Consider the following 490,067-nt stretch of genomic DNA (forward strand, 5'->3'; position numbering starts at 1 on the left):
ACTAGAATAGTAACACATTAATATCACGCTAACGTATGAATATATAGTTATATTTATCAAAGTGGATCTTGACTCTATGAGCATAAAAAAATATTGAAAACTCGTGCGTATTTCGTCAATTTACGCAAAATTTGTAATTACAGTAAAAATCGTTGTAATGTTTAATACAGGGTTAAGTGTTTACAAGTTTAGAAATAGGAATCAAAAAACTAAATTTATAAGTAGGTATACCTACGTCTATCCATGATACAAAGTTACCTACAATAATCTCGAAACACCATAACCAATAAAACCCGACACTAAACCCCGTCCGTTAACCCTTCGATTCGCAACGACAATAAACCCCGAACCCAGTTAATTGCTTAACAGAGTTCTCAATCCGATCACTATCATTGTCATCTCCCGATCCAATTTGAAGGCCCCACGTCATAATCCTCGTTCCATTAACACCCGGAATTGTTAATTAACTGCCACCCTGGCTAGTGTAGCTTGGAACCCCGAAACTGGCCTAAAACCTGCGTGGAAAAGCACGGGAGAGGTGAAAAGCTCAAAGGGTCACTCTATGTGACGAAAATCGAAGTGCTGCTGCGCGAGCCACGACTCTATCTAATTGTATTCAACGTGCCGATTGCACGACAGCTCTCGTTCGTTCGTTTTTCGTCAGTATAGAGTAACCCTCCAGGCATCGAAGGTCTTTGTTGATTGGTTGACAGCGAAATGACTGTTCCCGATAATGTGGTATGATGCAGGCGCCTGCTGCCCCCATGCAGTTTGATTGTTTTATTTGGGTCGGGATTGGAATGACCGTTCTATCTGGATCCCTTGTTCTGAGAATCGACTTGGACTGGCCGGTGAAGTATTTAAGAAACAAAGTAGGTTTGAATATAGAACATATTTTCACTGACGTTATCTATGCTATCGTTAGTTATGCTATCAAAACCTACCTTTCTATACTTGCATTGAGAGACTAATATTGTGTGTGTAGTGCATACTAGTTTATACCACTGAGGAAAAAAAAACACTACGTGGTTTATACTAGTTTGTACCTAGTTAGAAAATTGATGATAATGATATCGATTCTGAAGGCAGAAATTCTAATTTTAACGCTGTCAAACTAAAAAAATTGCTAGCATAAAATTACATTTACGGAAACAATCATAGAGTCGAATTTTAAACAAAGAAATTAAGGTTTTGACAGCACTAAATTTAGAATTTCTGCCTTCAGAATCAACATCAATATACATTTTAAATTACGATATATATGTATATCTTAAAACTCTTATTTAATTTATGTTTTACAGTATCTTCACAAGGGACCTACATAATCAACGGCAAATGTCCTTACAATCAAATCCTTCAATATTTTGTTTCCTCTACTGAAGTTTTCATTAATCGATGCCAACAACTTATAAAGAGTACATCACTGAATACTATAGTCCCATAGTGATAGCTGACGTCACGCTGGAATATGTTGGCAAACTGTGCTGATCTGAACAATGTTTATACTGAAAGTTTCAGTGTATCACTGCAGCATCGCGCTGGGTAACTTACTGAATAGTTTGTTGACAAGATTTGTAGCTGTTCCACGGATCCCTGACAGGGAGTAGCTGATGTAGGTTATAATTTAATATTTCTCAATGATAGGAGTATAAAAATAACATAGTGGATAACATTTCAAAAATGTAATGCCGGTTATTTGAAAACTACACTCACGTGCAAAGAAAAAGTTCCACTTTTGAACAAAATATTTTTGTCTTCAGTTGGTTATATTCTGATGCACCGTTAAATGTACAAAAATATTACAAAAGGCGCCATTAAGTTAGTTTTTAGGTGTTTTTCTCACTGGAACTTGTTCATTGCCCGTGAGTGTATTTCCTTGAATAAAGTATTATGTTCTTGTTTTAACATCAAATCATGAAATTATTACAATAAAATATTACTGCTTCCATTCGCTACGCAGGCTGTCGTAGCAGCTTGCAAGAAGCCTACGCAGCTACGCCGTAGTAGGCCTACGCGGACCATGCTACGAGCGAGCTACGATTGGGAAAATTGCTTCTTCCTATACCTAGCTATTTTTCAATAGTTAAATTAAAAAAATGATTGTGAGAAATACATTGTTTCTTGTTACTGCCTAACAATAAACATTTAGACCTAATAGAATCATAGTATTTCACAAAATATCGTGAAGACGCGACCAACTCCATTCCATAAAATGATAAAATATAAAATAAATTAATAAGTATAGTTGGTACTATGAATTTAATTAAATGAATTTTCGTAGTAGTCACTTATGCGGAAAGTAGTAAGTACATATTTAATGTAATAATATCAGTAACGACACAGGACTGTAATAAATTAAAAAAAAAGATTAAAAAGTACCTTTCATATTGCCTTTTTCCGTATGCGAAACCGGTTTTAAGCTTTTATGTATTTTTTTCGACATGACAATGAATTAGCGACAATTTGCTGGACCTATTGCTAATTTTGGTCCATCTATATTCACATGAAACATTAATTAGTCAATAAACCACTCGCGTAAAGCTACGAACTACTACAGTTTAGCATAAACATGACATGAACAATATGACCATAATACAGCAACATACATGCAAATGTTATTAAACTGTGTGTAGTTAATACTGTTTATGTCGGAAATGGACTACCGGATGGCACAACAGTAAGTGAAACTGACTCTTGTGCCGATGGTCCTATTTGAATCCGGCCGGGGCACATTGATATGTTTTCTTTACTCATGCGCTGAAACTAGATGTGATATTACTGTAAAGGGAAAAATACTTTCTTGGAAATGCGATGAATGATAATGAATTTCCAGTAAAAGCCTTCTTAAACCAAGCACCTGATGAATCTGATGATATTTAGGTACCTTATAATGTAATAGTATGCAGTATATGTATTAGTAGAAGAAATAAGCAAATTGTTTTGCCAATCATCCTTTTTAATTTCCTCGCATTTGTAAAAAACACAGTGTGCATAAAAAAACCGTGATAGGTATGTTACGTTTAAATTCACATGTACATAAATGTTTTAATAGGACTTACTTCGTGTGAGTGTTTATGTAATGAAATTATCATAAGACAGTTATAGTAGTTTCCACAAATATCTCACAACATTGTCACAAAGTGAGAACACAAATCGACTGTAGCAGTTTTAAAATAAGTTTCATTTATAATACGAGTATGTTTCGTCATCATTACGTAGAAGTTATTATAAGATTTTAATCCAGTGGCAGTGTGAAACTGTGTAAACTATTCTGTAAGGTTGACTAGACTTAACATATTGTTTATTAAAGGAACCTCATGTCGTATCCACATAATATTATTATTATATTATGGTTACATGGTGTAAGTAATATCTACTTACCATTTCGTTAATTAATGTGTGAGCATAAGGATAATAATAATATTAAACAATACGTGTTTTATTTCAGAATGCAAAATACATATATATTTAGATACTTGTAACATATCAATTTGGTGGAAACTGTAAAGCTGTCGTAATAATAATATTTATATGCATGTCAGTGGGTGAACATTTAGCACGTTACTATGGAATGAGCAAGAGTGAGACGAAACATTTGTTAATATTTATCAATTTTACAGCTTACTGTCGTTGTGATTTGTGGTTTATACTCGTACTACTTATATATAGAGAAATAAAAATGTAGAATAATATACTTAGGTACCTACTTTTAGGTTTAGGCTTAAGTAGAATTATGATAAGTATAATATATTATTCACTAAAGTAAGCAATCGGTTTGAATTTGAAATTTCTTGTGCGGATGTCGAGTCGATAAAAAACACTAAAGCTGGACTAGGGTTTGTCATACTTGGTGGAAGAAATATAGAACATAGGTATGTGAACTCGAGTGCACCATATATTATGTCTGAGTCTCCTGGTTAGTAATACTATAAAAGGGCTCAGGAGTTTCTTGCCTCCGTTCTTCTCCTAAGACAGAAAGAGCCCCCCTTATCCGAACGGAGAGTAGATTGTAAAAATTGACGTTCATCAGAAACTTTTATATTAATTCGATGAATAAAATCATTTGACTTTGAATTTGAAAGAGCATTTGCATTAAAATCTTCTTAAACAGTGCTCTACACAGAGCTCTGTATAAAATACTTAACATATCAATCCGTGTTTGTATTTCTTTCAGTATTTAAACATACCGCCTACACATCTAGCTAAAATAAATAAATAAGTAACCTTTAACAATTCTTTCAAAACATGACAATCATACGAAACAATTCCCACAATACACTTCGCGTCCTCATTGAAAAAAAAATGTTTACGATTTGAAAACAAATAGGGAGGCGAGTAAGGTCGCGCGGAGTGGCTGGCTGGATAGATCGAGCGAGAGCCAGCGCGCGCGCACGGTTGTCGCATCTCTTGAATTTCGAACAAACAATAAAATTATAAACGCATTTTAAAATAACCTCAGAGAAGTTTCAACTGCGGAGTGGGTAGTAGTGTGGCCTGGAGAGCTCTGGAGAAGTGACACGCAGAACAAGCGAGCAGGTTAGTAACCCCACCTGTGAACCAATGTCATGACCATCTGATGGATTACCGGTGGCTGTTGGACTATTTCTGTTGCCTCTTTGTTTTTTTTTTCGCGAGCAAAATTTTCTGGCGCGAATCTCTGAAATAGCGATTGGTAGACTAGTAGAACTGAAACTTTTAGGAATCGAGCTGTTGAAATATATTTGCGGGGGTGACCTTGAATTATTTGAAATACCAAAATAAATAAAAACAAAATGAAAAAAGTCGAAATATACTTATGAAATTGCGTGAAAGCTCATTTGTAAAAAGTATTTTAGTTATACCTTTGATATAGATAGGTATATTATTTATATGGTTTATAAACATGGAATTGGTGCGTATTAAATGTTTCATAACTGTTATGTATATGATTCATTAAGTATTGTTAAGGCCAATTTATTTTTTAATTTAGTTACTACATTATATACCTAACTTTAATCATTTAAAGCCAATAGTCAATAACCAAGGGCCCAAACTTAAATCTAATTTAATCACAAATATGATACTGTACCTATCTATAATGTTTAAAAGAGATCACTCGTTAACAATTTTCAAATATTTATGCATCTTAGCACAAAGTAATAAACTTTTACTTGCCAATAAACAGAAGGAACAATGTAATAAAATTCGATATCAACAGCTTTTACGGGACTCCCACACTCATACGAAAAAAACAATGCGAATAAGGGAAGTCCTTATTTAGGTTAATGTTATAAAAAACGCGGAAATGTATTTTAATGAAAATAATAACACATAAGCACCAATATACAAAAAAAGAATAATAAATATAAAACATAACATAAACAAGCCATGTCTGTGACTCACCAGCGTCACGTATGTTTACATTATGCAAGATAGATCATTCTTATTGCAAACAAAAACAAAAATTACAAAAAGAAATACACAACATTTATGTACCTAGAAGGTACAATTATTACTAGGTACCAACTTTATTGAGATGTGAGTGTGTTAATTGTTTATACCTATCGATGTAGTCAGCCATGCACCAGGTTACTCCCAATGCAACAGTGACCTACTTAATCAGTTATAAATGCATGATCCATGAATAAAATCTTTAGGCAGTTCGCTCAAATTTATGCTCGGACTTGTGTGGGTGGTCCGTAAATATTTGACGCGAATTCGTGTAGGCATCAGTGACGTAGCTGGCATTGGAAGAGATTTATACGATATTTTTATAAAGAGCGTGGGAGGGTAGCAACATGTCGCAACAACACCGCACTCGCCACAGAAAATTCTTCGATGTTTCAAAAAAACTGAATGTATAATAGTTAATTTTACTGGAAACTTTTCCTTCGCATGGATCAAAATATATTTATTATGAATACGCGGCCGGCTCAAATTACTAGTTAATTGTAGAAGTTGGTCAGTTATGATAATTATACTTTTTTCTTTTGATTTGTCTTATTGAACTCATCAATACATCAACTTGATTATAACAAAAACTATAAATAACTATATATTATTAATATATTAGTACATTCGTTTAAACATAAATTAAAGTGCACATATACTAAATAGTACATATATGTGCACTTTAATGAAGTTTAATTTTCTTCAAATGAAGACAAGTCCGTAAAACCGAATTAATATTTTATTTTCGTCCATTGAAAAGAAGAACTGGCATCTTAAATTTATGCTAGAGGAAACTTTATGGTTACGTTTCGGAGATAAAATCGCGATAGGAGAAGCAAGAATAGAGCGGGCTGCCGACTGCAGTATAAAAACTATAAATTCCCGTATTGATAACGGTAATATACACCGGGCGGAATCAGCAAGAGGTAATGTATGCTTGCCTAGTTCATATTATACCTATATATTCTGTGCCTGCGTTATCTTTGTAGATCGTTAGAGTAAAGAATAAGAAGAGAAGGCATATGAAAATGCAAGTGAAGGAGAATGAAGCTTTGATCTGCTGAAACGCCAAAGGAAGGTGTACAGACATCTCAACACCTCGATATAACGCCAATCGATTTGGCATCACTGCAAGGATTCCAAAACTGCCCAGGTCTCGATGGAGTCGAAGGCTTTTTCATAGTCCACAAAGGCTAGACACAGAGGCTGATTATACTCTTCGGTCTTCTGTATAATCTGCCTTACTGTGTGGATGTGGTCTATTGTACTAAAGCCTTTTCGAAACCCAACCCAGCCTGCTCTGGGGGCTGAAACTCGTCTAACTTTTGGGCAAGACGGTTCGTGATAACCCTTGAGAACAGCTTGTATACATGGCTTGAAAGCGAGATCGGTCTATAGTTCTTCAGAAGGGTTTTGAAATTCAATACGTTAGTTTAATTCCGTTATTAGTACGATTGTGAACTTAATCATATTTCTGTCATTTAATTAGATTATTTTTGCAACCCGCTATGTACTGAAGAGTTTAATGTTTAAGTAGTGTATTATACACTTGCACCTCAGCTTACTTATTTCAGTACTTATTTCTCATTCTATTTCTATTTTTTTATAACTCTCTTCCATCCAAAGGTTGTCTGGTAGAGATTGCTATAAGCAATAAGGCCGCCTTTTTGTACTGTTTTTATTTTTAAGTCTTTATTTTGTATGTTGTTCTATTTTGGTGCAAATAAAGAGTATTGTATTGTATTGTAATGTTAACCTAAAATGTTTAATTTGAAAGGCAAAAGACTTTAAAGCGTTTTACGCTATAAAGTCTTTTTTGTAACTTTTAAAAATCGATTTCAGCAAACTTATTGTCTAAAAACACTCTCCCGTAGAACACATGTGATACAAAAAAAACTAAATCGGTTCATTCGTTCAGTCCCCTATTCTTGAAAGGCAATGTATTGCGTCTGTCTTTCGTTGTCAACATTTTAAAAATCATAACTTCTCTTCAAAAGCGTTTTTACAAAGGGGCCGTCCATTAATCACGTGAGGTCATTTTTCTCATTTTTTGACCCACCCTCCCCCCTGGTTATATTCGGTGAGGTTTGGGACCCCCCCCTCCCCCCTGGATAACGTGTATTTTTTTGGAAATGTATGTAAAGGCTATTTTTGACTAGAAAAAATAATAAATAATAATAATAAATATGTGGGGACATCTCACACACGGCCATCCAACCCCAAGCTAGGCTGAGCCTGTATTATAGGTATCGGACAGCTGATATATCTACACAAATACATTGATACAAATGTATCGAAAATTGCGTTTTGAATTGGAAAATATTTATAATGTGTATTTGCAATAAAATTTATTATTGTAGAAAATTTTGCGCCGTTCAAAATTTCGGTTCAGAAATACCTAGCGCTTTTTGTCAAAAAATTAATAAACGTGATGTCTAACGAGACCCCCCCTCCCCCCTCGTGATTTTTCCGTACCCCCTCCAAGAGGGGGGGCCTTTGAGCCTCACGTGATTAATGGACGGCGCCAAAGACCAAAAATACTTATGTAATTAGCTAGGTAATGCCTATTTTAAGAACCTAGAAACAAGAATATAACGCATACAATTTAGAAGTTATTTTACAAAAACGCCAAAAGGCTTTTTTGGCCAAAATCTAAATGGTGCCAACGCAAGACAGACGCAATACATTGCCTTTCAAGAGTAGGGGGGCAGCGGTGTGCAATGCGAAGTGCTATCCAAGTTTGGATAAATAATAATATGCTCCAAATTCTGTTTTCGCAGGAGCAAAGATATATATGTATGTAATGATCCAGGATCCGGTTTTATCGAAATATTACAAAGCGTTTATTAATCGTTTTCGTATTTTATAATAGTAATTTATACATGGATGGTACAGATGATACACGTATAATTAATTATATAAAAAAAAACTACTTATTTGCCAAATTTGCCGCCCCTCTCAATCTGCCGCCCTAGGCACTGGCCTTTTTGGCCTATAGGTAAATCCGCCACTGTTTACGAGACTGTAATATCACGAGAATATTGCACACTATCTAATTTAATTTAATGTATTGAATATACTGGAAGAATTATGCTTCCTCAATGAGCCGTTTTCCTTGACAGCTGTCAGTTAAGTTTTGGTTCAAGCCGATAGATGTCGTGACAACATACTGTACCGAACGTCAAATATTGCACACAGACAGCAAAGAGGTTGAAGTATTAAACTCAGAATAAGATAAGATAAAGATAAAGATAAAGATAAAGATAAAGATAAAGATAAAGATAAAGATAAAGATAAAGATAAAGATAAAGATAAAGATAAAGATAAAGATAAAGATAAAGATAAAGATAAAGATAAAGATAAAGATAAAGATAAAGATAAAGATAAAGATAAAGATAAAGATAAAGATAAAGATAAAGATAAAGATAAAGATAAAGATAAAGATAAAGATAAAGATAAAGATAAAGATAAAGATAAAGATAAAGATAAAGATAAAGATAAAGATAAAGATAAAGATAAAGATAAAGATAAAGATAAAGATAAAGATAAAGATAAAGATAAAGATAAAGATAAAGATAAAGATAAAGATAAAGATAAAGATAAAGATAAAGATAAAGATAAAGATAAAGATAAAGATAAAGATAAAGATAAAGATAAAGATAAAGATAAAGATAAAGATAAAGATAAAGATAAAGATAAAGATAAAGATAAAGATAAAGATAAAGATAAAGATAAAGATAAAGATAAAGATAAAGATAAAGATAAAGATAAAGATAAAGATAAAGATAAAGATAAAGATAAAGATAAAGATAAAGATAAAGATAAAGATAAAGATAAAGATAAAGATAAAGATAAAGATAAAGATAAAGATAAAGATAAAGATAAAGATAAAGATAAAGATAAAGATAAAGATAAAGATAAAGATAAAGATAAAGATAAAGATAAAGATAAAGATAAAGATAAAGATAAAGATAAAGATAAAGATAAAGATAAAGATAAAGATAAAGATAAAGATAAAGATAAAGATAAAGATAAAGATAAAGATAAAGATAAAGATAAAGATAAAGATAAAGATAAAGATAAAGATAAAGATAAAGATAAAGATAAAGATAAAGATAAAGATAAAGATAAAGATAAAGATAAAGATAAAGATAAAGATAAAGATAAAGATAAAGATAAAGATAAAGATAAAGATAAAGATAAAGATAAAGATAAAGATAAAGATAAAGATAAAGATAAAGATAAAGATAAAGATAAAGATAAAGATAAAGATAAAGATAGAGATAGAGATAGAGATAGAGATAGAGATAGAGATAGAGATAGAGATAGAGATAGAGATAGAGATAGAGATAGAGATAGAGATAGAGATAGAGATAGAGATAGAGATAAAGATAAAGATAAAGATAAAGATAAAGATAAAGATAAAGATAAAGATAAAGATAAAGATAAAGATAAAGATAAAGATAAAGATAAAGATAAAGATAAAGATAAAGATAAAGATAAAGATAAAGATAAAGATAAAGATAAAGATAAAGATAAAGATAAAGATAAAGATAAAGATAAAGATAAAGATAAAGATAAAGATAAAGATAAAGATAAAGATAAAGATAAAGATAAAGATAAAGATAAAGATAAAGATAAAGATAAAGATAAAGATAAAGATAAAGATAAAGATAAAGATAAAGATAAAGATAAAGATAAAGATAAAGATAAAGATAAAGATAAAGATAAAGATAAAGATAAAGATAAAGATAAAGATAAAGATAAAGATAAAGATAAAGATAAAGATAAAGATAAAGATAAAGATAAAGATAAAGATAAAGATAAAGATAAAGATAAAGATAAAGATAAAGATAAAGATAAAGATAAAGATAAAAATTCATTTATTGTAAACATGGGTAAATAAAATGGTGTTACAAAATTATTAGTTCTCCATGCTTTGCTCTATACAGTACGTACAACTTTTTGGATTACCTACACTATAGAATTCATGCAAATTTATATAAATTAAGTTCAAACTGAGATAACACAATAATAGCAATATAATAATTAAATAGTCATACAATAATAGTCATTCATTTAGTTATATAATAAATTATAAAATGTCATTTAGGTAGTCATTAATTGTATAATAACATTTTTTTTGGAGAATACATTTCAGTTCATTTTTAAATTTAATAATGTCAAGACATCTTATATTGTAAGGCAGTTTGTTGTACAGCTTAGGGCCCATACACACAATACTCTTAGTTAAGAGCGTAGTGTTGTAGCGCTCAGTGAACAGCCTGTCTCTGTTGCGACCTAGTCTTAAAGTGACATCGGTCATTGTTTTAAATAAATTTGGATTTGTTTTTACAATTAGTAGTATCTCATAAATGTACAAGCAAGGAAATGTTAATAGACTGTTTTTGATAAAGTATGGTCGACATGAATCAGTGCTTCTTAAATTAAACATTGCTCGAATGCACTGTTTTTGAGCTTTGAATACCTTATCTTTTTAAAGTAAAGTAAAGTATTGTTTATTTGCATGAATATAGGTGTTACATAAGATGTTACATTAAAATGTCAATAAATTAAAAAAAAATCACTATATTCTACCATGCAGGCATGCAAATATTATTATCTAATTACAATTATGTCACAATCAGTATAAAATTAAGATCATCAAATATTATTAATTATACAGGGTTATTGGTAAGTAGACCGGATCCTTTCAGGAGGTGATAGAGGAAGGCATTTCCAGTCGATTGAACCCAATGAGCCGTTTTCCTTGACAGCTGTCAGTTGAGCTTTTGGGTAAGCCGATAGATGGCGTGAAAACGCAGTGTACCAACTGTCAAAAATTACATAGAGAGCAAAGAGTACTAAACTCAGAATAAGAACTCACTAGTTGTGATTAAATGTCGGGTGGTAGCGCGAGCCATCCTTCCGAGGCTCAGACTGCATGTGGCTTGGGATAGTGCTAAGTATCAAGGGAGGAGGAGCAGATAGCTCAACTACAACTCAATTAATACAGGAGAAACACAAGGAAACTGAGAAAACTTGAAAAGAACGGCTGTACGCACAATCGCACTGAACGCTGAAGCAACAGTGACATCGACATCATAGAGAAAATAATACTACAATTCTACCTACCTACGTCACTTTCACATTTCGTTAGCCTCACAGAATAACATATTGTGATCTGAGTGTGTTCTGAGGGTTTGAAAGTTGGTACAACCCCAGACAACGCCATCTATTTCTCAAAAAAGGAACTTTTTTTTTTTTAACAAACGCCTCATTTCAAATCAAATTATGTTGGTGTCATAAAAGTTGAAAAAGTGCAATGACAACCAATGTGCAGTGATTTTGTATCTGTACACGATAAGATCGCGAGCTGTCAGTGCTGCCTAAACCGACGTGACCCTTCTTTGGAGGCCAGCGGCCAACTGAGTCAAACGTCACTTGTGTTTATGATTTTATAACACAGAAAGCCGCCATAGATATTTGTATGAAGATTTGAGGGAAAAAAATTGCTCAAGTTTGGGATTAATTTACACAAAATAAGTGTGTGTTTATTAAAAAACAAGGTATTTAGCGCCTAGTCCAAGCCTTTAACTTTATAATATGATAAAAATCATATGAAAATTCTTTATAATTACGACACAGTTGTTACAATACGGGAGTGTGATTGACTGGTTTTTCTTGATATTCTGAAATTAATTTATAGTTATCCATAATCATTTACTTAAATTCGAATGATTCAGCACCTAGCTAGACTCTTCAACTACCTGTGTGATTTTTTTCAAGGCTGTAGAGCATCATTTACTACATAATTCTATGACAATGCCAACCCTCGATTCCCTATTGCAGACCCTTAATATCTACATACATATATTGTTAATCTTTAGGATATATACTTACTTATAATAGTATCTATGTATTGCTGAATTGAGTAAAAAATGATGTAACGAGTCACGAGGAGAAGTCACAAACCAGAGAGTTGAACTGAGAGCAGCACAAGCTTAGCACTAGGACTAGGGCTAAACCCTTCCTTCATTGGAAGGAGACCCGTGCCCCAGCAGAGGGAACGTGATGGGTCGTGATGATGAATCATTTTACCAGTTGTGGTCGTAATATGGCCAGTATTTTTGAACTAAACAAATATTAGGTAGGTACCTACTTTGCTATCGGCGTTTTTACAACTTCATTTTTCCTTTGGACGACTGCCCTGTCTGAATGTAATTATGCGTGTCTTTGGTAGAGTAGATAAAAATGAAGTGTTTTTTTTCTATTTAGTAAAATATCATGAATCATGATAGAGTCCTTTCCACCACTGAAGTCCTACGACAAAATCGAGAACTAACCTGTCTATCATACTACCTGTTTAGTTCTATAAGTGCAGCGCCGCGGCTGACGTACTTCAGTGGTAGCGATGTGGTATGAAATACCAATGTTTCAAAAAAGAAACGGATAAAAAATAAGATCAATCCTGTCTTGGATTTTGCCTACAATAAGGGTCTAAACCAAAGCTATGGTTAATTCATTTAACAACTACGTTTTGTTTTCGCATAGTTTGTGATGAAACTTTTGTATAGGATGTGTGTGATTAACAATACACTCTTCATGTAATTTTGAATTGTCAAGGTACCTATTATATATCTTCTAGTTACTGAGTAGTAGTAAGTTTGAATCTAGCCGTTCCAGATTTCGCGAGTCAAAAATCTCATTTAAAATCTCGATGGACAATGATCTCTACTTCTTCTACGTCCGATGACGTAGAGGCGTTTCAGACACTAGAGTTTTATAGGTACACCACAATAAGCATACTTAAACAACTGTAAATATAGTTCATAATTCAATAACCCCGCACTGTGACGTTCAGCACAGGTGTCTGCGCAGCCGCAGGTCAACGCACCTGGGAAATCCCAAACATCTCGAGCGAAAATAGATCTTATAGCCATGAAAATTGTTCACCTTTACCTGTCTGCGTTTAGAGAAACAACATGGCGAGTCTAGTGGTAGACATTAGGTGCAATTTTCTCTGGAATTTTACTCTCACACGTTGCGTGTATAGTGGGCGTGGTTGTGGGTGCATTCATTTTATAATTTTTGAATTTTTTCATCGCTTCAGTCCGATGATGCATTTTATGAATGAAGTTGTATTGTGAGTGTGAGTAGGTCTTCATTCATGTTTGGAAAGGGTTATTTCATCTTATTATGCAGTGTGGTGAATATTGTATGTTTTTTTAAATAAGAATTAGTTAAGTATTTATTTTGAAGCTTGCTAGCTAGCGTCTTTTTAATATTCGTGGCCTTTTTTAATATTTAAGGATTGGTGTACATATAAAGAAGCGGCTAAAAGCCTATTGGCAATAAAATACATAAGACGATGGTACTTTTAGGAAATAGGTAGCTTGTGACAAATACAAAAAATTCATAGTGAAAAAACTTTATTTATCATTTAAAGAGTTAGCTGAAAGGTGGTTTTCATGGGGTTATTCTGAACAACTATACGTATATACTATAAGTATATACGTACCTTCTTAAAATTCACAAAATAGATGAGAATCTAAAATAGAAACCAAATAATTACCTGGAAAGATCTCCCTGTCTAAAATCGAATGAAGACCAGCCTGAATGCTTCCATCCCTAAGTATTTTTTAAGGCAAAGCGGAACACTCTAAATAACATGTATTTGGTAAAACAGCATATTTTTTCTACAAACGCGAGTGAAGAATTAGTTTTCACAAGCGGAAAATGCGTACAAAAATATACAATAGTTCATTCGCTTTCAGTATTTCAGTCTGAAACATCTATTTCTGGTACCCAGAACTCATTCTTTTTCCATATTGACAGCCGCATGTTAAAAATATTGATAACAAGAGTGTTTTTCTTCGAATGAATATGATTAGTTCCATACGGGAATCCACTTAGCTGCCAAGTTTTCTTATGAAATTGTATCGTGAGGAATTTTAATATTACGGATTTACTGCATTAGTGTTACTAACTATCTTATTTTGAGCGATATTAAATTAGAATATTGGTAGAGATTCTTAAATTATCAAAGGTTTCTAAAATTATTTTATTAAAAAAACTAAAATTATTTCTTGAAAAGACTGTGTTAGCATAAATCATAAATCTTAGAATCGATATATATCGATCTTTATTATAAAATCTTTAAGTAATCAATCAAAATTTTCCGTAGTGCGCATGCGATACGAAACAAAACGTAAGTATTTGTGCAGTTCAACCTGACCAATTTCTTTAGTTAGCAAAACAATGAGCTCACGTATGTTCGTATAATTTAGTGAAATAGTAACATTTACCTAAATTTAAATGCGCATGTTTATTACGAGAGTGCATTTGCGAAATTGCTGAAAAGATTTACGCGAGCCACCGCGCGGGCGGCCTGTGTGGAACTGTTACTGTAATTCTTTAGGCCATAAACTTGATGGTTAATAAATATTACTGTTAATATGTAGATTTGTTAAAAACAAATTCCCTATCCCATGAGCAAAAATAGTGCTTTGGGTCTGACATTTACCGTAAAACTAGGACCTATTCTATAAAGGTAGTTAGTTCTCTATTAAATGAATAAAGGGTCAGAACTTTTATACTTTGTGTATACTATATAGTATATATGTCGCAGCCGGATCGTATAATCCGCCGCATTACATTACGGCTGGCCGCATTACATGACAGGGCCGCTTTGTAATGCGCCGGTTCAACGTTTAGCCGGATTGTCATTTCCATACGTTCTTCAATACGGCGGCCCACGTTTAGCCACATCGTACATCTACTGAAATTGTAGGGTGACCATGACCATACTTATAAAATAAAGCAACGTTTGAATTAAAAATCTTCTTTATTAATCACTCATAAGTACGTTTCTTCAGACGACATTTTTTACTAGTCTTATCAAAGACACTAATATAGTAAATAAAATAATTAGCTTTAGAATTAAGTACCGTATTTATAAAATACTATGCTATTTGGCTAAAATACTTTATTACAATATAATGAAATTATCATTTATACGTAGAGATCTAAGACAGTTGGCCGACCACATTCATGATATTATATTTTTAGCCCCAGTTATATTGGGTGTAATTCCGCCGACCACCAGAATCCATGTGCACTTTACCCGTTTTGACGTGCATTATAACCTCCGAAACTCGGTCCTGGTTTCTTCACTGTCCCACATTGAGCGGAATAGAAAATATTTAACGGCACGTTAAAATTGTTCTTAAAGTCACTGTCCACTAACGTATTTATCACGATTTCTTCATTTAAAACACTCATATCTTCGCAATTTTGTAACGCATGAACTGTATCCGACGCCATTGTTGTTGTTATGTCAGGCAGCGCCACGAGTGTTAAAAATGGAAAATAAAAACTTTCAAAGCGGCGGCTGATTCCTCGCCGTATTACATTACGGCTAGCCATATTGAAGGACGCACGACGTCGAATACAATCCGCCGAAATTTCATCCAGCCGTATTCAATCCGGCTAAACGTTGATCCGGCGCATTACAAAGCGGCCCTGTCATGTAATGCGGCCAGCCGTATTGTAATGCGGCGGATTATACGATCCGGCTGCGACATATATACGTGTATATATAGTGCATATCTTACCACTTAAATAATTCTTATACATAATTTTTGGGTATATTAATATTAATTTTATGTCTTACCAGTGAATAAAGTCATACGATAAATAAATATATACTTTAATGAAAACTAATAACTGGTCAACACTAAAATTGTACTTTTATCTACAAAAAGGGTGGAGTTGTTCTGGTTGTTACTCTTTAGGCTTAGTTATATCAACCTTTACCTACTGTGCGCAATTGTAACGATTGCAGAACCAGTATTAGAGTATTATACTATTTAAATCATAATTCATTTTATTGAATTTTATATCATCTTAATTATTCGTCTTTACCTTTTCTATTTACTTATATATTTTATGCAAAATATGAAAATTATGAAAAAGCAAAATATAATATGCAAAGTTATCAAAAAGATTTACAAGCAAAGTTAACGCCGACACTCTCTTCAAATACAAGCAGAATGTTTTCTAACACCATTAAAAGTTTGTACGAGATATTACTAACCTTGGTCGTTTTTTCTGAAAGTCAGAAAATGTTCGCAAGGTCAATAATGTTACTCAAATCCCGTGTATAAATAAATCATGAATTTAGTACTAAGTACTTTAATTGTGAGTAGAAATTATAGGTCAAGGTGGCCTTTCATTGCGTGAAGACAAAATTAAAGCTATAAATTGTACCAGACATGTCCTTATGGTATGCTACGTTGCTATAGATTAGTTTAATATCCACCAATCATATTCATTGGTCCACATAGCATAGCACTGGTGGAAACAGATTTCTTTCACGCCATCGCTGCATAGAACAGGTAAAAATGCGGCCAATAAAAAAAAGGATATCTGTTTATTTAATCGGCCTTCAGATTAACAAATCCATGGCGAAATCATGGTAAACGTGGTGATTCTTGTTAAAACGTAAGTATACGAGAATATAGAATCAACAGTTAATAATTATTATATTATGGAGTCAATATGAGGAATAAATAATAGAAGCCCAAAAATATTCTTTTGTATATGTCATAATCATCATCATCAGCCTATAACAGTCCACTGCTGGACGTATATAGGCCTCTCCCAAAGCAGACCACTAATATAGCTTTCCGCATCCAATCATTACCAGTCTCCTTTCGCAAGTCGTCACCCCATCTAGCCGATTTTATATGTAGCTTAATATAAAATAAAATCGTTCTTTCAAATATATTTTATTAGGTATGTAATGTATGTACATTGGAGATTATTTCGCATGAGAATCCACGTTGATGGGATAAACGGGGTTAATGTGGGGCTAGTTGGCCGACTGCCCGTGCAGGACTGCGATCTAGAGTCGTGTGTACCATCAAAAAAACTAGGGATTTACTTTATATACCTACTTACATACGCTAGATATTTGTACTCGGGTCTTGGGTGTTGACATTTATATGATTTATCTATCTATGTGTTTGTGTAGATATATCAGCTGTCGGATACCCATATCACAGGCTCTGCCTACTTTGGGGTCAGATGGCAGTGTGTGAAATGTTTCCACATATTTATTTATTTATTGTTATGTTGGATTATCTTCTTGGTTAGTTGGTTGGGTAATCAAGCTAGAATTTATTGTTTAATTAAGGAAGAGTATTATAAAAACAAAACGAAAATCGGTTTCGCCGTTTGAGACCAACGATGCTTGCGCTACCTCAGACAGATACACACATACATACACAGACACGTTAAACTTATAACAGCAGGGAGATTCCGTAGGGGGTTAACAACTAAGCGTTAAACAAAGTTTTTGGATCGTTTTTCGGTGAAATATCTGGAATCAAAATAAGAGTTTGAGACTGTACAAGGTAAAGACTGTACAGGTTTAAATTTCTGTTTTAGATAAATCAACTCAGTACCATAGTAGATATACTATAGGTTAGTTACCTGCATACAGTCCATATTGGCTCTCACGTCAATCATGTAAGCACAGGTAACTCACCGGAATCATCTAATTGCTGTACGTACTACGAAGTGTTGAGTCAACAACGAGAGAGACTGTTAGAATGAACTAATTGATTGATTGACTAACTTGTACCGGGTCATCCCATTCGCTCGTGGTTCAGAGTGGGTCTTTGTCTGCAGTAGGTATATGAATTTACTGGTTACTTTACGTATTAACTTTATCCCTCTTCTTACTATGGGTCCTTAAGATCCATTGAAAAGTCCAAAACCCAAATATGTCGAATAAAAATGAGTTGACTTTGAGCAGGAGACAAATATCTGGTTTTTTTTTCTCATAATAAGTGGGTGCAAAATTCATGCGATTACACAAAGTCAATTGGAGTGAAAATGTATCTATTTTAATCGCTCGTTATTACTAAAGTGTCTCTGAATGCATTACCAAGGCAATTTATTATGGCGAAAAAACCAAAACGAGCAATCCCAACTTAAATATAACAGTGTGAAAACACACATTATATTGGGAATAAAGAAGAAAAACGACTGCGTTGGATAGAATATTATCGTCGGCAGTCCGCCATAAAGACAGTTACATTCCGTAAAACCAGCGATATTAAGTTTTATGGTCGAAGCCAAGTGTCATGTCGACAATAACGTTCAATGTAATAAGAGGACGAGGAGCAATCTCGCTGAGAAACTAGTTTGTGGCCGAGATACTCCAGGGTGACTTGCACCAACATTTAAACGCAATTAAACCTTTGGATGTCCTGCTCAGTCAGTATATACTATCAAACCAAGAGAGCAATTAATTTGAATTCTTTTAAATTTTTGGTGAAAGTAACCCTAATACTAAATATTAACTAGTAAAATTCACTTTATCTGTTCATAATTAAAATATTTATTGCAAACACCGTTAGTAGGTTTCATTAATACAATTATGTCCATTAATATTTTTGATATTTTTACGTTCTCACAAGTTGGTCATACAATTATTCTCCGAAAATATTTTGAAGGAGGATGTATTTGTATAGTTGCCCAAGATGAAAGGCTGGGAAAAAAGAGGTGGCATTTGCATAGTTTGGGTTGCCAGGGGTACAAAAAAAAACACGCACTCACGCCTTGTACTAATGTACTCCCTTGCGGGGTAGGCAGAGGTGCATTGCTGCACCCACTTTTCGCCAGAGTGTTATGCTAGTCCCAATGTAATAGGGGGCGGGCCTATTGCCATTTTACGGGCAAGACCCGAGAACAAATATCTGTGTTTAAACAAATATCTGCCCCAGCCGGGAATCGAACCCGGACCATCGGCTCAGTAGTCAGGGTCACTAACCACTACGCCATTCGTTCGTCAAAAAAACGTCGGGTACAAACTTAAAGATAAAATTATGTGTAGTTTGATTAATATAATAATTATGTAGCATTTTTCATAGACTTCAAGAGCAAAAAATACAGCACTCCTAAGAGTTGCCGTAGTCGGGTAAGAAGGAACTAATGAACTCTAATGTTGTTTTTTCCTCATAGTACCTCAGGGAAATAACTAGAGGTAATAGTACAAACCATGTTTAGACTCGTAATTACTCGGTACTCGGCATTACTACTTATTCTACCGACAGTACTTTGTGTAGTACGAAATTATAGTGTCTTATAATGGTGAACATTCAGTTTTAAAAGTAGTTAACACTTTGCAACTTGCTGCCAATAAATTTTCATGAAACAGAATTGCCCTAAAATTAAATACAATAGTTGCCATACCGTACGTATTGCTTTGAGCAATGGATAATTCAATAACAATTCACTTTTCAGATAAAATGCGTGTGTCAAGTGCACAAACATGGAACGATAAATTAAACCTGTTCAATACTCTACCGCATACACCTGTGTGGACTCTGAAGCTCAAATAGGGGCTAATCATGAGCCTACTTAAATATAAATAGGCTACATTAATGGTGGGTCCAATGTGAAACAACACACACACACACACACACACACACACACATCACGTCAAATGAGTAGTATTGGGATTAACCTCCAGTGTTACGGGATTATATCACGTGTGTAATGTTGCCAGCTGATGTGAAAAAGATTTCTGCCGTTTATTTTTTATTTTAATAAATATAATTAATTGAATACCCTCTCTAGTATAGCAAATAATGCCCCAACTCATTACGTATTGAAATCTTTTTTAACCGACTTCAAAAATTCAAAAATTGTTTATTTACGTTAACCAAAAATATGCTTAAATGCTAGTTGCTGAAGCCTCCTTTTAAGTATTACAAACACCTGTGCCAGGAGACTCCTGTTGAGTCCTCCTGACTCAAAAAAATGAGGAGGTTTTCAATTCGTCGGGATCTTTTTTTCATCCATCATAGTCTCAGTTCACGGCAAGGGCGAGTTTCGTGGCATTAAATTGTATCAATAAAGGTATTTTATTTACTTTCTAGAATATGGTCAGACGTTGCTGGTTCACTAAACTGTAGCTAGATATCTTGAAATTCAGTAATTTTCAATCACTATGTACATTGCGACAGCTTCAATTATTTCTGGACCAATGTCCATGTTCCTTATTTACTTGTTTAATGGTTTATTCTATTCATCGTAAATACCCTGGGAAAATATTACAGGAAGGCGCCAAATACTCCCTGAAATTCGGAAAAAATCGTAATGCACTGGCAACACTGGTCGTAAATCGGTTATACGGGCGCGTGGCACTAAAGCAGTCCACTGTTTATATGCAATCAATATGTCACAGGGACGTATTATGATCGGCTTTAATTAAGATCAGCATAACGTGTCAGCCAGGACAATATGACCACACCGTAATGTAATGGCTATTGTAAAACTATACCTAGTTATAATGTGTGGTTTAAGTAATGACTTCTATTTTGATGAAATTAAATGCTTTTATTTTAAAAACAAATTATAAATTAATTATGTTTATGAGATAGGCCGTAGGCTTAAAGAAAATGAAGACTAAAGATAGTTCTGGTTTAAGCCGGATTTTCACTACTGATTTGTATGAAAGCTCTGGACTATAACCGGATCTAAATCAGTTTACCACTTTTAGTCTGTTTATTAATTAATTTATATAATAAAAAGGGAGTTTATTTACTTCTATTCTATTTATTTATAAAAACTCTTTATTGTTTACTAAAATAAACAGTTACAAAAAATGGACATAAAAGTAGTGTATACATACAAAGGCGGTCTTATTGCCAAGAAGAAATTTCTTCCAACTAGGGTTGCCAACATTTTTTCACCAAATTATAGTATATTTCAAAATAAGTTATAAAAAAATATAGGACACTAAAGAAAAATATAGTACATTTTTTGAAAATCGAATAAAACACTAAATTGTTACTTAAGGTTGCGGATTTCTTGCAAAGCTCAGTTTTAAGTTTATGTTGCTTTGTCTCACTGTGTTGTTTTATCTGCAATGAGTAAAGAAACAAAGCAAGCACACCAATATTCATGCAATTGAACTATCAAACAACAAACATAAAAGAAAGAAGAAAAATTTACTCACCTGTCCAATACCACTTTTTCCAATAGAAATTGTAATGTTACATAATGTGCATTTTGCGTAAAAAATATTTTCAGAGTCTTTTCTAATCCAAGCGTAAGATTTTTCCCATTCGGGTTTGTATTTTTGTAACCGTTTTTCAGTTTTCCGCTTTTTAGTAGGCGTTACTGCACTTTCACTGTCACTACTGTTATTATTTTCCATTTTAGGTTTTTTTAAATCTCAGCATTACCAAAACACTTAATAAAAAACTTGAAACTCAAAACAAAACAACGGCGCGCAACGTGAAAACTTTTTCACAGAAAAAAGGAAAAACTTTGACATTGTCATATTGTCAGTTTGACTTTGACGTTTGACGCTTCACGTTCGGATACATGTACAGCCCGCCCGCCTGCATCTTGCGCCGCGTCTCGCAGGTTTTGAGCGCGAATTTTGAATTAATAATAGTTGAATTGTTTGGAAAATGACCTCACGCATCGTTTTATTACTGTGAAAAGTGTACCTACTGAAATATAGTATTTTTGCGTACTATATTTTAGTTCAACAGTATATAGTACGAAGAGCCAAAATATAGTACAATACTATATAATATAGTACGGTTGGCAACCCTACTTCCAACCAAACTGGGTGGAAATCTAAAGTTTGTAAAACTACAAGTATTTTTCTTTGTTTTCAGAATGTCGAGCGCAGCCGAGTCGACTACTAGTACTACTACGGTAAAAGTAAGTCGAAAAGATATTCATAGCAAGCTATGCTTTAATTAATCATTTAAGTATGTGTCAATAGATGTTTATAGTGAAGTGGTTATTTTTATACGTAGTTTTTAAAGTTTAGGGACTGTTCGGTACCGACGAACACTTTAATAATTGTATGTGGGTAGTTTCTAATATTTGTATGTGGGTAGGTTCTTTTATTTTTGACAGTCTACCCAGTCGTTGGCAGCCTCTAGTCGGGTTATCTGCTCTTGTATTTCGGCGCGGTCTCGATATTCGCAATATTTGTATTTTCGGTTAAATATTACCAGCTGCTATTAGGCATTATATTTGTGTATACGATTATAAGTGGACATGTGATTTTGTGTGTGAGAACCTCAAGATTAAAACGGATTACTCAAGCATCGGGAGGGCCCTCCACGCCGAGCTTTGGACCTTGAACCATCACGTGAGCAAAAACCTATATAATATTTATTTTATTAAATATATTTATCCAACAGGGACACATATTTAACTAACCCGCGCAGAAAAAAATGGTGGTAATTAATTCTGAAAATATGGAAATAAAAAATTATATCTGTATTAATATGAAAATAATTCATTCATGTTTTCTTATCAATAAATTTAAAGTTTGATTAATTAAGTACTTGGTATATGATCTTTCTATAATTAGATTGAACTTTTTTTCATAAATGCAGATATAAGTAAATATACCTACATTAATAATTTTACAAATCATTCAATATTACATTATTATTTATCATAAATCGAAATCTTCAGTCAGAATCATATATCAATTAAAATTAGGACAATGAATTGAAGTATAAGCAAAAGATTACGAACGTAAGTACTTGAGCACTGCGCATACTGTTTTATCAAATTTAGGTTATCTTTATACAGAGTGTTGTAAAAAAGGGTATAGTAAGCCGAAATGACGTGACTCAGGGGCCCCGGGTCATTCTGAACAACGTTTGTGCTACCACTTGTGGTAATACGCAACCAACGTCATCCCCTTACGGATTACTATACCAATTTTGAAACACTCTGTATAAGTACGATCCCAATTTCAATTGTGTGCATAGTTTATATCTCAATAATGTTTTGGTATGAAGCCAACTTTAATAGCAGAACGATGTTTATATGAGCTTCTGCGTTTTCGGACAGCTGCAAATCTTGGATTTAAATACGGCATAAATGAGGAATCTAACGGTACATAGAGCTAATGATATGTAGAGGTGACATTAAAAAAATTTGTAAACTTTAAAAGTTCAAGGAAGTTCCATTTTGGAACTTACTGACAATAACAGAACTGTACCAAATATGCTCGGTTTTTTTAAAGATAATATTTAGGAACTAGTCTTTAATTAATAATAAAATAGATTTTTAAGAATTCGCCACATATGCATAAAATCAATATCTTTCGTTATAGTTTATTCTTACGAAGTTAAAGAGAAAATTATAAAATTAATACGACACATCCCGTTCTAACATCAAAGCAAAACTAGACAGACAGACATGCAAACGGACAGCTGCAGCGATAAAACAAACGATTGAACTGTAAATTGAAGTAGACGGCGATCGCAAAAATGTCGGAAGTATCCCGCCGCTGTTTTGACGATTCGCTGAAGACAAATCGTAGAGCCGGCAATATTGGGGCCACGACCAAAATACACGGCGCACCGCCCAGACGCCAGTAGGCGGATAGCGCCCGCGCGCCCACCGCGCCTCGCCCCGGATTCAAACCACTGGCTCATTTACCATCCAAAGCTATATTTAAACAGTGACATTAATATCTGCATGTCCAACAACAAAAATACGAGCCACGCTCCAGGACTCCAGTGATGTGATTCTCTCCAGTGACAGTGCCGAGTGACCGCCACGTGTGCCCGCGACCGACGTCGTGTTACAGGAAGTAAATAAATCCGAACTGGAGCCTCCGTGAGTATATCATATCTATTATCCACGTCCGTTGTCAAATTGCCAAATCGCCGGCATTGTATACGTGCATCGGACGGTCAATGCTTTTGGCGGTTGTACAAAACGTTTCATTACATTTTTTCCGATCGGATTTACGGGCGAGCTAAATGCGTTTTCGAACGGTTTCAGGCAATGAATCCGCCGTCGGCGATACAGAACGCGATGGGGAGGGAGCGCAAGCCCTTCACCTACACGCCGGGGGGGCTGGACCTCTCGGAGATCAAGTCGGAGCGCATGGCGGCGCGGCTCATGCGCAATGCCATGAACCAGGGCGTCCCGGAGAAGCCCCCCGGCCCCGCGCAGCCCCCGTCCAACCCCTCCACTCCCATCGCCGTCCCCAACTACTCATCTCTACCGGTGCAAGTCTTCCCGGCCTTCTCACTGCCAGCCAACCCGAAGTCTCTCTTGAGGACGAGGAGTATACCTGGCCAGTACAGGGAACCTCAACCAGAAAGGGCTCCGCAGAAACAGTTCAACAACTCACCGTTCGAATCCACACAAGCACGTGGAAATAGTGAATCCGTCCCATTCGGCGCACGCGTAAACAATAACAATGTTGAGAACCGACCAGCGTCTATGTATAGCACAATGCCGACTTATAGTAAACCTCCAGACACAAGTAAAGAAGTATTTAGAGACTCTCCAGTTCTGACGCCCTGTTACGACGTTAATTATTTTCAAACGGCGTCAAATGTGTTGCCTAGTGCGATGGAAAGTGCACAAAAATCTGAGTACAGTTATCCGTACAATACAGATAATCCGTATGAAGTACAAAATCCACCACTAATTAATAATAACATACAGAATCAAATTACAGCATCAAATTTATTGCCGAGTGCGATGGAAAATACACATAAATCTGAGTACAGTTATCCATACAATACAGATAATCCATATGAAGTACAAAATCCACCACTAATTAATAATAACACACAAAATCAAATTAGTAACGATCAAAAATATGAAATTAAACCAGAACTTGCATTTAATAATAATAATAATAATGATAAAACCGCTACTGAGATTGATAAACCAATAGAAGGTGGCTTATATGGTTTTACAAATCATGGTTTTGATAACAATATAGCAAATCAAAATATTGTTTCTACAGGTACAACAGCTGAAACTTATGAAAAACCAGCACCAACTAATAATTTATTTGAGAGGACCGAAAGCTCTGAAATCAAAACGTCTGAAAAACAAAATAATGAATTTAATCCGATACTGAATTCACAATCAATGGAATATGAAAATAAATATGTACCAACTAAGGAAGATATTGACAAGTACAATTTTTCTGAAGAAATAGTGGCAGCCGTACCGGATGTTGAAATAAAGCCTCTATCTTTAAGTTCTCAATCTACACCAACAGAACAATGTGAAGAGAATGAACAGGTTGATTTTTATATACTTTAATTATTATGATAACTAGTTCAAACATTAACTACCACGCGAAGGAAAATACCAGTGTTCTTGTATTTAGCTCATTTTTGGCAGTTGTTTACTTTTATTCCCATTTTCAGCATAATCACAAATTAAATAATAATATGTTTAAACTAACTTTGTTTTTGTTCTACTTTTCAGACAGAATCAAAAGTAGTGAAGAAAACCAAGAAAGAAAACAAAACCGAAGAAACAAATAATACATCTGAAAATGGAGAAGATGGATCAGAAACTGCTCTTACTGTTAAACTACCAACTAAAAAATCAGCAGCAAAGACTGAAACCAAAGTAGAAGTCGTAACAAAAACATTACCCGATGGGTCTATAGAAGAAACTAAAAAAACAATTACCAAAACCACTATAGATGGCAAAACTGAAATAAAAACTAGAATTGAAACGAGGACTATTCCCAAAGAGGAACAAGATGAGGAAGAGGAAGAGGAAGAAGAAGAGTATGAGGAGGAAAGTGGAGTCGATGTTGAAGAAGTTCATGAAAATGGGGAGGAAATCGTTGAAGAGCCGTCTACTACAGTAGTTGTTAAACAAGCATTGGATGCTGTAGAAAATGGGGAAACATTAATAAAACAACATGAGTCTTCCGAGTCTACTACTACAAAAAAAGTTGTTGTTGTACAGCAATCCGTAGAAGCTGAAAATGATGTAACTACAAAAGACGAAATAGTTCAACAACAGGAAATAGAATCAAAGCAAGATGAAGAAATAAAGCAAGAGGAAGAATTAACCGAAAAAGTTGATGACAAGGAAACCGTTGAAGATGATGAGCAAGAAGAAGTTGTGGAAGAAGTGTCTGTGGTACAAAAAGATGTTCAACTTAACAATAATAACACAGATAATGAAAAATCCGAAATCATCAAAGAAGTTGAGACTAAACCAGAAACTGAAGTCCTTGAAATCCAAGATGATGAGGAATCTGAGTACACCGAAGAAGAAGTTGAATCAGAAACAGAGGAAGCAGCGAAGCCTGAAGAACCTAAACCTGAAACTGCCAAGCCTGAGGAAAGTACACCGGAAGCTAATATTTCTGAAGAAGCAAAGGAGGATGTAAAAGAAGAGACAACAGAAGAGTCAGTCACACCTCAAGAGGCTCCAAAAGAGGTACCTATTGAAATTAAAACAGAACCTGAAACTGATTCTACACCGGCACCAGAACTTGAACCGGAACCTGTTGAAATTAAACAAGACCCTGTGTCAGAGCCTGCACCGGCACCAGAACTTAAACCGGTCAGCGAAACTCCTAAAGACAATGCTAGGGAAATTCCTATTCATCTAGACATTGTTGAAGATATTGAAATAAAACCTATAGGCCCTATTAGCGAATCCTTGTCTAAAACACACACAGAGAGCACTGAAATTATCACTAACAAAGATGCATCTGGAATGCCACTAAGCACACAGACAGAACTACATAGAGTAGAAAACATAGTTGTTACAAATCGTATTACTAAAACTTTGGACAATTCTTATGATCAATTAATTCAACAGGGTCTGCCAACCGCCAAAACTTACTTTGCGCCATCAAGAGAAAGGCTTTCGCCGACTCCGCAACCAGCAAAGCCTTACACACCTTCTTATAACCCGGAGCCAACCACTGAAAGGCGTCATAGTCTCCTCTTAGAAAGACTTAGCATGGAAAGACAATTACCTCCTTCAGGGGCATACCAAAACACTTACCAGACATTTAACCAACAAAATTATGAAACACAAAGGGAAGTTTCACAAGAACCCCGAGTTGAGGTAGTTAACATTGCTAATGTGAAGCCGAGTCAAATAACTAACCAACAGTGGTATCAGCAATCGAGGAAGGAGAACGAGATTTATAATAACACTACAAATTCTTCACAGTCTTGGAGTCAACCCCCTCAAGCTCAGTACCGGCCTCAAGCTACTGCGCAGCCTCAATACCAGGCTCCAGCGCAGCCCCAATATCAAGTGCCAGCTCAGCCGCAGTGGCAGAACCCAGCTCCGCCAGCACAAGCCCCATACCAGGCACAGCCTCAATACCAGCCCCCACCACAGCAGTATGCGCCCCCACCCCCAGCACAACCCCAGTACGCGCCCCAACCGCAGGCTCAACCCCAGTACACGCCGCAGCCGCAGTTCCAACCCAAACCCCAACAGTACCAGCCCCCGGCGCAGCCCCAGTACCAACCTCCAGTTGCACCCCAATACCAGGCTCAGCATCAACCGAAGCCGCAAACTCAGACTAATTCATACACTGACAGCTACAGCCAAAACTATTCTAAAAACACATCTAGCACCACATACCAACAGAACAGCTACCCAAGCTACACTCCTAAACCAACGTCTTGGGGATCCAACAACCAGCAGCAACTTGACTCAGTCCCAGCTATTAATACTCCTGCAAACCAGTACTCGTATCAAAACACTGACTACCAGAGCCAAAACAGTTCTCAGCAGCAATCCTCCTCATACGTACCTCCTCCTTGGGAACAGGATGCGAACTATGCTGCCCCTCCTCAGAACATAAGCACTACCTTCTACCAACCCGCCACTCAACCATCTTCTGACACTCAATCTACTAAACCAGCGTGGAAACTGACTCCAGCCGCTGGTAAATTCTCCAAGCCACCTCCCAAGGCATACGTCCCGCCTGCACCAAACCAGTCCTTCGTGAAACCCGTCATCCCTGAAGCCCCGAAGGTCGCGGGACGCAAGACATACTACAGCGAGTATGAGCGGCGATACATTTCTGTCCCCGACTCCACTTACATCCCATCCGAAACGAAGTACCAGCCCCAGCCTGACCCGTCCCCTAAATGTTACTACGACAACGAGGAAACGGCTGAAAAGTCTGAGCACACCTGGCGCAAGGAGCTTAGGGAGTTCACTGAGAAGACCACTCAGAGTGACTACCAGACTCAGCAGACGGTCAACCCTCCGTGGGAGGAGACCCCGACTTACGCCAAGACTCCGACCGTCACTTACACGCCGACTCCTTCATGGAGTCAGACCTTGAGGCCGGAATCTGGCAGAGAGAGGTCTTTTGAATCCGACTACGTGTCTCAAGACTGGTCGAAGACCAACACAATAGGCAGGAACAGGCCAGTGAGCTACATCCAGAGCAGCACCGAGTCTCCCGTCCACGACAGAGCTAGGGGTGTCTCGGTGGACCGGTACAACGCCAACAGCTACCACTCCCCGATCCCCTCGGAGCACTCTCCGGTGCCGGTCAAGACGCTGACCCCCGCGACTGCGCCGGTCAAGAACTACCACAACCCCAACGTGCCCGCGTACCACAGCCGTGCTTCTGCTGAACCTAGGTAAGAATTGCGTTTATACTAAGTACCTACGGTTCTACTAAAGATTCAATTAGATAACTTGATTCGGATCAACCGATTTTCAGGCTTTCTTATACAGAACTACTTTCCGATACACAGTGGGCTCCAAGAGGGGTCAAGTTTCTTTGCTGACCACTGTACTTTAAAATAAAGTCGACTCTATCTATTGCTGTCCCTCTTTGATACATAGGTTACAGACACAAAATTACCGCAATAAATAGATTATTTTAAAACAGCGGCAGCGGTAGCTTTTTGAAAACTTTATACTTTTTATTCCTAGTTTCACCATAGTCTGTTAGATCATTAACACCCCTGTTACATTGTAATGTCATAAATTACTGCCAGTTTCAATACTCTATCATCTATCGATAGCTGACAGTTACTATCATACGATTTTGACACATAAAAGGTTGCATTCTGTCAAAATCGTATAAAAATAACTGTCCGCTATCGATAGATACAGTTATTGAACCTGGCAGTTATACGACATCTCCATATTAAATTCATGATAGATGTGTCAAAAGTCAAGAACTTATGCTTTGTTATGATCTAACAGAGTATGGTGAAAGTGGTGCAACTGGGGCTTTGTCTTAATCTAAATTATTATTACCTACCTATTAAAAAGCTGACTACAAGCACCGAAAAATCATAACAAATTATGTAAAACCTTACAATGCATCTTCTATCCTTTCAGAGAGCAACCCACGCTGCAGCCGACATACGGGTACCACGAGTCTCGAGCCAGCCCCGTGCAGTCTCGCTCCTTCAAGTACCTGCAGTGGATCACCGGCACGGAGCACTGAGCTACCACCACCTCTCATAGATTCATAAGTCTAATTTAGGACCATGGCAGGGCAAATTGGTAATATCCTTTCAGTTCTCATGGTGAATTGAAAAAGATATTGAAATTGCTGTGTCTTGCCATGGTAAAAACGAATTGGGAAATTAAATCGAAAAAATATGTAATTTTAATAACGTTAAGGTATTTATTTTTAGAATGTACGAGTAATGTATGTACATTATCTGTTAGTTACTTAGTATTCATTCATTGTTTAACCGTCCCATAAATAACTGCAACTTATCCATTTCTCTGTAAGCTTGAAAAGCTCGATTTGGAGTTGTTTCTTATGCTTTTTGGAACTGTATGATAACACGTGCCCTATATTTGTTGTGATATTTTTAATATCTTTAACCTAGTCACCTGGCATCCTACTGTCGCTAGTCTTAGTTTACTTACAATAATTATTTCTAGCATATCAATGCATTTTTTCTTGCAATACTTTATCTATCCTATTTTAAGCTGTATACTAGGGCATGCAATACCGGAACTATTTTCAATACCGGTATTGAGTTCCGGTATTGCAACTCAATACCGGGATTCCGGTATTAATACCGGTATTAGATTTCCTTGTAATAAATGGCATATATTGTGATTAAAGGTCGTATAGGTCAAAATAAAACGAGAAAAAGCAATCTAATTCAGTTTTTTGTTATAGATTTTTACGAGAATTGAGTATTAGAGTTTAAATTTTACAATAATTTTTTTTTTTACATCCAGTGTCCGTTACGCATGGACAAAAGTAGATATCAAACGGCCGAAAACTGCATCAAACGGTTGGAAACAAGTGCGCTTTCACAGTACATAGGAATACTATATCTTAATCGCTTTATTATAGCCTAAAAAAGTCCGATTCCGGTATTACTTCAATACCGGTATTAACTTTCAATACCGGTATTGAAAAAAGCGTGAATTTTGTCCCTGATACCGGTATTACGAATACCGGTATTGCGGTATTGCATGCCCTACTGTATACTTAATTAGTCTTGCGCAACCCTGTGTGTGTGTACATTGTTTCATTCCGTTTTTGGCTCCTTCCAAAAATCGACGAATGTCCATTCGTACCGCGTGTTAGGCGCTCAGCTCACTGATGCCGAGGTGGCGTCGCGGAGTCTTTAGAGCGCAGGGAATAATGCCTCATTTACAATGTCTAGTTTCACCTACACCGCCGCCGCGACGACGACGCCTCGACTCTCGTGCAGTGAGCGGAGCGCCTTATAATCATATCAACGCCACAATCGTAACAATTTTCTCGTTTTTGTTAATATTAATGTTTACACTAAGATGTACATTGTTTAATTTATCTTTTGTATGATGTGAATTGTGACATTATTGTTGAGTTTAACCTAATAAAATTGAAAAATATTTTTACCTAAGTCCTTATTTACCTATTTATGCATAGTTAAATTGCACCCTAATTAAGGGCTGATAAGAAAAGAACATACACAGATCTTGCGCCAATCCCAAAATATTTATTTAGGTATTTTTAGCTGTATGAAATTTTATGAGATAGGAAATTAAGCCACAGAACTTTAACTTCTACTTCCTATTGATAGTTTCCATCTCATTATCACTGTATGTATTTCTGACTACATAAGTAGATATGTAGCTTCAGAAACAACCACAATAATTTATATATACCCACTTGCACAAAACCGCGGCTGCTGACAAAAAAGTCCATCCCATATTCTACTCTCCCCTCCTAAAGTGTTAATTCAAGTAATTTCACCACACAATCCTTTTAGCTGAATCAGATGCAAAGTGGCGGTCACGTGCGGCACAAATAAGGATATACAGGTCCTCCCACACCCCCCTCGGCGGGGCGACTACGTAATCTAGCATGAAAACTCGTGGATACATATGCTCATGACTGTAATCCCCGAAGGAGGAAGTTAGAGGTGAAGGTTTTCACTTTTGTAGTCACGTGACAGGTCGCGAGCCGTTTTTGAATGAGTACAGTGCACTCAGGATACACATCTACATTTACAATCTTTCAATAGATTTCCTCACAATGTTTTTCTTCAAACTAACTTCTACGTGGTCTAATTAATTGTACATGGCAGGATTCGAACCCATCGCCTCACAAATGAGAGCCGATACCTTATCTGTTACACCGCCACGACTCTTCGTTGATACAAACTGGAAAAAGCCGATGAAAGGGTTCGCTGCTAAATTCAGCAAGGGTGTTATCACCGGTAAGGTAAGGAAGGTATGGAATTCAACCAAAATCCCAGCTTGATGTGCAGAACGAACGATAAGAGCTGTCAAAACTACAGTCAGTCATTTAATTATTAGGTAGGTATATATTATTATTAACCAACAGCTTACGTAGTCAGACTCCCCAGTCGGGTAGCACCTTAGAACCGTAAAAATAGGTTTTTACGCGCAACAGTACAACGAAACGCTTTCTAGATGCAGTGTGTGCGTTGTGAGCAAACCCTGCTCCCGTGCTAACTAGACATGGTAAGAACCTGATGCAGGGGCAGTGCTAGTTCTTGTTTCCACCTTTTATAGGTTGTTGTCTACAGGGTTGATAGGTTCAGCGACAGCTAATATACAGGGTGAGTCTTTCGTAGATGCACATCTGAAAGTAGGTCTCTATGAATTTCGGATTTGCACCTTTGAAAGATTCACCATGTAGTTGGAGCTGTGGGATTACCAAATACATATAAGTATAAGTATATAGAATAGATATTTTGACTACGATAAAGTCAAATTCAGAACCAGAAAAAGTCTTAGAACAGTCATTAGTTAGCAGAATCGCCACCGACACGTTCAGTGAGATTCTGAAAGGGCAATCCGATAACTAATTAAACCTTATTTAAATAACTTTTTATACGAAAACTTAAAACGAGTTCAGCCGTTTCATTATCATCCGTCAGATCAGCCGTCGAGATTGTCGGGGTACTCTCGAGTCGAGACGTTTCCGTTTCGTTTATGTTCTCCACTGTAATTAATCGATTTAAAAAACAATTTATAAAAATAAATCATATCGAAATGTGAAATACCGGCGGCGACGTACACTGTTTCATACTTTCACTCATTTTGTTGTTAAAAATAGTTGGACCTACAAATACCTGATAAGTTAATAGGTAATAATAATATAAAAGAAAATGCAATTATTTTTGAAATAAAAATGTGACCACCCCTAAAGTAACCCCAATACCTACATAAAACAAAATGATATCAAAATCGTTCCATAACTGGCTAAGATAGGTGGACATACAAAAAAAGCATACAAAAGACAAATTGTGAACCTTCTCCTTTTTTCGAAGTCTGTTAAAAATAAACATTCACGCTAGTTAAATTCAAAAGTAACGCTGCTCTAACCCTTTTCCAAATTTATCTAATGACTTTTCGTTTTACTTTTAAAATGTTCAGCTGTTGAAAGTGTGTATAACCATATTGAACTGTTGTTTTTACTGTATATATTATTTTTATATTGGAACTTTAAAAAAAAACATCAAGGAAAACCATCTGCCTATTAATATTTTTAACCATATTAAATACTGAAACTTAAACTTACGCATGTCATGTAAAGATCTAATTTTTTGTAATTATTAGTTTGTATAATATATAGGTAGTTTAGTTTGTAACATTCTTTATTATTAGGCTTAAGTTACTATCTCATAATAATATATTGTAATATTTCCTCTAATTTAATTACTTACAAAATTTGAACATATTTACTATATATGCGATTCTATTATTAAAAAAAACCTAAACCACAAAAACCCCATATTTTTCTAAACCATGTAAGCGATAGTTTAAATAGTTATTTATTAAACGCTTTTACGTCAAGTAGCTATACAATAATAATTACCTGTATAGATATACATTCAAGTAGTATTCGATAATAATAGACAACGATCTTTCGTTGAATTGCAAATAAACTGAATTCGGAATACGTCTGCATTCGGTTAAGTAAATTACTACGCTAAAGCAATCTTCTGGCTCGACGTGATTGTACCTAGATTATTCTGGGATCTAGATTATTCTACTACCTAAACGTTGTGTTTGTCGTCTCAATCTGGCATCGCTGTAAGGACCAACGTGAATTGCTTGTAAAACTTTAAGGGCTTAGAGTTTTTAAAGAACTTGTTAACTTTATGTTTACACAGTGTGAGCTATAGGTACACTGCAGTGTAGCAAAAGGGATCTTGTGAATGTCTCAATATTTTTTAATTTTTTTTATTCTTCTCTATTTCGAAAGAAAATAAATCCATCGGGTAATTTAGGATGCTACAAAATATTCTGTGTGACTTCCCATATTCACCGATAGCCACCATAGGTCGAACTTAAAGTTTTGCACCTTGTTCGATTGAAAAATTAGCTTTGGCCTTTGACAGACACCCATTTAGCATTAAGTCCACCCTTTGTACTTTTATTTGTAATATTTGTACAATAAAGAGTTAAATAATAATAATAATAATTTACAAGGACGAGGAAAATAATGGACAAAATTATGTTTGACTTCTTCGTATACTACATATTTTTGATGATAGGTAAAAGTCACGTTACCAACAAAGTTTATATGGAAAGGGATTTTTTGTCGTGAATTTTCAAAACTCGTAGAACAAAAGTTGTTCAAGATGACCCCCTGAGTCACATCCTTTCGCCTTAGCATACCCTGTATAGCCAGCTCGTCATATTTAGCCAGTTTTATCCACTGCTGAACAACATCTACTTATCCAAATACATACATGTTTTCCAACGGTGGATAACGATAGTTATTTCATCAATTCATCATCTACGTAATGCATGGTGTATTATAATAAAACACTATACGATATACTTACTTATGTCCATAAAATTATCTTTCAGTTAATTTACACTCACGGGCAATGAAAAGTTTCCACTGAGAAAATCACCAAATTGCTCCTAAAATGAAAAGTGCAACTTTGAAGTACATTTAACAGAGCGTCAGGATATTACCAACTAAAAAACGGTAATATTTTTTAATTTTTTTTATCATATGTTTGAAAAAATTGGGGTTGTTTGTTGTCGGCATTTTGTGAGTGGAACTTTTTCATTGCCCGTGAGTGTATTTATAACATGTTACAAGTATGTAATTTATTGTATGTGTATCCAGCCTATTCTATCAAATTCACGCGTGAAATAACTCCCTGGGCGCAGAGGTGTAGATTAGAGCGATTTTTGGTATTTCTTTTCACTCGAAGATAATAGGCTTCCCTTAGAGAGAGATAACGAAGCGCCACGGGAGTCTCGACCTAAATTGTCCGGAACACTGATATGTATCGATGTGAATACGAGATGAGTCGGAAATGGGATATTTCGCGAGCATTTGCTTTATGTTTGTTTTGTATTGTGTTACTTAATAAAGAATCGACGAATCGGATATTGAAGGAAATTAAATTTTGACTGAAAAGGATTACAGAACAGACAAAGCCGAGAACAAATCACAAGTAAAAATATATCAGAATTTCATAATTTTGACATTGCCAAGTCTTGATTTCAATACGAGTAACGTTTGAATGGTGAAGTTTTCGTGAGGTTCCGGACAGGATAGGACATAGTGTACCTGTGTTTTTTTAAATACTTTATTGCACTGAACGAGGGGTTTATTTTAAAAAGCAGTCTATTGCTAAAATATTATATTGAATAAGATTTTTATGTCTACGACTACATATACCTAAGCACTACATAATAATATGAACTCTTTAATAACTATAAAACATTCGAATACAATCATAATATTTACAAATAGCTTCATCAACGATAGTGAAGTATTAAACCTCTGGTAAATGCAGCGGTGGAAGGAATTCCAAATAAAAAATATCCGTAATCACTAAGGAGTGCGAAAAATATTCGTAGTCTGTATATAACGAGTGCGTAAAAGTGTTTCTCCGCTTCATTTGTGGCTTTTGTACTTACGTAAGTATAATTATATTCTAACGGTCTTATTCATAAAAAGTTACGGGAGACCAATAGGCCTGCTATAAGCAAATGTCAAAAAAACTTTATTCATAAACGTTCAATAGCGCTAAAGAACTCTCCAACTGATTCGTAAAACCTTGATATGCTAAAGTTGGCTGGACCCTACTATACACCTTCCGTAAACCTCCTATTGTACAAAAACATGGCGGCCGGTCAACAGCTGTTCTGCTTTATTGACGATTTGACATTTGTTGTGAGTTAATATTTGCTGAAAATAAGTTGCCATGGTAACGTAATTTTTTTTAAATTTTTTTTGTGGGTTTTGGCTTGGCCACTGCGCCTTTAAGCCAACGTAAACTTTTTTAAGTGCCGCGCCGTGGCTAACATAGATAATAGAGATTGATAAATGAATGAAAGTTTTCGCTATTTTTGTTTATGGTTTCGTCAGACCGGCAACTTAATAGGGTAAATGTCAAAGTGTTTGGTCTGTGAAATCTATTAGCATCACTATAGTTATTGAAGGTTTACGGAACGATTATGAATAGAGATTTTTATGAAACCTCAAATAGGCTTAAAGTGTTCCGTAGCTATTGAGCTCAGTAAACCTACTTTAAGGTTTTTTTATGAATAAGACCGTTAATGATTATGATGACGATTATAATAGAATAGAATTAGGTACTTTATGTTTTAGGTACTTTATTATTATTATACTAACAAGACAGTAGCGGCCTTATCGCCAATAGCGATCTCTTCCAGTCAACCTTTGGGTTGATTCGTGATTCACTGACACGCTAAGAAGAAGATTATGATAAATCCTAAGTACGGTTTGAATACTATCTGAATTTGGGAATGACTGAATGAACAGACTTGATAGGCCCCTAGGAAACCTATGCAAAGGCGATACCTTACCGAATCTGTAGTCTATGTCACTCTAGGTCATTTTGGTTGGCTGACGGCAGACACTAGATCCAGATGCAGTGTTCACTATTGCGGAAAAAGACCTAGTCGATATTAGATACCAGCATAAATAGTACGGTACTAGGTAGTTATTATTCTGTGACAGTACATAGGCTCGTTTATGACTGATTAAGTAGGTACAGTCAGCTGCAAAAGTAGCTGTACACTTTTGTACCTTGTCAAACGCACAAACTGCCTATTCAAAACATTGACGGTTTGTTATGTAGTCAGTTTGACAAGGTACAAAAGTGTATAACGATTTATGCAGCTGACCGTACATGCTTCCATTAAAATCTATTTAGTCTTCGGCGGTAGAAATACGAAAAATTCAAATAAAAAACCGGCCAAGTGCGAGTCGGGCTCGCGCACAAAGGGTTCCGTAGCAGCAAAATTACAGTTAAATCAACCTATCTCAAAAACTATAAGAGATACTTTGATCAAACCAAAAATTGTTGAAAGAGTTAATTAGCATGCATCACCTCTATTTTTTTTAGAATTTTATACCCCGTAGTTATAAAAATAGAGGGGGGGGGACATACTTTTTACGACTTTGAGAGCTGATATCTCAAAAACCGTTCACTTTAAGAAAAATGTTTTTTAGAAAACTTTATATCATTTTAAAAGACCTTTCCATTGATACCCCACACGGGTATGTACATCGAAAAAAAAAATTTCATCCCTCAGTTACATGTATGGGGGGCCCCACCCCCAATTCTTTTTTTTACTATTTAGTGTCATATTTTTGTAGCGGTTCATACAACACATATTCCCATCAAATTTCATCACTGTAGTACTTATAGTTTCCGAGTAAATCGGCTGTGACAGACGGACAGACGGACAGACGGACAGACGGACATGACGAAACTATAAGGGTTCCGTTTTTGCCATTTTGGCTACGGAACCCTAAAAAACGGACTTAATAAACAAAGACAAACAAATGAAGATATTTGAAAGCGCAGTAATTCCAGCCAACAACAATGCTTGATTTTCCAAGAGTTAATTGGATTCCCGCTCGCAAGTGCTCCCTAAGGCGCGCCGTCAAACTATCACTTTGAGACGCCATGTGCTATGCGCCTACTATTCTGTGATGCAGAACGATTTCAAACTGATCCAAAGACTGTTTTTTAATATCAGATAATTCATTTCGGTTCATCAACAGTCGATATAATGGTAGGTGTCTCTTAATCGCGGGACAATCGACTGCTGATGAACCATTCAGTATCTGTCAATTTAGTAAATTAACCAACCCGCACTAAGCAATAATTAATTGGAGTTATTTGTAAGTGGAACTTTTTCATTGCTCGCGAGTGTAAGTATTATTATAGCGAGGGAAAAACAACAGTTGAATGCGGGCTTTTGGCACTTTTATCAGCTTATCAATAATCTGGTTATCAATGTCTGGTTGTCCAGTTGTATACTGATTGGTGTAATGTATCCAATCACAATTAAGATTATGTTATAACGTCATGAGTCTGGACAACAACATTGTTGTCCAGAGATTTGATTATTGGTCCAAAGCGTCAAAAGGACTCATCAGGGGTGTTCGCGACTGCAGCGCCGCGAGCGCCGCGCCGCCTGGTGGCATTCGGCGGAAACTGAAAACAAATGAATGAAAGAATCCTGTGAAAGAAGCCTGTATTTAAGCCTGAATTTTCACATTCTTGATAAAACGTAGTGTTCTTTTCTCTATGTTCTTGATCTGAACTCGTCACGATACGCATTTGTATTATATTCAATTTCCTCTGTAAATAACGTTATATCAGAATAAAAAAAAATATTGATCGTAGGACAGCCCAATCAGATGTAAGACCAAACTCTAACAACCCTGGATTAGCTTCTGCTTAATTTTCTGCGTACTTCTTCAACGGAATAAGGCGCTTGATCGAATTCTACTGTAGCTGCTGCTGGTTTATTTTGGCTTCTATTTAGGCTTCTAATACCATGTATAGTGTAGAAGTCAATGTACCTATATTTAATCGTTCATATCTTTGTGACAAAGATGACCCAAATTTCAACCTTTATTTTTAACTAACGTGTAGTATTATTTTTGTTACATTATGATTTTCAATACAAATTTTATTCCCGTCCAGCCTAATCCCCGTCGGTAAGTCAATAAACCGAACTTACTGAGAAACTTTCATTTTTGCATGAATTGTAAACTTTAGTTTTGTCTATGGTTCAATTAACAAATGAACATCTGTTAGAAATTGCTCTCATTGTGTATATGTATCTCTGTTGGGCAGTCTAATAAATAGTAATCAAAATAAATTCGCTTGTCTTTCCACTTAACTACCTGTAGGTATTTTATAATTTTATAGTAAAATTTAATATGCAATTATCCATACGCATCCAAAGTTCTATTTTTCGCGATTTCAGGATTTAATTAAAGTAGCTCCGTATGTCGGGTACATAATATATATGGACCTACCACTGCCGACTGAAAGTACTACTGCTGATAAATTCCACTTGTACGAGTATGCGAACTAGGTAAACGACACTAGGATGACCTGTCACTCGATCTGGGAGCCTCAACGAGTGGCGACTGCGAACCAGGACCCCAATTCTCGACCACTAGTCTATAATGTCTAATGTTAGAATTCATTGCAAAATGGTTAGGTACTATTTACGAGGCGTTACGTCGCGCCACTGACAGTAGACATTAAAGACTAGTGGTCGAGAATTGAGGTCCAGTTCTTGATTCCAGGAACCAACCTCACTATGCTTTGTACCAGCAAGCTTTGACCATATCACCACACCACGGCCTAGCCATGCAAGTATAGGGTGGAATGTTGTCAGTGCTCTAAGTGATGTAATAATAATAATAATAAAAAACGTTTATTCCGTGCCATCGCACACACACAGAAAAAAAGAAAACATAATAGTGTATAGTTTTTGAGTATAAAAAAATTGAGTTTTTTTCTAATTGTGTAAAATACAGAATATATGCAATCGTAATTTGTCATTTTTTATAAAATTAATTTTATATAATATTATCTACTCCCTTAATTGGATGCGGAAAGCTAAAGATCGCACCCAGTGGCGTGCTTTGGAAGAGGCCTACGTCCAGCAGTGGACGTCTATAGGCTAATGATGACTCCCTTACACTTTCGTCTGTAGTATAAAAAATAAATACATACAAAACAAAACTGATTTAAATGAATGTCATCGTACAGTTAATCTATTTGAATGTGAACAGTTGCGAAGAGTAATTAAAAATAAGTGTATTAATTATTCCTAATCATTATTACAATCCAATGTCCAATTGATTAATGGTAAATCATAAATTTCCAATCACTATAAAACCGACATATTTATAAATAGTAATTTAATCAAGCCTGCAGTGTGTGGATTAAGCGCTATTTAACAGTTAAACTGATTTTCCGTCACAAATGCTCATTTCTAATTATCTTTTTGTATTTAAATTCAAACATGTTCATGTTAATTATTGCATTTCAAAGCAGTGGATTTGTATACATGTAGGGATGTCTATACATTTTACTTGTTTTGGTATCGACATTATACTGAAAAACATAGGCGCCAAACAACAAACATAACCTACTTATTGCGCCAATATATTTAATAGACTGAAACAAAAGTAAATTCAACTGTATATTTTTAACTTACCGCGGTCATCAATATGACTTCATTTTGAGCAGGTATGATACATGCTTCTTTGGTCTAGTGGTAAAAGCGCGTAACCACCCAAAAGTGACTACAAATCTACTATTGCGTAGATGGCTGATCTCAAGAAATCGGACTGTGGTTGAAATTCGACTAGGAGGACTTTATTGTTAAAACCTTATTCCCACGGGAAAACTTTTTAAGGCGAAGCGAAGCTCGCGGGCACAGTTAGTAATGAAATAAAATCAAATATTTTAATGCAATGAAGTGTTATACGTAGTTTTATTAAACCGGGGTACTGCTGAGGTACATCCCTAAATTTGAATAACCAATGTACGAGTTCATTTGTTAGACTAATCCAGGTCTGATCCCGTTGAGAATAGGATTGCTGAAATTCAGGTCAAATATATTATTATAATTCGTTCAGCACAAATATACAGACAGGCTGGGAATTCGGATACGATTTTTTATTTACTTAAATAGAACGATTATATTTGATGTAATAAGATAACATTGATGGCAATAATTATGAGGACCGACAATTTCTGGACACCCCCTTTAATATCCGTGACATGATCAAAAGGATTCTTAAGTTTATTTTAATATGATGTTTTTTTCCGTGTGTCTTCAAAATGCTATGCACTCATTATACCTATATTATGTCTTTGATGGATGTTTTCTCATTGTTAGGTTTTTCCGATCCATGTTTTCTTTTCGGTGTAACATATTATAATGTCATTAACTATGCATGTAGTAATCTATGGTTAACTCCAAGCATAGTCTATGCTGAAAGTAATGGTCGCCACCAGTAAAGTTATCGATATAATTATATACTTATAGTGATTTAAACAAATATTTGAATAGGTTCAATAAGAATGCGTGCTAAAATTTAAAGACCTGCTAATTACGGTCCTAAGAAGCATTTTGTACGCGTAAATTTATCAACTAAAATACAATATCACCTTTACCCGTAACTTATAAGTTATAACGACACATACCACGGTCATAAATTAATAGCTTATTTCACGAAGCCTGACCTCCTGAATTATTGCGTTTATCTTCACAATGAACGAAAAATTACGGTTCCGTAAATTTATGTAGTATACCTACTTACCTACCTACATTTTGAAGGTGTTCCGAGGGAAAATATAGGTAATACATAAGTAATGTGTACCTACATGAAAGTATACAATATTTTGGCACTTATTAAGCTAATATGGACTATTAATAATATTGCAGAAGTTTTTTTTCTGTTTCGGGCGAGTGTCCTATATGTTTAAGGTCTTATACTGTTGTGGTTCATAAAACATTATAATAATCATCAGCCACATCCACAGCTCCTCACAAGGAGAGCCCAGACACTTTACCTTTCGCATCCAGGCACCGGCTATTTGCTTAAGGTCGTCGGTCCACCAGCGGGCCTGGCGGGTTACTCTATACTGACGAAAAACGAACGAACAAGAGCTGCTATCAGCACGTATAATACAACCAGATAGAGTCGTGGCTTGCGCAGCAGCGCTACGAAACTTTGTTTTTCGTCATTAATATGACCCCCAAAGGGCACCCCACACTGCGCTTGCCTCTACTCGAGAACTTTGCCCAAATACTTTGAGTACATAATAATTAAGCAAATAACAATGATATTTATCAACAAACGCCCTGTTCACGCACTCTCTTACATTGGCATCTTAATGTCGGGGTAATTTCACACTGGGTGCACACTAATGGGGGTAACAATGAAGCAGCCGTCTAAAGATCGGCTGAGCATCGTCGATTGACTCGTAGCTAATCAAAACTTTTGCTCCCGCGCGGCGGCGTATAGCTAGGTGGGGTGCTGGTGCCTTCCTGTAAGTACTAGCAACATTTTTCTTTTTAATTTAATTAATAAAAAGAGAAAAAATAAGTTTATTTCCCACAAATACAAAAATAAGTATAAAAAACAAAAACTTAATAAAAAAACCGCATGAGTGTTGCTTCCCGGTGCTTAAACGGGTTCTAGCTCTTGTAAGTATTATAAAATCTTGGTTGGTGTCTGTATAAGTAATGCAATCGCGGCATAACACAGTATAGGTATACTCAGTAAGAGACTGAGCAACACTACTCGTATGCATTTGTATATTTTGTATAACAGCCTTTAGTTATTAAATGTGTACTCCTGCAGTATGCACATCTCCCACAGGCTGTGCGTAGTAGTGCGTATCATGCCTGTTGCTTACAAAAACAGGTGTTGCAAACATACTAACTTTATCATCATTTTCTCAAAAACGTACCGTAAGTATGGTAGTGAAATATGATCTACACTGTAAGTTTATTTAAAAAAACTCAGACCCGACTAAATCTTAAAATATATAGATCTTAAAGTTACTTAAAACAAGAAAATATCCTCGTGATATCCATGATCAGACCATAGTTATTATTTTAATTTACGAAAACGAAAAAAGTTTACGTTTTCTCCTGTCATCTGCATACATTATCAGTAAAAAGTTTCACGATAGTTTCCGCTAGAGGCGCTACTTATAGTATGCGATAAAACGTAAACTTTTATAGTTTTCCACAAACTGTACTAGACGGGCAGAGTATATAGCCGTGGTCATACTGGTCATCAAACAGGAGTAGGCCTGTCCGGTGACGCCCGCGACTTATTTGTGCTGTTCACCAAACAAATTCAAACTTACGATTAGTTGTTATATTGTTTACTTTAGCTTGTGCGATCCGATTGGTGTGTTTACCTTGTTCGGACCTGTTTAGTTCGTTTACGGGAAAGAAAGTTGTTCGGGTTGTATTTAATGATTCGCCCCCGTGTGTCCCTGTTCTCTTATTGATTTTGAGTTGTCTACTTCTTTTTTATCACATCAAAAGGTATTTAATGTCTCAAAATAACATAAATAAAGGCGTAAACTTAGTTATCTAATGGTATTCTTTTAAGTATTCTCGCACTATAAATTATGTGTTCTATGATAACTCTACACTACATCATATGAGTTTCTAGTAACTGTTGGATTATCCATCATCATCATCATCAGGTCCTGGGATCCCTAATCAGGCACATAGGGCTCGAAATGTTGGATTATTATGAGTATATAATTCTTGATTTCTGATATTGATTCATATAATGATTTGTTCACATTCCGACAATATTTATAGCGCCAAAGTAACAGGATCTCTATAAACTTAACTTCTTACCATCTGAAAACCTTAGATTTCAATAATCAGAAAATCAAGGTACCTACCGGGCCAAAAATGCCCAAGTTCATACTGCATATTTTTTGCGAAATCGTCACGAACCTGCCTATGTCACCGAAGACTAGTGATGCGTATGTATAAATTAACACATCACTAGTCGAGGCGTGAAATTTTAGTTTTTACATTTTGGACAGAATGCAAACGTTTTATTGCCGTCACTTTGACGTGTCACTTCCGGCCGGGTGGCGTGTTCGAATTTTAAAAACGGGGAAATTGTACAAACAGAATGCGCTCAGCTAAAAATGTAAAACACGGACAATTACGAATGATTTTTTACATCTCTGCACCAATTTTGGGTGTGCTTTGTTGACGTTTTTACGATTTTTGAACGCAGTTTGTACATTTTTGATTGGCACGTTGGTCGCGAGCGAAATGTTCTTTGTAAAATTTAATTAGATTATTCAAATGGAAATATTGTTTTGTGCCATTAGTGATTTAGAGTTTTTTTGTTGAAATTTGTTCGATGGAAACAGTTTCCAGTGGCTGGTTATTGCATGAAACAATGTGAAAACCATGTTTAATATGTTGATAAGTACACATTAAAAAGCTTCATTAGCATTCAATAAATTATTTAATGGTTGAAAGAAAAATGAGTTTACTTTGCATGAAAAATTAATTTTTTTAAACCTATTAAGATAATACTTAAATATATAATATTTTAATATTAAAGTATCCCGTGATATTTTATCTGGGCTGAATGATTAAAACCAACTTCCTTACTCGGATTTTGGGTTTAGTTTTTTTTTCTTTCGCCACTACCCGCCAGGACCTCGTATTTCGAAAAGTGTCCAACTACAACACAGTGTACTCACACATTACAGAGAGTTCTCGCCCTAAAAATAAGTACCTACCAAGTATCTATAGATAGTAATGTTAGATAGTACTTAAATATATCCATCAAATGTTCGTATGGTATTATGTATAGCAACTTCTCACCGATAGACTATCGAAGTACTTATTGAAATATCGACAAAAACGTTTCGTTTAACCAATCATCGTTTAATTATTTTAAGTGGTAGTTAATAATTTTTTGGCTTGATTCTGTTTCAAAGTTAGCGTTGGTTCGTAGGTTGGTAGCGACTCTAGGACAGTTGGTTCACCAGAAGGCCTGGCACGGGGCGCAAGTCGTGCACGTCAAGCCAGTAGTTACCATTTTTTCCGTTGCACTCGCTCTTGAAGCCGCGCGACCTGAGTGACAAAATATTTATCACTTGTTGGCGTGAGCGTCTTGCACCCCGTGCTAGACCTTCTGCACCCACTGTATTGCGAGGACGCTGACGTGGCGTCGCTTCATTAGAAACTCGTTGGCAGTAGCCTCACGCTCCCGCAGCTTAATTTTGTTAACTATTTTTGTGTCCAAGAGTGAAATGAAATTTTCACAAGTTACTGCTTGGGCCACATTCCGCCCTAATTTTCCTCTTTCACTTTAATCTTCATTAGACCAGTGTGTTGTGTGAAGTTTTGCTTCCGTGAGAGTTGTGATGCAGCATTGCAGCTGCTTTAATATTTTGTAAGTACTTTATCAAATGAGTTTATTTTAAGTTAAAGTTCCAAAGTAATCCAAAGTAAATAAAGGCTAAAAATATATTTTTTTTTACAGAATTCTGTATACTTTCAACTTTAGCTTTATCTTCATGCCTTATTAAATTATATTTAAACATCCATCTTACGTAATGGTACGAAATTATCATTATAATTTGCCGACAATCCTTCGCTGTCAGACATAGCCTTTCTCAATATCAGTACCATATTGTTCTCGACCTACCTCATTGAGCTACTTGCGGTTTTGATTCCCGTGAAAAATCCCATGACATTAAAAAATCCGGGAAATGCTCCGTGCGTGAGCGCTTTCGCATAATCAGTTTACCGGTACAGGTAGATACAGGGAATCCGATTCTGTATGTAAACACCCTAAGGATCTAACAGGTTCGTAATAAAAATAATACAAACAGATCTATGTACTATATTTATTTTAAATAACAAAAATAACTCAGTAAGAAGTAGGTATAGTGTGTGAATTTTCTTAATAATTAATTACCTACAGTCATTAAAACGAAACCACAGCTTTCACTTCCTTACAGAAATGTATCAATTTCTTCCCATCATACAAATAAAACAAATAATAGTATGTACCTGTGATTCTGTATGGAAAGTTTGAGAACCCTTTGTCAAACATGTTAATGTCGATACCTCTGAAAGGGTAAGTTCCCAATGTGATGACGCAGTCACTAGTATCGGTGACCACGGTCATGTTGATCGCTTGGAACATGATCCGTATAAGGGGGCTTCTACACTCCAAGGCTCTAAAGGCGACAACAGACTTGGCACTGCGAGGGTTTTTCTTTATATCTACGCAGAATCTGCAGTCCGGGCAGTGGTCTCGCAACGTCACGTTTCCTTTCAGGAGTTGTCTTTTATTGTCTCCCGCGTATCTCTCCACATTTAGCGACGCACACGGCTTGTCGTGGTACGGTAGTGGGGCCTTTGAACACTCCTTCACGTATTTCAGACTCGAATGGTATGCGAATACTATCTGCAGGCAGGTAAAGATAAACACTGCAGTTCGTACATTTGACATTTTGGACCAATTATGTGGTTGGATCAACGTGTGCACAGCAAATGGTCTTGCAAAACGAATCGTTAGCAGGCTTGGTAGGTATCATTAGCGCTTAAACTGATATTGATCTTATGTTGTTTAATGTGCCTTACCCTAAGTAGTCACTCTACATTTGTATATATGATGATATTTCCGTCTCGTTTGCCGTTTAGAACTAATTACTTCAGTTTATGGTAGGGTTAGGCAATAATATTTTTGATGGTTAAGCTTCTTTGTGTGTAGGTTGTATGAGGCGAAAATAATTGTACCTACCCTATAATTTCCTATATTATAGGTATTATTTTAACATATATGTTAAACACTGCATACAAATACAAGATTTAGTTTCGTTTCTAATTTGAAAAATCTGTTTCCATCTGAAGCCGTGACGACTGGTCGGTGGAGATATGCCTCAATACTATACTCTGTGAGTCTAGGTATACTACTGTAGTGTATTATGTATTGTGTAAGGTTTACGACAGGATGTGAATTGAAAGGTTCTATTAGCATGCTGCAATTTTTGCGATTTGTGTAAAATTGAGTCAGAGAAAAAATTGGGATGTGAGTATAGGGAAACTATGAAGTTTGAAATAAATGAAAGCTATTTTCAGTAAGTAAAATAAACTAAGAAATTGGTAATTTTTTTTAAAACAGCTTTATTACCAATATATTTTATTGGATACGTACACGGCTACGGCACTTGAACAGACAATAAAAAAATAAATTATTCATTTTAAACATTTATTATACCTTTGAAGAAATAATGAGTTTTAGTTCCTTACAAAAATGTATTAACTTTTTTCCGTCATACATATAAAACATACTGTAAAATGTGCCTTTCAGTCTGTAAGGAAACTGAAAAGCTCGATCAAACGTACTTATATCTACATCTTTAAAAGTATAATTGCCTAATGTTATTCGGCAATCGCTGGTCCCAGACACGGCAGGCATATTGATCGCTTGAAACATGACACGAATCAAAGGATTTTGGCATTCCAAGTCTTTGAAAGTCATCGCTTTGGGGTTCCGATCTTTTTTAGCTTCGATGCAAAATCTGCAATCTGGACAGTAATCCTGCACGGATACATTCCCTTTGAGTAGTTGTCGTTTGTTTTGGTTCAGGTAGAGATCCACTAAGAGGGTAGCACACGGCTTCTCGTGATACGGCAGCGGGGGCTTTTGACAGTCCTTCAAGTATTTCAGATTGTATTCTAATCCGGATAGGACAGTTGACGAGCACAGTAATACTATGGAGATTTCTTGTATTTTTTTCATTTTTGACCAATTATTTAGGTAGAGTAGCTATCTATGCGTTTGGGTGAACGCGTGCACAAAAAATGATCGAACCATCAAAATTTGTTCTGTTACTGATGGTATCAGTTTAACTGACCGTTTAGGGCAAATAGTTTCCGTTTATACAAAGGCATAGAAAGCATTTAAATAAATATTGTTTAAATGATATACTGCGATCGTTTGCATTTTATAATATCACATAATTTGGCATTTAAAACTGAGTCAATACGTAGTCAAATACTTTCCTGCATAGGCGTAAAATATGTCTATCAAAACGTGAATTATGTTACATCAACTTGTAGTTAGTACAGTTTAATTCTTATTAATAAATGTTTCTCTATTAGTTTTATTTCATCGTGTAACTTTCAGTAAGTTTTATCATGTTGAAGAATAGCAGTCATCCTTTTTACCCCCGATGTAAAAATATGGGTGTTATTAAGCGAGTTGTCAGCCTTGGACTGTCACCGTAATCGACTCGTGAGCATTACCAGATGCATCTACATCATAATAATTAAAACACAATCAACATTCATACGAAACGAAAAACCAGGTAGCCATAAACAAACCATTTACGATAATAACTCAAGCTGAACACAGCACAGCACATAGAAATGTTATCAATAATACTTGTATTATATTATAATATCGTATCAAAAAGTGTGTTGGGTAGATATATTATAGACTTTGCTTACCTTCGTGAGTGCAGTAAGCCCTTTCCGCCCTTCGCCCAAACCAAACGAGCAGTGATTGCTTACAATGAACTCTACGTAAAAAACAACAAACAGTTACTTAGCGGTAACTTGACATTTACGAAATATCCATGCGAGAAATGTAAATGGCAAGCCGAACTAGCCAGAGAGGAAGATGGGGAACTAAAGGTGCTTGTTTCATTCAAGAATATGGATTGCAAGAACTTATTAATCGACACAATAATGTCAACTATTAAAGTGAAAGTGGATCGAAAGACTTGTCGATACCTTCCGGCCAGTTACGTGAATACCGATTTCAGTCCTGAAAAGTTCGAGAAATCGGTTCATTTGCCGTTTTTGAAGAATGGAATGTATTACTATACGCTTAGATACAACGAGTCGTGTTGTACGCACGCGTGCTGGGAGGTGAAAGGAGAAATAAAAGGTGTGATGCGCGCATCTAAACGGCATTAAAATATTAATACTAAAGTAAAAACCTAAATACAGACATAAATGTGGCTTTCATGATTAGATATTTTTATCTTTACCTATAGTGTGGACGAAGGTAATTTAAAACTTTACCTTATCCCAGATTTATTTATATTAGTTACTTAGTATAAAACAGTTTGTAAATATACATGTATATTGTCTAGTTAAATATATACCAGTTTATTTTATCTTAAATATAAATATGTAATTTTAAGTATTATCAATGTAAAAATTGTGTATAACAAACCTTCTGCAGGTTGTTTGATAGAAAACTCTTAGCATTATGCCTGTATGTTTGTACACAAATAGTAAGTATTTAGAACTAATTATTTTTGTACAAAACAGAATGAAATATAACATGCGCAAATCACAGTGCAATAAGTCCACTGTTTTTTTTATGTTTACAACAGCTAAACTAAGATATATTTATTAAGTAAGTAGATGAGATTTATTTATTTATTGAATTTATAATGTAACAACGATAAATAATAAAGACCGTGTACAATTCAATGCTTTATTAAATTTCAAATTTAGAATCCCAACATATGTGTGTATATGAAGAATCATTAAATTGAACCCAGCTACTGTAGACACCTCTCTTAAAAAAATGTATGAGTGACATAGCCTCCATTCTTTTTGGATTCAACTTTGCGTACTTATAAACGCCTGGTTCACATCGACAATTATCCGGATTATATTTAACTTTCAAACTCGCGTATAACATCTGTATAAGAACATGTTTGCAATCAATATTACGGAATACACTCATCAGCTTTCTTTGCTTGCCTTCCTTTGTTATTAGCGATTGCCATTTGCAGTCGTCACAGAAATGCTTCGAGATTGTCACGTTGCCCTTGAATACTTCTTCGTGGTTTTTATCATAAAACATGACGTGTTGGGCGACCATTGCTCTTTCTTTTGCGTAGGGAGGGACCGGACTGACACAGGCGCGAATGTGAACAAACCTAAAAGTCGCAGTTGCTAGAACGAATTGTATAGCCAGCAATATGAGCACAGGTTGAGTCATTTTTGCCCGTACAAAATTGTGAATATCTGTATAGCTATAGAGTTAAATCAAATTTTAAATAAGTATAAATATAATTATTATTACAGTATCAGATCGCTTATTGCTTTATAATCACTAATGACTCGGGCCGTTGTAGATACTGTTGAAATACAAGGTAATTTAAATGGCAAAAAACATAGTATTAAATCGATTTAAAGAAGGGGGGGGGGTTTAATATATGATCCTGACGGGGTTTCAGGTAGAAAATACTTAAGTAGGTAATATCTGTTTGCATTAGGTATAACTTTTTATTATATTATAACATATATGCATGTATGTACAATACAGTGCAATATAGGAAAGTTACACTTACAATTTAAAGTTACGTGACGATAATCAATAAATCCCCTAAAAGATATAAAACTTTTTTAAATTTCGAATTTAGTATCCCAACACATATGCGTATAGGAAGAATCATTAAATTGAACCCAACTTTCATAAACCCCTCTCTTAAAAAAATGCACAAGCGACAACGCATCCATCCTTTTCGGATTCAAATTAGCGAATCTATAAACGCCCGGTTCACAATGGCAATTATCCGGATTATATTTCACTTTCAAACTCGCGTATAATATCTGGATCAACATGTGTTTGCAATCGATGTTTCTGAATGCATTCATCAGTTTTCGATGTTTACCTTCCATTGTTATTAGCGATTGCCATTTGCAGTCGTCGCAAAACTGCTTCGATACTGTCACGTTGCCCCTGAAGACTGATTCGTTGTTTTTATTATAAAACAAGTCATGTTTGCCTATAAATGCACTCTTTTCTGCGTAAGGGGGGTGTGGGTGGTCGCAACTCCGAATATAAACAAAAGTAAAACTCTTAGTTTGTAGAACAAGATGCGCGGCAATCAATAAAGCAATGAGGATGGATTGTGACATTTTTGCGTATCGGAATCTTGTGAATATCTGTCTAGCTATAGAGTTAAATCTAGTTTTAACTATAACACTTAAATATTTATTCATTATTGTATTATATTGCTTATTGCTTTATAATGACTTTTGCAGATAATGTTATAATTCTAGGTAGATACTCTATTAAAATGAAAACAATATATAAATATTTACGGTGCGATCACGTGGCTGACATTGACAGCTAAAAGAAACATAAGGTAGTCATGCTAAACGTAGCTATAGGTAAACATACACTTATTTCTTCTGGTAAGACTTCGGGTAAGTATCGTAATGAACGGTGACAGAAGGACGGACAAACAGCATTAGCGTCACACACGTTTAATAGAGATTTACGCAGCAATAACACGGGAATAACATTACCTGTACATGTTACGCTCCTAATGTATAAAAATCTTTCCTTCCTCTCACAAATGGTACATTTTTCACCTACGAGTATTGTAAAAGAAGTGTGATATTTAAAAGACAAAACCTATAGTACCTATGACAGCGCTAACTTTGCATCAGAAATAAGTGAAAACACAAATACAAAGTTTCGGTACAGATCAAGGAAAATAAGTACGAGAGGCACAAATTAAATATTAGCTGATTAGGTTTTTTTTTGGATTGTTTGCACTGCAGCCAGGATATACCCTGCAATTACCTAATTTTCTACTGTAATGATATACGCTATTTACTTACGCCATTAAAACGCTATAAACATAATGATTTCATATTTCAATTATTATAATAAAATGGTATGTCGGTACGAGTACTACCTGCACATACTCATACGAATATTCCGTCGGTTTTAACGTGAACATGATACGGTCTCTCATTCTTTTGTTTATTGTCAAAGTAGTAGTTTCTAGATACATGACCCACATGTCTTATATACGGCAATGCCTGCACCCCGACCCGGCTTATATTCCTGAAAAATCTGAAAGGGCTATGTATTCCTACGAAGAACTTTACTACAACGATCGCAACGATTCCTTAACGCGAGGCAACTGGACTTTCACGAAGCACCCATGCAACGGTTGCAGATGGCAATCGTCCTTGACACGAGATGGTAAACGACCAAAACTATTATTTACCTTAAGGAACATGGACTGTAAACATTATTTCGTACAATTCCTATATGCAAAGTTTAAAGTTAAATACAATCCGGATACCTGCAGAGTCGCCCCTGGGACTTATTCTTACGAAGACTTTTACACAAATCGTTTCGCCTCTTTCCAACAGGCCCCGTTTTTGAAAAAAGGTGTGTATATCTCTGTGCTTAAATTTAATGATACTGCCAGTACGCATATCTGTTATGAGACTAGTATACAAATTCTTGGGATTAAATAATTATTTTTTTACGGTTTTAATGTTTTTTTTTGTTTCACCGTCTCAAGCATCAGTCATTAATTCGCAAACCAATGAAAATTCGGGACATTTTCAAAGATTTTGAACAAGTTCAACAAATTTTAAAGAGAAATTTAAGAGGAAATATTGATTTTCTGGTATTAATTAGTCATGCAACTTTTATAAAATTACATGAAATTTAATAAAACAAATACGATCCAATCATAAAGCTATAATTAAATTGTCATCTTTCTTTTTCGATCGGAAGTAGAATCCTAATAATTTTTTACCTACCTATGTGTGTGTAGAAGGAAATCGATAACGTAGTTCAGTAAACGGCCAGGTGTTCTGGGGCCAATATTTATAATGTAGCACATAAATGCTTTGCTAGTCGAGCGTCGCTTTTGTTATGCTTTTAGATCTGCTAATACAGTGGTTGGCAAAATAATTAGAACATTGCAGTTGTCACATGTACAGTGGGAATCGCATAACATGAAATAATGTGGTCCACCCTCCGTCGGTATATAACTAAACACCCGTTAAACATGGTTTACCGATGTGATATTAAGTGCCAATTTCTCCATAGTGGGTTAGAGCATAACTAGGAATTATTGCTTTGACTTCTGACACATCTGTCAAAAATTTAATATGGAGATGACGTATAATTGATCAACCTTTCCCTGGTTACGATTTAACCGACAATTGTGAAATTGGAGCTAAACTATCAAACATCGTCCCTTTAGGAATAGCCTTTCGAATGGCGACAAAGCCCTTCAAACTCCATATTATTGTTATACATATATGTAGGTATAATACACAGAGGTTGACTGGTAGAAAGTGCTTTTAGCCCTTAGCCCCCCTTTTTACACTTTTGTCCTATATTTGTGCAATAAATAATTTAATAATAATAATGCACAGAATTTTATCAGATATTCTTGAATGTTAGCAATTTACCTCCGCGCGTGTACTTTGATGCACAAATCAGGATCTGAGAGCGGCTAGCGTAAGGATTACTGCCATAAAACGGAATGTGGAGGCAACTTGGACGTTGCAACCAGTGTCGCCCGTTAGTATTACGTAGTTAGTACGGCTTACACCAATACTAACAAAATTTAACTTTTTCAAATTGGGTTGCCATAGCGTGAAGAGCGTGGCAAGCTGTATGTGATAAGTTATTTGCGGAAAATTAACAATTCTTTCAGGGTTTGAACGAGCCTGAAAAAATCATGGCAAAATTCGAAAAACAACACATTTGCACTTGTCAATTTTGTATCTGCGACAACGATGTTATACTGAGATAAAATAATTTTACTTTAGTTTAAAGTCTTTACCAATTCTCTGAAAAATTTCTTAATCTGAGAGTTTACCGAATAGGTATAAAATACGGTGTGTCCTTATTTCCCAACGTCGCCGGTGGACGGTAAAATTCCTATGATTTTCGAGTGAACTCTCCGTCCTTTAGAAGCGATCCGTGTCCTGAAGCACTATAAATATTTTATAGGAAAGTTGTAAAATGAAAACGTGACTATACTTCCTTATGTTTTATAAAGTTTGTGTATAAATATTTATATTCTGCAGTTTTATTTTATTTATGCTGGAAAGAATCCGTTTGATATAATATTTGTTTGAATTTATCAGCTTTTCCCGGTGCACTAATTTTTCAGTGATAAAAAAATGAGTTGGGATTAAGTTTCTCACAGTGGTGAAAGGTAAATTCTGTCTGAAAATGACTGCTTTGGGAACTAAGTACCTACTCATACAAAGATATTTAACAAAGTGTGGCCTCGAAATATTTGTACTTACTTATAAAAATACTTAAATAATAATATATTATGAATTAAGCTTGTACAGAGGTACATGGGATAAAAAGGGATCGAACCTTCGGTATAACAGTCAGTCACTAACGACTACACTACATACATTCAATAACAACTCTTTATCGAGTTCTTTACACTCCATCATATTCTATTTTTGTTTTTTTTAACGGAAATTGGAAAAGGTATTGGATCAAGAAAAAAATATAACTTAAAAACCGCCAAGCGTAATTTAATTTTAAGGGTTCTGTAGTAGAACGGCAAAAGCAGAAAAACTATTTAATTCAACATTGTGTTATACGTTTGGCCGTCCATTCGTATGTGTCATACCCGCTTTATGCATTTACTTAACTATCAAGACTACCTACACAGTTAACTAGAGAAATAATTATGAATATTGATTATTTTTGTTTTAAACGCAATCAGATTTTAATAAAATTGAAATAATATTAGGGTGGCCTAGAGTCATAATTCGAGTAGTAGGGGCAACACTGAGAACGACCGCCAAAAAAAAACACAATAGTTGTAGACTTCGTTTGCTTAAAAAAGATAGCAGGAATCGAACCGAGGACATCACTGTTTTTACCTCTGCATCCTCCAGTACTTACTATACAGAGTGTTGCAAAAAGGGTATACTAAGCCGAAACCAGCATATTGTGCAGCATGTTATATCTAAGCCCGAATCTGTAGTGTGTTTCGGGCTTAGATATAACATGCTGCACATGCTGGTTTCGGCTTAGTATACCCTTTTTGCAACACCATGTATATTCTACGGAATTAATGAATAGCGAACAAAGGTCATCGATTATCACGAGCAACGCCGTGCGATTTCAAAGGTAATTTTAACTCTATAAAGAAAATTGAGGCTCATTTCGCTACATTAACGTGCGTCTACATACAGTGCAAATATAAAGTCCTAAAAACGGAAATAGATCCTAACTAATTGTTAAAAACCGTATTTAATCGATCCATTTTATTTATTTAAGCACAAATCCTTTATTAATCGTTATTTTTTATTTAAATGTAATTATATGTAAATGTAAGTAAATAACTGAAAATTATAAAAAATCATTGCAAAATCGCACTCTCGGGACTGATTTAAGTACCTAATGTAGGCAAAAAACTAATAGCACTTCACCTCTGCCTACCCACCAACAAGGTAACGTATGTTTAACTTACACATCATCATCATCATCAGCCAATAATCATCCACTGCTGGACATAGGCCTCTCCCAAGGAGCGCCACAACACTCGGTCCTCGACCTACACATAAAGTAAATTGAAGTTTCCCCCGTATTAACGGCTCAAATATGAGCGTAAGTTTAGCTCGCAAGTTTAGCCACATTTCCAGCCGGCCGCGCGGCCTGCCCATTAATCATACCGTGTGACGTCACGGCCGGTGAAACGCGAGGCGTCAGGTAAATACGCCTGAAGCGAATACTTGTCATTGGTGTGCACTCGCCACTATCAATGGATAGTTTATCTTTGTGAGGCACGTGAGGCCGAAATGGTGCGTAAAGTGTACCGTATTGTATGGTTAAACGGCTGTAGGTGAATATGGAATGGATAAAGAATGTGATATTTATTTTTATCCTTTAACTAATAAATAGGTAGTTTAGTTTGTAACATAGTATCTTCTTCATTTTAAGGATAATTCGATTTTTAATAATGTGTATATCACTATATTATACACTCACGGGCACGGACGGATTCGGGCAACGAATAAAAACGTTCCACTTACAAAATACTACCAAAAAACGACCCCAATTTTTTAAAAATATATTGAATTTAAAATTTGGACAAAATATTACCGTTTTTAGTTGGTAGTATCCTGATGCTCAATCAAATGTACTGCAATGTTGTAGAAGGCTTCATTAAGATAGCCTTTTCCGTTTAGGATTAATTTTGTGATTTTCTCAGTGGAACCTTTTCATTGTATGTGAGTGTATTAACAATAAATGATAAAAAAAATATAAGTGATAAGTGATTTTTTTAAATATTTTATAGCGATACAGGATACTCTAACGATTTCGTCGTCTCCCCTCAAGATCCCGTTTATCCCACCGGTCATCGGTTCTTCGGAATACATGGCCGGCCCACTGCCACTACATCTGCTTAATATGGTTCTAAATAAATAAGGCACACACTAAAACTAACAGTTACTTCCCGTGGGGATTTTAACTTGCAATTTTGGTATGTTTACCTTATATTTTAGTTATTAGAGTTAGCGTGGAGTGCGGAGTTAGAAATTTATAGTCGATATGGCGACTAACTTTATCTGTAGCAAGTTTGCGTTTACGTGGCTAATTAGGTATGTATCGCAGAGGGGGTAGCTAATACAATGTTTTATGTATACATGGTGTTGTGAACGTGGTAGCCAAGTCAAAAGTTGGAGATTAAGGGAACAAAGTACTATTTAAAAAAATCATGTGACCAAAAAAGATTTTATGGAGAGGTATTGTGTGAGTAGTAATTGTTATAAAGTTTTTTTCAGTACAAATTGTACTGAAATACAAAATACATATTTTTACCTCAAAATATGCTCCACAACAACAAAGACGTATTACCTACTCATAAATGTGTCACCCATAAATAATCTAGACTCAGGCCCATAATCAAATGCCTAGGCTAAGGACTTAGTGCCAGGTGGACGTCTGTTCATCATTTATTCAGGAACCAGTCGGTGGCAGCTGGCAGCCTCGATCGATGCAGTAAACGGACCTAGAAAACTATTAGGTAGCCTAGATTAAAGACTTCAAAAGACCGCTTTGATTAGAGTCCGTTGCAAATTTCAGCCGTTAGAATATTTAAGGTTGCTACGCTTTACGAGTACTTTTGAAATGAAAATGTAAAATTGTAACTTGTCTATACCTATAGAATATAATAATATAATGACTTTATTTTAATGTATGACTTTATTGAAAAACGCACAAATTATATATGATTACCTTACAGATTAAGAGTAAGCGCAATACGGTACATAGTTAAGTTTAGAAATCAAAAGTTTTGGTTTTATCTCATAATCATCATTAATGGCAGGAACTTTTTCATTGCTCGTGAGTGTAGTAAGGTTTTTATCATCCGATACAAATGGGAAGAAAACATCAGTTACCTAATTAAAATATTGGCGGCATGATACGAGAACAAGACATGGAATTCGTGAACTGGCGCATCCGGTCCATCCGGACTCCGGACTGTACAGAGTTCTCAAAGACAATGTCAGATGCATCGAAAGCATCTCACTTTGGAGTTCGAACCAAGTTTGTAAAACGAAGCTATTCAGTAGGGAGGCAATTCTCCACCACACGTCTTTAAAGCCGCTTGTCTTTCGCACGCCATCTAATTTTTTGCGGGTCCGTGACAAAAAATAGGTCTAGACTAGGGTTAGTCACCGTGGTGAGATGTTTGGCCAGTCAGATAAGCATCAGTCGCTGTCTACCCAGGATGCGCCTTACGTAAATAAGGAATATGAGGGTTACACTATACTGACGAAAAACGTACGAACTAAAGCTATCGTGCAATCGGCTCGTTTAATGCAACGATAAGGAGCCGTGGCTCGCGCAGCTGCGTTCCGAAACTTTGTTTTTCGTCTTAGAGAGTGACCCTACAGGTAATTCTTCACTCGAGAGAGGACTGCTTTCAAGCACTGAAACATGGAATCATAGAAATGAGGCATACGTCTCGTGAGGCGTGTGTGGTTGAGAATTGAGACCCAGTAGTGGACGGTTTCCGGCTGTTAATGACACTATCATTATTAGCTAGCAACCGTCCTGCGGAGAATAGGTTTTCCCAAAGGACACGACTATACATGGTGTTGCAAAAGTAGTACAGTAAGCCGATAGTGGCGTGGTGACTCAGGTGTCCATACTGATTAACTTTTGTTTGATATCTTGAAAATTCCTGAAAATTGCGCATCTTGTACATTTTTCTTTCCTCAACCTTCCTCATCTAATGCAGCCATACTTACGTGGCTCAAGCTAACATACGTGTTCTTAGTCTCTCTGACTCTATTCTGCTTTGTATTACAAAACATTTATGTTGCCTATCTGTATACTAAATGCCAGAAAAAATATACCTACTACTCTCTAATTTTTAATTGGAAAGAATTCTGACATTTTATAAGTGATCCTACTAAAAAAGTTCTTTACCGAAAAAAGGAAAAATTGCGATCCATTTCTGGGCAATAATTTTTTCTTAATATTTTTATACAAAAAGATAAATCTAAATATTTACTTGCTCAAGTAAACTATTACAAAAATAACAAATATTTCAATATAATAGCTGTTCCCGCGAGCTTCGCTTCGCCTTAATAAGTTTTCCCGTGGGAATTCCGCGATAAAAAGTAACATATGAGTTAATCCAGGGTGTCAGCTAACTCCATTCCAAATTTCATTAAAATCGGTTCACCCATTTTGACGTGAAGAAATAACAAACATACACACGTACATACATACATACATACACACATACACTTACAAACTTACGCATTTATAATATGAAGTAGGATCACGACTCACGACCAATGTATCGAAATAATTTTAATTGCTTTATTTTATTCTTTAGCATGGCATCACTTCCTACTAAATTCAGGGATAATAAACCTTTTTAATCAATTTCAAAAAACAGATTGTCTATTTGGTAAGTACATATATGTTCGGTATGTATGTAAGATTATTGGAACTGCACCATATTGACATATATGACAATATATTAGGGCTAATAAACAAATATTCAAAATTTTATAAATTTTTATGTACCTATGTATGTTTATATGCTTGTTGGTATGTATGTTTGTCCACGCATATCTCCGAAACGATTGATCCGATTGTCACTATTCTTTTTGAGGGTTCCGTACCTCAAAAGGAAAAAAAGGAACCCTTATAGGATCACACTTTGTTGTCACCACCTTTTTTCTCGAAAACGGGTAAAGATATCAAGCTGATATTTCGTATAGATGTACATAATTATGATGAAATTAAAAGGAAAACTACCTCAGGTAATTAAGTAGACTTGTACGGAACACTCAGTGCGCGAGTCCAACTGGCTCAGTCGGGTAAGCGCCCGCTTCTCAAGCAAGAGATGCGGGTTCGAATCTCGGCGCTGACATGTAGGTAACAATGAGTTCTTTGAATTTAAGTACAATGTATACCATCGCTCTTACGGAGAAGGAAAACATCTAGATATGTGAACCCACCAACACCGCAGTGGACCAGCGTGGTCAGAAATGGTCCAAGCTTAGGAAGGCAGTATGGAGATGCTGGAGGCGCTTCCCCATGGCAAAGGGAGGATCCTCCGACCGTAGGAACCAAGTGTAGGTTTCATCAAAATCGGTTAGTGAGTTTTCAAGAAAGATTTTCATTCGACTTCTTTGAATGCTCGAATGCGCTCATATGTTCTCAGTCTCAGTGTAATTTGCTTCTATTTCTTGTCTACATCTTGTTATATTTGTTAAGTTTCTGTTAGGTTTTTCCTTGTTGACTTTTCGCGTTGTGATCGTTTGTTCATTTTTATAAACGTTATGGAGCCACAACCTGGCCCTTCCCGGAAAACAGCCCCAACTGACAGAGCACAAGAGTCAGACTTTCTCTCTCCCAGAAAAAAGCGTCCTCGTGGTTCTTTTTCGCCAAACGAAAAGACCATCATTCTAAATATTTACAAATATAATATAGAAAATTGGCCGGAAACAACTGATTGGAGTGCAAAGGAATGTGCTAAAAAAAACCACTAAAATGTAAGAAATAATTTAAGGTTTACACAAATTCTACTCGTATGAGACAGTACAAATATACCTAAGCAGGAACTGTTCTTTTTTGATGTTGGTGCGGTGACAAAGTAATCTGAAGAAATATGGCACCAACTTCAAAAAAGAACAGTTCCTGCTTAGGTATATTTGTACTGTCTCATACGAGTAGAATTTGTGTAAACCTTAAATTATTTCTTACATTTTAGTGGTTTTTTGAAGTCGGTTTTTTAATTTTTTTAATTATTATTTTATTTAATAGTTTTTGAGTTTATTTGTAATAATTTTCAATCAAAAGTAAGGTGCAAATGATACCAAAAAGTCCTACTAATCAATACGAATCATTCAAGCCTAAACACGAAGTAGTTGCTATATACCGTTGAGGAGTTCCCCTGACTGCCTTCCGTTTCCATCATCAGATCAGCTCAAGGTCACCATCATATTTTTTTGTTATAAGATCTATATTTACGTTCTTAATTTCATTAGAATCGGTTAATATGTGCCCAAAATGGAAATTCATACCCTGTTTTTACCCCTTTACCCACCCTTGGGGGTGAGATAAAATTCTGAAAAAAAAATGGGACCACCTGGGAGCTCAACCCAATACAACAAAAAAAGAATTTTCAAAATCGGTTCATAAACGGCGGAGTAATCGGTGAACATACATAAAAAAAAAAAAAAAAAGATCCCGACGAATTGAGAACCTCCTCCTTTTTTTGAAGTCGGTTAAAAAGACTTCCGAGATGATTGGCGTGAGTCTGTCAAGTGTCTATAAAATTATCAAAGAATATAAAGACACAAAAGAGTTTCAGAAACCGAAAAAGAGTGGTCCGCAACTATCTTTCATACATTTTGATGACTTTACTTTTACGACAATTCGACGAAAGGTTCACGCGTGATTCAGACTCGGCATACTACGGCTACCGTTTCAAAAAGAATTAGGTACTAGTTGTTTTTAGATATATTTTCTACGACAGCGATAATTATATAAGATATTTTTCAATGTTGTGATATATTTAGGTACGGTAATTGTTTCTCACCGTAGGTAAATCCCCTTTTAATTTGGAGCGCCGCACTTAATAAAATGGATACAGGGACTAAAAAATATAATATATTATAGTCTCAGATGTCCAGACTCGTATTGAAAAAGTGCCCAGCCCAAAAAGGTTTGTGATCTCTGATTTGTCTAAAATTGATAACTGTCAGAATTCCGTAAGAATACTAATTACAGTGTAGGTACTACTTAAGTAGCGTCTTGTAGGTGTTTTTTTCCTTACAGGATAAGTTTTTGCAACATTGTTTTGAGCATCCGTTTCTTTGCCGCGGTCGAGTATAAAACACCGCCATAAGCAGATAGTCGGTGCATCTAACCGTCTTCAGTGCAAGACAGGAGAGTACAGTCAGTTACATAACAACTCCAACTCCGTATTTTATTTTATTTTTATAGGAAAACTTAACTATATGACAAGAATACATTAATTAAGACTAAATATAAAATACGTTTAACAAGTTTTCACCTTTATGATAAAATAATAAGTATTTTTTACTAATATGTATTAATGTTGTACTTGAGGTAAGTGAAGCACAATATAATTGCAATAAGTTAGAACTTTTACATACAGTATGACTTTATCGATCTGTCCGTAAACATAACAATAACTTTTTACGCACGACCAAGGTGAAAATCTAAAATTTGTCTCTATTTTTACGTAAGAAAGCATTGTGTTGTAGGCATTATTAACAAAAAACCCTGTCCCGCTCTTTGCCTGTAACATAGAGCGCCTTGGCCTCGGGTTTCCTCGCAGATGTAACGGCACTGAGCTCTTGACTTCCGCAGATAAACCCACGAACGAGTTCCAACGGTGGACCTTCTCTTAGTGTCATCACCATTCTGGTATTCAGGGAAGACTCTTCGGTGCGGCGCCAGCAAATATAAATATAATATATGAATTACTAATTGCAAAAAGGGTACATGTAGTACCATTGGTACTCAAATAGCTTTTTTGACATAAATGTGGTCTGCAAGGTTATACTACATTTTAAACACTTTTATGTATTTTTATACTTGTGGCAGTTGTCATTTGTCCTTGTCATTGAGTTAGTGGACTCTGAATTTTCAGGAGGTGCTAAAGAATAGGGTGAAAACTCGTAAACTTGGTTTGTCATGAAGTCTTATATTAATTTCACCTTGGGTATACTATGCTTTTATTTTAATCCAGGGTAACAAATTTAATCTAAATTGATCCAGCCGTTTTCCCGTGACAGAGTAACAAGCAACCGAACTTACAAACTCGTTTTTATGTATCTCGATAAATACATAATACTTGCAGGATATACCTAATTTGTGCAACTTCAGGTAAGTATAATATTAAAATTTGTTTCTTGCTTCATAAAATTCAGAAAGTTTAATAAACCTTTTCCTTCTTTATAAATACGAAACCTTAAAGTAAATCCTCCTTTATTCTAATTTAACAATTCTTTAAGAGGATTAAACAAACAGAAAAACCTCTTAAATGATTAGAAAGTCAAATTAATTTAGCCGAATTTATACTTTATAACTTTAATTCATTATGTAATACTAATCAAGATAAGTACTTAGTTGTAACCAACCCAAATTAATAAATATATTTTAAATAACCTACTTGTTCCAAATTAAATATAGTAGGTACTTAATAAAATAACTATGCACCGTATAGGTAAATGTATTTTTCATTGATCCTAACACTAAGGATAAAACCCTAATTCCCTAAACGTTTTTTAGTATAATTTATTCTTCATCATCACGACCCATTACGTCCTCACTGCTGGGGCACGGGTCTCCTTCCAATGAAGGAAGGGTTTAGGCCTAGTCCACCACGCCAAGTGCGGGTTGGTGGACTGATAATTTATCATCACTCTCAAAAATCAAAACCATTACATCATTGGAAGGAGACCCGTGCTACCCGTGTAGTTGTGTCGTGTCGTGACTCGTGATGTCTTAAATTGTACCTACGTAAGTTAAGTATTTTCTTGTACCACCTTGATGGCCTGCAAGTGTATAATAAAACTTAGTATCGTTAAGACGAGTACAGACATTCGGAAAGGTCTTATGGAATCAAAATTTTTATACCAAAACTTATACAGCATTTAATGGAAATACTACCAGTGTATGAACTTTCAACTACAGCCACCAATTTAATTTGAGCTGCCGAAATTTGAAGTTTTCCTCCTATGGAACTTCTATTCTATACTCACTAAGTAGGAAGAGAGGTCATGTTATTTTGGTTGTAGAGCAGTAATCTTTCGAACTACAAAAACAAAAGTTGCTAAACTTATACTAATGCGCTCTTTACTGTGTAGTTCAGAGTTCAGGAATGCCAAAAGTTAAGTGATAAGAGTATGTGTATGGTCACCATCAAATGTAACTGTGGTAGGGTAGACAAGGAGTAATTGAAAATAAGGGCTATGTGAATGGACTCGAATGGTGTTGCTGAATATGGGTATTTATGGCGAAGAATACAAACTTTTTAAAGTGCAACTCAAAACTAACTAACTACACTCAAGAGCAATGAAAAAAATCCAGTGACAAAAGCGCCAAATTTCTCCAAAACGGAAATGACTAGCTTAATGATGCCGTCTGGAATATTGAAGTACATTTGTGCAACCCAATATAACAAATTAAAAAAAGAAAATATTTAAACGTTTGTAAAATTTGCGGCTATTTCGGGAGTGGAACTTTTTCATTGTTCGTGAGACTCGCGAGTGCACTTATACTGTATACTTATAACACTGTCATCATCATCAGCCAATATTCATCCACTGCTGGACATAGGCCTCTCCCAAGGAGCGCCACAACACTCGGTCCTCGGCCTTTCTCATCCAACCACTACCCGCCACCCGCCTAAGGTCGTCAGTCCAGCGGGCAGGAGGGCGTCCCACGCTGCGTTTGCCTGTTCGTGGTCTCCACTCGAGAACTCGTCTACCCCAACGGTTATCGGTTCTTCGGCAGATATGACCAGCCCACTGCCACTTCAGCTTGCATATTTTGACAGCTATGTCGGTAACCTTAGTCCTCTGACGGATAACCTCATTTCTGATACGATCCATCAGAGAAACCCCAAGCATAGCTCTCTCCATAGCACGCTGAGCGACTTTAAATCGGTGGACCAGTCCTACCGTCAGTGTCCACGTCTCTGCACCATACGTCATCACTGGCAGGACGCATAACACTGTATTACTAGTTTATTATAAAGAGCCATAAAAATGTGGGTCATTCCAATTCTGGCATCTCTCAATCGTCGTTGACCCGCTGACCCGTGTAACGTTATATTATTGGCCAACCACCAGTTATTCCAGTATAAAGAATTGTCTATTATTTTATCCCTAGGGCTAAGAGTATTTTTTTGGAATAAAATTACTCAATTAAGATTAGGATTGAAGATTTATATCGTTACTGTTATAGAGCTTAAATTTTTATTGGGATTTTTATTCTTAATTTCGATGATATTTTTGTATGATGTGATTTTTTTGATATTTAGAGAATGAGAGGGTGGGAGAGGGACCATATGCTGTTTTTAACAGCATGCGGATTTCATCACGCACGCGGTATTGTCCCGCACGCGTTTATACAAGTTTTATTTATTTATTTGATACTTTATTGCACAAATATAAAATATAAGTGTGCAAAAGGTAGATTTAATGCTAAAAGCATTTTCTACCAGCCAACCTACAAGTATTCATTGTAACGCGTGGAATATGCACGCGAGTCGCAGGAAAATATCATGCCATCCTCATTACATAAAGCAGGCTAGTAGCACGGGGCGCATTTAAGACGTGACATATAAGTGTTGCATCGCGCTCACTCACATCGCGCAGCCTCAAGAGCGAGCGTGACGGAGATCTTTTGTCACGTCTTAAGCTTAGCCAAACGAACGCCAACGAACGGGTTTCGTTGATCTTCATTGCTGCAATCTGCCCTGTATTATGTATGATAAATATCCATCGTTAGGCGTTCGTTGAGGGGTCGTTGGGCCGGTTTGTACGCAGCTTTAAATGCACCCCTTACTAGCCCTTTACAAACTATACTCCCAACATATACTTAACTTCTCACTTTAAACAGTATAAAGTTACCAATAGGTACTAAATGTGACTTCCCGGAAAACAGCCCCAACTGACAGAGCACAAGAGTCAGACTTTCTCTCTCCCAGAAAAAAGCGTCCTCGTGGTTCTTTTTCGCCAAACGAAAAGACCATCATTCTAAATATTTACAAATATAATATAGAAAATTGGCCGGAAACAACTGATTGGAGTGCAAAGGAATGTGCTAAAAAAAACCACTAAAATGTAAGAAATAATTTAAGGTTTACACAAATTCTACTCGTATGAGACAGTACAAATATACCTAAGCAGGAACTGTTCTTTTTTGATGTTGGTGCGGTGACAAAGTAATCTGAAGAAATATGGCACCAACTTCAAAAAAGAACAGTTCCTGCTTAGGTATATTTGTACTGTCTCATACGAGTAGAATTTGTGTAAACCTTAAATTATTTCTTACATTTTAGTGGTTTTTTGAAGTCGGTTTTTTAATTTTTTTAATTATTATTTTATTTAATAGTTTTTGAGTTTATTTGTAATAATTTTCAATCAAAAGTAAGGTGCAAATGATACCAAAAAGTCCTACTAATCAATACGAATCATTCAAGCCTAAACACGAAGTAGTTGCTATATACCGTTGAGGAGTTCCCCTGACTGCCTTCCGTTTCCATCATCAGATCAGCTCAAGGTCACCATCATATTTTTTTGTTATAAGATCTATATTTACGTTCTTAATTTCATTAGAATCGGTTAATATGTGCCCAAAATGGAAATTCATACCCTGTTTTTACCCCTTTACCCACCCTTGGGGGTGAGATAAAATTCTGAAAAAAAAATGGGACCACCTGGGAGCTCAACCCAATACAACAAAAAAAGAATTTTCAAAATCGGTTCATAAACGGCGGAGTAATCGGTGAACATACATAAAAAAAAAAAAAAAAAGATCCCGACGAATTGAGAACCTCCTCCTTTTTTTGAAGTCGGTTAAAAAGACTTCCGAGATGATTGGCGTGAGTCTGTCAAGTGTCTATAAAATTATCAAAGAATATAAAGACACAAAAGAGTTTCAGAAACCGAAAAAGAGTGGTCCGCAACTATCTTTCATACATTTTGATGACTTTACTTTTACGACAATTCGACGAAAGGTTCACGCGTGATTCAGACTCGGCATACTACGGCTACCGTTTCAAAAAGAATTAGGTACTAGTTGTTTTTAGATATATTTTCTACGACAGCGATAATTATATAAGATATTTTTCAATGTTGTGATATATTTAGGTACGGTAATTGTTTCTCACCGTAGGTAAATCCCCTTTTAATTTGGAGCGCCGCACTTAATAAAATGGATACAGGGACTAAAAAATATAATATATTATAGTCTCAGATGTCCAGACTCGTATTGAAAAAGTGCCCAGCCCAAAAAGGTTTGTGATCTCTGATTTGTCTAAAATTGATAACTGTCAGAATTCCGTAAGAATACTAATTACAGTGTAGGTACTACTTAAGTAGCGTCTTGTAGGTGTTTTTTTCCTTACAGGATAAGTTTTTGCAACATTGTTTTGAGCATCCGTTTCTTTGCCGCGGTCGAGTATAAAACACCGCCATAAGCAGATAGTCGGTGCATCTAACCGTCTTCAGTGCAAGACAGGAGAGTACAGTCAGTTACATAACAACTCCAACTCCGTATTTTATTTTATTTTTATAGGAAAACTTAACTATATGACAAGAATACATTAATTAAGACTAAATATAAAATACGTTTAACAAGTTTTCACCTTTATGATAAAATAATAAGTATTTTTTACTAATATGTATTAATGTTGTACTTGAGGTAAGTGAAGCACAATATAATTGCAATAAGTTAGAACTTTTACATACAGTATGACTTTATCGATCTGTCCGTAAACATAACAATAACTTTTTACGCACGACCAAGGTGAAAATCTAAAATTTGTCTCTATTTTTACGTAAGAAAGCATTGTGTTGTAGGCATTATTAACAAAAAACCCTGTCCCGCTCTTTGCCTGTAACATAGAGCGCCTTGGCCTCGGGTTTCCTCGCAGATGTAACGGCACTGAGCTCTTGACTTCCGCAGATAAACCCACGAACGAGTTCCAACGGTGGACCTTCTCTTAGTGTCATCACCATTCTGGTATTCAGGGAAGACTCTTCGGTGCGGCGCCAGCAAATATAAATATAATATATGAATTACTAATTGCAAAAAGGGTACATGTAGTACCATTGGTACTCAAATAGCTTTTTTGACATAAATGTGGTCTGCAAGGTTATACTACATTTTAAACACTTTTATGTATTTTTATACTTGTGGCAGTTGTCATTTGTCCTTGTCATTGAGTTAGTGGACTCTGAATTTTCAGGAGGTGCTAAAGAATAGGGTGAAAACTCGTAAACTTGGTTTGTCATGAAGTCTTATATTAATTTCACCTTGGGTATACTATGCTTTTATTTTAATCCAGGGTAACAAATTTAATCTAAATTGATCCAGCCGTTTTCCCGTGACAGAGTAACAAGCAACCGAACTTACAAACTCGTTTTTATGTATCTCGATAAATACATAATACTTGCAGGATATACCTAATTTGTGCAACTTCAGGTAAGTATAATATTAAAATTTGTTTCTTGCTTCATAAAATTCAGAAAGTTTAATAAACCTTTTCCTTCTTTATAAATACGAAACCTTAAAGTAAATCCTCCTTTATTCTAATTTAACAATTCTTTAAGAGGATTAAACAAACAGAAAAACCTCTTAAATGATTAGAAAGTCAAATTAATTTAGCCGAATTTATACTTTATAACTTTAATTCATTATGTAATACTAATCAAGATAAGTACTTAGTTGTAACCAACCCAAATTAATAAATATATTTTAAATAACCTACTTGTTCCAAATTAAATATAGTAGGTACTTAATAAAATAACTATGCACCGTATAGGTAAATGTATTTTTCATTGATCCTAACACTAAGGATAAAACCCTAATTCCCTAAACGTTTTTTAGTATAATTTATTCTTCATCATCACGACCCATTACGTCCTCACTGCTGGGGCACGGGTCTCCTTCCAATGAAGGAAGGGTTTAGGCCTAGTCCACCACGCCAAGTGCGGGTTGGTGGACTGATAATTTATCATCACTCTCAAAAATCAAAACCATTACATCATTGGAAGGAGACCCGTGCTACCCGTGTAGTTGTGTCGTGTCGTGACTCGTGATGTCTTAAATTGTACCTACGTAAGTTAAGTATTTTCTTGTACCACCTTGATGGCCTGCAAGTGTATAATAAAACTTAGTATCGTTAAGACGAGTACAGACATTCGGAAAGGTCTTATGGAATCAAAATTTTTATACCAAAACTTATACAGCATTTAATGGAAATACTACCAGTGTATGAACTTTCAACTACAGCCACCAATTTAATTTGAGCTGCCGAAATTTGAAGTTTTCCTCCTATGGAACTTCTATTCTATACTCACTAAGTAGGAAGAGAGGTCATGTTATTTTGGTTGTAGAGCAGTAATCTTTCGAACTACAAAAACAAAAGTTGCTAAACTTATACTAATGCGCTCTTTACTGTGTAGTTCAGAGTTCAGGAATGCCAAAAGTTAAGTGATAAGAGTATGTGTATGGTCACCATCAAATGTAACTGTGGTAGGGTAGACAAGGAGTAATTGAAAATAAGGGCTATGTGAATGGACTCGAATGGTGTTGCTGAATATGGGTATTTATGGCGAAGAATACAAACTTTTTAAAGTGCAACTCAAAACTAACTAACTACACTCAAGAGCAATGAAAAAAATCCAGTGACAAAAGCGCCAAATTTCTCCAAAACGGAAATGACTAGCTTAATGATGCCGTCTGGAATATTGAAGTACATTTGTGCAACCCAATATAACAAATTAAAAAAAGAAAATATTTAAACGTTTGTAAAATTTGCGGCTATTTCGGGAGTGGAACTTTTTCATTGTTCGTGAGACTCGCGAGTGCACTTATACTGTATACTTATAACACTGTCATCATCATCAGCCAATATTCATCCACTGCTGGACATAGGCCTCTCCCAAGGAGCGCCACAACACTCGGTCCTCGGCCTTTCTCATCCAACCACTACCCGCCACCCGCCTAAGGTCGTCAGTCCAGCGGGCAGGAGGGCGTCCCACGCTGCGTTTGCCTGTTCGTGGTCTCCACTCGAGAACTCGTCTACCCCAACGGTTATCGGTTCTTCGGCAGATATGACCAGCCCACTGCCACTTCAGCTTGCATATTTTGACAGCTATGTCGGTAACCTTAGTCCTCTGACGGATAACCTCATTTCTGATACGATCCATCAGAGAAACCCCAAGCATAGCTCTCTCCATAGCACGCTGAGCGACTTTAAATCGGTGGACCAGTCCTACCGTCAGTGTCCACGTCTCTGCACCATACGTCATCACTGGCAGGACGCATAACACTGTATTACTAGTTTATTATAAAGAGCCATAAAAATGTGGGTCATTCCAATTCTGGCATCTCTCAATCGTCGTTGACCCGCTGACCCGTGTAACGTTATATTATTGGCCAACCACCAGTTATTCCAGTATAAAGAATTGTCTATTATTTTATCCCTAGGGCTAAGAGTATTTTTTTGGAATAAAATTACTCAATTAAGATTAGGATTGAAGATTTATATCGTTACTGTTATAGAGCTTAAATTTTTATTGGGATTTTTATTCTTAATTTCGATGATATTTTTGTATGATGTGATTTTTTTGATATTTAGAGAATGAGAGGGTGGGAGAGGGACCATATGCTGTTTTTAACAGCATGCGGATTTCATCACGCACGCGGTATTGTCCCGCACGCGTTTATACAAGTTTTATTTATTTATTTGATACTTTATTGCACAAATATAAAATATAAGTGTGCAAAAGGTAGATTTAATGCTAAAAGCATTTTCTACCAGCCAACCTACAAGTATTCATTGTAACGCGTGGAATATGCACGCGAGTCGCAGGAAAATATCATGCCATCCTCATTACATAAAGCAGGCTAGTAGCACGGGGCGCATTTAAGACGTGACATATAAGTGTTGCATCGCGCTCACTCACATCGCGCAGCCTCAAGAGCGAGCGTGACGGAGATCTTTTGTCACGTCTTAAGCTTAGCCAAACGAACGCCAACGAACGGGTTTCGTTGATCTTCATTGCTGCAATCTGCCCTGTATTATGTATGATAAATATCCATCGTTAGGCGTTCGTTGAGGGGTCGTTGGGCCGGTTTGTACGCAGCTTTAAATGCACCCCTTACTAGCCCTTTACAAACTATACTCCCAACATATACTTAACTTCTCACTTTAAACAGTATAAAGTTACCAATAGGTACTAAATGTGACTGTGTGTGAGCATTGCTTAATTGAATTACAGCTGAGTGCGTCTAAAAGTTTACGTTAAAAAAGAGATAATTTACCACACAAAGAAAACTTCTCTACCGGTGTTTCTCCGACTTTATGCAATAAGTGGGTAATGTGTATTTGTGGACGCATTCGCTAAAAGCTTCTTAGTGCAGGCTCTTCCCGTGTGAATACAAAATATTAAACATAAAATCCGAAAGAGTCCACGATTTGGGCCTGTCCTCTAAGGTTGGAGGGCTTTTGCCATAATCTTCACGGGAAAATCCAAGTACAAAGCTTTAGGTTTTATTTAAATTATAGGTATAGATAAAATATTTACCTAATAGTTTAGAGTTCACAAAATTTATGATTTGATAATTGGTGTACATTTTAAGATATTCTCAAACAACCAATCTCTTACAAAGTTTGAATACTGACTAAAAATTCTATAACAAGGTAGGTATATATTACATGTACAATAATACCACGTGCTACCACGTCCACGTGCACATCTAGATTCTGAATGTGTATCCTAAGTGCATTGTACTTATCCTAAAACGGCGATATGGTTCGAGTGAGTACAAATGTGCTGCGAAAAGTGGGTGAACGCTTGTGAGCCACCTCTGACTACCCCTTCGGGGGTTACAGTCGTGAGCGCATAATATGTATGTATAATTAGTTAAATAGAAGGTAGATATAAGACTGAAGGACCAGAGCGGAACTGCCCTAGCGCAACGCACCGCAGCACTCCAGTCATCCGGTAAACATGCGTTATTACAGCTTAACTGAAAGCCTAGATTATGTGCTCCCCGTAGGTAATCACTGGCCTTTTTCTCCGCACTTTTGTGGCTGAGTGTACTCAGTTCCAGGTGTTATGCAACTAGTGGGGAGTTGAGACTTTTTGTTGATGATACTTTTAGAAACTTCTCGTTAGGGAAGTACTGATGTTCCTTGTTTAGAAGCGAGGGTTTCGTTTTATTCGGGTAGATACTAGATTTTAGTAAAAGCAAGTTGCATTTTTTTATTAAAAGCGTTGATTTGTTAACATTCATAATTTTTTGTACTATTGAATATTGATGGCCCCAAATAGTTTATATTGCTTTTGGGGAGTTATACGGCCATATATATATAGACTGCAAACAGCTACACTTCACTGATGCAGGTTTATATAAATGAATATTACAAATATTTTCAATAAAAATGTCAACTTGACCAAACAATAAGTGGGACTTATTTTATAACATATATATCATAAAATCGGATACTTTCCGCTTTGCAATTTCTCAAAACCCATAAACCAATAGGAAGCCTACACTTAAACCAATTTTGTTTGGTCTGCGGAAGTATATAGCATGAAACTAAAGACAGAACCTGTGAATGGGGCACCACAAAATGGTTATTGTAACATGCATTAGCAGAGTTATAGCTTCCAAAATGTAGTGAGTGGATCGAGACTGCTATATCGGAAAACGGAAATGACCTAATTTCTATAATAGGCTCCCACTTTCGGGTATTCTTTACACGTATTTTGCACTCGTTACCTACACAAATGTACAAGAAAATCTAAATTATTTAAGTAGTATACCTCTCAGCGTACGAACGCTGAGAATATTTAGATACTACTTAGATAATTCTCCGGATCTCATCTACGAATATGAGATCCGGACTTTATAAGCATTTATTATGTGTTTTTCGATGATTGATAGTGTCGTTTTAATAAAATGTGGATCGTAAATTTTCTAACACCGACTTCGACGCGATAACGTAAAACTCAAAAAAAGTAATATACTTAGCGATTGAATCAATTCGATTCGCATTCGAAGTCACGTCGACGGCAAATCGTATTTGTCCGCAAACACGTGCACAATAAACTGTTAACTTGGTGCTTGCGGGCGCGGCGGCGGCGGCGGCGGCGGCGGCGCTGCAGCGACTCGACCCCGGATCGATCGGGTGGCAAATTGAATCCGGTGTTGATATTTTGTATTTCTAAAATTAAATATATACAGAATAATTCGCATAAGATAATTGGAAGAGTTTCGAGAGGCATTAATGGTTCAATCGGCTGCAAATACCTTCCTCTATACTTAACAGATTTTTAAAAATACATCGACTTAGCAGTAATCCTGTACAGTTCAGATTTATTTTTTTCGATGAAAAAAAAAACAATAAAATTATGAAAAACTATAAATTATAATTTGAATGTTTTAAATAAAATATTTTACGGCAAAAAAATATAAAAAATTACGATGCAAGCAATAAATATGTTTTTTTTTGTTAGCCGTAAACATAAGTTTTGGATAAGTATGGATAGGAGAGGCCTTTGTCCAGCAGTGGATGATTATTGGCTGATGATGATGGATAGGATATAGGTTCCAAAGAAAAAAAACTCATGATCTCCACTAACACCGAAAAAATATTGGTTCTAGTCTAGTGCTGAACATAATCTAACACCACAAGCTAGCTCCATGCAAATTTGTGTTAAAATTATTTCCCAGCTAGAATCATTAAAAGTACTTTACAAGCGAAATATATTTTCAATAATGATTTACTTCTAAGAAAGGCTACATTACTTGTAGGTAATGGGGGAAATAAATACTAGTAATTCTTTACCCATCCCGAAAAATAATTAAGGACTACTCAGGATTTTGCTTTAGTAATTTAGCAAATTGGACCGGCAGTATTTACGTGTTTAATTACTAGAAATTAGTTCCAAGCCTTTGTTTACGTCGGTGGACGGCCAGCTAAATAATTAACTTATTAAGTTAACTATTAATTTAACTTATTAAGTTAACTATTAATTTAACTCTGTCCTTGGTTTGGTGGTTAAACTTTCGTTTCCACACACACACGCACTCACGCCTTGTACTAATTTACTCCCTTGCGGGGTAGGCAGAGGTGCATTGCTGCACCCACTTTTCGCCAGAGACTTTCGTTTCCACACCCAAGGATTCGCGGTTGCATTTTTGGGTGGACCATAATTTTTTGTGCTAAACGGTGTTAGACCCACCATTTAGCACAAAAAGTTATGGTTCCACCATGTGGTGTATTTCCCTTCTTATGCGTTTTTAAAAGTGATGAAAGGATTAATGCTATGCCTTTTTTAACACTCTGTACAATGAACATACAGGTTGATTCATTATTCGAGGAGGCTCCTTTTATGCACCCCTTAAAAGTTGTTACCCACATAACTTGACATTCTGAACAACGTTTTATCTTTTTAAATACAAATACTAAAGAAATCTTTCAACTAACCCGTTGATATTTAACAACTCTCTACTTTATGGTGGTATTACATTATCTAGAGTAACTTTTCCTCCGAAGTTTACATAATACTAAATTCTAAAGATGTTCGTTCATGAAGTTTGTAAACAAAAGAGCAGCAATCGCCTCCATCTCCATTCAAACAGAGCCATGAACTTTTAATTGGAGCTTTAATTCTCAGATATTATCCATTCAGAAAGCTTTACATTAAATTTGTTACATTAATACGGCGCGGTGTTATACTTTCTACCTGAATGTTTTGTGGAAAAACTTGGAAAATATTTCGGTACCCCCAAATTCATAATAAGAACTGACAGTATACAAGAAGCTTACAAGCGTCATCGTAATACTTTACTTGATGGCTGATTTCTCAATGGTCAAATAAGTGTTATCTGAAGAATAAAATTGTTTCTGTCATTGTCTAATCTAATACAAACATTCAGAAGTGACAACAATTTTATTCCTCAGATAAAATTTATCTGACTCTTGAAAAATCTGCCCTAATTTTTACTTTTTCTGTACTCTAATACAAAGTGTTAAACTTCGAGTATCACGTAAACTCTTGTAAACTGACTGTTTTGTATTTTTTCTATGGTTTGATCACTGGCTTTGACGTACAATGTTTTTTATACTATTTTATTTTAAAATGTTTTTTTTTTAGTGCAAAGTTGCAAACACTATTTTATTCGTAATAAAATAATAACTATTTCGACAAATAATTGTAGCCACTTAGCGTTACGAGCTACGGCTGCTAGGAAGCTTCCGCGTAGCAAAAACATGATCGTAGGTAGTTAGAAAGTATTTATTTAACTATTGAAAGTTAACGAATATTTATAATTATTGGGAAATCCTAAAAAATACAGAACATTTTATTATCGTTTCCTTATAAAAACACTCAGAGAAGAAAAAGTAACTTTGGTGTTTTTAAAATGTAGGACAGTGGGGACCCTATTATAGTTGCGGCCAGATTAATGGGGCACCCACAGATAATCACGTGGCGCTGTGTACGAATCGCTTCTTACAAGTAATTACTGCCCAGAAAGAGTACTGTCCAGTAACTAATTGTAGTGGCCGGCAGAACAGTGTTTAAAAAGGTATTTGAAATCACAGCGCTTAATATTTGATTTTATTATCGAGTTGTTGTGATTGTTAGTTTGTAGATGCAATATTTAAATTTTATGAAATTAGAAACCGATACAATAACTATAACAAAAAATGCACACACATTATATTTGTCGTCAAGTTCTGAAGGCAAAGTGTCTGATTTAATAAACAATTCAATATTTATTTAGTAGGTAAATTAACTAAATAAAAGTAATATTTAAGATTCTTCGCTTACGTTTTAAGGTAAAATGTAACAAAATATGTTTTAATGAATAAAAAGTACTTACTTAGATATTTTTTGTAAAAGTCTACAAATACTTTTAAGTGTCCCAAATGAGCTGTCCTGCAGTGTACCGGCGATGTATACTGATTTGATTTGATTAGGTTTGTTTACTATCTGAGTTCTATGCGAGCCACGTAGCAAGAGGCAAGCTTTATCAGAATTCATTGCTGTGCTATTGCCATTATGCCTTAGACCCTGTCCCACTTCTGAAATCGCAGTCGTATTTTCTGGCTGGATGGCCAGCTTAGAAGACAATTATGCCAAAGCCGTAAGATGGATTACGAGGCCGATTGGTCTAAGACTACAACGTTGTGTCTCAGTCAACGACATTTTAATATGAAACAGATGGAGTGTCAGTGGCAAAAGAAACGTGTCGATACGTTGTAAACCTCTGAGCTCTTATTTTGAATTAGTGCGGCTAGAAGATTCGTGACTTAATTCATTGGTACAATGGTTTTCATTAGGTTGAACTTAAAACGGTTTGACAGTAAACATTTAAATATTTATGTACGGTACACACCTACTAGTTCATAGGTATATTGTTAATCCACGCCAATTGGATTCTACAACTTCGTTCAGCACATGATTGTAGCTGTGTGTAGTAGTAATTAATGTGATTGATACCTGCTTTACCTTCAGTATTTTTTCTTACTTAGGTACCTTTTTATTTATACTTTTCAACCAATATGAAAAACTTTAGGAATGTTTAGTTTATTTATTTATTTATTTATTTATTTAAGAAAACTTACAGCTAACACATTTATTATATATAGTAAAAAGTAAAAAACAAAAAGCCAATTTAAAGTTTTCACTAATAACTTACAAATTAAAAAAAGCCAGGGAAGCCGCTGTTAGTACAACCAATTGCGAATAAAATTTTAATAAAACTAAAACCTACATTCTTAAAGGTAAGATAATTGCAACACAAAAAAAAGCTAGACAAACTTAGAACTAAACTTATCAGTTAAGAAATAATAAATGCTCTTGACATCACTATTAAATAAATCAATATCACTGCATTCAATTGCCAGTGAGTTAAACAAGTGGGATGCTCTTAAAAGAAATGAGTTACGACGGTAATTCGTATGAACCACCGGCACATGCAAAATTAACTTACGGCGGATTTGACGTTGGGGAACTAAAATGTTAATTTTATTTAATAATTCAGGACAATCAATGAGATTCTGACATAACTTCAGGAGAAATGCGATGTCCGACGCATCTCTTCTAATATAAAGAGGAAGTAAATGGAATTGATTACAATGGAATTCGTAACTTATTCTAGGGATTTTAAATTTGAAACAATTTTAGTAATATAAGTTTCTACTGCAGTACTCCTCAATACTGTTATATGATTTATGTATTCAGAACGGCTAGTAAAAGGTAGGTAACTGGTGCCTACTGAATAACAAAAAAAAACACCCTTTTATATTATTTGTTTCACTTTGACTCCCTCCACTCTTACCTAGTGAACATAAACCGAAACCATTTAGTTAAAAATACATTCCGAAATAGGTATCGGTCGTCCGGCATCCGGCCACCGGATACAGAGAACCGGGCAAGAGGCACCGGAATCAAATTAGGAGATTCCGTGACAAAAACCAATTACATAGAGTGCGGTGAGACACCTACTGGAAACAGGCAGCTACGAGTATATGAGGTCGTCTTCCACCAGAGATGTGATATGCAGCTATAGTGATGTAAAAGAAATCCGTTGCCACCACGCAGGGGGACTTTAGGGGAACACTTACGAAGTATAAGTGTCAAATTCAATACATTTTGAATCCGAAAATGGTTAACAGAACAAGATTGCGATAGGTACACAGTGCTATACTATGCTATGCTGCGACTGTATGTGAACCAATGACTATTATTAGAATAGAATAGAATAGAATAGAATAGAATAAAATTTTATTTTCATTTATTGGTGGACATCGAATGCTTCCATATCTAAGTAGCATAGCATACCTCTGGTGGAAAGCAGCCTTAGCGGGTGTTCCGTATATTGGTATAAAGGTTATCTGTACGAGATCGTGCTGTGATAAGACCGCCATTTGAACGGTTACAGTTGGACAATGCTAAAAAACAAGTGCGAACTTCCAGTTAAGTGAATAAATAATCTCCCATGTTCTACTCGTTGGAATCTTAGCGCTACCTTATTGTTTTTGGTTTAGCTCGGGTCTATTTAAAGCACAGATTAAGCTAATCGCTTTGTATTGTGTGTGTCATGTATAAAGATATTATGTGATATGCTCATGATGGCCAGTTGGTATAGTTGCAAAGATGGGTGTTGTAGCTATGTATGGTCCCGAGTTCGTTTCCTGGCTGTGGTTTACATGTTTTTTTTTTTTTTTTAAATAGCCTGCTTTGTGTCCTACTGCTGGGCAAAGGCCTCCTTATATTTGGCCCAACGATCGCGATCCTCCGCCACTTCGGACCACTCAGGTTGGAACTTCTCCATTTTACATGTACCTATACATTATTTTACGAGTAATGTTAGCGTTCTGGCGTAAGTGTGTAAAACTAAGCTAATAAAAATGCACCGAGTGTGAGTGAGCAATAATAACATTAAAATAAACGATATTTCTTATATTACTTCTATAATTAGCTAATAGTCTGGCCTGTGAAATAAATAAAAAATACTTTGTTTCAAACTTCGGGGCTTCTCTCCTATCTTACTGAGCATATAAATAATATTTAATGTAACGTGTTACATAGTTATATCTGACATGATACTTTGAGGTAACAAAATCTTAAATCAAAACACAGTTTATATCGGCTTTACCGGGCCCGAGCGGTAAGTCCCTTAATTGTTAATAAGCCCGAAAACCTCTCGTAGGTCTAGAGTAGGCTTTGATAATTAGTTTATGTGTGTTATTAATATTCAGGCTCACGCACGCCCGAGGCGTTGTTTGGTAAATGAAATTAGCTGCTTATGAGAGTTAGCACCCGTAGCGAGGGAGGTTTCCGGTTTTTTCCGACTTCGAAAAAAGAAGGAGGTTCTCAATTAGTCTGTATGTATGTTTTTTATGTATCTTCGCTGTTTACTCCGCCATTTTAGGACAGATTTTGATGATTCTTTTTTGTTGTTGACTCTTTGAGGAATGCATGTTTAATGACGTTGTTAGTGAAGAGTGCCGGTTTCAGAAAGTACATTCGAAAGTCATAGACTATGCAATGTTTTAATTTGATCGACATGTTATAGGTACATACATGCCAATATTGCCAATAAAAATGATATGCTAGAGGTATTTGGATATGTTAGGTACCTATCCTCTTTAGTGCTATATTATATTATATATTATATAACACATAAGGTTAATGAGTTTCTGACTGCCATAAACAATAGCGCGCTCCTTGGGAGAGGCCTATGTCCAGCAGTGGATGATTATTTGCTGATGATGATGATCGGTCTGTGCGTATCTGTCTCTGACATCATAGATAATACTACTGTTTAATTTAACCTATTTTCATTCATTATAAACTTCTTAAAAGCATTATTAAAATCTGAAATGCTAGTCCCGTTCCCGTACGGACGAATGAATTGGGTATACGAATTAACAAAGGCGGGCGGCGCTCAGCCAGTGGCTCAGAAAGGTATGATAATTCTCTTTGTATGAGCAAATTCTTCGCTGGGCCGAGTGGATGTGGCCAAGTGCAAATCGCACAGCTTGATGTCAATAGAATAGTAGTAAACATAAGCCTCTGTAGTGGTAAAAGCTTTGCTTCACAGCCCAGAGGGCCTGGGTTTGAGCCCCGGGTGGGACCATAAATTTGTGGAGACCGCCTTACGAATATCCTATCGAAAAGTGTCATAATAAAAATACTGGATGGCAGAACTGAAGTGGCTATCTAATCTAACAAACAAGCATCACGACATTATTTTACGTATCCGTGACTGTGCAAGATGTATTTAGCTAATATTTTAGTCCGAGAAAGGTTGGTTTCGAGAAAATGTAGACGTCCATTAAGAATGCAAAGCGCGCTGCATCCCGGGACCGCCCCAATGAAGACTAATTGTGGGGACTTGAGACCACAACAGAGTAGGTGTGACCTACATACTTCTGGACCAGATCTACATGACTCCTGTTGTATTACAATCTTCTGCAAATAAAATATAGAATACTCGTACCCCCCTTTAATTTGACAATAAATACTTCGTAAGTGTTACCATCTTCGTATTGACTACGCTATAACAACACTGTATTATCTCGTTTGTAGGATGTACTCTATCTGTCTACGATTGTCATTTCATAAACTAGTTACAATTGTAGATAGATAAAGTACCTACTCTTTATTTGTACACCTAGAAATAAATAACATCTTTACATTACAACTAAATTAGGGTACAAATTTCTTCCAGACAACCTTTGGATGGATGGACTAAAAGGTACAGTGATACTTACTAAAATGAATAAGGTTTAAATAATTTTTCTTGCACCTCCTTTGGGTTGACGGGTAGAAAATGCTTATAGCATTAAGTCCACCCTTTGTACACTTATTTTTATATTTGTGCAATAAAGGATTGAATAAACAAATAATATCTTGACACTAAGGTACTTTACTTATGGTCGATAACAGGCAGAGTGGGTATGAAGTCGATAAAATAAATACTTAGCGAAACAGTTGGGAATATGTAAGTATGAATATACACGTTATTACTAAAATCGTCAATATATTAACATAAATTATTAGCCTATATACGGCACGACTGTGATATTTAGTCACCAAACAAGAACCGCCAGAAACGGTTGAGTTTTAAATTTAAATAAGGAATAATGGTGAAGTGGGCATGGAATTATTTTTACGGAAATTCAGTATGGTAAGTTGTACTTTATTTTTACTTACCGTATTTTTTTATATTAGACGGGTATCTTTACACATTATTACCTTAAATAGAGACACATAAGTAATTATAATAATTAATTAGTAGAAATACAGATGAGCATCTGACACAAGAAAAACATGTACATAATAATACTTAAATTATTTCCGAATAGTTATGTAATTTTTACAAAGAATCCTGTTTCACTTTCACTTGCACTTATAACTGTATTTTGCGAATAGTTATATTTGTTATTAAGAAAAAAACGAGTATACGATAAACGAAAGTGTGGTTCGCTTCTGACTCTTGTGAGTAACTCTGTTTGTCAACTAGTACTATCTATTTACTTAATTTCAACTGTGCATACAAGTTAAAATTACTTTTGCTTCTTTATTATGAGTGCCTACCAATATTATCGTCCACGGCGGCGAACAAGTTACCTTTATGAATAAGAAACAAAATGTACTGTGACTACTACTGAATACATTAAAAACTAAAATTTTCCGGCATTTATAGGCCTTTTTAGAATGCAAAATAGGTTCTAAAAACACTTTGAAGTGACATGAAAGAAGGACAAATAACACACACTTATACAATAATAATACCTCTCTAATACCTAGTTGATAACTGGTAATCGATGTGAATTTATTAGTGTGGTGTGTGGATGGATAGTAAGTAAGTAAGTATGATTTTAGACATTTCATCACACAAAAACATATTTTTAATGTTAGATGTCGTTATTGAATATCATAAGAGATATTTAATGGACACTTTCAAATCAAATCAAATCGTTTACATAATTTAATGTGAACATAAGTACATAGGTATTGTCATAATAGCTGTTACACAAAAAGTATCTAATGTATTGTTCTATATTCTGCAAGTGAGAGAGAGACTTTCGTATGTCCCCTGGATAAGGCATCCAAAAATTATTCTCCATCACAACCGGTTTTAAGCTTAGCGTTTATTTCCACTCCAAGACTTTTGCATGTAAACACTAAACATATAAAAACTTTGCGTATGTTTGAGGTCTACAAATGGAAAATGATAGTCTAGGATTTGTTTGCGACGTCTTTTAAGGACGAAAATAGACCAACTGTTTAAAATAACATTATAATGTCCTTAAATGTGCTTAAATCATATTTAGGTAGGTAGATTATAATAATATGCTGGTTAAAAATATGCTTGTCAGTTTTCTTTGACGTAACGTAGCAAAACATTATACAAAAATTCAGATGAAATGTCATAACATAAAAGTATTCATTTGTGTTTTGTTAAGTTTGTAGAACATAAAAAAAAACACGCACTCACGCCTTGTACTAATGTACTCCCTTGCGGGGTAGGCAGAGGTGCATCGCTGCACCCACTTTTCGCCAGAGTGTTATGTTAGTCCCAATGTAATAGGGGGCGGGCCTATTGCCATTTTACGGGCACATCCAAGACCTGAGAACAAATATCTGTGTTTAAACAAATATCTGCCCCAGCCGGGAATCGAACCCGGGACCATCGGCTCACATCGGTCACTAACCACTACGCCATTCGGTCGTCCGAGATATTTGTAGAACATATTATTATTTTATGAGGTTGTCGGGTATTATGTGATAGTAATAGTATACTGTGCCGGATACACGACTTTTTTTTACTAACCACGACTTTAATTAAGTTTTGTATATCTTTATGGAAATTAATGATAAGATACATGTTACTTCATTAACCATTAATGCATAATACTGGTGTTTTGTTTAAACCTTGACGAACAGGTCACCCCTAGCTCACTGATTAAGATTTGAGTCGGTTCCTCAGTGTAATTAGAATGTATTTATTTCCTTTTCAGTAAAACAAATGGCAAGACACACTGCACATTATCATATTATCAAATAGTAAGTACGACATTTCAACACATATTACTGATTCCTATATACAAAATGGTTATTGCTAGTTGGAAAAGGGTGACTCACGTAGTCATTCTACACCTCTGTTTATAAAAAGCTTTAGGTGGTCGCAGTTTTTCGGTTTCACAATCTCACCTCATCTTTTGGAAAATGAAAATGAGCTACTTAAGCAAACTTAAATATTAGAATCCCTGTAATAATAAACACAGTGTTATATATTTCTACTACGCCCTTTATACACATAATTCATATTGCCATTTGACGACCGAATGGTATGGTCCGATAGTCCGATGCCCATATTACATATGTATGTACTGTGTGAGATGTCCCCACATTTTATTATTATTATATTATTGTACTCATTCAAAAACGGCGATACGGCTCGCGACCTATCACGTGAGTACAAATGTACAGCGAAAAGAGGGTGACTCGCTCGCAAGTCACCTCTGACTACCCCTTCGGGGATTACAGTAGTGAGCACATAGTATGTTTATTATTATTTAGTTCCGCTACGCGACCTGGCTGGAGTGGTGCTGCACGGCGCTGGGCGTGCTACTCGGGTTCCTCAGCGCCAGCGGTCTCTGCGTCCACCAGCTGCTCACCGGTGACGTCATCACGGCCATGGTGCAGAGGACTTCCAGACAGAATACCACGTCCAGCCCGATGGCGTTTCTGCAGCTGTTCGGCGGGGGGAGGGTGCTGTGAGTTTTTTGTTGTTGTTGTTTGTGAGTGGGTGTTTATGACATTAGCGAAGTTAAAGGTAAACGTCCATGCACTTATCGGCATCATACACAATGGATGCATCGCATCCCGTATTCTTTGTATAGAAATTCACACAAGTGCGTCCACTTTATCGGCATTATCGACGGCGTTTCTCCATGCATTGATGACAATCCGTTTGGTGCGACATATACGATACCGATATAGGTGGACGCTTACCTAAGATTTCCTTTCGTTGCACCTTGATTTTAAAACTTAGCTATTTTGTACAACCAAATTAGTTTCAAACCATGCTTTTGAGTATAGTATATCTCCTATCGGAGGTCGACAATCATAGCTCTGGAGACGACTGCTCGGTACTAGGCTTTGATGTATTTATTGACCATTGTCTTAGCTTCTGGACCAGGCTTTAGACTGTATAGCAACTACTAACAACTGATTAAGTTACTTCACACTTATAGATCCACGATATATAGCTGCTCTTGAAATTAAAAAATATTTTGTACCTAATCATGTATAATTTTCAGTACAAATGCTTCAAATGAAGAGAATATGAATGCTTTAGTAGAGGACGGGCTGGCTTGGCTCGCCGCCGCCACCACATTTACAGTATTATCAATTATATTCTGTTTCGCCTCGGTTTTTCTGGTCAATTGGAGTGCAGCTCAACAGGTAAATTGATTATTTATTATTGTCATCAGCCAGTAATAATATACTGCTTCTTCCTATCCTCAGCCTTTCTCATCAAGCCATTGCTGGCTACTTTCTATGGTTATGGATACAGAGGGCTGGAGAGAGTTTCACGCTACGTTTTTAGTGTGAAATCTTAGCATGTTAAATCGGATCATTTAACTCATTACACCTTTACTTTATATCTAATGTACACTTGGAAGAACACAGATCAATGATGCTAGTCTAGTCTTTTGTTGTTCACAGGTCAAAAGGATCAGGTTATTATTCCTGAAAGCTGTTCTTCGACAAGACATGGCGTGGTATGATACGGATGTGAGCTTCAACTTTGCTTCTAGGATGTCTGAGTGAGTTTATTTTTTACCCCCATAATATACCTACATAGATATGGAGTATAAGTCCCGTGAAATTCAATTGCGCCTGGCTGTCATAGTCCACTACAAATAAAAATGACATCTAAGACTTCAGCTGCCGCTACATGGGTTCCTGGTCGGCGTAGATAAACGACATGATATCTCGATTCGCCATAATTATGGCGCTGATTGACGCAGATTAAACGAGTGTATCGACGTATTTTAAAAATTGGGTGCAAAAGTGGTATAGTATACCAAAACACTGAGATCGTCATTCACAAAAACTTCAGGAAGACCCTTCACCCCTTTTTCGACTCACTACATCCTCTTTGAACACCCCACACCACATATTACTTCCAGAGACCTAGTGAACCTCAGCAGCGGAATGGGCGAGAAGCTGGCCATAGCCTCCAACCTGCTCGGCAGTGCGTTCGCTTGCATCATCATGTCCATAGTGCTGAACTGGCGGGCTGCGCTGGCGGGGCTGTGTGTCGCGCCGCTGACTTGTGCTGCTGTCGTTATGTTCTTGAGCGTGAGTATTTGATGTATACCGGGTGTTGCAAAAAAGGTATACATATTTAGCCGAACAAAAGTTGTTCGTCTTGGACCATATACCCATTTCGCAACTCCCTGTATGATAAGATGCATAAAAGTGCCTAGCTATACCATTTTGTACCTAGTTAAACTCAGATACTTACCTCTAGTAAGTAATAACCTGATCCTTTTGACCTGTGAACAACAAAAGACTAGACTAGCATCATTGATCTGTGTTCTTCCAAGTGTACATTAGATATAAAGTAAAGGTGTAATGAGTTAAATGATCCGATTTAACATGCTAAGATTTCACACTAAAAACGTAGCGTGAAACTCTCTCCAGCCCTCTGTATCCATAACCATAGAAAGTAGCCAGCAATGGCTTGATGAGAAAGGCTGAGGATACACATATAGTACGGTACATATACATATAGTACGGTATTTTTCATTGGTAGCTATACAGTTTTGTACCGTGTCAAACTCAGAAATCACCCAGGTGTGATTGAGTTATTAGGCGGTTTGTTAGTTTCACATGGTAAAAATGTAATGTATGCTATTGTGTCATCATGCCGCTTCTGAAGGCATAAATTTTTTAAGCTGTCAAAGTAAAAAAAAATATGCCAAAATTGCCAAATTAAGATTTACCAAAACTAAAGAATTATTTAAGGTATGGACCGCAATAAAATTAGAATTTAAGCGTTCAGAATTGTCTTAAAAATAAAAAAGCAATACTGGTATAAGCCAGTAAAATGCTATGGAAATGTATTGTATTGTATCGAAGATGTTATGATGTAATTTGCTTATAATTTGACAAGCACGCACAGCAAGCATTATTGACTACTATTGTAAGTCTTTAATGGCCATTATTGCTTAAGCTGAGGTATATACATATAAAAATGCTAGCATGGGACTAAAAAGACCATAAATAAACAGGTTAAAAACCTATATTTATAAACATAATTGTTGTGCGAGTAAAATACATGCCAAAAATAAATTTATATACTTGGGTAAATCTAAATTTGTTTCTTTTGGCGAAGAACATTGAACCGATTCTGATGGCTTTATTATTTTAATGTTTGTATCTTTAAAAGTCGAATTTCGAACAAATAATTTTACGTTTTGACATTGCCAATTTAAATAAATGCCTGCCTTCAGAATTGCTGCTAATGGATTCAAATAAAAAAAAATAGTTCTCGTTAGTACTTATATCAGATTTAATTTACCGCGTTAAGTATTATAAAAAGTCAGTGAGTAAAGAAACAATATTTCATGCAATCGTAATTATCGGATGCCAATTTCAAGATGTTTCTTTATTTATGCAAGTTACAGACAGTATAATAAGGTTTTTACATATCCTAAAAATAAAAATGTTATTTCAGTATCAAACGAAGTTTTCCATGCTACAAATGGACGCTATGAGTAAAGCTGGTAAACACGTGGAAGAGGTGCTGAGGTCTGTGAGAACTGTCGTGGCATTTGAGGGAGAAACCGACGAAATTAATAGGTATGTTTTTTAATAGCATGGCTAGTCAGATTTACTTTCAGTCGCTGACTATAGGGCAGTTATAAATATACCATTAAGTACTTATACTTATAGAATATTTTAGAAAATTGAAAATTACATATTTGAACTTGAACTTACAATTTACATTAATAGGTTTTAAGTTAAGTACTTTATTTCATGTATATTTAATTCATGCTGTTTATTGCAGATATAAAAATCTCCTAGAAGTGGCAAAGAAATATGGCTACCGGCGCGCTCTTTACAGGGGTTTAGGGGCCGGCTTCAACTTCCTGCTCATATACATAGCAGTTGCCATAGTCCTAGCATATGGAGTACATCTGCTGATGGAAGAATTTTATTTACCATTGGATCAACGGAAATATACTTTAGGACGCCTTTACAGTGTGAGTGACTTTCAAAACGCACATGAGTGGTTCGATGAAAAACCATAACAATCCATATCTACTTATTAACTATTTTTCAACTGAGATATCTTTTACTAGTGACTCTGAAGATCACAATGATTGCTCTGCTGCAACTACACGGGTCGTCATCGACGTAGATAAACGTCACTAAGTAGGTAAGTACCTATATCATGATTGACCAAAAATACGGTGCTTTGATTGGTAGAACCCGCATTAAACGAGTTTATCGACGTCGATAACGAACCCGTGTAGCGGCCGCTACAGTATGCACAGTCAGCTGCATAAGTAGCTATACACTTTGGTGCCTTGTCAATCTGAAATCGCCTATCCATTCATTGAAACATTGACGGTTCATCAGTTTCACAAGGTACAGAAGGCTACTTAAGTAGCTATACTTATGTAGCTGACCGTACGTACATGTACCGTACTTTCTTAAAATTTTACACTTTTCAGATAATGCAATGTTTTAATTTAGGATTGAAAAGTGTCGCCTATTATATACCACATGCAGAGACGTTCGCTACGGCGAAGGGGGCCGCAGCCAATATATTTAAAATACTAGATCTAAATCCACAAATTGATGGTTTGAGTAAAAGTGGACTAGCACCTAGACATGTTAAAGGTGAAATTTCCTTGGAAAATGTGACTTTCAGCTACCCTTCACGGCCCGAGATGAAGGTAGGTGCGTTGAAATAACAATTATATTTTAAGAAACCTAAATAGGTTATAGATTTTACAATGAAAATTTTGAATTTTACTGCATAAAAATAGCCAGTAACGGCATTTAATTAATTTTATCCAGAAAGCTTTTTAGACATATTTCTCCAGAATCAAGAAACCTTTAGAATCCAAAATGCCTGTTTCTTTTCAAGACGCCACCAAAATAATAACAAAAGACAATCCAATATCCATGGATTACTATACTATGTGTGTCCAATTGTCCATGGCCTAAACTATACCTTTCCAAAAACTATGTAATTTCCAGGTGTTGAAGGATTTCTCTTTGACTGTGAGAGCTGGTGAAACCGTAGCCCTGGTGGGTGCCTCCGGTTGCGGCAAGTCCACCATCCTGCAGCTGATACAGAGGCTCTACGATGCTCAGTCAGGAGCTGTGAAAGTCGACGGCAACTGTGTCAAGACGCTGAATCTGGGATGGTTACGGTCTTCTTTAGGTACGCTATACATTTTTTTTTGTGGGTGCAGTAGGTATGACTTGCTAATCCCGTAAAATCATTTTTTAAAAGTTCCATAATTTAATCAGGTATAGTGGGACAAGAACCAGTACTGTTCCGCGGTTCGATTTTCGACAACATCATGATCGTGTCTCCGGAGGCCTCGCGGGAACAAGTTGAGAGAGTCGCCAAAATCGCCTTCGCCCATGAGTTTATCATCAACCTGCCAAATGTAAGTGTAATATCTCTAATAATATAATTAATGTATGTAATGTAAGTGATATGAGTTTGTAGTATTAAACTTCACTAGCCTCATGGATACCTTGTTTGTGAGATAAACATATTTAAAACATGGCATGCAACTGAACATAAAACCAGGTACCACTTTTTAATTCACTGAACCTATATTTGGTCTTTGTTAGAAATGATTGACTTCTGGATAAGTCATTATTACACGGTGAAGTTAACTGTCTAAGTATACCATCTTCATCAACCTAACAACAAAGTCCCCTCTTTATATCCCCCTTTAGGGATACGACACGTTGATCGGCGAGCGTGGTCTATCCCTCTCGGGGGGTCAGAAGCAGAGGATCGCCATCGCCCGCGCCCTGCTCCGAGACCCAGCCATCCTGCTGCTGGATGAGGCCACCTCGGCCCTGGACCCGAGGTCAGAGGTCAAGGTCCAAGAGGCTCTGGATCGAGCCAGTGAGAACCGGACCACGGTTATCGTTTCGCACAGGTTGGTCAAATTATTGTGCATTTAGTTTCCAGGAAAAATTAAAAGCGTGATGAATGTGAAGCTTGCGCATTAAAATTAATCACAAAATAAATCTTGCTATTTAAGCTCACTTGAATTGCAGATTATCAACAATAGTAAATGCTGACCGCATTGTTTGTATGGATAAAGGGGCAATTGTTGAAATGGGCACTCACGATGAACTTATTTCTCTGAAAGGTAAGTTTTTTAAAGCTAATTCATACAACACCTTTTCATAGTAACCACAGGTAGAAGACTGAATAATCCAAAACACTGTAAATCCCAACAGGTCACTATTGGAAACTAGTTATGACAGAAAAAAGTAAAACCGAGCCTGATATAATAGGACATGTAGGTGATGCCGAAAAAAGTGAATTTGATTTGACACTCTCATCGGAAGAACAAAACACAAACGTTGTTAGAAGATTACATAAAAAATGTGGCTCAGAAGACAGTAAATCAATGGATTTATTGCATATGAAGGTTTTAAATGAAGACAATGAAAGAAATGACCAAAAAGAGGCAAGTTTACCAATATTTATTATTAAAAAAAAACACGCACTCACGCCTTGTACTACAGTACTCCCTTGCGGGGTAGGCAGAGGTGCATTGCTGCACCCACTTTTCGCCAGAGTGTTATGTTAGTCCCAATGTAATAGGGGGCGGGCCTATTGCCATTTTACGGGCACATCCAAGACCCGAGAACAAATATCTGTGTTTAAATAAATATCTGCCCCAGCCGGGAATCGAACCCGGGACCATCGGCTCAGTAGTCAGGTCACTAACCACTACGCCATTCGGTCGTCTATATTTATTAGCTAAATGCTTGAAACATATTATATAATCATTCCAATATAAATCGATTATGTATAATTTGTGAATCCATTTTTAGTTCTCCATGTGTAAATTCCAAAAAAGTTTAGTACCTGAACTTTAAAATTTCACCAGAAGCGATTCAAACATATTACTTATCTATATAAAGGAGATACGGTTTAGGGTATCATGCATTACCTGTTAGTTACGTGTTTGTAGTTTGTAGTAAAACAGCTTCATTTGTAATTTTATAGTCATAAATTTTCAAAACAGGAAGTGAAATCATTGAGTACCATCGAATTGTTGAAACTGAACAGAAAAGAGTGGTACCTACTGGTCATCGGTATCGGTTCTGCTGTCATCCAGGGATGGGTGCATTCCTTGACTGCGATTGTATTATCCTATGCAGTAGAGGTAAGTTATCGTAAAATATAGTAAATATTTTTTCTTTATCGATCAGAATATTCACTCGATCTGACCATGCAAACACGAGCATAGGCTGTTAACTATATCTAAACTATATCACTTTTAACTCGGATAGTTGGTTCAAGCGACTCTCACATTATTTTCATGAACAAGGTACCTATTGGTCAGTATAAATTTAATGGAATATTTATCGATGAAAAACCAAAAACCATAAAGTTAATCCGTAAGGTTTTAAGATTTTAGTTGGGTTCCGCTCATCTGGCATAATCTTTATTGACCAAAACTCATTTCGCATAACTCGTATGGTCTAAATTTTTTTGGCCGAACCATCACATTGCCAAGACTTATGTGGCATAAGGCTCGTTTCGTCTAAAACTCTTTAGGCACAATCTTTAAACACCTAAGTTTCGTTTGCTCAAATTTATGTTCGTCTATGCCTATGTATAATCTTGTTTCTCCAATGTTATCTTAATAAATAATATATTAAGTATGTAGTAAATGTACAAATTGTGGTATTTTTCTCCTACATCCCGAAAATCACGATATTGTATGATCAAAAAATCAAAAGTTAACGACCAATATAATAATTACAAACCCCATGAGATCGAAACCTAAAAATAGGTGCGACGACGAGCAAAGCGAGGAGGAGCGTGTTAGGTGCACATGTTCATCAAAACCAAAGCGGAGCGCAGCGAAGCGGAGCGGAGCGTTTTCCAAACAGCGGAAACAATACAAGGCACCAGTTTGCGCTATGTAGGGAGACGCTCCGTCAAAGTTAAAGCCAAACGAATATTATTACTTTGTATAAACCTAATAAACCTATGCCATAGCATTATTAGGCTATTCAAGATTTGGCCATACCATTATTAGGCTAAACAATGTTATGCGAAATAACTTTTTACTAAACGAGATTTATGCCATACGATTTTCGGCGTAACGAGACTTTGACCAAACGTTACTATGCAATACGAGATTAGGCAAAAAAATCTTTTGCCAAAAAAGGTAGAACCATTTTAGTTATACCTAATCATGTATTTTATTAACATTTCAGTCTTTTACCAAAAACGATCGCGACGAGATAATCTCAAATTGTACATTTTACGCTATCATGTTCGTAGCGATCGGTGTAATGGCTTTACTCACAAACGTCATTCAAACGTTTTCCTTGCCGAGATCTAGCAGCAGAATGTGCACAAGACTGAGATTGCAATTATTTGGGAGCTTCCTAAAACAGGTAACCATACTTTCAAATTGTTCCTTTCTATACGATATTGGACTTATTTTGATTGTCAGCTGTATGTATATCGTCCACTGTTGGATATAAAGCTACCACAGCCTTAACTACTCCAAGCTAAGCACTGTACAGTTAGGGTTTGAGATATCCCCACTTGTTATATTGTATTATACCTATTTTTTTAGTTTTGCTCCTTTATCCTTTTCAGGATATGAGTTTTTACGATCAAAAATCAAATTCTATTGGATCTCTCACGACGAAGTTGAGCCGCGATATGGGAGAAGTCTCCAATGTCACTGGCCTCATGCTGGGCTCCATCGCGGATGGCCTCAGTGCCACCGCATTCGGCCTCCTGATTGGTCTGATCTTCTCATGGAAGGTGGCGTTGATTGGTGCTACATTTGTACCCATTGTAAGTACATACACTTACGATCATTAACAAGTTCCACCTGCCGTTGACGATCCATATTATGTCACTGGAACTTTACATTGCTCGTGATTCGTGAGTGTATATTGAAAGAAACAGAAACATTTCCTTATACTTTTCCAAGATATTTGGTAAGTAACTTCATATAGTTATACAGAAAAACCATGATTATTATTCTGTTTACAGGTGATTTTCTGCATAAAACTGGAAACTATGGCACGGAAAAATTCAGCAGCTTTGGAAAGGTCTTCCATGGAAACTGCTAATGCCATAGCCTCTGAGGCTGTCGGCAGCATCAGAACTGTACAGAGTTTAGGTAATACCCTTTTCAGTTTTTTCAGTTTCAGTAGCGTTTCTTGGGGAAGTTTTCCAGATACAAACGAACGGCACCGTTGTATATTTGGAATCAAAAATCTACTTGCTTATCTGGCAAAATTAACATTTATTGTGTGAATCTAACAGATGTTTGGCTGATAAACAATACTGCTTAAGTTTGTTGATTGCTTGTGTGTAGATGTTGGTAAGCAAGATCATGTAAGTAAAGTTTGCAAAAGCATTTGATATAAACTTTGTATTTTTCAGCGATAGAAAAAGTATTTCTTGACAAAGTAGAGAAATGTTCCGATGAGTCCATCAGGGCCTCGCTGGCTGGTACTCGATGGAGGGGCTTGGTCTTCGGCATTGGACAATACGCTCCCTACGTGTGCTACATGCTCTGTGTCATGGTGGGCATTTTCCTGATCAAAAATGACGGCGAATATTTCATTAATGTTTTGATGTAAGTACCTCTTCATTTTCCTGGTCAGAAGATTATTAGAAAACCACTTGCGCACCTACGTTGCCTTTCTGGTATGCAAGAAAAAAGCCTTCTCGATTGTGCTATAATTATAATCTAACTGATCAATCTTGTCACCACGGTGACAAACCAAAGTCTAGATCTATGTGACCGTGACATGACATGATTTTGCTTTTCTCTCACTGCCTTGTACAAAAATAGCTTCTCTTGTCTGTTTCCAGAGCAGTACGATCAATAATCGGCAGCACAGCGATTCTGTCGCACGCCATGGTGTTCCTGCCTCAGTTCAACTCCGCCAAGGGCTCGTGCGCGAGGGTATTGTCTCTCATCCGTCAAGAGCCTAAAGTGCGGACTGAAGACGGAGTGGTGGATCCAGATGATTGGGTATATACATATTTTGTAACATAGACTGAAGATGATGACGATTTTATCCGGATAAAGTAGATGTATTTTATATCATCCTGCCAACTATTCCGTCTCATTGCTGTGCCCTCGTGTGAAAGAGGCATTATAAATTGACAAGCAATTGGCGATATCTATGTGATTGCTGGTAAACTCTCAAAGTTGGATATTGGTTCCGATTTTCCCCAAAAACACGTCGTCGCTGATAACCATCATAACCAATCATGTTGGATAAGGGACTTGTTTTGTAACAATTAGCTGGAACACCCTTTCAGAATGCCACCGGTGAATTCAAGCTGTCAAACGTAGGGTTCAGCTACCCCAGCCGGCCCCACGAGCCCGTGCTGTCAGGGTTCAATCTGAAGGTGGAAGCTGGCAAGACGGTGGCCCTAGTCGGACCCTCGGGCTGCGGCAAGTCCACGGTGCTGCAGCTGTTGCAACGGTTCTACGATCCTGACTCCGGAGTTATTGTAAGTTTCTTTTGGATCTTGCTGGATGATTTGATTACCTGTCCTCGTTTTGTAAGCTTTATTCAGATCAGCGTTATATTCGGACTATGTCTACGTATGATAAAGTACAGATGATACGTCACTCAACCAGGCAGGCATTGCATCCCAGAAACCAAACGTTAGGAACTACTTAGTTAGGACCTTGATATGAGACTTTTAATATTCAACAGGAACTAGACTCCCTGAACACCCGCTCCCAGCTGTCGCTCCCGCGCCTGCGCAGACAGCTGGGCGTGGTGCAACAGGAGCCGGTGCTGTTCGACCGGACCCTGGCAGAGAACATCAGCTACGGAGACCACGCCCGAGCAGTCTCCATGCAAGATGTGGTCGAGGCGGCGAAGGCTGCCAATATTCATAGCTTCATCACTTCTTTGCCAAAGGTAAGATACGTGAAGATATCACGTTGGATCTGGGATTGAATTGGTTTGTTAGGTGTTGCGTCTATCCGATTGATCTAGATTGGTAATCATGAGTATACAGTTGTAAGTACGTATAGTGGCTAATCGAATTTACTTTTTTTTGTCTCTTAAGTCACGACAATAATGAAAATTAGGAAAATTACTTTATTTTACCGTGTTTCTATCTACCGTGGTATTAAGGCACATAAAAAAGTATTAATGTTGTGAATAAAAACCTTTTATCTATAGTGTCTAAACTTCAAGACACCTTCCATATTCCAGGGTTACGACACGCCACTTGGCTCTTCAGGAGCTCAGCTGTCAGGAGGGCAGAAGCAAAGAGTCTGCATCGCACGAGCCCTGATCCGCTCCCCTCGCCTTCTGCTCCTGGATGAGGCCACGTCAGCGCTGGACGCCAGCAGCGAGCAAGCAGTATCGGATGCCCTCGATGCGGCAGCAGTGGGCAGGACGTGCGTCACCATAGCGCATCGACTGACGACCGTACAGAATGCCGACGTCATTTGCGTTGTTGATGAACGTGAGTGCGCTTTTGTGGTTACCTAGGTATAGATTGTCATCATTCCAATATCATGTAAAAATCGCGGCCATTGGCATATTACATCATTGATCGCGGCCCATTTTGGCGTTTTATACTATTTTTGCTACATCTCCTAAAACACATACCTAATTTATAATATTTACAGATAAAATAGTGGAAAAAGGATCACACGCTGAACTGATGCAGTTGCAAGGACGGTACTGGAAAATGACAGGCGGACACAAGAAGAAGTCACCATCTCAACCGCAATCAGATGAATTTCAAAAAGAATAAGCGATATTTATAAATATACATCACTCGTGTATTCAACATAATATAAGTAATTAAGTACCAATACAATCATTAAAATCTCATTAAAATTTAATTTAAAATCTTCATAGCAGTTGTCATTAAAATCGATTTCATTTAAGTTACTAAGTAATTTAGAAATTGAAGAACAAATCGTCGCGTGTTGATATCACGTCGGGGTCACCACTTGAGGATGTGACGCTACGGATGATAATGTAGGAAGTAGGTAAGTATTGAAAGTCGAATTTGTTGTTTTAGTTGCTACATTACTTACGAATTACGCACGTTATACAAAACAATATTAAAATGTAATACTAAATAATATTTTACCACTAGACATGCCCTGAGCAGCTTGCTTCTAGATTTTTATGTTCAAACAAAGTTAGTCTAAATACTGTCTTTGCTGGTTTTAACGATGTAGACAGCTGTGCGGATACTGAAAGAAAACTAAGTAGTTTGGTCCTGCCTGAATGAGCTGCCTTTGAATCTGAACTTTCAACCGCCGAACGAAAAAATTGTGTTATAAGTTAACCGTGGTTCGTGTATAAATTGATTTTGAAATATAGTAATAACCTCTTCTCAAGGGCAATGAGACACATTTTGAGCTGTCTTAAATAATAATTAGAGTTTATGTGTAATGTATTGGTTTTTCTTTGAATTACTTAGTCACAGTTTTCAGGAGTTACTAGTTACTAACTTAGTAACCACATACATAATTTGTCTTACAATTTGCATAACTAAATAATACTGATAACGCTACGTATTAGGCCGTCTCAATACGTAAAACCTCCTGTACGTACTGCGTGTAAAGTTTGCTTTCCTACAATATTATGTTTAATGAGCTCTGCCATTGTGGTAACAATGAGATGAGTATGAGCTTTGTACTACTTTGAATATTGTTCGTAATCGCTACATTACACACACACACACGCACTCACGCCTTGTACTAATGTACTCCCTTGCGGGGTAGGTAGAGGTGCATTGCTGCACCCACTTTTCGCCAGAGTGTTATGTTAGTCCCAATGTAGTAGGGGGCGGGCCTATTGCCATTTTACGGGCATATCCAAGACCTGAGAACAAATATCTGTGTTTAAACAAATATTTGCCCCAGCCGGGAATCGAACCCGGGACCATCGGCTCAGTAGTAGGGCATGCAATACCGCAATACCGGTATTCGTAATACCGGTATTAGGGACAAAATTCACGCTTTTTTCAATACCGGTATTGAAAGTTAATACCGGTTTTGAAGTAATACCGGAATCGGACTTTTTTAGGCTATAATAAAGCGATTAAGATATAGTATTCCTATGTACTGTGAAAGCGCACTTGTTTCCAACCGTTTGATGCAGTTTTCGGTCGTTTGATATCTACTGTTGACCATGCGTAAACGGCCACTGGAGGTAAAATTTTTTTTTTTTGTAAAATTTAAACTCTAATACTCAATTCTCGTAAAAATCTATTACAAAAAACTGAATTTCATTGCTTTTTCTCGTTTTATTTTGACGTATACGACCTTTAATCACAATATATGCCATTTATTACAAGGAAATCTAATACCGGTATTAATACCGGGATCCCGGTATTGAGTTGCAATACCGGAACTCAATACCGGTATTGAAAATAGTTCCGGTATTGCATGCCCTACTCAGTAGTCAGGGTCACTAACCACTACGCCATTCGGTCGTCGGAATTTTTCCATTGCCCGCAAGTGTATTATTAATAAGGTTTATATAAGTCAATTTATTTGTAGGTATATTGTGTTTCCAGCAGTAGATGATTATTGGCTGATGATGATGATGATGATTTGTGTAAAAAAATCTACCGACTCTACTCGTATCGACAGCAACCAGTTCTTAAATTTGGCCTAAGGCATTCGTGGTGATAGGATTCGTCAGTTATTTCTTGCTCTAATTTAAGTTAGAGCCTCTAACAATTTGGTAGGTACTTACTAACAATACGAGTTATTCGTTTAAAACTCGGATAGTATTTGTTTAGACCCGATTATAGTCCAGAACTTCCATACAAATAAATTTTCTAAATCCGGCTTTAAAAAATATAGAACTATATTTTGTCTTCGTTTTATAATAAGGGAGGAAAAGTTCGTTAACTACTAAGTACCTACCTACTGCCTTATACAAGCGACGCCGTGTGTGAAGGATAATAAAATTTCTTGGTAAGTTTAAACTGCAAACACGATAACTGCAATACCTCGCTTGCTTGTAATACGGTGGATTACTGTGCTTGATCCCATTCACCAACACCCCAGCAGTATGGGAACTCCAGATTAACTGTGAAAAGTGTCCTGTGTAAAAGAAAATGTGGGAAAAAAAACCGACGACCTAAATTTGCATCTATATGATTATGATTTCCTATTGATATAATTATAATTATCGTTTCTGCGAATAGAATATACTTACATTGTAGGTTTTCATGTTAATAATACACTTGCAAAACTTTATCTTTCTTGGACATTACCAAGATATACGCCACATAAATTGCTATTGCGCAGATACCTTGTCACCTGAAATTTTAAAAAATTCTCACTGGTAACATCTGTTCTTTGACGTAATACGACGCGCCAGCTGTCGAACAAAATAATGGCCCTGCGCTATAGCATTTTACGGGGTTAAATGCGAGAGAATCATGAGAGAATAATATCTTGATCACAGCATAACGATATAAATGTCAATTCTATTTAGAGATCCACTATTGGATAGTTTCTACTCAATATAGTGGCAAGTTAGATCCGACGGGAAGCCAGTTGGGACACGTACAGTTTGTTTTGCAGCAGTAGTGCCTAGCTGCTAGATCGGAAATAGGGCCCAAGTTAACTACAGCCTGGCAAGAAAGAGTAGAAATAAATAGGGGTACTTACCACTTTTCGTAATACATGGCTACGCAAGCAGCTTTCCCAGAGGCGCGGCACAAGAGCTGCCGCCCAAAAAATATATCACATATACATACATATGCTCACGACTGTAATCCCCGAAGGGGTAGTCAGAGGTGACTCGCAAGCGAGTCACCCGCTTTTCGCTGTACATTTGTACTCATGTGATAGGTCGCGCGCCAGTTATTATATCAGTTTCTGCAATAACTTTAGGCTGTAGAGCTGTTTTTTACTCGACGTAATTGATTTTTCTGCTCAGTAGATACTTTATCTGGAGAGTAGTTTGTAAGAATTGACGTTCATCAGAAAATTTTATATTTTTACGATGAATAAAAAAAATTGAGTTTGAGTTTGAGTTTTTTAGTTTGAGTTTATCGAAGTTTTGACTCATTACTAAACATTTTATGTTTCTGTGAAAAAGGACTTAAACTATCGCCTTTATGCAAATGTGGTCAAAAAATATAAATCTTAGTGACCTCTATATTATGCCAGGTACGGATAGGTTTTTTTCGCCATCCAGTTTTGAAAACACGTTTGGATTATAGCCTCAAAAATGTTCGGGCACAAGAGGCTAAATAAAACAAACATTCATTGACCATATCGATGATCAGTCATGGCTCCTCGAGGATTTTAAATTATTTAGGACTTTTATTTTTTAGGAATAAACAGGTAAGTCGCTTGTAAGTCATCTTTCACTTTGAGTACAGTTTACACCTTAGGGGATACAGTCGTGCATGCATATTTATTCCATCGGACCCCGCTTCAGAGACTTTCATCCCTAGTGTAACAATGTAACACGTGAAACCAAAACAATAATATTATACAATTACAAATAAGTAGGTAAGTATTAAGGCAAAACTTAGAAACCACTCAGACTCGCGCCGATCTATTCAATTAATGTTTGCCGCGAATTTCAGCCTACAGTAACCTAAATGTTCACATTCTGGAGATGCAAGTTTCGGTCCTTATTTACCTCTTATACGGCCAATATACAGCGGAGTAAGCTCAGTTTAAACGCTAGTTAGCACGAGATGCAACCGTCCAAAATTCGTTTAGCACTAATTCAGAGCCGCCCTGAGCTCCGTACACACTGAGCAAGGAAAGCTGAGAAATGAAATTTCGTAATTTGAAAGTAGGTACATACTTACAGTTCCGTTCAAACAACTTGAAGTCTAGTTTGTAGCGAATGCAATTTTGTACCGTTTCGAACAAAGATTGACAGTTGGTTAGTTTTACAAAGCACAAAAGTATAATCGCAGCCAACTTCATAACTACCAAGTTGTCGGGACCGAACTTGATGTTGGTTATTTTAAATTACAACTCGATATGTCCACGAATTCCCCAGATAAATAGCCTTAACAGTCAGATAGACGGGCAACAAAGTGATAATGCCAGTTAAACTACAACTGTAACTTAACCGGCATATATAACCGTCCCTCAAAGATAAACATTAGCTAGCCGGCTAAATAGGTTTACATTCACACCTAACTTTAGCCGTACCATATCGATGAGTACGTAATATGTTACCTAGTTCTGTTTCCGCCCATTCTAATTCGATGTCTTCATTCTTCATCTTAGTAATTTTTCAGGTTAATTGGTTCAGCCTTTGAGAAGTTCCCTACGGCCTACGTAAAGGGAAATTATAGTCCACGACATAATCCAAGGAACATTCCCTATACAAAATTCCAAAGTATGCATGTATACGTAACGTAATGTAACTTGTATGGGATATCGGAAAACAGTACATTTGTTGGGTTCTTTGGGGAAATTTGATGAGTTGAATACTTATTATGTGGTTTAAGTTTAAGGAAGCATTACTTTTTCACCCAGAATTTATTATTTATTATAACATTTCTAATCGGAACGCCCGATCCATACATCGTCTCTGCCGAAAATCCTATTCATGGAAAATTTTGTTAGCACACAAGCTCCATCATATTCAAGGAGGCCTAAACTATCAGAGGCACGCCTCTGTTCATACAGGGTGGAAAATTATCAGTGAACTTCCTAGAGACATATTAATCTATCTATGAATGAAATACGGAACTATATGGGACAGCTCCGGAACAGCGAAAACAATAACATTTATACCTGGGTATATCTATAACAGAACTAGTAAGTATAATTATGTTTTGTTCAGTTGCTGCCATTACATTTATTAGGAAAAAGAAAGTTTCCTAATTATCAGTAAGTCCTACGAAGGGTAGGTTACGTTTACATACAATTCCGTGTGTAGGCGTGCTCGCACACTCTCACTGATAAAATTGCACCTTCCATAGACACAAGGGAGCGGGGGAGGGGATATGTCAGCTAAAGCTTACTCTGTCCTCACATAATTTCACGGCTGTTACGCACAATTCTTATCAACTACTACCTGTTACCCACAAGGATTTCCGCTGAAAACGGCTCGGTTATTACAACGAACCTCGCAGGCTTCAGCCTGACTATATGGGCTAAAAATTATACCATACCTAATTAGATTACATTACACACTATCATACTTCTTCTAAATTTACAGTGTAAGTGAATTTATTTAATTTTTTTCTAAATAAAACGACCTTTCGACCACAGCTAGTTCTTCAAATCTATCTGGATATGTGACCACATTTTACAATTTGTAGCATGGATTTTCATATTTTCATCACCTTATTTCCTCTCAAACAATCGCATATTATACCTCTACTAACCTATCTAAGTTAAGCGCCTTACTTACTGTGGCGACGAATATTGCCAGGGGCTAGCATTGTACTCCATACTGTATGTTAATGTACCGTTCAACCTGTTGTGTCCCTTGTATCCATCCGCAAAACCCATCCTCGGCACTTTATCTACATTGCATTAAAGACCATTCCAGTTTGAGCCCTTTCATCTCAATCATTCACTCGGGGACAATACGACTAGTATCTACGACAGAGCACTGCAGGGGTCACAGAAGCTCTCAAATTATCACGAATTCAACGTACGTCACTGCCAAGTGGAAACTGTAGATGGAAATTTGCGAGTGACTCGGGTTTATGCATTAGGTCTTAGGTCCCGCAACGTAGGTACTTCCGTGTACACAGGATTGAATACTCAAATGCTTTAACATTGACGAAAAGATGCCCAAACTTGAAGAAGAATTGTATTCTAAACTGGAAATTATTATTAAGTATTTTTATATTTTATTAATAGGTACGTACGTATATCTCTATAAAATAAATGGCAGATTACGCGATGGAGTGAAATGTTATCGCCGCCATAGCTAGCGATCGAACTAAATAGACATTACAAAGACTTTAATGATACAAAGTGGCCAAGTCACACTTCCCCCTACTGTATTCCTGAAAACAAAGCATTTTCAAAAACATAGCTAGTTCATCATACATCATACGACATTACTATACTTAACTGGTTAATTTACCTACAAGTTGGTTATCAAATTCAGACTTAAAAAAACAGTTTTTTTTTTCTTTTTCCTGATCTGTATTGTACAATGTGTAAATGTACAGAATGCACCTGAAAATCCATGAATCCGTCTGGAATGACCAAATTTGCGGGATGTATGTAAGTAAGTCAAGGGCATTCAATAGAGGCTCTCCACACTAGCCCAGCCACCAACAACACCACCGTTTAGCATTCGACCAGCGCGTTTCCTATATAATAAAACCAGGAGTTATTCGCATAAGGGATGGCAAACAGCGCGAATGGTCCTCGGTATTGCTTTCTCCGCAGTTTTGAGTATCATAATGCCGTAAATATTTTATAGCAAATGCCAAACATATTTCGTCCGTGTTTTTATGGATTTAAAAGCCGTTACTCTGCCGCACGACAAGGCGGTGGATAAGTGACAGTGAAATATGTGGATCACGTTTTGTTGTTTTCTTTTATGTTTTTCGTGAGTGCTTAGACAAGGTTTGAACGGGTCACTGAATGTGTTTACATAAAGTATTATTTAGAATTCAGTGCAGTTTAGAGTCAGTTCATTATACCTACATATTACAACTCAAACAAACAAGTAGTACCAACTATCGTAAAAATAGTTAGAGCGCGGGTGGCTTTGTCGGGTAAAGGCCCGCTTCTCTCGCCAGAGTTGCGGGTTCTAATCACAACCCTGACATGTAATGGAATATTTAAAGTATTACACAACGTCGAGAGATCGAAACTTGGGGGACAGGTACGTACACCCCCACTGATACTAGAATAGGTTCAACGATATACGATTAGACTTTTCTCGTCTGTAAGTAGGTATACTTAATGAGTAGATCTTTGATCATTTAATAATCGAAGTATTACATACCTACATAATAATATTAATGAAAAACAGTGTACCTACCTTTCCAGAGGTAAATTTTTCACCAACAAAATCCTTGAATGTGAAGCCGAAGTTACCGTAGTGAGGTATTGTGTTGGAATTTTTAATATCAAATTTTTACATCACCCGAACTTTTAACTTTTAGTCTGTGAATCAGGTGAATTTTAATATAACTCCATCGTGGGAGATCCACGGATTTTATTTTAATTATATTCTTCTGGATATATCATAATGTTTCTTTTCAGTAACAAATGAATAATAAAATAAAAACTTTTAATCCTACTATCCTCAAATCGCGATACAAGAAGTGTACGACGTACACGACACTGTACGTAAGTATATCCATACATTTTAACGGGAAAACGGCTAAACCAACTATCTTGATTTTTTAAAGTATGTAGCTGTTATCCTGGATTAATATAGGTTATTTGTTTAACCGTAATTCCCACAGGAAAACTTTTTAAGGCGAAGTGAAGCTCATACAGCAAGCCCTAAATAAATTATTGAAATCGTGTAAAAGTCCGGTAACAGTTATTTCTTACTAGATATTCTTATAAGGAAAATAAGTTATGAATAAGTATAGCACTTGGTTTACCGATGAATAATACCTATTTTTACCTACTCACAGCTAAAGAATAAAAATACCAACACAAACACTGTACAGGAAAATCAACGACTAAAACTTTCAGTAATAAAGTCACTTTCGTTATTAACAAGTAAGCAGCAACAGTTAATTTCCTTCCCAAACAATCGTCTGGTTGGTAACCGGAAGTGACATGACACCACAAGAGCGCAACGATGGCGCCATGTGCAGGGCAGCATCCGGCGGAAATGGCAAACCATTTCCGGGGGTCAACCGAGCGGTTAGTTCCTATCAAACGCACTTTTCACCCTGACACATTGCGTGTTTCGATGGTTTAGCGAGTTGCATGGAAAATGCTGTTTTTTAAATAGCGTTTTGTTTTCTCTGGTAAATCGCATTATAGATCATATTCTCTATCTCCGAGTGGGATTGGTTATTATAAAATGGCTGTCAACTTAGAGCATTATTATTTAATCGCTTCGTACTTATTCTAATTTCAAAAACGTTTGTGTTGAATGTAAGGATAGATTTAGTAAGTTTTTGGTTATTTGTCACTAACTTGATTGCAATTATGACCAGTTTATGAAGCCCAAAAAGTTAGAGGGGTTGGTCATTTGTCAGATAACAAACGTAAAAGACACAGTTTTTAAAATTTTCTCTATAATATGCAGCTACACTCACGAATAATGAAAAAGTTGTAGTATTATGGATCGTCTATGGCAGGTGAAAATTTTTCATTGATCGTAACTGTATTAAAAATCGCCTAAATAAAACATACAACATACTGCGGGTGCGCCAACCTCCCACCAAGCGGTGCACCAGCTTGACGCCCCCACTTGGCGCCCCCGGAACTATGTTAAAATGGAAACTTCTGAACCGCGGCAGCAGCTCCTTTATAAAATTCCTGGAGTGTCTCCGAAATAAGCGTGTAATTAACGTTTTAGCTGACGAGTGCGAGGTGCAATTTTGTGGAGCAAAGTTTACGTCACAGTGTCGGGGGTTTGCCGTCACTACGTGCAGGGTAGGGTGGCCATGGCTTGGAATGTTTGTTTTGAGACAAGAGTTCAAGAGAGAGATCGTTATGATATGGCCCATCAGTTGTCTAAGATAATAAATCTATTCCATTTGAACGGAATTATGATCGAAGATTGGACCTTAAAATGGTCTATCGAGAATCAAATGCAGTATAGCTAACAGCTTTTAAAATAATTAAATCGATAGAACCGAGAATGACTATTAGCTAATCAATAAATTAACGTTAATAATAATGTGAGATCAATTAATCTCACCAAGCCTAATCTCCTTAGCGTTTCGGCGACAAACACTGGCTATTAGTTTAGTTTAGAGTTTGTCACCAAGGTGCCGGCCCGAAAAGAGGGTTATATTTATATGACCATAATAATATTGTGGTCACCCTACCGCCTGCTTGCACCGAAGTTTAACCCCCCGCGCGCCGCACACAGACGGCAAATACTGGCGGTATTCACAAGACAACATTATTTAAACTTCACTTATTATATTTAAATTTTGAAAACTAAACATTATATATCTACTTAAAACCTTTAACACTGGGCTAGTTTATTGCTGCTATAGTCGGCGAGTTTAGGGATAAGTGATATTCAATCAGATGGCTAGAGGCAATTGAAGAAGATGGCAAATAAGCTTAATGACACGGAGCGACTGAAGTTTACAAGCTGTACTTGCGAACTCACCGACTAGCAGCTAGTAAACTAGCCTAATGTCATTGAGACCTATAAATACTTATAAAGTCATACCTACTACCTACTTACTACTAAACTACTAGGATTGTTTTTTTTCTTATTTTAGTCAAAGAACAAACAATATTCAGAATGAGCTTACGATACTGGTTTCGTTACACCCTGTGCACTATTTCGGGCACATTTGCTATGACAACACCGGTGCAGGCTTCTGTAGGTTTGGGCTCGTTTGGTCGTGGCCAGTTGTGGGCGTATTTTTGTGGCTAGGAAAACAGCTGATCAGATTCATATAAAGTATGTAGAAAGAAAATACGGATATACATAAATATACATAAACTCACATGAAATGAAAAAGTTCCATAAAAACTAACTTAAAGACGCCTTCTACCATATTTAAGTCCATTTATCGACGCATCAGAATATTACTAAATAAAACATTTCACCACGGTAAAAAAACCTAGACCCTTTAGTGTTTGTCACTGACACGCTAAGATGAAGTAGAAGCAACTGTGAAAATACTTATATGCATAAAGTATTAAGGCATTCCTCTAAATAATGCATTGAACGATACCAATCCCCTCTCTTATCGTAGCCACAATCCAGTTCCGAGATCAAACTTCTTGCTGCACCGGCCTACTTGATAGGCTGGTCACGCTATAAGATAGCTTTGAGGCTTTGTTGTATCTCCAACGTGAATTCAGTCTCTGAACCAATGGCGGCCACATCGCACAATGCAACTCCATCGTACTCTATTGTTTATCTGTCTGACTGTTGATAAGACAATGATGTGACTGAATCAGTGGACACAAGTGATTTATCATGTGTGATTGGAGTTGTTTGTCTATATATTGGCAAACACGCTGGCTATCTTCGTCCGGGAGTGCATTCGGTTGACGGATTTGACGTTCGATTTCAGCCGCGAATCGGATTCTGTAACGAGAGAATTCTGTGTTATTCGACCTTATTTGGTTTAAGTTCTAATTTTCAAAGGATTAGTATTATACAGGGTGTTGCAAAATTGGTATACTAAGCCGAAACCTACATGTGCAGCATGGTATATCTAAGCCCGAATCTGAAATCAGAATTTTCAAATTCTGATTTCAGTTTCAGGCTTAGATATACCATGCTGCACATGTAGGTTTCGGCTTAGTATACTTACCCTTTTTGCAACACTCTGTATTGTTTTACTTTGGTGAAAATATTTATAAGTTTTGAATGTTATGGATCCGACGAAATTTACCATAATTTAAACGGAAAGTTTAATCCCAAAAAGAGTCTTACATACAGTGCATGGCAGCATATTCGGTGCTTTCCTAAATCTCCACAAACCGGCGATAAGCCGCTGCTGCGCGTGCAAAACCATTGTCCTTTGCCGTTAGCTGCTAAATAGCGTTAGATCAAACACAGGCGCGGGCACAATATGCTCAAAGGCTAACACAGTCAGGTAGCATTATATTCCGTCCCAGCGTACGTCTGTTGAATAATTTACATGAGCGAGGCCTGGCCAATTAGCCCTCAGATTGTGTTGCAAGTGTTGCTAACGTCTACGCTCTACATGATAATATTGTATTAATTGGATCGCTCATATGAGTGATATTCGTCGAATAATTACGGTGATAGTTGGAATCGAAGCTTCGTTCAAGATGGTAAATATATTATTATTTAGATACAGGTGATGTCGACGGGGTATTCTAAACTTTTAATGACAGTAATAGGTAATTAGTAACAAAATATTCTAAGTAATAAAAAGTTACTTGATCAGAAAATGTTTGCAAAATGAAGCTTTTTTGTCTAATTCGCATAAGTAATATGGATCAAAAACCCAGGTATATTTTAATTAATTTAACACCAAATGAATTTAGCGTGCCCACAAAAAAACTGTGAAATTTATAACGTTGCAGTATCAGTTGCAATTTGTCGAATTTAATTTGAGCGTCGGAGTACGCAGATAGCACACATGAATAAAATATAAGAGAGCAATCTACAATGTTGACGTGTTGTTTATACAGGGTGAGTCTTTCATAGGTGCATATCTGGAAGTATGTTTTAAAACTCTTCGTTCTGGACAACTTTCGTTAGACCTTGGGATATAACGAAGAAAAAAGATGGTTCCCCATACGAAAATTGGTTGTTTAAGTGACACTGTGTATGCGAAGTAGATTTTTTTTCGGGAATATGCCAAGGTCATTATAACAAAAGTTGTTCAGAATGAAAAGCTCTGTGACATACTTCCCGATGTGCACCTATGAAAGACTCACCCTGTATATCAGGCGATGGGAGCTGTCCACATTTCGCTGCACTCAAGTGTACGGGCATCCGCAATTTGATTTCCTCCTATGCAAAGGTGTCTTTTTCGTTTGGCTTTGTTATCTTGATTGCTATTATTTTCAAGCTTTATTATACGAGTTTTTCTGACTGAAAAAAATATAAGAACTCTTCTAGAGCCGAAATTGACTAGAAATAGAATAGGTAGGTAACTCTTACTTTTGAGCTAAATATTAAAAACCCAAAATCATGGCATCAACACATGTAGTGAATAGAATACACATACTGTATTGATAACAATTGTTGTAAATTAGTTATGATAGCCTTGATATCTACCTACCTACATCATAGATAAAAAAATGTAATGTTTTAATTATTAAAATAATAGATAATATTGAAACTATGCGGAGGAAGAAGAACAAACCGTATTTTTGTTTTGGTTAATCTGAATATATTATGTAGATTTTTTGTGAATGCACCGATTTTAATTATTAAGTAGGTACCTACTCTGCCAATCTAAAAAATAGTTTTAGGATTAGTAACACTGTTTTACTTTGCTCGTACATACCCAATATGTATATCAGGATGTATGTGGTTTGTTTTATAAGTTATGTAGAGTTGCGCGGGTTCAATTATATGATATTCATGGTATGAAACATTCTGTTTTCTGGCGTATGAATTATTCAATATCAGTTTTAAAACCGTATTTATTTGCGAGAGCAATTTGTATGAGTTTCTGAGATTTTATAGTATTTAGATACGTCAACTTATGAATTTTGGTGGTAGAGTAATATTATATTATGACGGTAAACGTGAACCACTTTTGGAAACGGCCACCACATCCTTCACGGGCAACCAGTCGAAGTCGAATCGAAAGCTCGCGTGGCCAGGCTAGTATGTACCTATGTAATAATAATAAAAAATGCGGCTTGTAGGTATTTATTTTAATTGCATAATTGAGGCCATGGTGGTGTTGCTGTGTCATATTTCAAACGTTTCCAAATAAAACACATCGCAGTCGTCTGCTTTCAATTGCGGAGCGCTAAAAACCCGTAATTCAATCCAGCGTAGAGTGCATTTTGCATCGAAAATCATCAAATTGTGGCCGTATAATATCCCAAATGGACGCGGCGGAGTTTTTGTATAAAAAAAAAACAAAACAAACCGTCACGGCTTGCTATTTGAATATTTTTTCAGCAAAAAGTTCTTTAATATGCTAATCGAATCCGAATGTCGAATATGTAGAAATTGCTACTTCTTTTATTGAAAATGGCTTCCATGGCATACAGATTTGCATTACTCAACAAATATGACGTCACAACATTTCTTGCTATACAGGGTGTTGCATAAAGGGTAAAGGGTATACTAAGCCGAAAAATACGTGTCCAGTATATTATATCTATGTACGGAAATGAAACCAGAATGTCAAAATTTGCTAATATTCCGTTTAGGAGTTTTGAGCTTTTGTATCTGGAACTTTTTCATTGCTCGAGGGTGTATTATAAAATAAAATAGGTACCTACCTTCTACAATAAAGCTAAAAGGCACTCTCAGTGTCTCATTGTAGTTCGGTTCGAAGTACAGAACATAATTAGTAGCGTCGACCGTTCCGCTTTATTGCATTTTCAAGGAAATTATTATTCGAATATTAATACATTGCAACGCCGTTGGTGCTGGGTTAGGAAGTGTCATGTTTCATCGATAATAATTTATAGGAGGTCGTAAGATATTAAGGATAGGAGAACTCTTAACTATAGAGACTTAATAAATAAACCAACTTAGTATTACGTATGTGTTATTGTGCTTCAACAACTCATACGAGCTCATCTGAATGGGGTAACCGACTTTGATCAGCTCGGTACACACTTGATTCCTTTGAGGAGACTGACCCCTTGGTATTACGTATGGATCTCACAACTATTTACGGTTAAGCTGCGAGACTAGGATTTTTTAAAACTTCTGCTTTTTATGACAATCAATATTCTGCTAATTGCAATGCCAAGTTGCCTATCGCTTAACTTGGTTCAATCACAGATCATATCCATCGCAGATGCCTTCCCCGTCTCCTCTACTCGTCTGCTTCGCCAACCGTCACTTAAACGCATCATGTGTATTAGGGCGAGGCCGATTGCAGCGGTGCGTCGCCACACTGCGTTGTTCCATATGTATTTTTTACAGGCTAAGGCCTAAAAAAGATGTAGAAAATAACGCAGCGCGTCTAGCTATGCAGCTTCGTCCTTATATGTAAATAAAAACCGGCCAAGTGCGAGTCGGGCTCGCGCACAAAGGGTTCCGTAGCAGCAAATATAATAAACTTATTATGTCACCTATCTCAAAAACTATAAGAGATACTTTGATCAAACCAAAAATCGTTGAAAGAGTTAATTAGCATGCATCACCTCTATTTTTTTTAGAATTTTATACCCCGTAGTTATAAAAATAGAGGGGGGGGGACATACTTTTTACGACTTTGAGAGCTGATATCTCAAAAACCGTTCACTTTAAGAAAAATGTTTTTTAGAAAACTTTATATCATTTTAAAAGACCTTTCCATTGATACCCCACACGGGTATGTACATCGAAAAAAAAAATTTCATCCCTCAGTTACATGTATGGGGGGCCCCACCCCCAATTCTTTTTTTTACTATTTAGTGTCATATTTTTGTAGCGGTTCATACAACACATATTCCCATCAAATTTCATCACTGTAGTACTTATAGTAAATCGGCTGTGACAGACGGACAGACGGACAGACGGACAGACGGACATGACGAAACTATAAGGGTTCCGTTTTTGCCATTTTGGCTACGGAACCCTAAAAACAACGGAGCTTTACTGCTCAGTTGACTGAGCGCTAATATCTGATGGCGTAGACTTTTTAAGTGTTTTATGTACAACAAAGTTATACTACTACTACTACTACTTTTTAGTTCATAAAGCTTTATCGACACTAATAATAGTTTTCGCTTCTAAAGCGACTACATCACTATTGTTCCGCCTGCAGGTATTGGATGCAACTGCTGTCAACATCGTTCGTCTCACAATTCCAATAATACCATTAAATTGTTTACTCTTTATAGAGAAAGCCATTGTTAGACTTAAGTATCACACTCAGTCACACTTGTTTTAATTTAAATCCTAAGTTGAGTAAGTAGCATAGGCCTTAGGAAGAAAAGTTAAAGAAACAGTGCTACGACGGTACCAATGTTGTAGAAATACGCGTAAATGACCCGTTGATCGGTATACATTTTTATTGGTGACCGAAAGTGAAACGAAATTGCACATTTATGAGTACTTAATTAGAAAAGCTTTAAGTAGTTAATAAGGATTATGTCAAAATACCGTCCTAATATACCTAGGTAAACTTATAAATACAAAAAGACTGGATATCGTATCCAGGAAACGTTATCTACGTATTAGATCCATATTTCGTTGATAATGTACCAACAGCAAAATCTGGATCTAGTTTATTCCGGCTAGAACCGGTTCAATGCGGTTCAAAGCAGTTCGCTTTCAAAGGAAAAACTTTTGAGGTGCATACGTAAGCGAGGTCCGAACCTCTGCGAATGAAAACAAAAGTGGTTTCTGATAAACAACGGCTGAATAACAGCAGTGTTGTGAATTGTTCTCACTTCAAAACGGCGATACGGCTCGCGACCTATGACATAGAATACAATAGAATAAATCTTTATTCAAGAAAAACAACTTAGCACTCTCAGTATAAAAGGGGCTTAACTCAAAATTACACGATACTGAGTTACAGTCATAAAAAGACCAAAAAATGAATGCTCTATCCGATGACCAAGAAAACAGAGGCATTTTTATGATGGAATGAGAAATCTGATACTTCCGTCTCTATTATACGGGGACCTACCGCACCTCCCGCTTCGTGTAAGAGTGACGTAACCAGTGATGTGCCAACGGTGATATGGACACCTCGTCGCAGGTTTAGTTTTATACAGGTTTAAAACCGATTGTGCCTCTTTAGTTCTGTATTCCTATTGTATTGTAATTCACCCTTTAGAAGGAAATAGGCTCATATCGTAAAATATCCTTCAATCATTAAATTATTTTAGTGTTAAATAGACCTTTTGAGATTTATAACAATAAAGGCTTAAGTAATACTAGGTTTTCTTAAAAAATCATAAAATAATATTTATAGTATAAGAGCTTTACGTCTATTATATTAACAAAAACAAGACATCCCAGGCTTCATGAATAAAATATAACATAGTCCCATTTTCACCCATATTAGTTAAATGAAGACTGTCAAAGTTGAAAATGAAAATTTCCTGATCGTTTTTTGCGATTTTTCGACAATTTAGTTTTTTGAATTACGCCTCTATTATCCTGAGGGTGCGTTATGATAAGTATCTCATAAAACAAAATATTAATATGCTTAGACTGTGGGACATGATGACAAATGTACTGCGAAGTCGTCTGACTACCCCTTTGGGAATTACAGTTTGTTTATGCATTGCATGCATGGCTGCATGCGAGGTGGCAGGTAGGTATTACACTGCGGCTGTTCTAGCTGCTTGCTGCTGTCCTAGCGTCCGAGAAATAAAACAAAAAATTAAAACTATAGTATAGTTAACACTTAAAATGTATAAAAAACTACAAGTATACCTAATTATAAGCATTAATAGAAATCCCATAAAAAATATGACAGGATGATTTGTCTTAGGCCCTGTTTCACAATGTCTGGTTAGTGGCTACCTGTGAGATAAAATACATGCTATCACTGTCTGTTATTACTTTTTTGACAGTGACAGCATGTATTTTATCCGACAGGTAGTCACTAACCAGACATTGTGAAACAGGCCCTTAGTCCTATATTTTCCGTAGAGCTACCACCTCTCTTATACCCGTTATATTACAGTACTTCTAATCTGCCCTGTTAATGAATTAATGTTAATTGAATGTCTTTAGCCATGCCAACACATACATGTTAACACCTCAAATAGTATTCTCCCGAAGCTAGAACTCAAAATGAGAATGCAAGGAAATTCTCAGCAGTCCACAAGTTCTCAAAGTCACTCTGCTAAACGTCTGGTCCGATGGCGGGAGCAAATTTCACAAATTGTTTAAACACGGATGCTTTGCCGTGGTTCCAGCGGCTCTCAAACTTCGGCCATCAGCTGGCCACCTACTGACGCGGAATAGATTTATTAATGGCTACTTCAAACTCATAATCGAACTTCATCGGCCATTATGCGCTGAGCTGCAACTTTTCAAGCCAAACTTTGAGAAACAGTGCTAGTTTTGAACTAATAAACGTCGATTTAATAGTGCATTTAGTTTGGAATTGTTGCTTTGTATACTAAATACAGACTGTGACTGGAAGAACTTATGTTCCTTGGTGACTGATATACTCAGGTACATATAATTAATATGAGAAATACAGATCATAATTAAAATACTCAATTATATATATTATACACTTATTAAGTACTCGTATGACCAATGTTGAGTGTTCAAAGCTATTTATGTCCAGTCTATTTGTAGTAATAATAATAGATTATGATGAAATTCTCTGCCATAGTAAGTAAAACAGTTGAGAGCCAAAATCTTCAGTTTTTTTTTGTAGCTTTTGCACTGTAGCCATTTTTAATATTAATTATTAACATGACAACCCAGCCGCAAAGAGAAGAAACATGAAAGAAACTGAAGTAAGGTTTCCCTTTCACAGAATTGTTTGAGTGCACTCGAGAACTAGTCACAGGCAGCCAGCACATCAGTGAGGATTACTCCAAGACGCCTCCAGAGACATCCATCCGTCACTGTCACTCCTCGGTGAAGCCCGAATACCGAGGGACTTCGAACACCGAATGAGTAAATGGGCCGTGTAGCCTGGCAAATAATAGTAAAAAGAATAAAGGACGAATTTCGGATGTTTGCAAATCCACTTCATTTATTCATTTCTCTTTATTGCACACATTTGTATTGGATATAACTAGGGGTGACATGCACCAAAGTATTAAACCTAGAATTAGTGTCTAATCTTGATTTAAGAAACGTCAGTCCGTATATTATAAATTTATGGCATAAATCGAGATTTAAAACTAAATCTAGATTTAATATGTTGGCGCAAGTGACCCTAGGTGTCGTTCAAAAGGTGGGCTTAATTCTAAAAGCATTTTCTACCAGCCGACTTACAGGAGGTACAGGAAAACAAAATATGCATGAAAGGTATTTAGTAGGAGTTTCTAATGTAGATGTAACCTTAGCAACGTAAAATAGAAAACTTTGTTATGATAGAAACTTTGGTGGACATAGAATGATGGCGGCGCATCCGATATTGTAGGGTTCAAAGGTTTCTACCGTTGAGACCTGTGCCGTACACGATAGATTTACGATTTTACTATAATTATTAACAAAAGGTACATATTTTATACAAATCTCTTAGCACAATATTACTCATCGACGATCGACAGGCATAATGGTTTATGTAACTAATAAAGTAATGTCTTTAACCAACAATCGCCCTATGGAAAAAAGCTACGCTACCACAGACACATACAGAAATTTAAATTAACACACCGCGATTAATCATTGTTAAATAAAGTACCTAATCATTCACATTCTGAAAAGTGTCGAATTGAGCTGCACCCGCCGACATCGGACAAGTTTAATACGAAACTCGAGAGCGTTGCGAAGTTGTGACGCGTCCTCCCTGCACCTTCCTGTTTGTGCCCCGATACTTCCCCAGCCTTCTGCTGTAATTATCATCACACCCCAACGTCCTAACTGCAGGGGCACGGGTCTCCTTCCAATGAAGGAAGAGTTTTAGGCCACCACGAAGGGCGGGTTGGTGGACCCCAACGCAAGCAAGCTAGTGTAAGTGTGGGTAACACGACTGTCAGATGTTTTCAAGCTGCCCGAAGGCCTCTGGCTAGCTTAACAGCTGCTGCCAAAGCAGCAACCGGGACCTATGGCTTGACGTGCCGTCCGAAGCACGGAAGCGCTATAATTATAGCACTTTAATACAATAGCCTTGAGTATAAATAACATAAAAAATCATACTCGTATAATGTTGAGATTGCATTGCCAAATTAATTCTGAAAATAAATTAAAGTTATAAAAAATATAAGTATAAAATGTTTTCCTGCAAGAGGAAGATATAACTCACAAGAAGAGATGTTTTCCTTGGTTCTCCTCGCTCCAAGATAAATTATCCTCTGCAGCAAACAAGATGTTATTGTAGGAATGTACCTACCTACGTACTATGGAAAGACAAAGAATTTAAAAATGTATCGATGCACCAGTAATATAGATTGCTGGTCTGGTGTATAATAGTATACAGGATGTTAAAATCGGGTATTGTAAGCCGTAAGAGGGTGTCTCAGGGGATCATTCTATAAAACTTTTGTTGCATGAATTTTGAAAAGAAAAAGTTTCTATCTCTATTTGTCTGTTAAGCTTAAAGCTCCTTTTTACTGTGGGGAGTAGTTATTGAAAAGTGGTTTACCGGCTTGAAGTGTCAAGGTTATCCCTTCATTGGGACTACCTCAATTTTTTCATTGGTTTTCGTCCTTAACTCAATAATATATTATAAAGTTCAAAACGATGTGGAATCAATAATCATTATGGCCAATTAGGGGTTATTCGTTCCCGTGGCGATGTCCCCAATCCATCTTCAACGGGAGAGTTGCCGCCCGATCTGTTATCCAGCTGTCTCCATCTGTTCGATATGTTTAACTCTTATCCTGTCTTGTAAGCTTTTACCTTAATAGCATCATCCTTTCATCATAAAAACTTTTTCCTTTCTATATTGAATAGCAACTTTAGCCTTATTCATGGAATCTGTTACTATTTTACTCCGAATCACTATTGACACTCGTAAAAATATATTTGAATATTTTAAAACGTTAAAATCGTATTATAATATTTTAAAAGTACATTTACCTACTTTGTTTTTAACAGATACACAATAAACAATCGTTAAAGAGGCTACAAGTAGAGCGGTGGTAGCTCAGTCGGGTAAGCGCCCGCTTCTCTCGCCAGAGATGCGGGTTCGAATCCCGGCGCTGACATGTACCAATGAGTTCTTTTCTGAATTTAAGTACAATGTATACCATCGCTCTAACGGTGAAGGAAAACATCGTGAGGAAACCTGCATATCTAGACTTAGCACATCTAAATATGTGAACCCACCAACCCGCAGTGGACCAGCGTGGTGGGAAATGGTCCAAGCTTAGGAAGGCAGTTTAGACCTAGGGGATATGCACAAAGGTTCCACTCGAGAGAGCCAGGTGCAGGTACTGACACCCCCACAGAGAATAGAATAGAGGCTACAAGTTTTCACTTGTACTTAGGTCAACAACGCCTATTTGAATGACGCTACATTCATAAGACACTATAAGGCAGCAGCATGACTTTCTCTTTCATACCTAAATACGATAGCTACTCGTTCCAGAATATGAGCCCAGGTTCTAGCACTACAAGTAAGTTCTACGGTGAATGATGAATGTAAAAAGTGTAAACATAAAATCGCTGGCTGAACAAAGGACCCTTGCCTTCCATTCCGATTGTTACAGTGGTATTCATTTCCCGACCCTGTTTTTACTGTTTATTGTAAGTCGGGAGTGCGCTCATTCAATCGACATAAAATATTTTATATGCTCCGTTGGAACTACTGACTCTTAAATTACTTAAAGTTTAAAAAAAAAACTATTAGACAGTCACTTTAAGATTTTTTCATATTTTAACAACTGTGTAAAAATATAACTTACATTTTGTATAATGATGTTGATTTCAGAATCAATATTGTATAAGTTTTTACACATAAGTATCACATACATTTTGGTATGTAATGCAGTGTTATAATTATTTTTTACAATTTAATAATAATAAAATATAATATTATTTATGCACACGGTGGATTAAATATAAAATACCCACAAAAGTTTTCTACTGTATTAGGTGCCAGTATTTCACAAATATTCCAAAACTTTTGGGTCACACGTATAAGGACGTGTCTATGTAGCATTGGCAAAAAAAAATATTAAAACTTATTGTAAAGGTAGAAAAAAATCTTAAAACCTTCAAAAGATTTTTTTAAATATTTCAAGTACGTACTTATGTTGTTGAGTTTATGACTTTAAATAATACCTAAATAATAATAACCTCTACATAATTATAGCTTTTTTTTTACTTTTTTATTAGCATAGGTCAAATGTAACTCTATAAGGTCACATTTGACCTATTTTCATAGTAAACAAAAAGTCATATGACCAACAAAGTTTATATGGAAAAGCCACTGATTGACTTATATTCCTTTTCAAATCATTGGGAGGAGTATTGTTTTTAAAGTGTGGTTGTTTAAAAGTTTTTCAGACGGACCCCCTGAGTCACCAATTTTCGGTATACCTTTTTCAACACTCTGTATATCCGTTATATTCCAGATTTCAATGTGACCGTCAGTACCTCTATGTTAATGAGTTGTGAAACGCCCAGCCAGCTATTCCAACTTTCTCGTGTATTAAGGTGACTAAATTATATGTATAGCTCCTAGCAGGACTCTGTTTTGTATTTATTTTCAAAACTCACACACTCACGTCTTTTATTTGAACTAATGTAGTAGGGTAGGCAATAAACCACTTTATATTGTTGCATTCACTTTTCGCAATTGTAAATTTAACAGCGCATCAGAATATCTTGTTACCACCTAACACACATATTTTGTTCAAATGTTGAATTACATTATTGAAATAAAAATTGCCATTTAGTGTCGTCATTTTCGAAGTGGAACTTTTTCATTGCTCGTGAGTGCAACAGATAGTAGATTTACATATTCCTGGATCACCCCTCTGGCTGCGAAAGGTGGTCATTAGTAAATCCTGCACGGATATCGAATGCAAACACAAATAATACACAAAATGAAATTACTACAGGCCATAAGCTAAAAGGGTAATGTTGTAATGATCGCTTCGCTGAAATTCATCATTTGATACTATAATTTGCTTCGTAAATTAAATAAATGAGTGATGCATCGTTAAAGCAGCTATGTTGACCTGAATGTTTAAATTTTAATATTTATTAAGAGAATTATTAATGAGGCAGAGAATTATTTTAAAGTTTATTTTTAAAATTATTTTGTAGCGTTGGGACTAAGTAGTACTTACATTGTTATTCAAAGATTGAACATCCGTAAGGTTAAACTTAGACGGGGTTTAACTCCAGTGTCACCGGCACTCAAGTACCTGCTGATACACAAAAAAATACACATTACCTAAGTACATAGGGTTATACATACAACAGGAGGGGACAGCTCTACTGTGCTCAGTGTGACAGGGTGTTCAAGACGAAGTTCGGACTTGCCAGCCACATAAGAGCACATAAGAGCACATAACAGAGTGTAGCAAGAGTCGCTGTTGTCGGATACGACGAAGAGGACATCAGGGTTATACATAAAAAACATGAGCCAACCTTGAAGGCGAAGCCAGTCTCGCGTACATCAGGTAGTTCATCATAAGCTTAATGTAGTGGAAAAGTATATAGGGAAAAAGTATTCTCGCATGTATATAAAATATAGGTAATAGGTATCCCTATAATGGCGATCGCGCAGGTCTAGTGAACAACTTAAATAGAGGGTCATTAGGTAGGATACCTTTCACTATTCCTGTCTGAGCCTATCAGCAGTTAAAAAATTTATCGTTTCCATATTCTACAAAAATGTTTTACTTATTGATTGACCTGCCTACAGGCTGATTCTTATTTTATTACTTACTCACTTACCTAAAATAATTATAATGGATTTTACTAATATTGGTTATTGTTAAGTAACTTAATAATTATATCAAGATCTTACAAATACGTACGTACTTAGTATAAGGAGATAACTAATATGTTAATGCAGGCAATAATTTTATTTTCAAAATCCATGCACCCCTTGTATGAATTAAAAGTTAACCATACTGCTCTTATATTTTCAATAGGCACGATATTGTTACTGCTCAGCTACATTGAATACAGAAAACAGCGGAAATAACTTACCTACACAGCGGTCACATTAGAAAGCAAATATATTCACAAAGCATTTATTTCCCCCGTGTTTCTTTACACAAACTGAGTTATTTATGTAATTTGATAATATTTTCTTACTACTGTTGTTGGTGCAAGTTTTTCAATTAAAACCAGTGGTCGGTGCTCTGACGTCACACCGCCGCATTGTTTTATAACCACCCTGTATACATTGCGGGGGGTTGTTCTGGTATATTCGTAGTATTAGCAACGGTGCAAGAAAGATTAACTTAAACTAATTTTTTTTGATAGTGTTATAGATAGCTGCAGAAAGCTTGGCTGATTTCAGCAATTAAGTTATGTTATGTTAGCAATTGAGTTCTTATTAATAATAGTAATATGTCGTCCACCAGTCGAAAAAAAAGTTATGTTACATAGACCTACATATTATGAAAGCCAAAAGGATATGATTATAAAAATCAAAGCATTGATAGCCGTTAGTTATAGGATGAAAGTTTGAATAAAGTCTAATTTCAGTAAAGTGAATACCTTCAGTATTAGTGGTACTTATAGTTATCTAATAAATATACATACCTACTTGAAAGGGTTGAAAATATTATGTTTATCTAACCAAAGTTATTAAAAAGAATTCATTAATTTTACACGTAAATACCAAAAAGCAGAACAACCCCTCGTTTACGATGGGAGTGAACTATGCTTGGCAGAAGTAACTTGCACATTTTATGACTTGCGATATTTTGATGTGCTTATTCTCAGAATTTACCTTGGGGAATTCCCTCCGTATTTACTTCCGGGTGAAAAACAAGATAAGGTATGGTCAGTGTGATAGTAATGCTGGGGACAGACTAACATTATTTGGTGGTAAAAATCAACGTTTTTTTTAATACTAACTAGATGGAGTGTCTAACAAATAACACCACACTTCTACCGCATATTTTGGTTAACAGATGTAACTTTATTCATAGGTAGAACTGCGGCTTGGCACTCTGCATCCGAAATCCTGACAATATGAACACAATATTTGAATATCACATAATATATCAATCGGTAAGTAACACTTTTAACATTAAAACGGCTAAAGCGCATTCTAGAAATCTTTCAAAGTTAAATTGTAAACCAGATTTAAATGTAAACTGCGCGAATTTTTCCTTCCCCAGTCATAAAATAGAGTTTATGGCTGCATATAAATTGCGACTGTGTGGAGTTCCATCACCGGATCTGCTAAAGCTAGATTTAGGTTTCGGCTAAATATATTTTTACGGAATAAGCCCTAAATTTACTGATTGGATTTTATGCTTAATGGGGGATTTATTGGAAAATTTAAATATTAAAAGCAAAAGTGGTATACCACTAAGGGGTTAAGATATTAACGAATTTTCAAAAGTCGTACAAGAAAAGCTCTTCAAAATGACCGTCCGAGAGGTGATCACTTTCAGATTACTATAACACTTTTGCAACATCCTGTATGTGCCAAGGTAATGATGTAGAATGATATACATTTATATACAGGGTTATTGGTAAGCAGACCGGATCCTTTCAGGAGGTGATAGAGGAAGGCATTTCCAGTCGATTGAACCCAATAATGCATTATCCTAAACTTAACCATTTTTAAAATATTTAATATTAAAGGTTTTTTTATTTTTTTGCCAAAATTTTATGCTTAAAACTGAAAATAAAAAAACTAGCCACATTTCAATATTTTTTTTGGTTGTTTTGCATAAGTAACACCTTAATAAACTAATTAAAATAATCAAATGTGCACTATTCGACTTGAATTAGACATAATATCTCAAAATAGTTATACATTTTGAAAAAATATTCAAAACGCAAAAACAAATAAAATAAATTAAAAAAGATTTTCATATGACATTTTTTTGTGCACTTCAGCTTAAAAACATGGTCAACTAATAAGCTTTCAAACAAGATAATTCAATACCAAATCGATTAAGGTATCACCAAGATATGGCCAAAACAACCAGAGAAAGCGGAGAAAACCGAGCAGGGGTTTCCATACTAAAGTTAACAGGACTGAAAACAATCAGACTTTTTACCTTTAAATTGGGCTAATTTTGATAGTTTTCTGTTGAATTTTGTCCGTCTGTTTATTAAGGTGTTACTTATGCAAAAAAACCAAAAACATTATTGAAATGTGGCTAGTTTTTTTTATTTTCGGTTTTAAGCATAAAATTTTGGCAAAAAATTTAAAAAACCTTAAATATTAAATATCTTAGAAATGGTTAAGTTTAGGATAATGCATTATTGGGTTCAATCGACTGGAAATGCCTTCCTCTATAACCTCCTGAAAGGATCCGGTCTACTTACCAATAACCCTGTATAATAAATAAATGTTTAAAAAAATCATTTCATAACTCTGCTATAAGTAATTATCATTACCATTACGCGAATTTTCAAAATATTAAATAGGAATTTTCTAATGAATTTCGTCAAAAGGTAATCGCTTTCAGTACTTTATTAATTGACTTTTAATTGCTCGTCGTTAATTTTGTACGAATTTAATATTAAGAAATATTGACTTACGGATTGCTGCTTTTAAAATAAATTGAAATGAATAACTAAAAAGCCAGTTACAAAAAGAGGCTTTGATGGTAGATACATATGTATTTAAAATTTGAAATTTAAAGTGTAATTTTATGTTAATGACAAAATTTTAGGTTAGACTGAGTTTTGTGTAAAAGAAAAAAAAAGTTACATGTCACTTTTGCAACACCCTGTTCATCAAGTACATACCTATATCCTAATCCTAACTAATATTATAAATGCGAAAGTAACTGTGTCTGTCTGTCTGTCTGTCTGTCTGTTACTCTTTCACGCCAAAACTACTGAACGGATTTGAATGAAATTTGGTATACATACGGTCTAGACCCTGGGAAAGAACATAGGCTACTTTTTATCCCGGAATTCCCACGGGAAAACTTTTTAAGGCGAAGCGAAGTGCGCGGGAACAGCTCGTTCTGTATAAATTATATTTATAATATATTCCCGAGGAGAACAGCATAATATAATACAATGTGCTACCCAATGTTCTCAGTACAGAGTGCGCCGGCCATTCTCATAACGACTGGCGAAAGCTCTCCGCACAAAGTAAGCGGCGCTTTCGTAGCAAAACATTCTAGCGCACGGCGCAAGGGTTCAGCGGAAGCGATTTTAGGGTGCTAATTGGCGGCGGATGGCGTAAGAATGCAGCACACGACGTGTTGCAACGTCATAGTTTAGCAAACCACAGTCATTGCAAGGACCAGTGATCGATTAGTCAGAGCTAGAGTATGAGGTTCCCAAAAATATTGTGTCAGTGACAAAAAAAAGACACTCGACTGAGTCTAGGGTTTGTCACCGTGGTGACTCCGGACGTAGAAAAATAAATCATATTCAGTTTACATAACATAACACCATATACCACTCTACTATACTCATACATACAAATACAATTATTTTATTGCCCAAAGAAGTTTTACAAAGTATCGCGATGCAGAGATCCTCACATTAGGCAAGCCTGTGTCGTGATAATCATATCATTCTGAAAATTGAGATAAATACACCTTACTTTCGCTTACAGTTTATGACTTAACCCCCTCAGTGCGGGGTCCGCGGTAAAACTGACCCGACAGCACTTTTCGACTCTCGCCACTACATTCTATGCATGTTTCAATTCTGACTTCCGAACTTCGCTCGGCACAATCTTGAGCGTTGCGGGTTAATTTTGCATGATCACTGCGGGGGCGACTAATAACCACTGTTGTTCGGTTCGTGTATGTAAAGTGTACTTTGTGTTATACACAAAGGGTAGTTTAATAATATAACATAAGCAAAGTTAAAAACCCTAAAGATTCAACACTAAAAGTAGCATAACTTTTGTACAAATTTTCATGAAACATGGGTAAGAAGTGTAAGACCACTTGAGGTAACCACTACCTATACCCTAAAAGAAACTAAAATCGTTAGGGAGCTACGCTACCACAGACAGATACACAGACACGTTAAACTTGTAACACCCCTCGTTTTCATACTCATTTTTGAATATTACGAAAGCTTATTCAATTATAACCCGGGTGTTTTCCGTACGTATTCTCATGATTTGGTTCGGTTTCGTCACAGTGTGAAGAATGTTTGTATTCAGCGCCCACACCCGCCACACCCGCCGGCACGGCAACGAACAATGTGCGGAACATTTGAATGCATCACAACGAAGTTTTATTTGAAAATATGGTGTCGAAGTAGGATGTATTGGGGGACTACTTCGAATTTACAGATAAAGATAAAGAAGCTTTTATTTGACACTTAGACAAATGATTTTCGAACGCATGCACACTCACTAGATTGACGAGTTTATCTCACTTTTCACTATTACATATTGGCAGACTGGCTGAAGATATGTACGGCATTCAAAGAATGCACCCCCATTGGCATTCATTTACGTGACGTGAGTTGTGACTCTATTGCGTTATGCTAAGAATGATTGAACACACAAAATGTTGATCTGTATTTTTGTAGGTATACCTCACCATGCTAGTACAACGTTTCGGTACTGCACATCCTGAATAAATATCAGTTCAATACAAATAGCAGAGCCTGAAAGACTTCCGTTGTACGCGCCCTCTCTCTCAGTTTTACATAAAGACCCATCATGGATGGTCATGAATTCGGAGTAGCCGCCCCGATCCGGTAGTCGGAATTTAAATTATTTTGCGCGTGGGACGCGGGCGGCTCAGCAATCTGTTTGGTTATGATTTTTATAATTTACTTCAACAATTTATTTCGTTCATGAAAATAGATCTTTGTTATTTATCGATCTTTCCTTTAGAGCCAAAATGGCTTTTACTACATTGAATAGTCTGAACATTTTGTATTTAACATGTTCCGGTGTGCAATGTTAATCTCCAATTATATTATACTTACTTACTTAAAATGGACTGCTACTTCGTAGAAAGTTGTTTTCATTTTTTGCCCTTTCGTTCGATATCGAAAGAGTATTCAAGTCCCTCAGTTACCTTTGAAAAGTGTTTTTTCAGCAGCAATTACCAATCTGTAATATTTAAGTCGCTAAACAAGTTCAAATCTTAGCCATTTTCTGCCAACGAAACTTTTTAAACAACGAACCACCGTCGCTGCAGCTGCAACAAACTAAAGATGCATACTTTCCCAAGTCGTCTTATTGGCAGCAAGTCGAGAAAATTAAAGGCTTTTAATTTATTTAACGTCCTCCCGTGACACTTTGACATTGGTTGGGAACGAACTGCCCTGATAGCGAACTCCAGAACTTAGCTAACAAATTAAGAAGAATGGCGGAACTTAAATTAAAATCTTGGAAAGAGTTCCGACTCAATTTATGCTTGTTGTGTATTTATAAGCCGACAGGGGGTTGTTTAGTGGTGGCCCTCTGGCCATTCGTTTTAAAGATAGGTAAATGGAATCTTGATGTCTTTTCAGACAAAATTTGAGCTATGGGTTGAAACTGGCTGTTGTATCCACACTGAAATTATTACTTCTTTCAGTAAGCTTTGTCAATATAAGCATTTTCATAGAGCTTGGTAAACTAAGAAAAACTATACTGCTTACCTACATATTTTTTGTATGTCTTATGTCCTAAATAACTATATTTTTTTCTATTAAATTAGTGTAGGTACATTGTTTTATTTCATGTCTCCATAAAATAAAAATGTTAATTCTCTCATATTTGTCACAATTTCCTTTTTAACCGGCAAACAAGTGCAAAGAAACGGTACACAGTGATACACCTCGTGAACACTAAAGGAAACCTGCTAGTTTCCGAGAATCGCTTTTAAAAAATATTCCTCATTCAATTCGGCGAGCGGCAGATTTATTCAAAAGTACAAACTCCTCTCTTTTCCGCTCATATTTTCCGTTTATGATAATTTAATTCTGCGGACATTCCTTTAAGTTTATACTAAGTCTAGCTTTCTGGGGCTGCTACCTCATAATAACAACTGGTTTATCGTTTCACCCTTCTGTTGTGGCCAGGGAATACGCGGAAAACGATGATATGGCTGTAAGTGTACAAAATACGTAATAAGGTAGATGTAGGTAATTGAACTTGATCGATCAGTTAGTTGGTTCTTAGAGTTTTCTATGTATATCTGTATAAATATCTATAGCTTAAAGTTAAAAAAAAGTTTATGTAATATATTACATCGATCCGGACTATCATTTGTACTTTGTGAGCATGATATTTCGTTAAAACTAAATTGGTAAACTCTAGGTTACAAGTATCGCAAATCATTCTTAGACCAGTTTTTATGAGTCGTTTATAGTTTAGAAGTTATACATAATTGTTATGGCTTACGTAAATGTAGGAGGCTACATATTAGTAGACAGTAGCGCCGATCATCAAGATTTACAACAAGGCGGTGAACCGCTTATCGAATTACCTATCGACATTGTGTCTTAATAATCCTAATCACCCACTGGCTTTTGGCTGAATTTTTATTAATCATTATACATTTATGTGTAGGTCGTCTGAAAGAAAACTAACTCCTTCTTTTACATCAATGTATAATTGTTATTCCATTTCCTAGCCCCACAATTCTGGTCAGTGCCTGCCGGACTAATAAACAGTATGGCGGTGAAATATGGCTCCACAACGCCAACAGATTCGTGAATATAGCTAGCCTTATATCTCCTCTTCAGTGTACTGAGTGCGTTATAAATTACAGTTTTTCCACGAAACGATAATGTGCAAGAAAAAATATAAAACAATGTTTGCGCAGCTGTAGTTAAACAATCTTTGTAAACAGGTTATTGCAAAGTTTGTGAGTTACACTCTGTCCCATTCTGATTTAAGATTAAGTTTTGATTGTATTTAATTTGTTATTAATACTTACTTTTGATACGTAGGTATTTTTGATACACGATGGAAGAGTGAATTGTACGAGTGATTTAGGTACTTAAACATTCTATTATTCTTTGAAGTCCCAACTTCAGAACTCCATTTCATATACGTACAGGCACCGGCGAAATAAAAATGACAAATTACAATTCAGAATACTGAGCACCGATTTTCAATGAACAGGAATGAATTTATTATGCGGGAATTTCCCTCTTTTGTCACTTGTTTGAGTCATTGAGTTACATAGCGCTATATTACAGTGCTTATTGTTGCCCTAAGGCCTACCTATTGGGCTAAAAACGTAGCCTGGGACGTCCCACGCTACCCTCATCCAGCCCTACGGCCATGGTGGTACTAGAGCGGTGGTGTAATCGCGCATTTAACCTAATTTTGGTTTAACCTAATAATAAATAAGTAAATTAATAAAAACCAGGTTAACTGATTACAATACAATACAATACAAATCATTTATTCAAAACACAAGTGATTAAATTCGGTGCAAAAAAAAATTATAATAAGAAATTAGAGGCAAGCTAAGTTATTACAGATGTGATGAATTAAAAACCAAAGAAGTTATTGCGAAACTATAGCAGAACTATCTCTGCTACAACTGATCGGCCCAGTATAAATACAGGGTGTTGGAAAACGAAATACGAGTAAGGAGACCCAAGCTAAGTTTACGACCCCATACATTCAAGGTTTTTCCGCTCCAAACGTCAGGAGCAAGCTAAACGATATTTCTGCGTAATGGATCAATACTTTTACGGTTTACGTAGTTAAGCTAGGTTTAGTGTCGTCATAACTCTAAGTACCAGATAGGGAAGTAAAATAGGATTTTTGTGCGCTTACCGCGATAGATATAGGTATAATATCTGTCTCGGTATATCTACAAAATACTTCGATCAGTGTGTCCTACCGGTCATGACTGCTGAAACGTGGACACTTACAGTGGGACTGGTTCACAAACTGAAAATCACTCAGCGGGTTTGGTATGGAAAGAGCTATGCTTGGAGTCTCTCTGAAAGATCGCATCCGGAACGAAGTTATCCGAAGAGAACTAAAGTAAAGTAAAGCAGTCCACTGCTGGACGTAGGCCTCTCCCAAAGCACGCCACTGGATGCGATCTATAGATTTCCGCATCCAACCTTTCGCACGTTGTCACCCTATCTATCCGGAGGGCGTTCATACCTATACTGTCAATGGTATTTGTTATGTTGAGTATGAAATTTACATCTAAAAAAAGTTTCCGCTTTTAACCCTATTTTGTTTTAGAGCATCACATGCGATGAACGTAAATCCTCAGCACCCGGTATAGGCCGCTAAATTTCATACAACCTGGGTGCGGTAACCGGCTATAACGTCTATATTCTGTGAATAATTTATCCGTTCGCAACGGAACATGCAACATTGTAACATGCGGGGTTGCCAGATTGGAGCCCTCGTCTCCCGAATTACCGCTACCTAGTACAATATCGATATGCATAACCAACGACATTTTATTACGAACTAGAAGATGGAGTGTCAGTGCAAAAGAAACATAACACCCCACTTCTATCTCTGAGCCGAGACATCCTACCTTTAATTATTTTTATTATTATATAGGTATTAACTATTTTTATAAAGTATATACCTATTGCTAAGTATATTATTAATATTACTTACGAAGTTTAATATTTTTGTGCCTTTCTGCAAGTATGTTGCAGTTCTACGATTTCCTCCCACAGTTTTGCATAATACCATCCTTTCTTATGAGCACTAACTATGACACCTTTTGTAGATTGCCCTTGCATATCATAATTTAGATATATACTTTTCTTTGCAATTATTGTCTATCAACTAATTTAACTGAGCGCAGCCCTTGGCACAAACACACTAATGTCACTCAACTATGTAGCCTATAATATCAAATTAGATTAAGTAGTAAGTGTGCAGGTACCCGACCGTGATAATGTTTATTATTTTATATTACCTGTGAATCCTATCATTGGCCTTACTGTATGCTTATATTAAAATGTATGTTATTTAAGTTACGCTGTTGGTTTCGTGAATAAATAAATAAATAAAGTAACGTTGCAAGATTTATACTATACAGGGTGTTGGGAAAAGGGTATACTAAGCCGAAACCAGCATGTGCAGCATGGTATATCTAAGCCTGAAACTGAATTCAGAATTCCTAAATTCGCGAAAGAAATATTAATTTTCCATAGAAACTTAGTAGGTCACGTGACTTTTTACTATGGAGAATGAATATTTTTTTTCGCGAATTTTGAAATTCTGATTTCAGTTTCGGCCTTAGATATACCATGCTGCACATGCTGGTTTTGGCTTAGTATACCCTTTTCACAACACCCTGTATTTAAGTCAATGACTTTATTAAATTCATATGAATTATATTTTACCACATCATAACGTGTTTAGAACGGAATTAGATACATTACTGTACCTATAAAGTGCTTAACAGCTATTATGTTTTAAAGTTTTCATGGTAAGGTATATCGTGGTTACAAAATCTTCGAAACTTAATTTTATAACAAATAAAAAATCTGTTACTTACAGTCTTTTAGGTGAAGTACTTATGATTTTGTGCTATGAATCAATTTAAAATAATCCGGCTAATAAGTGAGAACTGGCAACACCGGCCGCGGGCAGAACGCGAGCCGCTACTGAATGACCGACGATTTATGAGTCTATGAGTCCGTCGTAATAATTTAAACTAGTACAAACAATCCATTGTCATACACAACAAACAGATTGTATGTATGTAGGTATTCAAACTGAAGAGAGTTCAAAGAAAAATAAAATAATAATCAATCAGAAAATGTTCAGACAGTTATACAGCGTGTTGCAAAAAGCCGAAAAGGAATGACTAGAAATTTTAATAGACACGTTTCCATGGGAACTTTATTTGTATGTGATACCTATTTTAATTTAACGCATCATGTTACTGCTTCGTAGACCACGATTGTATCTAGTGTCAAGACAAACCCTTTAGGTTTAATGGCATGTTAATTTAAAACCCTAACTATGTTACACAATGTTTTGTATAAATAAATAAATAAACAACATTTTATATTGAACCACATCATCTACTCAACAACAAGAAACCGTATTTTTCTTGGCGAAGTTCGGAAATACTTAAACAAACATTGTTCCATATCGTAAAATAGACTTCTTTTGTGGAATGAATATTTACCATGACATTGTTTGTTCCAACTTGGTTATTAATTTCTATATTTTACGACGCTGTACCTATACTCGAACATAATAATTGTGAATTTACGATTTCAATTTCGTCAGCAAAATGCATCTAGTTTTGCTGGATCACCGTTGGCTTTCCGCCAATGATCGTAAAATGTATCTATTAAATAGTAGACAACAATTGAACTATACCTACCACATATTTGCAGTGATCACCGAGAAGTATGTAGGTACCTAACTCGGCATCTATGTACCGTGGTGGATGACAAAATATATAAAACATGCGCTCGGATCCGTTGACACGTACGAAAGTATACGTAGGTATGTCTCACTTTAAAAAGCCACCACCAAAAGGCGCATAACTATTGAACAGCTCAGCCGATTTTGATAAAATATGGCTAAGAACACTCGGTAACACACAACATTACCTGTGTCGCTAAAAAATTATAGCGAAAATCGTTTCAGCTATTTTGGAGCTACGCTTCCACCGACAGATACACAGACACCGATACGTCAAACTAATAACACCACAATTTTTCGTCGAGGATTAAAAACAAAGCCATCCCTTTACTACATTGGCACACTGCACTCGGTCCTACCTCCTCACATATTACTGGGTATGTAACATCTCTGCAACTTTTCCCCCCGTGTCTGTATCAGCTCACATCTGTATCTCGACATGACGCGGTGAACTTCACTGTAGTTTGTGATGCTGGTAACACCACGGCTACACACGCAGGGTAGAGAAGTTAAGCTTAGTTCAATATAAAAATCAGACTTATAGGACTCTGTTTACAATGAATTTGAATGTTAGGTAGTACCTACTTAGTAGTTAAATATCATTGTCATAGAAAAAGTGGTATAATTATTATGCCAAATCAAAAAAGTCACGTTACAAATTTTTAAGAGGATAAAAAACTGATAACCGATCTCTTAAAACGTGATTTTAGTAACAAGAGATTTCCACAAAATTTTACCAATAAGTACTAAATTTTATTCGATGTTTTAGGCCTTCGGTACTCGTAGTCATATAACTCATCGAAAAAAGTGCTAGTTACCCTTTTGTACCCTCACCGTCCCTAGCACGGGTGTTGCCGCACCAGCTTATTTCACTCGTCTATACAATTTGCTATTTTGCGGCACGATTTTGGAGAGGCTCCAAATACAGTCGGCCTGACTTAGAGTCCCGGCTGCGAGCTGGCAAGCCTGCGAGATAACATTCTTGTATATCAATAATATGCTTTTCATGTTATAAATAAGTCAGAAAAGGAATATTTGGAATACGCTACTACTACTAAATATTAAATGATTTAGGGCTGATTTTTCAATGGTTAGATAATGTTACTAACTGTCTGCTGCTAATCTAATATGCTAACTGTCTAATTAAACATTCAGACGCGACAGCATCAGAATTATTCCTCAAATAACTTTAATCTGACTATATAAAAATCATCAGCCCTTAGTAAGCGGATTTGGAAATGGTTACATTTATAGCTAACCATAAAAGGTGTGAAGGATATTTTGTGAAAATGTATCGAAGGTACACTTGTCCAAAATTAATAATGCACATGCAGATCTTCACACCCGAATCATTAAATCGTAAGAGCCTTAAAAAAACACTGGCATTTTGCACCTTGTTCGAAAGAAATAGGAGTCAATATCATGTGTCACATAATCGAATACAACTAATCTGTCAAAGATTTCTATGCGCATTATCAATTTTGGAGCACTGTATATTGTATACATTTCCTGACATAAAATTAAAAACATACTTAATCATAAACTTAGGTCCTACTGCAATGTGTTAGAGTAGAATAACTCCTGTTTATCCACACAATTAAATTATACCCGAAGAAATCCCCTCTTATAGTTATAACACAGCCCATTCGCGTTAGTGCTTTTAGCAGTTTCGTGAAACGAAAAGTAAACAGACGTACACTTTAACGTACGAAACGTAACGTATAACGTATATATAACGGGATAACGGCTTTTAGCCAACTGTAATGGCTGACGGTAGAATTAATTTATTTGTGACGCAGCGTTCGCGACTCACTTCTAGCTTTTTAAGGGGGGGAGGGGAGGGAGCCCGCTCAAATGCTAAAATGGCGAAGCTCATTTAAAACATGCTGAATTGCACCGAAGACCTAGTCTTGACTGAGTGTTGAATAAAAATGTTCTATGTTGGTTTAATTACGAATTAAGTCCCTCTAGGCAATTGTAGGCATCTATCAAGTGTGTGGAACATGGCACATTGTACCAGTGTTCACCAGTGCACTACGTGGTTTGCATAGAGAGACCGATACGGCCTGGACCAGGGGGTCACTCTTGAAATCGACAAAACGAACGAACGAGAATTGTATCGGCAAACTTTATTGTGGGGACATTTTTTACTGTGGGGACATCTCACACACGGCCATCCGACCCCAAGCTAGGTAGAACCTGTGTTATGGGTGTCGGGCAGCTGATATATCTACACAAATAGATAGATATATACATATTTAATATATAAACAACAGCCAGACACAAGGCAAACACAAAAGAGGATGGGCAAAAATATATGGGAGCTGGGACCACCCTCCAATAGCAATAAGACTAACATCGTTGGATAGGTCTTGTCAATAGGAATAACTTTTGCTTGGACAGCTTTGTTGTCACAGTTGTCCGTTCTGAGATATATGACTTATAAGTTCCGATACTCGCCAGTTCATCTTACTGCTATTGGAGGATGGACCACCCTCCAATAGCAGTAAGATTAACGTCGTTGGATAGGTCTTGTCAATAGGAATAACTTTTGCTTTGACAGATTTGTTGTCACAGTTGTCCGTTCAGAGATATTTGACTTATAAGTACCGATACTCGTCAGTTCATCTTACTGCTATTGGAGGCTGGACCACCCTCGAATAGCAGTAAGACTAATGTCGTTGGATAGGTCTTGTTAATAGGAATAACTTTTGCTTTGACAGCTTTGTTGTCACAGTTGTCCGTTCAGAGATATTTGACTTATAAGTTCCGATAGTCGTCAGTTCATCTTACTGCTATTGGAGGATGGACCACCCTCTAATAGCAGTAAGACTAACGTCGTTGGATAGGTCTAGTCAATAGGAATAACTTTTGCTTTGACAGCTTTGTTGTCACAGTTGTCCGTTCAGAGATATTTGACTTATAAGTTCCGATAGTCGTCAGTTCATCTTACTGCTATTGGAGGATGGACCACCCTCTAATAGCAGTAAGACTAACGTCGTTGGATAGGTCTAGTCAATAGGAATAACTTTTGCTTTGACAGCTTTGTTGTCACAGTTGTCCGTTCAGAGATTTATGACATATAAGTTCCGATAGGATAAAATGTAGTTTTAAAATTAATGGTGGAGGAGTGTTGTGTTTGTGGTCATCGTATATGATGACCTCTTTGTGAAGTGACAGTTCACCTGTCACGCTTATTAAGAAAATGGCAGCTAACAAGCAATTGTATTATTAATTACCGCCAACCCGCAATGTATTTTTGCAGTAAGATGAACTGACGACTATCGGAACTTATAAGTCAAATATCTCTGAACGGACAACTGTGACAACAAAGCTGTCAAAGCAAACGTTATTCCTATTGACATGACCTATCTAACAATGTTAGTCTTAATGCTATTGGAGGGTGGTCCAGCCTCCAATAGCAGTAACATGAACAGACGAGTATCGGAACTTATAAGTCAAATATCTCTGAACGGACAACTGTGACAACAAAGCTATCAAAGCAAAAGTTATTCCTATTGACAAGACCTATCTAACAATGTTAGTCTTAATGCTATTGGAGGGTGGTCCAGCCTCCAATAGCAGTAACATGAACAGACGAGTATCGGAACTTATAAGTCAAATATCTCTGAACGGACAACTGTGACAACAAAGCTGTCAAAGCAAAAGTTATTCCTATTGACAAGACCTATCCAACGACATTAGTTTTACTGCTATTGGAGGGTGGTCCAGCCTCCTATAGCAGTAAGATGAACTGACGAGTATCGGAACTTATAAGTCAAATATCTCTGAACGGACAACTGTGACAACAAAGCTATCAAAGCAAAAGTTATTCCTATTGACAAGACCTATCTAACAATGTTAGTCTTAATGCTATTGAAGGGTGGTCCAGCCTCCAATAGCAGTAACATGAACAGACGAGTATCGGAACTTATAAGTCAAATATCTCTGAACGGACAACTGTGACAACAAAGCTATCAAAGCAAAAGTTATTCCTATTGACAAGACCTATCTAACAATGTTAGTCTTAATGCTATTGGAGGGTGGTCCAGCCTCCAATAGCAGTAAGATGAACTGACGAGTATCGGAACTTATAAGTCAAATATCTCTGAACGGACAACTGTGACAACAAAGCTGTCAAAGCAAAAGTTATTTCTATTGACAAGACCTATCCAACGACATTAGTCTTATTGCTATTGGAGGGTGGTCCAGCCTCCAATAGCAGTAAGATGAACTGACGAGTATCGGAACTTATAAGTCAAATATCTCTGAACGGACAACTGTGACAACAAAGCTGTCATAGCAAAAGTTATTCCTATTGACAAGACCTATCCAACGATGTTAGTCTTAATGCTATTGGAGGGTGGTCCCAATCTGCCCATTGTCATTTAATTTATTTAATTACCTGTCTATACCTATTTCAACTGTGTTGTACCGTGCTACATAAATATAAGTGTCATTAGTTATTATGCTTAATTAGAAATGAGAGTAACCTGCCAACAAACTGTTTTCACAGTTTGGCAGACATTTAATAATTGTAATACTCAGCATGCATTTTTGATAATAAAGATAATAAAAAAAAAAAAAAAAAATGCTCATCACACAAATGTTTGCCTTGGGCGGGATTCGAACCCGAGGCCCTCAGCTTCGGAAGCAGCTTCATTACCGCCTTAGCTACGGTGCCGTCAAACTAGAGCCGTGAAAGCGCTGCAGTTTTGTTTTTTGCTATCGCTGCACTAAACACGGCTCTATTTCGTTGTATTAAGCTAGTAAATTATCACTTAATATTTATTTAGATTTAGACAGTGACCCTCCTGATTACCCGTACGATGTAGCCTCTGGGTAGGTCCATGCATCGGCAGAGTCTATCTATCGCCAATAAGTTACTGCGGGGTCACTCTATATAACCATTAAAGAAGTTTCGGAGCGCTGTATCCTGCCGATCGAGCGAAAACTCTCGTTCGCTTTTCGTAATTATAGAATAACTAGCTGTTCCCGCGAGCTTCGCTTCGCCTTTAAAAGTTTTCCCGTGGGAATTCCGGGATAAAAAGTAGCCTATGTTCATTCAAATCCGTTCAGTAATTTTGGCGTGAAAGAGTAACAGACAGACACAGTTACATTCGCATTTAAAAAATTAGTTAGGATAAATCTGCAGCTAAATTTGTTTCTCACTTTCAGGCAGGCGGCAGCTGAAGATGCATTAATTTATTTTTTCGAGTCAGTATTTGACCCTCATTTAAGGTAGTGCAAGACTGGCATATAAATGAAAGATTTTTAGATAATATGTCCTAAAAAGTATGTCAGCATGCCATTTAAATGGCTAAAATGCCAGCTGTGAGAGAAGAGTCGTTTTCTAGTTATTTAGGTAGCCATATCGGAACCTACCCTGGCTATGTTGTAGGCCCCTTCTGTATGTCAGAAATTGTTAATGCTGTATTACACAGACATTACAGTTTGTCACTCTGATCAACTTTATTTCTATCTTTAAAAACACGCTTTCAAAACCTTTTATGTAAACCTTCTTAAAACAACATACACTGCACTAACCCTGTTAGGTTCGTTTAAAAACGTTAGCAAACAAACTTTAATAACTTTCTAAAATGGAGTCCCAAAGGATATCCGGTGGTCATTTATTTCTTCTGCCAACTTTATATTGTGTCACTACAGCCAAGTCTCTTTTTTGTAAAACGGGCTCTCATACTCGTATATTACTTCTGGTTTAATTACACCAGCTAGGCTTACTCTTCAAACTTTAATTTATAAACAAAATCTGTGTAGCTCGATACTATTATATTTTTCGGTTGCATTTTGGGAGGTAACGCAGGCGAGTCACTCACTTTTCACACAGTTGTACTCACGTGATAGGTCACCGTATCGCCGTTGACTGAGTTAGTAAGAGGTGACTACGGGGATTACGGTCGTGACTGCCGTGAGCATTTTATTTCTTTGTGTGTGTTTATTTTTGGTGTGATGCTGGACACCGAATAAAGATTTTTTTATAAGTATATATCATGCCTAAATGTATTTTGGGATATTTTGAAATCCATCGTAGGTATAACAAGTTTTTAAAAAATGTTCGCAGCTATACAGGATGTTGCAAAAAGGGTATACTAAGCCGAAACCTACATGTGCAGCATGGTATATCTAAGCCCGAAACTGAAATCAGAATTTCAAAATTCGCGAAAAAAATATATCATTCTCCATAGTAGTAAAAGTCACGAGACCAACAAAGTTTCTATGGAAAAGGTTTTTTTTTTTGCTAATTTTGAAATTGTAATTTCAGTTTCGGGCTTAGATATACCATGCTGCACGTGTAGGTTTCGGCTTATAATCCCCTTTTGTCAACACCCTGTGTAAAATATATTGAAATCTTGTCGCAGAATAAATAAAAAATACAAAGTATGCACTAGTTAAAATAAAAATGAGAGCATTAAAAAAACTCGTTAAATTCATAATTGAATTCAAGTGTATCCGTGTAGGGGTTAAAATGTTAGAAAGTATGATACTTATATTTTGAACTGGTTAGAAGCAAGTTTAGCGAGCTTACTGTCTGGACAAGTTAGGAAGGTGAAAAATTAACTATAACACACAAGGGGTTGCAAAAAGGGTATACTAAGCCGAAACCTACGAGTGTAGCATGTTTTATTTATATCCAAGCCCGGAAATTAAATCAAAATATCAAAATATCATGGATTAGGCGGCCCCTAGACGATTAATTATATTGCACAATTGTCAATATTGCGCAATATAATTGATCGTCTAGGGTTAATATTGAAGATTGCGCTAACGTCATTTGGATTAAAAAAAAATTGCACAATATTATTGTAGGTCTAGGGTCCGTCTTTGAGATCTTGTAAACGCTTTTCTGCTCAATTAATAACAAATAGTAAGTAAGTAACATGTAAAAACATGCAGTAAAGCTAGACGAATTAGCGTCCTAACATCGGCTGCAACAAACCAAGGCTGTAAGCGATATTCAAACTTAAAGGATCATCAGAAATACTATATGCGTGTTAAAACTTAATCGTATAACACTTCTTAGTGTTGTCAATCCAACTTATATCATACACGTAAATGTAAGTATAGATGCATACATGATTCTTACATGTTTGTGATGTACGGCTATACCAATTTATATGAAATTCAGCATTTAGTAAGCTGACAACAGGGTGTTTAACAGATAGCCTACTTTTTATCCCGGCATTTCTACGGTAAAATTTTAAAGGCGCGTCAAAGCACGCTGAAAAAGCTACTGGTTCAATAAGTCTTACATGCACTAGAATCTAGTTCATAGCACAAGGCGTGGCTTTGTTTCGGCGTTGGTCGTTAATCTCTACTCAGCTGGTTGCAAAATGCTGCCGCTTAATTAGAGGAATTGGGACAAAATTCAACTTACAAAGATATATATATTATAAAAATGCAAATAAAATTTAATTATACAAATGTCCTCTGCTATCCTCATCCACGACCGGTAGAAATGACCCAGCATGCATTCAATAAACTAATATTTATTTTACAACATTTATTTAATGAATTTTACTAACGGTTAAAAACCTTATCAACGTTTTCGCAGTTAACCTCTTCACATTTATGTGTGTTTCAGGCAATTTCAGCCTCCATGCACTTCAGATAAGAATCGCACGATTTAATAGAATCAAATAGGCTCTTATACACGACGTACGTAGCATTTAATTAAGTACGATGAGACGTGAAGCAGAGAGTAGATGTAGGTAAAGATATTATACCTAATACCACTAATGATACAAGACAATACACTGTTGTTTTGATAAATAAGTTTTCTAACGACGATTAAAGAAAAAAACAACCAAAAATCAAAATACAAAATTTCCCTCTTGGTGGAAGTAGTACGTTTCTTTGGAGCCTTTCTGGTACATACTAAAATGTCTGGAATTAGATACACTTTGGAATATAAATAAATGTAATAGACTACATTCATGACCATAATATTATTCTTAATGGAAACCCGAAAAGATTCCGAAAATCCATTCGGACCATTTAAATAATTTTCACAAAATTTTATTAAGCGTTCCATCTAGCCGCTTACTTAATCTTTGTCAATATGCAAATTAGACTTGTAGGTATACGAGGACGCTACCTATGTACTTGGTAATGCCTTTGTCTTTGCAGGCTACTTCTGGGTACTGTCTCTTGTGTTTCGTACTCATCGCCTGCTCATATGCCTAGTTATAGTTTGCAGGATTATTAATTCATTGAACTGAAATTAATATGTTCACAGCATACTTAGACACAATATTTTGACTATGGTTTTAGTCCTTATTTCGTCTGCAAACTTTACGTTCCGTGACATCCTTTGAGTAAAAATATATGAACCTACTTTCGTATTAAAATATAGTTGGTGATATCACGCACTCTAATACCATGTGGCGATGATTTTGGGGTGTGCAAGAAATTTGTTCATACCACTTTTGGAACATAATTGGATGAAGAAGAAGAAGAAGATTGGATACCTAATACCTAGTAATTTAAAATGTACTCTTGGTATACTCAACTGCTCACCCTGTCACATACACAAGCTATTAATAACGAGTGAACTTAATAAAATATCTTACTAAGATTTCTAAAACTCACTGACAAATCCACATGTCTACAGATAAGATAACACAATACACACTAACATCCTTTTAAATTAAAACTCTCGTGATGATAGCCGCGCTGAGTATAATGCTTTAGGAGATTCCGCTGAAAATCTCATTATGAGACAAGAAGCTGGTTCCGTATTCAGGGATACAAAGCTATTGCAAAACGATTAGGGCCTTACCACAAAAACTTAGACAGTATTTAACAGATGTTTAGCGCTGTCAAACGCCTACGAAATCTGTCGAATTTCGTTTTACACACTTGTAAAACGGTGTTTAAATTTTTTTGTGGTAGCACAGTTATTGTCTTTTAAAATAATTATAGTGCGTACGAAAGGGCCTTCCCCGAGTGATGTATCAACTGTACTTTACATACCTATACGCTGGGCACACCCTGCGGCTTCTACACGGGTACGTTATCGACGTAGATAAACGTCATATCGCGTTTCACTATAAATACAGCGCTGTGATTTGTGGAACGAATATTCAACGAGTTTATCGACGTCGATAACGAACCCGTGTACCGGCCACTGAGCAGTCGGCGACTGCTGCTTCTCTGAGTGGCTAATCCGACCGACTCTAGACCAACTCTTGTATGTGTAAAAAGAAGAAGAATATTAGCAAAATAATTGTGACAGTTGTCATTGAAAACTTTAAATTACCTTGGATGACATATTCCAGACATGGACATGTCCTATTCCAGAAAATACAATATTTCTATTTCCCAAGCAGCGGCAGCGTCATAAGGCCTGGGTCTCCTATTTTCGCTGTAGGTCGCGTCCAGCGTCGCGCCGTGGGCCGCGTCACGATGCTCACTATAGAAATGTACTGATGCGGTCTCCCTCACACGCCGACGTTGGCGCGTAGACGTAATGAGGATTGTGATTGTGACGCGGCCTATGGCGGGACGCTGGACGCGATCTACGGCGCGTAATAGGAGACCCGAGCCTAACTCAGAACACACTCTATGTGTACCCGTTTAAATCGAAATAGGATCACTTCATCATTCAGAATAGTGGTTGTGATTCTAAGCTCCTGACGTAAGCTAGCTGACAGGGCCTGACAGCGCTGTGTGCACAGAACTTAGCTCAGTTTTATTTGATATCACACTTTATTTTGTGTTTCAGTTTAAAGTTTTGACTACATGAGATTATACCTCAAACATTTTATATTAAAGCTATCATCCAATGGCTTGCTTTGGGAGAGGCCTACGTCCAGCCGTGGACTGCAATTAATAGGCTGATGATGACGATGATGTTGACGATGATGATTATGATGATGAATATTGTAAAACTGGGTTTTACACATTTACACATTTATTTGTAGACGACTAGCTAGTCTTAGGCTCAGTTTCACATTTGAGTAAATCTACCTAAGCATGAACTTAGGACCGACTCAACGATAATTCAGCCAATCACAGAGCTGCATTCCATACTCAAACTCTACTTATCTTGACGTTCTCAACTGTGAAACTGACAGTTAAAGTGTATTTATTGTATACCCATATAAAAATTCACGAGCAATGAAAAAGTTCCACCTGCCATTGACGATCCATATGTCCATGGAACTTTCTCATTGCTCGTGAGTGTACATAAAGTAATATCAGGAAACCCAACCATTACGCAATTCCCAACTTGCACAAACTCTACCCACAGTCTATTTCAAATCAGCAAAATACTCGGCCGGCACATCTTCCAGAAGCAAATAATCCGTATTATTCTCCAGCAGTTGATCCAGGCGGGCGGCGCATGCGCAGAAGTCTGCTCTCTCCTCCGGGGCCAGCCTCCAGCACTGCTGCATCACAGAGTACAGGTCTGGGAGACAGCTGGTCGGACGTTCCATGTGCTGGCCGGAACTGATCTGGAAGTGGAAATCTTTTAAGAATGTCCTGTATAGCTAGTCACTATAAAAAAAATGTGAAAGGTCCACCAACCTGCACTATGCCAGCGTGGTGGACTAGGCCTAAAACTCTTCCTTTATTGGAAGGGAGACCCGTGCCGCAGCAGCGGGGATGTGATGGGTTGTGAATAGTTGTGATGATGATGAAAGTGAAAAGTAAGTTATGTACAGCCATATATGGCACCGTAAAAATATTAAAGATTTATAAGTTGTACTTTCAGGACTTTTTCTTATGTGTGCACTAGTTGAGCAGGACGTACACCTTTTAAGCCCAAGCTTGTTGCAGTTAGTTCCAATAATAATTTTCAGCCCATAATTATTTAGGTAGGTTGTTGGTATACTGGACATAGTCCTTGGCACTTCCTCATCCGGCGACTACTGACTACCTATTTAGGGTTGTAAAATACGAATTTCCTGATTTCTCATGTGGTCCTTCAGGGAAATCCTCGAATTCAATTTAATCATATATTCAACACCACCTACATATAGTTCAATTCCAAAATTACCATTTGTCGTGCCTTATCAACACTCTTGCCAGGGTAGGGGGTGGCGCCCAGAGTGGATAGTTCCCACAGCAGCACTCCGAAGCTCCAAACATCTGACTTGACACTCGTCTCTCCAACAGTCAGCGACTCTGGAGCCATCCACCTGAAAAAAGCCGTCGGATTTTTTAAGAAAAAAATATATTTGTAGGGCAGAGTTTGAGTTGTTTTATTGCTAACATGCTGAGCATAAATAGAGCCAATTCTTATTATAAATGATCATTTAATATCTACTTCAAAAGAATCGCATATCAGTTCAACCAACCTAATTGGTAACGCCATGTTAGTCTGTCGCACGTAAATGTCTTCTTTATTCACGTCACGGGACAGACCGAAGTCCCCGATCTTGCAGACACCATCTTCGGACAACAGCACATTTCTACAAGCCAGGTCTCTGTGGATAATCTGAAACAGAACCAATATAGTTGTTTACCTATGTAATGTAGAGATAGGTAAAACTTTTTTGGCGTCGCTGCCATGGCGTTTCTGCCTATCTCTAGGTACATTATTGTGTAACTGTAATGAGTAGGAAGCAGTGGTTTAAAAGAGAAGCATAAGAGTCCAAATAAAAACTGACCCCAATAATATAGCTATTCACATACTAAGGAGGACTTCAGCGCAAAAACTTCTTCATGTGTATTCATGGGAGAGAGCATGACGCCATGCGTGTTTTTCTTCCCTACCGGGACCCTATCAAAGAATAGACAAGCCTATATGGAATATTCTAGAACCTCACCCCCTGCCCGCTAACATACTTCATCCCCAAGGCCACCTGGCGGCCGTAGCTCAGCAGCTGCTGCGACGAGGCTCTCTGCTCGTGGTCAGCCGGCAGCTCGTAGTACTTCAGAGAATGCACCCGGCGCAGGTACTCATGTAGTGTCTCTTTCAGCAACTCCATTATCAAGAAGATTGGTGACTGGAATATTGGTGTCTTCATTAGATGATTTTAAAAGTCATTGTTTTCCAGTATTATCCAGTTGCACAAATTAACTTTAAGCTATTGTTAACCTTAAATGTATTGTGTAATGTATGCTGCCTTATCATTTGAAAGTATACGGAGAGAAAGAGGCAGACATATATTTAATGCCGACATAAGCTAAAAGATCATTTCTGTAACTCGGTAAAATGCGGAAATGAGGAAACCTACATAACCATAACAGACAATTCACAGTGGTCCATAGTGCGGTGGGAAATGGTTCAAGAATATGAAAGCAATAAATAAATAAATAAATAAATTAAGAACTTACGGGGAAACACAGAAAGGTAAATATTCGAGTGAGCTAGGTGCAGTCACTAACACCCACTCATAGCTTAAAATCCGGGGGCAGACTGATAACTACATGTTAATAAATTCCAAGGATTGGCTAACATCTATCAGTGGCGACTTCTTGTGTCTGAGGCCAAGATTCACGTCGGGTCGCTGAACCTGCAGGTAAGTACGTAAGAATCAGCCTGTCCATTCGTACCGTATCAGTACAGCATCCTATCAGCTGCACGACATGCGGGTGCTGCCCGAGCCTCTTCATGATCTCCATCTCATGCACGAGGTCGGTGACCGCGCTCGCCGGGGCGTCCGCCATCACCGTCTTCACTGCCACTTGGTGCCGCGTTTTGCCGTCTGGAAGAATTTTGTACATCGCAAATTTAGCGTGTTATTACATTTACCGCCAAGATTGGCTACATAAGCCACATCCGGACACACAACGAAGCCTAAATCTCCACTAGCAGTCGCTGTAGCCGTATCGGCTTGGAAGACATCATCATCATCATCATCAGTTTGACGCGTTTGTCCAATTATGTTTGTCCAATAACGATTGTCCGATAACGTTTGTCCAATAATAATAATTAGTCAGAATAGAACCTGTGCACCAGACGTATAAAGTAACTTGATAAGTCACATGGGGGCGCTCTTTTCTTGCCCCCGGATCCTAATCGACACGGATGTAAAGAAATGGGACTTTAACTTATAAGGCATTACATGGTTCTAGCTTTGATTATCTCTCTCTCTCTCTCTCTCAGCCTTCCGTAGTCCACTGTTGGACATAGGCCTCTCCTAACGATCGCCACCCCAAACGGTCACCCGCCATCTGCATCCAGCGGCTTCCCGCTACCTTCCGCAGATCATCAGACCAACGGGTTGGGGGGCGACCGACACGCCGTTTGCCGACACGGGGTCTCCACTCCAGAACCTTTCTACTCCAGCGGTCGTCGGCTCTGCGGGCTACGTGGCCAGCCCATTGCCATTTCAGCGTGCTAATCCTTTTGGCTATGTCGGTAACTTTAGTTCTCCTGCGGATTTCTTCATTACGAATCCTATCTCGCAGGGATTATATGTATATATAATTCAAGGGTTCAATAGTCTGCAAATTCCTTCCTCTACATCCTATTAAAAGTATATATTATATTAACTAACGTTTCCCTTTAAACACAGCCTCAGCGGAGTACACTCGGCCGAAGTGTCCGTGTCCGAGGCGGTCCAGCAGCAGCGCGCGCCCGCGGTTGAACTGCCACGCGTCCGCGAAGTACCAAGTTATTGGCAACACGCGGTTCAACATTATGTCTTCCTGGTAGAATAGAGCAGTGAAAAATGCCAAAGAAAAAGTTCCAGTGACAATAGCACCGAATGCAAGCTTAATGACGCCTCCCACAATATAAAAGTAGGTAAGTACTTTGATTTTTATTGAAAAAGTACAAAATATTAAGCTCACGGGTGCTCACGGGCAATGAAAAAGTTGCAGTTGTCACTGCTATGATAGTAATAAGCGTAACGTAAACGGATCGTCTTTCTTTTGTTTTGTCGTGGGCTCGCTAACGCCTGGTTGACATCGTAACCCTCCTTGTTGCTTCGCCGTAGTCGGGTAAAAAGGCGATCCGTATCCGTAACGTATGCAAGTATGTGTGTGCATCTGTGACTGTAATCGGAAAAGGCTAGCTTAATGACGCCGTCTGCAATATTGAAGTATGTGAAACTTTTTCATTGCACACGGGTGTATTTACTAACGTTTTCCTTTAAACACAGCCTCGGCGGAGTACACTCGGCCGAAGTGTCCGTGTCCGAGGCGGTCCAGCAGCAGCGCGCGCCCGCGGTTGAACTGCCACGCGTCCGCGAAGTACCAAGTTATTGGCAACACGCGGTTCAACATTATGTCTTCCTGGTAGAATTTTATTGAAAAAGTACAAAATATGCTCACGGGCAATGAAAAAGTTACAGTTGTCACTGTGATAGCACCAAATTGCTCCTAAAGGTCACTACACATATTAGCGTAACGTAAATGGATCGCCTTTCTTTTGTTTTGTAGCGGGCTCGCGAACACCTGGTTGACAGAAAAAGGCGATCCGTGTACTTGCATGTAAAGCTAGCTTAATGACGCCGCCGTCTGCAATATTGAAGATCATTTAACAGTTCATCTGCATATAAACAAAGTAAAAACGCAAACAAAGCTTTGAAATTTTAAAATGCCATTTCGCGGTGGCTTTTGTAAGTGGAACTTTTTCATTGCACATGACTGTATTTACTAACGTTTCCCTTTAAATACAGCCTCGGCGGAGTACACTCGGCCGAAGTGTCCGTGTCCGAGGCGGTCCAGCAGCAGCGCGCGCCCGCGGTTGAACTGCCACGCGTCCGCGAAGTACAGAGTTATTGGCAACACGCGGTTCAACATTATGTCTTCCTGGTAGTCAGAAAATATTATGTGTTATAGTCAGAAGGCGTATTTGATAGAATGTTGTTATATAATAATAATATGTATTTTATAAATAAATAATGACGATCTCTGATAAGAAATGGTACCCGAAGATAAAGATGAATTAATTAAGAAATGCGGGGAGAATGAAAAGCTTTTTGTGGTTTTTAACGTGGTTATAAAAAATTAAGTCATGTTATGGAATTGTTGTTTTGTGATATTATGTGGTGAGATCAGTGTAGTGTGGAGTGTGGCACACCCATAGCAGTAAATAAACGAAAGCATCTGAGACATGTAACCAGCTGGATGATGGATGAGGAAGGCATTGTGGAAGAGTACTGTAGGGTTCTTTGATAAAGATCCATGATGAAAAATAAAAACGCAGAATAAACCAGTGAGGATTATTGTGTAAATGAGCCCGTGAGAAGTTTACAAATTACTTACTGTGGGCGAGGATTTTCCTCTTCTATTCTTTAGCCAAATACAAGAAATATAGGCGATGATCAGTATCATGAGCGCACAGACAACGCCGCTCACGATAGTAAGCACGAGAGAGGCTGCAGTGGCTTGCGCTGAAAAAAACAGCTTTAAATAAATAAAAATGCATTATTAAGTATTTAAAGTATTATTTTTAAATAAGTGAATTAATTTGAACGTATTTACGTAATAACAAAATCTTTGGATATTCTCTTTGATAACATGATACCATTATTTTTAAACGCAAGACCTAGATTGAAATTTCAGAACAATCAATTCAAAATGGACCATAAGTCCAATTATAATATTACTTACTTACTAGTATGTAGAAGTTGTGATAATCAGTCCCAACTTTGTTGACGGCCGTGCACGCATAGTTCCCCGTATTATTATAACCAGCAGCAGAAATAATGAGCCAATCATTATCTATTTCATAAGCACTGGTGCCTTTCTCGAACTTTCCCAGAAGCTTTCCATTGAAAAACCAAGAAATTCTCGGTTGTGGTTTTCCTGTAGCATTGCAAGTAATGTTTATTGTTTTTCCCACTGGCAATGTCATGCTTTTGGGTTTGGATTTTAATCTTGGTTTGTCTGAAATTAAACACACAATTTTGATAATTTCATAAACAACACCAATCAAACACACGATACATTGCAGTTACATAAGACGAAGATATCGGCTTTGGTGATCCTACTTTTTTTTCTTGATGTTCGTCCGTGGGATTCATATCACCATAGCTTTATTAATTCTTTATCGCTCTGAGACATAGTCACTGACATACATGAAATAACTGTTCTTACAGAATCATTTTCATATCTACCATTTACTATAATCTCCGTATCGACAAAGACTGAAGTTCTGTTATTCTTTCTCCGCACCCCGCACGAGCGGACCCCCGCGTCAGCTGCTGACACTCGGGCTATCGTCAGGACACGACCATTGTAACTTATAGATACTTCGGGGTCTTGTGATATAGGTTGCCCTTTTCTTGACCAGGATACTTTTGAACTGAAAGCAATGTTGCATACGTAATTATAACAATAATAGACCGTACAAAAGTATTCATAGGTATATGCAAATTTTATATTATTTTATAATATTCTATTGTTCTCATTGGGTTCTTTTACTGTCGTTTTCACACAATCAGAACTTGCGTATGGAATTCAGCGTAGTGATGCCTGTGATTTGCTGATTTATTGTTCATTAAGAGTTAAGCTTAGTCGTGGCCAGAGCTAAACTGCTTACTGGCCATAGACAGAGAAGAATGGAAGTGTCTGAAGTCTCTTAGTGAAGTACTTACCGTCCTCCGAAAATACAATAAATTGTAGCCGTATCACCGCTTACGACTTCAAGTTTCTCTGTGACATATAATTTAACAGGTTTTGTTATTCTCCTGTAAAAAAAAACGAAAATTATTTTCGAAAAACTTGGTGACTTATTAGAAAGGAACATTCCATTTTTAAACATATATTTTTTAACAACTCTTACATTATTATGTGACTTTATTCAAGCATTGTGAAACAGGCACGTATTATAGGCAAATAGGTAGTATGGTCTGGATACGTACACGTTAATTGACTCATCTTCTTTGACAGCGACAGCAAAAGTCTGCACATTCTCCCGAATATAAGTAGTTCGGGCATAGCAAGTTATCTGATTACCTTTCACCTCTTCATCATTCACATAAGAAAGCCACAACTCCCCTGTAGGTCCTTGTGTCACTCTTTCATCATCAGACTTGTCCCAAACATAGCTTGGTTCAGGGAAACCTTTCACTTGCGGACACTGTAGCTTTAATGGATCACCGTGGGTGACGTTAACGTGTGTTATCCATTGGGGGTTCGGCAAGGGTAGTCCTATCCAGACGTGTTTGAGAAGACCCATAGTTGAAGCCGCCGTTCCTAGGTCGTTTGTTGCGAAGCACTGATAAGCTCCTGAGTCCTGCTCGCTGGGTGCCGTGATGACGAGGTCTCCGGTAGAAGTCAGGGTGATGCGAGATCCACTCGTATTTACTGGCTTGTCATCTTTCTTCCAGCTGTATCTACAAAAATATGAAAACAGAATACAAAAAAAAAATAAGAACCGACTTTGCCTGGCAGTGCATAACTAAGTATTATGAGGTATAATAAAATTCATATACCGCAGGTTCATCAGTTAGGGTGTCTTGAACACACACACAATTTCACAAGTAAGTTATATTTGTAGTACACACTTTAGTACAATATTCATATTTAAAAAATAAGTGCAATTCCACTTTGATACATAGCAATAATTACCTAGGTATAGCCAAAATTATTATACAGTAAATTATACTTTGGTTAAAACTAAACATATTATTTTAACATAAAGTAATGTTAAATGAAAAACCAATAAATGAAGAATATTTAACATTATGTATGTTATTACTGTTATTATTATTTGATATTCATCATGTTGAATGAATTAAGTAATAATCATATGAAATCAGTTGAAATATCATATTCTTAAAAATACACGAATGATTATACTTTTGTTTAACTTAAAACTACTTATAACGTACTGTTGACGCATTGTTGACGACTCGCTTGTTGATAATTGATTACCCAAACATAAATGTATTGATTATTTTTAAAAAAAACTTTTATTTTTATTACTTCTGTATAGCTGTATAGGTATAATAAGTAAATCCATTTATAGGTACCCCTAAAACATTTTAAGTATATATACTCCAAACATATTTTTAGATATAATATTAAAATTTCAATAAGTATTTATATTAATTATTTCAAGTTATTTAGTTTCAATATTATTAAAACTCCGTATATACTCATTTAACACAAGTTGTGTCCAACTAAAATTCAAAATTATCTAAGGATTATAGAAGGATTTGTCCTTGATTGTACTTGTAAATATATTTAAATGTAAATTATTAGTTTATATGATTTATTTACTACATTATGATTAAATCTTTATCTTATCTTCTTTTTTATATATTAAACTGACGTATGTTATTAATTCAAATCATTATAATGTTTCTTCCTATACATATTTCCTTTTTTAAATACTTCTTTTGACATTTACTATATTTTATTTATTTTGCGTATATATTTCATCATTCATATTCTTTTATTTTCAAAGTCATCTTTTTATTATTTATTTATACTTTTATTTCATTTCACACAAATACATTTACGAAAGGTACATATAATTATTTCCACTCTTTGGTGAGCCAGCGCTGGTCTTCATTATTTATTTATATATTTATCTGTAGGGTACGCAAAACAACGAGAGTCGACTCTATAATAATTATAATATAAAACACATATTCCATAAATATTACAAGGGCACATTTAAACTAGCTCTACTCTTAGGCAATTCCAAAATTCTTCACGGAGGGTTCTCGACCACACTATGATCAGAAATAAGGACGTGACACCTTGTTGTACCCTACCATATGTACCTTCGATGACTTTGCTATTTACTTTTTTATCTATTTTAGTCCTCTGACCATACGTAATCGCTAATTATCTTGGTAATTGCGCTCTGTATGTCCCTTACTCATATTTACCTCTTTATAATACTCATGTCCGTTAGAATTCTTCGGCCAATAAAATATTGTTATCGCTTGGGTGATCAGTCCAATTGTTTATCAACGTCTTAGAGACCAAAGTATCCTCAAACATACATTGCTCTTACGCGTACAGAGCTACTTTACTTATCAAACGTTACCTAATATTCTATAATAGCTTACTCATAACCATTTTCACCATAATTCATGTATCTTCATTCAATTAAACTACACTTGTCAATTCCTAGTCTCAATAGAGTACTAAACAATCTTTATACTTAAACATCGATACCTAAACCCTTCGCTTATCTACATACGACGACGACAAGACGATTCGTACCAATTCATCATTTCTTGGAACGACAAAAAGATCTTTAATACTACATCTAGCCGTGTCTTTGCTCGCAAAATAAACTTTATATTCTATATTTTACTTATCTTTCTTCTATTACGATTTTCTTTTCTTTTTAAACCATTATGTTTACGTAACAATATCTAATATTTATTTATTACTAGCTGTTCCCGCGCGCTTCGCTTCGCCTTAAAAAGTTTTCCCGTGGGAATTCCGGGATAAAAAGTAGCCTATGTTCTTTCCCAGGGTCCAGACCGTATGTATACCAAATTTCATTCAAATCCGTTCAGTAGTTTTGGCGTGAAAGAGTAACAGACAGACAGACAGACAGACAGACAGACAGACAGACAGACACAGTTACTTTCACATATTTATTTATTATATTTTTATTCTTTACATTCCAAACGTCATAATTTTTATTTATGGGTACCTGGGTTTAAAACAGTAACTATTTTTCAAAATCATTTTTCGTAATCTAAATCTGGTACGTAGTTTTATTTTTATTAGTTTACTCAATATATTTATTATTTATTTATCTATATTCTGTAGTGGCGTACGTGTCTTTTCGAGATAATGTACATTTTAATAATACGTGTTGAAATTTATGTTGATACTGGAACTTCATCATACTGTTGAGATATATTTTAATATTCGATTTATCAATATGGTTCGGGCATTACATTATTTTAATTTAGTGAAAAAATTACAGGTGGTCATGTTTCTCTGAATCTAACTGTACTTAAGTAGGTGTATTTTTATCATCAGTTTTAATTTTTATATATTAAATTTAATTATCTCACGCGTTGAATTTTTGACTACTGCATATTTCTGTTTCTATTTTATACTACCAATGAATGATCTCCTAAACATAATAAAATTCAAAAATAATAACTTTAATTTAGACCTGTTATAACTATAGCTTAAATGTTGCATCGAGACATGACATGATTTCCCAATATGCACGATCATCAAATTCTTCACTGCATGCGCGGCGGATCGAAATACGATCTGTTGAGCGGGTGACCATTTTTGTGAGTGAGAAGTATGTTTTTGTTGTATGGATTCAAAGAATAAACTAAGCATCGCTCCAAATCTGTAATTGAACTTTGATACGAGTTTATAAGAATAGGTTAAATACACCTATTGTTATCTTTTCTATGGGATATTAGTATAAGATAATGGACTAAATGGGAAAAATATATTATCGGTTTTAGCGTTACGAAACTATGGCATATATCTCTTTATGACTGCACGAGGTAAAATCGAAATAATCTAATACCAGAAAAATCGTTAAATATTACGATTACGTAATGTTATTATTTTTTTTAAATGAAATTACCTACTATAGTTTTTGACTATGGTTAAACATACTCGTAGGTATGAAATATTTACGCGGTATTAACTCTATTACTTGAATTAAATATTAAGATTTGTATTTATTGTATTGCATATTTCCGTAAATAGGTACTATTCATTTCATTTGAGCAATATGTGGCTTATACTGGATTATTTAATTTTTATTTTACTTCTTCTCTCATTATTTTATAATTGTAAATTTAGTTCAATAAAATATTTAATTTAAGTACTATTTCGAATCTTTGTAGTTATAATATTTTTTATGTGAAGCAATAAATGGATTAACATTTTAATTTTTGAATGCGAATATTAATTTGACGGAATTTAGACTTAAAAATATTTTCGAACAAATTAAAAAAATAAGATGAGATTTTCTTTTATTACTTAAGTATATGTTAGATAGATAGATAGATAGAATATTCTTAAGAGCGGTGGTAGCTCAGTCGGGTAAGCGCCCGCTTCTCACGCCAGAGATGCGGGTTCGAATCCCGGCGCTGACATGTACCAATGAGTTCTTTTCTGAATTTAAGTACAATGTATACCGTCGTTCTTACGGTGAAGGAAAACATCGTGAGGAAACCTGCATATCTAGATTTAGCACATCTAGATATGTGAAACCACCAACCCGCAGTGGACCAGCGTGGTGGGAAATGGTCCAAGCTTAGGAAGGCAGTTTAGACCTTGGGGATATGCACAAAGGTTCCACTCGAGAGAGTCAGGTGCAGGTACTTACACCCCCACAGAGAATAGAATAGAATAGAATAGGGTGTCTTGCACAACAAAGTTAATCCAAATTAAATCTATGATTAAATTAGACCTATGACAAACTATTTAATTTTATTTAACTTTGTTGTGCAAGACGCCCTTAATGTCATTTTACTACATTTTCATAATGAGATTCAGCGATGAGCATACTTGCAGATTATAAATACCCTATCTGATAATCAAAAATACAGTAAAGAGCCATCATGAGAGACCTATGTCCAACAGTAGACTAAATTATTTAGATATTCAGTAGATATATTTGTTCTCGGGTCTTGGATGTGCCCGTAAAATGGCAATAGGCCCGCCCCCTATTACATTGGGACTAACATAACACTCTGGCGAAAAGTGGGTGCAGCAATGCACCTCTGCCTACCCCGCAAGGGAGTACAGTAGTACAAGGCGTGAGTGCGTGTGTGTGTGTAGACTAAATTACGAAATGATGATGACGATAAAGGTGATTGCAAAAAAAAAAACACTCACTGGATATCCGGACCTTCAGCTCGGCAGACCATCGTAATAGCTGTGGATATGTATTCCATCCGCATATAGTTCGGTGCTATGGAACCGCGTTCTGGAAACGAACTCCTTGTCACCAGGTGAGTCACTTCTGAGGGATGTCCAACTATTACAGGGGGCACCATGTCTTCTTGTATTGTAGCTGTAAATGAAAAGTGTTATAAGTAATATCAAAAATATAAAATAAAGTAACTTCCACTTGCTGGTTATAGGACAGGACACTACACCAATGACAGTAGGTATGGGGCAAAGAAGCCTAAGCTACGGTAGCATGGTCGCTCTGAGAGGGGTCAGGGTTTTCGCCCGAGTGTATGTACCTAATATCTTCTTCAGCATGCCTATCCATATATTTTCTACTACTCTCACATTAATATCAGATACGTATAGCAAAACAAAGTGCTCCAACAAAGGTATAAACTACTTTCATACAGAAATAATAATAAACTAATCGGTACTCACAAACCATTGCGCTTTCATTTGCACCTGTCACTGAAATGCTGATCGCAAACAAATATAAAACAATCATTTTAGAAAAGTATTCATAATTATTTACACCAGGCTCCAGCTGTGCAGATAACGGGGCGATGACTGCATGTTTAGCTGAGCTCCGAATCGTTTTCCGAATTACTCTTCTCCTATAGCACGGTTCGTCGAAATCACTGTTCGTTGACGGTTTGTTCATCGAAAAAATCCTTCTCCGATAGCACGGTTCGTTGAAAGCACTGTTCGACGATGTTTAGGTATGTGTTTAATTTTTATTAGTCCATTCATTGACCGATATTTTTTCAGCGAATTATACCGCGTGTGATCTGGCTGTTATCCTCTTATTATATGATTAAATCTTATGTCATACTTTTTGGAAGGCAATTTAATCTCAGTCCTACCGGTAGAATATAATGATGAAATACCGTACTAGTAGTGGTCGAATTAATCATAGGTTACGTAAAGATTTTGCAAATCAATCGTAGGTACTCACTCATAATCATAATCATAATTTAGGGCTGATTTTTCAATAGACAGATAAGTGTTATCTGAGGAATAAAATTGTTGCTGACGCAGCTGACTAGGACTGAGACTGATAGGGGCTGGAAACCCTGCAATAAAGAAAACTGCGTGGGCTCGCCTCACCGAGGAATACAACTCAATAGAAACCAACTGTCGGGTAAGTACATTTAATTGGAACGACTGTAATCAGTTGTCTTAAGTGGATTTTCTATAGTTATGATTTCACCATGGAAGTAATAAGTACTTACGTACGTACTTATCTAATGCTTAATCGTTTAATGGACCACTTTACTTATTTCAGAGGACAGAAGCCCAACTGAAAAAGTGCTGGGATAATTTAAAAACCCGCAAAAAACATGAGTTGGCTCTCCAAAAACGTGAGCGCATCAGGACAGGGGGTGGGCCTTATATGCCAGCCTCAACCTCTACATCGCATGAGGTGATCGAGGAAGCTCTGGCAGATTGTACCGATGTGGAGCTACATGGTGTAATAGATAGTGACTTCAATAGTCAAAATGTTGATGAAGGTAATTTTCTGTAAAATTATACTACCAAATTACGAATTTGTCTACACAGTTTAAGCAATCACCTATTTTAACAAAATACCCTAGATTTATTGGATTTTCTCGAATATAGTCCCTAGCCTCGAATCAGTTGCTTTTTAAGTATATTTTTTATGTTCTATTCTCTGTGGGGGTGTTAAGTACCTGCACCTGGCTCTCTAGTGGAACCTTTGTGCATATCCCCTAGGTCTAAACTGCCTTCCTAAGCTTGGACCATTTCCCACCACGCTGGTCCACTGCGGGTTGGTGGGTTCACATACCTAGATGTGCTAAATCTAGATATGCAGGTTTCCTCACAATGTTTTCCTTCACCGTAAGAGCGATGGTATACATTGTACTTAAATTCAAAGAACTGATTGGTACATTTGGCCCGCATGTCTGGGGTGAGAAGCGGGCGCTTACCCGACAGAGCTACCACCGCTCCTTTTAAGTATATAATAAAAACCTATTTTTTATTTAACAGCAATGCCTGATGAAGCTATGGAGGAGATAGAGACAGAATTTCTTATACCCCCACCGCACGATTCCCAGCGTGAAAGAAGGGAGAGTGCAAGCAGCCTGCAACCTGAAATGGGTAATAAAATTTTCCATGTACCTGCCTAGACTAGCAACCTCTATTTACAGTATATAAAATTACATAAAAAGTTAAAAATAACAAGATATAGCTTAGTAAGTAACTAACCTAATTTTAATTTAAAAAAATTATTTTAAGAGAATATTTAAATTATATTCATACAGGAAATAAATTTGTAAAACCTATTTATTATTAAAATTTAAGTAAGTAAATATTATTTTGTATGTATTCATTCATTTTAACCTTAATTATTTTCAGTTCGAGAGGAAACCACCCCAGGTCCGAGCCGTATAGCAGCCAGCATAGAGAAAAGAACACTACGTTTTAAGAGATGGGAGTACAAGGGAAAAAAAAGAAAAAATTTTTTTATTCACGCGTACTAACAGAGGGTACCAACTAAACAAAAATTATGACGTACAAAACTGCCAACATAGCCCCGCTGAAATAGTGATGTGCTTCTTATGGATATTTTTATCGATAACTAGTAAAAAAAAAAGTGCGTGTGTATTGTATGTATTACTTTAATTTCAGTTTTACACAATAGGATTTCAGTGTTACACAATGACACCAACGTTAAGTCTCGGTTCAACGTTATGTTATGTTCCTATTTGAACACAAAAATATAATCCATAAAATAAACTCGAGATTTTCCGTTGACGTAAGTGCTATGATATAATGTTGAAATAAAATAAAAGTGGAAAAATGAAATTATATTTATTTATTATAAAATAAAGTGTCTGCAGTAAGTGGCACACATGGAATTGTTTTTTTTTCAATTGTGTTCTTAAAATGTTGTGGTAGAAAATGATTGCCACAAATTCGTTTAAGTTGATGTAGCTTTTCAATAGGCACATAAACCAGATCCTCCTTACCGGTCATCTTAACCCACTGTTTACATCTGCAAACAACTTTTTTATAATTATTATTAAACAATTAAATATTATTTCAGTAGGTATAATAAAAGTCACTGGTAATTTTTGTATGGAGATCCGAATTTGATTTTCGCTAATTTCCAAAACTAGTAGACAAAAGTTGTTCTGATTGATGAGCTGTGCGTACTAATGATAAATAAAAATATCGATATCGATAAAAAAAACATTCATGCACTATTGTTGGTTGTGCTGACCCTCCAGTTATTTTATTAGACTTTAACTTTTTTATACATATAAATAATCTAAATCCTATGCTTTAGCCTTTAATTGTAGCTTACCTTTCCTCATCCAGTGGAAATTTGGCCATGAAAATTCTCTTTTGGCCATCTATACGACCGGCTAGCGGCTCTTAAACCACATATTTCACAAGTTTTATATAACATAATTATTATCAATAATATCAAGCAACACTAATAGTTAGGTACCTCCACACAAACACTGCACTTATCCACAGTAATAATAATATATAAATAACTGTTAAATCTTAATTTATTTATGATTTAAAATTATTTTTCAAACTAAACGATTGACTGACTGCCACTGACAGATGACAAAAGCCAAAGATGTCTATGATAGCGTAAAAAGTACTCTGTGAGCGGTGGTCGCCATTATTTTTCGTACGCGTTCCATACTTATTTTTTTCCAGACTGTCTTTCGCCAGACTGGCAGCCAGGCCCGGTTCACGAATATTAGATTATGGAAATCTAAATCAAGGTAAATATAGCCAAACCAGGAATATAAAAACCCTCGCCATATTGCGGAAAATCAATAGAACTTTTTTCTTGCACTGGTATCATTGACTCTAAATGTCATTTGTCTATTGCTGTCAAACTGTGGTGCTGTCAATGCGTAGGGTTTATTATAGTTTTTGTGAGCTTTTTGTGTTTCCAAATGCCGAAAGCTATCCATAGCCGTGAAAGGAAACTAATTTACCACATACACAAGTATTTGTCGGAGAAAAATTCCGAGGGATTGGACTTATTTCCACTTGATAACATAACTGATACTATTTTCAAAATGACTGGTAGGTAAATAGTATAGTCAGAGCAAATGAATTTGGCAAATTTGTAAGCTATTACTGTAGTTTTTATCAACTACTTAATGTTTTAAGGTAAGTATATCTAGCTCTTCCAAAAACAATATGCAGAATAGGAAAGACGTCCTCTGTATTTCATACGCCGAAGAAACACAAATTAAAATAAAAAAAATTGGCACATCTGACCATAACATATATGAATCGGTTGAATATTTAGGTTCTGATTTTCACTGATTACACCCACACATATTTTATCCAGGCAATGGGTTTAACTTTCTTATTACATAGTTCTGCATGCAAACTTTTACGAGGCTATACATATGTGTAGTTTATCTCGAATTCCTGTGAGGATGGAAAATATTAAGCCACTAACTCTTGTCTCTTGAATGCCTAAAACCATTCAGGAAATATGCCTTCAGGACCATTTCTCTATTTTCAAATTGCCGTTAATGAGTACCTACACAACAAGGTAAATGCCTACACAACTGTACTCTAAATGTGGGTTTTCTCACGATGTTTTCCTTCACACCGTAAGACTGTTAGTACACGTGTTACTTAAGTTCCAAAGAACCCATAGGATATAATATTTGTAATTGTATTATATCCTCTCACTGAACTACTGACACTCTTTTCAAAATAAATAATAAAAAAATGACACTTATAAATTTGAGCATGGCCATTTCACATTGGTATGACTATACTTAGTGTTGCAGTCCTCAAAGCGAATGTAGCGCCCTTAATACAGGGTTTTTATATTCCTGGTTTGGCTATATGTAAATTATCAGAATCAATCATAATACCTTTGGTACCGTTATGTACACAGGTTATAAGTTGTGATAGATGTTTTAAGCAAGTAGTGTCAGGACAACAAGTCAGAGATATGATACAAGAACAACAGATCAACTGTTTATATTACAGGACAAGCTTGGATCATCATCATCAGCCAAGGGAAGTCCTAAGTTCACTGCTGGACATAGGTCTCTCCCAAGGAGCTCCACAACACTGTTCTCAGCCTACCTTATCCAGCCACTACCTGCTTAATGATTTCAGGACTGAGGGCATCCCATATGTTTCCCAGTTCTCATTCTAAGTCAATGCAAAACAAATAATATTTGTAAACAAACTTTCTCAAATTGTTACAGGAAGAAATGTAAGAGCTCGAGTGATTACGGAGGAGTTTGGCCTGAGGCGAGAAAATTACCAAAGAGCTCAAGAGAGAGAAGAGGAACTCCACAGACTAAAAATGGAGGAGAGAGAGTGGCTAGCCAAAACCGCACAGGAACTATATAAAAAGGCTGTTTTAGAAAGAGAAAATGCAGAGGAAGTTCTTCGCTGTAGCCGTGCAAAGCGTGAAGAAGCAGAAATAATGTTAGGTATAAGGAAAAATAAATTTAGTCAATGAGTGAATGATCTTTGTTTTATTGGATAGTAACATTTAAAACATAACATTCAATACCTAATTTAAGTGAAATGTCTACCAATAAATGCAGCCCTTATCAGGCTTCCACGCTCATTATCAGGAATTACTGCCACAGGAATCTCCTCTGCCATTATGAGCTCTGCTGGCAATTCTTGATTTGTCGTAATACTTATATTATGCAAAACTACACAAGCCACTATAATATTAGGTATATTATGTAGTCTATTTTGTAATGTCCTAGAGAGACACGCAAATCTGCGTTTTAGGACACCATTCACCCTTTCTATTATATTTCTGGTGCTTATATGGGCACGATTATACCTTTCTTCAGGTTGTGTTCGGGGGTTGATAACTGGGGTATACATATAAGAAGTTTGGGCATAACCACTATCTCCCAGTAATATACCACTAATGGTGCCTTCTTCAAACATCATGTAGCAGCGACTGTTGGCAAATATTCTTGAATCATGCACAGATCCAGGCCATCGTGCCACAACATCATATATTTCCATTTGAGGACCACAGACTAATTGCACATTGATAGAAAAATTTCCTTTCCGGTTTCGGAACACTTCTCCACGTTCTCTGTCAGGGTTTTTTATGCTTATATGTGTGCAGTCTATGGCTCCAATTGCACCTGGGAATCCTGCAATTTGGAACATCTTCCTTTTATTCGCAGCCAATTCATTGACTGGTGGGAATTTCACATATTGTCCCACATGCAGCGCCAATGCTCTTGAAACCCGGGCTATGATTTTGCAGGCCACTGCTTGGCTCAACTTGTGGCGGTCTCCACAATCAATCTGAAATGTTAGGTTAAGATTAATATAGGGGCATAGGTATCACCTAAATACTGCAGGGTAAGTGGCGGGTCGCGCCCCCATCTACACCCTGACCTGCAATGATTGTAATAACTAATACATGTAGGTAAACAATATAAAAAACTGGCAATGACAAACTGCACATGATAAAAACTCATATAATAAATAACTTTATAAGTTTGTCAGCTCACCTGGAAGTTTCCTGTTGCATAAAATCTCATAGCAACAAGAAGTTGTATTATGGGTAACGTGACCATACGTCCCGCTTTGGGCGGGACAGTCCCGCTTTCAAGCTGTGCGTCCCGCTGTCCCCCGCGAGGGCAAAAATGTCCCGCTTTCATAAACTGACCAAACGATCATTTAAATTACCTACATTTTGAAATTTCATTCCATATTTCCTTTCTTTCTTTTAATCACTTGAGGCAACTATTTATCTTCTTATCACTTACTCACATAGACTATAGGGAGTAATATGAGTCCGAGTTCCACCGAAACTCCGCGAGTAACTTCGTTTAGTGACAATCATCAAAGTAATCTGTATTAAATTGTTAAGTAACTTTACTGATTTCTTAATTACAGATGTGCGGGTAATTCCGAAAAATCAAAAATCCGGAAATTTACACTTTTTTACTAATTTTACGTTTTTACACGCACGCTCGGTCCTAGCGCCCTGAGTCAACCCAAGCGAGGTAGAAGATTAAGTTGTCATCAAGGTGAATGGTTCTACGGTTCAAAGTATGACTGCGTTTGGAAGAAATCGGCAAAAATCGGAATTACCCGAAATTCGGCATTACCAACCTGCACCTTATGATGTTTAAGAATTTCGTAGTGTCTGGTATGAGACACCCACCCAAAAATTTCGAAAAACTTTTTTCCGAATTTGAAACACCGAATATGTATGAACCTAATTTACAAAATATTGCAATAACGATTTTTTAATATCAATTTATAAAAATCGAATAGATATAATAATAATCACAAAGGTTTGTTATTACGATTGTTAAATACACAAACGTTAAAAAATACGATTACCTACTTAAATATACGAAAAATAAAATACAGAATTATTATAATCACGAAAATATCAAATCCGGACCAAAAATTTAATAATTCATGATTTTATCAAAAATAAAATGAACGTTTCAAAAACTTAAGAACCAAAACCTAAAGGTGTTAGGTGCACATAGATATTGAAAAACAAAGCGGAGCGCAGCGAAGCAAAAAAATATTAAAATGTTAACTAAGTTACATTCGGGGATTTGTGTTTTCGGAATATTAAAACTTCGGGATTCGATATTTAAACAATTCGATATAATAAAAAATCGTACATTTAAAACATCGAAATTATAACATTCGAAAAATTTACTTTGGTAATTTTAATACATCTGTTGTTTGAAGTTTCGTTTATCAACTTTTCGTAATTTTCGTTGTTCAGAAACTTAAAACTTAACTAGAACTATGAAATTCATAATTTAAAAAATCGTTGTTTTCATATTCGTAATTCGGATTTATGTAGGGTACCCGTCTGGTATATTTATAAAATTCTAAATATACCAACTTTCAAGATTATTAGATAGGTACATAAATATAAAAAAATGGTCATTCCCCATTCATGCATCTCTTTCACATTTCACTCTTTCATCGTAGGGATTGAACTTTCAATTGATGCACTGAGCAAACTGAGCGAAAAAATAAGAAGATAAGAAAGATAATACCTATATGTATTTTTGAGGGATATGAAATTCGGCAGGTGTCCCGCTTTGACAAAAAAAATAAATGGTCACGTTAATTATGGGTGAAATGGGAAGACCTCTGCTATTTTCATTGGCTAATATGCCCGTTAACGGCAATATTGTGTTCACCATTGTGTCTTTCCTGAAGCGGAATCGTTGTTGGAATTCCACGTCATCGTAGCATTCCATCGGATTTGAAGCGTCCCGCAAATAACGTAGCGCTGGGTAGTCGTAAGGATCATTATATACATAATTAATGAACTCCACAAATTCTTCAAAATCTTCCATTATTTTAAAATAACTTTCCTTTTTTCTGGGTAAGGCAAAATGAGGCAGCGCAGCGGTTTATGTAATGACAATAACAAGCTATAGATAACGTAAAAAGATGGCCGAAACACCGATTTTACAAGTCGAGGAAGCCTCAAGGTTGGTCGGCAGGTACCTTGAAATATGACAGTTGAATACTCGACTCGAGTAAGAATTCGCTCGAGTCGAGGAGAGAGTAATGAACTAAGCATACAAATTTCACCTCAAGTGCTCGAGTCGAGTGGAGGAAATCTCGAGGAAACTATTAAGAATATGGGTGTTAGTATTAGACAGTGACAGCAACAATTTTATTCTTCAGATAACACTTATCTGACCATTGAAAAATCAGCCCTTAGAAGAGTTATTTTAAAATCTGAAGTAAAATAACAGGAATACAGTAAGGCAACCCTAAAACTAACAAGTTTCTTTTTGTCTAGTCTAGATCATAATCTGGCAATTCATTTTTGAGTGCAGTCTTTGTTCTGCAAAGTTTAATATCATCGTGTTACACGCCTCGTGATATTAATGGCCACTCGCCACTCTCGCCGGCTTGCGATAGGAAACTGACTCTTTTAACGGATTTTCTTGTCTTTGTCGTATTTATAGGTGTTATGGCAATAGATTAGAGTGTGAGTTGAAAAATATTTTTTATAATCTACCTATATAATAAAAATGGATTACTAATCAAGGAGTTCTCAAATTTCTCATGCTACATGGCAACAGTAACTGTCCGTGATAGTATTTTTACCTTATTCTATAAAAATATAAATAATAGGAAACTTTCTTGTTTCTATTGCAGGCAGTTGTCGGATACTAGCTTAGGAGTAGCACGGCACAGATCAAACAGAATTTGACTATAAATACGGCTCCGAAATATTTGAAACTTTTAACGTATTCTGCCTTATTACGGGACCCTGGCCGGCGGACTGACTAAGACAAAGCTATGTTTGCCTGGTTGTAAAGAATACTAATCTTGCTTGCTAAGCTTCGATCTACAATGATGGAGGGAGGCATATGTTAGGGTCATAAGTATAGGATCTACCTAAGAAGTAATAAGTTAGACAAGCATAATGTATCGGTGTGTCTGTCTATTGAAAGAGTTCCTTGCTATGTTCATTTCTTCAAATATTAGCGCAAATATTTCACTATTGTCGAGGATTTTCACGTAGATGCGATCATTTTTATTTATAAAAATCTTACTGTTAAAGATGGTTAACTTCACCGTTGTTGCGTTATGATTGATTAAAAAACACAAACATAAAAGTATTAAATGTATAGTTCAAGAACACAAGCAAATTTCAATTCCTTATTAAGACAGCAAGAGGGTCTCGGGGTCGAGATAGTTTTCCCGACGCAAATATTCTCATTGAAATGTTCATCTCTTACCTTTTCTTTAAATCTTTTCTTATCTTTGAAATTACTTTGTGAGATGCCCATTGTGGCTGGGTCTCGGTTTAAATAATTGAAGTGGCCAGGTTGCGGGTAGCTTTAAATATGATTGTATTATCATTCTGAGATCCATTTTTGTCTGTTATTCTCTTTGTGTTCGATAGTGAGGATTTTTCAATGCATAAAAATATGGCTAGATTTTATGCTGGTTGTCCTGACTCTGTTGTCTGTTGTCTAGTGGTTGAAGCTTAGATTCAACGTGTATTTATTTATGTTTGATTCCCAGATGTGACATTTTTGGTACTACATGGGACGTCATCACCATCATCATCACCAGCGATTGACACAACTGTCCTCAAGTTTCCTCAACCAGCCACCGGTTAATAAGCTCATCGCTCATTTTTTTGGTAAATAAAACAGATCTATGTATATTTCTATAATTTTTGTTATCTATCAAAATAAGTTGATAAAACTGAGGAGCGATAGCAACAAAAGATGTCGGTCTATACGTACAAATTGAATCATATTTGGAGGAAATATATTTATTCTGGCACCCACGGTAATCTCAATATCTCTATATAGAGAGAATAAAGCATCAATTTTGTCAGTATGTCGACGTATTTTCCGTATTGTCTGATATTCTGAATACCTATGTGATGGTGCGGGAGCTGAAAGGGAACTTATTCTGAAATTGCGATACTTTTTCAAATAGGTACATATAAGTACTATAAGAGATTTTTTCGCTGTACCTATGGTTATTTTATTAACAAAAAAAAGTAGTACCTTACCTTAGATCGTATCTTTTATAGTAGAGATTATAGTGAATTCTTCTTCAATTTTTTTATTCAGCAAAGGCAGGTAACTATTCTTCATATAAATACCTATGATATAGAATATAGTAAACAATGTCTACTGAAATCAGTGCAAATTAGGAGATAGGTATATTAAATAATCTATCTCGTTGGTTTCTTACAGTATATTTATATTTGCAGTAACGCATAAGTTTTCAGTTTACACTTTTTAGGTATCTGCCTGACGTCTCCTGGCCTACTATCATTTATTGTTTCGGAAATTTCATTCGGCTTTCGGGTTCCTCAAATTACCCTTTTTCTTAAGCGTATCGAGAAGGACACATTCTGTGCCTACCCACCGATATTCGATGCATAATCAAACGGTTACCTGCCTGTTTAGAATTTAGAATAGTAGGGAGTGTCGCTTGTTTTATAATCGTATAGAATATTACTTTATTGACCACTGAACACAATATAAATCATTATCAGATATACAAAAGTATACTTATATAAAAAGAGAGATTGTATGTAGGTATAGATAGGTATTCCGAATTACTTTTCTGGACAGTTACTATGTCAAATTACAACATCAAGGAACATAATACTTCTCTACATACTTGATGTTCGTGATTTTAGCAGTGGCAGTCGATTTATAGTAGAGAGTCAAAATGACCCCTTGAGTCACCCCCTTTTGACTTACAATTTTTGCATCAACTACAGGTTGTAACTGATAATTAGATAGATAGATAATTCTTTATTGCACACAAACACAGAAATTACTAAAATAAATCCTCAACATAGACGGTACACTTGGCCGCCTTATTACTATGAATAGTTTCTTCCAGACCACTGATGTAAAGACTGTCAATTCCTGTCTAATTTCCCGTGAACCCTGCCTGCGGGTGTGCAGTTCAGCTGCTCGTACTGTGGCAGTACACTCAGTGGCACCGTGAGTGCGGGCGCAGAGTCTGAATGCAAATTATCAATCTTGCGCTAATGGATACAGAGTACGCTGTGACCATGGAACGAGCGACCAATACAGTATCTGTACACGATATCAATTATCAACAAGCAAGACATGCACTATAACATGTGGAAAAAGTCGTTACGACTGTCTTGCAGTCCGTTCTAGGTATGCAGGATTTGTTATTTGACTTTTAGTTGTTAACAACATAAGTACAATATCATGTACTTATTTTTCGTTGTGTCTTTCTACATGCTGAATACCATGTTTGATTATGAATACTTAAGTAGGTACATACCTACTTATAACTTTTATTTTAGTTATACAAGAAAGCTGAAAGCACAGTACTTACCTAGTATAGTTATGTCAAACTGTACTTTTTACGGCTTTACTTGTGTATATACTTTGCTTATGAAAAAAATACAGAAATTAACCGGATTTTAGACTACGCCTATGCTATAAGTAACTGTCATAGTTATAAATAATTAATGATTTCACGATTCAGGTGATCTTTTCAGGGCCCCAGCCGTATCTAGGTAACCTGTCTTATGCCCGTACGTACCTTGGTATAACTGTATAGACGCCTGATGCATTTGGACCAGCTATCACAATCAGTTTATTCAACTTGGGAGCCAATTAGGTTCTCGCATTATGTTCGCAGCTATGGCCGACTAGTTGTGTATTACACGTAGAATTTTAGTACTTATTTAGGTACCTTTATTTTTCTTTCTTCTGATTAACATACTACTTCTTGGTTTTTTGCGTTGCACTATTGCAATCATTACGTTCTAGGTAATTTCGTCCAACAAAAAGTTGGTCATCTATTTTCGGCCGTGTACGGGCACCCTTATTATTGGCCAATTACAGGCTCCAAATTATGGAACTTTGGGAGTCCTCCACTACAGTGCTACAGCAAATCAATGACCTAATAACACCAAAGTGATTTGATCTGATACAAACAGTTATTCCCCAGATGGTGATCGAAACTAGCAAGTAATTAACTGGGGGCAAGTCTGAGCGGGGTTACCTAACTTGTTATGAACCGTCTGGGAATACCTAAGTTTCGCTAAAAGGTGACTGAATAATGCCTAAAAGCTACGCCGTAATATATACTTTCGTTTTACTGCCTGACTTAGGTATTATGTGATTGGTTATCTGTCTACATAATAGAACAACGCGGACTAGTATGTATGTATTACATCTATGTAATGATATATAGAGGGTGGTATAAATTGATTTCAGAGTTAGTCCCGTAGGTCTTCTATGTCACATCGTGTTGGTGACAAACACTATAGACTAGGGTTTTTAACCGTGTGGTGAGAGAATTGGCCAGTCAGATCGTCTGTGATACGTCACTCGATGTGCCTCCATTTGTGCATCCCATACCTAAACCTAGATTAAAAAAGTCCTAACATACCCACATTTTTGTACTTTATAAATACACAAACCACGTGTGAACACAAAGGGTATCATGTCGTCTGTCACAATATCATACTTTACTTTACTTTACTTATTCCCAATCTCCGCTGGGGAGCAAAGGGCCGAAGTGAAGCGCCGCCATTCTTTACGATCTTGGGCCAGCTCAGAGACATCCGCCCAAGACATCCCCGCCTGGCCCATCGCAATATCATACATATTATTAATTATTATTATATGATAAAAAATGATAATAAAAAAGTACGTACCTCCCCGGTATCCCGCCCATCCACTACACGGTCCGAGTGAGAGTGAAAGCGGTCAAGCGCGAAACTTTAACGAGCCGAGTACAAAAACACTAGCTCCACGAGCGGAGCACCGGAATGGTCCGGGTTAGGGCATGCAATACTGGAACAATTTTCAATACCGGTATTGAGTTCCGGTATTACAACTCAATACCGGGATCCCGGTATTAATACCGGTATTAGATTTCCTTGTAATAAATGGCATATATTGTGATTAAAGGTCGTATAGGTCAAAATAAAACGAGAAGAAGCAATGAAATTCAGTTTTTTGTAATAGATTTTTACGACAATTGAGTATTAGAGTTTAAATTTTACAATAAATTATTATTTTTACATTCAGTGTCCGTTTACGGATGGACAACAGTAGATATCAAACGGCCGAAAACGGCATCAAACGGTTGGAAACAAGTGCGCTTTCACAGTACATAAGAATACTAATCTTAATCGCTTTATTATAGCTAAAAAAAAGTCCGATTCCGGTATTACTTCAATACCGGTGTTAACTTTCAATACCGGTATTGAAAAAAGCGTGAATTTTGTCCCTAATACCGGTATTGCGGTATTGCATGCCCTAGTCCGGGTATAGTCCGGGAATTCCGGATTAACAATCCCCACTTGTTTCACGGACCGCCGGGCCATAGTTCTCGTTGATGTGGTTTTCTTTGTGTATGTGATTATTTGGACACGTATATGCATGAAGTGGATGTGTAGGTTTAACTGCGGATGTTATGGTTGTGTTTGTAGGAAAGGCCGTGGGTACTCGCTTTTTTATACATACAAGGTCTAGAGGTCCCATATATCATTCTGAACTGCACCAATGCAATTTTAAACTTAGCTATGTAAGTTTTAGGTAGGCACTATGATTTATCAGGGTTTTTATGATAGTCTCCACGTTTGTAAAAAATCGTTTTTATTACAAGCCAATTTTTTGTGATCTTAAAGTTAATTAAACTATTAAGTAACTTTTAACCCCACAGCGTGCTTGAAATAGCTATTAGGCTTCATTACCCTACAGAGGTGAAAAAAAAATGAGTGTTATGTTTTTGTTACAGATTGCACGCGAATTCCGCGAATAATCGATTAAGGGTGGCGGCAAATTAATTGCAATTTCCTCCAATTTCAACTAGATGGCGCCCCGCACACAACACGCAACTGGTCGTTTTAAAGTTTCAGCCACATAAGGCCGAGTCATAATGTTGTTGCACTTTTTCAGAAGAATAGAGGTAAGCGTCCGCTTATCTGTCTCATGCGTTTCGAACCAAAGTAATTTTCATATTTTTTTTGGAAAAACGCGGAATTGCCGATGAAGTGGACGCACTTGTATGATTTTTCTATACCAACAATATACTGAATGCGATGCGTCTGTTGCGTACGATGCCAAAAGGTGGACGTTTACTTAACGTTAGTTCAAATGTACCTAAGTATTATTGTGAACATGAAGATGGCTTGACAGTCGTGAGCATAGTAGGTACAGTGCTCCAAAATTGGTAATGCGCATAAAATCTTTGACAGATTGGTTGTTTTCGATTATGTGACACATGATACTCGTATTGACTCCTATTTCTTTCGTACAAGGTGCAAAATGCAAGTGTTTTTTTTAAGGCTCTTACGATTTAATGATTCGGGTGTGAAGATCTGCATGTGCATTATTAATTTTGGACAATAGATTGAAAAAGGTTTGAGTATAGAAACCCCTTAGGTATTAGCTTAAGCAATTACCATATCATGTATGTGACCTCGCCATAAAAAAGTGTGCTTACCTACTTAGTAGTGTTGGGCGCAATTAGGTGTGCTGTTCCTTGTTTTATGCAAAACACCTTCCGTACATACATATGTAATTTGTTAGGTCCGAATATATCACGAGCATATTTATTAACCATTTTATACTTAGCAGTTTAATACTCATTGCAGGTAGTCGTAGCCACTTGTCAAAACGACCAGGGTTTCTCGTCGTTTTATGTAAAGTGTCCGTTAGTTAAAAAACATACAGACAAATTGATATTCACATTATTTTTTTGAAGTCGGTTAAAAATACTATTTCCTGTCCCTAGGTGGAAGGATTAAATCCGCTCATAACCCTATGGGCCTTTAGGTATGTATTATATATGTCGCAGGCAACTGGTTTAATCTCCTGTTTGATTGAACCATACTGTTCAGTTGTATGACTAGGCCGAACGTTGATTGTACAAGCGTCACAAAACGTCCAACTAGTTAGCTGACTTAAAATCAGTCAGGTGGTGAATAAAACAAATATGGCGTCTAACAGCTAACAGCTGACACAAAAAGCACCTATATTGTTAGTTTTTTGCAAATAAATTAGCTTTAAAGTGCGTTATTTGTGTTAAAATAGTGTGACAACATGGATTTACCTATTATTAAGCCGCGGGCGGATAGTTTCAAAGAAAAAAGTGGCGAAACTGGATAATTATGAACAACAATATGAAGGTACGTTTATTGTTATTGTTTAGTTAATTTGTGAGATAAGAGCTTTCTAACATAGTCTTTTTGTTGACTCTTGTCTGGTGATGTTCACCCTAACCAGACATTACAAAGTTGCTATACTATATCCCATTCAACGACTTCGCTGAATGACGTTCAGTCAAGACGTCGAACGTTACAATCAACGACTTGACGAGTTGTCCTTTAGTCATACAACTGAATAGCGCCATCCAATGAACGGGCTAGTGGTTCAATCAAACAGCAGATTAAACCAGTTGCCTGCGACATATACATCAGTATTTTTTCAGATGGGCCTTAAATATTCCTCAAACAATTACAGACAGAGTGGTTGTTAGGCATTGCGCATTCCCTGATCTCTGTAACCACGTTGTAGGTCCCGGCCCGAGTTCGCCCATGTAATAAAGCTGCTATATCGCTAAATGGCTTGTGAAAATTGCCACACTATACGGATAGCTGAGATTTAGCCCAAATTGGAGCCCCGCCAACATCTTTCTTCGGTTTTTATGGGTAACTTTTGTCAATTGGTGTTTGACGATAAAGTAACTGTGTTGTTTGTCGCGAGTAATGGCTTGTGAGAAATGTGAGCTTGGGGTCAATGTGGCATGGGGCAATCGCGATGGGAGGTCTAAATGTTTACTTACTTAACTCTGCGTATTGTGTCCAAAGCTGAAGATACCGAATTGTGGAAAATAGTGAGCTCCGAATGTTTTCTCGGATTATTCTTCACGGTTAGCCGAAAGCACTGTTCGACGCCGGTTATTTGGCCGAAAATAATGCACATTCGATAGAACTGTTCAGCGAATTTTCTGAGTACCCACTTACACGTCTCATATTGTGAAGCCATCATGACTAACTAGCCTTTGGAAGCTTTCGCAGTGTCCACAAAGTCGAGAGCAGTCCAAATAAACTATTGTCTTGTTGGAGACTAGATGATCACGCCATCTGCATCTGCGTTCACGCGATCTCAGTTCATCAGACGAATACACAGATGTCACGTGACATCTATGATTTTCCCTAAGGGCTGATTTTTCAATGGGCAGATAAACGTTATCTGAGGAATAATTCTGATGCTGTCACATCTGAATATTTGTATTAGACAGTGACAGCAACAATTTTATTCCTCAGATAACGTTTATCTGACCATTGAAAAATCAGCCCTAAGTTGAAAGCAAAATTTATGATCATTAATTTGGAATTCTCACCTAATTTTAGAGCAACAGTACCTAACTGCCTTATTTAACTGTAAAAAATAATAATATTAAACATAAGTACTTACTGTTTGAAATATCTAAGTACTTGAATACAAAACGCTGTCGATCGATTTTCTTCTCCATTGTTTTTTGTGTAGTGTAGAAAAAACCCAAGAACTAGAGCTTATGAATTTCATAGTTAAATTACAGCAAAAACAACACTCTGAACCAACTTCTACCAGCAGTTGCTAATTTTATTTACAACTGTTGCAACAGCTTGTGTTACTTAAACTCACTAATATATAGGGCGTAAGCTCAATAATGCATGTAAGGCGATTTACATAGGTCTGGAAGTCAACCTGTAAGTAAGAGGTTATACCACTGTGTCAACTAAAAATATTATTGTTTACACAATCCAAAACCCCGGTTCCAAGATGAGAAATCAAAAACCACAAATCAATTTCATCACTTTATTTCAATGCTGAATTGAATATTTTTATTTCTATATAAACAATTTAAAAATAATGCGTCCTTAAAACTATACTTATCGAGTTAATATGACATCACTCAGTCGGACTCCGCGTCTGTTTAAATACATAACCTACCCTTAAATCTGGGTAATTTGGTCTACCACCCCGCTTTAGGTTCAAGCGCTTACTATAACCAACTTGAAATTTTAATGGAATTACACACCCTCCGGAAAATCTATAAACTAAAAGTCTAAAACGCTCATAACTAGTTTAGGTCAGTAGATACATTATAAAATGCATGAAACCCTACTTACTGTATTTTTTACTGCAGTTGTTTGAAAACAAAAATTGATATGAAGTTTTTAATAAAGAACGAGAAATGGTACCTTCCATCAAATCTATTTAAGGAGGTCGTAGCCATGAACCTAAAAAGTGGGTACTCACATAATATGTCAATATTCATTCCATTCTTATACACAACAAATCATTTGCGATTACAAACCCATTTTGTATAAATAAAATACAGGTAGCTACCTAAGTATGTACTTAGTAAAGTTTGCCGTTTGAAAAAGGGACGACAACCGGTTTAAAATGAACAAACAGACTCACACAATTTATATACCTTATTATACTCACAAACACACATTTAAAACCATTATAATCGATATTTGAGACGCGTTCGTATAACATACCTTATTCACCTTTGTTTAAGATTGAATATTATTTAACAACTTCCACCGTTCAATGGCTAAAATTAGTAAGCTTTGTATTCTCTATCTATTTACACATAATTTTCTCGATTACAATTTTGATAATGAAACTAAACAAGGTATTCCATATACGACCGGTCCCAATGTCCTATTAGATTATATTATAAAATCGTTTTCATATAGGTAATGGCAGTGACGAGTTTCATTCTGAAAGTGAATATTTTTAATGTGGCTTACAGTAATACTTTTTAATATATATCTATACTTTTTATATTTACTAATATATAAAGTAAAAATATTCACAGTCAGACGAACCTCCCTCCTAAGTACGAATAATTGATTCGATAACACTAACAATAAAATACGTCAACAATTATGTGCCTTATTTTTATTAAAACTTGTTTTTTTATATATTGGAATGTAGGAAATAGAAACATTATGTAAATAGGTACATATCTTAATGTTAGACAACTCCATATTACTTTTGAGTAGTTACACCAAGATGTTTTAAGAATTAATTATAAAATGGTTGTTTAATTTGCGTTTAGGCCAGCAGAATACAATTTTACAGTCATCACATTAATCATCACTGATATTAACATAAATATTAAAATGTCACATAGCTTTAATAACTCTACGAAGCCTGAATGAAACTGTTTGAATTTTTTTAGCTGCAGTAGTAATGTCAGAACATTATATTAGATTTTGGGACCTACTTGATGCATAGTTGTTAAAAATAAGATATTATAATATGACAGTATAGCTATGTGAAATGGTAACTGAATTATTGTTTGTACCAAGCCTAATGGCACCATTAAATCCAGACATGAAATCATAACCATCACTTCGACCAATTTAAACTAAAAATTACTTATTTTGCTTAACCTGCTAGCGATTGAAACTTGCGTAATATGTAGTGAGTGCTTATATATACTTTAGTTTATAGAGTACTTAACTGGTTATAGATTATTTATCAAGTTATAATACATTCGTTGATATGCATAATTATAAGACACCTTGTAAACTTGCCTATAATTAAATCATACAAAATTACCTAATTATGTTATCCGCAGAACATTAAAACTATACGCTTTACGTATCGAAAATGTACAATATTTACATTTTATATACTTATATATTTATTTGGAAATTATATCTTAGATAATTTACTTAGTTAAGTATTTCGAAAAAGTAATAGAAATGGTTGCTCTGAAATCATTTTATAATTTCTTTAAACGTAACGAAAGTTTAACCGAAGTGGATACAAAAAATAAAATACGACTTCAATATTACCTAACTAAACTAATAGAAAATCAGACAAATTAATATTAATCTTTTAAATTTGAAATGCACCATTTTGTTCTTGGACGCAATTAGAAAAACAAACAAAACACATTTTCACTTTCAAAAACGTTGTAACATAAAAAAGTATAAAAACTTAATGCTAAATTGTAAAAAGCTATTAATTGACATAATATTTTAATTACACATTTTTATTGGGCGGAAATAATAATCAAAAAATACTTTTAAAAATATCTTAAATCTTAAACATATTATAGGTAATAGGTATAAAAAACTGAAAATGGCACTATCTCCTCAGAAACTTGTTTTTGCTACGAAAGTCGTAAAAAATGCCAATTAATACAATGAAGAACTTGCTCTCACTTACTTCACAATTGCCATAATAATTTACAGTCAAACAAAAATTATGATAAATCATCACTAATTCTTAATCTTAATGTTGTCGTGAAACACGCTTATATTTATAATATAAAAAATTACAAGAAATAATTTAGGCATTATCTACAACGACGCCTAAACCGAGTTACAAATCAGTCATTTTCTTAAAATGTTTAAAAACACGCGTTTGTTTAAGAAAGTCCAATTTCTTAATGACTCTGCCGCGCGCTTCATCGGCTGTTCGGGATAACGCCCCTTCACAGCATATTTCAGTAGATGAAAGGACATTTCGCCGGCCACTTTCAGCTTTAATTAAATATTTGACGAGCCGTTCGGAGCGTCATTAAGCAACCGTCAGTTACATAGTTAACAGGAAACCTATAGTTTTGGTATCACGAAATACCTTGGACAAAACACGATTACATACGGGAACCGTTAACATTTTATCACAGGCTTTCTAAAGACACGTGGCTTCCTTGAGCCAGCTGTCGCGTCCAGCGGTGGGTCACTATAACACTTAGTAACAAATCGGAACACAGGGGTTTGCCGCTTGTGGGCTGTAAGGCATGTGAAGCTTGGTCTATAGCGGGGCTATACCCATAGTCCTGTCTACCTAGACCTTGGGAGGTCTAGATGGCTAGACTAGCCACGCGTGGTGCTAGCACCAGGACTCCTCGTGGGGTTGCCTGTCGTCCTCGGAGTCCCCGTACATGTCCGCTAGTTTGCGGAACCGAGGCCCGAAGGTCGATAGGTAGTTGAATTTTAGGTCGCCGTCATCCGTACCTGGTTAAAAAGGGGGATGTTTTAGTTGCGGTAGGTCAAGTTTTCTTAATAGGGTCTTAGTATAAGTCTGGAGGATACGCTTGCTTGGGGGGTTTTACATGAATAGGAATATAAAAGGGTGAGGTTTCTTATTTCGTACAAAAATGATATTTCATCATCATAACCCATCACTTTCCCACTGCTGGGGCACGGATCTGATTCCAATTAATGAAGGGTTTTAGGGCTAGTCCACCACGCTGGCCTAGTGCGGATGGTGGACCCCAACACAAGCAAGTTAGTTCCGAGAGAGTTGCCGGGTAAGTGGGCAACCGGACTGGCAGATGTTTTTAACTTGCCCGAAGGCCAGGAGGCTAGCCTAGGCTTTACGACTACTGCCGAATCAGCAACCAGGTTCCACGGCTTAGCGAGCCATCCGAAGCACGGAAGCGTCCAGAAACATTTACCATAAATGCTGGTCGGAAAAGCAGGTAACTAAAAGAAGTACTCACAGCTAGCCAGCGAAGACAGCGAGCCGCTGGTATTGCCGTCTCCCTCATACGCGTAGTGGCGCACGTCGTCGTACGGGTTGGTGTCCGGGTCGCGGTCCAGCACGGACTTCTTGTCGTCCAGGAACCCGGATATGTCCGGGGCGGGCGCGGCGCCGAGGCCTGGGGGAGGGAAGTTGGTTAGTAAACGCTTCTTTGTACACTTACACAAGCAAAGATAATAGAGCACAGGTTACACATTTAAAAGAAAAACTCGGTACAAAGGGAGGCTCATTGCTAAATTGGCTATAAGTTTAACGTGTCTTTGTATGTATCTGTGGTAGCGTAGCTCCTAAACGGCTGAACCGATTTTCGATTTGCTTTTTTTGCGTCATAGGTACCTACCTATTGTTATCCGAGTGTTCTTCCATATTTTATCATACCAGCTAGCCGTGAAAAAAATGCTACTTTTAGCGTTGAATATCGGGGTTTTAACGTTAATTACGTTATAATCCTGAAACCCTATTGAAAAAACCGTAAATGATGAGATGCCCTTCTCGTTAGAGAAGTACTCATGTTCCTTGGCCATGCCTGAAGGATGTCAGACTTCGTACTGATGTTCCTTGTGCCACTCACCATGCTGGAGCAGCGGGTCCGTGGGCGGCGCGTCGTACATCTGGCGCAGCACGTGCAGGTCGTAGCCCGCGTCGCCCTCGCCGCCGCCCTCGTCTTCGTAGGCGATGATGTTCTCTCGGATGTCGTCTAGTTCCTTTTCCGCCCACGCGTCTGCCCGACGTCGGTGGACTACCACGGCTAGGAGGAGGACTGTGGGGAGAAAATTTAGGTTAGAAACTTGTAAATTCACAGCACAGGCAGTTGATAGTGTCTGTGGATAAGGTTGTGAGACTTTTCTGAGGGCTGTAGGGTATCTATAAATGTATATTTTGTGCACTGCCTCCAATATTGTTTTTCAATTTCTCTTCACATGTGAACATTGAATATCTTACAAACAGACATCTGTCCCCATTGCATGGGCCCGTTATCGATGTGGATAAACGTCATTGTATTCCCGACTTGCATTAAACACGGCGTCGGGATCGGTAGAATACGCATTAAACGCGTTAATCGCATGCACTATTATTCTGATGACGACACACGTGGGATCTTCGGTATCCAGCCGGCATCACAAACCTCAACCACAAATCGGTCTCAATAAAAAAAGAAAATTTAACAAACCAGTCTCCAATGAAAAAAATTAAAAAACTGAACAATCCCAGATACTCACTGACTAATATAGCGATGCACACCAAGATGGCGACGAGGAAGTTGGTGTCGATGCCGAAGGTGACCGCCGTGAACATGCTGCGCTGGCAGCCGGGGTCCGCCCCGCGCATTACCGACGGCTGGCCTAGGTTGTACATCTGAGGAAGGTATGTTACTGTAGAGCTAGGCAGTAATACGAGCGAGCAATGAAAACGTGCAAGTTTGTAAGTAAGTATAGATGGATGTTTGTTACAGGAAAAAGGATAGACCATTTTTTTGTTAAATTTGGTATGGAGTGGAGTAATCTGACAACCTGGATTTTTTTATGGAAATCTCACATGACATCCCGCGAGTATAGGTACTATAGTGTAATGTGTTTGGGGGAGGTTTGCGGACATATTATTATTGTACTATCTATCAATACATCTTTAGCATTTCATAGCATTGCATGTCATACTAAATTTCTTAGCTTGACGTTTTCACTTGTGCAACCTGCAGTTAGTTCAGTACTGAAACGCGAACTTTATTCAATGTAAGTAACTTTGTTATTTAATCGTCGAGTGGTTTAATAGAAGTGGAGCACATAACTTTTTCTAATCTTCTAATAACATGCCGCGGCCAACGCACGTAGCCATGAATAAACCATATAAAACACATAAACACACTATTACTAACGTATGATATTCTTCTACTTTGTATAAAGTTTTCCAACCATAAACACGTATAGCGAAGCCTTAAACATAAAGCGTTAAAAGCTATTTTCGTATGACAATACAGAGGCATTGTATCAACATTGTTGGTGCCGATGCATGTGCTCTAATCTTGCTAAATTGATGTTGCAAAGGGACCATAAAAAGTTAGCTGTGGCCGCTTTTAAGAGGATTATGCGGAGTTTGAGAAATATATTAAATATTTGACGACGAAATTCGACTGAAACTCCAGTATGCTGTCTGTGAAATGGCTAGCTAAGATTTCATATTTCGTGACTTTAATAAAATATGATTTAGTCTGCCATGATTCTATTTCGGGCGACTTAGGGTGTGTCTATAGAGTAGTCTAGACTAAGCTTTCAGTGAGCGGGCAGGTTGCAGGTTCAGATTTAAATAAAGCCCTTAAAAGTCAGTAAAGCTGTCACAATCACGATGATTGAAAAGAGGTGGTTAGATGAGGAAAGCCTTAAGGCCTCTACACACCAAAGGGCCTCTACACACCAAAGCCGCTGACCCGGCGGCATAGCCCGGCGGCCTAGTGCCGGCGGGTTAACATAGTACAAAATGAGGCATGATTGTACAAAATGAGGCCGGCGGGTTGATCCGGCGGCCTGAGCCGCCGGGTCAGCGGCTTTGGTGTGTAGAGGCCCTTAGAAAGATTAGAGGTAGTAATTTGGGGATGTCTTCGGGTAGTATCAACAAAGCATAAATACGTCCGACGCACAAAAGGCAGTCAGCGACTGATACTGATGCTATTCTGACCGGCTAATCTTTTCACCACGGTAACTCTCCAAGTCTCCACCAACTTGTCACTAACACGCTAAGAACAAAATACAAGGATACTTACATAAGAGTTATAAGTGAAGTTGCTGATACATCCGACGAAGTTTTGAGTGGTGGGTGCGTGTCGCCAGCCGTATGCCCTGGCCAAGTGGTGGAGGTCTATGCTGGAGCCTCCCACTTGGAGTGGTCCGTTCACTGTTGGTAATAGAGTATGGTTATTGTAAAGACATGTTATTGTGACTAAAGCGAAGTTAATACCTGAAAGAGGAAGTTGAGATAGTGGCAAAGTTCATAATTTCGAGAAAACTTTTTGGTACATACAGGCATACTCATGTTTTATTATTATGTTTATGTCAAATTATGACGACTGTTTTTATTTAAGTAGATAAAATATAATAATAACACTATGTGTCTGAATACTGCACCACGCAAAATATCATAAGTTTTGTATTAACATACACAATACAACTTAAAATAAATCATTTTGAACAGTAGTAACGACAACTTTAAATACATTTTTTTTTAGTTACTTAAGGACAGAAATAGTTATTTTGTTTCCCAATTAAAACACACAGGGTGATTAAAAACTTTACATTTTCTAGGCACGTCGTCGCTTTGAGTTGAAAAATCTAATCTGCATAAGTAACGATGAAAGTTTTCATAAATAATTTGTGATAATTGTACTGTACTGAAGCACGTACATATCTTAGGAATTTAAATTAAGTTTTAAAGAAATACTAGTATATATTAAGTGAAAATCACGGTATATTTAAAGTTTTATACTACTATACTTACGACCTCAGCTACAGTAAAATATCACGGTTATAAAGGATTCTTGTCTTGTATAAAATTTATATGAAATAACTATCATAAATTCGTTATAAATTTAATAAACCCGTGTAAAAGTTTTATTAGCCATTTATCTCTAGATTTACAACTAAACCAACACAATAAATGGGAAAAAAACTCAAACGAAAGAATAACACAGAAGAAGCAAGAAATTTCTCACGAAACGAAAACATCTAAAATTATAATGTAACAAAAAATATTCAGCCATTTTCAGGCAAGTTATGAAAACTTCTGTATAACTTATCTGCTAGGTTAATTTAACACGAAGTAGGTTTAGTCGCTGGTTTTATTATTCTTTTTTTATAAGTTTTGTTTTATGCCACATAAACTCTTGTTAAAACGAAATAACTCTTACTAAAATGTCTGGTGGTGATTTTATCAAAATTGTGCGTCATTACCATACGCATTTTTTTTATAAAAAAAAAAAAAAAAAAAACACGCACTCACGCCTTGTACTAATGTACTCCCTTGCGGGGTAGGCAGAGGTGCATTGCTGCACCCACTTTTCGCCAGAGTGTTATGTTAGTCTCAATGTAATAGGGGGCGGGCCTATTGCCATTTTACGGGCACATCCAAGACCCGAAAACAAATATCTGCCCCAGCCGGGAATCGAACCCGGGACCATCGGCTCAGTAGTCAGGTCACTAAACACTACGCCATTCGGTCGTCTCGTCGTTTTTTTATATAACAAGGACAATAATAGTCTTTTTCTTATTGAACCAAAGTCCTTGTCATTCGATAGCGGTATTAAAAAAATATATATGTACCGAATCCTATTTTAGGATCAATATTTAAAAAACAGCTATTTCTTTTAATCGATCTGTTACATGCCACCTTAAATTATGATATTTACTTAACCATCGATACCTATAATTATAGGCAATCAAAACTCTAGAACGCTCGACACGACAACCCATAGCTCCGTTCTCTTGTAGTGAAAACTATTCGGTCTAAGTATCGCAATAGTTGAATGTTGAAAGTATACGTCAGTGGCCCACTTTCAGTAAGTTACGGCGAGCCGCCACTGCCCAACTATTAGCCTCAACATTCCCGATATAGGTACCTCCAGTGTGATTAAATAGACGGCTGCCTGTTATTACGAATTCTCTTTTCATATTGTTATGTATAGTAAACGTTTCAAGTACCTAGGTTTTTTCATTTAATAATATTCAGGTTAATATAACTTGAAAAGAAATGTTAAATTGAAATCTATCTATTTACATACCTAGTTATTTTTATCCATTGGGTATTATTGGTCACATGAGTCCGCATTGTTCTATGTTTTCATCAGAACAAAATGACTACAAAAATTAGACAAAAATAGACGGATGTCGAATATAGGTTCTGTAGAAGCAGTGAGTCGTCGTACTGTCATTCGAAGATAAGACTGTGTCGAAATAATTAATTGTCGAAATTCAATATGACAAAAAAAACTTAAAAGTATTAAAACTTACCATTCAAAATCTGCGTAGTCCCAGTGGGCGCGGCCAGACTCATGCACGTAGACAGCTTGCAGCGATCCACAAACATCTCGATGGAGCTCCTCATGAGCACTATCTCTATGAGATGCGGCTTCCCGTCAGCTACATAGACGACGCTGTTGTTGAGCCGAGTGGTCCCTGAGCCGTAGTTCACTAGCAGGACTGGGTAGCCGTCTGCCAACTCCAGGGACATGAAGTCTGTGGGCAAAAGAGGTGGTTAGAGTCTTAGTTTAACGATATAATTATGTACTGGATATAGTACAAAAACAGGCATTTTGTTTAGTGTCAAACCGTTTTAAGTATATAAGGTCACTCTCATCATCTTCTAAACGAACTAATGCAAAATAAGAGCTCAATGGCAGAAGAGGGATCTTATATGGCGAGACGTTTCTTTTGCACCGATCTTTTTCGTATGTTTAGAGTCGAGTAAACTTAGCGTGGAACGACGATCCATTAACTACCTTAGACAAGTAGTGGTAGTAACTGGATGATATTATAATATATATAGCTGGATTACCACTGACTGATTCATTGACATGATTGTTCTCCCAGAAGGAGCCATTTTTTGATATGAAAATGTTTTAGGGAAATGTACAGGGTGCTCAAGTGAGTAGAGAAAAAATCCGAAATTTTAAAAAAAGTTGTAAAAAAAAAAAATTTTTTTTGCTCCTCTTTTTTGGTGACCATACATTTTTTCATATTTCGAGGGTGTATTAAGAGTGTCTGACAGATTATAAAAAAAAATTAAAAAAATAAAAAAACAAAATGGCGGCCGAGTTGCAGTGAGGTAAAGTTTAGGGCGTGTCAGACCCGACTTGAGGTGAATTGATCTCCCGGAAGGGGGGGAGGTGGGGGGATGCTGTTTTTTGTAAACGGTGGGGCACATGATGAAATTTAGGGGAAAATTCCAAAAAATGATTTTTTTTTTATTGCGGGGGGAGAGGAGATTTTTTTATAAAAACGTGTTTTTTCGGGGATTTTCAAAGCATTTTTTTATTGTGTTGGGGGCATTTGACACGTTTGACTTGTATGGAGCGGTTGTGCAGTTTGGCGAGTAGAGTTGCCATGTGAAAGAATTTTCCCCATTTTTAGGGTAAATTTCGAGATTTTCCCCAAAAACATGAAAAGTAGAAATGGCCACTTTTGATTTTAAAATTTGATGCAGTTTTGTCGGAAAGACCCGTACTAATGACATTTGACCATTTTTATTACTTTCGACTGGCAACCCTGAGCGATAGGCGAGATTATATTTTTTCGGATTTTTTTACGTCGACCCAACTTGAGGTGAATTGATCTCCCAGAAGGGAGGCAGGTGGGGTGATGATTTTTTTTGGACACGGTCTGAGGTATGGTGCAGTTTATGGGAAAATTCCGAAAAGTTGAAAAAACAAAATGGCGGACTGCTTTGGCGGCCATCTTGTAAAAGTGACTTTTTTTCGCGATTTTTGATTGGTTGTTTCACATGTTTAGAGTGGTTGGGGAGATTTGTCTTGTATAGCGCATTTGTGCAGTTTGTAGGGTAGACTATACCAGTTAAATAAAATTTCCCCATTTTTAGGGAAAATTTAGAGATTTTCCCCAAAAACATAAAAAATAGAAATAAGCATTTTGGATTTTAAAAAATGATGCAGTTTAGTCAGAAAGGCTCACACTAATGACATTTGATTATTTTTATCACTTTCGGCTGGCAACCCTGAGAAATACGGGAGATTATATTTTTGAAAAAGTTCGACGTCGATTCAAGTTGAGGTGAATTGATCTCCCAGAAGGGGGGGAGGTGGGGTGATGTTTTTCTTTGTACATGGTTGGATATATGGTGAAATTCATGGGAAAATTCCGAAAACTGCAAAAATCAAAATGGCGGATGAAGTGGCAGCCATTTTGTAAAAGAGAAATTTTACATGTTTTAAGGCTATTTCACCTGTATTGAGTGGTCTGACAGTTATGACTTGTAGAGCGCGTTTGTGTAGGTGGATGCATTTAGTTTTCTTATGAAATAAAAACTCCCCATTTTTAGGGAAAAAAACAAAATTTCCCTAAAAACATGGGAAATTTGACATAAATATGCAATTTTATCGTTTTGTGATGGTCTGAGGGGATTCGAATGTATGGCGGGTTTGTGTAGTTAAATGCATAGATTTTAAATTAATAATAAAAACTCCCCACTTAAATGAAAAAAAACAAAATTTCTCTAAAAACATAGTAAAATTTACATAAATATGCAATTTTGTCGTTTTGTGATGGTCTGAGGAGATTCGAATGTATGGCGCGTTTGTGTAGTTAAATGCATACAATTTTAATTTAAAATAAAAACTCCCCACTTATGGGGAAAATAATCAAAATTTCCCTAAAAACATGCGAAAATTTACATAAATATGCAATTTTATCACTTTGAGATGGTCTGAGGGGTTTCAAATGTATAGCGTGTTTGTGTAGTTAAATGCATACAATTTTAATTTAAAATAAAAACTCCCCACTTATGGGGAAAAAAATCTAAATTTCCCTAAAAACGTATAAAAAATACCAACATTAGCAATTTTACCCCTTTGAAGTGGTCAGACAGATTTGTGGTATATGGCGCGTTTGTGAAGATAAATACAAAAAATATTTTTTAAAATAAAAACTCCCCACTTTTAGAAGAAAAAAAAAATATTTTCCTAAAAAATATACAAAATGTAAATCAACTTTACCACAGTGTAAGTGCCGAGCGTAGCGAGGCCATAGTCCTTCTACAAGCTATACCAAAATAAAACCAGCCGAGCGCAGCGAGGCATCCGACAAGTAACCCTGCCATTAAGGAAAGAAATCCGAGCGAAGCGAGGCATTACGTATCATAATTATCAATATCAATAAAGAAAAACTACGGGAAAAGTCCCTTTTAAGAAGTGGAAAGCCGAGCGAAGCGAGGCAAAGCAACCAAAACCATCAATCCAAAACCTAGAGAGCCGAGCGGAGCGAGGCAAAACTACTGAAACCAACATCCGAAAACCCGAAGAGCCGAGCGAAGCGAGGCAAATCAACCGAAACTATCATTCCGAGACTGGAGAGGAGCCCTGCGAAGCGAGGCTATACTACTTTAATCACCAACTGCCTGTTTAACTGGAGAGCCGAGCGCAGCGAGGCAAAACATTTCAAAACATCATACCACAACCACTGAAGAGCCGAGCGAAGCGAGGCAATACAGCTTAAGTATAACCTAACCGTAAAAGAGGAGCCGAGCGAAGCGAGGCAAATCAATGCGAACCACCATACTGCAAACCCTGGAGAGCCGAGCGAAGCGAGGCTTCACTACTCAAACCCTCGTCAACACAACTATATAACCTGAGAGCCGATTGTGGCTAAGAAATAACTTGAATGAATAAAAAAGAAAGACAAAGTGTAAGTTTGGCAGCGTTTATAGTTCCATACGTGTGCAACCAATTATGAATTAAATTTAAGAAAAGCATAGTTCTATTATGTTAAAAAACGCACTTTATCCTACTTACTTTGTCTTAAACAGCAAACCCACATAAGAAATTAATGAATAAAAAAAGCCTGTAAAATTCATTTCTATGAAAAAGTTTTTTTTCAGGACAGAGTAAACTAATAATCGAGACGCTAGAAAAACGCGCGAATGGAGGTGACTCAGATTTATGAGGTGTTAAAGAACCCAATATTTGTACACAAAACGATGTCGGCTCGCTACTAGGTAAAGTTTACGAAACCAAAAAATTACCATATAGATCAGTTTCTCTACCGTATTTGTGTGAGACAACCCGTAATTCATAATGAAAATAGTTTTCACGGCAAATATGAACATTCCTGTGGAGTATTTTTTTATGTAAAGCCCAATTCTAGAAATATCTGTTGTACACTCCCGGGCAATGAAAAAGTTCCACTCACAAAATGCCGACTACTACCCCAATTTTCACAAAGATTTAATTTAAAATTGGAACAAAATATTACCGTTTTTCGTTGGTAATATCCTGACGCTCTGTTAAATGTACGTCATGTTGCAGAAGTCGGCATTAAGCTAGATTTTTCCGTTTCGCTTTTCTCAGTGGAACCTTTTCATTGCCCGTCAGTGTGTTATGGCAAAGTCAATACCCATCTGTTACCAAATTTCATACAAAAATTAGATTTCAAGGGAAAACTAAACCCCATAAAATATTCGATACGTTACAGTCAAGTGAATAGCCGTATCTCACCAAAATTCATACTGAAAACCGTATCCCACCTAAAACAAAATCATCAGTACGCCTGTTATAATGAAAATCATAGTGAAAACAGTTTTTAAGTCATAACAAAACGGAAGAAAGATTTGCTACGGTATATTCAAGTCAATACCCTGCTGAAACCGAAATTCATACTGAAAACTGTAACCCCCCTGAAATAAAATCATTAGTACCCCTTTTATAACGAAAATTCATACTGAAAACAGTTTTTTTTGTCCAAAACAAAACACAACAAAGACTTGCTACGGTATGGTCAAGTCAATACCCTGCTGAAACCGAAATTCATACTGAAAACTGTATCTCACCTGAAACAAAATCATCGTACCCCTTTAATAAAGACATTCATAGTGAAAACAGTTTTTAAGGCGTAACAAAACGCAAGAGAGATTTGCTACGATATGTTGAAGTCAATACCCTGCTGAAACCGAACCAAAGGCATCACAGCCTCGCGCGGCTGCTTGCAGCCCGCGCCACAACGCAACCTCTAGTTATAATATATAAAGCTGGATTACCACTGACTGACTCATTGACATGATTGTTCTCCCAGAAGGAGCCATTTTTTGATATAAAAATGTTTTAAGGAAATGTACAGGGTGCTCGGGTGAGTAGAGAAAAACCTCGACTTTTTAAAAAAAGTTGTAAAAAAAAAAATTTTTTTTTGTCCCTCCATTTTGGTGACCATACATTTTTTTATATTTCGAGGGTGTATTAAGAATGTCTGACAGATTATAAAAAAAATATAAAAAAATAAAAAAACAAAATGGCGGCCGAGTTGTAGTGAGGTAAAGTTTAGGGCGTGTCAGACCCGACTTGAGGTGAATTGATCTCCCGGAAGGGGGGGAGGTGGGGGGATGCTGTTTTTTCTAAACGGTGGGGAACATGATGAAATTTATGGGAAAATTCCAAAAAATGTTTTTTTTTTTTATTGCGGGGGGAGGGGAGATTTTTTTATAAAAACGTGTTTTTTCGGGGATTTTCAAAGCATTTTTTTATTGTGTTCGAGGCATTTGACAGGTTTGACTTGTATGGGGCGGTTGTGTAGTTTGACGAGTAGAGTTGCCATGTGAAAGAATTTTCCCCATTTTTTGGGTAAATTTTGAGATTTTTCCCAAAAACATGAAAAGTAGAAATGGCCACTTTTGATTTTAAAATTTGATGCAGTTTTGTCGGAAAGACCTGTACTAATGACATTTGACCATTTTTATTACTTTCGACTGGCAACCCTGCGCGATAGGCGAGATTATATTTTTTCGGATTTTTTTACGTCGACCCAACTTGAGGTGAATTGATCTCTCAGAAGGGAGGCAGGTGGGGTGATGATTTTTTTTGGACACGGTCTGTTGTATGGTGCAGTTTATGGGAAAATTCCGAAAAATTGAAAAAACAAAATGGCGGACTGCTTTGGCGGCCATTTTGTAAAAGTGACTTTTTTTCACGATTTTTGATTGGTTGTTTCACATGTTTAGAGTGGTTGGAGAGATTTGTCTTGTAAAGCGCATTTGTGTAGTTTGTTGGGTAGACTATACCAGTTAAATAAAATTTCCCCATTTTTAGGGAAAATTTTTAGATTTTCCCCAAAAACCTGAAAAATAGAAATAACCGTTTTGGATTTTAAAAAATGATGCAGTTTAGTCAGAAAGGCTCATACTAATGACATTTGACTATTTTTATTACTTTCGGCTGGCAACCCTGAGAAATACGGGAGATTATATTTTTGAAAAAGTTCGACGTCGATTCAAGTTGAGGTGAATTGATCTCCCAGAAGAGGAGGAGGTGGGGTGATGATTTTCTTTGTACATGGTTGGATATATGGTGGAATTAATAGGAAAATTCCGAAAACTGCAAAAATCTAAATGGCGGATGAAGTGGCAGCCATTTTGTAAAAGAGAAATTTTACATGTTTTAAGGCTATTTCACCTGTATTGAGTGGTCTGACAATTTTGACTTGTAGAGCGCGTTTGTGTAAATGGATGCATTTAGTTTTTTTATGAAATAAAAACTCCCCATTTTTAGGGAAAAAAACAAAATTTCCCTAAAAACATGAGAAATTATACATAAATATGCAATTTTATCGTTTTGTGATGGTCTGAGGAGATTCGAATGTATGGCGCGTTTGTGTAGTTAAATGCATAGATTTTTAATTAATAATAAAAAAAACTCCCCACTTATAGAAAAAAAACAAAATGTCTCTAAAAACATGGGAAAATTTACATAAATATGCAATTTTGTCGTTTTGTGATGGTCTGAGGAGATTCGAATGTATAGCGCGTTTGTGTAGTTAAATGCGTAAATTTTTAATTTAAAAAAAAAACTCCCCACTTAAAGGGAAAAAAAATAAATTTCCCTAAAAAAATGGGAAAATTTACATAAATATGCAATTTTATCACTTTGAGATGGTCTGAGGGGTTTCGAATGTATAGCGTGTTTGTGTAGTTAAATGCAAACAATAATTATTTTTAATAAAAACTCACCTTTTGTAGGGAAAAAATCAAAATTTCCCTAAAAACGTAGAAAAAATTACCAACATTAGCAATTTCACCCCTTTGAAGTGGTCAGAGAGATTTGTGGTATATGGCGCATTTGTGAAGATAAATACAAAGAATTTTTTTTAAAATAAAAACTCCCCACTTATAGGAAAAAAATACAAAATTTCCCTAAAAATATACAAAATGTAAATCAACTTTACCACAGTGTAAGTGCCGAGCGCAGCGAGGCCATAGTTCTTCTACAAGCTATACCAAAATAAAACCAGCCGAGCGCAGCGAGGCATCCGTCAAGTAACCCTGCCATAAAGGAAAGAAATCCGAGCGAAGCGAGGCATTACGTATCATAATTATCAATATCAATAAAGAAAAACTACGGGAAAAGTCGCGTTTGAGAAGTGGAAAGCCGAGCGAAGCGAGGCAAAACAACCTAAATCATCAATCCAAAACCTAGAGAGCCGAGCGGAGCGAGACAAAACTACTGAAACCAACATCCGAAAACCCGAAGAGCCGAGCGAAGCGAGGCTAAAGTTCAATAAACAGCAAGTGCTTATGTAACTGCAGAGCCGAGCGAAGCGAGGCAAAACAACCGAGACTACCATTCTGAGACCAGGAGAGGAGCCGAGCGCAGCGAGGCTAAATTACTTTGATCACCAACTGCCTGTTTAACTGGAGAGCCGAGCGCAGCGAGGCTAAACAATCCAAAACATCATACCACAAACCTTGGAGAGCCGAGCGTAGCGAGGCAAAACATTTCAAAACATTATACCACAACCACTGAATAGCCGAGCGCAGCGAGGCAATACAACTTAAGTATAACCTTACCGTAAAAGAAGAGCCGAGCGAAGCGAGGCAAAACAAATCAAACCACTATACCGCAAACCCTGGAGCGCCGAGCGAAGCGAAACAACACCACTCAAACCCTCGTCAACACAACTAAATATAACCTGAGAGCCGATTGTGGCAAAGAAACACCTTGAATGAAAAGATAGACAAAGGTTTGGACGCGTTTATAGTCCAATTATGGATTAAATTGAAGTAAACCATACTTCTGTAAACAACCATGTCAATAAACAATCATAGGAAATGTTCAAAGTGTGTGTGTTCGAGTGAGAATTTAAAAAAATAAAAAATAGTCTCAAACAGCAAACCCGAGCAAGAAATTAATGAATAAAAAAGCCTGTGTATTTCGTTGCTATGAAAAAGTTTCTCTTCAGGACAAAGTAGGTAAAGTAATAATCGAGACGCTAGAAAAACGCGCGAATGGAGGTGAGCGGTGGTAGCTCAGTCGGGTAAGCGCCCGCTTCTCACGCAAGAGATGCGGGTTCGAATCCCGGCGCTGACATGTACCAATGAGTTCTTTTAACTTAAGTACAATGTATACCATCGCTCTTACGGTGAAGGAAGACATCGTGAGGAAACCTGCATATCTGAACCCACCAACCCGCAGTGGACCAGCGTGGTAGGAAATGGTCCAAGCATAGGAAGGCAGTTTAGACCTTGGGAATATGCACAAAGGTTCCACTCGAAAGAGCCAGGTGTAGGTACTTACACACAATAGAATAGAATAGGAGGTGACTCAGATTTATGAGGTATTAAAGAACCCAATATTTGTACACAAAACGATGTCATCTCCATACTAGGTAAAGTTTACGAAAAAAAAAATAACCATATAGATCAGTTTCTCTACCGTTTTTGTGTGAGACAATCCGTTATTCATAATTTAAATAGTTTTCAAGGCAAATATTAACATTCCTGTGGAGTTTTTCTTAGGTATGTAAAGCCAAATTCAAGAAATATCCGTTGTACACTCCCGGGCAATGAAAAAGTTCCACTCACAAAATGCCGACACCATACGACCCCAATTTTTACAAAGATTTTTTAATTAAAAATTGGAACAAAATATTACCGTTTTTAGTTGATTGTTGCAGAAGACGGCATTAAGCTAGATTTTCCGTTTAGCTTTTCTCAGTTGAACCTTTTCACTGCCCGTGAGTGTATTATGGCAAAGTCAATACCCATCTGTTACCAATTTCATACTGAAATTAAATTTCAAGGGAAAACTAAACCCCATAAAATATTCGATACGTTATAGTCAAGTGAATAACCGTATCTCACCAAAATTCAAACTGAAAACCGTATCCCACATAAAACAAAAATCATCAGTACCCCTGTTATAATGAAAACCATAGTGAAAACCGTTTTTAAGGCATGACATAAGGCAAGAATGATTTGCTACGGTATATTCAAGTCAATACCCTGCTGAAACTGAAATTCATACTGAAAACTGTTTCCCACGTCAAACAAAATAGTCAGTACCCCTTTAATTAAAAAAAAATCATAGTGAACATAGTTTTTAAGGCATAACAAAACGCAAGAAAGATTTGCTACAGTATATTCAAGTCAATAGCTTGCTGAAACTGAAATTCATACTGAAAACTGTTTCCAACGTCGAACAAAATCGTTAGTACCCCTTTAATTTAAAAAAATCATAGTGAACACAGTTTTTAAGGCGTAACAAAACGCAAGAAAGATTTGCTACGGTATATTCAAGCCAATACCCTGCTGAAATGGAAATTCATACTGAAAACAGACACCAACCTAAACCGAAAGCATCAAAGCACCGCGCGGCTGCTTGCAGCCCGCGCCACAACGCGACCTCTAGTTTTCCTTCTAAAGGTGGTCTACTATCGTAGGTTAGCTATAATTATGGCGAGTAGGTCCCGAAATAACACAGCTCTGAACAGCTATAACATGGTGGGTATACCTAGAGGATATACTTTAAGTAACCTCCTATACTTTAAGTAACTTTAAGTATACTCCAAGTAACTTGTCACTATCTCAAGGAAAATTCCCAGCTCGTCTTAAAAAAGCACACATTAAACCTATACATAAAAAAGATGACAAATTAGACGTTAACAACTACCGACCAATATCATTGCTGGTAACGCTTTCAAAAATTTTTGAAAAGATCATGATAAGCAGGTTACGGTCCTTTTTAGTGTCGAATAGCGTACTTGCGAGGGAACAATTCGGTTTCCAGAAGGGCGTATCCACAAATGATGCGATCTTCGACATGGCCGACTTTGTCGCAGAAGCTCTGGACCATCGACAGATCATCTCTACAGTTCTGCTAGATCTCTCAAAGGCCTTTGATCATGTTGACCATGAAACTCTTCTAGATATTTTGGATAGGTATGGGATTCGGGGCACTGTAAATGATTGGTTTAGGTCATACCTTCAAGACAGAGAGCAAAGCGTACTTTTGCCTGTCATAAATCAAAAACATACAATGGTCAACATGGAGTCGGAAGTATTGATTGTCAGAAGAGGCGTGCCTCAGGGAAGCATACTGGGACCGTTACTTTTCCTATTGTATGTAAACCACCTTCCCAATATTATCAATGAAAAAATTATTATGTTCGCTGATGATGTTTCAGTATTTTTTAAATTTGATAAAGACACCGTAATCAATAGGGCAACTGTCACTTCAGAGTCAATTCAAAATATAATAACCTGGTTTAAACAATTAAATTTAGGTACAAATGTTAATAAAACTAAAATGCTCCACTTCAGGAACTATAACACACCCAAAAATGACCTTGTGATAAATTATAATGACTCAATTATTGAAAGTGTTCCTCACGCAAAATTTCTAGGCATCTATGTAGATGAATACTTAAACTGGAAGAAACACATCGAAATGCTTGAAAGTCGATTAAGCAGCTTTTGTTACGCACTTAGATCACTGTCCTACATCTCCACAAGCAAAGCTTGCCTCGAGAGTTACTTTGCTTTTTTCCAATCCAGGATTTTGTATGGGCTGGCAGTATGGGGTGGTAGTGTACACATTGGAACTATTTTTCTTCTACAAAAACGTTGTATAGGTATTCTGGATGGTTTAAAATCAAATAGGGAGTCTTGTAGGGAATCATTTAAGAAATTAAATATCCACACCATCACATCTCTATATGTAATCGAGCTGTGTAAATTGGTGAAGCGATACCCATCAAAGTTCCCCCCAAGACCCCAGGGCCCGAGCAACCGACTTAACGAGAGGCTTAAATTTGATTTGGAGGTGCCACAGACCAGGACCTCTACATACTCTCGAACGGTCAAAATAGCGGCAATAAAAACTTTTAATAGCCTACCAGAGGATATCAAATCATTGACGGGAACAAAATTTTTCTGGAAATTAAAAACCTACCTGCTTCAACATTGCCCATATAGCCTCAATGAATTTTATGAGTTGAATAAAATTAATGGTTAAAAATTATAAACGTAATGCAAATTCAATATACTTAATGATTTATAATGATTGATTTTAATTATTTTTTATTTATTTACTATTATATCTCTAAGAATTGAAATTATTTTTATTAAAAATCGATAACATATACCTATCTTGATATTAAAACAATAATTGTAAGAATGATATGTAATTAAACCATAGGCAATGTTAACTTAAAATGTTAATTGTGGTTATTTAAATTGTTATTTCTATTCTCATGCAATGTAATGTTAAATTATAATGTTAATGCAAGGCAATGTTAATTTATAATGTTAATTGTGGATACTTAAATTGTTATTTATATTTTCATGCATGCTGTGTTATTTTGTGCTACACCCAAAGCGGTAAAATTACATTGATACTTTTATTATTGTACCTAAGACTAACAATATACATGTAATTTAAGGCAATAAAGAACTGAAGAACTGAACTGAATATACCATACTGTAACGCTTATTAATTGGTTATTTTGGTGAAATATGTTTCTTTTTTTTATTCTGTATATTTTGCAGCAGAATAGTTGCTAAGTACTTAGTTATTTACATTTTAGAGCTCATTCGCACTAACATTTTTACTTCAGCGTTCGGCGTAATAAAACCTAACGTAGCGTTGCCTCGCGAATGCTACTACACTTTTACACAAAGAAACCTAAAATATGTACCTATTATGTCAGTGTGATCGGTATATCGTTTATTGTACAGAAATATGTAGGTAATTGTTAGAATTGTTAACAAGTATTCAAGGTTTAGCAACGACTTACTTTCTTTACATATAAATAGAAAAGTATATGGAATCTAATGTCTGTAATGTACTATATATATTTTTATTTTACCTATACAATGAATTGTGAACATTTATACATAAAAATATACTCGTAGTGTCACATTAGTGACGCTTTTAGTAGCCTATTCATTAGACACACAGGTACAATAGCAACAACAAAAATTCAACAACATTAACTTTACACGTTATCCAACACATTACCACCTCATCCACTCATCAAAATTAATATTTATTACTTTCCTTTCGACCAAATATAATAACTACTAATGGAAAGGGCCTCACAAAGGTCCATACAATGTGGTTCGTTACATATCACGCAATACGGAACCTATTGCCCTTCATAAATCATGTTCTGATTTCTGGCACGCTTCCCCGAGTAGTGAACATCATTAAAAAATCATTACAAAATGGACGACTGTTCCCGGTTAGACTTTGATATTTGCTTTGAACATGTTTGGAATCGTACCATTGTTAATTTGAACATTAATTTGAATGGCATATGAATGTGTGGTTGAATAGTTTTCAAGCTATAACAAAAGCATTATAATAATAATAATAATAATAATAATAAACCTTTATTTCAGGCATCAGTGGCCCATATTATAAACTAAACACAATACATTTTAAAAATACAAATAATAGATAACATTATATACTTAATTATATCAAAAATAAAAGTAACTTAAACTCTAGCACTAGTAACAGGGGATTTAATAGTCTGTTTCGCCTCCCTGTAGCGACGGAAAACGATTCCCGCAGGCCAGAAGTCTTTGTCCAGTAGAACCTTCTGCTGGTCGGCGGGAACCCGAAGACGGAAGGACTTGAAGTCCGTCTGCTTGGCGGACTGCAGCCTCTCGATGGCCAGCACCTGGACTGGCTGTTCGGTGCGGCCAATACTCCTCTCCTTAACATAGCGCATGATGTTATCATGCGCCATATTCGCATGGATGCGGGAGACGTAGATGTCGACCGTGGGCGTGGCGGCCTTCAGCGAGCAGGCGGCCGGGGCGGTGCCGCGCTTGTTGCGGTTGCGGCGACGGGGGCTCCTCTTCTCCACCAAGATGAAGCCATCCTTGTCGACAGCCGTGTTGCGCGGGGCACGGGGGGGCGCCGCCGGAGCTCCTGCGGCCGCTAGCGTCACCTGGGGTGCAGCTTGCGGCGCGGCTCGACGGCGGCGGCGGGGGCGGGGGCGAGGGCGGGGGGGCGCGGGCGCGGCCTCCTGCTGGCTCCTGGTGGTGGAGGGTGCAGCAGCAGCGGGGCGCGGCGGCGCGGGGGCGGCGGCTCGCAGCGGGCACGCGGCGTCACGTGTCCGCTCGGCGTAGGTCGCAGGCGGCGGGTCATTTACCCGCCGCAAAACGGTGTCAGTTGCAATGCTTGCAGTCACCGGAACTCGCTGCGCTTGCACTTCACGCGCAGGCGGCGGCGACGCGGCGAACGCAGCGTCAGCATTTCGCATCGTCGACAACTCACGTTGCATCGATGCGCTGGCACGTTCCGAGGCTTCTAATTTACCCCGTATTTCATCTATCTCGGCCCTCAACAGGACGATGTCCTTGAGCAGCCGGGTCACATCGACATGGTCAAATGTAACCGGCGGCAGCTTATAGAGGTCCCGAGCTACGTACGTCGGGATATCATCCGGATCGGTTTCCTGGAACACCCGGATGATGTCCTGCAGGTCTCTCTTCATGGAGCCATCACCGCGGCGCGGCACGAGGCGCACGGCGGTGGTGGCGGTGTCGGCGAGCAGCTTCTTGGCGGCGGCAAGCTCAGCCTCCTTGAAGCTGGTCAGACAGATCTGCTCGAGGCTGATCACGTCCATTGTGTCCAGCTTGTTCTGAACGAAGGCGAGCACCTCGCTCACCATGAGGGTGTCCGAGCGTTTGGTGGCTGTGGCCATGTTGCGGTCGTACTCAGTAGTGAGTCACACGTATTGGCTACAGACGGCGCCGCTAGAAAGCGACCGTCCGCGCCGATGTCAGAGTTGCAACTGATAATACCTAGGTATATAATTATAATCTAGGGACATAATAGAAACGGCTAAAATCACATTTTAGCCAACTCTCTGCCAGACTTCAATTGGGAGTTTGCTAAGGCACGTCCGATTGATTCTTAATTAATTAATAGTTTTTTTTAATATCTTAAAGATTAATTGATATCATCTATGAATATTCTCAAACTAATTTAATATTAAAAGGAATAGCTTCAAAATATGAATGTGGGTCATCAAACGCAAAAAGCAAACCAAGTATGTAGTAATAGTCAACACAACGTTCAGAAATAAGCAAGAAACTTTTCAGCAAAGGACTATGATTGTGTTCGGAAATCATTAGTCAAGTTGTTGCTCCAATCCGGGGTGACACGGCTCATTGTGGAACCGGCTATTACGACTCCACAAAACCTCGTTAGTATAAACAAAAGTTAAAACTACCTCTGCATTTTGGAGTGTAGTTTATTCACAATTATGAGGTAATTTTTGAGTGTAGTCACTCGGCATGGCAAATTGAGTTTCATGGACAGGCAGTAAGGATTATATTGGCCTGTTTCCTTTGTGGTGTTTAGACAAACGGCAGAGTTGTAAGGTAATGTAACTTTATATTGGCCATAATCTATGTTTTACGCGCATTTGCGCGCAAAAAGTAATGGCCGCGACGTAAAAAATACGTCGAATGAAGTTCGGTTTTAATAAAAGTTTATTTATCATAAAGTATGGGTGGTTTATGAATACGCATGAGGTTTTTATTTTCATGACTTGTGTTCATTTTATGTCTTGTCTCGGTGTCGTTACACTTTTGTTACATTCTAACCATTTCAGGTACTTGCTCATAGCAAGAGCCTGGAAATACTGCACGTGAAGTGAAGAAAAGGAAAAATTAAGACATTATTACTAAATTTTTCGATAGATTAACCCTTACAATATAACCATTGTTCTCTTAAGTAACATAATTATTTACAACACTTGCTGTTCAAAATTACTCTTACAACGCTATAATTAAAAAGATCTAAAATATTCATCCCTATCCCCTACGATACCTATAGGGAATTAGTGACTTTGATTTAATGTTTTTAATTTTGATTTGGTTTCTTTCGGTCTACTGAACTTTTTGATGTGTTAAACAAAATAGCTATTGGTAGGTATTGATTTTACATTTGAAAATAATGATATACCTACCTGCTTAACGAAAAGTGCTTCTGTATAATGTAAACAAACCATCGCACATTAACAACTGAAAATATAGATATCAGTGACGTCGACTGCTATGACAAATTGGCATATAATACAATTGATAAATGAAATGGATTCGTGGCATTAAGGCGATAATTTATCAAACGGAAACCATATTGTAATGAATAATAATCGTTATTTACCCTCAATCTATCATTTACAGAACTTACAGTTAATTTCACGTATTTTGATAGGTAAAAAGCGACTATGAAAAGTCATCATTAAAAGGTAAATTATTACGTAAAAATACAAAACTAAATTTTTATCTTATAATCATAAATAGGTACTTAATTTAATTTTCTGTATTATTTTGTATTGTACTTCACCGTAGTACTTAATATGGGTAAAATTATTAACAAGTTTTAATGTTAAATGTAAACATAGTCCCTAACCAGATTTTGACCTTTGCTATAACTTAGTTAACCAAACCCATTAACTAATGCCTTTCTCAACCCGCCACTAAAGTTAAGAGTAGGCGAACTTAGTATAGGTAGGTATATAGGGTAGAACTTTATCAGTCGTCTCGACCCAAAGGTGAGCAAAATGTACGAGCGTTTTAAAAATATTCATCATTTATTTTAATGAAGTTATCAGTTGGTCACTGATATAATTTCACACTTCTGTATGTACAGTGGACTGCATAGAAACCTGACCCCCTCCCAGTAGCAATGACACTCTAACAGGGAACAAGTTTCTGTGCCGGCCACTAAACCTTTTCTATCATCATAATATCATACCTTGAACATCCAAAAGCTGGTTAAAATTCAGTGGGCCCAAATAAAACACCAGGCTATTCGCAGCATGTGAGGTCACGGTCAAGGTCACGTGACCTTCGTGGCAGGCGGGCGGCGCGGGGTACAGAGCGTAGCCTGCCCCGTGGAACCCTATGGAGGTCTGCTCGCAGCGCGGGCCGTTGAGGCCTTCGGGGCACTCGCATTTGTCTGCGAATGGGGTTCCTGGAATGGGAGGGTTGGTTAGGGGTGTGTTGGTAGGATATTTAATAATGTGTGCAAGACCCGAGTACAAATATCTGTCTTTGAACAAATACCTATCTGCTCCGGCCGGGAATCGAACCCGGGACCTTCGGCATAGCAGTCAGTCACTAACTATTACAAGTATTACAACGTTCGATCGTCGGATGGTAGTTACGATTGCAAGGACTAATGAGTATGAGATGAGTGGATTTCATAGATCTATAACACACGAGTTTAACACATCTAGGTATAGCACAATTTTGACAAACAAAGGAGTATTTATGTTAATGAAATTACTCGGCTGTCCCATTTTAAAACACAGTAACAGCCATGAGACAAAATGTTCAGGAGAGCCAAAAAACGTTTTTGTACCTTCATTTCAATGCCCTGGTAAAACTATGATAGATATCTGAACAAATGTAAGCTTAAAAGAAGCGGCAGAACCTAGGCTTTATATACAATACTATTTCATTTAAATATGACTAAAATTGTTGCTGTAATGCACAAAAGAAAACACTTACTAGGTTTTATATGGTTTTCTCACCCTAAAACCGCCCTCACTGACCATTTCATAACCTAGTAAGGGCCATTATTGTGTCATTTAAGACAAGTTAAGTATATTGAAATTGCAATAATTGCGTAATAATTTCATTTTTTATATGTTTGGGATCCTTCACATATTATAAATCCAATTTTGCAGCACTTTTACACGACGGCACTATAAGTAATAGCTGAAATACGGGCATATTTTTATGTTTGTTTTTTTGTTTTATGTAAATGAATTAAATAGCCATATTCAGAAGGCTCTAACATGAAAATTATTTATGGCTGCCTTCAATTAGACAATATTTCCTAAATTTCTATCTAAAAATCAGTTTTATAACTTGTTTTTTTTTTTGTTTATGCAAAATAGGGCTAGTAGAAAGGTTCTAACGAGAAAAGTCTCTATAGCTTTTATAAAGAAGACAAAATTTACTTATGTTCTACTTTTAATTCAACTCTCTAGGTTTCATTGGTGCAAAGATACAGGTTCTGAAATGTCTGATATTTTGTTCGAAAAAAGTGTTAGTAATAATGTATGCCATTTGTGACTTACTAAAATTAACGGACGAAAATTGTCCTTTGCTGACCATTTCAAAACCTAGTAAGCGCCATTGACCATTTTAAAACCTAGTAAGTCATTTTCACTTACTGTGTTTTAAAATGGTTGGTGGCTCTTACTATGTTTTGAAATGGTTTTCGTGGCATTTTTGATTTCGCAGGGTGGAGTTACTAGGTTTTTAGAAATTTTATTTTCGTTTCTAAGCGGTTTTTTGATATTCTGACAATGCAGTTTTGTGCGGAATCGCCTAAAATAATGTATAAATCAAAGACCCGTTTTTTTTTAAGGTTCCGTAGCCAAAATGGCAAAAACGGAACCCTTATAGTTTCGTCATGTCCGTCTGTCCGTCTGTCCGTCTGTCCGTCTGTCACAGCCGATTTACTCGGAAACTATAAGTACTACAGTGATGAAATTTGATGGGAATATGTGTTGTATGAACCGCTACAAAAATATGACACTAAATAGTAAAAAAAAGAATTGGGGGTGGGGCCCCCCATACATGTAACTGAGGGATGAAATTTTTTTTTTCGATGTACATACCCGTGTGGGGTATCAATGGAAAGGTCTTTTAAAATGATATAAAGTTTTCTAAAAAACATTTTTCTAAAGTGAACGGTTTTTGAGATATCAGCTCTCAAAGTCGTAAAAAGTATGTCCCCCCCCCTCTATTTTTATAACTACGAGGTATAAAATTCTAAAAAAAATAGAGGTGATGCATGCTAATTAACTCTTTCAACGATTTTTGGTTTGATCAAAGTATCTCTTATAGTTTTTGAGATAGGTTGATTTAACTGTAATTTTGCTGCTACGGAACCCTTTGTGCGCGAGCCCAACTCGCACTTGGCCGGTTTTTTTAAAGTTGGCGGTTACTGTGTTTTGAAATGGGACAGCCGTACTATGTATTGTATCTCATCTTGTATGACTGACAATAACTACCGAGTCTCCGTTATAACTATATCTGAATATTATTATTTTGAAATACAAAGTATTACTTTTCGTACTACTATGAAATCATTATTAACAAACAAAAGTTAAAAAACAAAGCCGTCGGACGAAAAAAAGTTCGAACCCGCACTTGGCCAGCGTGGTGGACTAGGCCTAAACCCTTCCTTCACTGGAAGGAGACCCGTGCCCCAGCAGTGGGGACGTAATGGGTCGTGATGAATGAAGAAAAAGGTTGTTTTTTTTCGTCCGACGGCTTTGTTTTTTAACTTTTGTTTGTTAATAATGATTTCATAGTAGTACGAAAAGTAATACTTTGTATTTCAAAATAATAATATTCAGATATAGTTATAACGGAGACTCGGTAGTTATTGTCAGTCATACAAGATGAGATACAATACATAGTACGGCTGTCCCATTTCAAAACACAGTAACCGCCAACTTTAAAAAAACCGGCCAAGTGCGAGTTGGGCTCGCGCACAAAGGGTTCCGTAGCAGCAAAATTACAGTTAAATCAACCTATCTCAAAAACTATAAGAGATACTTTGATCAAACCAAAAATCGTTGAAAGAGTTAATTAGCATGCATCACCTCTATTTTTTTTAGAATTTTATACCTCGTAGTTATAAAAATAGAGGGGGGGGACATACTTTTTACGACTTTGAGAGCTGATATCTCAAAAACCGTTCACTTTAGAAAAATGTTTTTTAGAAAACTTTATATCATTTTAAAAGACCTTTCCATTGATACCCCACACGGGTATGTACATCGAAAAAAAAATTTCATCCCTCAGTTACATGTATGGGGGGCCCCACCCCCAATTCTTTTTTTTACTATTTAGTGTCATATTTTTGTAGCGGTTCATACAACACATATTCCCATCAAATTTCATCACTGTAGTACTTATAGTTTCCGAGTAAATCGGCTGTGACAGACGGACAGACGGACAGACGGACAGACGGACATGACGAAACTATAAGGGTTCCGTTTTTGCCATTTTGGCTACGGAACCCTAAAAAAAAACGGGTCTTTGATTTATACATTATTTTAGGCGATTCCGCACAAAACTGCATTGTCAGAATATCAAAAAACCGCTTAGAAACGAAAATAAAATTTCTAAAAACCTAGTAACTCCACCCTGCGAAATCAAAAATGCCACGAAAACCATTTCAAAACATAGTAAGAGCCACCAACCATTTTAAAACACAGTAAGTGAAAATGACTTACTAGGTTTTAAAATGGTCAATGGCGCTTACTAGGTTTTGAAATGGTCAGCAAAGGACAATTTTCGTCCGTTAATTTTAGTAAGTCACAAATGGCATACATTATTACTAACACTTTTTTCGAACAAAATATCAGACATTTCAGAACCTGTATCTTTGCACCAATGAAACCTAGAGAGTTGAATTAAAAGTAGAACATAAGTAAATTTTGTCTTCTTTATAAAAGCTATAGAGACTTTTCTCGTTAGAACCTTTCTACTAGCCCTATTTTGCATAAACAAAAAAAAAACAAGTTATAAAACTGATTTTTAGATAGAAATTTAGGAAATATTGTCTAATTGAAGGCAGCCATAAATAATTTTCATGTTAGAGCCTTCTGAATATTCTAACGTTTCTTCATTCACCACTCATTAAAGCCCCAAAAGCCTAACAGTTAAACAACAACTTACCCCCATTCAAGCAGTCGAGCGGCTCATCCACCTCACAAGTGCACTCCGGGGCTACAGTAGCCGAGACACCAACAAAACTGCTTGTATTCGTGTACACTGAGAGAGGCACGTTGTTTTTCTGCAGGACATTTCGACAGGAGTCCTCGCACTGCTCCTTCTCTATGAGGCATTCGTCAATGTTGATCATGTAGATGCGTGCGCCTAACTCCATTTCCAGCTGAAAAAAATGTTCTTGTTTAGTATACCCAAAACAATACAGTGTGGTATTGATAAAATACACAACATTTTACAAGTTCAGTGATATAATGCAAAAGGCGGCCTTATCACTAAAAGTGAGCTTCCAGGAAACTTATAGAACAGACAAAACTAAAAAGCCATTAACATATTCTTACCTTTTCCTGAATCCCAGTGACCATGCTATCCAGTTTCTCGGGAGGGTAGTAAGGAGAGCCGTGCGCGGAAAATCGCACGTCCAAAAACTGGTCCTTCACAGTTCTCTTGTTGGACACCGTGAACACGTCCACGTTGTCTATGGAAGTGTTGTACAGGAGAGAGAGACGGCGATGTAGCTTGTCCTTTTTACTCGTGCCCTGCGGAAGAGAGCGGTTGAAAAAATAGGCGCAATTGAAAATTTCGTCGTATTTGTCTAAAAATCTATGGTTAAAGGTCACAGCACACATATCATCTCGGAAAGGTATCGTGACATATTAACTCGAGCCGTTCAGTAGTCTTTTACTGCAACGCCCCCTATTGGGAATCGTATCGCAATCGCTTCGCCTCGGGACAAGCTCGATTGAAAGCCGATACGGTGACGATCCGGTTAAGTTACGTTTATGTGTGCTGTGACCTTTACAGGAAATTCAACCTGATATTAAATTAACTTGGACTTACGTCTTCCTCATCCACAATGAATTCTTCGGCAGTGATGTTAACAAATCTGATGGATCCTGACTTGTCCACTGCCTCTTCGGGTATCTCTTTGATAGTGACGTTGACGGTCGCCTCCACCCAATGGAACGGCACTATTGGTTCGTTTTCTTCCGTCACCTGAGGGTGTAGATTCAATAATTTAGAATTTGTAATGCTATCTGACGACGACGTTTGAAATCATTAAACAATTACGCCATACAAAATTACCTCTATACAGGGTTATTGGTAAGTAGACCGGATCCTTTCAGGAGGTGATAGCGGAAGGCATTTCCAGTCGATTGAACCCAATAATGCATTATCCTAAACTTAATCATTTCTAAGATATTTAATATTTAAGGTTTTTTTAATTTTTTGCCAAAATTTTATTCTTAAAACCGAAAATAAAAAAAACTAGCCACATTTCAATATTTTTTTTGGTTGTTTTGCATAAGTAACACCTTAATAAACTAATTAAAATAATCAAATGTGCACTATTCGACTTAAATTAGACATAATACCTCAAAATAGTTAAACATTTTGAAAAAAATATTCAAAACGCAAAAACCAATAAATTAAATTAAAAAAGATTTTCAAATGACATTTTTTTGTGCACTTCAGCTTAAAAACATGGACAACTAATAAGCTTTCAAACAAGATGATTAAATACCAAATCAAATAAGGTATCACCAAGATATGGCCAAAACAACCAGAGAAAGCGGAGAAAACTGAGCAGGGGTTTCCATACTAAAGTTAACAGGACTGAAAACAATCACACTTTTTACCTTTAAATTGGGCTATTTTTGTTAGTTTTCCTGTTGAATTTTGTCCGTCTGTTGGTTGTTTTGGCCATATCTTGGTGATACCTTAATCGATTTGGTATTGAATTATCTTGTTTGATAGCTTATTAGTTGACCATGTTTTTAAGCTGAAGTGCACAAAAAAATGTTATATGAAAATCTTTTTTAATTAAATTTATTTGTTTTTGCGTTTTGAATATTATTTCAAAATGTTTAATTATTTTGAGGTATTATGTCTAATTTAAGTCGAATAGTGCACATTTGATTATTTTAATTAGTTTATTAAGGTGTTACTTATGCAAAACAACCAAAAAAAATATTGAAATATGCCTAGTTTTTTTTATTTTCGGTTTTAAGCATAAAATTTTGGCAAAAAATTAAAGAAACCTTAAATATTAAATATCTCAAAAATGGTTAAGTTTAAGATAATGCATTATTGGGTTCAATCGACTGGAAATGCTTTCCTCTATCATCTCCTGAAAGGATCCGGTCTACTTACCAATAACCCTGTATAATGCTAACATTACAAAAAATACATAATATAACATTCCTTTAGTTAGTAGAATTATATTATTCTTCCTATTCATTATTATTTATCTTGCAAAACTAAATAATAAGACCTAGAGAGTTGGACAAGGGTAGGAACTGCTACCAACTTTACTTAGTTACCTACGTGTAGTCTTCTTAGCTTAGCTCTTATAAGACACTACCTTACCTATATAGAAATTCTTTACAAACGATTCACTGCATTATCTTTTGACTTTGTTCACGTGCAGCCTTTGTTCCTCAGTACTCTACTAAAATTGCAGGAAGTATTTTGCTCTTCACATTTTTCAAACAGAGCTTTTATTTTAGTTCTTGAAGATGTGAGATTGCAAAATATTTGAGATTAAAAAATGGCTAGCCTTTTTTTAGGCTCTTGAATGGTAAGGACTAATTTCTTATATTTCGCTACGGACCCTCTGAATATTCCTCACTTCCCTCCTTATGCAAAATAGAAAAAAGAAAACAAAAATTCGTACTTTTCTGTTAACTTACTCTAATCAGCCAGTCCTCCCGTTGAACGGGTCCTTATTCTGAGCTTCAGTTCAATTATCCCCATCATCGAAAAAAGAAAACAACCTAACGCATTTTTTCCTCTAACCCACTCTAACCGGCCAGTACTCACGTTAAACTTGAGCAAGTAGGTCCCATTTGGCGTGCCCTCCTTCATGGTGATCATGCCGGTGTTGCTGTGTACGTCGAAGTAGGGGCTTCGCTGCTCGTAGGAGGGCAGCCACATGAACCGCTTGTCGGGGAGGTCCCAGTCGTCGGGGTCCTTCACGAACACCCGCCCGATCTCCGTGTCCGGCGCTTCGCCCTGGCGGGGAAAAAAGAAAAAAGGTTAGAAAGGGGTCGTTATTATTCTGAGGTCAAAAAGAATGGTTTGTTGTTGTGATATTTTGAGACGCGTTCTAAAAGTGGCTAGTACTAAAAAATTAAAAGAATTTAAATCTGTTGCTACTTGCTTTCTGCCTTGGGGAGTACATACTTGTAGAGCAATAACTTAATTTCAAATGTAAAAATACGTGTTTTCAAAGCCGTATTTTTCGGTCAAACAGTATGCAGACATAGACAGCAATATATTTAAACTCAATTTAAGGGTTGGTACAAACCATTCTAAAACTCAAGTATGCCTGTTTAAATTCCCTTTTTGTGTTTATGAACACACGTAAATACAGAAATAAATTTAATCGAAAACTTCGAAAAGTCATGTTGTTCTTGGTGGAAATTTTACCCAAAACAAACATCGGTCTATTAACTTCCTGTCCCACATAATTTACCGCTTATATGTAGGTATATATAAGTAGGTATGTTTACAGAGACTGTTACTTAGAGAATCAGGGCAGGGCAGTAAAAAGTTCTTCCCCATAATCCCTGTTTATATCCGCGTACGCACCGCACTAAATCCGGCCTTCATTAAAGGCACAAAATTAACATTTTAATAGCCACATATTACTATAAAACTCCGTATTATAACGAACGGTAACAGCGACTATATTCGGCCGTCAAATATAAAGTTAATTTATTTAATAGACATTATTATGTCTCTGAACGTAGTTTCATCTAAATATTTTTGAAGTTACATAATACAATTTAAAGCTGAAACTATGATTTACTTTTTTTACAATAGAGAACTAATATTTTTTCGCAAATTTCCAAAACTTGTAGAAGAAAAGTGGTTCAAAATGACCCTTTGATTCACCCCTTTTCAGCTTAGTATACCCTTTTTGCAACATCCTGTATTGTATGAAGCTTCAAGAATACTACTAACATAAATAAACCCTTCAATAATATAATACAAACTGCGACATGAACTAAGCCTTTGATAATAAGGACGTGTAAACACTACATAACGTGTCTACTATAGATGTTAGTTAATAGATTAAACTTTGCGGACGCATCCGCACGACTACTTAACACATCATGTAATTTTTTTCATGTCAAATTAGCATTTTTTGCCGGCCACGTACTTCCCCTTATTATCAAACTTGAACATGGAAATTGAAAAAATTAATAAGCGTTTTTGATTGACGTCTGCAAATGGGATACAAAGTAGGTAACCTAATCATTATCAGCGTTTTTCTGGAAGAGATAATTGGCAAGAAACATGGCGAAATTCGTTTAATTTTGCTGTGTGTTTTAAATTCTTTTCACCGTTAGTAGGTTTTAAGCAAATTTCTTTTTGGTGCTCATTGAGAAAAATCATACCTAGTAAAAAGCGAGTAGATAATTTATATTTCAAAAGAAGACCAAACTTTATCGAATCACGAAAGAAATATTTCAAGATGAAACAAATTATAACTTCGGAACCATCCATCCAGCACAATTATTCTACAGACTTACAAGGTATTTTTTTTGTAAAGAAAAATGAAAATCTAGCTCCATCTTCAACTTGTTTTTAGCGCCTAAAAGGAAAATTATAATAAGTAGGTACATAATATGAAGCACGATAAATTTGAATTGAAGTGAGATCTGAAGAAGTTAATTTGTAGATTGCAATAACTCTCTTTTTTGGAAACTCCCGTATTTGGGCAATTTACTTGTAGACACAACTCCTGAGGCTTCAGCCGAAATTATCATCGTGAATGCGATGAATTAACGTGCGGAAAAGTCAAACGTTGAATATTTGTTAGGGATGCCTCATACAATTGATGTTTGTAGACCCGCTAAATTGACGAACGACCGAACAAGAATTGTCACGCAAGAGATAAGAGCCGTGTAGCGCAGAGCTCCGAAGCTTCGGAAAAAACAAAACTACAGCGCTAACTCTATCTCTTTGTTCCTTCGTCAATTAAGGGTGAGGCCACACGAGCGTAATTATAACACACGGGGACGAGGGGAGCGAGTAACTTCCCCGCCCCCCTCGTCCCCGCGCAACTTTACTGCCGCGCACAACTCACAAAAATACGCTCGTGTGGCCTCACCCTTAGAGAGTGACCCCCGAGGTAAATCGGACCATGACTAAATGTAAAAGGGGCAGTAGCCTAGACACTAGACTTATTTTAAGCGCAGGGGTCAAGTTGTATTGTTTTATGGCAATACTTACATAATATCTCCAGCTGTATATTTCATTGTAGCGATTTTCCACCTTCATGGTAGCATAAGGAAGAAAGCAGAATACAGGTCAACTACTTATAAACGAGTATTAATACTTTGTAGCAATTTTAACCAAGATACGGTTAGGGTAAGTTTATGTCTAGCTGAGTTTAGCCATTATTAAACTATGTAACTAAAAAACCTTAACAAAAATATATGTATTTAACCCTAAAGTTGCACAAAATAAAATATAAAACACTTACATTTAATTGTTTGAAATTAAATGGCATTGGACCCGAGGCATTACGAAGTACAGTCAACCAGAAAATTCAATTTAAATTAAAAGTTAATATTAATAACATTAATTGTACTGGATGGCCGTAGAGTTTTATGTCAATGTTAATTTACCCGTGATTGCTAATTGGCGATATTAATGATAAATGAATAAAATTAAATGATACATGATATAACTTTCCATTCCAATTACCTTGTACTCGTTTATATTTTTTTATATAAAAATTCATACAAGAATAACTGAGAATATTATGTATTTCTGAACAGTCATTGTTATGGAAACATAATTTTCGTACCGCTTTTAAAAACCTCTAACATAAATAAATACGCCTACACATACTAGCGGACATCTAAAAGGTAAAATATTGAATGTTAGTCGATATCGAATAAGGCTTTCGAGGCACAAAGGAAAATATGATGAACCTCCCAAAGGAGCATTATATGGGAGAATACGAATGCGCCTACATATTCCTCTGATCGTAGGAAAAAAACGAAAGAAACGATATTTTTATTTCCTTCACTCTTTCATTTCTGAACGGAGGTAAGCACCTACAATAGACACTTCTATTTATAGAACAAATTTGAATTTTGAATTTGGAAAATGCATGACTGACGATCTCAAAATTAAAATCTCACGCAAAATTAGATTCTTGTAGAACAGTTAATCCAGCTGCAAAATTACCTTGTAGTTATAGACGAAAATGTCGCTGTGTCCCGGCGCCATGGGGTTATCATTCTTGTCACCGATGACGACATGCAGTATGGACACGCCGGTCAGCCGCGGCGACCCCGAGTCCGTGATTGCCACCGGGATGAAATACTCCTTGCGTTCTTCACGGTCGAATACTACTTGCGTTGACAGCACGTTGCCTGCGGGAGAAAAAAGGATTTAGCACTGGTTGGTAAGAAAACAAACATTTTGAAATTGGAACTGTAGTTAACATGGAGAGCAAAAAAATGTCATGCAAAGAGGCGTAAACGGATGTTTTAATCGATAGTACGTACAGTATGTTACGTTACAGATAATGACTGTTAGATACATTTAAATGATAAATTTGGTTTTACAAAGTAATACTGTAACTGGCTACTGCCCCTCGTGGCCAATATTTTACAACCTCCAATAAACGCGAGTTATCGCACACACACACATACCCACAGCATGCGAAACTCTCAAACACACTAATCGGGTAAACTTCAACTAACATCATTTAACAAAAACAAACTTTAAGCCGAGCAATTTTGGGCATGAAATCCGATGAAGCCCCTTTTAATTAACACGCGAACCTCGTGAATAGGAGCCGGCAACTGTTTCAAACTTGGAACTAGGCTTTTCGCGCCATTTATTGCATTCTAACTAGTCTAATTGATCGAAATTCGAATTTGGCTAGCTCTTTCAAATTGTACGACCGAAATGAGGGCGAGATAAGAGAATCAGCATACGATTAATTTGAGGTTCTTGGGATGGGGCGCCACTGCGGATATCGTTTTGTGTTGGGAGAGCTATGAGGAATGATTCAATTTATATGTTTTTCTACGATCTAAATCTAAAAACTTAATTATTTAAATCAATATTGTGTTTTAAAAACTATATACGTACTAATTTATTTATTTTTTTAAATTCTTTTTAATTTGGTGTAAAAACTCTGTAGAAACCATAGACTCTCATGTCTCGTTCCTCAACCACAGAGCATAGAGTGAATCTTACCTTGAATGAAGAACTTGGACCGGATATCCGGTGAGACAGTTTCATTCAGTGCGAACGTGAAAGGAGGTCCATTTTCAGGCGAGTCGTTGTCTTTGGCAGTCAGCGTCACGACCTGGCCTTGGGGGACGTTCTCTGACCATATGACTGGAAGGGACTGAAAGAAATATTATATAGGGTTACTTAGGGGTTGTAAATAGGTTATACTTTTATTCATTCTTTCATCACGGCGACCAAACCTAGACACGCTAGGAACCGAATCTCATTGCTTTTTGCTATGAGATTCGCAAAGAATTCGAAAAGTAGCTTATAATAAAATTCACTGGGGAATAATTTAGTCGTTATTAAATATATTCAACATGCACAAATGTAACAAAAATAGCATTTAAACACTTTCAAGTTTAAGATTTTTTGTTTATTTGCCCACAGTCCTATCCTGACGTAGAAAGTATATTAAATGCATTAAATGCATGCTGGTAATTTAAAATAAAACATCAAACATGTTATGAACATCAAAAGGCAAAGCGCTGAAATAAGTTTTTCTTTCATTTGAATGTTTACATAAAACCTATGAGTTATTTTTCGTGGGTAAGTTTCCAACTAGTGAAAATAGTACTTTATGATCTTTCTGGGAAACATTTATTTATAAGTTACTCCAGATTCAGAAAACATACTTTGATTATGTAAGGTAAGGATATAGATATTAATAACACTCAGAATAACTTGTAACTTATACAGAGTTAGGTTTAATCTTTAAATCTACGATACCTAAGACTTTAAATGACCCATTGGATTCAGATTAAAACATATTCAAGTTCTTTTTATTAATCATAGTTTAGAATATTATTATTTTTTGTAAATTCGAAACAATTTTAATTTTTGGGAATAAATAAAGCGAAAAATATTTTAAGTTATAATTTTCTATAGGTTTTGCTTTGTATTTTAAATGGGACCCATACATCTTTTGGGCAAATTCCAACATTGTATATTTTGACAAAACTGCTCTGTTCCCCACACTAGAGCGAGGGCGTGAGGGGAACCTCAACGGTATCAAACAAGAAAGTCGTTAGGACCCCGTGGATTTGCATGACAAATTGACAACTGGATTTAAGTGGGCCTTTTTAGTAAAAAAAAAACCTTTTTGTGTGCAAGTAATTTTGTTGAGAGACCTCCGTTCCACCGTTTGATGTTTTAGGCGCTTGACCTCTAGGGTAGTGGACAGAGGGATAGCTAACACAATATTTATGCGACCTACACTTCACTACATTATATTAAATTCAGCTAACTTTTCCTTGCGGGCTTCGCTTAAAGTTTACAGGTTCTCCTGTGGACTTTCTTTGATAAAAAACAGATTTTTGGGTCACTTGGCCAAAAAAACCCAATATATCTCTATCTACCTACATTATATTAAATTCAAATTTAATTAGGTATATTAAATTTAAATTCAAAGTCGTTGGAATCACCTTTCAAGCATGCAATGCCTGTAGCATATACGACCATAAATAGATTTATACGAATACGAATAGGTTATTAATAGGCTTTAGAAAACGAAAGATGAAGATTTTCTCGTAGACGTGACAACAAACAGAATGTCTGAAAATAACATCACAGGATAACAGTATCAAAACGTAATCATGTTTTTCTTTACAACCTACGCAAAAACAACCCTATAGAAAACAATAGGGTTGCGGATCATAAAATATGATATTTATAAATAGATAGGTTAGATATGATATATTATATTATTAGTGGTTGTAAGTTTTACTTATCTGCAGACCAAATTGAATGACATAATTACGGAATGAATTAAAGTATAGTCAAAATAAGATAGATAAGATAGAGAATAAGATAGATCAACCGCTAACGTAAACAGTTTGATCCTAAAACTCATAAACGTAAGATAGACGAATATCAGCTACTTGCCCGTGCAGCTAATAATTGAAACGTCTGCGCTGGGATGATACATATCTCTTTTGCTGACTGTACCTATAAGTATGACTATACTAAATCGAAACGCCTAACACGATTATTACAGCTTACAGGATCGATGGGTGTTGCCTGTCAGCTCTCTGTTCCAATGTATAACAAGGTATACTATTTATACATGTTGAAACATGGATCTGACTAGCACAAAGGTTAGGCCCCGCCGCAGGCTACAAGTGTTGACTTTAACTTGGCAGCATTTGTCCAGAAACTTTTGTTTCTACGCAGTACGTTTGTTTTATTACCTAACGACTCCGGCCTACATAATCACAGGAAGTTTGTTTTAATTAGAATTAGTAGATACTTCTATTTTTATTTGGGTTAGACGTATTACGGAATTATTCTAATAATATAGATTTTATCTTTTCAAGAGTCAACAAAATACTTCGCGTTTATATCGCCGGGGGCAGTCTTTTATAAAGCGTGGACTAAATAACTTATGAGGCTTCGTATTAAGTTTCAAGATATTGACTTTTCCTATAGAAAGTGGAAGAAAGGCTCCGACACTCGAATAAGTGTATTTTAGTGTCGTGAAGGCTTTACACTGTAACAACATCGTCATACATACAAAGGAATGTGAAATAATAGCGCTGTCACAAGCAAGCTTTCGATTCTTTTACCCTTATCAGAAGGATTGTAGTGATGGAAAACAAACTGGTTGTAAGTATTATTGTCGGTTACACTTGATGTTAGAACATAAACCAATTCACACAATTGATTTGTGAACTATGGCCGTGTAGCGAAAGAAAACTGGAAAATTTATAAGTGCTTACTTTTACATACTTTGCCGAAGCAGCGCTGATAAACGCAGTAACAATATTCATAGTAAACTAAGCGCTTATAAGCTTCCAGATTTCCTTCTGTATACGACCTACGCTACGAACGATGAAAATATAGGCATAAGTACTTTACAATAGGCATCTATGTACAATAGTTATGGAATAAATAAAAACTTACCACGAAAAACTACATAGGTATTTCAGATTAAAATAAAATAATAGAGAGAAAAATGGAATGGAAGGGCGTCTTTATTGCTTCGAAATTCAATATATTAAATGGAAATCATAAATAAATCCTCCCCAACTCTATGGATTGTCAACTGTCAGTAGGCGTTACCCAATCGTGCATGAAGGATATTTGCGTTTATTTGATCGAATATATCGAATCACCGAAGTAACACATACCTATACACTCTATAGGTAACTAACCAGCTTACCAGAAAACAAACGCTATTCTGTAAAAAAAGAGAAATGTGAACTTTGTTAACTGAAATACTTTTTTTCGAAACCTAAATCAAAATCCTTTTAAGTAAGTATATTCTATTTTATAACATTGACTCTAAAGTCCGTAAAACGTAGCGTACTCCACAAAATTTAAGGAAATATTTAAGTATGAAAGTATATCTCTATAATACGATGTAAGAATGTAGCGTTACCATATTATAATGAGTTTCTGAGCATAAGCCTTCCACAGCCAAAATCCCTATTCAAAAACGCATGCATCTTCCCTACACTCGAACAGCGAATCTTCACGACACGACAAGAGTATTAAAACTCCACCGACTAAATAACGTGAGCCACGGAGCCAGAAAACGTTGACTTAATCCGCCGTTTTTGGAGATCCACAGCTGCTTTAGAGAATACAATGAGCATTTGTAAAGCTGGATCGGAGGTGTGCAGTTTTTATGCTCCAAGTTGTAGTATTATTTGAAATTCTGTTCTTGTTTGTGTATTTACAAATTAACAATATACTGTGTCTCTTATGGATTTTGTGTCCGTTATCAATAAAATCTCTGAACCTACCTACTATTTTTTTGTTGTACACCTATAATATTACTAAGAAAGCGATATAAAGGTCAACTCAGTCAGGCAGGCTCCATATGTGCATATACGTTATGTATATATTCACTTATTTTAACCAGAAAACGTTTTTTTTATTCAATGTCAATCATCAAAATAAAACTATAATAATTATCGAAACATATTGCGGACTTCCGCAAACATCAAATTCCCTCTTGACCGATTTAAGGTTTTGATGTAAGTGACGAACGAAATCCCAGAAGATTTGCTTCCTTCAAGGGTTTCCCCGAGCCGAAGAAATCGGTATAAAATACGCGTCGATTTACAAAAAATACTTATACGCAAGGAATAGCGGGAACAGGAAAAGAACCAGCAATGGCGTCCCCGTTTACCGAGCGAGATCTAACCTGATGGCGAAAGCGTGTCAATAAAAAGGTATCGGATTATTTTTAAGAGCTTCCCAAACTCCTCTGGGATATATCGAATTCAACAAGAACTGCTGATAATTAATAAGTAACAATGTAAAAATAGACGTACCAGACGGTACGCAACAAAACATGAATTACCTAAAATGTATACTAAAAGTCTTATAAAATTATCCGGAGTCCTCATTATTTCAAATACTCGTATCGACAAGTCCTGTGTTCAGAGAAATCCTCAAGATCGGAGCTCATCAGGAGCATATCCGTGGAATCTCTCATGCGGAAGTCGTCGAGAACGCATTGTCCTGAGTCCTCAGTGCGGGTCGCCGGCTCACACGACAGAGCTTGTAGGTCACAGGGGGGTCACTCTATATGACTTTTTTATTATTTCGGGGCGCTGCTACGCGAGCCACGACTCTATCTCGTTGTACAAAACGTGCCGATTGCACGGTAGCTCTCGATCGTTCGTCTTTCGTCAGTATAGAGTAACCCTTCTGATCGCAACCTTCTTTAGAGTGATGTGGGTCATGGCTCAAACTTTTTCGCAAATGTCCTCTTTTGACAGCAGTTGAAGTACAAATGAATGTGGGAGTGGACGACATTTTAAAACGAGTTTTTCCAAAATCGATTCTTATTTTAGTGCCCTATAAATGAACAATACATTAATATCTCCGCTTTGTCACGTGAAACTCTATATTCGGGAGGGCAGTTCGCTCAAAACATCACTAGACACACGGTAGTGTACGCGTGAATATAGTGGACTAATCATATTGTTCGTTACTTGTTTTGATTTGTAAGTGAAAATTAAGAAAGGATAACTAAGAATTCACCTCGTTATGGTGATATAGCTTGAGATGAGACTTGACTTCGAGAGGGATTGTTGGAAAGCATTATAAGTAGGTAGGTAAATAATTAGTTTAAAACGTAGTGCCTTTCAACAGTAAATAATGATTATGATAAAAATCGAGAACTCGTAATAGATTCCGATCACATAATTACATATACTGAAATAATTTATACAACCCACTATTAAGCCAAACACCTACCCTACAACTTTTGGGGCTGTCGTCCTTTGTTTTTAGACAGGTAGTTAGTAAACAGGGAAGGTAGACCAACCACGCTCGGCCTGGCATTTTTTGTTCCTCCTTACTTGGGTATGGACACTTGAGGTTTGAGTTAAAGTGGTTCTGCTGCCTATTGTCCAGTTCTAAAAATATAGTTTTTGAAAAAATAAAGCGGTATACGCCTGAATTTAGTATGTTTTTTTTGTTTTACAATTTAGTTTTGATAATTTATTATTGTGATACCAAAATATAAGCGTGAAGCTAGGAATGTTATGTAGGTACATCTCTAAAATAATATTCCGTATTTCATTTCGCAGACATCGGGATGTCAACGGCGAGAAAAAGTTGAAATTTCGTTTTAAATTATTCAAAAGAATCTGAGTAGTTGGAATTTGGTGTACGCTGAAATATTACAATTTATAACTTTGGAACATCTTTCTGTTAGGGCGTTTTCTAAATTTGGTCTTGAGTGAATATTTTATCAAATATTCTTTCTTAACAAGAATGTTTATTAACAAAAAAAAAGTTCATAAATTCTTTGCAATTGTGTCTCAGTTGGAAGCAGCCGGGAAACTTTTACCAATTAAAAATAAAATCTCCCAACTAGCAACGTAATTATCACAGTAATTCCGCAAGAGACAATCTGAATTTAATGAGATTCCTACGACTAAAAAGTGCAAAGGAAAAAATGGTTTCACTTACATTAGTCAGGAATGGTGCATTGTCGTTGATGTCAGTTAGCTCAAGGATAACTTCTGTAGTAGATCTCAGACTATCAGACCCCAGCCGGCCTCCTTGGTCCGCTGCCACTATCAGGATCTGCCACGTGGTGAAGCCCGCTGGAGGGTCCCTGTCTAAGGGCTTAGTCAAGCGAAGGCAGCCATCATTGTCGATTTGAAGAAACTCCTTTTGTTCATGTTTGACTAGCGAGTAGACGATGTTTTGAGGCGCACTGCGGTCTTTTATGTCTGGGTCGTAGGCTCCCACCTGAAGAAAGAATAAGGTATCAATATCTCGGTCGTTCAAAGGGACTTTCTCGAAACTTTGTTTTTTTAGGTTTGAATCTAATTCCAACTTAATATGAATAAGTGACTTGAAAACAGAAACCAATGACAACTTACCTGAACTATGCATCCTTCATAAAGCCTCTCCTCTTCAATGGTCTTTGTGTAATTATCCAAGAATACAGGAGGGTTGTCGTTGAGGTTCTCAATGTTGATGATCACTTTGCAGTAGTCCTCATGTTGTCCGTCGAAGGCGCGAACATCTAGAGAGTAGCTCGTGATGTTTTCATAGTCTAGCTCGTTGTTGACTCTGATCTCACCGGTGAAGTTTCTGATTGTAAAGGCATCGTATGTATTCCCGGCTACAATGCTGTAGGTGACCACGGATGCTGTAAGAAAAGGTTGAGTTAAGCGTTGTCAGATAAAAGAGGAGTGTTTGTGGAAGTCAATCACAAATATAATTGAAGAAATCTAGACTTTAAATAATAATTTTAAAATTAATTGCCACGACTAATAATATTAACCATATTAACCAATCTTTGTTATTATTTACAATGCTTACCAGTATCAATATCTAAGGCTGTAACTTGAGTCACCAACACATTGATGTTAGCATTCTCAGCAATGGATTCTGCTACATAAGTGTCTTGAGTGAAGTGGGGCTGGTTGTCGTTCTTATCAGCTATTTCTATTCTGAACACTTGTTGTCCAGAATTGTGCTTTCCAGGAATAAGAGCCGACTCGGAATTATCTGTAGCTATTATCTTAATATTGTAGAAACTTCGCTCTTCTCTATCGAACATTTTGAGCGTTGTGATGTTTCCAGTCAAAGTGTCGATTGCAAATGGGTCTGACGCATCACCTAGCTCATATGTAACTTGGTTGTTAGCTGATGTACCGTCGGCGTCGAAAGCTCTCACTTGCATGACTTGAGTGCCAGGAGGTTCGTTTTCTAGGACCTGACCCGATCGAACTTCGCTAAATATGGGAATGTTGTCGTTGACATCTTCAACTTCGATTTGAATTATAGTTTCTGCTGCTAAATTATAATTATTCTGTAAAAGAAGGTAGAGTTATAGGTAACGGCATTCGCATTTTTAAATCATATTGTTATAGATTATTACGAATTTTAGTGGACTTACTTGTACTCTGACAGTGAGTGTGTAGTCTGTAATTTTTTCGAAGTCTAAATGGTTTCCTAACTTAATATAAGCGGAGTCATTCTCTGACTCCAGTACGAACGTATGCCATTTGTTCGTCTGCTCTGTTTGTCCCATCACTAGCTCGAATAGAAGCTTCTTTTCTTCTGGAATGTTGGACCTGACAAAAACAAAATTATATTAAAACTTTTATTTTATCTATATTAAATTTGTTTATAATAATTTTATAATTCCTATTTAAGTAATTTTAAAAGCTTTATGATATTGTTTACTTACACAGCTCTAACTGTTGCTATATGTGCGTTGAAATCTGCGAAGTTTTCTTTTAATCTTATTGGACCATCAGGAACTTCGATGAAGGAGGGACTCTTCTTATTAGATTCTACAACTTGTATGTCTAAAGTTATTGAACTTTGCTGGGGAGGATCCCCCATGTCTTTAACTATTGCACTTAACTTAAACTTATATCCTGGATATTTCTGTAAATAAACAACATAAAATAAATTATTTCACAAATAAAAAGAAACGTAGAAAGTCAAATTCATAAATAAAGAAGACACTTATACTTACATCAATAGTTTTATTTAAAAATATGACCCCGTTATCTGGGTCAATGTAGAAATAAGCCTGATCAGGCGAATTTGTGTCGAGACTATAGTGGACTATAGAATTGTTCCCATCATCAATATCTGTGGCAGATATCCTCATAACTTCTCGGCCGCTTGGCAAGTCTTGAGGGACCGATTCCGAGTACGACTGTGGAATTGAGAAATACATTTTAATTACACTCAAATAATTTAAATTTTACAATGAGACTTTATGTGTTGTAAATTTGAAAAACAAATTTCCAGATTTGACCCAGTCTTTAAATTATGAGATAAATCTAATTTCGGATAAGTAGACAAGTCGACACTCTGTGAACAAATCAACACAAAATCACACGGTGATGACAATAGACATCTTCTACGCGAAGCATGCCTAAGCGTAGAGATAGTAGAGACCTTGAAATAAACAATAATCGTGCTTTGTGATAAAATGCGTTTCGGGGAAATAGCGGCCTAGGTAGCTTACAAAACTCACGAACTACTAATGTGCAAAGTAAGTGAATTTGAAACAAAACACATAAAAGTATTACCAAAATCGCCTTGAGTGGCGGCTTACGGTCCTAAATCAGACATGCAGGAACATGCAAGTAGAGAAACATATTTTTCAAATAGATCTTTTTCAAATTCAATTGTTACTACGACATGTTTTTAAAACAATTGATTTCATAATGTTAACATTATTATGTATAGATTGGTGAAAAATAAACGCGGTAACAATTGAAAAAATATATTTATGTGACAATGTATAGATAGATTTTTTGTGCATAACTCTCTCTCAGTGATATCTTTTTGTTGATTTTAGACAAACCTTCCAAACGTCTCCACGGAAGACCTTTGAGAAACAACCAAGTGTTAGTATTTGCGCCACTGACATTTTCCTCTATTTCATGGAAACATTTATTTAACGTTAGTCACAATACAGTAAACATACAAGACGAAACAAGGTAAGACATGAGATTGCAAGGATAAATAGAATAGGTATTTTACATAATCCACAACGGAAAGACCTACAAACTATAGAAAAATATTTCAAACGGATTAGCAGATAAGACAGAAAGTGCAAGAATCTATACGATAAGACAAAAGAGATAAATCTTGCCTTAAAAGGTTTAAACGTGTAATAATAATAATGAAAAGTATTTAGAACATTCAACAGTATCCTCTGGAAAACTATCACTATAGAAATAGACAAGATTATAACTTATTTCTAGCATGTTCTATACTTACAACTTTGTCAAAGACTGGTTGGTTGTCGTTGACGTCTTCGATGACAATTTTGATGGTACACGCGTCGTCCAGCTGTGGCTGGCCATTGTCACTTGCTCGCACTGTGATGTATGCCTCTTTCTCACGGGATGGTTCATCTCGATCAAATATCTGCACGTTTTTAGAAAAAAGTTTATTATCTTATCCAATTTCTTCATTGCCTAATATCACAAAGTGCAGCCTACCTTTAGTCCTTGGAAAAGTGCAAATACAATAATGATGGAAACCAACTTATTATAAGATTTAAAAGTAAGAAATGAAATAATTATTAGTACGATATTTGTGGAAGAAAAGTAAGATTATATATATTATATTGATGATATACTGACATCTGCTGTGGTTATTCTTCCAGTTTCAGAGTCGACGTGAAACCTCTCTTTCTCGCCGGCGGTGGAGACGAACTTGTACGTGACAGTTCCACCCATGTCTGGTGGATTTCTGTCATCTGCATGGACCTGGAAGTTTATTAGAATTAATAGGTCGTAACATGAACCTGCGACGGGAACACGAGAACAAATGGACAACCTTCCATCCAGTTATCTTCATTTATAATTAAGTCCAAAAGGCATTTCAAATGCAGATCCCCGAAGTCGGAAAGCGCACAAGAATATAAAGAGAGAATCTTCTAGAACGAGACGGAATTAAAATAACAAGGATCACAATCTTTAAAAAACAAGGTGCACAAACTGCTCCAAGGTTTTTAAAGTTTGTATAAATTTAAAACTCGGAATTTATTTCATACTCGGTTGAAGGGCGGATTTGCATAAAATTATATTTAGGAACATAATTAGAGAGAAGTGCCACATTTGATATTTTAAGCCTATTTTTCTTCATCAGCAGATTGAAGTGGGGTTGTGCCCCAGTTGATTATACATTGTAATCTGCAATGTCGCTAATAACTACTTCCATAAACCTTCCTCAATATCAACATAAATGAGCGATCACTTCTCATCTAAAATATTCCATCTTCCAAAGCGGAATATCTTTGTAGTAAAGCTTCTTACACTGTGATATTTGAATAGAAAAGGCTACTTGAAAGAGCAGTGAAATAACAAAATGTTTAATTCAGTTTAAGAGGGAAGAGTTAGTGAGGAAATCTAATTATCTGGGTCTTTCCATATTCATCGTGTGGTTACTCGATCTTGCCGGAAGAGGGGAATGTATGTTATGTACATACAGCTCGTGTTTTGTGAAACTACTATGGCATATAATATGTTAATATACTTATGTGAGGTTAAGTAAATCATATAGAGGTACAATACAAGTAGATAGGATTTTTACTGCAATTCATATCAATTGATTTGTTACAAGAAATAATATTTGGGAAAAAGAAACTCTCATTTCTTTAGCTTTAAAACAATTTTCTTACAACACACCCAAGAAAACTCTTACTATACCTACTATCTCCATAATCGCATAGACGCATACAAACATGAAAATTCACTCGCAAGCACTGTCATTGCCATGAGCGTCACTGGAACCTTTTCATAGGTTCCAGTGACGCTCATGGCAATGACAGGTGGAACTTTCCATTTCTCGCAAGTATATTACTTCAGAAAACATTAATCCTTCTCATTCGCCTGAGCATGCTCAAGTGGATACAAGGCTATAAGGGCCTTACCACAAAAACTTAGACAGTATTTAACAGATATTTAGCGCTGTATAATGCCGACAAAATCCGTCAAATTTCATGTTAAAGTTTCTTGTTGTTAACATTTTGTTACAGTACAAAATTATGCATATAGGTACTTACGGTGAATACATATGTGCCGACGGGTTGCTCCTCCTTGACCGTGGGCCGGTAGTTGCTGCACTCAGTGAACACTGGCTTGTGATTGTCCTTTACGGAAAACTTGGGCGCTGACACTCCCAGCTGTAAAATCCCGAATAAACGGAGCAAAATAACATGTCAGTAAATTGCATTTTGTGGAAATAATAAGGTTAGTAGTATATATCATCAACTCGTGATAATTTTTAGTATTGCCTGCTACTAAAACAGCCTGTTTGTATATATGTGTGTAAGTGAGTATATAATTCAGTTGTTTGAAAACAAATGAACGCCTCAGTTTCAGGCACAACAGACAAATGAGTTTGTCCGTTGTTATTAGTTTTCATGAAACTAAATAATTTTGCATTTTCAAAGCTTATTCTGCATGCACATTATTTTATAACTAGCCATACCTTTTTGAACCTTTCGTGAGCGGTAAAGCTATGTGAAATAAATACATAAATAAAATTTATCTATATAAATTGAATGCGCTTGCATAAACCCGAATTGGAATTTTATAATAATCCTAAATTAACGTGACATACTCACAATATCCTTTGTGCGCTAAAAAACCATTTACTGTCATTCTCGTAACAAAGTTACACTACATCAATTAACTGGGTATAACATAGACATGCATAAACAACATCCAACCGTAATAATTAAGCGTAAAAACAATATCGAAACTCTATCGGGGTGAAAGCTTGAGTGGTTGATGGTATGATGTTAAAAAGGAGGATGATAGAAGTGTTCGGTAAGGGTCATCGGGTATTTTAGTTTGGTCGGTTAATACTCACGGAAGCGGTGTGAATAGGCATATATCCGTCTAAATGCCGTGAGTGCCGCAACCTCGTCACGTGATGTGAACTGTGCTCGCGATCCCGCGCTGAAAAGAAAAAAAAACAACGTTATTTTTCAAATTTGGAAAAACCTCCATGCAGTTTTACCACCGGCTGTGACGTCACTAAGGGCTAGTGCCAACGGGATGAGATGAATATGCATCTCGGAAGCTCTGGGGAAATGTAAGGCGATGGAATGCCCCTTTTCTGTGATGAAACTCCAAGAAGCACAGAGCCTTTTGTTCTACGAAATATAAAATACATAGCTGCGAAATAGTTTGGAGAGATTCTTCTTTCTAGATATTTGCAACAAAATCATGAGGGGATTCTGCATAAATAGGAAGAAATCTTTGAAAATTTCGAGCAAAACAAACTTTCTTAATGAGTGACGTGTTTATATTTCACCTCCTACACCTATACACTCCCTTATCTATAGCTCTGTAACGCTTAGTAACAATTATTACTCGGTTTAGATTACACAGCTCCGGAAGTACGGTTTGCATAGCAATTTATCGCTATTAGGTACTTCACTACAGTAGGTTCGGGATGATAATATTGCCAACAGTATTAGACCTTCACACCGTAAAGGCCCATCACATATTTATAACTACATAATATTATATAGTACGTATTTCATTTGAATTGACATAACTCAGTCACAAAGAGTATTACTTTGCGGCGGCGCGTAATGTCAGTGAGTTTTCTTTACTGCATATGAAGATAGAATACTGGTAGTATTTTGTCTTACCATTTAATATTTGCAGTGTAAATAGCAGGCGATTTATAAACGGAAGATACCTATTCTCTACTTGTTTCAAAATAAGACCATGACTACTTCAACACTATCAGAGCTGTGGTAGTCTATAGCTTTATCAAATTATTTTGAACCAGTTATAAAAATATTAATAAAAAGTATGAAGTATCTGTAAGTTATGTGTGGAAACGAACAAAAGGCATAGAAACACGTGCAAATAAAAAAGAGAAAAAAGCAACTTAATAAAGGCCAATCATTCTTTATTAACTGTAGCAAAACTACTCCGAACTAACTTGATAAAGAAACAACAGACTTCTAAGTCATCAAAATTGGCAGACGTTTAAAAAACTTCCTGCGAGTTCCTTTCAAAAAGTTCCATCGAAACGGCCTCCGGGAAAGTAACTGATATTGTTCCAGTTTTTTGTAAGTCGGTATCGAGGCGGCGGCGATTCTGCTAATGTTTCCCAAGTTACTTTTATACCCATTTTTTTATTTGGATTTTCAGCTGGTATCTTGTAACCGTTTCTAATCGTACATTGATGGCTTCAATCTCATCTTTAAGCAGATTACCTATAGATATAGGTTGTAACCAAATTGACTGAAAACTTCCAATAACGGATTGGCGGTTCAGCCATACCCTCAGGAGACCAAATAAGCATCGGGGCAGTTGGAATCTTATCAGCAGAGGAAAGTGGTAGAGGCAAAATAACCTAGGGTCCAAGGATCTCGGCGTTGCAAATGAAATTAGTAAGCAGAATAGTTAGTCATCCTGGAAATAGGACTTTTAGAAATTAGTCACATGACTTTCAACCAGACTGGGGCCTGACTTGTCTAATAAATTATGTACCTACTACACAAATCGCAAGAAATGGCAGTTCTTGTCATAAGTAAAGCGCAATAGCAGGAAAATCTGATATTATTCCTTTTTTCTTATAGGGTTGGTGACAAACCTAGAGCTGGACTAGCTTTTGTCGCCATATATGCGAACAACGTCGTGGTTAAGATGAAAATTGGTATTTGTATGTTTGCGCAGCCAAGTGACAAATGTGCACCTTAGAGACTGCCGACCCGGTTACCGAAATGTCTAATATTTATTCATAAGGTTACATGTGCTTTTACTCGGGTCACTATTCCGGAGGGTTATCCAGGGCTACTCTACACTAGGCCGGGGTTCCAGAACATGATTATAAGTAATATGATTCCTAAGAACAAGGCAATTGTTTTTTCAGTAGGTTCCTTTAAATATTTTCACTGATTTTAAAGCCGAACATGTTTCCTAAATAAATATACCCTCGTAGATGTATTTTGGTTCGATCTCGTATATTCATTAGCTAGCTCATTGAATAATTGTTCATGAGTACAACCTTACCTAATACCATAGTTTAAAACAATATATTTCTCGACACATTCAATCATTTAAGGTAGATAGTAGGTGGGAACATTCGATTTTCAAAGTGGAAAGTGTAATCCACCGGCGCAGCTTTTATAGAACTTTCATTGGAAGCTCCACGGAGTAAGTTTAAAGCCAATAGCCGCATAGATCGGGCTTTCGACAGAGCAATTACAGTTTTGTCCGGGCCACAGTTGTTGTTCGAGAGCTTTTGTCACCCGGGCTGTCCCGGGTAAAAACATTGTAACACCCTTTATTTGTACACATAGTTTAATTATAATGTAATATAGTTTAACACTGGTTTTGTGAGCTCTTGACTTATGCTGACGTACTACTTGTGCCTTAAATATTATTTCGTAACACTAACTACTTACATCATATTAAAACAAACTTATGTACCATCCTAATGTAGGTAGTATTTTAAATCCCAAGTTTCAATCTACTTTTACTAAGCCAAAGTTCTAAAGCACATTATTATAACCACGAATACCCATCCGAATACAGACAACCCTTTGTTCTTCATAACTTTTATGAAACCGTCAATGAAATATGTTTTTACAACATTTTTACGTAAATGATTGATAAGAAATTGCAGATAAGGGCGACCGCACACTAGAAGAGACTGCTATCGACTCGACTGTACTATTAATATGAAATATTAGGTGATTAAATTGGCTGAGGACTACATAAGCCAACCAACGAACTGTATCAATTTAAAATCTATAAGCAGCGTCGCGTCGGTCGCTTAGGCCCGGGTCTCCTATTACGCGCCGTAGTTCGCGTCCAGCGTCACGCCGTAGGCCGCGTCACGATGCTCACTACGTCTACGCGCCAACGTCGGCGTGTGAGGGAGACCGCATCAGTACATTTCTATAGTAATCATCGTGACGCGGCCTACGGCTTGACGCCGGAAGCGACCTGCGGCGTAAATAGGAGACCCAGGCCTTAGCAAATCTGACGTACCATGTACGGATCTGACAGATGTTTGACAGGCGAGCGACGCTGCTGAAGGTTCGTTAATTGATCTAGGATTCTTACAGCTACGATACGATACGACTACGATAAAACAGCTGGTTACAATTTGTCGTAGCATGACTTCTCGTGGGTTGACGGCCTAAAGAGCTACGGTTTAGTTGGAAAAGACAACATCATTTAATATTAGGATGGCTATAGATGATTGATGGGTGGCCTGAAGTAATAACAACTGAAGTATCTACATCAAAAATGTTCGAATGGCGTAGTGGTTAGTGACCCTGACTACTGAGCCGAAGGTCCCTGATTCGATTCCCGGCTGGGGCAGATATTTGTTTAAAGACAGATATTTGTTACCTATTGTTATTACGAATAGGTATCTATTTCATTTTACACATTGTAGAGTCGTGTGTTATATTAAGAAATACACTAATTAATTTCAATCAGAACCAGCACAAACTTACTTTAACTAGCAGAATGTACCAGCACGGACATACTAGCTGTATTCTAGCAGTTTTATCTTAGGCTCCAGCCGATTCCTTCATAGTAGGTATATACGAGTATATTGACTTAAAAAATTCACTCCGCATAAAATCTGCCACAAGTACTCCCAACACTCCAGCCCGCAAGTGAATACCACGAACGATCGCGAAACATCTCCCATGGATTTTAGACCGGGTACAGTAAGAGTGAATTTCGCTTGCAACCAGGTAGAGGGTCAGACTATAGGTCACGTTATTCAGAGCGTATAGTGTCCAGCCAATTGTCCGACTACAATACAACACGTGTCGCTCGGCGCTATGGTCGCAGTTACAGGAGGGTTACTCTATACTGGAGAAAAAAAAATGGCCACGTTTAGAACAACGAGATGGAGACGTGGTTAGCGATTTAGTGGATTTAGAGAGTGACCCCCTGGAGTGGGAATCGCATGGAACTTGTCAGCTAGTGCAATTCCTCGCAAAGAAATCGAATGTGTGAATGTAATAGGCGCCTTTACGTTGTTGGCATTTTTTAACCGACGCCAAAAAAGTTTTTTTGTGCAGTGGTTTTGTGGCGGCCTGAAAATTTCATTAAAGATTGAAGACGGTTCTGACACTTTCTATTATCATTGTCTAGTTATCCGTATATTTGAAATATCTCTATTTATTTCGGAAAAAAATGATTTATCAAATCATCCTACGAAATCTGTATATATCGTGTATGTACACGCAATCAACACACATAATGATATGATACAGTCATGCGAACAAATAAAACTGTAAAAAACATTACCTACATATTTTTCACCGACATCTCAGATTCCAAGAAACATTTCTTTGCCACAATGCGGGAACTAGAACCGTCAGTAAGAATGCACCTGACACAGACTAGCGTCCCAGTATATTCTGTGCAGCCGCTGCATCTGACACCGGATGGGGTGTTTTTTCAGAACGAGCCTTTGTACGCGCCTCGGCACCCCACTGACCCCTACTGGGAGCCGCTCGGAAAAAGCACGCTGAGAAAAGAGTTTAAGTTTAAGAGTTTATCCTTAACCCTTACGGGTCAGTAAAAAAAATGGCCGATTGCGGTCTTGTTTGACTGAACTCTTATGATATGGAGAATAATAGTTCTTAATCAAGAATGGTTTATCTACCGTAGTTCATTAAATAATTCAAAAGTAAACAAAGGTGTGCCCTAAACCTATTCAACCAGCACTCAACAACCCAACGATTTGAAAAATAAACAGGCACTTAATATTAAGCGGCATAGACAATAACTGTCATCGGAGCACATCCGGTCACTGTTCTTTAGAAATTATAAATATAAAAGAGTTCCTTTTTTAAACGTAGTGGTTTCTGTCGACGCAGGGGCGCTATTCTGAGCACAATTTTATTTGAATAAAGATTATGCAAGCGGGCTTTCTCCGTAACCTGTGTCTATTCTCGAGTCCGACTCGCACTTGGGATTATTTTTTATAACTTACTTACATATTACAGACTTGAATAAAAAAATATATACCAACTGTATAAAATCGTCGAGACAAACATACAACAACAAAATTCTAATTTTATACGCCGCCGTGTATTTTTCCAAAACGATTTTTACAAGTAAACTCGATCTCTCGTTCAATTATTATTAGGATTTATTTTGTATTCATAATAATTATCTTGTCTATCTCGGTGATGTTGTGACAGTTTCATTATGAAAAGGATGAAACGTGAAATGCTGAAAGCATTTTGCGTTTTCATTTAAGCTTTTGAAGCCTCATTGAAGGCATCATTACGTGCTCAACAGATGAGGAAGATTTAACCCGTCTACTACCGAAGTATACATAATATACCTCGACAGACTTGTATTATTGTACTTACACATTTTAAAATATAATTTTTACATTTTTTGTAAAAAACTGTTTTCTAATAAGTTCCAACATTAATATTAACAGAGTGCAGTCAAGGAGACCTGATGAAAGCCAATGATCTCGCAATAAGAGTAGCAAAACACTGGAGGAAGTTGGCTTAGTGCATTTACACGATAGAAAAAGATTAACAGAGATATCGATAGATCGGGTTATAAAAGAAACTATTTAAATATGGCTTTGTGCCAAAACGTTTATACTTATAACACCTACTATATTACATAACCCATACGCATATTGCTGTGAACTACACCCCATAAGTAAATACACCCTGGTAGATGTCTCCTGTGGCAACCCTAGCTAGTCATGAACGTAAACGTTACTTTTAATAACATGGCGAATAAGGGTTGCCAAAATAATCTTAATATACCTACTTTCCATATACAAATTCGCAAAATTGTTACTTTAGATAGGGGAATAGAGTTTTCTATTGATCATTCACGGTGCCATTCCGTTTTAGGGTTCCGCAGTTTTAAAGTGCACGGATCATACTATAATTTTATTGGGTAGGTAACTAGTTGTTGCTCGCAAGCTTCCATTCGTCTTCTCGTGAAATTTCAAAATGAGTTTTTACACGACACATCTACAAACAGTACAAGTGCTGATGCAATTTCCAACAAATTATAATGAAACACTGATTTAAGTAATAAAATTCTGTGAAATAAATAAATTTAACTTTGATATATTCACACACATAAGTCACACTTAAATACCTTGTAGGCGCTTATCTGTTACTGTCTCAGTAGCATAACAAAGAGCTGTACTTAAGTGTAATACTTAAACCTTTTACTGTTGTCATATCATACATAATGATTATAATAGGCCCTGTTTCTCACTTGAGGAAATTACCTAATCATGCGTCTAAAGTCCTACTCAGCGACAATTCAGCCTATTACAGCATTCTACAATACTACCTACTCAATTTCTGCTGAAGAAAGTGACAGATATGCTAGTGTTCTTTTTAGGCGAGAATGAAATGTTCTTATTAACACCTATGAGAAGGTAGTCACACGGTGTGTTTGTCGTTTTTATTCGCCCATTGTGCACTTTTCTCGGTTCACTGACACTTCCTTTTGCTCTGTTATTGTCTCTAGACACGCATAGGTATAAAATTATACAGTAGCGCAAATCTAGGCTTTACCTACCTATGTACCTACTTAAACTAAATATATCCGATAAGAAAAAATCACCAGTACCATTAACTTAATTTTGATTTCTTAAGAACAAGCAGTAAACCCCTTTCCGGCTTACTCCTATCACACTTTTGTACTCGTAACTCCCGGTAAGTATAATAATTATTTAGCCGGCTCCGGCCATTCTGACAACAACGAGCCTACCAGTCTATTCTCTACAGTAAAATTGTAACCCGTCACTGGCGGCGACTCCCACGGCTGTGCCTCGATGCCCTCCACCGAGCAAGGTCAAATTGACCCCAGCGAAAGTGAGGGTTAATCTTGATGTGCTTAGCTCCAAACTTCGCTGTTTTATTACGAGCTCCCAAGTTGGTTGAGAGAAAGGTTTAGCTCGGCGATGCTTCCGAATCAAAGAAGGGGATTCTTGGTTATGATTATGAAGGTTTTTTTTCGATGCCTTCTGTGTAGAAAACGTTGAGCAATGTGAGAATGTCAACTCAAATTGTTGTTGTTCTTCTTTTTCAGCCTATAGCAGTCCACTACTGGACGAAGATCTCTCCCAAAGCATGAAATTGGATGCGATCTATAGCTTTCCGCATCCAGTCACTACCAGCCACCTTCCGCAAATTGTTATCAATATCAAATAAAATGATTTAAATTTACAAATCCAAAAGGTAAATGTATCATTAATTATTACCATTTGATTCTGGTCCAACACGTCGCTTTATGTAGCACATTTTCAAATGTAAATTGTGTCAGTCAGTTATATTTTAAATTCTCCCAAATGTCCTAAAACATGTAGTTATTTATTATACTTATATACATGAAACAAGTATGTATATCACTACTCTAAAAGCGTGCATCGATAATTTAAACAGAAGAGAATCTTTAAATACACTTTTACTGGCTGCGAAATAATAACCTATAATATCCTGAATAAACTTTATAATCCAAGTATATTCTATAGTTTTAATTAAAATTGAGGTTTTTCGGTCCCAGACCCGCCGTTAGGCGCCTTGACGTAGGTCCTTTATGGTCTAGTAACTTCACTTTACTCGACAAAAGGGACTCGTAAAAAATTACCTTGCTTTTGGAACTAAAATAACAATCTTTGTTAAGAAACTTTATACTTGTATTGTTTTAATCTGTTATTAATTAGGTAAGTATATCAGGAATATGTGCAACAATAAAGAGGCACCCGTAGTTACTGGTTCATGATGATGATGATATGGATCACAGGGCATGTAGGTATTCGAATATTTAAGTATAAGGATGCAACATCTAAACATTTACCGTAAGTACAGACTTATATCTGTCTGTCCCAAACAGTCGTCTCATTTTCTCTTCAATTAGTTAATACTGTGAGAGCCATAACTTATCTCTAATAGGCTCGCCCGGGCATTCCTTTTAGGTCCATTAGAAAAATAAATGTAGCCGTAGTGTGATTGATGACCTGGACTTTATCTACAACTTGAAATGGTTACTAAATGAAACACAGCGGCGGAACCGAGGATCGAGGCCAATTGAAAAGCATGAGAACTTCAATTTAGAGGACTTATATCGGCGAAGAATCGATATACGTTGGGGTGGGAAGGCAAACGTAGCGTGGGACGCCCTCTGAACCGACGATTCCTGGGGTGATTTGGCGATTTTCGTTACAGTATAGAGTGGTCCGAGGTGAAGCTCGCTGCCGTCGACAGACAGAGATGGAGAACCATTGTGTCTGCCCTTTGCCCCACGGGGGGGTCATAGGACGCCAAGAAGAAGAAGAAGAATAGAGTAACCCTCCTGTAGTGGGTAGTGGCTGAATGAGCAATGTCGAGATCAGCGCTAGATAGGCCTATGTCCATCAGCGGTGGACAGATGAGCTTAACGCTTATCGTTTATTAATTTGGCAGTTTCTCCTAACAATCGTATCTTCAAAAATAATGCCAATTTTGGAATGAATTCTAACACTCGAAAGGATAGTGCGGTCGAGAATGAAGGTCCTGCCCCCGTATTATGTAACTCCGAGTGGGGTTGGTTGGTATAAAATGGCTGACAACTTAGAGCATTATTAATTAATAACTTTTTACTGACTTATCTGATTTCACAAACGTTTATTTTGAATGTAAGGATATATTGGTAGGCTTCTTGCATATTTCTTTCACTAAGATTTTTGGTGTTTTCGGTTAATAAGTCTCTAAGTTGATACCAATTATCACCGGTTGCTAACTCTCAAAAAGTTACAAAATACGGGGGCTGATCTAACTACGATACAAACTATCAGAGATAAGGATCGGCTTCCCTATATCTAATAGTTAGTCGGTTGAATGAACTATGTAAACTTTCATTAAGGTGAAATTGAGCTATTAGGCATTAAAACAATAACTTTGTTCACAAATTGTGGATACATAATTTAGGTGCGTAAGTAATAACCATTTTGTTATTAACAATCAAAATGTGAAGTATAGAAGCGATTATTGGGCAATCGGATCTGAGCCCGGAGCGTTAACTAAACAAGAATTAAAGCTATTATTCTGTAATAATGACTATTGGAAGGTTAATTACCTGTTAGAAATTTAAACAAGGATTAAGTAGGGGAGTATGGGGCGTGGTCCAAGAGAATATTGAATAAAATCTACTTAATTTGATTTTCAAAGATAAAAACCCTAAACAATGTTATTTTGATAAATTACTAAAAACTTTTGTGTACTATATCGGTGAGTGACCACTGATCCTCATCTTACAGGTTTTTACCTAGTTTGAGTATCAGGGGACATATTATTCAGCTTACAGCCTAAATCTATGCTTGTTAACTTTGTTTTTTGGTAATTAAGTTTAAGTTTGGCTATGAAATAAATTATTATTTATTTAATTAGGTAGAACTATTTGTTAGATACAAAAAAGTCTGGGATACTTGCTTGAACAATTTTTATAGAGACTTGAGATAATACGTAAGAATTTAACTTCATTTTGGCTGTTAAATTATAAACATGGTTATCGTCATTGTAGGTACGAGTATGAAACAATAATACCTATTCGTAATTCGTAATGTTTGAAACATCAATCATAAAATTTAAAGCAATAAAAATGCAAATTAAGCTCATTTCAATGTGCTAATTCATATTTTCTAAACTAATGGCAAGTACCTTTACAATATGAATTCTAATACGAGATCGTATTGTTTAAATTACGTTTAATTTTGAATTTATTAGCACCTATTATGAAAGTAAATAATTGAACAAAATAGTCTAATAAGGTTCATTTACGGGCTAAATGCCTTAATTTTCACGAGCATATACAGGTATAAAGTGAGACACATTAAAACACTAATTACTGTATTATATTAACAGAACTTTACTGTTAACAATGAATTGATCACAACTAAGATCTTATACAAATTACACATATTAAACGAGCTTTATTAAAGTAGGTATGTATATTAAAGACAGGTTTTAATAAAACTACGAAGGGACCATAATCTGGGTCCCTTTAATGGGATCCCGTGAGGCGTGCTAAATCTCCGACCGTGTTCTAAGCATTAAATAGGTTTAGTATAATAATCTTTTACGCAGTTAATCATATTTATAATGTTCCTGTATTAAGGTTTTTAATACGACATACAAGGTCCAAAATGCCAAAGGTTTATCGTTTACGACGTTAAGATTGGACGGGGCTGGAACGTATGAAATTACAGGGTGTCCAACTCTTTATTCCAAACTACTTTTGTCCTACGGCTTTTGAAAAGAAAAATCTACTCTCATTGTAAAAAATCACGGGACATTCGCGATTCAACATCGCATAGAAGCGCATTCGCACAAAAAATATCGCAATTATTAAAAAAAACTTTCTAAAAAAGTTGTTAAGAATGACGAGTTGTTTCACTATCCCTCAGATGTTCACTTTAGCGTTGGTCACCCTGTATAATGTTAAGATTCAAGAGTCAAGAGCAATGGATAAAGAAATGGGCAAATGGAAACATAACAACACGTCCCACAGTTCGTGAGATCCACTTATTAGATTGACCGGTCAGAGGTTGCTAGCAAAAAGCAATTCTATTTCCAAAAAGTTTCACGCGTTTGCATCCTTTTTGTAGAGAAACCCCAACCTATTTTTTCCACTTATTCAGTCGTGACACGACTCGAGCTGTCGTGCGGCACCGAAGCCATATCCCTCTGTACATAGACAGACCTACACATATAAACTAACAAAGCGGGCAACCTACGACCTAAATAATGAAGCATAAAATACAGTGTATTCCAACGTTGCAAGCGTGACAGGCCACATCGACAAACTTCTTACAGCCACTCCGGAATTAAGAAAAATAAAACGCTGCAACTCAAACGTCAGAGTGACAGCGCGCGAAATTTCGTCTAGAAAAATTTCTAGTCTGTGTAACGTTCGTCCTAGCACGAACATTCTCGCGAAAAGTCATGAATCTTTCACATGGAGTGCCGGTCCCCTTTTTTATGCTCGGGTATAAAATTGAGGGTAAAATTCAAGTCACGTTCGTGTATCCCTGTTCTGTGAGTCGATCATTGTTTTATTAGCATCCGCACAACAAGATACTAAACTACGGTACGCAGATCGGGCGTTATCTTTGCTTCTGATATAAATAAATACGTTATTACAGCCATTAAGCGAATTAGGGTTTGATTAAATCTTTAATTCAAGATTCTACCTTTTTGTAGAATAAAGCAATTTGTACATTGCTATGATATAAATCAGTCACCGATGTATAGCTTTAAGATTCTCGTTAGAGAAGTACTAATGTTCCTTGGCTTTAAAAGCATGTCGATCGATCGTCAACTCATTTCTAAATATTGGTCGGTATCGACGTTTCCTGATAACAGATGGAGTGGGCGAGCTGCTGAAAGCCCCATCGTCTCCGTCACACTTGTATCACACTTAGCATTTGTTGACTTAACGCGAGAACTGGAGTACCCGATGAAAGATGTTCTAAGAAACCACAGTGCAAGAACACAGTGGCGGTTGCCGCGCTGTATAATAGAAGAAACTGTGTATTAGTTTCCTCTATGGCTTGTATTGTGGTTTTCGAACACTTGCAAAAATCCAAATCAGAGTTCATGTAATTTGCCGGGGAATATAGGTTACCAACTTTTTTGTACGTAACTAAAATTTAATATGAGATCTATGTCTTGTTGATGTAGTAGTATTTCTGATTGTACTCGTACCAAGTTGCCTTTGTTTCTATGTAAAACGTCTTCACATTCCGATTTTGACATCAGAGTACTCGTACTCCATCAACACATAGGAACGTTTTTCTTTACACATATCCTAAAACTTATTATTGAATAATTTTCATTCACAAAGGGAGCTGCGCAGGTTTACTGTCGTCCGAATTAAAGCCATATGCTGCGAGACAGGTGAGGGCCTCACAAAGGAACTAAAAAAAGATTAAATCATGTCTACCTGGCTGGAAGCACAACGCCAGATGTTTTCATAAAGAAAAAAGTAAATTATGCCAGAATTTCTTATTTCATTGACCCGATATGTCTAACGCCATTGTTTTTCGAATAAAAGAGCGAGATAGCAGAGTTTTGTTTGTAAAAACGGCCACCGTTTGTTTTAGCGAAGAGCGGAATGGCATCTGGCGATGGCATTTTTATTGAAAGCGCAAATTGTTTATTCTTGAATAATCAAACTATAGAATATTTCATTTAGGAAATTGTTTTCATAACTGATATTATTTTTAGAATACTTAATAAGATTCTCGCGGTAATTGAATTAATATTGCTGCCGTGCTATTAGAAATAACTTTACTTGTAATTTTAGGTACCAGGAGCGCAGGGGTCTCAATAGCTTTTCCGTTTCCAAGACAGCTGTAAACCTCTTCCGAGCCTCTATTCTGTGGCCACCTGGTAATGCCAGACACAATACGCCATCCCAGGACCACTCTTAAAGAAGGCGATTCCGACCTCCTTTGTTCGGCCCTGCTTTACGACCACGACAGAAACCAAGTTTTGCTCTAAAAAGTATTTACACAGCGTATTTATGGTGGTCTTTGGCCTCTAAGGAGGCGGGTTAAGGGTCTTATTTGCGTGGGCTAGGACGAAAATAAATTTGCTGATTTTTATGGCAAGGAAACGACGGTGCCTTAGTAAGGCTCCGTATTGTTTTGAAAGCACACGTCGCTTTGGGAAATTGGTAAATATCTTGTTTGCTTACCTCCGCTATTGGGTCGGGTGATCTAGTTGAATTGATTACAAGTATGTACAGTACATATCTTTCTAGTATGTAAGTACACCGACTAGTATACTCAAGTTCCATAGCACACCATTCCACTACAGAGGTTATGTCTACTTTTAGCACTGTATGTGTATTTTTAAGTGTTTTAAGGCAGAGTGCAGTTTTATTGCTAGAAATATCCCGCAAAAATCCTTTTAAGACAAAAAGGCTGCAACATAATTACATGAACATGTAAATTATACATCAACGCCTCTTTGAGCAAACAAAACAATCCATGGGATCTTTAAATTAAGGAGTTTACGGAGCTTCCTTACACGTCTTGGGTCCGTATACGTATGTCACTCACAATAGTCACAATGAAGCGTCTTCGCTGCCCTTTGTTCCTCACATACACAGATACACATTGTCATCCTACACACGTGGGTAAGTAACAAACCGAGCGGTTTGTCGAGTTGAGAATAATAAGAGGACGTAACGCGAATTCAGCTTTGAAACCAAAAGGTCGGAAATTCAGTTTCAAACTTTATCCTCACGATAATTATTTGAAATCTAAATTTTGTTCCAACTTTTCTGGAAGAAGTTTTGGAGTTGGCACATAGGTAGGTACATAATAATATAGCGGAATACATTTGAAAGAAGATCCTAAATATACCTAGGCACAAAAATATAGTTTATCGTACATGAGATTTGCTTATGTAACCTGAAGTGTATCGTGAAGTAAGTAATTATGACGAACTAACGAAGTTATTAGTGTTTACTTTGTGAACTTGTTAAAATCTACAACAATTACTTCGTTCGTTAACATTAGTTTGCTATAGTGTCGTAATAAATCAGCCCCTGTGCTGCTTGTGACTTTATTAGTTTTACATATACTTTAGCCCATACCATACCTACTAAACATATTGGATATACATAGTTCATTTGGCAAATGAATTTGGTATTGTATGTATGTACCTATGTATTCAGAAATAAGGTTTCCATTCATAAATTGTATTAAGTAATAGAACGCTGTACCGGAGATAATTTGGCGTCCAGCCAAATAGGTAGGATGATAATTATTGTGTAAGTAATAAACGATTTTAGTCAACAATACGTGTTATTGTTTAATGAAACAGACTAAAGGGAGCGCAGGTGGTGAATATTTGGATTACTTAGGCTCGTACACAAAATCTGCACTTAGCTGATTAAGATCGCAGATTTTATGTACAAACCTAAGTACATAGGTCCGAATAAAAATATTTACGATTCGACGACGTCGCATCGCAATTTTGTTACCTAACACTTTGTGATAAAGTTATATCATGTTTTTTTGCTTAGAATAGAGTAAAAATTTTATTAGCATGATCTACCCAAGAATCTCCTTCCTCCACATAAAATACCTGAAGCAAGCTCATTCATAATCACCAACTGCATTCCATCCGCCTGTATCACCGGTGACTCACGATCTTTACCTGTGGCACAAAGAAATACAATATTAGTATCAAGAAACTTTGTATTTTATTCTTGAGTAGGTATAACTACTACAGGAGGGTTTATTGGTTGAGTAACGTATTAATAGGCACAGGGCGTTAATTCTAAACTGCATGCTCTTCAAGTCGTGGCAAAATTGTCACTATCATAGGTAGAAAGGTACTGAGGTGTCTTTCTATATGACGAAAAACTAACCGCCGAATTCATAGAACTTTTTGACACTTTACAATAGGTTTTAACTTACGTCGTGTTATACGAATTTCAACTTTTTCACTTACGTAAAGAGTTGAAACTCGTTTGTGTCAAAGTCAATTTTAACCTTGTTGTAAATTTACAATATGTTCTATGAATTTGAGGGTAAGTTTGGGAGCGCTGTTGCGCGAGCCACGACTCGTTGTATCAACGTGCCGATTGCACGACAGCTCTCGTTCGTTCCTTTTTCGTCAGTATAGAGATAGAGTAATCCTCCTGTACCATTGAATTATGACAATAACCAAAACGTATGTTTGAAAATTTGCTCCCATGGCATGGGACGCATCTTCAAATATTCTTCAGTTTTACAGGTTCATCATGGATGGTCAAAAATTGTGATACAGTAAATTGTACCTCTAAATATAAATGACGGAAAAATATCTTCTTCATCAGAATACAGAAAAAAGCACCAATGCGTTCAAGACAAAAAAAAATAATAATAATAAAAAAAATAATAATAATTTATTTCATATCATCATATCATAAGATAATGAGTTGATGACATATGCAATGCAACCTCTTCCTGTTTTATGCAAAAAAATATACAAAAGCTATTAGTATTCTGCACCAAAAGCCCACCTTGCACTAATAGCGTTCAAAAATCGAACGAACCAGTTTAACAGACGACAGGTGTTTCTAAACCGTCCGCAATTTTTTATTCCTTTTTCAAATTTGGCCGGATTATCTACAAGCAGATGGTTACAGTCGCTTCGCTTTATCTTGATTCTTGCATCGTTAACTTTGCAGTTAGTGTAGACCTAAATTCCGTCTGAGTAAGGACTCTATTGGGGTGGCAGGGGGATCTTGAGAGTGTAAGAAAGGTTCATTGGGGACTTTTCTGGGCTCAAGAGTGTGATTTTTAAACAAGTTACGTACTTTATCGTTGAACGGTTGACCCTTGCTGCGATAAGGCATTATGTTATGCAGAGAAAAAAACTGTAAATGTCTTAATTGAAAGATTTACTTAATTATCAAATAATAACTCGACTTAACTATGTAGGTAGGTAGGTATACGGACTTAATTCATTTTAATATTCAAAAGGTAAGTAAGTATAAAAAACCAGTCAGTTAAAGTCACTTAACATCCGCCAGTTGGACGGCGGTCGTGAAGCCCAGTGACTCAGCACTAAACCATCTGGCCTACTAGCCAGGCATTACATTACAAAGTTAATGACTAAAAATGTGTAAACTAGCCTCTGAGGCGTAGCAACAGAGGTGGAAATGGCATGGGTAGAAACTTACTTCTAGTGTGAAGGACCTTTTTGTACGGGATGCAACAGGCCGAAAAGGATTGTTTGAAAAAAATACGTTGTTCGCCCACTACCGCTATTTTAACCCTAAACGTAAAAGAGGAGTGTTATAAGAAAAATTGTATCTCTCCTATAATTATGTATTGTGTTTATCGAGCAATGTTACATCAAAATCCGACTTATATCTATATTATTTACTGTACTTTTATGTTGTGTAATGTGTATACAATAAAGTATTTAAATAAATAAAATAACTATTTGTAATTATATTTTAGACCTGGACAGCTTTTGATGAAAGTCTATGATGTGTCTAAAATATTAGACACAAGAGTATCAAAAACAAACTCAGTAGCGATAGTGATGATTATCTAACTTATTCGGTACATAGTATTGTGTAGACCGGTAGGTATGTGAACCACTTTCGATGTAATTTGATCGATAGTGCACCGACACTGAGCGTACGGCCATTCGTTGATTCAATGTCTTGACCTGGATACTGCTGAGTGCTACAGCTTATAGCATAGTGCAGGGATCGTTAAGTCTAGATCTAGAAAAAACATATTTCCGTGGTAACATAATATATACGATGTACTCGAGTACTTAGGTGTAAAAGATTGTTTTTGGATCTGCTATACTGTCCAATTATTACACTTTGTATGAAACATTCATAAGTTAAATCTCGAAGGTATGTTTCTTGAGGAAAGTTGTTCAATTTGTTCATTATAACTGGTAAAACTTAACAACTTTCTTGTAGTTTGAATTTCAGGAGCATCGGCACAAGTAGAATCGGATAGGTTGATTAAATTGATTATATATAATTTTAAGGTATTTTCTAGAGTCGTGTTACTTTCGTGACCAAAATGTAGGCTTATTTCTCACTTATTGTCCTATCTGGAGTATTCTGGAGCTTTAATTTCGGTTCGTTTTTCTTATATTATTGTGTAAAGTATACTTGCCAGACTTTTTTAAAGATTAATGTGACCGTCCGCTCCTTGCACTGCCCTGTAAGACTAATGCTATTAAAGTGGAAAGCGTGTTAGCTAGGTGTCTTGTTTATTTTGCACTTTCGTTAAATAATAAAATAAAAAATAGTCAAGTGCGACAAGCACATTTGACGTTTGAATCTATTCAAAGTATTATAACCAAAAACAATTAAAACCGAGTAAAATATCATGTAATACAAACTAGTTTTGTGGTTATGCTTAGCAGTAACTTTTAGTAAGCGGTGGTCGATACATACCCTATAGATAACACGACTGGTAAAAAAAGTATTCACTACTACTTCAGTATTTCATTGTTATTCTGGTAGAGTTGGAATTTCAAAAGAGTACCTTCAAATAAAATAAATTTAACGCGGATAAGTGAAAGAGGAAATGACATAATGACGTTTATCAATTTAATATTCATTTATTTGATTGGTTCTTGGCATATTCATAATTCTCTGCTTATTTAATGTGACTGCAAATCTTAATTCGATAATGTGCTTCCATAATCATATTTATTTTAAAATTAAAGTACTTATTTATCCAAATTTACTTTTAGACAAGTGGCAAGTGAGCTGCTGCTTACAGGGAAAGCAGCCCGATAAATTAAAAAAAAGGTCTATGTCTGACGATTTTATAAGGTTTCCTCAACCTCCAAACTTCTTTAGAAAAAACTCAAATACATCGTTAAACTTATCCACAATTAAAACCCTATAATACTAACAAAGACCCAACCCACACAGGATTTGAAAATTAAATCCGCGCCGAAAATACATGAAAAAAATCACCAATTCAAACCGGAAAACAATTGTACAGGCACACACGCCGGCAGCCCTGAAACTCCTGAAAGCAGGAAGGAAACGTCCCGCTTTCAACCTCTATGCAAATTCCCGTAATAAGTTTCGTTAATTCCAGCATATCCAACCTCTATGCATGTAATTTACGATCGCTAAGCTAACCTACTTCGCTCTGCTAACACTCAGCGCGGATGGCTTGGTTTAGTGATGTCCAAGCGCACTGTACGAAAGTTATAGCGTGCAAAGGAGTCAGGAGAACGAGATGAAAGTATCTGCAGTGGGGTACCACCACTGAACATTATCAACAATCCATATTGCAGCATCTGGTTTAAACTAATGCTACTTGCCATTTTAGTTAATTATTTGATAATTCAGACTTCTTAGTCATAGGTGCTTTGCCTCTATCGCAATTCGAGTATTAACCGAAACTCTATTCGGAGCTCTGAATAGGAATGAAACAGAAGCGAAGGGACATCCCTAGTGTATTTACATTCCGCATTTACACCAGCGGAATTTAATTGATATCGGCCGAGCCGCAGCCGTGGGCGAGCCTAAGTCCATAACAGCTTGTTTTTTTCAGCTCATGCTTTTTACGTATTCGCTTGGGACTCATTTATGGAGTAAACAGAAGCGATGACCATCAAAAATGTGTAGCTATGTACGTATCTTATTGTTTTGCATTTTACACTCTTTGGATAGTTGTATTTACGCCGCTGGTTTTCCAGACCTAGGTACTAGCTATAACTTTCTTGGCTTTCAAGACCTAGGTAACTTCTAGCTATAAAAAACCTACCTATATTTACACAGCAGTCTTGTGTTTACAGACAAGAGGCCAAAGGGCAAGTCTATGAGTGTTTGCGTGTTTCGATCTCACTATCGCACCCAGTACGAAGGCTTTGACGGAAGACCTGTTCACCCGAGCGTGGTCTGGGGCTTCACAAATGTTATACTTAGTTGAAATACAGACGTATTCCGGTTTTGCAGATACAATATTTCGGAGCTTACTTCTCTAATCGTAATTCAAGGGAATATCTTAAAATAAAGCTAGGGTTCCTAACCCTACTATATGTACAGTATAGTCAATTATACCTACCCTAATCTCAAGCCTTAAAACTTACAATTTTCGATTGTAGCCGAAGACATCACACGTACCTAAGCATCACAATGATTTTGGAAAGCCGTAGTAGGTAATACGAAAACTACCTACTTAAGTTATTTGATGTCTAGTCAGAAACAGACCAAAGTGTCTTTTTATCGGCTTTCACTGAGCCATTTGCGGCACGTTTCGGAACTAAAAAGTGGCTATGCTGAAGTTTTGGTAACTACATATTTATTATACTGTCTCGTCGCGACGACTGTTTGACACGTAACCAAAGTTCACTGACCTCACAGATAATAATTCAATAACCTCTGATAAAGGTAAACTAAACGGAACAGTCAGTTGAATTACAGGTACAATACTAATATTTTAAAAGCTTTACACACTCCACAGTATCAACTTCATATCAGCAATAACGATTAATAGTAGACAGGTTGAGGGCATCCTACTCGCGTATGTAAATTTTCTTAGCCCTCTTATTTTCGTTAATTTTCGGCATATCAATTTTGTACGAGGAGAATGCAGTATTTATAAGTTTTCTAAATCTGTACGTTTATTACTGAATTAGAATATCATAAATAAATACAAGCATTTTTAAAAGTAGTTATGATATGAACAATTAAACAATATCCAATCTACCTATAATATATTTTACTGTTCTTCCGCCGGCGTCCCGGCAATAACTTATCGATGCGATACAAATATGTCCACAACATAAAGTAAACACACAGGACGCCCGGACGACAGCAGCAATAGCAAATACAGATGTGTAACTAATATTTAACATTTATTCGGACGATTAAGCAAATGGAACATTTATAGCTATACTGGATATTTCCTTAGTAAGTTTGATAAGTGCATCAGATGAATTCTATTTAATTAATCTATTTAATTGTATGAGTATCTAAATAAGTAATGTTAATACCTATGTACCTATAATTAATACCTATTGTTATATTCATGTTACTGATTTGTCGACCACGATTGTATTTAGTGTCAAGACAAACCCTTCAGGTTTAATGGCACGTAAACTTCAATAAAATAACTATGTTACACAAAGTTTGGTATAAAAAATAAAAAAAAAATTTGACTTAGGTATTATTATATATAGAATATAAAGGATATAAATTTTAAAATTAAATAAGAGAACTTCCTGTTCGTAGGTCAATGTACCCGACATACTGTGCATGAGCAACCTATAATACATAGATCGATATTATACTTTGCACCGTATGAAGACCCTCAATAGTATACCTATTAGGAGTTGATTTCTACACTACTCGATCTAAAATAAAAACACCATGTATAACTCAGGTACCTGAAAAAACTAATCAGTTTTTTCCAGATAAACAAATAAATGGCCAAAAAGTATAAAACGGCAATAGTTGGCTGATGCATATTCAAAAGGCTATGAATTTGATTACAATAATGTTATTCAACTAGGTATAGTGTATTTTACAGGTAGGTATAGGAACCAATCAAATATTGCCAAGCATCCAAGCTTTAGAGCTTTAATTTAAAGAATTTGTTTCAAATAAATATGTAATTATAATTCCTATCATTAAGGCATACATAACATAGGTACATAACGTTAAAAGAGCACAGAAAAACTTATGTACCTACTTAATAAAACTAAACGAACCTTTTCCAATTTCCAGTGAAAATAACTTTAAGTAAACTGGCAAGGCAAATGTAAAAATTGAGTAAATTTTTATAAGTGGAAAATTTCATCTCTCTGATAGCAACTTAATATTCATTCGATAGTTTTCGCTAGTCAGTTCGCACGGGACCCGGTAATGGAAAACTTGGTTTTCACTATCACTCTTGTATGGCTTTCTCCCGTTTTTATATTAGAAAATTCACTGTGGGGTTACTGCCACCGAACATTAGCTATTAACAATTCTTAAGCTGCGTCGCTCGCCTGTCAAGACGTAACTAGTATGGATCTGACAGAGTTTGACAGGCTTATGGATTGTTAATTGCTAATGTGATGATGTCAGTATGGTAGATTACGTAGTTTTTTATGTCAATTACCTATAGACCTAACGTATTTAAACGTTAAGCTATTATTGTTATCAATTCAGTCATTTTCAGAGTTATGATTATCAAATATGGGGCCTCGTTTACGGGCAAAACTTTTCTAATTACTGAAAGCTTTACCAGCGACATCAAAGCTTTTGCGGGCTTTGAAATCCGAAACGGTTATAATACTACATACGCTTGCATAAAAACATATAGGAAGTTCTAAAATGTATTTTGTAAGTCACACCGTCATACATACATATGCCATACCTAGAGGGTATCTTTGTTCCATTTTTTTAAAACAACTATTTAGGCTGTTCTTTGACTAAAGGCTAAGTGTACCTACCTATATAAGAACTGATTTCTTTGCCGAGTCTATAAGAGTATACGCCTTAAGACTTGTTGTGGTCTATCCCAATAACAAATAACTTTTTACTGAAAGCGTCCGTAAAACGCTCATTTCATACCCACGGGTATGAATACCTAAGTCGTAGCTGTTTATGACTTTTATAATTATCTTCAACTTCACTTCAATAACGACGCCTTTAATGAACAATTAAATGAGTGAAATGATACCACATTATACAATATTATACATTCACCTCCATACCTAGGTATTTTTTTTAAATATTCATCAGAATTTATATCATATCGGTGGTTTAGAGCTAATTGTATAGCTTATATAGGATAATGTATTGATTAGTCCACTTAATAAAAAAAAATGTTTCCATAATCGAATCGAATTTATTCACAATTCAAATCGAGTTACTTGGTACGTACGAGTTAAGTTTTTATTATTGGCATATACTGCAGAATAATTTGCCTCCACTATAGCAAACGAGTATCAGGTATACTGCAGCTAATATTTTACAGATATTTAACTAGAAGTGAAATAGCACTGCAGATATAACGAAATATATGGCCAGCGAGTAGACAGTCAGAATTCATTACAATTCGATTCACGGCTCGCACGAAGCATAAATCTTACAACAGGACTGTAAATCAAACTTTTTCCTTTAAATCTATAATTCAGATGTTAACATTGTCTTCTCGCCATTCATATACATGAATATGAATTATTTGTATAATCGTACCTACTTGAAGTAACACAGATATGGTAAAAAAACCATCACTCTCTTAAGTAGGTGAAAATGGTCTAAAAAGACAAAATAGGTCTTTTCATGCCTTTTTTCATGCCCGAGGAAAATTGCTTTCTGAGCGACCTAAATAACAATCAAAGTTTGGCATTAGTATATTTTTGATCATATTCGAAGAATAGAAAACTGTTTCTCATTCTTTGATTATTGTTTTTATATAAGTTTACACTATAAACTACTATAACGTTTCATTAAAGTTGACTTCTCATTTCCTTTTCAAATCTGTGCTCTCCCTCAGGTAACTTTTGTAGCAAATAATTTATCTTTTTCAAATAAGTGGGACACAACTATCGCTTATTACTTCACGAGCGCCCGAAGAATTTAATTCATATTCAAGTCTGGGGCGTAGATCAATCTATGCAAAACCTAGTTTAGAAATGAAATTCTTTGAGACGGATGATTTATTCTCTCTCGCGATGCGCGTATATTTGACAGCGTATTTTTATATGTCGTAAAGCAATTTATGGGGCAACCTAGTTTCTAGAGGGTACCTGGTTCTTGGTATGCAGTGTGTTACTGCAGTAGTCGTCACTGTTAGACATTATGTAATACACCTTTTGGTTTTATAACCTCCTTGCCATTCGCCAATCAGGGGGAATCCGCCATCTTTCTTCTAGAAAGAGCAGTTGCAATGTTTAATAACCTTTTGTTACAGGTTACGGTTACACATAACAGACACATCATTATGAATCTCCTTAACATACCTAATCTGAATCAGATACAAAACCCAACTAAATAAGTTAACAAAGGGGAATATTTAAAATAATTAACACCAGCCTTATTCAATTCCGTCGTCCAATACGGCTGAGTAAGTGGGGTTAACCAATGTCGTATCCCAAATGCCGTCGACTGTTCGTTTAGTTGACAATGTCGTCCCATCACCGGCCCCGATCTCAATAGCTACCTCTATAAACGCAACCCTTATTCAGTGGAAGCGTGTTTCTTTCACAGGCTTTATAACCGAAATTTCGTATCAAGAAAAAAGGCATACGTCGGCGAATTTAATAAAGGAACGCTTTAAACATGATACGAGGCAAAGGAATTGAAAATTTCGGCAACGCTAAAACACGTCTACGTGATATAATTTTATTTTCACGTTGAAAAGTACGCCTTTGATTTCGTCGTTCGTTAGAGCGCGTTTGCTTTGTGGAGCTGATGTGACACGTAATGCGAGGGTTGGCTCTGATCAATACGATGTTTAAATTACATATTATAATGAGAAATCGGTTGAATACACCCGAATTACAAGACACGCAGTCGGGCGTGAGAATATATCCAGACAGATTAAAAAGAATATGGATACCTGTACAATAATTAAAATAATATTGGGCGAGTTGTCTTCTGCCTGTGACTTAAAAAATGTTTAATCACATTTATCATTTACTTTGTACGATCAAGCGAACTCAACTTCAAAATCCGTCAAATGCCCGCAAAGCGGCGGAATACTAAAATCATACGACGCTGAATAAATAATTGTGTTCGCGAACAGCTCTCGACGTAACTTGAATAAATCACAAAGAAGCCACGTCGCGTCAAACACCAGCTAAAAGAGTTTTTGAGTTATCGAGCAGAATTCTCAACTCGACAACCCTGGTTTGCTCTCATTTATCAAACTAAATGCGTCCTCAACAATGATTAGTGTTATCTGATCATAAATGGAAGCTCGTGATCAGTTAAGAAAACTAGTTTGAGATGTGCCCGCTGCTTTATCGGTTCGTTATATTTGAAGGGGGAAAAGGACTGACTATGATGGACAGGCGTGAAATAAGAAAGAAAGCACAGGCACAAGGCTGGTGATTGGATTTATTCTAAGCAGCAGTCAGATTAAAGAAGGTCACATTACAAAAATCATTACCATACATCATACTATGGCCTAGGAAGCTTCCTTTAACACTATTTGAAACATCCTTTTTAGAGAAAGTTAGAGAACAAAGAGGTTAACATTTTCTCGAGCAAGGTTACGCAGATAAATCCGTTTTAAGTGAGATTTCAGTGTTCAGTTTCACGGCAGTAGTTTACGGCCTGTGATTTGGGACCGAGGCGAATTTGTTTCTGACCTTGTGGTTGTTGTAAATAAACTTGTTAATGAAAATTACTCTTAAAACTTGTGATACTTACATTTTTCATCCTTACTAATATTATAAATGCGAAAGTAACTGTGTCTGTCTGTCTGTCTGTCTGTCTGTCTGTCTGTCTGTCTGTTACTCTTTCACGCCAAAACTACTGAACGGATTTGAATGAAATTTGGTATACATATGGTCTAGACCCTGGGAAAGAACATAGGCTACTTTTTATCCCGGAATTCCCACGGGAAATCTTTTTAAGGCGAAGCGAAGCGCGCGGGAACAGCTAGTAAGTAATAAACATAAACTAAATTACATTCGTTGATCAGTTGGGAAAGCTTTATACTTAAGTTTATTTTGGAAAAGTCTAATCTTGAAATGCTAACAAAGGTAATCTGATTTGAAATTTAATCAATCACTTTGTAAATAATAATCCTTTAGCTATCCATTTAGTTTATATTGGCTTAGATCTAAGAGACGTTTAACTTAAGTATTTATTAATTATGTGGTGATGTTTAGTTCAATTAATCAAAACCATATTTTCAGAGAATTTAGGTTTACGCATATTTTTTCCTCACGAAACTTTATAGGTAAAACAGAGCTTAAATGTAGACAACTTAAACCAAAGTTTAGAATTTGCCGATATTTTACCAAACGATAATTAGGTATCATACCAAAAAAAATATCATACTCCTTTTTTCATAGGTATTATAATAATAAAATTATCTCGGTTTGTATGAGATTGTTAATCCATGGGTTTCATATTTTTTATCTACGCGTACACTGAGACGACAGATCACTTTTCACTCCAAGTGTACAGTAAGCAGCAAAATACGTTACATTTATTGAATTTTATGACATGTACTGAATATGGATCGAGTTATCTGAAATAAATGCATTTAATTCATAAAAATATTTTTTCCATTTACCATAAACAACTTGTAAAACACCATCATCATTTGAACTATTACCATTTATAACTTACTGATTATTCATATAACTATAACTATACATTCATTAGATTAGTAATAGTTTAGTTAATAACAGATCATTTCAACATCACTTTATGAGGCGTTGCATCGAATTGTGTTAATAACTTTTGCAGCTGCCTGTACCGCATCAACAGTGAAGTGTTTCTAAGAAGATATAGCAGTTAGGTATGTGGATTGGAGTCGAGTAACGGTACTGGAATATTATACTGTATCACATATTACGTTCGAGTAATTGCTACTGTTAGCTACGTTAGAGATGTGTGATCGAGTAAGTGAGGGAAATTGCTTCTGCAGTGTTAAGTTTTCGTGTCAAACCGCTGGATTAGACGAACAATTGATATATACTCGTATCGTAAACTATATTTAATTTTGTAAAACTTTTCAAAAGTGGTAATTAAGATTTGAAAATTGTAAGACTCAGGGGGTGATTCTCAACAGTGAAAAACTCTCACCTCGCATACAGAACTTACACTTTTACCAACTTTTTTATCATAAAACGTAGACATAGTTATGTTTCAGCACCAACTTTTGCACCAACACCAAATTGATTTTTGGCAATAAGCCCGCCTTTGTATACGTCCTATATGTTTTAAATTTGTAATCTGTTTTGTATATTGTTTGTTTGTGTACAATAAAGCGTTTATAAATAAATAAAACTTTAGGTTACTGATTATGTATGAAATCTGTGGACTAAAACTGGTTCTATTCTATTCTATTCTCTGTGGGGGTATCAGTACCTGCACCTGGCTCTCTCGAATGGAACCTTTGTGCATATCCCCAAGGTCTAAACTGCCTTCCTAAGCTTGGACCATTTCCCACCACGCTGGTCCACTGCGGGTTGGTGGGTTCACATATCTAGATGTGCTTAATCTAGATATGCAGGTTTCCTCACGAGGTTTTCCTTCACCGTAAGAGCGATGGTATACATTGTACTTAAATTCAAAGATCTCATTGGTACATGTCAGCGCCAGGATTCGAAACCGCCTTCTCTGGCGTGAGAAGTGGGCGCTCACCCGACTGAGCTACCACCGCTCTATTGTATACTTTAAATAATATAATATATTACTAAATTAGGTATTGTCTATTTCTGCATAGAGGTAGAGGAACGCTGAATGCGGCAGCAGTTATCATGTTATAGCTATCGCTTCCACTTCACGTCTCCAAAGGAATATCTTATCTCCTTTGATGCTGATCAAATCTCCTAGTATACCTATAATTCTATAGGTAGAGATAAGAGAAGTATCGAATTAATATCAAAGTACCTTTACTCTATGCCTATAATTCACTAAAGTAAATCTTAAACCAGGGGTTGCATTAAGCATAAGAAGCTTCTTTAAACTTATTTTAAGAAAAGAAAATTAAAAAATCTTCACGTACGAAGCAAACTTTAAACGATAATTATTATTCTCTTTCAAATAAGACCTATCAGAATTAAATAAGTGCCAATAAAACATCCTAAAATAAACGACCAATTACGAGCGAAATGGCACATTTCAGCTAAGCGTTTCCTTTTATAGACATAGCCACAGTATATCCAAATACAGTGAAGGCGACAAAAAATGCTACTTTCGCTTCACTCGTGCATAAAAAGAGGTGAATTCCGCCGTTAACTTGCACACTGTGCCCGAACCGGCACAGTAATACCGCAGAGTAAATTCAATTTGTCTTTCCGAGTCATATCATAAAATGTGTCCTCCATTGCACATTAAAAACAAATTTACCAGCCATCCATTACATTACCACGGAATCAATTAAGGCATGCACACTGACGGCAAAATAAAACAACAATTTGACGCCAAGCAATACTGTTAAGTGCATCATTTTCCTGCACGCCAGTGCAAGCTATTAAGTTGGCTATGACACTTATGGTAATCTGTTTTAAAGTTCAATTTCGATTAGCCGGAGTGCTGTCGCGAAGCAGGTGGCGCCACGCTATCCATCACGTGAGCTATTGGAAACTATTTGCGGAAGTATATTTGAATGGATAAATTAGGATGGAATTGGCATTGTTTCAATGCGATGTAGGGCTCGCTCCGGTTTGTGCAAAATGTATCGGTTTATTCTATTACTAGCGTTTGCACGTGAGCTTCGCTTTGTTTCACAGGATATTCACGTGGAAACACACATGGATATTCCTGTATATATACCTAGGTAGCCCTTTCATTATCACCATCATCACGACCCATCACGTCCCCACTGCTGGGGCACGGGTCTCCTTCCAAGGAAGGGTATTAGGCATAGTCCACTACGCTGACCTAGTGCATTGCGTAGCACTTTAACCCTCACAAATATGATACAGTGGAACCAATAGAATTTATATCCAAGATAAACACTTATACATACCTACCTACTTTAAATATTTTACAATAATTGGCCGCTTAGGGCCAGTTTTTTGATCCCTAGTTAACTCAACCATTGGTCAAAAATGGCTACCATTAGTTAAAATCCAAGAAAATTCGTATGGAGCTGTCATGTTTGACAAGTGACTTGACTAATGGTTAAAGTTGACCACGGATCAAAAAACTCGGCCTTAGAGTGATTTGGGGATAAATCTAGTCCAAATACTTACCCCCTTATTCATAGAAAAGTTACAAAACGTTTTAACTAATAAACTGTTTTGTCCCTCTCCGACAGGGAACAATTTGTTCTTTGACAGAGAGGGACAAAACAGTCTATTAGTTAAAACGTCTTGTAACTTCTCTATGAATAAGGGGGTTAGTATATAAATACAAACATACTCTAACTGTCCTCCGATCTATTAAGTATCAATAGATCAAATGAGAATGGGGTCAGGTCGTTTGTTATAGGATATTGTAGGTACTATGCTTTCTACTCTGGTTGCCCTGGTTGATTTTTGTTTTGATTATTGTCAATTTTATGTGTCAGGAAGAAACCCTTTTACATCTAATCGAGGTTTTTAACTTCGCAAAATCATAACGTCACGTCCTACGAGTTACAACTTAGGTATAATTTAATGAAAATATAGCAAGTTCAAAACTTGGAAACTAAACTTTTATGAAACACACTCGATAGTCACCAGTCACCAGTATGATCCAAAAAATATATGTACCTAGTGTACCTACATACTTACCAAATCTTGCAATGCTTTGTTGGGATATATTGCCACAACTTACCTGATATACCTACCTACATTTAAAAGATGTTCCACCAACCCCATTTCGTGATATAAATTGAAATTTACCTGAAAAAGAAAATACATAATTAAATCTCAATAAACTAGCGACGTATCATCAAATATGGCTACTCTTCTGTATGAACAATAACCGATTTGTGGAAGAGTTCGTATAATTATAATTATAAGGATATGGTATGGATATACATTAACATTGTGAAATGATGGTCGAGGGGCTCTAATGAATGACTCAGAAGTCACACATAGTATCACAGTAATTTATCATTATTTATCAATGATTCCTACCATTAATATTGTAAGAAAACATTTATTATGAATTATGAATGTGTGATGTATTGGTTACTGTGAAAACAATATATACGAGGTGACAAGTGACAACTATATTGTACTTTTGTAATAGTTTATATATTTTAATTTTAGTATCTAATTAATATGATTATGTATATTATTTTTATAGATTGATCCACCATCACAAGTATTAAAGTCACAATTTTATCTAAAATAAAAAGCTCAGCAAGATATGAAACAAGAAACAAAAGTAATAAAAATTTACAGATGTCATCGTGACAGACGTAGAATTACACAATTTGTAGGTAGGTGTAATATAATATAGATTTTCATTACGAGCGTGCGTGTCACACGCGAACACCCGGCTCATTACGTCACAATATAATTTTAATTACTAAATTCCCGAAATATATGTAAATTCGGCTTTCATCCGACTAAGCCAACATAAAAAAGCAATATTTTTGAGTAGCGGCGGCGTCTATGCATCAATTTAGACCAACACACGACATGTTGTCATCAATCAGACTGTGACAGTCGTACACGGCTTATATCACATTATGTATAGTCAAAAATATGTACATATCCCGCTGTATACCTTATATGTATAGATAGGTATATCATCGAAATTTAAAATATTGTGTCAGTAGTAGGTACGTGATGTTATTTTGGTTATCGTAGGTGATTCTATAATTTATCATTGAGTTAATGCACTTACATTGGAAAAAAACTATTATGTATTAGGTATTATGATAATGTAGCACAGTTTTAAATTCAAATACCAATAAATAGTATCACTTAGTATTTTTTATGGATGTAATTTTGTTACATATATAGGTACCATGCCTACATACGAGTAAACACAACACCCAAACTAGCAAACACATATTTAATTGTTTACATACCCTGTAAAATGTATAACAAAAATCATCTTTATTTACCAATGCCTCCATTCAGGACGATACTTACCAAATACTTTTTTCAGTACACTTGTAACTTTGTCAACGTCAAGTCTAACCGACAAAAGACCTTGTAACTTAGTTCTATTCTACCGACTGATTTATTTAATTTCTCATCATTAAGGGTGTATTTTGCTACGTTTTCACGGTACCAGGAGCCATGGCGGATTGCCATTTATTTTGTAGACAAGTTATGGCACGTTATACAATTTCACATACGATCAGCCCCGCTATTATGTAAATTGAGATGGTTTGCGGTGTGCGAGCCAAAAACTGCAGACTACGGTTTTCGCAAAGGGTTTTGAATATCACTGAAATGGTTGTCTACCAGTCGTATTTAAACACAAACACATTTAAGATATAATAGTATATAAAATTAATGTCCTATATATTGCTCATCAAAACAGCACAGACAAAAATAAATTAAATATAAAAGCATGCCATTTAATAAATTATTTGAAATTGAGAACAGTGCAGTGCAACTTAAGTCATTTTATAATTAATTTCCAACCGGACAGTATACACAATATACGGCCATATACCTACAACTGTGTGATGGAGACCTCATGATAAATGGGAAAATTAATCTATGTTTAAAAAAAAACAAATGGAACTCAAGCAGCATTCTCTAAATGACACATAATTTCCGACAATACAGGTTCCCGACACCCTAATACAGGTTTATAGTGAAAACGGAACATGCCATCAAGATATTGTATGAGCGTAAAAAGATAAGATTTACAACTGCCAAGCGCGTCAGCTACGTATGACTAAAGTCCTTATTTATGTTAACAATAAAATTCTTACTTCAGCTGGCAACATCGAAAATTTTAGGAGAAAAAAATGTTTTTTATGGTACCTACTGTTTTTTTTTTTCATTTCGAGTATTCGTGAGAACAACGCTTCGATGAGTTTCGCTACTTCCTCAATCTTATTTACATCATTATGATAAATAGGCATTTAGTAAAAAATAAAATAGGTACCTACCTACTTTCGTTTTGAAATACACACTAAACAGCTAAAGATTTTCTAGTTTCCATACCTAATTCAGAACTGTATTCTCAAAACGCTTGCATACTTGCTCACGAATAATTCCTTCGCCTTAAACCTATTACTTTCTTATTTCCACGAAGATTCATAATAACTTTCAGCCTGACGCTACAAAGACTACAAAGCCGTACGCACAATAACAGTGACTGCGTAATATTTTGATAAAATTAATTCATTTAAAGTATTAATTACAACCACAACAAAGTAAAACCCTAATTTATATAAAAGTGCAGTGAAAAAACGTATAGTGCACCAAAGAGCGGTTCAATTAACGGGAAAAACATCAATCTAAGTTTGAAAAAATATACGACCGTTATTTGCATATTACTTCAATTTCTCAAGAAAAAAGAAGTCAAGAAGAGTGAGTGACACAGAGAATTCCGAATACTGCAAGAAAAAGGGATATTTAAAGGTAGGATTATGTTTTTCTAATCCATAATAACCTAAAAGAAATATCTGTGACTCACTAAAAACAAAAAATAAAAAATACTTGTTAGCGCCATCTATGATTACTGTATTGAACTATCATCAAGTGAATCGATCGAGCATTAAATTCTTCTACTTCACCAACATAATTATAAGTTCAGCCATTTTGCCACTAGAGTGAGCTACCAGTATCACAACATGCAGTGTGCTGGATGTTTTAAAAAGCTACCAGGGAAGGAATACCTGACCTGTACACTATGCAAAAATACGTATGATCTCGACTGTGGAAATGTATCTGAACAGCGTTTTTATAACACAATGTCAGCAGATCATAAAAAGGCGTGGAAATGCCAGGAGTGCTTCTGTAAAATCCCTAAAACAGGTAACACGGGTACTCCAATACGCCAATGTACGCTACAAACTAACGCTAGCAAAGAGACCAAACCAACAGAAATAAATAATGTTACATTGAGAAATAAAACGGCAAAACAAAGTCAAATTAACGAAACATTAAGTTCTGAAGACATGAGTCTATTAGGCGATACAATCAGTTATGTAGAAAATCAAGAATTTACCAGACAAACTGAACTAACTCTACAAAACTTAAGCGAAATAATTAGCCAAAAACTCAAAGAAAACAATAAACATATTATATCCGAGCTACAAACAACAATTCAATCTGAGATTTGTAAGGCAATATCTAAATTAAAAGAAGAGGTCAAAAAAGATACAACTACACTCTACGAATTAAACAATCAAACAAAGACAGAGATACAAAGAATTAACTCAAAAATACAAGAACTTACCCTAGAAAACGCTAAATTAAAAAACGAAATGCAAGAATTGAGTTTGAAAATTACGGCACCATCATTAAATTGTAAAACTGAAAATACTGAAAATAAATTAGTCCTATATGGACTTGATGAATACTACGAGGAAAGCGAATACGACCTACATTATAGAGTAACTGATATATTCCGCGAGCAATTGAACATAGACATCACAGGATATATTGAAGAAACATACAGAATAGGAAAAACAAGCAAATTTAATCGCCCACTTGTTATTGAGTTGCTCAGCAAGAGAATGACAAAATTTATATTAAATAACAAACAGTATTTACAGGGAACTAGACTGGCCATTTCTGAATATTTAGATGAAAAATCCCGGAAAGAAAGGAATACAATGCGTGAAGAAATGATGGCAGCCCGAAAAAAAGGCCTATACGCCATTATACGAAACAACCAACTGATAATAGAAGGACAAAAAAATACTAGATCAACCTACCATCAAGAAAACTCTCAGAGCCCTTCAGATACTCTAAACCAATCTACACTGAACCATGCTAGCCAATCAGCATTGAAATGTCAGAATAATCAAAACCACAACTTTCGCAAATACTGATACAAATTATAAAATACTATTCCAGAACTTTCAGAGTCTCTATAATAAACAACATTTACTTGAAGCATTTATACAACAAAATCCAAATTACCAGGCTATATGTATTAGTGAATCTTGGCTATCAGAAGCAAAACTAGAAATGATAAAATTAGGCGGATTTAAAGTTGCCGCATCCTTTTGCCGTTCCTTTCGAACAGGCGGCGGAGTTTGTATCCTATTGCAAGAAAACATAGAACATAAAGAAATAACTGAAATCAGTAATATGTCTATTGAATACGTATTAGAAGCATGTGCCATTGAATTGTCTAAAGAAAATATAGTTTTAATTACGATGTACTGGAATGGGAAAAGGAAAAAGGAGGAACTATTTTATAAACAAATGAAAACTATTTTAACTTTTATAAAAAATAAATATTCTACTTTTAATATAATAATAGGCGGCGACTTCAACATAAATGTTTTACAAAATAATTTAAAATCAAACCAATTCATTGACCTATTATCTGAAAATAAATTTATACAACATATTAAAACACCTACACATTTTACGGCTACCTCATCAACTTGCTTAGATCTAATATTTACAAACTTTAAAGACAAACAATTCTCTACAATGGTTGAGGATTTGGGGTTTACTAATCACAGGGGAATAACAATAAATCTGAGTCTACCTAAACCAACAAAAAATAAAATTTTGTATACAGAAAAAAGAATATATAGTAAACACAATATAGAATACTTTAAAAATAAACTAAAAATGATAGACTGGCAAAATATATTTGTAAAAGATAAAAATATAAACGAAAATTACGAAATATTTCATAACACATTAACTAATATTCTAAATCAAACCATACCAAAGCAAATGATAAAAATAAAAAATAATAATTGTAGAAAATACTGGCTAACAACAGGTATTAAGCTATCCTGTCGTAATAAAAGACTATTGAAAATTCTTACCATAACATCTAAAAACGATATACTTACAAATCACTACAAAAAGTACGAAAAAATACTTAAAAAAGCAGTCTCTACAGCTAAAAAAATACATTTCAAAAAAAGGATGATGAATTCAAATAATAAGGTAAAAACAATGTGGAATATAATTAATGAGCGTACAAATAAAAAAATTGCAAAAGATAAAAATAATATACACCTAAAATTAAAAAATACCTTAATTTCAGACCCCAAAGAAGTAGCCGACACTTTCAATACATTTTTTGCATCCATAGGGGACAGAAGCTCTGACCCATATATCCCAAGTGGGCGCCCGGTGCTCAACCCGACAAAAAACTCTATCTTTATTGATCCAGCCAACCACCACGAAATAAATAAAATAATAAGAAACTTAAAAAATAAAAATAGTTACGGCATAGACGAGTTTCCCCCCTCCTTATATAGGCAATGCGCTGATGAATTGACTCTACCATTTGTCTTATTAATAAATCAATCATTCAAAGAAGGAGCATTTCCGGACCTGCTAAAAAAAGGTATAATACTACCTATACACAAGAAAAAATGTAAGACTGATCCTAACTATTACCGCCCAATTGCCGTCCTACCCACAGCCTCCAAAATATTTGAAAAAGCTATGTCCAACCGAGTCTACGCCTTTTGTGAAAAATATAACATTTTCGATGTATCCCAAAATGGGTTCCGCAAAAACCGATCAACTACTCTGGCGGTATATAAATATATGCACGAAGTCTTTAACGTATTAAATGAGAGGCAATACGCAGTCGGGCTATTATTGGATATGACCAAGGCATATGATAGGGTTCAATATACAATTTTATTGAATAAACTATATGATATTGGAATACGCGGACTTGCGCATAAATGGCTTTCATCATACCTTAAAAATAGAGAACAATTCGTTGAAATCAACCATACAGACCCATCAACTAGTTTAATCAAACGTATTAGATCAGATGGCATTAATATCAACGCATCTATACCTCAAGGGAGTGTAATTGGATGCTTATTATTTCTGATTTACATAAACGACCTTCCCAAAATCATGAAAGAACCATGCGTTTTGTTTGCGGACGATATATCTCTACTTACCTCATGCCAAGACAACACAATAATAAATTTCAAACTTACTAATATATTAAATAAAGTAAAAGATTGGATGGATGATCATAACCTACAAATAAATTATGAAAAATCTAAACTAATAACCTTTCATCCCTACCAAAAAGATCCACTAAAAATTTGCTTCACGTTCAACGGTGTAAAATTAAAAGAAGTAAACGAATTCCCCCTTCTCGGTATAACCATAGATACAAACATAAATTGGAAACCCCATATTCAAAAGATAAGACAAAAACTTTCCAGATTTTCCTACGCCCTACAAGAAATAAAAAAGACAACTGATTTAAACACTGCACTAGTAACCTACTACGCTTACGCATATGCGTGGCTTATGTATGGCATAATCCTATGGGGAAATAGCACCGATGCACCTGACCTTTTTACTCTCCAGAAAAAACTCGTAAGAATTATGATGAATATTAAAGTAACTGACTCTTGTAAACCATACTTCCAAAAACTTGAATTACTGACCTTACCTTGTATTTACATATTAGAAATATGCAAATTTGTTCGGAACTACCCAGAATACTATGTTAAAAGAGACAATCTTAATAGAAAATATGAACAGCGCCGCAACAAAAATAATTTAATTTTACCGCTTAGCCGAATGAAACTCTACTCTTCAAGTGTATACATTTCTTCAGTAAAAATATATAATAAATTACCCGAAACATTAAAAAGCAATAATAATACAAAAAATTTCATTTACCAACTAAAAAAATTACTACTACAGAAATCTTACTATTCTATTAACGAGTATTTGGACGATGAGGAATTATGATATTGTGAAGATTGCTGTAAATTTTATGTATGTAAAATTACCAATGCAAATTAGAGTGACATTTACGAATAGAATGAATTTAATAAGAGTAAATTAATTAAAATAATAATAATATTAATAAGATAAAATTATTTAATCTAACTAAATTTATTTATGCAAATGCTAAGTCCTCCTCCTTTCTTCTCCTAATAGGAAATTGCTGTGCCCTCCCGGGTCCATAATGATCGCTTGTTTATTATTTTAACACCCTTATGTAAGTAACACTAATTATGGAATGCAATAAAGATTTTGAATTTGAATTTGAATTTGAGATTTTATTTATTAATGTTAACATATACAATATAAATCATGAACTGTTTATACGAGGCCGTAAGAAAAAGCAGAATATACGGTGTATGTAGGGTCGTCCGGGCGAAATATTTGTACCGTTTATCACTAGCCGGGTGTACACCCGGGTCATACCGTGATAACCGGGTATAACGATATGATGGAGGTCAAAGGGTGTATTGCCGACCACAAAAATACTTTACGCAAAAATTCTGAAGTATTTTCTGCAAGCTGGTAATGTTTACGAGTTCATTACTCGACGGAATTAATATTCCTAATTCAAAAGTAATTCTGTTTTTTTAAGTACGCAATTAAAAAGGATTTACAGGCTGGAGTGTGATGATTGATAATACTTTATTTTAACGGTCCAATACGAATGTTTTTACGATAGTAGTAGGTATAATTACTAATTAGTATTGATTAATGACTTGTGAGACAAAAAATGAATTGTAATGATTTTCCTCAGCTTTTTTATATTATTATTATTTATTTAACAAAATTATAAATTGAAACCTATTACGAAATTTGTCTAATAGGTAATGACGCATGAATTTAGTTGTTTTCCGTTGAGAAAAATAAAAATTTCTATTAGAAAAAAACAGAAGTGGATCTCTGAAGGTATAAAAAAGTGTAGTAAAATAAAAAGAAAACACTTATGGGCATACCGAACGCATCCCACCACACAAAACAAAATGACCCTCACATCCTATTCGAAAAGATTCAAGAAAGTTGTGCAATATACTCAAAGGACACAAAACAACCATTACATAAACTCAGCTAAATGCAAATCAAGGGCAGTATGGCAAACCATAAACAAGTATAAAACCAGCAATATAAAAGAAAACATAACAAATATTCTTCACCACCAGGAAATCATCACAGATCCGTATAGAATTGCCAATGCCTTCAATGATTTTTTCATTGATGAACCGCAATTAAATACATCTCAATCTATTCATGAAAACTATAAACTTGACAGTAGGCCAAATACCTTCTTTATGGCACCTAACTTACCCACTGACATACTTAAAATAATAAAAAACTTGAATAACACGAATAGCGTAGGTTATGATGACATATCTACCTCAGCAATTAAAGTAGTAGCCGAAGCCATATCATTTCCACTGAGTCATATTATCAACTTAAGCATAACAGAAGGAGCTTTCCCAACTAAATTGAAAACTACGATTATAAAACCTATACACAAAAAAGAAAATAAAGAGTTGATGAAGTATTATCGCCCAATAGCACTAATAAGTATATTCTCAAAGATTTTTGAAAAATCCTACTACAACTCACTTTATAAATACCTAGAAAAGTTCAATATCTTAGTTAAAGAGCAAACCGGTTTCCGTAAGAACGTGTCTATAAATATGGCTTTCTATAAATTTTTACAAAAAACCCTCTACAACATGGACAAGAAAAAGACCACTTGCGCCGTTTTAATGGACATGAAAAAGGCGTTCGATTTGGTTGATCATAGAATTCTTCTGAATAAACTTGAGGCTTACGGAATACGAGGTAATACTTTGAAACTGCTAGAATCTTATCTAAGCGGCAGAAACCAACTGGTGGAAGTAACACAAATTGATTTGCAAACAAAGCATGAAATAAAGTACCAGTCTAAACTAAGAACTATTAATCGCGGGGTGCCTCAAGGTAGTACATTGGGCCCACTTCTGTTTCTGCTCTATATCAACGATTTTCCCTCCTGCGTAAAATATCCAATGGTCCTCTTTGCCGACGATAGCACTCTCATAGTAGAAGGCAACGATTCAAAAAAATACGAGAGAGATATAAATGAATCTCTACAAAAGATTAGTGAATGGCTGGAAAAAAAATCCCTTATTTTAAGCGTAGAAAAAACTAAATTGATGCATTTTTATCAAAGAATAATACCATCCCCAGTAAATGTTACCTGCTTGGGAGTACCAATAGAAACCACAAATGTTGCACGTTTCCTTGGTTTGATGATTGATAGCAATTTAACATGGAGGGCTCATATAGAGCATGTCTGTAAAAGACTAAGTCGGTCTGCCTATGCTCTTCGGAAACTAACACAAGTAGTTGATATAAGTACAGTTATCATTGCCTACCACGGATATGTAGCTTCCATAATTCGCTATGGCATTATATTCTGGGGAAACTCTACAAACAAAGACATTTGTTTTAAAGCTCAAAAAAAATGCCTCAGATCGATGTTTAGACTCAAACAAACTGATTCTTGTAAACCATATTTTATTAAGTACAAACTTTTAACTCTACCATGTCTATTTATTCTTGAAATGACAATGTTTATTAAATCAAATCCAAACCTTTTTAAAACTATGACATGTGTGAATAATAGGCAAGGTCGCGATAGGGATAGGTTATACACGGAGCCATCTAACACCACCTTGCTACGAAAGAGCTTCATCTGTCTAGGACCTAAGATATATAATAAGTTGCCAGAGTCTATAAGAAAACTTGAAATAACTAAATTTAAAACTACACTGACATCAATCCTTCAAATTAAATGTTATTATTCAATTCAACAATATCTCAATGACCAGACATCTTTTTATCTTGACTAGCCTATTATTTTGTTTTTTTTTTTTTTTTAATTGAATACTATTTTATGAATCTTTGACTTGTGTGATATTTTATCTTTTATTATTTTTTTAAAATTATTGTGATTTTTTGTATATTTTTTTCTAATATTTGTCAATTTATAAATTCCTTGTAAATAAATTTGTACGCCATAAGTATGGCAAAACATAGAGAAACTAACAATTTATATTTAAGACCATTGTATTACTAACCTATGTTTACAAATAAATACTTTGACTTTGACTTTGACTTTGACTTTATTTAGCGTCAATCGCTGACTATCCAGAAGGGCTAGCACGGGGCGCATTTAAGATGTGACAAGAGTTTTGCATCGCGCTCACTCACATCGCGCAGCCTCAAGAGAGAGCGCGACGGAGAACTCTATCACGTCTTAATAGCGCCCTCTGCTAGAGGGCCAGGATGCGAGAGACGTTGATAGGTAGGTATATATACATAACAGCGCTGCAGCTTTTTTACTAGTATATGTTGTGTGTTGTTAACGTGAACAAATTGGTTAATCTATGTTTTAGTACAAGGGATAATGTCATATGTCACTCTGAGGCAGCACAGGCTCTGCGCGCCAATTCACGACATAATAAAATATAATCTAAAATTTAAAATGAAACCCCTTTGACGGGAGTAAATATACATTTCTATGGAAAGCGGAAAACTGCATAAGCACCGTCTTATCCCGGATCCTGCGCTTTGCACTTAAGGCCATGTTTGCACTGACGTGACGTGGCAAAATATAACGGAAATGTGAGTAGAATTCTTCTTAAATAATAATATATAGGTAAAGATAGTAAACTCACTCAATAAAAAAATAAAAACAGGTATGGGGTTCACGTAAGAAGCTGTGGAACGACATATCCCTATCGTGTATGCAAACAAAGTAACATTTACGAAGTAATAAGTGTCGAATTCAATAGATTTTAAATCCAAAAATCGTTGCCAAAATAAGTTTGCGATATATCCTTATATTATGTTTATGTGCACCCTTGACACGTAGCGACTAGCTAAGAAAAATAATCTATAGATTTTTCAATAAGAAATTCAGTGTGACCATCTTTTAATTAAATTTAATACACCTTTAGAGCACACATATCGGCGGCGGCGCCCGAAACCTACAGGCGTAAATTCAATTAAGTTTCCTCATTGTTCTTAGAGTTTATTTTCCTTTGCACTCCGCTTTACGCTCCCATTCGCAAGTAACAACATATCGGAATTGCATCTTCGCCCGCTCAGTGGCTCCGCAACATGGGGGTCACTTTAGATTACGAACAACTAAGTTTTGGAGCACTGTTGCGCGAGCCCCGACTCTATCTCAATGCATTAAACATGCCGTTTTTTTCTTAAATCTTTTAGCTTTTTAGTTTTTAATTTCTGTAACTAAGTAGGTACCTGCCTACATAATTTAAGTTTATTTAATGTAACTTAGTACGGTCAGGTGCAAAGAAACCTAACCCCCCTTTCATACTAACAATGCTTCTGAGGGGGGTTACTGACATACAGGTATTTTTTTACTTAATAGGAGTGACCCAACAATGTTTTGTTATACCTAGACCAAGTTACTGAAAATAAATATTTTGTACTTTGTATTTGTATTTGATTGCACGACCGCTCCCGTTCGTTAGTTTTTCGTCCGTATAGAGTAACCCCAACGAGCCGAGGGCGACATTACGGTGCAGTGTAAACGGGCCTTAATAGCCCCCGCGTTCTATACAAATGCATTTGGAGCTATTTGTACAGTTATTTTTACGATCTGCTGTTTACAGCTTGTGCGGTAACAGTGCATTTGAATTACGTTTGATTGTGAAGTTCATACATATTTAGGTGCAGAAGGTACGGTCATGTGCAGAGAAACCTAACCCCCCTCCATTGTACCTAACAATGCTTCTGATAGGGGTCAGATTTATCTGCTTCATAAGTTCATACAATTTTGTACTTTGGCAAACTTACAAACTGCCTATTTATTCATTCAAACATTAAGGGTTTGTTAAGTATTAATAGTTAAGGGTACTTATGAAAATAACCATCCTATCACTTTTGTGAATTGTAGTTATAAAGAAGTACTCGTTTTTAGGAAAATATAATTAAAAATGTGATCAAAATGGGAATTTAGCTAAATGTTTTTTTCTGATGTATTTTCTTAAATACTATAAATAGCTCTAGCAATCGTCTTCCATCTTCTTGGTTAAAATAATTCTTGGAATACGAAGCTTTTATATCTCCTCCAGTAGAAGTTTAAGGTGGTTTCCTTAGAAGGTGCCAGTATATGTCTAGGTAAAGCACCTTGAGTATATAAATGTGTATATCACGAGATGCAGCGTGCAGAGGGAACACCCTGTATATAGAGGGAGATGATAGAGGAATAAAAAATGAAGTAAAATAAGTGTAGGGTTCCATTTCTCAACCGCTCCAAATATATATGTAAGTAAAATTCATTGCAAGTCGTCACTATTATGTTAATGCTTTAGAACGTGCCACAGGCTTTGGGAATTCATAGTAAGTACTTTTTATTAATTGCTTTTTATCTATTCGTTGGATTATAAAATCAATTCGACATGGTAGATTGTGAGAGCTTAAATTAATTCCAGCACATTATTTAAAAAAACTAACCATGCGGGTACCTCAAATACAACAATGGATCAAAATGAATATTAAAACGTCGCCCTAAATAACGAGTAACTTTCATTAGACATTAGGAAATAAAAAATGTCTTCATTTATGATTAAATATCCTAGTAATAAATTTCGTAAGCTTCTAATAAATTTCGTTTCGAATCTCCCTTGCCTGGGCCTAATAGGTGTAGAAGGTTCTCTACGAATAATAATAAAGGCCTACCTTGAACTCTATTTATTAAAATGATTATATATAGCATTAATGTTGCCTTCGGGGATTACAGACGTGAGCATATGTATGTATGATGTTTCATATTTACTTCAATAACTTAAAAAAAGTATATCGATTCTTCGGATTTAACATATTTAATGGGTGTTTACGGCACCAGCGGTGTGTGTACGCAGTAGGCAAATTAAGATGGTGTCTGTTTATCGATCATGTCAAAGGAAACGAGAGAAATAATTTCGTGGCAATTCTGAGACTATTTACGTACTAAGTGTTCTATATTTATTGGTCTCATACTCATTTCGGTGACTGAATCGGGCGTTTGCTAAACTCCGCGACGTTTATGGTTAATAAATCGAGTGAGAGCGAATTCGAGAACTCGAACCGAGAACATTCGAGTCTTCTTATCTCTCCCAACTTCGAGTCTGAACGCCATGAATCGAGTTTAATTATAATTACCTATTGTGGTGTATTCCTAATTGGGATGTTGCATGTTTACTGGTTTGATGTATCAGTTTAATGGGTTATTTAATTAAGTAGGTAGTGTAAACAATTACGAAGATAAATAGGTATACTTTGCAAAGTACAGTAAGTAGAATAATCATTTTCAATAACATTTTTTTTTAATCTTCTAATTCATCGTCCTATTTCAGCTATCAATAAACAAGATTTCCTCGATAAGAAGGCCAGCCAACGAGATATAAAATAAAAACTCCTTCTCCATTTAAAAAAGAAACAATCTTTAAATAATTCAAAAATGGAACGTGCGAAAACGGAGCTTTCCCCATTAGCACCCGAGGATTGCTCCCTCCAAATTGATTGCCAAAAGCTACTCTCACTTTCCTTTTATTTATTGCCGCGGAGCTAATAACGCGGGGTCCAGACGCGGACCCCGCTGACCCTTCATAGTGTAATCGAACGTAAAACTTTAAGGACCTTCAGATAGAAAACCCCTTATTGTTACAAGGAAATGGGCACTTCAAACGAAGTGATCGGAAAGTAATGTTTTTATATTCGTAGGTTTTATGTTGTAGAAAATTGCGTTCAGGTCGCCTGTGCGTGGACAGGTTCCGTTTGAATATTCAACAAAGAAATTACAGTACTTATTCAATATAATTATTGTTAAATAAAGTTATTTTTCCAATATTTTTACGAAAGTAATCAAGTCATTTAGATAGATAGATAGAATATTCTTTATTTGCACACACTCATGATTGATGTCATTTAGATAGGTTTAAAACGTTATATGACGAATATACCAGAATAGAATAGAATAGAATATACCTACCGTCACCGATCCTCATGATGAATTTTCTATAAAATGTTGCTGTTATTTAATATTCATTTATACCTACCTACACCGATCCTCATGATGAATTTTCTATAAAATGTTGCTGTTATTTAATATTCATTTATAAATGAATGATTCTACTTATAATATTGATCATCATAGTGACTCCTACTTTAACAATCCTTTTTGAAAGTTCTCAACAAAAACATATTTTAGCTCGTGACCAATAAACATTTTTCCTTTCCCATCGACTACACAATACAATACAAGCAACTTGACACAAATGTAAACACAATAAAATGAAATTGTCATTCCAATAAGGACAAATAGAAAAAATATATGAAGAATACTGGCACAAAAAGCCTAAGTGGCTGTTCAATAAAGTACCTTTGCCTCACGGTAGAGATGCGGCAAAAAGAAAAAATATATCGATTTTTTCGCTCTGCAAGCACGTGCGAATGGTCGTTGTATTTGATTCACGTGAATCGGCTATTTTGGCAATAACAATGGACTGTTACGATTGAAAACGATTTAGCTCAAATAAAAATTGGCCCGCTGCGAGATATGGAGTTAACTGAATACAAAATGCGAACGGTTTTCACCAATCCCGATTAAGTTTCAGCCAATCGAGCTCGCGCCTTTGATACAAACCGTTTGAAAAGAGTTTTTAAACCTTCGTAGGTAGTTCAAAAGCATTCGAATTATGACAATAATAGATAGGATAAACGTGTGTCAAATTTTAGTAAGACACTCGACATTCAAATATTCTATCCCAACAATTTTTGAAGACAGGCACACTAACATCTATAAAAACACATTTATTAGGCAAACAATGAGGGGACATGTTTATTTAACAAATTACACACGCGGTTTTTATATATCCAATTTATAAAACAAACATTGGACGTCGCTCAGTAACTTTTACACGGCGATTAGTGTCAGGCGTTTGAATGATTTTTATGAATTTAGTGTGTTTATTTTGCGGCACGCGGTAAAACTTATTCATAGGATTGTAATGAAAAGGGGAGGTTTTTATCTGGCTGTCCTGAATAAACAACGATAGAGTGAATAAAATTATATTAAATGTACGCACATTTTTTTTAGAATACGGCTACGTGATAAAAAAACAGCACAGCACATTATTGTATTCTAGATTTGTTGTTACATTCTAAATTTGCAAATATTAATCAGATTCTTGTCCCCGATTTTCTCCTTTCATAGAAAAAAAATTTAACTGCATTACTTTGGAGCGGGAAAACTGATTTGGATGAGACATGAGAACATAACATCACCAAAAAATTCAAAAAATACGCTACTATTTTAAAATCGAATGGAAACATAATAAATTGACAATTTATCGTGTATGAGGTACCTTATGTATGAGTATATTATCATATCGAGTATTTCATAATACGATGTGATAGCCAGTAAGTATTTTACTTTGCATCCATTTGATTCGCTTTTTTTTATTTAATACTTTTTTTATATGTAAAGGCTTACGTCACGAGCACTTTACCGTCCGAACTTATTATTTTAAAATCGTTTCTACTGTCAAATGTTACGAATTTATAGCGACACAAGGCGTAATACGAATCTGAAATTAAATTCCATATTTAATAAATGACCGGCGTGTTCGAACATATTTCATTTGTCCCCCAAAACAAATCGCATTTATTTGCCCCAAAATAAAAAGGGGCTTTCGACCCCATCCTTGATGGCTAATCAAATAGTTGGCATTTATATAGTTAGTTATGTAAAGGGACAAAGACTATACATATTTATTGCGACGCATTTGGCACCCTCTTTCTAAGGAGGGTCGAATCCCTCAAAGAATGATAGAACTAATAAGAGTTTGATAATCAGTAGAGCTGACAATCTTCAGACATGTGCATTATTTAAAAACTCTTTACCTTTTACATTTCTAATTCAACTCCAGAGTCCGGGCACCTTAAGACTCAAGTATTAAAAGTATAAAACGACCCATAAGATCCTAAAACCGACTTAGACCATTAAATTCCAGTCTTTTAATAGAGTAAACGTAAAACGGCCATTCCAAAACGTGGCCTGCAAGATAAAGCCATGATTCGCTGACTCGAAAATTTAGGAACACTTTTAAAAGAATTTAAGTCTAACATAGTAGGGGGACTAGGGTAGTGTGGTCACGTCGCAATCGTACCACTTGAGGAGCGAAGCAAACTCCATGAAACCACGTCGAGTAGTGCAGTGATTGCTACAATCCAACCAGTTATATGTGACGCTTGTAAAGTCCCCATTCTCTGGTATGAAGGTCTGGTTTGCTGTGCAGCAGGAATAAGGCTGGGTTGGTTTGCGCTGGTAGAGTTTTAATATTCGAAAGCGATGCGATAGTGATGTCTCAAGCACTTTCAGTAAGTGGGAGTTGGCGTCACTGGTCACTATTGACGAATTTTAATAGAGCACTCCTCCAGTTTATTGATGTAAGCGAGTGTGCTCCCCATTTTGCAGTGTTGGCTGGACTGGGTTTGAAGAAGGAAATGGGAAGACATTTTCGAAAATTTAAAATTCGAATTGAATATTTTTTTTACTACATATTTAATTTTAAGATTTTCAGAGGTCAGTAAAGCAATGCAATTCTAAACGTTTGTAGCTCTATAGTTGGTCTTTACAGTAAACAAGGAATAGGCCGATCGTAATAAAATGGGTAAGCAATGTAACATGGGCGATATTTCAGGGCTACCGCGGTTTCTGGCCCAACATTAATCAAGGGCTGAGGGCCCGGGCGGCACAATGCGTCAGCCCTGACGTATGACGTAATTTTTTAACGTATAACGCATGTAACAACCGAATATCTTTCCGTCCGGCTATTCATTTGATGAGTTGGCGGGAAATGCTTCTATTTTTATTATGTCATGTTTATGTCCTTTGTCCGAGCAAACATAAAGTCAGGAGATTGTCCTTTTTGTTTGCGTTTCCAGATTACACTTGATTGGATTCTGTATTGGTACACGTTTCGGTAAAATATTATCTTTTGTTGTTTTGTGTTGAACAAATAATGTGACTTTGCATTTTGCAATCCTTAGGGGGGAGTACGCAATATTGTACCCCCTAACTATATTTTTTATTTAAAATAATTTTGAAATATTTAGGAATTTGGACCATTGACTATAAGAACCGTAATGGTTTATTACCTATGACAGCAAGCAGGATTGTACAGTATAATGCTTATTTGTGGCCAAACTTTTATTTTTTATTTTAACATCAAATGGTACGATTTAGGTAATCGCTTGATAAATCGTACCACTCGGTCTTTAAATCGTACTTTGATTTTTTCTATATATAAAATAAAAAGATAAAAAAACTAAATTTTACTTCATTGTTTAACTTTTCCCTATTTGTCTCATCAGAAAAGAAATAAGATTAAAACTACTGGTATTAATTAAGCTGTAAATCCATATAACAACATAAAAAATATATTTCTGTAAAACCTAGAAGTACGAATTGCAAGTAAGAAAATCTGTGATTCCTAAATTGTACCTAAAATTTTGAATGAATTGATCGATGTAATATTTAATAAAATAAAATCCTATGTTTTTTTCATCATTTTTATTCAAATGGCAGCAATAAACATAGCAAAGAAAAACAGTATTAAAATATATATGCTTTTAAAGAATGGTAACTAACTTACCTAATTGTACGAATAAGTAAAACTTAATATAGTTAGGTAATTAACTATTTAGTATTTGTGACATAAGAATTCAAACAATATCGGCGTGCGCATTCATTCAGTCCAACAGTTTTAACTTTTAATGCCCTCAGTGCTGCCTCTAAATCATCTTGTGTCCATGCATACATCTAAAAATAAAAAATAAATTATACTTACCTACACAAATATTGATTACAGCCATGAAAATTATATCTAACATACCTAGTTATCGACATCAAATAAGTATTCCAATTCGTACCAGTACGATTTAAAGTCCCGATCGATAATTCGTACCGGTACAATTTAAAAACGAGCAACTGGTACAATTTGTGAAACACATAACAAACAGAGAAAAAAAAATATATTTTCATAACCTCAAATCACCGGCTCGATTGTTAAGGTCGAATATCAAGCTAAATAACTTATGATTTACGTAATTAATTTAGATTTTACTATTCACTACCGTTTCCTCAAGAATCCTTAAGTTTTTTCACGAGAAAATAGCTTATTAGAAATGAAATATCATTTTTTGGTTTTTACGTACGACACAGTTGACACAGGCAAGCGCCATATTGTCAGTGGTTTTTTAGTGTTGCCAGCAATGAATTAGTGTTGCCAGACTATTAAAATAAACCAACTGGTAGAAAGTAAGGTAGCGGTACGATTTAGTTGCCGGTACAATTTAGCGTACTCTCCCCTACTAATATTATAAATGCGAAAGTAACTGTGTCTGTCTGTCTGTCTGTCTGTCTGTCTGTTACTCTTTCACGCCAAAACTACTGAACGGATTTGAATGAAATTTGGTATACATACGGTCTAGACCCTGGGAAAGAACATAGGCTACTTTTTATCCCGGAATTCCCACGGGAAAACTTTTTAAGGCGAAGCAAAGCGCGCGTGAACAGCTAGTATTTAATATTTTCGGATCAAACCCAATAGATAATACCAAAAATTTAATGACATTCTATAAATTTAAAACAAGGAATGGAATACGCAACCGAATCTAACAAGACTGGCAAGCAAGAAGCCCAAAACGAAAGTATTAAAAAAGAAAGTTTTGAAATTCGAACGGCGGCACATTTCGAATTCGGACGTTCCGATTAGAATTTCCTTTGCCGCCAACACACCTGCCCGTGGTGGGTTGTCAACCGCCCGGTCAAAGAGCATGGCTCGCCATGTCACGTCCAGCCAGTACGACTGTCCGACGCAATTCTGTGTTACGGAGCTAATTCTGTTACTTTAGATATTCGCTTTTGTGGTGTTTTACGTCATGTCAATGAGGTGCATTTAACGTGAATTTAGGTTCTTGGCCATTGTTTATCATACGTATAGTATATATTATACGTATATATTAGAGAATTATACTTTATAAATAAAAAATTGGACTTACTTATATGGTACTACTGTATTCGTTGACATTATTAGGTCTCCTAGAATATCAAATTGCCATAAACGATTTGTCTGATTGTCTCAGCTAGCTTTATTCAAATCCCCAGTCTCTACATCACAGAACAGGTCAGCAAATCTTACAAAATAATCTATTTGCTTAGTTTTATTCGCCCATAAACAAACAGAAACAGAAGTAAACATCACAACATTTATCTCGACTGGCATTTGTAAGGAAACAACTCACAAAGGAAAAGTGTCATAATGGGGGCTAATTGTTGTTCACTTTCGTGCAACATTTTGTCCCCTTCAATTTTCACGCGGCATTAAACCGGGGCTAATAGCCGAAAATCAAAAGCGTGACGTCATTAAAGGGCATATGCGAATTCTGTATCCCTAGTGAAGGGCAGCGCTACTCGTCAGGACGTCAGGTTACGCCCCAACAATGGCGCAACGTTGCAAACGTTGCAACGGCAACGTTGCGGTCCGTAACGATGTAGCGTTGGGTTCTCGCCTGTATAATGATGCCGTTTAAATTCTAGCTGAGAATGAACCCGAAAATGGTTTTCAACTGCTTTTTGTTGGTTGGAAATAAGTAGCCACTTTTTGGGGAGGTCATTAGCGTATCTGTTGCAGGCTGGAATAGATGTGGTTTGTGACGCAAGTGAAAACATTCCTACTTAAAAAGAAATAAATTAGAACTATTTTTAAGAGCACGTAACTAGACGTATTAAATTTGAGTTCAGCTAAATGAACTTAGTAAACAACTAAATACCCAGCAAATTCTGCAATTTTATAGCATCGAAATTTAAAATAAATATAGGCGCAAAAAATATGAGACTTTTGGACCAAAGCGCAGAGCCCGGATAAAAATGGTCTTAAATTTTGGGGCGTGAAATAGCCCGGGGATGTATTCATAAATAGTTTATGTCCAAATTGGTGCGTACGAGCATAATTGCATTTTATTACAAATAGTCTGACTGCAGGGCGAATCGGCGATTTTCTATGAGTTTCATTCAATAAAGAATTAAATCCTTTTATCATAATTATTCTTTTGAAAGCCTCCGGGCAGTCGATGCCGACTTTATACTGTTTCGGATATTTGCTTTTGTCAAAAAATATTGAGTGAATGGAAATGTTATTTCAACTTCTATAGCCGACTCTACTGGCACAAAGGGCTGAAATCTGAAATAATAGGTTTATATTTTTCCATTATTCGATCCGAAAGCCTGGATCTGTGAGTAGTGAGGTAGTCAGATATTATAGTAAAATACTTCCTTTGACTTTATCAAGCCTTCAATAATTGTTTGAAAATATATTACCACATTAAAATTCTTCTTGGCAGTTCTCAAGTGCAAAGAAAAGTACCTGAAAAATAAAAAAAACAAGTTTAGAAAAAAAACATTTGAACAAATTCCTCTTCAACGCACGGGCAAGCCATTTGTTACCTTATCACCATTACATTAGCATTCGAATCTAATGACGCAATGTAAATAAGGATTACTAACTTGGTTTATTTAACTTCCTTTTCATGGTCAGTGACCGCCAGTGGCAAACGAAAAACAGATACATTTAGACCACATTTCGAATGCTGGTTTGTCAGTCGATTTTCAGCCATAATGGTTGGGGATAAGAGTTATGAAGGTCGGCGATTGACTTGGGATTTGATCTCGAGTCATTACACATTGGAGATCAAAGTTGGTGCTCAAAGCAAATGGAAGAAAATTAAACCTTGTTTATGGCTATCGGACTCAAATGTTTAGATCCGATTTAAAATGGTTTGTTAATGACTTACATCTGAATTATCTGTATATGAAGGACATAAAATATAAATGATTACCAGTGAACATTACAATTAAATTACCTAATTGAATAATTAAAGGGTTTAGAAGTTTTCAGAACTCTACCAAACTATCAAATATGACATTTCCTCGTGTTTACATCCAATGGACATCTTTAAAATTTTGCCGACTTGCTTTGCTACCGACAACTAATTTGCCTGGCTTATCTTTTCACAAGGTGACGACACTAAAGCTTGAAAACTCATCTAGCTAAACTAACGGTTACCACATGTAATAACCTACAAAGTCACCAGCTACACATATAGGCCACGAATACACATCACATAAAACATCTAAACAGCTTACATAATGTAATAGCTTCGCAAAACCAGACCATAGATAAGATAGTTATTCTCTTGCGAACTTCTGGAGGCAAGCCAGTGAGAGCTTCAGAGGCCAAATGGTAAAAAAAGCTCAGGCTTATAGAGCAAAGCGTTAGGACAGTGGGCTCAATGACTTAGTGGTCCTATGGTAGTACATTATTAGCAATCGACAATATTTTGTGATATGGAAATTCATTAGTTAGACAATTCTTAGATTTGTCAGTGTTTTGTGCTCTATGAAATACATTCCAAAAGTTTAGTAGAAGAGGTTATATTATATTACGTTACGATAGGCAGTTTTGCTTTAACCTGTTTATAAAGTTCGCTGTGTATGTCAAGTATTAGATATCCACTACATAATTGCAGCTCTAAGAAAAAGCGTAAGGAATACTCTTGCCAAAAAGCACTGAGCTCCAGTTTTTCAAATGATACTTTTTGTTTGAAGAAAAAGGTTTTACTGCCTCGCTAATTTAGGAATGAGATTCCGTATACATTAATTTAAGGAATTAGTGAGTGTTTACACAGGTTTATACAGGGTGTTGCAAAAAGGGTATACTAAGCCGAAACCAGCATGTTATATCTAAGCCCGAATAAAAATAACACACACACACACACATCTTGTATTAATGTACTCCCTTGCGGGGTAGGCAGAGGTGCATTGCTGCACCCACTTTTCGCCAGAGTGGTATGTTAGGCCCAATGGAATAAATATAAATAAGCGCGAATTTTGAAATTCTGATTTCAGTTTCGGTCTTAGATATACCTACCATGCTGCACATGTAGGTTTCGGCTTAGTATACCCTTTTTGCAACACTCTGTATAATCCTAGTGTTGTTGTGCTCATTGGAACGGTAAAGAAAGGCTAAGCCTCTAATGGGGATCCCGATCTTTCATATTTACCAGAAGTAGATTCGATAATAATTTCCCAATGTAGGTTCGAGGCTTTTTAATCTGTTTTTTTGAAGATGTATGTAGGTATGTTTCCCCGCAACTATACCAAGCATTTATCATAATTATCTTCGATAGTTATTTGTCCACCAACCCGCACTAGGCCAGCGTGGTGGACTATAGGCCTAAAACCCTTCCTTCATTGGAAGGAGACCCGTGCCCCAGCAGTGGGGACGTGATGGGTCGTGATGAGTTATTTATTATCTACCAACATTTACATGCATATATTTATTCAGATTTTATTATATTATTATAAATTCTTTATTGCACATAAAAAACATTGTACAAAGGCGAACTTAATGCTAGTAGCATTCTCTACCAGTTAACCTTTAGTGATGTCGAGAAAGTGGTTGGTAGTGCGATAGGCTGAGAGGGTAGAAGTTTATCTACTTATTATAGGTATATTATAGGTATTCTAAAGTCGCCAATCGCCAGTAGAAAAGGCTGGAGGCGTCCGAAGCTTGGTTTATATTATTATCTACTCAAGTTGAATTCCTCAAGTGATACTAAATTAACTACCTACAACATAATGTAAACACACTTAAAGGAATCGAATAACGAATTTATTTCTGCAAATCTTTATTCAGATTTGAAGATAGATTCGTGGCTTGTAGCCTGGAGGCAAGCAAATGGAAATTCGTACCAACATGTTTTATTAACATAAATATTTGCAGTGTACTTATATAATATTCCTTTATTCTGTACCGTTATTTAGTGATTTACTGTTCTATCATATCCTAACTAATCCTAATCCTAACTAATATTATAAATGCGAAAGTAACTGTGTCTGTCTGTCTGTTTCTCTTTCACGACGAAACTACTAAACGGATTTGAATGAAATTTGGTATACAGATAGTCTAGACCCTGAGAAATAACATAGGCTACTTTTTATCACGGAATTCCCGCGGGAAAACTTTTTAAGGCGAAGCGTAGCTCACTGGAACAGCTATATTTTATATTGCTATTATTGCAGTTGAAGTTTTCAGAAAATTTAATCATTCATATTTTATTCACTCACACATGTTTAATAATAGAGCATAGTTGTACACACAGTATGATAGCAGTAAACATAATATCCAGTTATCGAAATACCATCATCATTACATTACATTCAACACTCAGATACCGGAAACCGCTTTAAACCGGTTAGCGATGAGAACTGTCACACCGCATCAAGATATTAAATGTACAGCGATGTCGCATGTAGTGGGGAAACTCTATACAGGGTGGAAATTTATCATTATAATAATTTATTTATTTAAATTGACAACTTAGGCCCAATGTGTTAGTAACAATGATCTTATTCTATGTTATATTATAATATATTATATTATGATTCCCGTCCGTCGGCTCATCAATGTAAAAAACTAAAAAGAGGAACTTTTCTAGAGGAATCGCGACTGCAGGTATGCTGTAGTTAATAAAATAAGTAATATTCAGGTAAGTGTACTGAATTGTAGGTTTTCTAAGCCATAGTGTATGCAATACTCAGTATATTATTTACTGTGTCAAACTGTTACTTTTTGCACTTCGATATGAGTGACACTAGATCGTATTATTGTGTCGAATCGTTAAAGTCGGGTGCCATTGCTAACTGATTTACGAAGCAACATTTAGAAAGTATAAAATATACCTACGGAATATACATACTTAGAATTAGATGTAAAATTAAATACATTGCTAAATAACTTAGCGATAACATCCCTGGTTCGGAAAACTTTCCTACTTTATTGTACCATCAATTATTCTAAATCTTTTCTAATTAAAGAAAGGAAAAACATTTATTTGAATTCCCGTTCTGACTTTCATATTATGAAAAAAAATGCAATCACGAGTAGTGCCCGCCATTTTCACTTCGTGTTTTCGTCGTAAAATGGTTGAATAAAACTGTCCCCGAAAGAGCACACAAACATCTGCATTCGTGCAGCAAAACCGTCTATCTCCCGTATCCCGAGCCATCAGATATAAAAACTTCGTGCGTCCGAACAATCTCGGATCTCGAATAAACAGCACCATAAAGTAGCCAGCGCTCGCCGGCGAAGTGGGGAGCAAAACACAAGTCGTACAAATCAGGGGATATCAAGTTGCTAGGTCTTTTATTGTCTCACTTTTACCGTTAACCAGCGGATCCTGAATACTGGCCGGTAACAATCAGCGCAGAACGAAAAAGAAAAGGAAGCCTGTCCGGCGGCGGCGTGGATTTGAAAATAGAATTTCTTTTCTAACTTATGGCGTTTTCGTGCGGCCAGCAGGACCGTGACTGCCTTTGTCCGCGGTTAAAAATAAAGTATTCCAAGTTTGAAATTCTCCTTCATTGGTACATTTTTTCTCTTATTGCCAGCCTGTAATTGAACATAGACTATATCCATTGCTTTGATTTCATTCTTTCATTATTCGACGTCTCCGAATTAGCTTGGCATCGCCGGTGTTAGTGAAGTTTTTGAATTTTCTCCTGGAATTTCGTCGAACAGTTGTTCGTTAACAGCAGTGTACTGTTGCAACAGCGAATACTAGTCAAAGAGAAACGAAAAAGTTCTCATTAGCAAATTGTTAGTTCCAACTGGCATACAGTCCACCACGTGTAGGTACACGACCTATTTTTTGTCCTTTTGTAATGTTGTGACAACAACTTGAAATGGAGCTTGCATTAATCAGTATCCTCATCTTCTCATCTACTCTTGGTGAAGTTAAAGTATTACCGATGTTTAAGAAGTTTATAAGCCAATATTGATAATTATGATAATTTCCTGATAAGCCTACCATAGTGTAAATGATTATAATGAACGATAAAAACGTGTGGTCTTGTCCACCAATTACTATAAAATTATGTATAAGATTTAAGCTTCAATGCGAAAATATGACCAAGGAGTTTCTGTCGCCATTTCTTTTCCTTAGTAGCCGAGCCTTTGTGAAATGGTGGTAGACTAATATATCACTACCGACAAACAATAAAATTTTACGTCGAATAGAAACTGTCTGTCAGAAAATTAATCAACTCAACACCTATATAAAACAGACATGCCGACGCAATCGGACCAGCGTACGTAGAACGTAGCTATTCTAGAACATTCTGCAACATCAAATATGTATGCACAGAGAGTGCAAGGTTGAAAACTCCTAATAGTTGGTAAACACGTCCCGACAGAGTAACTAACTCGGTAATTGGTTTTAACTGCTCGATGTAAGTTTAGGTAAGCGTCGGCAGCAGTCACCCAGCACAGAATTGCATAGATAGATATACAGGGTGTTAAAATGAATACGTTTTATCATAGAATGGGTGTACTGCACAAGTCTAATTAAGCGATTTTCTAATTAAAAAATAATCAAATTTTATACGGGGTGTATACGATATTATTTATTTGAACACAAGCAAAAACAGCAAAAACACTAACATCGCTTAAAAAATTACACATAAGTACAAAAATGGCAGTCTTGGTTTGCAAAAACAATGGTCTGTCCACTTTTAACAATTCAATTATTAATTATTCAATTCACTTTTCTATTCTATCCTAATGCTGAAAAACCCAGTAACAAAATTTTAAAAATCAGACGAGAAACAGATTCAATTAAACCACTTTCTAAGATATTGATCACAATCCAAAAGATTTAAACCGAACTACGCGGAAAAAAACCTTGTCTCCGTAGAAAGAGTTGTCCAAGATTAATGAAAGTTTCCTTACTGAAACTGAAGTTTGCACGTCGAGGCCAATGCCATTCCACGCCACTTACCAAGTTTTACCTGCGGAATGGTACTTCTTGACTTCCTGACTGATCATAAAAATTAAAGAGCTGCTTTGAAGTTCTTAATATCATGATCAAAGTCATCATCGTCATCTTCACTGACGGACGAATACTCAATTACTCAGTCTTATGTATCAAATACCATCAAATCACGAAAGGAGCCTCCCCGAGTGACGTATTTTATGTGACATACACCCTGTGCAGTCAGCGACTGACGCTATTCTTTCAGCTCACTTAGGCCCGGGTCTCCTATTACGCGCCGTAGATCGCGTCCAGCGTCACGCCGTAGGCCGCGTCACGATGCTCACTACGTCTACGCGCCAACGTCGGCGTGTGAGGGAGACCGCATCAGTACATTTCTATAGTGAGCATTGTGACGCGGCCTACGGCGCGACGCTGGACGCGAACTACGGCGTAAATAAGAGACCCAGGCCTTACAAACCCAATACCCACTCTAGCTCGTGGTTGTCACCGACACAGTATAAGGGTATCTTGAAGAAAGTTCATTGATGGCGTAACATTCAGTTACTGGCTTATGTATGATTATTAATTAATTATTTGAATGTATTAGTGGCTTGATGAGGAAGACTGAGGCCAAATTATGAAGCCGTTGATGCTAAGTACCTGATGATTATCTTGGAAAATAATTCCTAACTGATATCACAATGATCAGCAAGGAATTAGCGGCCGGTCCTAGCTCGTAAACATAGGTCATAAAATAAAATACCTTCTGGATTGTACCGTACGCATTCAGTATTAGCAACTTTTTGTTTTAGAGTAAGGTCAAGGGTAAAGGGCCTCCTATAAAAAAAATGGAGTTTATTCATCTGTTTTTGCATGCTCGAATAGACGACAAAACAGCGACGTTACTAGTGTGAATTAAGTAGGTACAAAATGTATGTTAAACAAACTATACTGTATTTAAATTTAATATTATGCTTACAGAATAAATACATGATTGAAATATACCTACATATATTTCTGGGTCTAACAAAATATTATTATACGAGATATAATACTCAAGGTAATTTATGTTACTTATAATTTAATGGATTTTAGAACAACACAACATACTTGTTATTAATAATAAATTGTCACCGTAACAAACCCTGCCTACGCCCCGACGACAAACTCAAAAACACCCCAACGACAAACAAAATAGCTCTATTGTGAATTTAAATAGCCAGTAGCTTTAACAGCACTGAAAACAAAAACGATTTCAAGATAGGTAGCTAAGCTTATTATAACAAACAAAATAAGCTAAGCATACTCAATATAAGAAAACAAAGAAAACTTTCTTGCAAAAAAAAGCGGATTCGCGGGTCAATAACGATAAAGACAGTCGTCGGCCTTAAAGGTCTTAAAGACCAGATTGAAGAGCCCTTAGGGCCCTTAACCCTGAGTAGCAGACGTACTGCAAGGGCTCCCCACGCCCGTCTTACAGCCGTAGTCTCTCTTAACTCAAGCTAAGCTAATTTTAAAAATCAAGTAGGAGATTTAACTCTGTCGTGTTTTATGTGGGAATTTATAAATGAGGTATTTAAATAACTTTTTTAGCACCATGTATGTAGTACACTCATATTAACATCTAGGTACATACCGCTTTTCGTTATAAATTTACACTGACATGCTAGGTCGCGAGCCGTATCGGCCTGTATCGAATCTTTTTCGAAAATTTTGGTCTAAGATATCATTTTATTTGTCATAATGAATCGCCTCGGCTAAATGTTTTGGGGATCCCTGCAGACACGTATCCTACTCTGTTTGTCCCGTATTTATCCTGTTTGGGGAAACTACGAAATCCTTACACAAATCCCTACCGAGTGCGTATCCACCTTTTTCGTTTAAGTGTTAAGGTCTTACCAGCTTTGTAATTAAGCTCACTAAAGATAGGGATAATATTTTGGATATTTTTCGAGATATGTACAATATTTAGCTGCGACCGGTCTCTTGAAGTTTCAAAGCCAATTTAGAAAAAAAATTAGGTAATATTTAAAAGTAAAATGTAAGTTTTCATTTATAACTATAAATAAAATACAATATTTATAAGTATTAAGATAAAGCAGCATAAAAATACGAACAAGTAGGCTCTTCGTCTAATACAAAATAACAAGCCCATTCAAATCTAATAGCTACTTTATGAAACATCCTAGCACAGATACAATAAGCGGGCCAATATTTTTTCAGGCTACACTGCCTTTTGAAATTAATGGCAAGAAAAACAAAATTCTTTAGAATCACTGGAGCTTTAAAATCTCTTCAACTCTCAACGTATTTTGTTCGATACAAGAATAACATGGATATAATTAATGGAACATCCATTTAATAAATATACTAACATATTTATCAAAATATTTTGAGAGAAAAAATATGTAGAACCTACCACTATGTGTTTTAAAAAATCACAATAATGAATGTCCCAATAAAATATAAACAAAATATCATTTATCAAATGACTCTTCGATACTTTCAAAATCGTAAAAAAATACCAATCGTTTTTACTTCTGTAGTTAGGACTATTTTACGACACTGTTATATAACTAATCCAGTTTCTTAAACCCACAGGTTTTTCTGGTACTGGACATCAAATTAGGGTAAGCTGGTACATAACCGGCAAGTCGAGAACTGTCTAAATATGATTTATCCTCAAGGTTTCTGCCGGGGACAGGGACCCTAGCTGTCATCAATAATGGCGCTTCATCAAGCAAATTGAACGACGACATTATAACAACATGGCCTGGCGTGCATTAAGATATTAATATTATACCTATACATAGAAATGTATGAATAGGTAACACAAAGGAGTAAAGTGAGAAAATAATTATCGTTACATACGTCTTCCTAATCAAATCTCAAATAAAGTAAAGAAGAACTTGAATAGAATAGGTATTATGGTATTCTACCTCAAACCAAGTCACTTGCACCAACAAATTAAATATAGATTTAGTGTTAAATCTCGATTTATGCCATAAATTTATATGGACTGAGATTTGACACTAAATCTAGATTTAAATCATTGATGCATGTCGCCCTAGCTGTTTTAAGAATGATGCTTTAAATAATAATACTGTGGCTATATAATTTTATTTACAATTGGCTGTCGTCATAAATTGCACAGACAATTGCGTCCATGGAAATCTATGAGCTATTGCACCTCAATCCGTACACCCCCTCATAGGTAATGTCCAAAATGATTTATTACAACGACAGAATGCATAGTCCATCCATACAGAATAACATGTGTCCTTCCACGCTGATTGGAAACATGACGAGTAACTCTTACGACCCGGTGATAAGGAAGCTTTGGTTTATTGGCAAGGGACAGTCGCGTGGAGTGAACGGTGTAACTGATGGATGATACAATCACACGTGGCGCACTGTACCTACGTGTATAATACATGGACACAGGAAGGGTCAAAGTCCTTAAGATGACTTAAGGATTGTTCCTTACAGAGTTTCGAATCTGGATCCGTGTGATATTTCAACTTCTATTTTTATAACACTGACTAGGGGCCACTTGCACAAACATTTAAATCTAGATTTAGCGTCAAATCTCGATTTAAGAAACGTCAATCCGTATAAAATTTGACACTAAATCGAGATTTAACACAAAATCTAGATTTAATATGTTGGTGCAAGTGGCCCTAGGTCAGTGATTAGAAAAGATTAGCCAGCCAGATTTAGCATTAGTCGCTAATTGCCCAGGGTGTCACGTCGCTCCTTCCGCGCACATATTATTTATACTTACTACAGTTATAGGTATTAAATAAAATTATGTGTTTTTTGCCTTTCTATAAAGAACACCTCTATCCAAAATACGCGCTAAAGATTCTCTTACATCATTCGACCCTTTCTTCGGTTAGTACGAGACAGGAATACCGTATCGAATGTATTTCAGATTAAAGATACGGAACGGTCCATAAGTATAGCTTCCACATGAGTTATGGAGAGGGTCATGGTCCAGAAAGGCGTGACCGGATTCCATTTTTGAATTCATTTTCGCCCGTTTTATTTAGAGAATCTATGAAATTCAATGAGGTCACATGGAATGCAGCTGGGATCGAGCCAAAAGAATCGTTTTTTTTTTGGAGTGTCGATTTAAATTGTATCGGCGGATTGTACGTTTCCGATTGCTTGATTTTTTTTGTCGGTTTATTGTGTTTTGAATATTGGATGCACGAAGGCGTCCAGATGCCAATCACAATATTGGTAATTATAAAATGAGTATTATAAGAGATCTTCAAAAAAAACTTTTTTCTTTGGTGCTTTATTTGTACAGATTTGTATGGATATTATATATATTATTATTATTGAAATTACATATACAATTACACTCTTTTTATTTATTTCTTGTAAAACGTTCACTCTCTACAATTTTATTTATAATCTAATGCTAACCCTAATTTATAATGTTTCGAAGCAAACAATAAAAGCATATTTTAAAACGCTTTTCGTTCTATTAATACGGCTTCAGCCGTCCAACGCAGTGGAACAATTTATTAAACGTCATCACGAAATAAGCTAACTTAATAATAGCTGTAATAAATTGCTATTTTAACTAACAAGACGCACAAGTCTGGTACCGCTCTACCGCATAATTATGACGTGTCAATTTAAGGTTTTTTTTTTATGAAATCAAACAGCACTTTTTTTCACTAATAACCAAGCAACTTTTCCCTAAATAAGACCTAAGCTCTTAATTTATTTCGGGGTGGCATTTAAACGCAAATCTGAAAGTACAAACCAAAATAAGTATTTTAAGTTAGCTAAGAACTGTGTTTTTTCAAAAAATAAAACCTTAGATAGTTTTACAGGTATAGACACACAAGACAAACAGGCTTATAACAATGTTATCCTAAATATTGAACAACTAGGTACTTTCAAATTTTTTAAGTTGCTTTAAACTAATTTCCGCAACCATTTGCTATGAACATATTATTACAATATTTCAACAATCGTGTTGCGACATAGTAGGTACTAATTGAACTTTTGTCAGTTATTTGATGACAACTATAGCATCAAAATCGTTGCTTTTGCTATGGCCGAGCCAAGTTGCCACGGCGGCCATTAGAATATTTATAAAGGAAATTAGGTTCAAGGGCTAAACGGGAAACAGCCAATTTCCGCGTCCATGGTAATGTAACAACCGTTTTACAACTCGTTATGGCGGCCATTTATAAGATTATACCTATAAGATTTGGAACTAAAATAAGTAGTTAGTAAGGTATACAGCTACGAAAAGGAAACACAGTGGAAACGTCTGGAGATGAACTGTGGAGACCCTATATGCTCCTCGTGAAATTAGACGCAAAAATAACTAAACGACTATTTCTTTTTCAAAGTTATTGAAAATCTAATACTTTGTTAATTTTGTCTTTCAGGGTCGATATGTAGGTATATAATAATTAAAAAACTTTAATCCTTAATAGTAATAAGCTAAATAAGACTTCCCATATTCGTAGTATTTTATGTAAACAACTCAGAGGTCGATAGCTTCAATTTGCTGAAACTTTACGGACGTTGTGGATCGGATGAAAGCCGGAAGTTCTATGTAATTGTAGTGGATAATTCTAACCACTTATATCTGTTTCAGTAAGCGGTTAAGAGTCACGGAAGCTCAGGCAATCATCTCATAGTATTGCCACACTATAGTAATTTCATCACAAATAATGGCTAAGAACCAACGAAGTCCTAACTAAATTGACAATGTTAACAAGAAATTACAACCAAATTGATTCAATTTATTCCCTCTTCATAAAATGACAGGGCTTTTCTAAATCATGCTCGGCCTGCATTTCTGTACCGTTCCTTTTAAGACCTTATAGTGACAGGGAAGTACGATGTGGGAGGGAAAGGGATGGCAATTAAATGGAGCGAATGACCTCGTTCCATGATCGGGTTTCTCCGGCCGTCTTCGGACCCGCTCGGGCGTGGAAGGAATAGGCTTTATCCGTGGATCTTGCGCGAACGCAACCCTTGTTCTTTTTTTAAACTATTTCTGTTAGTCTTTCGTGTTGCTTTGCTTACCAGTACAACAGCGAGGATCTAGCTGTAGCATCTACAAAACAGGGCGTTATTTTTTAGATGACCTCTTTGGTTCTTTACTAAGACCTACTCTTTGTTGAACAATAATTGATTTTCTTTGACTACATAATATAAGACAGTGGTTACGAAAAAAATACTTATTTAGATAGATCTATGTTTGATTGTGATTTTAGGCTCATGGTAAGTTGATTTGGTATCTCCATAAAGAGTTACAACATCAAATGCTTGGTTCATCAGTAGGTACTGTATTCGTGCACTTATGACGGTAGTTAGTATATGTCTTGGATCCTAGCCCGTGGTTGGAAGACCACAAAGCCGTAGGCTAATTTGTCACTATCAGTTCTGTTAATGTTTGGTTACTGTGACTACGTAAACCCAGAGACAATATTTGTGTGTGGTCAAAGCTACTTTACCTAATCAGTGACCCTAATAAGAGTATTATTTGTTTCGATATAAGGAATACATTAAGTAGCTAATTAAAAACAGAATTAAATATTCCGAATTGAAATAGGTAGACCTAAATTAAACTCCACAATGATCCTGAAAGAGGCACGAAAATATACAAAACTATAGGTAAGTATAAAAAACAAAAACGGATACATCTTTTACGTGCCTCTGCATCATGTAGACATCATTTTACTACAGCAGTTCTTTTAGCAATATACTACTTGTATTTCGCCATCTTTCCCCAGCTATACTCATAAGGGTGAATATCCGCGGGCAGATATTGATATCGGCTGAATGCAGGCAAAAACAAAACGCGATCGCGCGATAATTCTATCCATAGCCGGTTGGCGTGGACATATCGAGTCTTTCCGGCCAGTGTAAAACCTCCTCCTTTTTCGAACTCGTTTAAATACGCTACGCTCACCAAGTATTCGACATTCAAATTCTTGGTTTTCGTTTCTAGAGTTGTACGGCTTCCAGGGTAGTGTAAGTTTAAATGATTATGAAATCATTTCCTTGGGTGATAAGCAGTACATAATAATTGATATGATAGGTAGATAATTATAAATAATACATTTAAAAATAGAAAACGAGAGTGAGTTGTCAAAATTTTTCAACCTTATTAAAAATTAGCAATGCGAATATAGAACACACTACTTATCTGTAGCTGTCACAGCTACGATGCGAGCTAACTTTATAATTTAAATTATATTATTAATTTTTATTATTATAAATAACAAGCACTATAGCGTTGGTTAAAAGGGATATTTTAGATAATTATTAACCCACTCAAACGGGATGCATCCATCCATTAGCTCTCAAGTCAATGTCCTCATTAAGCTTACTCCTGACGAATGACAGACGACACTTAACAGCTAAAAGACGTGTCCATTAAACTTCCTGTCATAATTAACGCTTATCGGACTAGCAGGGTATACTCTTATTTGACGGAATATAACGTTAATAATAGCATTTCGTAGACCTGCGATCGGCACGTTTAGTGCAACGAAATAGAGTCGTGTTTAGAGCAGCAGCATACCAAAAATTTAGTTGCAAAATTTTACCTAGGCCTAGCTCCACACAACATAAGCTAACCCAATAAAGGCAGATTAATACGTAACGAGTGTAGTGGTTAGTTTTACAGTGCCCACAAAGATTAATTATTTAGAAACCCCCATAAATGAACAATAAAGATTGCACTGAAAACGCCAATTGAAGCTAACGCCAGTAAAACCGAATTGCTTACGTAATATGCCCCCAACTACGTTTTTTACTGGCACTAAAATCCCAAAACCATAAATTATGAAATACCTCGTTCAAATAGCACGGTAGGTTATTAATTTAACTCTTGCCCCCGCGATTAAGTTGAGAAAATTAATTTTCGCAGGGCATTAAGTGTTCTTAGGGACAGTGCACACTGGTCATGCACGACGCGCGGCTATTCACGTCGCGTCGTGTCATTAGAGCAGCACGGAACACTGTCACAGACTTTATAATGCGACTTCATCTCACGACTATAATAAATTCCACTATCTCCTCAGCCATCTGAAAGCTGACACGGTTGTAGCTCGCATTAATATCTTGGCCATTCTTGGCTCGAAGTTAATATAACAAATATGTCAGGCGAATTTCTTAATGAAAACTTGCAGCCGAAATGGTTGTAAAGTTATCCGCTTCTGTTAAAAAAAATAATTTAATAAATAATTTAAAAGCTATGTAGCCCACTGCAGTGAGTGACATAACAAAGACTACCTTAGGAAGTTTCGTTCGGAAAACTAATAGCAATTTTCGATTGTCGGTCAATACCGTGGGTCGTGTCGGTGCGGTGTGTCAGCCTGACACTCACAGGCACGTACTCACTACATCACAGGGGTATAATCGTGACAGTTCTGACATTGCGAAAAAGAGACACTTAGCTACATTAAGCGTAAGAAAGAAACGTTAAGCTGTAAATGTTTTTTGTCCTTTTTGCTGTGGCGCCTGTTTACGTCAGTTCTCTGTGCCAAACAATGAAACAAATGAAAAATCTGTGCCAAACAAAGGCTGACAGTTACAACAAAATTTTCTAAATGCTATTTATTTTTGATTTGCTAGTGATTTGTGGGTGTTTATTAAGTTTATTAGACTATTATCATCACTTAACGAGTGTGTGACATGGGTGGGTGGATTTTGTTCGGTTGTATAGAGCAAATTGAACGAAAACACGATGGAATGATGGATGAGATATATTTTCACATGTAAGTAGATACTATCAAGTTTAACAAGCTTACATTCATCATAGTACTATCTATTGGCTCGATTTTAATATAAAACGATACTAATTTTAATACTGTAAGGTCTTTTAGTATCAGTTTTAAGTAAAAATTACGAGGTACCATATCATAACAAATCACATGGTGTTGCAAGTTATTGAAAATTTATTTTACCCACAAATATTATAGTATGCAAAGAAAATACTAGAAATTGTAACGGACTCGGGTTGGGTTTACAAATGGGGCGCACGAATTCGGTTTTTGTGAAGATTGTATTTTGTAGAAGTCATTCTCCTCTTTCAAATGAGGTGCCTCTCATTGTGAGGAAACGTTCGTTTCGTTGTTTTCTTCTATGTGTGATTTCTTCTGTATAATATAAAGTTTATTGTATTGATACGAAATGCGTGTTTCCTTTAAAAAAAACCCAATCACATATTTGGCCCACGATTATAATGCTCATGCTCATCCATTTATCTCTGCTTCATAGGTTTCCGACAGAAAAAAAATATCAAGAAAATGGATAGACATTACCGGTCGCACAAATTGGGAACCAAAGAAACATACAAAAATTGTGTTCGGCACATTTTGAAGAGGATTGTTTCGATTGGACGAAGACAATGAATCATACAATCCACTCAGTTTGTGTATATTAAATAATTATATTGAAATCAAATAAGTATGAGTAAAGTTTTTTTTCTTATATCGTCGGTTGACAGGAAAAACTCACTAAGGCTGATTTTTCAATATTCAGATAAATGTTATCTGGGTAATACAAACATTGAGAAACATTGAGACGCAACAGCATCAAAATTATTTCCCAGCAAAACTTTTATCTGGCTATTGAAAAATTAGCCTTTAGTGTCTTTTTCCTATCAACCGACGATATACTCAAGTTTTGTTTTTGTTATTATGATAAGTTAAATTTCCCCATATTTAGGTTTAATTTTTTTGTCGGCAACATCTATGGTTTGAGTGAGAAAGAGAATAGTGCACACGGCGATTGCCAGTCTAGAGGTAGTAGGTCTATGCACTACATATATGGCACTAGCAGTCAGTACCCGTATCACGAAAATTCGAGCTAACGAATAGAATCGAATGCGAGTGCGACTATTGTCAACTTGACAGCACTTTCGAACACTTTTTACCTTTCGAATGAGTTTCGAAAAGAATGACCACAGAGTACATAATATTATTCTGACAATGACCTATGGAATGATAGCTGTCAAACTTTCGCAAATCTATACACCGCCATTTTGTTGTTGACAGGTTGACAGCACTTTCGAATAGACTATCGAATAGAATGTGCTGCGTTTTTTCCGGATCCCTCTACAGTAGTAGACTTTCATAACGTTTAATTTCGCATGTACCCTGTATTTTATAATTATATTTATTTGAGTTATAGTCAAATACACTCACGGGCAATGAAAAAGTTCCATTGAGACAATCACCAAATTACTCTTAAACGGAAAAAACTAACTTAATGACGCCTTCTGCAATATTTAAGTGCTTTTTAAGGTGCATCAGAATATTACCAACAATACACGGAAACATTTTTTTTTAATTTCTTATTGAATGTTTTAAAAATTGGGTCCATTTGGTGTCTGCATTTTGTAAGTGGAACTGTTTCTTTGCACGTGAGTGTAGTATGCGTCGGCTTCCTGAATTATACACAGCAGTCTGAACTAACCTTTATTTAAATTTACGCTCAATTAAATTTACTATCTCTCCAGACACTGACCAAATCAGTCGAAAGAAAATATCTCAAAATTAGGAGATTAATGAGATCTAAGTAATAAGCATTTCACAAAAATTCGTCCGAAGTGGAACAATACAATAATATAAAATAATATCTGGAGTGGAATGAACAAAGCCATTATAATTTATAATGTGATAATTAAGGTATGCTATGGCTGAAGCCACGACACGAATGTTGACTGAATAATTTATGAAAATTTCAAAAGCCATTCTGAATCTGCGATAGGATATAAATCTGCCAGGAAATTGTGCTTCAATATTATTTTAATCCTATGAAAATTGCAGATGTTCGGATTATATCAGTTAGCTTTGAAGCTTACAATATCCTGACAAAATCAGGGTAATCTTTTTAGGGTAATAATGATGGTAGATTTACAACAATAACGTTGCTTATACTTGATAATTTACGAATACCGTAACGTTTGTTTACGAGTAAACTGAAAACTATCTCATTATTTTTAAGGCTTCAATTCTATACTATTTTCTTCAGCTTTTAAAGTAGATAAATTAATATTGAATTCCTAACCTACATACCTAACTAGCAATGCATTTTACCTACAATTAGGTGCCAGTCGATACGACATAATGACATCAAATTGCCCTCGATAGCATCCCAGTTCACATCAAAGAGAACTCATCATCATCAGATTATCCAGCTTTGAACAGCGACCCTGATTTCACGATATAATGCAGTCGACAAATTACAGATCCGATATTTCTAAAGGATAGTTGCTATTGATAGTCTTTATAACGATGATATTGTATGTATAGCATTCATGGAAATGAATAATCAGATAATATGTTTGAATTATATACTATGGCAGTGTAGGCATCTTTAATTTGCGTTTATTCATATAATATGATCAAAAGAAGAAATAAATATACCTGGACATATTTTGAGAGCCTAGGTACAGTTGAATTTCGTGTAAATCATAAATAAACACATATACTTAGCTGTACTCACAAGCATGCTTTGCAAAATTTAGAAAAATAAAAAGTAAGCTATAGGACACTATGGGTTAAAAAACTTAAAAATGTACTTATCTAGTCGAATGTCAACAAAAACAACATTATGGGCCGTCATAGCAAGTGATTCTAATCTTTATGTCACATCATAGTTCTACATCCATTTAAGGTCCTAAGACAACAATTCCACTTATAGAATTACACATACGTTTATTAATGCTACATCATAAGCAGTAAATATACCCGTGCTCATTCTCAGTTGAGCACTTAGATCTCTAGAATCGGTCCCGCCCTATTGTCCGTTTGAAGCTTTGAAGCAATGAACATACATGGGCTAGAGACAAATGCATAATAACCGAGTGTCGCAAGGAATGCCATTTCATCTAGTCCACCCGGGATTCCTAGGAGGGTTCAGCTGTGTGAAGCTATCAGCATAGCGGTGCTACCATTAATTGCACTAAGCTCTTATGCTAGCACAATCGTAATAGCACGAATATAGCAAATTATGTACGTCCAGTTTATGTTTTTTATTTTCATTTCGATACATTTCTGTTCTAAACTCACACTTCCCATGCTGAAGGCCGTTACATGTGGAAGGAAATATTGTAAGTTTTTCCCTGCCAAAATTTAATAAGTTACATGCCTTCTTTTTGTAATAAACCTACATATGAAACACGACGGTAAATACCAGAGGAGATCGGTAGAAACAAACAAACAGCTTCCTCAAGAAATCAAATTCCATATTTGAAAGCAAACATGCTTCTCACGGAGCATCAAGAAAAATAGTCGGGCACAGATTAATAAAAACATCAGTGGTTGTCTCTTACTGTGAGCGACGACGAGTCTATATTAGCCCCACTGCGCTGGCGGGCGGAAAACACTGTGTTTATTCTGCCCCGACAATAAATATTTTGCTTTTGAATTTCACTGTATGAAAGTGTTGCCAGTTGATAGCTTACTAAAAGTAACATATCGATAATCGTCTTTATACCGATACTTTTTTTGTATACAGGGTGTTAGGCACATGGACCGACAGTATTTTTTCGGTCATAGAGGTCATGTGTAACCTTTGTCCAAAACCCAAAAATGTAGTATTGAGATATAATTTATTTTCCCTTCAGTGACGCCTTTTTGGCTTTTAACATATATAAGTGTACCTATGATAGTTCGAGAACCATTACTTGACTATCGATAGATGGTCAACTAAATGGGAGGTAACTGAAAATCAGCGGTTTGCCCCTGGAGTAAACATCCACGCTGAGTTACTTCACCCTTTTGGTCCGCTTCAACACACAACCTGCTAAGTAGAAACCTGTCTTTATCATAGCTACTATTTGGTTATACGTACAACTATGTATATCTGTCATTGTGATTTGTTGTGTATGTAAGAACGTGGATCAAATAAACGCTTTATCTATCTATCTAACTATCGATAGTCGAAAGTCAAAAAAAATACAGGCGGCACTAGTACAAAGCGGGGCAGATCGGTGTTGGTGCCTGTCCCGAGCGATAGATTTCAATTTGTTCTATTTGATTTTCCTTACAGTGCCGGCGAATTGAAATATAAAGGTTTTTCGTGACAACGGCCGATGCGTCCGCAATAAATATCACACTGTGTGTGTATACGATACAAACTAAATACAACTATTGGACGCCTAATTTTTTATACGTCATTATATACTAACTAATCCTAATCCTAACTAATATTATAAATGCGAAAGTAACTGTGTCTGTCTGTCTGTCTGTTACTCTTTCACGCCAAAACTACTGAACTGATTTGAATGAAATTTGGTATACGAGTACATACGGTCTAGACCCTGGGAAAGAACATAGGCTACTTTTTATCCCGGAATTCCCACGGGAAAACTTTTTAAAGCGAAGCGAAGCGCGCGGGAACAGCTAGTTATGATATAAATGGAATGTCAGTGGGGGCTGATTCTCACTCCCGATTATCCGACATAAGCTAGGCAGTGCCCGTACAGTGATATGTACTCGTAATAGCAAAAAAGTTTTGTCAGGCTGTAGATATAAAATGGAAGAAGATAAAATTACAATTAAGATAACGAACGAAATAAACACTCAGAAACAAAATTTACACATATCGGTACGAATGATAAATAACAAAAAAAAAAACCCTAATTGCAGAGCTTAATATTATTTCCCCACAATTCGAGGAATTAATGAATAAAAATGTGTATGAACACCTACATAGGTACACGTGTTTCTTTTATTTCCGTAACGAACTCCCTTCAACCCGACAAACGCGAATCATATTCATTACTCATGTATCTTATTATGAGAGAAGGTAAATAGATTACCCCATCAAACCTTTTTTTGTTTACAATAACAGGCTGGACGTATTTACCTGAAAAAGTAAAGAAACACTCGTTAGTATAAATTGGATTTAATTGTTTTCAATAGTAGGGTAGGTTTTATGTTATTTACATTGTTTCTATTTCCGAGTTGGTTAAAACAATAGCGATTTAATTTAATGTTCTTTTAAGAAAGACATAGTGAAAATAATACATAAAAATTATATATTTTAATAGAAATATAAAACTAAAGTTATTCCGTTATTCGTCACAAAACTGAGCCAAGTTTAGGTAAAGTGAGCGATATAATGTGATAAACCAGCTACAAAACGTAAACAGCCTATAAAATACTTAAATACAAATCAATGTAGATCTTTACGCCTTCGAAATAAGTGCGAGATTGCCACGTAATTCCGTTTATCGCCTGTCCATCTCCATTGAATCGTTTTACGGCGTCGTCCAATTAAAATCAGATTTACTCCCTCTCACATTCGATTGTTCCTTAATTTGATGAACAAGACAATGGACTAGATTTTCCGACGAAATTGAACTGTCCTTTGACCGACTGCAGTTGAGTATTTGACAAAGACGTCTGGTAGTATCCGTTTCATAACATTTTAAAAAGTTTGAAATATATTTTTATGTAATTATTTGAATCTAAAAAGAGCTCTACAGAAGTTTGCCATCTACGTCTACATCTAGTTTGAACTCTAAAATGATCATGAAATTAGAAAAAAAAAACTTTTTTCGGTCGATCCATTTTACAGATTACGCACGGGCTGATATACAAATACACACATCAAACTTATTATACCCCACTTTTTTGGTCAGGTATTTAAAACAGATATAATAATAATAATATTCGTATTCGGGGCATTTGATACAGAAAGTCTTTTGTTCGGATGTACCGATCCGAAATAAAATTGCTGGATAATTGGAAAAGGATAATCCTAGATAATCTTTATAGCTATGAATCAATACTAGATGTCCATAACTTAATTGTGTTCACATGAAAACATGACACCAATGAATGTGTACGCTGTGGAATTAACTTCACTGAGGTGCGATCACAGGATTAGATACTATTTTCAAAACTACACATGCACTAAGGGTCGTTTTCACCAAACGCTAAACGTATATAAAATAGTATTTTAATCAAATTTTAAATACATTTTGTACTAACTGACAGACGTATGACAGGCTACTAAATACTTACGTTTAGCGTTTGGTGAAATTTCACCTAACATGGAAAAAACAAATGTCGCTTTTGGAACTAACAAATTTGCCTTAAACTTCGCCTAACGCGCTCCGCCTCAATGTCGTCGCTCGCGCACTCATCACTTTGTTTCCCTTGTGTTTGTTAGTCTTTCGTATTTTTTTGTTTATTTAATGTTATTGTGCGTCACTACTAAAGAGGTCTCCACTGAAACACCAGCCCGGTGTCCTTGGCTGTGGCCAAGGGCGCTGCAATAGCTGAGTGGACGCCTTTTTGGCGGACAGCAAATTTATACGTGAGTTCTATATTATGGTGTATAATTAAGTATGATTGCTGTCATTGTCAAATAAAGTTTTATCTTTCTTTCTTTGATTTACAGTGAGGAGACGAGGCAAAAAAAAAACCGACTTTTCTTCTTCTCCCCATACGACGTGGCTAAATTAAAACAATATTGTGACTTGCATGCAGGCATGTGTGTATGTATGGCGCATTTTTGTGTGACTTGATCAATATAGTTTAGAAGATCGACTGTCAAATCAAAGTCCATAGTCGTTCGAAAATTTGTATTCCAATACAAATTTTAGGCTCATGATTCATTTCGTTGGTGTCATTGACATTATGTTTTGGCGACTCTCAATTTAAGCTAATTTACCATTTGAGAAATTAAAGAAATAACATAGTTCGGAATTGAATAATTAAAAAGTTTAATAACCTACTTAGTTTACTTAAATATGTTCGACATCTTCGTCATAGAAGTGCAAACACTGTTTATTCTTTACTTATATACAGCTACAGGGAATTGCCTCAAGTGCTACCGTGATATTAAAGCAATTTTTGCCGGTAAATATTACAATGTGGTCATTTGCAAACAAGGAAAATTATTTAATGTTACATTTTCGCTGTCGAATAACAAATCTTGACAATTTATTCACTCGTACGTTTTAGCTAAGTAGTCGTATCTGAAGTGGAACGTTTTACGTTTAATGGTAGATATCGCTAAGCTCACTTTTGTGAGGCAATAACGATAAGTACAGAAACATATTTCAAATACTTATCCAGTTATACTTTGTCGTTTAAACTTTACGATATAGGTTATTAGCGGTAAAAGCTTTCGTGTTTTTAAATTTATATTTACCTTTATTGCTCTTTTCATAATAATTCGGAACATACAACCCTGCAATAATAATCAAAACAAAATAATCGCATCTATTTTTTTTTACAAAAGAGCGTTGAGTTTTAATGTTTGAACAAATTTTGATGCATGTTTCGATAAAAACATAGTGACAGACAGATTCACAGCTTTCTCGGGGGCATTTTATATGTATACTATGTATAGGTAATAGTGTTGACACATAGGTTTTGTCGGCTAAGAATAGTTTAGTGCTCGACATAGGCCTCTCCCCAGAAGCGCTATAACCCTCAATCTCGCCCTTCATCACTCAAAAACTACCGGCTACCTATCCTTGACTGGAGTGCGTCCCAAATTTGTCTGTTAGGCACATAAATACTTAGTTGGAATTACAATAGATAGACGACCAAATGGCGTAGTGGTTAGTGACCATGACTACTGAGCCGAAGGTCCCGGGTTCGATTCCCGGCTGGGGCAGATATTTGTTTAAACACAGATATTTGTTCTCGGGTCTTGGATGTGCCCGTAAAATGGCAATAGGCCCGCCCCCCATTACATTGGGACTAACATAACACTGGCGAAGTGGGTGCAGCAATGCACCTCTGCGTACCCCGCAAGGGAGTACATTAGTACAAGGTGTGAGTGTTTGTTGCTGTTGTTAGTTATATTGGAATTACAATAGTAGAATGAACTAAACCAGTGTTTTCGTTTATTTATCGTTTGGGTCGTTTCTCATGAATAAGCGTTTGATACGCCGCGCCGCGCGACCGTAATACAATTTGCAAACGTTTTACATTAATTCTGTGTGGGGAATTTAAGGTAAATTCCCATACTGAAGACTGTAAATAATATTCAAATTGAAGGCTCTGAATATTGAAGCTATGTGCGTGAACGTGAACATGTGTGTGTAAGGATTATTGGTAACACACTCTACTGTTTTTATGTAGGTTTATAGGCACATTTTGAGCAACGTGCAGGTCTTGTCAGGTAAATGTATTTGGTATTTCCAATGAATTAATCTTTTAAAAAATTATTTACTTTCAACACTTAATTATCAACTTTGTATAAGGCACAATATATCAAACTACTTCTTTTTTTCCTATAATGCTTTTTGTTTTAATTTTGACCATTAAAACACATTTTCTACTAAATTTCACAGCGTACTGTCGCAAACTAGGACAGATTTTACGACTCAAGTAGCGCTGAAAAGATAACACCGTGATTCAAGTTTCCAAACGACATTTTTTGTGTAGTTTTGTTCAATTCTGAAACATCATGCGAAACATGCGTTTTTATAATCAAAAGTCGGTATCAAAAGTCTCAACGACCTTTAAAAATACACATAATGAATTGCTGATAAAGTGTTTATTGATATCTAATTACGAGTACAACCCTGTTCATTTCCTATATTTTCTTCCCGAATGATTTCACAACTGTTTTCAAGGTAATCGAATAGTTTACTCTTGTCGATTGTGTGTCGAATCAAGGGCTACTCAGTATTCATCGCTCGGGGCTGATCGAGCAGCAATCACTCGATACTCGCCGCGCACTCGATATCCGACGCGACGGGAACAACACTATTACGCGACTGTCATTTGTAAATCGAATGGCTTTCGATGGACACAAGAACAAACGGTTTGGCGTTTGAAAATGGAACGGTTTGTTTTTATTTTCTTCGCTTGTTTCGTGGCTTGATTATGAATGATTGGTTTAGATTTGTTTCAATGAAAGTGGGCGTAGAGTAGATGTCATGCAGATAAGATGTCTTTAAAAATATAAAATTGGGTATGCGTAATAAATCTTAAACACAAATAGAAAAAGCATTTGCTATTTTAAATTTCATACAAAAATAGGGGTTGCAGTATCTAATTACGTAAGTAAGTAAATTGGTTATTGATTAGGAAAGAAGACTAATATAATCTTAACTCACACTACCAAGATTTGCAGCAGTCATCGGTAGATTTACTCGTTTCAATTGACGATACTCCTCTGGAAGACCCAGCGCTTAATTAATATGCCGAGACTGTAGTTGCACAACTTAAACAGTATCGATTACAGGACTGATCAAACTAATTATCTCCTTCTCTTTCATTTGCGTACATTTACATGCATTCTCTGTCTCGCTTATCTCTGGTTTAGTGATCTATTTATGTTCGTCACGTCTAGGACTTGACTCGGTTTAGGTAGATCTGCATATAGACTGTATTGATTGGATGGTAAGATAAATAATACAATACAATTAGTTTTGCCTTACATTGATATTTCGGGATATGTATGAATTAAGTATATTCAAGGTTCTGTCACACAACGATAGCATAGAAATAGTACCTATGTATGTAGTTTATTTGTAGACTTATTTTTGTTGAATATCCTTAATACTGAAATGTCGTATTTTTAAATATTATATAAAACTTACAAAATACAAAATGGTTCCATGTGAGGCATCGCGAATGAATCACATTATTTACATTCACGAGTGTACCTTTGATTTACTGCTATCATTGCGGAAATAAAATCCGAATTAAAATGTCAAACGATACATTGATTTTGATTCTGCGATGTTTTATTTTGACATCGGAAATGTTCATTTTAGAAATATGACGCTCAATTTTGTTTCTGCTTTGCGTTTTGTTTTTTAGTATATCTACACTGCCGAGCAATGAAAAAGTTCCTCTCACAAAATTTCGACAACAAACGACCCCAATTTTTTCAAAGATTGAATTTAAAATTGGAACTTAATATTAACGATTTTAATTGGTAATATCCTGATGCTCTGTTAAATGTACTTCAATGTTGCCGAAGACGGCATTAAGCTTGCCTTTTTCGTTTAGAAGTAATTTGGTACTTTTCTCAGTGGAACCTTTTCATCGCCCGTGAGTGTACATTAAAATCTGTATTTTTTGGTTCCGCATAAATTTTCATATTAGACATTTTAAAGTACAATTAGAAATTGGCATAACTTCATACTTTTTATAAATCTGGTATAGTTACTAGCAAATAGTATCTGCGGTTCAAAATAAGTATAGGTAGGCTAGTTACATCCTATATCGTCCCTATACTAGTCTTATGCAACATTGATAGCTTTCAGGGCACCAGGTCATGGTTTTTCAGTTTTCAGTACCGACCGCTGAACGTGGTGGAAGCTTTAAAACAGTATTTTCGCAGCGTCACTCCCAGTCCGCCATATTTCATCACGCGATCGGCACAACCTACTACTGCCACTGAAAAATTGCTGTTTTACACTTCCCTTTAGTTTATAATTTATGCCGTTAGCTTTTATATTTATTGTTGAAACTCAGTTTGTGTGCATAATGTGATGAAAGTTATTATCAGCTGGCTGAGATGAGATATCTAGTATGTGTTGTATATGTATATGCAAGTGTTTATTTGTGCGTTTAACGGTTTGGTATATTAATTTTGTTTGGTGTAGGTGCAGAAAATTATGAATCGTTTGGATGATTAGATAACATGGTAAAGGGAATTATACAGTATGAACTGAATGCTTTAAACCAGTACAAATAGCAGCTTAAGACATATATTTTATTTTATTATATATGGTTCAGGTATGTTTTTCACTGTTTACAAATGTGGATAGTGAATAAAACTATTAAAACAAACATGCTTGCTCAAAATACAGACAGCAATAAACAGTAATAAATCAATCCCTATTTATTTATTACACCACATAAATCTTATGGTTACTTTCTACATTTTTCTGCGAACTCTAGCAGCAATAGTTATTCATAAATGGGTAATAATGTTATGTATAAGTCTCAACGCGAAATGTCATTTCTTGGACAGTTCAATATGTCAACTGCGCAGGATTACAATATGCAGCATATTAATTTCAAAGTTACATCAAATTAGTTTTGTATAGCATTTAGTTATGTGTCTATAGATGAGCCTCAATCCAGCTATTGAATATCGCGACCAAACAGTAGAAGTAATTATAATATAACGCCCCGTTAGTTTTCTTCGTGTCGAAACTGATAATAATTACACCAACGAAATTATCGCTCCCGAACTCCGAACTGCACTCCAACTAACGACTAAGTTACATATGATATTGCATAATAATTAAACTGTAGTCGCACTAAACTAATTAGGGTAGCGGTAAACTTACGACTTCGTAAACAGTAGAAACTAGGATGTCAAAGCACCTAGCTAGGCGCCAATGAATATATTAGGGCGGCAACACGCCTTCCGCACCGCGGTAATAAACCCAATAATACTTCCGACGTTGGTATTCATAGTTGCGCCTCTATGTATATCTTGATAACGAACACATCGCGTATCTTATAGCGCGCGCACCGCGTACCTTCCCTCGTACGATATGCATCGTCGTGTTACGAGTGGCAAAGTCGTATTAAGAGTATGGAGGGTGCGATGCATTGCTTGAATCTTCTGACTGCAGTTAAATAAAACGCACCATGTAAACTTAATGCATGAACTAAGTTAGTAATACTTTTGCTGTATTAGGAACAAAAGCCGTTTATACCTTTAGATAATTTACCTATGTTTGTAATATACTACTGCCAGTATAATATGGAATGCCCGTTAGCGTACAGAGATCTCAATCTACATAATGTTATTAGCGACAAAGCAGATAATAATAACCCTACTGTGTAAATAAACGGATATATACGGAGAATGTGATTCATATAAACAGTAGAATATCAGGCAGGTTTTCATTTCTGACAGCTTATACAGTATAAAGCTTTTATATTTTATCTCAACAGTGCTAATAATATTCGTATTTCTAGGAATGTTACTGTTACTTGATAATATTTATTGTGACAATTAAACCATTCCAAGTATCACGATTCACGACACAGTGTGGTATAAAATGTTGAGGTATTAACTAGGTACTGAACAAAAGTTATCCCCAAAAGCGTAGGTAGGTATGTATAGTAGCACACTGCTATAAGTATTATACTAGATAGTGACATCATGGCAGATTTAAAACATATGATTTTAAAACTTTACTTATACATATATATTTTGACAACTGTTGTATATAGTTGCACTACCTCCGTATTCTGTACCTAAAAGTGAATCTGCCTACACCCGCGGGCCAGTCAGCGCAGCATCGTATTGGGCTCGCTTTAATCCTTTCTGCGCTACATTACGTGCCAGTCATTACTCGCAACAAGTCAAACAACACTCGTTTGTTAGCGCTAATTGGGGATGCCTGTGTAAATATGAACTGCAGCCGTGTCGCCCGGCACAGAATTGGCCTTCTGTTGTAATGATTAGCTGTCAGGCGGTCGACCAACGTCGCTGGGTTTGTTTGAGCGTCAAACCTTGTCTAGTGTGCAGTGTGCATGATTGGACGTCGGCGACTGTGACAAATGAAGGAAGCAACAAAGAAATTAAGTATTCATTTGACCGGTGCAACCGTCTACTTGCCGGTTATTTACACGACGAATAATAGAGTCGATAGAAAATTGTTTAGTATTGGTTCTAAATAAGTTATACCTCAGGTTAATCTCTTTCTACTATAGTTATTTTAAACAATAACGTTGATGTTTACGAGTAAAAGACAGTGTATAAATAATCGCACTTCCCTAACTCCCTAAAGATGGATAACAGTACAACTGGGAATAAAGGTTTCCGTTCACCTGTTGCTTCGAGTCTGTAAACGAATGTTGATTTAGGAAGCGGAGCGTGCACTCAATATTTTCTTGGTGAGATCTAGAGGTGTGTGTTGACCAATGATAATGATACGTAGCGTAACGTAACGCATTGCATTGGACAATCGTCAGTACGATACTCAGTTTAAAAAATATAAATATATGTTTTCGGGTTTTGGTTATGCCCGAAGAGTGGCAATACGCTCGCCCTCTATTCTACTGAGCCCTAAGCCTGAGCTATAACGAGTGAGACCACTACCTATAATAAATGTGACTTTATACACTCACGGGCAATGAAAAGGTTCCACAGAGAAAAGTACTAAATTACTCCTTAACTGAAAAGGCTAGCTTAATGACGCATTCTGCAACATTGAAGTACATTTTAGTCTATGAGTGCTAGGCACAAACGAATCGTGAATCGTGTTACCGCATAAACATCTTCATTTCCTTAAACAACGTAAGAAAGTATACATAAACAATGAATGTATCAGTTTAACCTTTAACATTGCGATAACAGCCACGCCCCACATACAGCGGTGGTACACCTAAGTTGTAATACAAATAGTACATTGTTATATTTCAAGAATTTAATATGAAGGCCAAAGAATGGAATGATAAGACGGTAGGTACGTGACAGTCTCAGTTCAGTACAGCAGATGTTCTTTTGTTATTACAAAAACATTACTCATCCGTGGCTATAATAATAATATAGTAATATAATAATAATATGTGGGGACATCTCACACACGGCCATTCGACCCCAAGCTAGGCAGAGCCTGTGTTATGGGTATCGGACAGCTGATATATCTACACAAATACATAGATAGATACATATTAAATATAAATATCAACACCCACATAGTGATCGTGTACCTTTTTAAGCAGATTGACGAGAATTTATAATTTACGATCCGGTCATGTCTATATACTATTGTAGGATATACATATACATAAAATCATTATGGTGGATATCAATAAGAGATCAATATCATAATTATGACATTACAATTATTGTAGATATGTAAAATTAAAACATTATACAAAGCAGTTTGATATTCATATTAATCAATCACAGTATAAATAAGAGTTATAACTCTGCAATATAAAATATTCGAATGGACTCCCCGTTCTGCATATTTTTATACGGCTAAATAAAAAAGCGTTTAATCCAATTAATATTCACCCGGCAATATTTGGAGCGCAACTTTGTATAGCACAATTAAATTGAGCCATAGTGCCCACTTTACATCTGTCCGATCTAAAACCGGCTTTATACACCTGTTACTGCCATAACCAATTCATGGCTCCTCTTCCGCACATTTTAACATTTTTTATTATTCTTCATTAGCATACCATAGGGGGGCTGTCTGATCTGCATCACAACTAGCGAAATTAGGGGACGATAACAAAGTGCACTGATATTTTCGGTAGGGTGACTGAAATATGCCGGTTAATAGCCGGGCGCCAGTGCCTCTCAACATGTAAGCTGTGCGAAATTTACGATTTAATTTCAGAGTTTCCACTCCGACTGTTACAAAAATGGCGTCACAGCAGACACGAGAAATAACTGTCTTTTTTGTTCAATAACAAAAATATATATTGATAATACTACGTGCGGGATGGCGTGTTAAATATATTTTCAATTACTTTATAAACTAGTGTTGGGAATACATCAAATAAAACATTGGGAAAAGCAAACTAATTTTCAATTTTCAAATAAAGAAAAAAACAGTTTTTCGACACACATTTTAGAAAGTATGATTTTTGTTAGTGGTTTAATGAACCATGATTCGGCCGCTAAAGCTCACCCTCTTAATCGGATTTTTGACGGTGTCATTGTATTGTTGTGAATTGGAAACGTCACAAGTGGCGTTTGAATTTACTATTTATGAGTTTAAATATTTTAGGGTCGTGTTTTTTGGTTGGATTAGTGGCAGCTAGGGACATGTGTTTGAAGCGATGCCGCGATGTGGTTCCGATAACGATTCTGTAAGGTACACACACAAGATGTACCTTTTTGACTCGATACAAAAATATGTGATTCTATGTTTATTATAGGTAGTGCCGAAAAAGAGTATTATTTAGGTAGCTGTGCTTATGTATTTTCTCTGTTAAGGTGGAATGGTCCAGTCAAATCCCTAAAACATTTCTACCTCTACAATAACTTTATAGATATGGATAAAGCACACCAAGAAAACAAAAGGAAGACAAAATCGATAGGACTTCTTTCTTTTAAAATTTTAAAAAGAATTATAACTGGCCGCACACAAACAGAGAGCTAACGATTAATCGGGCTATAATTGAAATGCGGTCATGCACAAAAATAATTGGTTCCTCTACGAAGGTTGGTATTCCTTTCGCGATGAGCAAAAATTTTAATTTCGAAATTAGAACGAATACGTTCGTCAGCTTAAACGTAGCGAAACGTAGAAATGTGAATTTTCACAGACGAATAGATAAAAGGCTGAGGCTACCTCTTGAATAATATACAATTCTCGCATTGTTAAAATATTTGAATTTATTTTAATAATATCTATTATAGTCTCAAAATAGTATCACACCCGCCTGCCAAGGCACAAACATGGCACAAATCCTCCAGTCTCGGGTCCAATTGTGGACTATTGCTGAGTGTGTATTGTCATATACTTATTTTACATATGCAGACGACACTGCGCTCCTTATCTATGATGTGGACTGGGAAAGTGCCAAATTGAGAGCTGAATCTTCCCTAAGAGTGGTTATGGAATGGTTATCATCAAATTTGCTAACACTCAACCTTAGTAAAACACAATACCTCTGTTTTAATATATCTAACCGTGTAAAGCAAAATAGTGATCTCCGTATAAAGGCCCACTACTGCTCCACCTCAACTAATTGCCAATGCCCAACTATTGGTAAAACTGACAGTATACGATACCTAGGGGTCATACTGGATGACAAACTGAATTGGGGTTCGCATATAAACAGCCTCTGTAAGAGAGTCAGAAGACTGATCTATGTGTTCAAGAATCTTCGTCACTGTCTTGACAAAGAAACTCGGATTACAGTCTACAAAAGTTTATGTGAGTCTATTCTGTCATACTGTATTCCAATATGGGGTGGCACTTACAAGACCTATATGTTACCTCTGGAACGGGCGCAAAGAGCGGTTTTGAAGGTTTTATTGTCCAAACCAAGAGACTACGCTACCGTGAAAGTATACTCTGAAGCGCAAGTCCTTACTGTGAGACAAATATACCTTCTCAGGACTGTGTTGCGCCGCCACTCATACCTTCCCTTGGATGCCAAAGTGCTAAACAGACGACAGGGTTTTTCTGTTTGCGAGTTAAAAAGTTGTCGTACGGTATTTGCCCATAGCCAATTGGATAACCTTAGCTCGAGAGTATATAATAAAATAAATAAAAGTTTGCACATTTACCCCCTTAATAAATTTGAAATTAAATGTAAATTAAAAAGCTGGCTATCAGACTTATCATATCAAGAGACTGAGAAGCTCCTGACTATGACTTCATGATAACATAACTAAAAATACCTTGCAATCAAAATACTTTTCCCATAAATTATGTATCAACTGCATCGCTCTACTCTATAACATTACTCCATACTCACATCACACATATACACACACACACACACACACACACACACACACACACACACACACACACACATACACACTCAGAGTCATACACTTACAACTTAGGCACACACTCTTATTTTAATCCTAAATCAAGTTACGGCGTTACTTAAATTTATTTTGTATAAGTACCTACTACTGTTTCATTATATCGGAGAAACATCATAACCCTATAATACAGGATCATTCCTAGCTTAGGGTTATGATGGTTCAACTCACAACGCATTTGTTCAACCTATTTTGTCTAGATTAAGTCTGTAACGTTGTTGCTATTTATTATTGAAATAAACTTTTATTTATTATTTATTTATTTATTTTATGTTACTTGTGACCTAAATATTATAAACCTATAATTAAGGTACTCGTAATAATCATATTTGAGTACTCCAAAGTAATACGTACTTACTGTCAAGTCTCAGTAATGCACGAAATCATATTGATTTTCATAATGTATCTTTTTCTTCAAGAAATCTTTCGGTTTTATGTATTTTTTTCATAGAATCCGTCCAGTCTCGACTAGATCATTCATCAAATAGCAATCTCGGTGATATATCTTTTACGACCTTCTGCCATTTTTTTATTCACCAACCATCTACTATGAAGATATTAGGCGTATCTTCATTGCATTTGGAAGTTATAGGCTAACGAACCAGTATGTGATTTAAGTCTTTAGAAAAAATATTTAATTATTCGTCATAAGTACCTCCAGTTATAGTAAAGTCCGCCGTGCCCCGATAAAAAGATAGAAAGACATTTTAATACCTAAGGCCAAAAAGTCCTTGGACCAACAAATAAAATCAATCAACAATGTGGACAGCAAAATGATCTTTGGATAATAAGTACACTCGAGATCAATGATAAAGTTCCACCTGCCATTTCCTATCCATATTATATGTTACCGGAACTTTTTCATTGCTCGTGAGTGTATATTTTTGAATCCTCATGTTCCTGATATTTAGGCATACAGTTTAGTACTTAAGGGTATATGCACAAAGGTCTACGAGCGATCCAGGTGCAGGAACAACACCCCCATGAATAGAACAGTCACCAACGCACCAGGAGGGTCACTCTATACTGACGAAAAACGAACGAACGAGAGCTGTCGTGCAATCGGCACGTTTAACGCAACGAGATAGAGTCGTGGCTCGCTCAGCAGCGCTCCGAATCTTCGTTTTTCGTTTTAGAGAGTGACCCCACTGGTATATTCTCACACAAAGGATCGCAATTCGCAATGGAAGCCAGCAGTCTGTCGAGCTAGTATTTAGATTCGCCAAAATATCAGCTGAATACCAAATAACTTTCCAGATATTGCGTTATGAAAAATACATTTCAAAGGAGACATTAAAATGCTGAACAGATTCTGTCGAGATAATTTGAGTACACATATTGTTGCGTCTATGAAATATACTGAGTTATTAATGTTATTGTGTTATATTAAAGTTAACGAGGTATATTTAGTGTACGTATTCACAGTGGGTTCGTCTTTAAATACACTCTCGGGCAATGAAATGGTTCCACTGAGAAAAGCACCAAATAACTCCTAATCGGAAAAGGCGCCAAAAATTTGGGTTTTTTGGTGGCTGAATTGTGTGAGTGGAACTTTTTCATTGCCCGTTAGAGTATGTGTCTAAACACACTAGGCAGAAAATACGCGACAGAAGTTCGGAATTATTACGAACGTCTGCAATGTATTTTAAATTAGGTACTGGTCTAGTCGATTATGTCTATATACATATTAGTTTTTAGCCAAGTTTTCACCGTTGTATAACAATATTATGCGTGGCTCCATTCTTGTCAAACTCCGTACCTGAAACAATAAACAAATCATTATAATTTAAAAGTATACATGATATAATATAATACATACGTAAGTAGGTGCTAGTTTTTGTGTAAACACAAAGCATATAATATATCGATTATTTACCAATCTTGCAAAAATTATATGTATTATATTATATGTATTGTATATATCTAGAATCACCATCAATTTCAAAAGTAAATAAAAATTCCCAACTACATTTGAGTAACTAAATGAAAATATCGTCTAGAAACGCGGCAAATCCCATTTGGGATTCCGAACGCAGCGGACAAAGTGTATGTTAAACAAAGGAATAAATATCACACGACTACGTTCAAAACGATCGCGGCTTTAACCGACAACTTTTCTTCTTGCAACTTTATAAGATTTTAACGGAAAACTATTCCTAACAAATTTTTGAGATCAAAATATGTATTCCACAAATTCTGTTTTGAGTTTCTCAATAAATAAATTAAAGCTAATCACAGGTGCGCCCAAAATTAACATCTTGATTTCTTTAAGGGGATGTAGTGGTCCAGTAAAAAAACCCATGAATGAATGAATCAATGTATTTTTCGACTTGGGAACGTTTTGCCACAACTTTTAACTTGGTTAATTTACCTAAACATAACTGTTATCATAAAACTTGGATTACTCATTTGATCTATAAAGCAAAACATAACTATTTATTTATGTACATCTTAGAAGTCGTAAATGTCGTGGTGCGGACCCACATTTAAAGCGATGGAGAGCAAAATCTGACTTGAAAGTATATGACGTCACTTATCGTGTACGTGGCACTATTACAGCTGAAATATCGTCCTGTAAAAGGTTGTACGGATGACAGTAGAATCTAGATTCAGCTAAACGATCTCTACTGAACTTATTGTAAGGATATTGAAGGTAATGGTGTAAAGGTTTGATATGTGAACTACATTTCTTTAGAGCGATTAAAGTTACTCTTAATTAGATATAACTTGTTAAAATTATTATGGAATAGTATATGAAAAACAAAACTAAATGAAATTTTAGTACATACTAAGGTAACGGGTCCATATTCCGAGGTAAATAACAACATTTGAAAGTAAGTAAGAAAAATAAGCATTTGTAACCATCAATATTGATGTGAAATATTGTCTTCTGTAAGAATATACGTTAAATTTTATATTTCTTAACACAGATTCATTGATAACACATTAATTATACTTAAAAAAATATAATTTATTACACATGTCGATTTGCCCTTATACCGAGGTAGGATTATGGTTTCTTCCATATACCGAGGTAGCCTGTTCCATATTCCGAGTTAGTCCTGTCAGTGGCTCCATGAGTGTGGCCATGAACATAAGGAAATTACAATCTAAAATATCGATATACTTTTTTAACCCTAAAGTACTCCAAATAAATTTAATTATTCTAAATAGTAGTTGAAAATAATGAAAAGAATTAAATACTCTCCATTTATATTGGTTTTCGTGATAATTTCTATTATTTATGTAACATTTTCATAATTCATTATTGCAACTGGTAACATTGGCTAGAAAAAATATTCATAATGCTTCTATGATGTTCTATGGACTTTTCCAAGCGATTAAAAAATAAATAGAGTAGAGATGGGGTAAATTGATGAAATAGTGACAGTAATCGAATATAATCGATTATTGAACTCGAATGATTTAAACATTTTTTACTATAGTTTTTATCTAAGTAAGGTCTAAAATTTTTCCACGATATTTTATGTTCTTACTTAAATGTTTAAAAGTTGATGATACGTAATAAAAGTAGATGTGTAAGGGATGAGGAAAAGTATCGAATACTTACAAAAGCCAAATACCTTATCAGTACTAATTTCCGATGAGTACCTAATGTATTTACCATAAACGAATATGATTATAATAAAAGTATCTACCCAGGAATCGATCCAGCATCGATTATTTTTTCATTCAAGCATAGGTCGGAAGCAAGGAACATTGCACTAGGTACATCTCTATGGCGCATGCGCGCTGGACTGGAGGCGCGCCGGCGCCATGTTCAATTTTCCGCCGAAAAGTTTGCCGCTATTCTTTGAAAGTATTTTTGTTAAGTCTTTACATTAGAAAACAAACATCTTTTATTAAATTATTATGTTTGTATTTGCAATATGCAATTGGAAAATCGATAAGGTAAGCTTGTGTGCGAATTATTTTAGGAAATTACGTAAAATGGAAATATTTTTATGTTTTTATCAGTAATTTGGCATCAGTTTAGTTACTAACCTAGGTTTTTGTTCTAGCGTTTTCGTTTCTAAACTCACTAAGTTTTGTGAAAATGGGTACCAACTTATAAGGATAAGCTTAATTCTGTCAACTATCCATACAATTTACCTACTTACTTTATTTTTCAGTGACAACAACAAGAAAATGAAAAAATCAACCAGACCCCTAAACCAAACATGAAATGCAGTATACAGGACATTCATTTATCTGGGAATTCTGGGATAACAATATTACAACGGCCATCAGACCTCGAAGTAGAAGGATAATGGAAATAAAATACAGAAATGAAATTAGGCAATTGTGTATATAAGTGTTATAAAAACTCCACGGTCGTGTGTGTTATTTTATTCACCCAAATAAAGTTTTACGTCTACAAATTTCTTTCTTTCTTCTTTTATAAAGAGTAATAAGTAGGTAGTATCTAGTAGTAGTTTCGTAAAGTCAGGCATATCTATCCACACCCCTTTTATATTTAAGAAGAAAGTCGCTGATTCATCTTGATTTTATGGTTTGATGACGGCATCGGATGACACTGCGAAGGTGTGATGTAGTCATATTCCGATTTCCGAGGTACCTACCTATGTAAAATGTCATACTCCATATTAGGGGTTCAGCAAGTATTTTAATAATCCATATTCCGAGTTATCAAATTATTGATTTAGAAACAACATAGATTTGTTACTCAAATCATACATAAAATATTGGTAAAATTATGTATCACTTACGTTAATAGCGATGAAATAACACTGTTTTTTATCATTTCAAATATACATACTAAGTTAAGGTTTTCTATGTAACCATGATTTTTGGGTCAACAATTATCGTGTCATATTAAGATTCCTAGAGGATATTTTGTACCGCCGAATTAGGTTATAAGCTTGTCACGTTCATCATTATTATTATGTAATCAAGCATATACTTCAAATGTTATTATTTGTAAAGTTATAAGCTAAAAATCATGACATAGTATTTTTCCTTATACCGAGGGTAACTCGGAGTTAGGAACAACGTATAAAAATCAGGCCCTTATACCGAGGTATTTTGTTTTTGAGTTTAAAGGGGTTAAATTAGTTTAAAAAGAGTTAAAATTTAAATTTAATGTAAGTATAAGAATATAATAAACTAAATATAAACTATTTACAAAGTTGAACGTCGTATAAATATTAAAAAACACAATTATTAAATATGGCTGGCCTTACGTAAGCCGGGTCGCGTTTGTATGAAAAACATGGCGGCGTCGCCCTCACGGCACATTACATGAGTTTTTAGTAATTTTAGGCAATTTTAAACATATTTACTACATCAAGTAGTTTCAGTTAAAGATAATGAACGATTAAATGTAATTTTAGAGTATCCAAACCTATTAAAATGAGTAATAATCATGAAAACAAATATAACTCGAAATAAGGACGCCATTTTGAATACCGCGATATATGGACCCGTTACCTTATATACGTCGGCGTGGAGATTCTGATAAGGTTACTATTGAATAAGTTCCAAATACACGAATAACTGTTAAAATAAAACTCAACTTTTGAATAAATAAAACGAAAAACTGACCAAAAGGTATCCATGCGAAATAACACCACTTGAATTTAAAATTTGGAATATGCGAAAATGGCGGCCACATATTTCTGGCCCGCGAACTAGCAAATTATAACTGTTATCGACCGTAACATCACTAGCGGAACCTTACAAGCTGAAATAGTGTTGGGAAACTTTCGATACTACAAACAAAGTACACCAACTTAAAAAAAAACAACATAAATAAGTCGGCAAAGCGTCATTTGCGGGGGAGATAACAAATTTAAGGACAAAAAATGTTTTTTGAGTTTGAAAGGCAGAAGGCAAGTGGTTGCGGTTCGCGGATTGAGCATAAATTACTACAAGTGTTTCATTTGTGGGTTGATAAGACGGCCCGAGGCTACGTTGTGGGGTTCCACGCAACTTCGTCAGTATTGTGAGGACTCGAAACGCTTGACGTAGTGTTTAACGTTGATTCTTGCGTTGCGTCATCTTGCGTCGTAAGGGTCAAAGTTGGTAGTACAGTCCTAGGTACATGCATTTTTTATACTTGGCATAAAACGTGAATCTGAGGGTGTATTTTTATTAGAATAAATTTGAAAACTAGGTTCTACAAAATACAATATGCCTACCAGATACCTGATGAGATGATGTTGCATGCGTGTTTTCTTCTGGTAAGCGGAGTAGGTACATACGGATTGATAAAAATAATCTAAATTACCCCCCTTTTTGAACTAAAACGAAGGTGGAGGAGGAATGGGTTGGCGATAAATATTTTTTCCCAACGCACAAACCGTTAGCATTACAAACTTTAGTGGTAAAATTATATGAGCTTTGAAACAACTGTGGTGTTTGTCGGCCCCCGTTATAATTTATAAGGGTAGTTTTAATAAGCTGTTGTACCCGTTAAGCTCACATACTCGGTACCTACGTACATATTATTATATTCATTTGTACTGATCGACATAAAAACTGCAAAACCCCTAATAAAATATTATATATTTTGGTAGAATTCATAAGGGACAGAAAAATATGCAATAGATCAGTACATTTTGCATAGATAAACTTCAAAAGTTGTACTTAAGCGACTGTGTGTATGTGTCCTTAAAATAATAATACGGCAGAATATCTTTTCTGACGATAGGGGTGATAAGCTCCCTAGTAAGCTTCTTTCAGATTTATTTACTGAGAACATTATGCAAGATCAGTATACGGTGACTTTCATCATAATTATTCAGCTTGGTCCTTTTTTTCGAACATTCATTCCCATTTCAAGTAGATCTTTCGCAGATCCTGTCACAAGTTATCTGATATAGTTGTTCCGGGTGCCCTCTGACAGGACATGCCATAATGAACTTGCTTAAATATTGCCTTTACCTTGTCAGGAAGTTATGACGTAAGGCCTTCCAAATCGAAATGTTAGTACCTACTTTAACGAATTAGCTAATTAAAAATTGAATATGGGATCAATTAATCAAAAAACCTCGTCATAGTTTTATCGACTGCTTGCAGCTCTAGACCAATTTGTAAGAGGTTAGCATAATAAGGCGGTAAGTCCCAACGAATTGCAAGAATTATGCCTAAACAAATCGCGAACGCTCCACAAACATGCAGGACCACCACTCTAAGCCTTCGTATTACGGTCTAAATTAGAACAGCGGAGGAGCAGAAGTACTTTGGTTGTGTAACATACTGTATGTGGCTGAATAATACCCCGCAACACACTTGGGGTATGAATTTAATCATGCCTTATGTTTGAGTTGGATTCCTTTGTCCCTTCAGATTTTTATTCCGCGTATTTGAATATTTTGCGCGGGCTAATGTGTTCGCCGCAAAAGGTTTCCAAGTGGATTTAAACCGGATATGGATATAGATTTTGACAGCGTCGTTGTTGGGATGGTTAAAAAAATATTTGACGTGACCCGTTTAAAAGGGTCGAGATGTTTTATTCAGCGCTAACTATTTTTGTACATATTGCATGCCTCTAGGTATTATAAAGTACATTTATATGTATTCAATAGGACGTATTATTACTAACAAAACACATGAATTAGCAATTTTGCAACTACACAGATTCACAAGTTCACAACACATTAAATACCTTAACAATGTTCCAACATACACTATTAAATGAACAAACAAACAATACATTTCGGAGCCCATTAAACTAATACAACAATAGGACACTAAAAGGCCATCATTAGATAAGCGTAGAGTGGTCGGTCGCGGCATCATAAATTAAACCTGCAAGCCAACTGACTTGTCATTGCCGGCTCTATAAGTTCCTAACAGATCAATAGGACTTGTTCGTTTAAAATCACTCATTTGTAATTTAGTAAAACATGTATAAGTGGTAAATGGGTAAGTTGCAATCTGCATTGATTATCTGGGTCTGGCAGATGTTTGAATGATAAGCGATGCTGCATAAGGATTGTTGATTATGTGCGGATCGATGGTAGTACTCTAGCCTTTTCTTTATCATAAAATCCGCCGGATTTTAACCCGACAGTTTTTTTTTTAAATTTAGTCTCGCTTGGAGAAGATTATTTTAAGCTGCGTAGTTTGACTGATTCCTTTGAACCGTAATTTTTACGGCTTAGACTGATGGACGAAAACAATTAAGGCAACTCTCAAGAACACTTATCGCTTCAAAACAGAATTCGTGAATCATAAACAGTGTACAACAAAGTGAGTTCAGATACCTCATCAAAATTTATTCCTTCCTTAAAAACGCTCTGAGTTCGACGTTGAAATGATGGGGCGGGTCGACTTAACACAATGGGTTTGGTAATTTTAATAAGCACTGCTGCTTATTTATAGTCAATACTTAAGGATATTCTAAGAAGAAAGGACCATTTGTTTATAAGAAGCTGTCTGAAGAAGCTCTTATTCTAGCCTCCGTATTCAAAGTACTTTGGTGATCGACGAACGGCTGACACTGAGAGTCGAAACTCGATTTGCAGTAGTACCACTTTTTTTACTTTGACTATAAAGGATTAACAAGTGAAACGTATCTGTACATCTTTTTCTCGTCTTCGGTAAAGTATCGTGTGTGTAGCTCCCGCACGGATAAACCTATTTTTTCGTTTAGTTTTTTTTTTTGTAAAATTTATTTAAGTTCTATAAATTATTTCATTTTTAAGTTTTGTAGTTTCTTATAGGTAGTACCTAATTAAATAAATCTGTCAGTGGAGAACACATTTATTTATCGCACAGTATCCATGACTCAGAACTTCTGATGTGGAATGTCCTTACAATAAAACGTAATAAAGTAGGACTGGATTCATCCATTCAGATACGCCTTTGTCTCAGTATATTTAGTAATATTTCAGCTTATTTCAGTGCACACTGCGACAGCTCTGACAAAGTACTATTATAAATTTAAAACCCCTCAAGAAATACGAGCGAGTAAAATGAGGAATTAATTTTACGACCTGTTTTAGTGAAACACAGAAGAAAAACAACGGTGGTGTGATTTTTTACACTTACTTTTGTATGCAGCCATAAGTGTGATACTTAAGTAAATCATGCAATAAATAACAATAACTCTAATCAATTTCACAAAGAAGCAGTTGTCTTTGAACTAATGTTAAAACTAATTAATTAAGCCTTCAAAATAATTACCTACTTCTTTCGAATACAAAGGAGAGCTTTTGTTCTTACGACTAAGGCCGTGGCTGGCAGCAAATAGATCTTTCACAATGAAAATTCTCAGAATAAGTATTAATTCAGAAATGATACGGCTACAAGTTTGACGTCGAGGTTGTAAGAATTCTACTGTTATACGGAATTGATGATTAGCAGACGGTTCTAAGCAGTCTTTCGCTGTGTCAGTAACAAAGTTTGATTTACAATCGGGAATAACTCCAAAATGACATTCGCCAAGCGAAATTTATTATGGATCCACTGGGATCGGACATAATACGTCACGGCGAATTTGAGGCGTAAACTAAGCATCATAAAGTACATTTCACAACAAGAGAGCCGGTAGATTTATTCGAAACACACGCTGGTTGCGCGTTTAGATGCGTACTTTACAACTTCGGTATAAACGGGAGTCTAGTGCAATAAGGTTCCAATATCTTTTTACGAGCTACTACACAACCCTGTGCATTAACTTGCGACGCGAATGGCGCTGGAGCCTCAGACTTATCCTTTTTCAAATTACCTACATGTCTTGTGGGCTGTGGCGTACTTGACAGTCAAATCTATGTATGTAGAAACGTGAGGCGCGCATTCAGACATATGCAGTTTCGTCACCGTTGAATTAGGGGCTTTTTATTTATAATCAGTGCAAAAAGCGGGTTCTTGTAGGTTATAAATAAATAATTGATGATGAATGAATACAACTTTAATAAAAGACGCATTAACAAACTTGTTTTTATTTTTTTATCAGCAAGGATCATCCTGTGTATAAAATATGGTAATTAAGAGCAATTAAACTGCACAAACCCCTTGAACCGTTGACAAAAATCCTGTCGAAAATAACTTGGTAAAATTCGCTTTCGTCGCGAATTTCCCTTTCCGAGTTAATTACTACAATTAACATTTAATCAAAGGGTGGCCTGATCTGTAGGAAGGGCCTTATTTATTAAAGTAAAAACCTCTTTATAAATGTGCTTAGTCGGGTTTCGTTGAGCTTTTTTGCTGGTCCTCAACCCTTCCGCTTAATATCAGTGTGTTAGTGGTTGTCTGGGACGCCATTCCACAGATTTGAAAGCCTTTTAGGTGGTTCATGTTACTTTTGCGGGATAATGTGGCGAGAATAATTAGTTAATTTATACAAAAATATCAATATGATTTTAAATCATATTTTTTTTAGTTTTCCAAAGTGGCGGAGGATCGCGATCGATGGACCAAATATAAGGAAGCATATTTAAAAAAAAATAATGTCAAGACCGTTTTGAAAACTTTGGGATAAAATAATTATTTTTTTGCAGTTTTGTACTAAAACACTGATATATACAGGGTGTCCCAAAAGTCAACGTCATCCCTTAAAGGGCTGATAGGTCAGCTCATGAGAGGCCAGAATATCACAATATGACCTTAGTAAAAACTCGATAATTTTCGAGATATTGACACTTTTATAAATTTGCTGAGAATCGACACCTTGGATCAGTTTTTTGCGTGCCACCGGTACAAAAATCCATATTGTTAGAATTTGTTTGGTGTTGCATCACCCTGTATAGCCCTGCTATTGATGGCAGTCAAAAAAAATATCGAGTAATACTGTATGTTTAAAAAAAACACGGTTTTCAAAGCCATAAAAGGTAATCGTATTTTTTTATAAACAACTTTGACTGTACATACTGTAAAAAAAATATACGACGCAAACCTGGCACCTTATTTGAAAAGATTGCTCATTTAATGCAGTTTCCAAAATGGTATGAAACGTTGCTATTGTTTCAATTAACAAAAAAGTTATTGCTATTTTAGTACAAAACGACCGCGATGTAAAATTGTTTGAAGGAAATTTATCTGACTGAATTTATTAAGGGTAAGTCATGTTGGAATGAGTAAAAGTAAAATAGGTGGTTGGGTCAGCCGTGGCAACATAGATGACGCAAAAATAGCTAAGAAAAAACTTACCAAACTCTTATAGAACATATTATTTAAAAAAAACAAACATTTATTGACTTTTATTTTTATTTCTCAAAATTATAACACCACATTATTATATTAAGTACATAATCAGCAAAAAATAATACTCATTAATGGTCATAATCATAATTTTGAGAGTTTGGTTTTGTTTAACAATAACTTTAAAATAAATAACAAGTAATGTTACTGACAAACTGATCTGTCCCTTTTTTGGATACTGTGGGTGTACAATGTACATGTGTAAGCGTTTTACTTGTACAATATCACACATTAGAACTACTCAGGAATGTAGGTTACCATGCGCTACATTTAAGGGGAATGTGGAGTTGCTATAGTCCACTTTTTTCGAGAAAGATACTCAAAATGCGTTTTTTTTAGTAACTGTGACAACGTTGTCTCTTTTCCCACTCCTGGCCACACCACCTATTTTACTTTTACTCATTCCAATATGACTTACCCTTAATAAATTCAGTCAGATAAATTTCCTTCAAACAATTTTATATCGAGGTCGTTTTGTACTAAAATAGCAATAACTTTTTTGTTAATTAAAACAATAGCAACGTTTCATACCATTTTGGAAACTGCATTAAATGAGCAATCTTTTCAAATAAGGTGCCAGGTTTGCGTGGTATATTTTTTTTACAGTATGAACAGTCAAAGTTGTTTATAAAAAAATACGATTACCTTTTATGACTTTGAAAGCCGTGTTTTTTTTAAACATACAGCATTACTCGATATTTTTTTTGACTGCGATCAATAGCAGGGCTATACAGAGTGATGCAACACCAAACAAATTCTAACAACATGGATTTTTGTACCGGCGGCACGCAAAAAACTGATCCAAGGTGTCGATTTTCAGCAAATTTATAAAAGTGTCAATATCTCGAAAATTATCGAGTTTTTACTAAGGTCATATTGTGATATTCTGGCCTCTCATGAGCTGACCTTTCAGCCCTTTAAGGGATGACGTTGACTTTTGGGACACCCTGTATGTACAATATATTCATATTCATTATTTCTTGCTAAAATTCTAAAATATCAATTTGTATGTGTGTGTGTCTAACGGTGGCACACAGCGTCTGAATAAAATATAATGAGTTCTCTTCTGACTTTATCCAACTAATTATAAAAGCGGTTCCAACATTGCCTGTGCCTGTCTTTTGGAAAATTCGAGAAAATTAGCACGGTATTCGCTGCTTCCGCTCCGATGAACATGTCACTTTCAAGTTTAACTACAAATTGTGCGGAAAGTTCTGGCGGCAACGACAGATATTCCAGAATAGGGCTGTCCAATGTATTATTAAACATACGTATTTTATTTTTATTGTATACTGTTACATGTAGTTTGACATATCATATCATATCCCTTGAGTTTAAAATGTGTCTAGAATTAGTAAAATTTATAATTATGGTCACTGATATTAACACAACCCTGAATGCCTACTTTTCATAAAATGATTATCCGACTAGGCCCTGCTAGAACGTTTCGTTATACCGGATGGGAGCGTTGATTTCCCAGGAATGTTTAATATACATTTCAAAGGGAACTAAGTACATATTTCGCTTTAACAAAGTAACTCTTGAGATATGGCCGCGATCCTTCTCGACACCGCACCCCGATCCCGGAATTACATCCAGATCAATTTGTAGCCGTTTTAATTTAAACCGTGTTCTTTATTTGAATTCTTTAGCTCGTTTTTTCACGGCGCTAAAGTCAACCAGCCAGTTCACAGCTATCCGTCATCGTGTTCTTTTTATTGTTCTTTTTTCAAATCATAGCAAATGTGAAGCTTGATTGACTTTTAATTCTTAGCTTCACAATAGACGTGGTAATGACCATGTTTCCTAGTAAAACAGTCATCTGAAGCCAATGACTTCTGCAGTAGTCATGCGAACAGTTGAGCTCGCAGTGCAGACAAAAACTACCATCGTATGTAACTGTGTTTTCGAGATCCCGTGAGAGTTCTGCAGTAAATGTATTACCCAGTAGGTACGGTGTGTATGATACAGAGGCAGAGTAAAACACGTATAGGTACATATACCCTCAGGGAGCCATAGTGCAAGTTTTAATGAAGAAATTTTATTTATATTTTTCCAATGGACTGAAAAACTCAATGAAAAAAATATATTTATTATGATGTACCTAGTTTGAGGAACTGAGTGATTGTGAGATTGTGACACACAACAAGCTCTGTCTGTCTCGAGCGGTTGGATTTTTGGTAATTAGGTACCTAATTATAATTATGTTTATTGTAGGACTATTCATAACCATGCTATAAAAATACATGGCCAATATGGCAATAGCTTCAAAATCCAAAAAAATAAATAAACCTATTTCTTATTATCATAGGCATTTTACTTTTCTTAAATTCAGCTGTCAGAAACCCCATGCATGGTTTTACTTATATCCTCTACTTTTCCGCTGGGACTGAAAAGCTTCCACATGGCATGTCTATGGTCCTCTATAAAGGTCTGATCACACTAGCCGGCGGTCAGACCTCGCTGACCCAGGTCATCGACCTCTGACCGACGCTCCTTCACGCTTAGCATTTAAGGGGCCGACCATGACTCATTCGACTCCGAGAAAACCGATGGTCTTTGGGTTGAGATTATAATGCTGCATGTTATTTTATATAGAAGCCTTTTCCCGTAAACTTCGCCTACGTGCACTATACAAGATCCAATTATATTTTCAGCTATAAATAAATAAAATAATAAGCAAAAAATATCTGGTAGACGAATAAACGCGTGTAAAAATGCATAAAGAAAAAGCAACAAACAGACTTCGCGTTTATAATATTTCTGCGAATTAAAATAAGTCGAGGAAAAGCTATTGAAAGTGTTTTGCCATTTCGCCGTAAGAAATATATTATTCAGATTTGTAATCTGCTAAAAGAAACACGTGATTCAACTCAGACTTAGCTTGACCCGAGTGAGCTCGGCTGAGCATTAAAATTTTAAACTAGCCTGCCCCTTAACTTTTAATCTGATGATAACTACTCCAAGTCGCTAAGAATGTACGAGTGGAGTTATAATTACTGGAATGAATTTTTAAGTGAAGGTTGAAAGGTGAATTTAGAAGTTAATTACACAAAATTCTATTTAATTGCTACGCGTGTGTACCGCCACATTTTCATTACGTTGTTCAACCAAAGCAACATTAGACATACTGAAGATTGTTTTGTTCGTCGGAAGGAGGCTTGACATGTCACACAAAGGTTGTGGTTTTATGAAGATCTCGTCCTCTCATTAGGTATGTTGTGAGTTCGATTACTGGCACCTACAAACGAATTTTGTCAAGGTAAGCTTGGTGACGGCGTAGAAACATTTATTTTGAGGATAAGACTATCCTGTGTTCTTCTTAACAGTGAGATATTATCTTATACGAATGACATTTCCGAGTTTGGCTTGAATATCTTCACAGAACAGAGAGAAACTTCTAGAACACGGTCAACACGCATCGCACTGTCAAGCAAGAATTAACACGAAACCCCATTACAATTATTAACAGAGGGAGACCGTTCCACTAAAATGCAATTCCCCATCTGCATTTCGCACTTTGCACCAGCGAAATTGCTACAAAAGCATTCCGGCACTCTGCCACTGTGCACTACGAAAACAACTGAGCATCTGGTTTGGTGACTGGGGACCTATTCTAGTCGGTCAGGCGAGGAAACGTGGTAATGCAGTCCTATGCTACAATACCGACATAGGAGTCGTGTTTCTTTTATCAAATTACTGGAAATTTTAGGAATGGTTAGCTTTTTCTTTTCTGAAGTATGGCTGTATGCCTACGAATATGTCGATACGAACTGTGTGACGTGAATAATAAAAAATGTTGTAAAAAAATCTTTATCAGAATTTTCTATGTTTGAATCACAAAAACACTCTCACGATTGGAATGGACAACATTTCATTTTCTTTACCCTATATTTTTATTAGCTATTCGGAAAGTTTATAGAAAATTAGTGGACCCGTATTTTTTTATTTTGTATATACATTAATTTTTGCATGTTATTTTTAACTTTAAAGTTAATTATTTTAAAACCGGAAGTGACGTCACATATTAGGCTCAATTTTTATTTTTGTCTATTGCCTGAGTCTCGAAAAAAAACATAAATGACACTGACAAGTGACATTTAAACTTTGTTTACATGCCAACCAACAAATGGGTCATTTTCAAATGACATTGATATTTCTGATGATGGAAATTAGGTACTTATCATGTAAAAAAATAAGCAGAAGCATTTTTTCAGCTGTGTAGGCGGTGGCATGCTCTGGGATATATTATATAGTCTTAATAAATAAAAAAATAGTCAGAAAGTGTCAGAACAGTATTAATGAAAATGACCCAAATAAACAACAACGTCACGATAAAACGTCAACGTCAATCAAAAATGAAAGTGACAGTTACTTTGTTTTTAAATGTATGGGCTTTGATCATCAAAATGCATCGCACCTGATGCATGACGTCATCAGCACTTTTTTACTATTTTATGATTTTCTCGAAAATGATACATCCAAAACATACAAAAACATTTTTTTTGTGGCCTTTAGAGCTAAATCTCGAAATGGTTTTCGATTTATAGCAGCTTTAGTTTTTTGAAATGTTGTCCATTGCACGCTACATCGTCGGTTCTCAACAATATACAACAAGTATCACTTTACTTACTGTTCCAAAACGTCAGACTTGCAGTCACCATACAAACGCACTAGCATTGGTCTGATACTGCGAATATTCTCCATTTCTAAATTAAACTCTGCCAGCGCTTATAATATCAGTAGAAAGTGCGCCTTATCTATTCAAAGACCTCGGACCGAGTGGACTCCACTAGTGTTGGGACACACTACTGTGTCGTTCGACGGATCTGAATAGATCACTCACTCTCAAAGAGGACTCGAGTTGGTGTTGATTGATGTTGCTGCAACACATTTTGAAGGGACTGACAATGGTTATTTAGAATGGTGATTATTTTGTAATGGTTATTAGTATCTACAAAAAGTCTATGAATGGTTGAGTTATCCTAGAAAGACAATACACCAGATAAAAAAATATATATCTATAAAGGTGCTAATGAATTTTACAGATATGACCGCCATTTTTTACCTATGTGTTTGTATAATAAGGTTTGTACCTTAAGGCACTGTACCTAGGTAAAAAATGGCGGTCATATCTATAAAATTCATTAGCACCTTTATAGATATATATTTTTTTATTACCTTGTATGTGTATAGTGCCACAAACTTATCTGTTCCGGTGAGAACGAATTAAATTGGTCCATATCTCGTTACTCACTAATAAATTATATATTGATATAGATTATATGGATTCATTTAAACCGCAAGGGTAAATTGCCATTACGGGAGAACTTAACATCCTAGATAATGAAGAAATATTAGAAATTTACGTGAACTCTTACCAGAACAGATAAGTTTGTGGCACTCAAATAAAGAATAGTCTATCTATCTAGCTCCTGCCCCCGGCCCCGTCGCTCGTTCGCGGCACATCCCTACTCCCCAGACTGAGGTCCGATTTGCACGAGTTTCCTTTGTCCGTCGAGAATTGACTTCATACACAAACACAGTTAGAATTCACAATAAGTTTCGGTCAAGTTGTATTACATTTAGTTTCTATCATTTCTAGAACTTATCAAATATAGATACTGTACTCCGAATTTGTTTAGGGCTGGGTACTGTTCAGAGGAATCTATTGAAACTAAAAATAACTAAGCACGTCCTCTAGAAATAAGGAAGTGAACAACAAGGAACTATCGGATAACTAAAGGAGGTAAGTATGTTTGCAATCAATTCTCATTGGGATTTGCACAAGTTCTGTTAGCCCATAAGTATAAGTTGAGTTGTAGCCAGCTCGGACTTAGTTTAATAGTGATTCATTGAGACTGACTCATAAATCAGCTCTCGATAAAGTAGGCCTTTCTCTGAAAATGCCGTAAATTTAATAGTTTTGTCAGTTAGACGGCCCTAGAGTGGTATCTTTGAGAGGTTCCTAGTTCTGGTTGATTTGACGGTGGTTCTTTAGGCTTCAATAAAGTTTAGAATGCAATATACGTGCTGTTAATGTTAAGTATAATATGTATATTACCTATATACCTACGGCGATACGGGTCGCGACCTATCACTTGAGTACAAATGCACAGCGAAAAGCGGGTGGCTCGCTTGCGAGTCCCTTGCGAATCCCCTCCGGGGATTACAGTCGTGAGTACCTATAAGCAGATGCAGGCAGGTATGTACTATATGTATGTATGATCCTGGAAGCTGTCATCATCATCAATCACCCGGAATATTCTTCAATATTAATAAGGCCTCGGCGATTGCTCGGTAAGATTAATTATTAATTAGCTAATCAGCTTACTACCACAAACTAAGTATACCTTAAACCATAATTGGTATTATTTTTAGTACCTATATTAACAATTGTATACTTTTTTGGTCTTTTTGTATCTCCTCGTACTTTTTCTGAAGAGCAAATTTAGCTATACACGGAATTCTAGCATATTGCTTAGTACCTACTTTTCAGCTCTCAGATTAAAAACGAGTCATCTGCAGTTATATACTTTAATCCTTACGCGAGAGAAAGTTTGTCACTTTAGCGTAACGTTTAGTAACACAACGAATTTCCCGCCTTAATTAAAAAGTTACCGGATCTGCCTCTGATCAGCCACCTTCGCGAACTTTACGTAGGTTTTCCGTCGTTGGATTTTACTAAATAACGAGCACACCTGTAAAAGTAATATGTTACATAACAATGTGTCTAAATTTAGAATCACGCTAAAGAAAACACATAACTCCATATAAACCACTGTCATATATATCACGCCAGTGCAAAACTTACTCTGAGACAGTTACCGATACTAACATTTCCTTCTATTCTAAACAGGCCAACTGCCAAACTTCATAAAACTACCATCATGACAAATGTTAGAGAGAAACTAGTATTTCTGCCGAAACCGTATTGTTACCGTAACTTCGATATTACGGAAGGTTAGAGTGTGTCTCAGAGCACATCCTGTTTGGTTCATGATTAGTCAACAATTCAATTCCACAAACTACGAAGATTACAAGTATTTTGGTGAGCGTTTCATAATTTTCCTTTGATGATCCTGCCTGACAGATGCCTTCGCAAATAAAGGAGCTAAAGCTTTTTGTTTTTATACATTTTTGGTATACCCTATACTAGGTATGTTGTTCAAAGGCTGCTGTATACCTACTGGACAGTGTTATTGCAATAAATAAATTAAACTCTTTTCATTTATTTAACAATAAAAAAAAACTATAAGCCACTGAAACTACCAAGATAGACAGATATTATGTGTGCAAAGTTTGGAATAGGGAAGCAATTATTTTATTTTCGTTTTGTTAAAAGTGTATAATATATGTATATACCTACTTACAGTGGCCCATTTGACATACTAGAGCATTGTTACAACGCTCTGTTTAAGAGAATACTATTCGCCCACTAACTTGAAAATACGGCTTCATAACCGCAACTGTGACTTTCGCATTTAGCACAACAAAGTAGCCAGTTTTAGCCGAAATCTGACGGTTTTCCTCCATAAAATATGCACACTGCTTCTTATTCCTCCAACCGAGGTTAAAATTAAACACATATGTATACCTGTCAGGTGGTAATCAACGCCGCCCGTCCGGCAAGTGGGAACTTAATTATGTATGAAGTAGGTGAAAATGAGACATAACTCGGGAATACAAATACTGTGGCCTTGTTTTTGTACACCGAAGCTAGGAGATGTGTCTGTCTGACATGCCACTTCGGTACTATTTTAATAGTCCGTTATCTACACTTGCTAACGAATGAGATGTTTTAAAAATATTAAATAATTGGAAAGAAACTTACTAGTTAAGTTGTGATGTCTTGTAGAGTATACATCGAAACGAAGAAATGTAAAAAAATACCTGAAACAAAAAGGATTTATTAAAATTCATATACAGGTACGTTATACTATGTGGGTGTTTGATTGCAGTGTTAAATACAATCAGGTGTTAAAGAAGTAAAACGTTCTCAGAAAGCTAGCTAGCTAGTAGAAGACTTATACGAGTACGAGTATATCCGATCTTTCAAGTACTGAAATTAGAAGTTGGTAACTTAGATATGAAGTTCTAACTAAACGTTTTGTGAGGCAAAGCTTTACAATATTAGCTCAGTTCAGCTAGTAGGTAGTATAAAGTTAACTGAACTTATTAGTATGACACTAATACCCATAGTGCTATCGCGACTATAAAATATCGATATTTAAATTTTTAACGTGTCTTTAATCATATAAATCGTACTCTTTATTTTCATGACTTTGAAGATGGACTGTAGTTTGTACATTGATTATGTTTACTCATAGACATCACCATACGTAAACTTATATAATATTACAACTAAACGAGATTAAGTATCTACTGCATTCGACTATACCTACATATGACCCAGTTACAAGAAACAGACTCACCTTTCAAACGCTAATCTGATTTAGAAGTAGCCTATCCCGCTCTAACTTTACACTACATTCCGTGTATGCCTCACGAAGAAAGAGATGGAAGACCAATATTCCTCATAAGTAGTCCATCCGTAGAGTTGACTCATGACCAGATTTACTTTAGTTGAGTCACTTTGACGTATTGAATCATTGGCACAAGATGAGTGAGTCTAATGAATCGATTCACTATCTCATTTGGTACTTCAACTATACTTCAAATAGTGTGTCATCAGCTGTCTGCCCAATCCATTTTTTTTGTTTGTTGGTTTTCAAGGCAAAATTATCTATATTCACTAGGTATATAAGCAACTGTCAATCAAACGTCATAGGACTCTTCCTACATTTTACAAAGTATATTATGTACATCACTAAACTTGTTTAACCCTCTATTCTATTCTATTCTCTGTGGGGGTGTAAGTACCTGCACCTGGCTCTCTCGAATGGAACCTTTGTGCATATCCCCATAAACTGCCTTCCTAAGCTTGGACCATTTCCCCACCACGCTGGTCCACTGCGGGTTGGTGGGTTCACATATCTAGATTTGCTAGATCTAGATATGCAGGTTTCCTCACGATGTTTTCCTTCACCGTAAGAGCGATGGTATACATTGTACTTAAGTTAAAAGAACTCATTGGTACATGTCAGCGCCGGGATCGAACCCGCATCTCTGGCGTGAGAAGCGGGCGCTTACCCGACTGAGCTACCACCGCTCAACCCGTGTTTAACTGTTTAACCCTCATTAACTGTAACATTATATTTACCTAAAGAAAAATATTATTTTCTAATAGCATTAGCCAGGCATTAGCGTGTTTTACTGGATTAGGCAATGCTCATAGCAGACCAAATGTGATTTACTTTTATTTCTATTTACCGCGGTTTTGGCTTAAATGATAAGTAGTAAATTAGATTATCTGAGGATTGTCGGTGTTGATGACCGGCGATCATGTTAAATCGTTGTAGTTTTTAATTTCATTAGGGTTAATTAAATTAAGTGATATTTTAACCCAGCGGGCAATGGAAAGACCTATGCTTGGGGTTTCTCTTAAGCACAATATAAAAAATAGGTAAAACCTTAAGTACTAAACTCAGATCCGACACAATTCATAAAATTTCACTCCTTTCAGCTTAGTTTACACTTTTACACCCTGAATAATTTACGTACGGCCGTGCGGTATATTTACCTACGTATATTATTGGCTAATGACTCTTTTTCTCTCTTCTCTGCACTCACTCAGGTATTTATAAAGAATACATAACCAACATTGGTATCGATTCTGAAGGGCACACTTCCTAATTTTAAAATGAGCTAAAATTTCTAAATTTAACTGACAGCGCTAATTTTTGCTATTCTGAAGGCAACGATTTTAACGGCCAACTAAATTTAATAGGCTGATTTGACGTCTTTAAAATGAGTGTTCCCATACTTAGGACAAATACCAAATGATGGCAGCGAAATATAGATATCATGGAAATATAGTCGTTATTTTATTTTTTTAATCTTAATTTACTTTAAATACATAAAAACATGTTAAAAATATATTTAAAAATATACTAAATGCATTTACAGCCTATTATTATCGTGAAAAGCATAACTATTAGTGTTTCCAATGTGACTCATTATAGGTAATTTAGAAATAAATTACTGGCAACCCCAAAAAAATACATTGACTTTTTCATTGTTTTCTTTCTCCGATCCGATTGCCGGGAAAAAATTTGATGGTGATAAATACGATACGAAAGATCTTAAATTATCCGTGATAGCTACTTGCTTACAAAGGTTTTCATTACACAAGTTTTCCTATAAGGTAAGCCATAAACATAGTGAAATGTTTAAGTACATGTAACTTGACGGATTCGTCTTTGGAATTCGTGTTGATTGTTACGAAGATTTTGTGCAAATCCATTATATAAAATGAGAAATTCGCACCTTATTCATATTCTGCTTATTCGTGTATATTTGCTTACGAAATATTTTATAATTTCAGATGCAAACATAACCTTAAAACATCAGCCAGCAAGTTATATGAAACACAACACCTGCATCAACAAGTATGAAAGGATCCAGTCGCATTCCCGTTCAGACTATCTAAGTTACCTAAACAGAAGGTTAGTATTTATACTTACTATGTAATAGAGTGAAAAAAAAGAAAAACCCATGTAAGTACTTACTTACAAAATTTACAAAATTAAATGATTGAGTGTTAAAGATACTTAAGTACTTCAATCTCTCTTAGCGGTGAAACGATTCATCATCAGCCCATAATCATCCACTGCTGGACATAGGCCTCTCCCAAGGAGTGCCACAACACTCTGTCCTCGGCCTTCCTCATCCAGCCACTACCGGCTACCCGCCTAAGGTTGTCGGTCCAGTGGGCAGGAGACGATTAGCCAGTCTCATTAATTGTCTACCGCTGATTGCATCAAAGTCTATCTTGGTACCAACCTACCTATACATACAGTTTGTTTTATGCAGTGCACTATGTGATGTAGTGAAAAATATTATAAATTATTCAATTTAGTTAATGTTATTCATATACTTATCATATTATTATTGTTACAGAACTAAATTGAAACCCAGGAAGGATTATAAAATCTTGTCTTCTCGAAGTGACCTCTTCCAAGACTTGTCAGTGCATATAATAAACAAGATTATTATATTTCATACAAAAGAACTTTGATAGATACATGTGGCTATGTTATAAAATGAAATAAAGCTTCTCTAAATTGTGTTACTTTCATTTTCTAGTGGTAATAACACTTAGTTGGCAGTGAATAAACTTAGTTAGTAAAGCTAACAAACCCCCTCTATTAATTATTTCAAAGATTGACTTTTGGTTACTTTAACAATGCAAAAAGTTTTATTGCTGCCAACATCATAACCATTAATTTGTTTGGATAGAGGGGAGATGACCTGATCAGTATAGGTTCCTATTACTTTACTCTTTAGTTCCTATGTTACGATAATCATTATACTTAGGTAAGAATACTCAAATTGAGCCATGTACATCTACCTGCTTTATTATTAGCTAGTTAGAAAGATATGTACTGATCATAATCATTACAATTATTAAGAATTAGCCCTACTGTTCATCTTATCATTGGCAACAGGATTTTGATAAGAAGTTTTGTAGTAGGTAGGTAAGTAAGTAGGTACTTTTCTTTGAGAAGATATGTAGAGTCCTATGATACATAAGTAATAATAAAACAACCTACTTACCTAGGTACTCACCTCTATTTCAGTAATCAAGATAGGTAACCTAAACTTAATGATTCCTCCTACTTACATACCTTTTTAAAGTACCTACGTAGCCTGTTGATTGTAAGCAACTTCTTACCTATACTTAGATACATAGGTTAATCCATTTTCAGCTTTATTTTTGGTTTATAACCATATTTTAGGTTAGTAAATAGATTAAATATATTCTACCTGTACACAAGGAATAATTAAGTTTTATTGTACCTACCTAATAAGGTACTTACATAAGGAAGCATCCTATCAACAAGAGCCCTACTTTGGTTGATTTTCGTCACAATTTGTACTCTCAGGGTTGGTAAAAATAACACAAATAAGGGGTAATTTCACATATTTATTTCTCCATAAAACAGTACACTTATATCACTGAAATTTGCTTAACTTACTTAAGGAAGACCTAAACTCCAGATTAAATCCATATTTATGCACCTACAACAACGATTTCCCATATATTTCACGGTTTTACTTTTAGAAATTTTAGTATAATTTTAAGAGGCACCTTTCCAGACCCCTTTTAAATTTAGGAAGAAAGTTGCTAATTTTACGTTGACATCGCTAAAAATGCGACCTTCAGAATACCAATTCGACCATCTAACCTAAGTTGAATAGTTTTAACGCTGTCAGATTCAAAATTTAAAGTGACGTCTCTAATTTTGGAGATAAACGGTGCCTTCAGAATGCCAAATAAATTTAGAGGGAATGTAAGCGTTTTTTGACAGCGTTAAAATTAGAATGTGCCCTTCAGAATCGATACCATTATCCTCTTATTTTCATTACGTTTTGGCGAACTGTTTGTTTCAAACAAAGCCGTCGAAACGAACCGTTACGAGTTCGTTCGAACGTTCCAAAATTGAAATTTCAAATGAAGGAATTCTTTGAATTAGTCATTATCTCTACGAAGCAAGCTTTGTTTCCTCTGACCCCGATTAAAGTTTAAGTACGTTTGCGTAATAAAAAATAAGGTTAAAAAAATGTAGAGCTTTCAGCCCCTCGTGAAGATAATAACAGGCGGATGTAATTCATGGCCAGTAAAATAACAGTAAAAGCTGCCCACCTTTTAAGCTAAACTTCACGGCCTACGGGCAAGTCACTACGTTTCTATTCCACTGCTTTTGACTTTTACGGTGAAGGAAAACATTGTGAGAAAATCTGCACACCTAAATTCTAGATGCGTAGTTGTGTACCCTGTGTTTGTTCATTGTAATCATCAGAAAACGGCGATACGGCTCACGATGTATCACGTAAGTACAAATGTATAGCGAATAGTAAGTGGCTTTCTTGAGTGTCTTGCGAGTAACCAATGATTCAGGGATTACAAATGTTGTGAGCTATTATGTATGTATGTAGGTCAGTAAAAAAAAATCCTCCCGCATCCAGAAGTCATGGTTATTCGATTGAAAACCCGTTGATTCAACGCCCGGACTCAGTTCGGGGTTTACAAGGAAACCCCGTTTTCCCGTCGATTTATTCCACAATCGGGCCGAAGATCTAAAACAGGCAAGTCTAAGGGCTATTCACATCAACCCCGCTGGCTTTTCTGACAACTTGGCAAAGATAAGAAATGGAGACTATGTTGCCAGAGTATAGGTTTATTCGTTCTGTTTGATTTGTTTTATAGAAAACTGGTAAGTTGTGAATGATTTCAAATCAAATTAAAGTACTAAAAAATATCTATATAGTACCTGTGAACACCTAAGTAATACCTAGATTTAAGAAAACATTTGAATTGTTCAATACTGCTTTCTTATAAGTATATCAAAGTATTATAAATTTTAAACGTACTGTCTAAAGCTTCGAAAGCCCCGGATTTGATTCCTGGCTGAACTCTACCTATGTTATTGGAGTGAATGTCCTACGCTATGAACGAGTAACGAAGCGGCAATATTACCAACATCTCTCCGTTTTCATTTTTAGTTACGTTGGCAACACTGTCCGGAAGGGCAGATCGTAGAGCGGATATAATTTAGCCGCGATAACAAACTGAAGGCGAAAGGTGCAAGTCTCACAACCGGGGCCATTGAATAACTAAGTTGGGAGCTTCGATGTCACTGCTTCTAGTACTACATGTAGTTACTAGTTAGTAGTAGGTACTAACCACATTAGCAATGAAAACAGACCACTTACAAAATATGGACACCAAATAATTTAAAAACATTTTACAATACAATACAATTATATTTATTTGCACTATAACAGACCAGACAACCCTTGGATGGAAGAAAGGTATAAAAATTAAAAAAGTTTAGATTTTATATGGAATTCCAACAAAATATTTACGTTTTTAGATGGTAATATCGATGGTTCGCTGTTAAATGTACTTTTAGTAGTTAGTCTTTTCCGTTTAGCAGTAATTTGGTGCTATTGTCACTGGAACTTTGTCATTGCTCGTGAGTGTACTATTTGCAAGAGTAACGTGAGACATACAGAGTGTTGCAAATATGCAGTCTACTGGAGCCTCAAGTTAACTCATATTGGTTCTAAATTAAATGCAAATCACAACTTCCACTGAAATCCTAACTAATATTATAAATGCGAAAGTCTGTCTGTCTGTTACTCTTCCACACCAAAACTACTGAACAGATTCGAATGGAATTTGGTATACATATGGTCTAGACCCTGAGAAAGAACATAGGCTACTTTTTATCCCGGAATTCCCACGGGTAAACTTTTTAAGGCGAAGCGAAGCTCGCGGGAACAGCTATACTTGAATTGGACAAGGAAATGATTTAGGTATACGGTAGTTCTTGTCAATTAATGAAATGGGTACCTATGGACGACCGAATGGCGTAGTGGTTAGTGACCCTGACTACTGAGCCGATGGTCCCGGGTTCGATTCCCGGCTGGGGCAGATATTTGTTTAAACACAGATATTTGTTCTCAGGTCTTGGATGTGCCCGTAAAATGGCAATAGGCCCGCCCCCTATTACATTGGGAGTAACATAACACTCTGGCGAAAAGTGGGTGCAGCAATGCACCTCTGCCTACCCCGCAAGGGAGTACATTAGTACAAGGCGTGAGTGCGTGTTTTTTTTTTTTTTTTTTTGGGTACCTATGGAACATGGAAAAGATATAAGCATAGCATAAACAAGAATTCTTCAACCGGGATCACTTTTGACTTCTTTCAGAAATGTAAGAGTTTGTATAACAATAAAGTTACCTAACTTGATCTCAAGTTCACAGCAGAAATTTTTCCCCACCCCTTTTCCCTTTTGAGCGTCAAAATATACTCTATTGCATGGAAACTGGGGCTAATTTTCGGTGAATATTTCACAGGTGTCAATTATTATACATTATTTTATAATATTTAATATTTGACAGGTGTCAGTTAATATTGTTCGTATTATGTACATATATATGTACCTACCTACCTTGTTAGGAAAGATTTGTTTACAAATAGGAGAAATAACGCAAAAAATCTTAACATGAAAAGGTGAAAAAATTTAATACATAAGTATATTATACATATGTACCTATAATTCTATAATGGACATAGATTAATTTTTACAGTATTTTTTTTATTTTTTTATTTTCCTACAGTATATTTTTTTCCCTTTCTATTAATGCCGTAAAATTCGTTGGCAAATAATTTCTTATTCTATCATTATTTTTTATTAGACCGTCGTATACTTCTTTTATGACCTTCACAGTTTCATTTGTAATTAACGCAAACAGTTCGTAAAATATTTAAAATATGGCGTGTAAGGGTCTACGCACGCGAACCGGCAAAACACCGTATTTACCCACCGCTGCGAACCTAATTCCTTACGCGATATCGAATTAACTTCAGAAAAGGCTGCTCGTAAAACTTCGCTCCCAAAATTGGCTTAATGAGGCAAAGACACAGTGCCGTTGACAAAAAAAAGAAAAAAAAAAAAACCTTGCGTGCAACAACACCGCTGCTGACACGTCCTGAAATCAACGCAATCGGAAATGTTATACGGCCGAATTCGAACAATCAAGCGAAGGAGTGATCTTTATCAATTAAGCTATTAAGTCCAACGTTGATTAATTTTGAAATTCGAGCTCTGATTGAATCACGATTCACGACTATGACATTCGGATTTATTTTCGACTTCTCGTCGCGATGTTTAATGTATTCTGTTTACCATCGATTTGAGAACTTTGACCACGAGAGGGTCACGTTAGCTTAGGAAAACCTACGTTTCGGCTTCGGCTAACCAACAGATAGTGGCCAGCATTCGTAAAAACTCAAATAACCTAAAGTCGTAAACAAAAGATGTTTAGAATGATGAGCTGACCTTGTGTCTTCACTTTTTCAACACACTGTACACTTAAAATTATGAACCGAACGGGTGAAGATGTTAAGCAACAAGTTATAGAATTCCCGCTCGAAATTTTACGGTCGTTTTATTGGCTACTTCGGAATTTCATAGCCGGTCGGAGTAATCAGTTCTACGTATAACTCTAATGAAGATCTCACTTTATGTCGGTCTAGGAAACATTAAATACCGGATATCGGGGGGCCGTTTGTTTATTGGCGGGTAGCGGCGAATTTGATATCCGATAGGTTTAAATATGATATGTATACTGTAAATTCATTGTAATTCATTTGATATAGTGTTTTTAATAAAAGAACACATTACCATTACACAGATAGGTACATATTCCAACTTAATAATCAACACACACAGGTATTTGACAAGTAACTACGCCGCTATTTTTAATTTCTCTGCCAAAATTCAAATAAAGAAGTCATAAATATGATGTTAAAATAATGTTGCAACGAAAATATTTTTAAGTAAGCCGATTATAACTGGTGCTTAGATACCGTAGTTCGTATAATGTATAACTTACAAATGCGGTTCGTGCAATGCAGCCTGCTAAGGTAGAGTAAGTAATATGCTATACCAACCGCTTCATTCTCCATAGTTCACAATACCGAGAATTGGGCATTTGACGAGTTCGAATCGGAATATATTGTCATTGGAGGCTAAAATTGGTTTTAGAATACGATACGATCTTCTATACCTATGATGAAGATAATGATGAAATCCTGTTATCCCTCATCAGCTCATCAAGGACATAGGGCTATAGCAATAGTAAAATGTACCACGTGTAAAATGTATTTACAGCTTTATATAAGGGCTCGCGTGATAAGTCACAGTGCCTTTAAAAAGCTATACTTACGTACGATATCAGCAGTTAAATTATTAAAATGGCAACGGTAAGCGGCTTTTATTTGCAATTTGTGTGCTATTGGTACAGCGCGACGTTAAGCTTATTTTAAGTGAAGTGTATGTTTTTACCATGAATTATACAGTATTTAGGCGTCTTACGGAATTTAAGCAATCGGACCGGGAGTTAATTTGCATCGAAATTTACAGTGAAAAGGCGATAATTTGGATAATATCTGGTTGACAAACGAAAAAAAATAATGTTTGGTAATCGTGTTTTTAACAATATGTTTCCTATTTCTATAAAGAATATTTCTCATTATGATGAGCTGTATGTAAGCCAGACTGGATCAATATAAGTTGAGGATATAGTTTTATTTTTATTAGCAAACTGTTCGTGGCCGGTAAACATATATTATTACCTCAAAGCTGAATAGAGGATCAACTTTTCCACAAATCTAAAGCAAACATTTAACCTGCAAACCTAAGCTAAGCTCAGAATACGGGCTCACACAGCCGCAACACTTCAGAAAAGCTGAAAACTTTTTAAATTAAACGAACTATTTGAAAACCGAACGCTTTCTAAATGGATTGAGCACTCCAAAATAGTTCCACGCGGCAATAGATCGTATGGTTCGTTTTCCAGCCAGTCAGTATCGATTACAGAAGTTCAAATGCTCAAATGCCGGTGTATATGTGTTTGTATTCGCATCAACGGTCAAGTTAAATGACGATACAGGGTACGATTTTATTTTAACAGTTATCGAATCACGGATGTTTTGCATCCTTTTTAGCATACTAGCTGCTGCCCACGAGCTTCGCTTCGCCTTAAGATGTTTTTATAAAAATAAGAATAGCCTAAACCGAATTATCGCCTTTTCATGTGTAAAATGTGTTGCATGAGTTTTTTAAATAAATATTTTTTTTTTTTTTTTTTTAATTTTGAAACTAATTTTCTACAACATCCGTTCCTGTGTGAATGAGTAACAAACAACCAAACAAACATTCAATAGTCACTTTAAGGAGTTTTCTCGTTAAACGCAGATAATAGCAATTTTATTATGATAGGTACGATATTAATGTTGATGACTTAGATCAGTTTTATCGCAGATTGATAATAACAGGATATTAAGTCTTGTGTTGCAGTTGTGTTCAGTGCAACTTCAGGCAACATTCTTAGCATTACCAACTAAAAGCACTACCGAAGTTAGTTTTGCACAGATTTTCCCAGAATAGCTTGAAACATATCCAAGTTTTCAAAGTATTAAATGAATATCAAGCCTTAAAATAATGTCTATAGCAGGTAAGAAGTTACTTCTATATATCTCGGCTGGCTGGTGAAGTGCAAAGGTACTAAGTTATATAAACTGCAACAAATATCTATTTAAGAGCACTCCCTATAAAGTTTTCCAATTAAGTTATTTACTGAGCCTCGGGCGACAGTGTAATCAACTATAACAGAGAGTTCATAACGGCTTATCATTCTATTTTTAAACTGAGCGGTGCTCCGCTATTGGTTGAAAAGATTCTCGAGCTTTTACATTGGCCGTCGTCGGAACGCTTACCGAGGCGGTCTTTTGTTTACCCACTGTACTGTTATTTTTTTATTATACTGTGTTTTTATTTCGTTGCGAGCAATTCTGCGCTGCGTAAGATCTATGGACGTCGTAACAAGGTTACCTAGTTCAACATAGCTGAATTATTTATGAAAGGAGTATAGATTTATGTGAGTTGTTACGAGGAAACGAGAATACCTCCTAGCCGGTTTGTCCATCCGAGATAATGAAAATGGCAACACTTGAAATAATGGCCTTTAGATGGTCGCACCCTTACCAATACCACCACCAAACCGTCACTATACAAAGAGTTACCAAAATTTTTGTGTAGTGACGGTATAAGTATAAGGGTGCGTGGTAATGTTTATGCACAAAACTGACAAAACTGGTGTGTGATACATTGATAATTGTATTTATAGAATAGCGAATACAGAAAAATCTAATTACCATTTAAGAACAAATTCAAACCTTGAAACCGAAAGAGCTAGGAATAGTTGTTAATTTCACGAATACGATAAACGCTTTTAGCGATAATGCCGCTTATATCTCTTCTTTATATTTCAACATTGCATCTTTTTACTATCAATAAAGTTAAATTGTATTGTATGGTAGCGCTGCCAAGTAGTGGCAAGCCATCGCTACCCCTAATGCATGACAATAGAGTCGTGGTTCGCCCCGCCTGCCACGCGGAGTGTAGGCCCAGAGTTGGACACGATTTAAATCTGTTGGGAAGCAATACAAACTGCACTTATGCATACAAATTCACAAACTTTTGTTAGCCGTAGACGGTACATTCAAACTGCTTGCACTTCTAAATAAATCTTGGCGTTTGCAGTTTTGACTCTATATGCATGGCGGATGAATGTTGTACTTAGTAACACTCCAAGTTGGCCCATTCAAGCTATTAACGGTTTTAGAAGTTAAGACTAGTTGTTTATTGGGATCCATACATTTTAAGCGGTTATGCTGTGTTCAGCGGGGTTTAGTTATGGGCTAGCTAGATGAATACCTACACATCAGCCGGCAATTCATGTCATACACGTTTTTGTAGTGATTATCGGTATAATTTTGAAACCCACTACTTCTAACCTGCAAGTAACTATATCTAATGATTCTAATGTATATTTCAATCAAAATCATTTTGCCTATGTCTATAAAATTATGACATTAATCGCGTTTTACCTTCCCTGTCAGCACACACCACTAATGGTATTGGAAATAGACGACTAATTAAGTCGTTGCCTTTAATTTACTGCCTGTTTTCTGCCAAAGAAACAGGCTATAATCAAAACAAATCGGTACAGGAAGACACGCAAGGGGTCGCAAATTGGATTGGCTAGTAAATCTGTTTCTTGTATTGCACCGCAGCTTTGTTTGTTTTGAGTTTCTCCTTTTTGCTAAGACTGAGGAAACATTCGGCTATTTATTTTGATTAAAACAAGAGCACAATAATCGCGGCTGCGATTTGGCTTCCCAGTCGGTGATGGAGTCATCATAGGCTCATCTATGCATTTCAATGTCAGAACTTAACTCATTCTGAAGACTGTACAATCCCTTTAGCAGTACTGAATCTAACAATCCAATCAAAATCAGTCAGAATTCTCACATGGCAGCAACGTATTCATTTCAATCTTTGCGAGCCAAATGCCGTGATACGAGTCGACTATCAATAAAGGTAAGCGTTGGAATTTAGCGCTTTTTAGCCTGATATTCGACCTAAAAACTAGGCTATTGCCAGCCCCATTAGGGGGCAGTGTAGCGTAGTGCCGGTTACCGTACGTACTGCTGATATCACGGATAAACAAAGAGAGAGCTATTCTGTGCTGCAAACAATTTATTAAACGACCATTAGCTATAGCAACTGTCATTTCGCTAGCATCGACAAATTAATCACCGCACTATTTAAATCTGGAATTCATGTCAGGTGTACCTAATAATACGTACATATGGTTAGTATGTCCTGTGTAGGTGTATTTCAGGTGCAGTGCCTCAATGCAATATGGGACGCGCCTAATAGACTAAAGTCAAATTGGAAGACTATATATTATATCGTTATTTTGTTATGAACTATCGCATACAGATTGCCCAGTGGAAGAGAATAGAGTCGGGTAGTTGTCTAAGTCTATCCATCGATGGGTGGAAATGATTGACTGCTGCCGGTTAAGAGCGCTTGCTGTTCAGTTTGGGTATAAGCTGCTTTGTTTTATTCAGGTATCTAGACTGGCGGTAGACCTAGATAGATTATATTCGTGACCTAAAACAGAGCTTTCACTGTTTTTACATAGTATGATGATGATTAATTCCTCTAACTCCACGAGAAGCATAGGGCCTCCACATAGAAAGAAAACCAAATAGAAACATAAAAATAAACTGGGCACATCTATTTCAGTATGATTCAGAAATATCTTGATATAACTTTAAATTACCAGAAAATTACATCGGAAGCAATGTATCCTAACTAATATTATAAATGCGAAAGTAACTGTGTCTGTCTGTCTGTTACTCTTTCACGCCAAAACTACTGAACGGATTTGAATGAGATTTGGTATACATATGGTCTAGACCCTGAGAGAGAACATAGGCTACTTTTTATCCCAGAATTCCCACGGGTAAACTTTTTAAGGCGAAGCGTAGCTTGCGGGGACAGCTAGTTAAATATAAATGCAAGATAAAACATGAAAGTATCGTCTTCATTAAATGTATAACTTATACCTTTTGAATGAACTAAAAGGCAGTATTTACTCTCGAGTAGACAAGTTAAGCTGAATCGTCGCACTCGTTCATTATTCAATGCACGCAGCAATTTAAATTCCCAGCATAATCTTGCAAACATTTTTTACTTTTAATTGAATAAACATTTGCTAAGTATTTCTGGTGCAAATTAAAAATTTACAAGTCATTAATCAGTGAAAGGGCTGAAAGAGTATATCTTCGAGTTACATTTTTTGTCGAATAATATCGTTAAATATTTCCTTAATCTGTAAATTAGAGCTATAAGTGATAGCTATGATTGCTTAAATTAGTAAAAATCATTTCAAAAGGCTTGATTTTATACCATAAAGCAAAAAAATTTGATTTAAGTACGAGTACTATGACTTAAACTGTATTACATAAGTACCATTAAAACATATAAATGGGTTAAGCCAGATATTGATATACATACACAGACCTTTAAAACCCCTTTTTTCCGACAGGGGCTAAAAAAGTTTCAACAATGTAAACGGGTTTTCAGAATAATATTTGACAGATATAATAATGTAATGTAAGGCATTTACAGCGGTGTACATAACTTTCACACTGTCGGAGTTTTTGTGGTAAAACCTCAGGTTTTATTAACACCCTCACGGTTACAAAACTGTGTAAACGTCAGAACGCTGTCAAATCACATTTCCCGCTCAATTTTTTCTCGTTGCGCGCGCCAGCAAGGTGAGTCCCCGTTCGTTTAAAAGCAATTAACGTAAATAGATATTAATTTTCGCGAACGACGCGCCCGTTTCGGTTTTATTTAATTTTCCTAATTGACAGGGAAAGCATTAGTGCGGTTGAACGCTCCTTTTGGGGGGAAGTAATGAACGCTGCCGACACGGTAAGATTTTTAGGTTAGGAAATTGCCTGGTGTTGAATTAAGTTGTGAGAGGTTCATGTAATGGCGGGAAAACGAGAACCATAGACAACTCGAGTGCAGAATTAAGCGCGGTTCAGTTAAAATGGTTTTTATAGCTTAATGAATATGGACGTGTTTACATTGCTAAATAAACGTTTCGATACTGAACAGAGGGAACGAATGGTATAATCGAATCGAACGTTCGTAATGAGAGTTCGTACCTTCATTATGCTGCGGTTTCGTCTGTGGACGGTCAGCCAGACTTTATGTCCGTTTGCATGGTGAATTGTATCCCTAATGAACCAATGGCCAAACTTTTGTGTCTTTAATCAACTACTGTTAGCTGCCTCAGTAATAATCCCAATAACTCCCATTCGTTATTAGTAACCGGGTGGTGATAATAAACATAACTAATATACATATTATTACTTAACTACTACTGTACTACTGTAGATATAATAAATGTTTGACATTTGAAAGATTGATAATAATCACATAATTACTCATTTTATTAAATGCTAAAAACGTACTCATTGGAATTAAAAAGACCCATCGAAGCTTCGTGGATAGAGACAGATATGAAATACACACGTGTATACATATATATAACAACATCCTTTATTTACCGTCATTACAAAAATAATAACATCGACATTTAAATACAACTGGCGCATACACTGAATGTAAAACCGACTGTAAAGTAGAACCTTAGAATATAATGAAGGGTAGTGAAATTCACCCTTTCACGGTACAATTCCGGTGAATGGAAAGCGCAAGCCGAGCAAATGAAAAGGGCATGAAGTGAAGAGTGTTTTGTGTGTGCGGTGGCGGCGAGTCGCCTATTAGTGATGTGATTTGTCAAGTACGAAATTTAGTAGAATCGGTGGAAAAAAAAATGGGTGAATTCTTGCCTCAGTGGGATGGTGCATTCAAGAGCTGCGGCCGTAATTATTTATTTCTTGTATTTATTTATACACTTTATTGTACACATACACAAGCAAACATAAAAGAGAACAGTTAAAAAACAAAAAAGCTTATTGCCAAAAAGCAATTTCTTCCAGCCAACCTTCGTCTGGGTGAAATATAAATGCCATTAGATCTCTTAACTAATTTGAGTAGGTACAATCATCAAACTGAACCTAGCCTATGGTATGGTAATTATCTACAGCACACGCTGAGATGCTGCATTTCTGCACAAGATTTTTTTTTTATGTGACTGTATTGTTTTGTTTCTTGTACGTCTTGTTGTTGCCAGTGTGTTAAATAAATGTTTGTTTATCCTAAAATACACATTTCTACACAGTATAATACACATTTTACCCCTCAAACTTTACTTTAACTTAAGTAATATACTTACCAGTTTACCTACTTATTTTAAAAAACTGCCATCACTCATCTGAATTAACTGGTATATTACCTGCAAAAAGAAAACATAAATGTTAGCATTTAATTGCGTATTGTATAAAAGAAAATACTTAGAGGTTTCAAACAACAAGAAATAAATTATACGTAAGTTAAACCAGTAGGTACAAAAGGGTGCAATTAAGAATAAATTACAATTTATCGTTAAGGAGTACGATCAATCTTGTTTAGGACAACTTGATTTAAGTTAAAAGTTCGCTTGAAATGTGCTTGAGTATAAACACTGCTTTTATAAACATAATAATTAGGTACTTTAATATAGATGTATTGTGTATAACTTACTATAAAAGTTTCTTTTTAATTTAAGTATATGTACTAAAAATTTATTTGTCTTTCAGTTACTAGAACAAACAAAACAAACAGCCAGTAAAAGTCCACATCAGCATATGAATCATGGGCCTCAATCATAATCTGCCCCGGTCGGGGATCTAACCTGGGACCTTCGGCATAGCAACCAGGGTCACTAACCACTACACCATTCAGTCGTCGAGATTACAATACAACATGCCCATGTATGCGAAATCATTTACCTCAGCGCGAATCCGTCCTATACCAAATATTCAGCGCGGATTTAAACCAATTAAGTACAAGCAGAGGCGCGAGCATAGGATTCGATACTATTTTCGAATCTACACGAAGGGTCGCTTTTACCAAACGCTAAACGTATTTAAATCAAATTTTAAATACATTTTGTACTAACTGACAGACGTATGACAGGCTACTAAATACGTTTAGCGTTTGGTGAAATTCCACCTAACATGGAAAAAACAAATGCCACTTTTGGAACTAACAAATTTGCCTTACATTTTGACAGTGACATTTGACGATACGCAACCAATACGCAACGTAAACGGAGGTTTCGAATCCTGTGCTCGGGCAACAGGTAGCATCTGCTGCCCAGTATTGTACTCGGAGGTCGGAGGGGGAATACCCAATTAAAATGGAACTGTCAGCCATCGGTTGTCCTGATAGACCCGGGTTCGAATCTTAGACAGGTTTACATACTAGGTAAAAACTAGGTACAGCTCTATAACCTTATTTCGGTAGATACCATTTAAAAATACATTATTTATACATTCCTGAGTCTCTTTCCCTACATAATTTGTGATATTTGTAAAATAAAGAGTTAAATAAATAATTAATCCCAGGCACCAAAAGAGCTCTGGGTTACAAAACCCCCACCATTTGCTTTTTTGTTCACAAACGACTTTCGACTTTTTTCACCGAAGTTCAATGACAAGGTTGCGGCATTGTTGATTGTTCAGATGGCGATGGAGGCCAGAACAATACGTCATTACGGCCAGCGCCGGGCGTCGAACCCGGGACCTCCTCGCTGGGAAGTACATAATACGACTATGTTTCCATTTTATTGTGTCGATGTCGCTTTACCTAGGGAGTTAGATATAGATTATGAGTTTTGTGGCAGGCCTGGGTTATGATACCTAAATTGTATCTTTATTCTTTTCAGAATTAATAACATATATTATAGACTATATATGATCACTTCTCTCGATCGCGAGGGTTGGAGAATAAAACACGCGTTTCCCTCTACTTTGTTCACTTTGGCAGGGTTTTACAAGCTTTACAAGGTAACTTAATTAAAATACAAGCTTTCTATGAATAATGTTTTCTTACAAATACAGGCATCAAATTGGTACAACTGTGTTAAGAACAGGAAACTGATCATTATTATAATAGCGTAGGTGAGTCCCCGTTTCGGGTGTTTAAAGAAACAAAACTAAAACATAGTTTATGGCTCCTCACGGCTCGTTTACTAGCGTTTTGTCAACAAGAAAGTACAAATTAACTGAAAACACTGGAGCACGCGATAAATAATACTTAATTTAACGAAATTACTTTATGCATGGCGGCAAATAGACCGAAATTATTTCAGGCATGTGGCACGGTTTATCTGATTGACGCAGGCACGCGCTGAAAACTACTGAAAAAAAGTAATTTATGTCTCACTTTCAGACTACTTTTTAAGCTTCGAGACTGTAGACAAAACAACATTCGTCTGAATAACCATAAACCTTTCGCAAGACAATCCATAGACACATAAAAATCCCTCCCGCAGTTTACATTACATAGCTGCAGGGGCACAATAAAATGTGTAATCGCCCATACAAACACAGCACTGGAATGCAAACAGCCTGCACTTAATCTCTCGAAACGGCTGCTTTGCACGTCCTTATTTTACTTCACGAAAACTGCTCGGAGACAACCGTCTTACATGCACCCGTGTTGGTGAAATATGAAGCTTATTAGCAGGTAGCAAAGGTGATACTGTACTCCGCATTGAGTAAGGTTCCTTGTACGGTGCAGTTTGAGCCCCTTCCGATAGAAATATGCGCGGCGGCGTCCGCTCATTCAATATTAGTCGATAAAAGTTTGCGGGTTGATTGTTTTAGGTGGTACTTTCGCTTGTCTTCGCTTAAAATGTGACTTGTTCTTTGTTTTATACACTTACGGATTTTTTTAACGTGAGTTGTTGTAACCGGTGGAGCTGAAGTTTTATAATAATGTCGGTTACGGAATGGACAGATTTATGTAAAATGATTATAAAGGTAAATTGAAAAAACTAATGAATATGAAGGGGTCAGAAATCTGAAAGCAACAGCCGGTATTTAATTAAATAGCCGATTTACACTCAACACTTTCGAAGGACACTTCTGGAGTCTTGACAATAGGAATGCAGCGCGGTGAGTCAGTCCCACTGAATAACCGTATTTTAAACACTTTCTTTTCTTGTTGTTTTTTTAATTTTTTACAAAATATGACGATAGTAAAAATTGTGTGTTTAACGAAATAAAGCGGTTAGAAATCAATCAGCAACGAACTAGAATTATTATTTACGCTTAAAAACTTGTTGTTATTATCATTTTGTTTTTATGGCATACACAATACACATACAATATACATAGTACATATTACATCCTAACTAATATTATAAATGCGAAAGTAACTGTGTCTGTCTGTCTGTCTGTCTGTTACTCTTTCACGCCAAAACTACTGAACGGATTTGCATGAAATTTGGTATACATACAGTTTAGACCCTGGGAAAGAACATAGGCTACTTTTTATCCCGGAATTCCCACGGGAAAACTTTTTAAGGCGAAGCGAAGCGCGCGGGAACAGCTAGTATTAAATATTTAATCAAAATGTGATATGTATATGTCCTACACGTTAGTGTAGTGAACATAATTGGCCTTCTGTGATTTTAGCGTTACACATATTAATAGTACACCTGGATATCTATAATGGGACAATTTATGATAAGGAGAGGATTATGTTATTCAAAAAGTCACCCCTTTTCGCGCGATCGTCGCTTAAAAGCTATTTCGAGTTAAAAAGGTATTTTGGAGAAAAACCTACTAAAGTAATATATAATTTTATTCGGTTCCATAAGCTGTAAAGTTGCACCACCTCCGCTGCAATTTTTATTTTATTTTATTTGAGACAATAAACAGATGTACATTAAAAATTACTAGCTAAACTTAAATTAAATATAATTATGTTAATATACATCCCACAACATTGTCTACAAGTATGTTAATATAGTACTGTTATTACAATTCAAGATCTAGAAGTGCGATGATTATAATGGTGGAAGTGAAGTGATTTTTACGAGAAAAAAGAAGAAAAGAGAATTATTCAATGATTTAGGAAGCAACCTGTTGCTAATGTCGTACAAATATGTAGTTATAGTTATACAAAAATTATATAAAATTAAGATCTATTTAATTTTTATTTAATAAGTAATTAATTAATAAGTAATAAATTTTCCAATGAATAGTTTTCTCGCACATTTACACACAATTATGTCAATTTCTGAAAACTTTGTGTATATTGTTTTTAAAATCTTCAAATTTTGAATAGCTCCGCGCCATACAAATTTGAGTAGATTTTCACAAGAATAACCTCTGAAGAAATATTATAGGCTAACCTTCTGTGATTATTGGAGTTGTCGGTATGTTTCCCCCCCCCCCCCCCCCCCCCCTCATTAGCTATCATAGTTCGCAACACAATCCGTTGATTAGCACATACCTCCACTATAACATGGCAGAGCAGTCCTTAATTGGTTAATTAAATGGACCTTGAGCTGAACATTAACACTAATTCTAGTCTAGCCTGAACTACGAAGACTAACCTACACCTAGGAAGGATACCAATACTATATGTAGAATGCCTAGTAGGGTTAACCACCTTCCATCAAACTTCGAACTAGAAACTTCAGGACATATACTGTAAAACAAAGGTTCATGGTTTAAAACATGGCTTCATTATTTTCATTATGTCTGTTTTACCTACCGACGATGGGGTACCTAACTACTTGCTAAGCTTAATTTTCTTTTTTTTTCTATACTTTCCCAATCTAATTAAAAACGGTATCTTAAATATTATTAAACCATCACAGAAGGGTCAGCTAGCGGTGAATTGCTACTGACTACGATCACATCAGAATGCTGTCGTACTACTTTAAAGTTGCCAAAATATTTTTTCTGTCCACAGCACTTAATAATCTATGGGGATAGCCAACAAACGTGTCCACAACACAGGCGTGGCACATCCAGCCCTACGCTACTACCACGCAAGGTTATTGGGGTCATGTTCATGTCAGCTCCACGAAATGCACCATAAAAACCACAGATAAGCTTCGTAAAGGCTTCGTATGACTCCGCCAGCGTCACGGTCGCATAGGCCTAGGCGACACGGCAGCGATAACGCGGTAATGAGGTTCTGTGTCTTTTGTAAGTAAACAAGACTTATTAGAGTGGGAAAGAGACAACGATAGTTGAAAGGACAAAAGGTGTTTGGTTCGTTACCCAGAAACTTTGTTGGAACAAGTAGATTATTTTTGTACGCCACGATTTTCTGTTGGGTATTCTCGACTGCATAAAAATGACCAACTAAATTAATATATCTATGACGTCAACGCATTCATTTTTGCAGAATATATCTCCTCCCAGGCACCATATCGATCAAAATCCATCACTATTCTGTGGACGCGGAAAAAGCAAAAACAAAATATTGTAAACGAGCTACATGTTGTGCGCTGCAAATCTCCACCGGCAGAGAAAATTACTTAAAGGATTTGTGACTTTGAAAAATTGGTGCACGTCTGCTTTCCAACCTTACCGTATCTTCAGAGAAAACGTATCCTTATCGCGTTGGTATAAAAGCTACTGAGGGTGGAACTACAGACCGTGCGGTGCAATGGAAAAGCGCAGTCATAAGCCAGCTTCGTAAAATAGTTTAGGGCCAGTAAACATCATCAATAATGGTAAGTTACACCGCGGACGGACTTTTAGTGACGGCTTTGTGGTAGCCAATATGGCGGCATTAAAATTCCGATTTTACGGTGAGGACCGTTGATTGCAACTTTACGACAGACACAAAAAGTTGGACAACGAACGGTGAGTCACAGTGACCATACAATAATACATGTAACGTTTCTGACAATTTCCCGATTTGATGAAATGACTCAGAAAAAATATTCAATAACACAATACTGGAAATAGCCATTGAAGACCAATCGTTACAAAATTATTAGGAACTTCTGAAATAAAATAACACGATGTCGGCCTTATAGTCATCTAATACCGTCAATACAATAACGCGATGAACCTAATAGCACACAATCCATTTCAAGCTCGATAGATAAGCACTTCTGTGGAAGCCTCACAAGCGTGTTTATTACTCCAATATAGACCTTCTTCTCTAATATATAAGGAGTATTTAAGTATTGCTTCCTGCTTAATTCACCGACCTGCATCTATAGGTTATGTCCTATGTAGGTACTATATACCTGGCAACCATATTGCATGCCACTTAAAAGAACCTTTGTATGCAATATGTGTAGGTATGTGTAAACTCAAAGCATCGCTTTTGGGATGGGAGTAGATAACCAGATGCTTTATAACTCCAAATAATAGTCCAATGCGATAATATAAATAAACATCTTTCTCCAAAATAAATGATTGCGTATATATGAGTAAGATATGAAGACTCGTGGACCCTTGAAAACGCGTTGTATCTACATATTATATAATGTCTTTTCTCGATATCTAAGTGACCTATTTAAAACCGTGTTGTGTGTACTGTTTAAACAATAACAAAATCTAATATCGTTCTAGGCAGCAATAACAGACAATATCTAGTCTATTGAGCTAAGTTAAAAAGTATGTATTATGTAACTGCTATGTACTACAATAACAATATCATGTATTTTTCTCTGGTAAAACCTATCCATAAAACATATTCTATCTCATTCACAATTTCCTTTCACAGACTCTTAAAAAGGTCTCCATTAGCAATGACGAAAAAGCACCTGAGAAATTTCAGTAACCTACAACCACTTTAAATTCATTAGGTACATTTCGAGATAACACAAAATGGCCGATTAAGCGATTCTATCGAAATTTATTCAAATTCAACGGTTGTTCAGCTTATCCGCCATTTTTTCGTTGGTGTTTTCCCGCCAATCCCAACTGACGGTTTAAGTTGCGTTCGGGAATTATTCCCGTGGCTCGCGGAATTACGTACGAGGTCGAGTGTTTGTTTTCATCTCCATGATAATTAGACACGCCCGGGTGTTTTATGTTTATTAATTAGAAATTTTGCATTTACTTTTTAATGGGAAACGCTGTTGAAGTGAACTTCGCCTTTTTATTTTTAACCTAAGAGCCTTTAAACAAGTAAGGCAGTACTATTATTAGAAAACCTGTGTGAATTACATAATATTTAACCGAGTGCATCTACGATATTCTAATTACGTTCAGAAACGTAACCTAAAGCTAGTAATCATTAAATTCAGTACAACCGCAGAGAGGCAGCCTCAGATCGAGGGCAGCGCGAACACTTTTGTGCCGGCAACCGGTTTAGCTGGTTTCTGAACGAGTGCACTCGACGTGGTTGTCAAAACGTGAAGAGATGTACCATTACTCATTTTCTTGACGGGCTGCTGTAGCTAAATACTATTATTACAATCAGATAATGTTATGGGGATTTGATGAAAATACTACAAAAAAGAATATGTAGCTGTGGCATAAAACGTAATTTAAAAATGGAACGCAGCCGTTAATTAATCAAAGAGAAATGGCGCGCGAAATCGCCAATGACGCGATTAACGCGTGATGATGTTGATACTACCAGGCTCTGCCACGATCTCAATTCGATATCTACAATAGGACTTTAACTATAACAGACCACAGTTTTCATACATTGCTATGAGAAAATACAATTGTTACTGTTTCTGACTGTATGACTGTTTAGTTCACATCCGAAATTCACACAAGTGAATGTGTGAACGTAGGATGATTCCGCTGTGACATTTCACTATTGTCGAGCTTTTTATTTACTTTTTTCACAACGGATACAGTCCAATTAACTAGTGTAATTAATGGATTCCTAAATGAGTTACCGGGTCGCCACCGAAATAAATTGAAACATGAACGAATTTATTGTTGAGGGTGGTCTAGATAGTTACTTAATATTTATAGTATTAAGTCCACCTAATTGTTTCTTTATTACCCACTTAATGAGATTCTGCAATAAAGTTTTTTTTTTTATTTGAATGGTGCAGCGTTGGTCCGGTCAGTGTAGTGTCTAATACATGAAATTGCATTGAAAACAGGGGTTGTGGATAGCGCAGTAAATAAATCAACCATTTCTGAAATTACATCTACACATCAGACCACCAGGCTTCAAAATATGCTGAAATGAATTAAATGCTTTATAATTACGAAATCTGTATTCTTAAATTATTAAATTTTCATGCCTACTTTTAGTGCATTAAATTTTATGCAAAGCAAATTACAACGCGGTTAACATTCTATAGGTTATTCTTCTAGGTAAGTATGACAGTAAAATCAAGCTCAATTTCCAAAATAATTCTGTAAATCAGTATTGAAAAGTATACGTGACTAGTGCACTGTTCAAATTAGCTGAAATGGATTAATTGCTTTGTAAATACGAATTCTGTAATCTATTTGGATAATACCAATTCGAATATTCTCACTTTGCGGTATATAGACTGACAAAAGGAAAGGAAGTAAACTTTCTGCAAAATTAACCTCGACCCGCTTGACTGCCTATTAGCGGTCATAAGACACAGCACTCGGTTCACTCTCAATTGAGTCAAAAGAATGACTTCTAAACTGGTTTAATTTGAACTGAATGAGTCACTGGCGAATGCCCATGGGTCGGACTTTCGTTGACATTGGAGTTAATCGGACGTTTGTCACGCATAGATTTCAATTTCAAGTAGTAAAAGATGCAGTCTAGGACAACAATAGATTATAAATAACATGGACCTTAGGTGAAAATGGTAAGCATATGGGATGGCATTGAGTTCTCGAGCGGAGACCACGATCAGGCAAACGCAGCGTGGGACGCACTCCTGCCCGCTTGACTGACGACCTTAGGCGGGTAGCCGGTAGTGGTTGGACGAGGAAGGCCGAGGACCGAGTGTTGTGGCGCTCCTTGGGAGAGGCCTATGTCCAGCAGTGGATGATTATTGGTTGATGATGATATGGGATGGAGAAGATGTGGTCGTCACACACGGTCTGACACGACATTAAGGCCAAAAAAGGTTAGAAGACCTTCACCGAATTCAGCGAAACATGACCCAGTACTCCTATTGAGTCGACAAAAACAACCATTCAAGAACTACTCAAATTGGCGAGCAAGCATAAAGCGAAATAACTCACCGTGTATTACAAATGACTCATTTTAACAACAATATTGTGAACTAGATACGATTGTACCGACTCGTGACCTATTGGGCACGTGAACTTCTGTGTTCAAAGAAATACATAGCAGCCGAGTTCTCATGAAGGAAACAATGTTTACGATTCGCCGCGGTGTTAGCTGGGTGTGTGCGATCGCACAATTTATATCTGAGATCCATTGATACGGCGGGAAATGGATTTTGTCCGTCTGGAAACTTCCTTTATTGGTTCCTGTTGAACGGTGCCAGTTTACGATTTGACAGTTAGCTAGAGGATAAAGACCTTATAAATTAAATTGAAGTAATTATAGAAGTATCCTATATTATATATTACATTTATTATAATCTTAGATCGATTTTAAACCCATATATATACAGTAAAAGTAAAGTATCGGACAAGACCTTGCCCGGCAATGTGTGATCTGGTTTCTTATGATGATGTAGTTTCCGCAAGATACAATTCATGTATATGTGAAAGAAGAACTAATTAGTATCATTATTCCAGTGAAAGAAGAACTAATTATTTTCATTATATATCTAGTAATCCAGACATTGAGACTTGTTCGCGATTTGCACCGGGTCCAACCTCAAAGAGTCGTGTCGCTGACCACTGCCTGGTCCGGTCGATCCGGTTGCCGGATCCGGTGCGATGCCCGGACTCCAGTTAGCCCATTGTGGACCAATCAACGTTGGAATTACAATGCCCTATTACTGACTTGATATAATTATCGACTACCCAAACTGCCGATTATGTTGATTGCGACTGCGAGACGGTTGCACTGAAAGCTGTGGTTCTCAAATGTAGTGTAGTAGGTAGCAGACAAGGGTTTTAATTGTGATAGAACAATGTATTTTGAAGGAAGTCTTAATAAAGTGAGTAAAACATTTACGAACTGAAAAGGACACCGGCAGTGTGTCAAAAAAAAGGAATTCAAATTGTATTTTTAGGTGAGTAGTGGGCTACTTTTCTCAGCCCCGATTTTACTATTGAAGAATAAGGCTATTTCCAGAGTTAGTCGGAGTATTCAACTTATATAAGATAAATCAACTTCATATTTGTTTTACAAACATCGAAACAACGCTTTCGTAAGGCTGGAGCTTCTATCCTGCTGAGTCCTACCCACGAGGTTCCCAGGTTATGAAGGATCAAACTTTGAAAACCATTGTTCTTAGCGCGAATTAACAATTGCTGTAGAGTTGGTTTTCTGCAAAGCTATACTGTGTATTGCGTATAATTGTGCTGAATTGATTGTTATGTCTTCAAAGAATCAGTATTTGGCCTTATTTTAAATGGCCACTCAAACCAACTGCATTTCGGAGTAAGTCAATACAGAAAATTACTGGTCTATTATTTGTGTTTAGGTTAGAGTACTGATAAATAAATAAATAATAATAAATAAATATGTGGGGACATCTCACACACGGCTGATACCTAAGTATTAATATTAAGTATTCATTTTATATGAATATGGGCTGGGGCAGATATATTTGTTTAAACACAGATATATTTTTTTTAATATATAAATATGTGGGGACATCTCACACACGGCCATCCGACCCCAAGCTAGGCAGAACCTGTGTTATGGGTGTCGGACAGCTGATATATCTACACAAATACATAGATAGATACTAAATATAAATATCACCACCCGAGTACAAATATCAGTCTATAAGCAAATATCTGCCCCAGCCGGGAATCGAACCCTGGGACCTTCGGCATAGCAGTCAGGGCCACTAACCACTACGCCATTCGACCGTCTTGACAGATATTTGTTCTCAGGTCTTAGATGTGCCCGTAAAATGGCAATAGGCCCGCCCCCTATTACATTGGGACTAACATAACACTCTGGCGAAAAGTGGGTGCAGCAATGCACCTCTGCCTACCCCGCAAGGGAGTACATTAGTACAAGGCGTGAGTGCGTGTTTTTTTTTTTAATATGGAAGTAATTATTATTTATTTAATCCTTTATTGCACAAATATATAAATAAGTGTACAAAGGGTGGACTTAATGCTAAAAGCAAAAAGTTTAACTGTACATGTATACCTACCTACCTATTTTATTGATGAATTATTCTTGGGGCTTGAAATATTGTAATGACCACACACTTTGAATTTACCGTTATTGGTCAGCGAACATCTCAAGTAATCAACGAATACTTCGTATAAAAGGTATTCAATGAATCCATTTTCGTGACCCAAAATACATTAGAAAGTGGTAATGAAAGAGTACATTAAGGCTCAGTTTCACATTTGAGTAAAACTACCTAAGCATGAACTTAGGACCGACTCAACGATAATTCAACCAATCACTGCGCCGCATTCCATACTCAAACTCTACTTATCTTGACATTTTCAACTGTGAAACTGACAGTAAGACATTATGTCTCTTCAGAGATATATATTAATGTTCTAGTTTAGTTACCTCGATGTTGTAATGACTATTGGAGCATGTAATACAATAGATAGTATCCGTATTCATTATGTCCGTTTTAATGATCTTGTGCATCCAGTTTTTATAGTAACTTTTAGCATCAAATCGTAAAATTGGGGTGTTATAATTCTAACGTGTGATATGTATGTTGTGTCAGTGTTCACATAACTTGGTAGCGGATGATAGGCTTTTTGTGTCAGATGTTCTTACTCGTCATATATATATTAATGTCCGGCACTTCAACTAATGTAGGTACTTCCTATGTTTTGTAAACTGTAACTGTAGTACAAAGGTACTCGTTTTTATAATTAAGAGACAGCTTCTGTCAAATGTTATTAACCTTTAGTTGTAAAATCCCACGATAAATAACAAGCCGTCTCATCAACTCATCAATGAACACTATCACATCAACTTCAACTATAAACCATATCGCAGTGGCTTAAGAGTGATTGAGCGTGACATTGTATTATACGCCATGATATTATACTTATTTAGGCCCGGGTCTCCTATTTACGCCGTAGGTCGCGTCCAGCGTTACGCCGTAGGCCGCGTCACGATGCTCACTATAGAAATGTACTGATGCGGTCTCCCTCACACGCCGACGTTGGCGCGTAGACGTAGTGAGTATCGTGACGCGGCCTACGGCGGTGACACTAAACTTGACGCGACCTACGGAGTAAATAGGAGACCCGGGCCTTATAAATTAATGTGATATGATATATTATACATTGCGTGCTTGGAACCCCATCCTTTGCGTGTCGGTAATAGTGTTACAAGCCATGTTACTGTGAGAATGTAATGTTACGAATTTCTGGTTTTTGTTATTAAGAACTGGCATTTAGCTTTAGCATTGATTTCTGATGAGTGACCGTAATTGTCACTCGCTTGGTCGTAAAATAATGAGGTTGGGTTATTATTCGTATTATACTAATTTATACTTATGATTTAAGTAGTTAAGTACCTACGTATATATTCGTTTAGGCGATAATTCTGCCCTTGTATACTAGTTAAGTTTAATTCTCTCCATCTTAGTTTAATAGCTATGTATTTTGTATACAATAAAGTATTAAAATAAATATATTCTTATAAGTTACAAGACTTATAAGTAGGTTTGCTTACCTAATGATAAGGTAAGCAAATTTAAATGTTGTAGCACAGTGTAAAAACGTTTGATCCATACATTGACCTCAAAATACTTCAATAAAATCACTCTGTATTTTTGCTGAATTCCGAACGCTATGAGTCACCAAGTATCGAAGTGAATTTGCCGATTGAGAAATTCCACTGTAGCCACCTTTATTGTACTCATTCTAAGAATAGACGGTTTGGCTGGCCTGACATTTAGGCCCTGTTCAGTGTTCACCACACCAGTTGGCTAGACCATTTAATAGGTTTTTTATTTACTTTACTTAACTGATTTTAACACCTTATTGTGTTTCGTTAAAGTTTCAATACTAATAAGTAAGAAAAAATATTTTTAAAACAACAATGCTACGGAAAATTCCAAATTCAGGTAAGTAGGGTTTTATCCGGCAGGCACTCAAATTATCCCGAGAAGCCATAAAATGGTTTTACAACTTGTAAAATAAATATTTGTACAAAAGATTATCGCTACCCTGCAAACAAAAGGTACGAAAAGCACCTTAACACCCCAGATCTCAACTGGGGAAAAAATATGTAGGTAAATTTATAATACCTCTAACTACGATAATTATTGTAACATGATTTAATATAAGGTAGTCAAATCATGACTAATATATTTTTTTCATGCTTGACTGGCCCGGAAATGTCGAATCTTTAGTTTGATTCTTCTATTTGTCATACAGGTAATTTTAGATAACGATGATAAAACCTGTGTTTAAATTTTGATGACGACACCATTAATATTGCACAATACCTACTGATAAACATGGGTAAATATGTGTGTTTGTTAATACAGCAGCAAGTATTGAATAAAACAATTATAAATGGCAGACTACCGGACACTGTGATTCGTGGCTTTCAACCGGAGCTAAGCCCAATATAATACGCCATCTAACTTCTAAACGGGAATTAGGCGTCGCGACTCTAACCAACATAACTCCATTGTAACCTAAACAATTACCGACTCCCTCCCGCGAAACTTGGGCACTCAAATAACTTTACGAAAACAATACCAACTGTTACAAATAAATCCACATTCAAAGTTGAAACAATTTCGCGCATAAACCAGACAAAGTATGTTTTAAAGTAAAACAAACTTGCACCGTAACACGGTCCTCGTATATCATGCTGACTTTTGTCGGCTGTTTGCTTGACAATCGGATTATTTTAACTCATATTTTTTTATAAATTTAAACCGTTATTAAACCTTATTAATTGTAATAATTTTATTAGGTATAAATTCTTATGCACTTTGTAATCAAACTAGACTTTAAAGTTCCTAGACCACAACATGAAACAAAACGACTTTAACTAAGAAAGGAGTTTTGAAGACAAACAGACGTAGTATCCGCCTTGCATACGGACCACGGTACCTCCAAGTAGAGATATTATAAAACGCCTCTTAGTAAGTATAAGTAGTCACTCAAACTTGTTAAGAGCTGAGACGCCTTGAAAGTTGCTCAAGTGCTCTTCATACAGGCATGGACTAGCTTAACTTTCATCTTACGTGGTCTTACTTTATGTTACCACCTTTTACGGTGTTTAATGTGACACCGAATTATTTATACTATCGTCAAAAGTATAATAAAATCAGCACGTGTTGCGGTCATTAAAAGCTGAAAGCTTTGTTTATAAAACAGCCTACCACTTACATTCAACCGAGCTAGTAGGCAGTAGGCGGCCTAAACTAAACGAAATAGCTTTACCCTTATTTCTTTAACCATAGCGTGCCCGAAAAACAAACTTTTGCTCTTGACATGCCAATTTTCGTTCTAAAAGAGTGCGTTTATAAACCCCGCTGAGATTAAAATTTTAATACGGAACAGAAATCGCGACTATTGTGACGAAAGCCGAGACAATATGGTTTAGAAATAGGGGTGTCAGACACAGGCCGCGGCGGGATACTGGAATAAGCTCTCTAACAGGCACTGTGGCACTTCGCAACCGGTAATATAGTTCAATATCGTTTGCAACCTGTTTAGGTAGTGAAATCATTTTTTGTAGCAGCATTCCATTTTTTTTCTAACTGCTCTATAGGTTATTTCTGTCTGTGCGACCAGTCTCGCTTTGAATCCATCCAACCAAGAAATATGACGTAACTTACTGGAACATATACTTCAAATTGAGCATAACATGAGGGTTCTAAAAGAAAACAATGACAAAAAATCTAAAACTGACATTTCGTCTTGCCACATTTAATTCTTAATTAAGCCGATAATTTATAACTGACGTGCTTATTGAGTCAAGTGTGGGTTCAAACACGTGTTTTTAAATTAGCCGGCAACTTGTTAGGTTGTTTTTGTTTTTAAGTACAAAAAGAGGCTATTTTATGAAACTGTTCTTTATGTATAATTACAAGTACGGAGCTCCGTTTAATTTAAAGCTTCCTACCAAGAAAAGCTACGCGTATTATTTAAATGCGAGAGGCTAAAATCAACGTGCACACGGAACCAGAAAATTCCCAGAGTAAACTACTTAAATCTAGGTTAAAAATAATAAAATAGCTCTTTATACCTTTTACTTTTATCAAAGCTCCACAATCCGATACTTTATCACCGGAGGCAAAGAAAATAAAATGACGGTCTTCTGGATACAAACCTGCAACAAAGAAAGACAAATTAGAACAGGTTATATCAGCTAGCGCAACGCGAAATGAAATAATATCACTTTGTAGTGTGATTCTGTGCATTTTCTATTCACCACTGAACTCGGAATTACTATTTCAAATGAGATAAAGTATATCATTTGGCAAGAGGCGTTTTTGTATTCAAAGTGCTTTGTTAAAATATGATATATTTAAGTTCATTTTCCGCTCCACTTTCCTCCCACTATCCGAATAGAATACCTTTCGAATTCCTACACATCTTGAAGTAGAATCGGATTCAGATATCCTGGAGAGAAGCGAATCGCACTGCCGATACGTCTCGAGAAATGCACAAGCTTTCATTGAAAGGAAGATATTGTTTTAGGAAGAAATATTTATTGACATCCGGTATAACCTCTTCGGATACGATAAAGTTGACTTAAATTATTAATTCCTTGAATATTCTAGAGAAGTCAAATTCCCAAATCCAGAAATAGAGAAGACTTTGGTAATAACCGATTATCTGTTATTAATTCTGTTATTATTAACAAGAAATATGAGAAAAATAACCTCAACCAAATAATGAATGTGAAACGAGGTATAACCGAACATAACAAGATGTAATTTTAAATTTACCATAAAAGAAACGTTTAAACCGAAATGACAATTCATAAATTACACAGCTCTGAATCCGTTAGCCCTGAAGATTAGGGGATCGCAGGATCAAACGATATTATTAATGGTGAAATCATAAGGCAAGCGTCGCCTTTAAAGATATCTAACAACAAAAAATGCCTGTTGACAAATGGAGAGCCGTCGTTAATCCTTAAGTATGCTCTTATCTCAAGATACGAACATATTTATTTAGCAAAGGATTTTGGAACTTAATAAAGAACATTTAGCTTTTTGGGGGTAATTTTATCAGCTTATCATAATATCAGAAATAGACCGAACCACTAGCCAAGTCACGAAGTTATTGCATGACCCTTGCATTGTATTGCACCAACTTTGTAACGAGATTGCGCTAAGCCCTGGTAATAAGTAAAGGATATTTCGAAATGGGATTTTTTTATACCTAATATTTGGTGCTTAACTTAAAGTAAGACAACAATACTCTTTAAAATATTTTATTATTTAATAAGGTTAGGTAAACAAGTTATTGTTATTAATATTAAGTACATGTTTTACTTTATAGTTAAACCTACTTATTTACTCAGTAAATACCTTTGCTCAGAATTACAATAAATGCATTTAATGTAACTCTGAAGTATTCACAAATATCTAGTCTAGACAAAGGCGAGTTTTAGCGCGACTTTAATCGTGGCCCACCCCCTGAGGTGTCGGTCTATAAATAAAGATTATGGGCATGTTATTGGCTGGTTTTGGATTTGCGGTTTGGCAACACCGCAGGCGCGTTAGGTAATAAGGGCTAAATTACTGCAGATAGAACGTTTGAAAGGTACGATCATATCCCACGAGAATACTAGGGCAGAATTGGGTTCAAATTTAGCAAAAGTTACGAAGGATCGCTTGCGGAAATTCAAAAAAGGGAATCTTTTCATGTTTTTTTTTACATTTTCCCGCCTCGTTAGAGCACGTGATACAAACCAGGCGGCTTTAGCATATAAAATATTAGGTAGGTTATATTACATATTTAATATAAATATATTTATCAATTTCTATATCGTCTGGTAAGTACCTACTTAAATAAATATGTAAATAACTGAGTGATTAAAAATGTACGCATAGGTAACTTACTATGAACAGAAAAGTTTTAAACCGTAAAAATTTAACGCTAGAACATAATGGCCGCACAAAGCCGTAGATCGTCGAAGGGGAGTCAATAGCAGTTGATTGGCTATTGTATGGCAGTTGACAAGAGCGCCTTATGACATATTTCAACAATGGCTGTCAAGCTAATGATACACTTGCGCGCGAACGAACACGATTAAAAGAACATTCCCTCATTGCCCTTTTTGAATCAAGGTGGAATTTAGGAAGGTATTTGTTCCGCACTCGATTGGTTTTCGATATAATTATCAATACTAAGGTACTATATCAATAACTAAAGGGTATTCCTTATTTATTAAGCTGTTTTACACATCCATCCAAAATTCCCACGGGAAAACCCTTTAAGACGAAGGGAAAACCGCTATATAAGAAGGCTAAGATCAAAATAATGTATGTTTTTTTGCCGACGATCTTGCACAGGTGGCCGGCAATAGCTGGATTAGCAGATCGAGGACAGTATTGTGGCTCTTACAACAGGCCTGCCCATCAGTAGACGGTTATTGACTGCCGATGAAAATGGTTCTTCCTTTTCTTTTGGCCTCTAACCCTCTCTTTACTTTACCCGTCACCGCTGCAGCAATCGGAAGCAATCCTCCCCGATTCAACCTCCAATAGCATTCGAAACTCCGTAGCATTTTTCAGACGCCGAGCGCCAATCCAATTGCTTTGAAAAATCTAGAAGTGCTCTGAACCCTTCGCTTCTACATCGAAGTATTGCTGGAGATAAAGACCAGTCGCTTTGCTCGATGGAACTCGTTAATCTAGTTTGTGTTGGGAACGTTGAAAAACGTTTATGTTACAGTTTTGTTTTCTAGCACACTTTGCGCTGGATCGTGCAGTTGCAGTCATAATAGCGGTTCAGATTGGAGTTTCTTTGAAACTTATAGCTGTGTCTACATTTATGTTCTTTTCAATCCCTACACTAAGAATACTAGATCATGAGTAGGTTTAAATGCAAATTCTCGTATTAGTCATAAGTATCTACAATAAATAAATCTACTACCTAATTGGCTGCTTGTCACCATAATTATACCACTCCATGCCAGTACACGCTTTTTATAATTTGAATAAAAAATAGGAAGTACTAAATACTTTTGGTAGTATTTACAAGGCATGTTCGAATTGAGCGGTACATTTGTAAGCGTATGCGAGGTCTACTATTCTCAAGAAGGAAGTGCTCGATTGTGCGTGTCGTACGCGTAAATATGCGCCGGCAAGTGTGGCTCAGTGGCGCCAACGAAACTAATGTCTCGGGCTTGGGAAGGAATTACTTAGTGCCACTAACCAATATACCTGAATAGTGTCAGAGGATGTCCAGAGGGAAATCATTCAATCTGCAGGGTGCTCTTTTTCTTACTTTCTCTGGTTCCATAAATATACTAAGACGAAATGAGTTACTTAATTTACTATGGCATCTATTTGCCTTCAAAATTAACTTACCCACAAAAATAAATCACAACCCCATGACAAAAACATCCATCAAACGGCTAAACAGAGTACCTACCCAAGTGAAATTTCCAATTCCCCAAAACTAAGTAACTAAGTATAGACCGAAGTCAATTAAAATTTTAGTCTAATCCAACAATAGAGACGCTCGGGGGTTTATTTTTAAACGCGACTAAATACCGCTTCGGTTACCCGGAACGATCCCCGGGGGAGACGCGCCAATGTTGCCGTAATAGGGACCCATTGTTTCCCATCTACGGGTTTTAATTAGGAATTTTCCGGCAAATACGCTTGAGGATTGCTGCTTAGCCTTTTATGATTAATGTTTTGTGGCTGTTTGATATCGGAATAGTCACCCTCGATTGAACAGGCGTGGCTCTAATTGGTCGTAGAAATTAGGGTTTCACACTGTATCAAAATTGTTGGCATAGACACAGATAGTATTAGCATATGGATTTAGTTTTTCCCTTATTCTTACTTCTAAATATATGCGTTAACCTTAAACATAATATATTATTTATATTTCAACAAAAATATCGACTTTTATGCGACAAACAACACGTGTTGCGGTGCAGAATTGACATGACAATTGACGACATAAAACAAGTTATCCAGATCGAAGGAGGAATCCAGCAGCGAGCATGTAAGTGGCAATACAATACCCTTTTAGAAAGGTCCCGCCTATATCACAGGCTATAAAGTGTCCTTTACTTCGTCGATCGAATGAGATATGTTCCGCAATAGCCTCTGTTCTCTTCTACAAGCTTACTACAATTTTCGTCGAGGTCTCGTATTATTGCGGTCTTCAATGCACCCAAGGGCCACATTCTACCAATGTTGCTCTAATAGCCATCTATTGTAGCCACCATCCACTTTAATTACCGGCCGTCCATTTAATGTATGTTTTGTTGAGTTTATTAACGCGGTATTAACGGACCTTTAAATTACTTTCGGACGTTTCGCCAATTTCCTCTGCCGCAGCTCGGCGCCGCAGTTTGTCTCCGGCGGCTCCTTTATTGCAGTGTCAATAGCTCCTATATCACCCACATTGTACATAAACTAGGGTGCAATACAAAAATGCTGTACGTCCACGGAAGCGCTGAAAGTAGTAAAGCTGCCGATATCGGTGAACTTTTCAACCAATGGCGACTTAATATCGATATAAATTGTTATTCGATGGGACCGTAAACAGACAAATTTAATAGCATCCGTGCAACTCTGCCAGCCCGGAGTATGGCAGCCAAGATGGCGCGGCCGTCTACGCAGTACGAATACTTTCCCAAAGTGCGGAGTTCTCGCCGGGTATAAACAGTAACATACAAGATAGAGTTTTTGAAGAAAACTACCGACCGAGTGGTTGCAGAAGTTTATCAGTTGCCCTACTTTGCAAACTTTATCTACAATTTAAATTGAAGAATGTGGAAGTATCCTTCGCAGCGTGTTTGCAACGTTTCACGGTGTAAAAATGCAAGAATCTTGGCAAGTTTATTTACTTAGCAGCCACGGAACAGCAGTCGAGACCGTTTCAATTAGAGTTTGTAACTTAATTACAACTAGGTCAGTTTATGACTCATTCACTGTAAAGTAATTGTAAGATTGGAATTGTTGATGAGCTATATAATTCTCAATTTATGGTAAGCAGATTTATCTAAAATGATTGGGTAACACAAAATATATATATATATACACAAATACGACCTAATGTTCAATAAATAATTTAATAATAATAATAATTGACCACTAACCCGAACTAGGCAAGCGTAGTGGACTAAGCCTAAAACCCTTTCTTCATTGGAAGGAGACCCGTGCCCCCGGCAGTGGGAACGTGATGGGTCGTGATGAATAGATGCTTTAATAGAAACTTAGATACTTAAATGCAAAGTCTCTCAAATGTTTCAAATTCATCGTATTATTAGTATTTTCTGATGAACGAAAATTTTTACAAACTACTTTAGACTAACTAAAGTACTCTGTACTGCATTGAACTTCACTCTTAAAATAGCATTAAATAGAAATCTTTAGTTACAAATTCCTAGTGTACAGATTAAAAAACTTAATACAAAAGCAGATCCCATAATCGAATGTGATAATAATTCCCTCGTGTTTTTCCCGAGTTTTTCTCTTTCGTAATGGAGCCGGGAGCAGTAAAATGTAATGGCCTATTGAGGGAATGGGAAAACATTACAATATAATTTGAAGTTAATTTTATACGTGAGTGCATTAGTGTTAGCGAAGAAACTTTGGTTTCAGAGGAGGCTATAACGGAAGTCCTTACAGGGAGTGCTAAACAATCAATAGGAGGACGTGCCTCCGATGAAATAGATACTCAGATAAATGGAGCGAGCATTTCTGCGGCTCAATCCACTCCGGTGTACATGGAATCAGGGATAGATTGGATTTACAATAACAACATTACATTTAATAGCATTGCAGTTTTTGGGGCTACTGCAGCTTTGTTTTTTGGGTGTACAATTTAATTTGGTTGTATAATCTGAACCCTATTTTGGAATGATGAAGTTTTAAGCATTTGGTGCCCTTCGCTGCAACAGTGTCTTTTACAATGAATGCAATAAAATACAAAGCAGATCACAATTCTCGTGTTTGCTAGTTTCAATTGAAATTGGAAGTCGAACCACTGAACAAAGACTTTACACAGTACAGTAGCTTTCGAAATTAACTCTATTTTGTTTGCTTTCTCGTTTCTTCACTTAGCATTTGTCTAGCTAGAGAATGGGTAGCCAATTTAATTTTCCAATAGCGTAAGGCCATTGTTGCAATATTTTATTGGGTAAAGTATTTGTGGAATTACTGTTCTGGGCAGTACTGTGCAGTGACATCGCAATAACGCGTAAATACTCCGATGAATTTAAAATGTTCCCATAAATATAACTGTACAGACCTGAGTTCGGTTACAGCAATGGTCACACCAGCTGTTTAATGTTAAAATTGTACATTTGGTTTGCAAACAGGAGGTAGGTAATTCTTTTTTCACGACATAATACTCGCGTTTAGTAAACACATTTATAATATAACGAACGAAAATATTATGATTATGACTACCTAACTCTCAAAAAATTCTAACAACAAACTTAAATCTACAGGTATTATATCCGTGGTAAAAAACACAAACAACAAAATTGTCAGCTTAAAATCTTCATCCACCAGAAACAAACAAGTTTGAAGGCAAACTAAGTAGTAAGTACTTTCATTATGTTCAAGAGATGGCAACATCTTTATTCAGTGCACGAAGACAGTTCTTTTATCAAAGGAGGGATTAACTGGCGAGTGCAAATATTCTGCAAAGCCAAGACGCACCCTGGAGATCGACATTCGATTAAGATCTGTTCAAAGAATTAGAGAGATGCAATTTATGGAGCTCATTTTGCAAAGAACCTACTCTCTGAGGCTATATAGATAGAATAGATTTAGGTTTATGCAACATAAATGAATCGAGTTTTTTTTTGTATCTTTTTAGAAGTTAGATAGATAGATATTTTTATAAAATCAAGGCATCCCCTTTTTATTAATTTTTAATGTGACGCCTATAATCCATCGCGCAATCAATACGCTTCTAACGATACCTCATATACATCCAGCCGTTTAGGCTACAGGAGGCCACAAAGAAACAGACAAACATATTATATATATATATATATATATATATATATATACATACAATTAAAAACATTACTCTCCTCCTTCGGCAGTCGGGTAAAAATGAAACAATAACGAGTGTTCTCGTAATTGTAGGTACCTATCCAACTAAACATCTTTCTTTGTAAGTTTAGGCGCATGCTAAGCATTCGTATGGCTTTCAGAAGCATGGTATTGGGTTCCACTTCGAATGTTTGTTTTACCTTCACATGAATTGGTAATATCACGTTGCAATTTTCACGTATCGAACGATAATTCTTAGAAAAACCTATACATTTTGGGTTCCGAAACAGGATTTTTCAATATTTATAACATAAATATTTCTAGAGTAGGTATGTAAATACTGAAAATTCATGTTTGTCGAACCGAAATGCATAGATTTTTGTAACGTTGAAACTCTCGACTAAATTCTGATTTAATAACTGGCCAGTGGCCACTAATAGGTAGATACATTATTGGATTTCATATTTGTACAAAATAAAACTTTATATACCAACACAACAGTTCCCAATCCGAACTTTCCACGTAATCCAATTACGTAGCTATCGCAAACATAGGAAATACACCATTCCATCGGATCTCATCACCAGATCAAAGACTCGATAAACTCGTGACACCAGACATTTGATCACATTAGTAACAACACCGCGAATCGCCTCTGAAAATATTAGTCGCCACATATAAACGAACGCTACTTAGACGAACACAGGATTTCCATTACCCACCTACTGGGCGTTCATCGTTAGGTTGGCCTGCAGACAATGCGGTAGCCACCGTTTCGACGTCCTTACCACACCGGAATAAGGCCGGTAACAGGCTGATGTTTTCGCAGGTAACCCATCTTAAGAGACCGGTTATACTGAATAGGTTCAACTTGGCTTGACAGCCTTTGGCAGGCAGAGCTGCGATCATATTACTTTCTTCTGTGTGAAGTATACAGGGAAACATGTTAAAGGTAACGAATCAATAAATTAGTTTTAAAAGGTTGGGTAAGGACATATTTCTGTCATTCATAGCTTAGCAATTCTGTCACTCATATCGAGATACGGAATTAATATTTGATTAGATTATAATTAATAATCAATTGCCAGATGAAGCTTGCTGTAGATTTAGACTCCAGGATATATCTAGGATTAACTTAATTGCAAATCCCTAGCTAGACAAAAAACAATTCAATTTATTTGCATCTTAATTTTTTTTAGTAAACGAACCACTACATGGATACTAGGTACTTTCAAATACTGACTTTACTGTGGCACAACTGATATCGGAAGATATCGATCGAACCAACCGTCGACTGCATAGTTATCGTTATCGACCTGTGAATTCTTATTTCAAACGTGGTGTAATAATAAAAGATGATAAAATTCAACAGCCGAGCCGCGCCCGCGCATGGACTTGTTATTTCTTTTATATAGGGTTGTCATTAGCCTCAATGGTCTGCTATAATTTTCTATAACATAAACTGCAAATAATTTAGTTCGTTCACTATAAAAGCGCTGATGTATTAACGGCGCCTTGCCGTGAGAACGTCTTCGTTTGTTCAATTTATCAACACTTCTTAGAAACATGCTTACTAATATGTGTCTAAGAACAGACAGACAGGAGAAAACAAAGCGTGCCTACGGAGCTATTGTTCCATTAGACGCGTCGTCACAATGCCTTCACAACTGAATCTACAATAGTTAGAGAATTTAATTAAATCCATGAATCAGTTAGTCGGCAACCCTAGACAAACCGCATGGCCGCATGACCAACCGTCGTCGCTGGTCGGGTTACAAAATGACGTCACTGCTAAGGCAGCCGGACCAGAGAAGCCATATCCATAAGTACTACTTGAACACACTAATATAAAACGTAAGCCTACAAACACAAAGACCAATTTAAACACCAACTTGAAGCGAGAGTTGAAGTCGCATTCAAAAATTAACCATGTTACAGCATAAACTTAGTTCTTTATTCAAATACCATGTTACTACGCTACGTTAATTCATCTTATTGTTAGGTCCACGACCTGTGGTTGGCTTGCGATGTACACTGCTGCCATTGTACTTGGTGGTTTATTTAATAATGTGGCAGAAGCGGTGATGTGTGGTGTGCTAGAACGAATAATCGGGTCAATGGAGTGGAGAAAGGGAGGATAAAATTGGGCCTGATTAATGAATGAGTTAATAAGCAGATGAACAGGAAATAACTCAGCTATTGAAGTGTACGGTGTCTTTATATGGAAGGGAAACTCAAGATGAGCTCGATTCGATTCGATAAGTGGTTCTAGATATTTTGTGTATAAAATTACTTTTGAAAAGAAACAGTGTAGCTTAGAAAGTGGCTGAGGACAGAGGTACTTTTTGATGTCTAACAATGGTTCTGTGGCATATTCGGGCAGATGGAAATGAATCATCAAACGTATAACACATATGAAGGTAAGCCGATAACGGTAAAGAAAGAAATGTGCTAAGGTATGAGTCAGCTCAGATATTGCGACTGTCGATTTCAGCGGTTGGTTGAGTGGCATTTAGGTTGGTAAAAATGAAAATCGTCTCAAAAGTTTAAAGGTATATAATATAATGTGGGTTAACTTTACTTACTGTGGTACTTTTGTGTGGTGAGTGTGTTAGTGTTCTTAGGCGTATATTATTTGGATTAGAAATATAACACTCTGTAGTATCTTATTTGTTTTCCTAGTCCTGCTTTAAAGATATTTCAAATAGTTTTTTTTTGTAGCTTCTCATTTATTATTAACTAGCTGACTTTGCCTACCCTGCTTACTACAAATTTGTTTTTTAAATTTATGGTATGAAATATTAAGTTTTATCTTGTAAATTGATAATTATTTTACACTCACGGGCAATGAAAAGGTTCCACTGAGCAAAACAACTCCTAAGCGGAAAAAGCTAGCTTTATGGTGCCTTCTTCATCGTTAAAGTACATTTAACGGAGCATTAGGATATTAGCAACTAAACACAATCATATTTTGTTCAAATTTTAAATTAAATGTTAGAAAAAATTGGGGTTGTTTTGTGTCGGCTTTTTGTGAGTGCAACTATTTCATTGCCCGTGAGTGAATAACTATTGTATAGGTAAATGCAGTGGAACTACTTATCTAGGTATTCCTTGACTGAACCCTTGGGCCCCATCAGACATACCGAACATCCATTGTTAAGGCTTTGTTCCCCTATTGTTTAGTAAGATTATTATGGTATCTAGGTACCTACCTACAGCCTATATAGTATCTAGGCTACCTAGCTAACTTGTAAGTAGTTAAGCACCTATATTTTCTACCTGAGAAGGGAATTTTCTATCTAATAACGTAGACTTTAAAGGTATGTCTTACTTCATTGTGGTAATTTTTATAAATTCGGTGGGTTCTTGCTTTTCCCGCGAGCTTCGCTTTGTTTCAAATATATTGCAATGGGAATCCGGGGATAAAAAATATCGTATGAGTTAATCCAGTGCCCCACTATACCAATTTGTTATGCCTTGAATGTGTAACAAACAACATACTCACATAATTAACAAGTTTCGTCTTTATAATATTGTTCTGAAATTATTTTATATATCTACGATATGTTAAATTCTGCACATAGCGATGAAGGGTTAAGCCCAACATGGGTACGTATATGGTAATTTGTTCAATTACAGCATACAATTTTCACAGAGTCGGTCGGTTGTATTATTGCATTAAAACTATAATTTTGTAATGAACTTAGCAGGAAGATCGTTTTAACTACCTTAGTTTCGTATGTACAGTTATTATGTTAATATTTACATACAGGTAACCATAGCTAAGGCATCTATTATTATTCTTTAGTTTTCCTATCTATTACTTATACAAACTATGTTGTATTTGTAGCACCGACCTACTAGGGCTACTTATAAAATGTGTTTTGAGTCACAAATTGTTTATTCAGTGATACTGATAAGTTAGTTTATCTATTGAGCAGCGTCATACAGATACTCGGTATCTAACTATCAATAATATCAATACTTAGCAAGAAGATACCTAGGTAGGAACGAATAGGTAGACAAGTCATTCTTGGTAATTGACATGGTAGGACAGGAAGTTCATAGATAGAGGTGCCTACCTACCTACACTTAGGTTTGCTGGTAGGTGCTGCTCGTGATATAGAGGTATGTAATAATTAAGAATAAGAGTAAGCCTAGATTAAATACCTACCTAGAATTAGTAGTTAAGTTAGTCATGGTTGGCATTTCATCAGGAATAGGCCTATGCCTCCTTGCTAATGGGACTCACCGGTAGTTAGCTACCTGCTATCTGTCTATAGTATATGTATAACAATATGGATGGACTAAACCTATTCTTGAGTGTGAGATCGGTAGGTGGGCGTCAACGTCAGTGTTTTGTGGGCTTACCTACCTACTTATTCCGTACCTAGGTAGGTACTAATGTGCAGTTTACCTTAAAATACACACCTATGTGTATACCTATCTGGGCTGCAATATTTAACACCACTTACACATTGAAACATTTAAGTAGGTAGGTATAAGTATATTTTTTTGATTTTCTACATTTGCACTATCGAGGTCGACGAGGTGCTTTACCAAGTGGTTAATAGTTAATAGTAGGTCTGATAATTCACCATGAATCATGGAGCATGTTGTGTGTGATTCATACCATGAACTATGGTGGTATTTCTTAAATACGTGTGTTAGTAAAATTTCACAACGAGTCGAGCATTCAGAGCAGGAACAAAAGGAAGTGGCAACAAAGGCCACCACGCCATGCGCGCGCGCAGGTAACAACCGTTTTTACCTTTAGAATGTTCCGCCGACGCAGCCGCCAGCACGCCGACCAGCAAGGCGGCCAGAAGCCCCCTCTCGCCCCCACCAAACATGTTCAATTCAATACTTTATTACTATTACAAACACGTCACAGTAAAAACTTGTCACAGCGGACAAACACGCACTCAAGACGTCTCGTAATCACACAAATCACGCACACTATCACAGCATTCGAACGCACATCCATTTGAAAAATGTCCGTTCCTGCGATAAGGTAACCGCTTCGCACGACGTCGTGGGTCGAGGCATGCAGGTAAACGAGCGAGCCTATTAAGTTTCAATAACTTAAAACTACTTATTTAACTTGTTCTAAGTCGGTTAAACACTGTACACTAGGTTTGATACGGCCTTTCTACGCGAATAGTTGTTTGAGAACTTGACATTATTTCGTAAAATAATTTCGAAGTTCGGAGAAAAGGCGGCTGCGGCGCGAGACACGTCCGCCCGGCGCATCGTTCGGAGCAAACTGGCGTGAAGTGAGGGGGCAATCAACAAGTTGCGGTCGCGGCAGTGGCAGCGAGAGAAGCGCGGTTGACCAATCGTGGCGCGCGATTTGCACAGGAGCATGCGCGTCTCGCGTCTACATTCATGCTCGTCTATAGTTCGGCGGCCGGCTGCCCCCCGCGCGGGGGAGGGGAAACTTTTAAAACTGGTTTTATTTTCGCGCAAAAAACGACAAGACAGGATTTCTCTTCTTCTTGTTTTACTGCGGTTACTTGTTTCCATGGCTCTCCTCTACTAGAACTGGATGTCGCTTGTGAACTTGAATGAAATTCACCTACCGCCCTTATTTACCTGCCTATTTGTACAAGGAAGATAAATAAAATACAGTATCCTAATCTTATCTAAGTGCCGGCTCAATAGTTCGCTGAACTCTTTAACAGGTTTTCGGTTAGAGTTCGGTTATAGAACGATATTATAATTAAAATGTCATTTTAATTATAATTAGTTTATTAAAGTGGTAAAGTGTTTGCTGCTGGTTGTTTGTAAAATAAATTTTGTCTAATCTAAGGATTGTTAAAGTTTCGTCTATAGGGTGGGTAACAGAAAAGTATTTTTATTAGTTAGCAGACCTAGATAGGTAGGCACAATATTAATAACTTAATAGCAAGCACTATTTAACTAAGTAGCCTGACTAAGTAGGCTGCCTAAGTAAGAATAACAAATAATAAAATTAAGCTATCAATCATTTGCATCTCAATCATACACACAATTAATTTGCTCATAAAATACACATCACGAAATCACGAATACATACATATTTATACAATTCAATTAGAAGAATTGGTCAAATAATTGTGGTGTGTATTGTGCCAGCAAAATGGAGTCAGCATATTATGCTATGCTGTATAAAATTTTTATACAATCATCATAATCATTAGCCTGATGATCACCTAACTACAGGGCACGTAACATTCCCTAGTTTGCGTGGTCTCTTCTACTCCTGGGCAATGATCGTCGACGGATGTCAGCTCCTGAAAAATTAAATAATTGTTAAGTAAGGGTTATTATTATTATTAAATTCTTTATTGCACAAAGTAAATTGGTACAAAGGCGAACTTAATGCTAGCAGCATTTTCTACCAGTTAACCTTTGGTGATGTTGAAAAAGTGATTGGTAGTGCTTAAGGCTTTGAAGAAAGAAGATGGTTTATATTGAGTGCTTAACCGAAATATTAATATCTTAATATATACTTATCTATACAATATAAATATACACATGATACCTAAATGAATACATTACATACATACATAAATACATACATAAAATTACTATCATCATCATCATCACACAGATAGGGATCAGTTAGGCAGAATGTTCTGCTCTTGGAGGTAGTGGAGACGAACTTTAGATGGGTTCTTTACCAAGTGCCTATAGTGGGGCGAAATAGGTTAGAACATGGTACGCCAGATATTTACCTACATATTCTCCTAGGGAGAGGTATATAATATATTATGTCAAGCCGTAGTAGACAATTACGGGATGATAATGATTATGATGACGAGGGATTAAGCTCTAACAAATGTGTAAATAATATAACTACTTACTTAATAAATAACAAGTCATGAAGTGGGAGCAAGGCTCCCATCTGAGGGAACCATTTACTTATTTGTTTTGATAACGATCGATTAGTTTGTAGTTTTTAGCACACATATAGTAAGTATTGTAGGTACCTTCTGACAATTCTGACCCTGCTTCACTCACACGGAAAATAGACAAATTTAATCCTATAATCTACAGAATTGTCTATGTTATATCACAGGTAATATTATAATATTTATTTGTTATCTTATCTTATCTCCGCCCCGTACAACACGAAAGGGTTATTTTATACGTCCAATATTGGAGGAGGACTATGTCAACAGTGGCAGCAGGTAATCGTAATTCACTGGGTCTAGGCAGCCTATAATTCAGGTGGGATGATTTGTTTGTATTTTGTGGACGGTCCGCTTGGCCTCAAATATACTCTTTACAAGCATCAGTAAAAATATGATAAAATTTTAATATGATACAGACAAACTCCTACACTTTTTTCAAATTGAGAATACTTTATGAATGCCTGTTGTTCTTGTCATTCCTGCGGCCGCTACATGGGTTCGTTATAGACGTTTAATGCGAGTTCTACCAATCATAGCTTCATATTTATGGCCTTTTATAAATTAAAAATAAATCTTTAACCATATTAATACCTTTTTTTCTCCATACCTGGTATCCCTCTCCCAAGCTCTCTCCCCTGTTCTCCCGGAAGCGGACCTGGTTGCCGACGCCGCAGACGCCCCCGTCCAGCAGGCACGGGGACCAGTCCCCCCACTGGACGCACGAAGCACCCTCACTCCAGCCTAGGACTTGCGGCTCTGATAGCTCTTCTCTGTGAGGAGATTGGGGTGAAGTTTATGATATTTATTTGTTTATTTAACTGTTTATTGCACACAAATAGGATAGGAATGTACAAAAAGGCCCTAGTACTAAAATCATTTAATACAAGCCATCTTTTAAGAGGTACAGGGAAACTAAAACTAGTAAATAGGTGAGCCAAAGACACCGCAGACGCCCTGGTTCAGCAGGCACGGGGACCAGTCGCCCCACTGGACGCTTGAAGCACCCTCACTCCAGCCTAGGACTTGTGGCTCTGATAGCTCTTCTCTGTGAGGAGATTGGGGTAGAGTTTATTAATTATTTATTTACTTATTTAAATCTTTATTGGACAAATTTAATATAGGATATAAATGAACAAAAAGGTGGGCTTAATGCTGAAAGAATTTTCTACAAGCCATCTTTTAAGAGGTACAGGGAAACTAAAACTAGTAAATAGGTGAGCCAAAGACACCGCAGACGCCCTGGTTCAGCAGGCACGGGGACCAGTCCCCCCACTGAACGCACGAAGCACCCTCGCTCCAGCCGAGGACTTGCGGTTCTGATAGCTCTTCTCTGTGAGGAGATTGGGGTGAAGTTGGTTCATAATTTATTTTCTGTTTATTGCACAAAATTAAATATAGAATATAATTAATGTACTAAAGGTGGGCTTAATGCTAAAAACATTTTCTACCAGCCAACCTACAGGAGGTACAGGAGTAGGTACTAGTAAATAGGTGTGCAAATAATATTGACTAAGGGTGCAGCCATGAAGCTGCTGCTTCCTGCTATTTTCACAGGGCAACCCTTTCACCACGGTGAGAAATTCTAGACGCACTTTAGGTCTCGTTAGATTTGTCGTATATCGTTGTATGATACGCTTTGAAGATTTTTGATTGATTAAATAGTTACCAGTAAGTAATAAAAAACGTTGTAATTTACACTGAACTATATAAACCCACTGTGTCTGCAATGTTGATTGGCTCTTATTGTAAGCAATATGCAATCTCCATATTGCTTACAGTAAGAGCCACCCAACCCACCAAAACATTTGTTAGCATTTTTATAGCAATTACTGGAAATAAAATAATAAACCTGCACTCACGGATTGTCACCCTCCTCTTCCGCTTCCTCCTCAGCATTCTGCTGCTGATGCTCCTCATCACAATCCTCGTCCAGGTGCGGGAACACGTCGAGCCTCCGCACCTTCAGCATGGCGAAGGGTTTCAGGTCCCGAAGGTTCATTTGGAAGAACGGGGAGAGAGCGTCGAAGGACCCTACTGAGACTCGCTCCACGTTCCGAACTGGTTGCGTCATTGTTTTCGGTATTGGCGTCTGGAGTAATGGGTTGGTTCATTAGTTAAATTACTAAGGTATCTTAGGTATTTCCTTTGAGTTGCAGAAAGGAAGGGTACCTTGCCTTGCTATGATAGTATACGGGAGACAGAAATAGACTTAATGCCGACGTTAGGTTAAAGCTCCTATCTGCAATATGGATAAGTGGTGAATGAATTGAAACTACGCACTATCGTATGACTCAAATACTATGTGCTTTGGCAATTTTGTTTTGTACTCTGAACTTGCATAGTGATCGATGCTGTTCGTAGCTGTAGTGTTATTCTTATCAATAAGTTATTGAATAATGAACCAAGTAAGGTAACGGGTCCATATTCCGAGGTAAATAACAACATTTGAAAGTAAGTAAGAAAAATAAGCATTTGTAACCATCAATATTGATGTGAAATATTGTCTTCTGTAAGAATATACGTTAAATTTTATATTTCTTAACACAGATTCATTGATAACACATTAATTATACTTAAAAAAATATAATTTATTACACATGTCGATTTGCCCTTATACCGAGGTAGGATTATGGTTTCTTCCATATACCGAGGTAGCCTGTTCCATATTCCGAGTTAGTCCTGTCAGTGGCTCCATGAGTGTGGCCATAAACATAAGGAAATTACAATCTAAAATATCGATATACTTTTTTAACCCTAAAGTACTCCAAATAAATTTAATTATTCTAAATAGTAGTTGAAAATAATGAAAAGAATTAAATACTCTCCATTTATATTGGTTTTCGTGATAATTTCTATTATTTATGTAACATTTTCATAATTCATTATTGCAACTGGTAACATTGGCTAGAAAAAATATTCATAATGCTTCTATGATGTTCTATGGACATTTCCAAGCGATTAAAAAAAAAATAGAGTAGAGATGGGGTAAATTGATGAAATAGTGACAGTAATCGAATATAATCGATTATTGAACTCGAATGATTTAAACATTTTTTACTATAGTTTTTATCTAAGTAAGGTCTAAAATTTTTCCACGATATTTTATGTTCTTACTTAAATGTTTAAAAGTTGATGATACGTAATAAAAGTAGATGTGTAAGGGATGAGGAAAAGTATCGAATACTTACAAAAGCCAAATACCTTATCAGTACTAATTTCCGATGAGTACCTAATGTATTTACCATAAACGAATATGATTATAATAAAAGTATCTACCCAGGAATCGATCCAGCATCGATTATTTTTTCATTCAAGCATAGGTCGGAAGCAAGGAACATTGCACTAGGTACATCTCTATGGCGCATGCGCGCTGGACTGGAGGCGCGCCGGCGCCATGTTCAATTTTCCGCCGAAAAGTTTGCCGCTATTCTTTGAAAGTATTTTTGTTAAGTCTTTACATTAGAAAACAAACATCTTTTATTAAATTATTATGTTTGTATTTGCAATATGCAATTGGAAAATCGATAAGGTAAGCTTGTGTGCGAATTATTTTAGGAAATTACGTAAAATGGAAATATTTTTATGTTTTTATCAGTAATTTGGCATCAGTTTAGATACTAACCTAGGTTTTTGATCTAGCGTTTTCGTTTCTAAACTCACTAAGTTTTGTGAAAATGGGTACCAACTTATAAGGATAGATAGGCTTAATTCTGTCAACTATCCATACAATTTACCTACTTACTTTATTTTTCAGTGACAACAACAAGAAAATGAAAAAATCAACCAGACCCCTAAACCAAACATGAAATGCAGTATACAGGACATTCATTTATCTGGGAATTCTGGGATAACAATATTACAACGGCCATCAGACCTCGAAGTAGAAGGATAATGAAAATAAAATACAGAAATGAAATTAGGCAATTGTGTATATAAGTGTTATAAAAACTCCACGGTCGTGTGTGTTATTTTATTCACCCAAATAAAGTTTTACGTCTACAAATTTCTTTCTTTCTTCTTTTATAAAGAGTAATAAGTAGGTAGTATCTAGTAGTAGTTTCGTAAAGTCAGATTCATCTTGATTTTATGGTTTGATGGCATCGGATGACACTGCGAAGGTGTGATGTAGTCATATTCCGATTTCCGAGGTACCTACCTATGTAAAATGTCATACTCCATATTAGGGGTTCAGCAAGTATTTTAATAATCCATATTCCGAGTTATCAAATTATCGATTTAGAAACAACATAGATTTGTTACTCAAATCATACATAAAATATTGGTAAAATTATGTATCACTTACGTTAATAGCGATGAAATAACACTGTGTAGTGTTGCGACACACTTCAACTGTTTTTTATCATTTCAAATATACATACTAAGTTAAGGTTTTCTATGTAACCATGATTTTTGGGTCAACAATTATCGTGTCATATTAAGATTCCTAGAGGATATTTTGTACCGCCGAATTAGGTTATAAGCTTGTCACGTTCATCATTATTATTATGTAATCAAGCATATACTTCAAATGTTATTATTTGTAAAGTTATAAGCTAAAAATCATGACATAGTATTTTTCCTTATACCGAGGGTAACTCGGAGTTAGGAACAACGTATAAAAATCAGGCCCTTATACCGAGGTATTTTGTTTTTGAGTTTAAAGGGGTTAAATTAGTTTAAAAAGAGTTAAAATTTAAATTTAATGTAAGTATAAGAATATAATAAACTAAATATAAACTATTTACAAAGTTGAACGTCGTATAAATATTAAAAAACACAATTATTAAATATGGCTGGCCTTACGTAAGCCGGGTCGCGTTTGTATGAAAAACATGGCGGCGTCGCCCTCACGGCACATTACATGAGTTTTTAGTAATTTTAGGCAATTTTAAACATATTTACTACATCAAGTAGTTTCAGTTAAAGATAATGAACGATTAAATGTAATTTTAGAGTATCCAAACCTATTAAAATGAGTAATAATCATGAAAATAAATATAACTCGAAATAAGGACGCCATTTTGAATACCGCGATATATGGACCCGTTACCTTACTTATGTGGTAAAAACATACGCAAATGTGATACTTGCCTCGTAAGAAATGCCATCCACTGTCCCAGCATCCCAAGGATACAAAGGAATTTCAGCAGACTTCAGCCAGTCAGTCTTGTTGCAAAGCTCAAATCTGGAAGTGCCCAGGAACCAATCAGGGGAAGGCCTCATGGCCACTGCGATGGAGAAGAGGTGGTGAATCTGGTCCACTCTGAAGAGGGAATGGGATGGCTTGGACATGTCTGGATGGTGTCGGCGTTTACCCCTGATGAGAGTTCTGGTGCCTCCAGTTGGAGATATCTGTTGGAGGTATGATATAGGTGTTAACTTAGTAGCAGTTACCTATGAGATTCGCTTAGTTTTAAAAAAAAATATGGAATTTCCGCGATATGTGTTAATCTAGTGTGTCAGCTTCTATCATATCAACTTTCATGAACATCTGATCAGTATTTATAATATGAAATGGTTATAATCATCCACAAACATTTTCATCGCTTGGGAGTGTATTAGCAGAAATAACTGCAGTTGATAAAATAATACTTACAGCACTTATAATTTCTTTCTGCAGCTCATCTATGTCCCCTTCTTCAGCCAATCTCTGGAGGCCCTTGGAGGCGTTCATTCCTTGTTCCCAGAGCACGTAGTCATATGCGTGGGATGCTCCAATCATGAAGCTGTATCCATTCTCATCAGGCTTGTTGGGGTAGTGACGTGGGTGCGTCGCTCTTGACCACACTCCTTGGAAGATTACCTGTATATATGGAGGTGGTATCTTTTGAGTAGCTGAACAGGTAAATACATATACTTAAAAAAACACAAGTACATCCTACACTGAATGTATATTTTATAGGGTTCACCATTACCATGTATCAGTTAGTGTTATTCAAAATATAATTACAGCGTGATACAGGCTGGTTGTTTAAGCTGCTGATGTAACAGTTTAAATAAATAAATACAGCTACGTCTTTTATTTTAATACATGATTCATAATTCATAACGCTTACATCGGTGAAGTTAATGGTTTCCAAAACTTATAGCAAGTCATTAAACAATGGATTGATGTATGTAATCTAGTACGAGTAACATTGGTAGTATACCTATACATAATAGGTACATCTTATAAAAGTTATTTATTTCAAAATCAAGATACAAAAACTCATCTCACCTCGTACCTCGCCTCGCTGCAAAGCTTGCACTCATCGGAGGCCTGCAGCGGTGGACTATCGATGGGTTTGTTGATGTCCTTCTGCAGAGTGATCGTGAGGTTGGTGCCCACATACCAGACCTCTTCGTTCTCCGCCACCATAGCCCGGAGACGGATGCGCTGGTCACTGTCGCTGTGCTTCGGGGATACCCAGTGGACCTGGAGAGGGACAGTTAAAACATCTGATGGAAGACAAATTGGGAGTAATACATAAAATCAGGGCTTAATTTGCCCTAGGTATCGATTCAGGACGATATCGTAGTCTTTTGATGATAATGATGCTGATCAATCCTGAATTCATACGGTGAGTATAAACGAACATGATTATGTAGGTATTGTTTTATCATTACACATAGCATAGAAAATAACAGACTAGTGATGCCAATAGTTTCATACTTTCTGATGTTGGAATGATTCTTATACTTACATTAGACATTCTTCAGCAATGGTTTAGCGAGGAAGACTGAAGAAAGAATATTGGGTTACGGACTCGTGGCTCTCCATCGAGGAGACCTATCACCAGAGCTACCTAACAGAGAATGAGACTGAAGTTGTCATTTCCTTTATGAGGACCTCATCTATTTCTAATTTCCTATTTGGAGTACTTTTCTTCGTCATCTACCCTACCGTCTACTGTACCTCAATCTGATGCTTGTCGGTGTTGTCTGCGTTCTCCACGGTGTTGTGGCAGCTCTCGCTGTGCCGGGTCTGGGTGCCGGTGTCGAGGGTCTTCAGACTGCCGACGTCCACCGCCAGCTTCTCATCATCCACCTCGTAAGGGTCTTCCACTGTTATGATGAACCATTGGTATCGTCGTAACGAACCAAACGGAATTTCATAAATGTATCTAGACGTCGTTGGCAATACTAATTGGAAGCACTTGAGTGTATTTATATACAAAGAATACTAAATGCGATGCGTCCGTTGCTTACTATTTCGAAAGGTGGACACTTACCTCTACTTTCCTATTTTGACTACTTTTCTTCGTCGTCTCCTTTTCTACTCCGTCTACAGTTTTGTCAGCATTCTTTCTTTGCTTACCTCTACTCATTTTGACTACTTATCTTCATCTACTGTACCTCAATCTGGTGCTTGTCAGTGTTGTCTGCGTTCTCCACGGTGTTGTGGCAGCTCTCGCTGTGCCGGGTCTGGGTGCCGGTGTCGAGGGTCTTCAGACTGCCGACGTCCACCGCCAGCTTCTCGTCATCCACCTCGTAAGGGTTGTCCACGTCAGGGTCTTCCACTGTGATCATGAACCAGCGGAATGGGCGCGTCTCGTTCATCGCTTTTAGCAGCACTGTGGAGTTTTGGCACGTTGGAGTAATGAATTTACGTGTATGTGTGAATAAAATAATGTTGTTTTTATTTATCTGATGAAATTATTCATTTTGTTATGGTTACGATGGAATGGTTAGTGCTCACCTTAGATTGTAACCTACGACTACAAATAATAGACACACGTGATGATGAACAGATAGATGATTAGCGTAAAATTGTTTTGTAGTAGATTAACCGATTTGAGTTCCTAATCCTTTTTTCGATTTCTAATACAAACATCAGCCGGTATCAAACTTTGTACATAATCAAAAGAAAAGCTTTTAGGATAGTGATAAGATTTCTATACTATAATGTATGTTCAGTTACATACATTACCTAAAAATATTTTACTTTAACATTAGTTCTCTTTTTATAGATTCGATCAGCCCATGCTCAGTACGGATGTATTTTCTACTGCTGACCGCCACATATGGTTAGTTGCCCAAAAATAGCTCGTCAGTGGTTTTGCTGAGGACCGGAAATGATGTTGCGGTTACGCCATGCACTTGAAACTTGTATAAATAAACTCTATTAAAGTCAAGTGGATAAGAAACAAAAGAGCACTTTTATGTTCATATTCGGCTGCTTGTAGTTTGCCTTCCGAAATAGGTAGGTAAGTACTTGAAAATAGTGCAAACTGCAGAGTTCTACAGGTCAACTATAAAGTCGTGAAAACGGAAGTGGATACTAATTGTTTAAGATCGTATTTAATCGATCTGATATATTTATTAAAGGACAAATTCGTTAAAAATCTATAATCAATCGGTATTTTATTTTAAAAATGTATGTAAAAGTAAGTAAATAACTGATGATCATGAAAAGTCTTAGCAAAATCGCACTCTTTGATGTCAGGACTTTATAATTTGACTGTAAGTTTGTGTTAATAACATACTTACATAAGTACATACTACATATATCATGATTGTAATTCTTGAAGGGGTTGTCAGAGGTGACTCGCAAGCAAGCTACGCGCTTTTCGCTGTATGTTTGCATTACACGGACCTTACCCTTCTTTAGAAGTCGGTTAATTATAGCCTTACAAAATCGGTGGTAGGTACTTGTACTTACAAACATACGTTTGATCTGACAGATAGTGGGTCCTAGACTCCTTGGTGACCAGGGTCAGTTTGAACAGGTTGTTGTTCTCTGTCGGCGTCCTCACAGTCGCCAGCTTCGGAGTCTGGTCGCATTTCTCAAGACGCTTCGTGTGCACTATACTTGTTGCTAGTAACAACAGCATTGATGCTCTCACAATCCTGAAAAACAAACGTAGGACTAAAGACCCAAATTAATTGATCAACAAAACAAATGAATCGCGAAAGGTCATAGCGTAGGATTAGGTCAGTTGGTACCTAATCAAAATGACATTTAAACTAATTTTATATTCGTCTTTTTAATTTAAAATGATTCTATTGGTAAATATACTCCAATATACTCACATTTTCATGATAGACGCTTTCAATTTGGGTCAGTTCACAAACTTAACAACTGACCACTTCTTGCTCTCCTAACCAATTGTTGACACAATCCTCATGCCGAATATGTATAAATCTAGAACCTTTACACTATAGAAACAATACAATGTTACTTGTATGTAGTTTTAAGAGAAAACGCAAGTAAAACACAAATCTTTGAGGTTATCCCGAGTTATCAAAACAACACTTCTCGTTCGGCGATAGACTGGAAATAAAACGTAGTGGGACCGTCTTGGCGTCGCGCCAAGGGGGTTACTTTACACCGACGAAAAAGTAACGAACGAGAGCTTTCGTGTAACCAGCACGTTGAGTACAATGAGATAGAGTCATGCCTCGCGCAGCAGCGCTTTGAAACTTCGTGTAGAGAGTAGCCCCCAGTCGCGGGACTATCGGCCACAGATTATTCACTTACACCTTCCCGAGAGACATAGGTTAAACAGCGGAGGCATGAATTCATGGATTTTTACCGCCTTCAAAGAAGGAGGTTCTCAGTTTAATTGTATGTATGTTTGTTCGAGATCCTTTGGCGTTTGGCTGAATCGATTTTATTTTTTAGTTTCAGGACCAGTTTTTCAGTACATAGGATCTGTGTTGTATGTAGCTCATGTATTTATATCTACAATTAGGTACTTGATTTAAATTAACAGTGAATGTTGGTGATTTCAAATAATTTACATTATACAACCAAATAAAGAAAGATGTGTAAATTCGTATTGGAATGGTAGGTTAGGACTAATTACCGTTTAATTTGTGGTCAAGTTGATAAATTTTTCATTTCATTTGTTATTCAATTAAATGATTAATTCATGTTTAATGAATTAAACATCGTTTTAATAATACAAATTTGTACCTAACTACTAATAATATTATGATATTATAATGATGAAAGATGCATGTAGGTACTTAATAAGCACTTGTAACAACTTACCTCAAGACTACGAACCGATTTCAAGAATTGTTTCAATATTATAGTGTAAAATTATTTCTTCTTATTATAGGATACTTTTATCCCGGAATTCCCGCGGAAACCCGTCTGGAGGCGATTCGATGTTCGCGCGCAAACGTTTGTTACTGCTCAATAAAATTTAACCTAGTGATAATAATTATAAATTAACGGATGTTTGGTGCAACTTACCCGATAAAAACTTCCCCTTACCAATTTAAACCCAGAGATGTGCATCTGTGCGTCATAAATATTACATCACGGAGGTACCAAGCAGGTTACTCTGATATTAATAGCTAACCGATAATGTCCTCAGTATTAGACCTTAACAATTCATGTGTCGGCTCCCTTGGGTAGGGTTTGTACCTGTTTTGACATCAGAGTTGATCCCCAGGGTGGGTTAGGGTCAAGTACGCACATAAACTGGGCTTACCCTCGTCTTTACCAGGGGAGTACGCCTGAACAAAACAGACTCAGCGCTCGTCATAAAAATATATTCGTTTCTATTGATAGCGGAGGATTCGATATGGGCATGTAAGTAACATTTATATTTATTATGGAACTTATTTAGTCTTTATTTGCCTACTTATAGATCTACTACTTTACATGTACTTACTTAATTATTTATTAGGATATTAGTTTCTTTCGTACGAAGCCGGAACACACCAGTTATAAATAAATTATAATGCAGTCTTGCAAAATAATGAATAAGATCATAGTACTATTTTACTCCTGATTCGATATTATGACATGAATAAAATATAAAATACAATATTTTATACAATCATAATGGCGATTGATGGTGTCTTTGCATTCGTGAGTATAAAAAAAAATACTACACACTATATGCGATTGGCGAGCAACGAAAAAAATATATCCAAGGTTTTTTTATGTGGTGCGAACATGATCAAGCACGCATTTAGTAAATACAGGAGTTTGTGCAAACTAACTTACTTAATGCGTGCTTGATATGAGCGGTGGTAGCTCAGTCGGGTAAGCGACCGCTTCTCACGCAAGAGATGCGCGTTCGAATCCCGGCGCTGACATGTACCAATGGCGTTTAAATTAAGTACAATGTATACCATTGCTCTTACGGTGAAGGAAAACATCGTGACTCACGATGTTTTCCTTCGATCCACGATTCGTGAGGAAACCTGCGTATCTAGATTTAGCACATCTAGATATATGCCCCGAGAAGAGAACCCGCAGTGGACCAGCGTGGTGGGAAATGGTCCAAGCTTAGAAAGGCAGTTTAAACCTTGGGGATATGCACAAAGGTTCCACTTGAGAGAGTAGAGTAGAGAATAGAATAGAATAGTGCAAACTAAAAAAAGTACCTAAGGTAAATAAAGTAATGGTGAAAACGTTCCATAGATTGTTTCTCATTTACCTACTTATATTATTATGATTATTTCGTATCAAAATACACTTCTTATAAATACTTACAATAAGTGTAACATTTTAGTCGTGGTAGCCCGTGTATCTGTCCAGTTGAACTGTTACTAAAATAAACTTCAAATTCAAAACACAAAATTAAACACAAAATCACATAGTGTCGGTTAGAGCCGGTATGAATGAAACAATCCTAAAACAAATTGTTTATTCCGTCATACGTTCACGTTGAAATAGTATTTAGTTGTTGGTATCAAGCATGAGCAGAAAAACAACAAAAATAGAGCGGATGCATATCTACGTGACTTGTGTGTGCGATGCGCCTACTGAATCAACATCAATATTCGGTCGCAATGCCACTGATTGCTGCCTCTTTTTTATCAGGCGCTTTGACAAATGTAGAGAGAGGTCATGCACGTAAATAGAATGAAAAAAGTGGATTTATGGTCTAGTGTTCTTTACTTTAATAATTTTATTCAATCAAAAAATTATAGACAGAGGTGGATAATTTAAGTACTTAAACTAAAATTCTACTTACCTAAGTATTTATACGTAGGCTTATCTAATCTAATAGATGTGTTCAATTGTTTATCTAGGTAAAACTAGGCAAGGTTGTCTGAAAAAGATCGCTTTAAGAGATAAGATCGCCTTTTGTACCCTTATAGACGAGTAATTTGTTAACTTTATTGTAACTTACCGTTCAATCCAATGTAGGCATATGATAACATTTTAACATTTTTTTTTTCCTATGGTTGATACGGATAGTGGATAAAATAAAATGCATCCTTCCTACTGAACCCTAAATCCCTGCCACCGCACTTGCAGCAATTTCATTTTTTATTTACGCGACGTAAAATATTACGTGGGCAAATTTGCATGTTACGTTACCTCTTTTAGTTTCGCAGTTGGGTGTAAACAAGCCGGGTCCCGAACCGCGTTCTTGGGGTAATACTCGTAAATATAGATATAGAAAATCCTGTTTGCTGAAAACAGAGGGCCATACTAGCCCGAAAGCTGAAAGCGCAAATATTTATGGCGAATGCCCGCGTGTATACAGAGCAGATGTTGAGATGCGACGGCAGTTGTTAAATGATAATATATACCTATTTCATTATAATTTATCATTATGATACATACTATACAACATGATAAACGATCTGTACACGAGCCTACATACATATTTTTTTACAGAGCACCTAGCACAGCCAACAGTAATTTGGGAGTACCAACGAACGGTGGTAGCTCAGTCGGGTAAGCGCCAGCTTCTCACGCCAGAGATGTGGGTTTGAATCCTGGCGCTGACATGTACCAATGATTTCTTTGAATTTAAGGACATCGTATACATACGATCTCTTTTACGATGAAGGAAAACATCGTGAGGAAACCTGAATATCTAGATTTAGCATATCTAGATCTGAACCCACCAACCCGCAGTGGACCAGCGTGGTGGGAAATGGTTCAAGCTTAGTATGGCAGTTTAGATCTTGGGGGATATACACAAGTTCCACTCAAGAGAGCCAGGTGAAGGTACTTACACCACCACAGTGAATAGGATAGAAAATAATAGTACCATGAACTATAATAGTTTCTATCTATTATTATAGACCTACTGCGAGTTGTACCTACACGTCACACAGAGAGCCACTAATGCCTCTTGTCGCACCCGCCGTGGCCACATAACAAAGTTAATATACGTGACCCCTCAGTAGATACTAAAACGAACACCATCTTGCACTTTGCCGGATTATACACTCATATCCCGGAGCTTGTACAGTTGGAGTCACCCGAAATGCACCGTTTTAGTCCTAATTCAACTCTTATGGCGTACGAATTAAGTAGAAAGAACGAAGTCTAACGCTTGGCGAGTCGAGTCATTTCGGGGTCCTTGGAAAAGCATAAGGCCACAAGTCAGACAATGAAAGAGGATCTCAAGTCTGAGATATGACAGCATTGCTTTTTTCACTGCTCTACTTAGGACTTGTTTTGTTCCCGGAATCAAAAAATGCTTGAGACGTGCCGGAAAAAAACAATTTCTTCCTTAAAAGTGCGGTGATTAACGTTTTGCAGCTTAATTTCGGACCTCTGATGCAAAAAGTTGCAACTTATTTGGTTTACCTTTTTTTGTCTTATGAATCCAGAAAAAACCATGATTCAGTTTCAGTACCTACTGATATATTAAAGTACTTAACATTAAAATTGTTTGTTACAGTATCTCATAAAATAAAATGTAGTTACGAGGGTTTTCGTTAACATTTTAATGTTGTAAGTCAAATTCAAAAGGTATTTATTGCCACTAAATGCACACCGAAATACAATAATACAAAATTAAATCAGGTTACTTAACTAATTAATAATATTCCTAGGCATAACAACACAACGCTGGTTTTCAGACTGCCCCTTTTACTTAACTAAACTTAAAACAACTACTGGGTTTTTACTTTTTAATTAGAGTGGAGATCACGCATCAAAGAAACGATTAATGTTGTATAGTAATGAAATGTGTGTGTATTCCTGTATTGGTACAAACAATACAGTCCACTTCAATTCAATACCATCCTAACTATCCTAACTTAATATTATAAATGCGAAAGTAACTGTGTCTGTCTATCTGTCTGTCTGTCTGTTACTCTTTCACGCCAAAACTACTGAACAGATTTTAATGAAATTTGGTATACATGTCGCAGGCATCTGGTTTAATCTCCTGTTTGATTGAACCGCTAGCCCGTTCATTGGATGACGCTGCTTAGTTGTATGACTAGGCCGAACGTTGATTGCACAAGCGCCACAAAACGTCCAACTAGTTAGCTGACTTAAAATCAGTCAGGTGGTGAACAAAACAAATATGGCGTCTAACAGCTAACAGCTGATACAAAAAGCACCTATATTGTTAGTTTTTGCAAATAAATTAGCTTTAAAGTGCGTTATTTGTGTTAAAATAGTGTGACAACATGGATTTACCTATTATTACGCCGTGGGCGGATAGTTTCAAAGAAAAAATTGTGGCGTAACTGGATAATTATAAACAACAATATGAAGGTACGTTTATTGTTATTGTTTAGTTAATTTGTGAGGTAAGAGCTTTTTAACATAGTCTTTTTGTTGACTCTTGTCTGGTCATGTTCACCCTAACCAGACATTATAAAGTTGCTATACTATATCCCATTCAACGACTCCGCTGAATGACGTTCAGTCAAGACGTCGAACGTTACAATCAACGACTTGACGAGTTGTCCTTTAGTCATACAACTGAATAGCGCCATCCAATGAACGGGCTAGTGGTTCAATCAAACAGGAGATTAAACCAGATGCCTGCGACATACATATGGTCTGGACCCTGGGAAAGAACATAGGCTTCTTTTTATCCCGGAATTCCCACGGAAAAACTTTTTAAGGCGAAGCGAAGCTCGCGGGACCAGCTATTCATTTATAAAAAACCGGCCAAGTACGAGTCGGGCTCGCGCACAAAGGGTTCCGTAGCAGCAAATATAATAAACTTTAAATCAACCTATCTCAAAAACTATAAGAGATACTTTGATCAAACCAAAAATCGTTGAAAGAGTTAATTAGCATGCATCACCTCTATTTTTTTTAGAATTTTATACCCCGTAGTTATAAAAATAGAGGGGGGGGGACATACTTTTTACGACTTTGAGAGCTGATATCTCAAAAACCGTTCACTTTAAGAGAAATGTTTTTTAGAAAACTTTATATCATTTTAAAAGACCTTTCCATTGATACCCCACACGGGTATGTACATCGAAAAAAAAAATTTCATCCCTCAGTTACATGTATGGGGGGCCCCACCCCCAATTCTTTTTTTTACTATTTAGTGTCATATTTTTGTAGCGGTTCATACAACACATATTCCCATCAAATTTCATCACTGTAGTACTTATAGTTTCCGAGTAAATCGGCTGTGACAGACGGACAGACGGACAGACGGACAAACGGACATGACGAAACTATAAGGGTTCCGTTTTTGCCATTTTGGCTACGGAACCCTAAAAACCGAAAAATAACTGTGTTCGAATCAAAGGTAAACTATTATATTTATTATGTTCTATGTATAAGTCGGTATGTTAATATTGATAAATACATTTTCAGCAATCATGTCGTTTTAAAGTAATTAATTACTTCCATGCCAGACATTGTGAAATACAGACATTATAAACTACTAGCTGTTCCCGCGAGCTTCGCTTCGCCTTAAAAAAAATTCCCGTGGGAATTCCGCGATAAAAAGTAGCCTATGTTATTTCTCAGGGTCTAGACGATCTGTATACCAAATTTCATTTAAATCCGTTCAGTAGTTTTGGCGTAAAAAAGTAACAGACAGGCACACACAGTTACTTTCGCATTTATAATATTAGTTAGGATTATTGTGTAAAAAATTTATAATATTATACGTGTATAAGTAAGGATAATATTACCTACTCTGGGTTAATTATTGCAAGTCTATGGGTTAAATCTATGAAAACAAATATGACAGAAAAGGAAAAGGAGGAGAAAAGAGAAAAGCAAGTGAAAAGTGACATTTGACATTAAGTAAATGTCTTCGTCTCAGATAAGGACTTTGTATAGAGTACTCGCAACGCAAAAACGAGAATTTGTGTTAGGCCTGGGTCTCCTATTTACGCCGTGGGTCGCGACAAGCGTCACGCCGTAGGCCTCGTCACGATGCTCACTATAGAAATGTACTGATGCGGTCTCCCTCACACGCCGACGTTGGCGCGTAGACATAATGAGCATTGTGATGCGGCCTACGGAGTGACACTGGACGCGACCTACGGCGTAAATAGGAGACCCGGGCCTTAGGCCATGTCCGCACAGCGAATATTTCGCCGCGCGAATTGCGATCCCGGCTGAGACAAATCCGCACTTGCGGATACTCCTATAATAATTTATGGATAATTCTACTAAACATTAGCTACCGTACGTCGACAAAATCTCTTTTTGCCCACCATACAACTCTCGAGATCACCTGAGTGAACCGTCGACAGTTTTTGAAGTACCGTACGCCTTTGTCCACCTAGATTTCAAGGCAAATTATAAGATGTAGAGCTGCTGTTTATCGTAATGAATGAACATTAAATATTTGTTAAATGTTGTCTTTTATAGTCAAAAGAGAGCTGTAGTAAAATTTTTCCTCCTATAATATTTGAAATTCCTTGAAACTCCTATAGTATTCAATGTGTAAATATTAAAAAAAATCATTTTTGTACGCACTACGGGTAAGATTATTTCAAATTTGGGTATTTGATGGGTTATTTTATGACGGATCACCCCCTTATACTGGGACCACTATTAACGCTACACCCTGTATATGGTTAGCTAAATCAACTGCACATGCCTTCTATCCATTGACATATATATGACATATATTATCATTGCTTCTATCTTTTACCACCCACCAATTTACAGAATTAACCAACCAATCACCCGTTAATTGACTCTAATACTCTTCTACGTACTTTGGAAAGTACTTACCTATAAGTAATATATTTTTTAACAGCAGACGGAAATAAAACTACATACATATAAAGAAACGTACCTACCGGGTTTTTATGTGTTTCTAATAACCTGAGCAAATAGGTAACTAAGTATTTATAGTGGTACTTCCTGTGAAGGCATTAGCCAGTGTAGATGCGAAACACTGTAGACAGAAAATAATACACTCACGGACAATGAAAAGGTTCCACTGAGAAAAAACCAAATTACTTCTAAACGAAAAAGGCTAGCTTAATGACGGCTTCTGCAACATTGAAGTACATTTCACAGAGATACAAATAGGTAATACTGAAAACGATGCGATGAAATGTGGAGGCTCACCCATCCTGGGCAGTCAGCGACTGACGCTTATCTGGCTGACTAATCATCTCAGCACGGTTACCAACGCTAGACCAGCTCCAGTGTTTTTCCCCGAAATGCTAAGGAGAAGAAGATTCAAAGGTGGTGGTAGTAGACCCCAGACAAAAGTTATCCGGGTTCATTTTTAACCGTCCACGGAAATAGAGCAGTGTTATAAGTTTAACGACGTGTCTGTGTATCTGACTGCGGTAGCGTAGCACCTAAACAACTGAACCTATTTTCGTTTTGTTTTTTAGGGTCATAGGCAATTCTGAATGTTCTTAGCCATGTCATTTTTAAGTTTTTATAAACACGAAATCGGTTAACAGAAATATAAAAAACATAACAATTTATTCTTAGCTAAATAGCTAGGTATATTTAATTTATCAATAAAGAGTCTTCTTCCAATATGACTAAATTATATAGTGTTTCAGACGAGTTGTGTCTCCTGTTTTCTTAATGATCGAAAGGCTCTTATAAGTGGAACGTCGTAGATAGCTGTACCTGAAAAGTCAATGATAATAATATAATATCATAAATACACATTGCTCATGAGTGTATTAAGTTATTACAACAACAACATAAATATCTTTATCAAAATCAACAGGATAAATATATAATCATGGCAGCCATAATAATATATGGAATTTTATTTTTAGCAATGGAATTTCAAAATATTTCCAATTTAGCATGCGGTTTCGATGCTGGAACAATGCATTGTTCAAAAATGTATTTGGGTCTGTTAACAACGGTTTATCTGGTGCGTTGATAAATAAGTGTACCTAATGTACAAATTGTACATTACATCATATTACATGCAGATAGATTACAGTGTGAACCACGTAACTTGACCAATCATACTTGTTCCCCTGGGTAGGTAAATAGATGATATATAGTTAGATATATTTCTTATTTATTTAACACAATAAACACATTGGTTACACGGAAAGATTACATCAGGTAATGATAAATATACGATACTAGCTGTTCCCGCGCACTTCGCTTCGCCTTAAAAAGTTTTCCCGTGGGAATTCCGGGATAAAAAGTAGCCTATGTTCTTTCCCAGGGTCTAGACCGTATGTATATCAAATTTCATTCAGATCCGTTCAGTAGTTTTGGCGTCAAAGAGTAACAGACAGACAGACAGACAGACACAGTTACTTTCGCATTTATAATATTAGTTAGGATTAGTTAGGATTAGGATTAAATAACAGACAGACAGAAAGTCGTTAAGATAAAGTCAAGCAATAGGTGTATTTATCATGTTAACAAAACAGATCAGGATAATAAAAATATTAAATAAATAAATAAATATGTGGGGACATTTCACACACGGCCATCCGACCCCAAGCTAGGCAGAACCTGTGTTATGGGTGTCGGACAGCTGATATATCTACACAAATACATAGATAGATAGATACTAAATATAAATATCAACACCCAAGACCCGAGTACAAATATCTGTCTTTAAACAAATATCTGCCCCAGCCGGGAATCGAACCCGGGACCTTCGGCATAGCAGCCAGGGCCACTAACCACTACGCCATTCGACCGTCAACAATATAATAATGCTATGATTATTATTAAACAATCACAGCGCAGGGTATTCTGCCAGGTTGTACTACAACCTTCTAGGGGTTCCTTCTACAGGTTGTAGTAGTAGTAGGGTGCACTTGCAGGCACGGATGTAGAATAGAATAGAATAGAATATTGCTTTATTGAACACCACATAAATCAGACATATAAAAAAATGTAATGTAAAGATGTAATGTATTAACGCCCTTCACTATTGGTCTGTTAGGGAAATTACGCGCCCCGAATTCTATCTTATCATTCGCTTAAACGCAACATGCTGAGATGCCCGTCATTTTGGTCAAGTTACGTGGATCCTAGTGTACTTCGGTACTTACAAATTATGTTAGTGGCTTGACAAATGAACACAACGAACATGATGAAGTGTCTTGTAAACGCTATGGAACTGAAGTATATATAAGCCCCGAAGCCTCCCAGAAACAGGTCGTATATTCCCAAAACAATGGCAAATATTATCGCCAAGAGCAAAGTTAGTTGATGGAATTTCATAGCCTGAAAAAATATAAATTAAGAATTTTTAGTGTTTTAACCGGTGTAATCGTAATTTTATTTTATCTCGTGCCATATACTACTCCTAAGATCGCATCCAGTGGCGTGCTTTGGGAGAGGCCTACGTCCAGCAGTGATGATGATGATGACGATGATATATTATACTACTTGCAAGACTTTGCGTCTTGCTGGGTTTGCAGTAGACAAACTGCGAACTTTTTTTTGGTCAAAATACTCACTTTTAGTGACGAAATGACCAGAAGGGTTCCAAACACAATGAATGGACCGATGGCCACTAGAAGGCACAGTTGTAGAGGGCCCAACAAGTGTTCAATATGCTCTTTTGGTTTTACGCTGTGTGTCAGTAAATACAGTATGACATAGAGAATTGCTGCCATCTGTAATAAATATTTATTTATAGGATTTAAACTGGCGACCGAATGGCGTAGTGGTTAGTGACCCTGACTACTGAGCCGAAGGTCCCGGGTTCGATTCCCGGCTGGGGCAGATATTTGTTTAAAGACAGATATTTGTACTCGGGTCTTGGGTGTTGATATTTATATTTAGTATCTATCTATCTATGTATTTGTGTAGATATATCAGCTGTCCGACACCCATAACACAGGTTCTGCCTAGCTTGGGGTCGGATGGCCGTGTGTGAGATGTCCCCACATATTATATTATATATTATTATAAACTACATAATAATAATATTATTCTCAAGTTTTTTTTTTTAAAAGCTAGCATATTTCGCATCCGCATTAGCTTGACTTAGAGAGCGACTGCGACGGAATACTTTTGTCACGTCTTGAAGTGGGCGTCTTGCGCCCCGTGCTAGGCCTTGAGGATTATGGTGTATTTGACCCTAAATTGAAGAAAGAGGAACACCAACGCGCTCCAAAATATGTTTTTATTAAATACGACTTCATTAAGTAGGTAATTGTATGAGACGATCGCGATGGTCGAGGTCTAGTTGAGTCCCAACAATACACAACTATGTAATACATATTTTTAAGTTGCTTTTTTAAGTTGTTTGGTTTAAGTAATAGTAAAATATTATATCTAGCCTATGTCCTGCAGTGGACAATTACGGATGATGTAACTACATAACTATATAGTTAACTTACAAATTTGGAAATTCCTAAGCAGATAACGGAACCCCTGTATAGTAAATACTTTCGTCTCCTCATTTCCTCAGGGTTACTTTGTCCATTAGGACTCATAGATATCACAGTAAACATTTTTGAAATTGTTCTCGAAGTTATCTTATACAAAGCATCAAATTCTCCGTCTAATTTTGCGTAAGTTCTATTTTGTACGAGGCTAAGCAAGTCAAAATAGAAATCAAATGGTAATAATTTGGAAAGGATGGCGTTTGGATTCATGAATTTAGATTTTACCAAAAGTATTGTGATTGTGTAAACCACTGTAAACAAAAAAGTCAAAAAACGAGAGCTTGACACATTGACATAATGTTTTGGCTTGACAAATGAATGACAAATATTTTTTTTTTTAAATTTTATTATGTAAAGGAGATTAGTAAGTTGATTCCAATGACGAAAGAAAAAAGTTTATTCCTAGTGAAATGTAATGTCTTTATTTATTACTAGCTTACATTATTAATTTTATACCGAATAGGATGTGACTCGCTTGCTATTCACCTATTATAGGTACATGGAAAATTTACTTATGTTAAACAAAAACAAAAAGACTTTCACAACTCACAACTTTTATCTGTTAAGTACTTAGCTATATATTTATTTCAAATTATTATAGCAGAATATAAAGTCTCACATCCTATCGCGGAAGGTTTCAATATTATTACATTGTATGCGCAAAATACAATGTCGATATTTCATTGCATATTCTATGACGGCGTCTCCTAGGGAGCTTTATTGAAGTATGTATACAATGGATTTATCCCAGCTGATCAGATCATTTAGCAAAAAAAACTGCAACTATAGCAAAAAAGTTACGTGTTCTCGTGAGCTATTCGCTTAGCCTTAAAAAGGGGATATCTTTTGCAGTGGGAAATCCGGGATAAAGATAATCAATGATACTGGTAGCATTTTAATAATGAAATATTTTTTGAAATCGGATTACTTACTCGTTTTTAAACTTATCCAATACAAACTAAAATCCTTCCTCTTTATACCATTAGTGTTCATAAGTGTAGATGCACACTGTAAAGCTACATTAGCCGATGCGCTAATACACGTCCTATATTCATGTTGGTACATACGGATAATCTTATTTGTTAGTCACTCATTACGTGATAGGTTGAAACAATGATCCGTTAAAACAGTATACAATAGACGAGCAAACAATATGACGCGATGTTAGCGGCGGTTTGCTCAGCATTACCCATTGTGCCGTGATCCCGGGTAAGACGCACCCTCTATATACAATGTACAATTTATACATTGTACAATACACACATTATACAATAAACACATCTTACAATGTGTCCCGAGTCCCGACCGACGTATTTTCATGGGGCCGACTTGAAAAATGTTGTGGTGTAAATGCTTTTGTAACACTAAAAATCTTTAACTTCTTTCTAACACCGTTATGGGAAAAAAATAGCCTCTTAAGTGACTTAATTATTAATTTAAAAGCGCTATTAATTATTAATTTACAGGCATCTTGCCTTCTGCTCGATGAAAGGAAAAACAACTAATTTACATCGAAGACCGGAAGATTTAATTACAAACCGTTTTTCGACCTTTTTTTCTTTCTTTTAACAATAATTATAACTTTCGTAGGAGCTGCCCTTTGAAGTATTGTTTGAAATACGATGAAACAACACGGCCCAAATTTCAGGGCGTTAATTTTTCATGAAATACTTTCCAGGCCTTTTTTTAATAGACAGAATTTTTAATAAATCTTATTTACCTAAGGAACAAGGCAAATATAACCATATTGAAGTTTAGCGGGGATTCACGAAAGAACCCTGCCGAGTGACGTATCATTTTTTCTTGACCCTGGGCGCCATTCTGACTTGATAATCCTTTCACCATTTGAAAGGATAAGCCAGTAAAAAAAACCAATATGACTGAAATTGTGCAAAATCCTACCAATAATGTTAGAAATATGAAACTCACCTCCATTGATGTTTAGGCTATAAGAATAGACTTATATACCTAAGTATATAATTAAGCCAACAGGTATATAAGCTTCAATTAACGTTATTCGGGTGCAATGCCGCGTAAGCGATCAATTATTGAATCATTATGTTAATGCGCATCGCACTTCGCTCTATTTGACGAGCGATCTCGGGATGAGTGGATGCAGAATCACCACCGCTGTGATTTATGTTAATATAAACACTGATCTAGGATTAATAGTTAACGGATTATAAGAATACATGATCCACGAACAGGTGCACATAGTGTGGGACTAGCGCGCTATTCAAGCGTATTTAGCACGGACCGCAAGAAGCGCGCGACACTATTCGGCCCGTGCTAGGTACAATACAAACTACATACAGCCCAATAAATAGATAGGTGGTAGAGAGGAATGTCGAGGAGTGTTGTCGAAGTCATTGCTAACTGATGATGATGACGACTTGATATAAGAGGAAGGAGATATTGGATTAATAATAATCAATATACATAATTATTTTTATTAGGTTTTTAAATAAAGCTTGAATCTTGCATTCGGTCATTCTAGGGTTTCGTTTTTCCCGACCTTTTTCTGTTCCCGGGAAACGGGAATTTTTTTCAAGATTTCCCGGGAATTCCCGGGAAACGGGAATTTATTTTAAATGCTTGGTTTTGCTATTTTCGGGTATTAAACGTCTTAAAACACTTACAATTAAATCAAATATACTTTTATCACTCCTATAGGTAGAAAAAAGCAACACACAGATAAATTAACAACCAAAATTATAATGATTTGTTTAAGAGGAGAGTATAGCACTTGCTCGTCCATACAAAAAGAGAAAACGTTTTACTACCTCTAAATATTATCCAATTTCCATGATTTTTTAGTATGTTATTGACACAAGAAATAACTAGTTTTATAGCTTTTTCTTTTTTCGAAATTTTTTATAGGTTCAAAGTTATAGGCACCTTAAATAACGTAATTTTTGTGTGTTAAATCAAGCCGTTGGTTGATCAATAACAATGTATTTTTTTTTAAAGCCAAACCTGTAAACCTAGAATATATTATGCTGAAGCGAATGACCCCAAAATCTAATAGATTGGTTGATATTTAGTTTTCTCCCGAAACTAGAATTTCATTATGAAAAGTACCTATTGTCAGTCGCGTGCTGCAGTGCATCTCTATCGCACCCGTTCCCGGGGCATGAGAGCGCAAGTGATAACAAATATTTTCCTAAATACCTATTTCGCTAGAATCGCGAGGGTATACTCTTCTCTTAACATGCCAAAATCATTTGTTTTTCTTAATTGTAAATTGAACAATAACAAAAGTTTTACAATTAACAGTTTGAAAATAATATTATTATGACATATAATTAAAATATAAAATTAATTACACTTGAGGTAAGGTACTTAATAAAAAAATATGACAGGCGTCACACTAGCGTTAGCTTTTTCATACTCTTTGGTCACATAGGTAAAAGCCGATCAATAGTTTGGTTTTAGGTAGGCGGTAGGACCAACAGATAAATAAAGATGAAAATATTGAATCAGGAAGAGGTGAAACAAGGTAATGTAGATGAGTCATTTATCTTTGCAATGCAGCTACGCGAAAACAATAACACGTATGAATTTTTTCCAATAATTTACAACAAAACCGAGTTTCTGATCGTAGACGACAAGCCTGCCGATCAATTTTTTTGGTTTAAGGTAGGGGAAACAGATAAATAAAGATGAAAATATGGCATAGAATCGATTAAAAATAAAACCCGGGAATTCCCGGGAATGACGATATTTTTCCCGGTTTCGGGAAGGACAAATTTCCCGGGAATTCCCGGGAACGGGAATTCCCGGGAACACGGGAACGAAACCCTAGGTCATTCTTAGCGAACAAACACTAGAGCTAGACTGTGGTTTGTCACCCGGCCCGGGATGAAAGGATTGTCGCCGTGGCATAAAAAAATCCCTTTCAATGCCATGGCGTCACTTTAAAGCCTCAGCTTTAAAGCATAACAATTTATGTCGTATTGCTGTAACATAACGGTTGAGTGTCCATTAGTAAAAAATTCAAATCCCTTGCCATGCCGTCTGGGTCACTGTGAGTCGCTGACTGCGCCGGACCGTGGCCGGATCTTATTCAGTGTACCTATCGCGAACACATTTTGAAAAAAAAAAACGGATTCAAAATGTATTGAATTTTATTTAGTTTTTGCTTCGGGCCCCTGTCATTAAAACAGTATGGTATTTTAGAGAAACAAGAGAAAGTTTGCTTTATTTATGAACCAAATTTTCATACCAAATAGCTCCTTTGAACAACTAGTAGTGCAAGGTTCTACGTTATTTTCTTTAACAACTTTTTGTTGGTCCGTTGCAAGTTGCATTCTCAACAAATATTTTAAACTACATCCTCATTATACTCTATAGTATCGGTGAATAATGAAAAGACGTGTGTGTGCTTGATGACCGTTTATTCTCAACTGATTCCACCACCTATACAATCTACCCACATGCATGTCAATATACTACAATATCTTCCCCTTAATCATTTTCCCCCCTTATTTATTAACTGTGCTTTAACACCCTTTTTATTTAGTAATTCTTTAACAATGTACAAAAAAAAAGTAGTTAGGTATACATTTTTTTTTTTTTAAATCACTTATCTACAATTCTTACATCAAGTAGGTATATTTATGCTTTCAATTTTATTGAAGTTTACATAATTGGTACGGTAATTGTTGTTATAACTTATTATTTAATATAATTATTGAGCATGAATGATGGCCAACTGTAATTAAACTTAAACAACTACAGTATTATGTGTTTAATGTCGTTATCAATACCTACTGTCAACTTGAATTACTTAAGGTAAGTACTAGCATAACAACAAGCTTATATGCAAGTAGGTACATTACTTAACTTATACATCGAAATAGAAAGAAGAACTTAGCCTTTAATGGCTTACTCGAACAAAAGTAAAAATACTTAATCATAATAATCTAGTTTTACAACTAATTAATAACAAAAATAACTAAATTATGTTTTATATTCTGGTGGGTTTTGTAACCTGCATTGTCTGACTGGGTTTTTTCGGCAAGGCACAGCAGGAGATGGCGGACCCCGGTCTCTTTCATCCGCCGCTGACACTGTGGCTGGCGCGGCCTCGGCTGTTGAGGCCTCGGCGTCCCTGCGTACAAGGTGATCATCGACCTGCGGAGACGTCGGAGGGGACACCCACTCCTCCACCTGAGTGTCCTCGTCCCCTGGCTGTCCCGTAATCGGCGTGGAAGGATTTACTAAGGAACTCCTATGTCGCTGTCTTAGCTGATCGATATGCCTATGATGCCTACGTCCCGAAACATCTACCACTGTATAGTCTGTTGTGCCTACTCGTTCAGTGACGGAGCCTGGTGCCCAGCGGTCCGTCCCCTGGTACTGGCGCAGCCACACGGGCGCTCCGTCGGGCAGCTGGCGCGCTGCGCCGCCCGCGCCCCGTGCGGTGACTTGACGTTGCTGCGCGGCCTGTACCCTCGCGGTGCAGTCAGGCCTCAGCAGATCAAACTTGGTTCGCAGAGGGCGACCAAGCATTAGAGAGGCTGGGCTTTCCCCCGTCGTACAGTGTGGCGTATTACGGTAATATAGCAGAAAGGTTTGAATAGCTAGTTCTAAATTATGATTTTGTCGCCTAGCTTTTTTTATTACTCTTTTAACGGTTCGGACTGCATTTTCTGCCGCTCCGTTTGAGGCGGGATGGTAAGGGGCTGAAAACAAATGTTGTACTCCATTTCTGTTCAGATAATCTGAAACTTCTTTGCTTGTGAAGGGTGGCCCATTGTCTGTCACCAATTGTTTTGCTACGCCCCATCGTCCAAATAACTCGCTAAATTTACTGATTACGTGATGGGCACTAGTACTCGGTATATTAAATACCTCCAACCATTTTGTTCGAGCATCTACTACTACTAAATACAATTTCCCGTCGATGGGACCAAGGAAATCTGCATGTATCCTGGCCCATGGCTGGTTTGGATACGGCCAGGGCGCCGGCGGCCGGCGCGGCGGCGCGTCCGCCTCGGCGGCGCACACGGCACAGCAACGGCACATTGCCTCCACCGCCTCGTCAATGCCCGCCCACCAGACGTAGCTACGGGCTATCGCCTTTGTTTTTACAATGCCCATATGACATTCATGTAAGTCATTCAACACTTTTTCAGTACAATTAGTAGGTATAACAATACGGTGACCCCACATTATACACCCTAATTCTTCGTATAACTCAGTCTTTCTGTTAAAATAAGGTTGTAATGACCTAATTTCGTTGTGCTCGGGCCATCCGTCTCGAATATAGCCCAATATTCTACTAAGTAACGCGTCACGGCTCGTTTGTTTTTTTATCTCTTGATAGTCGAGTAGCATACTATTGTTTACATAATGTAAATAACTCTGCTCCGGATATTTCAATATATCTTTAGCTTTTGCTGCTATCGGTAACCGTGATAAACTATCCGCCCCATTGTTTGTAGTGTTTATGTACTCAATATCGTAACTGTACGCCGCCACTATAACTGACCACCGCTGCAATCTACTCGCGGCCATCATTGGAATGCCTTTCTTAGGCCCGAAAATACTCACGAGCGGTTTATGATCCGTGCGTAAAACAAATCTCCGGCCGTAAACATATTGGTGGAATTTTTGCAAAGAGAACACTATTGCCAGTGCCTCACGGTCTATTTGCGAATAGTTTTGCTCCGCGGGTGATAAGGTGCGCGATATGTATGAGACCGGTCGCTCACAGCCGTCCGCTCCTACTTGGGTCAATACCCCGCCAATACCTACTGGACTCGCGTCACAGGTTAATATTAATTTTTTTGTTGGATCGTAATGAGCGAGAACCTCCGTACTGCATAAAATGGCTTTAATCTTGTTAAATGATAATTCACATTCGGTGTTCCAGTTCCACCGAATTCCCTTTTTGAGTAATTTATATAGTGGTGACAAAACCGTGCTTATATTTGGCACAAATCGTGCATAGAAATTTACCAATCCAATAAATGACCTTAATTGAGAGATAAGGTAACGGGTCCATATTCCGAGGTAAATAACAACATTTGAAAGTAAGTAAGAAAAATAAGCATTTGTAACCATCAATATTGATGTGAAATATTGTCTTCTGTAAGAATATACGTTAAATTTTATATTTCTTAACACAGATTCATTGATAACACATTAATTATACTTAAAAAAATATAATTTATTACACATGTCGATTTGCCCTAATGCCGAGGTAGGATTATGGTTTCTTCCATATACCGAGGTAGCCTGTTCCATATTCCGAGTTAGTCCTGTCAGTGGCTCCATGAGTGTGGCCATGAACATAAGGAAATTACAATCGAAAATATCGATATACTTTTTTAACCTTAAAGTACTCCAAATAAATTTAATTATTCTAAATAGTAGTTGAAAATAATGAAAAGAATTAAATACTCTCCATTTATATTGGTTTTCGTGATAATTTCTATTATTTATGTAACATTTTCATAATTAATTATTGCAACTGGTAACATTGGCTAGAAAAAATATTCATAATGCTTCTATGATGTTCTATGGACTTTTCCAAGCGATTAAAAAAAAATAGAGTAGAGATGGGGTAAATTGATAAAATAGTGACAGTAATCGAATATAATCGATTATTGAACTCGAATGATTTAAACATTTTTTACTATAGTTTTTATCTAAGTAAGGTCTAAAAATTTTCCACGATATTTTATGTTCTTACTTAAATGTTTAAAAGTTGATGATACGTAATAAAAGTAGATGTGTAAGGGATGAGGAAAAGTATCGAATACTTACAAAAGCCAAATACCTTATCAGTACTAATTTCCGATGAGTACCTAATGTATTTACCATAAACGAATATGATTATAATAAAAGTATCTACCCAGGAATCGATCCAGCATCGATTATTTTTTCATTCAAGCATAGGTCGGAAGCAAGGAACATTGCACTAGGTACATCTCTATGGCGCATGCGCGCTGGACTGGAGGCGCGCCGGCGCCATGTTCAATTTTCCGCCGAAAAGTTTGCCGCTATTCTTTGAAAGTATTTTTGTTAAGTCTTTACATTAGAAAACAAACATCTTTTATTAGATTATTATGTTTGTATTTGCAATATGCAATTGGAAAATCGATAAGGTAAGCTTGTGTGCGAATTATTTTAGGAAATTACGTAAAATGGAAATATTTTTATATTTTTATCAGTAATTTGGCATCAGTTTAGTTACTAACCTAGGTTTTTGTTCTAGCGTTTTCGTTTCTAAACTCACTAAGTTTTGTGAAAATGGGTACCAACTTATAAGGATAAGCTTAATTCTGTCAATTACTATCCATACAATTTACCTACTTACTTTATTTTTCAGTGACAACAACAAGAAAATGAAAAAATCAACCAGACCCCTAAACCAAACATGAAATGCAGTATACAGGATATTCATTTATCTGGGAATTCTGGGATAACAATATTACAATGGCCATCAGACCTCGAAGTAGAAGGATAATGGAAATAAAATACAGAAATGAAATTAGGCAATTGTGTATATAAGTGTTATAAAAACTCAACCGTCGTGTGTGTTATTTTATTCACCCAAATAAAGTTTTACGTCTACAAATTTCTTTCTTTCTTCTTTTATAAAGAGTAATAAGTAGGTAGGTAGTATCTAGTAGTAGTTTCGTAAAGTCAGGCATATCTATCCACACCCCTTTTATATTTAGGAAGAAAGTCGCTAATTCATCTTGATTTTATGGTTTGATGACGGCATCGGATGACACTGCGAAGGTGTGATGTAGTCATATTCCGATTTCCGAGGTACCTACCTATGTAAAATGTCATACTCCATATTAGGGGTTCAGCAAGTATTTTAATAATCCATATTTCGAGTTATCAAATTATCGATTTAGAAATAACATAGATATGTTACTCAAATCATACATAAAATATTGGTAAAAATATGTATCACTTACGTTAATAGGGATAAAATAACACTGTTTTTTATCATTTCAAATATACATACTAAGTTAAGGTTTTCTAGGTAACCATGTTTTTTGCGTCAACAATTATCGTGTCATATTAAGATTCCTAGAGGATATTTTGTACCGCCGAATTAGGTTATAAGATTGTCACGTTCATCATTATTATTATGTAATCAAGCATATACTTCAAATGTTATTATTTGTAAAGTTATAAGCTAAAAATCATGACATAGTATTTTTCCTTATACCGAGGGTACCTCGGAGTAAGGAACAACGTATAAAAATCAGGCCCTTATACCGAGGTATTTTGTTTTTGAGTTTAAAGGGGTTAAATTAGTTTAAAAAGAGTTAAAATTTAAATTTAATGTAAGTATAAGAATATAATAAACTAAATATAAACTATTTACAAAGTTGAACGTCGTATAAATATTAAAAAACACAATTATTAAATATGGCTGGCCTTACGTAAGCCGGGTCGCGTTTGTATGAAAAACATGGCGGCGTCGCCCTCACGGCACATTACATGAGTTTTTAGTAATTTTAGGCAATTTTAAACATATTTACTACATCAAGTAGTTTCAGTTAAAGATAATGAACGATTAAATGTAATTTTAGAGTATCCAAACCTATTAAAATAAGTAATAATCATGAAAATAAATATAACTCGAAATAAGGACGCCATTTTGAATACCGCGATATATGGACCCGTTACCTTATTGGTCGGACTCGCGATTTTGACCACCGCGTCTACTTTTTCCGGGTCTACTTTAATACCATCTTTAGAAATTATATAGCCTAAGTACTTAACTTCGTTTAGCATGAAGAAACATTTATTTTCTTTTAATTTCAAGCCCGCGTCTTGTAGTTTTTTAAATACTTCCTCAATTAATAACAAATGTGTTTTAATATCCTGACTAGCTAGAATAATATCATCCAAAAAGACTTGTACATTTGGGATGTCCTTCAACAATGACGCCATTATCCGTTGAAAAATGCCCGGACTCGACGACAACCCGTAAACTAGCCGTTTATATTTAAACAAACCTTTGTGCGTATTAATGACTGTTAAATTTTCTGGGTCCTCGAGTTCAATCTGGTTGTACGCTTGTGAGAGATCGATTTTTGAAAAATAGTTAGCCCCACTTAATCCTACGAATAAGTCCTCAACTTTAGGTAATGGGTATTTATCGATCAGCAAGACAGGATTTAGGGTTACCTTATAGTCCGCACATATGCGTTTTCCTCCATCGGCCTTAGGTACCGGCACGAGCGGCGTGGCCCAGTCCGCCGTCTCCACAGGCTCAATGATCCCCTCCCGCAGCATGCCGTCCAGCTCCGCCTCCACGCGCTCGCGCAGGGCGTACGGCAGAGGGCGCGCGCGGCAGAACACGGGCACGCTGCCCTCGCGGACACGGAGCCGCGCCTTACCCCTGCTGTACCTTCCCAGTCCACCGCTGAATAGCCCTTTATACCTGTCGAGTAAACATGTCAATTCGTTACCTTTATTATTCGTTATGTTGACATTATTCTTAGGAAGTGGTTGCATTTTATGTAATGAGTTATTGTTACGTAATACAGGTATTTGGATTCCTAATTCTGTTAACCAATGTCGGCCGAGTAACGAAGTCGTACCACCCTCGATAACAAAAAGTTCTAATTTCCTATTTAATCGACCATAACCAACTATAGGTTTAATTATACCTAGTGGTTTAATTTTTGTGCCATCGTATGATTTTAATACAAGTTCTAATTCTTCGATTTCATATGCACTAAAATACTGGTCATATGTGACCTTACTAATACATGACACTGCCGATCCCGTATCTACCTCCATTAGTAAGTCCACGTTACCTACCGATACAGTAATGCTCACCGGTCTGTAGCCGTTCAAGCTAAGTTGGTGAAGGTCCTCCTCCAGCTCGGACAAGCTGTCCTCCGCCTCCTCGTCCCGCGGCGGCGCCGCCTGGTCTAGGCGCGTGTCCACGTGGTGGATGCCCCTGCCGTCGCGGCGATACGGGCCTGCCCCTGGGTTGGGACACTGCCGGCGAAGATGTCCCCGCTGTTTACATTTGCTGCAGATAAAATTCTTGAATCTGCAGCGAGCCCAGCTGTGTGTATTCGCCCCGCATGCTGTGCATGGCGCCTGTGTTCCCGGCCGTTGTCCAGTAGCCGATCCCGAGGTCGGCGCGGTGCGCCCGCGACCGTGTGAGGCGCGCGCCCCCGCGGGGGCTAGGGACAGCACGGGCGCCCCCGCCGCCGCCCTGCCGCCGCCGCCGCCGTCGCTACGCTGCTCCACGTGCTCCACTGCTGCCGCATCCCGTTCCGCCGCCTCCAGGCTGATTGACAATTTGATAGCCGTTGTGTAGGTCAGTTTTTCCTCCGCGAACAGTCTCTGCCTAATAACGTCACTCCGTAAACCGCACACGAATTGGTCACGGAGGTTATCTTCTAAATTCGCACCAAACTCACAATATTTTGACAGTTTTTTCAACTCCGTCATATACTGGGCTACCGTTTCTTCTAATTGCTGTCTCCGCTGTCGGAACCGATAGCGTTCGGCCATCTCTGAGGGTTTCGGTTGCAGGTGGTTTTGAAAGATGCTCACTACCTCATTATAGCTCATTGTTGCCGGCTTCTTAGGGCTCACCAAATTGCTGAGTAATTCGTAAGCTTCGTCCCCGATGACTGCAATTAATGTAGGTAACCACATTTCGTCTTTGACCTCATTTACTTTGTAAAACATTTCTAGGCGTTCTACGTATAAGGTCCAATTTCCCACTGATACATTAAACTCGCCGATTTTTCCCACGGACATGATTTATTTTAGTGATACGTGTACACGCACTGATTTTAACGTTAATAATAACACTAAAACACTTAATTTATCCTCGTCGCCAATATAGTATCGGTGAATAATGAAAAGACGTGTGTGTGCTTGATGACCGTTTATTCTCAACTGATTCCACCACCTATACAATCTACCCACATGCATGTCAATATACTACATACTCGTAGTGTGCCGTCCGAATGTAGGCGAACTTTAGCCTCGAGGAAAGTCACCATGAAATGTTTTAGTGCTTCTTTGTTCTTCATATTTACTTATTGGTCCCAGTGCAGGCCACACGGGTTCGATATCAATATAGATAAACGTCACTAAATCGCGATTCGCCATAAATACGACGTTGTGATTGGTAGAACGCGCAATAAACGATTATACTGACGTCTATAAAGAACCAGTGTGTCCTTACCTGATTTATACTTGATTTATAAAATAATAAATAAAAAATAGCGCTATTATTTCATATTTAAATTAATTTTATTTTAAAAAAGTATATTTTAACATGGAGTTGTGAAACCTGTAGATATTTATAACTTATTATTAATAATTCTTTGGTCTAATAAAAGCGAATTGGCTTTGTTCGGGCACATCGGCAATTTTGTGGCATGCCACGTGTGTTCCATCAAATTACAAACTTTAAACTCTCATTCATTTTGTACAAACTGCATTAAGACTCTGATTACAAAAGCAGCGCCTGAGCTAGATACAAAAGAGCTATAGACTAGGCGAGGTTACTGCTGAAATAGTACATACTAGACTCGCGAGCAATGTAAAAGTTCCACTTAAAAAAAATCGACACCAAATGATCCCAATTTTTTTTAAAATTTAATTTAATAACAAAATAATTACGGTTTTAGTTGGAAATAGACTGATGCACCGTTAAACGTACTTAAATATTGCAGAAGGTGTCATAAAGTTACTTTTTCCCGTTTAGGATTAATTTGGTGATTTTCTCAACTGAACTTTTTCATTGCCCGTGAGTGTAATTCCAAAGGGCTCCAGTTTTTCTTATTATGGAAACATCTAGAGTTATAAATATTACATCTAAAGATTTTAAGTTACATAAGCGTTACATTACATTAGTATAATTATGATAAAAGCTTAATAAAAAAAGATTCTAAGACATAATAGAAAAGGCTATTTTCGAATCCGTAGATTTTTGAAAGTTTTGCTTAGTATATAGAGATAAATTCACGGTGTTGTCCTTATATTTTGTAAAGAAAAAATCAAGTTTTAAAACAAGTTCACTTTGACGTACGTCTGCGGTCTTCTTCTTCTTCTTCTTCATAGCCTTTTCCTTATTTAGGGTCGGCTTTGTGCGTCATGTCACGCCATTTTACCCTATCCTCTGTCATATCCTCATTCACTCCACACTCTCTCATATTTTCTTTCACACAATCAAGCCACGTCTTTCTCGGTCTTCCCCTCTTACGCCTTCCTTCAGGTCTCATTTCCAACACTTTCTTTGTCAAATAGTTATCTTATCTTCAATGTATGTCATGGCATTGTGGACTGCCCTGAACTCGTAAACATAATGTTATCCCTGAATACACCATCCACCCGCACACGTCATACTCGCAAAGCCCTTTTCCACATACCCTTAGTGCATACAAACTACGCAAGTAACTCCATAAGTTGCCGACTACCTAAAACTTATAATAAACAGTTCTCAGACCTTGACATTTTTCATTTAACGCAATTGAGCTTTGTAAATAGAATAAGGGAATGGTTTTTCGCCAAGGACAGTTATTGATTTACAATTTAAAAATTTAGAATTAGCCTCCAAATTAAAATTTTTGGTAACTTTACGTCTTATTTTTTCTTATTATTATTTTTTTTTTTTTAATGACATGCTGGTAACTTTTGTGTTTAATATACATGAGTCAACTTTAAATGAATTTTTGTTTATGTTTTGTTGCTTGTAATTTTTAATTGCTTGTAATCTTTTGTAATTTTTTGTGTGACTGTATCGTAATGTAACCTAAATTTTGCATGTATTTTTTTATACTTTATTTTCTGTCTGATGTAATTTGTGATTCGTTTGTATAATGTAAGTCCGTAATTGGCCTATGTATGGCTTATATAATACCTAAGCTATTATTTTGTCTTGTGCTGTGGATTTTGTGAAATAAATAAATAAAAAATAAAATAAATAAATAAAATTCACATGACATGCCCAAACCAAGTGGTATGGTAACCATATATATCAGATACTTATATACATACCAAATACTTATGTAGAGATTTATACTTAGGTAGGTAGGTACTTTTAAATTAAAGGATGACAGATAATATTCCTTTTCTCGTCTTTTGAAAGCAAAAGCTCATTTTGTACTACGGATTTCCAATGGCAATGAGTTCCACAGCCGTATGGTGGTAACTGTAAAGGAGTAAGGCCCGGGTCTCCTATTACGCGCCGTAGATCGCGTCCAGCGTCACGCCACTGCTCACTACACTACGGCGTAAATAGGAGACCCGGGCCTAAATTTCCTAACGATTATTACTAGGTAAACTTTATTTCGTTTCGTCTTCGCGATAGGCCCGTTGGTAACGGTAACGTTAATTTTATCGTTATAATCAAAGAGACTACACTCAGGAAAAGGATGCCTGAACGTATCTCTCATTCAAAAATAAACAAATCAGAAGTGGTAAGTTACACGGTCCCACCCGTGTAACATATTAAATCAAAGTTGCAATTCACAACTTATGTTACTGCTAAAACACAACCATACCGCGATGTAGAAACTGCCGCACTAGCGACATCTAGCGAAGATTTTGTCAACTAATAATAAAAAGGTTAACCTCCAAATTAGACATTGAACCACACATAAATAATTAGTGACTACTACCATAGAATAACTAAGTACTAATACTAGTGTAGTACTTAGTTATTCTATGCTACTACTACGACTATTTCCTGTTAGTTTAGAGAGTCTTTTAATAGTATCAATCAAGTGTATCTTACCTACTAATTTATTAATTTAAAAAAATCTAGTAATTAACTATTTATGTAACCTGTTTTACTGTTCATGTTGTTGTTTTTGTGTCGAATAAAGTTTTTTTATTCAATCTGATCATACTAATCAATTGAATGTGTAATCCACAACATGTAATTTTATATTTTAATGACGAAACCTGTGGTGGATTTTTTTTATATGGAATTGTTAATTTTAATTTGGTCTTGCATGAATAAATAATTATGAATCCACAACTAACTGATAAAGTAATTATGTTGTAAAAGCTGTTCCCGCGAGCTTCGCTTCGCCTTAAAAAGTTTTCCTGTCGGAATAAAAATATAATAAATAGCCTATCTTTCTCAGGGTCTAGCTAGACCCTATGTATACCAAATTTCATTCAAATCCGTTCAGTAGTTTTGGCGTGAAAGAGTAACAGACAGACACAGTTACTTTCGCATTTATAATATTAGTTAGGATTAGGATTATCTCTTGTCTTACATTACCCCTTTCTTTATACTTTTGATTTCCTTTCAAAGAACAAATTGTTCTTGATTGACAGAGAGGGTCAAAGCAGTTTATTAGTTAAAACGGCCTGTAACTTCTCTAGAATAAGGGGGTTAGATTTACTTATATTTTAAATGATCTATATGTATAAGAAAACTTATTGCTGCAAAGTACACTTATATTTTGAAGACTGTTAATGCTGCTATTCATATCCATATTTATTTATAATAATGATAATTTATTACTTTTTAATACAACCTTTCTATCATAACACTCGTTTTTCCTGGGTGTTTGTTTCCGACAAAGCATTTCAAGAGTGCCCCTAGGGAGGTGTCAATTAGTAACAATTACCCGGACACAGGAGTGGACCATCGCGTGGCAGGTACACTGGGGAACACTACACACAGCCTCCTTAATACCGCTCTTAAAGCCTTCTCTTAAGGGTTAAATCTGTGAAGTGTAAGATTGAACGTGGCTTTTACAGTACCTATTTTTGCACTTTGTAATCACGGTCAATTAACGGCTACCGGGTTTTCTTTCAGGCCTGTAATAAGCTGCATGGGGGTTGGACGTTGGTTCTGAGATGTGCTCTCTTACAATAGTAATGTAAGTAGGTACTCTATAGTTTTTTTTCTGTACTTTGTGCAGTGTTACCGTCCTTAAATCATAGTGTCTACGAATCAGATTTGAAGAGAAATTGTCTCCTGTAGGTAAACTCAGTACCTAGCATTTCTTTGAAAATAAAATAATAATATAGGGGTACATTCCAGGGATATACACAATATAAGGGATGATGCTACTAAGTAGGCTACCTATGTTACATTCTCCTGTACATAATAATATTCGCGGGGAAATGGCCCACGTGATGTTGTGTACATTACGATATCTCTGCGTGCCAGGCTGCCAGCCCTTTTATGAAAGTATTTCGTACCTACGATATTTATGTATACAAATATACATATATACAGGGTGAGTCATTCATAGGTGCACATCCAGAAGTATGTCACAGAGCTTTTCATTCTGAACAACTTTTGTTATGATGACCTTGGGATATTCCAAAAGAAAAATATCTACTCCCCATACAGAGTGTCACGTAAACAATATTTTTTTGTATGGGGGGGGGGGGGGTTTGTATTTTGTATAGCATCTTTTTTTTTCGTTATATCAAAATAACAGACCGTTGAATGTAGAGCGCGTATCAGCTATCGATAGATAGAGTTATTGAAAGTAGCAGTTAATAAGGCTATACGTATAAATTAAGTTAAATAGGTATAAAAGCTCAGAAAATTTAAATAGAAAACTTAATAGGTTATATTTTTCAGTTCGTGTTCAATTTAAAAACGATGAATGTTACTCATTCTGTTCTCAATACATTCCTATAGATAAATATACGTAGCAGCTCGTATAAGTTTGTTTAAAAGTTGTCTTATATTTTACATAATGCGATATACATGATGCGCGTAACTGCGCCTAATGATTGTTCAGAAACTTCTGCATAAGTTAATTAAAATATTTCTGTTTACACTTTGACTTTAGGGATCGAGTTTCGGCAGTAGAGTACTTAGCATTGCGTACTTACACAAAGTATTTAATAAGTATTCCTAATTATCAAACTTAAGACGTATTCACCCAATTCGTATGCACATAATTAAAGATCATTAATGTCTACAGAGTTGCTCTTTAAGTCCTGTGTGAATATAATTTGAAACCAAAAACATGAGTCTAGTTAAATATATTAAGTACTTATTTTTTTTTACCTAAATTGTTACTCGTTTACTTAATTCTGCCGAGTAAGTTATGTTGTGTCAGAATTATTCATACTTAAACTTTTTTTTCTTAATTTCAGGGTAGTGAATTATTGAATAATGCTTATTTTACTAATATTTAAAGATTTTAATTGTATATATTTACATTAATTACTGACAAATTTTACTTTGTTTTAACTTCCCCATAGGCTCCTTCCTTTTAAAGCAAACTGATTTATATTTTTGTTTTAGCTCATCAACCATACAATGGCCCTGCATTAGTTTCATACTAAGGGTGCGTTGCACCATTTAACTTTAACTATTACAAACCTCACATCGTCTGTCAAAGCATCGGTTAAGCGAAAAATTGGTTGCACCATTCAACTATGGTTAAAATGACGTCATAACTTTAACGATAACCATAACCACCCCATGTTGGCCGGTTACTGTTAAAGTTAAAGTCAGGTAGCTGTCAAACCCGTTGTATAACCTCAAAGTAACAGTATTACAATAAATATTCAATAATTCTTATCATGTCGCTTCTACGTGAAATAGTGCTTGAAACAAGTTCCTCAGAAATTGAGATTGAGGTGGAGTAAGTACGGAACTTACGAAATATGAAGAGAAAGGTGTACTTTCAGAGAACTGATAGATTCGCAGGTTCCAGGTCTCAAAAATGTGGCTCGTGTGTTGGCTTTAAAACTAGAACCTTTCTTACTGCCTCCAACGACGAAGTAAGTGCACCTATTATTATGTTGTAGGTGTAATGATCATCTTCACCACCAAATAAGCGTCCACTCCTAGCCATGGGCTCTTCCAAGGAGCGAAACAACACTGTGCCCTCGGCCTTCCTTATCCAGCCACTACCGGCTACCTGCCGGTTGCCGGTCCAGCGCAGCAATCTAATATCAAAGTAACCTACGTAACTCTTTAATTGAATAACCTTGTTTTCAGAAATTTTGCAATGACTCAAATACAGAAATATATCAATGAAAATAAGGACAGAACTAAGAAGAGTGCAGCCCATTATTGTGGCTACGTAATCGCTGCATAATATATTATGTAAACAAAATAGAGACCCTGTGCTGTACCACCAGCTAGGTTTTTTATGATGATTCATCATCTGATGAAGAGGAACTTGTCTATGCAGTTAACAGGAATGATGAGCATAATCGAAGGATGTCAATAAATAATTATTTTAATAGATTACATCGTTAGTTTTTATTTCAACTTGTTAAGAATTAATTAATAAGATAATTAATAATAAAGGCTTCTATTCTATTCTATTCTCTGGGGGTGTAAGTACCTGCACCTGGCTCTCTCGAATGGAACCTTTGTGCATATCCCCAAGGTCTAAACTGCCTTCCAAAGCTTGGACCATTTCCCCACCACGCTGGTACACTGCGGGTTGGTGGGTTCACATATCTAGATGTGCTAAATCTAGATATGCAGGTTTCCTCACGATGTTTTCCTCACCGTAAGAGCGATGGTATACATTGTACTTATGTTAAAAGAACTCATTGGTACATGTAAGCGCCGGGATCGGACCCGCATCTCTGGCGTGAGAAGCGGGCGCTTACCCGACTGAGCTACCACCGCTCTTAATAAAGGCTTATTAGAGTCTACTTTGTCGCGGGTTTTATTGATGATAATCTTTTGGTCAATATTTGGAGGAACAACAGACTTAGTTCCTATGACATGTTGACTTTGAGTGCTTTGACAGAGAATGACGGCTACAATGTACTCTGTGACTGTGACGGCTTCAGTCCGACAGCTAGATTTGGTATTGCCTTACATAAAAACGTTTCCCACAATAACTTTGGGGATAATTATGTCTCAAACGAATAGCAACCCTAATAACATTAACAATGACCGACGATTTGATGGTGCAACACGTTACAGTAAAATATTAACTGTAACGACTCTGTCATAGCTAAGTTTAACCTTAACTATTACGATAACCGGGATGTTGATGCAACCCACCCTAAGAGGCTACGCTCAGGATAAAGGATTCCTGACCGCATCTCTTACAAAAAATTGTTAACATTTCAGAAGCGGGATAAGTAAGTAAGCAAATTGAGGAAAGTCGTAATTCACTTTTGATGTTTATGCTAAAACACAACCATACCGCGATGTAGAAACTAACTCACTAGCGATATCTAGCGAAGATTTTGTCAACTAATAATAAAAAGGTTAACCCTCGGTTTCGCAACTGAGTATTTGAGGTTGAGTCGTTCTCAAAGCCTACTTAAGTTCATACTTATTAAATTTCTGTTTCTGAATTGAGATTTCTTATGATTGAGTTTGGTTTGAGCAACAGAGCTTGAGAAATCTCAAATTTGACAGTTGGCATGCTTAACTTCATGCTTAGCGACAAAAATGCGTTTCACAACGCGTTTGACAGCGCTCAAACCGTACTTGCTCAAAGTTGAGTCTGTCAAATTTAAGTAACCAATTTCGGCTACTTAAACCTTAATCAAATATTTTTACTCGTGATTATTGTGAAAAATCAAGTATTATACAAGAGTTTTGTTTGCTGTACAATGTCCAGTGACGATACTTCGTTAATCTAATCTTATAACACCATTCATAAATGCAGCCATACCGTCACAAGAAGCATTTAATAGAGCCCAGAACCCAACAAGAAACACCATTGAGTGATGCTTTGTGGTGCTAAAGAGAAGATTCCCATATCTACATGAACGGAATGCAACTCAAATTGCAGCAGGTTTACAAGGTCATTATGAGATGTTGCACAACATGGCTCTAGAACTAGACGATTATACTTGTGGTTCTGGACAATGAAATAGAAGAGGAACCATATGCTGTGCAGCCTTTGCCTCAAGAACTGCAAAGTTTTGAAAACAAGAAGAATATGCTGTAAGAACAATGTAAGAACAGCACTGGTGGAGACATATTAAATATTTATGAATGTAAGGACTTATATTAGATTTCATGGCTATAAATAAAAATATTTGTTTAGACTTTTATATTCTTTAATTAATAATATTTTTTATCAGGAAACAACAAAAATTACAGTAATTACTTAGAAATCAAAATAATGCTCCGGGTTTGATTTGTTGTTGTTGTTCTAAGGTACCCTGGTGGTACAGAGGGTCTTCACGAGAGTGCGCCACGCCGTCCGGTCCTCAGCAACCGCTCTGGCCTCCGTCCAGCTCAGGCCTTGCGCTCGCAGCTCGCCGTCGACTGTACGCCGCCATGTGTGCACGAGGCAACCGCGTCTGCGGTGGTGCGTCCCTTCTGATAGTGTGGCCGATCAATCTCCAATTCGCCATGCGACTTCTTACTCGATATGTAGTTGGTTCATCGATCCCTTAGTCACAATCGAACAGCAGAAGCGACTTGACCACGGAGTTGAAGAGGGGTTTTTACGCAACGCTTGAGCATGTTTGAGTCCCACACAGATCCGAGTTGAGGGAAGGCAGTTTTCGTTATTTATTCCAGCATTCACACGGGGCTACCAAGTCAGTGCTCTACTTGGTTGCTTACTGGGTCCAGTCACTGAACTAACTAATTATTATCTTCCTTTCCATTTTAATATTTGGTTAGAATCCTTTAATTTAATGGATAACTATGGTAAAATACACAAGATTATATTTGGTTTTGAAGATGAATATTTATGAAATGACAATAGATTTGATTGATTGACAATGAAATGACAATGACATTTTGAATTTCACAGATTGGATTTTGAAATGCGTTCCGTTGTCTATCCTGGTGATTCGAAATTAAAAGAAATATCTGAATTTATAACATTATGGCCTAATATATTATAAATAGATAATTCTTTTAATAATTTCACGTGTTTGAAATTAAATTCGTCAATATTTTTTAACAAAAATCCTATACAATAGTTTTATCGATTAAAACCGGTTTTTTGTACATATAATGAAACGTAAAGTCGTGCTTAGAGGCACCTTGATTAAATACTTAGCTAAGTACGGTTTGATAAAAACTATGTTCGACTTGTGCAACGTAGAAAACCTAAGTATCTACTCAACCATTGAGCAAATCTCTACTGAGATTTTCTTGAATACTCTATTCTGAAACCGGGTGTAACTCCCAGAACCATAGAATAATAGGTAAGTAACTATACTCTTTCCATCTTGTTATTGGTTTTTTAACCGACTTCAAAAAAAAGAGGAGGTTCTCAATTCGTCGGGATCTTTTTTTTTATGTATGTTCACCGATTACTCCGCCGTTTATAGACCGATTTTGAAAATTCTTTTTTTGTTGTATTTTGTTGAGCTTCCAGGTGGTCTTTTTTTTCAGAATTTTATCTCACCCCCAAGGGTGGGTAAAGGGGTAAAAACAGGGTATGAATTTCCATTTTGGGCACCTATTAACCGATTCTGATTATAATTAAAAAATATGATGGTGACCTAGAGCTGATCTGATGATGGAAACGGAAGGCAGTCAAAGGAACTCCTCCACGGTATATAGCAACTACCTCGTGTTTAGGCTTGAATGATTCGTATTGACTAGTAGGACTTATTGGTATCATTTGCATCTTACTTTTGATTGAATATTATTGAAAATTAACTAAAAACAATGAAATAAAATAATAATTTAAAAAACCTACTTCAAAAACCACTAAAATGTAAGAAATAATTTACATCAATTTTATGTGACGTTACAAATATACCTATACCATTTTTCAGAGCTATTGATATGTGGGACGTTTTGAGTTTGACAGTTCTAGAGATGTCCGAGAGTGAAATCCTATCGACTTGAACCTATCGATTTGTATATACTCCATAGATTAATATAAATTCATATTTAAATATTCATCCTATTCTTACCTCTTATTCTTATTCTTATTCGTATTTTCGGAAAACACATTATAATTGCTATAACGCTTTCAGTATATGCTACTACTGCTATTGCTCTCAGAATCTGATGTATCAGAGTCAACAGTCGACATTAATGATCAGTTCATCTTGCAAACAATCTATCCGAGCGAAACGATCACAGTCCTGTAGTATCATTCTTTTTGTTCTATCGACCACCTTTGCCCAGTGTTCGCCAGTGACATGTTGACACGCGTCCTCCAACAATTTTAACATTTTGTTAGCAGTGAAGGGTGGTGATGTACCTATTGTTTCTGGCTGCATACCCTAAAATAATAGTTTTGAAAATGGGAACACCCAAATATTCCGAAAAACTTTTTTCCGAATTTGATAACACCGAATATGTAATTTACGAAATATTGCAATACCGATTTTTTAAAATATCGAATTATAAAAATTACGATAATTATAATTTCGAATATTATAATCACGAATATTGTTATTACGATTGTTAAATATACGAACGTTACAAAATACGAATACTTTAATATACGAAAAATAAAATACCTATTTATTAAAATCACGAAAAATTAAAATCCCGATCGGAAATATGATAATTCGTGATTTTGACAAAAATTCATCATATAATATGCCATTTATTTCCAAACTAAAGTGACTTAATTATTAATTTTATATAGTTTTACATTTTACAATTCAACATTCTATATCAAAATTTTATTAATTATCTTAAATTCACTATGATGCATTATTAATTATTAACTTTACTAAATTGATTACATTTCTATAACTAAGTATACATTATTTATTAATTTAACCAATTAATATCAGTACTTACTCCATTTTTATTACATTATTAATTTAAATTAAGATAATTTCATTATTAATTTTACTAAATTGATTACATTTGACAAAAATACATAAACGTCTTTAAAACTTCAGAACCAAAACCAAAAGATAGGTGCGACGACGAGCAAAGCGAGGAGGAGCGTGTTAGGTGCACATAGATATCGAAAAACAAAGCGGAGCGCAGCGAAGCGGAGCGGAGCGTTTCAAATATAGAGTAAAATTTTTGTTATACAGTTAAATATTTGTAGTATTTGTTGTTAAGTTACAGAACAAAGCCAATATAATATAAATATAATATAATACAATTGGTCGGATTTTTACGGTGGTTAACCTTAAAAAGTTTAGGACCCAAACCTAAAGATAGGTGCGACGACGAGCAAAGCGAGGAGGAGCGTGTTAGGTGCACATAGATATCGAAAAACAAAGCGGAGCGCAGCGAAGCGGAGCGGAGCGTTTCAAATATAGAGTAAAATTTTTGTTATACAGTAAAATATTTGTTGTATTTGTTGTTAAGTTACAGAACAAAGCCAATATAATATAAATATAATATAATACAATTGCTCGGATTTTTACGGTGGTTAACCTTAAAAAGCTTAGGACCCAAACCTAAAGATAGGTGCGACGACGAGCAAAGCGAGGAGGAGCGTGTTAGGTGCACATAGATATCGAAAAACAAAGCGGAGCGCAGCGAAGCGGAGCGGAGCGTTTCAAATATAGAGTAAAATTTTTGTTATACAGTAAAATATTTGTTGTATTTGTTGTTAAGTTACAGAACAAAGCCAATATAATATAAATATAATATAATACAATTGCTCGGATTTTTACGGTGGTTAACCTTAAAAAGCTTAGGACCCAAACCTAAAGATAGGTGCGACGACGAGCAAAGCGAGGAGGAGCGTGTTAGGTGCACATAGATATCGAAAAACAAAGCGGAGCGCAGCGAAGCGGAGCGGAGCGTTTCATATAATACAGCTTAAAAAATATTGTTTGTATACGGATTATGCTGTTAATAAACATACTCGTACAATTCCTAATATATGACTATTTCTTGTTCACTAAAAACATTCGGGAATTTGTATTTTCGGAATATTAAAAATTCGGAATTCGTAATTTTAACAATTTGATATAATAAAAAATCGTACTTTTGAAACATCGAAATTATAATATTCGGAAATATGACTTTCGTCATTTTAATTAATCTGTGGTATGAAATTTCGTTTATTATACTATTCGTGATTTTCGCTATTCGGAAACTTAAAATTCGGGATTGTGAATTATTCTCTCTCTCTCTCTCTCTCTCTCAGCCTTCCGTAGTCCACTGTTGGACATAGGCCTCTCCTAACGATCGCCACCCCAAACGGTCACCCGCCATCTGCATCCAGCGGCTTCCCGCTACCTTCCGCAGATCATCAGACCAACGGGTTGGGGGGCGACCGACACGCCGTTTGCCGACACGGGGTCTCCACTCCAGAACCTTTCTACTCCAGCGGTCGTCGGCTCTGCGGGCTACGTGGCCAGCCCATTGCCATTTCAGCGTGCTAATCCTTTTGGCTATGTCGGTAACTTTAGTTCTCCTGCGGATTTCTTCATTACGAATCCTATCTCGCAGGGACACGCCTAACATAGCCCTTTCCATAGCACGCTGAGCAACTCTGAGCTTGTGGATAAGCCCTTTGGTGAAGCACCACGTCTCGGCTCCGTAAGTCATCACTGGCAACACGCACTGATTGAAAACTTTTGTTTTCAGACACTGAGGTATGTTTTCAGTGAAGATGTGTCGTAATTTCCCGAACGCTGCCCATCCGAGTTGGATTCTACGAGCTACCTCTTTATCGAAGTTGGATTTACCTAATCGGATCACTTGTCCTAGGTAGGGATACTGATCAACAACTTCGATGGTGACACCTCCTACAGTTACGGGCGATGATGAAACATGTTCGTTCGACATGACCTTTGTCTTGTCCATGTTCATTTTCAGCCCAACTTGTTTAGAGGCATCATTGAGGTCTGTGAGCATTTCGCCCAACTCCTCCAGCGTTTCCGCCATAATAACTATGTCATCAGCAAATCGTAGATGAGAGATATATTCGCCATTGACGTTAATGCCCAGTCTTTTCCACTCTACAAGCTTAAAAACATCTTCCAGTGCACAGGTGAACAGTTTCAGTGAATTATTCGGAACTATGAAATTCGTAATTATGAAAATCGTTATTTTCATATTCGTAAAAAAGTAATTCGAAATTCTGTAGTGTACCCTTTGAAAATACAAGGTATTGCAAAAGTGGTAAGCTAAAAGGGGGTGATACTTCTAAACAACTTTTGTTTTACAACTCTAACCAGATAATAGGGAATATGCAAGTCGTTCAAATAAAGGTCAAATATTATTTATAATAAACTTTGTTATTTCATAACTATGACTCCATCAATATTTTTGATTATAATTTATTTTTGAGCAAGTAAATGAAGTTGCAAAGTATAAAAAAACTTCGGTAAATTATAACTTCAGAGAAACGTCACCCATTTTCTTAGGGCGGATGTGACGTCAAAATTCTTTATATATCAATCTCAGAATAATAACTTCTTTGCGTTTACGGCGGAAGTTAAATAAATGTCAAGTGTAAACAAAGAAATGTTAATGTCACCGAGTGTTTGTGATGCTCGTTGTGATCAGATACGATGGATCACATAAAAATTCTTCCAATAGATCCTAGCCTCCTATAACCTCTCCACTTCTTGTTTGATATGCTTGTTTGTTTGCAAAGTTTAGGACTTTTTATATTTTTTGTTGGTAGTGTATGGTCTGCCACTAGTTGTTCTTTTGTAATGAGGCGTAAACAGCCATTCGCTAGTCAACGAGCCACTCAAATATGCTCCATATTGCAACACAATAAAATTAAATTTGTATTGTAAGTATTATGACATGAACATGACAAAAGTTGCTCTTTCTACTTTTAGGTTATAATGGCAGTCGTTAGTTTATTTCAAAAGTTGACATTTTTTTCTAAATTAAGTTATGGAAGAATTCTCGTAATCAGAAGAACTGGATACATTAAATTTATTACGCAGTATGAACGAGTAAACTGTGGCCAGCTGCGGAAAAGTTTTTATTATAAATAAAAGATAATATACGTATGTTATACGTTATTATTTTTGTAGAATTAAATTCGGGGATAATCATGTAGCATGTGAAAGAAAATATCGTGAGGAAACCTCAATATTTAGATTAAGCACATTTAGATATGTGAACCCACCAATCCGCAGTGGACCAGCGTGGTGGGAAATGGTCCAAGCTTAGGAAGGGGGTTTAGACCTTTGAGATATGCACAATGGTTCCATTCAAGAGAGCCAGGTGCAGGTTCTTTCACCCCCACAGATAATAGAATAGAATGACCCACTAACCCTAGCCTCTCTTACTGAGAACCAAAGTTACAGTAAGTACTTACATACAATACAAATATTACTTTATATTCATATTGCCATAATAGCGTAATATTGTGTACAAAGGTCCTCTGGTTTGCGCGCTCCCATTTCAAAAGAGCTACTAGTAGCTATTTACGAGCTCACACTTTATACACTTCCTTTTTTGTTTGTTACCATGACAACATTGGTTTGTTGAAAATACAAAAGTAATCTGTGATTACTTGATTAAGTAAAAAATCTATGCCGACTGACGGGACTCATTATTCTGAGCCGTGAAGTTAAAAGATTATGACGTCACACCAGCCCGCCATCCTGACGGGAATTTCAAAGTGGTTGTGATGGTTGTAATTTTTTAACTTTCTTTAAAATACCTTAAATTACTTATTTTGGCGTTGAATTTTTTTTTACTATAATAAAGTGATGTAAAACTATCCAATAAAAGTATAAAAAAATTTAATGCATATTCCCTATTGACAACATTTCAAAATTTTATACAGTTGAAATTCGAAAACCATTTAGAGATATGGCTCTAATATTCACAAAAAAAAATGTTTCCGATTTTTCTATTGATTTATTTCAGAGAAAAACATAAAAATCTAAATTATCATTCGTGACATCACGATGTGGCATAATAATTAAACGCGCTTTTACTTCTAAAACATGAACAACAAAAAAACATGTTATGTCACTTTGACAATGACAATGACAAACATCACTCAAATGTCTGTCACTTTTATGTGTCCTTGTCAATGACGAAAGTTCGTGATTGGTTCTTGCCACAAAATAAAGTTGAAGTTGAAGTTGATTGGTCCTTGTTCACGTCAAATTAATGTCATCCAACTTTTTTTTTTTAGGCTAGGCAGGCAACGAAAAATTTTTTATCCTAAGCCTCGACGTGACGTCACTCATACTATAAATATTTTGAACTTTGAAATTCAAAAAATATATTAAAACATAGAAATATTAAGAAATAAAAAAATACGGGTCATCTAAATTTGTGATATCTCGTCGAAAATAAAATAAAATCGGTGAGCATTTTATTTGAAATGTTGTCAATTCGCCAGAAAAAATGGTTCTCCATATAAAATTTGTTGGTCACTTATATTATACAGGCTGTCCCAAAAGTCAACGTTGTCCCTCAAAGGGCCTATAGGAGCTAGAGGCTAGCTCAGGAGTGGCCAGAATATCGTAATAATGACCTTAGAAAAAATCGAAAATTCGATTCCACCTTGCATCAGTTTTTAGCGTGCCGTTGATTTTTCGGACAACCTGTATAATACAATGTTGTAAAAATTCTAATATTGTATAAATTTTAATCGATTTCAGAATGTCGACTTTGATGTGTCGCATCTCTAGTAGGGTAACGTAACGTACCTTGGGACGCTTGTACCTCGGGACATTGATTGTATTTTAAAAACCGGCTAATTAAACACATTAAAATTCTACCCTAGGCATAGTATTTTAGCTTCATTCAAGGTTGGGGTAGTCGAAAATGTCCCTAGGTACGTTACGTTACCCTACGTTCCATTTTACCAAAGTGCGTACTCTAGAAATATATATTATCTGTGGTAATTGTCAATAAAATGACAGATTTTGCAATAGTATTCATGCGTTAAATGGAAAATTTTAAAGTGTCACCCATGTCTTTGCCCCTGGAAAATGGTATAAGCAGGAACTGATCTTTTTTGAAGTTGGTGCCATATTTCTTCAGATTACTTTGTCTTGTTATTGGTTTTTTCACATTCGAAATCCATCCATAAGTTTTAAAGAACAATTATTGTTCTGAACGATGCGTTTAGCTGAGAGGCCCCGTTTCGGCGTAGACATACTTAATACAATATTGTAAGCAAAAACCTCTTTGCATACTTCTAAATTTTAAAAAGGGCTGATGAATGTGAATTCCCGAGAATTTACTTAACCGCTGCTAGTGGGTTACTCTATACTCACGAAAAACAAACAAACGAGTTAGAGTCGCGGCTCGCGCAGCAGCGCACCGAAAATGTATTTATCGTAATATAGGGTGACCCTCCCGTACTGAACGATAAAAGCCTTTCAAAACATTGCTGTTGCTTAAAAAAACGTGTATTTTTTCACCCGGCCGGTCATTTCTATTGCATATTTTAGCTCAAGTGGCTTAGCGGCGATTCCTTGCCACATCGAGGTCGGTATCGACATTTACAATGCAAAAGAGTATGACGTGTGGGCGAGTGTTGGTGCTTCGAAGAAATTGCTCCACCGTATAATAAAGTCTGAAAGGGGTTTAGATGACGTAGCGTTCTCGCAAGCAGATTGAAAAAAAACTTTTTTTTACGTTATGACTGGGCGTTTTATGTTTATGTTAGATCTCGTAAATATTATGTTGCTGCCTATATTGATTTGGCAGGCTTTTCTTATCATTATTAAGTTTGGTAAGAAGCTCTATGTGTAGTCCTTACTATTTTTTAGGGTTCCGTAGCCAAAATGGCAAAAACGGAACCCTTATAGTTTCGTCATGTCCGTCTGTCCGTCTGTCCGTCTGTCCGTCTGTCCGTCTGTCACAGCCGATTTACTCGGAAACTATAAGTACTACAGTGATGAAATTTGATGGGAATATGTGTTGTATGAACCGCTACAAAAATATGACACTAAATAGTAAAAAAAAGAATTGGGGGTGGGGCCCCCCATACATGTAACTGAGGGATGAAATTTTTTTTTTCGATGTACATACCCGTGTGGGGTATCAATGGAAAGGTCTTTTAAAATGATATAAAGTTTTCTAAAAAACATTTTTCTTAAAGTGAACGGTTTTTGAGATATCAGCTCTCAAAGTCGTAAAAAGTATGTCCCCCCCCTCTATTTTTATAACTACGGGGTATAAAATTCTAAAAAAAATAGAGGTGATGCATGCTAATTAACTCTTTCAACGATTTTTGGTTTGATCAAAGTATCTCTTATAGTTTTTGAGATAGGTGACATAATAAGTTTATTATATTTGCTGCTACGGAACCCTTTGTGCGCGAGCCCGACTCGCACTTGGCCGGTTTTTATATTGGTTCCTTAAGTTGCTCTGTAACTTAATCCATTTTATGCGGAGGATTAAACATGCAATATCACTAAAGCTACAAGCAATCGTCAAGTGGTAGTCGGGCAGGCTGTCTGAATAAAAACCGTTAATGAATAAACATATTGAATACAGTATTACAGTACAAATTAGCATATCAGCCGGCGGCGGCAAAACATCGAATGTGCGGCGGCGGGCAGCGGCAAAAAGCTTGAATCAATCTACGCTGACCATGTGTGTGTGTGGGTGTGTGTGTCAACTACTGTAGTATCGCTGAAATATGAAAACGAGAGATCACTAGTGTAAGTACGCTAATATTGTAATTATTGTAAAGGGCTACGATATTTAGTCTTAAAAATACAAGTAAAATGCTTGAAAGATATAGCCCACTTTTTAAATGAAATTCTGCATTGGCTGCCTTACATATAACGGAAAATTTACAAAACTAGACAAACTGTTTTACTATTCATACTCAAGTACCTAACGTTTAATTAAACTGATAAAGATTACCAGTATCACGCAAATGTCAAACTACTACGTTAAAATAACTGTATTTCTAACTTAAATACAGAAACACATCGATAGACTCTAGCGTAGATTTTTTACACCACCTTGTTGGCAAGTTTCCTAAGTACGCTAAGAATAAATAGTAAAATTAATTCACCCACGCCACATAAACATTTATTTTTATTGTAAGTACGTGCAGTAAAGTGAACAAGGGGTAGAAAGCGGTTGCACTCTAACATTTTCTTATGACATTACGAGTCGAGTGGGTTGTACGTTGTACGTTCTCGCTGGGTTTTTGCCGTGAATATTATACAATATTAATATTAAACATACAGCTACGACTGTTATGTGCATAACAGTAGGGTTACTCTATACAGGGTGTTGCAAAAAAGGTATACTAAGCTGAAACCAGCATGTGCAGCATGTTATATCTAAGCCCGAAACTGAAATCAGAATTTCAAAAATCGCGAAAAAAATATTCCTTACTCCTCCATAGTAAAAAGTCACGTGACCAACTAAGTTTCTATGGAAAATGAAAAAAAAAAACACGAATTTTGAAATTCTGATTTCAGTTTCGGGCTTAGTATGATGATGATGATGTCTTCCATGCCGATGCGGCTACGGCGACTGCTACTTGTTATTTAGGCTTCGCTGGTGTGCCCTTGTGTGGCTAACATAGCCAATCTTGGCGGTAAAAGTTCGTTCGCATATACCACACTTCAAAACTCCATTCTCATAATTATATGTTATAGCCGCAGGTGGTCGGGCCTTCAGCTGATCTCGCTTAGTGTCGAGATCTTTACGTCTTTTTTCTTCAAACGTGAAAACATTTGTCTGAACCCGGCGTCTCCATTCAGGCCTCTCAGCGGCGCACTTCTCCCAGTTCTCTGGAGCTATATTGCAGCTCTTCATGTGCCTCTTCAACACGTCTTTATATCGAAGAAACTGGCCACCTTGTTTCCGTTTGCCATCTCGGAGCTCCAGTGGCGGATTAAGAGCATCGGAGGCCCTAAGCACAAAGCCTGTGTAGGCCCCTAATTGTTCTAAACAATTTGTTCCTTGAAAAAGAATGACAAAACAGTTCAATAGCTAAAACGTCCTATAACTTTTCTATAAAAAAAATATAGATAAAAAAAAACCGGCCAAGTGCGAGTCGGGCTCGCGCACAAAGGGTTCCGTAGCAGCAAATATAATAAACTTATTATGTCACCTATCTCAAAAACTATAAGAGATACTTTGATCAAACCAAAAATCGTTGAAAGAGTTAATTAGCATGCATCACCTCTATTTTTTTTAGAATTTTATACCCCGTAGTTATAAAAATAGAGGGGGGGGGACATACTTTTTACGACTTTGAGAGCTGATATCTCAAAAACCGTTCACTTTAAGAAAAATGTTTTTTAGAAAACTTTATATCATTTTAAAAGACCTTTCCATTGATACCGCACACGGGTATGTACATCGAAAAAAAAAATTTCATCCCTCAGTTACATGTATGGGGGGCCCCACCCCCAATTCTTTTTTTTACTATTTAGTGTCATATTTTTGTAGCGGTTCATACAACACATATTCCCATCAAATTTCATCACTGTAGTACTTATAGTTTCCGAGTAAATCGGCTGTGACAGACGGACAGACTGACAGACGGACAGACGGACATGACGAAACTATAAGGGTTCCGTTTTTGCCATTTTGGCTACGGAACCCTAAAAAGGATGGAAAACATTTTAAAAAAATTGCTTGCCTTAAAGGCCTACGACAAGCGCAAGTATCACCACAGTTACAACTGCGCAGGTACGCCGAGCTATCATACGGCACATTTTTATTAAGTACGCGCAAGCCTCATTTTTAACCGACTTCGAAAAAAGGAGGAGTTTCTCAATTCGTCTGTATGTTTTTTTATGTATGTTCACCGATTACTCCGCCGTTTATGGACCGAATTTGTTTTTTTATGTAGTTATTGGGTTGAGCTCAGGGGTGGTCCCTTTTTTCAGAATTTTATTCTACCCCCAAGGGTGGGTAAAGGGGTAAAAACAGGGTATCAATTTCCATTTTGAGCACCTATTAACCGTTTCTAAACAAATTTAGAACGTAAATATAGTTCTTAATACAAAAAATATGATGGTGACCTTGAGCTGATCTGATGATGGAAACGGAAGGCAGTCAAGGGAACTCCTCAACGGTATATAGCAACTACCTCGTGTTTAGGCTTGAATGATTCGTATTGACTAGTAGGACTTTTTGGTATCATTTGCATCTTAGTTTTGACTTACAATTATTATTATAAATAAACTAAAAACAATAAAATAAAATAATAATAATAATAAAAACCGACTTCATAAAACCCTAAAACCAAAACCACTATCAGTCGTTTTTTTTAAATTATTATTTTATTGTCAAATTCGTCGGCGTGGAAACTGGAAACAATGTTTCCCAATGAGGAACTATTTCTTCTACTGGTATATTTTCAATGTTTGCCTGCTATACCCAAAAATCGGCGGGGTTAGCGCGGTATACAGTTTTACCACCCATTCGCACAGTATTCCATGTACCTACAGTACAAGCCGGCCTGTGCAGTTAAAACTGTGGTGATACCGGTACCAGAGTGGAGATCTGGCAAATGGCTTCTCCATTGTCCCTAGTGTGGATCCCAAACACGAGTGCTCCGGATGGAGTACGGGAAGTGAGCGTGCCATCAACAGCTCCGGCACCTGTCAGGACATCAGGGAGGGGTCTCACCACCCCGAGGCGACTCTCCTAGTGAGTACTGTGGCTATACGCTGCAGCGGCTAGATCCACTGCTCCATGGATCCCTGATGTCAGACTGCCGTCTGACTGAAGGTATAGTGCCTGTTGTTTATGACCAAGTCGTCGGGAATGACAGGCACTATAAAACAATACGTAGTTTTAGAAAACGGGTATCGTGTGGTGATACTGGTGATAATGGTGATCACCCACCACCAGGACCCGAGAGGTGTGCGGGCTTGCGCAGCCGAAATTACGAGTTCGGCTGTTTGGACCATGGTACTACGGGCGTCCGGATCTCGAGCCCTACACTAGCATGCTAGTGGATCCGGACTTGGGTATGGATTCGTAGTGGCGCGTGGTTAGCTACAGGGGGGGACAACGTTCGACTGCCCGGTAAGCTTGTCACCGGGCGTCTCCCTCGTGCGCAGCTCAAGTAGCGGTTTAGGACGAGGGCCGTTGATGCGAAAGAGTCACGGGGCACGTGAGTTTCCCTTATAGTTGGTCCGACGTCAGTTGGACCGACATCTCCGGTGCTTGACTGGATATCAAGAAGTGCGTCACAGAACTCACAGATAGCATGCGCCGGCCGACCCAGCTGGTAGGCTCCATGGGTAGACATGATCCAAACACGAGAGCTCCGGATGGAGTACTCTCACCACCCCGAGGCAACTCTCCATGTGAGTACTGTGGCTATACGCTGCAGCGGCTAGATCAACTGCTCCATGGATCCCTGATGTCAGACTGCCGTCTGACTGAAGGTATAGTGCCTGTAGTTTATGAGTCGTCGGGAATTACAGGTCACTATAAATATATCACGTAGTACGAAAATGGGTATCGTGTGGTGATACTTACGCGTGTGATAGGCCCTTTACCAACCACACGCACGGTATTCCGTGTTTAAGTCGGCCTGCGCAGGCAAAACTGTGGTGATACTTACACGTGTGGTAGGCCCTTTACCAACCACACGCACGGTATTCCGTGTTGAAGCCGGCCTGCGCAGGCAAAACTGTGGTGATACTTACGCGTGTGCAATGGTAGGCCCTTTAATCAGAGAAAACTCATTACATCGGACATATTGTGGATGAATAAAATGTAGGTATAAAATGAAACAGCAGCAGAGGATGGGGGCCCCTGGAGGCCCGGGGCCCCAAGCACGTGCTTGTCGTGCTTATAGGTTGATCCGCCAATGCGGAGCTCCGAATAGAACACGCGCTTGGCCAGCCTCTCATCGGACATACGGGAGACATGCCCGCACCAACGCAACTGTCGTCTCATCAAATAGGCTTCAATGCCGCCAACATTTGCCCTGCGCAGTACCTCTGTATTGCGAACGCGATCTGACCATTTGATATTCAAAATGTCTCGAAGGCACTTGAGGTGAAACCTATCCAATATTCGGATGTGCTTGCGATATACGCACCAGGTTTCCGCTGAGTATAAAAGGTTAGGCAACACGATAGCCATATAAACAGCAATTTTTGTCGATCGTTTGATATCGTGAGAGCGAAAAAGCTTCAACTGTAGCTTTCCAAAGGCTGCAGAGGCCGCACCGATCCTGCTGTTTAGCTCAGCGTCTAGATCTCCTTTAGCTGTCAAGGTACTTCCCAGATATCTAAACTTGTCTACCTGCTTTAGAGTATCCTCACCAAGGCGAATGTTCAGTGCAGAGCCATCCGTTTGTAGTGTATCCAAGGACATAACCTCGGTTTTCTTGACACTGATTTTCAGCCCGTATCTACAGCAAGCCTCATGGAGTTTTGTCATCAGCTTTTGCAGACCGCCTGGGGAATCCGCCACAAAACACAGGTCATCTGCATACATGATCTCTGTTACGACATCATAGGAGACTTTGGTGCTCGCCTTAAGTCTAGCCAGATTGAATAGCTTTCCGTCCGTCCGAAAGCGAATGTGGATGCCCTCCGATTTGTCTTCAATCGTTTCACGAACCACCACGGCAAAGTAAAGGGCGAACAGAGTGGGTGCTAGGACACATCCTTGTTTGACTCCACAGGTAACTGAGAAAAACTCTGTCTGCTCGCCATTAGCTGAGACACAGCATGTCATGTTGTCGTGGAGAAGTCTTATTAGCCTTACAAACTTATCCGGGCAGCCATATTTCTCCAGGATTATCCATAGAGCCTCTCGGGGGACACTATCGAATGCCTTCTCTAAGTCTACGAAACACAGATGAAGCGGTTGTCCTTGCTCTTTGCTCTTTTCTTGTAGTTGGCGTAGACTGAAGATCGCTTCGCAGGTTCCTCTTTGAGGTCTAAAGCCAAATTGACTCTCTGGTTGTAGTGTTTCAGACACCGGAATGAGTCTATTCAGAAGTATTTTGGCGAAAATTTTCCCAGGGATGCAGAGTAAAGATATGCCTCGGTAGGAATTGCAATCAGAACGGGCTCCCTTGTTTTTATACAAGGAGCAGATGCGTGAGATTTTAAAGTCGCTTGGAACTCGTTCTTCTTCCCACATTCGCAGAAATAATTTCCAGATGGTATTGTACAACTGCTCTCCTCCATACTTTAAGAGTTCTCCTGAGATGTTGTCAACTCCAGTCGCCTTGTCATTTGGTTGCTGCCTTATCGCTGTGACTACTTCTTCTAGTGTGAGTGGAGCACACATTTCAGTCTTTTCAGTAAGTTTTGGTAGCGCCCTTATGTGTTGTAGATCTGCTGCTCGGTCTACATTAAGAAGGTGATTAAAGTGTTCAGCCCAACGATTCAAGGTGTCTACTTTAGAAGTTAGTCGTTGGGTGCCATCTTTGGATACGAGTGGCACATTAACACGGGGCACACTGCCGATTAACTTCCTTATTTCAGCGTAAAACAGTCCTAGACAGTTTGACTTTGAAAGCCAGTTGATATACTCGGCTTTATTTTTCCACCACTGATCTTTTAATTCCCGAGTGAGAGTTCGGAGGGCCACACTGCTCTTCTTTATCTCGTCCAGAAACTGTCGTCCTCGACCTTGACGCCGAAGGAGAGCACGGTGCTTTGCAATCGCTTCGGTCAGTATCTGATCGTTCTCGTCGAACCAGTCTTCGTTAACTCTGGTTAGTATCCCTAACGTGTGTTTGGCCGAGTCGATTATTTGCGAACAAAGGAGATCCCATATCGCCTGAAGATCACCGTTTGCGTCCAGTGTCGAGGTTGCGCTATTTAAAGCTTGACGATAGTCCCTTTGAGTTTCCAAGCTAGCCAGTTTTCCTATATCTAGACGCGTAGGTTTAGGTCTGTTGGATCTGATGGGAGGGCGAAGTTGCAATCTGGTTTTCGTGACTACAAGCTTGTGGTCCGTCCAACAGTTGGCTCCTCGCATTACTCTAGTGACGAGCACTTGGGATAGGTCAGCCTGTCTTACGATTGCATAATCTATCAAATGCCAATGTTTCGACCTCGGATGCATCCATGTAACCTTGTGCTTTACAGGTAATCTATAGTGGGTATTGGTTATAGCCAGGGGCTTAGTATAACATTTTTGCAACACCCTGTATACTGATGATTAACGGACGAACGAGAGCTGTCGTGCAATCGCGTACAGTTTCTCCATCTCCTTGTATTTAATCGTGCCGAGTCGTGGCTCGCGAAGCAGAACACCGGTACTTAGTTTTTCGCCATATAGAGTGAACCCCCTGAGCCATGTTTATAATAACCGATTCCGCGACCACCCTTGTAGGTTCCCTTGCCAAAGGGGTAGGTACAGATAAATTATTGCATTCACTTTTAGTCTTCTGGCCAGCATTAGATGCTGCAATTAAAAAAAAATAATAGAAAAATACCTAATCATTTTAAAAAAAAATCTGGCGCCCTATGACCACGCTCCGCTATTTTCATTGTTATGAACTAAAGTACAAAAAATATATTTTTATACATACGTACTATAGGGATAAGATAGGAGAAATATTTTTTCAAAAGCATAGAAATGTAAGTGATCATTTGGGAATGTAGATAATAATGTTAGGTTGGAAATTTGAATTGGTATTAGTTTAAAATTGCTTTTGCGGTTTAGTTATTTGTTCTGGCAACGACAGTATTAAAGGATTTGTAGCCACTAAATTAAATGTAGTGCATGAATGAATGAATACGCATTATGAACTATGCAGGGCAATATTAATTTAGGATTATTCTGTGAATTATTATAATAATATAAGTAACTATATGTTTAGTATGTAGAATACCATTCACAGTTATTATTACATGTATCTTCTTACATAAAGTAACTTAACTTTAAGATTCAATTGATAAATTTCAATAAGTATAAGATTTATTTTCATGCAACCCCGCTACACCTGCAAAGCCTAGTAATTTTTTATTTCAAATTATACACACTACATCTTTTCCGCCTATTTTACCTTAAATTAAATTACATTATGCAATAGGGTATTTTTTTGTATTAAGTAGGTACATTTATAAAATAAACAGTTAATTTAATGTTTTCTTGGTGAAAACAAAGTCACATAATTACCAACGCTATAAAGCTTTCTACTTTTAACTTGTTGTAAACTAAAGTTATGTGGTGCAACTGTTCCCCAAAACTTGTAACAAACCTAAGGCGGGGATCTGCCTTTTGTTTCTGGGCCTCAAACAGGAAAGCCGGCGCAAATTGTCTTTTTGTTCTTAAATAGTAGCGGCATTATTCTAACGTAAATGGTTTTAATATTTCCCACCTTATAATGAGACTGCATTATGTTTTCACTGTGTTAGATAATTAGTGCTTAGCAGTTTTAAGCGGCAGCCTAAACTCCTAGGGCGGGCATTACATAATAGATTTACAAGTACTTAATTATGTTTGATTTACCAGGATGTGACTGGTGAACTTTCACGAAATCCTAAATCCTAATCCTAACTTATATTATAAATGCGAAAGTAACTGTGTCAGTCTGTTACTCTTTCACGCCAAAAATACTGAACAGATTTGAATGAAATTTGGAACACATACGGTCTAGACCCTGAGAAAGAGCAAAGGCTACTTTTATCCCGGAATTCCCACGGGAAAACTTTTTAAGGCGAAGCGAAGCTCGCGGGTACAGCTAGTCCTAACTAATATTATAAATGCGAAAGTAACTGTGTCTGTCTGTTACTCTTTCACGCCAAAACTACTGAACAAATTTGAATGAAATTTGGGATACATATGTTCTAGACCCTGAGAAAGAACATAGGCTACTTTTTATCCCGGATTTCCCACGGGAAAACTTTTTAAGGCGAAGCGAAGCTAGCGGGAACAGCTAGTATTATAGTATAACGTTCGGTTCGTAAATTGGGCTTATATGGTGCACGAAAGTAACCTCCCTGAGTGGCATATCCATATGGGCATATGTATAATTGATCATTACCTGTGCACCCTGGGCAGTCAGTGACATATGCTATTCTGACCGTTGGCTTATCGTTTCACCACGACGACCAATACATAAATGCTAAAAAGAAGAAACAGTAAATAAATTTCAAAGAAAAATGTTAAATGTTTATTTGTTTATATTGCAAATAATATCAAGAAACCGTAATTTACTATACAAATGACGCAATTGCTAACTAATGCATTTTTTTAAATCAATTCGTAAACTCTTCTGTCTCGTCTTCATTTTATTTACATAAACTTACCAAGCCCTCACGACACACACGAGAGAGTTTTAAATTAATTCGAAGAAGAGCCGATGTGTTCATAAAATATGAAACTTTTAATGAAATTTATTAAACAAAATGATTATGAAACACGAAACTGATTCATCAAGTCGTTGGCCTGGAACTTCATTAATGGGGAGAAACTTTGCGTGAGTGTGTGTTGGTATGTTCACACATCCTTGTGGGTGTTTGCGTGTGATGTATGAGATTTAAAACGAGAAGCATAATAATGTTTTATGTAAGTACTTCGATATTTGAACATAAATATCCACCCAAAAGTTGTCTTGAAAAAATCGCTCTTAGTGATAGGACCGCCTTTTTGTACCTATGTGTTTGTATATAAGCTTTATAAATTATGTTCTTGTGTACCAGCCCGATGTCTTGGATTTCGCCTTGCTCAGAAATGTTTCCCTCCCAGTCAGAGAAATAGCAGTTAAACATGAACTGGACTCCGATCATAGACCGGTCATACTGCGGCTCGGCAGTGTAAACTCGGATACTTCACTGCTTAAAACTGTCACCGACTGGGACTACCTTCACAGTAGACTCCAGCGTACAACTGAGTCGCCTGAATTAGAGCGAATACCACCCGTGATCCGCTCTAAAGCAGACATAGACGTGGCAATCGACGCCTTCAGCAACCACCTCCAATTAGTCGTAAAAGACTCATCTAGACAAGTTCCGGCGACGGATAACCACCGCTGGAAATTGCCCGAAGATATGAAGGCTCTGCTGAGGGCCAAGAACGCCGCGACCAGGGCCTATGATTACTTCCCTAGTCATGACAATCGGTCAAGACTTCGGTCGCTACAGCGTCTGGTTAAAGAGAAGATCAAAGAGCTTCGCTCAGAACGATGGGACAACCTGCTGTCGGACATCAGTCCTTCACATACTGCTTTTTGGAGCCTTTCACGCGCCCTAAAGTCCGATACCATCTCTGAGATGCCTCCTTTAACCAGAACTGATCGCAATCTGCCCCCAGCCTTCAATGACGATGACAAGGCCGAGCTCCTTGCCGATAGTCTTGAAACGCAATGTTCGCCATCCACCGAGTCGCCAGACCAAAATCACATTGATAAGGTCGACGACGAGATACAGCGAAGGGCCTCTATCCCCCCGGTCGATACTCTGGATCCCGTCACAGTCACTGAAGTCAAGACAATTATCAAGGACCTTCACTCAAAGAGGGCTCCTGGATGTGACGGGATCTCCAACAGAGTTCTCAAAAATCTATCGCCCCCTCTCATCATATTGCTAGTGTCGATCTTCAACGCTTGCCTGGCTAATTGTATCTTTCCCGACATTTGGAAAATTGCCGACGTCATAGGCTTCCCTAAGACTGGTAAAGATCGGAGAAATCCGACCAGCTACCGTCCTATAAGCCTACTGATATCTTTAGGCAAAGTCTACGAAAGACTCATCCAAGCCAGGCTCAAACAATTCGTTTTCGCCAAAGGCCTCATTCCAGCTGAGCAGTTTGGCTTTCGAGCCGGTCATTCTTGCACTCACCAAGTGCATCGAATCACCGAGCACGTACTCAAGGGCTTTGCTAGGAGGAAGCCAAAGGGCACTGCTGCCCTCTTCTTTGACCTAGCCAAAGCCTTTGATAAGGTTTGGCACAACGGCCTAGTCTACAAACTCTACGATTTGAAGTTACCAGACAGGCTCGTTCTGATTATTAAGGACTTCCTCTCGAATAGGCTTTTTAGGTATCGCGTCGAAGGCACTCGCTCTTCACTCAGGACGGTCACCGCTGGTGTCCCTCAGGGCTCGGTTCTAGCACCTCTGCTTTTCTCACTTTACACAAGTGACATTCCGAGACATCCACAAGTCTCGCTCGCACTCTATGCGGACGACACGGCTATCTATGTCACAGACATTCATAACCACACCATTCGCCGCAAACTACTCCAAGACGCAACCGATGCCTTAGGCGATTGGTTTCGTAAGTGGAGGATGGATGTTAACCCCGAGAAAAGCACAGCAGTGTACTTTTCCCGGACTAACGCCTATTACAGATCGATCCAGCCGAACATTCGCATGTTCGGCAAACCTATTCCATGGGCTAACAAAGTAAAATATCTTGGAGTCACTCTTGACTGCAGATTGAACTTTAAGGCCCACATCAACAAAGTGAGGAACAAGGCGGCATTCTATTTATGCCGACTTGCTCCTCTCATTCGCAACCCCAAGCTCTCACTACGCAGCAAAGTACGCTTGTATCTGACATGCATTAGACCAGTCATGACCTATGCTAGCGTAGTGTTTGCCCATTCGCCCTCCATTGCTCGACTTCAGGTCATTCAAAATCGTTTTCTTCGTCGTGCCACTGGTGCTCCCTACTTTGTCCGAAATTACAACTTGCATAAGGACCTTCAAATTCCGACCATCAGGAAATTTATTAAGGATTCCTCAACAAAATATTTCGACAAAAGTTCGGAGCATCTTAATCCGCTTATATCCTCATCATGCGATTATACAGTTAGGGTGGACGCTCCAAAGGGCTGGAGACGTCCCAAAAACATACTTACAGACCCAGATGACAGACTCACTGCTAGGTTGGCGACAGCGCCGTTAAACATCAGATCTCCCCACTCCCAAGTCCGAGTAGCGGCATCATCATCTCTATTAGAGGAGGCTACCCGGCGCAGACGCCGTAGCCTCCAAACTTACAATCGATTTAGACATGTGCCAGGGCGCTTCACGCCACCCCCCACCCACCGCGACGTCCTAAGCTGAGGACACTTCAGGAGGCAAGCCTCCTGAAGTGACCTCATCTTAGTCGCTTTATAACGGGAGAAGGCGCCTTACGACGCCTTCCCCAAACGTTAGGCAAAGTTGCAGAGGTCGCAGGACCGCAACAAATAGGTATCCCTTAGAAAAAAAAAAAAAAAAAAAAGTTCTTGTGTACAAATATAAAGAATATTCTATCTATCTATTGTTAAATTCACAATATCGAAGTACCTACGTAGTTAAGTATCATTTCATGTGGCTCCGAAAGGGGTTCGGCTGCTAATAGAATTATACCTATCGATATGAATCTAAGATCAGACCACATGGCAGTTATTTTCATATGCATTCGCTAAGTGTGTGCTAAATTTAGAATATGAAACACGCTGTCATTGGTCGATTCCGATTTGGTATAATATTGAAAATGTCGACTTCAGAACAACCCAATGGAAACAATATAATACTACCCTTTACTTCGCAAACGCAACCTTCTAGAGATTTAGTTTTCATGCTGAAGTATGTTTAATGTTTATGCGTAGTCTTTCAGGTTATTATGGTCTGTGAACTAATGCAACGGTAGCGAAAATACCAATATAATACATTGAAAGGTATTATACAGGTGAGTCTTTCATGTTACAGAGCTCTTCATTCTGAACAACTTTACTGTTATAATGACTTTGGGATATAACGAAAAAAAAGATGCTTCCCCATACAAAAATTGGTTGTTTACGTGACACTGTGTATGGGGAGTAGATATTTTTTTTCGGGAATATCCCAAGGTTCTCATATTATTTTATTTATTATTTATTTATTTAAGCAAACATAAAATACATTTAGGTTACAAATGAATAGTGCGTCAGAAACCTGTTAGGGCTTATATGCGCACTATGGTTCCTCGACTGAAATACATACATAAATATAGTGTTACAATCAATATAGATACAATTAATTTCAATTTTATCTTGCGAACAAAAGTTACTAGACATAAAAAAAACTTATTAATATTACGTGGGTACATGCAATATCTTTATTTCTCTGGTCATTGCGAGGTGAGCAAAGCATTGGTATGCGTACAGTTGCTATCTATCTTTTATTATACAATAAAGGCTCTCAAAGAGATATGATTAAAGTAACTCAACAAGTTAACCAAGATACAGAATGATACATTTTTAGCATGTAAAACAATGTTTAATCTTGTATGATATGTATGTTTACTGTTTTATTGATGAGAAAAAAGTTTTTTTAAAGTTTCTTTTAAGTTCATGTTGTTAATCCCATTTCTTACATCAGTTGGAATTTGATTAATTAATTTTGGTATTAAATATTTTGTTGTGCGTTTCCCGTGCAAGTTCGTAATTGGTGGTAATATAAGTTTTTTATTTGTTATTTTTCTAGTTGAGATGGGATGGGACACTGTTTGTTGGAGATCCAAGTTGAAGAAGTTCTCTTTAAGCAGGGCATAGTGTACATCACTATGCACTGGTAAAACTTTACAATGTTGAAATAAACCTTCAGTATCATCTTTGAATTGTTCTTTTATTTTTGGGGGTACCAGCATTTTAAGTATGCGTAGTTGTAATAACAAAAGTGGTTCAGAATGAAAAGATCTGTGACACACTTCTGGATGTGCACCTATGAAAGACACACCCTGTATTATAGAAGGAGTGTTTATATTTATTTATCATTTTATTTAATAAAATAAATATGTTTATACAAGTAACATCGGTAATTATTACGTAAGTAAGAAAAGCAGGTCGCTATAGTAACAAATAAAACCCATTTATACTTTATTTCACAACATCTACCTTCATATTTAATTGCATACTTTTTTGTAACAAAAATACGTAGGGCAGCTGTCAACGACTTAGTATTTAGATTAAATTATACCTTTCCACAGATTACAACGGGCCGTGAATGACTTTCTGGTATATTTTTTCGATGTAAAAGTGTAATGTAGGAGTCACAGATTTTTATCAAAAAATCATTATTTCTCTGTGCACGGAAATTGGATGTGTAGTAACGGCTGTATTATTCACGCAAACCATCATTTTGCGTTAATGTTGCATAAATGACATAATATATATGTTTTTCATTCTATATCGAAATAATTCATGGAATTTTCTATATACATATAAAATTATTTCTCATAGCAATATCATTAAAAAAATCATATGAGACGGTCCGGATGGGTTCCATTTCTTGTGCATATCTCACAATAATGACAGCCTCATTTAACTACCTTTTAGAGGTTAGAGGTAACTGTGCTCTACATCATGAACAAACTTGTTCTATGGCATTCGGAAATTCAATTCTTTCAAATTTTAGAATTAGCCTATGTTATAATAATTATGAAAACAAAGATATACATAGAGTGCGCGCCAGATAAGTCTGCGCGTGACTGCTGTGGGAAATGGCTTACAAATCATACATACCTAAATAGGAGATGAGGAAAAATCTAACTATCTAAATAAAGTGAACTACGGCCATAATAATTCAAAAATAATAATAGAAATATTATTTATAATATGAAATTAAAACCGAATTCAGAATTTTGACAGCGCGCAGACTTATCTGGGTATGTCTACTCTAGGTATGTCTCGGGGCTCTTCGGCAGGACAGCCTACAGAACTGAAATAATGGATAACAGCGGGTACCCGCCGCCGACACATCACGCCCGTTGATAGATTGATGATCTGTCACTAGTTTTTTGCATGTCTGCCTTTTCAGCAAAAAATATTAGTTTTTCAAACGCTGAGTGTGCTTTCATGTTCTATGAAACCGTTAGGAAAACTTTCACCATTCTATTTTTATGCGAACAGTCAGGTTTGTAAATAAAACAAGCTATTATAGTTTCATTAGGAGTCTGAAGCGGTAGAGAGTAGATAATTCAAATTTGTTAGAAATAAATTCGAGTACTACCTAGTGTACGTAAATAACCCCACAATTTCCTACCAGCTAAATACACACACACACACACACACACACTCACGCCTTGTACTAATGTACTCCCTTGCGGGGTAGGCAGAGGTGCATTGCTGCACCCACTTTTCGCCAGAGTGTTCTGTTAGTCCCAATGTAATAGGGGGCGAGCCTATTGCCATTTTACGGGCACATCCAAGACCCGAGAACAAATATCTGTGTTTAAACAAATATCTGCCCCAGCCGGGAATCGAACCCGGGACCTTCGGCTCAGTAGTCAGGGTCACTAACCACTACGCCATTCGGTCGTCAAAAGCTAAATACAAACGGATACATACATATACTCGTAGTACTGGGAAGTTGCAAAAAATAATTTTAATCTGAAACGCGGCTAATGTATGAATATCGAACTGATGCTGAATACTTTTCTTGAATTGTTATATGTGAAATATGCATAAAAATATAAAGTACCTATGTTCGTATATTTCAATGGTGTAGGTATGTTTGTATTTAAATTTAAACTTTACATAGCTGTCGCTGGGGTGACTGATAAAAAATTCATCTAGCACACTTATTTTTATATTTGTGCAGTAAGTAAAGAATTAAATATTTATTATAGCTTTTTATATGTCACCATGTCTACCCTTTGTGGACTATGAAAAAGCCTTCGACTCCATCGAGACCTGGGCAGTTTTGGAATCCTTGCAGAGATGCCAAATCGATTGGCGCTATATCGAGGTGTTGAGATGTCTGTACAATGCCGCTATTATGACTGTCCAAGTACAGGACCACAAGACAAGACCTATCCAACTGCAACGTGGAGTGAGACAGGGGATGTGATATCTCCGAAACTGTTCACCAATGCATTGGAAGATGTATTTAAGACGTTGGACTGGAAAGGACATGGCATATGTATAAATGGCGAGTACATGTCACACCTCCGCTTCGCGGACGACATCGTTATTATGGCAGAATCTCTGCAGGAACTCAGCTGGATGCTAAGTGGCCTAAATGCTGCTTCCCGACGTGTAGGCCTCGGTATGAACTTGGACAAGACGAAAGTCATGTACAATGCTCACATCAAACCGGAGCCGGTCGCCGTTGGTGAGGCAACAATCGAAGTTGTGCAAGAATACGTCTACCTCGGGCAGACTATTCGGCTAGGCAGAAGCAACTTCGACAAGGAGGCTGCAAGGCGCATCCAACTGGGTTGGGCTGCATTCGGAAACTTCGTCACATATTCTCCTCGGACATTCCTCAGAGCCTGAAGATAAAAGTCTTCAACCAGTGCGTCCTGCCAGTGATGACGTATGGTGCAGAGACGTGGACACTGACGGTAGGACTGGTCCACCGATTTAAAGTCGCTCAGCGTGCTATGGAGAGAGCTATGCTTGTGGTTTCTCTGATGGATCGTATATCAGAAATGAGGTTATCCGTCAGAGGACTAAGGTTACCGACATAGCTGTCAAAATATGCAAGCTGAAGTGGCTGGCTGGTCATATCTGCCGAAGAACCGATAACCGTTGGGGTAGACGAGTTCTCGAGTGGAGACCACGAACAGGCAAACGCAGCGTGGGACGCCCTCCTGCCCGCTGGACTGACGACCTTAGGCGGGTGACGGGTAGTGGTTGGATGAGGAAGGCCGAGGACCGAGTGTTGTGGCGCTCCTTGGGAGAGGCCTACGTCCAGCAGTGGATGATTATTGGCTGATGATGATGATATGTTACCGGTCAGAGTGGAAAGCTACACTTCGAACCCTATGACTCTGATTAGGGATCCCAGGACCCGATCATGATGATGATATATATAATAAATAATAAATAATAACCCCGCAGGGTGGAACGGCCCGGTGCGGTGGGTGCGAGCCCGGCGGCGTACATTCGGCAGCGCGTGTGGTTTTTTACGTCCCCGCGACAAAGTAATTTCCCCCAAGTGTTCCTTCCGCGTTGGTGCGTCACCGAAATGAGCTCAAATACAGAAAACGTATTATGACGACGATAAAAAGAACACATTTATTATGTTATTGTCAGAGAAAACATGTGGCTCTGTTTGTTTCACCGCCATCGCCATTCTATCTTCAACAGCTTTCGCACTGCAAATTGTGTTAGTAAAAGTAGCGCAATCACTCGTATTTTTATGGTACTCTCTCTCCGTAGAGCGCACTATTCAACACACACAAATAAATATGTATATTGTATAGGTATTTATATAAAGGCAGCTATATTATCGCGATATTTCACATACAGTTTACACTGCAAAAGTTTTGTAAAAATCATAAAAGTTTAAGGGAAATCCTTCGTTTATACCTACCCGTAACAAAAAATGTGAAACATGAATACTAGTATGTGATAATCCGCTCGCGGAGCGCTTAAAAATAATATATCCGAAGCGATACCTCGGAAGACATAATCCGGTACATTGAGAAACTCGTAAACGGGGGTAGAAAATAAAAGTTTTATAAGGTCTAAAACTCTTGACGCCTCCGTTTATATTTTCGCCTGTTCCGTTATCATCGGACCGGTTTATTTATCTTATTTATCTGCTACACCTTTATTTGTGATGCTTTTCTTCATATTTTAGTGCGTAGTAAAAGAGTGCGTGTCTTAAGTGCGATAGCGTTCTTGTCTGCCATTTTACTGGTGTCGTAAAGCGTTACAAATGTAGCACTGTTGTTTCTTGATGCTATCAGCCGAGACTGCGAAGCGCCGTTTAAAGACCAGGAACTGTGTTTTGGGAACGGTTTTTTTGTGTGTACGCACGTAATCAGGTTACTTTACTACTGAAAGGGTGGGCAATTTGAGACGACCGGTTGGTGTAGTGGTTTAGTGAGCCTGACTGCTATGCTGAAGGTCGGGTTTGATCCCTGGCCAGGGCAGGTATTTGTTTAAATACAGATAATTGTACTCGGGTCTTGGGTGTTAATATGTATATAATATGTATTTGTGTAGATATATCAGCTGTCCGAAACTCATACTACAGGCTCCGTCTGGCATGGAGTAGGATGGCTGTGTGTGAGATGTCCCTACATATTAGTCTAGTTAGTATAAATGAAACCTACACATAATTATGCACTTACATCAAATATAAGCCTTACCTACATAGATACATATCGTGTAATCAAATACCTACTTATTAAATTTATTTATTCTTTTATGGTTTTTCTCCGTCTCCTCGAACTTGTGTGACAATTCCAAAGCCCAAACTGGCACAACCGTCACGTCAGCCCCCTCCGAGGCCCTTCAGTATTGAATGAATTCCGATTTTTAATATTACTGCTCAAGACTCTGTACTTTGAAGTACGGAAACTAGTAGAAGTGTCACGATATTACGCTATATTATGGGTTACTTGGTATTTCAGCTATATATAAGTACTGAAAATACTACTTAAACCGTAAATTTTACTTTTATTTATTATTATCTACAAGAATACAAAAAAAACAGAACCTACTCCACAAAGAAGTCAAAATTAAAAGTCCCGTTAACATAGTTTCTATAGGGAAGGGATCTCATTTTCGCAAATTACTATTATATTATAATGTGGTTCAGAATAACCCCCACAGTCTTTGGTTAACATATTGCATCTTAATAAATTCATAGGCGCAGGGGCAGACCCAGAAGAAAGAAGATGGCGTCGTCCAGTCCAGACCATGGAGGTCTTTTATAAGAACTGAAATGAAGAGGCCATTGAAAGGGATAGGTCTAAGACTCAGGGAGAGACCCTTGACCAGCAGTGAGATACAATAAAACAACTATAAATTCTGCCACTGGAAAATTAAATTTACGGCTACATCTTCTACATCCTTATATATTTTTTATTGTTATAATATAATACACTCACGGGTAAAGAAACAGTTCTACGTATACAAAATGCAGAAACTAAATTACCTTAATTTTTTCAAACTTATAATAGGATATTTGAAAAAAATATTTACGTATTCAGTTGGTAATATTCTGATGCACCGTTAAATGTACCTACTTAAATATTACAGAAGGCGTCATTAAGTTAGTTTTTTCCGTTTAAGAGTTATTTGGTCATTTTCTCAATGGAACATTTTTATTGAAAGAAAGAAAGAAAGAAAATCTATTTATTTAGTACTGCCCGTGAGTGTATTATATTTATCTTGACATAATGAAGAATGGCTCCGACTGTCACATCTCCCTCACCCGTTGTCCTCGGCTCCGTGCAATATGTCTCAAGTAGAGCTAGAGTATTAGTGGAGCACTCTAAGTCTAAGCCCCTTTTATGAGCCCGCGGGTAAATACGTCCAAAACGGTATCCAGGTTTAGAGAACTTGGGCTCTATAAGTTTTGAGGCGACGGCCTAGGGGTTGAGTATTTACTACTTATTGCAATGTTTTTTTAAAAAAAATTTTTGTACTTATTGGTACTATGCATAGTTGCTGATGCTTAGTCTGGTTATAAACTCACGACTGCTGGTATAAAACCTAGTTTAACCTAACCGTTGTTCCTTTAAGTACTTACTAAAAAGCATTGCCCCAGTCAATTCGATAAGTAATTTCATATTATTTTTAATCATTCTAGAATCTAGAAAGCACTTGTGCACAATGTGCACATTAATCACGGTGAAAATATGCAGGATGACAACCATAGACCTACTACCTCTAGACTGGCAATCGCCGTGTGCACTATTCTCTTTCTCACTCAAACCATAGATGTTGCCGACAAAAAAATTAAACCTAAATATGGGGAAATTTAACTTATCATAATAACAAAAACAAAACTTGAGTATATCGTCGGTTGATAGGAAAAAGACAATAAAGGCTAATTTTTCAATAGCCAGATAAAAGTTTTGCTGGGAAATAATTTTGATGCTGTTGCGTCTCAATGTTTCTCAATGTTTGTATTACCCAGATAACATTTATCTGAATATTGAAAAATCTGCCTTAGTGAGTTTTTCCTGTCAACCGACGATATAAGAAAAAAACTTTACTCATACTTATTTGATTTCAATATAATTGTTTAATATACACAAACTGAGTTGATTGTATGATTCATTGTCTTCGTCCAATCGAAACAATCCTCTTCAAAATGTGCCGAACACAATTTTTGTATGTTTCTTTGGTTCACAATTTGTGCGACCGGTAATGTCTATCCATTTTCTTGATATTTTTTTTTCTGTCGGAAACCTATGAAGCAGAGATAAATGGATGAGCATGAGCATTATAATCGTGGGCCAAATATGTGATGGGGTTTTTTTTAAAGGAAACACGTATTTCGTATCAATACAATAAACTTTATATTATACAGAAGAAATCACACATAGAAGAAAAAAACGAAAAGAACGTTTCCTCACAATGAGAGGCACCTCATTTGAAAGAGGAGAATGACTTCTACAAAATACAATCTTCACAAAAACCGAATTCGTGCGCCCCATTTGTAAACCCAACCCGAGTCCGTTACAATTTCTAGTGTTTTCTTTGCATACTATAACATTTGTGGGTAAAATAAATTTTCAATAACTTGCAACACCATGTGATTTGTTATGATATGGTACCTCGTAATTTTTACTTAAAACTGATACTAAAAGACCTTACAGTATTAAAATTAGTATCGTTTTATATTAAAATCGAGCCAATAGATAGTACTATGATGAATGTAAGCTTGCTAAACTTGATAGTATCTACTTACATGTGAAAATATATCTCATCCATCATTCCATCGTGTTTTCGTTCAATATGCTCTATACAACCGAACAAAATCCACCCACCCATGTCACACACTCGTTAAGTGATGATAATAGTCTAATAAACTTAATAAACACCCACAAATCACTAGCAAATCAAAAATAAATAGCATTTAGAAAATTTTGTTGTAACTGTCAGCCTTTGTTTGGCACAGATTTTTCATTTGTTTCATTGTTTGGCACAGAGAACTGACGTAAACAGGCGCCTCAGCAAAAAGGACAAAAAACATTTACAGCTTAACGTTTCTTTCTTACGCTTAATGTAGCTAAGCGTCTCTTTTTCGCAATGTCAGAACTGTCACGATTATACCCCTGTGATGACAACATAATTTTGGTGCTGTAGGTATTTAGAATAACATCGAAGATTATCTCCATGAAATAATACAATCACGGGCAATGAAAAAGTTCCACTCAAAAAATGACGACACCGAACGACCCCAATTTTTTCAAACATTTAATTTAAAATTTTAACAAAATACTACCGTTTTTATAGTTGGTAATATCCTGATGCTCTGTTAAATGTACTTTAATGTTGCAGAATGCGTCATTAGCTAGCCTTTTTCGTTTAGGAATAATTTGGTGCTTTTCTAAGTGGAACCTTATCATTGCCCGTGAGTGTATAATATATCTAGGTGCGTAAATATCAAGATTCAAAGCCTATTTTTCCTCCTCGTCGCTCCGTAGTAAAAACGATTCTTCTAAAAGTACAGTTGAGAATAGAAAAAGCTAGGTTTAATTAGCGGTTGTCTCAGCATGTTGCGGCCTGTCCCGGCGCCGCCTCAAAGTAAATTAAACTGTTCCCGACACTGTCATCAACCCATGGACTAGGTAGTTTCATTAATTTTTTTAATGTACTCGTACAAGCGATGTCTTAGTCGCTGCTAGAAATACTTTTTCATTGTTAGAAGACATCTGATTAAGTTACGACTGGGGAAATATACATTTAGTACTTACTTAAAATCCGTTTTCAAATGGTCCTAGTTATAGTTTGGTAGTGTTATTTCATTTTGAGTGTTAGTAACTGCACCTCGATAATCGTAATTTACATTTCGCTTGCCACATCCACAAACATATTTGTTTTGTAATGTTTTCAATATACCCACGTTTTGATTAAAAACGTCACTCTCATGGTTTCATAACAATTTTTGCTAGTAGCTATTTCATTGGTTCTTATGTTTTATTTTAAAACCTAGTTTTTAAATAAATTCTAGTATTTAGACACAAAAAACTTGTTTTATGAAAAGTCTAAAAACCTTGTTTTTAACCATGTAGAAATAATGAACATGGCTTGTAAGCGCAAATGATTTATTTATACGGAAAGTAAAGTGTAATCTAATTTTCTTAATTTGTCCACGTTGTAACAAGGTGGGGTGAAATTAAAACGTCCTTAGTCGCGTCGGGCGCTTGACGAAGTTAACAGCTTTTTACTCCTCCACAAGGAATTACATTCGTCCACTTTATTTTAATTTTACTTACGAAATGGCTAGAGATTTCATCTTTGTTGGTTGTCTCCAGAGCACTATTATATGCACGTTGATTACAACTAAGATTTAAGTAATAATTTTTAAAGTAAGATTCAGTTTTTTTTTGCTGTAATTAAAAGTATTAAAACCAATGACCGCTGGGGTATCAAGGATGACATATTATAAAATACATTCACATAATTTATTACTTAGTTATTTTGTATATCAAATAGCTCCGTAATATACTTAATTATTATTACATAATATAACTAAAACGTCGATATGGCTCGCGACCTATCACGTGACTACAAATGGACAGCGAAAAGCGCCGGCGAGTCAGCTCTGACTACCAATTCGGGGACGAGTCGCATGTATATATGGTTGTATATCATATGTGTGTATGTGTTTGTATATTCATCATCATCAGCCTTCTATCGCCCACTGTTGGGTATAGGCCTCCTTATTTCGTTCAGGAGCATAAAGTTGTATGTATATTTATCTACACGTATTACGCATAGCTATAAAATATCATAAACAAATATAGCAATAGTCTATGGCTATATGATTTTAATGAGCCCTGCCGCACAGTCTGATAACCGCACAGTTCTTGATATTTGCATCCGACGTAATCGACTCACGGAGTATTGAGCTTCTAATAACACGGCTTTGTCTCGCGGTGCACAGGGAGAATATTCTGGGCTATTTAGCGACTATAATAATATATCCTGGCCTAATTTTGAGGTTTATTATACTGAAGGACGACCGAATGGTGTAGTGGTTAGTGACCCAAACTACTGAGCCGGAGGTCCCAGGTTCGATTCCCGGCTGAGGCAGATATTTGTTTATACACAGATATTTTTTCTCGGGTCTTGGTCTTGTTTGTTTTGTTTATTATACTGAAGCTTCGGAAAAACAAAACTGCAGCGCTACGACCACCACGACTCGTTGCATTAATCGTGCCGATTGCGTGAAAATGCTCGTTCGTTCGAAAATCGTCGTTTAGAGAGCGAACCCCTGATTCGTAGAATCGTAGCATTTGTAAGGTTTTCTAATAATTACCCTAAATTATTGGGTAAATGGATTTTCTGTGAACTAGCCACACTGGTGGCCGCTTGGTGGGGCGCGGCATTCGGAGCGCCAGTCTCAGACTAGAGCTCGAAGCGTTTGGACGTGTAAAGCTAGCCACTTGTTATTAATAAATAAATTAGTGATTAACTGAGTTGAGTTTGAGTCTTGTTAAGAAAAATAAAATAGTTCTTGTAGTTTAACCTGAGTTTTGTTACAACCTTCATCGAGACCAACAGATATAAAAGGAAGTTCACATCTCAGAAGCCAGGGATAAACCAATTAAAATGTAAGTACACGCCTACCATTTAATTATGACCTTACAAGCTGACTGTTAAGTTTTGTATAGTGCCACAATCTTATCTGTTCCGGTGACGGCGTCGCTGTGATCGAATCCAGTGTTGCCATCGATTAAATTTTACCAATTTGTGGTTTAAACGACAATGCATTTCTGCTATTACCTATTGTTATAATTAGGTACATTCATAAGTATAGATAAATCAAAATAAAGGGCCTATAGTAAATGAAAGAGGAAACGACATTTGTTGTATAGAAAATTTGTCCACGGCGAACAGAAAAAAAATATTGTTCTGATTAGGTCCTGATGTAGGAGATTAAATCTAGATTACAATGGTATAGGTAATATCTGTGGGTCGTAGGAATACGTATGGGTCGTGGGAATAACGAGATAGATAGACTTAGGAAAACTTTTAATTATTATTTTTGAACATTTTCTAAAGTAACAAGAAACAAGAGCATAAAATAAAAAGAAATTCAGACAATGTGCAAAGGCTAATTGCCAAAAAGCTATTTCTTCCAGCCAACCCTTGATAGGTTGGGAGAACATGTCATTATTTCGTCTAAAATCAATGCAGGTGCGCGAAATTCTTCTTGATATACTGCCTAAGATTTAAAGTGTCATGTCATGTCCTCACACATGTAATGCTTCAAAATGATTTAAGCCGTCTCGTTGATTGGTGCGATCTAAATGGCATGTCTTTAAACGCTTCGAAATGTTACCACATGATGTTTTCGAGGTGTAGGCACAATATTCCACCTGAAACCTTCTTCATTAACGACTCTCCTTTAAAGAATGTGGTTGAGATTAGGGATCTCGGCGTGAGACTAGACAGTAAACTGCAATTTCATAAGCAGAAAGAATCTATGGTGACTCGTAGCTTTAAAATGTTGGGCTTTATAATTCGAAACACTAAAGACTTCAAAAACGTTACGTCCCGGATAATTTTATTTAACTCGCTCGTTCGAAGCTGTGTGGAGTATTGCAGTCCGGTGTGGAATCCTCACTACGCTGTATATATAAAACGAATCGAGAGTGTTCAAAAAAGATTTCTATGGCACTTAAGTTACAGATTCGGTCTTGCTAAAAAACTGCACAGCTACGAGGACAGATTGAAACATTTTAATATGCTTTCATTATCCTCACGTAGAATGCTTGCTGACATACTTTTTTTGCATAAGTTGGTGAACGGAAAGATAGATGCACCGACATTGCTATCTAAATTGCATATAGCTATCTCCACACAGTTGCCAAGAAAAAATGTATATACGCTATTTCACATTAATAAAAGCAACTTAAATTTGGGTCAATATTCTCCACTGAATAGGATTTGTAGATCGTATAATATAATTTCAAAGAAAACGAATCTATGCATATTCCAGGGGCTTCCACTTTTTAAAAAGGAACTCATGCGGTCGTTGCCTTAAAATGTTTAATCTTCAAATGTTTTATTGTTACTTTTATTTTTAAAATCAATAAAATTATTCTTTCAATCCCACTTACATTAATTAATTTAATGATTATTTTGCCAATGTTGTAATTTATTTTTTTTAAATTATAATTATTGTAATTAATTTGTATTGTATAAATTCGTGTAAACCTAATTTAAAATTTATGTACATTTAATATTCATCAAAATTTTAACCTAATTTAAAAATAATGTTAGGTACATTGTGATTTATAAATAATTTAAATTGTATATTTATTTAATAGTAAAATTATTGAATGAATTTATTCCTTATATAATGCATGCTGTATTCACCTATAATTGAAGATGCATTTATCATTAGACTTAATTTAATTTATTTTAGCATGTAATTGATGTAATCTTTGTTGGTGAATCAAATAAATAAATAAATAAATAAATAATCATAAAAAATAAACATTATATACTTTTCATCACGACCCATTCCGTCCCCACTGCTGGGGCACGGGTCTCTCGGGAAAATATTAATAAAATTACATGGAGTATATGGGTAAAATTATTCGTCATATTTGGCAACACTATCCTGTAGCCCCTGCAACTCGTTCTTCCAATTTTTCAAACGGAATTAAAGGCGCCTGAGTCCGTTATTCTTCCTGCATAAACACCAATATATCTAGTATTACTTTTCTTGCATCACATTTTAGCGCTTTTGGCATTATTTCACCCAGAAAATCATAAAACAAATTAAATAACGTAGCGTCAGCCTCTTCGCAGAAATCGACAACTCAAATAACGCACAGAGTATGAAATGACGTTTGACAATGACGTCTCGTTGTTGCACATTTTGACCACCGGAACAGATAAGATTGTGGCACTATAATTTGTTTTTTTTGATAAAAAATATTTTATGTCATCCTAACCTAACAAAAAATAACGGAAATGTCAGAATCATCATCATCATCATCAGCCTATGTCAACCCACTGCAGGGTATAGGCCTCCTCCATGTTATGCCAAGTCCCACGGTCCTGTGCTACACTCATCCAGTTTGGTCCAGTCACTCTCCTAATGTCATCGGACCAACGGGTCGGCGGTCTACCGACTGATCGCCGTCCCTCCCTTGGCCACCGGTCAGAATACCCACTTTTAAAGCACGAAAAGGCATGAAACACCTCCCACAAAGCTAATGTATTAAATAAAAAAATAAAAAAAAACGATATTTAGAATCCGGTTTTTGCGGTCCGGGGTTTCATAAAGGGGGGTGAAAATTCGGTTATTTTTGGCCTAGGACGCATAGTTTTCGAGATATTTCAATTTTGGTTTTTTCCTTGCATAATAATATTGTAATTCATTAATTGCTTGAAGTACAGATACTCCCCGACGCAGCCGATCGCGCTCCAGGCGCAGCGAGACCCGCGGTCGTGATCGCGACTCCAGTCGACGCAGCGGTAGCTACTGCCGCCGGCTACAGGATCGCGAAGAGGCACTGAATCTAGAAAAGAAGCGGGTTCGCCAGATGGAGCTCGAGCTACAAAGAGAACGAGATGCGGAGCAACGCCGTCAGCGGAGCGTGCACCGCGGGTCACTACAAAGGGTGACATGTGACAACCGAAGCCACAGCCGTAGCCGCGGTCGCAGTCGCGGTCGCAGTCGCGGCCGCAGCCGAAGCCGCAGCCGCAGCGGCAGTCGCAGCCGTGGTCGCAGTCACGGCTACAAACGCGGCCAGCACCGTACCAGCAGTCACGTGCCCGTCGATACGTACCGACGACACTCAACAAGGTTACGTAGTCCATCTTTTTCTTCTAAAGACGTAACACAAATAATTAAGTCTATTAAAGATATCTTCCCGTCACAGCCGAGCCATAGCACACAAATTTCTAACAGAGATAGTAAAAACATTATACCTGAGTTTAATCCTTCGGAGAAAAACCAGCGTATGGATATTTGGCTTAAAAAGGTTAACGAATGTGCGATGGTCTACGGCTGGGACGAGAGGAGCACGATACATTTTGCTATGCAAAAACTATCTGGGTTAGCTAAGATATGGTATGAAAGTCAGAGTTCTATTTTGTATAGCTGGTCGGAATGGCAAACAAAACTGTTAAACGCTTTTCCTTGCGAACAAAATTATGGACAGTTGCTTGAAGACATGTTAAAACGTAAAAGTAGGATTAACGAACCCATACAAAATTATTTTTATGAAAAACTTTCCCTACTCAACCAATGCGATATAAGCGGCAAACGCGCCGTTGATTGCATCATTCATGGCCTTAGTGATAGGACCACGAGGTCTAGCGCATTAGCGTTACGGTGCGACGAACCTGACGATCTGTTGAAGTTCTTGATGAGCAATAACAGAGATCCATACACTCCCCAACAATCATTTCTGAAGGATCGTAACCTAAATACGAACGATGATAAAGTAAATAACCGTTCTAACATTAAAACCAATCCTGGGCTGTTTTGCTACAACTGCAAAGAGAAAGGGCACCCATTTTCAAGATGCCCAAAGCCTCTAGTGAAGTGCAGTAGTTGTGACAAAGTAGGACACAAAGCCGAGCTTTGTCGATATAACCTTAATGGACAACATTTCAAAAAACTTAAGCTGCTATAAATCGAAAACCATTTCGAGATTTAGCTCTCAAGGCCACAAAAAAAATGTTTTTGTATTTTTTGGATGTATCATTTTCGAGAAAATCATAAAATAGTAAAAAAAGTGCTGATGACGTCATGCATCAGGTGCGATGCAGTTTGATGATCAAAGCCTGTAGATTTAAAAACAAAGTAACTGTCACTTTCATTTTTGATTGGCGTTGACGTTTTATCGAGTCGTTGTTGTTTATTTGGGTCATTTTCATAAATTCTGTTCTGACACTTTATGACCATTTTTTTAATTTATCATATAAAATGGTTAGTACTTATTAAGAGATGACCTCTATTTAATATGTCCCAGAGCATGCCACCGCCTACACAGCTGAAAAAATGCTTCTGTTTATTTTTTTACATGATAAGTACCTACTTTGTATCATCAGAAATATCAATGTCATTTGAAAATGACCCAACCAACAGGTTGACATGTAAACAAAGTTTAAATGTCACTTGTCAGTGTCATTTATGTTTTTTTCGAGACTAAGGCAATAGACAAAAATAAAAATTGAGGCTAATATGTGATGTCACTTCCGGTTTTAAAATAATTAACTTTAAAGTTAAAAATAACATGCAAAAATTAATGTATATACAAAATAAAAAAATACGGGTCCTCTAATTTTTTGTAACCTTTCCGAATAGCTAATAAAAATATAGGGTAAAGAAAATGAAATGTTGTCCATTGCACAGTCATGCTTGGTGAAACTCGGATTGTCTCATGACCAAATTCCATCCACTATGAAGGGTTTCGGTAATAGTCTTGTGGGTTCATTGGGCTCTGTAAAGCTAAATGTATCTATAGATGGTGTAGAAGCAACAGTATGCTGCCGCGTAGTAGAGAACCAGTTCTTAGAAAAGGACTTGCTTATAGGGCAAACTTTCACTGAACAACCTCACGTAGTTGTTTATAAGGATGTGAACAGGTTACAATTTATACGCGTTGACTCGGAATTGCCAAACTTTATTCCAAATGATGACGAGGAGAGGCTTCACGCGGTCAGTATTATAGCACACTGTAACCTTTATGGAACTGCTAGTGTCAAGGTCAAGACTGAAACGTTATTTGACGGCAGTATGATAGTTGACACTAAGATAGTGGGAAAGCTGGGAAACCAGTATATTATTTACGGCGGCGTTTACGAAGTCAAAAACGGTTTGTTCTACGTCACAATACAACCCTGCGGCATCCCATGTCAGATCCAAGAAAACTTGGTAGTTGCCAGGGCTGAAAAAGTAGAATCGGTTTATAGACTTGTAAGCGGAGAAGTTTCTGCAGCTATGGACACTCGTGCCGAGTTTTCCCCAGCTAAGAAGTTCGACGAAAGTCTGATACAACTAGACGATGCAGTTCCCGACGAAGCCAAGACCAAACTTCTAGACGTACTGCGACGCCATGAACACTGTTTTGCATATGACTTGGCAGATCTTGGCTGTACAAACGCGGCACAAATGAACATAGAGTTGAACAGCCAGCGTTCTGTAGTCTATAGGCCGTATCGGTTGTCGTATCATGAAAGAGAGAAGGTTCGCGAAATGATCGACGAAATGTTGGAAGCAGGTATCATCCGAGAGTCGACTTCCAACTACGCCAGCCCTATAATACTAGTTCGAAAGAAGAACGGTGGCGTACGATTGTGCGTAGATTACAGGCTGCTCAACTCCCTGACCGTAAAGGAAAGATACCCGATTCCGATAATAGAGGATGAAGTGGCGCGTTTATCAGGACAGGCGTGGTTCATTACCCTTGATTTAATGTCAGGTTATTATCAAGTACCGATTGCAGAGGAGAGCAAGCATTTGACTGCTTTCGTGACCCCCGACGGCCACTATGAATATAACCGTATGCCGTTCGGACTAGCAAATGCTCCAGCCGTCTTCCAAAGGATGATGAACCACGTTCTGGGACAAGCTCGATTTAGTAAAGCTACGGTATATTTAGATGACTTGCTAATTTTTGGTGTAACGCCGTTCGAATGCATCACTCGTTTGGAAGAGGTCTTAAGGTTGTTGGAAAACGCGCAGTTGAAACTGAACTTATCTAAATGCAGTTTCTTACAAACCAAGATCGACTACTTGGGATACGAAATTAGCGCGGCTGGTATGCGCCCAGGATCTGCCAAAATTCAGAGTGTAGTGGATTTTCCTTTGCCAAAGAACGTACACAACGTGCGTCAGTTCTTAGGACTCGTCAGTTACTTCCGAAAATTTATACAGTCATTTGCCCAGATTGCGTACCCTCTCACTAAATTGTTAAAGAAGAATTCAATGTGGGAGTGGACGACTGTGCAACAGGACTCATTCGATATACTGAAGTCGAAACTGGTAGAGAGGCCGGTCCTGGCATTATATGATCCTGCTGCCGAAACAGAGCTCCACACAGACGCTAGCAAGATAGGTATCGGGGGAATACTGCTCCAGCGTCCAATGGGAAGTCAAGATCCATTTCACCCCGTGGCGTATTACAGCCGCCAGACAACTCCGGAAGAAAGAAACTTCCACTCGTACGAGTTGGAGACTCTTGCGGTCATATGCGCTTTGAAAAAGTTTCGGGTTTACCTTTTAGGGAAGCCGTTCAAAGTGATTACCGACTGCAGCGCTCTGCGGTCTACGTTTGAGAAACGTGACTTAATCCCCCGGATTGCACGTTGGTGGATCGCTTTACAGGAGTTTGACTGTCATATCGAGTATAGACCAGGTACAAAAATGGGTCACGTGGACGCCCTCTCCAGGAATCCTACATACGATACGGACAGTACAGATCACGTAAGATACCCTCCGGTTCTGGTGATATCCGACGAGGACTGGCTGCTGACTTTACAACTTGGAGACCCCGAGTTGTGTAGGATTAGGGATATTGTCAGCAGTAAACTAGATCCCAAAGGATTGGCTTATGTGAGAGACAATTATGTATTAAAAGACAACAAATTGTTTAGGTGTATTGATGGTGACAAAGAGAATGTCAGATGGGTGGTTCCGAAGGGTGCGAGGTGGCAGCTATGTAAAATGAATCATGACGATATAGGTCACGTTGGTTATGAAAAAACACTGGAACGCATGAAGAAAAGCTACTGGTTCTCAAAAATGAAACGTTTCATAAAAAAATACGTTAGTGCCTGTATCGATTGTGCCTATGCTAAAAAAGCTGCTAATGGACGAGAGGGACTGTTACACCCCATAGAAAAAGTTGCAATTCCATTTCACACGTTGCACATTGACCACCTCGGACCCTTTGTGAAGTCGAAGAGGGGATTCACACATACACTAAATGTCGTGGACTCCTTTACGAAGTTCTTGTTCATCAAGCCAGTACGGAGTACTAGTACTAAAAATGTGATAAATGCATTGCAAGACATTTTTGACATATTTCGAGCACCGGATAGGCTGATTAGCGACCGAGGGTCTTGCTTCACAGCTCATGCATTCCGAAGGTTTTGCCTTGAGCGAGGCATAAAACTCGTGTTGAATGCGGTGGCAAGTCCTAGGGCCAATGGCCAAATAGAGCGCTACAACAGGACCATACTTGACTGTTTGACAGCCCAAAATTTACGCGACAACGAAAAAGAATGGGACAATAAAATTGGAAAACTACAATGGGGATTAAACAACACGATACAAAAAACTACAGGGAAGACACCAGCTGAAATCATGTTCGGTACAGCAATGAATCCCCTTCCCCTCGGACGTCAATATCGATAAGACGCGTTATACGTTAGCTCTTCATTTTTACCTTTTTTAAATGGTTTAAAGTAAACAGTTATACTTGATATATGACTTGCCTTGTTGTGAAAGATTCACACAGTCAAATAGTGAAAACCGCTTGTAAAAGTGATCACGGATACTCAAGATAATAGCAAAACAAGTTCAAACAGAAATAATAACGGTTCTCCAAAATACTGACGAATCTACAAAACGCAGCTAACAGAGACGACAGCGGCAGCGGCTACACGTGCTACAAGTCAAACCGGTCGGCGCATCGCTGATTGGACGAGGCGCACGGATACCCTACGAGTAAGGAATACGTCACGCTACGAAGCCAATGCTAGACGATCTCGTAGCACGCTTGCATATTAAGAATCATTTTTTCGTTATTCTTAATAGTTACCTCGTTGGTATATCGGTTACATAGTTGACTGCCAAGCTGGAGACTGGAGTTCAAATCCTGAGACTTATAGTTTTGCTTTTTTCTTTTTTTTTCTTTTTTCCTTATAATACTTAATTATCATATGGTGTGGATACCTGTTTCAATTTATTTTCGATACATCGGAAAACATTAAAAATGAATAACTCGTTTGATAATATCACTACTAGAAGACGTCATTCCACTGAATTGGAGGAGGATTTGCATGAAATTACTTATCAGAGTTTACCTGATCCTGAATATAGCAAATATGAAAGTGAAGAAAGAATAGAAACTAAAAGGAAAATTGATACCTTAAGTGCTGAGTTGAAAATTGCCAATCAAGAAATTGATACATTAAACCTGGAAAACGATACTCTGAAAAAAGACCTGATTATGTGTCAAAATAAACTTAAGATATTCAAATCCGTAGGCATTGATGATCTGACTAGCTCACCAAAGAAATCAATTTCTCCACAGTACCGAAAAATAAAAACAACTAATATGCAAATCGGTTTCCCAAGGACATCTCCTAATCAGTTTACCTCCAACGTCTCTAAATTAATATCATGCACAGATGCGATAAACGGAAGTGAGCAGAACGAAAGACATACTCTGCACACAAAAATCTCTCACACGGACAAAAACAAAGTGTATACTCCCAGCGAGGATGTAGCTACAATACTTCCATTACCGTCACATAATGTTGTGAAAAAAAAGGTGATTCTGTTCTCTGATGGTGAAGCAAAAGGCATGCGTCCCTTACTACAAAATTTACTTGGAGATGAGTATATAGTTACCTCAATATTGAAACCGGATGCAACTATAGATCAAATATTGTGTAATTGTGAAATAATCTGTAAAGAATTTGACAAGGATGATTATGTAATAATACTGACCAAGTCAAATGATAAAAATCCGATGAAATTTCAATCTTTCCTGTATTATTATCTAAATTCGTTACAAAACACAAATGTTATAGTAGGTGAGGTATGTAAAAGCAGGTACTTAAACGAGTCAAAACTTAATGACCTGATAAGATTAGTTTGTAATGACTTTAAATTCGCGACATTTGTAAAATATTCAGATTCAAACATGGACATACATAGTAAATTTTTTAAATGTAAAATTCTTCTACGTGAGATTTTGAAAATAAGGAATGAAGAAAGACTATTAGAAAACATGTTACTAAAAGACGAAAATTGTAAAATTAGATGTTCAATGGTTGAAAAATGCACGCAAACTAATGATCTTGGTTTACATGAAAACTGTGAATTTAGTCAGGATCCTAGTTCCAAAACTGTAAAAGGCCAATTTACTCCTGTTAATAACGGTAATAAATTATTTCGTGAATCAAACTACTAAGTTAAATCTTTTTCATCAAAACTTATGTGGCATTTCTACAAAAAAAGCCTCTTTTGAATTATATTTGAGTGAACAAAGTAGTAAACCGCATTATTGTGCTGTTAGTGAACATTTCCTGTACAAAGACTCCATATCACACTTCAAACTTGAGAATTATGATATTGTTTCTTACAATACAAGGCCAAAGAAAAAGAGAGGTGGTGCATTATTGTTAGGCATAAAGGAAAGAGATTATGAAGAACTGTTAATATGTAAAAAACTTTATAAAACAGAATGCTTTGAAATTTGTGGTATTAGAGATAAGCAAACGTCAGTGAATATATTGTGCTGTTACAGGAATCCGAAAGACAGTAATTTTGAAGAATTTATCAACAGATTAGAGCAATTGTTAGAACATTTTTTCAACAAAAAGTGTATAATTTGTGGTGATTTCAATGTAAACATTCTCGAAGACAGTAAGCATAGGAGAGACTTTTTATCTCTGCTTGAATGCTATAATTTCAAACATTTAATCTCTGATATTACGTTTGTTCGGAATAATTCCGAGTCTTGTCTAGATAATTTCTTAACAAATGTTCCTGAAATCCAAATCTCTGGGGTTTTTGTAGATCACAATGGACTTGGAGATGGCCATGCTGGTATTTTTAGCACACTTGAGGTTGAAAACGTCTCCAGCGTTAGTAGATGCCAATATTTAACGGTAGAACGGAGATCGTACACTGAAAAGACTAATATGGAATTTAGAAAAAATATTCTGAATGTGAATTGGAAAAATTTGGGTATTCATAGTTTTATTGATAAATTCAATCATATTTTTAAAGATCTAAAAGAAGAATAAAAGTAAAATCTAAATCATATAGTAAGTTGAATTGGGTAACAAAAGGTATTCGAATATCGAGTAAAATGAAACGACACCTTACTGCATTAAAGTGGAAAAACAATGATGATTCAAAATATCGCAGCTCATATATGAATATATATAACAGGGTCATAAGGCAGGCTAAACGCTTAGCAGTTAGAAATGAAATTGATAAAGCCAAGAACTCATCTAAAGCAATTTGGAAAGTAGTAAACAAACAAAGAAGTAAACTCAACAATAATGTACACAATAATATAATATTAAAAGTAGAAGGAAACCTAAAGAACATACCTAATGAGGTTGCTGATACTTTTTCAGAAGAATTTCATAAGAAAAGCATACCTAATCATCAAAATTTAGAGTCTGCGATCAGTTTTCTCAAACAGGGCAGCAAACGGGTAGAAACTGATCTAAAACTTAGATTAACATCACCTTCAGAGGTTATGAAAATAGTACAAGAATTATAAGCTAAAAATTCCTATGGTCACGATGAAATTCCTATCACCATTATTAAGGATCACATTGATATTCTTGCTGAACCTCTTAGTTGTTTCTACAATAACTGTCTTCATGACAAAATTTTCCCTGAACAACTAAAGATTGCCAGAATTGTGCCTATTCACAAATCAGGGTCTCATACCGACCCAAAAAAATACAGACCGATTTCCATGTTACCTACACTGTCAAAAATATTTGAAAAAATTATTAAAAGACAGCTTGGTGTCCACCTTGCCTGTAATAATGTAATCCATGATAGACAATTCGGTTATCAAAAAAATATTGGTACAATTGACGCAGTTGATTTGTTAGTTGATGACGCAATCACAAAGTTAAATAACAAATTAAAAGTTGCTGGTATATATATTTCTTGACCTTAGCGCTGCTTTTGACATGGTGGATCACGCTTTATTGCTTAAAAAACTTGACTATTATGGAGTGAGGGGAGACATTCTAGAACTTTTGACATCTTATCTTAAAAATAGAAAACAATTCGTTGAAATTATTAGCAGGGAGAGGGATTGTGAAAATACTCATAGATCAAAGTTGGTGAAATTAGAAAGAGGTGTTCCACAGGGATCAATTTTGGGACCTATTTTATTTATTTTATTCACAAATGATTTAATTGGTTACATAGGACAGTCTTTCCCAGACATAAGCATTGTAGTATTTGCCGATGACACTAACGCTATAGTTAATTCAAATGACATAAAATCACTTAGTAATAAGACTAATGCTATATTAATGACATTTGATAATTGGTTTAGGATTAATAACTTGAAATTAAATACTGACAAGACAAACGCGATGCTTTTTAAAACGACAAGTAGGAATAATGATACACTCGACATTCATATAAATAATAATAAAATAGAACTAGTAAATTCCGTGAAATTCCTAGGTATTCATATTGACTCCAAACTTAACTGGAACGAAGAGTTAAAATATGTCTCCAGTGCTATAAGTTCAGCCTGTTATGCCCTTCGTAGCCTGAGAGATGAGCTAGGAATTAACCACCTTAAGCAGGTGTACTACGCCTTGGTTGAGTCTAAGCTACGGTACAGCGTACGTTTTTGGGGAAATAGTTATCAATGTAATATAAATAGGGCATTTGTTCTTCAAAAAAGAGCAATAAGGACCATGATGCGAATGTCCCAGCGTCAATCTTGTAAGGAAGTATTTATTAAACTAAGCATTCTAACAGTGCCATGCTTATATATTCTGGTGGTCACTTCCCATCTTGTAAAATATCTTCGACGATTAGAATCTGAATCAGAGAGACAAACTCGATTACAGACAAGAAGAAAGGATCTCAAATCTGATTTCTGCCCAAATCTTGACATAGCGAAGCATTCACCAAAGTATCAAGCTCTCCATTTGTACAATCACCTGCCTATAGAATATAAAGAGTTGACTGCTCATAAACTATTCAGTAAAAAACTAAAATTGTACCTGTTGAAGAAATGTTACTACTCAGTTGAGGAATTTATAAATGACAAAATTGATAATTGATTTAGCAGTATTTTTTTTTAATCTTATAAAATTAGTTTTCCTATAATGAATATTTTTGCTTGTAAGTATATAATAATATTGTTGTGCATGTTATTGTTATGTTAATCATAGATATTTATGTTATTTTTATTGTTAAATTCAAATGCAATAAGTTAATTGTTTACTGAATAAAGAACTGACCTGAATAGTGAAGTAAAACCAGCGTTAAACGCGGTCGTGAACGATACTCACAGGGTCACCGACCTAACTGATCTACGTACGGAAGTCAAGGAAAAGATCGATGAGGCCCAAGCTGTACAAAAGGAGCGGTATGATCGGAACAGGCATGCTGCTCGTACATATAGCAAGGGCGATCTGGTTAAAATAACAAAAGTTGCATTTCAAGGCAAAGGTCAAAGCACTAAACTAATGCCTTCTTACGAGGGCCCTTTTAAGGTAATAAAGGTTATAGGAAGCGATCGTTACAGGGTTGCTCCAATCGCGGGCTTTGAGGGTATGAAGGGGAAACGCAAAACCACTGTTGCCGCAGATAGAATGAAACCATGGATTCATGTAGCCTCGTTATGTTTAGATGAATCAGAAAATGAACAAAGTGATACTGAATCAATTGAATAATTATGTTCTCAGGAGTTTAAAATCCCTTCCGGCCAGTTCACGACTTCTAAGATTAAAAATAAACATTTATATATTTTAGCTTAATGCATGCATTTACTTTGTTGTAAATTAAGTACAATGTTCATAATATGTCACTTCTTGTTTTCTAATTAATTTGGGTACCTATAATATGAAATGATTATATTATACATGATTTGCTTTTATATGAAATGATTATATTATAAATGATTTCGATACCAAAATTACTGTAAGATTAAAGTGATAGTTATGAGTGGTTACAAGGATAGTAATAAGTAGTTATAAGGTTTCAAGGTTACAAGGTTACAAGGTTACAAGGTTACAAGGTTACAAGGTTACAAGGCTACAAGGTTACAAGGATACAAGGATACATGGTTACAAGGATACAATGTTACAAGGATAGTTATAAGGATAGATAAAATAAGCTTTTGTTGAATTATATTACGAATTTATTTATTAATTTACACATATTGTCTTAAAAATCTGTGAAGCCAAACTAATTGCTAGTAACATTTTGATTTATATACATATTAATTGAAAATATAACAAAATATTATAATGGTTATAACGAGTACTATAGAATTGAATTTTGTATTTTTTGTATATTATTTGAATGTCTCGCTCTGCCAAGTGTAAGGTTTTATGTGGCTCCACCTGGTGCATGCATGAGGACATGCATGTCATCAGGATGGTCGAGTGTAAGGTTTTCTAATAATTACCCTAAATTATTGGGTAAATGGATTTTCTGTGAACTAGCCACACTGGTGGCCGCTTGGTGGGGCGCGGCATTCGGAGCGCCAGTCTCAGACTAGAGCTCGAAGCGTTTGGACGTGTAAAGCTAGCCACTTGTTATTAATAAATAAATTAGTGATTAACTGAGTTGAGTTTGAGTCTTGTTAAGAAAAATAAAATAGTTCTTGCCAGTTTAACCTGAGTTTTGTTACAACCTTCGTCGAGACCAACAGATATAAAAGGAAGTTCACACATTCAATGTACTACGTGCTCGCGTTAATTTGCCAATTACTATATTGACACAAATATACAGTACAGATATTTACGTCGAATTCAGTATCTCTATACAATCGCTGAAGGATCCTGAATAGACTACTTCCTAACACCACTTGAGGATAGATAGGTAATATTCACCCTGCTGGCGGAAGTTATATGCATATACATAATACATATTAGGCTAAATTATGATGATAAATGATGAGGCTAAAATATGTATATAGTTTATTCATCACTTAGATAATATATGAAGGTTAAAACACAAAAAAAAAACTGTAGAAAATGAGACATATGGAAAGTTTCATAGAGTCGAATTTTTAACAATAAAATTAAGGCTTTGTCAGCACTAAAATTTGTGCCGTCAGAATCGACATCAATATAGATATATTTTAAGGTATCAAACATAACGCTCAGTAACAACCTTTCAGCTGCAAGGGAATAAGCTTTGTAGGTAAGAAACACAACCACCCGGCTTTCAGAACTAATAACCTGTGCCCCAAAGCAAATATCATAATTCAGGGGCATAATAGCCCACTAGAACATATTACACATCGATGAATAAAGCTTTGGTGTGGTATATTACTTTTATTCAATGTATCCGGAGAATTATTAGAAGTTACTATAACTTAGATTAGTAAATGCTTGGAAACGAATAGCTTTCCAATTCAAAGTGGTGTTTCTTCAGGAACATATTTATTAGGTACCTCTCATTCTACATTACAGCCTTTACATATAAATCGTAGCTTGCAGGCAACAGTTTCGCTCACGAACAATGAAAAACTTCCACTCAGAAAAGTGGCACCAAATGACTCCATATCCAAAAACATTTAATCAGGAATTTGATCAAAATATTTTCGCTTTAGTTGGTAATACTCTGATGCGCTGTTAATTGTACCTTCAATTGCATCATTAAGCTACTTTTTCACCGTTTCCGTTCCACCCGTAATGTGGTGCCGTTTTCACTGGAACTTTTCCATTGCTCGTGAGATTTGAACACATGTACCAGTACATGCACACACACGCACGCACTCACGCCTTGTACTAATGTACTCCCTTGCGGGGTAGGCAGAGGTGCATTGCTGCACCCACTTTTCGCCAGAGTGTTATGTTAGTCCCAATGTAATAGGGGGCGGGCCTATTGCCATTTTACGGGCACATCCAAGACCCGAGAACAAATATCTGTGTTTAAACAAATATCTGCCCCAGCCGGGAATCGAACCCGGGACCATCGGCTCAGTAGTCAGGTCACTAAGCCATTCGGTCGTCATGAGTGTGTGTTTTTTCCATTGCTCGTGAGATTTGACCACATGTACCAGTACATATACTAAGTAATAAGTATGTCGCAGGCAACTGGTTTAATCTTCTGTTTGATTGAACCACTAGCCCGTTCATTGGATAGCGCTATTCAGTTGTATGACTAAAGGACAACTCGTCAAGTCGTTGATTGTAACGTTCAACGTCTTGACTGAACGTCATTCAGCGAAGTCGTTGAATGGGATATAGTATAGCAACTTTGTAATGTCTGGTTAGGGTGAACATCACCAGACAAGAGTCAACAAAGCTCTAGAGTAAGACTATGTTACAAAGCTCTTATCTCACAAATTAATTAAACAATAACAATAAACGTACCTTCATATTGTTGTTCATAATTATCCAGTTTCGCCACTTTTTTTCTTTGAAACTATCCGCCCGCGGCCTAATAATAGGTAAATCCATGTTGTCACACTATTTTAACACAAATAACGCACTTTAAAGCTAATTTATTTGCAAAAAACTAACAATATAGGTGCTTTTTGTGTCAGCTGTTAGCTGTTAGACGCCATATTTGTTTTATTCACCCTCTGACTGATTTTAAGTCAGCTAACTAGTTGGACGTTTTGTGACGCTGGTACAATCAACGTTCAGCCTAGTCATACAACTGAACAGCGCCATCCAATGAACGGGCTAGTGGTTCAATCAAACAGGAGATTAAACCAGTTGCCTGCGACAAGTATAAAGCGAAGATCAATAGAACACGAACAATTTAGAGACGCCTCGGCGCATCCCGCCCGCACTCAAACTTTTAATGATATTGGAAAACTTACGTCGTCGTCGGTCGGTGCAGTTTTTTTGTTTCCTGAACTTTTTATTCGATACAGAGTTGTGAGTTTACGTGATATTTTCCGGTTTTTAAGGGCCCGTACAGGGTGACGTGCGGCGCCAATTTTGGGTTTTCAATGCTCTTCACACAGCACACGCAGTGACACGCACACATGTAAGTTTGCACAGTGGGTCGATAAACTTTTACTCGCCAACTTTATTGACAATTATGTTCAAGTACATTTTGGGTGATTTTAGGGTAAGTAAGTATAATTCTTACTTATACTGGTAGGCACCAGGAAAGAGTAGAAATTAATAGGGGTGCCACTTTACTCTATACTCGGAACCCGATTAGCTTTCTCAAACAAATGTGGTATTTACTTGTAGAAAGGTAACTACAAGTATTAAAGTGTAGATAATAAGTTTCGGGCATCCTCCAGCCAACTGAACCCCGACGACAAAGCAAAGTAAATACATAGTGTCGCAAAAGGGCTATACTAAGCCAAAAGGGGATGACTCAAGGGGTCATTCTGAACAACTTTTGTTCTACGCGATTTGCAAATTCGCGAAAAAAATATTCGTTTTCCATGGTAAAAAGTCCCATGTCCAACAAAGTTTCTATGAAAAAGGTTTTTTTTGTTAATTTCCAAAACTCGTTGAGCAAAAGTTCAGAATGACCCCCTGTCTTACTCCTTTTTACCCGACTGACAAAGGAGGAGGGTAATGTTTTTTGATTGTATGTTTGTCTGTTTCTTTGTTCCCTCGTAGCCTAAACGGCTTGATAGATTTTGATGTATGAGGTATTGTTAGAAGCGTATTGATGGCGCGATGGTTATAGGCTATGTGACGTTCCATTAAAATGTACATAGCGCCCTCTAGAGGACATAACGTGATGATCGAAAAAATAATAATTCAACTTTGCCGTGTAAGGTATCAAATGAAAGGGCTTGATTTTCACATTACAAAAATATGCATATTGAAGGTATTTAAATAACAACACCAAAATTATTGAAATAAAAAATGATCATGAACTACTGACGTAAAATTTCATAAAATAAAAACAACTAAAAAGTTACAAATAAAAAAATACAATTATAAACAAACGAAAAACCCGACTGTACGCTAAAAACATGAAAACAAGTCCCAATGTTAATGGAAAGTATCGCAGGCGGGGACCAACTTGACCGCCACTCAAGGCCGTTTTCTAAGTAACATTCAGCTTAATGGTGAACCCTCTGCTGGTCCCCGCCTACGATACTTTCCATTAACATTGGGACTTGTTTTCATCTTTTTAGCGTGCAGTCGGGTTTTTTGTTTGTTTATAATTTGTTTAGTACTATATACCGCTTTTTCAATACCTGTAAGTACATTTTTTAGTAGCAGCATAATATTTTTACTTAATTTTAGGGTTTCGAACGTCAAAAGAAAATAAGCAACCGTTATAGGATCTCTTTGTTGTCCGTCTGTCTGACTGACTGTCTGTCACCGCCCTTTTTCTCAGAAACGGGTAAAGATATCAAGCTGATATTTCGCATAGATGGGGAGTACCCCAAAAAAAATATTATGGTACTCCCTGTCCCACACAAGTAAATTGGGGCTTATATTTTTTCCAGTTATTTTGATGTGTATCCTTTTTTTTTCTTTGTTGTTTTGTATAAGTATGTGTTTCTTTTCTTTAAATCTGTATTTTTTTTGTTGTTGCTGTCTATGTGTCGAATAAATGTATCTATATCTTCAAATCACGCTATCGTTTGTTTTTTTGTGGCCACAAGAAATTCCGTCATTGACAATTTTATGTTACTGAATTTATTTTTATTTATTTTATTTTTATTTTTACATTTTCGTGGACAACCAACAGCATTTTGTTAATAAATAATTATTACTTATGAACACATAACAACTTGATGCCATTAACAGAATGAACTTAGTAAACCCAGTAAACCTAACACATCCAGAGGAAAAATAAAATCTCTTTCTCTCTCTCTGAAAAACATACTTAATAGCCTAAACTCGATGCTTTTAGCTATTAACATCTTTGAAATAAAATTGCCACCACCGTGTTACTGCCCTCATCAGATCCTCACGAGACCATACCTCAACCAGCACCAAGAGACTGTATTTTTGATCCCTAACCTAATGTCCGTGCGTATTGTCATCACTTAGATCCATTCGCTATATTCCTGCTCCTCATCAGACCTTTACGAGACTGTAATGTCACGAGAATATTGCACACTATCTAATTTAATTTAATGTATTGAATATACTGGAAGAATTATGCTTCCTCAATTTCAAATCAAATTATGTTGGTGTCATAAAAGTTGAAAAAGTGCAATGACAACCAATGTGCAGTGATTTTGTATCTGTACACGATAAGATCGCGAGCTGTCAGTGCTGCCTAAACCGACGTGACCCTTCTTTGGAGGCCAGCGGCCAACTGAGTCATGGGCTTTTCAGCTAATACAAAATGTCAATCTTATGTTTCAAGCTCTAATTTTTTGTTTGTGGGCACATCTAAAGATGGCGCTGTAATGAGAATTATAATAATGATAATTGAGTCGAAATAATATCTGGCAACATTATTTTACTATTATTTATTTTTAATACTGGTAATTATTAAAACTCCGGCAATGGTACGTTTCTTTACAGTCAAAATATTACGTCAAATTCAACTGCTATAATAGTTATTAAATATTTTAGTATCTAGTCATTCACGAAAATTTAATGAAATAAAACATTACATATATATTTATATTACTAATACTGACATCAATATTTTTTATTTTTTTTATTTATTTTATTATTGTTAAGGAAACATACAGAGCAGATGGATGCATTAAAGTTAAATACATAAGTAGTACTTTTTCCAATAAAGTTTCCATTAATATTTAAAGACATTTTAGTTTTAAAAATCCACAATACACACTAAAAACTTAACACACACAAAAACATGGTTACACAGAGCAATTATACTACAAAATTAACAGAAAAATTACAAAGGTCACAGAGACTATGCAAAATTTAAGATACTACAAGGCTCAATATAATAATCCTTATAAACCTATTCACAAAAGGTATTCATTAGGTATTTTTTAAATATACACATTTTAGTATGGAATGGATCAAGTTTGGAGAAGTTTTTATTAAAAGATGTACATGCACGTGATATAAAAGCATTATCAGCATACTTGGTTCGAGTTGAAGGTACATGGAATAACTTAGGCTTTCGACAAGTTACCCTAGGGCATAAAATAGGTACTTTAGAAAGCAAGTTTGGGGAGTCAATTTTATTATTAAGTAATTTGTACATAAACATTTGATCAAGATAATTGCGCCTATTTTTAAGTGATAAAAGTGAAATGGAGTTATCGGATTTGAGTTTGTTAGTATTAATTCTATAAAATAGGTGTTTAAGAAAAGTTTCTTGTATTTTTTCTAGTTTTCCCACATATACAGCGTACTGCGGGTTCCAAATAGTCGACGCATATTCAAGGAGAGGACGAACAAGACTGTAGGGGCCGATGCGAGGTACCCGTCGACTCCAATCAGTAAAGTCAGTGAGGAGTTTAGTTCACAAAATATATTAAATAAGTATTACAGAAAGATGGACTGTAATGGTTCAGTTGTAAGTGACGACTGATCTAACTATGTAAGATCTAGGTTAAGTAAACTGCTGCGTAAGACAACATAACTCTAGGTATGTGAAAAGGCTGTAGCCTGTACATGCTCCCAAGGGCACAAAAAAGGAAAAAAAAATTAAAGTACCTACCTTAAGTTTTAAAAATCTCTAGTAAGTAAGTGTATATAAGTTAAGTTATTATATTACCTAGCTAATTACAAAATTAACAGTAAAACTCTGAACCATATCAGTTTACAAAGCAAAAAATTAAGTAAAATAATCAAAACTAAAAATCAAAATTAAATCCTTTTGAGTTCGCTTGCTTCTGCGACTCAATAGGAATAGCTCTCTGGTGCATAATCTCCTGTAACTCCATTCCTTGGTTGGAGTGAGTGTGTCGACCCGCGCCGCCGCCGGCCTCCTGCCGCAGCGCGCTCGCATCCACCACCAGCATCCGGCTGTGGCTGCTATCACCAGTAGTATTGACGACACCGCGTAGTTGCCTATCTCATGCACGGATATCGAGTTCAATGTCACCTCGTGCTGCTTCTGCTCTAGAATTCGCTCCTCAAGTTCACGATGATTCTCAGTCAAATTTAGTATTTGTAAGTTTTTATCCACATGCTTCAAATTGACGGTGACCAGGTTGTTAGTAGAGTCTATAGTAGGAACTTGTATCCCGGTATCTACATCCACTCTATTGTTTCCATAGGTGTTGTATGCGTAAATAATTTCATCCTCCTTCTGCATTACGCAATCCTGTCCAATCACAATCATTCCGGTGTTATTCAATGTTGTACTGGTTTTCACCTGACCCCCGCACATTATGCGTAGTAAATATGAATCACAACAAACAAATATCCAGTGATTCGGTTTGTGCAATTTGATCCATTTTTCCGAACATGTGTCTTGAGTGTAGTTGCATTGTAAGGCATTTCCCTGACTTAACAATTTAGCTTCGCACGGAGCCGCTTTATTGTATAAGTTGTATATTGGGTGCCGCGCGTGACATAATATATTGTTATCGTCTGTTGTTATACATTGCTGCACTTCTAATTCATCCATGGCTATGTAAGTGTTTTTCACAAAATTAGTAGCGATGTAATCCATGGACCGCCTTATCGTTAGTTGACTCTGTCCAATTTTCATTGGTACCGGTATAGTGCGATATAAGACATATTCGTCATCGCTTATTAGTGGTATGTGCAGTTCAAATAGCATGTAGTTTGTTATTCTCGTTTTGACGTAGATCAACTTGTAAAGGTTGTTTATGTCTTTCCGTAGGTCTTTGACCGGAAAGGAGAGTCTTTTCTGTAATGTGGATGAAATATGACTCAGTTGATCAATCAGCTGACTGGGTGTAAACAGTCTCATATCCAAGTGTCCTCGGAGTACGTCAGTAAGTGCGTTGGTAAGCATTTCTTGCTGTTGTTTCAAGTCTGCTATTAATAAGTTCGCCGTCAGTGATTCAGCATTTAACTCATTCATTACTGCTAGTTGAAGTAATCGGTTTTCAATCTTTGAAAAATCCGATTCAGTTTCATTTATGTATTTATTGATGGTTTGGAATTGGCTGTTGATAAACTTCTCATGGCTCTTGATAAGTGAATTCTCCGCTTCAATTATAAGTGTTTGATTCCTCATCAATTCTACTTGGTAGTCATCGTTCATTTGCAGCTTTTGTATGTCTTCTGCGTACTTATCGGCAAAGTTTTGATCTAGTACGCCAAATAAGGTTCGTGCGAGACTTCCTACGCCGTTTATGTAGCCTCGTTTCTTTCTTGATGAGTGGTCAGTTAATAACATCATGTTGTTTTCTGATATCATTTTTATTTCATGTTGCAAATGATCTGTCACTTGACTACAGTACCCGACTTCTAATCTTCCACACTGCTTGCTTAAGTGATCGACAAACCGCTGAACCTTTTCCGTAGTTTGCCAGTAATTTGTTAAGTTGTAGTACACCAGTACAATCCATTCGTCGTGTATGACTTGAACCTTGGCTATTTCATCAAAGTACATTGGTCGATTAGCTTCAAATGGCGTAACTTGGTATTTCGCTGATGTTTGTGCATTACCCGTCGGGAATATCATAAGTATTAGCATAAGTGTTGTTATAAAGTTGCACAGTCTGCTCCTTTTGGTTCTAGGCTTCAGTTTGTTAGCAGTATCTGTCTCTTTTGATTTATGTTGATCCTTTTCAGTTGGTAAGTTATTGTCAGTTTTCATTGGCAATGGAGTCAGTTTAGTTATTGGGCGCTTGACAGTGTTATTTTGAGTCTTCAGTGTGACAACTCTAACACATCCGTCAGCTCCTGGATGAACTTCAGTTATTCTTCCCAGTGCCCATTTGCCTGGAGGTAAGCCTTTCTCCTTCACCAAGACAAGATCTCCTTTTTCTAGATCTTCTTTTCGCGTCAACCATTTACTTTTGGTCTGAAGTTGATGAAGATACTCACTGGACCATCGCTTCCAAAAATGCTGATGCATCAGTTCTACATACTTCCATCTATTCCTTAGATCCAAATGTTTTCCATCGGTAAGTTCTTCCTGTGGCAATGACATTATTGGACCACCAGTGAGAAAGTGGCCTGGAGTAAGGTATTCCAGGTCTTCCGGATCTTCGGTTATGGGGCAAAGAGGCCTACTGTTCATACACGCCTCAATCTGGTGTAACAAGGTCGTGAATTCCTCATAAGTCAATTTCTGCTCCCCGAGAACTCTTTTCAGGTGAAACTTCATCGACTTCACTGCCGCTTCCCATAGTCCGCCTGCACTTGGCCATAATGGCGCATTAAAGTGCCAGTTAATGCCTAGTTTGTTCACTTCTTTGAAAAATTCTGGTGACATCAGTGTTTCAAACTGTTGAAATTCTCTTTGTAATTCTTTTGCTGCACCGACAAAATTTTTCCCGTTGTCTGAAAACATCGATTTCACCACTCCTCTTCTTGCGCATAGTCTCTTCAAGGCCATAATAAATGACTGTGTTGTTAAATCAGACACCAGTTCTATGTGCACCGCTTTAGTAGACATGCAAATAAATATCGCTATATATCCTTTGCATGTTCTGACCCCTCGTCCCTTGTTAATTTTAACATCGACGTGTCCTGTGAAGTCGACACCAGTGTTCGTAAACGGGCGCGACGGGGTTATTCGTTCAGTAGGTAAATTTCCCATTATTTGGTCAGTCTTCGAAGCCGCGTATCGCCGGCACTTCATGCACAATCGAATTATTTTCTTGACAGCTCTATTTCCTCCAACAATCCAATAGCGTTGTCGCGTCTGTGCCAATGTTAAGCGTGCCCCTCCATGAAGAGTCAGTTCATGAGCTTGCTGTATAACTAGCTCGGTTAATCTCCCGCCATGTGGCAATATCATGGGATGTTTAGTTTCGCTAGGTAAGGCGGAAAACTGCAATCTTCCACCCACTCTCAGTACACCATTTTTATCCAAAAATGGGGATAAGTTTAATAATTTACTCTTGGAGTGCACCAATCCAGTTTTCAAGATCATCTCGATATCTTCTGCGAACGCGTCTCGCTGTACAGCTCTGATAATTACTTCAGTTGCGTAGTTCAGTTCCGATATAGATAAGTATTTATTGTAAGAGTCATTAGTTAATTGCTTCTCCCAACGTAATAAATAAGCAATTACTCGTGTTACATATTCGAGCCGACTATTGTTGTTTAGCAACGTCATCACTATGCACTCGCCGGCGCTTGTAGCTGCGGTGTCTGCACCTTTTGTCACAGTGCAAGTTTGTCGTAGGTCATGATCAGTTGAGTATGATTCATCGGTCTTTAAGTTGTCTGGACTCCATTTTTTCAGCCACTGTGGACCATTCCACCAGATTTTTTCTTCAACTAGCTGTTTCGGTGATAAACCGCGAGTTGCACAGTCAGCAGGGTTTTCTTTAGTATTCACATAACTCCACTTTGATGCCGGTACTAAGTTAGTTATCAGTATGCTTCGGTTAGCAACATATCTATCCCATCTTGTTTTATCTCCCTGAAGCCACGCTAAGACCACTTGTGAGTCAGTCCAGCAGTAGGTTTCCAGTTGAAGGTCAGTTAATGCCATCTGACATTTGTTCATCAGTTTAGCCAGTAATTGCGCACCACAAAGCTCTAATCTCGGTAATGTAGTTTTCTTTTTCGTAGGCGCAACTTTAGTTTTTGCTGTCATTAGTGTAATAACGACTTCTCCGGTATCATTCGTCGCTTTACTGTATATGACGCAGGCGAACGCCTTTTCGCTTGCGTCGCAAAATCCATGCAACTCGGTCACATTGTTATAACAGCTGATCCACCTCGGTATTGTTACATCATTTATGTTTATTATTTCGCTTCTTATCAGTTCCCACTCTTTCGACGAGCTTTCGGAAACGTTTTCATCCCAGTTCAGTCTATCTAACCAAAGTTTTTGGAAGATTAGTTTTGCTTTGACGGTCATAGGTGATAACCATCCTAGCGGATCGTAGATTTTGCTGATGTTTGACAGTAGTACTCGTTTAGTGAGCCTTGACTTTTGCTGAGGTAATTGCCAATTGAAAACAAATACATCTTCCGTAGTATTCCAGCTGAGTCCCAAGGTTTTCATTGACTCGTCTTGTTTAAAATCGATCGTATTTTGTTGACGTTTATAATTGTCAGGTAAGCCTTCCAGGATCGATGCTTCGTTAGTTGCCCACTTTTTCAGTACAAAACCACCTTTCAGTAATAGGTTATAGAGCTCATTTTGTAGAATTTTTGCTTCTTCAATAGTATTTCGCCCAGATATGACGTCATCCATGTAAAATTCTGACATTACGGCTTTTCTTGCTTGAGGGTAAGCGTCTCCCTCGTCGATGGCCAGTTGTTTTAGCGTACGCATAGCCAAATATGGGGCAGATTTACTCCCATAAGATACAGTGCAGAGTTGCATTTCTCTCAGCTCATCAGTAGGTGTAAACCTCCAAACAATCTTTTGTAACTGCTGCTGATCTTCATGTATAAGTATGCCTCGATACATCTTCTCGATATCGGCGATAACAGCGTATCGGTAACTTCTCCATTTGATTATTAGAGTCAGTATGTCGTTTTGCAAGTTAGGCCCCTTTTCCATGAGGTCATTCAAACTGTACTTGCTGCTAGTTTTCATAGACGCATTGAATACAACTCGTAGTTTTGTTGACGTTGACGATTCCTTTATTACACCGTGGTGAGGTAGGTAAACTTGCAGTGTCATAGTATTCGGTTGATTGACCGCCGGTTTCATGTGACCCAGTTCAATGTATTCTTCGATGAATTGTTTGTACCGACTTGCCAATTTATCGCACCTTGCCATTCGTTTCTCTAGCTGGTGAAATTGACAGATAGCCTGAGGTTTTGAGCTTCCCAGTTTGGAGGCTATATCTTCCTTGAGAGGCATCTTAACGATGTACCTGCCATCTTCTTGCCGTTCAGTTGTTTCCGCGTAATACTTTTCACAGTACGCTTCAGAATCTGTGAGCTCGGTGTCCTTTGTTATTTCCTCTGATTCCCAGAATCTAGTTAACTCCTCTATCTCATTGAGGGTTACAAAGCACTTGAATGTTTTGGTGTTTCCGCATAGAATCCAGCCCAACTTGGTCTGCTGCGCGACGGGAGAGTTTGAATCCTGCTTCAGCACTCCCTCCAGTATAATCTCGGAGTAAATATCCGCTCCGAGCAATAGATCAATTGGGCCAGGAGTGAAGTAATCGGGGTCAGCCAGTTTAATATTGTCTAGGTGCGTCCAGTTTGACGTGGTTAGTTTAGTATTGGGTAAGTTATTAATCAGTTTGTTCATTATGAGCACCTTTATAATAAATTTATAATCTGAATGTATTGATTTACACTCCAGTGTCAGTAAGCCTTTGCTGCTGCCCATTGCTGATCCAACTCCTGATACGACTGCGTTTCCCTTTTGCCTCGCCAGTCTGAGTCGCTGCGCCGCGTTCTCAGTGATCAGTGACACTTGAGATCCCTGATCCAGTAAAGCTCGTAATACTATATAGTTCCCATCAGTATTTTTAACCATAATTTTCACGGTGGTAAGTAAAACTTCTTCTTCCTCTTTTTTAACAAGGTTAGTATTTTTCTGGGGTGACCACGAAGGGGTTGATGTTGATTGTCCTTTGAAGTTAGTTTCGTGCAAAAATGTGTGGTGCGATTTGTTACACACTTTGCATTTTTTATTAGAATCGCATTGTTTACCGTAATGGTCGAATAAACAATTTCTGCACACTCGTAATTTCGTGACAGTTGCAATTCTGTTAGGCACGTTCGTGCTTAAGAATGTTGGACAATTCATGAGGACGTGATCTTTCTTGCATAGTGGACAGTTTTTCATAGAAACATGGAATGATTTGCTGCCTTTTTCCGCGTTCTTGAAGTTCGGCGCCTTGACCTCGTTATTCTTGTAATAACTTTTCACCGCTGGGTGATTAGTTTTGACGGTTTCTAAGGCCATGAATTTGGATTCTAGAAAGTTTAGTAACTCCTTTAGCACTGGAAACTCTCTCGGTTTTTGTAAGCCTTGCACGTAGTCATTGTAAGTGGCTGCATCCAGCTTCTGTGACAAGAGGTGAACCACTATCGGGTCCCAAGTCGAAGTATCCAATCCAATGTTCTTTAGCGCGTTCAAGGCTTCTAATGTCGTATCATGCATCCTCTTTATTTGATACGCATTCGGTTGCTGGACAATAGGTTGGTTTAACAGAGTATTGATGTATGATGAAAATAGCAGTCTCTTATTGTCAAACCGGTTTTGAATAATTTCCCAACAGCACTCGTAATTATCTGCTGACACAGTTAAATGCTGCACCAGTTTCTCAGCTTCACCCCTAAGTTTTGTCTTCAAATGCTGCATTTTCTGTGTTTTACTGATAAGGGGGTTGTTATGAATCGTTTCCATGAAGATATCTTTAAATGAAACCCACTGAGCGTACTCGCCAGAGAATTCCGGGATTTCTACTCTCGGCGTAGACTTCTCGTAGTGTAAGTTGGCCCACATCTTCTTGTTGATGACCTTGCGTAATTCTTCATAGAGATTCTCTAACCTGTTATACTCCTGCTCATATAATTCGTTAGATCCGTTGAGCCAGTTGTCCAATTCCCAATGAATTTTGTCAATAGCATTCCATTTAGTCTTGAGAATATTTAACCGATCTTCCAGGTCCCATTTTTCCTCGATGGTGTCGATGTTGACCTTGGTAGCGGCACGTTGAAAAGCTTTGAAATTACCTTGTTGTTGTTGTAACAAGACGCTCTTCCTGTCAGTTAAATCAGTATTTATCCCTCCAAATATGTCTTGCACTACGCCGAACGTCCCGGCTGACTCTCCTCTCTCTTCCTTAGACGTTCCAGCAGTCGGTTGTGGTTGAATCTTCATTAGTTCAGCTACCCACTGCGCTTGTAAAGCCACCATCTGACTTTTAGCTCTAAGATATTTCTCCTGAGCTTTCACAAACACGTTGCTAGTAAAATAAGATAAGTTTTTCTCCTCACCCGCGTTCAGTAACTTGTCAGTTTCTGCAAATTGTTGCCAGTGCGTATCGAGAGCTTCGATTCTCTTCTTAAGATACTCCAGTGTTTTTCTTTCAGGAGCGTCCTTGCCGAAATTAACACATATCCTTTTGATGCTATCAAAGCAGTCCTCTTGACGCTTGATCAGTGCTTCGGTATTCATTGTGTTGAATGTCGAAGTTAGTTTTCTTGGTAAGTAGTTAGTTTTCTTGATAAGTAGTTAGTTTTCTTGATAAGTAGTTCGTTTTCTTGATAAGTAGTTAGTTTTCTTGATAAGTAGTTAGTTTTGCTGGTAAGTAGTTAGTTTTGCTGGTTGGTCGTCTACACGATTTGTTTTCGTGTCAGTTAAGATTAGCTGGTACAAACACGTTCAGGTATGTGCGATTTTCCTTGTCTCAATACTCTCGGGGAGGTCCGCTGGTGGAAGGCCGAGAATACCGATTCGCTACCGTCACAGATGCACTTCACTAATCACTTAGGTTCGAAGGACCATAAACATGTAGGGGCCGATGCGAGGTACCCGTCGACTCCAATCAGTAAAGTCAGTGAGGAGTTTAGTTCACAAAATATATTAAATAAGTATTACAGAAAGATGGACTGTAATGGTTCAGTTGTAAGTGACGACTGATCTAACTATGTAAGATCTAGGTTAAGTAAACTGCTGCGTAAGACAACATAACTCTAGGTATGTGAAAAGGCTGTAGCCTGTACAAAGACTATTGTAAAGAAGCAGCATGGTATCCGCTTTTTCGAATTCCTTACCAGTTCTTAATATAAATCCAAGCATTCGGAATGCTTTGTTAGTAATATAAGCTATATGTGAATCAAATCTTAGTTTGCTATCAAGGAGAACACCTAAATCTTTTACTTCATAGACTCTAAGAAGGACCTCATTATTAAGTTTATAATTGTAATTTATATGAGTCTTCTTTCTTGTGAAAGATATTATGGCACACTTCTGCGCGTTTAACCCTAGCTTATTATCTGTGCAGTAGGTACAAAGACGGTTTAGGTCTTCTTGTAGCGATATACAATCATCTACAGTCTTTACTATTTTAAATATTTTAAAAAATATAGAATTTGCATACTACAAAATATTTCAGTGTGTATATGTCATTCACGCAATGTGTGCATAATACGGAACGTTATTTGTTATTACGGCCGCCATAATACAAATAACTTTTTCGGATTTTTGTGATTTTATCGACAACTTCAGTTTTTTGTGGACTCTGATTTGCCTCCTCACCTTCTGACCTTTGCGAGTACTATAATTGATCTTGATTTGTTTTTTGATTTGGATTTTGTACAATGGCGTCGAAACATAAGTGTTTTATTCCTGGTTGTGACCAGAATGAAAAACGTAAGTACCTATATTCACTAATTAATGTTCCGACTTTGGACGAGTGTTGTGTCTACCGTCGTAAAATTAAGTTTGATGTAATCTAGCTGAAGGATTGGTGCTTAGTGGCGGCTTATCAAGCTATGTACAACTCGGTTGCCAAAAGAATGGACCTGATACCGTATTCATAGCAACTCGGTGATACCGTAATGGATCGCGTTCGTAGTTCATCGACGCTCAAGCGAAACCAAGAGTAGAAACCAGTATCCCGCGCGGCATTAAACTATGAACTCCATATCATTGGTACAGGCCAGGATTTGAACCCACAGCCTCTCGATTGAGAGGACGAGGCCGTATCCATTACGCCACCACGGCTCTCCGTCATGCTGGTTAAATATAAATGTTTTTATTGCAGGTGAAACCACCAGTACCTTACATAGGTTCCCCAATCCTGATAAGGATGCTGGAAGATTCAGAAAATGGGCCAATGCTATTGGTGGAATGTTATGTGTAGTATTATGTGGAGTATTATAAAAAAAGAAATAAATGTCGAAAACTTTATCCTGATGTATTAATTTATCCCCGTTATTTTATTCACGTAGGTATTTAATATATACAAATAGCTAGAAATAAATCAAAATACCTATGTATTACCATTAGTGCTATATATACATATATGAAATTTAGTTCCTGGGCACATCTACAGCTGGCGCTGATATCATCGTGTGACTGATAGCTCTATTCTCAGAATAATTAATGTACTCTGTGAACTGAGTCAAACGTCACTTGTGTTTATGATTTTATAACACAGAAAGCCGCCATAGATATTTGTATGAAGATTTGAGGGAAAAAAATTGCCCAAGTTTGGGATTAATTTACACAAAATAAGTGTGTGTTTATTAAAAAACAAGGTATTTAGCGCCTAGTCCAAGCCTTTAACTTTATAATATGATAAAAATCATATGAAAATTCTTAATAATTACGACACAGTTGTTACAATACGGGAGTGTGATTTTCTGGTTTTTTGTCATATTCTGAATTTTATTTACAGTTATCCATAATCATTTACTTGAATTCGAATCATTCAGCACCTAGCTAGACTCTTCGGCTACCTGTGTGATTTTTTTCAAGGCTGTAGAGCACCATTTACTACATAATTCTATGACAATGCCAACCCTCGATTCCCTATTGCCGACCCTTAAGTTAAGTCTTGTCTTTAACTGTGTGACTACTTTGTTTTTGGTATATATTTTTTCTGTAATTAATTGAGTTATTTGGGTTGAAAATGTGTTGGGAATAAGTACATGACTATAGAACTTACAATAAAATATATTTTCGCATTGAAAGATAATGGTGGCTTGAGGCGGCTATAACATCCCATAGCGAATAAAGATCAACTATTATCTCGCTCTACAAACGTATAAAATATATATTCAGTTTTAGTGATAACAAAATATTATGTACACTAATGTAGTTGATCGCTGACTGAGTTGACTGTGACTGTTTGCACTGCCGGCTGCGATACTCGCTCAGCCATCAGATTCTGATATAATTATCATAGCACGTGACTGTACGCTTGACCTGTAATTGCTTGCGTCACTCGTACCGCGTTGACCAGCGACAAAACCACACACTCGCTTTCCACAGCTCGCCAAAGTCACCACTCGCGTCCAGCGTAACTCGCTCCTCGTTCATCGCCGGCGGTGGACAACTGCCCTCAGAACTTTGTCTAAGCAATGCATCCCTCAAGGGTGCGCCACCGGGCACTGTCGACAATGCGCTTAGAACGGACTTTATCACAATTTGTTCTAATTCTAATTCCCCTGGCGTTTCGTGCAATATACAGGGTGTTGTTAGTTATTATTTATTGCGCAATATTACGAGGCGCGAGCGGTACTTAGGTTGTGTTATTGCAAATTATGTGCATATGTTAATTCGGGAACACTAGTGAGAATAGTTTGGAATAATAAGTCTATTAGGGGCCCTCGGTTTTGTAGGTGGCAATTTGGAGCGTGTTTTTTTTAAGTGCCTAATAGCACTGGGCCATTTTACTGACCCGACAGTGTAGCTGTTAACAATGCTAGCTGTTGTACAGAGTGTTCAAGATTTGACTCATTTTTGACGGATTTTTAAAAAAACCTATGCGGGCTTAAAGAAAGTATGTACTTAGTTATTTAACTCTACGGATGCAGCATTGGTAACGAGAATACGATAAAGCTCAGAGGCTCTACGCTGCTCTATCACTGCAATTAGTCCCAACAGGTCATCTTCCAGGCAGTGACAATATCCGCTTCGTCATTAGCCATTCACAATGCGGGCTTCGTCAGCGGTTCTCTTATTTAGAAATTTTAATATGTGTCCTGATTTTTTTATCAATGTTCAAAAATGATTTTATTAATATGACGCAAAATCCATAATTCCAAATCGATAACAACGCATTGAGTGTTGCCGAGATTTATTTCTAAATATATTGGTACACACTCCAAACTCCGGACGCAGAAGTTAGCGTTTTTGATATTCGAAATCCATTAGATATAAATCTGATAACTAACAAGGAATACGAACTTAATCAAAAACTCATTCCGTCATCCGTCACTGGAGCATAGAAATAGCAATAATTGTTTCTATCAGATTCAAAGTGATCGAGATAATCATAGAAATGAGACAATGAGGCAGCCTGCCACGTAGTTTTGATTGCGGCACCTGACCGCCCCCGCCAGAGTCTACTCACTATCTGTGTTGGCGCAATGCAGCCCTTTGCATCATCCGTGTGAATATTTCAACTGTTTGAAATACGGCGGAACAGTCCGAACTGATCTTGTGTTAATATGATTACTTAATGTCGGTGTTTTTGGTGTCTGTTTATACAGGGTGTTTGCAAAAAGGGTATACTAAGCCGAAACCTACATGTGCAGCATGGTATATCTAAGCCTGTAAATGAAATCAGGTTTCGGCTTAGTATACCCTTTTTGCAACACCCTGTATAGGAAGAGAAGGTGTTATAAATATGAAAGCTTGTACGCACAATATAGTAGAGAAAATTTATAATAACAATTTATAATAAGTTTCCAATGTATTAAATTGATAAAAAGCAAGCTAGGAGTAGACTTTTTAGGGCAAACATAATTGAAACTGAGCAACACACACTTGTTGCACCAATCAGACAGCAGATCTGTCTAGCAAATCTTCTCACCATGGTGAGATACGCTATTTATGCGCCCACGAAATCTGCTAAAGTTCATAAAATATCGGCAAGTATGTCATTTGCTCGTGTTTAAATCCAATGCTCAGACTTTGGCCCTGTTCTTATATTTTTCGCTGAACAGTTAAAATAAGAGCATTTTAATTTTATTGTAATATTAGAAATGTACCTTCGTATGTTTTCTGTGACAAGAGTTTTTGCTAAAGGATAATAGATATATTACAACTTATATAATACAGAGAGTTGCCAAAGTGAATCGAAAGGTAGTGACTTAGGGGTTGATTCTATTAAAATATTGTTCTTGCCTTACTTGACTTAGTATCCTTTGTCCCCTGGATGGGGCAGAGGGCGTCCACAGTGACTCTCCATCGCAAGCTGTCTTGAGGTTCGCGTTTGATTTCACTCCAAGACTTCCCGATCTTTTTCGCTTCGTCCACTACCGTGCGTCGCTAGGTCTGCTTGGGACGGCCACGCTTTCTCTTTCCTTGCAGATTCCAATCCATCGCCTGTTTGGGTATGTGGTCAGAATTTCTTCGGAGGGTGTGGCCAATCCAGTTCCACTTGCGTCGCTTGATCTGCTGGTCGATCAGGGTATCGTGGCACCGTTCTCTCAGTTGGTCATTGGAGATTTTATTGGGCCAGTATATTCGGAGTATGCGTCGAAGGCATCGGTTCACGAAGCTGGTGTGAGATGGCTTTGGTTACCTTCCACGTTTCGATTTTCAACTTTTGTGATTGCCATATTGCTCGCAATTGCGCGAAAGTAGCTCGGGCTTTGGCAATCCGCGAAATGTCGTCCTCTTCTGTACCTCCTGTTTCTGAGACAACGCTGCCGAGGTAGGTAAATTTGTGAACGCGTTCCACTGTCTCACCACCGATCTGCAGCGGGTCATATTCTGCACACCTGTTCGCACCTCTTGGGTCTTCCGGATGTTAATTTTCAGGCCTATTTTCACCGCCTCTTGGCTGAGAGCATCGAGCTTGGCTTGCATGTCTGCATGTGTGTGGCTTAGCAGGCAGAGGTCGTCGGCGTAGTCTAAATCCTCTAAAACTAAAACTATTGTTCTTCGAATGTTAAAATTCGCCAAAATTTAACTTATACTACAACGCAAACAAATTTCAAAATGATGTATATCAGTTCTGATCATCGACGATCAGTTGGGAACGTTATTATAACGGGAGGCTGACAATACGCCGCTAGCCTCACTCAGGGGCGTGACAAATTTGGCATGTGTGATGTGCCTTTGACACTCGCCCCATGCGGAGGCTTTTTCCGAATTCCACACCTAGTTTTTAAGTCGGACAGGCAAAAATAGAGAGACTTTTTGACACTTTTTGTCAGTTACGCCACTTTTGTGATGGACACTTAGGGCCAAATTCACCGAAGCAATTAAACGTCGTTACGAGTAGAAGGATCGAAAACGCAGTTTATGCTCTAAACGAGCTTATACGCTCATTTTGATTTTCACCGACCAATATTAACCAAGATTAGAGCAAAACGCAGTTATACGAAATCGGCAATCGTGATTAATGAAATCGTAGTTTAATAAAACTTAGATTTCTATGCAACCCGTGAATTTGGCCCTTAGAATGGTCAGTAAGTGAAATGAATGACTGATGTGTTAGAAGTGTGTTAGTCAATGGTATATATTTTTTGTGTAGACAAAATGTTTCGTTACGTGTATAGCGTGATAGCGTGAGGATGATTTTAATACTCTGGAAAATGTTGTGGAATCTTCTTTAGAGTTCTAGAACTTTTTTAAAGCTTGTAATCTTCAAAATTGCTTCAGATTTACTTTTATTTTATTATGACTTATAACGTTATAGGATGCACAAAATTCATATTCTTTACACAAAACAAACAAGTAGTAGTAAATAATAAAGATTTAAGAGGCATTTACAGTCAAAAGATAGCGGCAAAACGAAATAGAATGCGGAGAAAGGCAAAATAAACCAAAGTCATACCGGTATATAGATTATATTGTCTGGCCTTGACAGGTTTATTTTATTTTCCCCATAAAGAGAGGGGGAATTATGTCACTACAGGAAAAAAGATATACAATACAGTAACGATACTGTGCTATGCCTACAATAAGAGGTGGATTTTCACCAAACGTCATACGACTTTCAGTTCAGTTAGTATAAAATGTTTAAATTTTGATTTAAATATTTAAACACGTTTAGCGTTTGGTAAAAGTGCCCCAGAGTTTAATTACTGTGATTTTGATATATGATGTAGGCGCCAAATAAACTATTTATTTAACATAATTATAAATTAAATAAAGAGTTTTTTTCATTACAACAACAACGCAGGCTAAAAATAATTAAAGTTAACATTAACGTTATTCTCGAAATAACTGACGTATAATGATTTCATCAATTAAAGTTTCCTGTATTTTGTAGCCGAATCCGTTTTGTTTACGTGTTAAATACTTTAACTCTGCAATTTATATGTTTATTCTGGCCCTAGCGGTAAGACAAATGAGAGCTGTCGAGAGCATAAAGAGTATCTCGACACAACAAAGGTTATATTGTTAGCGGAATTTGTTCAGAATTTTCGATAAAAGTGAGTAGTACATAAATGAATACGTAATTGATGTTCTGATCTGTATGAAATATGAAAGCTGGATGGAGATAAGCAGCGTACGGTGCCTGTGTAAAATAAATAAAATGTAGAGGTAAATGCATGCGTATATAAATTCATATGATATAACGTTTGTATGTACACGAGTATGTCATCATGGTATAAGCCCTTCTTTGTAATAATTCATAGTTTTATAGTAAAAAATATATTTTTACTCTAGATTTTGCAAGCCTTCAAGCGCCCACTATTTTATTCTGTATGCAGTGAGGCCCTCTTGTGGTCCCTCATTCAGCCAGTTTTTAAAGCCTTCTATTTATCTTTAATCCAATGAGTGTAAAAATATCAACACAATGCTTGCAATGTAGCTACATACAACGTAGCATGTACAGTGTACACAACATAACGTTGATTATGTTTTTCACTGTAGATTAAAAATATAGGAACAAGATGGAGTATCAGTGCAAAAAAAAAACCTCTCGATAAATAACACCACACGAACAATAAAGAGCTCTTATATTGAATTTATTTGGTTAGAGTGACTTTATTCATCAGTGCAATGGTTGTCATTAGGTTGAACTTGAAACTGTTTGACAGTTTTATGCTTTGTTTATGTGTCACATCATCATCTAGTTCATACATTGTAAATCTAAGTTTTCCACCATAATCATAACTCATGTTTGCGCACTCGTCATGCCGTCACAACTTTAACAAAGCAAACAGCTCAGAGTCATGAACTCCAAAACTATAAGTAGCTAATCTCCCGCGAGCCTGCTGCAGGAGGGTTTCTCTATACTGACGAAAAACGAACGAACGAGAGCTGTCGTGCAATCGGCACGTTTAACACAACGAGATAGAGTCGTGGCTCGCGCGGCAGCGCTCCGAAACTTCGTTTGCCGTCATATACAGGGTGTTGCAAAAAGGGTATACTAAGTCAAAACCTACATGTACATTATCACACCCATTATCATTTTCCATAGAATGTTGGCTCATGACTTTTTACTATGGAGAATGACTTTAGTTTTCGCGAATTTTGAAAATCTGATTTCATTTTCGGGCTTAGATATACCATGCTACATATGTAGGTTTCGGCTTAGTATACCCTTTTTGCAACACCCTGTAGAGTGACCCCCCTGGTCCTGGCTGGAGGAGCGTGCCTCGGGGAGGCTTCGACGGATCATCATGAGCTGAACTACCCGCAACGTGCCGCGACTCAACTGGCAGAAGTCAAAAGGCTGTGACTTTCATTGTGCCCGAAGTTTCCGGATTAGAGACCGCTCGGGAACTAACTGAAGGGTGAAAAGTACACAAGCGGCAACCATAGTGACGGGTGGTATGTGATAGGAGAAGGGGAGACAGGTTTGTCACACCGAATTTAAAATCTCAACCCCTTAAACATAGAAAAGTTATAGGACGTTTTAGCTATTTAACTGTCCCTCTCTGTCTAAGTACAAGGCAAAACAGTTCAATAACTAAAACGTCCTATAACTTTTCTATGAATAAGGGGGATACAGTTTTTACAGTGGAATCGAATTATGGTGTGGTTATGGTGGTCACTCAGGTGGTCATTTTGAAGAATTTAAAAATAACCTAACCAACGGGTTTTCAACCTCAGATATTCAAAACTAAAAGAAGCATAGTTTTTAAACGGCTAAGCCGATTTTGATAAAATATGGCTAAGAACATTCAGGGTAACATTACCTTTGACCCAAAACGGTCTTGATCTTGTCTAATGTCTAACAATAAAGTGATTGGTAAGTTAAACCGTTTGTTGCATACTACAGCGAGTGAGTGAGTGAGCTATCAAACCAATGCATAATTCAATCAAGCTGAATGCGCGCAATTAGAGCAAATAACTGGGTGTCAGTTTAATTAATTATTGGTATTGTGATCTAGAGCGGTAGGCGGCATCCGACCGTAACGCGAAATCATCAAACAATCACAGATGACATAAGTGTAGATACTTACAAACATAATGGTGTATTGTGCAAAATACTAACAACTACCAAGACCTACAACTATCGGTTTTAGCCGAAAATTTAAACTTGTTACCTTCTTTGGGCCAATATATTTTGCGTTGAATACTAATGGCCCAAAGAAGATTCAGTCGTGATAATTTATCAAAGTCTAGTCTGTCGTTTGCTTCATTTTTTGCAATTGAATCTATTTAACTATTTGTTCAAGTATTAGAACAATGTTAGTCGGAACAGTTAACACGGATGTTCAAAGGTCATGAGAAAATAGACGTGGGCGCAGTTTGTTTGATTGATCTTTACACCAACGCTGAGAAATAAATATTGCTGCGCAAAAACATGAAAAGAAAAGAGTACTACGTCGTAGCTCTCGTAGCAAGCTACGCCGTAGCTTATGCTACGTGGCTACGGCGTAGCCAAAAAAAATCTTTCAGAATGACCTCCATAGTCAAAGCATTTACAACAGATTTACACATAAAAACGGATATAAATAGATAAAAATCTTCCTGGCAACCAAGCCTGAATTAATACTGAAAAAAGTGACTAAAACCATAATGTTTTCGGCTCCAGGCCGCAGTGGATTGCGCCTGTGTCGCTCAGATGTCGTGTCGTGTCACGCGCGGCCACGGCGCGGCACAGCCTGACCGATATTAAAACCGCTTTAATCACACACAACATTTTGATGTACAACTCCAATTAGATGGATTGAAAAAGGTTGCGACATTTATGACCGTTCATAAATGCATTTGTACAAAAAGAGATGGTATTTTTTTACTTTAAAAAAAACGCAAGGTAATTGTGCACTAACATACATACATACATAACATTCTAGGTTCTAGGTAAGTTGTCAAACTTACGAGTTAAGCTTTATATGAAATTTTCATAAACTTACACATTTTTACCCAATAAATAACCTGCGTGCCAGCTGAGATATGATATGCAAAATTTTGTGCCTGTATAATGTTAAATATAATGCGTTACATATTTATTTAACTACTTGTCTTTACTACACACACATTTTTAATTTCCACAAAAATGATTCAATTTTAAAAGCGAGAAAATAATATAAAATAGTATAATCGTGAGTATTAAAGTAATTACGACTTTTACACATTTTCTTCCCTCAAACAAATGTGGGCCTAAAATGGCGCCTCGGGTGTCGTAGCCGAGCTTTTAGCCACGCGTGTCCTCGCGACACACAAACACACGCCACATTATCCTCCTTCCCGCTGCTGCAGTCGGGTAATAATAAATAATAAACCTCCCACGAAGCCGTGATGGGGTAAATCGCCTAATTCCTACCAAAGGGATTTTTTTCCGAGGCCATAATGACCCGCAGTATACTCGAGTAGCTAAACGCTGTTATAGCCGTTTTTAGACCAAATGATGATAATTTTCGACGAAAAGTGCTTTTGATGATAAAAACGGGTATTTCGGTATCGTTAGCTGCAACATCGCGGTTTATGCGTCGGCGAATGTTCGGGAGACTTCGGTTTTTTAATGTCTGCGCGTTTCCTGCTCCAAGTGCTCACTTAAGTAGGGAGTTGTGAGATTATGACACTTTTAGAGCTCTGTAATAAATTGATATGAATTTTCGTGGTAGTTTCTCGCTGGAGCAGGAAGAAGAAGCTCATGCTGCGACAAATTATAGAATTCCAGGAATATTTAGCAATTTAATAAGATGCTGGCTGCACTCTATATTTATACAGGATGGAGTTTTATCAGGAAACGTCGTTGAAGGGGATGACTCGTGGATGTGAAGGAAACCGCGTGTTGGTAATACTGGATACTAGTTTATTGTTGCTTGTACAGCGAGGTCCCGTGGAAAGAGGCCGAGACTCCGCCTGTAGCGGCTTATATGCTACCACCACCCCCGACACTGCGCCATCTAGCAGGATGTATAGGAACTTAATATGTAGTAATGCTTAGTAATCGATCTATGCAAGTAGCCTGCGAGATAACGCTGTGTTTACATAGGAAACTAAGTAGTTAAACCTTCTAATTTATAGATGGCGCTAATATATTGTTAACACAGTTAACAGTCGTGATGGCAGGTCAATGTACCCGACATACTAAGCAATTTTCATTCTAGAAACAAGTCAAGAGTTTTTCCATTTACCTAATCTTATATATGAGTAGTTGAGTAGGTTTTGAAAATTTATATAGAGCAGCTGTTTATATTCGTAATTTCAGGATTGGTCTATAATTAACCTGCATTCGCAAATTTCACTCATAAAATTGCGCCTGTTATAAGTACTTAGTGAGTGAGATAGCGGTAGTTCCTACTCTTCCAACATGTTGAAAATATTATATTAATTTAGATATAGTTGGAAACAAACTAAACTTTGTACCGTGTTTAATTCATGTGCCGTAAAAGTTAATTTTGCAAAGCAACATCTGTTGCATTAAGACCAACTCTGCATTTCCGGCATGAAAAGTTCCAAGAATGTGTCTTTATCATAATATATTTATTTATAAGTACTTTATGAATCAATCTCCAATTTGAACTCATGTCTTGAGCTACGAGTGCTTTCAGAACCGACAGTATCACAATCAAAAGACGTGCGACAAAAGAACCGGGGTCGTAATGAAATTGAATTTAAACTATAATCTCGTCGAGCAACTGTTGGCGTGGCGTGACGTCACGCGAGCGTCATGTGACGCGCCGCGCGCCGCGTGTCACAAGACGTGACATGACGTGTGACGCCACACTGCAACGCGTCACACCAAATAATGCCGTATGTGATGAGCGACCGTGCGTTCTGACAGTTGCTTTGTTAAATTGTTTATAGTTACATCTCGTGTTGCACAACAGGCGTTACGAATACATTTGCGGATGTCAGATCGTGCTGCTGTGGTTATGGTTAGTCATAGTTGAAACATGGCTGTCACATAATTTGCGATAAAAGTCGGAGTTAAATGGTAATGTAAACTGAGTAAATGGCGACCATTTTCAAAACATTAATAGAACTGAACTGACGACTATTATATGGTATAGGTTAGGCGGTAGTGGCTGGATGGTCGCAGAGTTACGTGGCTCTTTGTGGGAGGGCTTACGTACAGTGATATAACTTATTTTTAATTATTCTCGCTCACACAGATATCTGTACCGGTGGTATGCCAGGTGGTATACCACCTTCTTTCTTTACTATTAGCTTACAATCAACATTTAGGCTTGTGGGCAGCTGTTGCAGCTTAAAAGGCTATTCGCGTTAACTTCGCCTATCTCTCAAAACACGCCACTGGATGCGATCTTTAGCTTTCCGTATCCAATCATAACCAGCCACCTTTCACAAGTCGTCACGCCATCTAGCCGGAAGGCGTCCCACACTATAAATAATAATAAACTTTATTTGTTTGTCCGATTACCTGGGACCATACGAAGCACCAAGCAATTAGGTTTTTCCAGCGGAACTCCCTACAGAGACCTATTGAGTGTAAACACTAGCGACTGGGCCGCGCCGCCGCCGCCGCCGCCGCCACCGCCGCCGCTGGTGAAGTTAATCTGTGTCCTCGGAGCACCTCTAACCTCATTATCGGGTAACCGGAGCCCCGACCAGCCCCCGCTGGCTCACCGCCCGCATTCATAGTGATGGCCTACTCGTTCGTCGTATCCCATGACGTCGTAATCACGAGTAATGACGACTCAAGCCGCTAGCGTAATTAGATAGGTATAATTTTGTATGTCATCCGGATTAGCGACCCTGTCGGTAACGTTATAAACTAATAAAACGCATACAAATTCCAGTGACCCGCCTATAGAATTACTACACTATCTATCTGGTGTCTATCTCGCATGTGCTCTGATATGGCTGGAGAATCCGAACTTGTTTTTTTCAAATACCCGCTCACATTAGGCGCAGAATAGTTGACCGTAGTAGTTGTATGTATAATACGTATAGGACGGCTTTAGGCTGAATTTGCGTAATTTTACAACCTACTTACACATGCACAAGTTACACAATTAAAAATTATTACTCCACTCTTTTCACAGGTGGCTACGTGGCCACAACTATGGATACGGCAGTGAGTCGCGCTGGATTAACGTCAGACACTGTAACCATAGACAATGCCTACACGATCGTGTTAACTACCGTTTGCCGGCTGATTTTATCCTAAATATATTATATGACACATGGAATATAGGGACACAACTCAAACATCATAGGTTTCGAATTTTTTTGACCAAATTTGGTTTTTTAATATATATTTTATACAATACAATTTAGCATAATTTCTGGTACCAAACGATGCTGGAATCGATAATACTACACCATAAATACGCTATAATAGAGAAGTACTTGTGGCGTGGTCCACAGTGTAATATATCACGGTTGGAGAGATCACGAGGACGCGTCACAGACCATGTCTCTCAGCCCGCGAACAACTATAATTTATTGCATTGTTTTGGCCTCTAAATGATTTTAGAATTTACCTACTCTGTGGTAAACTATACAATATGCCTTTCTGAGGGCCGATTTATGAGCCGTAGTTAACTCAACCATTGGTCATAAATCGTAACTATTTGTTAAAAACCAACAAAATTTGCTAAGCTGTAATGCTTGACACATGACTTGAATAATGGTTATAGTTGACTACGGATCAAAAAAGTAACTCTAAATGCAACACCTTTTCTATTAATTTTCACTCATATAAATCAGTTACTATACGACCGACCATCAATATCCAACTTTTCGTAAGACGAAAATAGAACGTACTGATTGCAATATTGCAACGCACAAGTCCTTAAAAACGGAAAGAAATAGTATGTAATTCAGAAAAAAGAAAAATAAGCCTGCTTATCTGGTCTACAAAAAGTCTCGTTTGTGCCTAGTATAAAGTCGTAAGTACATTCATTAACTAATATGAATATGTTCTTGGGAACTGACTACTGACATGCTGCATCAACATTTAGACTAGTAAGTCTAAGGGTGGATTCGTCCAAACATCTCGTTACTCGAGAATAACTATACCGGAATAAAATTTATACGCGAGTAAATATCTGGGATAAGTACATATGCATTCTACCAAGTTATACCATGATTAATTGAATGAACGAGGAACGAAACTATACTGCAACTAAAATAAAAATAGCTGCGTTTTCAAAGCATGCAATAGAAATGACATGCCAACTTAGTTTGAATGGATTATAATAGTAGGAAATTGTTTATGTTTTAATATTTTATTCGCTGTTGTTATTCTGAGAATTTGCCTTTTAACGTACTTTTGTTTATGATTTGACAGATGTGTTTATATGTCATTATGACGGTTTTCTAATCAGCTGATGTGCTGCCGCCATTACAAAATTACTCTCGGATAAGCTCGTTACACGGTAAATTTTGGCGGTATAACATTTTATTCTTGGGATAAGCTACTTATCTTGGTTTCAGGTTTGGTAGAATGCAAAATCTGCTTACTCGCGAGTAACTGGTAGTTTACTCTCGAGTAAAAAGTTACTCGACGTTGGTCGAATCCGCCCTAAGTGTATTTGCGTAGGTCGACGGAAGCCGCAGGACAATTAACACGTTACGAGCTTCTCTACAATCTACAATCAACGTTACTCGGAATACAATTCCATAATACTCAATCCTATATGACGCAATATTTTCTACTGGTTATTTTAGTTAATTCTCTTGCATGGTAAAATAAAAACCAAGTCTGTCTGTAGTTACTTACTGTTTATCTTTGGTAAGCATTTTTTACTTACTTATCTTTAAGATAAGATAAGATAAGATATTCTTTATTTGTACACAAAAATATGGACAACATTACAAAACTTAATCTATTAACACGTATGTACAAATGTCGGTCTTATCGCTTAAAGCGATTTCTTCCAGACAACCTTTGGGTGGAAGGATATTTAGATGTAAAGGGTAAAGTGTACCAGGAATAAAGAATATACCATAAATATTTAATATACCAATACAAACTACTCACAATATATAAATTTAACCGACTTCGAAAAAAGGAGGAGAATCTCAATTCATCCGTTTTTATTTTTTTTGTAAGTATGTTCTGTTCACTGATATTTCTTACATTTACATCTTAAAATTATACCAAAATAAGTAATCCGCAAAGCTTTTTCCACACAAACCCACTTCTAGAATGTGTGAACTCATTTAGGTTAGACAACGTTTCTATTTCGGAGTGAGAATTGTACATTTGAAGACCTGTTAACCTGTTATAGACAACTGAACAGTGTAATTTTAGACGAGCTCCTACTTGGCCGCCCACGCGCGCAAATTGCCTGCTGTGAAATTAAGAGTTACCTACGTAAGGATGTTTTTATTTACCAAGGAAATAAGAAGATTCCGGTTTATTTCCGTAACTAAGGAGTGTATTCTGAGTATAGGTCAAAGGCCAACCAGTGGTTTCTCAACTTTGAAGCCTTCAATATCTAGAAAGGCTTTGTCAATTGGACACTAATTATTTTCGCTTATAAAATTCGTTCCATTTGACTCTTCATTCAATTAAAGGTCATTAAAGGTCAGTATAGAACAAAATAAAATATCGTATAGGTACAAACGTGTGTGTAGAATGTCCGAAAAAGTGCCATCAAACATTTTACACCATTGTTATATCAAATAATATGTTATACATACAAACAAGACCACAGGACAAAATAACATAGTCTTAACTTTCAAACTACATAATTACAAACGCCTTTTTCCGACAGCGTTTTTTTTTCTACAGAAGCATTCTTTAGGAAAAGCTCGGTTTACTTTGAAAAACGTGTAATTATTTGAAATCTGTAATTAAAGCGTTCACTTTTAAATTACAGAGCGTTGTGTTGTCGCTGATGTAACGGTCAAATGCGAAGCTTTGTGAGTTTAAACCTCTTTGTACTGCGCAACATTCCTCTTACAAGTCTCTTATTAGGCTTGTAAAAATTACATTCCGAACCTTGCATATCTTTGCTATGAAGCTAATAAAAAAGGAGTTGTTAAGTATGTGGTGTAATCATTATATCTAAAAATATATTTACCTATAATCTTTTTTTGTCCATATTTTTCACAGTTATTTGTAGAATTTATACATGCATAGTTCGAGAGAGCTGAAATTAGTGCTGATCTGTTTGCAGATACTGGTTAACACTAAAGAAAATTGAAAAATATGAGCAGCTTCTTACATCACCCCATCAGGAATTTATTTACCCTGTATACCACGCTATACTGCCACATTCCGACCGTCCGTAGGTTTTACAAATTACCATTCATTAGACTCAGAAATGCGCGTCTGTGATGCAAATTCAATGTTTTTCATCTTCTATGTTTTGTACACATAATATACAAAGCTAGCAAACAAGGAAAACCTAGTAATTAAGTATTGTACATACAATTTTTACGCGTACCTATGCATACATAAATGCATTATTTATTTGCCTGCATAATTGCTTCTTATATTGTTAAAAAATATATAAAGAACAAACGCGACTACACGTTGTTCTATGTATGTATATTTACATAATATATGTTTTATTTTAACATAAATTAAGTCCTCTTTATAAGCATCATATTTAAGTTCCTTTATACGGTTTATACCTCTATTTTCTGATAGATAGGTATCTGAAAGAAAACTAGCAACATCCTGGGTAGCCTAACTTGATATAAAATCCAATATTTTCCGACCCAAGTCCTAACCAACTGCAAACAGAATCAAACTGCAAACTTGAAGAATTTAAAGAAACCTGACCATAAAAATAGTAAATACAATTTCGTGCCTCTGAAAGGATGGAATCTGTAGAATGCAAACCGCACCCCCTGGAGGCCGGAGTGGGAAACTTTGATTTGATTCACACAATTTGGCGGGAAAAATATTGGAATTGTAATTCTGACTCAAGAAGGGTAGTGTCTCTTTTGGCAGAATCCTCCATTTTATTTTTGGGAGGTAAGTATCATGTATCATGTTTTGTATATTTACCTTCTATGTAATTTAAAAAGTGGATTTTTTTATGGCTCCAAAACTAAAAAAGAGGAGTGTCATACGTCTGGAGTATATCTGTGTCTGTCTCTAACCGCAGACCCTTCGATTCGATGTAAATATAACGAATTCTGTTCATATTTTATAACGAGGAAAACGACACAATACCAAAATCTATGAGTAATTTATTACAAACTTGGACACAAAGAAGAGAAAATCGCTAAACTTGAATGAGTAATGAAAGTCCAAGTTGCTTTATTAAGATTTATGACTGAAAAAAATATACAAACTTCAGCCAAAGTTAATTATTACAAAGCACTCATTAGTTTCTAAAATGTTATGAATGTTTGTTAGAAAACTCCGCGAAAACTGGTATAAATAAGTACAACCTATGTAGGTACTATAGTACAGTGAACTTTAAGCCGTATAAAATGAAATGGCTTCAAGGCTTATGACGCACAAAACAAGGACCACACAAATATCAACATAAGTAGTTGCGCCGTGATTGTTCACTCCCATCCTAACTAATACTATAAATGCGAAAGTAACTGTGTCTGTCTGTCTGTCTGTCTGTCTGTCTGTTACTCTTTCACGCCAAAACTACTGAACGGATTTGAATGAAATTTGGTATATATACGGTCTAGACCCTGGGAAAGAACATAGGCTACTTTTTATCCCGGAATTCCCACGGGAAAACTTTTTAAGGCGAAGCGAAGCGCGCGGGAACAGCTAGTATTGTATAAATAAGCTTTGCAACGGTACTATTTTTGACACCTAGACATTTATTTATTATTCATACGTAATTGGTGATTTGGAAACTGAAATTGAAAACCCGCACCCATCCACCTATTTTATCAAACTCTAGCAGGTCGCAAAATGAAGCGTAGTGGAAAATTTAAGTTTATAAGAAACTAGAAGTAAATAAAAGTTTACAGAGCAAAGTGCGACCATTGCACGTTATTTTTTATATTAAATACGAATTTTGCCAAATCTCTTTCATTACATGTTCTTGCTCTAAATAGTAAATGAGAATATATTCGCCGTGTCACTGCAGTCATGAAACGCTAATTTCCCGTGGGATTCACTTAGCTGCTAATACTAATCATCACTGCGGCCCCACGGGATATCTACCTGAAAACATATTAATGATGCGAATAATGTCCATTTCGTGGAGGTATCCGGTAGGTAATTATCGTGCACAACTGTTAGTGGAGAGAACTTAGCTTACTCAGTGCGTCTCTGGTCAAGTGGCAGAAAGTCGCTAGTTGATACAGGGATCTGGGTTCGATTTCAGTGACCATTACCGTTTTCGCTCGTATAAACTAACGTTAAAAATCCCTGACAAGTCGCATAACTTTTGAACGACTAAGCCGATTTTGATAAAATATGGCTCAGAACACTCGGCGTAACATTACCTATGACCCTCAAAAATAAATCAAAATGTGTTCAGCTGTTATGGAGCCACGGTGCCAGAGACAGATACACACATACACAGATACGTTAAACTTATAACACACGTCTTTTCCGTCGCGGATTAAAAAGGAGAGCCATAGACTACGGTTTGTCACCGTATTTTGGCGCCTGTAATAGACTGCGCGGGGCACAGAGGCTCCATTCGTTTACCTGGAAACCTCATAGTATATCAACACTCTCATTATACAACGTGTCTCTACATAAGTGTGAAATGCAATCAAACTACGGCCGGACCCGGGGGGCTCAACTTATAATTGCAATCTATATGAAACGTGCTGGTGACAAAAATACGTAGGTCCCCTGTGGCGGAGTTTGTAACTAATATCTGTAATTGCACATGTGCAACTTTTATTTTGTTGCGGGTTGCGTGCGGCGCACTTTATGTAACTGAGTTTTAAAACCGAGGAAGTTTTAATTCTGCCGGGTTATTTTCCCCTTCTACTTCTGCCCCATCTGGGAGCGCTGAGGCGTCTGAAATTTCGTGCTGTTGAAACCTGAAGTTTTAGAAATTCATACGAAGGTAGTTTTTTAAGATTTAGGTAAATATTTAATATAAGTAATAATATTATATAACCAGAGGTAAAACAAATACACAATTTATGAGTTCAGTTAATAATTAAAATCTCTTTTCGATAAATTATTCAAGAAATATAATTCTTACCTGGTAGAATAAAACTCCAAAATCTCTTAATATACAGACAAGAGAGGAAGTTATGTATAACATATTAACTTGATGAGTTTCTGCAACTTCCACTTGCAGTATTTTGATCCTGAACTTCAGGCACCGTCCGTTAACGCTGTAGAGAAATTTTCACCCCAAATTTTCTCCATTTTAACAAGTTTGTTTTCATCTGATCAATGCTTCACTTGGGACGTACTTGATACCTATTAATCTTTTTAACAGTGATTGATATCGCTTTTTTCTCTCGAAAACATTTTAAACAGATGAAACAAAGTTTTTAGACTACGTTTTTTTGTGATTAAGACATTAGTGTATCTTTTTTAGATTGGTAAATATATTTCTCAGGATTTATTCTACCTCTCGGGTACAAGTTAATAATGCATATTTACAAAGAACAGAATGGAGCCAATCAACCTTTGAAACGCGAATCATGGCTTGACCACACTGACACTGACACTTTCGATTAAGCCAATTACAATTATAGTTAATTTTATTTCTGGCTAGCTCATTATAATGTTGAATCTTCATTATGTATAATTAACAAAAATTTACTCAAAATGCAACACTACCAATATGAAATGAACTTGTTTCTTGGTGAACTGTAGACAGCTGCATGCTTCTCGAAATACACAACTATCCTACCGAGAATAATAAATAACTTGAAAGGAACTATTTGTACGCTTATTTGCATATTTCTACTTCTTGAATTTCTTAGGAATGGACCGTTTAAATAGCCGATGTTTGCAGCTGTAAAGTTAAGCTCAGTATTATAAATTGCATTTTTATTTACAGTAAAAACACACTATTTAGGGTTCCGCGTCATCGGTTAATAAGCACTCGGATATACCTTAACCATATCTTTTTAGGAAAAAGCTCAAGATGAAGAAGCCATGGCTACACAGATTATATGTAATTCTGAGCATATAATATGTATATCCCATCAAAAACAATACTTGTCAAAAAACCGAGTCTCGTAACTCAGTTGTTCTACGGTAAAAAGTTGTGAGATCCATGTAATACCATGTCTTATCCGCGCACGCATCTCAATCTTAAAAATCTTTAATGTTTTATATAAATATATTGACTCGGCCATCGCATGGAAACACGTGTTAATTAAATTATTTAGTGCGATGACCAAGTCAATATATTTATATAAAACATTAAAGATTTTTAAGATTGAGATGCGTGCAAGAATCAAGAATCTTTATTTTTGGCTACGTAATGTACGTAATGAATAAACGTAACTTTGATACTTCGTACTGCATCAAATTTCCCTAATTAAATTTTAACCTTAGTTTCCAATACACAAAGTTCATTGTACATTAAGAAAATTTGACTATAAGTGGTAGCACTGGTAGCCTGATGTGCTTTGTCCGTAGGTAGGTAATCCATCCTTTGCGGATTTCATTTGCATGACGGGAATTTTTGCTCGATTTGGCAGGGGCACTACCGTGCGCCTATATTTACTTATATGTGATTATGAAATTGTTTAAGCAGTTATGTACCTATCTAGAAAAGTGGAACAAAATTTAAAATTTAACTCGAGTTGAAATATTTTAGTTTTCCCTTGATTCATACACCAAACACTACTTATATTCCAAATTTGAAGCTTCTAGGTCTGCTAGAAGTGCCTTAGAATTTTTATGATCGGTGAGTCAGTCAGTGAGTGACAAAATTAAGAAACTTTGACCTGTTATAATTCTTAAACTACTGTTTCAAATTTAATGAAATTTGAAATATACCGTGTCTTTACAATGCCTGCATGGTTAGGGAAAATTCAGTCTTCTAGTTTTATCCACAACGAAGATACAGGGTCGAAAATGGTCTGAATTGCTTCGAGAAAAGGATGGTACGGCCTTGCCGCTTTTTTGCTCGACTTAGTGGTGATATTACATAGTGTTTGTATCTGCTGTTGTGTTATTGGCAATTGGTTTGTTTTACTGAAGCTAAAATGACAGCCCTAGTGACTGACTGTGTGTAGCCTGTAGCAACCCTACACGCAGTGAAGCTCGCGGGCGAAAGGTAGCTAAAAATACATTTTCATTTCTTTAGAAAAAAGTGAGCATTCTCTAAAAAGCCTCAGGCTTCGACGTAGCTATTTATTCTGCGGTGGAGGGAACATTAAAATCTAAGCCGCGCGGCTCCAGGGAAATCAAATCCTGATTCAGAAGTGTTGGAAGATGGCCCACCTTGATATCGAGGCCTATTCCACTCGGGTCCACGGGACATGACCCTCGGTTACCTATGCGGATGGTATACAGAGATTAGGCTTAATTTCCACTAACACACTTGGGTTATGTCAACTAATACCTGTATGTACCTACGGCGCAAAGGGTGCCGAGCTATTTTTATTTTTTAACCTCACATTCATAGGTGGCGTAGAAAGCGTCATCGCGATACAGGAATGTTGACTTTCTGAATGAAATAAAGATGCACCTCGTGTGTTTATTAGTTCATCAGTTAACCGTGAAACAGTAACCGACATCAATCCATACGTAGGTACAAACTTTTGTGTCTGCAATATACTTAGGTACGTACAATGTATTGTTACTACACTCGTGTAAACTTTTACGTTTGTATTTTTTTTATTTATGTGCAATTTTATTGTGCACTAGTAGTGTATGATTTATTTTCTTATTACATCGCAGTATATTGTAAAAAAAACTATTACGGTGTGCATGGAAAAGGCAGAAAAGTGTTTCATTAAAGCTTTTCTTTCAGCGAATAATATTTTGTACCTATTAAAAGAATTTTTAATCAATGTGCAGAATAAAGTGAGTATCGAATGAATTTTTCACAACTTAATGGGAAGTAATTATTTTGCGAAGAAGTTGCAGAATTAACAGAAATAACCTTTGTTTGTTTTCAGCACTTCGTTTTTCATTTGTTTTTAATATTTTATTTTGGATACGACGCTCGTGCCCCGTTCACAGCTCTGCTAAATTGAATACTGATTGGTGCCGCATATGTGAATCGATTCATTTGATGACATCTCTATGCATTGAGAGTACCGGGACGATCGGCATCGGGATTCGAACGCTGAACCGCTCACTTATCGATATTAGTTTGGGTCAAATGCTCAATCGGGGTAGAGTTCTGTGAAAATTAAGTGAGGTATCATAATTTGGATGATTTGTAAACTTTTTTATTTCATGGATTTCATTAGCCAGCAATATGACACGCAAACTCACGTCTTGTAGTTCCTTGCAGGGAGGCAGAGGTGCATTGCTGCACTTTTTTCACCAGTGTTGAGTTTATTGTTTATGCCCGACCTCATTGCCGTATAACATAACTAACAGAAGAGCGAACATATATTTAAGATGAGAGAGTAAATAAATCAAATAATCTTATAAGATTACAGTTGACACCTAATTTTGGGAACTGATCGTAAAATTAATATTGAAGCTTGGTATCAGGTATCATAGTGGTTAGTAACGCTGACTGATACTTTTTTTGGAATATTTTACAACTCTACATTATTATGTAGGTAGACTAATCTACTTTAATATAAGTACATCCGTCATGGTATAAAAAAAAACGTGAACGTAAAACTAAACTTAAACTTCTTACCTAAAATTCAATAAAAAAAAACAGGTCTTCCTACACCAGCAAGTCGATATAACTTATTAATCACTCTAACGTATTCCATCGCAGTTTGCCGACGGTCCTGTGTAAGCAGCAAGTCAGTAGACCCGCGTCACAGTGACGTCACCTGCCAGCTATGACGTCACCTGCCAGTGATGACGTCACTGATCCGGCATATCTGGACGAGCCAGTCGCAACTACGCACACAACTAGCGATTAGCATCACCTAACTAATTAATAACTAGAGGCTAAATACAAGAGTATACATACACGTGGTTTTGCAAAAGTGGTAGGTATAACCCGAAAGGCGTACTACTTTTTCTACGCACAACAAAGTTTGTTATGAAGAAAATTTTTTTTTTTTAACTCGTAGAAAAAAAAGAGGTTTTGATGGACCCACTTATTCACCCCTTGCACCCGCAACATCATTCTTCCCACGACCATCTCACACACATTTCATATACACAATAAAGTGTACTCACCTGTACTCGGCCACCTCAATACTGTTGTCCGGCGGCGGACAATCGCGCACAGAAGTATAATTGGCGCGTGGGGCGCCCCTCGGCCGTGCATATTAAACCGGGTCCGGACAAAGGCGCCGGGCGACCGGCCCGGACCGACCGGATCGACGAAAAACACGAAAACCTGTAAACGTGTATTTCACTCAATTACTGTTTCGCAGAATATCGTTTCCTGAATATTGAACCTGTAAAAGTAAATGAAGTAATAACTTTGATGAAAAAGTTCCAGTGACATTGCACCAAATTACTCCTAAACGGAAGAGTCTTTTTGACCGCTTGAAGATCCGAAGACGCCGTATGAAATACTTATTTAAGTATGTTTAATTAGATTTAATGCTATTTCTCTTTCACCGAATCGTGGGTGGGCTGGAAGAAATAGCTTTTTGACAGTAAGCCCGCCTTTGTATAGACAATAAGCGTTTATAAATAACAAACTATTTACTAGCAATAGAAATAAAAAAACGGCTAGCGCAAACTGGGCCGAATTTGCTAGCTCGGTGAGGACAAGTAAGTACCTTAAAACGGACTTCATGCGAGATATTTAGCGCCAAATGAATATGCAAGTGATGGAATACTATTGTTGTGTCTCCGATTTAAACAGACGGGGCCTACATTCAACAAATTAGGCACCTACCTGGGCTAACACTGTTTATTATTGACCTCCTTCTGGTAGATTTCACTTTCCCATGGGATAAATTTTGTCTTCGCTACAAAATCGTCACACAACGCAAGCTGCACCGGATAAGTTTAATCACCAACAACACATGTCACTATTCGAAATGATTCGAATTTATCACTTCTTAGCTCCTCAAGTCAATTTACACATTATTTTAAACACACATAAACATAACTGAAAAAGTCTAGCCAATCTGTTCCTGCTCCACCTAATTAAATTAGAAATAAATTGTTTCCTCGCCACCAGAGGGTGCTTATACATTTTACGGCTACCCGCCGTTTACCCGCGAACAAATTTTTAAGTAAAAGTTAAAATATGTAAATCGATAACGAGCAACAAAAGCTGAAAAGAAAATAGCGGAGCGTCAAAACTCAATTAATCTGATCCCGGATAACATTTTCTTCAGGCTTAAACTTGGTCGATGAAATTAAAAGTTTAGTAAAGGGTGGTTTATCAGGCGCCTGGAGGGCCCGTTCCGTGCTGAAGTGAGCGGTATCGCGCGGCTCAATCTCAATCCAGAATCAACAATATCGCTGCCCAACTTTAAATTGTAACATTTCATTTTCGGGCCCTATCAGTGACTTTCCAATTTTCTTACTTATTTGCTTTCTGGGTTAACTTACTAATCGTAATAATTTTTGTTGATTACTTTCCAGGATTCAAAACCCTGGCTTATAAAGTCTTCAGCAACGTGAAAATACGAAAAAATAAAACAAAATCAAATTACAACTGCAACGTGAAACGAATGCTGTGAGTACGTCCCAATAGGAAATTTCAATCAATTAAAAATGTAATTGGTACACCGCAGGAACCGTTTAAATATTAAACGAGGCTCATTAGTATTGTTACCGCAAACTGTATTTGTTTACTAAATACAAAACCATAGTTACATTTGCATTGGAAATACGATAAGCGCTTTAAAAGTGCACAGTTTTATAAGTATATCTTAGATGTTATGACGTCGGGAACACCCAAATATTCCGAAAAACATTTTTCCGAATTTGATAACCCCGAATATGTACCTAATTTACGAAATATTGCAATACCGTTTTTTTAAAATACCGAATTATAATAATCACGAAAATTATAATTTCGAATATTATAATCACGAATATTGTTATTACGATTGTTAAATATACGAATGTAAAAAAATACGATTACTTTAATATACGAAAAATAAAATACCGATTTATTATAATCACGAAAAAGTCAAATCCCGATCGGAAATATGATAATTCGTGATTTTGACAAAAAAACATAAACGTCTTTAAAACTTTAGAAACAAAACCAAAAGGTGTTAGGTGCACATAGATATCGAAAAACAAAGCGGAGCGCAGCGAAGCGGAGCGGAGCGTTTCAAATATAGTGCAAAACAATTGCTAGGACTTTTATGGTGTTTAAACTTAAAAACCTTTGGACCTAAACCTAAAGATAGGTGCGACGACGAGCAAAGCGAGGAGGAGCGTGTTAAGTGCACATAGATATCGAAAAACAAAGCGGAGCGCAGCGAAGCGGAGCGGAGCGTTTCAAATTTAGAGCAAAACAATTGCTAGGATTTTTATGGTGCTTAAACTTAAAAACCTTAGGACCTAAACCTAAAGATAGGTGCGACGACGAGCAAAGCGAGGAGGAGCGTGTTAGGTGCACATAGATATCGAAAAACAAAGCGGAGCGCAGCGGAGCGTTTCAAATTTAGAGCAAAACAATTGCTAGGATTTTTATGGTGCTTAAACTTAAAAACCTTAGGACCTAAACCTAAAGATAGGTGCGACGACGAGCAAAGCGAGGAGGAGCGTGTTAGGTGCACATAGATATCGAAAAACAAAGCGGAGCGCAGCGAAGCGGAGCGGAGCGTTTCACATAATATAGCTTAAAAAATATTGTTTTTATACGCATAATGCTGCATTATTCATATAACCATTTCTTGTTATCTAAGAAACATTCGGGAATTTGTATTTTCGGAATATTAAAACTTCGGGATTCGTAATTTTAACAATTCGATATAATAAAAAATCGTACTTTTGAAACATCGAAATAATAATATTCGGAAAATTGACTTTCGTCATTTTAATAAAGGTGTTGTTTGAAATTTCGTTTATAAACTATTCGTGATTTTCGTTATTCGGAAACTTAAAATTCGGGATTGTGAATTATTCGGAATTATGAAATTCGAAATTTTAAAAATCGTTATTTTCATATTCGTAAAAAAGTAATTCGGAATTATGTAGTGTACCCTATGACGTCACTAGCCCTTAAAATTCTACATTGAGAAACACCCGAGACCGCGCTATTCTATGACTTTCCACTAATTTAAAATTTACAACGATAAGAGAACGCACGGACCGAGTGACTGCTCGGATATAACTCGTAATATTGACATTGTGTCAAATTGTCAATACGTGTACCGAGCGTCCTAAAGTCCCCGGTAGGTAACTTTTGAAACTTATTAAACGCATACAAATCTCGATCGATACACCGTTTAAAGGTAAGCGTCCACCTATCGGTATCGTACGAATCGGACCAAACATATTTTCATAAATGTATGGAGAAACGGCGTCGGCAATGCCCATGAAATGGACGCACTTGTTTGAATTCCTATTGCCTATGTCGAAAGCTGGATATCGCTTATCCTAAGAATAACATAAGGACATTATGTGAAAATTCAGGATCGCAGCACAGATGTTCTTAGCTTCAATTATTCGCCAGACACTTTTACCCAGACAAAAGACATATCTAGCTAGCTTTTTAATTATAACAATAAAACTGTTTTAATACTTTAATACAGTCGAGTGAAGTCAAACCGTTTGTTTCAGTGGGTCATAAACAAAATAATGGCGAAGTCTTCAAAACTACAGAAGTACGTACTTCATTAGCTAGACGATGACGGACCCTAAAAAGTTTGTGATATGTTCTGTTAAACTACTCGTACATAATATGCTCTTAAACTTGCTATACTTGCATAAACTAGTGATACAGCAGGATAGGCGTGGAATAGGATGTTAGGGTGTTGGCGTGTCACCGGTGATACTATGTACTTAGAACTTTACTAATTAAGAGTCGGTAAAATATCTAGAATTATCATTATCACGATACTCTTGCTAATGCTAACATGATAAATACACATGTTTCTTACGTATCTGTCTGTCTCATATTAATGTTGTGTATTTATGTAATCTTAAACATAATGTTAGTAATCTTGCTGTGTAACCTGTGTATGTGTTGTGTTAAGTAAATAATAATAATAACTTATCTATCTATCTTTCTAATCTACTGAAATGGTGGACATGGTGGTTGAGTAGGCACTCAGATCATATTTTTTTTTAGGTATGTTTCATGAATTCGTTTTAACCCTCGCATGTGTTATATTAAGTCTCTATGTAATAGGGGACTAGCCTTGATACGAACAAATTGGAGTGTCGGTGCCGAAGAAAGGTCTCGACAAATAACACCTCACTATCCAAGTGAGGTTTTATTTTGATTGGTTCGGTTAGAAGATTTGTGACTTAAATCATCGGTAAAATTGGTACAATTTTATTAGGTTTAACAAGGGTTTAACATAAAACGTTTATCTCCGTTTGACAGTTAACATTATGTAGAATATATTTAAGTACTACATATATTCACTTCGGACTCGGACATTATTAGCTTCTTGTATGTGACACTCTATCTTTTTCGTCAATTGTTCATGAAAGCCTGAAGCAGTTGAAAGAAGACACGTGTTCAGTAAACGAGACATCAACAAGTTTTACGGGTAGAAACCCATCCGGCGTGATATGAGCTCGCAGACTGATGGCGGGATGACTACGAAACTGTGAAAGCACTTACGGGATTTCCCCTGGGCCATAATACGGATTGGCAGTAAGTGATCTCGGGTATATGAACCTTGGACTAGTTTTCCAGGATATGTGGACATTAGGTTCTTAAATACTAGTACTAACTAAAAGTGTTCTTAGTTTCAATTAAAAAACGTTTCCATTTGTTATACATAAGGAGTATGTATAACAAATGGAAACGGTTACGTCGTTGAAATGAGTATTTATGAAGAAAAATCTGAAGGCATAAAATGTACAACTATACACCTTTAAATATAATTTTATACGGCTATCTCGATATTCTATTGACAATTTAACTGCCAGTCTGCTACTCCGCATTCAGGTCTAATCACGCCTTCACTCTTGAAGAGCACTTCTGTAAATGACCATCAGATATGCACAATTTATACACTCTGTTACCTGTGCAATACCGATGTTTGTGGGCCATTATATGCAGCTATCACACTGGCTGTGACGGGGCGTCCCGCGGGAGCCGGCGGGGGGCGGGGCGGGGGCTGATTGACAGCCAGAAAGGATTTACCCGTGGATGCGGGTTTAACAAATATATACATACCTAGCAGCGCCCTCCCAAGGGTGGCGTGGGATGTACCCGCTAAACGATGTGTCATTTTGGTTTCAGTGTGTGTTTTATTTCTTTTCACGCTGATGGTCCTGCTGACTGTTGTGCCGAGGGCCAGGGTTCGATTCCCGGCTGGTGTAGGTAAGTACATACTTATTTGTTTTATTCTTGTGTTAAACTTCGTTTTGCCTCTACCCCGGTACAATATTATTCTGTACACAATTAAACCACAAGTGTTTAAGCTTAGTAAATGGATTAGACGTACTACTACTTACTAAACAAATTAATGAGTATGACTATATAGGCCACAGTAATATAAGGTAGGCGTAGGGTTGTGTGCACCGCGCGCTCAGTGAACACTTGCAGGTGGCTGCGTGTATCCACCCCGCAGTGCTGTTGCAACCCTGGGGTGAATATTATTACACCATCGCTTGTAGGTAACAACTATAGTATTTACATAATTTACACCTGAGTACCAAACAAAAGAAAGGTGGCATAGTACCTATTATTCAACTCGTCTATCATACTGTGACTTTTAGAATACAATAGAATACTTCTTTATTGATTTGTACAAAGGATAAATACTCAATAGGCGGCCTTATTGCTAAAATCGATCGCTTCCAGGCAATCTTTGGGTGGAGGAATGACTTATTAATAATGACTTATTTATTATAATGAAAAATGCAAATATTATAGTAAACATTCACATATTTTTTCTCCCTCTCCTCTTAGGATCAAAATGTTTGTGCATAGAATAATATATAGGTGGGTACATAGTAGATATACTTATTTATTTTATTAAATGTACTTACCTGGATGCCTCTGCCTACCCGACATCTAACATCCACATTTCCTCACGTCACATTATTACCTATCTATTTATCAACAGTCCAGACACGGCGTGACGTCACGTGGACACTGATGTCACCGTGTATTGTTGGTGCTGGATAATGCTTGCATCCAATTTCCTGTGGACAAGATCTCGAGTATTGCTGAGCTAGTGACTCTGCACACAAGACGTGTTAGATGTAAGTGTGTGTGTGCGCTACACTGTGTCAATAAACTCGATGTTTGATCGGAAGAGTTGTTGCCATACATTTATTAAATAGATATAAAAACAAAGAAACATTTATTTGACACGTATACAGGGTGTTGTAAAAATGGGTATACTTACGTAAAAACCATAATAATCGTCATAATTCTACGAAAACTATGAAAAACAAAATTATTCTGCTGTTGCATTCATTTATCGTAAAGGACCCCTCGTGCGAGAGTCCCAACCGCGACGGGCCGATTTTTACCAATACCTACATAATATTTTAGTAGGATTAATATTAGATTAATATTCTAAATATTAAGTAAGTACTTTATCTTCACTTTATCTAAAAGCACGCATTTGAAATGAATCGTCAAATTTTCCGTTGTCAACGTAGATTGCTTTGTCAAATATTCATGGAATAAGAAATTCCTAAATCTTACATTAATAATTTATATCGGAATTTGTTCGGATAAGTTTCACAGAGAGCTATTATTTAGGCCTAGAAAATTGAGGAATAGAATTGTACTTAATCTTATTATTTTTCTCCCAGAGGCTATATCGTTATGGATCGTTATGTTTAAAATGTAGAATTGTTGTTTTAGATTACATCAAGCTTTAATATAACTCTCTTCCATCCAAAGGTTGTCTGGTAGAGATTGCTATAAGCACTAAGGCTGCGTTTCCATTGACGCGGAGCTGGGCGGAGCGGTGCTTAGCGGTGCATGAATTGTCCAATCACTATGCTCGAAATCTCCGCTCTGCTTCAATGGATACAGCACAAGCGGAGCGGGGCAGAGCTGAACGGATATTCATATAAAATAAGCGAGGTGATGCGGAGCGGAGGACAGCGGGGCGGTGTGGAGCGGAGGACAGGGCGGTGCGTTGCGGAGGGTAGCTAGGTAAGTATATTTATATTAGTAATTAGTACTTGGGTCATTATTGTTAATGTGATGTAAAATAAAGCAGGAAATACATACATACATACATCCGCACCGCACCGCCCCGCTCCGCTCCTCTCCGCTCTGCTTCAGTGGAAACACTCACCACTTTTCACCGCTATTCTCCGCTCATCTCCGCACAGCTCCGCGTCAATGGAAACGCAGCCTAAGGCCGCCTTTTTGAACTATTTTAACTTTTAAGTTATATTTTGTATGTTGTTCTATTTTGGTGCAAATAAAGAGTATTGTATTGTATATTGAAAGCTAGATTAATTACAAATTAGCACATTTCAACGATTAGCATCCACAAAATATTATACAAACACAGTATGGCAACATTACCTGCACAGCAGCTGTTCTCGGGCGTCGAATGAAGTCAAATTATCTAAGTTGGTTACCAACTCGGGGTTGCCAGCCTAGCCCTGTTAATTTCGTTAAACTGCGTCGCTGCACTGCCATGTTTGTTCTGCTATGCTGTAGTGTGTTGTGTCAATGTATGGTATTCCTACATGCAAAGGTCCTCTGGAAGAGTCTGGTTTCAGCGGTAAGGCGTAATGTATTGTCTTGATCCGTTGTGTAAAATTGATATGTCTATTATAGGCATAGTATGTATATTAAAATTGTTGTCCATGTAGAGGAAACTTATTTGTATGGATAAACAAAAACAGCTAAAAATATACACAGATCTAGTTCCTAGTACTACGTACCTACCTGAGCAGTTGTAGTGACTGCGTATTTGCTCCCCAAGTTGAACTAAACTACAGGTGGAAGCTCGTTCAGTTAAAATAATTTCCATCTTCGCCACTCCGGCGTAGTTCGCCCGAAAACACTGAAAACTTGGCAAGTATTTACTCTGCAACAAAAAGAGGAAGTCAGACAAAGAAGTGAGCTAACACGAATTGTTGTGCTGAAACTTTCAGCGATAGCCGTTCATTACAACATTCACAACCTTGAGGCGAAACAGCAACTCAGTCCTGAGTTTCACTTAAATAAATATAGTACAGTATTGTGCTGCTGCAAGAAAAGGAACTTATAATGTGCGAGTAACGGCGCTAGGTACAAGCAACTTTTTGCAATGAGTTTCTGTTTCTAGTAAAGTGAGAATAGTTTGTAAATTATAGACTTTATAAAAACAATAAAACCACTTTTAAAAACTTATGATCATTTCACCTCTGACATAATTTATCTAACATAAGTATTCTGAACTCTTAAATATTGAACATTATTTAATTCTAAACTTCTCTAAGCAAGCGCTGCGTAGTAATAATAAACTCATCTAGATCCAGGCAATGATTTCCCTAGATAGCTCTGTCTGTGACCATAAGATTAATAGTGAGTTTCTGCATCCACATCCTACTACTCTTAGTTGTTATATACTATAAAAGTATAGGCCAGCTAGCTAATGATGGGATTATAGGTATATAGTCGGTCGCTTTATTGGTCAGCTTTACGATTTTTCGTCATTTATCCATTGTGTTCTTTTAAAACAAATGCTTGTCAGCGTAAAGATGATTGATTCATAATTGTTTTCCCAATTGAATCTCTCACCAATTTGTAGAGTTTATCTGTGGTTCTTTCATACGAAAAAGCTTCAGGCAATCCCAACAAATAGCCCCCAATAATGGCGTTTGCCCACATCTGTCCGTCTGCATTACCGCATATCGTCAGAAGGGCCCGGCCTGTGCCGCGACCGGCCACCGCCGTGGCTATTTTCCTATCCTACCATCTATCATTTATTTATTATTTAATTATTTATTGAACAAATATTATAAAGGATGGACTTAATACTAAAAGCTTTTTCTCAAGTTTTCTCCTAATAATAACAGGAGTATGTACAAAAAAAAAAGATTTTAAAAAGGCCCTTAATAATATTATACCTAATATAATCACATAAGTGCATGTAACGCATTTATGCAGCAAGTGAGACATAGATTTGATTCAGCAATGATAAGCTTAAAGTTCATCGCCAAAAGTGTTGAGATGAAATCACAACTTACAAACAAGTACTTTAATTTAAATCTAGTAAAATAATATGCTAGAACTAGAGAATAGGGCCCCAGATCTGGCAAATACCTTGATAAACCGGGTCATTCCCGTAAAACCCGTGACTAATCACACCACCACTCGATGTCAAGAATTAACGATCGCCATTTGTACCCGATGTTGACCGACACCGAAAAAATGGGTTTAAAATATCGCTGAATTTATTTCTTGAATTTTCATTCTTACGTCGTTGGCATAGCCGACACTAATGATTATTTTAGAATATATTCTTGGATTTACACAAAGCGTAGTTACCGTCACAACATCATCATAATCCATGACGTCTCCAACGTGGGGCACGGGTCTCATTCTTAAGTAAAGGACGTGCTTAAGGCCTAGTCCACCACGCTAGTCTTCGAAAGATAATTGAGAAATATTGTTATATCATCGCCCATAACATTTCCTACGAGTATAAAGTGTAAAATAGAAATCGTTGGTGAAGGCGTATTGCTAACCTCGTAGCAACAGTTTTGAGAGCGTTCATCAGCAGGTAGATGTTCTAATATAAACAAAAATTCTGTATTAAAGCTGCCATCTAAAACACCCAGCGCTACATAAAATGAAACGGTACGTAATTATAATTATAAAAAAACGTATTGCAAATATTGCGTGGGAGCTACGTATAAGTATATAAATCTTAATATACTTAAAGCAGAAAGCTCGAGGGTGCAGGAAATTAAAATTCTCCTCAGCACTTGTTAAATCATTGCTCGAACGAGCAGTAAAAATAAAACTTCATACTTATTCGCGTATATGAAATAGAATTACACAGCGGGGAGTATTTATTACGACTTGCAAACTACTGCCAGTGTCGAGAGCATAGGATTCGATACTATTTTCGAATCTACACGAAGGGTCACTTTTACCAAACGCTAAACGTATTTAAATCAAATTTTAAATACATTTTGTACTAACTGACAGACGTATCACAGGCTACTAAATACGTTTAGCGTTTGGTGAAATTCCACCTAACATATGGAAAAAACAAATGTCACTTTTGGAACTAACTTTGCCTTACATTTTGACAGTGACAGTTGACGATACGCAACGTTAACGGAGGATCGAAACTTGTGCTCACGACTCGTTCCGATTATTATCTCGCTCACGATAGATGTTTCATAAACTAGTATTCGTTGTTTTATTGTTTAATAACTACCGTACAGTGGTGGACTAGAGTAACACTTGATATCGTGTATTTTTTTTATTTCATACGTCGTATGAAATAAAAAATACGTCGTACTTAACTGACTAGGTTTTATTAAATGCAGGCACGTCAAAAAAGTGACTCGATAGTGAGCCGAGCTTTTAACTGTGCAATTACCGTTACGTAAATGTGTAGCTATACAGGGTGTTGCAAAATTGGTATACTAAGCCGAAACCTACATGTGCAGCATGGTATATCTAAGCCCGAAACTGAAATCAGAATTTGGAAATTCGCGAAAAAAAAATTTTTCCATAGTATAAAGTCACGTGACCAACAAAGTTTCTATGGAAAATGACAATTTTTTTTCGCGAATTTTCGAATTCTGATTTCAGTTTCGGGCTTAGATATACCATGCTGCACATGTAGGTTTCGGCTTGGTATACCCTTTTTGCAACACCCTGTATAGTGTTTTCCGTTTAGCAGTAATTTGGTGATATTGTCACTGGACCTTTTTGATTTCTCGTGAGTGTATTATGTATATTTTTCTACTCTCAGTTGTAATAACGATCGATACAATTGTCAACCCTTCTCATTGAAGCTCTGAATGCCAGCGAATCCGGCGAACACTCAATCACTCCAAGCTCACACTCGAACAGAGTAAGAAAACTAATCTGAGAAAATTCACATCAGCTTCCGAGTAACACTGATTTGGGCGCTGTGCTTGTTGTGTTTCCCGAAAACTTTCAATTATTTATTTATTATTTTATTGCATGTTAAAATTAGAAAAGTATTTCATAAAGGTACAATCAGGTAGGTAATCTAAGGGCTTGTAC

General features: G+C 36.6%; 13 protein-coding genes and 2 long non-coding RNA genes across 20 annotated transcripts; 7 read left to right on the forward strand and 8 right to left on the reverse strand.

Moving 5' to 3' along the window:
* Window positions 1-8,911: 8,911 nt before the first annotated feature.
* On the forward strand, window positions 8,912-9,679 carry LOC125488723 (serine-aspartate repeat-containing protein D-like; the record flags this gene model as incomplete). The annotated part of the gene is made up of 1 exon (XM_048622022.1): window positions 8,912-9,679. A coding segment is annotated over one exon (768 nt), but the record flags the coding sequence as incomplete, so codon positions are not given.
* Window positions 9,680-23,662: 13,983 nt separating this feature from the next.
* Window positions 23,663-30,094, forward strand: LOC105390544 (histone acetyltransferase KAT6A). 4 transcript variants are annotated; one of them, XM_038106591.2, is made up of 5 exons: window positions 23,665-24,114; window positions 24,283-25,548; window positions 25,738-26,712; window positions 27,100-28,898; window positions 29,611-30,094. In XM_038106591.2, the coding sequence occupies exons 2-5, from the start codon at window positions 24,286-24,288 to the stop codon at window positions 29,717-29,719; spliced, it is 4,146 nt and encodes a 1,381-aa protein (XP_037962519.2). In that variant the 5' UTR covers window positions 23,665-24,114; window positions 24,283-24,285; the 3' UTR covers window positions 29,720-30,094. The 4 variants fall into 4 exon arrangements, with proteins under 4 accessions (XP_037962518.2, XP_037962519.2, XP_048477978.1 ...); XM_048622021.1 differs by having other exon boundaries at window positions 24,283-24,951; window positions 25,084-25,548; window positions 25,738-28,898; XM_038106592.2 differs by having other exon boundaries at window positions 23,667-24,114; window positions 27,460-28,898.
* A 49,139-nt stretch (window positions 30,095-79,233) lies between these two features.
* On the forward strand, window positions 79,234-93,297 carry LOC105390578 (ATP-dependent translocase ABCB1). Its single transcript, XM_048622171.1, has 24 exons — window positions 79,234-79,330; window positions 81,168-81,213; window positions 81,730-81,926; window positions 82,473-82,617; window positions 82,882-82,982; window positions 83,349-83,520; window positions 84,902-85,026; window positions 85,235-85,430; window positions 85,905-86,129; window positions 86,437-86,623; window positions 86,713-86,855; window positions 87,154-87,362; window positions 87,484-87,578; window positions 87,670-87,902; window positions 88,467-88,607; window positions 89,671-89,853; window positions 90,062-90,265; window positions 90,467-90,596; window positions 90,863-91,058; window positions 91,298-91,460; window positions 91,754-91,948; window positions 92,158-92,367; window positions 92,668-92,923; window positions 93,090-93,297. Exons 1-24 carry the CDS (start codon window positions 79,287-79,289, stop codon window positions 93,215-93,217), a joined length of 3,924 nt encoding a protein of 1,307 aa, XP_048478128.1. The 5' UTR covers window positions 79,234-79,286; the 3' UTR covers window positions 93,218-93,297.
* A 43,239-nt stretch (window positions 93,298-136,536) lies between these two features.
* On the reverse strand, window positions 136,537-140,492 carry LOC105390898 (tyrosine-protein kinase receptor Tie-1-like). Its single transcript, XM_048622284.1, has 6 exons — window positions 139,735-140,492; window positions 138,788-138,939; window positions 138,058-138,237; window positions 137,587-137,726; window positions 137,286-137,427; window positions 136,537-136,740 (listed from the first exon to the last, which is right to left on the reverse strand). Exons 1-6 carry the CDS (start codon window positions 139,874-139,876, stop codon window positions 136,537-136,539), a joined length of 960 nt encoding a protein of 319 aa, XP_048478241.1. The 5' UTR covers window positions 139,877-140,492.
* LOC119690893 (neuroglian-like) lies at window positions 140,318-148,594 on the reverse strand. The gene is made up of 10 exons (XM_048622285.1): window positions 148,478-148,594; window positions 147,983-148,160; window positions 143,050-143,523; window positions 142,783-142,875; window positions 142,303-142,490; window positions 141,797-142,072; window positions 141,449-141,576; window positions 140,842-140,992; window positions 140,670-140,698; window positions 140,318-140,473 (listed from the first exon to the last, which is right to left on the reverse strand). The coding sequence occupies exons 1-10, from the start codon at window positions 148,542-148,544 to the stop codon at window positions 140,318-140,320; spliced, it is 1,740 nt and encodes a 579-aa protein (XP_048478242.1). The 5' UTR covers window positions 148,545-148,594.
* A 156-nt stretch (window positions 148,595-148,750) lies between these two features.
* LOC125488801 lies at window positions 148,751-153,535 on the forward strand. The gene is made up of 7 exons (XM_048622286.1): window positions 148,751-148,758; window positions 149,093-149,180; window positions 149,325-149,550; window positions 150,050-150,160; window positions 150,419-150,481; window positions 151,678-151,806; window positions 153,271-153,535. Exons 1-7 carry the CDS (start codon window positions 148,751-148,753, stop codon window positions 153,528-153,530), a joined length of 885 nt encoding a protein of 294 aa, XP_048478243.1. The 3' UTR covers window positions 153,531-153,535.
* Window positions 153,528-156,690, reverse strand: LOC105388143 (putative nuclease HARBI1). Its single transcript, XM_048622202.1, has 3 exons — window positions 156,153-156,690; window positions 154,561-154,601; window positions 153,528-154,351 (listed from the first exon to the last, which is right to left on the reverse strand). The coding sequence occupies exons 1-3, from the start codon at window positions 156,388-156,390 to the stop codon at window positions 153,590-153,592; spliced, it is 1,041 nt and encodes a 346-aa protein (XP_048478159.1). The 5' UTR covers window positions 156,391-156,690; the 3' UTR covers window positions 153,528-153,589.
* An 8,689-nt stretch (window positions 156,691-165,379) lies between these two features.
* Window positions 165,380-354,150, reverse strand: LOC105398335 (DE-cadherin). 2 transcript variants are annotated; one of them, XM_038106729.2, is made up of 25 exons: window positions 353,643-354,150; window positions 227,210-227,281; window positions 212,953-213,041; window positions 212,141-212,260; window positions 210,717-210,842; window positions 210,349-210,498; window positions 209,087-209,272; window positions 208,793-208,995; window positions 208,499-208,676; window positions 207,919-208,411; window positions 207,474-207,745; window positions 207,055-207,339; window positions 201,088-201,241; window positions 200,065-200,252; window positions 196,678-196,869; window positions 194,695-194,850; window positions 194,196-194,393; window positions 193,804-194,020; window positions 189,851-190,069; window positions 174,090-174,314; window positions 171,851-171,981; window positions 170,316-170,451; window positions 169,667-169,855; window positions 169,055-169,213; window positions 165,380-168,566 (listed from the first exon to the last, which is right to left on the reverse strand). In XM_038106729.2, the coding sequence occupies exons 1-25, from the start codon at window positions 353,722-353,724 to the stop codon at window positions 168,442-168,444; spliced, it is 4,545 nt and encodes a 1,514-aa protein (XP_037962657.2). In that variant the 5' UTR covers window positions 353,725-354,150; the 3' UTR covers window positions 165,380-168,441. The 2 variants fall into 2 exon arrangements, with proteins under 2 accessions (XP_037962657.2, XP_037962659.2); XM_038106731.2 differs by lacking the exon at window positions 227,210-227,281.
* On the forward strand, window positions 313,776-314,842 carry LOC125488730. Its single transcript, XR_007266447.1, has 3 exons — window positions 313,776-313,922; window positions 314,103-314,223; window positions 314,678-314,842. It is a non-coding gene; the product is annotated as an uncharacterized LOC125488730 (long non-coding RNA).
* Window positions 354,151-354,604: 454 nt separating the features above from the next.
* LOC105398334 (spondin-2) lies at window positions 354,605-365,039 on the reverse strand. 2 transcript variants are annotated; one of them, XM_048622045.1, is made up of 10 exons: window positions 364,783-365,039; window positions 364,412-364,599; window positions 363,238-363,323; window positions 362,666-362,797; window positions 361,988-362,185; window positions 361,367-361,573; window positions 360,862-361,122; window positions 357,630-357,859; window positions 356,378-356,540; window positions 354,605-355,146 (listed from the first exon to the last, which is right to left on the reverse strand). In XM_048622045.1, exons 1-10 carry the CDS (start codon window positions 364,788-364,790, stop codon window positions 355,066-355,068), a joined length of 1,554 nt encoding a protein of 517 aa, XP_048478002.1. In that variant the 5' UTR covers window positions 364,791-365,039; the 3' UTR covers window positions 354,605-355,065. The 2 variants fall into 2 exon arrangements, with proteins under 2 accessions (XP_048478002.1, XP_048478001.1); XM_048622044.1 differs by lacking the exon at window positions 362,666-362,797 and having other exon boundaries at window positions 363,106-363,323.
* Window positions 365,040-373,340: 8,301 nt separating this feature from the next.
* On the reverse strand, window positions 373,341-376,530 carry LOC105398294. Its single transcript, XM_011570367.3, has 4 exons — window positions 376,207-376,530; window positions 375,319-375,477; window positions 374,908-375,082; window positions 373,341-373,501 (listed from the first exon to the last, which is right to left on the reverse strand). The coding sequence occupies exons 1-4, from the start codon at window positions 376,462-376,464 to the stop codon at window positions 373,428-373,430; spliced, it is 666 nt and encodes a 221-aa protein (XP_011568669.3). The 5' UTR covers window positions 376,465-376,530; the 3' UTR covers window positions 373,341-373,427.
* A 10,023-nt stretch (window positions 376,531-386,553) lies between these two features.
* On the reverse strand, window positions 386,554-388,091 carry LOC119691392. Its single transcript, XM_048622329.1, has 2 exons — window positions 387,079-388,091; window positions 386,554-386,677 (listed from the first exon to the last, which is right to left on the reverse strand). Exons 1-2 carry the CDS (start codon window positions 388,018-388,020, stop codon window positions 386,672-386,674), a joined length of 948 nt encoding a protein of 315 aa, XP_048478286.1. The 5' UTR covers window positions 388,021-388,091; the 3' UTR covers window positions 386,554-386,671.
* Window positions 388,092-431,236: 43,145 nt separating this feature from the next.
* On the forward strand, window positions 431,237-432,941 carry LOC125488802. The gene is made up of 2 exons (XM_048622287.1): window positions 431,237-432,431; window positions 432,937-432,941. Exons 1-2 carry the CDS (start codon window positions 431,384-431,386, stop codon window positions 432,939-432,941), a joined length of 1,053 nt encoding a protein of 350 aa, XP_048478244.1. The 5' UTR covers window positions 431,237-431,383.
* Window positions 432,942-448,467: 15,526 nt separating this feature from the next.
* On the reverse strand, window positions 448,468-456,441 carry LOC125488803. The gene is made up of 2 exons (XM_048622288.1): window positions 453,307-456,441; window positions 448,468-452,766 (listed from the first exon to the last, which is right to left on the reverse strand). The coding sequence occupies exons 1-2, from the start codon at window positions 455,887-455,889 to the stop codon at window positions 448,468-448,470; spliced, it is 6,882 nt and encodes a 2,293-aa protein (XP_048478245.1). The 5' UTR covers window positions 455,890-456,441.
* Window positions 456,442-457,028: 587 nt separating this feature from the next.
* On the forward strand, window positions 457,029-457,585 carry LOC119691436. Its single transcript, XR_007266479.1, has 2 exons — window positions 457,029-457,086; window positions 457,481-457,585. It is a non-coding gene; the product is annotated as an uncharacterized LOC119691436 (long non-coding RNA).
* The last annotated feature ends 32,482 nt before the right edge of the window (window positions 457,586-490,067 follow it).

The sequence above is a fragment of the Plutella xylostella genome, chromosome 7, assembly GCF_932276165.1.
Source record: "Plutella xylostella chromosome 7, ilPluXylo3.1, whole genome shotgun sequence".
Classification (NCBI taxonomy): Eukaryota; Metazoa; Arthropoda; class Insecta; order Lepidoptera; family Plutellidae; genus Plutella; species Plutella xylostella.

Excerpts from the sequence above, each read along its gene's own strand:
- LOC125488803 (XM_048622288.1), bottom strand. The coding sequence starts at position 455,889 with ATGAATACCGAAGCACTGATCAAGCGTCAAGAGGACTGCTTTGATAGC. Across the intron at positions 452,767-453,306 it reads GCAAGTACAGTTTGAATGAC|GAAGATGTATTTGTTTTCAA; the intron begins CTCATGGAAAAG and ends TGGAATACTACG.
- LOC105398334 (XM_048622045.1), bottom strand. Across the intron at positions 357,860-360,861 it reads TGGATGGCATTTCTTACGAG|ACGCCAATACCGAAAACAAT; the intron begins GCAAGTATCACA and ends CCATTACTCCAG. Across the intron at positions 356,541-357,629 it reads GAAGAGGAGGGTGACAATCC|AGAAGAGCTATCAGAGCCGC; the intron begins GTGAGTGCAGGT and ends ATCTCCTCACAG.
- LOC105390578 (XM_048622171.1), top strand. The coding sequence starts at position 79,287 with ATGGTGAAGTGGGCATGGAATTATTTTTACGGAAATTCAGTATG. Across the intron at positions 82,983-83,348 it reads TTTGCTTCTAGGATGTCTGA|AGACCTAGTGAACCTCAGCA; the intron begins GTGAGTTTATTT and ends TATTACTTCCAG. Across the intron at positions 87,579-87,669 it reads TGAACTTATTTCTCTGAAAG|GTCACTATTGGAAACTAGTT; the intron begins GTAAGTTTTTTA and ends AAATCCCAACAG.
- LOC105398335 (XM_038106729.2), bottom strand. The coding sequence starts at position 353,724 with ATGTTTGGTGGGGGCGAGAGGGGGCTTCTGGCCGCCTTGCTGGTCGGC. Across the intron at positions 174,315-189,850 it reads CCAGCTTTTGGATGTTCAAG|ACTTCATGTCCCTGGAGTTG; the intron begins GTATGATATTAT and ends TTTTGCCCACAG. Across the intron at positions 168,567-169,054 it reads GCTGTCTTCGCTGGCTAGCT|GTACGGATGACGGCGACCTA; the intron begins GTGAGTACTTCT and ends CTTTTTAACCAG.
- LOC105398294 (XM_011570367.3), bottom strand. The coding sequence starts at position 376,464 with ATGAATCCAAACGCCATCCTTTCCAAATTATTACCATTTGATTTCTAT. Across the intron at positions 375,478-376,206 it reads GCTTAGGAATTTCCAAATTT|ATGGCAGCAATTCTCTATGT; the intron begins GTAAGTTAACTA and ends TATTTATTACAG. Across the intron at positions 373,502-374,907 it reads TCAAGCCACTAACATAATTT|GTACAGCTATCTACGACGTT; the intron begins GTAAGTACCGAA and ends TTGACTTTTCAG.
- LOC119691392 (XM_048622329.1), bottom strand. The coding sequence starts at position 388,020 with ATGTCCGTGGGAAAAATCGGCGAGTTTAATGTATCAGTGGGAAATTGG.
- LOC125488802 (XM_048622287.1), top strand. The coding sequence starts at position 431,384 with ATGGAGCTCGAGCTACAAAGAGAACGAGATGCGGAGCAACGCCGTCAG.
- LOC105390898 (XM_048622284.1), bottom strand. The coding sequence starts at position 139,876 with ATGTTGAACCGCGTGTTGCCAATAACTTGGTACTTCGCGGACGCGTGG. Across the intron at positions 138,940-139,734 it reads GGCTGTGTTTAAAGGGAAAC|ACGGCAAAACGCGGCACCAA; the intron begins GTTAGTTAATAT and ends AAATTCTTCCAG. Across the intron at positions 137,727-138,057 it reads AGTATGTTAGCGGGCAGGGG|ATTATCCACAGAGACCTGGC; the intron begins GTGAGGTTCTAG and ends GTTCTGTTTCAG.
- LOC105388143 (XM_048622202.1), bottom strand. The coding sequence starts at position 156,390 with ATGGAAGATTTTGAAGAATTTGTGGAGTTCATTAATTATGTATATAAT. Across the intron at positions 154,602-156,152 it reads CATTTCACCCATAATTAACG|TTCTTGTTGCTATGAGATTT; the intron begins TGACCATTTATT and ends CCATAATACAAC. Across the intron at positions 154,352-154,560 it reads ATGCAACAGGAAACTTCCAG|ATTGATTGTGGAGACCGCCA; the intron begins GTGAGCTGACAA and ends CTAACATTTCAG.
- LOC105390544 (XM_038106590.2), top strand. The coding sequence starts at position 24,286 with ATGAATCCGCCGTCGGCGATACAGAACGCGATGGGGAGGGAGCGCAAG. Across the intron at positions 25,549-25,737 it reads AATGTGAAGAGAATGAACAG|ACAGAATCAAAAGTAGTGAA; the intron begins GTTGATTTTTAT and ends TCTACTTTTCAG. Across the intron at positions 28,899-29,610 it reads CGTGCTTCTGCTGAACCTAG|AGAGCAACCCACGCTGCAGC; the intron begins GTAAGAATTGCG and ends CTATCCTTTCAG.
- LOC125488801 (XM_048622286.1), top strand. Across the intron at positions 149,551-150,049 it reads TAGTCAAAATGTTGATGAAG|CAATGCCTGATGAAGCTATG; the intron begins GTAATTTTCTGT and ends TTTATTTAACAG. Across the intron at positions 150,161-150,418 it reads CAGCCTGCAACCTGAAATGG|TTCGAGAGGAAACCACCCCA; the intron begins GTAATAAAATTT and ends AATTATTTTCAG.
- LOC119690893 (XM_048622285.1), bottom strand. The coding sequence starts at position 148,544 with ATGATTGTTTTATATTTGTTTGCGATCAGCATTTCAGTGACAGGTGCA. Across the intron at positions 140,699-140,841 it reads GGCTGTATTTAAAGGGAAAC|ACGGCGGCGTCATTAAGCTA; the intron begins GTTAGTAAATAC and ends TCAATATTGCAG. Across the intron at positions 140,474-140,669 it reads TCATTAAGCTAGCTTTACAT|GAAGACATAATGTTGAACCG; the intron begins GCAAGTACACGG and ends AAATTCTACCAG.